Source organism: Periophthalmus magnuspinnatus, chromosome 9 (genome assembly GCF_009829125.3).
Source record: "Periophthalmus magnuspinnatus isolate fPerMag1 chromosome 9, fPerMag1.2.pri, whole genome shotgun sequence".
Taxonomy (NCBI): Eukaryota; Metazoa; Chordata; class Actinopteri; order Gobiiformes; family Gobiidae; genus Periophthalmus; species Periophthalmus magnuspinnatus.
The window spans coordinates 6,421,942-6,998,657 of record NC_047134.1 but is presented as its reverse complement, the minus strand read 5'-3'; the positions used below and the strand labels follow the sequence as shown (position 1 = coordinate 6,998,657).

General features: G+C 42.4%; 9 protein-coding genes across 15 annotated transcripts; 4 read left to right on the top strand and 5 right to left on the bottom strand.

Annotated features, from left to right (window-relative positions):
• Positions 1–4,613: 4,613 nt before the first annotated feature.
• On the top strand, positions 4,614–5,683 carry LOC117376759 (C-C motif chemokine 21-like). Its single transcript, XM_033973296.2, has 3 exons — positions 4,614–4,995; positions 5,204–5,318; positions 5,457–5,683. The coding sequence occupies exons 1-3, from the start codon at positions 4,941–4,943 to the stop codon at positions 5,566–5,568; spliced, it is 282 nt and encodes a 93-aa protein (XP_033829187.1). The 5' UTR covers positions 4,614–4,940; the 3' UTR covers positions 5,569–5,683.
• A 13,914-nt stretch (positions 5,684–19,597) lies between these two features.
• Positions 19,598–23,702, bottom strand: ube2l3b (ubiquitin-conjugating enzyme E2L 3b). Its single transcript, XM_033973295.2, has 4 exons — positions 23,618–23,702; positions 21,604–21,699; positions 20,856–21,042; positions 19,598–20,211 (listed from the first exon to the last, which is right to left on the bottom strand). Exons 1-4 carry the CDS (start codon positions 23,642–23,644, stop codon positions 20,057–20,059), a joined length of 465 nt encoding a protein of 154 aa, XP_033829186.1. The 5' UTR covers positions 23,645–23,702; the 3' UTR covers positions 19,598–20,056.
• A 1,764-nt stretch (positions 23,703–25,466) lies between these two features.
• Positions 25,467–39,919, top strand: pias2 (protein inhibitor of activated STAT, 2). The gene is made up of 14 exons (XM_033973292.2): positions 25,467–25,586; positions 27,399–27,555; positions 29,044–29,131; positions 29,234–29,284; positions 30,467–30,557; positions 31,363–31,497; positions 31,622–31,727; positions 32,073–32,146; positions 32,421–32,581; positions 33,819–33,946; positions 35,086–35,260; positions 35,707–35,852; positions 35,926–35,963; positions 36,150–39,919. The coding sequence occupies exons 2-14, from the start codon at positions 27,441–27,443 to the stop codon at positions 36,351–36,353; spliced, it is 1,512 nt and encodes a 503-aa protein (XP_033829183.1). The 5' UTR covers positions 25,467–25,586; positions 27,399–27,440; the 3' UTR covers positions 36,354–39,919.
• A 7,475-nt stretch (positions 39,920–47,394) lies between these two features.
• On the bottom strand, positions 47,395–56,752 carry ydjc (YdjC chitooligosaccharide deacetylase homolog). Of its 3 annotated transcripts, none has more exons than XM_055224397.1 (7): positions 56,654–56,752; positions 56,244–56,419; positions 54,938–55,113; positions 52,702–52,858; positions 52,280–52,379; positions 50,578–50,755; positions 47,395–49,527 (listed from the first exon to the last, which is right to left on the bottom strand). In XM_055224397.1, the coding sequence occupies exons 3-7, from the start codon at positions 55,099–55,101 to the stop codon at positions 49,203–49,205; spliced, it is 924 nt and encodes a 307-aa protein (XP_055080372.1). In that variant the 5' UTR covers positions 55,102–55,113; positions 56,244–56,419; positions 56,654–56,752; the 3' UTR covers positions 47,395–49,202. The 3 variants fall into 3 exon arrangements, with proteins under 3 accessions (XP_055080372.1, XP_033829185.1, XP_055080371.1); XM_055224396.1 differs by lacking the exon at positions 56,244–56,419 and adding an exon at positions 56,152–56,243 and having other exon boundaries at positions 47,402–49,527; positions 56,654–56,723; XM_033973294.2 differs by lacking the exon at positions 56,244–56,419.
• Positions 56,753–165,106: 108,354 nt separating this feature from the next.
• On the top strand, positions 165,107–165,487 carry LOC117376029 (putative small proline-rich protein 5). The gene has a single exon (XM_033972438.1). It carries the CDS (start codon positions 165,107–165,109, stop codon positions 165,485–165,487), a length of 381 nt encoding a protein of 126 aa, XP_033828329.1.
• A 14,951-nt stretch (positions 165,488–180,438) lies between these two features.
• On the bottom strand, positions 180,439–191,414 carry plk2b (polo-like kinase 2b (Drosophila)). The gene is made up of 14 exons (XM_033973042.2): positions 191,190–191,414; positions 190,806–190,913; positions 190,599–190,715; positions 190,356–190,485; positions 188,758–188,941; positions 188,340–188,538; positions 187,480–187,627; positions 186,869–186,963; positions 186,057–186,189; positions 185,423–185,503; positions 184,915–185,074; positions 184,366–184,495; positions 183,850–183,960; positions 180,439–181,897 (listed from the first exon to the last, which is right to left on the bottom strand). The coding sequence occupies exons 1-14, from the start codon at positions 191,364–191,366 to the stop codon at positions 181,706–181,708; spliced, it is 1,965 nt and encodes a 654-aa protein (XP_033828933.1). The 5' UTR covers positions 191,367–191,414; the 3' UTR covers positions 180,439–181,705.
• Positions 191,415–196,670: 5,256 nt separating this feature from the next.
• Positions 196,671–209,292, bottom strand: si:dkey-190g11.3 (uncharacterized protein LOC567059 homolog). The gene is made up of 6 exons (XM_033973141.2): positions 209,238–209,292; positions 208,232–208,402; positions 207,154–207,258; positions 205,175–205,315; positions 203,730–203,780; positions 196,671–198,518 (listed from the first exon to the last, which is right to left on the bottom strand). Exons 2-6 carry the CDS (start codon positions 208,391–208,393, stop codon positions 198,336–198,338), a joined length of 642 nt encoding a protein of 213 aa, XP_033829032.1. The 5' UTR covers positions 208,394–208,402; positions 209,238–209,292; the 3' UTR covers positions 196,671–198,335.
• A 2,583-nt stretch (positions 209,293–211,875) lies between these two features.
• Positions 211,876–231,811, top strand: rab3c (RAB3C, member RAS oncogene family). Of its 2 annotated transcripts, none has more exons than XM_055224398.1 (5): positions 211,876–211,913; positions 216,876–217,100; positions 225,158–225,276; positions 230,761–230,885; positions 231,243–231,550. In XM_055224398.1, exons 1-5 carry the CDS (start codon positions 211,896–211,898, stop codon positions 231,431–231,433), a joined length of 678 nt encoding a protein of 225 aa, XP_055080373.1. In that variant the 5' UTR covers positions 211,876–211,895; the 3' UTR covers positions 231,434–231,550. The 2 variants fall into 2 exon arrangements, with proteins under 2 accessions (XP_055080373.1, XP_033828630.1); XM_033972739.2 differs by lacking the exon at positions 211,876–211,913 and adding an exon at positions 212,563–212,722 and having other exon boundaries at positions 231,243–231,811.
• Positions 231,812–242,415: 10,604 nt separating this feature from the next.
• On the bottom strand, positions 242,416–554,288 carry pde4d (phosphodiesterase 4D, cAMP-specific). Of its 4 annotated transcripts, none has more exons than XM_055224395.1 (15): positions 554,274–554,288; positions 300,772–300,963; positions 283,571–283,607; positions 283,403–283,479; positions 282,515–282,564; positions 275,923–276,035; positions 254,396–254,489; positions 253,410–253,582; positions 251,985–252,083; positions 249,267–249,431; positions 245,482–245,581; positions 245,174–245,328; positions 244,696–244,818; positions 243,583–243,765; positions 242,416–243,115 (listed from the first exon to the last, which is right to left on the bottom strand). In XM_055224395.1, exons 2-15 carry the CDS (start codon positions 300,912–300,914, stop codon positions 242,516–242,518), a joined length of 2,112 nt encoding a protein of 703 aa, XP_055080370.1. In that variant the 5' UTR covers positions 300,915–300,963; positions 554,274–554,288; the 3' UTR covers positions 242,416–242,515. The 4 variants fall into 4 exon arrangements, with proteins under 4 accessions (XP_055080370.1, XP_055080368.1, XP_033828328.2 ...); XM_055224393.1 differs by lacking the exon at positions 554,274–554,288 and adding an exon at positions 538,639–538,937; XM_033972437.2 differs by lacking the exon at positions 554,274–554,288 and adding an exon at positions 369,604–369,849.
• Positions 554,289–576,716: the final 22,428 nt, after the last annotated feature.

The following is a 576,716-nucleotide window of genomic DNA, read 5'->3' as shown; positions in this document are numbered from 1 at the left end:
ATCAGCATAGGGAGTATTTGCATACAAAACAGCATCATCTGCAAATAACTGCATTTGGCTTTCTTTTAAATTGTAACCAATAGAATTAATAGTAAAAAGTAGGGGGGTACTGCTTTACTTAAAGTTAGAAAATCTTATGTAAAACCATTGGCTACTACAGCCTGGGTTCTGTTTGAAAGATAATTTTGGAACCACTTACATGTAGCATAGTCAAATCTGCTTTAGACACTTCAGGAGGACTCCATGATCCACTGAATTAAAATCTTTAGTTAAATCAATAAACAGAGCTACACAGTCTTGTCTGTCATCACCACTCTACCTGTGACCCAGGAATTATGTGGGGAAGAGTCGTCAACGATGAGCACAATGTCTCCTATAGCAAAGTTGCGGATTGGACGAGTCCATTTCTTCTGCTTTTGGAGCAGGGGCAAATATTCTCCTATCCACTGTTTTCAGAATATGTCCGACATATACTAAATTTGTTTCCATCTTTTCCTGGCATAGAGATCCCGTCTATCAAACAGACCAGGAGAGAGGGAGAGCAAAAGGTGTAAGCACCTCAAGATCGTTTGGGTCACTGGACACCTTAGATATCGATCGACTATTGATAATGGCTTCTGCCTCACATAGCAGAGTGTACAGGCTTTCTTCGTCCAGTGTCTGCAGTTTCAGGGGTGCACTCAGGACTTTCTTTATGGACTTAATTAAGCTTTTCCAAACACCTCTGTGGTGAGACCTGGTGGCAGGAACAACGATTGAATGTTTTGTTGTTGAAGCCAATTATCAATCTCTTGAGCTCCCTTTCAGCACAGATGAAATTAGATGAAATTATTTTCTTTGTCCGAAGGATCTTTACTTGGCCCCTTCTAGCTATAAAGCGACAAAGAGTGTGGATGAATCTGTATCCAACGAGGACATCATCTCCAAGTGTACTGCATGAATGGTCAGGCAGGTGAATGTAATGCTCCTGTGTTTGTAAATGGAGGATCATCTGGCAGCACTTTGTTTCTAGGAAGATCGGCCATTTGTTGTTGTCCTGCAACTCCTTGTGCACGTCTGCAGGCTATACACTTTGAGAGAATCTTTCTTTTTGCAGAGTTGGCACCAGGACTTAGTTCTAAACTTGGACAGTACGTGATTGCGACTGCAATGAGCTAGGTTCTCATGTATTTCTCTGATGATAAGTCTTGTGACATGAAGATCTTTGTTCAAGATTGCTGGACATTTTGACTCTTCTTCACTTGAGATTGGACATGGACAAGAGAAGAGTGGGCGATCTTGTATAAGTGTTATCGCTTCGCCACTTCATTGCCATGGACCATGGACAACCCTACAAGTTACTGCGTGACAACAGTTTACCTTTGTTAGGGGCAACCGAGAGTTGCCAGAAATGCCAGAAATGGGGGAGTGAAACCAAAGAAATGGACATGGGCCAAATGGACCCACAGCTCCATCAAGCACTCTGAAGGTCTCTGGCACGGAGCCCATTGGCCAGAGGACCTGATGAATGTGTTGGGACTTCATCTGTGAAGGTCAACAATAAAACCTACACCAGACGCCCCTTTTTGTCAAGTTTCATTTTTACATCATTGTGTTAACTTCCGTTTTGGACACGGCAGTCTTGTTGTTCAGACACAGGAAGGTGTTCTCCAATTAAGAACTTGAATACCTTATTTACCACCATTTTTTTTATGTGCATTAATGATCCCCAAACCACTCACTCACAGACTCACTAAATCTGTCAAACACCTAAATCATGCAGTTGTTCTTGTAATGGAGTCCAGTTGTCAATAAATGTCCTCAAACTATATCATCTCCAGAGCTGGATCTTTTCCGTAGTGTTGCTGCCTCTATCAGTTAAATTCTCGATAGTGGGCCACTTAAATATTGTGCCTCCACTTCAGTCATGTCACTTTGGATCTGCAGCACTGCATCTGCCAGCACCAGTCTTAATGCGGTGTGGCTGTTGCACCGCCCATTGTGTCTGCCTTGCCAGGAGCTCCATTCCTCCAAGCCCGGGGCTTTTCAGCTTGTAAAAGTGGCTGCCACTAAATAAATAAATTCAGTTTATATTCACTTGCTTTGTCCATATATAAGAGTTCAGAAAGTGAGATCAGGGCGGGATCAAATGTGGCCCTGATCTCACTTTGCATGGAGGCAGTTTGCATGGAGTACATCTTTAGTGACCAATATGAGTATGCACTTGCTCAGCAAAATTATGCAAGTCTATCAATGAAGCCTCTGGTATATTTGATAATCAGACTTCTTTTGTGCATGTAAATGCAAAAATCTGATTCTATTAGTGATTTCTGAGTGGTCTATTTTACTGGCCATGTAAATAAATAACTGTTTGGGTTCAACCAAATTCAAAGATAGGCTACTTCATCCAAACTGTGTAACTAGTTCAGAATGTGATGGATTTTCCAAAGGGAAGAGCAACAAATGAGATTCACAATAAGACTATAACATCCTCCCCACCTGTTGTTTGTGGCTCTTATTTCTTTACTAGAATTCTGTGCCTCTTCCATATTCCACTGACAGCAGAGACATTCCCACTGCAGTGTGGAGATGTAGACCTGTGGAGCTACTGCCAAGGTCCTCAAACTAAACAACCCAAAACAGGCCACAGCAGAGAAAGTGAAAGTGCTGTATCTATGCTAGGGAAGAGCAGGAGTGCCAGGCTGCGTGCCAGCTGCAACTACCACACAAAAGAGGCATATTTCTTTGATTCTATAATCTACCAATAAACAGAGCGTGACAGGACATCAGGAGTGGTTAGGGCTTGTGGGTCTTTCCGTCCCTTTAACTGTAACTTAAGAAAAAAGAAAGAAATATCATGTTTTACTGGCCACAAATTGCGCTTAAGGCAAGGTGTTCACTTTACAATTTTGGGCCTAGCCCCTCAGAGTAGTCTGGCCTCTGATAATCTAGCCCCCCTAGCCTGACTCTTCATCCTCCTCCTCTTCAGATCTATGTTCCTCATCCTCCATAGCATCTTCAGAATTCAAACAAAATAAAATACAGCATGGTGATGATGCACTGCATTGGTCATTGATGGAGGTATTTAAGGTGACTGGATTTGATCACTCCAAAGCCATGTAAGATGATGATATAGGCAAAATGGACTTTTCTGTTGAAGCACCTCTGACAAGCTGTTAAAGGGGAAGGTTGAATTTCCTGTTAAGCAAGTGTTTGGTAGGAAGAGGGCCTGGAGAGCCTATTCCATGTTTTGTGCTATTTGAGAATCAATCAATATCATTTTATTTGTCTCCGAGGGACAATTTAAGAACATTGAGCAGTAAAATACAATAGAAAAGCTCAAACAAATGTCTCAGTGGAGTTGACCCTTCCCATCACAGGCCACAGAGCGTCATCAGTGTATAATTCCCAAGAAGCCCAAAACCTCGGAAAGCTCATACCATGTCAAAGAGCTGTAAACATCAAGTGAACACTTCCCGAAGCCTTTTCAAAATAAAACCATCTGCAGTGACAAACTACAGAAAGGGCCTTAGTGTGTTGTCATTAAAAAACCTTTCACAATAAACACCAAAAGCTGTCGGCTGATTTTTGGCATAAATGATGCACTGAATTAAGCATTTAACTTGAAATAAATGATTGTACATAACATTGGTCAATTGTATGATGTGTAATTTTATGAAGATGAGATCTCACCAATTTATTGTAGCCTAATCCATTATTATTGACAAAAATAATAACTAAAATCCAGCAGAATAGTATTTATGTGATATTTTCACCAAATTCTCTTAGGGGGAGATAAATTCCAGACCCCTATACAGCCCTACACATGGAGTGATTTTTTTTTTTCCTTTTTACAACTATGCTAAAAAGGGTTGGCGGACAGGGCTGGTGATGGGCCGCTGGGTAGATTTCAGAGCCCCAGTCTGCCCCTGAATGTAATAATAATAATAATAATAATAATAATAATAATAATAATAATAATAATAATAATAATAATAACAACAATACACTAACCATACAAACGTGAACAGCACATTAATAAACACTCCCGACCCTGTTGCATCTGCATCATTGGTGCTGACTATACTGCAGTCTGAGGGATGAGCCCTGGGTTACTGTGAGCAGGCTTGCGTCTCCACAAACATAGCTTACATGGCCTGGAAGAGAGCCTTCTCCTGCTTGGTTCCATGGAAATGTTGTTCCTTTAGCTATAATATTCCACAGTATGGCATAAAACATGGAGAGTGTTCCAAAATATCTCCATGGAATTCTGCACTTGACTTTCTGCCTCCAGAAAGTTACATACTACCACTTCACTTAAGTTTAAGGGTGATATTCCTGTGATACTGTAGAGTTTGCTTTCTTTTCGCTGTGGCCAATAAGAACAGTTACAATGCATTTTGTTATCTAGTGCTCTCTGTTCAACATAATTACATTACAGAAAACAAAAACGTTCCAGAGTTTCTTTTTCTGGTAAGCGTTGCCCGTTGCTCCTGATTGTGTTCATGGGAAAACCCTCCCCCTCAGTGATCAGGCAAGTCCAGACAAGTCCATCACTTTTACTCCAGAACACTGCAGCACTGAGCTGAGAGAGTTGATGCAATCAACACAACTGCTCCAGGCCACAGACTGCTGCCCTACCCTGAATCACTCCAGGGTCCGGGCAGGTATGGCACGGTTAACCCTCTCTTGGGTGAGTGCCAGTTGCTCCTATTTCCAGTCAGTGAGCTACACTTTCACTTTCTCTTCACCTGTATAAAAGAAGTCGGCATCAGCCCAGAGGTTCAGAGACACTTCACCACAGCAAACTCTACCACCTTAATCTGATTACCACCAGCCTGCCACACCAGCCCAAGACACCAGCCTGCCAACTACGTTCACCAGCCTACAACAGCCAGCCTCCCACCACCACTGCCAGTCAACCTTAACCATCTCCAGTCCACACCCTCCAGAGCAGACAGATGGATCCAAAAGTGTGTGTGCTGCTCCTGCTGCTGTGTGCTGCTCTCTGCTCAGGTGAGACCCTGCATTTATGACTCTCTGAAAGACCCTTTACCATTTACTCTACAGTCAATTATTGACCCACCAAAAAGATTATTGCTGGTTTACATCGTACCTATGTGCATTAGCTGCATATGTTAATTGGCAAGACTGTGTTGATGTTACTTTGTAGTTGGTGCATGTTGGAGGTTTGGCGTCATTCTAAAATGTTTGTTGTTTGCAGCGGAGGTTGCTCAGGACTGTTGTCTCAGGGTGGCTCAGCAGCGTCTGCCTGCGGGACGTATCCAGAGCTACAAGGTGCAGGAAGCTGGGAGAGGCTGTGACATCAGCGCCACTGTGTAAGTGTCTGTTTATGTGTATGTGCTCTCAGGGGCCAGTCTAACTGTGTGTTCTCTCAGGGGTCTGTCTAAATGAGTGTGGCATGTGTGTGTGTGGAAGGTCTCAGAGGTCAGTCTAACTGTATGTGCTCTGTGCAGGGCCCAGATGAAAGGAGGCAAACACCTGTGCCTGCCCCACCCAGAGGGACACCTATGGGTGCAGAGAGTCATGAAAATGGTGGATCAGAGAGAGGAGAATCAGCAGCAGTAGACTCACTTGTGTGAGCTCTGTGCTCTGTTGTAAATGTATACTACCTCTACTACCTAGATACTGTGTATTTTGAGTCTGAAACTGGCCTGCCTAACTTTTTTTTATTAAATAAACTTTGTAACTTGTGTATGTGTTGTGAACTTGTAGTCTGCCATAAGAGTGTAAAATGAGTTTCTGACAGGCCTAGTTTTGAAAATCAAGTTAAAATTAAAACTGTAAGCAATGATAAAGGGACCTCGCAACCCTTGTGACCACGGAAGGGAGAGATGCATATCAACCTAAGCTTGACATCTGATCAGTGTTTAATGTTTACGGCCCATTGTAACTTAGCAGGGGGGTACTGGAGAGACATTTTCGAAGATAAAATTTTAATCCACACATCATTTTGTCCAGCTCATCAAAATACACTACATAGGGTTTGTCTGAATCCGACGGTATTTGCAAAAGTTTCAGGAATTTTTATGCTTTCAAAATGTCTGCTTCGTTAAGAGCTCATTATGACAACACCCCAAGACTGATATCAATTCTTTTAACAACTTTTGACCCCAGGCATGTCCTGGTGATGCTGTCTCAGTTTTGGAGTCTGTCAGATAAGTGCGAGTGAGTACTAGACTTTGGACATTTTGATAATTAGATTCAAAGTGGTTGCATACACTTTGGAGATAGGATGTGGTCCCCATACACTTTTTTGCTCAGATTCACATAAAGAGTGTGCATTCCAAATTTCATTAGCCTATGACAAACTAAAAGTTTCTGCCCCATTACAACTGTGCAGGAGGCGCTGCAGAGCTATTTTCAAAGATAGAAGTTTAAATTGCATATCATTATGTCCAGGTCATTAAAATGCACAAACATCAAAATGGGAGTTTGAATATGAAAAAGCTTGCAAAGTTTCAAGGGATTTTGATTCAAAATGTCTGCATTTACTTTGGAAATAGGGTATGATCCCCATAAACTTTTTTGCTCAGGGTCAGATAAACAATGTGTGTACCAAATTTTTTGAGGTGTGGATATGCACAGGTAGATGTAGATAGGGCATGGTCTTCATGGCCTTTTTTCTTCAAAGTGACATAAAGGCTCTGTGTATCAAATTTGTCTATGACAATCCCATTTTAACTTGGCAGGGGGCACTGGAGAGCCAGTTTTAAATATACAAGTTTAATTCTTGTAAGATAAAGTAGCATTTGTGTGTTTTCATGATCTGAACATAGAGTTCATCCAGATCTGAACATTTTTGTAAATGTTACAGGGATTTTTATACTTTTAAAAATGGCCACTTCATTAAGAGCTCATTATGACCGCACCCTGGGACTTCTGTAAATTCTTTTAACAACTTTCGATCCCAAATATGTCCTGATGATACTTTAACAAACTTGTCCTAGGGTTTTTATCTGCCAGATTTCACATTGGTAAAGTATGAGGCTAGATTTTGGACATCTTTATATTTTGATGCAAAATGGCTGCCTTCACATTGGAGATAGATTTTTTTGCGCACTGTCACATATGGAATGGGTGTACCAAATTTCATTGGATTTTGACCAACAACTTTTTTTTTTACTTCTCATTGACTTTGGGCATGCAAATGTAAAAAACACAAGTTTAATTCACACATCATTATGTCACCAAAATACACAAATGCTACATTGGGTCCATCCAGATCTAATCACTTTTGCAAATTTTTTGAGTTACAGGGATTTGTAAGATTTCAAAATGGCCACTGCGTTAAAAGCTCGACATGACCACACTCTGAGACTTATGTACATTATTTTAATAGCTTTGACCCCAGATATGTACTGATGATGCTGCCTCAGTTTGAGGGCCATCAGATCCAAACCCTAGGACAAGTTTGTTAAAATACGAGGTCCAGCTGCAGAAAAAAGAACAAATGAAGAAGATGCTTCACTCAACAAAGACTGTGAAGTTGAAAATAAACCAACCAGATTACATTCTATTACAAACAGCATGCGATTATATATATATATATATATATATATATATATATATATATATATATATATATATATATATATATATATATCAACCATTACCATGTTACATTCATAAATCATTCTTTAAGTTACCTAGCCTACAAGATGCTTTCCAAACCCAAAGATAAAAGGGGATTGGAGTTTCCAGACTTCCAATTGTATTACTGGTCATGCCACATAAAAGCTGTGTTAGACTGGCTTTATACACAAAATGCTCCCCACTGGACACTCATCAAAAGAAAACTTTGCTCTCCTGTTTTATTGGCTGCGTTTCCATTTATTAATAATATGAAAATGTTATATCCCATACAAGTATTTATGTTGTGTATAACATTTTGTGCGCCTGGCAAGCGGTTAAAAAGCACGGTGATAGAAACAGCTGTGTATCATACCATATTTATAAAAAAAATTGCATTTTATTTAATTGGAATAAAGAAAACCTTCCAACATTTGGCACGTTTAAACAACTTCTTTAATATTTCTCATTTAGAGTATCAAACGTATGTGTTAAAACATAGGATGGGCCTACAGTATATAACGATTTATGGGGATGCCTTTGAACCACGTCCACGGCTGTCCACGCCTCACCCAGACCTGCACACTCACTCCAACAAGGTCAGTGTGGCAGGGCCCAGAGATCAGTGTTGCAGGGGATAGAGGTCAGAGAGGTCAAAGAGATTAAAATCTTTCTTGCAGTCAGTATACACGCCCAAGAGGACCCACGAGCAGACTACAGTCAATGGTGCAAAAGTGTTGTCAGTAGTGGGCAGGTGCTGGAGCACAGGGAGGACCATGTGTATGTACCTCTGAAAGATTGATCACCATCTCCGCCTCAAATGGTCCTATGAACTTTGGAGGCAACTTCTTAGACTCCACCTTGAGTCAGGTCCTTATTAGAAAGCCATATCCTTTGTCCTGGTGAGCAAGTAGGAGTCAGAATGCCGCAATGGTTGGCTCGTATATCAGACCTAGCTGAGTAGGCCCTTCATCAGGTTTGGTGATAACGGCAGAGATGATGCTGAACTGAAGGAACTGCCAGCTCCCTCTCCTGGTCTGCAAACATGGGTGGTTGGGTATATTTCCATTTGAATGTTGCTGTGGTTACCAGAGATTACTTCTCTGGGCGTATTCTATCCAGGGAAAATGAGCACTCCAGCTGGACGGATTGACACACAGTGAAGTGCTACCTCCATCTGCTGTGTAGTTTGCTCTGTCCATTGCTCTGCGGTGATATCCAGAAGAGAGACTGACATTAATATTCAAAGCAGAACAAAAGCCTTTCCATATCTGTGAGGTGAATTGAGGACCTCTGTCAGACAGTGTTGGAGGGGATTTCATACAGTCGGAATACATGGTTTGTCGACTTCGGCAACAAAGTAACTCAGGATTAGAACCATTTCAAGGGCAGAGGTGTCCCTAAAGGCACAGCCAGCCTCTTGTGTCAATGTGAAGGGGAGAGAAGTGAAGGCAAGTGTCAGAGGGGCTGCAAGGAACCTGTAAATTTGAAAAAATTAGCAAATCCTAAAAAGCATTGCAGCTCCTTGCTATTGGAGGATGGCAATTCCCGGACGACGACAGAAAGCTAGAAAAGGCCAGAATGGGAGAAACTGAGGTGAACAGCAAGAGGTGAATAGCACTTTATATATCCAAATTAATTTGTTCAAGGTTAACATTGGGGTCATTAGTTGCTCTAGTCAAATTGGCCTGACGCATACTCTATTGAAAGCATTTATTTTTTTACATGGTTATTATCAGTGCACCAGCAACAAATTGCATCAATGAAAGATATTAACTGGATCAGTACAAATATGGTCAGCAATTTGTTTAAAACTAGCTATGATTTTGGGGACAGAAGAGGAGTGAGTGTCAGGAATGAGTCAGAAAGTATTCCATCCAGCCATTTTCTTCCATTTATCCTGGGGCAAGTCACGGGGCAGCAGTCTAAGCAGGGACACTTCCCTCCTCCAGTGATACCCCAAGGCGTTCCCAAGCCAGCCGAGAGACATAGTTCCTCCAGCGTGTCCTGGGTCTTCCCTGGGGCCTCCTCCTGGTGGAACATGCACGGAGCAGGAGGGATCCTGAACAGATGCCTGAGCCACCTCAGCTAACTCTTCTCCATATTTTTAGCGGCTGTTAAATAACTTCGTATAGACCTAAGAATTAATGTTTAATCTATCTCGTAATTTTTTGACATCTCAAACAGATTTGATCAAAAACACTTCAAACTTGGCCAACAGACACAAAACCCATATGCAATTAAAGGTTAGCACTTAACTTTTAAATAAAATGTTGGGCGTGGTCATGGTGATTTTTTTGAATGGACCCAATGAAGTGTGGGTGCACATTTCTGAACTGGATGTAATGACATGCAAATTAGGGCTCTATTTTTTGGAAAAATAATTTACAGAGAGGCTCTTCATAATGGGAAACAATGTGACAAAGATCCACCATCATTCCAACTTTTATCGTTTAGGTATTAAAAAAAAAGGAAGAAAAACAAAGATTATTATTATTATTCTTTTCAGTCAAGTAAATCGCTGCTGAGGAAAAGAAAAAAATGCTCAAAACTCTGGAAAATCAGCATAAATTAGAAATCGACTCAAATTTAAGTTCCATAACGTTGTCAAAAATTTACGCAGCAGGATGAAAAAAAATACATTACAAGATAGGAAGGGGTAGAGCCTATTTTTTTCATTGTGGGCACATAAAACTTGGCAGGTACATAGAGCATCTTGAGATATACTCTTTTGTCTATCATGTCCCCACCCTAAACCACACATGACATTGGCCATATTGAGTCAAACTTGAGATGTCCAAAATCTAGACCTCATACTTTAATGAACTTGTCCTGGGTTTTTTTCCCCGACTCCAAACTGAGGCAGCATCATCAGGACATATCTGGGGTCAAAACTTGTTTAAAAAATTGATATGAGTCCCAGGGTGTGGTCATAACAAGATCTTAACAAAGCAGACATTTTGAAAGCATAAAAAATATTGTAACTTGCAGAGGTTGTTGGATTCAGACAAACCCAATGTAGTGTCTGTGTATTTTGATGAGCTGGGCAAAATGATATGTGAATAAAACTTTAAAATGGCTCTCCGGCGCCCGCTGCAGTTACAATGGGCTGTAAACTTTCATCTCCAATATGACACTGGAAATATTGGAAATACTGAATCATATGTCAAGGTAAGGTTGATCTGCAGCTCTTCTACTGCGGTGTGCCCTTTCACGGATGCAAGGAGGGGCCTTTTAATTCAATGGCTTACACTTGTAATGTGCTTTACAGGCTTGTCAAAGCCTCTCAAAGCACTACAGTATGGCCATTCTTCATTCATTTCCACACTTGGTGATGGTAAGCTACTATTGTAGCCACAGCTGCCCTGGGACAGACTGATGGAAGCGAGGCTGCCAATCTGCACCATCGGCCCCTCCGACCACCACCAGTCATTTGTGCACACAGTTTGAAACGCCAACTTTAAACACATACAGGAGTATTAACATGTCACCTAATATGAAGTATCATAGTCCATGAAGTAAACATATACAACAAACAATCTAAAGCATTTCAAAACTCAGGTTTTGTGCATAATGAGGCCAGATATTCTGTTTGTATTGTAAGTTATACTGCAGTTTTCATGATTTGTTATTTGTGGCCATTCTAAGTGCCATTTCAAATGAGTTGCATATAGAGTATGTTACAGCCCCAGTGCAACATCTTTGGAAGCAGCTACAGATTGACCCACAATGTAAGAAAATCAAGAAAAAATAAAAATAAAAATTGTAAAAATACAAAAAAATAAATAATAGAAAAAGCATACTAAAATGATAATACATAAGATACACAATACTAAAAACAAAACAAATAATAAAATAAAATTTAAAAAAATAATGCTGCATGTGTAGCATTTTTTTCTTCTTTTTTTCTTCAGGAATGAAGTAAAAATGTTTTTTAAAAAATAAATAAATATTTAGTTTTTAACCGAATTCCAAATTTAGAAGTTTATTAATTTATTTAAGTGGAGTAGATTCAGGAGCAGGTGCCATTCATGTGTGCCCAGGCAAACAGCCCAAATGCAGCAGCAGAGACAGTTCAATAGGGCCTTAGGAGAGCAACAGATCCAGTGTTGAAGGTTTTGACTCAGCTCATTCATTTGTCATGTGGCCAGTGGAGGAGGAGCTGAGTCCACAGAGCAGTTTCAGATCCAGTAGGACTGGTTTTGGTTCAGTTCATGTTTCTCAATGACGCAGCAGCCATGTTTACACAATCTTTAAACAGAAACAGAGCCAGCTTCAATCCTGTGACCAATCAGTTCAGAGCTGGAGAGATGCACCCAGAGAGCCACTGCACTCAGACCACGCCCACCCAGGCACAACAGGCCAAAGACCCGTTTCAAATCCACTTCAGTCAAAACTAAAATTTATTTTAAAATATATTCAAAATTTGCATGGACAAGTTGTTCATTCTCACCTTAATTGTATAAATAGTTTTGCATCAAAAATCAGTATTATATCTGTATTTAAAATATTCAAAATTCCTAAATCTCCTACAAATGAGGAAAAATGAAATGCATAAGATAAGGTTTGAATTGTTTAGATGATTGTATATTTAGTTAGATCATGCTGAAATTTATATAAAATGAAATTAATATATTTAACATACATATATTTAAGTATGTTTAAATGGTGCTAAAATAAAATCACTGTCAAATAAGTTCAACATTTATTTGTCTTTGTATTGAACAAAATATCAGACTGTGCCACTTTAAATATGAACACCAGAAATTTTTATCTTGCATGATTTTTATGGTTTAATTATATTGTTGGAAGAATTGGTAAATTGCTTTCAATTGAAATTGATCACACACAATCATTAATTTTTGTAAGAAAATATGTTTGGCAAATTTGAATATGTGTTTAGATAATATATTATAACCATGGGTTGGGGAGGTGTAGCAGGCTAAATCCTTGGACTTATATCCGTTTTTGGTAAAATTATACAAAATATCTTGCCTCTCATCTGTAACTCTCTTCCCCACTTTAAAAACTCTCACACTTTCCTACATCTTACAAAAGTAAACATCTCTTCTGTCATAGTAGTTCAGTTATGTTTTTACATTGTCTATTTTGCAGTGGTGGAGGAGCTAGAGTGAAGTGAGTGAAGAGAGAGTGTGAAAGACGAGGAACGCAGGAACACAGGAACCGAGGACATGAAGGGACGACAGGAAGACAGGCAGACCAGACGGGCGTAGGGCAGAGCGGGCAGGAGACATCCAGGGCCGGAGCATGGCCGGAGCATGACAGGGACGACAGGACCGCAGGCACGGCAGGAACAAGAGAAGACGACAACGAACTCGCACTGGGTGTCTTCTCCCATCTCCCTTTATCCATGGCAGGTGTGGTGATTAGCCAGATGGAGAGCAGGTGCGCGCGGGAGGAGCCGAGAGCTCTGCCCAGCTCCAGGCACAGGCAGGCGAGGGAGGGGGGAAGAGCACACAGGGAGACAAAACAAGAACAGAAAAGGTTCTAAACCTCCCTAATCATGGTCCAGCCTCCTTGGTCATAGGATATTTTCACACCCTCAGAGTCCAACTGATGCCGACAATAGACCTGCAGTGACTACGTTCAATTGACACTCGTCAGCCCCTATTCCAAGTGATAGTTTGATTAAGAAATAAACAAGACACCCTCAGGGTTTAACCCTAGCTGTGTAACAGACCTAGTCTGTTAACAGGTGCCACCTGGTCCAGCCAGAATTTCTAATACTGGCTCACTAATCTGTCCCCATGTGTTTTATGCAACTTTACATGCGTAAAAACTCAAACTGGACTAGATAGGCCACCCTAATTATAAACTATTTTCTAAATTTCTGAGACATAATTACAGATTAATGTGATAGTGGCAACCCTAATCAAATCAAAACAAAATTATGCGGAAATTTTATTAAAAAGATTTTCAGCTTACCTTATTTTGTGGCTACCCTGGTCATCCCTGGTCATCAGACTCCAACTTGCTAAACTCAGACAAGACTGAGGTCATAGTCTTTGGCCCACAGAAACAAAGAGAAAGTATTAGCAGTCACCTCCAGTCTGTCTCTCTCTAAAATCTTCAAATTAGGATAGAAATCTAGGGATAATAATGGACTCAGACTTGAACTTTAACAGCCACGTTCAAATCAATAACATCTACAGCTTTTACCAGCTAAAAAACATTGCAAAAATCAAAGGTATACTGTCAAAACTAAACTTGGAGAGACTTATTCATGCATTTGTCTCCAGTAGGTTAGACTACTGTAACGGCCTGCTCACTGGCCTCTCCAAATGAGCATTAAGACAGCTGTAGTACATCCAGACTACTGCTCGAGTCCCGATTAGAACTAGGAAGTACAAGCACGTAAGTCCTGTGCTCAGGTCTCTGCACTAGCTCCTGTGGCTCAGAGAATAGACTTTAAAGCAGCTCTGCTTGTGTACAAGTCTCTTCATGGCCTTGTACCACACTACATCTCGACACGACGTTAGTGCCATATGAACCATCTCACACTCTGAGGACTTCAGGGACAGGCCTCCTGCTGGTGCCCAGAGTCAGAACTAAACATGGGGAATCAGCGTTTCAGCTTATTCAGCCAAAACCTGGAATAGTCTTCCTGAAGATGTGAGACATGCCTCTACTTGGACAATGTTTAAATCCGATAATGTTTAAGAATGGTTCTGTTTATCTGTGCATATGACTGAAAGGTTGTGTGTAGTCTATGTGGTCTTATACCTCTTCTGATACAGCTCAAGATCATTCAAAAGCTATTAGGGAAAGTTTTATTTCTAGCCCTGTGAATGCGACTACTAATAATCAGGCTGATACCACTGTGGGATTTGCTTTAGGGGATTTGAAGTGATCATATTTGCACGTTAATAGGTCATTTCTTGTGTTTTGTGTGGTCTCATTTTGAAACATCTTGAACACCCCTTTACATATGCTAGGCTTCTTTTTATTGATTTTAGTTCTGCATTTAATTCAATACAGCCCCACATCCTCCTTAGCAAGCTGGTACAGGCAAAAGTAAACCCATTTCTAATAAGATGGTACTATTCCTTTCTATCAGATAGGCCACAACAGGTTAAGTTTAACTCAGCTCTGTCTAACACAACCATGTGCAGCACTGGGGAACCTCAGGGCGCAGTCAGTTCTCCATTTTTGTTTACATTCTATACCAATGATTGTGTTAGTTCTGAATCATGCCAGTATATCTTGAAATTTTCTGATCATACTGTCCTACTCAGCCTGTTGACAAAGACATCTGATGTAAAGTTTCATGGTGTTGCTGTAGAGAAGCTTGTGGCCTGGTGTGACTCACACAAACTGCAGATTAATACAAATAAAACAGTAGAAATGGTGATTGACCCCAGAGCAGCTGGTGACCATGGCCCAGTGACCATTCATGGCCATAACATAGAGCAGGTGAGCTCCTTTAAGTATCTGGGAGTCCATATTGATAGAGATCTGAGCTGGAACACACAGGTGACCACTGTCTGCAGCAGAATACACCAGCGTCTCCATTTTCTGCGCAGGCTCAGATTATTTGGTGTCAGTAGTAATATTATGCTCATTTTCTACAGAGCTACCATTGAGTCGGTGCTAAGATATGGAATCACCAGCTGGTTTAGAAACTTGCTGGTCAAATCAAAAACCCAAATTTTAAATCTGGTGAGGACAGCAGGGAAAATTATGGGCTGTGCTGTCCCTCTGAGCCCTCAAGAACTTTACAAAGAGGCCATAAGGAGACAGACCAGGAGCATTCTTTCAGACCCGACACATGTGTTGTACCCTGAGTATGAACTGTTGAGTTCGGGGAGGAGGTACAGGGTACCACGGTGGAAATATAACAGATATAGACATTCATTTGTGCCTGTTTCGGTGGAACTGTTAAATGATAAATGATGTAGAAATGAGTGATGGTGTGTTGAGAGAGATGTACTGCACCCTGGGTATGGTTTTGTTTGTTTTTTGTGGTGTGAGCAGCCCATTGGTCCAAGAAAAAATTCTCCTAAGGGAGACAAATAAAGAAATCTTGAATCTTGAATCTTGAATCTTGAATCTTGTACAGACTGAGCCCTAAAGCAGAGTCGAGAGACCAAGGAAAGTTCAACCGGTAATTTGTCAACAAGTATATAAAGCAGACAGTGGAGGCAAGGAGCAGGAGCAGCTCTTTACTCCTATACCAAGAGCAGTACGGCAGCAGAATCAGGACACAAGAGGAGCAGCAGGTAAGTAAAGGGAATTCAAAAATCCAGGTGAGTATAAAAAATCACAATACTCACAATACACTACCAAAACATGAATTATCCGGCAGCATGGTGGTGAGATGACTGGACTGTTAAGGCTGGTTTATGGTCTAGCATCAAGCTCCGTGCAACCATACGAGCTCCTGTGGGGCTAACCAAGGTCCAGGTGTGTCATGTGAGTCCAAATCATTTAATGTGCAATTATTTATTTACTTGGACAATAAACAATCACATTGGGCTCATATGCAGACATTTCTGGGCCAAACCTTAGCTGTTCCTAGCTGTTTTATTAAGTTTTCCATATAGTCTCTGTGAATCAACCAGCTTTCTGATTGGCTGTCCAGGTGTGTCACAGAGTTTTCTGATTGGTCATCAGGATGTAATATACAGGCTTACTTTCATAATGATGCTTCAAGTGAGACTACACTACGGAGCCCACCTGATGACATGCGTGAAAGAAGATTCTAAATTGTGGCTATGAAATATGATTTTGGTCCCACAACATGCAATTCATACCCACACTTTAGCCAATTTGTTCCCACGATTTAGCCAATTATTTCCTTCTTTCCTCATTATCCCCCAACAGTTCTCAATCCTCTGATTAGCTGTGCTGGCACCAGTGATATAGCTCCCCTCTCTGCCGCTGTCATCTTGATCATTGCTGCGTAAATACTGCTGAATATCTCTAATTATCACATTCTCTGTGCCCATGTCAGTCCGTACAAGTCTTGGTCATTCCCCAACAAGCTGTATGGCTTCCACAAAATGGTCTCCTATTACATTGGGAATTATTTGGTAAGTTTGCCTGATTTTCTGTGATTTTCTTACCAAAATGTGTTGTCCTTGAGTTTGGTAATCTGCCTGCTATCGCGTTTTATGGATATGATGGCCATCACTGAGTCAAAGTCTCCAACTAAATATCTATCGACAAAGGATATATAGTTGAAACCATAAGTTTACATATACTATTTATCCTTTAAATAGACACACACGTTTTTTTCCTCACTGTCTGAAATCAGACTAAACTTTTCCTGTTTAAGGTCAGTTAGAATTGCCAAAATTATTTCTAGAATTATTTCAGAATAATGAGAGAAGGATTTTTTGACCATTTTTTATTACTTTCTTCAAAGTCAGAAGTTTACATCCATTTCATTAGTATTTAGTACCATTCCCTTTAAACTCTATGACTTTGGTCAAATGTCTTGGATATTCTTCCACAAGCTTCTCCCAATAGTTGACAGGAATGTTGGCCCATTGCTCTTGACAGAACTGGTGTAACTGAGCCAAGTTTGTAGGCTGCCTTGCTTGCACATGCCTTTTCAGGTCTAAGATCAGGGCTTTGAGATGGCCACTCCAAAACATTGACTTTGTTAGCCTTAAGCCACTTTGTAACCAGTTTGGCAATGTGTTTTGGCCATTGTCCATTTGGAAGATCCATTTGCGCCCAAGCTTTAACTCCCTGACTGATCTCTTGAGATGTTGCTTCAGTATTTCCACATAATGTTCTTTCCTCATGATGCCATCTATTCTGTGAAGTGCACCAGTCCCTCCTGCAGCAAAACGACCCCACAACATGAATGATGCTGCCACCCCCGTATTTCACAGTTGGGATGGTATTCTCAGGCTTGCAAGCTTCCCCCTTTTTACTCCAAACGTAGTGATACTCATTATGGCCAAACGTTCAATTTTAGTTTTGTCAGAGCACAGGACATGTTTCCCAAAATTAAATTCTTTGTCCCTGTGTGCACTTGCAAACTGGAATCCTGCTTGTTTCTTTTGGAGTAATTGCTTCTTCCCGGCAGAGTGGCCTTTCAGCTCATGTCGGTACAGTCCTCGTTTCACTGTGGATAATGACACACTCTCACCAGCTTTAGGCAGCATCTTTGCAAGGTCTTTTGCTTTTGTTGGGTTGATATGTACATTTCAGACCAAAGCATGTTCATCTCTGGGACACAAAACCATCTCCTGAGCAGTATGATGGCTGGACATTCCCATGCCCTTTATACTTGTGTATAATTGTTTGAACAGATGAATGTGGCATCTTCAGGCATCTGGAAATTGCACCCAGGGAAGAACTTGTCTACAATTCTCTTCCTAATATCGTGGCTGATTTCTTTTCACTTTCCCATGATGTTACACAAAAAAGCAGTGTGTTCCAGGTGTGCCTTCAAATAGATCCACAGGTGTGTCGCTAACTCAGATGTTGTCAATAAAGCTTCCAAAGCATGACATCATCACCCGGGTTTTCTCAATTTTTTAAAGGCAAGTACTGTATGTAAACTTCTGACTTTGAAGAAAGTAATGAAAAATAGTTTTTAAAAATCCTTCTCTCATTATTCTGGCATTTAGCAAATAGAAATACTTTTGGTAATCCCAATTGGCCTAAAACAGGAAAGGTTCAGTCTGATTTCATGTCAATGAGAAAAAAATTTCATTTGCATCTTTTTATATAGTGTACATAAACTTCTGGTTTCAACAAGGCAGTTTCCACCAGCAATCTGGTCAAATGAAGCCGTTCGTATGAACAGCGAAACACTTCATTCTAAAATGTGAGTCCAGTAGACAGAATTGAATTCTCTTTTGCTATAGATCATAACTGGAAAACTGAGGAATTACACAAGCATCTTTCTAAGATTGAGACAACAAATACTCTGGCCCAGTAATCAAAGATATTACACGAACCACAATACATCTGCATTTCGACACCTCACAGTTCCACCTTATTATAAACTAAACTTTAATATGTTATGACCTAAATACAAGAGAGAGGAAGTAAAATAATCATGTTAGTGTAATTGAGTAGATTTTTCATAATTGTATTCTGTGTGAGATTTTTAGGCTTGTACTTGCAATTGAAAATAATTCAAGCCATGTAACTGTAATAAGCTACATTTTAAAATCAGTTACTGAATACAGTACAACATAAAACATAGCTAAAACATAGCTGTCTCACACATAACAGCACTGTATTATCTGGCGACTGACCAGTCATTTAGAGAATATGCAGCTTGCTTTTTCAGACAATTTAATAATCTTGTAACTGTTAAATTAGGTTTTGTGTAAAAGACTACTTGTGCTACTAGCATTTGTACGATAGTAACTCATATTATGAGAAGGAATTTTCACATGTTCTTTAATTTACTGCTGCCAAATTTGTACTAAAGTATGAGTACTTTCCATCACTGCATAAATGACTTTGGACATTTTTGACTATTATTGACACCAAATTGTACACGAGTTAACAGTCCTTGTATAGCAATAAAATGAGACGTGAGATCCAGCAGACTGCCTGGCGACAGTGAGGCCAATGCTTAGCCATCTTTATTATGAAACAAGACTGGGACCAGATCAGAGCTGTTACATAGTGGTCTTTTCCATGTCCTGGCACAACCCTGGACAGCGAGCCCCCTCCCAGAGGCTCAGGACCCCCCCACCCCAGCCACTTTGGTCCCTTCGGCTGTGTGGATGCGGTAAAGGGCTGTGTCTAGAATGACTTAAGTATGACTGGGGGAGCATTGGTGAAGCCATCGACATGCATGGACAGTTGTGTTGAAATTATATGCCAAGTGTCTAAAAATTGGAAATCACGGAACGTCAAATGAGGAACTAAAATATGTGGCTATTGCTGTTTCTATCTGATGCTCCTGGAAATAAAAAGTAACCCATCCTTCACTTTTTGCTCATCGAGTTACATCGCTTTTGTGCTCAGTGGCGGTGACTAGTGTCAAGACAGAACATGACTCTTTTCTTGTTTTCGTTTTTAAAAAAAATAAATTTATGTATACGTGACAAATTCAGTGCAAATCTACTCCGGTGTTCCTCAAGGCTCCATCTACGACCCCTTCAACTTTTAGCCAACTTTCTGAACAAATGGCCAAAACAAGCTCGGGTAAACAACCTGTTTTATCAGCTCAAAATAAGTTTACATCAGAGCTATTCAACAGAACTCTTATATATATGGAGGAAATTACAACAGAAATATTACAAATTTCTCATCTGAACACTGCTTACTTTTTTTTTTTGCTTTAAGAAAACAAAGTTAATTCAGAATGGCCAAAAGGAAGGAGAAAAGCAGAGTGTATCTGGTCCAGAGAGTATCAGGGCGTTGGACTGGGGGCGGGGTTTATTGGTTTAGGGGTGGAGTGAAGGAGCGTAAGGAGGTTTGTAATTTTTTGGTCGGGCGTGAAAGATGGAGGAGAGGGAGAAAGAGAGAGGGAATCAGAGCATCAGTCCATTGGTCGCTTCTCTCCATATTTCTTTGTATGCTCTTCTGCGTTCTTCAGAAATTTTTTACGGTCCTTTGAGTATTCTTCTGCGAGGTCTGCCCGGAGGGGGTGTTCTGGCTGCGGGTCGTTCACCAAAGCGATCAGGGCCTGGATTACTGAAACACAACGCACAGAAAAACACTATGAAGTTTGGAACACCATATTGTACTCTGAAATGTTCGTATCACACCAACAATAATGTAAACTCGATTTTGATACAAAGGAATAGACTTGATACTGATTTCGATACCACAGTGTTAATTAAAACACTCATCCTTAAAACGCTAGAATGTGATTTTCAACATTAAATCGTAGTACAGATAGATCGATAGATAGATAGACAGATGTTGTTTGAGTTGGATAAGATTGTTTTAGATGGTGATTTGGTAACATGTTGTACTCTGAGGCAAGCGGATGTCGATGGTCTAACTGCTGTCAATCAGTGTGGCATATGCCAATTCAAGCAGATACAGGTCTCTTAGGTTAGTGGCTTTGTTTACATACACACCAAAATGAGATTATTAGCAGATTTTTGAACCTGTTAGATTATGTAAAAAACACACAAACCACAAAATTCGATGTGAGTAATCAGACGAGTTATAATCACACACAAAAAATAAAAAAAATCAGATGATTTTGCTTTTTACATGTCATTTTAATAATCTTAAAACTCAAAAAAACAGATAATACTCTTGGCTTTTTGTTTTAATCAATAAATCCTGACATCATTCAGAAAAACACATACAATTTGTGAGTGTACCTTGGTCAGTTCTGGTGGCAGGTTTCCAGTTCTCCGCGCTGATGACGGGCAGACATACTTGGCCCTTCTCATCGATGTTGGGGTGGTAGATGCGAGTTTTGAATGTGATCTTGGGGGGTTTGAATGGGTACTCGGTAGGGAAAATGATTTCAATTCGGAATGCCCCTTTGTCATAGGGTGGGTTGTCCTGCAAAAGAATCATTATTTGAATGCTTTAGTCAAAACGTGATGTAAAAATCTTCAAAAAGGGCAAAATCAAGATGCATCATTTCTACTGCTACACTTCTATGGGGTATTAATTGCCAACACACAACATACATATATATGCTATATATATGCTATATTTGGCGAAGTTTCACTTTCGTTTCTGTGACTTGGAGTCATAAAAACGAAACTGAAGGGTTGTTATGTTGTAGTGTAAAGTTTTTTATCATGTTTTTTTATATTTATAGAGAACTGTCATGTGAGAGCATTGATGATGTGGGTTTGTGGGTCTGAGCATTGGACAGAATCTTACTGCTATAACTGTATCTAACTATAAGAAAGGTTCAAATAGGGCCCAGGAGAGATTGCTAAATAACTCAAACATAACCTCTTCAGGCCTGTTTTTGATGAAGGAACAACATATAGAAAGGTCAATTTTACATTTTTACATTTTACTTTAACAGGCAAGACAAAAATACTGTACAATGTGGACAAACTCTACATGTGTAATTTTATTTGTCATTGTAGATCACCAAACACTTACAGGAACGATGAGTCCTTGCCATGACAATAGGTTTGATTCTTCCACTTGGATGTTTCTGAAATTTTTTAGTCCAGCTTTGCGAATCTCATCAAGTTCCTACACACAAAACAGGAAGAGATAAAGGCAAAACTGAGCTGTGTTTTTATCTTTTAAGTTAGCGTATGCAGCGTGTGTTGCACAGGACCTATCTAAGCATACAATGTAATGTTGTTAAAATTTCAAACTCAATTTTGATACTAAGGAATAGACTCGATCCTCAGTACCAATTCCTAAAACACAGTGATAATAAAAAACATACTTTAGACAACAGAATGTGATTTTTGCCATTAAATCATAGTACTTTCTTACTTTTATATTCCCAAGTGGCCTTATATATGTGTAATTCCTCAGTGGTCCGTGGGCCTATACTAGTCATTGTGGTCTTATTCTTCTGAGCTCAAAATAATTTTAAAGCTATTCAGGAAAGGTTTACTTCTGTCCTGTTAATGTGGCTTTTTTAGTATCAATACTTGCTCACATGGGTGTCTAGTTTCGGTGCTGGTTTTCATATCAATTAGTATCTGATTTTCAATACTTTTGAAAATCCTAATAAATTGTAATGTTGTTTAGAGGAGATATAGCCACTGTTTTGTACTAGAGCTTTTACTTTCATTTCTGAGAAGTCATCCAGATAGCCACTGTGCACTCTTACTTTTATGAACTCATATTGTAATTAAACATTTTTCCGACAGTGGTTACCAAACATATTACTTGCATATTCTCAGAAACTTTTTATCAGCTGTGGAGCCCATAGACAATTACAAAATGTGGATGCAGTTCTAACACTCATGGACCAGTATGGCACCTATAAGTGAGTGATTACACGGATATAAGGCCACATGATAAAAATTAAATAAAGTACTGTAATTTAATGTTGAAAATCACATTCACAGAGTGTTTTTTTTTTTATTATAATTGTTTTATCAAAATTGGTATCGTGTATCGAGTCTGGTATTAAAGTCTATTCCTCAATATCGAAATCAAGGTTGAAATTTTAGTTATATGTCAACACTACTAAATAGCTATAAACAAAACAGTGAAACAATTGGTTAAATCTAAATTGCCATGTAGATTGGTTGACATCCATGTATTCTAAGGTGAAATAAGCATTACATTTCAGTTTCCTTGTTCCTGTACTCCCACCTTACATAAAAAGAAAGTCAAATGATTTCCTTAGGTTTCTATTGGACAGATCAAATTTAACAGAGTAGTAAAAGAGATAAACTAACTAGGAACTAACCATGCATTATTGGGTTTGGCCAATCACATAATCCCATACATATATTAGAGTAAAAAGTCAGTTACTACTATTAAATTACAATCAAACCCAAGACTTTGAATCACATGACAGAAATTGTATGGGAAATGGGTAACTTTGCCAACTTGCTACGCATGTGTCTCAGGTCTCACATAGAAATCCAGTCATCGCGTTCAAAAAGTGTAACAGATTTATTGTCTATCTTATTTTTAACCTACGGGGGACAGATTTACACAACAAGGTACCGACAATGTCTTCTCTTTTAACGGGAAAGACAGCGTTTGATCTGGAATCTTCCACATAACAGGGGATGACGCTAGTGGTTAGCAGAAACGCACTTCACAATTACCGTCAGCCTAGCTCGCTGCCGATTAGCCAATATCGCCATAATCTACAAAAATCTAACCCTCAAACATAAACCAAACCGGAAATAATAACATGTCGCAAAAGGGTTAAGTTTAGACCGTTTTAGACGAGGTATAACGCGGGTGTTAGTTTCGATTTCGTGGCCTAATTTGCCGGTCCGTGGCTGCCAGTTTCCTAGCCAGTACTGACCTCTCAATCGCACATTCTGGGTGGAAAATTGAGGCAGAAATGGTTATTAATGTCGGGATGAGTTGTTACTAGGTTAAATATACAGAAGTTGCACGGTTTAGCTGCCCCAATGAGCGAAAACGCGGTTAAATGTGTGTAAATAAGCGCGATCCGGAGCTTTACCTTGATCAGCCTCCTGCTCGCCGCCATCTTGAAACTATTGTGTACTCCCAGAATGCCCAGCGCGCTCAATATGGTTTGCACAGGGTCTGATGCTACTGCCTGGAGGAGATGATCCAGGAACAAAAATTAAATAACATGTTTTTAAATATATATGACAAATGCAAAAGATTGAATGGGGTTTAAAGAGCCTATATTACACAAAGTTTACTCTTGTGAGCTTTAAGTCATGTTATAATGCTGTTATCTCCTCAAAAACATACCTGGATTTGTGTTTTATTTCATCCACACATGCTGGTGTATTAGCTCAAAATGCTCTGTTCCACCTTGTGATGTCATGATGTGTCAGTTTTCAGTAGTAGTTAACAGCTCCTTTTAGATTTGTTGAGTAGAGACTGGAAATTCCAGAGCTGAAATGATCCAAATGATTATTATGAAGGTGTGTGGAGTTTAAAAACACAGTGGAGCACCTCCTGTAACACCACATGACATCACAAGGTGGAACAGAGTGTTTGAGAGAAGAACTCAGCCTAAATAACCAGGGTTTATGTGTTAAACCCCTTTATGGGCCCTTTAAAGGAACTGTCTGTAAAGTGTGTGTAAGGTAAACCTGTTCAAATCAAATAGCTTTTACTGATTGTACAATTGTAATTCTGATTTATTCTTATTCTAACAAATCATTGGGCATTTATTTATGTTGTAATTTTGTGTTGGTTCTTAACCTCCTGAGACCTGGTGTCCTCATATGTGGACAACACATTTTGGGTCATCTAGGCTACAATGCAAATTTTTAGAAGAAGAATAACAGAGTACAATAACAGCAACAATGCAAATATATTATATATATTCATTTTTTAATAGTTTAGAATGTTTAGAATATTTTATTTTATTTTTTTTTATTTTTCTTCCTGCTCCTGTCAGCAGCTCTTCAGACGAGACACATTGTTCCAAGAGGCACAATTGTTGTTTCTCATTTTGTTTTTACATTCAGGACAAATTTTGCTGTTTTCAGGGTCTAATAAATAGGTTTTGCAAATCATTATTCAAATGTTTTATCAAAATGATTAAAATGTCCACATATGAGGACATTTGATTTACATAAGTTTTTCTCAGAAACTATATAATGTAAAAAGATAATTCTTTGTATTTACACTCATCAGGTCCCAGTCAGCCCAAATAACAAAGAGAAATTAATAAAGCAGGTCATGCAAGAGCTCGGGTCTCAGGAGGTTAAGATGATTATCCAATCAGAAAGCAGAAGGAGCCTCACATGACTCTTTCATTTGGGTTGCCATTTCCAATACTGAAATTCAGTTGTGTTAAACCTAAACTGACTCTCGCTGATCTGACTTGTCACTAACTTACAGTACCACAGCACCTAATTATTAATCAGCCATTCATTAATCAGTGGTAGTGCAGCTTCTGCAGCTCAGTAAGTGAGGCATGGCATGTCCATATACTGAGAATGATAAAACTTCATTGGTGGGCAGGTCGATTACATAGAGATATTATTGTATTGGTTGTAATGTCCCACAGTGTTGCATCCAACTATGCACAAATCTGACCTATAATGTGGCCTGGAGGCATCACAGTGACTTGTCTACATGGAACTTGAAATTTTATAACATATGGAACATATAGAAAAAAATAAAATAAAATAAAGAGGAATTTATTTTTTGCTAATTGCTAGTATTCGTCCCAGTGGGTGGTCCTTACAGCCTTTTTATTGTTGATATCTTTAATTGTATTCATATATATTGTTTTGGGTGATGGTAAAAAATGGTTCCAGTTAGGGTTTGTGTGTGTGTGTGTGTCGCGAGAGAGAGAGAGAGAGAGAGATAGTTAGTTAGTTAGTTAGTTAGTTAGTTAGTTCCTCTGTGGTGGTGGAGCGTGCCTCGGTACAAGCAGCTCGGTGGTCACGGGGGCTGTCACTACCCGGAACAACAAGATGGCGGCTTCGGAGCAGCTGCGGGTGAGTCTGGACCAAAACACGCCACATTTCACACTGGGTCCTCGTGGATTTCACCTCTGGTTTCAAGCAGACTCTGGTCTCCATGTTTGCGCTTGTGCTGGTATATTGGAAGAGTGTAAAATGTCCTAAACGTGTGTGTTTACGGGCTTTATTTGTCGCAAAGCTAACTGAGCTAAGTGTGTTTTCTGTCTTAGGACAATATTCACAGACCCAAACGCGGTCAATTCTTTGAGTAAACCTAAACCCAAACGTAAAGCCAGTTGTATGTCACTTTACAGTTTCACACGAGCAGAGATCTCGCTACTCCTTTCACGTTTGGATGGTTGCAAAGTTCCTATTGTTTACAGCGAGTCTTTGTACTGTCTAGTTCCTCTGGAATTAGCATTTCACTGTCTACAGTTTCATTGTAGGCAGGTATTTGAGTACTGTCCGTAATAGATACTGTTTATTTTCTAAGTACCTGGAAAGTAGTTTGAAACAGGTTTTACCAGCTGACCTGAGTGCAGTATGGGGAGTGTGCATATTAAATAAATTAGTTCTTCTGGCTTTAAAAATGTAACTAGATGATGATTTATTTGAGGAATTTTTTGGATTGGTTTGATCAGAAGGTATACATGTTTCCTTATGTCTAATATTGTAAATTGGCTTTTTGCAATCTGGAACTCCGAACACTAAAGTACGCTATATTTAGTCAGCCTAAAATAGCCTGGTTCCCCAAGTCTCATCCCTTCTGTTTCATGTTGATCTGTACATCTGCAAAGATTAGTTACTCCAAGTATTATAAATATTTAGATTAAGATGCGTTTCCAGAGCCTAGAAGTCCAAAGGTGCCTAGAGCAGGATTGTTTCCTCCTTGGAATCTGTTAAAGGAATCAAAGGTATCTAATAATAACAAGTCTGCTCATTTGAGCAGGTATCGATACTAAAGTCACATTCCTAGGACAGAAATGAACCTACCTACGACTGAGGGATTATAGAGCTATAAGGCCACATGGTAACATAAAAGAAAGTACTACCATTTAATGTTTGTGTTTTTTTATAATCATTGTGGTATCTTAATTATTGAGTATACTCCTTAGTATCAAAAGTGAGTTTGAAACTAGTGGCTAGCACTCACCTCACAGCAAGAAGGTGTTGGGTGAGTTTCTTCTCCAGCCTTCCCCATCAACCCATACAGGTTCAAGGATTGGTTAAAAGCAGTGGTCTAAGCCTGTCACAATAACACATTTTGAAGTCTCAAAATATGTATGATAATATATGTATGTCTTTAGTGTTAGTCATGTTATTACTGTTGTCATGACACAAAAATTTCAAACTTTCGATATTAAGGAGTACAGTTGATATTCAGTGGGGATTCCAATACCACACTGAAAATAAAAACACTGTATCTTAAGACAATAGAATGTGATTTTCAACATTAAATTGTAAGTTGTCCAGGTAGGATCCATTCTATGCAGTCTTATATTTGTTACAGCTCAAGATCATTCTAACACTATTCAGGAAAGGTTACTTTCTATCCTGTGACTTTTTTTAGTATCAGTGCTTCCAATATCTAGTTTCAATACTAGGATCAATTGGTATCTGAGTTTCCATACTTTTGGGAATCCTATTACTTATTAGGGAAAATGTGTGGCTTATATCAAATTGTGAGGTTCGCTGTGCTTCCAGGCCTATTTTAACCTGGAGTTCTAACCAAAGCAGGCCAATGAGGTGAACATGCTGGTCGGGTGTGTTCTGGTCTGGCCTGTATACTGGGTGTAGTTGTGCAGGTTAACCTCTGCTCTACTCCTCCTCTCTCTCTGTATGTTGCAGACTTTGTTGTAAGCTCCTCTCAAAGTACAGCAGACAGAAAGCATGAACGTCCATCAGACCCCAGCACCCCTGCTCCCTCCGGTGCACCCTGATGTCCAGATGAAGCCGCTGCCCTTCTACGATGTGCTGGATGTGCTCATCAAGCCTTCCAGCCTTGGTAACACAAGAGCTACTTTAGTTTAGTTTATAGTAGTTTGAATTTTTGCATGTCTTGCCCCCCACCTTCGGTTGTGATTTTGTTTTTCAATCGTTATAATTTATTTTATTATATTGGAAATACCAGAATGTTATACATTATTCAATGTTTTGATGTTCAGATTAATTCATTTCCACTCTAAATTATTATTCAGATGCAACATCCAAACAGATCATCTTTACTTACCTAAATAATACTTAATACTTATTTTCCTAGGAAATCCAAAATGATAATGATGTATTTTTTTATACAGAGGGAGATCAGCCTGGTCACATCCTCTGCTGCCAAACATAGTCGTGCAATCAGATATTTTTTTTTTTTCGGTGATGCATGAGAAACGAAGGAGCTTATTGGTCACCCATCATTTACAAACAGAACTACATTTCTCTAACCTCAGACTAACAGCGTTTAATGCTTCACTCTAACCTGTCTCCCACCAGACAGATATATGTAGCCCTCTGAATGGAGTTCTACATATCAGTCTGGGAAGGCTCTCGCGGAAAGTGATCGGAACCAATGGTCGGAACCATCAACCAAAGACTTCACGCTGATTGGTTGAAGTCTCACAGCGAAACATGCTGAAAAACAAAACTACCTTCAGTTAAATACAGTTGAGAGAAAAGTACAGGCATCTTACCCATCCTCAAATGCACAACGTGCTTCCATCTGCACTTTTTTCACTAACTCAATATACTCTATATTGACGTTAAAATAGGCTGAAGTGCGTCTGTTGTCGTCACCATGTTTGTTTTGGTTTGTTTTGGTTTGTTTGGTGCTGGCTTTCTCCGGAACCACAGTGCTGCTGTGTGCTTGGTCAGGTTCTGCACCACTGATAGTGAAGGAGCTACACATGGCAGTGATTCAGCTGGAGCTGAAAAAGTTTGTGAACTCACAAATTTGTGAGGAATTTGTGTTGCTGGCATCTTCAGTCATTGATTCTGCAGAAATCTACAAAGTTTTTCTGCCTCCTGTGATATTTTTTAAATTTCTCTTTTCCTTGTAAGCAGCCATATTTGTTATGTTACGGACAGACCGTCCATGCTCCTCATTGGCTAATCCACCTGTCAATCACGTCTATCTGAACTCTGGGAGATTCACCGGTGACCAGACTCACATCTTTGTAAAATACTGAAGAAATGTGTATTCTGAATCCCAAACAATCAGCTTTTAACTCTTACTCGAACAATTATTTGGGTCAGTTCTGTTTGTAGTGTTGGCTATTTAGATAACAGTGGAGAGAAACATTAAATGGGGATTTTTTTTTCTTAATTGATCCATGGTTAAAACTGTGTTTTATTACAAAGAACAATAGGATGCAATTGTTAGATGCAGCCTTATAAAATGGTGAAGTGTCTTTCCCAAGGCCAGTATGAAACACAACTGGATCCATTTAGCCTGAATTATACAGTACTGTTTGGTCCTCCTTTAGCTAAAGTATTGTGTGCACAGGAGCCAGCACTGCTCAGAGGTTCCACCAGGAAAAGTACTTCATCTTTGCTCTGACTCCTCAGCAGGTGCGAGAGGTCTGCATTTCCAGGTAACCCACACACCCAGCACCTTTCACGTTTATACACAAGTCCTGATGTGCAATGGCTGCTCTATTAACCCTGTGTGTATGTTTGTGTGTGCGGGCGCACAGGGACTTCCTACCTGGAGGGAGAAGGGATTACATGGTCCAGATTCAGCTGAGGTGAGGCAGGGAAAAAGTTTTGGATTCAGTTCAGATGGAATTAATTACACATTATTATTAATATTATTGTTATTATAAATTAGACCAATTCCAAATGGCAAAAAACACAAAGGCTGCAAAGATATTATGTCCTCCGAGGCATTGATTTTCAACCAGTGTTCCTTAGAAAAAAATGGACTACTTAATGCAATAATTGACCATTTTGGATTGTTCTGAGTAAACCTCTGTACCAGAAAAAAGCCAAAAAATATCTTTATTGCTAAATCCCTAGTGTCTGGTACAATGACATTTTTTACACTTTTTTTGCTCAAATTGATGCAATGGTGAATGGTGTGCTAGAGCATCTTTTTAACAGAAAAAGTGTGAAGCAAATCTAGAAAGGTTGAAAAACAGTGCTCTGAGGTTACATTAACAAATATTTCCCTCCGCCATTGAGAGATTATATTCACTTCTGTCCAAAATTCTGAAGGCAGCTTGTCATTTTGAGGGGTTGAAAATCGAGCAATTGCCTACATTTTAAGATAGGGCTTCATTGTTTGTAGTGTGATCAAGTTATGTTAATATTCTAAGTGTGATGAATTTTTTGCCTTGTAACCACCTGTTGCTTATGCTGGAAATGTATAATGACAATGAGAATATCTTTTGTGGTAAAAAGGGACTGTAGGTGAGTTTGTCATAAATTGAAAGTACATATGGCGAAAATCATCAAAATCTACCCTACATATCGGCCCAAAAATATCGGCAGAGCTTATCAGTTAGCGGCTTCCATCCATCCACGCGACCCGGCCCCGGATAAGCGGAAGAAAATGGATGGATGGCGAAAATCATCAAAATCTACCCTACATATCGGCCCAAAAATATCGCTTATCAGTTAGCGGTTTCTCCATGTTCTAAACAATCATTATCTGCATTGGCCATGAAAAAACCCACATCGGTCAATCTCTACTCATGACGGATGTTTCTGAAATATCTCTAGCATAATCTCTAGTCCAATGGTAACCAGACCTCTACAGACATGAAAAGCATTGCATTTTATGATTAGTTTATCAGTTCAGATTTCAGTCTTCTCTCAGGTGATAATGCTCCTGGATAGGTTACACTTTACACATATTGCACATTGAGCAATATGTGTATAGTGGCTCTTGACTGTGGATAGTCAATAGTTTTGTGTCCATGTTTCAGGTTCTGTTTGTCTGAGACCAGCTGCCCTCAGGAGGACAACTATCCCAACAGTCTGTGCATCAAAGTCAATGGGAAGCTGTTCCCTCTGCCAGTGAGTGCCCATTCCTTGCAATATCAAACCAGAATTATAATTTAATTGCAAGTGGCAAATTACCGTACAAAAGATGCAATGATGTATTAAATGCTACAATAACATGAAAAATCATCCTCTCATTAAGTGTAAAACCTGTCAACCCTCTTTTAAACCTCTACACATGTTCTGAAATACAGGGGATTTTCTCAGCAGTCTATATTTTTGTCTTCTCTCAAATGAAAAATGCTTTTGGCAGTTTAAAATGTGCACTATGAACTGAATCTTGATACAGTTTTAAATTGTGAATCAGAATTGTTTTAATTGTAAAATCTAACAATTCTGATTAGATCTTGCATTTCTCTTAAATTTCAAATGACCACCAGTCCCACTATGTTCCTTCCAATGATTAGTTTATGTATAAAGAGTTTTCTGAACAGCTTCTTAAATGAATAATTAGAAATAATTATTATGATGAGTATTTTGAACGGTTACAGATTGTGTGTGTGTGTGTGTGTGTGTGTGTGTGTGTGTGTGTGTGTGTGTGTGTGTGTGTGTGTGTGTGTGTGTGTGTGTGTGTGTGTGTGTGTGTGTGTGTGTGTGTGTGTGTGTGTGTGTGTGTGTGTGTGTGTGTGTGTGTGTGTGTGTGTGTGTGTGTGTGTGTGTGTGTGTGTGTGTGTGTGTGTGTGTGTGTGTGTGTGTGTGTGTGTGTGTGTGTGTGTGTGTGTGTGTGTGTGTGTGTGTGTGTGTGTGTGTGTGTGTGTGTGTGCGCGCGCGTGCGTGTGTGTGTGTGCGCGTGCGTGCGTGTGTGTGCGCGTGCGTGCAGGGCCACGCTCCTCCTCCTAAGAATGGCGTGGAGCAGAAGAGACCAGGCCGGCCCCTCAACATCACGTCTCTGGTGAGGCTCTCCTCTGCTGTGCCCAACCAGATTTCTGTCACATGGGCCCCCGAGATTGGAAAGGTCAGCCACTGTCCACCTCTGTCCAAGATAAACATCAACACAGTTAATATGTCCTCTTTCTAGTGGTGTAGTCGCCTCTTCCTGGGGTCATGTACATGATGTGTTTGTCTGGTATATGTTGCAGACGTATTCCATGTCGGTGTACCTGGTCAGGCAGCTCACATCCCCTCTCCTACTGCAGAGGCTCAGGATGAAGGGCATCAGGAATCCAGACCATTCCAGGGCACTCAGTGAGTTCAGTGTCCATTCTTTACACTTACATCTATCTGAACTGCCACTGTCTACTAAGATGCTCATTAAAAAGCAACATTGTTGAACATTGTTGCAAAAACTTATTGCAACTTGTAGTATAATTTTCCAAACAAATGTATTGGGTGATTTTTTTCTGCACATCTGTGTCTGATTTTTGATCCTTCAAGACATTTACAACCATGTTTTAACACATTTCCAATAGGATGCAGAAATAAAAAGGTACTCCTTTTTGTCGGTGTTTCCAACCAAACCAAAATGGTGATGGCACGTAATACATGTATGTAGTATCCTGTGTTAACAGCATGGGTCCCTGTGTGTTACAGTTAAAGAGAAGCTGACTGCAGACCCAGACAGTGAGGTTGCTACTACCAGTCTGCGAGTGTCCCTCATGTGTCCGGTAAGTGAAAAGTCAATACACATCCCATTTGAAGCCTGGGTCCTGCTGGGACAAATTATCATCTCAGTATAGGATTTAGTTGTTCCCAATGGTCATAGTACTAACATCTGTCATACACACGTATGTATATTAAGAAATTACTTGCTGGTTTAAACCAAACGGTGTCAACTCTACTGATTTGTACCAGAAGATGTGAACCAGTTTGGCCTCCTGTGAAATGTTTATAGCCCTCTCAGTATTTCGCGTAATGATTTTTTTGTGTTTGCCGGGGCAGCTGGGTAAGATGCGTCTGACCGTGCCGTGCCGAGCCGTGACCTGCTCTCATCTTCAGTGCTTCGATGCGGCGCTGTACCTCCAGATGAATGAGAAGAAACCCTCATGGATCTGCCCTGTTTGTGACAAGAAGGCCACCTACGAAAGCCTCATCATTGATGGGTACTGGGCCTCACTGCTGTGTCAGAGTACTAGTGTAAACTCTAAACTAACTCCAGTTAATCATCATTTTTTGCATTTATTTGACTTATCTGCACTTTTACACTGTGTTTTACCTCCTCTTTATTTAATGCATTGGGGTTTGCTAGTGCTAGTTGCACCATATAGTGCAAATGTAATATTTTATCTATCTTGACGGGAGTGGTGTGCATCGATAAATGGGAAACGGCTAACTAGGTCAGTTTTGCGAAGCATGTCAGCTCAACATATAAGTCACCATTACTGGAAATATGGCATTATATCACAAGACCAAGTCAGCGTCTGGTGAGAAACTTATTTTATGTTTATATCTGTTTTTTGCAAAGAAATGTTACACACACCGCTACTGGCGTACTGGCTGGTCCTCCATTAACTGCATGGACATGAATCCAGTCCCAAGCCCCGTGAGCTTATTGTTGTGCAGCTGTTCATCTGTGTGGATGCTCCTGTAGCACCAATCTTTTTTTAATAGTTGTTCTGCTTTTCGTGGCAGCGCACGCCTACGTCACATCTTTGGGTGTGTCTTGCTAGACCTGTGTCATGCCCCTGGACCGTTAGGAATCAGCTGGGGGTGCCCTTCCCCCCAGCTGTTCTGTGCCAACACTGCCCCAACCAGTGGTTCACAGCAACCTGACAAACCTGATGTGATGTGCAGTAGTTTCATTACCGGGATGTCTGTGTAGACCCTCAGTCGTCCAGGTCTGATCCATAGCAAACAACGAAGTTAAATCTGTCAACTGGACAAATCTTGTAGGAGTGAAGACGTTTCACTGCTCATCCAAGCCACTTCTTCAGTTCTGGTCAGAATGCTGGTGGCCACTACCTTTAAACTGAACTCAAGAATGGATGAGCAGCGAAACGTCTTCACTCCTACAAGATTTGTCTAGTTGACAGATTTAACTTCGTTGTTTGATCATTACCGGGATGCACACTGATTGTGACTGACTTAAACAATAATCTTGTGTTTTATAGTGAAGGTGCAGTTCATTTTAAGAAAGGGGTTTTAATGAAATAATGAAATAAAAACATCATGCATCATAAAATTCATTTAATTAACAGTGACTAAATCTAAAGGTCTCAGCATTAGGTGAAGTAATCATGACTTGAACACAGCACAAGCATTTTAAGTCATGCAGAAAACCAAACCCAGTGTAAATCTCAAGCTGTAATTTCTCGTTTGATTGTGTGTGTCCTGTTTCAGCCTGTTCTTGGAGATCCTGAACGACTGCACTGACGTGGATGAAATAAAGTTCCAAGAGGATGGCACGTGGTGCCCCATGAGACCCAAGAAAGAGGCCCTCAAACTGCAAACGCTGCCCAAAGTGGAGGGTGAGTGAACCAGCCTGAGTGTGGCTGGTATTTTTCACAATGTGGGAAATCAAAGCTGGACACCACACACTCGCGACATGCGGACCTGCCTCCCATATGTTCATAATCAGGTCCCCATGACGTACACTACTAGTGAAAAGTTTGGGCGCTTTTTTTCATTTATTTTTCTTCTTTGTTTCCATGTTTATTAGGGCCTAAGCACAAATATGCGAGGATATTGAGTAAGCAACATTTGTCATTTTAGACAAATGAAACTTAGCATAAAAAATGGATCATGTCAGGACATGTAAAAAATTATATTATGGCCCCATCTTAACCCTACAGGAGGTTGGCCATCAACAAATTTTAATTTCTGAATCTTTACTAAAAAGTTATGCAATTTTTAAATTGTGCTTTTTATATACTTTTTTCTCTATAATTGCTAAACATAAATATAATATACATATCTTGAATGGCTTAACAGGAAGTAAAAATTATGTTTACATTTTCTTTAACTATGTGTTGGGAACTAAAGGTGTAACAATGAAACAAACACCGCGTAAGGGTTAAATAGTACTTCCAAATTAATCAAAATTCTTGGATTAATTTTCAAGGCGTTTCCCATTTTACTCCTTTTTTGTACACATTTTAACCCAACAAATTTGATAGATAAAGTTTTCACAAACTTAACAGCAATGTTGATTCTTTGAAAGTGCCAGTGTCTGGACTTGGACCAGCAACATCTGCTTGTGACGTATCCATCAGACTACAAGGGACACCGAAAGGTCTGCATTGTTGGAGCTGTTGGTTTCAAGTTGGTTTCTTTGCTCACACAATTGAGTATAACTCATGTCAGCTGAAAAATAAGGCACGCTGGGTTATAAAAACTGTAAGGCAGGATTCAGACCCCTTCTTCAGTCTACAGTGCTAATGCTTTCTATCAGCTACACCACTAGAGCTAGGAAAATCTTACCGTTTTAATCTTAAGAGTAAAACATGTCAGAAATTTTGCAGAGGCAAAAATGGAAGAACAATGTACTGCGCTGTCACTGAATAAATACATATCGCTTTCTATGTTGGATTTAGTGGTAGAGGAATGGAATCTGTTTGTTTGTGAAAGTAATTTCTGGACTTTACAAGTTGTCCTGTGTGTTTGTCAGCGTCGACTCCTGTCCGGCATGCAGCCCCCGCCCCCACCGACTCCTGCGCTGTGAAGAAGGCCGACGTCATCGACCTGACTGTGGACAGCTCTGATGAAGAGGAGAGCGAGCCACCGCTAAAGAAACGCTGTGCCTTCATCTCAAAGAGCCAGGAACCTGAGCTGCACCCAAAAAGGTACTCCCACCTCACAATATACACCCAACAGGTACTCCCACTTCACAATATACACCCAACATGTACTCCCACCTCACAGTGCTTTAACCATATACAAGCCTATACACAGATTAATTGAATTGTAAGAGGTACTGGTGATGTCCTCTCAGCATTTGGGGTAACTGCAGTGAGCACCAAAACTGTTACAACAGTTACATACAAGACCTAACTATCCTACCTGTGACGGATAGAAAAACTTCAATTCAAGTATTTAATTTGACTAATAACTCTGGTTATGCTGATTTTAAACCCAATTTACAAGATTAGCCCAGTAATTTAGGTTACAAGAATATACTGTTAACCAGGGATGCCAATAGACACCTTAAATTCTCGATGGCATCACACTATTTAAGTGCAATATCAACAATATCTCACATGCATTTGTATAACGTGTGTGTGTTTGTCAGTGTTCTGGCCTACCAGCCGCCCTCGGTGCGCATGCCCCCAGTGCAGGTGGCCGCTCTGGACCCGTACCAGCTGAGCTCCACCTTGGCAGACTACGCAGTGCCCTTTCACCCGTCCACACTGGCCTCCATCCCCACAGACATGCAGAGTGAGTGCTGTGCAGAGCCAGGTCCTTGGAGGTCCTATGTGTAGCATCATCACTAACCCCTCTCTCTGTTTAGGCCTGGACCTGTTCTCTCTCATTCAGGCTGATCCGCAGGTATGTTCAGACCATAATTATGCCCACTGTCTTCTGCTCAACACCGGCTCTCGATTATCGTGCATCATGAGTGGTCATGAGATTCCTCTGTTTGTGTGAAATGTTTATTTTTATTATTAGTCTTGATTCTATACAGGGGATTACAGTGATGTCTATGTGTTGACTGATTCTTCCTCTGACTGTCAGCATTACCGGCCCCCCACATTTCTGGACACTCTGCAGAGCACCGCTGTGGCCAGCACGAGCGGGCCCCTGGCCTCCAGCAGCCGCTACGACAGCAACACGCGTGTGTCTGGCACCATGCATGAGAGCAGAGTCATCTCTGAGGGGGGAGGGGCCTCCGGGGGCATGGCCGCGACCAGCATATCAGATATCATTTCACTGGACTGACAGTTGACCTGGGGGCGGGCCATATAACAACATACAAACCAATGGGGATGGGACCCTGTGATGATATGACCACAGCCCAGAGACATGGTGCTTTTCAACCTGTGCAGCTCTTTGACCAGTAGGAGGAGTGCATTTGAGCAGACTTTTATGCTCCGAGTAACAGAAGCATGGATTTAATCAACCACGGTGAAGTGTGAACACAGAAGCAACCGGTGGCTCGTGTGACCTCTTACAGGCAATATAAACCTGAGTGTACATGAGTATAACCACATATGGAACCTAACTGAAAGACCTGATATCCGTGTACTCATAATTTGTTACTGTACAGGATGCAGGCCATGCCTACCTCTGGAACTGGACTAAGAGGATCCATCTGGACCAAACCTGACCAAACCAAGTCCAACCACCTGTGTGAGTGAGGTGCACTCCCACACCATTAGCATAAGCATGTGCGCATTTAAACTTCGCACCTGTGGCCATCAGCCGCACTACGCTCTGCAGAGGGACTATCTCCGTGGGTTCAAATCAGTGTTCAGATCCTCCTAGTTTTGAGTTATGTACATTTATTTAGTCATATCATTTAAATTCCTCTCAAATGTAATCTGCAACCTATTTCTTTATTTTCTGGTGGCAGTTTGATCATTTTAAACCTTTCACAATATGGAGAAAACAAGTCATGTATAAGTAATTGCCTCAATATTGTCAAATTCAACCAAGCCAGATTAATGTTTGGACTGAAAGTGCTTTTAAATTTTTGTTTTAGCAGCGCATAATGCCAAATTATTTAATTTGTTCTAATTAAAGTTTGAGTAGTTTTGACTGGACTAGAATTGCATGGCCTTAAGTCTTTATTATTACACTGATTATTTTCCTCTAACATGTAAATCCAATCTAACCAAAATGACTCAAATCAAGATTAATTTCTGAAGTCATTTTAACTCATGGAGAAATTTTCTTTTCCATTGCAACCGCTGAAGATGGGAGAAGATGGATCACATACTCCCAAAACACAGCTGTATTTAACAAATGCTGTAAACACTGCCAAAAAAATCTATTTTAGTCAACTTAAAAATAATTGCAATAACCCTGTTTAGTTAAGTTTGCTTCCTGATCAATTAGACTTGCGTTGCTTAAATCCCTCCTCAGCAGACATGCAAACACGGCACCCCTAATTTCACTGGTTTTGCTGGTCATTGGAGCTCAACAGATCCCGTTGAAGCTTGCTTTCCCATAGATGTTATAAAAGGCGCATATTACGGCAACTTCTGATCTCTGTTCTAATGTTGTTTCCTCATCACAAACAGACCTGGAGTTGTATTTTTTTTCATTCACACTTTTAACTCTGCGTCTTTAGGCTGAGTTCTTCTCTCAAACCGAAAACTCTGTTCCAACTTGTGATGTCCTGCAATAATACAGGAATTGCTCCAAGTGTTTTTAAACTCTATACACCTTCACTCAAATCATTTGGGTAATTTCGTCTCTGGAATCACAAGGTGGAACAGAGGATTTTCAGTTTTTGAGGTGTAGACAAACTAATAATAAAGGATTACTCAAATATGTGTGAATGAAACAAAGCACAACTCCAGGTGTGTTTCTAGCATTGACCTGGCTTAAAGCTCAGGTCAATTTTACATAGGACCTTTAACAGTTGATGTGATTATTTTATGTTAGAAAAAGTATAAAAACCTAACGTTTGACTAAATGTTTTTCTAACTTTACAGTTTATAAAGTTTTAGAAATTGTAAATTAAATTATATGTTTTATGCTCATTAGTTACCACATAGCTTTATCAGCCCTTAAACCTGGGGTACCTGAAAAATTCTGTATTTACTTGCACCAATACTGAAAAATTAGCTGGATAAATAAGAGTTACATAACACAATTGGGATTCTTGTGTAATAAGTTAACTGTGTTTTAAGGAAATGAGTGCCATTTTCCGTCCCTACACTGGTAACGGTTAATATTGAATATGGGCAGATACTTAAAGTAAAAGTATCAGTATCGGTATCAGAACTGAAAAAGCTGATTCCGTACATCCACATTAGCTATAGATAAACCCTGAAGTTCAGTAAATGGAGGAAAGAAAGAAGAAAGAAAAGCAGAAGAAGAAAAGTTATAGTCTACCACTAACCTAGTTTAAACTATTCAAACAAAATGGAGATTTTTAAATTGAAATCATTTTTAATGAGTCAACCAGATAACCCTTTTTGACAGTGTTCACCTTTTAAAGGGCCTTGTGCTTTAAACTCTATACACCTTCACTAGAACCATTTTGATTATTTCAGCCATGGATTTGCCTAACAAGTTGCAGCTATTGTTTTAGCCCCACTGAAACTGCTTCAGTCCTTGGTGCGTCAGCAGATATTAGATACTTTCCATTGACAATCTCTACTGAACAAAAGGTAAAACAAAAATACTCAAATAAATGTAACAATTTGTGGTTTTTCTAGAGTATTATAACATAAAGTACTTCAGTTGAGGTTAAAAAATAGCTGTTAATGACAACACAAGGTGGCACAGCATCAGATTTGGGAATGCAGACACCATAATAATCCAAGATTACTCGAACATGTGAATGAAACTAAATGCAACCCCAGGTATGGGTCTGATGAGGTAACATAGCATGGCTTAAAGCTCACATGAGTCAATTTAGTGCAATATTGGACCTTTCAGTCAACCAAATAACCCTTTTTGGCAGTGTTCACCTTAACAGTAACTGCTTATTCTACTCATCCTAAACTGCAAAATGGCACAAATTTGAAGTGCCATGAACTGTGTGGTTTATGTTAGTCAAGTTACTGTAAATACCACAGAGCTTTGCATAGATTTGAAATATGTTGCATTCAAGTTTGATTTCATATCAAACTCATCATTTCATCTGAGGACGGGGCTTTTATAACTCTATGGGAGATTCATTGCTTTTGAAAGAAATTTCCAAACTTATGATCCGCAAATGCTGAGCCTTATCATTATTAGTTTGGGATTGACTCCACAAACTTGTCATTTTAATCTTATGTCTTAAAGTTCTTTCAAATGACAACAATCATCTTTAAGGTTGAATAATGGTACTTTCTGAAGCTATTGTGAAAAAAAAAATCTCACTTTGTATTTATACTGACAGAGAAAACGGTGAACTTTGTGCCTGTTTTTGTTTCATGTGGATAAGCCCAGTAATTACAGAGATAACCATGAACCAGGTCAACAAATCTGCAATCTCAGAATTAAACAACAAATTGCACTATAGAATTCTGACCTGTCCTCCAGCTCAATTTAAACAACACAACACAACCTATAAATTTAATTACTGACCCTGAATGTGTACATGTGTGGGCCCCTCTGTTTAAATGCGTTCTTTTGACAATTATTTTTTTGGTCGGAGGAAGTTGCTTTTATCTCTGTTGCCAAACCCACACTTCTCCTGCCCTCTGTGGCTTTGAGATCAGGCAGCTACTAGGGCGAAACCATGGTGGGAAAATATCCAGTGCTGTTTTCTTGACCAGTACTGCAATTGTGAACAGCCCCATTTGTCATATGTTTGTAATAAAACATTCTGAGTTCCATTTAAATGTGTCCAGTATTATCATTATCATTATTAATAATGCATTAGTCTTGGCACGTTTCCAGACTTTTAAAGTTGCATTATAATCTGGCGCATTATTCATTCACTCCACACTCATAGTGGTAAACTGCTATTGTAGCCACAGCTGCCTTGGGACAGACTGACAGAAGCAAGGCTGCCAATCTGCACTATTCACCTCTCTGACCACCACCAATACTCTCGCACCGCATTCATACTAGGCAATGTGAGGATGTGGCAAGTGTCTTACCTAAGGACAGCAATGTCTCTGATCCAAGTACTGGTACTAACCAGGCCTAGCCCGGCTTAGCTTCTGAGATCTTGATAAAGATTTTTGAGATAATGAAATTTACCGTTAAGTACAATAAAAACTTATTTGTAGAGCTGTAAACTATAGGGTTAGCAGGTTTTACACAAAATCAGTCTCCATGGAGACACACGGAGGGCATCTAACAAACATGGACATTTCAGAACATGTTGTGTATAAACTTTACAGGGTTAGCAGGTTTTACACAGAATAAAACCTCATGGAGACACAGGGGCATTTCATGTACATTATACTGGCTAAATAGTTTTAACATTGGCAATGTGATAGTTGTTAACACTGAAATTCTGAATCTTTCATTCTCCCCTTCCCGGGATCATTCAGGTGCAGAATGATCCCGGGAGCTGCTGTCAGGAGTTTCATGCCCCTGGTAGGGTCACCGATGAGGAACAGGTCCTAGGTGATGGGTCATACTAAGAGCAGTTAAGAAACCCTTCATGATGACCACCACATTAAGGCCAGTTACTTTGCCCAGACTGGCATCACTGAGGCCCTGCCTGGAGCCAGACCTGGGATGGGTGCCCAGTGTCAAGTGTCTGGTGGCCAGGCCTTTCCCCTTTGCTCTTTTGCCCCTTTGTTACAGAGAAAATATCCTGTTTGCAGATGAAAATGTCTTTTGCACAGGTAAAGACGTCAGTGAGTTACTGATCTTGGTGGAAAAAGAATTTGCTTTGATTATAATAAGCTATCCCTAAACAAATATATAACTAAATTCATGATATTTTCAGGTAACAGCAATGTCGGTAATGCAAAATTATATTTAAATGCAATAAAAATGCAATGTGTTTATGAAGCCAATTTTTTAGGCGTGATCATAGATAGTAAAGTGTCTTGAAAATCACACACTGAATATATTAAACAAAGTTTCAAAATCTTGTGGCATACTGTATAAAACAAGAAATGTATTGGGCAAAAAGGGATTGTTTTTGATTTATTGTTGTGCCGTACTTTACTTATTGTGCAGAGATATGGGGGAATGCAGGAAAAACCTGTAATGCAATAGAGGGCTATCATACTTGTTAATAAAGTAGGGTATGGTGAACCAGCTATTAGTTTATTCAGAAAAAGATCTTTAAACCTAAGGGATATTGTATATATTAAAACATTAGAGATTCTTTAAAAATATAATTCCAAAAAGCATACATAATTTATTTAAACTAAAAGTTGGTTATTATTATTTGAGGTTTGTGTAATTGTGAATATGCTAAAGTAAGAACAAATGCTAAATCAATTAACTAAGTGGTGACATTTTTTAAACCTTAAAGAAGTACATCATTTCATTTCAAGTCAAATTTATTTATAAAGCACATTTAAAAACCACCACAGCTGTCCAAAGTGCTGTACAAATGCAATATAAAAACAAATATATATTTCCTTGCGCCTGTGAACATGCACACGACAGCATTTTGGATTGTAAGCTGTGGATAGAGCCCTGGTCCAAGTCGTCTAATCTGCAGGTGATGAAGGCATGAACCAGGTCAGTGCGAGGCAGGTATGGCTTCACCTTACTGAATAAATGCAACTGGTGCGTCTCACACATAAAAATAGAATTAGACTTGAATTAGAGAGGTTTTTGACACGGTTAGATTAGATTACTTTGTCATTTTTAGGTTACATAAAAATGACCTGGTTTAGTCCTGGTTTACACCAAAATCCTTAAAAAAATAAACCAACAACATAATAATAATAAAATTCTATGTTTTTGTAATTTGTGATTCAATTTGAAATCTTCATTTTGATTCAGTTCACTGTGCAAATTTGGCACATCCATCCATTTTCTTCCGCTTATCCGGGGCCGGGTCGCGGGAGCAGCAGTCTAAGCAGGGACTCCTAGACTTCCCTCACCCCGGACACGTCCTCCAGCTCCTCCGGTGGGACCCCAAGGCGTTCCCAGGCCAGCCGAGAGACATAGTCCCTCCAGCGTGTCCTGGGTCTTCCCCAGGGCCTCCTCCCGGTGGGACATGCCCAGAACACCTCCCTAGGGAGGCGTCCAGGAGGCATCCTGAGCAGATGCCCGAGCCACCTCAGCTGGTTCCTCTCAACATGTAGGAGCAGCGGCTCTACTCCGAGCTCCTCCTGTGTGACCGAGCTCCTCACCCTATCCCTAAGGGTGCGCCCGGCCACTCTGCGGAGGAAGCCCATTTCAGCCGCTTGTATCCGCGATCTTGTCCTTTCGGTCATTACCCAGAGCTCATGACCATAGGTGAGGGTAGGAACGTAGATTGACCGGTAAATTGAGAGCTTCGCCTTCCAGCTCAGCTCCTTCTTTACCACAACGGACCGATACAGCGACCGCATCACTGCAGACGCTGCACCGATCTGCCTGTCAATCTCCCGCTCCATCCTTCCCTCACTCGTGAACAAGACCCCGAGATACTTGAACTCCTCCACTTGGGGCAGAGACTCACGACCCACCCGGAGAGAGCAAACCACCTTTTTCCGGTCGAGAACCATGGTCTCGGATTTGGAGGAGCTGATTCTCATCCCAACCGCTTCACACTCGGCTGCAAACCGCCCCAGTGCCTGCTGCAGGTCCTGGCTCGAAGAAGCCATCAGGACAACATCATCTGCAAACAGCAGAGATGAAATCCTGTGGTTCCCAAACCAGGCCCCCTCCGGCCCCTGGCTGCGCCTAGAAATTCTGTCCATAAATATAATGAACAGAACCGGTGACAAAGGGCAGCCCTGGCGGAGTCCAACATGCACCAGGAACAGGTCTGACTTACTGCCGGCAATGCGAACACAGCTCCTGCTCAAGTCATACAGGGACCGGACAGCCCTTAGCAAAGAGCCCCGGACCCCATACTCCCAGAGCACCCCCCAAAGGACACCACAAGGGACACGGTCGAATGCCTTCTCCAGATCCACAAAACACATGTGGACTGGTTGGGCATACTCCCATGAGCCCTCGAGGACCCGATGGAGAGTATAGAGCTGGTCCAGTGTTCCACGACCAGGACGAAAACCACACTGCTCCTCCTGAATCCGAGGTTCGACTATCGGTCGGATTCTCCTCTCCAGGACCCTGGAATAGACCTTACCGGGAAGGCTGAGGAGTGTGATTCCCCTGTAATTGGAACACACCCTCCGGTCCCCCTTCCTATACAGAGGGACCACCACCCCAGTCTGCCATTCCACAGGTGCTGTCCCCGACCCCACGCGATGTTGCATAGACGTGTCAGCCAAGACAGCCCCACAACATCCAGAGACTTGAGGTACTCAGGACGGATCTCGTCCACCCCCGGAGCCTTGCCACCGAGGAGCTTGCCAACCACCTCAGTGACTTCAGCCAGGGTGATGGACGAGTCCGCCTCTGGGTCCCCAGTTTCTGCTTCCTCCTCGGAAGACGTGACAGTGGGATTGAGGAGATCCTCAAAGTATTCCTTCCACCACCCGACAACATCCCCAGTCGAGGTCAGCAGCTCTCCACCCGCACTGTAAACAGTGTTGGTGAAGCACTGCTTCCCCCTCCTGAGGCATCGGACGGTTTGCCAGAATCTCTTTGAGGCCGTTCGATAGTCCTCCTCCATGGCTTCCCCGAACTCCTCCCAACCCCGAGTTTTTGCCTCTGTGACTGCCCGAGCCGTGGCACGCTTGGTCTGCCGATACTCATCAGCTGCCTCAGGAGTCTCACGAGCCAACAAGGCTCGATAGGACTCCTTCTTCAGCTTGACGGCATCCCTTACTTCCGGTGTCCACCACCGGGTTCGGGGATTGCCGCCGCGACAAGCACCACAGACCTTACGACCACAGCTACGAGCAGCCGCATCGACAATAGAGGTGGAGAACATGGCCCACTCGGAGTCCATGTCTCCAACCTCCCCTGGGATCAGGGAGAAGCTCTCCCGGAGGTGGGAGTTGAAGACCCCCTTGACAGAGGGCTCCGCCAGACGTTCCCAGCAGACCCTCACAATGCGCTTGGGCCTGCCAGGTCTGTCCGGCTTCCTCCTCCGCCAGCGGATCCAACTCACCACCAGGTGGTGATCAGTTGACAGCTCAGCCCCTCTCTTCACCCGAGTGTCCAAGACATGCGGTCGGAGGTCAGATGACACGACAACAAAGTCGATCATCGACCTCCGACCTAGAGTGTCCTGGTGCCACGTGCACCGATGGACACCCTTGTGCTCAAACATGGTGTTTGTTATGGACAAGCTGTGACTAGCACAGAAGTCCAATAACAAAACACCGCTCGGGTTCAGATCGGGGAGGCCGTTCCTCCCAATCACGCCCCTCCAAGTGTCACTGTCGTTACCCACATGGGCGTTGAAATCCCCCAGGAGAACAACGGAGTCCCCGGTTGGTGCACTGTCTAGTACCCCTCCCAGGGACTCCAAGAAGGCCGGGTACTCTGCACTGCTGTTTGGCCCGTAGGCCGACACAACAGTGAGAGACCTGTCCCCGACCCGAAGGCGCAGGGACGCGACCCTCTCGTTCACCGGAGTGAACCCCAACACGCAGCGGCTGAGCTGTGGGGCAATGAGCAAGCCCACACCAGCTCGCCGCCGCTCCCCGCGGGCAACGCCAGAGAAATGGAGAGTCCAACCCCTCTCAAGAAGTTGGGTTCCAGAGCCCAAGCTGTGCGTGGAGGTGAGGCCGACTATATCTAGCCGGTAACGCTCAACCTCCCGCACAAGCTCAGGCTCCTTCCCCCCCAGCGAGGTGACATTCCACGTCCCCAGAGCTAGTCTCCATGTCCAGAGATCCGGTCGTCGAGGTCCCCGCCTTCGACTGCCGCCCGGATCTCTCTGCACCCGCCCCGCATGGCTCCTCCCGCAGGTGGTGGGTCCACGGGAGGACGGCCCCACGTCGTTCCTTCGGGCTGGGCCCGACCAGGCCCCGTGGGGAAAGGCCCGGCCACCAGGCGCTCGCTGCCGAGCACCCACCCCAGGCCTGGCTCCAGGGTGGGGCCCCGGTAACGCCAGTCCGGGCGACGTAACTGGCCTTGTTCTTTTTATCTTCAAATTTCAGCGGCTGTGGAAATTTGGCACAAACATTTGAAAACTTTCATAGCGTTACACTTAAATTAACTCATGTAAACAATAGTTCCACAAAATTCCAGAGTATGGCTTTAGACTGTCTTCATTCCATTATATGTGAAATTACATAATACATGTCAGTGAGTCACAGTCTCACCAAAGGTGAGGTGCAGTTTGTGTCAGACGGTTCGTACACCAATTAGTGGTTGTGATGATGTACTGTACTCTGTAACTATGCTTGTGTAATGGCTTGAATTCAAGTCAAGTACAAATTTAAAAATCTAGTCAGTTACTTTAACAGGAGTATTTAACTTTCCAGTCTTTATAATAAAGTGGAGCTGTCTGAAGTGTCAAAATGCAGATGCATTGTGGTTTATGTCCTGATTAAACTTGATTACTGGGCCAAAATATTTATTTTCTCAACGATAATGTCCTTGCCCACCATTTGAGATTTTGACATCTATAAATTCTACAATGTGAACGTTACGATTCACTGAAACGTGCTAAAGTGAAGCATGAACAAATGGCTGAAACAACAACAACTGTTGTTACGTAAACTACTACTACAACTACTACGGCAATTACCATAAAATGTCAAAAGCTCGTGTTGTCGCTCTGGGGACTGGGAAAAGTCATCAGGCCCCTCCCCACAGCCTCCCTCCCCGGGCAGACTGGGGTACCCGGGGTGCACCATCAGCTCGGCGCTCAGCAGGTGCTCTGTGGGTGTGCCATCAGAGGACTCTGTGGACAGGGCGTGGGACAGCGCCCTCTGCAGACTGGACACAGACATGTTCTGGCCCATAGTGGTCAGGCCCAGGTCATTCAAATCAAACAGACTGTGGCGTGTAGCATCTGTATGTTCACAGGTTAAAGACGGGCTGTTTTACTTCTATGAGGTATTAACTGTAACACATAGTGTATTTAGATCACTATGTTACCTTTTCTTGGTTTGAAAAAGCTATATTCACCAAAAACAACGTATTAACATGTTACAAGTTTCACTATCATTTTTTGATGCTCTAAGTCTCCCCTACCTTTGCCCCCCCCCCCCCCCAAGTCACTCCCTCTTCAGAGCACTATCACAACACAATCAGCGTGCATTCTCTAAGCCTCTATGCTGCTAATTAAACTACTGCACACCCAATCAGCTTTTTTTTTTTTTTTTTTTTTTTTCGTTTTTGTGTGTAGGTAGCACGGTGGCTGAGTGGCAACACTCATGCCTCACAGCAAGAAGGTTTGGTTCGATCCCCGGGTCGCCTAGGCCTTTCTGTGTGGAGTTTTGCATGTTTCTCCCCGTGTCTGGATGAGTTTCCTCCGGGTACTCTGGTTTCCCCCATCAACCAAAACATGAACGCCCTTCGAGACAACTGTTGTTGTGATTTTGGGCGTTACAAAAATAAAATGAATTGAACCCAATCAGCTTTGTCAAGTTGTTTCAAGTTTCAAGTTTTGTTTCACATTCTCTGTATATTTATGGAGAATTGTCGTGTGGGAGCATGGGTGACGTAAGCTTGTGGACGGAGTACTGCACAGAGCAGGAGTGCACCCCCTAAAGGTGGCAGTGGGGCACATTACAGGAGTCCCAGAGGAGGACAGGTTATGTACTGTGTGTGACTTTTGTGTGATTTCATGTTTTATTGTCCACTGTGTAATGATTTAAGAACTATTTTGTAAGAGATTATTCAAGAGAAACATCCTGACCTGTTTTGGCTGTCTGAAGGCCAAATGTTGTATTGGTTATTTGAAAATGAAATGTTTTGTGTAGAAGCCTTTGTGGAAAAGGTCTGGACTTTGAGACTCTGTATCCTGAGAGGGTGTGATTTACTTGTGACTGTTATGTTGGATATTGTGTATCTATGACAGAAATCTTTATGCTGAGAGTGTCATCCTTATGGGCACTGAGTGCATGACACTTACATCATTCATTCAGGCACTCAAATACTTGCATTTATAAAACTTTTAAGCAGCAAAGTAAATGGCTGAAAAAACAACAACTGTTGTTACGTAAACTACTACTACAACTACTACGACAATCACCATAAAATGTCAATTGTCCTATTTGAATCGGTTAAGAGCAGCAACAAAAAGTAAAAAAGTAAAAAGCCTAAGCATTTCTTGATGTGTATTGAAATGAAAATCTTAAATAACATACAAATGCATTTTCAAATCAGAATAGTTTTATTAAGAACATTCTCTGCACTGAAAGTTTAAAAACCTGCAGAACATTTGAGAAAATAAATGACCCCCCCTGAGAGGTAGACAATGCAATCTTCTCATTATGGCTTTTACAGTTCACACACAGGCACCATCCTCTCAGCATTTCCCAGGTGTTTGATCATAGTCAAACCATAATATGTTTTTATGAAGGATTTTCTTGGTATTAAATACATTTAGAGCTTGCTACTTCACTTACGATTGTTCAAGTCTAAAAGGCCTAGTTTAATTTAAAACTGAGGTGGAGGGCAGTTTAGAATAGCGGTGTATTAGTTTTAATGTGAATTCATTAACATACTGGATGTTGTGAATGCAGAACACATTCAAATGAGCAACAATAAAGTAAATAATATAATGTTAACTACAGAAAAAGATCCAAGCTCTTCATAAAGGCACAGCAGGTGTGAACAACCAGCTCAACATTAGAGAATTCACTTTTGTCAATGTCATGACTCATTTATGAAAATATCAATACAGAAAAATATTCCTGCCACCATTTTGTTTTTCATAAACTTTAAACTTCATGTTAAAATGTCTTCAGCTGAAAAACACAAATAAACAACACAGACATTAGCTGGATGTCCTCTCCACACAGACAGTGTAAAACTCAAACTACAAATAAAGACCTAAACATACAGTGTGTGTAGAATAATGCAAATACAAACATCCCTGATGTGTCCCATTGGAAAGATCTACATGCAATTGTTCATTTCAATCAGAAATAGGATCACAGAAAGACCTAGCACAGACAAAAGAGGTAAAACAGGTAAGAACAGGTAAAACAGGTAAAAGTGCTGGTAAATAAAATCATCCTTGTGTTTAACAAATCCAGAGGAGGTACTAGCCAAAACCATAAAAGGATGGTGTTACTTTCAAGTAATAATTCTCAAGTACAAAGAAAACATCCTTTAACTTTATCAATACTTTTAACTAACGTTTTTCAGCAGGGCTTGTCAAATACAACCAGTCATAAGGTTGGGTGTTTGGTTTATTTTTACACTGGATGTCCGGTCCAAACCAGCCCATTACAAAAGTTACAAATGTAACTAGGGTTCTATGAATCCCTATGGTTAGTAGGGATCAAATAGAACTCTGCAAGTGCTCAGGCAGGATTTGAACAAACAACCTTTTGACTCATAGATGAATACAACACCACTGCACCCCATTTTTTCCCCTCTCCTTGATTACTTGAGTATTCCTTTAAAGGTCCTATATTATGCAAAACTGACTCTTGTGAGGTTTAATCCAAGTTATAATGCTGCCACCTCATAAAAAACATACCTGGATTTGTGTTTTTTTTCATCCGCACATGTTTAAGTAACCCTTTATTATTAGTCTGTCTACATCTCTAAAGCTCAAAATGCTCTGATCCACCGTGTGATGTCATGAAGTGGTAGTTTTCAAGTTAACAGCTCCTTTTACCTTTTGTTCAGTATAGACTGGCAATTCCAAGAATGAAATTATCCAAATGATTCTAGTGAAGGTGTATGGAGTTAAAACACAGTGGAGCACTTCCTGTATTACCACATGACATCACAAGGTGGAACAGTGATGTTCTGTTTGAGAGAAGAACTTAGCCTAAATGTGCAGGGTTTGTGTGCTATACATGTGTAAATGAAATAAAACACAACTCTAGACATGTTTTTGTTTTTTGAAGAAAAAGCATTAAAGCGTAGACAAAAGAACAGCAAAATATGGGCCCTTTAAAGTAGAGTAACAGTTTCGGCTCGTCTGTGCCCCCTAGTTGTGTGTATGTCTCATGTACTTGTGTGCAGTTCTCTGAAGCAGCTGAGTTGGACCCCCTGGCTCCGGTACAGGGTGCTCAGGGAGGGGTCTGTGAGGACCTGGAGCTCGTGTTGTCGCTCTGGGGACTGGGAAAAGTCATCAGGCCCCTCCCCACAGCCTCCCTCCCCGGGCAGACTGGGGTACCCGGGGTGCACCATCAGCTCGGCGCTCAGCAGGTGCTCTGTGGGTGTGCCATCAGAGGACTCTGTGGACAGGGCGTGGGACAGCGCCCTCTGCAAACTGGACACAGACATGTTCTGGCCCATAGTGGTCAGGCCCAGGTACACATCGGGCCACCTATGAAGAAGAGGTCATTCAAATCAAACAGACTGTGGCGTGTAGCATCTGTATGTTCACAGGTTAAAGACGGGCTGTTTTACTTCTATGAGGTATTAACTGTAACACATAGTGTATTTAGATCACTATGTTACCTTTTCTTGGTTTGAAAATGCTATATTCACCAAAAACAACGTATTAACATGTTACAAGTTTCACTATCATTTTTTTTATGCTCTAAGTCCCCCCCCCCCAAGTCACTCCCTCTTCAGAGCACTATCACAACACAATCAGCGTGCATTCTCTAAGCCTCTATGCCGCTAATTAAACTACTGCACACCCAATCAGCTTTTTTTTTTGGTTGTTTTGTTTTTTTTGTTTCGTTTTTGTGTGTAGGTAGCACGGTGGCTGAGTGGCAACACTCATGCCTCACAGCAAGAAGGTTTGGTTCGATCCCCGGGTCGCCTAGGCCTTTCTGTGTGGAGTTTTGCATGTTTCTCCCCATGTCTGGATGGGTTTCCTCCGGGTACTCTGGTTTCCCCCATCAACCAAAACATGAACGCCCTTCGAGTCAACTGTTGTTGTGATTTTGGGCGTTACAAAAATAAAATGAGCAAAGCAGCAAAGTAAAACCATATAGGGGAATGTAACAGTCCAATTTATGCATGTATAACTTATTTTCATTGAAAAGTCTTCACATATTTTTATACTAAATGAATATATATATATATATATATATATATATATATATATATATATATATATATATATATATATATATATATATATATATATATATATATATATATATATATATATATATATATATATATATATATATATATACACAGACAGACAGACATGACATTGTCATGTCTGTACTCTTCACACATTCTCACTCTGGATGTAGTAGTAATGTGCCAGTGCCTGAAACAGATTCATTTAGACAGTAGATTTGCATGAGTGAATCTTAGGCCATCTTGGTGTCAAAACATTAGTATAAAGCAACATGTTGGATGTAAGCTATAAAATCCTGTAAAAAAGAAGACTATGAGAGCTGCGCATGTTCACCTGAGTGAGTATTTCCTGAAGACAGGGATGGAGTCCAGAGCGTCCTGCTCCACTTGTCTGTAGAAGGTTCTCAGAGGAGCCTGGAGCCACGGGCAGCTGTGGAGACCAGGTTCCACTGGCACTCTAGTGAACGGGATACTCAAGTCAGACAAGACCTGAGCAAAGACCTGCCGCACTCCTGCACATAGAGCAACAGAGTCACCACACTGTCACACTGGTTTAGTTTAGAGCTTCAATTTGGGACATAGGCATATCATACTACTCTACAGATTAAAGCAGATCAAATGTGTTTAGGCTTTTGTTTACTGGTCTTATATCTGATCCTATTCGCATTTAAATTATAGTGACAATCATGATTAAACAAGGTTAGAGTTGAGAAGCCAGAAAAAATAAATACATATACATAATAATAATAATAAATTTTATTTATATTGCACTTTACATTTCAGAGAAATCTCAGAGTGCTACAGACACAGAAGAAACATAAAAAACATTATAAATCATAGAAAGTAATAAACATATAAAAAGACATTACAATTTAATTTACATTTGCAGACATTAAAATAATTAATAGCAGTAAAAAACAAGTTAAAAAGTCATAAAACTTGATAAGACTTTTTTAAACAAGAATGTCTTAAGGCCTTTTTTAAAGGCCTCGACACTTTGTGGTGCCCTCAGAGACTCTGGGAGGGCATTCCACAATCGAGGGGCAGCAGCCTGAAAGGCCCTGTCTCCCATAGTGGAGAGTCTGGTCCTAGGCTGGTGGAGGCAGTGAGTGGTGGATGAGCGAAGATCGTGAGGTCGATGAGTGAGGTCGTATGTGGGGTGAGGAGCTCTGTGAGATAGGCAGAGGCAGTTCCATGGATGCACTGGTAGGTGAGGAGACAGAATTTGTAGTGTATCCTAGACTGGATAGGCAGCCAATGAAGTGAGTGGAGAACAGGGGTTATGTGGTCATATTTGCACCTCCTCGTCAGGATCCTGGCAGCACAATTCTGGATGTGCTGGAGCTTCTGTAGGCTCCTGCCAGGGATCCCAACGAGGAGGGCATTACAATACTCAAGCCTAGAGGAGACAAAGGCATGGAGTTTTTCAGCATCTGACTGTGAGAGGGAGGGGCGGAGTTTGGCGATGTTTTTGAGGTGAAGGAAGGAGACTTTGGAAAGGTGGCGTAAGTGGTTAAAAGACTTTTGCATTGTCAATACTAACGTGAAGAAGGAAAGAACCTTTTTGTGTTTTTTCTTTTTTTGTATAAAAACAAAATGTGTTAAAGAGGGGGTATTAGGCAAAATAATCTTTTTGGAGCCATGTCATCCATGCATGTTTGAATATTTTTGCCATCTATCCCAGGCCCTATTCAAACCCTTCTTACAGTTAGCTGTAAGAATCTGTGATTCATGCTCTGCCAACAAGCCTACATTATCCATGCTCCCGCACACCAATTCTCCATAAATATAAAAAGACATGATACAAAACTTTACACAGCAATATGACAAACCTGATGTGCAGTAGCTAATTTAACTGGGCTTAAAAAAGTATTAAAACTGACTATTGTGTGTTACTTGGCAACACGTGCACATGCTGGTGTGTGTGTTTCTGTGTTTGTGTATGAGAGTTACCTGGCAGCAGGTGCATATGCTGGTGTGTATGTGTTACCCGGTAGCATGTGCACATGCTGTGTGTCTGTTTGTGTGTGTGTTACCTGGCAGCACGTGCACGTGCTGGTGTCCATCCATGTGCTGTGGCCGCTGGCCAGTCAGTTCTGTGAAGCGCCTAACCTGAGCACGCAGCTCCATCTCTACCTGAAAAAAATCTTGATTCATTATTTTGTCAGATTGCTCAATTCTAACTGGTAGGGAAGTCTAGAAGAGTATTTGATAAAGGCTAAAGTATATTTTATTGTATCTATAGGGAAATGTGTCGTGTGCATTTGACCCATCCAGTGGGTCATCTCACCAGAAGCAGTGGGCACTACAGTACCATACCTGAGACATTTTGAGCTAACTACCTTACCTGAAGGATTTGATCTATTGTGTGTGTTTTGAGATTTGGGTTGGATTAAATGGTATAGCTGATGCAAGATTCCACATCCTAATGGACTGTGCCATGTCCCGAGCGTCCTACCTGTGTGAGGCACAGCTGCCCTCTTTCCAGGCAGCGCCGGAAGCCCATCTTTCCATGGAAGAGTCCACGGTGGTCCACCAGGGTGGACTGCAGCAGGTTGGGGCACATGGGGACGCCCTCCGACAGGTTGGCATGGAGCCCAATGGGGATGCTGTGTCTGACCACATAAATAGGATAGTTTTAAACTGTAAGAATTAGACCACATTACTATATTGGAAATTACTAATACATTTGGATACTAAAGCTTGATTTTCTTAACACAAAAAACGTATGTATCTTAGCTTTAAGTGCCATAGATGTCTGCACTGCAGTGGAATGGTAAAACATCTACTTTCTCCCCTTTTATGTAAACTACCCAATACCCACTTCTTTCACAGCGGTGGTAGGTTCTGATGGGAAGGGCATCCACCATAAAACCTGCCCAAACCCATGGGACTGGTTCACATTCATGTTGTGTCAGTGTTTTAAATCCAAAGAAATAATTATGAATATGAGGAAGACCAAAGCTACAGGCAATAGAGCTGCAGGAGGAGGAGGCATGAAGCCATGTGTCAAATCATTGTAAGAATAAGAGAAGCGTAAAAGTTAACTTTTTTTTTGGACTAATCCACATAACAGTAAAGACAAGAGGATGTAGAGGAGTCACACTGACACTTGCTTGGTAAAAAAATCTAAAGAGGGACAAAAGGGGACATGTTTGAGACAATCACCAATTTAAAAACTATTGTACTGATGTCTGTAAGCTGCTTAATGGCCTTACATTATGCAAAGTTGACTCTTGTGAGCATTAAGCTATGTTAGAATGCTGTTAACTCCTCAAAAACAAACCTTGAGTTGGGTTTTGTGTCATTCACACATGCTTGAGTAACCCTGTGTTATTAGTCTGTCTACATCTCCAAAGTTCCACCTTGTGATGTCATGAAGTGGTAGTTTTAGAGTTAACAGCTCCCTTTTACCTTTGAGCCAATTCCAGGGCTGAAATCATCCAAATGATTCTAGTGAAGGTGGGTGAGGTATACTTCCTGTATTACCGCATGACAAAACAAGGTGCAACACAGTGTTTTCTGTTTGAGAAAAGAACTCAGCCTAAATATGAAGGGTTTGTGTGTTAAACAGGTGTGAATGAAACACAACTCCAGGTCTGATTGTGATGAGGAAACAACCCTAGAACGTAGATCAACTCACAGACAAATGTATTTTATAAACTGTCAAACAACTAATACATGGACTACATGGAATACATATATTTGCTTATAACAACCCTAAACAAAACAGAAAGAAAAAGTGTTTAGAGTGGTGTATTTTGTGGTAGAATAGAGCTGCTTCAAACTGCTTGGCTTTAAATAAGTACGGGTACTCCATATCATTGACAATCAACTGACTCTTTCCAAAGATGCATGATGCTACCATGAGTGACATGTAAATAAGTGACAAATATTGCAAATGTGGCTTTGCATTTCACTCACAGCCACCGCTGTCCTGGGGCAGACTGATGGGAGTCACACACCAGATCCACTGCTTCCCCACTGTGGCACCTACCAGTCTCCCATCCAAGTACTAACCAGGCCCAACCCTGCTTAGCTTCAGAGATTAAAATTTGGTGATTTGAGATTAACGTTTATATGATGATAATTGTTAAAGTTACTAACAGTTTAAAAATGTTACGGATATGAACTATTATAAATGTACTATTATGAATAGGTTCCATATTTAAACATCTGTTATATTATTGTACTTTGTTACAAATGAAAATAACAATGATATAGAAGACATCATCATAGATAATAATTTTTTTTCTGCTATTGTGGTGATATAATTATTTATCACCAGAATTATCTTTGTTGGCGATTATCAGTTATATACAATGTCTGACAAACAATTACTGTCTACTCTACTTTACATCATGGTAAATGGTCACATGTCACACAGGTCACATTTTTCTATAGCGCTTTTCTACCTTCAAGGCACTCAAAGCAACAAGGAACCACTCACCCATTCACACACCAGTGTACGCAGTTAAGTGTCTTGCCCAAGGACACAACAACAGCATTCATCTGTGTGAGTTAGAATCGCACCGCCAACCTATGGATTAGTGGACCGCTCAACTAATGATGTTTATGTCGAGAGCAGGATTTGAACCGCCAACCTTTAGATCAGTGGACAAACGCTCTACCAACTGAGCTACTTTTTTTGTTTATTGAGCTGAGACTCCCTGTAGACTCAAGTGTGCACTGACCTCTTGGCCAGCTCGGCGGCCTCTTGGGCAGCAGAGCCGTTGACCAGCAGGGACACTGTGGTAATGCCCCCGGACAGGAAGCATTCCACCAGCCCCTGATTCCTCCGTGGGCAATACCCAAAGTCATCTCCCGTCACCACCAACTGCATCCTGGACTGAGGCATCGTGGCTCCTCACTGCAATACGTCATGATAAATACTAGATTGACTTATCGTTCAATATATGATAGAAAGAACAATAATTTTTCAAGCTCAATCAATATTGCAAAAGATGAAATTAAATCTGTCAACTGGACAAATCGTTGTAGGAGTGAAGACGTTTGGCAGCTCATCTAAGCTGCTTCTTCAGTTCTGGTCAGATTGCTGGTGGCCACTGCCTTATATCTATCTGAAGGGAGGAGCTAACTACACCGAAACTGTAAACAGCTATTGTCTCCAGTTTCATCTTAAACAACCATGCTGTTGTTCTCTTTGTTTTCAGTCTGAGGATAGAGTTGTAGATCAGTGAGAGATTATGTTTCAGGGCCTCATTTTTGTTTAAGGAAGAAGTGTCTTTCCTGACAAAAATTGGTTCTTTAACTCCCCTCTCACACCATTTCTTTTCTCTGCATAAGATCTGTACCTCACTATCTTCAAAGGACTGGTTAGTGTCTTTGAGATGGAGATGTACGCCGGACTGGGGTCCAGAGGAGCTGACGCCGGTGTTGGTACAGTCTCTCATGGAGTGACTGTTAGGCATGTTATAATGCTGTTACCTCCTCAAAAACACACCTGGTGTTGTGTTTTGTTTCATTCACACGTTTAAGTAACCCTTTATTATTATCCTGTCTACATCTGCAAAGCTCAAAATGCTCTGTTCCACCATGTGATGTCATGTAGTGGTAGCTGCCTTTTACCTTTGAGAAATGCCCAAATACTAGGGTTAAAATAATTCAAATAATTCTAGTGAAGGTGGTTGTGGTACACATCCTGTATTACACATGAAGTCACAAGGTGGAACAGAGTGTTTTCTGTTTGAGAGAAGAACTAGTTGGTAGATACCCAGAGGTAATTTTCATAATTTATTATAATTTATTTATGTCTTCATATCTGCTGGCTACATCCAACCAGTAAGTAAGATTGTTGACTTCCCCAAAATGAAAACAATAGCAAAAACTGGGCAAGATTACGTAATATTAATGCTATACTACGTTTGAGTGAAATGAGTAGTCTAACCTGTTATACGCGCTTTAACCTCCACGGGCACGTACACACAGCTTTCCCAACTGTTTACTGCTAAACTGTTACTGTGATTATGCTCAGCTCACCTGAAAAATACAGTCCGACATGCAGACATTCAGATCCACTGTCCCAAAAGTGTGGATTAAGTAGGTACACGCCAGTGGGACTGGGAGCAGCTGGAAACGTCAATACGCGTCAGGTGAGACTGGGAGCAGACTGTCTTCAAGTGGGGTTGGGTCTTACTGTAACTTTTGTCAGGCCTCTGTGTGAAAACAACAGCCTGATGACTGACACAAACGTTTATGATCATTTACATTTTACACGCTGCGCATACGTTACGCGCCGACAGGAGGATTGACTCGGATATGGCTAGCTTATCTGCCACCTATTTTACTTAAGTTTTCGCGGACTCTCGGGCTAAAAAAAAAATAATCAGTTGATCACACTACAGCTCGCTGCCATATGTCCGAGAGCCAGAGGAAAGGCGAGCGCTTACCCATGTCTCTGCGCCTCCGTGTGCGCTCTGGGAGGGCGCACACCGGGGACGTCCTGATGTCTGTAGACCTGGATCAGACCTGGATCATAGGAAGTGTGCGAGGAGCTTCTTATTCGGTTTGAATGGGGGGGACTACACACCAACGTGAAAGATCTGTGCTGCCACCTACTGCATTTACTGTGTAACTACATGCCTGCAGTGATAAGTCTGGAAAGATCAATGAGAATGTGTCATTTATGAGCAAGTAACTCGGGAGATGATTTTCATGTGTTGTTTGCTTTGTGAGGTGATCATTAAAATAGGCAACAAGTGTGAGTTATTGCTTCTTGCTGAAAAAAGAAAAGAAAATCAATAATCAAAACGAGTTTTTTAGTGTATGATATTTTGTAATGAGGCCTACATTTGTGTTTCATGTCATAGGCAAATTAATAAAAACTAAATCAAACAATCTGGGTATGACACCACCACCCTCAAACTTGTTGCAAGTTGGACTTGTAACCAGTAATGATGTGACTTATAGGTCTGATCGATTCAATTTTATTATCATAAAAGGGCAACGTTCTGGCAACCCCGCTCACAGTAAGGACGTGTGCTTTTTTAATGCTATGAACACAACCAAAATGAAAAAAACAAACAAACAAACAAAAACATGCTTTTATTTCAGCCTAATTTTGGCAAAAGTTACATACTGTGGCTTTAAAATAAACTCCAGGATGAACCTGTGTCATTAGGCTAGGCTATAAAACATTTGATTGTTGATACATTAAAGATAATATTTTTGTTTATTGTGTGGTATTCCGAGGATTTTTAACTCAATAACTCACTCTATGACTCCAAAACAGTCCCTTTCCAGATGATCGGATCTCGGTTCAAAAAAGGGCAGCATGAGGCAAGACGATGACAGTGCACTCTAACTCAGTGGTCCCCAACCACTGGGCCGCGGACCGGTACCGGTCCGTGGATCAATTGGTACCGGGCCACGGGCCGTCCAAGAAATAATTAATTATTTCTGTTGTATTTATTATCTGAGTCTGAACAATCGTTTATTTTGAAAAATCTTTTATTTTGAAAAATGACCGGATTCTCTCGGTTACATTTCCGTCACTTGAGCGGCGACAACTTAACCACTTAGCGTTCCGACGGCCCGCCCACGTTACACGTTACAACTTTACAGCAATGTACGTGTATTTCTGCGTCACCCACACAAACAATCTACACATCAAATGTAAGCTACGGCATTCATCTTTCTGAATATGTAAACCATTTACACCTCGAATCACCACAGTGCTGACAGGAAAAGCCGTTTTTACAGAGAAGTCAGAAATGTGAATCTGGACTTACCATTGAGCGCTCTGGTTCTGTCAAACATCAACATATTCACACAAAGTTGGTCTCATTCGTTCCGTAAAGGTCCAGAGAATATAATCCAGTCAAGAAATTATGTCCACAAAGGAAGTTAGAGCCTCCATGTCCAATCTGCTGCAGGAAAGTGAAATCTCACTTCTCCGCGTAAAAACGCGAGACTGGATATAAAGATCCGCGCGTAAAATTATGCGCGCAGTTTTGTGTTTTTAACATGACGAAACGGACAAAACAAAGGAAGTACGCGACCGAGGACACTGTGGATGTTTGTACAAGTTAAACTAGAGGCATCTCGGACCCGAAGCGGTTCGTGGAACCGAGTGAAGATCTCATGGTGGACTGAGGAGCAGAGGGACCTTATGTTTTGATGGACTGGATGCTGTTCCTGATCGGTAAGCATGGTTTATTCTGCTATTAACTTAATTGTGGGTCAAATGTGTATCATATGTAATCATTAGCATTAGCATTAGCATTTGTTCATGACATAAATTGTTGATCTTTTAAGACAGGGGTGTCAAACACATTTTCACCGAGTGCCACATCAGCAAAATGTCTACTCTCAAAGGGCCAGATGTAAAATAAATCTATCAAATTTTTTAACTTATTAATTAACTGTTTCTGTATTTATTACTTATACAAGTAACAAATGTTGCATAAGCATTTGCCTAGATGTAAAAATATGGCTGTGTACCTGCATATTTCCTGATAAATTTAGATTTTAAAACAATCATACATTTTAATGTACCCTGTCGAGGGCCACATGAAATGATGTGGAGGGCCACATTTGGCCTGAGGGCCTTGAGTTTGACAAATGTGTTTTAAGAGGTCTCCCATGGCCAGTTGTGTGTAAAGACAAGATATTTATGTTCATTGTAGTGCTAAACCAAAACAATGGCATTATTGTGGAGGAGAGTAGCACATCTACCCAGAAGTGCCAGGGAAGCAATACTGATGTGAATGCACTCTGATGAATGAATCTGCAAGATTTACACCTGAGGAGGAAAATCAAACCAAGGCCATTACATAAAGAGGATGAATGAAACAAGCATGAATGAATCAAAATACAATTCCAGGTATGTTTTTTAAGAAGGAACTTTAAAGCTTCTGTGTATAACACCAAGTGTACACTGTCTGCAAGTGCGATGTGGTTTGGGACTCACACGGGTCTGGCAAGATTAGAAAGTCATTAAAACAAACATGCCCTGCCACACTGTCCTCTGTGCCCTGCAGCACTGACCTCTGACCTCTGTCCTGCCACTATGACCTCTGACCTTTGTGCCCTGCCACACTGACCCCCACGTCCTGCCACATTGACCTCTGACCTCTGTGTCCTGCCACAATGACCTTTGACCACTGTGTCCTGCAACAATGACCTCTGACCTCTGTGCCCTGCCACACTGACCTCTGTCCTCTGTGCTCTGCCACACTAACATCTGCACCCTGCCACATTGATCTCTGACCTCTGTGCCTGCCACACTGACCTTTGACCCCTGCACCTGCCACATTGACCTCTGTGCTCTGTCACACTGACCTCTGTGCTCTGCCACACTCACCTCTGACCTCTGTGCCCTGCCACATTGCCACTCTGACCTCTTTTGCTCTGCCACACTGACCCCTACTCCCTGTCATACTAACCTCTGACCTCTGTGCCCTGCCACTCTGACCTCTGTGCCCTACCACATTGACCTCTGACCTCTGTGCCCTGCCACACTGACCTCGGGCCTCTGTGCCCTGCTGCACTGACCTTGGGGGAGTGCAAGTGCAGGTCTGGGTGAGGAATGGGTCTGTGGAAAGAATCTGCAAGAATCCTGGACCTTGCAGCGGTCTGGGGCAGGTTACAGATGTTACGACCCAGCTCAGCTAGGGAAAGGGGAAGTAACAAAACAAGATGGAAAATTGTAAACTTAAGTTATAATTTATTTAAAAGGAATGTTAAGGTAAAAACTAACAAAAGAGGCTCTAAACAGTAGCCAACAAAACTATAAAAAAAAGACAAGTTACCATAACACAAAACAAACAGTCTCTGATCTACGCAAAGTCTAGAAACATTTCAATTTGTCCGAAAAACAAGTATCACAAAGACACAGAACAAAGTGGCATGCTGTCCTTAACAAAACCCAGCAGCCAGGAGTGGAAGGGGCGGGTCCTTTTAAGGCGTGGCTGCCTCAGGTGAAGGCCCAGGATTGGTCAGGCCTTTGACCACTGCTCCAATTAGACACAGGGCCCTCCAGACAATCAGCAGCCAGCTGGAGGAGCACCACCTGAAGAGGTCCATGGGGAGATAGAGATAACATTTGGGGCCGTAACAACAGGTCATAAATGTGTGTGACCACATGGGCCCATGTGAAACTGCATTGCTCAAATACACACCGGAGTTGTCATAGTTGGTGCAAGTAACTTGCTCAAAGTACATACCGGACCTGCCTTTAGTGAGTATAAGTCCATCTTAAGTTTATTAGGGTCGAGCATGAATGTGTGAGGAGAGTGAGTCAGACACTTGTGCGCTTGTACTAGTGCGAGAGCCCTATTGTAATTGCACAATTTTGAGGAAGATCACAAAAATCAAGCAGTACACAATAATGTATAGACAATAAAGTGGTATCAAAAAATAGAGTTTAGTGAGCTCTAACTTTGAGAGAAGACCCCAAGAAAAAGTAATGAATGATGGCTCAGTAGCGCCATCTCAAAAATCGATTTACATTGCACCAGTGGGAGCCCAGCCCAGAAAAATGTTTTTTTGACCGGAAAAGGTGGTTTCCCCTCTCCGCAAGGGTGGTGAGTCCTTATCTCAAGTGCAGGAGTTCAAGTATCTCGGGGTCTTGTTCACGAGTGAGGGAAGGGTGGATTGTTGCAGCGTCCGCAGCGATGCAGTCGCTGTATCGAACTGTTGTGGTAAAGAAGGAGCTGAGTCGAAAGGCAAAGCTCTTGACGTTCCTACCCTCACCTATGGTCATGAGCTTTGGGTAATGACCGAAAGGACAAGATACAAGAAAGGACAAAATACAAGATACAAGGACAAGATAAGGGCGCGCTCTTAGAGATAGGGTGAGGAGCTCGGTCACACAAGAGGAGCTCAGAGTAGAGCTGTTACCCCCTCCACATCAAAAAGTCTGAGCATCTGTTTGGGATGCCTCCTGGACGCCTCCCTGAAGAAGTGTTTTGGGCATGTCCCACCGGAAGGAGGTCCCGGGGAAGACCCAGGACACACTGGAGAGTAACTGTAGATACGGCTCCATCATAGGGCCTCAGCATGATATTGTCTTTATCATGACTATATGTCCTGGGACAGCAGAGGCCCTCTGTGTCCTAGCTCTTGGTGATAAGAGCTCTGGGGGTGTGGAGGCGGACCACGCGGCAGTATGGGTGAGGGACCTGGTGAGAGCCAAGGAGGTGGAGCGAGGGGAGATTGGGTGAAAGATGAGGGGAGATAGGTGGGTACGGAGAAGAGTTCAACATAGCTGATGCCAGAACTCACAAATCGCACAGATTGCACAAATATTAGGTGTGAGGGGAGCCATCTTATTTCCTGATCTGATTAGGCTTTCTAGATGGTTGGGTGGGTGAAAGTGGGGAGAGAAAGGAGAGTGAGGAGTCCCTGGAGGGAGTAGATGTAGCAAAGGGGGGGAGGTGATGGGGGTGCTGCTGAGACTGAAAACTCTTTTGGGGCTGTCACAGACAGGTTCAAGGCCTGTGATGAGGGCCTTGGGGGAAGTGATGCTTAAGATGGATCCTTCACTTGGGAAGGTGGTGATGCTGCTGACTTGTTCTCTGGGGGAGGTGGTGGTGGTAGTTGTGGTGCTGCTGGTGCTGCTGACACATTGGCTCGGTCTCTGGCTAGACCAAAAGGGATGCTTCTCTCATTCCTCTTTTCTCTCATTGGCCCAGGACCCTGTTCAGGCCGGTGCCTCAGAGCATGGAGGTGGTTCTCCGTCAGCACTCTCACTCTGCTCAGGTGTGGCCCATTTCCCTTGAACAGGTCCTCTCGTTTCCAGAATAAATCAAAGTTCTCAATGTAGTGCAGTCCTCTGACCACACCCGCGCTGAACAGCCATGTGTTCAGCTGAAACAGAGTTCATCTTCCTTCAGCAACACACACCACCACACACCAAAACACACACACCGAAACACACCCACTGACACACACCAACAACACACATCAATACACACTAACACACCAACGCACACCAAAAACACACACCAAAACACACACACACCAACACACAGACAAACACACACCAACACGTGCAAACACACCAACACACACCAAAACACACACACACCAACACACACCAAAACACACACCAACACACACATCAACAAACACACACATCAACAAACAGACAAACACACCCCAACACACACCAACACGCGCAAACACACCAACACACCAAACACACACACACCAAACACATAAAAAACACCCAACACAACCAACACACAAAAACCACACCAACACACACACCACACACACCAACACACACCAAAACGTGCACCAACACCAACACACACCAAGACACACACCCCACACACAGACACACACCGTGCGGCTCAGCTGGCGTCAGGTGGGTCAGAGTAAACACAAACAGACATATTGTAACAAATTGAAAATCTCACTAAATCCCTTGCTGTATCCATCTGCAGCCAGTAGGAGGAGCCCTCAGCACAGGATATGAACTGCAGTACATTGCTCATGCTGTACTATCTGCTCAGTATGATTGGCAGTCTGTGCCAACTATCTAACCAGCCAACCCCTCACACATACAAGGGGGGCACAAATAAAGTGTCAAGAACATAACATAATTATAAACTGGTTACAGTGGTATTTAAATAGGGATGACCAGCCGCCTGCCACCTCTTTATGTATATGTTAACCCGCAATGAAAATTTAGCCCAGAAATTGAACCAATCAATGGTGATGGGCCATAACAGTTATTAAATAAAGGAGCAATGAAGGGGGGGTTTATGTTTATTATTTTCCAACTTTAACACATGTTAACTTTTATTCTATCATTCCGTGGTTTTAAAACATTATAACATGTATTAAAAAATAACCAATGGGCAAAATAAGGACCTTTAAGTTACTTTATGTTTGCACACTCACAGGCAACACATCTGACCAGCCATCCATGTAAAAAAACAGCTGGATCTCACTTTTTAGTGTAATCTATGGTTTGTGCCTCTAAACAGGACTCCATCTTGTGGTCTGGAGTTTACAGTCTCTGGTGATTCACTCACAAAATGAGTCTCTGATGATTCGCTCTCAAAAAGGCTTTTGTTTATGTCCGTTTCATTTGTCAACAATGTTATTTTGTAAAATGCACACATCGTTAGATTAGAGATGGAGTGTAAAGTAGCCTATAATGTTTAAAAACAGCAGGGAAAGGGGAGTGTAGGCACCTCTCCAACATGTTATTTTGGCAAAACTTTCTGTGTAAAGTATTTGTTATAATGTCAATCTCAAGATAGTTTGAAAGCCTAAGGATGGTAATGAAAATGGTCAGAAACATCTAAACAAAACTATACGTATGCAATATATAAATGAGTCATTTTAACACAGTTATGATTCTCTTTTTTCTATTCAAGGATGATTGGCCACCTGGTGTACTCCTTAACAGGTGGCAGGTCACCAAAATACTGGTTAGATATTTGTGGAATGGTACTGGACAAAAGTAAAGAAAGAACATGAGGAATTCCACTGTTGTTTGTTTGTCATGGTGCCAGAATAACTTGTTCTCATCTACCACCAAAATAAAAAAAAAATTAGATAGTACGGCTTTAAATCAAGTCCTGATAATATTGGTTTGGTTTGGTATACTATGGATACATCTCTAATAAACATTACCTCACTACTGAACTCAGACAATACTGCTTTTGGAAAAAACAATGCATCAACATGACTTTTTTCTTTGCAATTTGTAAATATCAACACAACATGAGTCACTTCCAGTTCCATATATGGTGCTTTTAAACCACACTGCATGAATCAGCCATTTAAAACACATGCTATGTAGTTTTTGCACTGACACACATATCGAATAAACAGTGAATCCTCCATCTGGATGCATTATAAACTACTTTGAAGTGGAAGAGAGCAGTGGGAGCTTAGTGCTGCTCTGACACATTTGGCGAGTGGGCTGCAGAATCATAACAAACCCGGAGTAGGTGTGGGCTAACGCTAACAGCCACATCCGTTTCACTGTGGAACAATGAGTGCTGACCTATGACCCCCCGACCCCTTGCCCCTGTCCAGTGAGTTTGACGTCAGAGGATATATTGTTCAGTAAATACACTTGTTTGAGTGGTTAGAGTAACTTCATTCAAAAACAAGTGCGACAAGTGGTTATGGTTCATTGGGGTAGAGTTTAAGAGCAAAAAGATGGTCAGTTGTTGCAAAATGGTATGAAAAAAAGGTATGAAAAAAAGGTCACACACTAATATTTCGTTGGACCACCTTTAGCTTTGATTACAGCACACATTTGCTGTATAGTGCTATTTTAGACATTCAAAGCTATACAAAAATGCATTATGTACTCTATACTTGGTGGTGGTACGCTGCTATTGTTGCCACAGTTGCCCTGGGGTAGACTTTTGTAAGCAAGGCTGCCAATCTGCACCATCGGCCACTCCGATTACACTCACACACACTCGATATCCATACAAGGCAATGGGAGCCAAACCTCTCTGCCAAGAACCACCAAAAAATAAAAATAAAATAAAAAAAACTTTCCACCTTATCAAACTCAAGTATATAACAGGACTATTCCAGGTCTAATTTAGGGCTAAACCAGATCTAAAAGTGGACTACACCATTTCCACTGTAGTTCTGAAGAAGACTTGACACATAGGAGGACAGAAAGTGGATAAAATTAACTCTAAATGAGCCAAACCCACAAACTGAAGAGCTGTCCAAGTCCCACCTGAAGGAGCTGGACTACAGATTTAGAAACACTCATCTGGTCTATCTGCATCTCCACGGTTATGTCACAATCGGTCACTGGGGGGCAGTACGACACACCAGTATTGTGTTGTGACTCAGCTGAAATGAAGTCACCATGTACCTCTGTGACAGCAGCAGTGACTGAACACTCTGTTGTGCTAAACACGTGGGCTGCGTTTATAATGTGAGCCTGTAGTTGTGTTCATGTATAAACCACAGTGTATATAGATCAGACAGCTGCAGCTGCAACAGGGCCTTCCAGGAAACACAGATACACGGAATTGTGCGAGGAGCTGAGTAACCTAAGTGCAATAGTTAATCAAAACAGAGCAGATGTTAGGGTTAGCAGACACTAGTGTAATCCTGTTAGCAGCAGTGTGGCTAATGCTCCAAGATTAGAGTTATAGTTGTCAGAAAAATCACGTATTGTTGTAGGTAGAGCGGCCTGCAATGCAAAATAAAGAAGAGAATGATGTCAGGAAAAGGGTTGTAATGAGGAGGGATGGACAGGTTGAGGAGGCTGAAGACTCTGCTGCTGCGGTGGAGATATTTGTTTGAGGTAGAGCAGGGGTGTCAAACTCATTTTCACTGAGGGCCACATCAACAAAATGTTTGTTCTCAAAGGGCCAAATGTAGCTGTAAGATAAATGTCACTAATCTTATTAATTAACCGTTTCAATATTTATTACTTATTCAAGTTACAAATATTGCATATGGATTTGCATAGACATAAAAAAAAAAATGGCTGTTTAACTGTATCTCCTGATAAACTGACATTTTAAGACAGTCATACCTTTTAATTTACTTTGTCACGGGCTACATAAAATGACATGACGGGCCGCATTTGGCCCACGGGCCTTGAGTTTGACACATGTGAGGTAGAGGCAGATGTATTTTTTATTTTTTTAAATTAATTTTAGCATGTAACATAATGCACAAAGCTTGCCCATTTCAGAGCCGGCATTTGCCCATAAAAAGCTTAATAGTGGATTGTGTCATTGACCGATACACAATGAGGAATGTACCGTATTTTCCGGAGTATAAGTCACACTGAAGTATAAGTCGCATCAGCCAAAAAATGCATAATAATTAAGAGAAAAAACATACATTTGACATATAAATCGCATCTGAGCACAAGTCGCATCCCCAGCCAAACTATGAAAAAAATTAGTAATAGATAATAGATTTTGTTTAGTTTAGTTTTGTTGGGTAGTTATTATCATTATTAACTATAATATTTCAGAGACAAAAAGCCTTATTTTGCAACGTGATGTATTTTCTCTGAGCTCATAGTGAACACTGTCAAATGTATATGCTAAGATCCATATGTTCAAACGTGTTTACACTACAAAATAAACACCTGAATCTTTCACTGTTCCCAGTTGTGATACATAAAAAGTGTTGTTCTTATGTTTTTTTGTCTAATAATAGCAGAGACCACAGACTCAATCCTCAAAGATAATTGTTCAGATTCTGAAGAACATTTAATTGTCCATTTCTGTAAAAAATGTGCCAGAGAGAATTTGTCTAAACATAGCTCAGTGAAAAACATATTATTTTTCCCAGGATAATCTTGTCTTTGCCGTAATCTTGCCTTTTATGCAATTTCAGTGGCTCAGTGGTACGAGTGTTTGCACATTAACTCAAAGAATGATGGTAAAGACATATTTTAGCATCACTGAAATAATAAAATACATATATTAAAGATTTATAGATTTTTAATTTCATGAACTTGACTCATCACTGAACACACACGACCTTTTTCATTTATATTTCTTCCACATTTCCAGGATTATTCACACTGTAGATTCTCACAAAGGCATCAAAACTGACTGAAAATGAATGGCACGTGTGAATGTAGCAAACAAAATAAACTCACAATAAATCAAAACATGTTTTAGAGTCTAGATTGTTAAAATATCCTTTACCCTTTGCTTTGAACCCTGGTTTGCAATTGTTGGCATTTCTTGACTCTGAGGCTCAGCTGTGAAATGAAAACCATTTCAGAGACTTGATCATGAAGCTCATTGAGAGAAGGACAAGGGTTTGAGCTCCACAAAGCAAATGGAGAAGACTCTGAATGTAAGAATGTATTAATAAATTGTTGAGTTCACTTTTTTCTTTGTTACATAAATCTTTATATCTTCCATCATAAATTTGATGTCTGTAAGTAAAAATGTAAAAAAAAGAAAAGAAAATATTTTAAAAGGATGTGTCCAAACTCTTGACTGTGTACTGGACAAGTTTTGGTTCAAGATGATTATCCAATCAGTAAGCAGAATGAGCCTCACATGACTTTCTCATTTGGGTTGTCAGTTTCAGTGCTGAAATCCAGTCATTTTAAACCTAAAATGCCTCTTTCTGATCTGAATGGTCACTACCTAAACCCCAGCACCTGCAGCCAATCATGACTCAGGCCTGGCCGTAAACTGAGAATGGGACACACTGTATGGCCATAAACTGAGAATGGGACACAGTGTATGTGTCTCTATCTGCAAGTTGAGGCTCTGGACACAGACATGTCCATATACTGAGAGTGAAACACTTGTGTGTCTATCTGCAGGCTTAGGCCCATGTAACTCCATTTGGGATTGTAGTACCTTTTAGATATTTATTTTTGTCAGTATCACCTCCTTTAGATATTTATTTTTGTCAATATCTCCAGTGCTATTTCTGTTTGTATCAATCATAAAACAAAAGTCTTTGTGACTATGGAACACATGTAACAGAACAGCACAACTGCCTCCTTGTTAAACTACTTTGCCAAGTCTGACACTGACTGACAGCACTTTGAGAGCCAATTTATCAAACGAGTCTTTAATGGCCCCTTGGTTATAGTTGAATAAGACACTTCTCTGGAGGCACCTCTTTAAAAGTGGTGAGTGATTAGAACTGAGCTCTCGAACACAAAAGTCAACTTGTCCCATTTAGTCTGACTGTTGAAGTAATAGTTTTCACAGAAGCTTCAACTTTAAAATGAACCTGTCACAAAAGGTCAGAAAAAACTTTAAAAACTTAAAAAAATTATGAAATGGCATATGGCCCTTTTTTGGTTGGGTGTCTAGCTATCTACTTGTCAATGGAGATGTCCCAAAGTATGGCATTAAACTTGTCTATCTCCATGGAGAAGTTACACACCAAAAACAATGTCATAATTGTAGTAATTGTAGTCTGGAGGTATAAGGAACAGTCTCAGAGGTATCCACACTTCAAACTCTGCCCCTGCAGAAACACCTGGATTTAATGAGAGTATGTGAGGTCACAGGAGCCAGGACACACCCATTTTTTCACCAGAAAGCTGCAAATTCAACAGATAATGCTATTCCAACACCATATGCACAGTTTAGTTCCACTTAATCGATATCTGTTTACTCCTGATCTGAACCTCTAGCACACTCTGCCTCATCCTAACAAGCATTTAAACCTGTCTGATGAACACTTGGTCTTGTCCAAGGCCATGCAGTAACCAAGAGTCTCCCCATTACTGTCTGGAGACCTCTTGCTGTGAAGTAAAAGCCAGTTCAGACTTTGTAATGCTGGATAATCAGGTAATACAAGCCAGTAATGTGTCTGAACCTAGTGAACGGGGAGAGGAGAGCAAAGAGAGAGTGGACTCAGGAGAGAGGGGAGAAAGGAGCAAGGAGAGAGGGGAGGAAGGAGAGAGGGGAGAAGAGAGCAAGGAGAGAGGGGAGGAAGGAGAGAGGGGAGAAGGGAGCAAGGAGAGAGGGGAGGAAGGAGAGAGGAGGGAGGGGAGAAAGGAGAGAAGAGAGAGGGGAGAGGGAAGCAAGAAGAGAAGAGAGAGGGCAACAAGGAGAGAAGCGAGATTAGAGAGGGGAGCAAGGAGAGAAGAGAGAGGGGAGCAAGGAGAGAGGGGAGCAAGGAGAAAGTGGACCCAGGAGAGAGGGGAGAAGGGAGCAAGGAGACAGGGGAGGAAGGAGAGAGGAGAGAGGGGAGCTAAGAGAGAGGGGAGTAAGGAGAGAGGAGAGAGGGGAGCAAGGAGAGAGGGGAGCTAGGAGAGAGGGGAGCAAGGAGAGAAGCAAGATTAGAGAGGGGAGCTAAGAGAGAGGGGAGCAAGGAGAGAGGAGAGAGGGGAGCAAGGAGAGAGAAGAGAGAGGAGTAAGGAGAGAGGGAGGAGCAAGGAGAGAGGGGAGAGTGGAAAGTGAAGAGGGGAGCAAGAAGAGAGGGCAAAGGGGAGCAAGGAGAGAGTGGGTTGGATGTCCTGACTTCGATGTCTCTGAACCCAATGAACGGGGAGAGGAGAGAGTGGAGAGAGGAGAGGGGAGAGGGGAGGGGAGAGTGGGTGTCCCGGCTTCAATGTGCTTTAACTACAGACTGGAGACCCCAAGGTCAAGGTGGGAAACACCTCCAAAGGTAGTGGAGAATGATTGAGCCAAGATCCTGTGGGACTTCCAGATACAGACTGACAGAATGGTGATGGAAAACCAACTGGACATTGTGGTGGTGGATAAATAACAGAGCAAAACCATTGTGGTGGACATCACAGTACAAAGTGATGGGAACATCAGGAAAAAGGAACATGAGAAACTAGAGAAATACCAGGGGCTCAAAGAAGAGCTGGAGAAGGCCTGGAAGGTAAAGGTATCAATGGTGCCTGTGGTCATCGGAGCACTCAGGGAGGTGACCCCCAAACTGGAGGAGTGGCTACAGCAGATCCCAGAAAAAAAACCCCCATCAAACTCAGTTCAGAAAAGATACTGCAGAGAGCCCTCGAGCTCCCAGGCCTCTGGTAGAGGTCCCAAGCGTGGATAAAAGACGGGATGAGACCACCCACGGAGGGTGAGGAAGAAATTTATCATGACATCTTAATTTTATTATTATTTTTAATAATAATCTGTTTTATTGTTATTGTTAGTGAAATTAGAATTAGAATTTGGTGCTGTTTTGCATCATCATAAAACAATGAATAAATTAAATACATTTTACAGGAAAAAAAAAAAAAAAAAAAAAAAAAAACAGCCAAAAAAAACCACCAAAAACAAAAACAAAAAACAAACATTAATCTAAAAAAAATAAAATAAATAAATAAATTACCATACAGTTAAAAACTGTGGCACTGAACCATTCATATTAAGAGCAAAATGGGTTAGAGTTACCTATCCAGCTGTGGTATTTGGAAGATAATGCACACTGGATTTTAAAATAACCCTTTCACGTTTGTATTTTGTCTTTGCCTCATTAGTTTTAGTTTTTGTCAAAACCTGCTCAGGTGTGAACAGTCAGAGTAATCAGATTACTCACCTTAGATGGAACTGTTCACATGACATGAATAATCAGATCATGATTTTTGGTGTGTGTGTGTGTATGTGTGTGTGTGTAAGCCTCTACAAGGGCACACTCAACATACCTTCATAAAATGAGCTGCTGGTCCAAAAATAGAAGAATCCAATGAGAGCCTCATGCAGATTGTTCAGGAATCTAATGGAAATAAACCAGCTATTTCTTTATTTAGACTGAATACTGTAGTGTAAATAGGTCTAGTAATAGCAAAACAAACTACAAAAATAAACATTATAATCACACATTCACATGTTCCTTTTTAATCATTTCTAAATTTGTTTTGCTTGTTGCACAGACCTGCCATTATTTGGAGCCACTTTATTACACTCTGAGAAAATGGTATGCTATGGTCCTACTTTTTCATCATGTATAGCCTCTGAGAGGCTGCTAGCATTTGAAGGCTGCTGGTAACAGGATGTACAGCTCGTTCATTCTTTGTGCAGAGAGAGAGAGAGTGAAGGAGACAGGAAGCAGCTGTGATGAATCCTGAGGAGGTCTCCATGACAACCTCACCAGGAAGAGTTTGAAGAGCAGTCAGAACACAGAGGGAGGAGTATCCTCCTCCTCTTTGACACAGACACGTTTCCATCTGTGCTCAGGGTTTTTCTATAGAGTTCGGGAGCAGGGCCAGCACTAGCCCTTAAGGGGCCCTAAGCAGCTGCTTAGTCTGCTTCTACGCTGGTGCTCTGTTTGGGAGTCAAAAATGAAACATTCTGGTCCAATCTGCCATGTTGCTACAAAATGTCCATAATAATTCACTGGTTAAAAGAACAAACACATGAACTGTGGAATAACTTGATAAGATGCTGCATCACTACTGGCTAAAACATTTATCACACTATAGTGTGTCAGAATACTTTTATCACACTATAGTGTCAGAATACTTTTATCACACTGTAGTGTCAGAATACTTTTATCACACTATAGTGTCAGAATACTTTTATCACACTATAGTGTCAGAATACTTTTATCACACTATAGTGTCAGAATACTTTTATCACACTATAGTGTCAGAATACTTTTATCACACTATAGTGTGTCAGAATACTTTTACCTCACTAATAGTGTGTCACAATACTTTTATCTCACTATAATGTGTCAGACTGCTTTTACCTCACTATAGTGCAGGGGTGTCAAACACATTTTCACCGGGGGCCACATTAGCAAAATAGCTGCCTTCAAAGGGCCGGATGTAAAATAAATCTAACTACTTTTTTAAACTTGTTAATTAACTGTTTCTGTATTTATTACTTGTTCAAGTTACAAATATTGCATATGGATTAGCCTTGATGTAAAAATGTGGCTGTGTAATTGCTGATGTCCTGCTAAATGACATTTTAAGACCATCATACCTTTCAGTTTACCCTGTCAAGGGCCACATGAAATGATGTGGAGGGCCACATTTGGCCCCCGGGCCTTGAGTTTGACATATGTGCTATAGTGTGTCAGAATACTTTTATCACACTATAGTGTGTCAGAATACTTTTATCTCACCATAGTGTCAGAATACTTTTATCACACTATAATGTGTCAGACTGCTTTTACCTTACTATAGTGTGTCAGAATACTTTTATCTCACCATAGTTTCAGAATACTTTTATCACACTATAGTGTGTCAGAATACTTTTATCTCACCATAGTGTCAGAATACTTTTATCACACTATAGTGTTTCAGAATACTTTTATCACACTATAGTGTGTCAGAATACTTTTATCTCACCATAGTGTCAGAATACTTTTATCACACTATAATGTGTCAGAATACTTTTATCACACTATACTGTTAGAATACTTTTATGTCACTATTGTGTGATACTTTTGAATGGAAGTTTAGTATTTTGCATCTAAAAAATTCTAATGTAACATTTTAGAGAAAAACAGCATTTTTTAAATTTATTTATTTATTTTTATTTTTTTACATTTTGTGTTTATTGCAGTGATACATGTGTCCTTACTCATCTCCACAGACCTGACCTGGAGAAGGGCTTCCTCCCCTGGGTACCCTTGGTCTCCACAGGTGGGACATGCCCAGAAGGTCTCAACAGTGGTCTCCAGGAGGCCGGAATCACCTCAGCTGGCTCTTGGGTTACTTAAATTATATGTTATGGATGAACTTGCCGCATGAATGTGCACACATGAGTAAAATGATACCTTTACATAGGCAAAAAAGGTTCATTTTGCTGAGTAGACCTGTGGAGAAACTATGGAGAAGCTGTGGAGAAACTGTGGAGAAGCTGTAGTTCCAAACACCAGTGCTACAGTGACCTGGGTGCTGTTAACATATATTCATTTAAAACATGTACAGTGTACTAATCGTGTAGCTATACGAAGTGCAACCATGAGATCCTTAAGTCGTATCTTAAATCACAAAAATATTATTTCACATAATTAGTTTGTTGACAGTGCTACTTCACAGATCAGAACAAATATTCTTGTCCATTTGTTTGGTGAGGACATCGTGTAACCTGTCTAACTTGGACCGTCTAATTCATCAAAATACAATTGTGTTGTAGTGCAGCGCTGAGGAAAAGTCTTTGAATATATGTCAGTTGTCATCACAAACTCTTATCTTCACCAGAGCTTTTTTTTATCCTGAAGCAAGAATGCAGGAGGTGAGGGTGAGTGAATTTCATATGGAGACCTCTAAATGTTGAGCTCACTGGGGGATGTAGAGATTTTCTGTATTGCTAAAAATGAAATTTCTAAAAGGGTGTCTAGACCATGAGGTGGATGCATCATACCTCATCTACACATTTGCTTTTCAAATTCACACATTTGTACAGCAGAGTCACATGTCGCTTTCATGTGGACATACCCACCCAGGCTCAAAGCCGGACCTGGTCAGATCTCAAAAGGGTTGGGCCTTGTTGGTACTTGGAGGGAGAGCATTTGGGACTAACCTGGAACTAAGCCTAGACCCTGGACCAGACATGGGCAAACTACAGCCTGGGGACCACACACGGCCTTTTGGACTTATTAATCTGGCCTGCTGAGTGTAAACAAATTATATTAAAGGTAAGGGTAAACCTTGTTCAAAGTTTTTCTGCTGTGTTTATTTAACAGAAATTTAATAAATTAATTTGTAATTTATTAATGCATTTGGAAAACAATTTGTACTGGCCCGGCCCCTCTGTCAAATTTTAGAACCCATTGTTTCACCACTACCCCTGCCCTAGACCATAGACAAAACCAGAACAGGACCAACCAAGTCTGCGTCAGAACTAAACTGGGCTCAAACCAGAACCAAACCAGTACTAACCAAGTGTGAATGCACTCCAAGAGTAAGGCTTTTCAGAAATACTCTTGCATGGGCTTATAATAAAAGCTTCTCTCTATGTGCAACCTTTGAGACAGTACAGTTATGTAAGATGTTCCTCTAGGACCACGTCTATTCACATTCTACGGTTATATCTTTTTATCTTGTGTTAATTGGAAGTGAAGAAAATGCATTGGTTCTGTCTCCTGGGAGCTTTGTGGTGGTGAGATAAGATGGAGCCAAGATCTATTGTCTGTATATGAGGGACCCTTGAGTTGGTTATTTTGGTTAAAGGCAAGACAAGGCAAGACAAAATAAAAACCTTTCAATCATATGCACAGCTAAATAGAACTGTTTGGAGGCTGCATTTAAACATTATCAAAGTAAAGGCCCGTCTCATGTCTTCAGGAAGACAGTTCCAGATTTTAGCTGCATAAAACTGAAATGCTGATTCCCCATGTTTAGTTCTGACTCTGGGCACCAGCAGGAGGCAGCCTCCTGAAGTCCTCAGAGTGCAAGATGGTTCATATGTTGGAGATGTACTTTGGTGCCAGGCGATGGAGAAACTTGTACACAAGCAAAGCCAGTGGAGGGACCTGAGCACAGGACTTGTGTGCTCGTACTTCCTGGTTCTAGCAGCAGTGTTCTGGATGTATTACAGCTGTCTTAATGTTCGTTTGGAGAGGCCAGTGAGCAGGCCATTACAGTGTGTAACCTACTGGCGACAAATGTATAGATAAGTCTGACCAAGTCTGGTTTAGACAGTATAACTTTGATTTTAGCAGTGTTTTTAGATGGAACAAAGCTGCAGATGTTACTGATTTGATGAGGCTGTTAAAATTTTAAGTCTGAGTCCATTATTAGCCCTAGATTTCTAGCCTGATTTGAAAGTTTTAGAGAGAGAGATTGGAGGTGACTGCTGACACTTTCTCTTTATTTCTGTGGGCCAAAGAATGACTACAAACGTCTTGTCTGAGTTTAGCTAGAGAAAGTAGTTTTGCACACACTGATCTGTTGGATGCAGTGGCAGAGGGAATCATATTCCCTCTGCCACTGTATCCCCCTTAATATTCACATATTAAAGAGGATACATATTCATATACATTCAACTTTTGTGATCTTTTAACTAAATTATAATGGTTTTCTCTCATAATAATCTTACTCAGACCTATATGTGAAATGGTTTGATTCAGGAGCAGGGCCACGCCTCAGCCTCCTCCTTCTCTTTTACCTCTCCAGCGAACCACCGCTCACCTCAGCGACACCTGTAATTACCCAGAATCCCCGTTTATACAAGCCTATTTGCGCTCTCTCCCTCATAGCCCATGTCTCTTCTTCATCTTTCACCCTTAAGACCTGACCATCTACACCAGGGGTGTCCAAACTATTATTGGCCCTCAGGCCTCCTGTTGAACTGGCCCAATTGATCATAAGCAGTACTTTTAACAGCAAATTAAACTATTTCTACCACTATATCCTCAAACATCGCATTGCATTGTGATACAAACCTAAAATGAATGTGTTTCAAACCTTATCAATATACAGCGGCTCTGTCAAAGCTGTGTATAAAGCACTGTAGTGCACTGATCACGGGTCTGTGGCCCTCTGCTTTGAATATTTAGATTTGAGATATGGCCCTCGATAAAATCTACAGTGAAATGCCTCTATATGCCTCTTATTTTTTATGTTTAATAATAATAATAATAATAATAATAATAATAATAATAATAATAATAATAATAATAATAATAATAATAATAATAATAATAATAATAATAATTATTATTATTATTATTATTATTATTATTATTATTATTATTATTATTATTATTATTGTATAATTAATTTACATATTATGTTAGTTTTCTAATAAAAACATTTAAATGTTAAATTCTTGAAGTAGTATTTCTTCTAGTTTTGCTTGTCCTGTGAGGAAGGTTGTGGTTTAAATCCCACTCTGGAATAAATATTGTTTGTTGAATGGTTGGAAATTCCAGCTTCAACATTGTAAGTGATCATTTTGAGTGATCAATTCTAAATGCAGGGCTTTTAAGACCTTTTTTTTTAGAGATATAAATGACTGGTTTCCTCAGTTCTGTTTAGTTGTGCATATGACTGATCTGCACTCTCTTTTATTATTTAAGTTTTTATTTGTTTCTTTTGTGATTTCATATGCCTTTTGTAAATCACTTTGAATTACTTTGTGTACAAATTGTGCTATAAAAATAAATTAGCCTTGCCATGTCAGTGCTTTCTGCCTGGTACCTTAGCCTGTCTCAGCTCTACATCTGTTATGTCACTTTTCTTTGAGGACCGAGAAGAATGCATTTAGTCTAACCAAACTAAAAATATCTTGTTTATATCCTGGAAACAAAGAAGTTTCCACGGTGAGTGGTATTTCAAACTCTTCTGAACATGTGAGAGCTCAGGAGGTAGAGGAGGTTTGCCCTTATAGCAAAGAAATATTTGGCACTAAACACATAAATGCTCGGTATTCTGCCATCTAATCAACCTCTGCCTATTAGAGACGTGGGCTGCGTCAGGAATGACACATTTTTTAGGTGATCCGTAGGAGGAGTGCTAAATACAGTAGACTGAATAGACACATGACGTTATAGCTAATTTTAAGATGATGCCAATCACTTTCCCTGATTACGGCCCCTGCGCCAGGCAAGCATATGTTTGTGACTCATGTATGGACTGAATGCAAAACACTGATAGTGTAGTCATTTCAACATCCAACATTTTGAATACGCTTAGTGATGTTCTTATCATCTGACAATATGACTCTGTATTAGAGGTTAAGTGTAAATGTTTTTTTGTTTTTTTTTCTCCATTTGATTCCAAATGTTCAGCACCCAGCTAAATATTCATAGAGTGGTTTTACATACAGGCCAGTGGCAGATCATTCTGTACTTTGATGTCAGAGTAATACTTTGTACTACTCTGACATACACCCAAAACTGCACAGAGTCTTAAATCTTTGGCTTCAGCTTTTATTATTGTTCTTTTTTGTAAATGAACTCTCACCTCTTACTGTCACATCACTCTCCACATTAACATTAACACCAGGACAGTTCAGCTGAGAGGATCCTGCGCAGGGAAAGGGAGACCTTCTCGTAGTGACACTAGGACCTGACTACTGTACCAACATGCCGCCAATTGATCTGTGCATGTTTGAGTAATCCTGTGTTGTCCTGTATTTGGGGCTTGAGCTCTCACATCTCACTTTTTGCCTTTAGGTCAGTTGGTTGCCTGCTCGTCCTGTGATCTGAAGGTTGTTTAAATCCTGTGATTTCAACTCCCATGAATGCTGTTGTTGTGTCCTTGGGCAGGAGACTCATCCCTTCCCACCCCTCACCAAAGCAAAGCCAAAGCCACTATTCCATACTAAATATGTTGCATTCACATCACAATTTTAAATCTTTATAAGACTGAGCTAAAAAACAGGTCAAAATGCAGATCTTTTGTCCTGGTCTTATCCACATGAAATAACTTTTTCTTATGAAATCATGGATAAGGCCGCTGCCCTCATCCATATGATGACATTATCAAATTCTAATCTAGAACGTGAACACAACCTATTGTATAAATGAGTGTGTGTGAGTAGGATGCTGTGCAGTCAGTAACAGGTATCTTTTCCCCAGGTTTAGATATTGATCTGTGGTCCTGAGTTCAACCACTATACCAAGTTCAGTGTTACATAATGCTGCTCAAAGTAGATCCTGAATGCACCGTTTCATTTTCAGCATATATATACATGCTGTAGTCCAGGCTCTCCTCTCTTCCTCTCTCTGTCTTTATCTTTCTCTTTGCCTTTCTGTGTCTCTTTTTTCCCCCTCTCTTCATGTCTTTCTCTTTTATCCCCCCCACTCTCTCTCCATCTTTCTCCCTCTGTCTCTCTCTCCCTCTGTCTTCCTTTCTCTCTCAATTTTTCTCCCTCCACCTCCCTCCCTTTTTCCTTCTGACCTGGGTGGAGGCTCGCTTTCACACCATTGTTCCTAGCTTCTCATCTGCGGCCATTTTGTTTCCTCTTCAGAACAGGAAGTCCTGCAGGCTTCTGTTCCCAGCACTGTGACCCCCAACCCTCCTCTCACCCGCCTCTCACCCCCCACCCTTCCCACTCTAAACCAGGATGCATCAATGTGCTGTGGAGATGACCCCATGGGAGCAGGGACAGGACCAATGCACGTCTACTTTCCTGGACATACAAAATCATAACTTTCCCAACTGTACAATGGACTGGAGAGATGACAATTTCCAATAAGATTTTTGCACAATAGGTTAGATTGACACGGATAGTACTGGTTATGTTAAATGTTCACATAACATACTATTGCTGTGTCCATTAGCAAAACACTTTTACCAGTTAATCCATGGCAACCCCCGAGCAATGGATGAGAGACTCCAAGCTGTTTTTGCACAATAGTCATAGAAGTGGTCATGTTGAAGATATGCTCTTCTAGTTCAAATCATCCAGTCTATCTGTACCATCCCCTTATAAAAAAGAAAACAAGACAGCAGAAAGGGAAAAACGGGCATTCTTAATGTGAATCCAAAATTTAGTTCTGGGAAAAAAACTGGACAAAACCTTTATTTGATCACTGAATGATAATATTTTACAATTCAGTTTTGATTGGAACATTTTGCACTCTTACACAGTAAAAAAAAAAAAAAAAAAATCAAATCTGAAATGTAAATATTAAATGTGAAATAATCATGCCATGATCATTTCTTCGTAAAGGTGCAATATGTTTTCTGGTGGAGGACTGGCAACCATGTTGTCTCCATGGAGATGTTATTGCATTGCCTGGAATATTCCTCACTCTGGCATTACAGATGTGTTTATTGCTCAAAAACATGCTTTCTGTGTCTCCTCTCCTTGTATTACATCAATCACACTGGCCTTGTGGTGTCATTTACTTGTCTTGATGAAGATACATAAGTTTAATATCTTATAAGTTTAATAAGAAATAACAAAGAGACAAACAGGTGGTGGTTACATAATACACCTTTAACAAAGTATGTATTCCCAACACCTGAACCCAATGACGGGCTGTGCATAGACCGTAGACTGTATAAAGAAGGATTAGGATTTATATATATATATATATACAGTCTATGGCATAGATCTCTGACCTCAGCCATGTGGGCGGAGTCATGCTCCATTGTGAGAGGAAGTGGATGCAAACCGTTATGAGTAATAACTCATTTTATTTTATCCTAAAAGTAAGAGGCCAAACTAAGCTTCTAATCCTGTGTTTATATTATTCTATCATTATATATTCTATCATTAAAAACATACGTGGAGTTGGGAGGTTGGGCCAAATTGAGAAAAAATCCAAATTTTATTTTATTTTATTTTTATGATGAAGTTAACCACTAAATAATGAACTTTATACCATACATATGCACTGCAGCTCTACAAGTGAGCCACACATGAGAACTAACCCTACTTCTAAAGTGCTGCCACAAATGCAAAACCACAAACATTACTTAAAGACATGAGTATTCTATGATGAAGAACACAACACAGTTTTTGCACGTCTTTTTTAAATGGTCAGCTCTGTCGCTGATTTCTTGCTGGTGAAAATGTTGTTAAAATGAGAGAGAAGCCTTGGGAACACTTCTGATGACCTCATCTTGTTTAACAGTTACATAATACTTACTGCCAGGTGTTTATTTTTAATGAGCATAATGAGCCATGTTGGAAACACTCTACTTATGAAGTTCTCAAACCCTCTTCAAATGGGACTGGTCAACGATTTTGTGTCATATGTCTTCTGCATGCTGTCTGCATCTAGATGTGAATGGATTTATTGTACGATAACCAGGAAGTGTTTGTTAGAATGCTAGTTGTTGTTAGCATTATGGTGATGGCAAAACTCCACTCTAAACTGGAAAACAGCTTGTGCAGTTTGTGGGTTTGTTTATTCTTATTATTATTTCTGCCACAAAACTGATATGTGAATGAACGCATTTAGCGAGTGCCTCTGCTGCTGTGGATTGCTGAATTGTTGAAGTTTTGTTGCAAATAAACATTAGCCCCTACTCCAAGACATCTTCCCATAGTGAGTAGCAAGTTTACCAACATTAACCCTTAACCCTACTCCTTTTCACTTTGGGCTTAAACACGTGATGACATGCATGAAAGCGCATGCTTGAGGAATCGGAGCGGTCCAGAGACAGGGGCACCCCATAACGCTCATCCAGGGGCCAATATGCAGTCTCCACTTTAGGACATGGAACAAATATGTGAAAGTCCAGTTTGTTGGACATCTGCTGTGGAATGCTTTGGTTCAGTGGGGACTTGTGGGAGTCAGGGCCACATTAAAGAGTTTATATTGTATTAGTACTGCTTTGAAAACAACATGATGTTATTATTACTTTCTCATTTGTCCTTGTGGGTCATTTAAAGCATATAAAATCACTATAGGTACACAAAGTGTACCCTAACCCCTAACCTCTAACTCTAGCCCTAACCACTAACCCCTAGCCCTAACCCTGACCCCTAGCCCTAACCCCAAACCCTAGCCCTAACCCTATCCCACTCACATTTCTCCAGTGTACTATATTATCTCACAGTTTTAGCTCTCGTCATTGTATTAAATCAGCACTCACTTTCTCACATATTATTTACTCAAAAGAACAAATTTCCAATTTCCATCTTTTTAGCATCTGTCTGTGAGAAACTGCGTCATATTTTTTGCTCCATTTTTAGCATGTTTAGCTGTTTAGCACATGAGCAAGCGCTAGACAAATGAGACCCTAAGAGTTGTTTTTTTTACATTTTTAAGACAGTAAAAATAAGGTACAGCGCCTTTAACTATATGTTATTTATTTGTCATTAATGCTAATGTGGCAACTTCTCAATCGCCATGGGACAAGCTGGTAATGTCGCCAGGCCAAGTTAAAGGTCGCTGGAAAGACAATCTCACTCAATATAGGAATTGGTACAACACATGACTATACTGTAAATCGTACATACCTACCCTGGGGCAAAACAACCAAGATGTGGCAACCGAGCAGCAGTGTTCTGGATGTACTGCACGTGTCTCAATCCTCGTTTGGAGAGGCCAGTGAGCAGGCCGTTACAGTAGTCTAACGTACTGGAAACAAATGCATGGGTATCTTTAAGTCTGGTTTTGACAGCATACCTTTGAGTTTTGCAATGTTTTAGAAAAAAGCTGCAGATGCTACTGTTTTAATGTGGCTATTAAAGTTCAAGTCTGAGTCCATTTCTAGCCTAATATGAAAGTTTTAGAGAGAGAGAGAGACTGGAGGTGACTGCTGTCACTTTCTCTATGCTACTATGGGCCAAAGATGATACCTTCAGTCTTGGCTGAGTTTAGCTGGAGAAAGGTTTTTTTCATCCACACACTGATCTGTTGGATGCAGTGGCAGAGTGAGTCCACTGGTCCATATTCACCTGCTGCCAGTGAGACATAGATCTTGAGTGTCATCTGCATAGTTGTGGTAGGACACATAATTGCTGTGTATTAACTGATTAGCAGAAGCATGTAGAGATTGAATAAAGACCCCACAGGTCACCTGAGACACATTTTCTGATTTCAACGAAGTACTCCCTGTTTTCTAGATAGGACTTGAACCAGTTTAGTGTTGTACCAGAGATGCCCACCCAGTCCTCTAGTCTCTAAGAGGATCCCATGATCCACAGTGTCAAAGGAAGCACTCAGATCTAACAGGATCAAGACTGAGACTTTGCCTGCATCAGTGTTCAGGCAGATGTCAAACCCTGAGCATCAACACAGATTGAAACATTCATATATCCATAGGCAAGGTGGGTGAAGTGTCTTGTCTAAAAACACAAAGATAGTATACAGTGCTAGGGTCTGGAATTGTACCACCAACCTCTGGGCAACAAGACGAAGCAACTCACAAGTGGGTGCCCTTTTTTGACACACTTTTCCTAAAATATTCCATAGTACTGCATTAAACTTATCTAAAGATAAGCTAAAACAGAGACCTGATAGGGAGAGCTAATACAGAGAGCTAAAACCAACCGGAAATCCTTTCCATCTGCATGTGTAATGGTAATTGGCCACATTGTACGAGGATGAGTGTTCACAGCTTGTATTTTTCCTGAATGCGCTGCGTTGGTGGCGGGAGATACCCAGAACAACTGTAGTCCAATTAATACTCACATCTTCTCATTCACCTGTTAGGACCTGGTCCATCTGACACGGGGGAGGAATGGAATATTAAAACACAATGTTATGATGCATCGCAGGCTTTGTGTTCAAAGAATCCCTCATCAGCCCTTAATCAACTCCAGTGTCAACACTACGTCAGAGTCAGCACGTGTGGGTGTCAAACACGTTCAATTTGTTTATGGTATTTTTGTTAACACTCTTTTTTTTTTCCCCAATATAAAGTTACTTGCAGAGGTGGGTAGAGTAGCCAAAATGTACTCAAGTAAGTAACTTAATTCAAAATAATATTACTCAAGTAACAGCAGTGATCCAAGAAATTACTCAAGTAATTGAAAGTTGATGTAATTAGATTCAGGTATTTTCAAACAGACACAAAAATGAGCCAATGGGCCACAAGGGCCACCAATGGGCCCCCCAGGTCACATACAGTTATACTGAAAATATATGATTAGATAGATCATTTTAGACACCCGATGCCTATATATATATATATATATATATATATATATATATATATATATATATATATATATATATATATATATATATATATATATATATATATATATATATATATATATAGGCATCGGGTGTCTAAAATGATTAGAGAGATGTGTTTTATTTCCAGTAGCTAAATATGTGCTGCCTACCTTTGAGTTGGCCAGCTACGTGTTTACACGAAGGCGCCTCTTCCCTCGAGGTGTGCTCTGGGTGTGCTGAGGCAGCAGAGTTACATTTGAATGGGTGTGTTACAAACTAAAAGACTAAAAGTTTGTGAAGTTTATCTAAAGTTCGGGACAATGCATGAAGAGCCCCAGATGAAGAGCGTTTTGAGTAAAGAGGGACTGTTCAGAGCGCGTTCGAAATATGTCCGCACTTTACATCATTGGACCTGCAGGATAAAATTGTGGTGCTGGACGTGTATAATTCTGCAGACAGGACACACATCAGACCGGCAGAGGACAGCAGGTGAGTCCACTAGCTGTTTTTGGTTGTGGCTCGTCCTATTGTGATCTAAACTGTGACATGATGTGAGTGCAGCTAAAGCGGGTCACTGCTCCTGTTATCAGATTAACAGAGTAATGAGTATTGATGGGCCAGACGCAAGTTGGAGGGTCATCCAGTCAAAATGCAGTTAAGACAGCCCGTGGAGTTTGTGTAGTTCCTTTGAGGAAAAGTGCGTTCAGTCAGATCGCATTCTCAGTTACAGCCTCTCAGCAATGGAACACAGTCCCCAGCAGCATTAGAGAACTAACCTCATACAGCTCATACAAAAAACACATAAAGAACTGGCTAACCTCCCAGCAAACCTGTGATCATTAAGAGTTTTTACTATATACTGTATGTGTGAGCTTCTTCTGTCTGTCTTGTGTGTCCTGTCTTTCTTATTTGTGGTTGCTTGTTTTGTTTTGTAATGTATAATGTTCTTATTGCTTGAAATGTGTACTGTCTTAACTCCACTCTTTGTGCGCTTGTAATTTTAACTTGCACTGTATATCATTTTATAATTTTATCATTTTTACTATGTTTTAGGATGATCAATTACCATCGGTCCATCTAGCTAATTCTGGTGCATTTTCAGAAATGTTAATTAAGGTACATTGTCCCTGTTAAATAAACTACATAAATTAAATTAAATACAGGGTCAAAGGCATCACTTGTGTCATGTCAGGTCTACAAGCAGTGTATGGGTCACCTTGCCTTACACCCATCTGAGACAGCCGCACCCCCGGCCAAACTATGTGCAACTTATAGTCCGGAAAATCATTTTCTCCATCCATTTTCCATCTATTTTCTTGTGCTTATCTAGAGCTGGCTCATGGGGGCCTCAGTCTAAGCAGGGACACTCTGACTTCCCTCACCCCAGACACATCCTCCATCCCCTCCAGTGGGACCCCAAGGCTTTCTCCGGCCAGGTGAGAGACATAATCCCTCCAGCATGTCCTGGGTCTTCCACAGGGCCTCTTCCCAGTGGGACATGCCCAGAACAGACGTCCAGGAGGCATCCTGAACAAATGCCCGAGCCACCTCAGCTGACTCCTCTCAGTGTGGAGGAGCAATGGCTCTACTCCGAGGTCCTCCCGTGTGACAGAGCTCCAGCCACTCTGTGGGGGAAACTCATTTCAACCGCTTGCATCGACGATCTTGTCCTTTCAGTCATTACACAAAGCTAATGACCATAGGTGAGGGTAGGAGCGTAGCCTTTCGGCTCAGCTCCTTTTTTTTACCATAACAGTCCGATGCAGCGACCACATCAATGCCCCAGCACCTGCTGCAAGTCCTGGCTCGATAAAGCCATCAGGACAACATAATCTGCAAACCGTAGAGATGAGATCCTGTGGTACCCAAACCGGACCCTGGCTGCGCCTAGAAATTCTGTCCATAATCACAATGAACAGAATCAGTGACAGAGGGCAGCACTTGCGGAGTCCAACATGCACCGGGAACGGGTTTGACTTATGCAACACATGTGGACTGGTTGGGCAAACCTCGACGACCCAATGGAGAATATAGAACTGGTCCAGTGTTAATCATTTTCTTATTTACAAAATGCACAACCTAAAAAGTCATTTATTGTAAGATAACTCAATCAAGGAGAGGAAGTTTAAATCTGAGGAAGCTTACAACTAACATTATGAAAATACAAATGCCATGGGTTTTGGAATGAAGAAAAATAATTTTGAATGGTCAAAATGTCGCCTATAAATGTGTTATACTTTAATAGGGCAGAACAGTGCATTAGGTTTTACAAGAAACAAGGCCTATTATTGCCATTGTTCTTTCTAAGAAAAAACAACAACCTTAAAGTAGCCCGCCCAACCCCACACACCCCACCCCACTCATGCCCACACACCCTACCAACACACCTCACACCATCAGAGGTGCATGTCTGTGATGTCCCAGTGTCCACAAACATACAGGCGATTGATGCCACTTCCTGTCTCTCTCCTCTACTTCCTGTCCATAGTGTGGCTGCGTCCATATGCTTCCTTAAGGAGGGAGAAGGAAGGATGCCCTCACACCTCACCTCCTTCTGTCCTCACTTTGAGCTCCAGAAGGTCAGGGATCCGGATTGGGTGTGCTCCTTTACTGCATGTTCATAAAGTCAAGAGCAGGGATGTGCCTGTGTAAGTGAGATTAACATAATACGCAGAGTTTGGACACCTGCCAGGTCAGCCATTATAATCTGCATTCTTCAGGCTTTTTAAATTACTTTGGACATCTTGGTCTTGAGTTCTCTATTGTACAACATAATGTGTGTGTCTTGAAAATACCTTACATATATCTTACAGATAGATACATTTAATGTCATACTTTGGAACATTGGCAATAACATCTCCATGGAAACAACCAAGCGGACCCTCCACCAGAAAAAGTTCCATAGTGCACCTACAACACTAGTCTGATTTATTTGCTGTTAATCTGTCCATATTGTTTTGAAATTAATTTGAGTAACATTTCATTTAAACCTTGCCTTCTCTTATGCCTTTAACTCAACTTTTATTATATTTTTGCCTCATCTTTGCTGTTGCACCATTGTGTTCTCTGACAATAACATTAGAATTATGCTCTAAATATGGTCTAAATGGTCTAAGTACATTTTCTGCAGCTTTTAGCATCTATTAAACAGCGAATGTTTTGTTTCCACCCCAGAATATGTTTAACACAAAGTCTTTGAACATTTTGTGCTAAAACCAAACAAAAAACCTTCACTTATTTAGATTTATTCCAAGCAAATTACATGAGGGACCAACTTGCCTCTGTGCTTCCAACAACCCCATCTCATAAATCCAGCTCATCACACTATGAGTGTATGTGTATTCCTTCAGGGACCAGAAGAATTTTAATTAAAGACTTGGGTCTGTACTCTGTACTCTGTCTGGGTTTAACTATACCTCCTTTGTTTACCACCACAATGAAGCTTTGTATTGAAACATATTTATTTGGGTTTACCTGGAATATGGGTATACGGCTGCTGCTGTACATGCAATAACCACAGTCAAGCAGAGGGGGCAGTAACCACCCACTCAGGGCAGCTATATCTGACGCTTATGAGTCATGAAAAAAAAATGATAATCTTTGTGACTAAAGGGAAGAGGGGGAGGAGAGTGAGATGTTGGTGGGCTCTAGCAGAGTGAGAGAGAGAAAGAAGGAGAGAGAGGTGAGAGAAGAGGGATAGAAAAAGAAGGGATGAAGGAGAGAGTGAGAGAGCCTAGCTTTCTGTGTTTCCAAATAATGGAAGAAAAAATAGGTGTAAATCTATGTAACTTATTCCTATAGCTCTCACAAACCCTTTTGCACATTGCTAATATTTACATGCATGAACGATTTGGCCATAACTTTAGAAATACTTTTTCACATGGAAAAGTGGAGTAGTCAATTGGCCCTCCAGAAGTGTCAGATAGTGACTCACATGGCTCTTAAAAGTTTGAGATCTGTAAAATGTTTTGTAATAAGATAAAGACAGCAAAGATTTTAACCTCGAGTTTAAACCCCATCATAATCCTTCTTTATGGCTCCCATTCCAACGTAATGTCATTTAAATGGGCTTAAAGTAACAATACTCTCACTTGGCATGGGCAACATTCAGTCTCATGTGTTACTTTATTATAGGGTTATAGTTCAGTTAAAATTAGTTAAAATATGGTATAAAACTGTTTAAGGTGGCTGTCATCAGAAACAAAGTGACTTGCATATAATTTCCCACAGCACATGACTGCAGCCTCGTGTTCAACCTGAGGAAACAAAAGCTTCCTCATTTTTCTCATGATCACGGCACATTTTTGACATAGTTACCCTTGAGCTCGGAGCACCACATTTTCTCACATGAGGGAATGTCCCTGTTAGTGGGCTTTGACTTACACTGCTCCACATGCCAAGTGTGAAAGCGTAGTTTCACACACCTGAGTCCAAACAGGAAGGGGACGCCAAATTCTGATGTGTGAGCTACGAATTTAGTGTTATATACAGGCGTTATATACAGGTGTTATGTAGACGTAAAGACAGTGTATCGTTCATATAGCGGTAAAGGGCCACATTCTGATCTATAAGTTACCGGGGCACAATGGTGACATATTCATTGTTATATATAGGTGTTATATACAGGTGTTATAAACATATACATGCATTGTATGCCTCAGGTGTTGTATACATGTGTTATATACAGGTGTTATATACAGATGTCGTATATAGGTGTTATATACAGGTGTTATATACGGGTGTTGTATACCTGTGCTATATATGGGTGCTGTATACAGATGTTGTATATAGGCGTTATATACAGGTGTTATATATGGGTGTTGTATACAGGTGTCATATATAAACTTAGTGAGAATCAGATGTAATAATCATAAAAAAACAAAACTCTGTATTAGTATTTGATAAATCAGTATTTATATAAATTATGCAGATGATGAAATCCATGTTTCATTCTAAACAGTTCCAAAAGCAGAATACACACACTTCAGTCATCTGTAGAATGCAGTTTGTCCTGTTTGTCCCTGAACACACTGCCCTCTCATTCATAAAGTCAGTCACTGTTTTAAATGTGTTCAAGTGTTTCTGCTCACACATTGAATGAGACACACTGAGTCCCCTCCAGCTCTGCTCTGTGCAGGACAAACACTTTAGGTTTAACATAAGGACCTTTTATATGAAACACGATCTGTGAGAAATAATTAGACACTCCATAAATATTTTAACAAAGATTATGAACATGATAAGTACAAAACAAACATTATGAATGATGACTTAGAGCATTCCTCATGTTCTAAAGTTTAAAGTTGTTCCTTCAGTGAAACATTAGCTGGGGCTCAGACTCTTTTGAATTCATGATTTTGGTGGTTTTCAAATTTTAAAATGTGATGATGACAAACTGCCAGACAAGACACATTCATAAAGACTCATAGACATATAGACATAAAGACATATAGACATATAGACATAAACGCATATAGACATATAGACATAAAGACACATAGAAATAAACACATATAGACATAAAGACATAGACATAAACACATATAGACATAAAGACACATAGACATAAACATATATAGACATAAAGACATAGACATAAACACATACAGACATAAACATATATAGACATAAATACATATTTAGACATAAAGACATGTATACATATAGACATAAAGACATATAGACATATAGACATAAACGCATATAGACATATAGACATAAAGACACATAGAAATAAACACATATAGACATAAAGACATAGACATAAACACATATAGACATAAAGACACATAGACATAAACATATATAGACATAAAGACATAGACATAAACACATACAGACATAAACATATATAGATATAAATACATATTTAGACATAAAGACATGTATACATATAGACATAAAGACATATAGACATGAAAAACATATATAGACATAAAGATATATAGACATAGACATATAGCCATAAAGACTTAAAGATATATAGACATATAGACATATAGACACATAAAGACATATAGACGTATCGACATATAGACATAGAGTTAATTCATTTTTTTCAGAATGTCGAATGTGATGATGACAAACTGCCAGAGAGGAGACACATTACATAAATCATGAAATACTTTTAATAATGTTAATTTTAGCTGCCCCGGTCTGTATTAAATATCATTGGCCTATAATTGTTGCACTGTAATTCATTTTATTCACATTTAAGTGTTAATGTTCCAGTTTCCCCTGAGCAGAAAGAACTGGCCAATACAAAGACACTGTCTGTTTATCACAAGTTACAGATGTATTTATTAATATGTTTGACCGTGTTCATTTTGGTCTGAATCCGATCCACAGCTCTGGGAAGAAAAAGTATATTTCCAACCCATACCTTAGACCCTCATGAACCTGTGTTCCAGGCTACATAAGAGTCTACATGTCTATAATTACACATATAAACCACTTTTTTTTCTCTCAGTACTCATGTAACTGTCACTCTAAAATGAACCCTGCGCCCTGAACCTGCGGCGCTAGTTTTTAGGTCAGGGGTATTATGTGTTTACAGGCTAACTTTGTCATGTAAGAGCCAAAAACTTCTCATGAAGTCATTCAAAGAAAAACTCTTCTTTTCTGATGTTTTGAATAGTGAGGTGGACGGAGAGAGAGGGGAGGAGTAGACCTTGGTTCCACACTCTCACCCATTGACACACACTGCAGCTGGAGGAACAAAATAATACAACATGGCTGCTCCCAGGGGAACGCTCAGATAAACGAAGAATAGTACGACCTGCTATAATTACTTTAAAAACATGTTACACAAGAGGAAGGAAAATGTGAAAGAAGGAAATCCATATGGCCTTTGTGTTATATTTTTGATAAAAACTGAATGGAATAATGAGCAAAACCAACAAATACTGTACTTATACACAAACTACACTACTATGGGACTACTATCACCAACTACTACTACTACAATCACTACCACACTACTACAACTACTACTATATGGTATTTTTGACACTGGACACACACACACACACACACACACACACACACACACACACACACACACACACACACACACACATATATATATATATATATATATATATATATATATATATATATATACATTATATATATATACATACATTATATATATACACACATACATTTATATATATATATATATGTATATATATATATGTGTATATATATATATATATATATATATATATATATATATATATATATATATATATATATATATATATATATATATATATATATATATATATATATATATATATATATATATATATATATATATATATATATATATATATATATATATATATACAACATTTGGTTTGTTCACTCCTGGTTTGGTCCTGGTTTGAACCCTGTTTAGTCCTGATGTAGACTTGTTTGATCCTGTTCTAGTCCAGGTTAAGTCCCATGATATTGGTTTGCTTTGGTTCAAAGTAATTCCTCACTTACCTTATGCACTCTGAGGATCCTAATTATTCGCCATGATGAGTTTATAAGCACTTTTCACAGCTCTCAGAGACCAGAGTTTTGCTGTCATAGTGAAGTAACAACAACTGCATGGTCTTCATTATCGGACAATAAAACACTAAAATTGCATGCAGACAGGACACAACAGACATATGGTGACCTCAAAACTCCAGGCAGAACAATGGCATTGAGACCAGCAGGAAAGTTATATAGTGCAGCTTTAAGTTGTAACCCACATATTTGATCTATTTCTCAACATATTTCAGATTACACCAAAAGAGAAAGTAAAAAGTTAGTAGGTCCCAGCCTAAAATGACATCACCAAAGATTCAAAACCTCACAGCCTCAGAGTCTGATCAGGATTCAGGGCGGCTCTTTGGGCTGTGCTTCTGGTGAGTCATCACAACAGCACTGCAACAGAGAAAGAGGGAGGGAGAGATTAGAGAGAGGGAGAGGGAGGGAGAGAAACAAGGAGATGAGAGAGGGGGGAGAGAAGAAGGGAGAGAGAGAAAGAGGGAGGGAGGGAGAGAAGAGACGGAGGGGGGTAGTCATAAGAACAGCACTGCAACAGAAAAAGAGAGAAAGAGGGAGGGAGAGATTAGAGGGAGGGAGAGGAACAAGGAGATGAGAGAGAGGCTGGAGAGAATGAGGGAGAGAGAGAAAGAGGAAGGGACAGAGGAGAGAGAGGGAGGGAGGAAAAGGGACAAAGATTGAGAGAGAGAGGGGGAGAGAAGGAGGGAGAGACAGAGGGGGCTAGTCATCAGAATAGCACTGCAACAGAGAAAGAGAGAAAGAGGGAGGGAGAGGGAGGGAGAGGAACAAGGAGATGAGAGCGAGGCTGGAGAGAATGAGGGAGAGAGAGAAAGAGGAAGGGAGAGAGGAGAGAGGGAGGGAGGAAGAGGGACAAAGATTGAGAGAGAGGGGGGGAGAGACAGAGGGGGCTAGTCATCAGAACAGCACTGCAACAGAGAAAGAGAGAAGGAGGGAGGGAAAGGGAGAGATAGAAAGAGGGAGGAAGGGGGGAGAGGGAGGGAGGGAGAGAAGAGACGGGGGGGTAGTCATCAGAACAGCACTGCAACAGAGAAAGAGAGAAGGAGGGAGGGAAATAGAGATAGAGAAAGAGAAAGAGGGAGAGAGGAGAAAGAGAGAGAAGGAAGGAGAGACAAGGACAAGAAGATGGGGGAGGAGAGAGAGAAAGAGGGAGGGAGAGAAGAGACAGAGTGTGTAGTCATCAGAACAGCACTGCAACAGATAAAGAGAGAAGGAGGGAGAGAGGGAGAGAAGAGAGAGAGAGAGGGTAAGGGTGGTAGAGGGAGGCAGAGAAGAGGGAGGGAAAGAGAGAGATGGTGGGAGACAAAGAGTGAGGTAGAGAGATGAAGGCGAAAGAGAGGAGTAAAAGAGAGGGAGAGAAAGGAAAGAGGAAGATAGAGGGGGATGGAGGAAGTATGACGGTGAAAGAGAGAGAGAAAAGATGAGAGAGAAAGGCATGGACAGAAGAGAGAGAGAAACAGAAAGAGAAAGAACACACTGTTTGTTGTTGTCACATGCACTGATTTTGTTAAAGTAAAGCATTAGTTAAATTCCCCACAGTCTGTCAGCTCCCAGTGAGATGCAAATGATTTGAGAATGTGACAAGAACGAGACAGAATGACAGAGGGATAGAGGGAGCGAGGCAGAGACAGAGGGAGAGAGGGAGAAAGAGATCTCTTGGTACTGCAGTGTCCATCACAACGGCTTTGCTCTGTTGTTTATCCATCACCACAATATCCGGTTGGTTCATCTCCATTCTGTCATTCTGTACCTGAAGTCCTACAGGATTTTGGCTCATTCTCCTGTGTTTGACCTTGACCTTGGGGTCTCCAGTCCATACTCTGCACAGATGTTTGTGTACACTATGGCTCCATTTGGTTATGCCACTCCATGTATGCTTTCCCTACAGCATCTTACACTCTGCAGTTATGTGCTGGAGTGTCTCAGGGGCATCACAGCCTACAGCTTGGGTCTCTCATCAAAAAGTCAAATCTTGACTCAAATGTTTTGTCTAACTTTAGACCGATTTCTAAGTTGCCCTTTATGTCCAAAGTTTTAGAGAAGGTTGTGTATGATCATCTGCAGGCCTATCTCAGTTCTAATGAAATTGGTGAAAAATTCCAATCTGGTTTTAAACCACAGCACAGTACCGAAACTGCCCTCTTAAGAGTTTTTAATGACCTGCTTTTAACAGTGGACTCAGGACAGTCTGCTGTTCTTTTGCTTTTAGACTTATCGGCAGCCTTTGACACGGTGGACCACAGCATTCTTTTAGCCCACTTAGAGTCATGTGTGGGCATGAAGGGTACTGTTCTCAGATGGTTCCAATCATATCTGTCTAATAGGAGCTTTTCTGTTAACTTAGGATCGTATTCTTCTTCTGTGTCACCCTTAAATTATGGTGTACCCCAGGGTTCTACATTAGCGCCTGCTCTTTTTGCTTTATATATGCTTCCCTTGGGTGCTGTTTTTAAAAAACACAAAGTGTCTTTTCATTGTTTTGCAGATGACATTCAAATTTATCTGCCTATGACGGCGGCCGATAGTCAGACCACAATTAAAACACTGCAGGACTGTCTCAGTGATGTACAAAATTGGATGAGCAGTAACTTTTTAAACTTAAACCAAAGTAAAACTGAGATTGTGTTTTTTGGTCAAACCGAGCTACTCACTGGACATGACAGTGTGATTGGGCCACTGTCTTCCTTCTGTCGTCCTTCAGTGAGGAATCTAGGAGTGATTGTGGACTCCATGTTCAAGCTCAATAAACATATCAGCTCAGTTATAAGAACTAGCTTTTGTCAGCTCTGGCTAAACTTAAGCCTTATTTGCCTCTGGCTGATTTTGAAAAAGCTATACATGCTTTTGTCTCATTGCGCCTGGATTATTGTAACGCTTTGTATGTAGGTCTGGACCAGGGCTCTATACAACGTCTGCAGACGGTTCAGAATGCTGCACCTCGGCTTCTGACCAAAACTAAGAGACGGGAGCACATTACGCCTGTTCTGTGCACTTTACATTGGCTCCCTATTGCTTTTCGGGCGAAATTCAAAGTGTTATTGATTGTTTTTAAATGTCTCAACTTTATGGGCCCAGCCTATCTTAGGGAGCTGCTGCAGCCTTATACTCCTCCCAGAGCTCTGAGGTCTGCTGACCAGCTTCAGCTTGCTGTGCCTAAAGCTCGGCTCAAAACTAGGGGTGACAGGGCCTTTTCTGTGGCAGCGCCCAAACTGTGGAACAGTCTCCCTTTGTCTGTCCGATCATCTGAGTCTGTTACTCAATTTAAGTCTCGGCTCAAAACGTATTTTTTTCTCCCTGGCTTTTAATACTGTCTAGATAGAATGTCTTGTATTTTATGCTCTTTTGTATAATGTTATTATACCTCATTGTGTTTTATGTGTTTAGTTATTTTATGTGAAGCACTTTGGTCAGCTGAGGTTGTTTTTAAGTGTGCTATATAAATAAACTTGAATTGATTTGTCTGGTGTGGTAGATCTGGGCCTCTGTTGCTCTGATACTCAAGGCTTGTTCCAGGATGAAACCAGCTCTACCAAGTCATTGGTAGGATTTCTTGATATCAGCCACTTCAGCTATGTTCCGGTGGTAGACTCCATGCAGGGGCTTGTACCTCCAGCACCTCTTCCTCTGCACTCCACTGTCTGAGATATTCCCTGAGCATGTCATCTGTTGGGGCCTTGTCCTTGATGTACTTATGGATCTTGTTTGTTTCGTCCTGGACTGTGGCTCTCACACTTACTAGTCCTCGACCTACTTCCTTAAGGCACACGTGCAGTCTCAGGGTGCTGGATTTGGGATGGAATCCTCCATGTATGGTCAGGAGCGCTTGTAGACTTAATGTCTGAAGTCTGTATCTTCTCCAGTGCATGATTCCCACTGGGTATCTGATTACTGGCAGGATGTAGCTGTTTATTGCCTAGGTCTTGTTCGATTGAGTAGACTCCTCAGGACTTGTCTTACTTTTTGGAGGTATTTGGCTGTAGCTGCTTCCTTCAAGGTACTTGTAACAATCCTCAATGTCTGCTCTTGTTCCTTCTGAAGTTAGAGCCCTTCTGTGTGGACTACCTTCCCTCTCTTTGTAACCATTGGAGACGTACACTTCTCAAGCCCAAATGAGATTTGTTTACAGAAACTAAATCCACATGTTATAGGAGCACTATTTACGCATGGAAGAAGGTACACCTGCTTATCTCCATGGAGATTGAGCTTGAGCTTTGCCTGGATTGTTCCACATTATGACATTACATTTATCAAGAATCTATCAGCCCAAGTTACAGGTCAGATCTGTGGGGAGGTACATGTTTTGAAGGTATTTTTGGGCCATAACAAATACACCTTTATGTGAATAAATGCAAGCTTCAAATCAATTGTTATAAAACTCACTTAGGGGTGAACATGATAACCAACAGAAAGTTAGAAAATCTACAATGAAATAGAAACAGACAAGCAAATTAATCATCAGGAAACAAGCAAATGGAGAACTGTCCCAGAACATCCCTTGTCCTTAGACAGGGGATGTTCTGGGACATCCCCTGTCTAAGGGGACACAGTAATCAGAAAAAACATGAAAACTGTGGATCAAGGTAGAAAGCAATTACTCCCACTACACTGCGGAACATTCCAGACAAAGTTACACAGTGCAGCTTTAATGATCTGGAAATAAAATAGAGATATGAAATGGTTTTGTTTATCATTCAGACTAATCCCCACTCTTTACCTGTTCCTCTACAGAGGCCAACATCTCGTCATTATAGATCATACAAAAAGTCCGTATCAGGCCCTGTCCATATAATGATCAGTGACAAGCGTCTGTCCAGCTGTGGCCTGCACTAGCTGCATTACATTACAAAGAACAAAATGTGAAATCACAATCTATGCATTTTATGGTTAAATCATGAATACTCCCATAAGCCATATGTATTCTTTAATGATTTTAACTTATATGGTATATTTGGACACCTACAACACAACTGTAAAACCATCTCGAAGTTCCATCCTTTCACACCTAAATCAGTGAATACATCACAGAAATCCAGACACTTTTAGTCTGTTCAAAAATGGAACATCGCATGACCTTTAGGAGACAAATGCTTCTTTAGCTGTGTCCAGATTGCAAAGAGCAAAGTGATCTTTGGGGACTGTCTGTAGGCGAGCACATTCTGGCTAGCTCCACTGGTTTGTAATTACATGCTAGCAGCTCTGGATGGGAGAAGAGAGGGAAGGAAGAAGAGAGAGAGGAGATAGAAGAGTACAGAGTGCCTCAACCAGATGCAATTTGCCAGACAAGTCAAGCCAAAAGCCAGTCCTCCAACATACATTAGTACATGATTGTTTCATTAATGTTTCATTCACTTAAAGAGATCCGGGCGGCAGTCGAAGGCGGGGACCTCGACGACCGGATCTCCGGACATGGAGACTAGCTCTGGGGACGTGGAACGTCACCTCGCTGGGGGGGAGGAGCCTGAGCTTGTGCGGGAGGTTGAGCGTTACCGGCTAGATATAGTCGGCTTCACCTCCACGCACAGCTCGGGCTCTGGAACCCAACTTCTTGAGAGGGGTTGGACTCTCCATTTCTCTGGCGTTGCCCGCGGGGAGCGGCGGCGAGCTGGTGTGGGCTTGCTCATTGCCCCACAGCTCAGCCGCTGTGTGTTGGGGTTCACTCCGGTGAACGAGAGGGTCGCGTCCCTGCGCCTTCGGGTCGGGGACAGGTCTCTCACTGTTGTGTCGGCCTACGGACCAAACAGCAGTGCAGAGTACCCGGCCTTCTTGGAGTCTCTGGGAGGGGTACTAGACAGTGCACCAACCGGGGACTCCGTTGTTCTCCTGGGGGACTTCAACGCCCATGTGGGTAACGACAGTGACACTTGGAGGGGCGTGATTGGGAGGAATGGCCTCCCCGATCTGAACCCGAGCGGTGTTTTGTTATTGGACTTCTGTGCTAGTCACAGTTTGTCCATAACAAACACCATGTTCGAGCACAAGGGTGTCCATCGGTGCACGTGGCACCAGGACACTCTAGGTCGGAGGTCGATGATCGACTTTGTTGTCGTGTCATCTGACCTCCGACCGCTTGTCTTGGACACTCGGGTGAAGAGAGGGGCTGAGCTGTCAACTGATCACCACCTGGTGGTGAGTTGGATCCGCTGGCGGAGGAGGAAGCCGGACAGACCTGGCAGGCCCAAGCGCATTGTGAGGGTCTGCTGGGAACGTCTGGCGGAGCCCTCTGTCAGGGGGGTCTTCAACTCCCACCTCCAGGAGAGCTTCTCCCTGATCCCGGGGGAGGTTGGAGACATGGACTCCGAGTGGGCCATGTTCTCCACCTCTATTGTCGATGCGGCTGCTCGTAGCTGTGGTCGTAAGGTCTGTGGTGCTTGTCGCGGCGGCAATCCCCGAACCCGGTGGTGGACACCGTAAGTAAGGGATGCCGTCAAGCTGAAGAAGGAGTCCTATCGAGCCTTGTTGGCTCGTGGGACTCCTGAAGCAGCTGATGAGTACCGGCGGGCCAAGCGTGCCACGGCTCGGGCAGTCACAGAGGCAAAAACTTGGGGTTGGGAGGAGTTCGGGGAGGCCATGGAGGAGGACTATCGGACGGCCTCAAAGAGATTCTGGCAAACCGTCCGACGCCTCAGGAGGGGGAAGCAGTGCTTCACCAACACTGTTTACAGTGCGGGTAGAGAGCTGCTGACCTCGACTGGGGATGTTGTCGGGCGGTGGAAGGAATACTTTGAGGATCTCCTCAATCCCACTGTCACGTCTTCTGAGGAGGAAGCAGAAACTGGGGACCCAGAGGCGGACTCGTCCATCACCCTGGCTGAAGTCACTGAGGTGGTTGGCAAGCTCCTCGGTGGCAAGGCTCCGGGGGTGGACGAGATCCGTCCTGAGTACCTCAAGTCTCTGGATGTTGTGGGGCTGTCTTGGCTGACACGTCTCTGCAACATCGTGTGGCGGTCGGGGACAGTACCTGTGGAATGGCAGACCGGGGTGGTGGTCCCTCTGTATAAGAAGGGGGACCGGAGGGTGTGTTCCAATTACAGGGGAATCACACTCCTCAGCCTTCCCGGTAAGGTCTATTCCAGGGTGCTGGAGAGGAGAATCCGACCGATAGTCGAACCTCGGATTCAGGAGGAGCAGTGTGGTTTTCGTCCTGGTCGTGGAACACTGGACCAGCTCTATACTCTTCATCGGGTCCTCGAGGGCTCATGGGAGTATGCCCAACCAGTCCACATGTGTTTTGTGGATCTGGAGAAGGCATTCGACCGTGTCCCTCGTGGTGTCCTTTGGGGGGTGCTCTGGGAGTATGGGGTCCGGGGCTCTTTGCTAAGGGCTGTCCGGTCCCTGTATGACCAGAGCAGGAGCTGTGTTCGCATTGCCGGCAGTAAGTCAGACCTGTTCCCAGTGCATGCTGGACTCCGCCAGGGCTGCCCTTTGTCACCGGTTCTGTTCATTATATTTATGGACAGAATTTCTAGGCGCAGCCAGGGGCCGGAGGGGGCCTGGTTTGGGAACCACAGGATTTCATCTCTGCTGTTTGCAGATGATGTTGTCCTGATGGCTTCTTCGAGCCAGGACCTGCAGCAGGCACTGGGGCGGTTTGCAGCCGAGTGTGAAGCGGCTGGGATGAGAATCAGCTCCTCCAAATCCGAGGCCATGGTTCTCGACCGGAAAAAGGTGGTTTGCTCTCTCCGGGTGGGTGGTGAGTCTCTGCCCCAAGTGGAGGAGTTCAAGTATCTAGGGGTCTTGTTCACGAGTGAGGGAAGGATGGAGCGGGAGATTGACAGGCGGATCGGTGCAGCGTCTGCAGTGATGCGGTCGCTGTATCGGTCCGTTATGGTAAAGAAGGAGCTGAGCCGGAAGGCGAAGTTCTCGATTTACCGGTCAATCTACGTTCCTACCCTCACCTATGGTCATGAGCTCTGGGTAATGACCGAAAGGACAAGATCGCGGATACAAGCGGCTGAAATGGGCTTCCTCCGCAGAGTGGCCGGGCGCACCCTTAGGGATAGGGTGAGGAGCTCGGTCACACGGGAGGAGCTCGGAGTAGAGCCGCTGCTCCTACATGTTGAGAGGAACCAGCTGAGGTGGCTCGGGCATCTGCTCAGGATGCCTCCTGGACGCCTCCCTAGGGAGGTGTTCTGGGCATGTCCCACCGGGAGGAGGCCCCGGGGAAGACCCAGGACACGCTGGAGGGACTATGTCTCTCGGCTGGCCTGGGAACGCCTTGGGGTCCCACCGGAGGAGCTGGAGGACGTGTCCGGGGTGAGGGAAGTCTGGGAGTCCCTGCTTAGACTGCTGCCCCCGCGACCCGGCCCTGGATAAGCGGAAGAAAATGGATGGATGGATGGATGTTTCATTAATGTAGGTACAAGATTAAGCACAGTATGTAAAATGCAGCTAGCTTATGAGCTAGCAGAAAGAGAGCACCACGTTAAAAGGCCTGTACTAGAGTTTTGTCCATGTATTTGAGCAAATATGTCTTGTCTTTGTACAGATGTATTGTATAACTAGCTCTTGAGGTTAAAATAGGCCAGATGTGTACTGTCTGCAGCTAATTAGAAAGCATTTTATTGTCAGATAATCAGGAAGTGCATCTTAGTATGCCAGTTGTTGTTAACTTTATCTTAGTTTTACTCTGCTTTGGTCTCTGGGAGTTGCGAAAAGTACGTATGGAGCTAGCATAAATTCAGCTTGAAAGAGCTAACTCTGCTCCAATCTACTCACCTATTCTCCTATTACTCCTCACCGCACCTCCTCTTCATTCAACTAGTGCCCAGTCTGTCCTATTTAAACCACCATCACAGGTCCATTGCAGCAGTTCGTCCTGCGCCCCAGCACCTCCCCAGCATCTCCCCAGCACCCCCTCAGCTCCGCATTATCTCATCATCCCTTCACTCCCTCAGCCTCTCCTTGACAGGGTCCAGGGAGAAGAATTCTCCAAACTAACTGGCACGCCCTTCATTGCAATGTATTCTGTCGAGGCCTGAGTGGTGTAGTCCTGGTTTAAACCTGGTTTAATCCTGGTGTAGTCCTGGTTTAGACCTGGTTTAGACTTGGTTTAAACCTGGTTTAGACCTGGTTTAGTCCTTGTTTAGTTCTAGTTTTGACCTGGTTTATACCTGGTTTAGACTTGTTTCTTCTGCTGGGGTCTGAGTGCCAAAGAGAACTTTTTCAATAAATCCTTCTGATACTTTTCTTTCATATCCGTCTGAGTCTTTCCAGGTTGAAATAAATTTATTTTGGTGAAAAATTAGGATGCTCTGAATCCATAAGGTAAGTGAGGAATAACTTTGGACCACTGCAAACTTTAAAATGAACTAGTTCTGCTTTTCACATTTTTAAGACTGTAAAATAATATACAGCGCCTTTAAGTGTAGACGATAATTACAGTATTGCTTTTGTTCGATGTTTTTAACTACTAAAGAGCTATATTAATCTTCCAATAGTGACTCACCTCCGCACGTCTTGTTTTAGTTCTGTTCATTCGCTCATGTGCAGTTTATGTGCTGTGTTTTCTAATTGGAGACATTACAGTTTCTTTGACATTTGTTGAATTGATCTGTGTTCATTCAATGCTACAAACCCAAAATGAGAATGTTCCAAGAATATGGATTTATTTTAGAAATTTGACAAATATTGAAAAAATATACATTTAAAGGGACACATGTTCTTCATACACATTTTTTCCTCAATAAAAACATTACAATTGTATTTGTCGCCTTTACAAAGTTGTCTTGGTCTGAGCCTCAGAAATCCCGACATAAAATTTTTCCTGAATAGTTACATCACAGGTAAGTTTACAGAATCATTTCTGTCACTAGTTGTCTTTTTTCAAAGCCAACAGATGCTAAATAAAAATGTTTAGATAAAGTTTTTAAATAATCTTTAAATAAAGTGTTCAAAGTGTTTTTGAATGTTGTCTTGGATTCGCCTACGGATTGTCAGTTTTGACATACATTTTGATAACATTTCCTCTTTAGAACTAAGTCATGGAGTGGGCCTATTTTAATGTAGGTAGGTCGAACAGTCTATAGTAGGTCTAGGCACGTTTATTTGTATAGCAAAATTTGTACACACAGTAATTCAAACTGTTTTACAGAATAAGAAAAACATTAAAGTCACAATACAACAAATCAAAAAATAAATAATCACAAATGATCATCATAAAATCCATATTAAAAGAGAAGAGTGCAGAATAAAAAACATCCAGTCATATGCACAGCTAAACAGAGCCTTTAAATATTTAAATATTGTCAAAGTAGAAGTCTATCTCACATCTTCAGGAAGACTGTTCCAGGTTTTAGCTGCATAAAACTCAAACGCTGAACGCAGTCCTCTAGTCTCTGTAAGAGGATCCCATGAATGACAGTAGATCTATAATCTATAGTGGATCTATAATCTATTGTAGGACTATAGTAGATCTATAGCCTATAGTAGGTCTACAGTAGGTCGGTAGTTTCTAGTAGGTCTATATATAGTGTGGCTATAGTAGGTCTATAGTCTATGATAGGTCTATAGTAAATCTATAATCTATAGTAGATCCATAGTAGGTCTATAATCCATAGTAGGCCTATAGTCTATAGTAGTTCTATAATCTATAGCAGGTTTATAGTAGATCTATAATCTACAATAGGTCTATAGTCTATAGTAGGTCTATATTAGGTCTATAGTCTATGGTGGGCCTATAGTAAATCTATGATCAATAGTAGGTCTATAGTAGGCCTATAGTCGTCACTGAGCGGCAGGAGATGACTAACACATCTGGACTGAACTGGCTTTAAACTAAATTAATTTATTTATTAGAACACTACAGCACTTTAAAATTACTGGAAGCACTTTAGCCACATACGCACTTTATAAATAGGCACTTTAGACCGTATGGAGTATGAATTTTTTTGTTATCTGTGGAGTTGTTTGATTGTTGTTTGTGTTGTCCTGTCTCTTGTCCCATTTTAGATGTTGAGGGACTGCGAATGAAAATTAGCTGTGCAGCTAACTTCGGCACATTTACACATGTATTTTTTACTGGTGTTTATTAATGTGCATTGTCCCTTTTAAATAAATAAATAAATACAATAAATAAATAGTAGGTCTATAGTCTATAGCCTATAGTAGGTCCATAGTCTATAGCAGGTTTATAGTAGGTCTATAATCTATGGTAGGCCTATCGTCTGTAATAGGTCTATAGTAGGTCTATCATCTATAGTAGGTCTATGGTCTATAGTAGGTTTATAGCAGGTCCATAATCTATAGTATGTCTATAATCTATAGCATGTCTATAATCCATAGTACACATAGTCACATATGGATCTGTTAGAGTTATACTGGTTATTAATAGTATTAATAGTTTGTCAATCATGAGCCTATATTTTTTCCTTGTACCATATTTCCAAAGGTTATCTTTGTGGGTGAAGAGAATCCTTTCATGCTTCCCTGACGTGCTAGCTCATGTGTGCTAATGTGTGAGTGCATGTGTGGAGCAGAGGTGTTAGCATGGTGACTCCTTACAGCATATCTACAGGGACATCTGTGTTTGCTAACATGTAGTGGACAGTGTGTTAGCTTGAACTTTAGCATCTTACACAAACAGGTGTAAACATGTTTTTAGGGCCACTCTGGTCAACTGAACTAGAGTCATCAGAAGAAAGACTATATACAGACTGTACTTTAAAGGTATACTATGTCTCTTTTCTGCTGCAGGGTATGTTGCCTGCTAAGTGTCCATGGAGATGTTTTTGCCTTGGCCTGGAATGTTCCACAGTATCATTAATAATCTATCTCCAAGGAGACAAACACCATCTGGCCAAGTTACAGTTTAGGGTTGTGGGGAGGTGGTATTTACAGACAGCATATATTTCACAAGAACACTTTAAATTTAATAAATACATTTTTGTGCCAAACTGTTCCAGGCAAACCAATGGCATTTCCATGGCGATAAGCAGGTAGTGGACTCCCCACCAGGAAAGTTACATAGTGAACCTTTAGCGGCAGTTAGCATAAACCAGCTAAATAGAATAATGGCAATTTGGCTCATAGTACTTGAATGATTTCTGTCCTATGAAACTATGAAATGGCGGTTGGATATCATTTACTCTATGCTTACCATACCGTTTCTGTGTCCTTGGGCATCACACTTTACCATTCTGTCTATATTATGTCTAATATCTCAGCCTGTTGCCATTCGTACCAGTCACCTCTTAAACCCCGATCACCATCTTCTCTTCACCAACATCAGCATCCAGGGGAGCGGGATTCATAAAGAAATAACCCTATTCCTGATTACAGAGCTAAAAACCACAACCTCTCAGCTGTGCCCAGGACACTTGCTCCAGCTTCGTCCTGCTTCGCATTTCATAGGGATGGGTCTTTAACCTGCATCATCAGAGGTCAAAATATACACCTTTAATAGAAGAAGTGTCTCTGGGTCTGGTACTGATGGGAAATACACTTCTCCTTTGCTAAACTTCCATTATATATATATATATATATATATATATATATATATATATATATATATATATATATCAATACTCCAACTCTTTGTAACATTCTTGGACAGTTCTGTACAAACATACTTTGCCTGTCAAAGGTCTCGTGACAGTTTTTCATGTTTTTCAAATAATTGCAAATTTGGTTAAATAGTGGCCTGTCTGTGGTAAATATATATCATAGTTTTAAATCAGTCTGGCGGCAGTTTATGACAAAAGGCTGATAAAAGGTGGAACATTCCAGAGTAGAGCTGTGTTCTAAAAACGGTTCTGTCTATGTCATAAATACACAAAATACAGTGCCTGGCCAAAAAAAAAAAAACATCGCCACCTGGACTTAGTTAAGGTTGGGGTTGCTGCAGGTCTAGGTTCAAAAAAAGTGTGTGACCTTTAACATACATTAAAAAAAATAAATAAATACACATATACATGAAAAATATGACGGAGCATGAGGACAATGAGGAGTGTATAATCTAAAATGCAGGGTCACTTTATGTGGAAGAAAGGTATTTTCTGTTCAAACTCTTGTCATACATTTTCATTTGTCAAATAAAGCCTATTATGTAAGTTAGAAGCGTTTTGTCTTTTGTTTTGAGTTTGGTTGCTAGGTAATAGTTTTGGAATTACCGCTATTTATGTTCCGTCTGCTGCACATTTTAATAATATGTGTTTTCACTTTGTTTCATAGGCACTTTAAAACCTCCCGAGACCAGAGCTCTTGCATGACATGCTTTATTAATTTCTCTTTGTTATTTGGGCTGGCTGGGACCTGATGAGTCTAAATACAAAGAATGATCTTTTTATATTATGTAGTTTCTGAGAAAAAAAAAAAAAAAAGTAAATCAAATGTCCTCATATGTGGACATTTTACTAATTTTGATAAAACATTTGAATAATGATTTGCAAAAACTATTTATTAAGACCCTGAACACAGCATCGTTGTGAATGTAAAAACAAAATGAGAAACAACAATTGTGCCTCTTGGAACAATGTGTCTCATGTGAAGAGCTGCTGACAGGAGCAGGAAGAAAAACCAAAAAAATTAAAATAAAATATTCTAAACAGTTAAAAATGAATATATATAATATATTTACATTGTTGCTGTTCTTGTATGCTGTTATTCTTCATTTAATAATTTGCACTGTGGCCTAGACAAGCCAAAAACGTGTTGTCCATATGAGGACTCAGGTCTCAGGAGGTTAAAGGTGCACAATGTAACTTTCCGAATGTCTCTATGTAGATGTTATTGCTTAAACCTAGCTCCATGGAGAAAAGCCCTCTCGCAATAAGCATGTTATTTAGTTTATTAAAAGAGTTTAATTCAACGCTGAACATTTCAGGCAAAGCAATAACATCTCCATGGAAACAAGCAGGTGACAAACCCTCCATCAGCAAGGTTACACAGTGCATCTTTATTGTCCAGAGTTTTGTATCCAGGATTGCCTGAACTTGCCTTCTGCCCTTTCCTGGATAAACACATGTTTTAACCCCTTCTCCATTCTTCACCTAATAATACACACCTTCTTCTTCTTCGTCATTACATTCTACTCTTCCCATTGTTGTCATGGTTTCGTCTGAATACTCACACACTTTAGCTCCTGCCATAGAGACTGCAGTAGTAGCTTTGCTGTGATGACCTTAAGAATCCACCGCGCCAACACATCCGTCTGCCTGTGTCTCCATGGATACGGAAACAGGAAGTCATGGCCAAAAGTGTCCAGTGACGTGTGAGGTAGTGGGGTGTTGCTAACCTGACAGACAGTATGCCTTTGAATCTCATATGTGATTATGATGATACAGAGAAAGGAGCAGGCGGTTTCTTCAGCACAGAGGAGAATCGTTTGGTATTCACATTGCAATAATATAATATACGTAAAAAATATTTGAATTTAAGCCAATGACCTGAGAAATTTTAATCACATTATGATACATGCTGTTCACTAGTTTTTATTCTGATATCAAGCCAAAGTGTAATTTGTCTGATTTCATATAGAAAGAAAAGTTAAAATAAAACACTAATGGAGCATGTGTCTTGTATTTATTAAAGATCAGTGAACAAAGTGCATTTGGTTTAGTGAATGTGACTAAAGAGAATAAAACATAAAGTGTTGGTCATATTTATACGAGCTCAACATTGACTTACAAAGGCATATACAAAGTTTAACTGCTCTGAAGCTCAGAGCAGAACTAACCACTGTCTGTGCGGGATTCATATGAAACACAGACATTTTACCCAAACTGTGAATATGTCAAATATATTTCATGAAAAAGCAACAAAACTGTAGCTCTCTCACAAAATAATTAAGTAAAATTAACCAAAACCTGGCAAAATATCAATACAGCTGTTGACGATATTGATACGGAGTCAAATTTTGTATCATGATATTTTGATATCTTTGCACAGCCATACTACCTAATGTGCCATGACATACTCATTAGCTGACAGAAATGCTAATGCCGGAAGTAGTTCTATTTGTTTTACCAAGTACCATTATGTACATGACCTCAGCTACGAGCGGGATCACCGTTTATGGCCTTAAACACTCTTATATCTTTTTATTTTTGTGTCCGAGTAAACACCTGATGTTCATTCCTCCCTCTGACTGGCTCAATAAGAATGAATAGGCTCCCTATGTAAATATCAAAGAACACCTCAAAGCAGAGAACACCATCAGAGCAGAGCAGTGGACACTGTTTGGGTTACATAATGTGATTAACCTGCAGGCCAAAGGCAAAAGGCAGACAGCAGAAAAAAGGCACCAATCAAATCCAAACAGACAATGAGGTGTTCAGAGCTGCAGAACTAAACACATATTGAAAATACTGGATATACTTACTTCAAACAATACTTTATTCAAACAAAAAGATGAAAACATCATAATCTATGTCAGTAACTGGAGAGACGAAATTATGCAAAATCCACTTTGAAGCCTTTTCCCAGGTTATAACATTGTTCTCTTCTTGAAGAGGTTTTAGATTTCATCCATGTATGTTTGAGTAATCTAGCGATCTCTCCTGTGCACATTTGAATAACGGCTGGTACTGTTAACTTTACCGGTTAGCAGTACGAACCTGTACAAGACACCGCCCACAAGCCTCCATCACCCATAGTCCCACATGACAATTCTCCATAAATATACAAAAACATGAAAACTGTACACAGCAACTTGACAAACCTGATGTGATGTGCAATAGTTTCATAAGCAGGATGTCGCTGATTGTGTTGTGACAGCGCTCAAAAGGGGGACTGACTTAGCACAGAGAGCAAAGGGAGGGGAGACTCAGAGCATCAAAAATGAAACAGAAACTTCTAAAATATATGGGTGAATATAGCATTTTTCAAACAATAAAAGGTAACATGGTGATCTAAATATGGTATGTGTTAGCATACTGCATAGAATAAAATAACCCCTCTTTAGTAACCCACAGCTTATCGATCTTTTCACAGATCTGAGCTGTAATATGACTTTGTGACTGCAGGTGGCGGTTTACATAGCTTTAAGTTTAGAACAGATCTATGTTTTGTTTTATATTTTGTTGCCGTAACGACTGATGGGGGACCAAAGATTCAGAACTCGGGTGAAAAGTTTAACAATGTTTATTTATAGATAAAGGTATGCAAATGAAGGTTGACGGAGCAGACAGTTGTGCAGTAGTCTTCGAGTGGGTCGTAGGCAGCAGGGTCAGAGACAAGGGGGTCTGTACCAGACGAGGTCAACTGAGACGGAGGGTGAGAGATTCGTACCAGTCATGGAGAGCTGGGTTGGAGACGGAGGAGTGGTGCAGGTTCAGGGAGCGGAATCTGGCAGAGAACAAAGATATCCAACTGAGTGAAAAAAGGCATACATGCAAAAACGAGACAGAGCCAGGCAGAGCAGTACCACTGAGCACAGAGGATACGCAGATGATCCAGCGCTGAGTGTCAGGCCCTTGGTCCCTTTGTCTTCCTCAGGTGCAGCTTGATTATGGATTAATTGCAAGTGTGCATGCGAGGAGCCCAAATCTCCGCCCAGCTCCAAGCGCTGATAAAATTTTTTTTTAAAAACAGCACAAAACACAGGGCAGACTGTTTTGTATGTATTTATCTTTTCATAATCAAATTAAACCATCAAATCAACCTTCAATATGACCTAAAGAAAACAGAAACAAAGGGTTAATAGAATCACAAACATACCTGGAGTTGTGTTTTGTTTCAATCACACATGTTTAACATACAAACCCTGCATATTTAGGCTAAGTTCTTCTCTCAAACAAAAAACACCCTGTTCCATCTTGTGATGTCATGTGGTAATACAATAAGTGCTCCCCTGTGTTTTTAAACTCCATACACCTTCACTAGACTCATTCATTTCAGCCCTGGAACCGCCAATCTCTACTGAACTAAAAGGAAAAGGAGCTGTGAACTTGAAAACTACCACTTCATGACATCACAAGGTGGGCAGAGCATTTTGAGCTTTGGAGATGTAGACAGATTAATAATAAAGGGTTGTTCAAACATGTGTGAATAAAACAAAACACAAATCCAGGTATATTTTTGAGGAGCTTAGCTTAAGCATGATGACATAAGTGCATTTTGTGTAAAGTACTTTAATGAGCATGTGGACACTACTACAGGAACAACCTGGTCTTTCTATTTGAAATGAGAAACTCCATTGGGGTTTCTAGTGAAAGATTCTAAAATGTCAAAGCATGAATCACTTAAAAGTTAACATACCAGATCCAAAAGAAAAATGTCACACTGACGAACGTGAGAACGGAAACAGACGATACCGAAAGAAGCTGGGAATTTCAGTAATGAAGTTCTACGAACCTCTGACATGATGGAGCCTCTGACATGATGGAGTCTCTATGACATTTATTAGTATTTATTATTTATTTCGAGCACATGTATCAAGTGCACTTAATGCACCTTTTACATTTTTTTTAATTTAAGATCAAAATGGAGCATATATACACACCCCCCCACACACCCCCACACACCCCCACACACACCCCCATATATATATATATATATATATATATATATATATATATATATATATATATATATATATATATATATATATATATATATATATATATATATATAGCGCATCACCGCAATCACCGTCACCTGCTGCCGAGTATTTGAGGGCTCGGCAGAATACACTCGAAGCCAGATCGTCCGCGTGTAAACGTGAATGCTCCAGGTTAAGTCTTTGTATTTTGTTACCTGCTTGCTTGCTTCTGACCGGATTTTTGCCACTCCTCAAATGCCTGTTCTCCCGCTCGTTCCTGCTCCTGCCTCTGTGCGCCAGCTCCGGTAAAGTTCACCCTTTGTCTTCACCTCCTGTCCCGTCTGGGTTCCCGGCTCGTCTCCCGTCCTCCGCCTTGGCTCCCACCTGTTGGATTATTCCTGCTCGGTCTCTCCTGGTCCTGTTCCTGGTCCCGTCTTGTCCCGGTTCTGGCTATCTCCACTCCCGCTCCGGTTCTGGTCTGTCCTACCTTGTCCCGTCCTGCGCCCGCCCGCTCTGCCTCCTGCACCTTGCCCCCAGTTGTGACGATTACTATTGACTTTGAATCCCGCACCTTGTAAATAAAACACTGTAAATCTGTCCCGAGATCTGCATCCTTTGGTCCGCACCTACACCCACCGTTACGCCACAAACACACATACCCCCCCCCCCCCCCCCCCACACACACACACACACACACACATATATATATATATATATATATATATATATATATATATATATATATATATATATATATATATCCAGTTCATGACAATAAATGCAGCAAAAGATCACTAACAATAATTTAGATGCACAGTGTTACTATAAGTAACTTTTGTACGTCACATGGTAAAAACTTGTTATAGGCTTTGAATAATATAATTACAGTAAAATATTTTACAAAGTTAGGAAATTTTAATAATTTGGACTGGATGAAAAGATTGTGAGTATGATCTAGAAAACCAACCGTGTGAATGATCCACACTGCTCATTTTGCAATAAGAATAATGGCTTAGTTGAGCACTAGTAATTGTTTCCCCATATTTCAACACAATACATGAAATAAGGGAGAACCAGTGAGTAGTATAATGTGTGGAGTGCATCTTGATCAAGATATTGTTTTGCTTTATTTATAATTGGGAGGCCTTCTTGGCTATTTTAGTTTTTATATGTGGGCTTTCCATGATAGTTTCTTATCCATAATTACGTCTCAGAATTCATTCTCATAGATATTTTCAATTCACCCTTAATATTTATTTGTAATTCGGGGTTGGTTTTATGGTCACCGAAGGTCATTACTTTGGGTTTGCTTAGATTTAATAACTGTTTATTTCTATCCATTTACAGTGTCTATAAGCTTATTATAGTCTAAACTACTATAAAAAATGTTAGTGCCAAAGAGAAATAGTTTTAATGAAGGTGAAACATTAAATATATCATGTATATATTCAGATAAGTATTCTCCCATTTTAACATACTGGACTCCTCCTCTTAAGTAGTCTCTTAGCCAGTCCCCAGCTACTCCTCTGATACCATATCTTTCAAGTCTATTTAGCAGGATTAAATGATTAATTGTGTCGAATGCTTTTTTTAAATTTTTTTTTAGATCAATAAAGATACCAACAGCATGCTTCTTTTGGTCCAGTGCATTGGTGATTTCTTCTGTTGCTTAAGTGATTGCCATCGAAGAGGCTCTTTTTGCTCTGAAACCGTATTGGCTGTCATTTATTATTTGATGTTTGTTAACAAACTTTTCTAGCCAAGATATGAATATTTTTTCTAAAATTTTTGAGAACTAAGGCAGTGAAATTTGTGAATTTGATGGAGATGGAGACATCTGACGTGATGGAGCCTTTGGGACATGATGGAGTCTCTGTGACATGATGGTGACATCTGAGATGGAACTTTTTCTGATGGGGATCTGCTACTTGGTTGTCTCCATGGAGATGTATTTCTTTATTTGGAATGTTCCACAGTATGTAATTAAATGCAAAAAAATACAATAATACTTTGAAAAACACGAATGCTTATTGTGAGTGGGATTGCCTCTCCACAGATCTGCCTGTAATTTGGCCTTGTGGCGTCCTCTATGTCATCTCCATGGAAATCATTTGCTTAAATGTAGACCTCAACCCATATGTTTTTTTGTTTTTTTTCAGTATCCAGAGAATATAGAGAAAACAACCGCTAAGGTCTGATGATATTTTTGTGCTGATTTCTAGGGACTATTTTTTTTATTATTTCCCCAAAGATGTCATTAAAACTTTAGGTAGCTGGTCGGCCAAAACAAAATATCAGCTGATAGTGTAAATATCGGCCAGATATATCGACCAACCGTTTTGCCGATCTAACTCTGCTTTAATGCCACACATTGAAACATTCACGGTAGACAGGCTAGTGGGGAATTTTCTCTTTCTATACTTTTTTTTTTTTTTTTTTTTTTTTTTTTTACATTTTTCCAGGAGAAGAAAAAGGTCAAATTTATAGGATGGCTTAAATGAGAGGGAAATAAACCAGGGTATCTTTTTCTGCAGTAAAACTTAAAGGTTTTATAATCTTTTACTTTGGCTCCATCGTTACCGCAGGGTTTGAAGAAAACACTATAATAACACAGTCTAATTCTGATTTGCTGGAGTGAATCACTGAATTGGCTCCACACAGAAATGACCTAAAATAGTGGGTTTAATTTCCCTCAGTTATAATAAAACCTAATGCGTGTGACATTTGAACTGCTCAGCTCCTTGTCACAGAGCCCTCTCTCCACCATTTAACTTTATGACTCATAGTTCACCTGACGACACCTCCACGTCAGTTATTTCCTGCTTTATTTTCCCAGCTGCCAATCACAGCCCTCCCCTTTAAGGTTAAAGTTTAGGTATGTGTATTTGTACTCTCATGTAAATTGGGTTTAGAGTGATTAAGAAGCATCAAACATACATTAGAACATGCTACTCTACCTTAGGGTTAGGTTTAGGGTTAAACCCTACCTTGGGGTTAGATGTCTGTGTAATTCCTCAGTCGTCCAGGTCTGATCTATCATAAAGTTAACAGATTTAACTTTGGCTTTTACTTGGTGTTAGGGTTAAACTCTACTTTAGAGTTAGGGTTAAAGCCCACCTTTACTTGTGTCCAAACTTCATCAAAGCCTGATCTCGTCACATCTCAGAAGCTAATCTGAGCTGAGTGGGATTAGTACTCAGTTAAGAGACACCTGGTGCCACAGTGTTCCACATTGTTTTCTTGGGCAAGGCACTTAACCCACATTTCATAGTTTGAATGTGGTGTGTGAGTGTTGGTGATGAATGATGGCACAGGCTCACTTCCGTCAATCTACCCCAGGGCACCTGTGGCTACAATAATATCTTACTACCACCGAGTGTGGAGTGAATGAAGAAAACATGAAACTTTGAAAGGCTTATATGAGACTAATGCTAGAGGGAATATGTCTCTCAGCTTACCTGGGAGCGGTTCAGGAACTCAAACCCAAGCTTGGGAGTGGAGCTTTGGATAGAAAAGTACTGCTAAACGTAAGGAGGGTTTGAACAGGGCCCAGGAGAGATTGCTAAATTACTCAAATGTGCATGGATCACTACAACCTCATCAGGGATGTTTTTGATGAGGGAACAATGTTAGCTAAAAAGGTGTTTGCATAATATCCCCTAACCCTAACCCTTTTTCCCCATGCTGTATAGTAAACTGTTATGCAGACCTCTCTAGTACACTGAAGCTGCCTTCTCGTCCTGATATATATTTGATCATGTGATACAGAGCTGCAGTGTCTGTCTCTGGAGTGTGTTAGTATTCTGTTCATCCTCACTCAGTCTACGCAAAGCTGCACAGATACACTTCCACTGCAGTTTCTCCATCAGTATGGCTCTCCATTACAAACATGTACACACACACACACACACACACACCTGTGATTCCCCGATACAAACCATACAAACATGTATCCGCAATGTGTCCACACACGCGCGCACGCACACACACACACGCACACCCCCATGCGCGTGCACACACACACACACACACACACAATGTAATCAAATTGTTTTGAATAAGAAAAACAAGGATCAAAAATAATGATTGTATTTAGTTTTCCCATTCAAAAGATATATTTTCTTTCAATTGTTAAGTACCATAGCAACAGTCCTAATAGGGCTAGGAGATTAATCACAATCATCAAATCAAAATCGCAATTTGAATCGAGCCCTCCCCCTTTCCCCTTACTGCCACCCACCACTGCTGCCCCTCCTCACCCCGTCCTCTCTCTCCTCTGGGTGCACTTGATAAGTGTTCCAGGACAGCACAGACCCCAGACAACACGACTCGCTGTGGCCCATCCTCATTCTGCAGAGCGCTCCGTGACAAAGCAAAACTCCACCAAGACAAATTGGGGAGTTGCACACACACACCTACACACATACATACCCCCCCCCCCCCCCCCACACACACACACACACACAGACACATACGCAAACATACAGCACCAAGCAACAGAAACAGAGACAGCACCAAAACAGACTAGAAAACCCCAATGAATGTGAAAACGTACCTCATGCTTGTTCTGCTGCTGTGACCTTGAGAATGACACAAAGAACAAATAAAATCCAGCTGTGACTATATTGGGCTTGTACAGGTGTGGAGTGAATGCATAATGGTGACTGTAGCTCTTTTAGTACTATGTTTGTTTCTAATCTGATGGTTTGGAGGTTCAAATCTCACCCTTGTTATTTACATTAATGGTAAATGGTACAAAAGGTTCAAAGGTTTTCAGTCTGAAGATTCTGGTCTGAGGAACTAGAGTTTATACCCTAACCCTAAACCCAAGATCGTTTACTCTGAAGGAGGCAGTATGGCCTGAAACATGCTCTGAAACTGTTTTTTTTAGGGTTTGCAATCAGATCCACTGACTCCCTTTGTCAGCCAGCAGCATGTATATTACTTATATAATACATAAATGACAATATCGCACACGTTTCTTTACATCAGAGGTGGTACACTAGCCAAAACTGGTAACAGTAATCCAAGTAACTAAGTAAAATTACTGAAGTAGGCAAGGCAAGGCAAGTTTATTTGTATAGCATAATTCATACACAAGGTTCAAAGTGCTTTACAGAATAAGAAAGACATTAAATCAGACAAATCAAAACATAAATACCGGTAATCATCATAACATTACCATTAAAACAGAAGAGTGCAGAATAAAAATCTTTCAGTCATATACACAGATAAACAGAACTGTCTTGAGCCTGGATTTAAACATTGTCAAAGTAGAGGTCTGTTTCAAGTTGTTTTGCATCCACACACTGATCTGTTGAATGCAGTGGCAGAGTGAAGTAGAAGTACAAAAGTATTTAGGAAAACTAGTGCTCAAGTAAGAGTATCAGGTTTAAAATTTGATGTTAATGTAAAGACAAAACATTAAACATGAAATCAGTCACCAAATGTGGTATTTTCAAACAGACACAAAAATGAGTAGAGTAGAGTCAAAGTTGAGGTCTGTTTCAAGTTGTTTTGCATCCACACACTGATCTGTTGAATGCAGTGGCAGAGTGAAGTAGAAGAACAAAAGTATTTAGGAAAACTAGTGCTCAAGTAAGAGTATCAGGTTTAAAATTTGATGTTAATGTAAAGACAAAACATTAAACATGAAATCAGTCACCAAATGTGGTATTTTCAAACAGACACAAAAATAAGCCAAACTAAATCATATCTGAATCTGGAGCTTCAAGAAACACAAATGTTCAAATCATGTCATATTGTCGACATAAAGCTTAAGTCACTTTAGACCCACTCACAGTGGGAAGAGGAATCACAGCTTTTAATCGAGTAAGAGTACTGTTACGCTGCACTATATATTACTCGAGTAGGAGTAAATGTATGCTGCTAGAAAAGTACTCTGAAAAGTACGATTTCTTACTCAAGTAAATGTAACTGAGTAAATGTAACTGAGTAAATATACATGAGCAAATGTAACTGAGTAAATGTACTTGAATAAATGTGCTTAAGTAAATGTAACTGAGTAAATGTGCTTGAGTAAATGTAACTGAGTAAATATACTTGAGCAAATGTAACTGAGTAAATGTACTTAAATAAATGTGCTTGAGTAAATGTAACTGAGTAACTGTACTTGAGCAAAGGTAACTGAGTAAATGTACTTAAATAAATGCTTGAGTAAATGTAACTGAGTAAATATACTTGAGAAAATGTAACTGAGTAAATGTACTTGAGTAAAGGTAACTGAGTAAATGTACTTGAGTACTCACCTCTGCTTTATACGTTACATCTGATATATTCATTTGTCATGTATTTATTCAAAGTGCAGTATTTATTCTAGCTGCAGTGCATCTGGACCGTGGGCAGATGTTCTTCCTCCTCTTCACATCTCTAACTGTCGCCTTCAGTCTCTTCGTTCCGCAGGTGCCATTTGTAAAGAAACAAAAAATCAGGCTAATTTCCTTACTCTCCGGTGTGGGCTGGTGCAGATAGTTGAGCTCTGTTTTCAGAAATGTGCTATAGGCAACATGTTTCTATACACACTGAAACCAGGGCAACTCTGAAAGCGAAAACCGAGCCTTGAGGTGAAATAGTCAAAACATAGACAGAATATGCAGGGGTAAAGTCACACAATATATGGTGTCCCTGTTAGAGCATAAGACACAGTGATACAGATCACTCTGGTGTCACCTCCAAATCTGTGCAAGCTTGTTCAAAACATGACTTTGATTGATTGATTGATTTGTTTATTTTGAGTTAGTGCCAAGAGAAAAGAATAATCATGTTTACTACATGTACATTGTAAACAAAAGAAAAGCACATCTCTCGAAAAGGAGTGGGAAGAAGAAAAACTTAAATTAACCCACCCCTGATCATATCATAACTTCAAAAATTATGTGGTTACTTTTGTACATTGATCCCGGAGCTTAACAAATATTTACATATAACAAAATAAATTACATATTACATCTATCTATCTATCTATCTATATCTATATATCTATCTATATATCTATATATCTATATATATATATATATATATATATATATATATATATATCTATATATATATATATATATATATATATATATATATATATATATATATATATATATATATATATATACATGCTTTTCCTGGTGGTTCTCACTGATTTTGTTTTAAATTTACCCCTTATCATAGTGTATGTCCTGTGTTTGGATATTTAATGGCAGCATAGTTTTGTTTGCTTTATACAAAAGCAAAGCAGTATAGAATTTTACCAGATCAAAATGCGAATTACCGCAACTTCTTCGATCAAGGATTCGAGTGACTTTTTGAGTTCATCAGCTTCCTCCGCAGTGATATTTCTCTTTGGTGGCATGCTGTCTTAGGCTGTCCCGGTCCAGAGCCGCAGCCAGAGTCACTTTCTCTTCACTCTGCATCTCAAATCTTCCTCAGCTACATCAGTCGTTCAATAATGCATTTTCTAATTAAGAATTGTGTTTTGGGATGCACAGAAGCCTCCACAGCTCAAAGTGTGCTCTCTTCTCCTAATAAAGATGATCTTGTCCAAATCATATTTAAATCCCAGGTAACCATCCCACCTTAAGAATTCCCAATCTCGCCTGATCTCAGAGGCGAAGCCTAAGGACACAAAAACAGTGTATACTGTTGTTAATGTCCTTAGCAAGACACTTCACCCACCTTGCCTTGTATAAATTTGATGTATCTAACTTGTGGTGGTTGGAGGGGCCAGAGATTAACAGCCTCACTTTGGTCAGCCTGCCCCAGGGCAAGTATGTAACAGTTTAATACTAAAATAAATATATATATAAATAAATAAATCATAATGTATTCTACACTTTATCCCTCTGGTTTAAAAATTACAATACAATCACTACTAAACCAGGGGCCATTAGCTCTCATACAGACTCATATAGACTGATACAGACTCATACAGACCCATATAAACTGATAAAAAACGTATACAGATTCATATAAACTCATACAACCGCATGGCTGGGGATTAATAAAGTATTTATCTATCTATCTATCTATCTATCTATCTATCTATCTATCTATCTATCTATCTATCTATCTATCTATCTATCTATCTATCTATCTATCTATCTATCTATCTATCTATCTATCTATCTATCTATCTATCTATCTATAAACTCTTCCAGACTCAAATAAACAGATATAGACTCATATAGACTCACATAAACTCATACAGACTCATATAGACTCATATGAACTTATGTAGACTCATATACACTCACACAGACTCATATAAACTCATACATACTCATATAAACTCATACAGACTCATATAAACTCATACATACTCATATAAACTCATACAGACCCATACAGACTCATATAAACTTATACAGTCATAGAAACTCATACAAACTCATTTATGAAGAAAATAAATATACTATAGTGATCATGAAAATATGACACACTGACATGTTATTTTCTGGTTGGTCAGTCCTGCTTGAACCTGAAACATGCTGCTCACAAACCTGTACTTCTGGTTTGAATGAGCTGCAGGTCCAGAGAATAAAAACAACCCTCCGTCTAATCACGTCCAGAGTAAATACTTCACTATGACGTCGGGCCTTCATCTTTTCTACTGAATTAGTTGCTGGGCCAACGATGACATTATGGCCTGGAGTTTCTTGATTTTCATGTGTGTCAAAACAAACATGGTAGCTTACGAATATAAAAATAAAAGAAAGAAATCGCACAGAGGACTGTGAAGAGCATGGATTTGAAGCTGAGGCTGTGGTTCTCGGCCACCACGACCTCAAGAAAAACCACCACTGGCAATTATGACCTCAGAAAAAAACAGACCCACAAAGTGAAGAGGACTTCTTTCTAATGTTTGATTTAATGTCAGAACATGACCCTTGGTAAGTGGACTCTACACTTCCACTGCATTTGAAGGGTGAAACCTGACGTCACAAGGCTTTCCCAGAGACGTCTTTGGCTTTTGAGACACAAGCTGTAAATAAGCCTCTGTGACTGAAAACTCACTACAGTAACCACATGTTTGTCTTCTGCTCTTTTCCCTGCTTCACTTCTGCATTCGAAAGAGGGGCAAATTGAATGGGTGCTTTTCATGTTTATAAGTGATATTTAGAGGGCATTTGACCTTTGACCACAGACCTCTTGATAAAGTGTTAGGAGTCAGTTCTGCCTCTAAGCACTAAAGTAACCCTAACCCTTCTTATTAAACCTTCATCGGTTTTATGAGAAAGTAAACTAAACTGGAACAAGTCTGTAACAAGCCTGGAACAAGCCTGAAACAACCCTAAAACGAGCCTGGAAAGGGCCTGGAACAAGCCTGAAACAAGCCTGGAACAAGCCTGGAACAGGCCTGGAAGAAGCCCAAAACAAGCCTGGAACAAACCTGAAACACGCCCAAAACAAGGCCGAAACAAGCTGGGGACAAGCCTGGAATAAGCCTGAAACAAGCCCAAAACAAGCCCGAAACAAGCCGGGGACAAGCCTGGAAAAAGCCTGGAACAAGCCTGGAACAAGCCTGGAACAAACCTGAAACAAGCCTGGCACAAGCCTGGAACTAGCCTGAAACAAGCCGGGGGCCAGCCTGGAACAAGTCTGCAAGAAGCCTGGAACAAGCCTGGAACAAGCCTGAAACAAGCCTGGAACAAGCCTGAAACAAGCCTGAAACAAGCCTGGAGAGAGCCTGAAACAAGCCTGAAACAAGCCTGGAGCAAGCCTGAAACAAGCCTGGAAAAACCCTGGAACAAGCCTGAAACAAGCCTGGAACAAGCCTGGAAAAAGCCCAAAATAAGCCTGGAACAAGCCGGGGACAAGCCTGGAATAAGCCTGGAACAAGCCTGAAACAAGCCGGGGGCTAGCCTGGAACAAGCCTGAAACAAGCCTGAAACAAGCCTGGAACAAGCCTGGAACAAGCCTGGAACAAGCCTGAAACAAGCCTGAAACAAGCCCAAAACAAGCCTGAAACAAACCTGAAAGCAGCCCAAAACAAGCCTGAAACAAGCTGGGGACAAGCCTGGAATAAGCCTGGAACAAGCCTGGAACAAGCCTGGAACAAGCCTGGAACAAGCCTGGAACAAACCTGAAACAAGCCTGGAACAAGCCTGGAACTAGCCTGAAACAAGCCGGGGGCCATCCTGGAAAGTCTGCAAGAAGCCTGGAACAAGCCTGAAACAAGCCTGAAACAAGCCTGGAACAAGCCTGAAACAAGCCTGGAACAAGCCTGAAACAAGCCTGGAGCAAGCCTGAAACAAGCCTGGAAAAAGCCTGGAACAAGCCTGAAACAAGCCTGGAAGAAGCCTGGAACAAGCCTGGAACAAGCCTGGGAAAAGCCTGAAACAAGCCTGGAACAAACCTGAAACAAGCCTGGAGCAAGCCTGAAACTAGCCTGAAACAAGCTTGAAACAAGCCGGGGGCCAGCCTGGAACAAGTCTGCAACAAGCCTGGAACAAGACTGGAACAAGCCTGGAACTAGCCTGAAACAAGCCGGGGGCCATCCTGGAACAAGTCTGTAAGAAGCCTGGAACAAGCCTGAAACAAGCCTGAAACAAGCCTGAAACAAGCCCAAAACAAGCCTGGAACAAACCTGGAACAAACCTGAAACAAGCCCAAAACAAGCCCGAAACAAGCTGGGGACAAGCCTGGAACAAGCCTGGGAAAAGCCTGGAACAAGCCTGGAACAAACCTGAAACAAGCCTGGAGCAAGCCTGAAACTAGCCTGAAACAAGCCTGAAACAAGCCGGGGGCCAGCCTGGAACAAGTCTGCAACAAGCCTGGAACAAGCCTGAAACAAGCCTGGAACAAGCCTGGAACAAACCTGAAAAAAGCCCAAAACAAGCCCGAAACAAGCTGGGGACAAGCCTGGAACAAGCCTGGAACAAGCCTGGAACAAACCTGAAACAAGCCTGAAACAAGCCGGGGGCCAGCCTGGAACAAGTCTGCAACAAGCCTGGAACAAGCCTGAAACAAGCCTGGAACAAGCCCGGAACAAGCCTGAAACAAGCCCAAAACAAGCCCGAAACAAGCCTGAAACAAGCCGGGGGCCAGCCTGGAACAAGTCTGCAAGAAGCCTGGAACAAGCCTGGAACAAGCCTGAAACAAGCCTGGAACAAGCCTGAAACAAGCCTGAAACAAGCCTGGAGAGAGCCTGAAACAAGCCTGAAACAAGCCTGGAGCAAGCCTGAAACAAGCCTGGAAAAACCCTGGAACAAGCCTGAAACAAGCCTGGAACAAGCCTGGAAAAAGCCCAAAATAAGCCTGGAACAAGCCGGGGACAAGCCTGGAATAAGCCTGGAACAAGCCTGAAACAAGCCGGGGGCTAGCCTGGAACAAGCCTGAAACAAGCCTGAAACAAGCCTGGAACAAGCCTGGAACAAGCCTGGAACAAGCCTGAAACAAGCCTGAAACAAGCCCAAAACAAGCCTGAAACAAACCTGAAAGCAGCCCAAAACAAGCCTGAAACAAGCTGGGGACAAGCCTGGAATAAGCCTGGAACAAGCCTGGAACAAGCCTGGAACAAGCCTGGAACAAGCCTGGAACAAACCTGAAACAAGCCTGGAACAAGCCTGGAACTAGCCTGAAACAAGCCGGGGGCCATCCTGGAAAGTCTGCAAGAAGCCTGGAACAAGCCTGAAACAAGCCTGAAACAAGCCTGGAACAAGCCTGAAACAAGCCTGGAACAAGCCTGAAACAAGCCTGGAGCAAGCCTGAAACAAGCCTGGAAAAAGCCTGGAACAAGCCTGAAACAAGCCTGGAAGAAGCCTGGAACAAGCCTGGAACAAGCCTGGGAAAAGCCTGAAACAAGCCTGGAACAAACCTGAAACAAGCCTGGAGCAAGCCTGAAACTAGCCTGAAACAAGCTTGAAACAAGCCGGGGGCCAGCCTGGAACAAGTCTGCAACAAGCCTGGAACAAGACTGGAACAAGCCTGGAACTAGCCTGAAACAAGCCGGGGGCCATCCTGGAACAAGTCTGTAAGAAGCCTGGAACAAGCCTGAAACAAGCCTGAAACAAGCCCAAAACAAGCCTGGAACAAACCTGGAACAAACCTGAAACAAGCCCAAAACAAGCCCGAAACAAGCTGGGGACAAGCCTGGAACAAGCCTGGGAAAAGCCTGGAACAAGCCTGGAACAAACCTGAAACAAGCCTGGAGCAAGCCTGAAACTAGCCTGAAACAAGCCTGAAACAAGCCGGGGGCCAGCCTGGAACAAGTCTACAACAAGCCTGGAACAAGCCTGAAACAAGCCTGGAACAAGCCTGGAACAAACCTGAAAAAAGCCCAAAACAAGCCCGAAACAAGCTGGGGACAAGCCTGGAACAAGCCTGGAACAAGCCTGGAACAAACCTGAAACAAGCCTGAAACAAGCCGGGTTCCAGCCTGGAACAAGTCTGCAACAAGCCTGGAACAAGCCTGAAACAAGCCTGGAACAAGCCCGGAACAAGCCTGAAACAAGCCCAAAACAAGCCCGAAACAAGCCTGAAACAAGCCGGGGGCCAGCCTGGAACAAGCCTGAAACAAGCCTGGAACAAGCCTGGAAAAAGCCCAAAATAAGCCTGGAACAAGCCGGGGACAAGCCTGGAATAAGCCCAAAATAAGCCTGGAACAAGCCGGGGACAAGCCTGGAATAAGCCTGGAACAAGCCTGAAACAAGCCTGGAACAAGCTTGAAACAGGCCTGAAACAAGCCTGAAACAAGCCTGGAACAAGCCTGGAACAAGCCTGAAACAAGCCTGAAACAAGCCCATAACAAGCCTGGAACAAACCTGAAACAAGCCCGGAACAAGCCTGAAACAAGCTGGGGACAAGCCTGGAATAATCCTGGAACAAGCCTGGAACAAGCCTGGAACAAGCCTGGAACAAACCTGAAACAAGCCTGGAACAAGCCTGGAACTAGCCTGAAACAAGCCGGGGGCCATCCTGGAAAAAGTCTGCAAGAAGCCTGGAACAAGCCTGAAACAAGCCTGAAACAAGCCTGGAACAAGCCTGGAACAAGCCTGGAACAAGCCTGGAACAAGCCTGGGAAAAGCCTGGAACAAGCCTGGAACAAACCTGAAACAAGCCTGGAGCAAGCCTGAAACTAGCCTGAAACAAGATTGAAACAAGCCGGGGGCCAGCCTGGAACAAGTCTGCAACAAGCCTGGAACAAGCCTGGAACAAACCTGGAACTAGCCTGAAACAAGCCGGGGGCCATCCTGGAACAAGTCTGTAAGAAGCCTGGAACAAGCCTGAAACAAGCCTGAAACAAGTCCAAAACAAGCCTGGAACAAACCTGGAACAAACCTGAAACAAGCCCAAAACAAGCCCGAAACAAGCTGGGAACAAGCCTGGAACAAGCCTGGGAAAAGCCTGGAACAAGCCTGGAACAAACCTGAAACAAGCCTGGAGCAAGCCTGAAACTAGCCTGAAACAAGCCTGAAACAAGCCGGGGGCCAGCCTGGAACAAGTCTGCAACAAGCCTGGAACAAGCCTGAAACAAGCCTGGAACAAGCCTGGAACAAGCCTGGAACAAACCTGAAACAAGCCCAAAACAAGCCCGAAACAAGCTGGGGACAAGCCTGGAACAAGCCTGGAACAAGCCTGGAACAAGCCTGGAACAAGCCTGGAACAAACCTGAAACAAGCCTGGAACAAGCCTGAAACTAGCCTGAAACAAGCCTGAAACAAGCCGGGGGCCAGCCTGGAACAAGTCTGCAACAAGCCTGGAACAAGCCTGAAAAAAGCCTGAAACAAGCCGGGGGCCAGCCTGGAACAAGCCTGAAAAAAGCCTGGAACAAGCCTGAAACAAGCCTGGAACTAGCCTGAAACAAGCCGGGGGCCATCCTGGAAAGAGTCTGCAAGGAGGCTGGAACAAGCCTGAAACAAGCCTTAAACAAGCCTGGAACAAGCCTGAAACAAGCCTGGAACAAGCCTGAAACAAGCCTGGAACAAGCCTGAAACAAGCCTGAAACAAGCCGGGGGCCAGCCTGGAACAAGCCTGAAAAAAGCCTGGAACAAGCCTGAAACAAGCCTGGAACTAGCATGAAACAAGCCGGGGGCCATCCTGGAAAAAGTCTGCAAGAAGCCTGGAACAAGCCTGAAACAAGCCTTAAACAAGCCTGGAACAAGCCTGAAACAAGCCTGGAACAAGCCTGAAACAAGCCTGAAACAAGCCTGCAGCAAGCCTGAAACAAGCCTGGAAAAAGCCTGGAACAAGCCTGAAACAAGCCTGGAACAAGCCTGGAACAAGCCTGGAACAAGCCTGGAACAAGCCTGGAACAAACCTGAAACAAGCCTGGAGCAAGCCTGAAACTAGCCTGAAACAAGATTGAAACAAGCCGGGGGCCAGCCTGGAACAAGTCTGCAACTAGCCTGGAACAAGCCTGGAACAAGCCTGGAACTAGCCTGAAACAAGCCGGGGGCCATCCTGGAACAAGTCTGTAAGAAGCCTGGAACAAGCCTGAAACAAGCCTGAAACAAGCCTGAAACAAGCCTGAAACAAGCCCAAAACAAGCCTGGAACAAACCTGGAACAAACCTGAAACAAGCCCAAAACAAGCCCGAAACAAGCTGGGGACAAGCCTGGAACAAGCCTGGGAAAAGCCTGGAACAAGCCTGGAACAAACCTGAAACAAGCCTGGAGCAAGCCTGAAACTAGCCTGAAACAAGCCTGAAACAAGCCGGGGGCCAGCCTGGAACAAGTCTGCAACAAGCCTGGAACAAGCCTGAAACAAGCCTGGAACAAGCCTGGAACAAACCTGAAACAAGCCCAAAACAAGCCTGGAACAAACCTGGAACAAACCTGAAACAAGCCCAAAACAAGCCCGAAACAAGCTGGGGACAAGCCTGGAACAAGCCTGGAACAAGCCTGGAACAAACCTGAAACAAGCCTGAAACAAGCCGGGGGCCAGCCTGGAACAAGTCTGCAACAAGCCTGGAACAAGCCTGAAACAAGCCTGGAACAAGCCCGGAACAAGCCTGAAACAAGCCCAAAACAAGCCCGAAACAAGCCTGAAACAAGCCGGGGGCCAGCCTGGAACAAGCCTGAAACAAGCCTGGAACAAGCCTGGAAAAAGCCCAAAATAAGCCTGGAACAAGCCGGGGACAAGCCTGGAATAAGCCCAAAATAAGCCTGGAACAAGCCGGGGACAAGCCTGGAATAAGCCTGGAACAAGCCTGAAACAAGCCGGGGGCCAGCCTGGAACAAGCTTGAAACAGGCCTGAAACAAGCCTGAAACAAGCCTGGAACAAGCCTGGAACAAGCCTGAAACAAGCCTGAAACAAGCCCATAACAAGCCTGGAACAAACCTGAAACAAGCCCGGAACAAGCCTGAAACAAGCTGGGGACAAGCCTGGAATAATCCTGGAACAAGCCTGGAACAAGCCTGGAACAAGCCTGGAACAAACCTGAAACAAGCCTGGAACAAGCCTGGAACTAGCCTGAAACAAGCCGGGGGCCATCCTGGAAAAAGTCTGCAAGAAGCCTGGAACAAGCCTGAAACAAGCCTGAAACAAGCCTGGAACAAGCCTGGAACAAGCCTGGAACAAGCCTGGAACAAGCCTGGGAAAAGCCTGGAACAAGCCTGGAACAAACCTGAAACAAGCCTGGAGCAAGCCTGAAACTAGCCTGAAACAAGATTGAAACAAGCCGGGGGCCAGCCTGGAACAAGTCTGCAACAAGCCTGGAACAAGCCTGGAACAAACCTGGAACAAGCCTGAAACAAGCCGGGGGCCATCCTGGAACAAGTCTGTAAGAAGCCTGGAACAAGCCTGAAACAAGCCTGAAACAAGTCCAAAACAAGCCTGGAACAAGCCTGGAACAAACCTGAAACAAGCCCAAAACAAGCCCGAAACAAGCTGGGAACAAGCCTGGAACAAGCCTGGGAAAAGCCTGGAACAAGCCTGGAACAAACCTGAAACAAGCCTGGAGCAAGCCTGAAACTAGCCTGAAACAAGCCTGAAACAAGCCGGGGGCCAGCCTGGAACAAGTCTGCAACAAGCCTGGAACAAGCCTGAAACAAGCCTGGAACAAGCCTGGAACAAGCCTGGAACAAACCTGAAACAAGCCCAAAACAAGCCCGAAACAAGCTGGGGACAAGCCTGGAACAAGCCTGGAACAAGCCTGGAACAAGCCTGGAACAAGCCTGGAACAAACCTGAAACAAGCCTGGAACAAGCCTGAAACTAGCCTGAAACAAGCCTGAAACAAGCCGGGGGCCAGCCTGGAACAAGTCTGCAACAAGCCTGGAACAAGCCTGAAAAAAGCCTGAAACAAGCCGGGGGCCAGCCTGGAACAAGCCTGAAAAAAGCCTGGAACAAGCCTGAAACAAGCCTGGAACTAGCCTGAAACAAGCCGGGGGCCATCCTGGAAAGAGTCTGCAAGGAGGCTGGAACAAGCCTGAAACAAGCCTTAAACAAGCCTGGAACAAGCCTGAAACAAGCCTGGAACAAGCCTGAAACAAGCCTGGAACAAGCCTGAAACAAGCCTGAAACAAGCCGGGGGCCAGCCTGGAACAAGCCTGAAAAAAGCCTGGAACAAGCCTGAAACAAGCCTGGAACTAGCATGAAACAAGCCGGGGGCCATCCTGGAAAAAGTCTGCAAGAAGCCTGGAACAAGCCTGAAACAAGCCTTAAACAAGCCTGGAACAAGCCTGAAACAAGCCTGGAACAAGCCTGAAACAAGCCTGAAACAAGCCTGCAGCAAGCCTGAAACAAGCCTGGAAAAAGCCTGGAACAAGCCTGAAACAAGCCTGGAACAAGCCTGGAACAAGCCTGGAACAAGCCTGGAACAAGCCTGGAACAAACCTGAAACAAGCCTGGAGCAAGCCTGAAACTAGCCTGAAACAAGATTGAAACAAGCCGGGGGCCAGCCTGGAACAAGTCTGCAACTAGCCTGGAACAAGCCTGGAACAAGCCTGGAACTAGCCTGAAACAAGCCGGGGGCCATCCTGGAACAAGTCTGTAAGAAGCCTGGAACAAGCCTGAAACAAGCCTGAAACAAGCCTGAAACAAGCCTGAAACAAGCCCAAAACAAGCCTGGAACAAACCTGGAACAAACCTGAAACAAGCCCAAAACAAGCCCGAAACAAGCTGGGGACAAGCCTGGAACAAGCCTGGGAAAAGCCTGGAACAAGCCTGGAACAAACCTGAAACAAGCCTGGAGCAAGCCTGAAACTAGCCTGAAACAAGCCTGAAACAAGCCGGGGGCCAGCCTGGAACAAGTCTGCAACAAGCCTGGAACAAGCCTGAAACAAGCCTGGAACAAGCCTGGAACAAACCTGAAAAAAGCCCAAAACAAGCCCGAAACAAGCTGGGGACAAGCCTGGAACAAGCCTGGAACAAGCCTGGAACAAACCTGAAACAAGCCTGAAACAAGCCGGGGGCCAGCCTGGAACAAGTCTGCAACAAGCCTGGAACAAGCCTGAAACAAGCCTGGAACAAGCCCGGAACAAGCCTGAAACAAGCCCAAAACAAGCCCGAAACAAGCCTGAAACAAGCCGGGGGCCAGCCTGGAACAAGTCTGCAAGAAGCCTGGAACAAGCCTGGAACAAGCCTGAAACAAGCCTGGAACAAGCCTGAAACAAGCCTGAAACAAGCCTGGAGAGAGCCTGAAACAAGCCTGAAACAAGCCTGGAGCAAGCCTGAAACAAGCCTGGAAAAACCCTGGAACAAGCCTGAAACAAGCCTGGAACAAGCCTGGAAAAAGCCCAAAATAAGCCTGGAACAAGCCGGGGACAAGCCTGGAATAAGCCTGGAACAAGCCTGAAACAAGCCGGGGGCTAGCCTGGAACAAGCCTGAAACAAGCCTGAAACAAGCCTGGAACAAGCCTGGAACAAGCCTGGAACAAGCCTGAAACAAGCCTGAAACAAGCCCAAAACAAGCCTGAAACAAACCTGAAAGCAGCCCAAAACAAGCCTGAAACAAGCTGGGGACAAGCCTGGAATAAGCCTGGAACAAGCCTGGAACAAGCCTGGAACAAGCCTGGAACAAACCTGAAACAAGCCTGGAACAAGCCTGGAACTAGCCTGAAACAAGCCGGGGGCCATCCTGGAAAGTCTGCAAGAAGCCTGGAACAAGCCTGAAACAAGCCTGAAACAAGCCTGGAACAAGCCTGAAACAAGCCTGGAACAAGCCTGAAACAAGCCTGGAGCAAGCCTGAAACAAGCCTGGAAAAAGCCTGGAACAAGCCTGAAACAAGCCTGGAAGAAGCCTGGAACAAGCCTGGAACAAGCCTGGGAAAAGCCTGAAACAAGCCTGGAACAAACCTGAAACAAGCCTGGAGCAAGCCTGAAACTAGCCTGAAACAAGCTTGAAACAAGCCGGGGGCCAGCCTGGAACAAGTCTGCAACAAGCCTGGAACAAGACTGGAACAAGCCTGGAACTAGCCTGAAACAAGCCGGGGGCCATCCTGGAACAAGTCTGTAAGAAGCCTGGAACAAGCCTGAAACACGCCTGAAACAAGCCTGAAACAAGCCCAAAACAAGCCTGGAACAAACCTGGAACAAACCTGAAACAAGCCCAAAACAAGCCCGAAACAAGCTGGGGACAAGCCTGGAACAAGCCTGGGAAAAGCCTGGAACAAGCCTGGAACAAACCTGAAACAAGCCTGGAGCAAGCCTGAAACTAGCCTGAAACAAGCCTGAAACAAGCCGGGGGCCAGCCTGGAACAAGTCTGCAACAAGCCTGGAACAAGCCTGAAACAAGCCTGGAACAAGCCTGGAACAAACCTGAAAAAAGCCCAAAACAAGCCCGAAACAAGCTGGGGACAAGCCTGGAACAAGCCTGGAACAAGCCTGGAACAAACCTGAAACAAGCCTGAAACAAGCCGGGGGCCAGCCTGGAACAAGTCTGCAACAAGCCTGGAACAAGCCTGAAACAAGCCTGGAACAAGCCCGGAACAAGCCTGAAACAAGCCCAAAACAAGCCCGAAACAAGCCTGAAACAAGCCGGGGGCCAGCCTGGAACAAGCCTGAAACAAGCCTGGAACAAGCCTGGAAAAAGCCCAAAATAAGCCTGGAACAAGCCGGGGACAAGCCTGGAATAAGCCCAAAATAAGCCTGGAACAAGCCGGGGACAAGCCTGGAATAAGCCTGGAACAAGCCTGAAACAAGCCGGGGGCCAGCCTGGAACAAGCTTGAAACAGGCCTGAAACAAGCCTGAAAAAAGCCTGGAACAAGCCTGGAACAAGCCTGAAACAAGCCTGAAACAAGCCCATAACAAGCCTGGAACAAACCTGAAACAAGCCCGGAACAAGCCTGAAACAAGCTGGGGACAAGCCTGGAATAATCCTGGAACAAGCCTGGAACAAGCCTGGAACAAGCCTGGAACAAACCTGAAACAAGCCTGGAACAAGCCTGGAACTAGCCTGAAACAAGCCGGGGGCCATCCTGGAAAAAGTCTGCAAGAAGCCTGGAACAAGCCTGAAACAAGCCTGAAACAAGCCTGGAACAAGCCTGGAACAAGCCTGGAACAAGCCTGGAACAAGCCTGGGAAAAGCCTGGAACAAGCCTGGAACAAACCTGAAACAAGCCTGGAGCAAGCCTGAAACTAGCCTGAAACAAGATTGAAACAAGCCGGGGGCCAGCCTGGAACAAGTCTGCAACAAGCCTGGAACAAGCCTGGAACAAACCTGGAACTAGCCTGAAACAAGCCGGGGGCCATCCTGGAACAAGTCTGTAAGAAGCCTGGAACAAGCCTGAAACAAGCCTGAAACAAGTCCAAAACAAGCCTGGAACAAACCTGGAACAAACCTGAAACAAGCCCAAAACAAGCCCGAAACAAGCTGGGAACAAGCCTGGAACAAGCCTGGGAAAAGCCTGGAACAAGCCTGGAACAAACCTGAAACAAGCCTGGAGCAAGCCTGAAACTAGCCTGAAACAAGCCTGAAACAAGCCGGGGGCCAGCCTGGAACAAGTCTGCAACAAGCCTGGAACAAGCCTGAAACAAGCCTGGAACAAGCCTGGAACAAGCCTGGAACAAACCTGAAACAAGCCCAAAACAAGCCCGAAACAAGCTGGGGACAAGCCTGGAACAAGCCTGGAACAAGCCTGGAACAAGCCTGGAACAAGCCTGGAACAAGCCTGGAACAAGCCTGGAACAAGCCTGAAACAAGCCTGAAACAAGCCTGAAACAAGCCGGGGGCCAGCCTGGAACAAGCCTGAAACAAGCCTGGAACAAGCCTGAAAAAAGCCTGAAACAAGCCGGGGGCCAGCCTGGAACAAGCCTGAAAAAAGCCTGGAACAAGCCTGAAACAAGCCTGGAACTAGCCTGAAACAAGCCGGGGGCCATCCTGGAAAGAGTCTGCAAGGAGGCTGGAACAAGCCTGAAACAAGCCTTAAACAAGCCTGGAACAAGCCTGAAACAAGCCTGGAACAAGCCTGAAACAAGCCTGGAACAAGCCTGAAACAAGCCTGAAACAAGCCGGGGGCCAGCCTGGAACAAGCCTGAAAAAAGCCTGGAACAAGCCTGAAACAAGCCTGGAACTAGCATGAAACAAGCCGGGGGCCATCCTGGAAAAAGTCTGCAAGAAGCCTGGAACAAGCCTGAAACAAGCCTTAAACAAGCCTGGAACAAGCCTGAAACAAGCCTGGAACAAGCCTGAAACAAGCCTGAAACAAGCCTGCAGCAAGCCTGAAACAAGCCTGGAAAAAGCCTGGAACAAGCCTGAAACAAGCCTGGAACAAGCCTGGAACAAGCCTGGAACAAGCCTGGAACAAGCCTGGAACAAACCTGAAACAAGCCTGGAGCAAGCCTGAAACTAGCCTGAAACAAGATTGAAACAAGCCGGGGGCCAGCCTGGAACAAGTCTGCAACTAGCCTGGAACAAGCCTGGAACAAGCCTGGAACTAGCCTGAAACAAGCCGGGGGCCATCCTGGAACAAGTCTGTAAGAAGCCTGGAACAAGCCTGAAACAAGCCTGAAACAAGCCCAAAACAAGCCTGGAACAAACCTGGAACAAACCTGAACAAGCCCAAAACAAGCCCGAAACAAGCTGGGAACAAGCCTGGAACAAGCCTGGGAAAAGCCTGGAACAAGCCTGGAACAAACCTGAAACAAGCCTGGAGCAAGACTGAAACTAGCCTGAAACAAGCCTGAAACAAGCCGGGGGCCAGCCTGGAACAAGTCTGCAACAAGCCTGAAACAAGCCTGAAACAAGCCTGAAACAAGCCTGAAACAAGCCCAAAACAAGCCTGGAACAAACCTGGAACAAACCTGAAACAAGCCCAAAACAAACCCGAAACAAGCTGGTAACAATCCTGGAACAAGCCTGGGAAAAGCCTGGAACAAGCCTGGAACAAACCTGAAACAAGCCTGGAGCAAGCCTGAAACTAGCCTGAAACAAGCCTGAAACAAGCCGGGGGCCAGCCTGGAACAAGTCTGCAACAAGCCTGGAACAAGCCTGAAACAAGCCTGGAACAAGCCTGGAACAAGCCTGGAACAAACCTGAAACAAGCCCAAAACAAGCCCGAAACAAGCTGGGGACAAGCCTGGAACAAGCCTGGAACAAGCCTGGAACAAGCCTGGAACAAACCTGAAACAAGCCTGGAGCAAGCCTGAAACTAGCTTGAAACAAGCCTGAAACAAGCCGGGGGCCAGCCTGGAACAAGTCTGCAACAAGCCTGGAACAAGCCTGAAACAAGCCTGGAACAAGCCTGGAACAAGCCTGGAACAAGCCTGGAACAAACCTGAAACAAGCCCAAAACAAGCCCGAAACAAGCTGGGGACAAGCCTGGAACAAGCCTGGAACAAGCCTGGAACAAGCCTGGAACAAACCTGAAACAAGCCTGGAACAAGCCTGAAACTAGCCTGAAACAAGCCTGAAACAAGCCGGGGGCCAGCCTGGAACAATTCTGCAACAAGCCTGGAAAAAGCCTGAAACAAGCCTGGAACAAGCCTGAAACAAGCCTGCAATAAGCCTGGAAAAAGCCCAAAATAAGCCTGGAACAAGCCGGGGACAAGCCTGGAATAAGCCTGGAACAAGCATGGAATAATTCTGGAACAAGCCTGAAACAAGCCGGGGGCCAGCCTGGAACAAGCTTGAAACAGGCCTGAAACAAGCCTGAAACAAGCCTGGAACAAGCCTGGAACAAGCCTGAAACAAGCCTGAAACAAGCCCAAAACAAGCCTGGAACAAACCTGAAACAAGCCCAAAACAAGCCTGAAACAAGCTGGGGACAAGCCTGGAATAAGCCTGGAACAAGCCTGGAACAAGCCTCGAACAAACCTGAAACAAGCCTGGAACAAGCCTGTAACTAGCCTGAAACAAGCCGGGGGCCAGCCGGGGGCCAGCCTGGAACAAGTCTGCAAGAAGCCTGGAACAAGCCTGAAACAAGCCTGGAGCAAGCCTGAAACAAGCCTGGAAAAAGCCTGGAACAAGCCTGAAACAAGCCTGGAACAAGCCTGGAACAAGCCTGAAACAAGCCTGAAACAAGCCCAAAACAAGCCTGGAACAAACCTGGAACAAACCTGAAACAAGCCCAAAACAAGCCCGAAACAAGCTGGGGACAATCCTGGAACAAGCCTGGGAAAAGCTTGGAACAAGCCTGGAACAAACCTGAAACAAGCCTGGAACAAGCCTGAAACTAGCCTGGAGCAAGCCTGAAACAAGCCTGGAAAAACCCTGGAACAAGCCTGGAACACACCTGAAACAAGCCTGGAACAAGCCTGAAACTAGCCTGGAGCAAGCCTGAAACAAGCCTGGAAAAACCCTGGAACAAGCCTGGAACAAGCCGGGGACAAGCCTGGAATAAGCCCAAAATAAGCGTGGAACAAGCCGGGGACAAGCCTGGAATAAGCCTGGAACAAGCCTGAAACAAGCCGGGGGCCAGCCTGGAACAAGCTTGAAACAGGCCTGAAACAAGCCTGAAACAAGCCTGGAACAAGCCTGGAACAAGCCTGGAACAAGCCTGAAACAAGCCTGAAACAAGCCCAAAACAAGCCTGGAACAAACCTGAAACAAGCCCAAAACAAGCCTGAAACAAGCTGGGGACAAGCCTGGAATAAGCCTGGAACAAGCCTGGAACAAGCCTGGAACAAGCCTGGAACAAGCCTGGAACAAACCTGAAACAAGCCTGGAACAAGCCTGGAACTAGCCTGAAACAAGCCGGGGGCCATCCTGGAAAAAGTCTGCAAGAAGCCTGGAACAAGCCTGAAACAAGCCTGAAACAAGCCTGGAACAAGCCTGAAACAAGCCTGGAACAAGCCTGGAACAAGCCTGGAACAAGCCTGGAACAAGCCTGGGAAAAGCCTGGAACAAACCTGGAACAAACCTGAAACAAGCCTGGAGCAAGCCTGAAACTAGCCTGAAACAAGATTGAAACAAGCCGGGGGCCAGCCTGGAACAAGTCTGCAACAAGCCTGGAACAAGCCTGGAACAAGCCTGGAACTAGCCTGAAACAAGCCGGGGGCCATCCTGGAACATGTCTGTAAGAAGCCTGGAACAAGCCTGAAACAAGCCTGAAACAAGCCTGAAACAAGCCCGAAACAAGCCTGGAACAAACCTGGAACAAACCTGAAACAAGCCCAAAACAAACCCGAAACAAGCTTTTAACAATCCTGGAACAAGCCTGGGAAAAGCCTGGAACAAGCCTGGAACAAACCTGAAACAAGCCTGGAGCAAGCCTGAAACTAGCCTGAAACAAGCCTGAAACAAGCCGGGGGCCAGCCTGGAACAAGTCTGCAACAAGCCTGGAACAAGCCTGAAACAAGCCTGGAACAAGCCTGGAACAAGCCTGGAACAAACCTGAAACAAGCCCAAAACAAGCCCGAAACAAGCTGGGGACAAGCCTGAAACAAGCCTGGAACAAGCCTGGAAAAAGCCTGGAACAAACCTGAAACAAGCCTGGAGCAAGCCTGAAACTAGCCTGAAACAAGCCTGAAACAAGCCGGGGGCCAGCCTGGAACAAGTCTGCAACAAGCCCGGAACAAGCCTGAAACAAGCCTGGAACAAGCCCGGAACAAGCCTGAAACAAGCCCAAAACAAGCCCGAAACAAGCCTGAAACAAGCCGGGGGCCAGCCTGTAACAAGCCTGAAACAAGCCTGGAACAAGCCTGAAACAAGCCTGGAACAAGCCTGAAACAAGCCTGGAACAAGCCTGGAAAAAGCCCAAAATAAGCCTGGAACAAGCCGGGGACAAGCCTGGAATAAGCCTGGAACAAGCATGGAATAAGCCTGGAACAAGCCTGAAACAAGCCGGGGTCCAGCCTGGAACAAGCTTGAAACAGGCCTGAAACAAGCCTGAAACAAGCCTGGAACAAGCCTGGAACAAGCCTGAAACAAGCCTGAAGCAAGCCCAAAACAAGCCTGGAACAAACCTGAAACAAGCTGGGGACAAGCCTGGAATAAGCCTGGAACAAACCTTGAACAAGCCTGGAACAAACCTGAAACAAGCCTGGAACAAGCCTGTAACTAGCCTGAAACAAGCCGGGGGCCAGCCGGGGGCCAGCCTGGAACAAGTCTGCAAGAAGCCTTGAACAAGCCTAAAACAAGCCTGAAACAAGCCTGGAACAAGCCTGAAACAAGCCTGAAACAAGCCTGAAACAAGCCCGAAACAAGCCTGGAACAAACCTGGAACAAACCTGAAACAAGCCCAAAACAAACCCGAAACAAGCTTTTAACAATCCTGGAACAAGCCTGGGAAAAGCCTGGAACAAGCCTGGAACAAACCTGAAACAAGCCTGGAGCAAGCCTGAAACTAGCCTGAAACAAGCCTGAAACAAGCCGGGGGCCAGCCTGGAACAAGTCTGCAACAAGCCTGGAACAAGCCTGAAACAAGCCTGGAACAAGCCTGGAACAAGCCTGGAACAAACCTGAAACAAGCCCAAAACAAGCCCGAAACAAGCTGGGGACAAGCCTGAAACAAGCCTGGAACAAGCCTGGAAAAAGCCTGGAACAAACCTGAAACAAGCCTGGAGCAAGCCTGAAACTAGCCTGAAACAAGCCTGAAACAAGCCGGGGGCCAGCCTGGAACAAGTCTGCAACAAGCCCGGAACAAGCCTGAAACAAGCCTGGAACAAGCCCGGAACAAGCCTTAAACAAGCCCAAAACAAGCCCGAAACAAGCCTGAAACAAGCCGGGGGCCAGCCTGTAACAAGCCTGAAACAAGCCTGGAACAAGCCTGAAACAAGCCTGGAACAAGCCTGAAACAAGCCTGGAACAAGCCTGGAAAAAGCCCAAAATAAGCCTGGAACAAGCCGGGGACAAGCCTGGAATAAGCCTGGAACAAGCATGGAATAAGCCTGGAACAAGCCTGAAACAAGCCGGGGTCCAGCCTGGAACAAGCTTGAAACAGGCCTGAAACAAGCCTGAAACAAGCCTGGAACAAGCCTGGAACAAGCCTGAAACAAGCCTGAAGCAAGCCCAAAACAAGCCTGGAACAAACCTGAAACAAGCTGGGGACAAGCCTGGAATAAGCCTGGAACAAACCTTGAACAAGCCTGGAACAAACCTGAAACAAGCCTGGAACAAGCCTGTAACTAGCCTGAAACAAGCCGGGGGCCAGCCGGGGGCCAGCCTGGAACAAGTCTGCAAGAAGCCTTGAACAAGCCTAAAACAAGCCTGAAACAAGCCTGGAACAAGCCTGAAACAAGCCTGGAACAAGCCTGGAACAAGCCTGAAACAAGCCTGGAGCAAGCCTGAAACAAGCCTGGAAAAGGCCTGGAACAAGCCTGAAACAAGCCTGGAACAAGCCTGGAACAAGCCTGAAACAAGCCTGAAACAAGCCCAAAACAAGCCTGGAACAAACCTGGAACAAACCTGAAACAAGCCCAAAACAAGCCCGAAACAAGCTGGGGACAAGCCTGGAACAAGCCTGGGAAAAGCCTGGAACAAGCCTGGAACAAACCTGAAACAAGCCTGGAACAAGCCTGGAACAAGCCTGAAACAAGCCTGGAACAAGCCTGGAACAAGCCTGGAGCAAGCCTGAAACAAGCCTGGAAAAACCCTGGAACAAGCCTGAAACAAGCCTGGAACAAGCCTGGAAAAAGCCCAAAATAAGCCTGGAACAAGCCGAGGACAAGCCTGGAATAAGCCTGGAACAAGCCTGAAACAAGCCGGGGGCTAGCCTGTAACAAGCCTGAAACAAGCCTGAAACAAGCCTGAAACAAGCCTGAAACAAGCCTGAAACAAGCCTGGAACAAGCCTGGAAAAAGCCCAAAATAAGCCTGGAACAAGCCGGGGACAAGCCTGGAATAAGCCCAAAATAAGCCTGGAACAAGCCGGGGACAAGCCTGGAATAAGCCTGGAACAAGCCTGAAACAAGCCGGGGGCCAGCCTGGAACAAGCTTGAAACAGGCCTGAAACAAGCCTGAAACAAGCCTGGAACAAGCCTGGAACAAGCCTGGAACAAGCCTGAAACAAGCCTGAAACAAGCCCAAAACAAGCCTGGAACAAACCTGAAACAAGCCCGAAACAAGCCTGAAACAAGCTGGGGACAAGCCTGGAACAAGCCTGGAACAAGCCTGGAACAAGCCTGGAACAAGCCTGGAACAAGCCTTGAACAAGCCTGGAACAAACCTGAAACAAGCCTGGAACAAGCCTGGAACTAGCCTGAAACAAGCCGGGGGCCATCCTGGAAAAAGTCTGCAAGAAGCCTGGAACAAGCCTGAAACAAGCCTGAAACAAGCCTGGAACAAGCCTGGAACAAGCCTGAAACAAGCCTGAAACAAGCCTGGAGCAAGCCTGAAACAAGCCTGGAAAAAGCCTGGAACAAGCCTGAAACAACCCTGGAACAAGCCTGGAACAAACCTGAAACAAGCCTGGAGCAAGCCTGAAACTAGCCTGAAACAAGCCTGAAACAAGCCGGGGGCCAGCCTGGAACAAGTCTGCAACAAGCCTGGAACAAGCCTGGAACAAGCCTGGAACAAGCCCGGAACAAGCCTGAAACAAGCCCAAAACAAGCCCGAAACAAGCCTGAAACAAGCTGGGGGCCAGCCTGGAACAAGCCTGAAACAAGCCTGGAACAAGCCTGAAACAAGCCTGAAACAAGCCTGGAACAAGCCTGAAACAAGCCTGGAACAAGCCTGGAACAAGCCTGGGACAAGCCTGGAATAAGTCTGGAACAAGCCCAAAACAAGCCCGAAACAAGTTGGCACTAGCCCAGAACAAGCCCTCAACAAGCCTGGAACATCATTTCATACTTCATACTTCATAGGTATGAGTACTTTGCATGAAATGTTCCACAGTATGGCATTAAACATGTGCATCAGGAAAGTGTTTTTATTGTTAAAACTAATAGGCTACCCTGAAATACATGTGATCCTGTGAACTGGCTTGCCTCTCCAAAGATCTGGCCTGTAACTCGGCTCGGTGCTTGTGCATCTCCATGGAGACAGATAATTCAAATATCATGTACTTGTTTAACACTGGTGATCTTTGCTCTTAGTGACTTTTGGGATTCCTACAATATATGATATAATACTGTAAACATGTGCAACACATGAAAACATTTTCAAACTTGTCAAACTTGTCAAATGACTTTGCTTAAAATGACTTCACTACAAAATGGAGGTCAGTGATTCGAGTGCTATAGTTTAAATATGAGATTCACAATTACTTTTACACTGCAATTGATCTGTTTGTGTTTTCAAGTGTCTCTGAAAGAAGTTCAAATACACCTTTCTATACAAACATATATTAATGTATCTGGCCTCTATTATTTTAAATTCCAGCATTACTTATCATGAGAGAAAAACAAATTAATCTCATCTGTAATTATTTTAATGAGAATATAATTGTCCGAGTCCTTTGAACAACACTGACTATTGTTGGTTCTGCACCTGTCGAGGAAAAGCTACACAATGACTCTAACGCAATGCCTTCCCATCAGCCCCTTCTCCCATCATCCCCTGCACTAAGCACAATTTCCTGTTGCAAAGGAAAGAGCCACATCCGCCCCCACCCAAATGCACACTGAAGGTAAACACTGTTCTGAGATTGTAGGGTAAAAAGTAAGTTAATGTCTTGTCCCAACCCAGCGTCTTCTCCAAGCCCGGCTTCTTCTCCAAACCCAGATGTGTTCTCCAAACGCAGCGTCTTTTCCAAACCCAGCGTCTTTTCCAAATCCAGGCGTACTCTAATATGGCCATGGTCGTGTGTTTTAAAGCACAGGTGTAAATAGTGCTACTTTTTATCTTTTAGTTTATGCTAAAGGTGAAGTATGTAACTTTTATGAAGGTGGGACCACTTTCCACTTTCTTCTCTCCATGTAGATGTTATTGAAGGTTACACAGAATGGCATTAAACACATCTATCTCCATGGAGACAGTCAAGTGACACCACCAGGATAAATTACAGGCCAGAACTGTGGAGAGGCCCACTCACCGTAACAATACCTGTTTTTCAAGATATTTTTCAGCTATAAAACACCTGTAATGCAATAAATGCTACATAGGAATGATTAATGCTGCATTGTGGAACATTCCAAACAAAGCAATAATGGAGACAAAAAAATTTAAATTACATAGAACATCTTTAACTATAGCATGGAAAAACAATAAAACCCTTTGTTTTTTTTTTTTTGTTTTTTTTGTTTTTTTTCAAACCTTGATTAATCATGTTTTAAGTAAGTGCTTTGCATTTAGACCTGGTTTAAAACTAGATTAGTCCTGATGTAGTCCTGGGTTAGTCCTCGTCTAGTCCTGGATTAGTTCATATTTAGTTTAGTCGCAATTTTAATGTGGTCTATGTGCACCCATAGTGTTGTTCTGGCTGCTAGCATGAGCCCATTTGCAGCGGGAGCTTTGTGTTGAAGGATTGGGTTAAATTGGGCAGAGGAAGTCCTGTGCTTGGACAGCCAGGCCTTTCCTGTTGGAAGGGAAGGTGTGAGTGCTAGTGCACTTAGCCGCTCACACAAAGAGCAGCTGCAGTAGATTAGCATCAGCAGTCCAATACAGCAGTGTAGATAGAGAGTGTTACGTTAGTGCTAGGCAATCATATGACATAATGCAGGATGTTAGCTTTGTACAACAGAACACAAAGTAACTAAAATACAACATCTGAAATATTGTTTGGCTAGCAGTCTTTGGTCTCCCATGTAAAGAGATACATTGGGATAGTTCAAATTCAAAGTTGTTTAAAACTCTTTGCATGACTGTTGGGGAAAATACTTAGAATCATTTGTTTTTGAAGAGTTTGAATGGAAAAGTAACTTGGTTTTGCATTACGCCAATCAGAGCAGAGAGAAGCAGATCAGGTTAACAAATATGACTATAGCACCACTAATAAAAAGTGAAATAACACATAAAAGTTACAATCATTTACTTAAACCTGAAGTCATCATTTTTAATCCCAATCCCTATAATCCCGCCTAGGTATTGGGATGGATAGGTGGTGCTGTATAAATCTATCATTCAGCCCATCCTACTGTACTGTTCCACCTGCTTCTATAATATGCTTACTGTTAAAAATCGGACCAAACTCATAAAAGTAACACACATAGCTGCTAAAATCATAGGACTCCCCACACCCAATCTCACAGATCTAAATAATTGGGCTATTGGACGCTTCGCACTCTACATAATACAGGACTCCACTCACCCCCTCCAGAACCACCTAATCCCTCTGCCTTCAGGACGGAGGTATAAGGCGATCAGGTGCAGGAGGACACAATTAGGTAGAAGCCTGATCCCAGCAGCCATTGCTTTCTTAAACAACAGGCCCCGCCAAACGAGATAGACTTAGCCAAACGAGCCAGGCTTAGCCTAAAGAGTCTAAGTCTATCTCATTTAGCTAAGTCTGACTCTTTTGACTAAGTCTGGTTCGTTTGGCTAAGTCTGTCTAAGTCTGACTTTTTTAGCTAAGCCTGGCTCATTTGGCTAAATTTGACTCTTTTGGCTAAGTCTATCTCGTTTGGCTAAGTCTGGCTCGTTTGGCTAAACCCAGCTTACTTTCTTTTTAACTCGGTTCTGTCAAAGACCTGGACAAGCCCGGCTTTTCTCAGTGACTTTGCAGGAATAGACCTTAAAATGCATAGGCTTGGTTTTCATAGGTCAATGCTATGGCAAGTTAAATCAGAATGTATGCTAATTTAAGTTCCCTGATAGTTTGTGTTCATGTGACAACACAAAATGGTGCCACTATTCCACTCCACTGTTAGTGAAGTGGCCATAAGGTTCAAATGGTTTGTGGAGCTCATCCCAAACAGATACTGATGAGCTTCAAGACTTTACTTTATTGTCCCCGAGGGGAGATTTTTTCCACATACACAGAGCTCGTTTGACATATACACAGATAAACATCAAACATCACAGTCACATAAACACATTACAAAACAGACATTATGCCTCAGCGGGGCCTGTTGTTTAAGAAAGCAATGGCTGCTGGGATCAGGCTTCTACCAAACTGTGCCCTCCTGCGCCTGATCGCCCTGTACCTCCGTCCTGAAGGCAGAGGGATTAGGTGGTCCTGGAGGGGGTGACTGGAGTCCTGTATTATGGAGAGTGCGAAGCATCCAATAGCCCGATTATTTAGATCTGTGAGATTGGGTGTGGGGAATTCTATGATTTTATCAGCTATGTGTGTTACTTTTATGAGTTTGGATGGGCTGAATGATGGATTTATACAGCAGCAGTAGGTGTGGAGGAAAAGTCCTTTGAGTTTTCAATGAGGATTTTCATGTTTATTCTTCCAAACACTGTAAATCTCCCATAGCATTATATAGGCCCTTATAATCCATCTGAAATTATGACAGTAAATTCTAAACTAGAACATGAACGCATCTTATTCTTTAGACCTACATGTGTTTTTACTTCCATACAAAGTTTTATAATGACTGATGAATCTCCGTCTGTGCCCACACAGCACGAGGCCTGAAGATAAGGAAGGATATTGTGAGAGCTGTGTCTGTGACGGCCTCTTGCAGCTGCACTTTGAATGAACTCCTCTGCAGCTTTAGCTTCACAAAACAAAGACGTCAGTGTGTCACATGGAGTTAGCATTCACGCTATGTTAGTCCTCTCCTCAGATACACCGTCCTCTGTGAGCAAAGAGCTGCTTTTCACATTTGGGTGTGTGGAGCGTTTGTGTTGAAGTCAGGGACAGCTCTTTGTAAAAGTGAAGAGAAGCCAACAGAGGAAACTGAGATTAGAATAACGCTAATTACTTAAACTAATATTGAAAATTGTATATTTATATATATATATATATATATATATATATATATATATATATATATATATATATATATATATATATATATATATATATATATATATATATATATATATATATATATATATATATATATATATATATATATATATATATATATATATATATATATATGTTTTTTTTTTATTTTAGTGAACTATCGCTAAACGGCTCCATACAATATTAATGTTTTGCAACTCTCTCAGTCATTATTCAAGTTCTTTATTGTTCAGCAGTGTTCAACATATAAAAACAAACAGATGCAATATGAAATAATCTGCAGAAGAAGTGAGAAAGGGGAACAGTCATGGTGGCTGGCTGTAAATGGAGTGAAAGAAAACTTAAACTGTTCCCAAATAAATACTGAGCGAATTCAAGTGTGGACGAGAGGAACACTCCTGTGTCTGTGGAAGAGCAGAACACTCAGAGTTTACTCAATCATATTTAATAACTGACTAAAAATCTTACCTTTTTTCTTTTACTTTACCGAATATAGTTTATAATGTTACTTCCTGGTTGGACACACCAACAGATGTGACATATGTAGAGCTAATTCCATAACTATTACCTAGCAACAATAATGTAAACAAGGCTGGGCTGAAACATGTCTAAATTACACAACAGTTACTGCCCCTGTGTTTGGATGGAAGAGGTAGTGTTGAGGTTCAGTTGCAGCGTTTCAGATCTCTGCTCTTCTTCCTGTATTTTTGTAATTTTCCTTTCATCTCAAACTGCCATTTCACTGATGTGAAACTATGATTAATATTTAACACAGGTTCTATCCACCAATCCAAGTAAAAAAACAAAAACTAATTTGCACCGTAAGCTTGTACAGCACAATGCAAACAGGAGGTGTTCTTTATATGATAATAGAACTAGCCACATTTAAAATATGAGTCAAAAGCAATTAGACTGAATCCATAAGACCAGTGAAACCTGTGCTATGGTGGAGCTGTGACACATAGACAGTATGCTAGATTATTACACTCATTACCTTAGTATCTGCAGGAGCTTTAGCCTTGAGCATAGAGCTGTTTCCTGTGAACTTTAGCATCAGAAGAAAATGAGAAAGAGCACATACTGGAGAAATATCATAAACTTACTTTAGACCGAAGGAGACTTTATACAACATAAAGACTGGGGCTCAAAGACTGGAGCACATTTGGGTGAAGAGAGGAAGGTTGTTCTAGATATCACTGGGTTAACAACTCTCCCTGAAGTGCCTGTACCTCATGTTTCCCATTGGAGTCAAACATGTCTCTCTCCTGCACAGATGTATTTACAGATGTATTTTTTAAGTAGCTCTTGCGCAGGAAGTGTGTGTTAGCACGCTAGTTGTTGTTGTTTACTGCTCTGTTCACTTTTAAGATGGAGGGTCAATCACCAGCTTGTCTCCTTCTCTGGAAATGTTATTGCATTACCTGAAATGTTGCACAGTATGGCATTCTATTCCAGGTGTTATTATTGTGCTGTCAGGTCCTGATGAGGCTGGGGAAACACAAGAACATCAGCCCACCCTCCACACCCTGCACTGGCTTCCTGTTCACCTCCGCAGCGAGTACAAGGTCCCATCTCCACACCCACCTCTATCTCCACGGTGACGCACCTGAGCCATGACTCGGTCAGGCCAATGGCACCGTCTGCCCCCACCGAGGACACGGCTCCAGACCATGAGAGACATTCAAAACATGCATCGTCACCGAGAGAGGACTCCCCTGGCCACAGATCTGACTTATAACTCGGCTTGATGGCATCAGCTGCGATGCTACAGGCAGCAAACTGTAGGCCAGAAAAGTTACAGAGTGCAGCTTTAGTATTTGCAGCCCCTATTTAACTTCAAATCTCTTTCCTACTGTTCCTTAAACTGGACTTTTCCACAAACAGAACTTGATGTCAAGCTTAACTTCAGCTTCTGTTCTTTGTGACATGGAACAGGCTGGATTTTGCTCTCAGCGCCAGACGTGATTACAAAGAGGCCAGCTCCCTGTGGGGCTCCTGCGTCACCTTGGCGTCACGTATGCTCTCTCTCTCTATCTCTCTCTCCCCTCTCTACCCTCTCTCCCCTTCTTACATCTTCCCTCCCTCCATGTCTCTCTGATTCCTCTACAGTCACAACATAACACTCAGATTTCCTTCAAAGGCGTTTGCAGTTATAAATACATGTGACATGTGTTTGAAGATGCTCACGTCTTTGAGACTAGCTGACGATGGATGAGACGCTTGGGCTGATGTCAGCACAGAATGTACAGGTCTATTACTGCTAAAGGACGAGCACCGGCTCTACTCTGAGCTCATACCATGACGCTGTGCTCACCAGACACATTACGGCGGAAACTCATTTACGCTTGTATCCGTCATCTTGTCCTTTCGGTCATTACCCAAAGCTCATGACCATGGGTGAAGGTAGGAACAGAGATCTAAACCAAAACTAAAGCAGGACTAGACCAGAACTAAACCACGAGTGCACCAGGACTAAACCAGGACTAAACCAGTATTTACTCAGAGGAAAGAGGAACCACAAATCAAGTAAGAGTACTGTTACTTCAATAAAAAATACTCAAGTACGAGTAAAAGTATGCTGCTAGAAAAGTAACCGAGTAAATGTAACTGAGTACTACCCACTCTGACTGCATCCTCATTAAAAATTTTGAGTTGTGCTTGTTTAATTTTTTTTAAAACAACAAGGTCGTCTTCTCTGAGGCTCAGGAATCGCTCTGTTTCAATTTTCTCTTGATAGTTTTGTCACAGGTAAAATGTCTGGACCTGTGAAGTTTTAAGTCCATAAACCTTTCTTGGACGCTCTCTCTGTGTTGTTTGGGTTAAGGTTGAAAATGGAGTTGTAATTTATTGTCATTATTGTAAATATTATTCTAAGTGAATAAAAAAATGTGGAACACTAATGCCAAGGCAACCAAAAGCATCTGGTAAAGAGACATCATGTAACTTTTCTGGCGGAGCGATTGACTCCATGGACATTGTTTTTTTTTTTTTTTTATGTTTCACAATATAGCATTAAACTAATTTATCTCCATGGAAATAAGTGGAGGGCTACCAGACTAGAATACATGTCAGGTCTGTGGAGAGGCGATGTTACACATGTATATGAAAAATATATAAATATATACATTAACTGTTTATACATTTGTAATTATACACATTTACTATATATAGAGCAGAGCCAAAACTTTTATTGAAGACTCAAAAATGAGAAGTGAATGTACTGCTCACTCCAGAAAACAGAGAGACCAGTGAAATGATGGAGCAATGAGGAAGATGAGTGAGATGCAGACGACGAGGATGACAATGAGGAGGATGAGGATGGTGAGGAAGATGAGAACAATGAGGATGATGACGATGAGGACAGTGAGAAGGATGAGTGCAATGACAATGAGGAGTATGAGGACATGAGGAAGATGAGGACATTGAGGAAGATGAGGACAATGAGGAGGATGAGGACAGTGAGGAAGATGAGAAAGATGAGGGCAATGAAGACGATGAGGAGGATGAGGACAATGAAGACAATGAGGGAGATTAGTACAATTAGCACAATGAGGATGGTGAGGACAATGAGGACGATGATGAAGAGGACAAAATGGATGGTGAGGATGATAAGGGTGATGAGGATGATAAAGACGATAAGGATGATGAGGACAGTGAAGAGGATGAGGACCATGAAGATGATGAGGACAGTGAGTACGATGAGGACGGTGAGCAGGATGAGGACGGTGAGCAGGATGAGGACGACAAGGACGATGAGGATGGCGAAGACGATGAGGACGGTGAGGAGGATAAGGAAGATGAGGATGACAAGGAGGATGAATATGGTAAGGACTGTGAGGAGGATGAGGACGACAAGGACGACGAAGATGACGAGAAGGCTGAGGATGGTGAGGATGACGATGATGATGTGGAGGATGAGGGCAGGTTCCAGGGAGAAATACACTCCATGGGGGCGTGGACCTTGAGTCCTGTGTACAAACTAACTTTGTGGACCCGCTCTACATCTTGTCTATATGAAAAAATTCTGCTACATTTAAAGCCTCAGTATGTAACTTTTTTGCAAAAAGTAGACAAATAAAAGCAAGTTTACTTCATTTTGGATGTTTTTATTTTACTGAAAAAAACAAAACATGTGTCCTTCCTGTGAGCCAGGTTGTATCTCCACAAACCTGACTCCTAGGACCTCCTCCTGCTTGTTTCTATGGAAATGTTGTTCCTTTTGCTATAATATTCCACATATGGCTTAAACATATCTATCTCCACAGGGAATGTTGGCACATGTGGCTCTGTTTCCTCCAGGTCATGAACCTCCTTCAGAAACTTACATGGTATGGCTTTAATTCATAATCAACAGTTTATTGAGAATGATTCAGTCTTTGTATCCTATGGGATCATTCATAGTTCCTTACTATTGTGTAAAAAAAAGTACCAGGTGATATATATATATTTTATATATATTTTATATATATATTTTTTTTAATTCACTTTAAATTGTCAGAAAAATTGTCCTTTTGTTTAAAAACTGTTCCTACATTTTGGATAGCATTTTCAGCTCTACTCTCTGCTATTTTTAACTTTTTTCTCAACATGTCACAAACCCAAACATACTATTTACATACATAAGATACTCTGCCATTGATGAAGTAATAAGTAAATACAAAAACATGAAAACCACGCACTTGAGAACATTTAAGAGAGTCCTTAAAACCTGATCTGTTCTGGGTCTATGGGCTGATGTAATCCCTCATCATCATAATAATAATGATAATAATAAATAAAGATGCTTCACACAGTTCAAGACCCTAAACCCAAACCTGCCAAACAGAATTGAAAAGAAACAGATAAAAGTAGATGCAGGTATTTGAAGATGGTGGGTTTGGATGAGACTCTAACGTGTTTGGTTCCAGAGGGAGGGGGCAGCAGCGGAGAATCAGAATCCTTTTATTGCCATCGATCAAACTAGGAGTTTGTGAACACAGTTCACAAACTAGGAACTTACTTCAGTGATAAAGTGCAACATAAAACACACTGAATAAATACAAATACAAATAAGGGCATGCACAAAGTTAAAAAGATATGCTTGAAAAATAAAATAAAATACTTAAAGGTAGAAAATATATACAACAGCAGCATCAGAACAACAGTGCAAACATGACTTACTAAAGTGACCGGTGTTATAAAGTGTCCAGTTTTGTCCAAATATTATAAAGTGTTCATGAGACAAACGGCGGAGGGGAAGAAACTGTTCTTATGACGAGAGGTTCTGGTCTCAATGGACCGTAGCCTCCTGCCAGAGGGAAGTGGCTCAAATAGTCCATGTCCAGGGTGAGAAGTGTCAGCTGCTATACGACCTGCTCGCCTCCGAGTCCTGGAGACGTACAGGTCCTGTAGAGATGGAAGGCTGCAGCCAATCACCTTCTCAGCAGAGCGCACAATGCGCTGCAGTCTCTGTCTGTCTCTGGCAGTGGCCCCAGCGAAGACCCTGTCCCTCAGGTTTTATGTTTAGTCCTGATGGGATTATCATTGCATTGTTTATGTTCTGAAGTGTACGTTTTAACACAGATTATATGAGGCTTTGGGACTAAAACAGCTCTATTCTAAGCCTCATTGTTACGCTGTCACTGTGTAGTCACTTAAATGAACATATTCAGATACAATATTTCCTACTATTTTAAAATATATTCATTCACTTGGGGCTTTTTGTCATATACAGATTATGCGACTTGGTTTATTTTTGTAACAGTGAAGTTGTTTGTGGAGTTCCTTCCTTTGAGCTTGTGCCCGGACACAGCCGTGTCCTTCATTCATTCATTGGCCAGATGGATCCTGAATGATTTCCTAAAATATCGACCAGGAATGTCTCCCCAATATCTAGTTTTAAGTGATTCTATAAATAGAGTATTAACTGCAGTCAGAACTGAAGCTGCTTGTCCTTTTGACAGGATTCAATTTTCTTTTGCAATGTAGTGACCAAAGTAAAAGAAGAAAAAGGAGAAACATCATCACAAACGATGCTAACCTTTTAGCTCCAAGTTTTACTCTATTTATACAGCATAATACTCTATATTTTTCAGGTTTATTTTAAATTGGATGGATGGTTCCACTATGAGGCACAGAGGGCTCCTTCACAAAACGTGTAAGTGCAAACATGAAGCACATGTGGAGTTTATGATCTATAAGTGTTTGAGACCGGTCTGGTTCCAGTTCTGTTTGTTCTTTGTGATCAACCCAAAATAACAGGTCAGATCCTCCAGCTCCAAGGTCAGATCCCCCAGCTCTAAGGTCAGATCCTCCAGCTCTAAGGACAGATCCTCCAGCTCCAAGGTCAGATCCCCCAGCTCTAAGGTCAGATCCTCCAGCTCTAAGGACAGATCCTCCAGCTGAGGTCGTCCTCACAAAGATCAGCTCAAACTCTGGAGGTTGGTCCTGACAGGTCGCCCTGCAGCTCTGAAACAGACCTTCAGGTTTATGAAGGAAAAACATTATAACATGATTCAGAGATACAAATCCAGTTCTGTAATGCACTGAATCATTCACCATAGTTAAATCAATACAATTTTAATATTTGAGCAAAATTGGGAGTAATGCAGTTACAAATATTCTATTGTTAAACAGGGAACTTTTATTTTATAGTATGAACCGGGGGACTTTTATTTTGTAAACACAGTTGTACTTCCACGTTCTGACTCTGCCCATGTTCAGATTAAAATTAATTTATTCTCTGATTCACAGACGTTACATAATGGTCTGTTGCAAAAATCTCTCCATCTCCACAGCTCTCCAGAACACACCAAGCAAACTGAAGGCGGGGGGGTTCAGAACTAAACTAAAATAATAGAGGAAATATCATGAAAACACATATAGACCTGTAACTTGTCTTCACGGAGATACATCAGTTTAATGCCACACTGCGGAACAACCAAAGGTAATAGTGATGCAGCAGAACATGCTGAATCTTCACATACTTTCTATAACTGTTGAGATATGTTAATAGAGGGGAGGGGCCTGTAGAGTTGTTAAGTGTGATGTCACTTCGGGGTCCATCAGAAGATTCAAAACAATGAACATGTTTAAAATGTCCACTATAAGCTAACACGGTTATAAACATGGATCTACTGTATGGTTATAACTGTGATAGAAAGTGTACGAGGGAGGCTGAGGTAAGAAGCTAGGCTAGGCTAAGCTAGTGTTAGCAATGAACAGTAGTTAGTGAGATAGATTATTACTGCATTATTTATATATTTGATACAGATTGAGGTTAAGTGCTTTTGAAAGTAACTATCTCTGGTTTGAGGAATAAGGAACAAACATAAAGCTCAAAATCAGCTGTGAAGTTTCTGATTGGACCCAGAAATGACATCATTCTGCACAAAGTGAGAGTTGACCTACACTGTTTTTGAAAGTTAATGAATTATGTGAATGACCTGAAGTTTGTGAGGTTGTGACTTTGTGTTGTAACATTCAGATCTACAGTTTTGTGATAAAAGTACACAGCCTTTCTGGGTCATACTTAATTTTTCTCTTATCAATAACATGACCAAAGTTCTGAGAGAAGGTTCAAAACTAATTCAAATAATATAACAGTTTAATGCCAAACTGCAGAACATCCCAGGCAAAGAAACAAGTAGAATCTTAGCATTCTATAACTTGGCAACAGTTTCAAGGGGCAAGAGCCTTGTCTATAACTTAAGACTTTATAGATTATGTTTTACGATGTTAATGTTCCTGTACAAAGTGAGAGTTGCCCAGAGTTGTTTGTGGAAGGCGATGACTTCAAAACAAATATCTCTGACAAGTCCAGACCTGACTCCGGCCCCACCCAGCACAAGGTTGAGCAGAACACTCTGAGGCGTTTTTCTCTTTACAGGTTACATATTTTGAAGAGGACGTTACACTTGGAAAGATTACATGTACTCAAGTAGATTTTGCTGGTATTTTTCTATCTTCATTCTTTTAAACTGGCACAAAGTAAAATGAAATTTCCCATTCAGTGGAGCCATAATTCTCTCTAAAGGCCTTGTCAGGTGTGTGTTATGAGTTGTCAGTCCTCAGTGGTCAGTCCTCAGTTGTTAGTCCTCAGTTGTCAGTTCTCAATTGTCAGTTGTCAGTGGTCAGTCCTCAGTTGTCAGTCCTCAGTCGTCAGTCTTCAATTCTCAGCTGTCAGTCCTCAGTTGTTAGTCCTCAAGCATCAGTTCTCAGCTGTCAGTTGCCAGCCCATAGTTCTCAGTCGTCAGTCCTGAGTTGTCAGTCCTCCATTATCAGTCCTCAGTTATCAGTTCTCAGTTGTCAGTCCTCAGTTGTCAGTCCTCACTTCTCAGTCGTCAGTCCTCACTTCTCAGTCCTCACTTGTCAGTTCTCAATTTCAGTTGTCAGTTGTCAGTCCTCAGTTGTCAGTCCTCAGTTTTCAGTTGTCAGTCCTCAGTTCTCAGTTGTCATTTGTCAGTCCTCAGTTGTCAGTCCTCAGTCCTCAGTTCTCAGTCGTCAGTCCTCAGTTGTCAGTCCTCAGTTCTCAGTTCTCAGTCCTCAGTCGTCAGTCCTCAGTTTTGGAGGGGCAGCTGGAGAGAGCCTGAGGAGATGACATCCTTGGACGTTTCAGCTGGAGAGAGCTCCAGGAGGAAGCATCATGAGGAGGTGCAGCTCAAGCGAGCCTGAAGAGGTGTCATGAGGAGGTGCAGCTGAAGAGAGCCTGGGGACACATCCTGAAGAGGTGCAGCTGGAGAGAGCCTGAGGAGGAGACATCATGTCGAGGTGCAGCTGGAGAGAGCCTGAGGAGGAGAAGTCATGAGGAGGTGCAGTTGGAGAGAGGCTCAGGGGGAGATGTCATGAGGAGGTTCAGCTAGAGAGAGCCTGAAGAGGCATCATGAAGAGGTGCAGCTGGAGAGAGCCTGAGGAAAAGGAGTTTTGAGAAGGTGCTGCTGGAGAGAGCCTGAAGCCACGTCCTGAGGAGGTGCAGCTGTGGAGAGCCCGAGGAGACATCATGAGGAGGTGCAGCTGGAGAGAGCCCGAGGAGTCATTATGTCGAGGTGTAGCTGGAGAGAGTCATGAGGAGGTGCAGTTAGAGAGAGGCTGAGGGGGAAATGTCATGAGGAGGTTCAGCTGGAGAGAGGCTGCGGAAGAGACGTCTTAATGAGGTGCAGCTGGAGAGAGCCTAAGGAGGAGCAGTCATGAGGAGGTGCAGGAGAAAAACACTCTCTAAATTTAACACCCAGACATTCAGGAGGCAGAGCTGTGGGCCAAAAGGAACAGACCAAGCAGTTAAATATGTATTAATACTTGGGGGAGACACTAACTGGAGGCACTGCACTGTCTAAAGATCTGTTACTCAAGCATTCTGAGCTTTATTTCAACACAATCTGACTTTAAAGAACTGACTTACATTGCAGTCGCAAGCCAACAGTTTGTCACTCTCACCTTTTTGTTGAAAATTACCTAAATATGAAAATTTTCATCAAGTTTTCAGAGATCTTAAAACTTATTTGGCAGGATGGATGGATGGTTGCTATTGTGTCACCATGGTAACTGCTGAACATTCCGCCATAGACATACATGAAGCCCCCCACACCCCTCCAGTAAATCTCCAGTCACTGTTTTGGAGCATAATCCGTCACCTGCTGATCTGCATAGAGATGTTACTGCTTTCCCCAAAATGCCACACTATGGGACATTCCAGGCAGATAACACTGAGACAAACAGATGGTGGACCCCTCACTAGAAAAGTTACATAGTGCTCCTTTAAAACTGCTTTTCCCCATAACTGAACACTGTGTGATGGTTCTTTGTTTAGTGCGTTCTGTGGCGTGTTATCTGGAGCTTCTGTCGACATGGGATCTGATTCAAGAGTAACAGCTTATGACAAAACCAGACGAGAGCACAAAATGTTCCCTGTACAAACATGAAACATTTGATGTCTGTGTCCCTCAGCCGTCCAGGCCTGATCCTGTGTGACCCTCAGCCGTCCAGGTCTGATCCTTAGTGCAAGAAAAATATAACATCTGTCATTATGACAAAATGACACAGCACTGTTTGGCTGCTCATCCAAGCTGCTTGTTCAGTTGTGGTCAGATTACTGCTGGATACTGCCTTGTATCTATCTGAAGGGAGGAGCTAATTAAATTGAAACTAAAAACACCTATTGTTAGACCTAGTTTAGCCCAAGATTAGACCTGGAAAAGTATTGTTATAGACCTTGTCTAGCACGAGATTAGACCTGGGAAAGTCCTGTTATAGACTTGGTTTAGATCTGAGGCACCAAAGTCAATATTTTTCTTTGCTGTGAAAGGTTTGAGAGCTTTAGTTGTGTTTCACTCAGTTGTATCATTACATCACTGTATGTTGTCATCCCTCATGACTTCTTTAGGAAAGCCCCAGTTTTAAGTATTGGCAGGTGGTCCTCAGCCTGACACGCCCACATGACTGTTGGCTCGTGCTGATCACATGATCACACGTCTTTGAACTGCAGCATGAGTAAACAGCTTGAATTTACTCCCCACACCAGTGTGCACAAGAAATTAGTTCTTTTAAGGGAATTGAACACAGTCCTTTTCCAGGCCATGAACACAGTTATTTTAAGGGCCTTGAACTCAAATGCAGGTTTTATGTAACTTTTGCTCCTCTGGCTTCAGGCACATCTTTTGGGAGGTGCATCTTGTGGTTTCTCTGAGTTAGGGAAGAAAGTAACAATGATGATAATAATAACTAAATAAATAAATTCATTAATAAAAAAAAAAAAAAATAATAATAATAATAATAATAATAATAATAATAATAATAATAATAATAATAATAATAATAATAATATGGCGGTGTTGTGATGACAGTCAGAATTGACAGAGTAAAAGTATTAGCTCAAGTTAAAGGGAAACAATAAAATATAAACTGCACTTAAAGGTAATGTACCGTTTTACGTCTTAAAATATGAAAACCCTTTAAACAGTTTGCAGCAGTGTGCATATTCCTCACTTTCCCAATTACTCATCTCTACTATATAAGCTCCTGCTGTCCTGTTACAGGGCGGCCCTGGTGATCAGGGGGCCCTATCATATAAGTGCACCTGCCCCTAACACTCCCTGTTGTCTCTCCACAGGACGACCTGCGGTGACCCCACAAAGCCTATTTAAACATTTGTTTATAACTCAAAATTATCTGTAAAATAAACATCTTCTGTAACTTCCTGTGTTGGTCTCTGGAGCCGCGGGTTTTAACAACTTTCAGAGGCCAGAACAGAGGTAGAGCTAAAAACAGCTAGCATGCTAACACTGCACCAGCATTCAAAAATAATACAAACACTTAGTAATCAGATGCAGACAGCGCACCATGGTCTCATTTTGACATTCAGAGCTGATTTTACATAAAATCTTAACTGGACAAAAGGTACAACCCCTTTTGTGCAGATGATGCAGATGTGGGACTATAGCTTGTTCAGATGTTCTTATTTTATGCAGTTTCCTCCTTCCTCTGTGGGCCATACGGCTTCAGGTCCTTCAGGGTTAGACATTTATGTGATTGGCTCTTTGCACAGCAGCTCGTGGGCTAGTTCAGGTCACTAATGCGCTCTCCCTTTCCACCTTTATTAAAACTGTGGGCTTTTTAGTAAAAAGCTGTAAAATGAAAAATAAACTCTGATGAAATTCATAGAGATTCATCTTTACAAGAGGAAAACATTTCTGGTTTTAAAAGATGGTTTGGTTCAATGCTAACGCTAATGCTTTCTTTAGCATTACACTTAATACATTAAGAGCGTAAATAAGCAAAGCAACAATATACGACCCATTGGAAATAACAGAACAGTTATGTGCACTCGTCAAAAATATTGAAAATCTGACCCTAACTGATACTAAAACTAGTATCGAGTAGTATTTTTCACAGTTATTTATACTAAGAAAGTCCCATTGATAGGACAGAAAATAATGTTTCCTGAATAGCTTTAGAATGATCTTGAGCTGTATCAGAACAAGGATTAGACACATAGACTAGTATACACCCATGGACCACTATGGAAACTACCTGGACCACTGAGGGATTACACAGATATAAGGACACATGGGATTTTTGGGAGTGTTTTTATTATCATCATGGTATCGGTATCAGTATTGAGTATCAAATCTATTCCTTATATCGAAATGGAGTTTTAAATGTTAGCATTGTGACAGCACTCGCAACTTTAAAACCTGTGGATATAAACTGAACTGTTCTTGTCGATGTAATCCGTACATTGCATGTACGATGCTGAAGACTACAGTCTCTTGTTGTCCTTTGTGTTGGTTCCTCCTTCCATCTCATCAGGCACATTGTTCTGATCACATCCTCTGGCAGTGTAGAGGATATCCAGGAGGATGCGTTCGTGTTCACATCCCGTGTGCGAAAAAAACAAACACTGGCAACTACTATTGTCCTGCTGCATGACCAGCAGACCCCCCCATCCCACCCCCCTGTCTCACTAAGTCACATGACCAACACAAACCCCCCGTCTCACTGAGTCACATGACCAACACAAACCCCCCGTCTCACTGAGTCACATGACCAACACAAACCCCCCGTCTCATTGAGTCACATTACCAACTGAACCCCCCCCGTCTCACTGATTCACATGACCAACTGAGTCATAGTCACATGACCAAACATGTGAAAATAGATACCGAGACACCAGTAAAACCTAAAAATTCAAACACAGTATTCTCCACTACTACATACTCCACTCTACTCTAGACTATATAAACACAGTATTTTGATACTTCCTGGTTGGACAACTATGATGTAGGTGTTACCTAGCAACCATAATGTAAATTAAAGCCGCAAGCGGCGATGATGGCCCTCGCCCCCCACGCAACCGCCCCCCCATGCAACCGCCCGGGGTCAGCCATCGCCCCCCACGCACCACTCTCCCCACCCAGCCACCCCCCTGCCGCTATCCACCCCCTTCACACAGTTTCTACATATGTGTGGACATCGCATTATAATGACGGTCCATGGCTTTGAACTGGCAACCTCGTGCACAATACAGGTATGGTGTAATTGACTTTTTTGCCCCTTTTGAGGTTCACAATTATCTCCCCAAGTTTCATGCCAATCGGACAAAGTTGTGTCTTTTACCTGGCTTGTAGGGGGCGCTATAGAGGTCACTGGCCACGTGCTCATTATGTTTCTCTTTTCACAGTTTTATTCTGTATCAATGATTAGAATTTGAGCTTTCTAGGCTGATCAATGTGTCTGTGAGAGGGAATCAATTATGCAGGAAAGCATATTTTGACAGTGTGCTGTGCATAAACCAGAAAGAATATCCCCAAAAAGTGGATGTTTATTGACAATAATCATGTGTACATGCTGTATGTGGAGTTTGAGGTAATTTGGATGAAAAACCTAGGACTAGATAGGTTTCATTTGCACTTAAGGAAAAGTCATGTAGGAATTTAAATCCAATGATGAAGTCATATTTTGAGGGTATCCTACTCATGAACCATAAAGAATATCCCCAAAACGTGGATGATTGTTGACAATCGACATATGTACATGCTGTATGTGGAGTTTGATGAAATTCGGATGAAAAACCTAGGAGTAGATATGATTCATAGACATGCAAGTCAAAGTGCCAAGTGCCAATTTTTTTTCAATTCATGGCGCCCCTGGTGGCCAACATGGAAAATAACCCATGGCCATAATGTAATTTTTTGTTTCTTCTGAGACCAAGAATGGATTCCCCAAATTTCGTAGGAATCTGATAATGTTGGCGTTTCACCCCTATGGTAGGGGGCGCTATAGTGTTCATTTTGATTAAAATTAATATTGCATTCCATTCATGCCCCAATCTCGCATACGTGATGTGAATGTGAGCTCTGTACGGCAATGCCTGTGGTCGTGAGAGGACATCGAAAAAACAGGAAACGAAGGCGTTTTTCGGCGGCAGCGTACAGGCGAACCGTGTGGAATTCGGAGAAAACGTGGATAATTTATGAAAACCCATGTGTCTGGATGTGGCATGTGAAATCTGAGCTCATTTGGACCAAAAACCTGAGACTAGTAGCGTTTTGAAAACACGCTGCGAATGAAGTGGCGAATTTTTGATCCAAAATGGCCGACTTCCTGTCTGTCATAGGGCAGCGCTATAATTATATTTTTGGCTTCTCTCTATGAGCTCTATCACTGGTATGAATTTCGTCAAAATCTGAGTCGGGCCTTTCTATTAAATTGAAAATCTCAAAATTTCTAGGTGGCGCTGTCGAGCCGGTGTGCTTCGGACATTGTCGCGATGCCAATTTTATGAAATTTTTCGCCGAGCCGGTCAATCCTATACCTATATGTGGGACTTTTCGTTGACATTCAGGGGGTGAAAACTGCGATCCTTTTGGCGGGAAAAAAAAAATAATAAGAAGAAGAAACCCAGGAAGAACAATGCCCCTCGCCATCACTTCGTGAGTGGCGAGGGCCAACAAGGGCCAAAACGTACACAATAGTCATCTTGTGATGGGGCTAACAACAGACTGTATAAAGAAGGGCCTAAGTGAGTGTGACGTAACCCACAATGTTTGGCTCCAGTCAAATGAAGTTCATCGAGGCTAGGAGTTAGCCAATTTGGAGCAGAGTTCTATATTTGGAATTCCAACCTTGAGTATCATGGTGACCAAAGTTGATGGAGCCAGAAGCGCGCCCATGATCACTTCCTGTTTGGAACGCGGCAGCTTAAATATGTCCATTTATATATACATTCTATGGGGTTAACATATGTTTATCGTGTTTACCAATAGTGTTTTTACTCACCAACTTAAAGAGCTTAGAATCACAATAATCGATCACATCTCCTCAAGCATGTCAAGTGTTTTCTGTCTTTGTTGATTCAGAAAAGTCCAAAGTTTTTGTCCCAATAAAGAAGCATTCATAGTGCTTAGGGGCATGGACAAGGCTTGAGCACACTGGGGACCCTTCTCCAGACATCAAAACCATTGTTTACGCCTATTTCTAGTGTATATGTTTTAGCTAAGGAAGCTGAGAGGTACAGAATACAGGGAAGGTATCAGACACAAAGACAGGTCTCAGCAGTAACAAGCCACTGTCTATTCAACAACAAACTATAGACATTTTTTCCAGCATCTTAACTTAATAATAACCTGCCCCAATTTTATAATTATTAGCTACTTTACACTTGCTAATGACTAATTGGAGTTAGCCTGAGAGTAGCTGCCAAAGGAGTTTGTGAAAAGAACCAGACAGAAATAGTCAAAGGTTAAAATAGGTCATAGGTTTTTGTCAGTCGGAGGAGACACTTCAAATGGAACAAAGATCGTTCAGTTGCATGACCGTGATGTGTTCTTAAAATAATCATTATCAGGATGTAGGAGGAGGCACCCTGCTGGAGGAAGCACCCAGCAGGAGGAGGCACCCAGTAGGAAGAAGCATCCAGCTGGAGGAAGCACCCAGCTGGAGGAAGCACCCAGCTGGAGGAAGCACCCAGCAGGAGGAGGCACCCAGTAGGAGGAAGCACCCAGCTGGAGGAGGCACTCAGCAGGAGGAAGCACCCAGCTGGAGGATGCACCCAGCTGGAGGAGGCACCCAGCAGGAGGAAGCACCCAGCTGGAGGAGGCACCCAGCAAGAGGAAGCACCCATCTGGTGGAGGCACCCAGCTGGAGGAAGCACCCAGCTGGAGGAGGCACCTCAGGAGGAGGCACCCAGCAGGAGGAAGCACCCAGGAGGAAGCACCCAGGAGGAGGCACCCAGCTGCAAGAGGCACACAGCAGGAGGAGGCACCCAGCTGGGAGAGGCACTCAGCAGGAGGGGCACCCAGCAGGAGGGGCACCCAGCAGGAGGAGGTACCAAACAGTAGGAGGCACCCATCAGAAGGATGCTCCCAGCTGGAGGAAGCACCAGCACCCAGGAAGCACCCAGCTGCAGGAGGCACACAGCAAGAGGAGGCACCCAGCTGGGGGAGGCACTCAGTAGGAGGGGCACCCAGCAGGAGGGGCACCCAGCAGGAGGAGGTACCAAACAGGAGGAGGCACCCATCAGAAGGATGCTCCCAGCTGGAGGAAGCACCAGCACCCAGTTGGAGGAAGTAGAGGAGGCATGTTTTGAATTGGTCAGGTACTGGAGTGCCCATGTACAAAGGCCCCACATGGAACCTGGGTTATTGTCACCATGGAGATGTTATTATTTTGTCAGAAATGTTCCACAGTATGGCATTAAATGTTTCTATGGTGCATTTATTTAATGAAAGGTGTTTTTATTATAATTTCCCTGAAAAACATGTGCACTTTCTGTGAGCAGGGTCACCTCTCCACATATCTGATCAGTAACCTGGTCTGGTGGCATTACCATCTTGTCTCCATGGAAATAAATGATCTTTATAGCAAATTTGTGTAACATTCCAGGCAAAGCAATATCACCTCCATGGAAACAAGCGGGTGGCAGACCTCCACCAGAAAAGACATTACTTTTAATATATTTAAGATTTAACATTTTTGTTTCTTTCCATTAATTTTCTGGCAGTGTCACATTATGTATTTATTATTATAGTGTCTCTTATTGGAAGCCTGAAGGAAAGTGTTAATTAAACAAGCCACATCACAGATGAACTGCCCAAGGCTTTTAATTATAGCCTGAAATTAATGAAGAGATGTGTAAGGCTCTTGTTCTGAGCCCACTGCACATGGACAAAACAGACCAGTTCCTGATAAAAAAATAAAATAAAAAAAAAAGGTTTACATAGTTTACAAGCATTATCTCTCAGAAAGGTTCTTAGCAACCAAAGAGCTCCCATCCCATAATAGTTGGGTTTATTTGCACATCGCCCTTGCATGCGAGCCAAGTCCAACAGGAATCAAGTGGTCTTTAGCACTAGCGTTCAAACATGTAAACACAAAACGCTCGCCTGATTCTGAGTAGGAATAACACTATTCTGTCTCGGTTCCGTTTTTATTTATACAGCACATTTAAGGACATCCTTGAAGTTGAAGTATTATCGTAGCACTGAACCAAAGGCTCCACAGTGGACATGGACCAGATAAAGCTGTTTACACAGCGGACTGTCTGAAAGCCGTTATCAGGGTGGACACTTCCTCTGGGGATGTGTCACGGTGTAGGTGTATGGAGCGAAATTGTGTATGAAGAGTTAAAGCAGCGGTATTAGATTTTTCCATGTAATTAAAGACATGATAAAGACATGATAGTTATTGAGATTGCTCTATAGCCTAGTTATAATCTGACATTTGTGGATCATTATGTTTAATAATAATAATGTACTGCGCTTTACAGGCTTGTCAAAGCGTCTCAAAGCAGTACACTATACACCAACAAGCTGACTTCACCGTAAACGTCATTACAACAAAACACTGCACATCACACTAGCTACCATTTTTTTCATTTGTGTCAAATGACTACACAATGCTGCCAAATCCTATGAATATCACCGATTAAGAAAATAAAACTGCAGAAGGAAGTGCGCACGTCACAGTGGGCGTGTACTGGTGGAGGTGAAAACGGATAGGTCAAGAAAATGGTGTCTTGAAAATAAGATTAAAGATTACTCAAACATGAGAGAACGAGAAGAAGCAGCTAGAACATGGTTAAAATGCCTCAAAAATTTATTTTGCAGAATAGGACTCTTTGAAGCCAAATATGTTTTGCCCCAGTACAGATATAAGCTCTTGGGGTGAAAATGAGACAGATGTCTGCTTTCTACCTTTAATTATAGACTGTTCTTTTCTCAGAGAAACAGGAAAACAGGAAGTGTACTGTTTGCATACTAATGTAAAAATAGCTTTACTGTGATGGTATGGTAAATTCCACTCTGACCTTCTAAAATTGTGTTAAATAATTAGGATGTTGCGATTGCATAAGGTGAGTGAGGAAGGTTCAAACTGCTGCAGGCCCCCCTGACCCCCTGACTCTCAACCCCCCACTCCCCCCAACCCCCACGACCCCCCACGGCCAAATATGTGGGCGTGCATTAGGTTAAACTGTAGAAAAATTTGTCCTCTGTATTTGACCCATCCTTTAATCTGTGCAGTGGGGTTTGGTCATCTAGCTCTGGACGAGAATCTTTGCTCCCCATCCCCTCCCACCTCCAAGTGTTTTGACAGGATGTGCTCAGTCATGCTTTCACTTTCTCCACACCTTCCTCTTTGTGCTGCTACTACTGTCTGATATTACGCCATTTTTAGCCAGAAACAGGCAGTCTGAGATGAGTAAGTCTGCATGGGCCCAAGTCCATCTCATCGGTTTGGGTATTTACGTCGGGAAGGGGAAAAGGAGGGCAGCAGGTTGCTATGGTTACGGTATCGTGTCCCCCAGGGTGGCATCAAGAAACACAAGACTGGAAAAATCAATGGGAGGCATCACTGACTATCCTCATGACTGAAGACAGAAGAGGGACAGAGGGACAGAGGGCTCGTACAGGACAGGAGAGGCTCAGAGGGAGAGAGGGACAGAGGGAGAGAGGGCTTGTACAAGACAGGGTCAGTGGGACAGGGGGGACAGATGCACAGAGGAGATGGTCAGAGGGTTGTACAGGACAGAGACAGAGAGTCAGAGGGACAGGAGAGGGTGGTGAAGGACAAAGACAGCGGGTCAGGAGAGGGTCAGAGGGTTGTACAAAAATTCCAGGTGTTTTTATTGCCCCCATGCAAGTGCTTGCTTCTCCACAAATTTGATCAGTAATTTGGCCTGATGGTGTCATCTGCATGTCTCCATGGAAATAAATTTGTTAAGGAACATTCAAGGCAAAACAATGAGGTGGTGGCTGACCCTCCACCACAAAAGTTACGTAGTGCAGCTTTAATGACCATGAAACATAAACATTATTTAAACATGATTTACTTCTCTCGTGTTTTTAGAGCTGTGGACAGAAGCTTGTCCTGGTCTTGTTGTTGTGATATTTTTGTAGTACTCATGTTGAAGCTAAAGTAGTTCCATGTTCGTGTCAAGTGGAGCTATCTCTGTGGTGTAACAAGGCTTTACAACAGTCAGGCCCATTTGAACAGTAACAGAACATACAGAACTGGATCATTTTCATTTCAGAATATTTCACTGGAACAAAATACTCTAGAGTTTAAGATAGAAACTGCAGCTCTTGCTTCCGACCTGTGTTTGAACTGAGACCATAAAGGATTTTGACTTTAAATGTCATAAACATGAGCTCTGTGTTGCCAGGTCTGAGGTAAACATGTTCATGTTCAAAACAAATAGAGCTTTTACTGATCACAATTCTAATCCTGGTTTCTTTTTCTTTGGGTTGCCAAGTCCTGTCCATATACTAAGAAAATCCTTAAATATTCCTCTACCACTTTATAATAACTAAAGCTTAATTGGCCTTAATGAGTCATTAAGACTCAGTGACAGTATGTAACTTTTCTGCATTATTCTATGGAAATAAAAAGTTAAACCCATATAACACATTACACATTCTCACAGTAAGGATGGGTGTTTTACTGTCTAAAATGTTAAAACATGCTTTTAGTTGAGTCTAATTTTGGTTCCAAAGTTGACAAACTGTGGCTTTAATTTATAATGAACAAAGTTTATTAAGAAAGAATCAGGCTCCGTATTATATTATTATTTTTTGAGTATTTACTGAAGCTGGAACCTTCTTTGGTTTGTTCTTGTTGTTCTAAATAAACCTGAAGTCTTAGTTCATGTTTCATTAAAGTGTTATTATGATTTTCTCACTATTTTCTTCTGCAGAACACTGCATGTTCTATTGTCCATATGATCATGAGTCATTTATTCATAAATGTTTTTCATGTTTGTATAAACAGTTACATAATCACTCGTTCTCCTGCTTCATTTCCGTGTTCTCCTTAGTTTCAGATGTTCTCCTGCTCCATGTCACACGGTCTCCTGCTGTATTTCACAAGTTCTCTTACTTTGTTTGACAAGTTCTCTTACTTTGTTTCACATGTTCTCTTGCTTCGTTTCAGACCTTCTCCTGCTTCATTTCAGAAATTCTCCTGCTTCATTTCACACATTCTCTTATTTTGTTTCACATGTTCTCTTCCTTTGTTTTAGACATTCTCCTGCTTCGTTTCACATGTTCTCCTGCTTCGTTTCAGACCTTCTCCTGCTTCATTTCACACATTCTCTTATTTTGTTTCACATGTTCTCTTCCTTTGTTTCACACATTCCCTTGCTTCGTTTCAGATGTTCTCCTTTGTTTCACATGTTCTCCTGCTTTGTTTCACATGTTCTGCTGCTTCGTTTCACACATTCTCTTGCTTTGTTTCAGATGTTCTCCTTTGTTTTACATGTTAGATTAGATTAGATTAGATAATACTTTATTGTCAGATCAGAGATCTGAAATTTGTCTTGCACATAAAAACAGTGGCTCCGTTGCTACACATTAACATCACACATGCGACACAGACACGATACAAACATTAATTCAAGTCACTTTCTAGCACTTTGATAGCTATGGATTAAGCTCCTTGTTTATTTTAAGGATTGACTGATGAACAAAAGAATGCTTCAGCCTAACCTTATTAAATCGTGGAACACTGAACCGTCGCCCAGATGGAAGCAATGCATATTCACAGTTCAAAACATGGTTAGAGTCAGAAATGATGTTTCTTGCCAGTCGTATTGTGTTATTGTGATAGGCAGCCTCATACTGACCTTCTAATGGCTGACCCACAGTCTTGGAACAGATCTTGATCAGGTGTTTAAGTCCAGACTTTACTGATGTGGACAAGCAGCTGTACCACACAGCATTACAGTACTGCAGCACATTGAGGATAACAGCCGTATAGAACAGTAGGAGGATCTGACGAGTGGCTCCAAAAGATCGTAGGCGACGGAGAAAGTACAGTCTTTGTTTAGTTTTTTTACAGATGTAGTCTATATGATGTTTCCATGATAAGGTGGCATCAATCATAACACCAAGATATTTGTACGATTCTACCCGTTTGATAATTTCGTTGTTGATAATGGTGGGATTTGCAACTGTCAGTTTTGGGCTAAACACAATTTCTTCAGTTTTCTTTGTGTTTATTTCCAGAGAGTTGTTTTTACTCCATGTGACTATTCTGTTAACTCCCTGTTGGTGCAGGTCAGGGCTATCCGAATCATGCAATAAGGTTAACAGTACAGTGTCGTCTGAGTATTTTAGAACGTATTGATTGTTTGAAGTTGCTCGGCAGTCATCTGTGTATATTGTGAACAGCAGAGCAGAACTAACGCAGCCTTGAGGTGCACCGACATTAGTCAAAATGGCAGAAGAAAGTGCCCTATTCACTTTGACCAGCTGGACTCTGTTTGTAAGAAAAGAGGCATACCAGTGAATCAAGTAGGGGTTGACTCCCAGGCGAGACATTTTAGAAAGTAAAATGTCAGGTTGTATTGTATTGAAGGCTGATGAATAATCTAGAAAGAGTGCTCGTGCATAGCTATGAGATTTATCTAGATGTTTAGTGATAATGTGAACTAATGAGGCAACAGCATCTTCAGTGCCACAACCAGTTTTATATGCAAACTGCAAATGTTGTCCTGCTTCATTTCAGATGTTCTTCGTTTCAAACATTCTCCTGCTTAGTTTCACATGTTCTCATGCTGTGGTTCACAGGTTCTCCTGCTTTGTATCACACGCTCTTTTCTTTGTGCCACACTTTCTCCTGCTTCATTTCAAACCTTCTCTTACATTGTTTCACACATTCTTTTGCTTCATTTCAGATATCCTCCTTTGTTTCATATGTTCTTCTGCTTAATTTCAAATGTTTTCCTGCTTCATTTCACATGTTCACCTCCTTCATTTCACACGTTCTCCTGCTTCGTTTCACACATTCTCTTACTTTGTTTCACATGTTCTTTTGCTTCATTTCAGATGTCCTCCTTTGTTTCATATGTTCTCCTGCTTCATTTCACACTTTCTCCTGCTTTGTTTCGCATGTTCTCCTGCTTCGTTTCATACATCTCCAGCTTCGTTTCACACGTTCTCCCGTTTCTTTTCACACATTCTCCTGCTCCGTTTCACACGTTCTCCTTTTTAGTTTCACACGTTCTCCTGCTTCGTTTCAGATCCTGTCTTTTTTTTTATGGCGCTCATCTCTGACATGAAGCAGCCTGTATGATGAGGTCTGTGTTTGCAGTGGAGCCGCTCTGTCTTTGTGTCTCTTTTCAAAAGCTTTTATATAAATACCACCGCCCTGAGGCCCCAGGGCATCACAGTACTTATATAGTACTTATATTGTCTTTATTTTTATTTGACAAGATAAAACCTAACCTTGTCTTTTATGTGTCTTACTCTGTCGTGAATGAGGCTATAATCAAACACAACTGGAATGGTCTTAAACATGTCACAAAGGCTCTAATTACAGAACTACCCATCTCTATGGGTGTTTTTATGTTGGTATTAAACTGGCTCACCCTGCACTTACAGCTCTATACTCTCCATCGGGTCCTCGAGGGTTCATGGGAGTATGCCCAACCAGTCCACATGTGTTTTGTGGATCTGGAGAAGGCATTCGACCGTGTCCCTCGTGGTGTCCTTTGGGGGGTGCTCTGGGAGTATGGGGTCCGGGGCTCTTTGCTAAGGCTGTCCGGTCCCTGTATGACCGGAGCAGGAGCTGTGTTCGCATTGCCGGCAGTAAGTCAGACCTGTTCCCAGTGCATGTTGGACTCCGCCAGGGCTGCCCTTTGTCACCGGTTCTGTTCATTATATTTATGGACAGAATTTCTAGGCGCAGCCAGGGGCCGGAGGGGGCCTGGTTTGGGAACCACAGGATTTCATCTCTGCTGTTTGCAGATGATGTTGTCCTGATGGCTTCTTCGAGCCAGGACCTGCAGCAGGCACTGGGGCGGTTTGCAGCCGAGTGTGAAGCGGCTGGGATGAGAATCAGCTCCTCCAAATCCGAGGCCATGGTTCTCGACCGGAAAAAGGTGGTTTGCTCTCTCCGGGTGGGTGGTGAGTCTTTGCCCCAAGTGGAGGAGTTCAAGTATCTCGGGGTCTTGTTCACGAGTGAGGGAAGAATGGAGCGTGAGATTGACAGGCGGATCGGTGCAGCGTCTGCAGTGATGCGGTCGCTGTATCGGTCCGTTGTGGTAAAGAAGGAGCTGAGCCGGAAGGCGAAGCTCTCTATTTACCGGTCAATCTACGTTCCTACCCTCACCTATGGTCATGAGCTTTGGGTAATGACCGAAAGGACAAGATCGCGGATACAAGCGGCTGAAATGGGTTTCCTCCGCAGAGTGGCCGGGCGCACCCTTAGGGATAGGGTGAGGAGCTCGGTCACACGGGAGGAGCTCGGAGTAGAGCCGCTGCTCCTACACGTTGAGAGGAACCAGCTGAGGTGGCTCGGGCATCTGCTCAGGATGCCTCCTGGACGCCTCCCTAGGGAGGTGTTCTGGGCATGTCCCACCGGGAGGAGGCCCCGGGGAAGACCCAGGACACGCTGGAGGGACTATGTCTCTCGGCTGGCCTGGGAACGCCTTGGGGTCCCACCGGAGGAGCTGGAGGACGTGTCCGGGGTGAGGGAAGTCTGGGAGTCCCTGCTTAGACTGCTGCCCCCGCGACCCGGCCCCGGATAAGCGGAAGAAAATGGATGGATGGACCCTGCACTTTTGTCCTCTACAAACATGTTCTGAAATGCATTAGATTCACTTCATATTTCACTCTTTTTTCAAATGTGAATGCATTTGGACATGTTTCAAATCTGTATTTTATTCTTTATTTTACAGTAGAAATCTTAAATTGAATCGTTATAATTTACAAACTCTCATGAGCATCACGTGATAATCATGTGATGCTCATGTGTCTGCCAGACTGGGAAAAACTCCATATCGTCTTATGAGTTCTAACCACGTCAGGAGTTAGAACATGAAACATGTATTCTTGTTTAAAGAAGATCTCAAATGGGTTTCTCTACATATATGTTTATATATGTTCGTATTTGAACAGATGGAGGTAGGCTTCTGGAGCAGCACAAACGCTGAGGTAGCCAGGGCTGCACTGAATACACCACTAGAAGTCTTCTACACTATGCAGAATAAAACTGTTCTTGGTTTAGATTCCATATAGAGTTTATATTTCTGTTTGGAATTGCCACAGAAATCCACTGTGATTACATTAAGCCAGATGATGTCTGTGTAGATGCTCAGTCATCCAGGTCTGATCCATAGCAAATAACAAAGTTAAATCTGTCAACTGGACAAATCTTGTAGGAGTGAAGACGCTTCGCTGCTCATCCAAGCCACTTCTTCAGTTCTGGTCAGATTGCTGGTGGCCACTGCCTTTAAATCTATCTGAGGGGAGGGGCTAACCACAATGAAACTGTAAACAGCTGAGACAAACATTAGCCCTTAACGACCCTGCTATTGTTCTCATTGTTCTGGGTTTGAGGATAGAGTTGTAGATGGGGGAGAGATTTTGTCTCAGGCCCCCATTTCTGTTTAAGGAAGGATTCTCTTTCCTAACAAAAATTGCTTCTTTAACTCCCCTCTCAAACCATTTCTTTTCTCTGGCTAAGATCTGAACTTCACTATCTTCAAAGGAGTGGTTAGTGGCTTTAAGATGGAGATGTATGGCGGAGTGGGGTCCAGAGAAACTCTCCCGCCGGTGTTGGTACCTCTCATGGAGTAGCTGTTTAGTTTCTCCAATGAAACGCTCACTGCACTTGACTGCACTGAATGGAGACTACATTACGTTGTTTATGGCTCGGGGTTTTGTCTTTGGGGAGAACCATTTTTTGCCTTAAAGTGTTTGTGGGTTTCATTCTTGTCTTTTTCAAACCCACAAACACTTTAAGGCAAAAATTGAATGAGCAGCGAAACGTCTTCACTCCTACAAGATTTGTCCAGTTGACAGATTTAACTTCGTTGTTTGCTATTAGGCCAGATGCTGTTCCTGTCACAGTGAAACATAATGGCACAATTTGACTGGACTAGAAAATGTAAGAGGATTAAAATGGCAACCTCCTCCTGGTGGGAAAATGTTCAACCCACTGCACCACACCCCCACATTCAAAATATAAACCTGTTTTTGAAAGTAATATGGAATGCACTAGACATATCACTGGCATTAATAAATATAAGTAATAGTAGCAATAGTAGTAGTAGTAGTAGTAGTAGTAGTAGTAGTAGTAGTAGTAGTAGCAGCAGCAGCAGCAGCAGCAGCAGTAGCAGTAGTAGTAGTAGTCGTAGTAGTAGTAGTAGTAGTAGTAGTAGTAGTAGTAGTAGTAGTAGTAGTAATGGTAGGAGTAGTAGTAGTGATAGCACAGTGTAACACTCTCATACCAAAAGCCTTACACCATGTGTTTGTATTTCCGTGTGTGGAGCTGGGGCAGATAACAGTATTAGCTTTGGAAAAAGTGACACCACAAGCACAAAATATAAATACAATATAAACCTTGTCACTCAGTTGTTTAGAGCCTTTAAAAAGCAAAGTTGTAAGATCAATCTTTGGACCAGGTTCCACAGTGTGTGTGGAGACTGCAGAGTCTTACTCCTCAGTCTATGGTGGAGGCTGCAAAGTCTTTCTCGACAGTCTCTGTGCATGGAGACTGCAGAGTCTTATACTAGTCCTAACACTCCTCTGTTAAACTAGTCTTAACACTCATCTGTTAAACTAGTCCTAACACTCCTCTGTAAAAATAGTCTTAACACTCCTCTGTTAAACTAGTCCTAACACTCGTCTGTTAAACTAGTCCTAACACTTGTCAATTAAACTAGTCCTAGCACTCGTCTGGTAAACTAGTCCTAACACTCGGCAGTTAAAACTAAACCTAACACTCGTCTGGTAAACTAGTCCTAGCACTCATCGGTTAAACACATTCTAATACTTGTGGGTTAAACTAATCCTAACACTCGTCTGGTAAAACAGTCCTAACACTTGACTTTTCTTTTGTGCTTCTGTCCTTTTGATTCAAAGTTCTGCAGAGTTTTACAGAGTTTTCATAAAATGTAGAAATGTGCCCAGGCCTTGTTCCTGTCAGTAGTTTGTCCAAATCTCTGCGTGGGCACTTTATTATTGTAAAATGCTCTGAATAAGAACCAGTTTTGACATATGGTGACTCAGTTAATATGAATGATTCAAACCCAACGTTAAAGTAATGACAACATATACTTTGCCTGTACAAATGGAGTGTTTCTTGTAGAGTTTTTGAAGAGATCAGAGCCAAACAGCAATTGAAAGTTCACAGTGTGAGCGTCTGGACCCTGGTCCTGCAGAGGAGTGTGTGGAACCTGCAGAGGAGTGTGTGGAACCTGCAGAGGAGTGTGTGGAACCTGAAGTGTGTTGAGCCTGCAGAGGAGTGTGTGGAGCCTGCAGAGGAGTGTGTGGAACCTGCAGAGGAGTGTGTGGAACCTGCAGAGGAGTGTGTGGAGCCTGCAGAGGAGTGTGCGGAACCTGTGGAGGAGCGTGCAGAGCCGTCAAAGGAGTGTGTGGAACCTGCAGAGTGTGTGGAGCATGCAGAGGAGTGTGTGGAACCTGCAGGGGAGTGTGTGGAACCTCCAGAGTACATGGAGCCTGCAGAGTAGTGTGAGGAACCTGTAGAGGAGCGTACAAAGCCTGCAAAGGAGTGTGTGGAACCTGCAGAGAAGTGTGTAGATCATGCAGAGGAGTGTATAGACCCTGCAGAGGAGTGTGTGGGACCTGCAGAGAAGTGTGTAGATCCTGCAGAGGAGTGTATAGACCCTGCAGAGGAGTGTGTGGAAGCTGCAGAGGAGTGTGTGGAACCTGCAGAGGAGTGTGTAGAGCCTGCAGAGGAGTGTGTAGAGCCTGCAGAGGAGAGTGTGGAACCTGAAGTGTGTGGAACCTGCAGAGGAGTGTGTGGAACTTGTAGAGGAGTGGGTGGAACCTGCAGTGGAGTGAATGGAACCTGCAGAGGAGTGTGCGGAACCTTCAGAGGAGTGTGTGGAACCTGTAGAGGAGCGTGCGGAGCTGTCAAAGGAGTGTGTGGAACCTGCAGAGAAGTGTGCGGAGCCTGCAGAGGAGTGTAGGGAACCTGCAGATAAGTATGTAGAGCCTGCAGAGGAGTGTGTGGAACCTGCAGAGGAGCGTGTGGAACCTGTAGAGGAGCGTGTGGAGCCTGCAGAAGAGTGCATAGAGCCTGGAGAGAAGTGTGTGGAACCTGCAGAGGAATGTGTGGAACCTGTAGAGTGTGTGGAGCCTGCAAAGGAGTCTGTGGAGCCTGCAGAGGAGTGTGTGGGATGGGCCTTCTCCTCTCTACCTCTTTGTGAGTCACTACATTGAAATGCTGGCTTGAAGGTGCTGGAGTTTCCTCCCGTGTTGAGGCAGGCCTAGTTTTAAATGCAGTTGCCACATTTCACATAGCTTTGCTTCCCACGTGAAATAATATGAGTTCACTTGAGGAGTTCACATTGTGCTCGTGGGTTTGACATGTACCAAGTTTGGATATTTAATGAAATAGAAATGAGAGCCTTTATTTGGCCACAGTAGGAAAATTCCAGTGTTGCAATGCACAGTACATGAAAATATCCAAACCAAAATAATTACGAACTATAGCTATAATACACTTAAAGCAGAACTGCCTAACATTAACAATCACTGCTGCTTATCTTCATAGTCATATTCAAATTTGAAGTATTTCTTTAATACCTGGAGGTGTGTGATAAAACACATACCTGGGCCCACGACTATAGAACAAGTCCAAACTGTGCAGTGTTTTTCTGAATGGGAGCAGGGGAATAACCACTCCCCCCTCAACCCCACTATGTCTGGAATGTGAAAAAAGACAGCAAAAGACACAAACCAAGAGATTTTCACTGAATTTAAATGAAACGATTTTATTTTAAATACACATTTTGCTTATGTTCAGATATGTCTTGTTCATTGTGTTCATTGTAAAAAAGAGGGTTTACTGCATGCTTTGCCTATAAAATGGTCCACAGTATAGCATTTAACTTGTCTGTATCCATAGAAACTAACAGGTGATGCAAAGGTTGTGCCTTTAAAGGAGTTTCCCATAGAGTGTATATGTAAATGGACATAATTAACTCGCTAACCACCGAGTTCCAAACAGAAGTGTTCGTGGGCACGCTTTCAGCTCCATCGACTCCAATTCACTTTCTATTGAAAAACTGTGACCCCTCTCTCTGTAACTGCTGCTGTACGTCATTTTGGTCTTAAAATGTTCGTATTAACCTGCTCTACATGATGCTTTTTTTAATTTTTTTTTTTTTTTTTTTATTTCACTATTATGTCTGTAAATCAAGAACATTAATAACAGACAAATCAGCTGACTTCTTTCCCCGAGGTTGCTCATGCTAACATTAGCAACAGGTTTGATTTATATTGGTAAGCACCCACCCCCTGCTAAACCAGTGTTGACGATGACATGTTAGCAAGAACAAATATGCATATCCGTAGTTTTTATTTCTTCATTAAAACATCTGTAATTTAATAAATGCAGTATAGATATGTGCAATGCCCTATTGTGGAACATTCCAGGCAAAGCTGCTTTATGACAACCCCCCCTACCAGAAAATGTGCAGAGTGCTACAGACTGCAAACATCTGTGAAGTTAATATACAGACTGAGGGGAGAACCTAAAGGAGAACATCCTCATACATGCAGGATCCGCACGGAGGGAATCTGACCCACAACCTCCTCATTGTGTTTGTATGTTTCCGTATGTTTTTTGTATGTTGTAAATATGTGTTGAACTTTGCTGCCTCTTGGACACTTGAAATAGAGGTGTTTAATCTCAGTGGGATTCTGCTGGTTGAAAAAGGTAAAATAAATAAATACAAGTTGAAGACAAAAGACGATGACCACTAACCAGTGTCTCATCCAAATCAACTCATCAATTTACTGACTGTTTGACGAACCTCTGACCGGCCACATATGGAAATCGGAACTCCCTCCATGATGATACCTGAGTTTACGTAGCTGCTGCTAATGACCATCCTTCCCATGATGTTCGCTCTCTGGCCTCCTCCAGTCCAGCTCCTCTGCTCATTTATTCGTGCTCTGCCCACACAAAGCCTCTGATGTCAGCAGACAGAAGGCACACAGCCAAGAATTCAACAAATCACATTTTATATTGAGCCTGGAAAAAGTCAGACTAAAACTGCCTTATAAAAATCTGAAATAACACATCAGTGACGCACGACTATGCACTAGTTCAATTTGGATCACTTCCTCAGTACAAAATGTCTGCCTGCTTCTTTAAGTTTACCTGCAAAAAAGTCTACCTTCACCTTTAAATGTGCCTACCCCTTTAAGTCAACCTGCAAAAAGACTTCTTGTATCTTTTATGATCCAAGATGGCGCCACATACGGTCGCCCTGGTGATTTGGTGCGAGGATGTTCCACCTGCGGCAGCTGAGGAAACTCAAGCTGCCAGTCCAGATGATGGTGCAGTTTTACACTTCCATCATTGAGTCCATCCTCACCTCCTCCATCACTGTGTGGTTCGCTGGGGCCACTGCCAGGGACAGACAGAGACTGCAGCGCATTGTGCGCTCTGCTGAGAAGGTGATTGGCTGCAGCCTTCCATCTATACAGGCCCTGTACGTCTCCAGGACTCGGGGGCGAGCAGGCCGTATAGCAGCTGACACTTCTCACCCTGGACATGGACTATTTGAGCCACTTCCCTCTTGCAGGAGGCTACAGTCCATTGGGACCAAAACCTCTCGCCATAAGAACAGTTTCTTCCCCTCTGCTGTTTGTCTCATGAACACTTTATAATATCTGCACTAAACTGGACACTTTATAATACCGGTCACTTTAATAAGCCACTTTGCACTGTTGTTCTGATGCTGCTGCTGTATATATTTTCTCCCTTTAAGTATTTCATTTGATTTTTTGCCCCTTTAAGTCTATCTGCAAAAAGTCTACCTGCATCTTTAAGTTTACCAGCAAAAAGTCGATTTAAGGGTACTTTGACGAATTGTGACGCGGTCTAAGTCTACCTGCACCTTTCAGTCTACCTGCCCTTTTAAGGCTACCTGCCCCTCTACCTGCACCTTTAAGTCTACCTGCCCCTCTAAGTCTATGTGCTTCTTCAAGTCTACCTGCCTCTTTAAGTCTACCTGCCCCTTTAAGTGTACCTGGTCCTTTAAGTATAACTGCCCCTTTAAGTCTACCTGCCCCTTTAAGTCTCCCTGCCCCTTTAAGTCTACCTGCCCCTTTAAGTCTACCTGCCCCTTTAAGTCTGCCTGCCCCTTTAAATCTTCCTGCCCCTTTAAGTCTTCCTGCCCTTTAAGTCTGCCTGCTCCTTAAGTCTACCTGCCCCTTTAAGTCTGCCTGCCCTTTAAGTCTTCCTGCCCCTTTAAGTCTTCCTGCCCTTTAAGTCTGCCTGCTCCTTAAGTCTACCTGAGCCTTTTTAAGTTTGACAGAAATAGACCAGGGGAAGTATTCTTTGTGTGACGATGTGACACAGAACAAAATGATGGAGTTTTAATGGGTCTGGCGTAGCTTAGATGTTTCACATTATTTTGTACCAGCTCTATTCTGAGACAGGGATTGCAACCTTTTTCATATTTTGCTCATTGTGGAAAATTATAGGAATCAGAAGAACACAAACATCACACACTGAAGCAGAAACATAATGTAGTGAGTCACTTTTAAAGGCGGTAGAATGCAAATAGTGAACTGGGTAAAGAAACTGCATGAAAATGAGAACAGGAAGCAGAGCCAATTATGGAAAAACTGAGACCGACCAGTCACTGCTCCTGTGTCCCATGCCATGTATATATGCCATGTAAATATATGGCATGGCATATATATATATATATATATATATATATATATATATATATATATATATATATATATATATATATATATATATATATATATATATATATATATATATATATATATATATATATATATATATATATATATATATATATATATATATATATATATATATATATATATATATATATAGAGAGAGAGAGAGAGAGAGAGAGAGAGAGAGAGAGAGAGAGAGAGAGAGAGAGAGAGAGAGAGAGAGAGAGAGGGAGAGAGAATATATATATAGATATATTACATGAAAAAAAAAACTCCTAGAGTTTGTGTTTGTCCACAATGATCTCTGTATTTTTTATACAGATGCCCGTCGATCTGATCTTCACGTCCTCCATCTTGTCTCAAGTACCCTAAATGTGATCATCCAGTCAGATTTCTTTGTTTCAGTGAGGCATGTAAAACCAAGGAGCTCATTGTTCATGACCATTTTGAACAACATCATATCTCAGATTAACAGTTTAGTGCTTCACTCTAATTCTGCAGAAATGGTTACATGTCACCTGCATGATTCCATGGAAGTTAAAGCCATACTTTCTAATATTCTCCACATATATATGTTTTATGTTACACTGTGGAATTATACCTAAAGAAAAAACACTCCCATGGAGACAAGCATGTTTTTTCTAGAGTCAAGTCCAATAAAAACAACCATAATGAAAAATTAACAAACAAACAAACAAACAAACAGACATGTTTTTATTTTAGTTAGGGTGCGGTTAAAAAGTTACATACTCTGGCTTTAATATTACGTAAATATCTATTAACTGGACATCTGCTGTTCTAAATGCATTGCTGTCTGGAGCCTGGGCAGTGTAGGAGTAGAATTTGACATGCAAAGGTTTTCAAATCCCTTCCACCTCATGAGGAAGTGTCAAACGCTGCTCCCTGTTGAATTTTTTTTGTTTTTTCTTTTGTGACTCATGCCGTTGCCTGAAGAGAAAACTTTCAGAATCACAAAGGTTTTTGAAGCATCCACCATGAACCAGTGCAGAGCTCCACAGCTCGAGCCTGGTCTGAGCTCCTTCTGCTGGGTACATGATGTAACCAAGACTGCTCTGTGTGGGTGGCAGCACTGGAGACAAGGAGAGCTCATTTCTACTCTCTGTGGTTTGAGCACGAGTGAGAGACAGGTCCTGGAAATAAAGGTCATGGAAATACAGGTCCTGGAAATACAGGTGTGGGAGATACAAGTGCTGGAGATTCAGGTACTGGAAATACAGGTGCTGGAGATTCGGGTGCTGGAGATACACGTGCTGTAAATGCAGGTGCTGCAAATACAGGTGCTGGGGACTATCTGATTTTGGATTAAAATATAAATGAGATCATCACAGAAAAATGGAACAAATTCTTTGCATCTGTGCATTAATCTCTATGGAGGGTCTGCCACCCCATTGTTTCCGTGGAGATTTTATTGCTTTGCCTATGGCAGTGGCTCTCAAACTATTCACACCAAGTAGCTCCTGCGATATCTAGCTTTCCAGGGACCGTCAGATCTAAACCCAGACTACAACAGGTCTGCGAGACAGCAAAACCAGGTCTAAAAGGAGACTAGACCATGAATAAGCTCATTCAAAAATAACAAATAACCCCAAGAAGAACTCAAATGTGAATGTGTGTCTGAATAAAACAAACACTTAAATTTCAAGCTTACCGTCAGTACTGCATTCACTGTAACTTTCTCTATGTAGAGAAGACAAATGAGTAAAAAGTCATACTGGGGAGCATTCCAGGAGAAGCCATCGAGACATGCAGATGATGGATGACCAATCAGAGAACCCACATGTCTCCGCCGTCTCTCCCTAACCTTAACCCTTTCCACACAGACGCAGCTTTAGCATAGAGGTTGTATGGGCCCATGAGGATGGTAGACAAGCCTTGTTTACAAGTAAGAGTACCATTACTTCAAAATAAAAGTACTCAAGTAAAAGTACAAAGTAGTGGTACAAGAAATGAAGAACACAATGTATTGTAGGAGAGAAGTACTGAAGTACACAATTTGAGAATGAAATAAAATCATATCTGAAGGAGCTTTTACACTGACTCACAGGGAAGAGCAGCCAAGACATACGAGTACAACACTGTACAATATATATATATATATATATATATATATATATATATATATATATATATATATATATATATATATATATATATATATATATATATATATATATATATATATATATATATATATATATATATATATATATATATATATATATATATATATAGGAGGAGCTCGGAGTAGAGCCGCTGCTCCTACACGTTGAGAGGATCCAGCTGAGGTGGCTCGGGCATCTGCTCAGGATGCCTCCTGGACGCCTCCCTAGGGAGGTGTTCTGGGCATGTCCCACCGGGAGGAGGCCCCGGGGAAGACCCAGGACACGCTGGAGGGACTATGTCTCTCGGCTGGCCTGGGAACGCCTTGGGGTCCCACCGGAGGAGCTGGAGGACGTGTGCGGGGTGAGGGAAGTTTGGGAGTCCCTGCTTAGACTGCTGCCCCCGCGACCCGGCCCCGGATAAGCGAAAGAAAATGGATGGATGGATGGATAAATGACCTTGATTTACAAAAGTTAAAGGTGCACTGTGTAACTTTTTGCACTTCCTGCTTGTCTCATGGATGTTTTTGCTTTGTCTGGACTGTATTAGGATATTAACAGCTATAAGGTATTAACTGCTAACACATAACAAACCAATGCATTAACATGTTTTAAAAGTTTCACTTTCGTCTCCCCTTCCTTTGCTCTCTGTGCTAACTTACTCCCCCTTCAGAATGCTACCACCACACAATAAGCATTCAGCCCACTAATGAAACTACTGCACATCACATCAGGTTTGTCAAGCTGCTGTGTACAGTTTTGATACATAGTTTTGTATATTTATGGAAAATTGTCAGGTGGGAGCATAGGTGATGTAGGCTTGTGGGCGGAGCCTTCTACAGGCTTGTATTCCTAACAGTATGAAGGGTTTGAATTTTTGATGAGGGATTTTGCATAATCCCTCCTCTTTAAGAGGTGTACTTGAGTGCACTTGAGTAGATATAACTGAGTTCTATCTCCATGACCCATATTGAAGCCTGCATGTAAATGCTTCATATACAGTGGAAATCAGAAGTTTACATACACTATATAAAAAGACACATATGCATATTGTGAGAAGCTTGTGGAAGGATACCTAAAATATTTTACCCAAGTCATACAGTTTAAAGAAAATCGTACCAAATACTAATGAAATGTATGTACATTTTTTACTTTGAAGAAAGTAATGAGAAATTGTCTTTATAAAATCCTTCTCTCATTATTTACAGGAAAAGTTTAGTCTGATTTCCTGTCAGACAGTGAGAAAAAAAGCATGTGTCTTTTTATATAGTGTATGTGAACTTATGGTTTCAACTGTGTATCTTTACATGTAAACACTTAATATATGTGCTCAGATACAACCCCAGTTCCAATGAAGTTGGGATGCTGTGCAAAACTCAAAAAAAAAAAATACAGAATACAATGATTTGCAAATCTTTTTCAATCAATATTGAACTGAATAAACTACAAAGACAAGATATTTAATGTTCAAACTGATAAACTTTATTGTTTTTAGGCAAATATTCAGTCATTTTCAATGTGATGTCTGCAACACCTTCCAATAAAGCAGGGGACAGGGGCATTTTTACCACTGTGTTACATCACCTTTCCTTTTAACAACAATCAATAAGTGTTTTGGAACTGAGGACACTAATTGTTGAAGCTTTGCAGGAGGAATTCTTTCCCATTCTCGCTGAATGTACAACTTCAGTTGCTCAGCAATCTGAGGTCCCTGTCGTATTTTGCACTTCATAATGCGCCACAGATTTTCAATGGGAGACAGGTCTGGACACAGGCAGGCCAGTTTAGTACCCGCACTCTTTTACTACGAAGCCATGCTGTTCTAACACATGCAGAATGTGGCTTGGCATTGTCTTGCTGAAAAAAGCATGGACGTCCCTGAAAAAGACATTGCTTGGACGGCAGCATATGTTGCTCCAAAACCTGTATGTACCTTTCAGCATTAATGGTGCCTTCACAGATGTGCAAGTTACCCATGCCATGGGCACTAACACACCCCCAAACCATCACAGATCCTGGCTTTTGAACTTTGCGCTGATAACAATCCGGATGGTCCTTTTCCTTTTTGACCCACAGGACATGACGTCCATGATTTCCAAAAACTGTTTGAAATGTGGACTTGTCAGACCACAGCACACTTTTCCACTTTGCATCAGTCCATCTCAGTTGAGCTTGGGCCCAGAAAAGCCAAGAGCGTTTCTGGGTGTTGCTGATACATGGCTTACACTTTGCGTGGTACAGTTTTAACTTGCACTTGGAGATGTAGCAATGAAGTGACAGTGGTGTCCTGAAGTGTTCCTGAGCCCATGTGGTAATATCCTTTACAAATTCATGTTCATGGATCGAAGGTCACGGGCATTCAATGTTGGTTTGCCTTGTGTGCAGAGATTTCTCCAGATTCTCTGAAACTTTTGATGATATTATGGATCGTAGATGATGAAATCCCTGAATTCCTTGCAATTGTACATTGAGAAAGATTGTTCTTAGACTGTTGGACTATTTGCTCACGCAGTTGTTCACAAAGGGGTGAACCTCACCCCATCTTTGCTTGTGAATGACTGAGGCCTTTGGGGATGCTCCTTTTATACCCAATCATGACACTCACCTGTTTCCAATTAACCTGTTTACCTGTGAAACGTTCCAAACAGGTGTATTTTAAGCATCTCTCAACTTTCCTATTCTTTTGTTGCCCCTGTCCCAGCTTTATTGGAACGTGTTGCAGGCATCAAATTGAAAATCAGTTAATATTTGCATAAAAACAATACTCATACTCATATATCTGCTCAGTTACATGTAAACATTCATATGTGCTCAGTTACATGTAAATGCTTCATATATCTGCTCAGTTACATGTCAACATTTCATAAATGTGCTCAGTTACATGTAAACACTTTATATATGTGCTCAGTTGCATGTTAATGCTTCATATATGTGCTCAGTTACATGTAAACGCTCAGTTACATGTAAATGCTTCATATATGTGCTCAGTTACATGTAAATGCTTCATATATGTGCTCAGTTGGATGTAAACGCTTCATATATGACCCAGTCTCTGTGTCAGCTGTCTACAGTAAAGTCTGAGTAAGTCTCAAATCAGAATAATTGTTGAAAGGAACATAATGGCATACTTACAAATGACCACCGGGGGCAGTGATTGTACTGTCTTTGTTCTGCATTAAAATCCAATCACTGCAGCTTTAGAATTTCAGCTCAAGAATTCTGCTGCCACTGGTGTAACAGGTTCACATCACAACATCCTTGGACATAAAGGTCCTAGATCACACAAACTGACTCTTGTGAGCTTTAATTAAGCCATGTTATAATGCCGTTACCACCTCTAAAACTCACCTTTATTATTAGTTTTGCTACATCTCCAATGCTCAAAATGCTCTGTTCCACCTTATGAAGTCATGAAGTGGTAGTTCTGTTCTGATTCTTGTGCTTGTTTGGCATTAATCAGGATCAAAATTACACAAATTAGAAACAAAAATATTTACTTTTCAAAACTGAGATCCAGTTAAGGACTCATTCAAAAGAGCTCACTCGTTCATGAACTGATACAGTAACATCTCGCTGGGGGTGTCCTACATGTTTCTTTATGGTGGAATGTTTAATAGTTACCGTGGAGACACAATGCACACATTAGAAAACCCAGACAAAAATCATGAAAAAATCCAAAAGTTAATTAAAGAGCTAATTTTTCAGGAGCCTGTGATCAATCTGAGCGTTTATAGTCTTGTTTAGGAGTTTGTTTTTACACAAAAAGTGAGAGTGGCTAACTGAAAAAAAACTCCAGTTAGCATCAGCACTGCACTTTAATGTTATTATATTGTTATTTATATTATTGCTATGGGGCATTTTTACAAATTAAATGTATTGGATGTAGTGAGATGCTGGCGCGTCTGAAGAGGTGAGTCAAACGTTGATGTTGAGTTTCTTACATAACAAGCGCACAGGTGTGGGCTCGGTGGGGACACCAAGTTCAAATGTAGGAAGTGATCGTCCAATCAGGAGCGGCGTGGGAGGGCAGAGTATACTTTTAACACGCGCGTCATATACTGGTGTGTATATGTGTGTACGTGTGTAGTAGTTTGCACACCTCACACTTGTTTCCGACGGCGCTGTGCCTTTCCTGTTTCTATGGCGACGTGCTGCCTGTGAAAGGATGCCCAAAAATGAATCAAATGAATCAAAAGCTCTGATGCAATTTGTGTGAGTAATTTTCTCTTTTTATGGTCATTGTTGTCGCTAAAGCAGCCGGGATTCCTCACCGCTATGCCCCAAATAATGATGGGCGAGATACGTCAGCATGGAGATAATACCAAAACACCAAATGGACTCAAATGTAAACAAAGCAGAGGGGCTGCAGAGAGATTAAAGGGGGAATTTGGAACTTTTCTGGAGAAGGGTCTGTCACCTGTTTGTTATTGCAGAAATGTTTCATACTATGGCATTAAACTTATCTATCACCATGGAGACAGATCTGTACTGTAAGAGTGTTTCTTAATACATTTATCAAAAATATTTTCATTCTTAAAAAACTGAAGTGAAAGTGATTTTTGCTGTGACCTACTTTAGAGCAGTTCCCACTGTGTATGTAACGTTAGCTATAATATATATATATATATATACACACACATGCACACACATGTACGCTCATAGACAAACAGACAAATATACATACACATATACAAACGCACCATTAGACTTAAGTTAAATGACATACTGTGGAATAGACAAAAGCAATGGCATCTCCATGGATACACGCAGGAGGTAGGTAAGTTACAACTTGTACCTTTAAATGTTCTTGTTTTTGTGTTGTAGCAGAATGTTGTAATGGTCTCTTCTTTTCATTTATTTACTGGTTTGACAGGAATAATAGTGAGTTGTGTCTCTCTTTACAGTATGTTTACCCATTTCTCCTGTTTGTTTGTTTTGTCCCTTCTGAGCCTCTGTAGTTTCATGATCAAAGCACATGTTTATCTCTCTAGTAAAACACAGTCAAGGCCACGGTCTTTTCTTTCAAGCTGGTTCAACTCAAACACGGGACCTTCTAACCACAGATAGACCAAAATTTGCTCTTTTTATTACATCTGTTATTGGCCTTAAAGCTCCGGCACAGGCCGATCTTTTGACCTGCTGCTTAAAGTATATGCATGAGTTGATATCGGCCATGAAAGAACTCATATCTTCCGTCTTTACTTTTGACTATTGCTTAGTAAACACTTTTGAACCTGGTTTAGTCCTGTATGCAGTCTTGGTTTGGTCCTCTTCTAGCTCTGGTCTAGTCCTGGTTTAGTCTAAGTTTAGTGCTGGTTCAGTCCTGGTCTAGTCCTAGTTTAGTCCTGGTTCAGTCCTGGTTCAGTCCTGGTCTAGTCCTGGTTTAGTCCTGGTTCAGTCCTGGTCTAGTCCTGGTTTAGTCCAAGTTTAGTCCTGGATCAGTCCTGGTCTAGTCCTGGTCTAGTCCTGGTCTAGTCCTGGTTCAGTCCTGGTTCAGTCCTGGTCTAGTCCGTGTCTAGTCCTAGTTTAGTCCTGGTTCAGTCCTTGTTCAGTCCTTTGTGGTCTTGATGGTTTGTCAGAGTGTTGCTGTAGCTGGTGCTCAGTCTCAGTTCACAGATGTGAGACCACATGACCTGCAGTGTGAACGTGTTTAGTTAGTGACAATGGTGTGCATTTGTGAAAGAGGAAACTTTAAAAACACTTTTTCACAATTCTGAAAACAAAAACAAGACTTTTGCATTTTAACAATGTCAAAACTTAAAATGCCTAATTTTTCTTTCATATTGAGTTTTTCTGTGTGTCTGGTTAGAACTTTTGTACAGAATAGGGCTGTCATACAAATACAAACCGATACTAAAACTAATATCAAAACTAGAGATCAGAATCTCTTTGAGGCAGTCTGATAGTCCTCCTCCATGACCTCCCCGAACTCCTCCCAACCGGGAGTTTTTGCCTCTGTGACCGCACGAGCTGCGGCACGCTTGGCCTGACGGTACTCATCAGCTGCCTCAGGAGTCTCACGAGCCAACAAGGCTTGATAGGACTCCTTCTTCTTGACGGTATCCCTTACTTCCGGTGTCCACCACCGGGTTCGGGGATTGCCGCCGCGACAAGCACCACAGACCTTACGACCACAGCTACAAGCAGCCGCATTGACAATAGAGGTGGAGAACATGGCCCACTCGGATTGCATGTCCCCAGCCTCCCCCAGGATCAGGGAGAAGCTCTCCCGGAGATGTGAGCTGAAGACCTCCCTGACAGAGGGCTCCACCAGACGTTCCCAACAGACCCTCACAATACACTTGGGCCTGCCAGGTCTATCCGGCTTCCTTCTCCGCCAGCGGATCCAACTCACAACTAGGTGGTGATCAGTTGACAACTCTGCACCTCTCTTCACTCGTGTCCAAGACACGCGGTCGGAGGTTGGGGTGAACTCCAACACGTGATGGCTGAGCTGTGGGCAATGAGCAAGCCCACACCAGCTCGCCGCCGCTCCCTGCAGGCAACGCCAGAGAAATGGAGAGTCCAGCCCCTCTCAAGGAGTTGGGTTCCAGAACTGTGCGTGGAGGTGAGGCCGACTATATGTAGTTGGTAACGCTCAACCTTCCACACAAGCTCAGGCTCCTTCCCCCCCAGCGAGGTGAGATTCCATGTCCCCAGAGCTAGTCTCCATGTCCTCTATGCACCTGCCCCTTACGGATCTTCTTGCAGGTGGTGGGTCCACGTGAGGACGGCCCCACGTCGCTCCTTTGGGCTAAGCCGGGCCGAGCCCCGTTGGGAAAGACCCGGCCACCAGGCCCTCGCTCTTGAGCACCCACCCCAGGCCTGGCTCCAGGGTGGGGCTCCAGGGTGGGGCCCCGGTGACGCTGGTCCGGGTGACGTAACGAACCTTGATTGTGCACTCATCATAAGGGGCTTCTGAACCCATGGGTGACCCTACCGGGGGTATGAAGCCCCCGACAACATAGCTCCCAGGATCATCATTCAAACCCCTCCACCACGTTAAGGTGGCGGTTCAGGGGGGGAGATTCTGGCAAACCGTCCGACACCTCAGGAGGGGGAAGCAGTGCTTCACCAACACTGTTTACAGTGCGGGTGGAGAGCTGCTGGGGATGTTGTCAGATGGTGGAAGGAATACTTTGAGGATCCCCTCAATCCCACCGTCACGTCTTCCGAGGAGGAAGCAGAGACTAGGGACCCGGAGGTGGACTCGTCCATCACCCTGGCTGAAGTCACCGAGGTGACTGGCAAGCTCCTCGGTGGCAAGGCTCCAGGGGTGAATGAGATCTGTCCCGAGTACCTCTGGATGTTGTGGGACTGTCTTGGCTGACATGTCTCTTCAACATCACGTGGCAGGCGGGGACAGTGCCACTGGATTGGCAGACCGGAGTGGTGGTCCCTCTGTAGAAGAAGGGGGACCGGATGGTGTGTTCCAACTACAGGGGAATCACACTCCTCAGCCTTCCCGGTAAGGTCTATTCCAGGGTACTGGAGAGGAGAATCCGACCGATAGTGGAATCTCGGATTCAGGAGGAGCAGTGTGGATCGGGTCCTTGAGGGTTCATGGGAGTTTGCCCAAACAGTCCACATGTGTTTTGTGGATCTGGAGAAGGCATTCGACTATGTCCCTCGAGGTGTCCTTTGGGGGGTGCTCTGGGAGTATGGGGTCCGGGGGCCCTTTGCTAAGGGCTGTCCAGTCCCTGTATGACCGGAGCAGGAGCTGTGTTCGCATTGCCGGCAGTAAGTCAGACCAGTTCCCGGTGCATGTTGGACTCCGCCAGGGCTGCCCTCTGTCACCGGTTCTGTTCATTATATTCAGGGACAGAATTTCTAGGCGCAGCCAGGGGCTGGAGGAGGTCTGGTTCGGGAACCACAGGATTCCATCTCTGCTGTTTGCAGATGATGTTGTTCTGATGGCTTCATCGAGCCAGGACCTTCAGCAGGCACTGGGGCGGTTTGCAGCCGAGTGTAAAACAGCTGGGATGAGAATCAGTTCCTCCAAATCCGAGGCCATAGTTCTCGACCGGAAATAGGTGGCTTGCCCGCTCTGGGTGGGTGGTGAGTCTCTGCCTCAAGTGGAGGAGTTCAAGTATCTCGGGGTCTTCTTCACGAGTGAAGGACGGATGGAGCGTGAGATTGACAGGAGGGTCGGTGCAGCTTCTGCAGTGATGCGGTTGCTGTATCGGTCCGTTGTGGTAAAGAAGGAGCTGAGTCGCAAGACAAAGCTCTCGATTTACTGGTCAATCTACGTTCCTACCCTCACCTATGGTCATGACCTCTGGGTAATGACTAAAAGGACAAGATCGTGGATACAAGCAGCTGAAATGGGTTTCCTCCATAGGGTGGCCAGGCGCACCCTTAGGTGAGGAGCTCGGACAGGAGCTTGGAGTAAAGCCACTGCTCCTACACGTTGAGAGGAACCAGTTGATGTGGCTCGGGCATCTGCTCAGGATGCCTCCTGGATGCCTCCCTAGGGAGGTGTTCTGTGCATGTCCCACCGGGAGGAGGCCCCGGGGAAGACCCAGGCCACACTGGAGGGAAACACCTTGAGGTCCCACTGGAGGAGCTGGAGGATGTGTCTGGGGTGAGGGAAGTCTGGGAGTCCCCCCTTAAGACTGCTGCCCCCGCGACCCGGCCCCGGATAAGCGGAAGAAATTGGATGGATGGAAACTAGAGACTCGTTTGAGCGAGTATCAAGTAATTTTGAGAAGTAGCATTTTTCTCTTCAGTGTGGTATTGGTATTAGAATCAAGAACTGAGTCAATTCCTTATTATCAAAACACACTGAAATTTTAGTGTCTTGATGAGACCAGAGTGTTCAACACACATGATTTCTTATTTGTAGAGTCATGTGATGTGTTGGTTGCTGGTGGGAGCGGTCAGATAGAGGTTGCTGGTTCGAATCCCACTCTCGACATAAACATGATTGGTAGAGAGGTCAGATCCACTGACCCACAAGTTGACGGTATGACTCCAACTCCCACAGACGAATGCTGTCATTGTGTTGCTGGGCAAGACACTTAACTCACCTCGTCCCCAGTGTCTATGTACACTGGTGCGTGAATGTGTGGATGAGTCGTTCATTGTAAAGCGCTTTGAGCCTTGAAGGTGGAAAAGTGCTGTATAAAAATGTAACCATTTATCATTAACCATTGTAATAAACATGGTTCAGTCCTAGTTTAGTCCTGGTTTAGCTCTGGTTTAGTCTTGGCTTAGTCTTGGCTTAATCCACCAAACCTAATTGTAGATGTGCTTTTCTGAGCTTTGAAAAACAGAATCTTTAAAGAAGCACTTTTTTTTTTTTTTTTTTTTTTTTTTTTTACAAAAAGGTTTTTATTATTAAATAAATAAATACGGCACTTTGAACACAATACGTTATTTTGAACAGTGTTTTACTAATGGCTCCAGACCAGGATCTGATCTGTTTATTCTGAATCTCTCCCTCTCCTCTGGCTCCATCATTATTCTTAATGTCTCTCTCGCTCTCCTCTGATCTATATTAAAAGTACATCACAGTTTCAGCTGTACATTTACATACACTGTACAAAAATTTACAAAAGTTCTACAATCTATTTTTAAACTCGTCTCCATGACAATATTTTGCAGTCTTTTAATAGGTTGTGTTCACGTTCTAGATTTGATAATGTCATGTCAGATAGAGTGCGTAACTCTGCGTAACTCTGCGTAACTCTGCGTAACTCTGCGTAACTCTGCGTAACTCTGCGTAACTCTGCGTAACTCTGCGTAACTCTGCGTAACTCTGCGTAACTCTGCGTAACTCTGCGTAACTCTGCGTAACTCTGCGTAACTCTGCGTAACTCTGCGTAACTCTGCGTAACTCTGCGTAACTCTGCGTAACTCTGCGTAACTCTGCGTAACTCTGCGTAACTCTGCGTAACTCTGCGTAACTCTGCGTAACTCTGCGTAACTCTGCGGTTGGGCCTTGTCTTTGTTTGGGATTGGATCATATTAATCTTATGGTATAAAGTCCTTTTACAATCCAGTGTTTTGTGTTGAATAATGGCTCAATTTTCTGAAGATATTGTGAAAAAAAAATTACTTTTGTTAAGCTGACAGAACGACATTGAACTTTAACCCAGTTTTAGTTTCATGTGGATAGGCTAAGGGATTACAGAGATATTAACAATAAACCAGAGCAACACCTCTGCAGTCTGACAGTTACACAGAGAATTGCATCTGAGAGTTCTGACCTCTGATCTCCAGCTCAGGTTAAACTCGAGGGATTCTTCCAAATCGTGAACACAGCCTATTCTACACATTTATGCCAGTTCCAGCCCAGCGTTTTATTTTTTTTTACTTTTCAAACAGTTTGTTCACAATAACATACTCCAACTCCTCTCCTACTCTCAATCGTTTCCTCCTCCTCCTCTCCATCAGTCGACATACAAAGCAGCCCTTTTTGTATGACCCGCCTCCACATTGCTACATTGCTTTGTCCTTATATGTTCCGTGGTTTAGCTAGCCGCGGTCTAGCTAGCGTGGGTTTGGTTAATAGACTTGGCTAGCGTCAATCCCACTCATTTGCATTGTTCCTTGTGGCACTCTCCAGTCTAGCATGGTTGGATCTTTAGCTACACCTCTGCAGCAGCATGTTGAGGGAGTAGACCATTCGTTCGCGTAGATCGTTAGGGCATCCGGTCGTGAGCAGGGAGCTGAGTTTGAAGCTTTTGGAAACCCGCTCCTCGTTGATGTACGTCAGCATGTACTCGTCGCGCTGGCAGCAGAGGATGATCTTGGTGTGGTCGTGGTAGAAGTTGACCTGGAGATGGGGAAAAAGTGGGAACATTCTGGTTAGTTAGTGTGATGTACACTCAAAAACATATATTTCTATAAAAGTTTGTAGAAAAGCTGCCATCTCCACATCCTGATATTAAAATTATACATATCCATGAATGCAAGAAGGCAGACATGTTACAGGTCAGATCTGTGGAGAGGTGAGCCCATTTACAGGACAAACACATGTTTTTTTTTTATTTTTCTTTTGTAGCCACTAATAAAAGCAAGATGAATGTTCGGCAATATGGTATTAAAATCATCCAAGACAACTGGATGGCCGACCCTCCACCAGAAAAAGTTATGCAGTGTACCTTTAAATTAACGTAAATAAAAAGTAACGAGTCTCATTTAGAGTTTAGTTACATTTAAACACAAAAAGTCTTGAAACTATTGAAGTAATGTTGGGCATAATGCACAATCTAAACAACTTAAATCTCCTTAAGTCTTTGAACCTGTTCGCTCAATAACATTCCCTGATCTGATCCATAGAACAGAGCATTTTTGTCATTGTGCAAGTGCGGTTACGTAACGAGCAGCTTGGTCTTGTGTTTTTTTTCAGTGACTCGACTAAAGACTTCCCTGTTAAAGTGTCAGACAAACTGAATCCAGGCCATTCAAAGTGTCTAAATGTTCTCACAAAATGAAGCAGTCCAACTCCTGTTCAACTTTAGCTACAGTTCATCATTTATTACATTATATAAAAGCCACAATACAGTTTATTATAGTGTTGCCAAAATGCTAAAACTTAAAACTCAATTTTGATACTGAAGAATAGACTTGATACCTGATACCGATTCTGATACCACGATAATAAATACACTCTTTATTTAGACAATATGTGATTTTCCACATTAAATGATAGTACTTTTTTCTATTCCCATGTGACCTTATATCTGTGTAAACCCTCAGTGGTCCAGGTAGGTTCCATAGTGGTCCATGGGTGTATACTAGTCTATGTGATTTATACTTGTTCTGAAACAGCTCGAGATCATTCTAAAGATATTCAGGAAAGGTGCATTTCTGTCCTGTCAATGGGACTTTTGTAGTACGGACATCTGCTCAGGTGAGTCATATTATGGTTTTCTGATCCTTTGTAAAACCAAGAAATGACTGAGACAAAAAAAAAAAAAAAAGTCAAGTCAAATGTTTGATCTATGAGTAATCTCAGGGAGTCTCTGTGATCGTAAGTCTGCAGCAGCTTTAGAGCATTAAGAATTAGACCGTATATACCGTGATTTAGTGACACTCACTGTAGGTGGGCACATTTGTCACATTATGCAGTTTCACATATTCAGAGAGCACAATTTTTCTGTTTTGAATGAGCCCTTTGTGAGCTGGACAATTCCCAACCCAAAACATGTAAAGCATGTCATTCATTCTACACTGTGGTACTAACTAAAACTGAAGGATTTTTCCAAATAAACTATTAATCTGAAAACACACTTTTTTAATAAAACTTGCAGCTGGTGGTGAGTTAGACACCTGCTTCTCTCCATGGATATGCCATTTCTTTGCCTTGCTTGTAACTTGGCATAAAAATAGATAAGTTAATGCTATACTGTGAAACATACAAGATCTGTAGAGAGGTGAACCTGTTCACAATATGAGTGATTGTTTAGCTTTTTTAAAAGGTATTTTTGAGCAATAAAAATAATGTAATGGATTAATGAAAAGATGGATAAGCTAATGACATACTGCGGAACATTCATGAGAAGCAATAACATAACAGCATCTAAAAGGTGCACTCTCTAACTTCTAGTGGAGGGTGCACCACCTGCTTGTTTCAAAAATAATTACAAACAATCACAATGAACAGTTCTGCACATAACAAACTCTTGTTTCTGCCACGCTCTGCTCTCCCTTTGCCAAACTACTATTACTAAAAAACTACTGCTCTGACCCAAACCCAAACTCAACCTCGTTCTCAGCTTTTACCTGGAAAGTGCCATCGTTGAACAGCATCATGAGGGCGCGGTCCGACTTGAGCCACTCCAGCAGGTAGAGCCGAGGCATGTGCGAGTCTGTCATGGCTCCCAGATCCCCACCCTGAGAAAGTAAACAGGGAGAGCTTAATATGGAGCAGGCTGGGACACGAACACGCAGAAACGGTTAAATATGGAGCAGGCTGGGACGCGAACACACAGAAACAAATTAATATGGAGCAGGACACAAACACAACCCAGAACAGCTCAAAGGAACATAACAGGTTTCATGAGCTGGTTTGGTGGGAAATAACCTGTTGTCCATATTATTAGTTTCATATAAGTTAAGAGGCATTTTTGTAAAAACTTGAGTTCTAAAATTAAGTCCCTTTCTGTTCTTTAAATTAAACGAGTTTTGGCCATTTTTACTGTGTGGTTGCTAGGTAACAGCTCAGATATGATTATGTTGAGTATATTTCAGAGAGTTGAGTCTAATCGTCCCATTTACAGAGGTTAAAACAAGACTTACATCCATGAGATTCTCCTCCATGTAGTGGGAGAAATACTTTAAAACGGTGACTTGTCCAACGAAATGCTCTGGGACCTCACAGGTGGGAAAGACGGAGCGCTGGTCCAACTCGGCGTAGTAATGTATCGTTCTGAAAAACATTTAGAACTCATAAACAGGCTGTTTTATCATTTTAAATAAATACAACTATTTCACTTCACTACGATAGAAAAAAGTTCTTTAAATGAATCAGGAAGACTGCATAACCTACTTCCTGTTCGCAAATCACAGCCGCTTTACCTCTCCACCACAAATATTATTATTATTTACTTTACATACATTATTTTGTTTATCATGTAGTCCATTTCCACAATATTACAGTTATTCCAGTTTAAATCCATGTTTTCAAATCCATACAAGCCCCAGCACTATTGATCCAAAGAGTCTCCTGATTGAAGTCCCATTTCTAAACACACATCCTGTTCTTCCCATGTTTAATTATGGACCAAACGTGCTCTAATCCCATAATACCTGAAAATAACTTATAAAGTTTATTTAAAGGGTGCATACTTTCTATCGGGGAGTAGGCTCATGTGCGTCCCATTGTTGAATAAAACGCCCACAGTGTGATCTGACAGCTGGTAGCCAAAGCCATACTTGTTGGAGTAGTCCACCCATTTAGTCACCCACTGCAGGTTACAGGTGCTGGAGCCTTGCGGCATAGTGTCGGCTGTGGAGTTAGAACAGAAGAATGAGGAAAACGAACGAGTTTACCAAAACAAACAGGCTTGTCATCATGATCTAAGAATTCACTTCAATGAACCAGAGATGGAACAGCACTTTTGGACATAAATATACATCATGGGAGCTTTTTCTTTTTGTGAGAGGGGAATATTCAGGTACTTTTCTGTTTGGCAATAAGATTGGAGCTGTAGAAGGTTGAATAAATGTTCGACCCTATTCAAGTTATTATTGAACTATGCAAACACTGTATTCAGGCATGTCACAAGAACTCATTTTAAAGTGCTTCATAAAATATAAAGTACTTGAATAGTCGTTTATCTGCAGCAGGACTCACCATTGGGCATGCTCTCCAAACAGCCTCGTAACACGCTGGCCACGGTCTCAGCCACACTGCACGTGGTGTTGTCCTCCAAACCTGTATGGACAAAATGGAGTCATTCAAGTCCAGGTAAAGTTTATGGTTGTGATCAAAGTTCATTAATGACCATCATTTTATTCACTTCTACAAACAGCGTTAAGTTTTCTATAACTTTTTTTAAATCCTGTTTTCCTTTTAATTATGGATCAAATGGCTCTGCAGTGAACACCTCCACAAACTTCACTTTAGTCTCAATAACAGAGTTAGCACGTTTTACATATTAATATGACGCTATGGTACTTAAAAGCTATACTATGGAACATTTTTAGTGGAGGATCTGACACCTGCTCATTTTCATGGAAGTATTACCACTTTAATGCCACACTGGAGAACGTTCCATGTTATTTATCTTGAATGTGTTTAATCAGAGGTACAGACCCTCTACTAGAAAAGTTAATATAATAACATAATACTGCTTTAAATAACTGCAGCCATTGCCCATAGCGACCACTCAAACTGTATTTTTTGTTTAGATGTTGATAATCCTCTATGATGTGTCTAAATGTGAGATTTTTACAGAATAAAACTGCAGTTTCACTGAATGACTAACATTCACTGCTGCTGCTGCAGCTCCCCAGACTGCCTCTCACAATCAGGCGGATTGTGTCCTGCGACGTGGGGGACTGGCTCTCTGTTGCCACGGCGACCGGGTTTTCGGCAGACGGCGGAAGTAGAGCTCCATTCTGAGAGACAAGCAGTGACGAAAACAGGACTTTAAGAATCACAGGCTTTAGCTCATCTGAGTCAACCCTCTCCCCCAGACGCAGAGCTCACACCCACAGACGGAGAGCCCACAAGCCACAGACACAAAGCCCAAAGACGGAGTGCTGGGACCAAATGAGGAATGGAATAAGAAATGGAATAGGCTACGATAGACATTTGGATCCACACTCAAACTGGATTCCTTCAAGCTTTACATCAACGTGACTCACTCCACTATTCTCAGGGAAAAAAGTATGTCACACAGGTATGAATATTAATAATAATAATAAGTCATGATTTGGTTTGTAACAGATTTTTAAATTATTATTTCCAACCGTTTTCACCTCATGCAGGAAGAGTTTTCGTGTTTTATAAATGTTTTATGATTCATAAAAACACTTGAAATCACAAGAGGCTATGGGTCAATTTTTATGAGAAAAATATGAAACCATTTTTAACTGGAGCAATAAGTAGAATTCTGACTCAAACACAACTCCGGACTTGAGAAAATAATGACCTCCTTAAACCCATGGTTTTATTTGAGCTAATCCCAAACTGATCATCACACATCTAATACAGGAGTAACATTGTGTGGCCTTCCTCATGTGGAACTCGATAATATGAAAAGTGCATTTAAGTTTTATTATGAAACACACTGACCTCTGGGACTCTGTGGTGCTGCTGCTGGCTGATCACCGTCCTCTCCAAGTTATGTTGTAGTTTATAGATTTCCTCTTCCTCTTTGGTCAGTTTGTCTGTGGAGAAAAAGTGACATCATAAATGCTTCTGCAGATAACGTCACCACCATCATCTCCACCACCGCATTCAGGACATACTTTAGAGATTTTAAAATTCTGCTCTAGGGTAAATGTGATCAGCAAATATGCTCATTATTTAAAGCAGCATTATGTCACTTTTCTGGTGGAGAGTCTGTCACCTGCTTGTCTCCAAGGAGATGTTATTACTTGGCTGACAAAAGGGAGAGAGTGCATTTATTTGATCTCAGTTTTTTTTGGTTTTTTTTGCCAAGATAGTCATTTTATTGCCACACTGTGAAACATTCAGTCAAGCGATACCATTTCTATGGAGACAAGCAGGTGGCTAACCCTCCACCAGAAAAGTTGCATAGTGCAGCTTTAACACTGCAGTTCCATCATTGCTGCCAATCGATACGCATATTGCAAATTAATTCTAAAACCAATTACACAGACACATTATATAAACGCATGTAAACTTCTAAAGAAGAGACTTATTTTTCTGCTCGTACTCACTTAGGGTCTCGTAGTATTTCACCTTGTCCCTCCTCCCTCCAAACAGAGCGGCTGCAGCCTTCTTGAAGAAGCTCTTTGCCGGACTGGATACATGGAAGTCTGGGGGAGAGTGACAGCAGCTCGGGGACAGTCGCTCTGGACTAAAGCCCTGTACGGACACACAAACTGGGTCAGTGTGTAACCCACGGCAACGGGGTCAAAATAACAGCAAAACACCAGAAAAAACAACAAAACAGCAAAATGCTCCAAGTCAGGGCTTTGAAATTGATAACAGAGAAGGACAACATTTTGTAGACAACATCTACAGTCAACTTTAAAATTATATAACCTCATAAAACTATTAAGCATCGGTGTCGTGGTCAAAAGCTGCAAATTACATAGACATAATCCTTAAATATAAAAGCACTCAAGGGTTTGTTGTCACGATGTTACTCCTAGACTTAGAAAAAGAAATTTCTGTGAACAGAGTAGCCTCTCCATAGATCTGACTTATGACTACTTCTAGTGACATCATCTGTTTGAAGACACACTGTGGAACATTTCTAAGGTTTTCTTTAAGCTACAGAACACATGTAAATGAATAAATGCTAGATACACGTAATGCCCTACAATGGAACATTCCAAGCAAAGTGATGATATATCTGTGGACACAAGCAGATGACCCATCACCAGAAAAGTTTCATAGTGCATCTTTAACAACAGCTCAATTAAACCTTATAGAACTACAGAATACTGGACCTGAAAACCATAGGCAATAGCCCCATTATGGTTCGCCAACACAATGCATAGGATATAATCACACCCAATTCACTTTATGTAATATCAAATCTAACCCAAACAAAATGGCAGCATGCTCTGACCTGCGTGAAGAAGTCGTGCCGTAGAATAAGGTCCAGGTTGGGCCGGTCGTCTGGGGTCTTGGCGAGGAGGTTACTGATCAGCTGTTTGGCCTGAGGCGACAGGGACGAGGGGAGCGAGTACCGAGCCTCTCTGATACAGCGGTACGTCTCTTTAAGGTTTGTGGTTTCAAATGGCGGTCTCCCAAGCAGCATCGTGTACCTACGGGCAAGAAGGTAGGAGTTAGGCCACAAAACAAAAAGAAAACTACTCATGGTGTTCAACTTTCTGTTATATGGAGCCATATATGATCCATTTGTGCAATACTTGACCTTGACTTTAATTTAATTTGTCATTTTCTTCATTAATAACCATTGCCCAAAAAAACATTAACTTGAGTCTCCATCATCCAGTTTGCAGACGATCTATAGTGTTACTCACATAACGCAGCCCAGAGCCCAGATGTCAGACTCGCAGCCATGGCCCTGTTTGTTCAGCACTTCGGGGGAGAGATAGTTTGGAGTTCCACAGATCGTCCTTCTCCTGTTTCCTGCTGGCTCCAGTTTGGCAGCGAGACCAAAGTCCCCGACCTTCAACTCCATAGACTCGCTCACAAAGAAATTACCTGAAGGCCAGAAACAGAGACGAGTTAGAAAACCCATTTGATATAGAAGATTAATGAAAAACATGAATCAGCAGGGGATACAAGATCAAAGACCAGCCTGCTACTTCGACCAATCACAGCTCTTCAAATAGATGCACTCTCTCTCCCTTTTGTCAGCCTTGTATTCAACTGCAGGACACAGCCCTTTCACCATATACAAATGTAACTTCTCTGAAGGAGTGGAAGGAAGATCTAGCTTTGCCTGGAATGTTACACAGTATGGCATTAAACATATGTATCCAGCATTGATTTAGTAAAAACATGTATTCTTACTGTGAGCTGGCTCTCCTCCTCACAGATCTGATCTAAAACCTTGTCTGCATGAAGTGGAGCTATGTTTAATACCATACCGTGGAGACTCCAGATGAAACAGTAATATTTGCATGGATACAAGCAAGTAGCAGACCCTACTACTAGAAAGTTTACATAGTACTCCTTTAACTGTCACTGTTTCAAATGTGTCCTCTGCGTTTGACCCATCACCGCTGCTGCAGGACATCCTGCTAGAACTCATCTCCACCTTACTTTAACTGGAGACAGATGTGAATAAAGGCAAGGCAAGTTTATTTGTATAGCACAATTCATACACTAGATAATTCAAAGTGCTTAACAGAATAAGAAAAACATTAAAATTAATCATTAAACAAATTAACATTAAAGAAGAAAAGTGCAGAATAAAAACAGTCATTCAGTCATATACACAGTTAAACAGAACTGTTTTGAGCCTGGATTTAAACATCAAAGTAGAGGCCTGTCTCACATCTTCAGGAAGATTGTTCCAGCTTTAAGTAGAATAAAACTGAAACGCTGATTCCCCATGTTTAATCCTGACTCTGGGCACCAGCAGGAGGCCAGGACTAGGGAAATGTACTTCGGTACTAGGCCATGAAGAGACTTGTACACAAGCAGAGTGGACTTAAAGTCTATTCTCTGAGCCACAGGAGCCCATGCAGAGACTTGTGCACAGGACGCATGTGTGAAGTACTACCTGGTTCTAGTCAGGTCCCGAGCAGCAGCAGCATTCTGGATATACTGCAGCTGTATAACCATAAAACCATCAAGACACCATGAATCTAACACAGAACATCCTTGCTGTGAGGTCAGGCACTTAGCCACTGCACCACCATATTCACCACAGCAGCAGAACAGTCATCTACCTCAACCTTTCCCTCCTCCTCACCACCACCACCACCACCACCACCACCACCACCACCCATGTCTACACCCATCACCAACATCTGAACGTGATTCATTCACTGCACATGTGACTGCACCTCAGTACTGTATCCTTCCTGGTTTATATAATCCTTTATAAAACCCATATTTAGATTATAATATTTACATGTGAACGTTGCTTTGTGTTGCTGTTACTCACCGAGTTTGAGGTCTCTATGCAGGATTTCCTGTTCGTGGAGGTACTTGAGTCCGGACACGATCTGCCTGAGGTAGTAGCGCACTTCTGGCTCTGTGAGGACTTTACGCGCTTTTAGGATGTGCGCGAGCGACTAAAACACCAAAAACATACGCACTCAGCAGTCTGTTCATACACAATCCTGTAGTAATGCTGTCTTCAGTCTGCTGCGTTAAAACAGAAGCTGTAACGTGCAAATGAACTTACTTTCCTGCTGCAGTACTCCAACAGAATATAAATGTTTTCTTTGTCCTCAAAATGGTGGTAAAAATGCACAATATGTCTGTGGTTTAAGGCCTTGTGCAGCTCGATCTCTCTGTCAATCTTTAGAAAAACAAAAATGAGACAATAATCAAAATCAAAGTAAAGAAGGAGCCTCGGAGGAAGTGGTGAGAGCGCGTGAGTGGAGTTTACCTTCTCCCTCTGGTGCGGTTTGGATACGCGCGAGTGGGGGATGATTTTCGCTGCGTAAACTTTGCTCGTGGACAAGTCTGTGAGCTCGTAACATTTCGCAAAGCCTCCCTGGAAATAAAACACCATTAACGCAATTAAAATGCATCTGTCTGAACATAAACGAGACATACTTTGAATAATTGCATTTACATAGGCTAGATATAATAAATAACATAAAAAACTAAAATGCATTTGCAGAGGATTGGACCTTGCGAATAAAACAACCGAAGATGATCGATTAGAGGACTTCGATTAAAACTCGATTAGCGCCCTGCAGCCCTAGATCTGAGCTCTGCAAACGCCTTTTTTTCTTAGATCGTAAATCCACGTTAAAGGCAGAAGTACCTTTCCCAGAACTTTCCCTCTGCAGTAGCATTTTCCAGTCTCAGGGTCGGTGATGATCCGGGCCATTTCAGACGGTCCGTTGCGCTCATCCACGCGCTTACGCCGGGGCTCGCCTCCCCGCTGCGTGGACTCACACATGCCGGTGCTGTGGTTGTGTATGTTGGTGTGTACTTCCATAGAGCTGACAGTTTAAATCCAGTACAAAGAATGAATCTGAGAGACTTGCTGCGCTCGGTTTTATACCCAGCAACAGTCCCTCCCTCCGCGCGCACCGCCCTCACAGTGACGTCACGGTGTTAAACCAGGGCAAGGCTTCAGTCACAGATTTTTAGGTTCAAGTTAGATGTATTTGTTGAACGCTGGCTTCAGGAGACAGCATCACGTGATCATTCTGATTCATAATATAAAAAAGATAATTAAAAAAAACAACACATCCCCATAAAAACAAACAAAAAAACTAATCCAAGTTAATTTATACAGCACATACAAAACAAATACAGGAAACACACCTTAAATAATAAATAATATAGCACAGGGAGAGATGCAGATATAAAAACACATGAGGTTAAAGTGGTCACCAGTTTAAACCTAAAGCAGAATCAGATCTGACAATGATTTAAATCTGAAACACATGTACATAATTTTCTTAATTTGTTTCTTTGTGATTAAATATATTTAAATATATATGATGTATAATTATATTTAAATATATGTATTAACTGAATGTGAACTGTACATTTCTCCATCCAGGCGTTTTTTTCTGTCACTGTTGTTTTCATGTTGTTTCATAATAATAATTCCTCTCGTGCGCCATCCTTCATCACTGGCCATTATCTGATTCTGCTCCTCCAATAAAAAATAAACAAAAGCCTTGTATTGATTACCCTTTGAGGCATGAAGAGAGAGGAGGTGCCGCGGGGGGTAAACACAGAGTAAACAGACAGATCACATTTAAAACCAACTGGAAACTCGATTCAATTATAAGACTGAAGTGAACGAGTCCACAGCGCGGTCCGTGCGTCACGTGGAGCCGTGTTAATGTTCTCATTCAAAAATAAATGCTTTTTGCTTTGGGACTAGACCGTTTTCTGCCTCTAAATGTTTTGAGTTCGAGACACTGGGGGGTAATGAAGCTTCACGTTCGTCAAACGCAGCTCTGAGGTCTGGAGCACTAGCGCCCCCCGATGGACATGACGGCACCAGAAAGTCCTGTTTTGAATGGTAAATGACATCACCATAGGATTTGTATATTATATCAATGCAAATTAAAGAGACACGTGCACACAAATTAACTTACAAATCTCTGTGTGATCTATGTATATGTGTGCATGTATGTGTTATATGTTTATGTGAGCATATGTACATGTTCTATGTGTATATGTATGTGCTGTATATATGTTATACGTATGATATATATATGCGTTATATGTATACGTGTGTGACCATATATGTGTGTGTGTGTGTATATGTATATGCTGAATGTATATATGTTTATGTAAGTTACATGTATGTGTTATATGTTTCTGATATATATATATATATATATATATATATATATGCTGCACGACTTTTAACAGGAACCAAAAAACACTATCATATCACACCAATTCTTGCGTCTTTGCACTGGCTTCCTGTTAATTTTAGAGTTGATTTTAAGATTTTATTGTTTGTTTTTAAAAGCTTTGAATGGACTGGCCCCAGATTACATCTCGGACCTCATCAAAATTTACACCCCGGTGCGCGCTCTGAGGTCTGAGGGCCAGCTCCAGCTCGTGGTCCCTAAAACCAGACTTAAAACCAGAGGGGACAGGGCCTTTTCTGTGGTTGGACCTAAACTGTGGAACGCCCTGCCCCCCCACGTTCAAACAGCTCCCACTGTAGAGTGTTTTAAGTCTCGTCTTAAGACCCACTTTTATTCTCTGGCTTTTAACACTGCGTGAGTTGTGTGGTCCTCTGTGTTTTTATTTTATTTTATTTATTTTTATGTGTTTTATTGATTTTATTTTTTTATGTCACTTTGTCTCTGTGCAGCACTTTGGAAACAATTTGTTTATGAAATGTGCTATATAAATAAAGTGGATTGTATATATATATATATATATATATATATATATATATATATATATATATATATATATATATATATATATATATATATATATATATATATATATATATATATATATACATATATACGTGTGTGTGTGTGTGTATATGTATGTGCTGTGTATGCTATATATATTACTCTATGCGGATCATAGTTCACTGTAATAACTTTAAACAAGAGGAGAGAAGGATAAGGTTAAAGTTTTTATCAGTAATGGGAAGAACACTGAATATACCTGAAATAAATACCCAATACCTGGCTAGGATGACCCCCACCCTACCATGGAGAAGCCTTCCTCTGTCCCTTAGTTGAGTGGGCTCTAGCCCTATAGTCTTGAACTCTATCTACAAATGGATGGACATTAGTCCTGCACACATCTGCAGCCTGTCGATCCCTGGGAGTGGATCTCTCCTTCACTGTGGTTCTCCTCAAAGTTTTTTTCTTGCTGAGAAGGATGGTCTAAGGACAGAGGGCACTCTGGGACAGTGGTTCCTGCAGGAGGGTCTAAGGCAGACATGGGCAAACTATGGCCCGGGGGCCACAAACGGCCCTTTGGGCTTATTAATCCGACCTGACAAACGTGAACAAATTATATTAAAATAGGTAAGGGTAAACCTTGTTCAAAGCTTTTCTGCTGTGTTTATTTAACTGAAATGTAATTAATTATTTATTTAATTAATGCATTTGGAAAATTATTTGTACAATGAGCCTTGCATATTCATGCTTTGCTACTTATTACAGGCCAAATCTCTAATGTAATATCTACACACATGGACAAAATTGTTGGTACCCTTCAGTTAATGAAAGAAAAACTCACCATAGGGTTAGAAATAACTTGAATCTGTCAAAAGTAATAATAAAAATTCTATGAAATTTAACCAATGAAAGTCAGACATTGCTTTTCAACCATGTGTAACCCAGGTGTCCCAAGTCCAAAATATTAATTCACCCCCTTTCTGTGCCACATGCGCTACATGCGTGCTACAATGTTTCAACAGAATTATTTAAAAAACAAAGTTATGAAACAGGCCTAGACAGAAATGATGGTACCCTTAATATTTTGTTGCACAACTGTGTGTTTTGGGTCATTGTCCTGTAGCAAGACCCATGACCTGTGACTGAGACCAAGCTTTCTGACACTGGCCAGCACATTTCTCTCTATTTCATTGTACCCTGCACAGATTCAAGACACCCTGTACCAGATGCCGCTAAGCAGCCCCAGAACATAACAGAGCCTCCTCCATGTTTCAGAGTAGGGACAACGTTCTTTTCTTTATATGCTTTATTTTTCCATCTATGAACATAGAGCTGATCTGCCTCGGCAAAAAGTTCAATTTTTGTCTCATCTGTCCATAGGACATTCTCCCAGAAGCTTTGTGGCTTGTCAACATGTAGTTTGGCAAATTCCAATTTGCCTTTTTTATGATTTGTTTTTAACAATGGTGTCCTCCTTGGTTGTCTCCTATTAAGTCCATTTTGGCTCAAACAACGACGGATGGTGCAATCTGAAACTGATGTTCCTTGAGCTTGAAGTTCACCTTAAATCTCTTTAGAAGTTCTTCTAGCTCTTTCGTTACCAGTCGTATTATCCGTCTTTGATTTGTCATCAGTTTTCCTCCTGTTGCCACGTCCAGGGAGGTTGGCTACAGTCTCATGGATCTTACGTTTCTGAATAATATGTGCAACTGTAGTCACAGGAACATCAAGCTGCTTGGAGATGGTCTTATAGCCTTTACCTTTAACATGCTTGTCTATAATTTTCTAATCTCCTGACACAACTCTTTCCTTTCCTTCCTCTGGTCCATGTTGAGTGTGGTACACACCATGTCACCAAACAGTACAGTGACTACCTGTAGCCCTATATATAGGCCCACTGACTGATTACAAGATTGTAGATATCTGTGATACCAATTAGTGGGCACACCTTGGATTAACGTGTCCATTTGGTCACATTATTTTCAGTCTTTTCTAGGGGTACCATCATTTTTGTCCAGGCCTGTTTCATGAGTTTTTTAATTTATTTATTTATTATTACTTTCGACCATTGTGAGTTTTTTCATTAATCGAAGGGTACCAAAAATTTTGTTCATGTGTGTACATGTATATATCCTGGCCCGGCCCTCTTTTCAATTTTTTTGCTTGTCTGTTTCCGTTTCATTGTTCATTGATTTAACCAACTTTCTGTTGGTTAAATCAATTCTCATGTTTAGCCCTAAGAGGCAACTGCTGTTGTGATTTCAAGCTTTACAAAAGTACATTGAATTGCACATGACATAGTATCAAATCAATTTTAGTTTGACTATTGTGTATTTATACAATTATGTAAATTAGAGAAGGACAAACTGCACACTCATTACAGGAGAGTGGTGTTCTTAGTTCAAAGCCAAAATCACAGCTGAAGTACTGCTATGTAGTCATTTCAATTTAGAGAAGTAAACATTCTGAATACCACCAAATAAACAGGAACTGCACCAGATACTCACAGATATTCCTCAAAGATACTCAGAGATACACAAGTACTCTCAGGTACTCAGATACTCAGAGTATCTGCGAGTATCTGAGAGTATCTCAGAAACTCAGAGATACAGAGATAGTCACAGGTACTCAGAAATGTGCCTGTGCTTAGTTCCTCCCATCACTTGTTTTTATTAATGATCATTTAAATGTTATTTCTTTTATAACATTTAGGGGCCTTGAAGGTCATATTTCGCCCTGTCTGACACCTGCTTGTCTCCGTGTAATTGTCTTTACTTTTCCAGCATTGTTTCACAGTATGGCATTATCTAATTAATTTAAACTAATCTGTCTACATGGCAAGAAAGAGGTTACACTACCAGGCCAAGTTTACAGATCAGATCTGTGGAGAGGTGAACCACTGTAAGATTACATGTTTTTTTTTAAAGCACACTTATAATGAAATAAATGTAAGTTTAATGCCATACTAAAGACATTTCAAGGCAAAGCAATAAAATCCCCATGGAGACAAGCAAATGGAGCACCAGAAAAGTTACACAGTGTGCCTTTAAATAAAATATAGTATAGTAAATATAGATCTGTCAGCCAAAAATAAACAAGATAAAGTCAAACTGCTGCAGGATCAGAATCAGTTTCATGTTTAATAACAGAAGGATCCAAGGACCAAGAGCTCTTTAAAATCTCGTTCATACTGTTGGTATTAAGTCCATACTGTCGACTTCCTGATTCAAGCTGTTCTGACTTTTACTATTGTCTCCCATTCATCTCTCACTGCTCCTCATATGAACCCAGAACCAGAACCAGAGCTCTCCATGACATAAAGATGTGCATGGGACACTTCTAAGACAAAATATAAGAAAAAAGAAAGACATATATAAGACAAAACACTATCTTACAATCGCAATACTTGGAATTTCGACAAGTATCATAGCAACCAAAGAACCAATCCGAAGCCACGCTGTTGAAGGTAGCTTCCCTTCCCGCCCACACCCCTGTTTTAGCAGGGAGTAGGTGCTTAGCCACACTGTCAATCAAACCTGTTGCTAAGGTTAGTGGGAACAACTTCAGGGAAAGATGGCGCCTAATTTTTCTATTATTAATGTTCATTATATTGATTTATAGACACAATAGTGAAATAAAAACCCCAGGATCATGTAGAGTGGGTTAATACAAACATTTAAGACCAAAATGATGAGCCTGACAGCAGCGGTTACAGAGAGAGGGGCCACAGTTTTTCAATAGAAAGTGAATTGGATCCAGAGTAAATGGAGACAGAAGCGTGCCCATGATCAGTTACTATTTGGAACGTGGCGGCTAGTAGGTTAGCTATGTCCATTTATACATACAGTCTATGGTCACAGTGCAGGAGTGAGTAACCATGGCGACAAATTGCTTCCAAGAAGATAGGCAAACACTTAAAGTCTTTAGACAGTCTGTTAACTCTAAATAACAATAACAATAATAATAGTAATAATAATAAAAATGATAATATGGAACACACATATGTAATTACTGATTACTCCTAAGACTCTAACCATGAACAAATATTTAATTTAAAACCTCGAAACCTGGAGCAGAAAGTTTTAACAATACAGAAATAACTTATTTATTTCAGTTTAGTCTGAACTGATGGATCCAGTATAAAGAACATTTGTGGAACCTGTTCTCAGCACAAGAAACTGATGTTTAGGTTTTAGTTTTTCAACATAAAAAGGTGAAAAACAAAAATATGGAAATCACACATATACTTTATATATACAATATAGGGAAGCTCGTGGTTTTAATGTCATTTGGCAGAAATGCATTGATACTGTAAAAAACAAACCCAGTGTCTACCATAAATTTCGGACTATAAGCTGCTACTTTTTTCCCCATGTTTGAACCCTGGGCTGATACAACGGTGCAGCTAATTTATAGATTTTTATTGGCAAAGGCCACTGTGGGGCACTCTCTAGCTGTAAATGCAAAAGTGAGACAGAATTGGGGAAAGATTATTCGCTGCAGAATACACTAATTTTGATTTTGAACTGTCATTTTTCCCATCATGCACACACCCTCATCACGGAAAACAGGAAATCATGGAAATGCATATGATGCAGCTTTTAAGTCAATGGATCTGGCATCAAAGAAGGAAATAAAGCCACTACATGTAAGCTTGGCATTAAGGAACCAATTGTGTGACATTGGAGGCAGCAGCGGAAGAACTTCATCAATGTAAAAAGACACGAAAAGCTTTCAGAGGAAATAAAAGCAGATAGCCTGTATTGTTGCCGTTTTATTTTCTAAACATGCAGGCATGTTCATCCCGTGTTGGTGCCGTATTGTTAATTCTTAGGGACAGTTTTTTATAAAAGCATGTCTTAAATTAAAAAAAAAAATCTGTATACTGTCTTTCTCTGTAAATATTTCATGTTACAACATGAAAATCTGTGGCTTATATTCAAGTGGGGCTTATATATGTACAAAATAAATTTTCCTTTAAAATTTAGCTGCTTTACATCGGCATAACCTCTATAAGAAGCAAACTGTTGATAGTGCCCGAAGAGAGAGCCAAAATGGCTGCTTTACTTTGTATCGGTTGAGTTTTTTAGACTTTCTCGCACAGCGCTGATGTCATAGGCAAATGTCTGGTCCAAAGCAGAACCGATGGAGGACTGCGGTGTCCACTGAGGGACTGGGAATTGACAGGAGACAACCAACGCCCCATCAGGAAGCTCCTTCAGCAGTTTGTCACTCAGAGCCTCCATCTGCCAATCAAACAACATTATGACAATGCATTTGAGTTTTTTTAGTATTAGTGGAATACAACCAATTCCAATGAAGTTGGGAGGCTGTGTAAAACTTAAAAAAAAAATACAGAATACAATGATTTGCAAATCCTTGTACCAATGTTAAACTGAATAAACTACTAATGCATGATATTTAATGTTCAAACTGATAAACTTTAATGTTTTTATGCAAATATTCACTCATTTTCAATTTGATATCTGCAACACATTCCAATAAAGCTGGGACAGGGGCATGTTTACCACTGCGTTACATCACCTTTCCTTGCAATAACAATCAATAAGCGTTTGGGAAGTGAGGACACCAATTGTTGAATCCTTCCCCATTCTTGCTGAATTTACAACTTCAGTTGCTCAGAAGCCCGGTGTTTCCGTTGTTGTTTCATAATGTGCCACACATTTTCAATGGGAGACAGGTCTGGACTGCAGGCAGGCCAGTCTAGTACCTGCACTCTTACTATGAAGACACACTGTTGCTGAAATAAGCAGGGACGTCCCTGAAAAAGACATTGCTTGGACGGCAGCATATGTTGCTCCAAAACCTCTATGTACCTTTCAGCATTAATGGTGCTTTCACAGATGTGAAGGAACATGCAACGCCAGCGGCGTTTCTGGGTGTTGTTGATATATGGCTTTCGCTTTGCATGATACAGTTTTAACTTGCACGTGGAGATGTAGCGACGAACTGTGTTAACAGACAATGGTTTCCTGAAGTGTTCCTGAGCCCATGTGGTAATATCTTTTCTGTTTTTAATACAGTACCGAATGAGGAATCAGAGGTCACAGGCAGTCAATTTCTAAATTCCTTGCAATTGTACATTGAGAAACGTTGTTCTTAGACTGTTGGACTATTTGCTCATGCAGTTGTTCATAAAGTGGTGAAACTCGCCCCATCCATCCATCCATCCATTTTCTTTCGCTCATCCGGGGCCGGGTCGCGGGGGCAGCAGTCTAAGCAGGGACTCCCAGACTTCCCTCACCCCGGACACGTCCTCCAGCTCCTCCGGTGGGACCCCAAGGCATTCCCAGGCCAGCCGAGAGACATAGTCCCTCCAGCGTGTCCTGGGTCTTCCCCGGGGCCTCCTCCCGGTGGGACATGCCCAGAACACCTCCCTAGGGAGGTGTCCAGGAGGCATCCTGAGCAGATGCCCGAGCCACCTCAGCTGGTTCCTCTCAACGTGTAGGAGCAGCGGCTCTACTCCGAGCTCCTCCCGTGTGACCGAGCTCCTCACCCTATCCCTAAGGGTGCGCCCGGCCACTCTGCGGAGGAAGCCCATTTCAGCCGCTTGTATCTGCGATCTTGTCCTTTCGGTCATTACCCAGAGCTCATGACCATAGGTGAGGGTAGGAACGTAGATTGACCGGTAAATCGAGAGCTTCGCCTTCCGGCTCAGCTCCTTCTTTACCACAACGGACCGATACAGCGACCGCATCACTGCAGACGCTGCACCGATCCGCCTGTCAATCTCCCGCTCCATCCTTCCCTCACTCGTGAACAAGACCCCGAGATACTTGAACTCCTCCACTTGGGGCAGAGACTCACCACCCACCCGGAGAGAGCAAACCACCTTTTTCCGGTCGAGAACCATGGCCTCGGATTTGGAGGAGCTGATTCTCATCCCAGCCGCTTCACACTCGGCTGCAAACCGCCCCAGTGCCTGCTGCAGGTCCTGGCTCGAAGAAGCCATCAGGACAACATCATCTGCAAACAGCAGAGATGAAATCCTGTGGTTCCCAAACCAGGCCCCCTCCGGCCCCTGGCTGCGCCTAGAAATTCTGTCCATAAATATAATGAACAGAACCGGTGACAAAGAGCAGCCCTGGCGGAGTCCAACATGCACTGGGAACAGGTCTGACTTACTGCCGGCAATGCGAACACAGCTCCTGCTCCGGTCATACAGGGACCGGACAGCCCTTAGCAAAGGGCCCCCGGACCCCATACTCCCAGAGCACCCCCCAAAGGACACCACGAGGGACACGGTCGAATGCCTTCTCCAGATCCACAAAACACATGTGGACTGGTTGGGCATACTCCCATGAGCCCTCGAGGACCCGATGGAGAGTATAGAGCTGGTCCAGTGTTCCACGACCAGGACGAAAACCACACTGCTCCTCCTGGATCCGAGGTTCGACTATCGGTCGGATTCTCCTCTCCAGTACCCTGGAATAGACCTTACTGGGAAGGCTGAGGAGTGTGATTCCCCTGTAATTGGAACACACCCTCCGGTCCCCCTTCTTATACAGAGGGACCACCACCCCGGTCTGCCATTCCACAGGTACTGTCCCCGACCGCCACGCGATGTTGCAGAGACGTGTCAGCCAAGACAGTCCCACAACATCCAGAGACTTGAGGTACTCAGGACGGATCTCGTCCACCCCCGGAGCCTTGCCACCGAGGAGCTTGCCAACCACCTCAGTGACTTCAGCCAGGGTGATGGACGAGTCCGCCTCTGGGTCCCCAGTTTCTGCTTCCTCCTCGGAAGACGTGACAGTGGGATTGAGGAGATCCTCAAAGTATTCCTTCCACCGCCCGACAACATCCCCAGTCGAAGTCAGCAGCTCTCCACCCGCACTGTAAACAGTGTTGGTGAAGCACTGCTTCCCCCTCCTGAGGCGTCGGACGGTTTGCCAGAATCTCTTTGAGGCCGTCCGATAGTCCTCCTCCATGGCCTCCCCGAACTCCTCCCAACCCCGAGTTTTTGCCTCTGTGACTGCCCGAGCCGCGGCACGCTTGGCCCGCCGGTACTCATCAGCTGCCTCAGGAGTCCCACGAGCCAACAAGGCTCGATAGGACTCCTTCTTCAGCTTGACGGCATCCCTTACTTCCGGTGTCCACCACCGGGTTCGGGGATTGCCGCCGCGACAAGCACCACAGACCTTACGACCACAGCTACGAGCAGCCGCATCGACAATAGAGGTGGAGAACATGGCCCACTCGGAGTCCATGTCTCCAACCTCCCCCGGGATCAGGGAGAAGCTCTCCCGGAGGTGGGAGTTGAAGACCCCCCTGACAGAGGGCTCCGCCAGACGTTCCCAGCAGACCCTCACAATGCGCTTGGGCCTGCCAGGTCTGTCCGGCTTCCTCCTCCGCCAGCGGATCCAACTCACCACCAGGTGGTGATCAGTTGACAGCTCAGCCCCTCTCTTCACCCGAGTGTCCAAGACACGTGGTCGGAGGTCAGATGACACGACAACAAAGTCGATCATCGACCTCCGACCTAGAGTGTCCTGGTGCCATGTGCACCGATGGACACCCTTGTGCTCGAACATGGTGTTTGTTATGGACAAGCTGTGACTAGCACAGAAGTCCAATAACAAAACACCGCTCGGGTTCAGATCGGGGAGGCCGTTCCTCCCAATCACGCCCCTCCAAGTGTCACTGTCGTTACCCACATGGGCGTTGAAGTCCCCCAGGAGAACAACGGAGTCCCCGGTTGGTGCACTGTCTAGTACCCCTCCCAGGGACTCCAAGAAGGCCGGGTACTCTGCACTGCTGTTAGGCCCGTAGGCCGACACAACAGTGAGAGACCTGTCCCCGACCCGAAGGCGCAGGGACGCGACCCTCTCGTTCACCGGAGTGAACCCCAACACGCAGCGGCTGAGCTGTGGGGCAATGAGCAAGCCCACACCAGCTCGCCGCCGCTCCCCGCGGGCAACGCCAGAGAAATGGAGAGTCCAACCCCTCTCAAGAAGTTGGGTTCCAGAGCCCAAGCTGTGCGTGGAGGTGAGGCCGACTATATCTAGCCGGTAACGCTCAACCTCCCGCACAAGCTCAGGCTCCCCCCCCCCCCAGCGAGGTGACATTCCATGTCCCCAGAGCTAGTCTCCATGCCTCTCCGCACCCACCCCTCATGGCTCCTCCCGCAGGTGGTGGGTCCACGGGAGCCACCACCTTGCTTGTGAATGACTGAGGCCTTTGGGGATGCTCCTTTTATACCCAATCATGACACTCACCTGTTTCCAATTAACCTATTCACCTGTGGAATGTTCCAAACAGGTGTATTTTAAGCATTCCTCAACTTTTCCATTCTTTTTTTGCCCCTGTCCCATTGGAACGTGTTGTAGGCATCAAATTGAAAATGAGTGAATATTTGCATAAAAACAAGTTTATCAGTTTGAACATTAAATATCTTGTCTTTGTAGTATATTCAGTTCAATATAGGCTGAATACAATGATTTGCAAATCAGTGTATTCTGTATTTTTTTAAGTGTTACACAGAGTCCCAACTTCATTGGAATTGGGGTTGTATATTATGTGTTGAAATTTCATATAAATTGTGTAAAAATAAATGTTCTCTTATCCCATTTAGTTGACATAATAGCTTACACATGTATTATCGTGTTGTGTAGTTGTGTTTTTATTACCTTGTTAATAGTGTTCTATCATTGTCTATATGTTTCATAGACTAAGTGAATGTGGCATCGCCCACAGCATCATCCATAGCACTCCAGTCAAATGAAGCTCATCGGGACTAGCAGTTATAGGAGCCAATTTAGAGCCAATTCCATATTTGGAATCCGACCACAAGCAATGCTGTTGAAGGTAACACCGTCCGCACCACTGATTTAGGAGGGAGTGGTGCTTAGCAAAGCTGTCAATCAAACTTGTTACTAAAGCTAGCAGAAGCAACCCCAAGGAAAGAAGGCTCCTGATTGTCTGTTATTAATGTTCATATCACATGGGCGCAGTGCAGTTCTCACTGGTTTACGGACACAATAGTGAAATACAAACCCCAGGATCATGTAGAGCAGATTAACACAAACATTTTAAGACCAAAATGATGAGTCTGACAGCTGCAGTTACAGAGAGAGGGGCCACAGTTTTTTAAAATAGGAAGTGGTTTGGAGTCAATGGAGCAGGAAGTGCGCCCGTGATCACTTCCTACTTGGAACTCAGCGGTTAGCAGGTTGGCTATGTCCATTTATATATAGGTATGTATGCAGGTTTATTTCATTTTTCAGATGGTTGTTGTTTACTTGTGCTTGTATTACTTTATTTACAGTGTGTTCAAAGTATTCAGTGCTGTATTCTTCATCTTAATGTGTGTTTAGATTAGTTTTTAAGAAACTAACAAAACATTTATATATCCACAAAATAATCACATTATTCTTGTCCCTGTCAGTTCACACTGAAATAATAAGTTCTTTGTGAAGAAAACACATCGTTCTCACTGCTCCAGGAGCCAGGAAGGCCGTCACGTTGTTGAATGAAGATAAGTCCGTCTGGAAACAAAAGATAAAACTCATTTATTTTAAAGAGGAGAGACTCATAGTCTGACCTGACCATAGTCTGATGTCTGAATCATGGTCTGATCTCTGCAACTTTAAGATGAACAACATGTAAACTGCAGAATCTTAATGTCAGTGTGATTCTGATTTTAAAGAAATTAAATGGCTGTTTATGTTTCATTTAAATAATCTTATTTAAAAATGTGATATTAATCTGATATTGATCTGATATCGAGTGGTCATGTGACCACAGCCAGTTACATCTGATGTGGCTAGCAGTTATAGGGGCCAATTTGGAGCAGAGTTCCACATTTGGAATTCCGACTACGAGTATCATACTGGTGGGTGGGCAGCAGTTTAGCAACGCTGTCAGTGTTGACCCTTAGGCGGGAGGGACCTCTGGGAAAAAAGGCATGTGATTTGTCAGATACTAATGGTCATATTTTGATTCACAAACACAATAGTGAAATAAAAAACCCAGGCTCACGTAGAGTGGGTTAATACGAACATTTTAAGATCAAAATGATGAGCCTGGCAGCACCAGTTACAGAGAGAGAGTTTTTTCCATCTAAAATGAATTGGAACCAGAGTCGATGGAGCGGAAGCATCCCCATGATCACTTCCTGTTTGGAATGCGTTGGTTAGCAGGTTAGCGATGTCCATTTATATATACAGTCTATGCTAGCGCATTAGCCATGTCCATTTATTTATGTATTTTTATAAATATATATAAGTCTTAGAAAAAGACACTAATAAGGCAGAGACAAAAATGAAAAAAGATTTTAAAACCCATTGTTCCAAGTTCCTCTAAAATCTGCTGTTTCACACACATCATTATGATCAGACTCGTAATCTGATTATTGGGTAATCTTATTATTATTTATCTAATTACTCTAGTTATATGTATGAATATAAACCAGTGTTTTATATATATATATATATATATATATATATATATATATATATATATATAATCTAAAATGAAAAGGACCGAGATTAGCATTTCAAACTATTTCAATACCAAGGAACAGACTTGCCATCGATTACGAATCCATTACGGAGATAAAACATGCTTCTTTTTAGTAGAATGTGATTTTCAAACACAATATAACAGGCCTGTCTTTATGAGGTCTCCATGAGTCTTTGTTCTGATACAGCTCAAAATGAAAGTTCAGGAAAGCTCAGATTTTGTCCTGTGAATGTGACTTTTTTAGTATCGATACTCGCTCACATGAGTATATTGTTTTGATATTAATTTTAGTATCGATTGGTATCTGATTTTCCAAATTTTTGTCTGTCCTATTACCAGAACTGTAACAGCTGTAGCACATGGGTGCAGTGCAGTTCTCACTGAATAGCAAAGATATTTAATAAAAATACATTAAGACCTTCCAGAAGTCTGTCTTCACGAAGTCAGCGTGGCTGGAGCCCAGGCCTGTCCACTGGGCTTTGGCTCGGGCGTAGGCCACGAGGATGGAATTTATCTCAAACCCAGTGCACTGGAACCCAGCAGAAGAGGCTGCAAACACCTGGAACACAGGGGTCAGAGGTCAGAAGAGGCTGCAAACATCTGGAGCAAAGAGGTCAGAGGTCAGAGGTAAGAAGAGGCTGCAAACATTAGAACACAGAGTTCAGGGGTCAGAGGAGGCTGTAAACACCTGGAACATAGAGGTCAGCCTTTGAACATGTGATTTTATAATGAGGTTTTAGAAGAATCTGTTTACTCATGTGTTTGAAGAGGACATTGCTTAGTGTATATTTTAATATTCAGTTTGGATTCAGTATTACTGTGGCATCATTATTTTACAGTGTGCTGTAGGGAATAGTGAGCATATGGACCTCCATCCATCTATTTTCTTCCGCTTATCCGGAGCTGGGTCACGGGGGCAGCTGTCTAAGCAGGGATTCCCCAACTTCCCTCACTCCAGACACATCCTCCAGCTCTTCCAGTGGGACCCCAAGGCATTCCCAGGCCAGCCAAGAGACAAAGTCCCTCCAGTGTGTCCTGGGTTTTCCCTGGGGCCTCCTACCAGTGTGACATACCCAGAACATCTTTCTTAGGGAGGCATCCAGGAGGCACCCTGAACAGATGTCCGAGCCACCTCAGCTGGTTCCTCTCGATGTGTAGTGGCTCTACTCTGAGCTGCTCCCATGTGAAATGCTCCTCATCCCATCTCTAAGGCAGCGCTCAGCCACCCTGCGGAGGAAACTCATTTCGACCGCTTGCATCCTCAATCTTGTCCTTTCGGTCATTACCCAGAGCTCATGACCATAGGAACGTAGACTGACTGGTAAATCGAGAACTTCACCTTTTGACTCAGCTCCTTCTTTACCACAAAGGACCGATACAGCGACCGCATCAATCTCACGCTCCATCCTTCCCTCACTCGTGAACAAGACCCTGAGATACTTGAACTCCTCCACTTGAGGCAAAGACTCACCACCCACCCAGAGAGGGCAAGCCACCTTTTTCTGGTTGAGAACCATGGCCTTGGATTTGGAGGAGCTGATTCTCATCCCAGCCGCTTCATACTCGACTGCAAACTGCCCCAGTGCCTGCTTCAGGTCCTGGCTCGATGAAGCCATCAGGACAACATCATCTGCAAACAGCAGAGATGAGATCCTGTGGTTCCCAAACCAGACCCCCTATCGCCCCTGGCTGCGCCTAGAAATTCTGTCCATAAATATAATGAACAGAACCAGTGACAAAGGGCAGCCTTGGCAGAGTCCAGCATGCACCAGGAACAGGTCTGTCTTACTGCCAGCAATGGGAACACAGCTCCTGCTTTGTCATACAGGGACCGGACAGCCATATGGAACTAAAGAACTTATTTTGTACACAGAGATCATGACTTCAACCAGCGCAGCCAATAGAACTATAACATTAATAATTATACTGGTAGAATCATAAGGGCATTTTACAGTGAGTCACCCACTTTATCCGTGTTTACCACTATGAGTGAATAGGGTTAGGGGGTGGGCCAGGGTGTGGGCCAGGCTGTGAGTGAGGGGTTAGGGTGTGGGTGAAGGGTTAGGGTGTGGGTTAAGGTGCAGGTATGGGTGCTAGGGTGCGGGTTCGGTGTTAGGGTGCGGGTTCGGTGTTAGGGTGCGGGTTCGGTGTTAGGGTGCGGGTTCGGTGTTAGGGTGCGGGTTCGGTGTTAGGGTGCGGGTTCGTTGTGGGGTAAGTGTTAGGGTGTGGGGTAGAGGTTATGGTGCGGGTTAAAAGTGTCTCTATGTGAAGTCAGATGGAAGACCTTGGCATTACTGTGATCAAAGCACTTGCTGTCATGTGCAATGTTTTTACATTACATTGGACAGTGCTGTTTATGAATCTCATGTACAGAAATACAAAGCTCCACCCACTCACCAGTCGGCCGTCCCCTGAGCCCAAATCGGCAAGGCGGCCTGATCGTCCACGAAGGTGCCTCATCACGTTCACCGTCTGCCGTTTACTGGAGGGCAAATATGGCACCTGCAAAGACAGTTTGAGTCTTATTCTATTCTGGCGCAGGGTATGCAACTCGCTCATCACCATGGAGATGTTATTGCTCCACAGTATGGCATTTAATGAATCCATCTCCATGAGGAGGAGCTGGTCCCACAAAGACCAGTTACATGTTTTTTATGTTTTGCAGTAAAAGCACCTGCATCTGTATCTACAGTTGAATGTAACGTATAAATTAGATTAATGCCTTACTGGCATTAAGGCATCAATAACATCACCGTGACAACCATTCTATATATTTATTATATCCTAGGATAGTTTTAGGATACAAGAAATGCAAAACTGAAATATGTAGTGTGCCAACTTCAATTACAACTTCTGCATGCAGGTGTGTGTATGTATGTTCCCTGTATCAATGATCAGGGAATGCTGCATTTTCTATTCAAATGATTTTCGAATAAAAGAGTATTACTATTATTACTGCATGATTTTAAAACAAAAGAGGAGGTTATTATGATCTTAGACTTACCACTTTGCTCCTTTTCCACATTTGTTTGGTCAAAGAACTAAGCTCCAAAATAAGCAGATCATTACAGTGCAAGTGATGACTGTCCACATGAACAACATGAGAGTGTAAACTAAACTGTACACATAAGAGAGAATGCTTCAGAGATGCAACATCAGGACTGAGACAGAGACGCTCTGTAGAACTGTTTGGTAGAATGATTATTATTAAAACTTATAAATAACAAAATCTGAAAAAAAAGAGTAACTACAGTGAAATAATGTATCTATAATAATCTCTATAATCGCACACAGATTCAGGTTTCAAACACCAAGATCTTAACACACAAGGTTCAATTCAAGTCCTAAACGAAGAAAGTTCTACATTTGTGCATCTTCCATTTTTAGTTGAAAAAATGTAAAATAGTGCACTGTTTTCGCCAGTTTATATATATTACACACAAACACACACAAACTTTACACACTCGTCTCAGACCTTGAGTTTCCCTGGCACCCTGCGGAGCCCAGGCAGAGCGAACAGGCTCCAGAGGCCGTACATCCCTGTGAGCAGAGCCCCACAGCAGGCTGTGACTCCCGGGTGCTCTGTCTGCTGAGAGAGGGGGGAGTCCTGGAGAATCATCTCTATACAGTCCTCCATCACAAACCGCTGTGTAAGGACAATGATACATAACACATTATTTCTGAATATTTAGACAAAAAAATAATGTACAAATATGAAACACATTAAGGCACATTCAAACATATGTGTGAGTTATAGTTTTACACAGATGTTCTGGAAATGGCTCCAGTTATATTCACAAAAAGAACCAAGGAATTTTTTTCTTTCTGTTCTACACACTCTGCCGTTCCAATGAAAATGAGATGCACTATATCCATCTGCCTGGAATATTCCACAGCATGGCATTTATAATCTCCCTGGAGACAGTAATAATAGCAATAAAAAAAACATTTGCATTCAATATATAAGCAACAAAAGTTAAAAACATAATGGACCCGAGTAAAGCAATAGTCCAAAGGATTATGTGTGGTGTGAACATCATTTCCAACAGATGAACCGATTCTAAATATATGTCTGTCTGATCTATCCCTCGTGCCCGGCAGAGATCAGTGTCGTTATCTTTGTGAACAGCAGATGGCGCCACACTGACCTCAGTAACATTCTAGAACAGCGTGTTTACCACAATCTGTCAGAAGTGCGAGACCTGCGTTTTCAAAATCTGAAGTTTAACTGTCCTTTCGAAGCGATCACGTGCTGTAATATTATGCACGTGCGCCTCTACTGCACGAAATACAAAAACAGACAGACTTCTCATGAGAGGACAAACTTCTGTCAAAGCATTTTAGATTGAGATCAAATTCAAACCCACGAGACAACACGGCGACTCAAGTTATAACTCTGACAGCCACGTGCCCAGAGAGAACGAGTTTTGGAAGTTTTTTGTTCATGTGTTGCAGAAAAACGTTCGGACTGTTCAGCTCACCTGATACGCCCCCTGCTCTGCAAGTTCCCCATTCTGTACGTCACGTACGCCAGTCACGTGCGCAGATACGGTTGCATCGCCCGCCCTATGACTTTAATATCGCCCAATCAAATGAGAGCGCTCAGGTTTTATTGGGAAAAGCTCCTGTCAGCAAAAACACGAGCCCTGTCACAATAATAACTATAAGGGCCTGCTGTTATGTAATCAGTGTAGTAGACTTTTGGATGTGCCTTTGGAAACAGGGTGATGGGTCAGGGTTTGGAAACAGGGCTGTGGGTCAGGGTTTGGAAATAGGGTGATGGGTCAGGGTTTGAATCCAGGTTTAGAAACAGGGTGGTGGGTCAGGCTTTGGAAACAGGGCAATGGGTCAGGGTTTGGAAACAGGACAATAGGTCAGGGTTTGGAAACAGGGCGATGGGTCAGAGTTTGTATTTGGGTATGGAAACAGGGTGGTGGGTCAGGGTTTGGAAACAGGGTGATTGGTCAGGGTTTGGAAACAGGACAACGGGTCAAGGTTTGGATTCAGGTTTGGAAACAGGGCAATGGGCCAGGGTTTGGAAACAGGGTGGTGGGTTTGGGTTTGGAAACAGGGCGATGGGTCAGGGTTTGGAAACAGGGCGATGAGACAGGGTTGGCATACGGGTTTGAGAACAGGGCGGTGGGTTTGGAAACAGGATAATGTTCAGTGTTTGGAAACAGGCCGACGGGTCAGTGTTTGGAAACAGGGCGATGGGTCAGGATTTGGAAAAAGGGCAACAGGTCGGGATTTGGAAACGGCAACGGGTCAGTGTTTGGAGACAGGGCAATGGGTTGAGATTTGGAAACAGGGCAACGGGTTAGGGTTTGGAAACAGGGCGACAGGTCAGAGTTTGGAAACAGGGCAATGCGTCTGGGTTTAGAAAAAGGGCAACGGGTCAGTGTTTGGAAACAGGGCAACGGGTGAGGATTTGGAAACAGGGCGACGGGTCAGGGTTTGGATCCGGGTTCGTAAACAGGGCAGTGGGTCAGGTCAAGGTTTGCAAACAGGTTGATGGGTCAGGGTTTGGAAACAGGTTGATGGGTCAGGGTTTGGAAACAGGGCGATGCATAAGGGTTTGGAAATAGGATGATGCGTAAGGGTTTGGGAAAAGAGTGATGGGTCAGGGGGAGAACATAAAATTAAAGTAAGAAGAACATAGATTACACAAGAAGAAGATGAAGTGTTCTTAAAGTGTTCTTCCAGGTGTTCTTCCAGGTTATTGACAAGTCTTTGGTCTTTGATGGAGGGTCCAGCACCTGCTTGTCTCCATGGAGATATTATTGCCTTGTCTGGAATGTTCTTCAGTATGGCACTAAACGTATCTAGCTTAACCACCAGGCCAAGATACAGGCCAACTTTTTAATTGAATAAATGCCTCACTGTGGGACATTCCAGGCAAAGCAGATAGCAGACTTTGACAGAAAAGTTACACACTGCACCTTTATACTCTTAATACTTTTATGTAACTTAAATAGACTAACAATTTTTTTTATTTTAATCTATAAAATAGGTGCATGGTGACTGATATTGAGGTGTAGCCCTTGTTTAACCAGTCCATTACCCATAATCCATTTCATCTGGTCTTAGTGTAAGACTGTTTCTGGTGAAAAAAGTGAATAAGTGTGTGAAAAGTGAATGATGAAGCAACGGACTCTATGGAAAGGATGGGGTGTGTGTGTGTGTGTGTCTATGTGTGTGTGGGGGGTGAGTGTGGGGGTGTGTGGGGGTGTCTGTGTGTGTGTGTGGGGGGGGTGTCTGTGTGGGGGTGTGTGTGTGGGGGTGGGTGTGGGGGTGTGTGGGGGTGTGTGTGGGGGGGGGGGGGGGGGTGGGGGTGGGTGTGGGGGGGGGGGGGGGGGGGGGGGGGGGTGCACGCGCGTAAAGGAGGCTCCTCTTCTGGTCAGAATAGTGTTATCTTCATGAGCTCCCACACAACAGCAGGGCCACAGGAACTCACAGCTCTGTCCTTGACTCTGAGCATCAGTGTCTCCTACTGTATACTATGTGTCTGCTGTTTACCGGTATTCACATGTTATTAACTTTAGCATTAGCACATCAAGATACACGTTTAAAGAAATGCTCACTGCTAAATGTAGATACTTTACAGTAGTCTATGTCTTAACCATGCCCTAACCTACAACATCCTATCATACGTAATATGATGCAAAAGCAGCCTCTGGTCCATCCGCCCTGGCCTCATCATGCACCCGCCACATGCACCCGCTCACTGTGCAGCCGCTCCATTTGAAAGGCCCGTAATGATAATATTCATCAGCACTCAAGCGGCTCTTTTTTGCCCCCCTCCCCTCCTCTGCCTCTCTCTCTCCCTCTTTCTCTCTCTGTCTCTCCCTCTCTCCGTCTCTCTGTCTCTCCCTCCCTCTCTCTCTCCCTCTCTCTGTCTCTCTCCGCCCCCCCCCCCCCCCCTTCCCTGTCTCTCTCTCTCTCTCTCTCTCTCTCTCTCTCTCTCTCGCTCTCTCTTTCTCTGATGGTTGGTGCAGATGTTGGAGGAGAGGAGGAGGCACACGGCGGTGACGCAAACAGCACGGTCCATTCAGGTTCTTGAGAGAAATGAAAGGCCCGGCAGCGGTGTTATATCATCGATTTTAAAGTAGCTGAAGTAGCTGCAGCCGAACCTTGGTCTAATGGAGTTGTATGGAAAGGTAAGCCAAAACCAAACACTGTAAGCCAAAACCAAACATGTGTCTAGGTGTGTGTGTGTGTGGGTGTGTGTGTGTGTGTGTGTGTGTATATATATATATATATATATATATATATATATATATATATATATATATATATATATATATACATACACACACACCCCCACCCCCACACACACCCACACACACACACACACACACACACACACACAGAGAGAGAGAGTTTAGAACAGGCTGAACCACAGTTTGCTCCTCGTGTTTGGTCCAAACTCTCTGGTCCTTAATGACATTATGTGGGCTGCTGTCTAATACTGTGTATTTGTACAGTATGGGCTATAAATTTATGACTCTACAAAGCGTGTTTCATCCACATTTACGCACGTCAAAGCCATAAAACAAACAGACCAGACGGCTCTCACACAACAAGGAAATAGACCGTATTCCCCGCTGCATTCTGGGAAACGTAGTGCGATTATGACCTGGTCCGCAGTCTGACTCGCTCTTTGTTATCCTTCATAAAACTACACTCCTTTCTTTCTTTCCTAATGAAAAGAGCGTTCACGGTGACGCTCTATTTACGCACGCACGCACGAGACCGGCTCGTTCCTGCGCGTGCCTCGTCAGCTCGGGGCGCGTGCAGCAGCAGCAGCTGAGGCTCAGTGGACAGCTCCGGTGCTGAAGCAATCTGCGGCGCGCGGAGGAAAACAGCGCAGAGCGAAGGGAAAAACGCCTGTAACCGCGAAAAACATTTTTAACGCGAGATTTACACATAGTCCAGGGCCCGCGCTGACCCGAGGCGTGCGAGACAGGTCAGTCCCTTTGTGCCAGCGTTTTCAAGCTGATATATAATGTGTTTGGATCATTATAAGGTGCTATGACCTGCAGTGAGAAGGAGCTAGTGCACGCGTAGTACACGCGTAGTACACGCGTAGTAAACACGTCAGCGTGGTTTGGAATTGGCGACATTTTGGTTATTTCAGCTGTTTATCGCATCATCTCAGCAGTGCACGTTTTTGTCCTTGCTCCATTTTTGATTTTATTTCAGGGGCGGGGGGAGAAAGGAGAATGGAGGAAGGGAGGGCAGGTTCAGGCCCGATATAGGTCCGTCCGAGATTTTTTTCCTTGAGCTACAAACTGTTCTGCGTTTGGCACGAGCGCAGAAGCTTTGCCATAGCGTTTCACCTTGGAGCAAAGATTACTGCTCTTGACATGTAGAACTCAAAACTCTTCAGCAAAGGGGTTCACTGCATAGACCTCCGATAGCATTTCACATCTGGGGGAAGAATGTGACCTCCTTCTGTCTTCTGTGGTTGATCTAAAACGGTGTGAAACTCTTAACCACATGAATGACTGTGACATAACATCCGCTGTAGCGACCTTAAACATGTCCGCCGGGCACACGCGTCCTTGTGTTTATGGGTAATATTCCAAACATTGATTTTTGTTTAAACATTTTATAAGCAATGATTGGGTAGATTTAAGGCCCTACGTGGGCTTAAGGGAGCTGCTGTTATAGAGACGGAACACAAGACGAGCCAAACATGGAGTCGTGTACACCGCAGTTAGGATGGGCTCTTACTGTTCCTGACTTGGTCCTGGTTTAGTCCTGGTTTAGTCCTGTTTAGTCCTGTTTTAATCCTGGTTTGGTCCTGTTTAGTCCTGGTTTAGTCCAGTGTTAGTCCTGTTTTAGTCCTAGTTTAGTGCTGTTTTAGTCTTGGTTTAGCCCCGGTTTAGTCACGGTTTAGTCCTGTTTTAGTCCTGATTTAGTCCTCTGTTAGTCCTGGTTTAGTCCTGTGTTAGTCCTGGTTCAGTCCTGGTTTAGTCATATTTTAGTCCTATTTTAATCCTGTTTTAGTCCTGTTTTAGTAGTAGTTTAATTCTGGTTCAGTCCTGGTTCAGTCCTGGTTCAGTCCTAGTTCAGTCCTGGTTCAGTCCTGGTACAGTCCTGGTTTAGTCCTGGTTTCGTCCTGGTTTAGTCCCAGTTTTGCTGTGGAATGTGTGTGAATTCTCCCTTAGAGAAGGGGCAGCAGTGTTGTAGTTGGTTAAGCTTTTGCCTTGTAACCCGTAACTAGTAATGGTAATACTAATAGTGGTAGTGGTAGTACTGTAGTAACGGTAGTTGTAGTACTATAGTAATGGTAGTGGTAGTACAATAGTAATGGCAGTGGTAGTACTATAGTAATTGTAGTACCATAGTAATGGCAGTACTATAGTAATGGCAGTACTATAGTAATGGTAGTAGTAGTACTATAGGAATGGCAGTACAATAGTAATGGTAGTACTATAGTAATGGTAGTAAATTCCTCATTATAGAGTCCTCATTATACTATGTCTATATCTTCTTGCTGTAAAACATTTAGGGTACACATTTCCAGACTGCGCTCCAAATCCAAAATGATCTGTCCCTTATTTCACCAGCAAACTCGCAGTGTAAATATCAGTTTATAACAGCACTGACATATTCTCCACATCAGAACCAGGCCTGTTCCCTCCACCTTTGACATCACGGCTAATTTGTTACCTCGACCTCTGTGACATCAGGGCTGATTTGTCACCTCCACCTCTCTGACACCACGGCTGATTTGTCACCTCCACCTCTGTGACATCACAGGTGATTTGTCACCTCCACCTCTGTGACATCACGGCTGATTTGTCACCTCCACCTCTCTGACACCACGGCTGATTTGTCACCTCCACCTCTGCCATCACGGCTGACCTGTTCCCTCCACCTCTGACATCACGGCTGATCTGTCACCACTACCTGTATGACATCAGGGCTGATTTGTCACCTCCACCTCTCTGACACCACGGCTGATTTGTCACCTCCACCTCTGTGACATCACAGGTGATTTGTCACCTCCACCTCTGTGACATCACAGGTGATTTGTCACCTCCACCTCTGTGACATCACGGCTGATTTGTCACCTCCACCTCTGTGATATCATGGCTGATCTGTCACCTCCACCTCTGTGACATCACGGCTGATCAGAGTTTCCTTCACCTTTGACATCATCGCTGATCTGTCATCTCCACCTCTGACATCACAGCTGATCTGTTACCTCCAACTCTGACATCATGGCTGATTTGTTACTCCACCCCTGACATCACATCTGATCTGTCACCTCCACCTCTGACATCACAGTTGATCTGTTACCTCCACCTCTGAAATCACAGCTGATCTGTTACCTCCACCTCTGGCATCACTGCTGACCCGGAGCCAAGGGTCAAGCTGTTTTTCTTGACACCGCCTTCTGACACCTCTGATGACCAGCTCTACAAGACCCTCCTGTACTCTTCCCTATTCTACATATCCTCGTATCTATATCTATATCTATATCTATATCTATATCTATATCTATATCTATATCTATATCTATATCTATATCTATATATACATACACTTTATACCCATATACGCCCTCTCATCGATATGAGATGCAGATGAAACCCAAGCTGTTGTGTAATACAGTCCCAGTCTATTTCAGTCTGAGTTGAAGGTGAGCCTCTCAGTCGTTCCTTGAGTACGTTGTTTTACAGCATCATTAGATCAGATGGAGGATGAAAATCTTCCATAAGTGTCTTTAAGTCATGACAACTGACAGCTATAGCGACTGTGAGGAATAAACATAATTTCACTCTTATTTGACCCTTAAAAGTCCTAAATGACTCTATTCTCTGATCTCTAATGCCGTTTCCTCATCACAAACATACCTGGTGTTGTGTTTTGTTTCATTCACACATGTTTAACCCACAAACCCGGCATATTATAATTCTTCTCTCAAACAGAAAACACTCTGTTCCACCTTGTGATGTCCTGTGGTAATACAGGAAGTGCTCCAATGTGTTTTTAAACTCCTTACATCTTCACTAGAATCATTTGGATTGTTTCAGACCTGGAATTGCCTATCTCTACTGAACTAAAGGTAAAAGGAGCTGTTAACTTTAAAACTACCACTTCATGACATCACAAGGTGGAACAGAGCTTTTTGAGCTTTGGAGATGTAGATAGACTAATAATAAAGGGTTACTCAAACATGTGAATGAAACAAAACACAACTCCAGCTATGTTTTTGAGGAGGCATTCTAACATGGCTTAAAGCTCACAGGGGTACAATTTGTGTCACATAGGATTTTTAAAGGTACATTGTGTAACTTTTCTGATGGACGTCTGCTGCCTGTTTTTGCCTTGTAAGAGATGTTCCACAGTATGGCATTAAATTGGTGTACCTTGCTTTTTGAATTACCAGTGTTTTTTAATGCATTCTTACAGTCAGCTGGCTTGCCTCTCCATAGTTCTGACCTGTAACATGGCATACTGCTGCAATTTGCTTGTGCCCACAGAGAAAACTGCTGTGAAACATTTTAGGCAAATTTTGGGCTCCTCCTGAAAAGTAACATAGTGAATCAAATATAAGACACTGAAACTCTCTCTTTACCCTCTTCTTCTGTAGACATCGCTGTGCCTCCAGTCTTATATTTTATTCTTACACAGTCATAATTGTTGTTGTTGAGTTACATCTAAGTCTGTTTTCTATATATATTTATCTGAATTGATCTGAATCTGAAGTTTCTATTATCTTTCTGTTGTTGAACAGTGCGTCGCAACACTGAAATTCCCACCTTGTGGGACGAATAGAGGATCTTATTCAGTTTTGTATGATGTGAATTGGCCCAGTAATTACACTAATTTCAGGTATTAATTATAAACCAATTTAAAACATTTTCATTTGGACAAGTAAACACCGTAAACTGCCTCCAGCTCATGTTAAAACTTTAAACCCATGAGCAGATTTGAATCTCAAACAGAGGAGGTAGAGGAACCAAAAGTAAGTAACTTTAGAATAATATTACTCAAGCAAGAGTACTGTTACAAGTAGGAGTAAAAGTATGCAGCTAGAAAAGTACTCTGAAAAGTAAGGTTTCTCTGAGTACTTAATATGAACTACTTCATTGTCTCCACAGATGGCTGCCACTCAGGACATGAAGGGGAAGGGAGAGGGCGGAGACCAGAACTTTGACTACATGTTTAAACTCCTCATCATCGGAAACAGCAGCGTGGGAAAAACCTCCTTCCTTTTTCGATACGCAGATGATGCCTTCACCTCCGCCTTTGTCAGCACCGTCGGGATCGACTTTAAAGTCAAGACCGTCTACAAGAACGACAAAAGGATCAAGCTACAGATCTGGGTAAGATACAGGACCCGCACAACACCACGTCCGGGAATAGATGCTAGCTAGCTGCCTGCGAGAGGTTACTGCTGATGGATCCGGAGAAGGGAATGTCATTGTGAAGTACAGATGAGCTGGGAATGGGAATACAGTAAGGTATTATAACAATTCAGTTTTAGAGCACTTCACTGTGATTGGTTAGCCGTCTGTCAATCACTGGGTACATTTCCATTCAAATAACAAATGCTGCACTCATTCGGATCATATTTTCGTAGAACAAAGTGTCTTTTTATAGAACAATCTTCTTGGACTTGTCATGAAGATCTTTACAAACATGTTCTGTGTTTGAGAATGACAGTGTTCCATCATCTTCAAATCAGCAGAACCACAGCCGATTCATCTTACCTTTTCCTGCCTGAGTGGCTCGTGTCCATATCAGGTTGTTTCTGGCTGTTTCCTGACCCTGTTTCTGTGTTTGGATTGATAGTGCTGATGGTTTGTGACAGCAGGAGAGCTGAACAGACAACGGGACGAGGACTTTACAACAACAACACAATATTTAAACTAAAAAACACCAACACAATATTTAAACTTTAAAATATGAAACTATTAAACTATGAACAGTTTGTGTAAAGTGGTTCAGTGGTTAAAATGAAACATGCATTTGTCTGATACAAATGTAATCTTTTCACACAAGGATCGTTATTTAAAACTGGACGCATTAAAACATAATATTGATCTAAAACCACTTAAATAATAAGAAAATAAACTGAATCTGCAGCTCTCATCTCTACCCCTTTTATAAACCGCTGCTGTTAGTGCTGTGTAGTGTAGGGTCCTGGCCATGTCCCTGGACACAGTTCAGCTGATTTTTAAATATGATTTTTTTCATTCTGGTCAGATGTGTTAAATGCAAAACAAGACAGATACATTTAATTGTGTGTGTGCGTATGTGTGTGTGGGTGTGTGTGTGTGTGTGTGTGTGGGGTGTGGGTGGGTGTGTGTGTGTGTGTGGGGGGGGGGGTGTGCGTGTGTGTGCGTGCGTGTGAGTGATTGTGTTTGTTCTAATGTGATCTCTGTGCTTCGGCGTGTGTGTGTGAGTGTGTGAGTGTGTGTGTGTGTCCGTGTGTGAGCTCAGAGGCAGATGGAGGTGTGGACTTCTATGTGAGGAGCAGAGGATGTGTGAATGTGGAGCACAGCGGGACAACGGCACAAACACCAGTGTGATGAGAGAGAAAGAGAGGGAGGGAGGGAGGGAGGGAGAGGGAGGGAGAGAGAGAGAGAGGAGGGAGAGAGAGAAAGAGAGAGGAGGGAGGGAGAGGGAGGGAGAGAGAGAGAGAGAGGAGGGAGAGAGAGAGGGAGAGACGCAGGGTGAGAGAGGGGGAGAGGGAGGGAGAGAGAGAGAGAAAGCAGTTGAAGCTGTTTAAGAACCGCTCTATATTCTATATTCTGTATTATTTGTATCAGTATGAAAGAGACCACAACGTCCAGTTACTCCTATAGTTATAAAGAGACCACAACATCCAGTTACTCCTGTAGTTGTAAAGAGACCACCAGGTCCAGTTACTCCTGTAGTTGTAAAGAGACCACCAGGTCCAGTTACTCCTGTAGTTGTAAAGAGACCACCAGGTCCAGTTACTCCTATAGTTATAAAGAGACCACAACGTCCAGTTACTCCTGTAGTTGTAAAGAGACCACCAGGTCCAGTTACTCCTATAGTTGTAATGCACTATGTAACTTTTATAGTACACCTGTTTGTACCCATAGAGATGTTATTACTTTGCCTGGAATATTCCACAGTATGGCATTAAATGTATCTTCTTTGTATTTATTCAAGTGTTTTTATTGCTGAAAATACCAAACTGTTTGTTTGGTTTCATCTCCTGCATCTTGGCAGCGCAACATTCTTGTCTCCATAGAGATAAGTTAAAGGGCCAGTACACATTTTTTCATGTGTTTCAGTAAATTCTGCAATGTGCTTTTTGGATCCAATTATAAAGCTTTTTATTGTCCAATAATCAGGAAGTGTGTGCTAGTATGCTGGTTCTTATTAGCTTTATCGTAACTCTGCTCTGGTCTCTGAGACTTGTGAAAAGTGCTTATAAACTCATCATGGTGAATTAGAATGCTCTGAATGGATAAGGTAAGTGAGGAGTAACGGTGGACCACTGCAAACTGTTTAAAATGATCTAGTTTTGTTTTTTTGTGTTTTTAAAACAATAAAACCTATGATACAGCACCTTTAAATATTGTGAACCAGAAATATCATCTCCATAGTGACCCTCACCAACACCACTTTGATGCTATAATAAAAAGATTTCAGATTGGCCTTGTACTGACTCCAGGTCTGAATCTTTTGGATAAATACCATACTTACTCTGTTTCTATTTTGAGTCTGTGCACTGAAACATCATGACCGTACAGTGTTCTGAGGAGGCAGAGGCTCTGTGTGCGTTAGCATGTTAGCACACAGAGCTACAGGAGGCTCTTGAGCCTTTGTCACTGAGGCTCAGACAGAGGCCACAGCACACGCCCTTTTAAGGTCATGGCTATCTGCGGCTGTCACTCCTTTCATTTGCTCAAAGGTAAAGTTCTGTTCTGTTCTGTGGACTCTCTCTGACGCAGAAGAAACTATCTGGATTTGTTTTGGGTGAGAACGAGCGCAAGTTTTCTACTTTTGTTTAAGCCTTTTATGGCATTTTCAGTAGTCTGTGTCTGATGTTTGATGGTCCTCATGTTAACTGTTCTGTTTTTTTTTAAAGTAATACTGATAAATAATCAGATGTAGCTCAGATCTGTTCTGTTGAAATATGGTGGAGATATAAAACCCTTACACAAGGGTTTGAAAATATAGTTTTTATATTTTCATCAAAATGTTCCTCAAATGAAGTACAAACTGTTTGTAATTTAACTTCATTACTCAGCCCCAAACTTAAAAGTGCACTATGGAACTTTTCTTGCTTGTCTCCATAGGGATGTAATACCATACTGTGAATGCTCCACAGTATGGCATTAAACATATCTCTCTTGCATGTATTCATTTACAAGTGTTTTAAGGCTAAAAAATACATTCTTAAAACATATTCTTACTGTGTACGGGGTCGACTCTCCACAGACCTGATCTGTAACTTGGGCTGGTGGTGTCACTGACTTGTCTCCATATAGATGCATTAGTCTAGTGGCATATTGTGGAACATTCTAGGTACAGCGTGGACAGAACAGTCCTTGGAGACAGGATTCATTTAGAAGGTTTAATGCTCTGTAAAACAAAAGTTTCTGTTGGGGGGACAGAGGCAGCTGTGCCCATCTACAGGGTGTGTCACACTTATTACAGCCCCTGTGAAACACGTACAAAGTGGAACTTTAGAACAGAATAATAATTCATAATACCAATTTTAAAAATATTCTAGTCTTCAGTTCAACCAGATTCATTTTTAGACCAAGGTTTAGTTTGTTTCATCCCTGACCGTTTGTACTGCTCAAAAGCACCTCAGAGTGGTCATGTGATGTTGCTGTGTTGTGACTGGTCAGCTGATTTAAACAGGTTTTAAACAGGTTTGGCCCTCTAGGTTTGGAGGAGGCAGGACGACTTCTTCAGGGCAGTATCCTGGGTGTGTGAGAGTAAAAAGCCCCTCGTTCCAGTTTAAAGTCCCGTGGGCTTGTTTGTCCTCTGTCCCAATGATGTTTGCTTTGTCCCAGTCTATAATGTGGGTCTCTCTCTTTTGCAGTGGTCAGAAATAACCCATTTGAGTTGGCCCTGTCTGACTTTGTGTTTTGTTGCTCATGTGCATGCCTTCTGTTTCCCCTTCACATTCTGTCCTCTGTTTTTTCCTTGATCTGGAAAAAAAAAAGAACTATTCACAATGTAAAGTATAGCAAAATAGCATGTTTTATCACTGTAAGGTTTTGAGAATAATTTTGCTATTTTGGCAAAGCAATGAGATCTCCATGGAGACAAGTAGGGGATGAAGTGATGTACCTGGACCACGCAGAAAAGTTCCATGTTGCATCTTTTTGAAGTCTTTAGTTTTAACACACTTTATCCTGATAACTGAAGACAAGCTCATCCTGATTCAGTTCTATTGATTTCTGAAGCTGCCGACCTCACCAGAAGCTCTCAGAACACTTTGGTCCTGAGCACTTCCCCCTGACAGCTGCTTTGTTTTAAATAAGGTCCTTAGAAGTAAGTTGAAAATTTAAAAGTTGTTAGGAAGATTAGAGCCAAAACATGACAAAGTGTCTTTCAAACACTGCACGTAATAATTAACTGAACAATTGCTGTCAACATGGACAGATAAAGGGCTTTACATAACAGCTGTAATGCTACTGTGTGCTAATGCTAGCTGTGTGGTTTGGCACGCATGGAGCTGTGGTCTGAAGGTCAACTGTTTCCTCTGGCAGATGAGGCCAATGTTATTGTGGATAATGTGCAGAGGACACAGAAGGAGCAATGCATTGTGGGTCGTAGCAAACCGGTCTGCTTCCTCCTCCTTGCTCTCGCCAAGTGGAGCAGCCAGTGCATCCCCAGACGCTCCAAACACACGGCCGTGGGTGGGACAAGGCACCGGGAATTATTCAGACATTATGTAAGAGGTTTGATTGTGAGAAATTGCTCAAAATGTGTTGGATTCTGGGATTTTGCAGAGTAAGTACTGCCTTTGCTCAAACGCTGTCTGTGTCTGGTTCATTCGAAACAGTTTGCAGAAGTTCAAAGTTATTCCTCTCTTATCTTATGCATTCTGAGCATCCTAATTCACCATGATTTTCACAACTTTTCACAACTCTCAGATATTATATATATATATATATATATATATATATATATATATATATATATATATATATATATATATATATATATATATATATATATATATATATATAGGTCAGTATATAATCTCCTCCTCACCCTCTCATCCCCGTCTCATCCCCTCTTTTTCCACGCTCAAGGCCTAGGAGCTTGAGGGTTCTGTCTCTTTGCTGTTCCTAATACTGCACTTTTCTGGACTGAGATGTCTGATGTTTTTCCTGGGTTCTGCTGTAGCCTCTCCTCCAGTTTGAGGGTCACTGCCCCGAGTGCTCCGATGACCATGGGCACCACTGATATCTTCACCTTCCAGGCCTTCTCCAGCTCTTCTTTGAGCCCCTGGTATTTCTCTAGTTTCTCATGTTCCTTTTTCCTGATGTTCCCATCACTTGGCACTGCGATGTCCACCACAACAGCTTTGCTCTGTTGTTTATCCACCAACACAATGTGTGATTGGTTTACCATCACCATTCTGTCAGTCTGTATCTGGAATTCCCATAGGATACTGGCTCGATCACTCTCCCCTATATTTGGAGCTGTTTCCCACCTTGATCTTGGGGTTTCCAGTCCGTACTCTGCACAGATGTTTCTGTACACTATGCCCGCCACTTGGTTATGCCGCTCCATGTATGCTTTCCCTGCAGCATCTTACACCCTGCAGTTATGTGCTGGATTGTCTCAGGGGCCTCTTTGCACAGCCTACGTCTTGGGTCTTGTCTGATGTGGTAGATCTGGGCATCTATCACTCCGATGCTCAAGGCCTGGTCCTTTGCAGCCAGGATGAGTGCCTCTGTGCTGTCCTTCAGTCCAGCTTTCTCAAGCCATTGGTAGGTTTTCTTGATATCAGCCACTTCAGTTATGTTCTGGTGGTACATCCCGTGCAGGGACTTGTCCTTCCATGATGGCTCTTCCAGCACCTCTTCCTCTGCGCTCCACTGTCTGAGACATTTGCTGAGCATGTCATCTGTTGGGGCCTTGTCCTTGATGTACTTATGGATCTTGGATGTTTCATCCTGGACTGTGGCTCTCACACTCACTAGTCCTCGGCCTCCTTCCTCTCAGGGTGCTGGATTTGGGATGGAATGCTTGGTCAGGAGCTTTCAGATCTTAACATCTGTGGTCTCTCTCCTTTGGCCAGCTTATGATTCCTGCTCGGTATCTGACTACTGGCAGGGCGTAGCTGTTTATTGCCTGGGTCTTGTTTTTGCCATTGAGCTGACTCCTTAGGACTTGCCTTACTCGTCTGAAGTATTTGGCCGTGGCTGCTTTCCTTGTTTCATCGTCAAGGTTGCCATTTGCTTGTAGGATACCAAGGTACTTGTAGCTGTCATCAGTCTCTGCTGTTGTTCCTTCTGGGAGGGAGACCCCTTCTGTGTGGACTACTTTCCCTCTCTTTGTCACTATCCGCTTGCACTTCTCAAGCCTGAATGACATTCCAATGGCTGTGCTGTAGATGCTGGTGGTGTGGATCAGTGAGTCGATGTCTCACTCATTCTTAGCATACAGCTTGATGTCGTCCATGTAGAGGAGGTGACTGATGGTGGCCCCATTCCTGAGTCGGTATCCATAGCCAGTGTTGTTGATGATTTGGCTGAGGGGGTTCAGACCTATGCAGAACAGCAATGGGGACAGTGCATCTCCTTGGTATATGCCACATTTGATGGTCACTTGTGCACATGGCTTGCCATTGGCCTCAAGGGTGATTTTCCACAACCTCATCAAGTTTGCAATTAAAGCTCTTAGAGTCCTGTTGATGTTGTACAGCTCCAGGCATTCAGAGATCCATGTGTGTGGCATTGAGTCGTAGGCTTTAGGTCAGTTAGGTCACTTCTCTCCGCGATGTCTTGATTTTAGCCGCCAACCGTCATTTCCATGGTGGGTATTGTTTCTCATGGCTCCCATGGTTGCTCTTATAGCCAAGCATCTCTAGGATCACTGCGACTGAAGTGTAATTCAAACCATTGGTTTCTGTGATGCTTGAGGTAGGGATCGTTCTCAATGCTACGTTCACATCTTCTAGGAGACTTTCAGATGGTACTTCACTTAGTCTCAAGTTGTGATAACAGTTGCCATTTGCAGGTGTTGGAACACTGAGCTACTAGTTTCTTAGCTGTAAGCTTGGACTGTGGGTTTTGAAATAACCATTCTCACATCCTGTTCATGTAACCCCTCTGACTCGGGTCACTGGAGTAGTAGCATTCCAACAGAGCCTTGTTCTCGCCCATCTCCGCCTTGTTCCAGTAGCCCATTTCTCATGAAGGTGCTCTGAGAGGGGGTCACTCTCAGACCACAGGCCTAACTCTCAGACACATGCCTCACACTCAGACGCACGCCTTACTCTTCAACACACACGTCACTTTCAGACCACAGGCCTCACTCTCAGACAGATGCCTCAGGTCTATACCTTTATTGGCTGATGCTGATTAAAACTCCCCTCAAGACGATCACTGTCTGTGAACTGTTTTATCACAGGTCAAATAACTGCACAGCTGTGTTTGAAACTGGAACTCACACAGAAATCAACCAGACACGAAGAATTAAAGAAAACCCACCTAACAACCCCGACTGAGGCCAGAACACTAACCACTCCAGCAGCACTCTGTACATGGTTGCAGTGTTATCCTATTCCATGTTATGTAATGTAAACTTTATGTGGGGTCTGTGGGGCTTCCATCAGTCCTATAACATATCTCAAAACTCTATTATCCACCCATACATTAGACCCAATGTGCAGAACAAAAATACTGGTGAATAGCAGATTTGTCTGTAAAAAAAAAAAAAAAAATGGGTCAAACAAAACACCACTTACCGACTCCTGCAGACATCCCCCTGTATACAGTACACAGTACTGTATACAGGGGGATTACATACAGTATATGCAATATATACAGTATACATAATATATATTGTATATATTGTATGCCTCTATATATTTGAATCTGGTGTAGGTCCATCATCTGGTTCTCTGTGAAGATGTAATTGTTTTTCCTGACATGCTCTACAATATGGCATTGATCACATCTATCTCCATGGAGACGAGCAGACACCTCCAGGCCAAGTTAGTCTGTGGAGACTCAGTCAGCTCGCTCACAATAAGAAGGCATGCATGTTTTAATGTATTTGAATATGTCAAATCTAAGTTTAATGCCATACTATGGAACATTCTACACAACTCAGCATTTATTCCTTTATCACTACATTTGCTTTGGATGAACCGAACCCTTGATCTTTAAAAAAAAATGTATTGAAAATGTTTTTGTTTTTGCAGGACACAGCGGGACAGGAGCGGTACCGCACTATCACCACGGCATATTACCGTGGTGCCATGGGCTTCATCCTCATGTATGACATCACTAATGAGGAGTCGTTTGGAGCCGTGCAGGACTGGTACGACTCTTTAAACATCTGTGTTAAACTTGGGCTGGGACACAATGAGAGTGTTTTCATATTTTCAGGGTCTTTTTTCAGTTATTAATGAAGAGATCATATTTTGCTGTGGATCAAACGTGTTAATGTTCCCACTCGGCACTTCAGTGCTAGTTGGAGCATTTAAAAACAGTATCTAAGGTGCTTTTAGTTTCATTCACATGATCTGAATCTGACTTGTCCTCATTTGATCCTGGTTTGAGCCCAGTTTAGTCCTATATAGACTTGGTTTTGTCCTGTTATAGTCCAAGTGTAGCACTGGTTGAGTCCTGGTTTAGTTCCAGGTTTAGTCCCTGTTTTAATGTGAATTGTTTCAGTGTTCAAATGTCCTTCACTAAGTTTAGCAGCTTTTCTTTTCAGCTTAGCTCTAGATGCTTCTGCAGTTCTTGTTGATATTTTTCTTTTATGTGAAAAGGTACAGAAGAGTTGTTTTAAAGGCTGTTTTAAATATTACAGGAACTGAAACTGTAACAGGTGAGTGACAGCCTTGTGAGCCTTACGAGTGTCATGAGCCACATGAGCCTCGTGAGATAATGAAATCTGAAGAGATCAGATCAGAGACATCACCTCCCTGCTCCACTAAACACAATCAATGTCAGGCCTGTGGCAGTAAATAAAACAAACGCACCCACCAACACCCACCAGGGCCCACCAGCAGCCACCAGCAGCCACCAGCAGCCACCAGCAGCCACCAGCAGCCACCAGCAGCCACCAGCAGCCACCAGCAGCCACCAGCAGTCACCAGCAGCCACCAACATCCACCAGCACCCACCAACATCCACCAGCACCCACCAGCACCCACCAGCACCCACCAGCACCCACCAGGACTCACCAACACCCACCAACACTCACCAACACCAAAAAATATGTTTAAATACATTTCAGGTCTGAACTGTGGCTAAACCAGGTTTTGAGACTTACCTCCACCGGGACATATAAAAATGGAAATCGGACTAAAATAGAAATAAAAAAGAAGAATTTCAAAAGAACAGAACATGAAATATCAAACACAGACTTTCATATCTGTTCCATAAATGCCGTGTTCATATGTGTGTTTTAAAGTGTACTCACTATGTTACTCACTATGCAAACTAGTAAGTACTTCTCCCAAACCCAAACGTTCTGATTCTGGAGAGAGTTGTTTTTAGTAGCAGCTCTGAGATGCAGCGTCAGCATCTTCTCCGGGATTCATGTTCAAATCCGTGACCTCGTTTTAGCTCCAACAGAAATCAGCACTTTTATGATCACGCTATGGGACAAAATCTCCTCAGAATATCTGTACCAGGGACCTGCAGGCAGATGTTTCGAGTGTCATAAGAGTCATTAGCACAAGTGTACAAGGTCAGAACTGTAAAACTGATCATCATAACTATTTATGTGAGCCAAAGTGAAACATACGCTCCGTTTCAGATCACACCCCTTTATACAGGCCAATCGTATTTAAAACTTCGAGTGCAGATTTATGTTTAGTCCTCTTTCAATCCTGGTTTAATCCTGGTTCAGTCCTGGTTTAGTCCTGGTTCAGTCCTGGTTCAGTCCTAGTTTAGTCCTGGTTCAGTCCTGGTTCAGTCCTGGTTTAATCCTGGTTCATTCTTGGTTTAGTCCTGGTTCAGTTCTGGTTCAGTTCTGTGTCAGTGCTGGTTTAGTCCTGGTTCAGTCCTGGTTCAGTCCTAGTTTAGTCCTGGTTCAGTCCTGGTTTAAACCGGGTTCAGTCCTGGTTCAATCCTGGTTTAGTTCTGGTTTAGTCCTGGTTTAAACCTGGTTCAGTCCTGGTTCAATCCTGGTTTAGTTATGGTTTAGTTATGGTTTAAACCTGGTTCAGTCCTGGTTCAATCATGGATTAGTTCTTGTTTAGTCCTGGTTCAGCCCTGGTTCAGTCCTGGTTTAGTCCTGGTTTAGTCTTGGTTCAGTCCTGGTTCAGTTCTGGTTCAATTTTGGTTCAGTCCGGGTTCAGTCCTGGTTTAGTCCTGGTTTTCTGGGTTGGACTTGGCTCTGGCTCTGGGTTGTTTGTTCAGATAAATGTGTCTCTTTGTGCAGCTCCGTGAGCTCAGAGTCAGTCTCACCTTCTCCAGTCACACCAGACAAAAAGGGAGAGAGGTGGAGGAGGAGGGGGAGAGGGAGGAAGATGAGGGATAGAGTGTTGGAGAGGGAGAGGAGAGAAAGAGTAAAAAAAGCAGATGAAAAATGAACTGGTGCTAATATTAGCAGCAAATGGCTCACACCCAGAGCCTGAGTTTGGACCACAGTCGTACAGTTCTGCTGCTTTAGGGACATCTGAGTTTGACACTGGTCCATCGTGACCTCGTCCAGAGCCACATAGACCTCATCTTCAGACTGGACTTTAGAGAACACAATCACGAGGAGCAGCTAAAACATGTCTAAACCAGGATTAAACCAGGTGTAAACCAGGTCTAAACCAGGATTAAACCAGGTCTAAACCAGGTCTAAACCAGGTCTAAACCAGGACTAAACCAGGTCTAAACCAGGACTAAACCAGGTCTAAACCAGGACTAAACCATGTCTAAACCAGGATTAAACCAGGACTAAACCAGGTCTAAACCAGGACTAAACCAGGACTAAATCAGGTCTAAACTAGGACTAAACCAGGGCTAAACCAGGTCTAAACCAGGTCTAAACCAGAACTAAACCAGAACTAAACCAGGACTAACTAAGACTAAACTAGGACTAAACCAAGTCTAAACCAGTAGCCTATTAATGTCTGTATGAACTTGAGTGTATATGACCCTACACATGTCCACCAGGCCTCAGACAGACCACACCCCTTCACCCCTCCTTCTCTCCCTGTATCTCTCTCCCGCTCCCTCTCTCCGTTCTGCCTTTCCCTCAGGCGTTAAATCCACTCTCCCTCGCTCCCTCCTTTTTTGTGACAAGGTTGCAGAAAAAAAAAAATCGTTTCTATGGCAACATCTCCTTCTTCCTGCTCGGCATGAGATGATGACGTTCTCATTTCCTGCCCATGACACGGACAAATGGAAAAGTATTCCGGCTCTTACAGTTAGCAGAGCATTAATTTAATAATTTTATTTTTAGGATTGGAAATGACAATAATCCGACGTATGGCTCATATTAGCTGTGTTTTTCAAACTCAAGACGAAGTAGTGGTTTAGTTCTGCTACAGTTTTATTTCAAACCAAACAAACTGAGACAAGACAGGCTCCAGCTCATAAACTATGTTATATTTTATCCATTGAGTTAAAAGGCCGTGCTGGAGCCAACATTATTATGAAAAAAGCTTTACCGTGGAATATTATCTCTCTCAGAAACTACTTGAGCTATGTTTTCATTTGGATGTGTCATTCTGTCATTCTGCAGTTCTACGCCGTCTGCCTTTCAAACGGTCTCATTTTTATACAGCACTTTTCCACCTTCAAAGCTCTTTGCATCAATGAACCACTCACTCATTCACACACACATTCATACACGGGGGGGAGGGGGGTTGCCCAAGGACACAAGAACAGCATTCATCTGTGGGAGCTGGATTCGTCAACCCATGGGTCAGTGGATCTGACCACTCAACCAATGATGTTTATGTCAAGAGTGGGATTTGAACTGCCAACCTTCAGATCAGTGGACAAACACTCTACCAACTGAGCTGCTCTTAAATTTTAGTTCCAGTGTGTGCTGTGGTGCTTGATGAGTTGCTCCTACATGTTATTTTGTTATACACATTCACTGGATACTTCAGATCATTCCAGTGCTCAAACCGCCTCAAACGTCCTTCAAACCCTGAGAACAGAAACATGAAGCTCTGAGGGCATTCAACACTACCATGTGTGTAAAGAGTGTTCCACCATGAAGACAGAACACAAGACTCTACGAAATCCTACAACACACTTGAGAAAATGTCTGCTCTGTTCCAATGAGCAGCTCTACAATCCAAAAACATCTCCACTTGTCCCGATGTCCCACCTCCCTCCAGCCTCCAGACCACTAAAACCCAACCTGAGCATCCAGACAAGAATCTGACCTTAAAACCCAACACAAGCCAGTAAACACTTCATATACTGTCCCAGAATGGAAAAAAACTACCACCTGCCATCTTTGGATACCTGCAAAGTCGTCTAAACATTCTCCTCTCCCTTTCTCTTTCCCCTCTCCCCCCTCTCCCTCTCCCTCTCTCTCACTTTCTCTCCCTCCCGCTCTCTCCCCCTCCCTCTCTTTCTCTCTCTCTCTCCCTCTCCCACTCTCTCTCTTCTGCTCGCTCCCTCGCTGTCTCTCTCTCTCCTTCTCTCCCTCTCTTTCTCTCTCTCCCTCTCTCTCCCTCGCTCTCTCCCCCACTCTCCCTCTCCATCCTTTTCTGAGTTTTCCGATTTCTGACCCAGAGTTAAAACTTAAAATGAGCACTGGCCTTGGGCCATTAGTTGGATATAATTAGTTTTGGTGAAGGTAAAACTAATGAATTGTTTGGCCCTGAGACTCAGCAGGCAGAGGTTGTATTAGAGTACTACACGCCAAGTACCACTGAAGAAACGCACAACCAGATCTGAACCAGGTCTATAACAGGACTATTCCAGGTCTAATCTAGAACCAAACCTGGTCTATAACAGGACTATTTCAGGTCTAATCTAGGACCAATCCAGGTCTATAACAGGACTATTCCAGGTCTAATCTAGGACCAAAACATGTCTATAAAAGGACTATTCCAGGTCTAATCCAGGACCAAACCAGGTCTATAACAGGACTACTCCAAGTCTAATCTAGAACCAAACCTGGTCTATAACAGGACTATTCCAGGTCTAATCCAGGACAAAACCAGGTCTATAACAGGACTATTTCAGGTCTAATCTAGGACCAATCCAGGTCTATAACAGGACTATTCAAGGTCTAATCTAGGACCAAATCTGGTCTATAACAGGACTATTCCAGGTCTAATCTAGGACCAAACCAGGTCTATAACAGGACTATTCCAGGTCTAATCTAGGACCAAACCTGGTCTATAACAGGACTATTCAAGGTCTAATCTAGAACCAAACCAGGTCTATAGCAGGATTATTCCAGGTCTATAACAGTACTATTCCACGTCTAATCTAGGATCAAACCTGGTCTATAACAGGACTATTTCAGGTCTATCCAGGACCAAACCAGGTCTATTTTGAGAAACACTGGTCTAAAACAGTGTCCTGGGCTGGTCAGAACCTCCTTTCCCTCATCCTCTGTCCTATTTTCATTTCAGCACCACATTCACCGCACCGCATTCATTTTCACACATGAACAAATGACTCAAATGTTTGTTCTCAGTCTGGTTCTCATTATGTCACTATTCACTTTGACACTTTCTCTGGGTCAAGTTTGTTTTTGAATGACATTTGGGAGAAAACACTCCGGGAACTGACCCATTTTCTGCTAGTGCTGAGTTAAAATGTTCTGTTATGTAATAGGACATGTTCACACCTTCTGTTGTTTATGGGTTTGTTTGTGTGGTAGGTCGACCCAGATAAAGACGTATTCTTGGGACAATGCTCAGGTGGTGCTGGCCGGAAACAAGTGCGATATGGAGGAGGAGCGAGTCGTATCTGTGGACAGCGGGCGGCTGCTCGCTGAACAACTTGGTAAGTCATAAGAGAATCAGGAAGTGTCCTTCAGTTTGAAAATCATCCACAGCGTTTGGTTCCGGTCAAATGAAGCTCATTGAGGCTAGCAGTTATAGGGGCCAATTTGGAGCCAAGTTGCATATTAGGAATACTGCTCGCGAGTTTGATAGCAACCGAAGAGCCAATACAGAGTGAGGACTTACCATATTTTTCGGAGTATAAGTCACACTAGCCAAAAAAATGTATAATAATGAAGAAAAAAAACATATATTTTACACATAAATCATATCTGAGTATAAGTCGCACCTCCGGCCAACCTACGAACTTATAGTTGAGAAAAATACGGTACTTACATTTCCTCTGTGTTTCTTGCAGGTTTTGAATTCTTTGAGACAAGTGCCAAGGACAACATCAATGTGAAGCAGACGTTTGAGCGCCTGGTGGACCTGATCTGTGACAAGATGTCCGAAAGCTTGGACAGTGACCCCGCCGTGACCTCTGGAGCCCCCACCGCCAAACTGATGGACAGCGCCCCCCCTCTGCAACAGCAGGGGTGCAACTGTTAGCGACTCTCCTCAACATTAGCTTCCAGCTAGCAGCGCTTCTCTGGACACTTCAACCCTTCAGTAGTGACCCAAACCTAACCTGAATACTTACCCATAGAAACAATAGACGTAAACACATAAACTTCAATAGAATTGTCTGAACACTGCAGAATACTTGACTTGCCATTACTTGGTATCGGATCCAAACAAAAATCCCTGGATTTGCCTCTCACTCAGACTCAAAATTAAAAAGAGAATTCAAGTCATTTGAACCAGGAATAACTCAGTCTTTTGCAGTGCTCATCGCTGATAAACCTGAGAATATCTGCTATAGTAAAACTGTACAGTCCACCTTAAGACCTTTAACGTTGATGTCCTAAAGTAAAGCAAGGGATCGTGTGTTTGTTTTGAGACTTTTCCTGTTTATTTTTGTACAGTATAATTTTCTAGGTTGGATTTAGTCTCCTGAAGCTGCCAGAGTCCTCCTCCTGTGCTACAGATGTTCCACAGATGTTCCATAGATGTTCCATAGATGTTCCATAGATGTTCCATAGACGTTCCATAGATGTTCCATAGGTGTAGCAGCGTTCATCGTGTGGTTGTTGAACTTTAGACTTAATGAGACATGACTGAGTCCAAAACATCATCACAGAGAAGAGCCATTCAAAAATATTCTACCTTGGATTAAAGCTGCACTATGTAACTTTTCTGGTGGAGGGTCTGCTGCCTGCTCGTCTCCATAGAGACGTTATAGCTACAGTTATACAGTATGGCATTAAACTTATCAATCTCCATAGAGACGGTAAGGTGAAGTGGCCAGGCAAAGTTCAGATCCGTTCAGATCTGTGAAGGGATGACCTCAACTCACACAGTATCTTTAAATCCACATTGTGAAACTTTTTTAGACTAAAATAATTGTTTATGTTTTTATTGAAACAGCTTGTTTCCATGGATATGTTGTATATGAGAATGTTCTGAAGTGTGGCTTTAACTTTCCAGAATCATGCAGTTGATGTGTCACTATCAGAAGGTTACAGTGTTGCTTTAAGGAATAGAACATCTGTAGTTGAATCAATGCAAGAAAGAAAGAAAGAAAGAAAGATCGATAGCTAGCCAGATAGATAGATAGATAGATAGATAGATAGATAGATAGATAGATAGATAAGCAAAGCAATAACATCTCAATGGAGACAAGCAGGTAGCACACCCGCGCTCACCAGAAAAGTTCCACAGTGCAGCTTTAAGTGGCCTTTTATCATCTTCAGCTGCTCTGCTTCATGAACCTGCCATGTTCACGTTCAGGTGAAAACAGTCTCTTTTCTGTAGATTTGTTTGTGAGTTTTGAGGACTTGAATGACAGAAGCATGCTGCCAAAAAGCCAGTCGTATGTGCTGTTTAATCTAAGCCTTAGTGACGCTGTGGTCAGCCGGTCAGTGAGCTCGGGCAGGGAAATACAGCCATAATAATGACCCTTCACTTAGCGCCCGCATGCTAATGTTTGAGCCTTTATGTTGTTGTAGTGACAGTAAAAACTGGAGTCAGTGCTGTGTACAAATTATTATGAAATCACTCAGAAGTATGGTGGCCCGGAAGGTTAAATTATATATTAAAGTTATGCAAATAAAGGGTCAAATTGTAAGATCAAATATTTCAGTAAAAAAATGTAAAAAGTGATTTCATTTTGTTTGTACTTAACTAAAGTCGCTTGATTGAGAAAAGTCCAGACACTAAAATTCATTTGTCTGTTTAAAACACAGCTGAACAGAGACTTCAATATTATATTGGTTTAAAATAGCACTTTTTCCTTTTCCTTATTTTAATGTGTTCAAATGTTAACACATGACAAAAACAGCTACATTTGTTAAAAGTAATTTAAAAATACAACAAAAATATCACAAAACAAATTGGCAAAAGCAATTTGCACAACATATTTTGCAGATTGGAACAAATAAAGCTAATGAAAATAAACCTTTACTTTCAGTTGTTTTCTATTATGATATGAAAGTGACTGAAGTAAATTACAAAACAGTTAGCAAACCGTAGCAGTTAGCTAACCTAACCTTTCGGCCACCATACATTTGAAAGAGTCAAGCCTTTTCCATATTGTCAGAGTCGCTTTTATATTCTCGTCACTTTTGTTGAATCTTGTGCCAAATGCCGCTCCCTGACACAGTGTTGTGTGTGACATAGTTAAAGAAGAAGACGAAGCACTCCGAAAAGAAACGCATGACGTATTCACATTATATTGTAGATTCTATAATGTAAATATATATATAAATATATACATCACTCTATGTTAAATTGTAGGGGCGTCTTGCGGCAATCGCTGAGAGACGCAATGGGCCAAACACGTGCAATATGTTATGAATGAACCCTGTACATAGTCTTACCCGTGTGAAAGAGGCATCTGTAGTGACGTCATACAGAGTCTTTAGGAGTGTGAATGATGCTTATGATACAGAGACTTACCTGTTTAAATGAGGCGTCTGCAGTCATGTGCTATAGAGCAGGACCGGCCCAGCCTATAAGGAGACTAAGCAGCTGCTTAGGGTCCTGAGGCCAGCAGAAGGCCCCCAAGAGCCTATACATTTATATTGAAAATAATACAATGTAATATCAATTTATTGTGGAAAAAGCGCTGGTGTATTTACTGCAGCCTAAATATCCCTCTCAAACAATTACATTTGTTTTCTATCTATAGTAGCAAAATATCTACTGTTGCCTACATTTTTTTTGAGCCGGGCAGAGGTGAGGGCAACTACGTGTTTACACCGGTGCAAGGACCCTTTATAATGTAAATGTAAGTCCAATGTCGCCAACTGGAACACATTAAAATCCATCAGAAACTTGTCTAGAATGTTAAAAATCTTGACCCCCTTATATGTTTGTTTACTGTTTTTGTGGCTATAGTAGCTGTAACATTCTGGATGTTTTCGGTCTGATGTTGGTTATATAAATACAAATACAACTGGTCAAGGTGATGAGAGCAGAGTCATAATGTTGTTAAATGTGAATCACCAATAGCTGAGCCAGGATATATCTGCTGCTGGGGGCCCCAGAAACAAATTCAGTTTAGGGCCCCCTGAAAGCTAGGGCCGGCCCTGCTGCAGAGCCTTGAGCTGTTTTGAATGGTGTGTGTGATACAGAGTTTAGCTGTTTGAATGGACTTTCCTGATTTGAATGGAGCGTGTGATACAGAGACTTTTGCAGTGCCACGAGCTCTTCTCTAACCTTGAGCCTCGCGAGCGCTCGTGTGAATGTGATGTAATATGACCATATAAAAATGACTGGATATTCAGTGTTTGTGAAAACCTTTTGTACAAATGTATCCACGTGCTATAACCCTCTAACTGTTGTGCTCATGTCCGCTGTTGTCTGGGAGGTGACCGCTCTTTACCATAGAAAAAAAAAGGACGAATCTTAACAATCCAGGAGTGTTTGCGTAGCATCACGTGCTAAAGCGTCTCTACTCAAAGAGCTTCATCAAAATATGACCCCATAAAACAGCACTACACATTCCCTTGTATCCGATAAGTGCAGGCAATGTACCAAGTATGTTTTCAAATGATAATAAATACAGTATTATATGGGAGTCTTGGTGTGTGTTCTTTGGTGTGCTGCGATGAGTCTATTAAAAATATATGGGTGTGAGCGCCATCTAGTATTCCATGAATAAACATACATATGTGACAAAGCAGAATTTCTCACTGAACCAGAGTTTTGCCAAAAAAGCTCATTTTATAACGTTTATTTAGTGCAAGCATCAGTTATCATGTCATTGCTTTGCCTGAGATGTTCCATATTATGGCATTAAACATCTATGTTACAGATGTTTTTAATACTAAAAACTAATGCATTCTCACAGTGAGGCTCGCCTCTCTACAGATCTGATCTGTAATTTGGCCTGGTGGAGTCATCTGCCTTCCTCAATAGAGAAAGATCAGTTTAATGTCATGCTGTAAAACATTCCAGGCAAAGCGATATCAGGTGGGAGACAGCCTTTGACCTGAAAAGTTACAGAGTGCACCTTTAGTACAGATTTGAATATGTGTTTTGGACACTGCTGAGGACACTGATTTCTTGTTTTAATCAAATTCATGTAAAAATAAAAATAAATCAAAATTCTCAAAGATTTAAAATGCAAAATAAAGACTTTTTTTAAAAGTGTCCCCCGGTAAATGCTCTCGTACCCGAGGGGTCCCTGTGCCCCTCTTTGGGTGCGGGACGACCCAAAGAGGGATGACCACAGCCTGTATAAAGAAGTGGACTGAGGAAGTGTGACATCACCCACGGCGTTCAGCTCCAAATGAAGCTCATTGAGGCTAGCAGTTATAGGGAAGAGTTTGGGGCCAAGTTCCATATTTGGAATTCCATATCACAGCAACCAAAGGGCTAATCCGGAAAGAAGGCACCTGATTTGTCTGTTATTAATGTTAATGTCTTGATTTATGGACACAATAGCGAAATTAAAACCCCAGGATCATGTAGAGCGGGTTAATATAAACATTTTAAGACCAAAATGACGAGTCTGACAGCAGCAGTTACAGAGAGAGGGGCCACAGTTTTCCAGTAATTTGCTGATTCTGTAACACTTTCTTTCACTTGGGTCAAAATGGTGTCCAGGGCTTTAATGAAACACACAAATGAAGCAGGAATCAGACATAGGCAGAATCAACCCATGCTTTTATTGAATCCATTGCATATAAAAGTTTTTTTCATGTTTTTTATGGTTTTATACATAAAGTCGTATGATCTACAGTGCTATCCAATAGACTGCAATTAACAAGGACTAAAATAACATTTTGAATTGTCCTGTGAAAACTTCCACACGTTTCATTCTAAAGACAAAACCCAAAAATAAAGTGTCCTGAAGACCTTAAAGTTACAGTTAGTGTTTATCTCTCAGACCAAAAAGAGAATGACCAGAACCCACTGTTGCCATTGGTCCAGGGCTGTTTTAAATCTACAGTATGCGTGTCAACATAAGAGCTCTCATTGGGCGGGACCACTATCAACTACCCCCTATCCCTGCCCACTGTATACACAAGCCCCTCCCACCTCCCAGTGTAGCCCCGCCCAGGCAGAACGATGTCAGTGATAGTATTTTTTGGGATATTGCAAGTCGTGTGGGTGGAGCGCTATGTTCATTGAAACTGACCGGACAGCGGCCTGCGCAGCTTCAGCCAGAATGAATGCAGCAGTGGCCGAACCTACAGGTGGCGCTCTCCAGGACTGTGCTTTGGAAACAGGCAGGTATAAGGGACTGAACACCCGAAAGTTCTGTGGGGTTAGATGCCTACGGAGGCTCTGGAGGGTCAAGTCACAGAGAGAAAATGGCAAAACAACAAGAAAAACTGTGAAAGATGTTGGGAACCTGCAAAAATTTGAAATGAAAATTAAAATAATGTTGAAAAATGTAAAGAAAAAAAAAGACAAAAATAGTAAAAAACAAAAAAACAAATCTATGTGACATTAAAATTATGACCAAATTTGACAAAACAATAAACAGTAAAAACATATATTCGTACTGAAACATCTTAAACTTCAGTTGTGCTTTGTGATCTGTGACTTGTCCATCAGCACTGCTCCCACAGCGCCCCCTGTCTACAGCTTGTGTCAGTGTTTTGAGACCTTTCGGGCGCTCAGTTCATCCTCACATCAAATCCACAAACATCCAACACTCCACCCAGGAGCAAACCTAGGACTGGAGCTTGTGTTGAGTATCAAATGTCTCATATTTGAGCCTCCGTCAGTTCAGTGTTGGTGTAAAAAGGCGTTAGAATTGTGAGACCAGGACAGCTCAAGTCAAGAGGTTTGCCAATGCAGCAACTAGAAAAACGGCAGAAATCAAAGGCTAAATGACATGAGCTTAAGGCACAGCCCATGGGCCAAGGAACAGGTCGTATTAAGAAAAACTAAATTTGGCTTCCCCTCGGCGTCACCGAGCTCGTGCTCAGATCAACAAGTCGATGGAGCATTTTACACGGAACATTCTCTTAACGAGGTACTTAAAACACACCATCACCAAAAGGGATGAAATCAGAACCATTTACAGCAAACGGCTTCATGATGGTAATAACATTAATAATATACTTTATATACAGCACAATAAATATGTTTGTAAACAGCAAAAACAGGAGTCTTAATACACGTAAGGGCATCAGGTGGAACAGGGGCTGATCTTGGCACTAAAACAAGAGAATGAAAGAGTGAAACAAAGAGTGAAACAAAAGCATGAACCAAAAGAGTAAAACAAAGAGTGAAACAAATATTGAAACAAATAGCAAAACAAAAGCATGAAATGGTGGGAGAGATGAGCACTTTGGGAGGTGTTTGTGATGTTCAGGTTCAAACTTCATGAAGGCGACAGTAGACTTCACTGTACCAGGGCCAGCCACTCTCATGTGGACCTGATCATGTATGTGCACTTTATATATCCTCAATATAACTACTTTAAAGGTGAACTCACTTTACCTGCTCATCTCCATGAAGATGTTACTGCTTTGCCTGGAATGTTGCACAGTATGACATTAAATTTCTCTGTGGTAACAGGTAAATAGTCACATTTTTATATAGTGCTTTTCAGTGGGCAAACACTCTACCAACTGAGCCTCTGTCTATCTTCATGTAGACAAGTTACAATGAACACCAATAAATTAATGGATGCTTTTTATGAAATACTGTGGAACATTCCAGGCAAAGCAATAACATCTCCATGGAGACGAGGAAGTGGCGGACCCTCCACCAGTTCAATAGTGCACCTTGAAGTTAACAGTTCGTATAGTGGCCTCTAAATGACCTTAATGTATCTCTGTGTCAGAGTGAGCTGTATTGAATTATAGAAAACAATGGCAGATTATAAACGATCACATAACAGAGCCAGGACACTTTAAAATTTTATTTAAGAACATGGAAAACCAATGCCTTCTGTTTTTAAAACGGCTGACCAAGGCCTGTAGAAGTTGAAAAATAAAACACCTGCTTAAATGTGTTTGAATGAGCTGTAGAAATGAGCGCACACAACATAATGAGAATAATGAGTGTGAGATGTGACGCGCAGGTGTCGACAGCATTCTGATATTACTACAGTGACTTCTATGTTTTGTGAGGCCCAATGATGCTCAATGAAGCCCGACGAGGCTCCGTGAGGTCTCATGAGGTCTGACGAGACTCCATAAGGCCCGATGAGGCTCAATGAAGCTCAACGAGGCCCCATGAGGCCCAACAAGGCCCAATGAGACCTGATGGTGACCATGGTGTGAGACGTGATTGTCTTGCTAACAGAACAGACAGCGACTGGAACCAGAGAAAATGAAACTAAGCAAAAGAGCAGTAAAGGCTTACGGGACAGCAGCAGCACATGATGGACACACAGGATGGACACACAGGATGGACACACCCAGGAGTTCTAACGTATCTAAGGTGCAAAATGCAACTAGAAGCATTGCATTGTCTGATGTGTTCAAACCGAACTGCAGGCAACAGTAAGGGGAGTTAAAGGCTTCGCCCACATCATGGTTCAAACAAGCGTCAACATTTTATCAATGAAATAAAAAAATAAAATGGCAAGGGTTTAATATAAATGCTGTTTGGAGCAAGTGTGATCTCACTCCCATTATAAGCCCCATTCACACAGGTCCCAGTAAAACGCCAGGGACAAAATGCCAGAACTCTCAGCAATGGCCCCATTCACACAGGCACCAGGCCCAGAAAACCTGGTCTGTTTCCATAGTAACGTACCACTGGATCATTTAAAGAGGGGGTATTACACTTCTATGGGATATTAAAGAGTGAGTATTAACATAGAACATATTTAGATCACCATGTTACCTTTTATTCTTTTGAAAAATAAAATAAAATACAAAAGATATACATGTTTTGTGAGTTTTGTTTTTGACGCTCTGAGTCTCCCCTCTCTTTGTGTAGTGATAGCACTCTGAAGCATGAGGAACTTAGCACAAAGAGCAATCAGAGTACATCCTGATAATGAAACTACTGCACATCAGATTTGTCAAGTCACTGTGTACAGTTTTGTATTATGTTTTTGTATATTAATGGAAAATTGTCATGTGGGAGCATGGCTTATGTAGGCTTGTGGGTGGAGCCTTGTACAGGCTAGTACTGCTAACTGGAAAGGAGGGTTTGAACAGGGCTCGGGAGAGATTGCTAGATTACTCAAACATGCTTGGATGACATCTTAAACCTCTTCAGGCATGTTTTTGATGAGGAAACAACTTAGAGCATGGGCGAAAGCTAACGCATAATAATACTCCCCCTTTAAAGTGAATGAGAAAAGAATGTAACCACGTAGCATAACCAAAATGGAAATCAAGGAAACCAAAGTAGTAATCTAGATGGTACCCAGGGAAATGAAGCAGTACTGGCAATTGTCTGGCTTAATTCACATATAAACCTTCACTGCATTCTCTGTGTCATTCACACATGACTCTTCTGGCAAGGTAAACTCCCGGGTCAGGCTGTGTGAATGGGTTTTTATATATATATATATATATATATATATATATATATATATATATATATATATATATATATATATATATATATATATATATATATATATATATATATATATATATATATATATATATATTTTTATATCCCATCAAAACACTGGCAAACTTCTTTCAATGAACTCCAAAAAAGTATTTGCTAAGAAAAGAAAGATTGCAAAAGTAAATTCTAGAAAATCTCTTCTTACAGTACAATACAAAAGAATCGGAGGTTGAGGACAGCTGTTAGGTTCCAGCTCGTGTCAGTCATGGTTTTTTGAGTTTTTTCCAGGAAGACTTCCATTTCGGATGTTCGTAAAGCTCCCCACATGCTGCAGCTTTCGGCCAGAATCTTTTCTATTGTTTCTCCAGGAAAACAGTAGAATCTGGTTCACAGTGGGACAGAGGACAGATCAGAGCACGCTCTCTGCAGTGAGTCGAATGGGCACTTGTCAGAACACAGGCAAAGATGTGAGGGGAATGCTGGATGTTTATAGGATGTGTTCACGGTCACTGTTTAGAGTGAGATTTTATCATTTCAGATGGAGGGCCCATTACAAGTCTGAGGGCCAATATAACTCTATGGGCCAATAAGTGTCTATGGGCCAGTAAAACATATGGGCCAATACAAGGCTATGGGCCAATATAACTTTGTGGGCCAATACAGCTCTATGGGCCATTCTGTGTTTTTGAATGAAATATTGAACTGAAAACACACATATCCGAATCTTATCCTTTTTTTTTTCGACCCACACATTTGCCATATTAAATGTTCACGGGGTAACTTTTCTGCAGGAGGGTACACTACCTGCTTTACCCACAATGTTGTCATTGCTTTGCCTAGCATGTTCCAGGCATTAAGCACATCTATCCCCATGGAGACAGCTAGGCAAGAAATCAAGGTTAATTTCAAGGTTAATTTTGAGCAATAAAAAAACCTGTAGTGAAATCTATTCTAGATGGATTTGATTAATGCCACATTGTGCAACATTACAAGCAAAAGCAATAAGACAAGAAGGTGGCATACGCTTCTAACAGAAAAGTTATGTAGTGCAGCTTTAATGTTGTAGATAAAGTCCTTTCTAAGCGTGTCTGTATTTTGAATTAAAAACGACTTATATTAAAAACATATAGAATAAATATTTCATTCTAGTTCATTTGTGCTGACGGCAGAGACACTGAAGTTTGAGTCAGCTTCATCTGGCCCAGTAAAGCAGCTCTATATGGTCTTTTTAAATGTCCCGTGAACCCAACCTACAGGGGGAGATAGAGGGACACACCACGAGAGTTCGGTGAAGGACAGGAATGAAAAGAAGATTTCCTGAGTGCAAAAATAAGTGGGGAGTACCAGTGGGCGTGTCTGAAGAGAAAGGGGGAGTGGTCAAAGTGGAGAGCAGCACGCGCTTTGGAATAAAATATAAACAACACACAGAGGCTACGTCCATATTAGCACGTCCACGTTAGCACAGTTCTATCCTTAGCACACTGAAATACACGGGGCTGTGTTACAAATGACATTCTGAGAGTGAACCAGGCTCACAGACGCCATCACACACTCCATCTGTTTTGTCTTTTTCTTGAAAATGTTTTGGGTGACGGCTAAAACTGTAAAATTGCCAAACTGCACATTCCACATCCATAACATGTTGAGCATGCAAAGGATGCTGGGATATTTGTAGTAGTTAAATAGACTAAATTATAATGACAAAGTTCTAAAATTTGTATTTATAGAAATTTCTGTGGTTGGTAAAACTAATAACTAAATCTTACTCAGCCTTAATAAAACATGAACAGGTCATTTATTAAGAATGACTCGGGCCTAAAATTCTACCTCCAACTTCTAAACCTGACCTCTTAAAGTAGTTGCTAACCCTGTTTGTATAAGCAGCTCTCGAGGTCAAAATAAGTCTGCTATGTACTGTCTGTATGTAATTATAGAGTATTATAAGAGTATCAGGATGAGTGCAATTAGCATGTTAGTTGTTGTTAGCTTTACCGTCACAGCAAAACTCCGCTCTGGCTTCGTTAAGTTGTGAAATGTGCTTATAAATTCATCTTGGTGAATAATTAGGATGCTTTGAATGCATAAGGTAAAAAAGGAGTAACTCTGGACCACTGCAAATTGTTTAAAATGAACTATTTCTGTTTTTCATGTTTTTAAAACACAAAAAAATAGACTTTAAGACGAGGTCTATTTAATACCCTAACCCTAAACCTTTAATGACGATGTTACTATAATCCTGGATCATTCTTAATAAACTGATTTGTTCATTAAGTCTTTGTTCAGACTTTGTTAAATTATAGTTATTATAAAGTGGAACCCAATGGTCTAATTACTTTGTGCTAAACTTTAAACTGTTAGCTTAATGTGCTAGTCTGTCAGAAAACTCAGATCATTATACTGACACCACAGATATGTGAAAAGCACCCATGCTATAAGTTCTTTTGTATATTGCACTTTGAAAACTACTGCTCTGACAGTCAAATGGCGTGTTAGTGTGGACGTAGCCGTAGCTTCCCAAACCCCCCAAAAATATTCTATAAATAATTCTCTGTCATTACTAAGAAGAGTACTTTATGTGCGTATAAACTGCTATGTGTTGGGGGTCCTGTCTTCTTCTGCGTCCTCCTCGTCTTCCTCAGGGACACAGGATGAAGAGCAGAGCACCTCTCTCTCCTCTCCCTCCTGTGCCTCCTCTGCCACCAGCTCCTCCTCCTCCTCTGGGACAGATGGAGAGCAGACAGTCCCCCTCTCCTCTTCTTCCTCTGGGACACACGGAGAGCAGACAGTCCCCTCCTCCTCTTCCTCCCCCTCGTCTTCGTCATCCCCCACCTGCTCATCTAGGGGGATCTCAGTGCACTCAGAGTCCTGCGTACATAATGTTTTGGAGTCAGTACAGCTGTTTTCCTCTTCCTCCTCTTCCTCTTCTTCAGGCTGGCTGGCGCTGTCCTTCTCCGTGTCTGACTCTCCGTCCTCCTCTAGGGTGAGTTCGAACTGGAATTTGTCTCCCCCTGGTGGCCGCCCGCTGCCATCGTCGGGCTGGTCCAGGGCAGGGGAGGGGCTCTGGGGGATAGTGCTCTGGTACCACTCGCGGTTGTCCTCCAGAGTGTCCAGGATGTCCTGGGCATCGGGGTGAACCAGGTCTGCCCACGTCTCCCACAGTGGGTGAACGATGTAATCGATGAAGCCCACCTATAACAGCAACAACAACATGAGTTTGAGTCACAAATTACAGTTTATTCTCTTATTATTTTTATATTATTCTCATATTATTTTCAGATTGGTGCTGGTAAATGTCTCTGTGTATTTTAACATGGTAGTTCTTGTTAAAGGCGTGAGTAGCCAGTGCCTTCTGCACTCGAATATAGAAGGGTGTGGAATCGGACCATAAAGCCTCATTTGTGTAACGTGACTATCAAATGCAGAAGACATGTCATCTCCAAAACTTGTTTCATTAAGGAACTAAATCTATCACTTCTTTGACCTGAGATAAATGAGACAAATGTTGATGATGCCCTTTATGATCCAGTTCCAGACCCTCCTGCATTTCAGCTGGACGTAGAAGATACTGGCTGGTCAGGCAAATATATTCCTCTGTGTATTTCATGTCCCTCCATCTGTTCCTCTGTGTGTCTCATATTCCTCTGTGTATCTCATACCTGGTTCTTCTCCACTGAGGCATTGTGTTTGTCACACATGGGGCTGATCTCCATGCCCCTCTCTCTCTCTCTGTCGCCTTGGCTGAAGAACTCCTCCATGATGCGGTCGGTCCATTGTCTGTAGAGCTGCAGTGGTTTGGTGGGGTTACTCAGGTCTGCACAGTGCACCATGTTCTGGAGAACCTACAACACATCCATAAGAACATGTTTAGTGTTTCTGATATGTGGCCACCAGAGGGAGCTGTGGGCTCACTGGTGAGGAAAACTGATCCCACCAAATGAGTGTTGGGAACGTCGGACTGCAATATTCCTGAACACACTTGTTACAACAAAGTAATACTGAAAAGGCCAGTGGGTTTATATGTCATAGAGATCGATCAATGTGGGTTTTTTCATGGCTGATGACGATGACGATTGTTTGGAATCCAGAGCAGCGGACATTTGAGACAAAAGATTTAGATCATAATAATAAAGCAATTTTTATAGGCTTCAGATGTAATGATCAGATATGACAGAAACAACCTCAGTGATACCTTAACACACAGTATAACGCTTATGGCAAAATATGACAGAAATCCTGTAGAAGTACGTCACAGTACACAGCTGTATTTAATAATAATAATAATAATATGTAATAATAATAATAATAATAATAATAATAATAATAATAATAATAATAATAATAATAATAATAATAATAATAATAATAATAATAATAATAATAATAATAATAATAATGATATTAATAATAATAACAATGATAAATAATACATTTTATTTATAGGGTGTCTTTCTGGGCACTCAAGGTCACCTTACAATACAATATAATATACAATTTACAGACAGTTAAAAAAAACATTTATGAACATACAGTTAAAAGCATTCAGATAAAAAAAACATTGAAAAAGGACAGGGCAGTTGTGGATTATAAAGAATATGCCAGTCTGAACAAGTGGGTTTTAAGTTTGGATTTGAAGTGTGAGAGTGTGTCAGTATTGCGGAGGTCAGGGGGGAGAGAGTGTACACACCAGTAGTCAGAGTGGTTTACAGTACTCACCTGTATTCTGTCGCAGTAGTTCTCAGTACACACCTGTATAATGTCACAATACTCACCTGTATTCTGTCAGAGTAGTTGTCCAGTAGCAGCACTCCTGAGCTCGTCACCTTCTTCGTCTCCACCATCGTCTTTAGATCAGCCAGGAGGTTCATGTGCTTAGACATGTCTGTGGCCAACACCTAAATCACACAGAGAAAATATAAGGGTAACTGAGCTCAGCACTGTGGTAACTAAGGTATACACAGAGTACATAAAGTACACTCATAGAGTAACTAAAGTACAAAGAATACATAAAGTATACAGAGTAAACAGTTTTGGGATAGGGTTGGGTCGTGTTGGGATTAGGGTTGGGATGGGTTGTGTTGAGGTTGGGTAACATTGGGCTGGAGTTTGGTTGCCTTGGAATTGGGTTGTGTTGGGGGTTTGGCTGGGGTCAGGGTTGGGGTCGGGTTGTGGTCGGGGTTGGGTCAGGCTTGGGTCGGGGTTCGGTTATGTTGAGGGTTTGTTTGTTGAGGCATGGTTGTTGAGACTTACTATATCGATGACCATCTTTCGCAGTGATTGTCTCTGTTTTTTGGTCAGATTTTGGAAGATGTCACAGTTCTCCTCCTGGAGAAGTTTGAAGCCCACGGCCAAATGGTGGTTCTCCAGCACAGACGAGTCGTTATACATCAGAGCGAGCTCAGAGTCTGGAGGCACAAATATGTTTACACTGTTAAAGGAACGAGCAGCACTCAATGTTTCATTTCACAGTAACAAGCTGCGGATTTTGTGTGTGTGTTTTAAACCTTTTCTGTGTGACCTGGAGTCTGATTAATTTATTTTTTTGTTTTCTGACTCACTTGTGTTGATGAGAAACTGGTTGGAGACTCCCGGATGGTCGACATCATGGATCGCACTGGCAAAGATGGCCGCCAAGATCTCCAGGTCAGTGAATACAGCCTATGGCAGAGAACAGGAGAGAAGAGAGTCAAACTATATTGAATAGTGAACACAGACTATGACAGGAAGAGAAGAAGACAGTCAAACTATTAAACAGTGAACGCAGCCTATGAAAGGAAGAGAAGAGAGTCAAACTATATTAAACAGTGAACACGGACTATGACAGGAAGAGAAGAAGAAGAGAGTCAAACTATTAAACAATGAACACAGTCTATGAAAGGAAGAGAAGAGGGTCAAACAGCAGCCCTCCCAAACACTGTGAAATTGTCTGTAGAAACATTAACACTGCACTGACCAGAATTAATTAAAACCCTTTGTGTGTGTGGAGTCTGGAGTCAACACTGTGCTGTTGCTAATAAACTCTGCAATGCAACAGTCAGGTCCTCTCACATACATGAAGATCTCTTCCTTTGCAGGGCTTTGTGCAAGATGTTTCTTGGGAGCCTCAAATAACAAGTTCAGCTGAAGAATACCACAATAATAATAATTATTACATCACAACAGTGCTGCATGTTGTTGGCACCCTCTATGAACGGCCGACAGAAAGGGGAATCCCAAAAAACCAACAACAAAATGTTGAAAATGCTCTAAATGACTTAAACTGGGAAAACCTAATATCATGTGATGATACTGAAATATGTTCTGGGGTTTTTCTTAAAGAAATACAGGATATATACATGTTTTTTCTAAAATATTAAAACATAGAGGGAAAAAATCTCAACCTGTCCCTTGGTTAAATTCAAATTGCCTTAAGCTTATGAAGAGCAGAGACCAATTGTTAAAAAAGTTTATCCAATCTAAATTGACCACAGACAGATTAATCTATACAACAATGAGAAATAGGGTAATAGTAGAAATGAGAAGTGCAAAAGCAAAATTTTTTATTGCAATTATGGAAAACGCTAATGGTAATGGAACACTAATCTGGCAGAATATTAATAAACTTCTAGTGAAGCAGAAAGGGAAAAATTGTGATTTAGAACTAAAGATCAGGGGTGAGCTTGTTAAAGATCCTGCTCTATTAGCAGAAGAGCTTAACTCTTTCTTTATACGGTCTGTGGAAGAAGTAGCAGCATGTTTTTCTACACCTGATTTATTATATGTCTCTACAACAAACCAAGAAATATTTCAATTAAAGCAAATATCAGTGACTGAAGTTATAAATATTATTAGCGCTATGAAAAACTCCAAAGCCAAGGATCACCTGGGTTTTGATGCTGGATTCTTGAAATCACACAAAATGGCTCTAGCAAGTCCAATCGCACATCTAATTAATTTATCTGTGAAACATTCCATTGTACCACAGACCTGGAAGATGGCTATTGTAACACCAATTTTTAAAGCTGGTGATAAAAATAATATAAATAACTATAGACCAATCAGTATATTGCCAGTGTTTTCCAAAGTACTTGAAAAATGGGTTGCAAAGCAGTTAATTGAACATCTCAACAGTGGCTTAACTCCTTTGCATCCCATGCAATTCGGCTTTCGTCAACATCATTCTACTGAGTCTGCAATAATAACGTTTCAAGAAAAAGTCAAAAGTAAATTGGATAAAAATAATTACGTAGGAGCAGTATTTTTAGACCTGAGAAAAGCATTTGATGTTGTGAATCATACTGTACTTCTGTCAAAGTTGTACTATTTTAATTTTTCTGACTCTGCCATAAAATGGATGGCTTCATACTTGTCTAATAGGAAACAGTGTACTGTGGTCAATGGAGTGAAATCGTCTTTTGTAGACTGTCCACTAGGGGTCCCCCAGGGATCGATTCTGGGGCCCATTTTATTTTCGCTTTTCATTAATGATTTGCCAGATGTTTGTGAGGATGTGGACATACAGTTATATGCTGATGATGCAGTGATCTATACAAGTGCAAAATCGCCAGAAGAAGCAGCTCAAACTCTCTCATCAGCACTAAGACATATTCAGAGTTGGCTTACCAGATCCTGCCTTCTCCTAAATACGCAGAAAACAGTCTGCATGATCTTTTCCAAAAAAGTTATGAACATCAGTCGTTCTATTGTTTTTTTTGGAGATCATGAACTTAAACTAGTAACAGAATTTAAATATCTGGGTGTGCTGTTGGATTCCACACTGTCCTTTAAAAAACATGTTAAAATGATATCTCAAAGACTTAATTTTAACATCTCTAATTTTAATCAAATAAGAAGAGCTCTGACTGATGAAGCTGCTATGATGTTTCTGCACTGTATGATCTTTTCCCATGTAAGCTATTGCATAACAAGCTGGTCTCTTACAGGTGTGACAATCCTAAAACCAATAGAAGCTTTATATAAAAAAGCTTTGAAAATTCTAGACAAAAAACCTTTCACTTACCATCATTGTAATATCCTTTCAAAATATAACTTGTTGAACTTTGAAAACTTTATTAAATTTAAAAATGCCTGTCTAATATACAAGTGCTTACATGGGCTGGCACCACCGCCTCTAAAAGAACACATTAAATACAAAACTGCATCACGAACAACCAGAGCCACAAGCAGGGGTGACTGTGAGGTTCCTGTGAGAAGAACTACTTTTGGTCAAAATGTTCTGTCATTTAAAGGTTGTGTACAGTGGAACAGTCTTCCCACTTTTGTAAGGGAGGCACCCACTTTTACTACATTTAAAAGGTATTTAAAGGAGTGGCTTAGATCAACACAAACATGTGAACACAATTCATAGTTACTCAGTTTTAGCTTTACATAAAATACTCGACTTATAGGACTTGTACAATACACCTTGCACTTTAGGTTATGTGCAATACACTTTGCACTTTAGAACTTGTGCAATACACCTAGCACTTTAGAACTCGTGCAATACACTTAGCACTTTAGAACTCGTGCAATACACTTTGCACTTTAGAACTCGTGCAATACACTTAGCACTTTAGAACTCGTGCAATACACTTAGCACTTTAGAACTCGTGCAATAAACACAGCATTTTAGGACTTGTGCAATACACACAGCACTTTAGGACTTGTGCAATACACACAGCACTTTAAAAGTTGTAGTAACCCTCCTGAGTTTATGTTTTTGACTTGGCTTCTGTCCTTTTTCTGTATTTGACTGTATTTTGTGTATGTGGTATTTTATGTTAAATGTGACCATCAACCTGTCCAGGGACAACAGATGGAAACTAGCCTGTGGCTAAAATCTGGAATATTTACATATGTATCTTATGTTCATTAATATGCACTGTCCCTTTTCTAAATAAATAAAAAAAATAAAATAAAATAAAATAAAAAAACCTGCACATCACACTAGCAAGCAGCACATGTTTTTTTCATTTGTACGAAAATAAAGCGACGCTGCCAAATCCTACAAATATCACCGATTAAGAAACTAAAACTGGAGAAGGAAGCACGTAGGTCAGAGTGGGCGTGTACCAGTGGAGGTGAAAACAGGGGTAGATCGGCAAAATGGCATCTTGAAAGTAAGAGATTAAAGATTGCTCAAACATGAATCACTCCAAATACAACTGCAGAGGCTCAATGAGAAGAAACAACTAGAACACGGTTAAAAGATCTGAAAGATCAGTTTGAAGAATAGGACTGATTTAAAATCACCTAAATTTATTTAAATCTCGTCTTATGTCTTTTCTACTGGGGTGTATTACAGTTTTATACCACAGGGAGGCCCTATTAGGATGCGTACAACTTAAGGTGACTGCACTGTTACCTCGAGGGCAGGGGTGGACAGCAGCACATGTGTGGACTGGGTGACATCGGCAGCGTGGATGTTGTTGTGGTAGGCCACATCGCCGTGGTAATGGTCTTCTAAGGTCATCAGGTACGTTATAAAGGTGTCCAGGGGGATTTTAAACGTCTTCAGTAGATCTCGCTCCTGAAACACAAAACAAGAGAGCAGAGTCAGCAAAACTTTTAATATAACCTGTTTATTTAATTAAAGTGAGTTTTGTTGCCACCTTCTACAGAATCAATTACTTTTTAAGTGAATATTATGAAGGCGGAAATAATAATATACTAATAATACTAAGGTTTAAACACAGCAAACAGCACTGTAAACATCTCAGAATCAGAATCAGTCAGAATCAGAATCAATCCTTTTATTGCCATTGTTTGTGAACACAGTTCACAAACTAGGAACTTACTTCGGTGATAAAGCGCAACATAAAACACACTGAAAAAATAAAATACAAATAAGGGCATGCACAAAGTTAAAAAGATATGCTTAAAAAATCAAATAAAATACTTAAAGGTACAAAATATATACAACAGCAGCATCAGAACAACAGTGCAAACATGATTTATTAAAGTGACCGGTGTTATAAAGTGTCCAGTTTTGTGCAAATATTATAAAGTGTTCATGAGACAAACGGCGGAGGGGAAGAATCTGTTCTTATGACGAGAGGTTCTGGTCCCAATGGACTGTAACCTCTTGCCAGAGGGAAGTGGCTCAAATAGTCCATGTCCAGGGTGAGAAGTGTCAGCTGCTACACGGCCTGCTCGCCCCCGAGTCCTGGAGACGTACAGGTCCTGTAGCGATGGAAGGATGCAGCCAATCACCTTCTCAGCAGAGCGCACAATGCGCTGCAGTCTCTGTCTGTCCCTGGCAGTGGCCCCAGCGAACCACACAGTGATGGAGGAGGTGAGGATGGACTCAGTGATGTAAAACTGCTCAGTAAAACTGCACCATCATCTGGACCGGCAGCTTGCATTTCCTCAGCTGCCGCAGGTAGAACATCCTGTGCTGGGCTTTCTTGATGAGGGAGCTGATGGTCGGCTCCCACTTGAGATCCTGGGTGATGCAAGTGCCCAGGAAGCAGAAAGAGTCCACAGTGGTGATGGGGGAGTCCGTTAGGGTGAGGGGAGGCAGGGGGGTTGTGACTTTCCTGAAGTCCACGATCATCTCCACTGTCTTCTGGGCGTTAAGCTCCAAGTTGTTGCTGCTGCACCAGGACACCAGCCGGTCCAACTCCCTCCTGCAGACTCATCGCCGTCCGAGATGAGTCCAATGAGGGTGGTGTCATCCGCAAACTTAACCAGTTTGACGGAGTCGTGGCTGGAGGTGCAGCAGTTGGTGTACAGGGAGAAGAGCAGGGGAGAAAGTACACAGCCCTGTGGAGATCCTGTGCTGATAGTTCGAGTGTCCGAGACATTCTTCCCCAGCCGTACGCGCTGTCTCCTGTCCGTCAGGAAGTCAGTGATCCGCCTGCAGGTGGAGTCAGGCACGTTGAGCTGAGCGAGCTAGTCCTAGAGCAGAGCAGGGAGAATGGTGTTGAACGCAGAGCTGAAGTCCACAAACAGGATCCTGGCATAGGTTCCCGGGGAGTCCAGATGCTGGAGGATGAAGTGAAGGGCCAGGTTGATGGCGTCATCTACAGACCGATTGGCTCTGTAGGCAAACTGCAGAGGGTCCAGGAGGGGGGAGGTAAGGGACTTGAGGTGGTGCAGGACCAGGCGCTCAAATGACTTCATGACTACGGACATCAGCGCCACAGGTCTGTAGTCATTAAGTCCAGTGATCCTGGGCTTCTTGGGGACAGGGACGATGGTGGACAGCTTGAAGCAGTCTGGGACGTGACATGACTCCAGGGAGGTGTTAAAAATGTCCGTAAAGACAGGAGCCAGTTCCTCAGCACAGTGTCTAAGGGTGGAAGGAGAGACACCATCTGGTCCCGTGGCCTTACGGGGGTTCTGCTTCCTGAAAAGCTTAGTCACGTCCTGCTCCAAAACTGTGAGGGCAGTGGGGGAGGAGGGGGGGGTCCGAGGTGGGTTTGGAGGTAATGTCCATGATGGTGAGGGAGGGGTGTGAGACTTCAAACCTCGCATAAAAGCTGTTTAACTTTTCTGCTAGTTGTTTGTTGTCTATGGCTGGAGGGGCTATGGGCCTGTAGTTGGTGATTTGCCTAAGCCCTCTCCAGACAGAAGCAGAGTCGTTGGTGGAGAAATGCTGCTCCAGACGTGAATTGTACTTTGCTTTAGCCTTTTCCACCTCTTTGCTAAACACATACTTGCAACGCCTGTAGCCTTCACGATCTTCTGCCCTGAAAGCCATCTCCTTTTCCCTCCTCAGATGTCTCAGTCTGGGTGTGAACCAGGGTTTGTCATTGTTAAAAGTCACCCTGGTGTATGATGGAACAATGCTGTCCTCTGTGTCCTTGGGCAAGACACTTCACCCACTTCACCCACACTCACCACAAATATGTTTGAATGTGTATGTAAGTATGGGGTGATTAGTGAATGACACTAGCTGATAGACTTTGTTTTTCCACTGATCTGCAGATTGGCGGTACGATTCCAGCTCCCAGTGTCTGTGTACAGTGGTGTATGAATGTGTGTGTGAATGGGTGAGTGGTACCCATGATTGTGTAATATAAAGTCGTTTGTGTGTATAAAAAGTACAACAGACAGATTATTTCCATTCCATGCGTACCTGGAATATGGTGTACATCATGACTGTCAGCGGCCGATTTCCAGAAAACTCAGAGATTTTAAAAACATTAAGGCCCCATTTATTTACATGTTCCAGCTCCTGAAACAGAAAAGGCAGATTAATTTTTTTTATCTTTTAGATGCAAATATTTCAGCCTATGCATATGAAAGTGAGTCTATTCATGTGAAACACACACTAACACAAGTGCAACCTCTTCCTTCTCAACCATTATCCAACCCCAAATATGTGATTATTGTCAGTTTAAGGATTTAAAGCCATAGGATTAATATGAAAAGTCTGTGGGGCTAATCCAGGTTCAACCTTTGTGGATCATAAGTTCGCACATTTCCTTCAAGAACAGTGAACCTCCCATAGACTAGTACAGCACCCCCCTCCATTTGAAACTGCAGCATTGAACTCAAACCTCTGAGCCTCCTGTGTCACACAACAATGTTGTGATTCAGGGGGGACACAGGGTTGTGCTGTGGTGATGTTCTGCTGATGTTCTGGTGATGTTTTGATGATGTTCTGCTGATGTTCTGCTGATGTTTTGGTGATGTTCTGGTGATGTTCAAGTGGTGTTCTGCTGATGTTCTGGTGATGTTTTGGTGATGTTCTGCTGATGTTTTGGTGATGTTCTGCTGATGTTTTGGCGATGCTTTGGTGATGTTCTGCTGATGTTTTGGTGATGTTTTGGTGATGTTCTGCTGATGTTTTGGTGATGTTCCACTGATGTTCTAGTGATGTTCTGGTGATGTTCTGCTGATGTTTTGGTGATGTTTTGGTGATGTTCTGCTGATGTTTTGGTGATGTTCTGCTGATGTTTTGGTGATGTTCCGCTGATGTTCCGGTGATGTTCTGCTGATGTTCTGGTGATGTTCTGGTGATGTTCTGGTGATGTTTTGGTGATGTTCTGCTGATGTTTTGGTGATGTTCCACTGATGTTCTGGTGATGTTCTGGTGATGTCTGGTGATGTTCTGCTGATGTTTTGGTGATGTTTTGGTGATGTTTCGGTGATGTTCTGGTGATGTTCTGGTGATGTTCTGGTGATATTTTGGTGATGTTTTGGTGATGTTCTGGTGATATTTTGGTGATGTTTTGGTGATGTTCTGGTGATGTTCTGCTGATGTTTTGGTGATGTTTTGATGATGTTTCAGTGACATTTTGGTGATGTTCTGCTGATGTTTCATTGACATTTTGGTGATGTTCTGGTGATGTTTTGGTGATGTTCTGCTGATGTTTTGGTGATGTTCTGCTGATGTTTTGGTGATATTTTGTTGATGTTTTAATTGTTCTGGTGATATTTTGGTAATGTTCTGCTGATGTTTTTGGTTATGTTTTGTTTGTTCTGCTAATGTTTTGGCAATGCTTCAGTGATGTTTCAGTGATCTTTTGGTGATGTTTTGGTGATGTCTTGTTGAGACCTTTGCCAGTGCATCCTCGGTCTCCGTCTTGACTCCGAAGCGAGGGATGTTGGAGTTGGTGAGACTGGACGAGTGCTGCAGCTTCTTCACTCCACTGATCTGAGACATGGGTTTGTTCTTCTCTTTGTCCTTCTGTGTTTGAGGACATGGCATCTCCACCTCATGCTGCTTATCTGGAATACAAACAGGAAAATACACATGATGGACTGTGGACCTTATTCAGGAAGTATCCAAAGGGAAGATGCCCTTTTGAGGACTTTTGATCATTAAACAGGATTATTACTGGAAAAAGTCATCAATTGAAACTCATTCGTAGAGGTCATATCATTGCCCACTCCTCAGAACATAAGCAGGTATACATGTTAAATAGATATGCATATATATAATAACTTTCAGGTGTGGAGTTCGTCACTTGCTTGTCTGTCTCTAGCAAGATGTTATTTTTTTGCCTGGAATGTTCCACAGTATGGCATTAATCTCATCTATCTCCTTGGAGACATGCAGGTGGCACCACCAGGCAAAGTTACAGGTCAGTGGAGAGTTGACCAGAGTAAGACATGTTTAAAGCCATACTCCAGGCAAAGCAATAACATATCCATAGTGACAGAAAAGCAAGTAACAAACTCCTCAACTGAAAAGTTGCATAGTGCACCTTTAAACATCCATGAGTGCAAGACAATGGAGGATTTGTGAAACATGACTGAAATGACATAACAAAATCTGAGTGAGCCAATGACGAGGCAGAACTGTTATAATGAAGGTCAAAGGTCGTTATAGTTCATTTTCATTGTACATCCCCTTTAATTAAACTAAAGGCACTCCAGGTGTTTTTTTTTTTACATCATCTGCCTGTTCTAGTTATAATGAGGTTGCATTGTGTATTGTATTCGTGGCTGACACTTTTCACCTTTCAAAAGATATAACCATTTGTTTTAATGTGTTAATTGCTACGGCAACAGTCCTATTGTTGGCTGAACGGTACTGACCTAAGAAAGTGCTGGAGATGAACTCTGAGACCTGGTTCCCAGAGCGGCTCATCTCGGACAGGTGTGTGAGCTCGCGGTTCAGCATCCTCTTGAACTAGAGACAAACACAAAAAGAGGGGGTTTAAAATTAGTATCTATAGGCTATATATATGATAACATATAGACTATATACATGCTAACATATAGACTATATATATGCTAACATGTAGACTATATACATGCTAACATCCTCTTGAACTCGAGCAGAGACAAACACAAGAAGAGAGGGTTTAAAATGAGCTGTAGACTATATACATGTTAACATATATACAATATATATGATCACATATAGACTTTATATACGCTATTATATAGATTATATATATGCTCACATATAGACTATATATGATCGCATATGAACTATATACATGTTAACATATAGAGTCTATATTATAGACTATACATGCTAACATATAGACTATATATATGTTAACATATGCTTATATATAACACAAATAACATATGCGGCTGCACAGCCTGGCCCTGTCGAGTACTGTTCTATAGGTAAAAATAGAATCACAACAGAAAATGGAGGTTTGTCTTTTTGTTAATATGAAATAAACAGAAACAGAACAGCAGGATTCAGACTGTGACTGTTCCCTGCTCCATACACTGACGTGCTCAGAGGAAATTCTGTGTTTTAGATTTAAATATTAAAAAAAGAAGGGAAAAGCAATAATCTTAATATACAAATATGGAATAAACAGATTAAGTAGATTTTGTCTTTTCTCATTAGAACAGTGTGATTTTTATATTCATTATTTTAAGATGAATATGATATATTTTTACAGTTGCGTAGTTAAAATGTCCTTAAATAAAGACATTTGTGCAGTGTATTCACATTTGAGCATTTAGAGCTGTGGAAACAATTAAACAATATAATCCAAGTCACAGCTTCAGTGTGGACTGATGTCTGAGTGGAAATGACCAAGTGAAGCATTGTTACATTCTTCTGCTGGTGTGGTCAGACCCCCCGTCGTCTCCTCTCTCTCTCTCTCTCTCTCTCTCTCTCTCTCTCTCTCTCTCTCTCTCTCTCTCTCTCTGTTTTAACCTCATGTATCTCAACTCTTATGGCTGTTGTCATTTGTAAGTTGACAATATCAGGTCAGGAAGAGGTCTGTTTCTTCATTCACATATGTCTCTCTCTCCTCTTTCTCTATTTCTCATCCCTCCCCTCCCCCGTCCTCCTATTCTCCTCTTCCATCTCCTCTCCTCCCTCTCCTCTTATCTTCCCCCTCCTCTCCTCTGTCTCCTCCTCCCTCCTGTCCTCTCCTCTTCCGTCTCCTCCTCCCTCCTCTCCTCTTCCTTTCCTCTCTCTCTCCCTCTCTTCCTCCTCCTCTCCTCTGTCTCCTCCTCCCTCCTGTCCTCCTCCTTCTCTCCTCTTTCCCTCTCCTCCTTGTCCTCAGCTCCTCTCAAAATATCATGTCTCTGGTGTGTCTGCTATGGACTGAAGCAGCACAGGCCCCTCCACAGAACATCAAACCTTCTGTTCAAATAAAACATGGACATGATGAGTTCAAATAAATATAGGTATATATAGGTAAATATATGTATTTATAATGTAAATATAAGTATTTATAATGTTTTTTTATGTGGATTCTTCTCATGTAATTTCTTATGTGACTATGGAAAATATAAAGACTGACATGATCCACACACGGCCTGGGAATGGCACCTGAGATAAAATAAAAAAATGAAGGAACATAACACAGGTAACTCTGGTAACTATGGTAACTATGGTAATAATTAAAACAACTATTTATGATGTCCACTCTGGCATTTTTTGGGGGAGGGTTGTATATTCTAGGGGTGCTGCAACAATGATGTAATGAAAAGGAAAATGCATCTACTTTAAACTTGGTTTGTTCCTTTTGGTAAAGTGGATTCATCAGTGAACGTGAAAACAAGATCGTTAAGAATGATGATGATGATGTGTTCTTCTCTCAAACAGAAAACACTCTGTTCCACCTTGTGATGTCATGTGGTAATACAGTAAGTGCTCCACTGTGTTTTTAAACTCCATACACCTTCACTAGAATCATTTGTGTGATTTCGGCCCTGGAATTACCAATCTCTACTGGACTAAAGGTTAACTTGAAAACTACCACTTCATGACATCACGGCATTTTGAGCTTTGGAGATGTAGACAGACTGATAATAAAGGGTAACTCAAACGTGTGAGTGAAACAAAACACAACTCCAGGTATGTTTTTGAGGAGGTAACAGCATTATAACATGGCTTAAAGCTCACAGGGGTACATTTTGTGTCATATAGGGCCTTTAACTCAAGCTGAACGGGACATGCCTCAAAGCGAATCAAAGCATTGACTTCAAATTGCTTGTAATATTTAGTACTTCTTTCAAAATAAACACAACATTATTTGAAGAATAGGTTGACATGAAACTTGCAATGTGACAATATATTTTAGGATATGGGACCTAAAATGTTTCAAAAGGTATTAAGATTAATTAATTTAGCCAACTCACATAAACTCAAACAGAAAAAAAGAACATGAAAATGGAGGAAATAGGTGACAGTAACCATGGTGACCAAAATTCAAACTACCATAAAAATAAATAAACTAACACACTTAGTACAAATAGATATAAACAGGGCAAAACCAATCTAAAACCAGATGACTTTAAAGATATTTCAGCTGTTCTGACAACAATAATACCTCCATTATTTCAAAAGCTGTACACACAAGGGCTGTCAATCAAAAATATCAAAAACTAACACTAATTGATAGTAAAACTAGTATCAAAACTAGATCTTCATTTTTGGCAGGTATCAATACTAAAGAAGTCACACTGACAGAAATGAACCTTTCCTGAATATCTTTAGAATGATCTTGAGCTGTATCAGAACAAGTATAAGGCACATAGACTAGTATACACCCATGGACCACAATGGAACCTCCCTGCACCACCGAGGGATTACAGAGATATAAGGCCACATGGGAATAGTAAAGAAAGTACAACCATTTAATGTGGAGAATCACAGTATTTTAAAGAAAGAAGAAAGTGTTTTTATTATCATCGTGGTATCTAGTATCGAGTCTATTCCTTGGTATCAAAATAATACTAAAACATAAAATGCCACAAACCCTGGCCCACATCTGTGTCCTCTCACCTTTATATATCCCCATGACACTGACAGGAGAGAATTAGCTTCAGGCATTTTGGCAGAAAAAAACAGCTCCCCACAGGCACGATAATGAAGGCACAGCAATCTGTCCCCAAACACAACTCAATGTTTAGGTCCCTTTAGGCGTCAATCCCACACAAAATAAACAAAAACTAAAAGAGTCACTCTGGTGCATCCTAAAATCCAACAAGACCAACCCCCGCTCTTCAGACAGGCACCATGTTCCAAAACACTTCGTGAATCTGAAAACAACATCTGAACGGACAGTTTTATGTTTTAAGCTAGCTCAAGGTTAGTAGTATTTTTCTCCTCTCCTCCTGTCTGCTCCCATGTGAAGAACTGAGTCTGCTTCCATCCCCCCAGTGTGTCATGCAGCGTTACACCAATCATAGCCAAACACCAGCCTGGCCCCAGCCTCTGATTGGCCGAGAGCCGAGGTCTACCTGCCACGTGATTGGGCGATCAGAGAATGAACCTTTGGGAGCGGTGCCATGGGTGGGCGTGATTATCATGACCTACTGTACTGAACAGATGTGATGAGGAGAAAGACAGGAGAGAAAGAGAGCAAGAGAGGAGAAAAAAAGGAGGGAGAGATAGAAAGAATAATAGAGAGAAGAGGGAGCAGAGAGAGAGGAGGGAGATGGAGAGAAAGAAAGGGAACGAAAGAGGGGGAGCAGGAGAGACAGCAATAGAACATAGAAGATGATTAGAGACATGGGAGAAGATAAGGAAGGAGTGAAGAGAAGAGAGAAAGACAGGGAGGGTGGGGCCTGGGGAGAAAAGGGAAGAGAGAGATGGAAGAGGGGATGAAGAGAGAAAGCAAGAGAGTTAGAAATAGTGGTGAGGGGAATGAGGGAGAAAGGTAGTGGCCGGAAAGAAAAAGAGAGAGGGAGGGAGCTAGACAGGACAAGAGTGAGAGGAAGGAGGAAGAGATGGAGAGGGGGAGACAGGGATCAGAGAAAAAGGGGGATAAGGGAAAGCCGAGGGCGAGAGATAGCGATAAACGAGGGGAAAATGGACAGCCAGAGGAGAGAAAGAGAGTGAGCAAGGGGGGAGAGAAAGCAAGTGGGAAGAAAGAAGAGATGGAGAGTGAAAGAGATAGGGAGAAAAGGTGGGAGAGACAGGAAGGAAAGAGCCAGAGAGATAGAGAGAGGAAAGAGAGAGAGAGGCAAACAAAGAGAAAGACACAGAGATAGGGGGGTAGAGAAGGAAAAGAGGGCAAGAGAGGTGGGAGACAGAGAGACAAAGGAGAGAGAAAAGAGAGATAGGCAAGAGAGAGAGAGAGAGCTAGAGAGAGAAAGCCAAAGTGGGAAGAATCAAAATAATAGAAAGCAGGATGAGAGATAGAGAGAGAAGTGGAGGTCCATAATAAGAGGCAGGTCAGTAGGCTATAGCAATGACTCATGGTTCATCAGTGGAGAGGGGCAAATACACAGGGACAGTGGTGATGGATGTCAAAAGGGCTCTGAATGAGATGAAGTGAGTAGAGTGAAACCTTTACAGCACCTTCACATCATGTCTACATCATGTCTACATCATGTTTACACCATGTTTACACCATGTCAACAACATGTTTACATCATGTCTAAATCATGTTTACATCATGTCTATATCATGTTTACATCGTGTCTACCTCATGTCTGCATCATGTCTACATTATCTTTACATCATCTCTACATTATGTTTACATCATGTTTACATCATGTCTACCTCATGTCTGCATCATGTCTACATTATGTTTACATCATCTCTACATTATGTTTACATCATGTCTACATCATGTTTACATCATGTCTACCTCATGTCTGCATCATGTCTACATTATGTTTACATCATGTCTACATTATGTTGACATCATGTCTGCATCATGTTTACATCATGTCTGCATTATGTTTACATCATGTCTACATGATTTTTACAACATGTCTATACCTCATGTCTGCATCATATCTACATTATGTTTACATCATGTCTACATCATGTTTACATCATGTCTACATTATGTTGACCTCATGTCTACATTATGTTTACATCATGTCTACATTATGTTTACATCATGTCTACATTATGTTTACATCATGTCTACATTATGTTTACATAATGTCTACATTATGTTTACATAAAGTTTACATCATGTCTACATTATGTTTACATCATGTCTACGTCATGTTTACATCATGTCTACATCATGTTTACCTCATGTCTACATCATGTTTACAGCATGTCTACCTCATGTCTACATCATGTTTACAGCATGTCTACCTCATGTCTGCATCATGTTTACATCATGTCTACCTCATGTCTGCATCATGTTTACATTATGTTTACATCATGTCTACGTCATGTTTACATCATGTCTACATCATGTCTACATCATGTTTACAGCATGTCTACTTCGTGTCTGCATCATGTTTACATCATGTCTACATTATGTTGACATCATGTCTACATTATGTTTACATGAAGTTTACATCATGTCTATATTATGTTTACATCATGTCTACATTATGTTTACATCATGTCTACATTATGTTTACATCATGTCTACATCATGTTTACATCATGTCTACCTCATGTCTACATCATGTTTACAGCAACAGCACCATAGACACAGAACAAACAGAACCACGCACAGAGCACACTCAGGTAAGAACCACAACTCCCTATTGTCCTATTTACACACACGGTATCAAGCAAGAACTACATCTGTCCTATTTACACACAGGACTAAACTGTGTGTGTGTGTGTGTTTGAACTGCACTAACCTTGAAACTTTAGTATAAACTAGGAAAAGCTGCTGCTTTCTGCTCAAAAAACTCAAAATCTAAGTGTGTGCTGCCTCTAGTGGCCGTTTTAAGTAGTTGATGACATCACACAAGACAGCCCTGATTACAGCCAGGTGTTTCACACCTGGCTGCAGAGGCAGAGTTTGGCCGTGTCCCAATTCGCCCACCTGGCCTTAGAATCACCATTGGAAGGGCGGTTCGAAGGGCAGTTACGTAATTTCCGGTGCAACAAGGGCTGTCCCATTTCAACCCACCCTACTGAATGCGGCCAAAAACCTGCCCTTCCCTTTGCACCGTTTCCATGGAGATCGAACATAACCGAAGCGTGCATCCGTGCACACTTCACGCACTTCTATATCCCATCATGCACCGCGGCTGCGCAAAAAAGAGAAGAAAATGGAGTCCTCTGCGCAATACACGTTCAAATGTTCGTACTGGTTTACCTCATCTACAACAGTGTGACATGAAATTTTTAAATCTGAATAAAGATAAGTACAGGCCGTGTGTTTGATGATTAAAAAGGAGGGGAGTTACATGGAATAAAGGAATGTGGAGTTATTGCTAGACAATAAGAAGTCATTATTATCATTAGAAAATATTACTGCAATAAGAATAATGTAAGAATGTTCAGTGAATGTTTCTATTGTAAGCGTCAAAGACTAAGAGACTGAAACATAAAGTCAGAGGGTTTAATGAGTTCCACACAGGTAATGTGGACAATGAAGCAACGGACTCTGAGGAAAGACCCAAGGAGAGTCCTGAGACGTGCACAAAATCTTCATGAGTTTTGTACATTCCATAGGTCTGCACTCCCTCGTGGGCACGTGTCATTTACCTTAGTGTTAGTAAATCAAGACACTAGCTTGATGTAGCGCTGCACTGCTAGAAAATACCTTATAATAATCAGATGGAAAGAACTGGCACGGCATAGAAGGGAAACAGTGCCCTCTACTGTTATTAAAGTGGTGTAGCCACTGGCCAAAATACCGAACCATTAAACTGCAATATCCCACTATATGTACCACTAATCAGTGTTCTCTGGTTTATAGACTATGAATGTAAAAATTATATTGTTACCTCTGTCTCTGTTATTACGTTTTCACAAGGTATATTTTGTTTAAGTTATGAAGTAGCTACAATTGAGTAAAAATTAACGTTATAACGTTATATTTGCCTATTGATATTCAATCTAAACAGAAAGAAACGGCTGTGACGATGACATCTTGACTTTTCTTCTATTAAATAATAAATCATTAAAATTAACGTACGTAATGTACGTAATGTATGTATCGTACGCTCAAAGACAGCGGTGGAAGTGCGGTCCGTGGTGTGGGCCTGTCCCACTTCAGCAAGATGGCGGCTACACTGTGGAGGGCAGATTCTCGACCGGAACCTTCAAACTACACTTTGAAGAGTACTTCGAAGGGACCCTTCAAAGGGTGCATTTGGCTAATTGGGACACGGCCTTTGAAGTGTGGATAGCTGTTAGACCAATCACACTGTTCCTTATACTACCAGACCCCGCCCCTCCTCTCCCTTCAGTCTACCCTTACGCAGCATCTTCCAGACTCTGCCCAGTTTAGCAGCTCTATTTGAAATGTGACTGTGGGCGAAGTTTGGATGTTTAGTCCCACTTTAAAGGTACACTATGTAAGGGGAGGGTAGACTATTTGCTTTGTCCAGGGTGATGTCATTGCTTTACCTGTAATGTTCCAAAGTACGGCATCTCTTTGCATGTTGTACATATACCTTCTGTTAGATGGGAATATTTACAGTTGGAATAATTAGGGAGATCACTTAATCCAGATGCCCTCTCTGACACATCCTTCTCCTTGTGTCCCAGGCAGAGGCATGGACGTTATATATATATATATATATATATATATATATATATATATATATATATATATATATATATATATATATATATATATATATATATATATATATATATATATATATATATATATATAAAAATATAAACAATGCTCTATATTTAGGTTAACGGCAAATGGGCAAATCAGCGAATCAGTGAATCATCTGTCATAATGAGGCAGTGGTTTAGAAATGCTTTGGTGAAAACAGCAACTCATGTGACAAAAGAATGAAGTCAAGAGGAAAGAAGAGAGAAAAGAAGACAGGGCAGTGAGTCAGCTAATGGTAAACAGTAACATTTTTATACAGCACTTTTCTACCTTCAAGACTCAAAATGTTTTACATCAAGGAACCAGCCACCCATTCACACATGCTTTCACACAGACACTGGGGGTGAGGTGACTTAAGTGTTTTGCCCAAGGCAACAGTAACAGCATTCATCTATGGGAGCTGGAATCACACCGCCAACCTGCGGGTCAGTGGATCTGTCCGCTCTACCAATGATGTCGAGACTTGAACCCCCAATCTTCAGATGAGTGGACAAATACTCTACCAACTGAGCTACTGTCGCCCCTACTGTCTTAAAATAAATAAATACATTTGATGACAAAACAAAAGCATGTTTAATTCTCAAGTTAGATTTCTATCTCCACTATTAAAAACAAAAACAGGCTCAGAGTTATGGTTTGTCTCAGGTCCCGAGCTCAGGTCCGCAGGCTCAGGGCCCCGGGCTCAGGGCCCCGGGCTCAGGGCCCCGGGCTCAGGGCCCCGGGCTCATTGCCTCAAGCTCAGGGCCCCGGGCTCAGGGCCATAGCTCGGGCCTCATCCTCACTTAACAGCTACTCCAGATGAGACCCATCAAGACTCATACATACACACTGGCATCACACTGGCATTACTGACCAGTGTACACACACTGGCATCACTGTTCAGTGTACACACACACTGGCATCACTGACCAGTATATAGAAACACTGACATCACTGACCAGTGTATACATACACTGTCATCACTGACCACTGTACACACACACACTGGCATCACTGACCAATGTATACACATTGGCATCACTGACCAGTGCACACACACTGACATCACTGACCAGTATATAGACACATTGACATCACTGACTAGTGTATACACACACTGGCATCACTGACCACTGTACACACACACACTGGCATCACTGACCAATGTATACACACTGGAATCACTGACCAGTGTACATACACTGGCATCACTGACCAGTGTATACACACACTGGCATCACTGACCAGTGTACACACACTGGCATCACTGACCAGTGCACACACACACTGGCAGCACTGACCGATGTATACACACACTGGCATCACTGACCAGTGTACATACACTGGTATCACTGACCACTGTACAAACACACTGGCGTCACTAACCAGTATATACACACACTGGCATCACTGACCAGTGTACACACACACACTGGCATCACTGACCAGTATATACACACACTGGCATCACTGACCAGTGCACACACACACACTGGCAGCACTGACCAATGTATACACACACTGGTATCACTGACCAGTGTACATACACTGGTATCACTGACCACTGTACACACACAATGGCATCACTGACCAGTGCATACACACACTGGCATCACTGACCAGTATATAGAAACACTGACATCACTGAGCAGTGTATACATACACTGGCATCACTGACCACTGTACACACACACTGGCATCACTGACCAATGTATACACACTGGCATCATTGACCAGTGCACACACACTGGCATCATTGACCAGTGCACACACACTGCCAGCACTGACCAGTGCATACACACACTGACATCACTGACCAGTATATAGACACATTGACATCACTGACTAGTGTATACACACACTGGCATCACTGACCACTGTACACACACACTGGCATCACTGACCACTGTACACACACACTGGCATCACTGACCACTGTACACATACACTGGCATCACTGACCAATGTATACACACTGGCATCACTGACCAGTGTACATACACTGGCATCACTGACCAGTATATACACACACTGGCATCACTGACCAGTGTACACACATACTGGCATCACTGACCAGTACATACACACACTGGCATCACTGACCAGTGCGTGCACACACACTGGCAGCACTGACCAATGTATACACACACTGGCATCACTGACCAGTGTACATACACTGGTATCACTGACCACTGTACACACACAATGGCATCACTGACCAGTGCATACACACACTGGCATCACTGACCAGTATATAGACACACTGACATCACTGACCAGTGTACACACACACTGGCATCACTGACCAGTATATAGAAACACTGACATCACTGACCAGTGTATACATACACTGTCATCACTGACCACTGTACACACACACACACACACACTGGCATCACTGACCACTGTACACACACACTGGCATCACTGACCAATGTATACACATTGGCATCACTGACCAGTGCACACACACTGGCAGCACTGATCAGTGCATACACACACTGACATCACTGACCAGTATATAGACACATTGACATCACTGACTATTGTATACACACACTGGCATCACTGACCACTGTACACACACACTGGCATCACTGACCAATGTATACACACTGGAATCACTGACCAGTGTACATACACTGGCCTCACTGACCAGTGTACACACACACTGGCATCACTGACCAGTGTATACACACACTGGCATCACTGACCAGTACACACACACTGGCAGCACTGACCAATGTATACACACACTGGCATCACTGATCAGTGTACATACACTGGTATCACTGACCACTGTACACACACACTGGCGTCACTGACTAGTGTATACACACACTGGCATCACTGACCACTGTACACACACAATGGCATCACTGACCAGTGCATACACACACTGGCATCACTGACCAGTATATAGAAACACTGACATCACTGAGCAGTGTATACATACACTGGCATCACTGACCACTGTACACACACACTGGCATCACTGACCAATGTATACACACTGGCATCATTGACCAGTGCACACACACTGCCAGCACTGACCAGTGCATACACACACTGACATCACTGACCAGTATATAGACACATTGACATCACTGACTAGTGTATACACACACTGGCATCACTGACCACTGTACACACACACTGGCATCACTGACCACTGTACACACACACTGGCATCACTGACCACTGTACACATACACTGGCATCACTGACCAATGTATACACACTGGCATCACTGACCAGTGTACATACACTGGCATCACTGACCAGTATATACACACACTGGCATCACTGACCAGTGTACACACATACTGGCATCACTGACCAGTACATACACACACTGGCATCACTGACCAGTGCGCTCACACACACTGGCAGCACTGACCAATGTATACACACACTGGCATCACTGACCAGTGTACACACACAATGGCATCACTGACCAGTGCATACACACACTGGCATCACTGACCAGTATATAGACACACTGACATCACTGACCAGTGTACACACACACTGGCATCACTGACCAGTATATAGAAACACTGACATCACTGACCAGTGTATACATACACTGTCATCACTGACCACTGTACACACACACACACACACACACTGGCATCACTGACCACTGTACACACACACTGGCATCACTGACAAATGTATACACATTGGCATCACTGACCAGTGCACACACACTGGCAGCACTGATCAGTGCATACACACACTGACATCACTGACCAGTATATAGACACATTGACATCACTGACTATTGTATACACACACTGGCATCACTGACCACTGTACACACACACTGGCATCACTGACCAATGTATACACACTGGAATCACTGACCAGTGTACATACACTGGCCTCACTGACCAGTGTACACACACACTGGCATCACTGACCAGTGTATACACACACTGGCATCACTGACCAGTACACACACACTGGCAGCACTGACCAATGTATACACACACTGGCATCACTGATCAGTGTACATACACTGGTATCACTGACCACTGTACACACACACTGGCGTCACTGACTAGTGTATACACACACTGGCATCACTGACCACTGTACACACACACTGGCATCACTGACCACTGTACACACACACTGGCATCACTGACCAGTGTACATACACTAGCATCACTGACCAGTATATAGACACACTGACATCACTGACCAGTGTACACACACACTGGCATCACTGACCAGTATAAAGAAACACTGACATCACTGACCAGTGTATACATACACTGTCATCACTGACCACTGTACACACACACACTGGCATCACTGACCACTGTACACACACACTGGCATCACTGACCAATGTATACACACTGGAATCACTGACCAGTGTACATACACTGGCATCACTGACCAGTGTATACACACACTGGCATCACTGACCAGTGTACACACACTGGCATCACTGACCAGTGCACACACACACTGGCAGCACTGACCGATGTATACACACACTGGCATCACTGACCAGTGTACATACACTGGTATCACTGACCACTGTACACACACACTGGCGTCACTAACCAGTATATACACACACTGGCATCACTGACCAGTGTACACACACACACTGGCATCACTGACCAGTATATACACACACTGGCATCACTGACCAGTGCACACACACACACACACACTGGCAGCACTGACCAATGTATACACACACTGGCATCACTGACCAGTGTACATACACTGGTATCACTGACCACTGTACACACACAATGGCATCACTGACCAGTGCATACACACACTGGCATCACTGACCAGTATATAGAAACACTGACATCACTGACCAGTGTGTACATACACTGGCATCACTGACCACTGTACACACACACTGGCATCACTGACCAATGTATACACACTGGTATCACTGACCAGTGCACACACACTGCCAGCACTGACCAGTGCATACACACACTGACATCACTGACCAGTATATAGACACATTGAAATCACTGACTAGTGTATACACACACTGGCATCACTGACCACTGTACACACACACTGGCATCACTGACCACTGTACACACACACTGGCATCACTGACCACTGTACACATACACTGGCATCACTGACCAATGTATACACACTGGCATCACTGACCAGTGTACATACACTGGCATCACTGACCAGTATATAGACACGCTTTTATCACTGACCAGTGTACACACACACACTGGCATCACTGACCAGTATATAGAAACACTGACATCACTGACCAGTGTATACATACACTGTCATCACTGACCACTGTACACACACACACACACACTGGCATCACTGACCAATGTATACACATTGGAATCACTGACCAGTGCACACACACTGGCAGCACTGACCAGTGCATACACACACTGACATCACTGACCAGTATATAGACACATTGACATCACTGACTAGTGTATACACACACTGGCATCACTGACCACTGTACACACACACTGGCACCACTGACCAGTGTGCATACACTGGTATCACTGACCACTGTACACACACTGGCGTCACTGACCAGTATATACACACACTGGCATCACTGACCAGTGTACACACATACTGGCATCACTGACCAGTACATACACACACTGGCATCACTGACCAGTGCGCTCAAACACACTGGCAGCACTGACCAATGTATACACACACTGGCATCACTGACCAGTGTACATACACTGGTATCACTGACCACTGTACACACACAATGGCATCACTGACCAGTGCATACACACACTGGCATCACTGACCAGTATATAGACACACTGACATCACTGACCAGTGTACACACACACTGGCATCACTGACCAGTATATAAAAACACTGACATCACTGACCAGTGTATACATACACTGTCATCACTGACCACTGTACACACACACACACTCTGGCATCACTGACCACTGTACACACACACTGGCATCACTGACCAATGTATACACATTGGCATCACTGACCAGTACACACACACTGGCGTCACTGACTAGTTTATACACACACTGGCATCACTGACCACTGTACACACACACTGGCATCACTGACCACTGTACACACACACTGGTATCACTGACCAATGTATACACACTGGCATCACTGACCAGTGTACATACACTAGCATCACTGACCAGTATATAGACACACTGACATCACTGACCAGTGTACACACACACTGGCATCACTGACCAGTATATAGAAACACTGACATCACTGACCAGTGTATACATACACTGTCATCACTGACCACTGTACACACACACACTGGCATCACTGACCACTGTACACACACACTGGCATCACTGACCAATGTATACACATTGGCATCACTGACCAGTGCACACACACTGGCAGCACTGACCAGTGCAAACACACACTGACATCACTGACCAGTATATAGACACATTGACATCACTGACTAGTGTATACACACACTGGCATCACTGACCACTGTACACACACACTGGCATCACTCACCAATGTATAAACACTGGCAACACTGACCAGTGTACATACACTGGCATCACTGACCAGTGTACACACACACTGGCATCACTGACCAGTGTATACACACACTGGCATCACTGACCAGTGCACACACACACTGGCAGCACTGACCAATGTATACACACACTGGCATCACTGACCAGTGTACATACACTGGTATCACTGACCACTGTACACACACACTGGCGTCACTGACCAGTATATACACACACTGGCATCACTGACCAGTGTACACACACACACACACTGGCAGCACTGACCAATGTATACACACACTGGCATCACTGACCAGTGTACATACACTGGTATCACCGACCACTGTGCACACACAATGGCATCACTGACCAGTGCATACACACACTGGCATCACTGACCAGTATATAGAAACACTGACATCACTGACCACTGTACACACACACACTGGCATCACTGACCACTGTACACACACACTGGCATCACTGACCAATGTATACACACTGGCATCACTGGCCAGTGCACACACACTGCCATCACTGACCAGTGCACACACACTGCCAGCACTGACCAGTGCATACACACACTGACATCACTGACCACTGTACACACACACTGGCATCACTGACCACTGTACACACAATGGCATCACTGACCACTGTACACACAATGGCACCAGTATATACACACTCAGGTATCTGTGACCAGTGTGAACCAATATCAGGTCATATATACAACAATCAAACATATTTGAGTATCACTAGTGAAGAGTTACTACATAAGGCCAAGGTTTAGACTGGACCAGTTAACTGGACCAAATGAGAATCTGGATTAGATGTAGAGTGGCCCTGCACATTCTTCAGTAAAAACATCGGTAACTGAATAAAAGGAAGACACACACATTTACTGCCAGAGTGTGGAACCCAAACATGAACAACAGGTCAAACCCTCCAGCTCAGCCCTGACCAAGACCAGCTCATAATCTGGAGATAGGTCCCCATTAAAGGATGGGTCAAAGGATAGGTCAAATGTAGGAAATGAATTTTCTCTCACAAAAGACCAATAGAGGAGAAGCCTGTTTCCTTGGATATTAAACATAAAAGTAAAAACAGAATCGAACAGGAACAAACCAGAGACAGAACCATGTCTGAGACTCAAGGCCTAAACTGGAGTTTAAATTTAAAGCTCCTGTATGAAACAAAATGTACCCTTGTGAGCTTTATGTCATGTGCTAATGCTGTACCCTCCTCAACAACATACCAGGAGTTGTGTTTTGTTTCATTCACACATGTCTGTCTATATCTCCAGGGCTCAAAATGCTCTGTTCCACCTTATGATGTCATAAAGTGCTAGTTTTCAAGTCCTCCCCCCCCACACACACACCCACACCCACACAAACACACATGCGCACACTGACACACATGCGCACACACACACAAGCACACATGTACTTGCGCACAGAGACGCACAAGCACACACACGCACATGCACACGTTCACAGACATGCGTGCACACACAAGTGCACATGCACACACAGACACATGCACATACACGTTCACACACACATGCATGCAGGAACACATACATATATTGATGTGCTTTTCTGAGATGTGAGGACAAAGTATTGGGTATAAATTGCACTGGGTCACACTGGGGCCAAAGTGTGCAAAGTGTTTGGATAGAAATAGCTCACCCCCTGCTGTTCAGAACATACCACAATGGCATTCTATGTACACAGTTTAAACCTATTCTGTATCTAGACCCACAACAGCCATGGGGAGTTAATGCCCCAAACAGAGTGTGATCATGCAGACAACATGCACCAGTGTGGGAGCAAAACGGGGATTCACTCAGCAGGTACAAAACATAGGGCAAAAATAGTCACATGGTGTTATTATCATATTTATGTATTTATTTGACAGGGACAAAGCAGTCATACAGAGTCACAGGGAGAACATGCAGCTGATGCCACACATACAGAGTGTAGTGATAGTGCTTGTGCTAGTGCTCAGCTCCTGTCCTTGGTTGGGCTTATCCTACACAAAACAGGTGCTGGATAAGATGATGATAACAATCAGAGAGATACAGCAAACGAAAAATCTAATCTGTGAGCTGGACAAATTGTGAGCTGGACAAATTGTTGTAGACGTAACACTTCTCATCCAAACTGCTTCTTCAGTTCTGGTCAGATTACTGTAGTAAAAATGAAATAGTGTAGTACTAATTTGCAGTAGTTTATGTTTGCAGTCTGTGTTTTGGTTCTTAAGGGAGGGATGTGAAGCCTGTGCTCATTACAATCAAACTGAGCTTGTCCAGAGGCTTCACCTGCAGGCAGCTACAAACATATAATGAGACACATACAGGTGAGTCAAATACTGAGACACATAAAGTTGAGTCATACTGAGACATACAGGTGTGTCATATACTGAGACACCTACAGGTGTGTCAAACTGAGACATACAGGTGAGTCATACTTAGACACATACAGGTGAGTCATATACTGAGACACATAAAGATGAGTCATACTAACATACATAAAGAGTGAGCCATACTGAGACATACAGGTGAGTCATATACTGAGACACCTACAGGTGTGTCATATACTGAGACACATACAGGTGTGTCATATACTGAGACACATACAGGTGTGTCATATACTGAGACACATACAGGTGTGTCATATACTGAGACACATACAGGTGAGTCATATACTGACACACATACAGGTGTGTCATATACTGAGACACATACAGGTGAGTCATATACTGAGACACATACAGGTGTGTCATATACTGAGACACATACAGGTGTGTCATATACTGAGACACATACAGGTGTGTCATATACTGAGACGAATACAGGTGTGTCATATACTGAGACACATACAGGTGTGTCATATACTGAGACGAATACAGGTGTGTCATATACTGAGACACATACAGGTGTGTCATATACTGAGACACATACAGGTGTGTCATATACTGAGACACATAAAGATGAGTCATACTAAGACACAAAGAGTGAGTCATACTGAGACATACAGGGGAGTCATATACTGAGAAATATATAGGTGTGTCATATACTGATACACATACAGGTGTGTCATATACTGAGACACATAAAGATGAGTCATACTAAGACACATAAAGAGTGAGTCATACTGAGACATACATGTGTGTCATATACTGAGACATACAGGTGTGCCATATACTGAGAGACATACAGGTGTGTCTCAGTACAGGAACAAGCCTCATGTGAAAGAACCTCCAGAATTCACCATCAGTGTACAGCTATTCTTTATAATGTGTGAATATAACACTGTTTAACAGAGTGTAGAGCTCATCTTGGTCTCCTCACTCATGAGCCTGTGTGCTTGTGTTGTGTTTGGTGCTGGCACCATCTAGTGTCAGTGTCATAAATTGTAGTTATGTCTCAAGGTTAAGTGGTCTAAAAAATATGATCCAATAAAATGTCTGTCATTTTGTAAATAGACTGTTTTTAGAACAAGAGGTTGATGTAACAGATGACATGTGCAAACTCATGTTCTGTCTGTTCTGTGTGGTTCAGACGTCTTTGTTTAATACATAGATGTGTGTCAGTATGTGCTCTTATTCCAGCTCATTACAGAACTATAAGTAGTAGATGCATTACAAGCACATGTAAACAAACTACAGATGTCATTAAGGAGCACAGTATAATCCTTATTAAAATGTTTATTAGTGCTACTCACTGCATGTTCATCATGCATCAGCTCTATGCAATTAATCCAATAAATATTCATTTGTGTTTGTTCTAAAAACGTGAGGAGGATCACACTGATGTGATGTAGATGTGATGTATTACGAGGATGATTTGATCTGAGCAGATTCACACTGATATGATGTAGATGTAGGCCTAGACCCCATACTCCAGTCTCATGTGATGTAAATGTATATATACTCCACAGTCTGATGTCATGTAGATGTATATATACTCCACAGTCTGATGTGATGTAGATGTATATATACTCTACAGTCTGATCCCAGCAGATCCACTCTGCCCTTAGTCTCAGAAGGTGAGTCCATTGTGTGTCTTTCCTCACTGCACATGTGTGTGAGTAATTCAAATTGTGTTGAGAGCGAGGAGCTGGGCCAGAGCCTGTTGCTATGACGACCATGGTTAGCTGTGTGTGAGGGAGCCGTGATGAGGCATACAGTAGCATGTTGTACTTGTACATAAACTGTAGCCGCCATGCTAACGCTAACACATGTGCCGTCATGCAGACCTCCACAAACAAAGAAGTAGCTAAGCCCTACCGCTGCACCCGCGTGACATCACCCTCTGTGACATCATCAGCTCATCAGCATTCAGGCAGCACCCGCTCCAGCAACCTGCTACTGAGCATGCTCAGAGCACTGCTCCCAGGCCGCATGACGATGCTAGCACTAACACACTTAGCCAATACAAACAATACAGACTGAGGGCAGAGCGGCCAGAGACACAACCATATATACACTACATATAGAACTCTGTAGATTATATGTGGATTATATATACTCTACATATAGAACACTGTAGATAAATTGTAAATTATATATACTGTACACTACATATAGAACACTGCAAAATATATGTGGATTATACATGCACTACATATAGAACACTAGAATATTATGTGGATTATATACATACTTCAGACTATAGGTTATATGTGGATTATTTATAAATCACACACAATTTTATGTGGCTTATATACTACATATATACACTACACACTGTAGACTGCATGTGGTCTATATACACCCTACATATACACTACAGTAGGTCTACATGTAGATTACAGTAGTAGTAGTCTATATTTACACCACATAGACACTACATGTAGTCTCTATGTAAATAATCTACATGTAGACCTCCTGCAGTGTGTGTGTGTGTGTGTGTGTGTGTGTGTGTGTGTGAGGGGGGCATATATGACCTCCTGTAGTGCATATATAATCTACATGTAGGCGTCATGTAGGCTTTATGTACTGCGCGCACACACACACACACACACACACACACACACACACCAACATGACTGAAGTACAGTCTATAGAACAGTGACTTCAGCTCAGATCAGCTCAGAACAGGGTTATGTCTGTGAATCCTTAAAACAGAAATGGAAAAACAATTCCCAGCTAGGTCTCACCAAACCAAACATGTGAATAAAATGGTGTTTTAATTTTAACAACATGTATGTTTCATTTTGTGTCTATAGATATGAAATTATCCAAATGAGGACTTCAGTTACAGAACTACACATGCAGACCTGTTCAACCTGTTAGGGTTTCTGGGCTTTTTGTCTTTGGTGTCTCCCTATTTGTTTCCATCTGATCATTAGTGACTCAAATCTGCTGTTATTCAACAAAACAAGTATAAGTATTTTCTAAGTCAGTGGTCCCCAACCTTTTTTGCACCATGGACCGGAACAATGTAGGTTTTATCTTCACGGACTGGCCTTCTACGCTTGGCAGATAAATATGGCAAAAATAAGTTAAAAAATACAACTCACCAAACCGCTGCATCAGTGGGAGCCCTGCACTTGTTTCTTCTTTCCTTCTTGCTCAGGTTTGTTTCTTTCAAAAAAACTCTAAATCTTATCTATTAATCCCAGGTGCTTAGTCTCCATGTGCCAAAGCAGTTTTGAAGGTTTCATTGCCTCATTTGCTTTTTCCCGCATATTACGCAGAGCAGAATCTGTGCGTGAGAGTCCCCTGTAGCGACAAACCCATGTTTTAAGTAGGACTCCTGGTGTTGTCTGTTAAATTTAACTTTCTTTTTCTTGGAGGTCATAGGCTCCTCTTCTGGCTCCTCAGTTGTCCATTTCCCCTTTGTTAAAAAGCTCTCCAAAGACTTTTGTTTTGGCTCATTTTCACTCACTTGTGGCTCTACTTTTGGGCGACGTGTCTGATGTGTTATATGTGATACGTCATTGCGGAGACAAAAGCAGATCTAGCACAGATATAATATACCTGCCGTTATATCAAATAGATTTCTGTGGCGATTTCCTATCAGGATTTTCATTATATATCTATGGACAAGCTTATTAGCTCGTCATGAGGGACGGGCGAAAGTTACGTCGGAGAAGATGCGGTCGCTGATAAATTATGTACTGTTTTTGTGCGGCCCGGTAGCAAATGCATAACGGCTCGGTACCGGTCCCCGGCCCGGTGGTTGGGGACCACTGTTCTAAGTAGTTCTAGAGAATAATGAGGAGTGAGGCTCAATGTCCTGATCACAGATGAGAAATAACAGCATCACTGAACACTGTTTGGACTCGAGACAAAAGAGAGACACACTGCTCCGTTTGTGTGGATATACAGTATATACACTATATACACACTACACACTCTACACTACACTACACTACGCAGACATACACACATCAGCACACACACGCGCGAGCTCACACACAGACACATACATCCACACACGCACACACACACACAGACACGCTCTCTCTCTCTCTCTCTCTCTCTCTCTCTCTCTCTCTCTCTCTCTCTCTCTCTCTCTATATATATATATATATATATATATATATATATATATATATATATATATATATATATATATATACAATTTTAAGATTTAAAAATATATGTTTTAATGTAAAAAAAGGTCGGCATCACTGTGTGTGTAAGGTTGTGAGAGTCCAGGAGAACCAGACTCAGATGAGTGACAGCAGATCAACATAAACAGGTTGGTAGTGCAATTTCAGCTCCTACAGATGACTACAACTGTGGTGTCCTTGGGCAAGACACTTTGCCCCTAGACTGTGTGTGTGAATGGGAGAGTGATTCCTTGATGTAAATCACTTTGTAAAATCAACCATTTACCCTGTGAACTGACCACAACCAACACCAGAAACAGAACAAAGACAATAAAGGTAAATAAAGGTGCATGTTTCTATATTTTATTTTCAACCTTTGCTTTGTTTTTTTCTTTACTAGATAATTCCATATATGGTTCACATATTTGATGTCTTCTTTTTGTACATAAAATGTTGAAATTTATCCAAACGTTCTACTGGTTGTGAATGTGTAGTTTTGTGTGCTTGTGTGTACTTTTGTGTACATTTGGGTGTTTTTGTGTACTTTTGTGTCTTACCTTATTGGAGGCCATCTCACTGACCGAATGCCGGGTCTGGAGCGTCTCGAGCTGGTCCAGGCACCAGTCCAGCTCCTCCAGGGTCTCTGTGGCCAGCTTTTGGTAGGCCTCCTCTGTGGGGGCAAGACAGGGGGGCAGGGGGTCAGTCAGGGCCCTCTTTAGCGGGCTAGAGGACACGCCGGGTTTGGGCTCTCCTCCCCGAACCCCACCGAGACCAACGCCCCCTCCCACCCCCACCATGGCCACGCTGGGGTACCCAGAGTACACACATGGGTGACTCTTCATAGTGGACCCCCCAGCCAGGTGAATGGGGCTTTTGTTCTCCCGTATGATCCCCAGGAAATTTAGGAAAAGTCAGAGTTCCAATCCGAGAGAGTAGGATTCAAAAGTCAAAACATTCAAAACAATATTATCATTTTTATATTTGGGATGGAGTCAGTCATTATTATAAAAAAAAAATTAAAAGTGTAAAGTTCCAAAAGTCGAAGAAAACAAATGGCTCAGAACATTTAGGACCCAACATTTTCATTCAAACTTGGACAAACGTGAGCATTCATTACAATGCCAAAAATTATTTTTAAAAATATTTAAAAAATAACTATGGAATGTCAGGTGTTTTACTTCCCAAAAAACATGGTCAGGTCCAAAATGTCCAAAATGGTTCAACGCTCGAAATGGTTCTGAGCACATTTAGGACAGCAACATTGTAGTAGTCTTATTTAGACCTCGACAAGCTCAAATCTTCTGCACAAAAATATATAAAAATAAGTTAATATAAGATCCCAATTGTCCGAAAGTAAAAGACTGTTCGTACATTTACATTTATATGTCATTGTAATTCCAGATGTATTTGAAAGTGAGGTCCAAAATGTCTAAGACGGTGTAGAGCTCCCAGAATCTTACCAGTACATTTCAGATAACAACACTGAAATATTCTTATTCAGACTTAATACTGATGTACAAGAGGCTGTCATTCCTCCCAAGAACACGGGAAGGTTCGATCCAAATTGTCCAAGTTTGTATACAGCTCCAAAAAGGTCACTCAGTACATCTTGGTTAACGACATTGTAATATTCTTATTCAAACAGGGATATATTGATGTATAGGAAGCTATCATGACGATGCCAGGAGTAATTCCAGTCGTGAAGCAAGATGAAGAGGAGTCTGTGTATCAGGCCCATGGTGCTGCTTCTGCTTCAGGTAAAGATGAACAGCCGAGACACCAAACCTGCTCAAGAATGAGCTGAGGGTCCAGAAACACAATCCCGTTCCATCTCGACACCAAACACACCAAAGATCTCACAGCGAGCTAGACCCTCACATGCGCTAACCCCTTTGCTAACCACAACACATCATGCTCTGGCCCCCTCCCCTCTGTCACATCAGCCATAGAATCCATAGAGGAGGATGGAGTAGTCACCGGTTTTATTCACAGCTTAAGAGATAATAGCTAGAGACAAACTGCTAATAAAAACAATAGTAACAGTAAGAGATGGTTTGTTGATGTTGGTTTAGCGTCCCTGGTAGCTAAACGTGGTCCTTCCTCTCCCAGCTGTATCTAAAGCCAGAGAGGACTACTGCACCGTGCATGGGAAAAAACGGCTATCGCTAACACCCGGAGTGGAGTAAAGAAGGAGGCGGAGTCAGGCTGGGAACTTGCACTGTGCATGTAAATGTGGCCTGCATACAAATCCGTGGCACAGGGAGGTAAACAAAGCCATGCTAGCAACAGGGAAGGCTAACATTACGTGCTGATATTAGCAAACTGGATGTGAATTTACAAGACAATTAGGAATGTTTGAATCTTTTGCTAAAATATGGTCCAGTATTAGTAACAAGGTGGACAATATATCGTCTCCATGGTAACTGTTGTTATGGAGACGTGGACAATGGGACAAGCTAATGTTTCGGATCAAGTTAAAAAGCAGTAAAATAATCAACAGAATTAAAAGATTATAAAGCAGGAGTTCAAGCTTAAAGGTGCACTATGTAACTTTTCTGATGAGCGGGTTTCCACCAGCTTGTCACCATGGAGGTGTTACTGCTTGATCAAGAATGTTTCCCAGTGGCAATAAACATATCCAGCACGGAGAAAAGCAACTCAGATCTGTGGAGAGGCCGCCCTGCTCACACTCACACACGCACACACATACAAAAACATGTATTACAGTGAGCTGGGTACTGTGGAACATTGCAGGCAAACAATCACATCTCCATGATGAGCTGATGACGCACTCCCATCAGAAAAGTTACATAGTGCATCTTTACAGAAGCAAGGGGATTTTTTCCCCAGTGAGCCCACTTTACATTCTGTGCAAAACCTCAACAAAAAGCTAATTTTTTATGGAATGCAATGATCGGATCTGATTTGTATTTTTATTAGGAGAATAAACGATGTAAAGATGATGTGTGCTTTTGTCAATATGGCCCATTTGCAACATATACATCTAAAATCTAAAATATCTAAAATAGAATTTAGATCTAAAATAGAGTACAGGTTTGTCTATATTAAGACCAACCAGCGATTTTCAGTCATCATCCCCCATGGATTCACAAAAATCACTAGAATTTATAGTAACGCTCACCTGTCGTTACTCCTAAAGTAACAACAGGTGAGAGTAACACCTCCTGGAGTAATGGCAAGTGAGAAATCCTGGAGTAACGACACATGAGATGTCCTGGAGTAATGGCATGTGAGACGTCCCAGAGCAACGACACATGAGATGTCCTGGAGTAACGGCATGTGAGACGTCGTAGAGTAACGACACATGAGATATCCTGGAGTAATGACATGTGAGACGTCCCAGAGTAACGACACATGAGATATCCTGGAGTAATGACATGTGAGACGTCCTGGAGTAATGACAGATGACGGGTCCTGCAGTAATGACACGTGAGATGTCCTGAAGTAAAGACATGTGAGACATCCAGGAGTAACATGTGAGACGTACTGGAGTAATGACAGGTGAGACGTCCTGGGGTAAATGTAAGACATCCTGGAGTAACATGTGAGATGTCCTGAAATAACATGTGAGATGCCATGGAGTAACGATAGGTGAGGCCCCTGGAGTATTGACAGGTGAGACACCCAGGAGTAACATCTGAGACATCCTGGAGTAACAACATGTGAGACGCCCTGGAGTAACAACATGTGAGACGTCCTGGAGTAACATCTGAGACATCCTGGAGTAACAACATATGAGACGTCCTGGAGTAACATGTGAGACGTCCTGGAGTAACGATAGGTGAGACGTCCTGGAGTAACAACATGTGAGATGTCTTTGAGTAATGACATGTGCGACATCCTGGAGTAACATGGAGTAACGACATATGAGACATCCTGGAGTAACGACAGATGAGCGGAGCTGCTATTCTCAGTGTGAATGTCACTTTGGATATATTTAGGCTGAACACTCATGTAGAAAACACAAGTTCTGGGAATCATCTGGACACAGGAAGCTCAGAAAATCTGCTCCTTTTATTTGCATAACGACGTCTGTCAGATTAATTATGTCTTTATCACTAATTGACTTGGATCCCCATCAGACTTCGTACTCTTCCTGGCATCCAATATGAAAACACAAATACAAATGCACTTTTTAAAGGACGTATATTATGCAAAACTGACCATTGTGAGCTTTACGCCATGTTATAATGCTGTTACCTCCTCAAAAACATACCTGGAGTTGTGTTTTGTTTCATCCACACATGAGTAACCCTTTATTATCAGTCTGTCTACATCTCTAAAGCTTGTGATGTCATGAAGTGATAGTTTTCATAGTTAACAGCCCCTTTTACCTTTAGTTCAGTAAAGATTGGCGATTCCAGGGCTGAAATTATCCAAATGATTCTAGTGAAAGTGTATGGAGTTTAAAAACACAGTGGAGCACTTCCTGTATTACCACATGACATCACAAGGTGAAACAGAGTGTTTTCTTTTTGAGAGAAGAACTCAGCCTAAATATGCAGGGTTTGTGATATGTTTGTGACGAGGAAATATTAGAACAGAGATCGGAGAATAGTGTAATATGGGCTTTTAATCTACGGTTAAAATACAATCTCTCAGGTCTCTCCCATACAGGTCTCTCCCATTGTCTGTTAGTCCAGTGTTGAAATGGGATCATTTTAGTAATAAAACGTTGGAGGCAAAATGCAACTATAACGAAAACATGCAAACGAAACAATTGAATTGAACCCTAACTCTACCCCATAGACTGTTTATACAAATGGACATAGCTAACCTATTAGCCATTTTTCCAAACAAGAAGTGATCATGGGTGCCCTTCCGGCTCCATTGATTCACTTTCTCTGTAAAAACTGTGTCCCCTCTCTCTGTAACTGCTGCGTCAGGCTCATCACTTTGGTCTTAAAATGTTTGTATTAACCTGCTCTACATGATCCTAGTGTTTTTATTTCACTATCATGTCCGGGAATCAAGATATGAACATTAATAACAGACCCGAAGGTCGCTCCCGCTAGACTGACAAGTTTGATTGACACCATTTGCTAAGCAACCGCTCCTTGCTAAACCAGCGGTGCAGGTGGGACGGGGCGTTACCTTCAGCAGCTTCACTCCAGATTCGCTCTTTGGTTGCTATAATACTTGCAGTCAGAATTCCAAATATGGAACCTGGCTCCAAATTGGCCCCCACGAATGCTAGCCTCACTTCATTTGATCGGAGCCAAATACTGTGGGTGACGTCACACTCACTTAGTCCACTTCTTTAAACAGAATATGCGCTACTCTAACTAACCATTCTGCACAGACCACTGTACTTCAGTAAGTCAGTACCTGGTATGATTCAGGTCGCTGTAGGCCATTTTAAACAGTTGTAGTGCTCCAAACATATTCCTCAGTTTGCTCATTCATTCTGAGCATCTTAGTTATTCACCATGATGAGTTTATAAGAGCTTTTCACAACTTTCAGAGGCTAGCGTGGCATTTTGCCATCACTGCGAGCATGCTAAAAGTGCACCAGCCTTACTTCCTGGTTCACAGACGATAAACTGTTTTCAGATTAGATGCAGGCAGCACAGAGAGGTCTCATTTATCAACAGATATAATAACATAACAGATATTACGTTTTGCACTGAATGATATCTGTGCAATATAACTGCAATATAATGATATAATGCAACAATGTATATATATTTATTTCACAATCTCCACTTTAGTCTTTAACCTTTCACCTGTAACAAAACACTAAAACCATCTAGTACCATGCAGCTGCAGCAGCCTTTACTACAACAGCCTATATAAACACCTATGCTTAAACCCAGCCTCCTACACCTGACTCTCCTCCGTCTATCTCTCCTCCGTCTGTCTCTCCTCCATCTGTCTCTCCTTTGTCAGTTTCTCCTTCATCTGTCTCTCCTCCGTCTGTCTCTCCTTTGTCAGTTTCTCCTCCATCTGTCTCTCCCGAGGAGGCACTGACAGCTTTAAGTATCTGCCGATACTCGATATCCCCCCTTTCCTCCCTCTCTCCTTCTCTCTCTCTATCAGTGGACCGCACACTGACGTCAGTGGCATTCTTCTCACGCTTAGTGCGACATCAGACACCGGCGTTCAGAGAGGCCACGGAGCTGCTCAGACGCCAGGAGAGACGCAAAACACGGAGCGGAGTAAGAGAAGAGGAGGAGATGGAGCACAGGAATAGAAAAGACTAGGAGAGGGAGGAGAGCGGAGTCAGAGAGGAGGAGGAGATGGAGTGGAGGGAGAGAAAAGACTGAGAGAGGGAGGAGAGAGGAGCTGGAGAGGATGAGGAGAAGGTAGAAGAAAGACTGAGAGAGGGAGGAGAGCAGAGTCAGAGAGGAGGAGGAGCTGGAGCGGAATGAGAGAAAAGAGTGATAAAGGGAGGAGAGCGGAATCAGAGAGGAGAAGTAGGAGGGAGAGGAAAGACTGAGAGAGGGAGGAGAGCAGAGCCGGAGAGGAGGAGGAGGAGGAGGAGAACGAAGTCAGACAGAAGGAGAAGGAGTGAGAGGGAAGACTAAGAGAGGGAGAACAGCAGGGCTGGAGAGGAGGAGAAGTGAGCGAAAAGCCTGAGAGAGGAAGGAGAGCAGACTCAGAGAGGAGAAGCAAAAGAAAAGACTGAGAGAGGGAGGACAGCGGAGTCAGAGAGGAGAAGGAGTGAGAAAAAAGACTGAGAGAGGGAGGAAGGAAGGAAGGAACAAATGCACGGCGAGAAAGAGAAAACTGAGGGGAAAAAAACTAAAAAAATCTTTGTAAATGATGAATTCATTTTAAATACAAAAATCTGAAACATACACACTTCCTTCACCTGCTCATTTCCATGTGGAAAAGTTACACAGTGCATCTTTATGAAGACATATAATACACTAATAACTGTCCCTTGTCAGCACACTCAAGTCACACTCAAGTCAGGTCAGTCAGGTCAGACTTGGGTCAGACTCAGGTCACACACTCGAGGCAACTCGGGTCAGACTCAGGTCACACCCAGGTCACACCCAGGTCAGACTCGGGTCAGACTCAGGTCACACTCAGTTAAGACTCGGGTCAGACGCAGGTCAGACTCAGATCACACTAGAGTTTCCAAACCTGAAGTGATGCTGATCAAACCCAAATTAAACTCACCGGTGAAGGTGGTCTTGGTGATGGGGGGAGGGTTGCACATGGGCGATCTCCTGTTCAAGACAAAAAGAGTTTTACAAAACATAAAGCAGCAGATCACATGTCTCCAGAGAAACATCTCTATTTAACACATACAATATTATATTAAGTTTTATATAACACATACATTATGATTATTTACTCTGGACTTTTTATGTAAGTTCAGAGCTTTTATTTTGTTTTTATTTATTTTTTTTTACTTTTCTTGCATTAGTCTGTCGGATCGTCTGCAAACTGTTAATCCTGTTAAGTGAAGTTTAAATATAAAAAAAACGCTGGATAATCAGTTCATAATATTTGTACTTCATAGTATAGTACTTCATAGTATAAAATTTGTACTAGTAATAATTAGCATATACTTTTTCTCTATATTCGCCTCATAAACAGCTGCTTTTCCAACAGATTTCAGAAGGTAAAGTGAACTAAACACAATATATACAAAACAACAGGGCCTTTAATACTTCTACAAGACTCCATTTGACATGATAAATCTCTAGAATATTTTTGTGTAACTCCACAAACCTCTGTTATATCCTCTATAAGGGTCAATTCATTTTGTAATTAAAAAAAAGGAGCAGCTATAAATTTGGTCAAAGGAATGGTGAAGGTGGAGGAGAAAGAAAGAGATTAAATATTTATGGAACAACTCTAAAAATCTGTTGTTGAAAGTTAAAGATACAATGCTAAATATAAAAGAACAGCTCAAGCATTCTGCATTCTGCTGTGAGTTTTACATGGACAGTTTGTAATGTTGCTGTAATACCACTGATAAACAGCAGAGGGCGCCCCAGTGTACCAAAAGGAGCAGCAACAGAAGAAGCTGTAACAGTTTTCACATTTAAAAGAACTCACTTGTTGGATGCTCGGTCTTGTTGGAGATTTGTTAATGCACTAAAGTTGTTCCTCACAGTTCTGAGACTGGCGAGCACCTGACGCCAAACAACACGAAAAGACAACAGAAGGTTTCAAATAAAAAGATTAAAACACAAAATGATACATGTCACATTAAGTGAATGTTACCTGTGCAAATGGTGTTACAATCATATCGTCGCCATGACTGAAACACACAGAACAAGACCATGTTAGAGTCACTGACAGATAAAAGTCTCTTCTGAAGCTACATCATGTAAAGTCCTTAGATTAAACATGAATTTGAACAGTTACTAAATATGTTCACCAATAAAACACAGAACATCTGACTTTTACTGAAGTTTACATTTTCAAACTTATTTTTCAAAGTATATCTGCCGTTCAAATGAAAAGCTCCACAGATCTGACCAATAACTTGGTTTAATCAGTTCACATGTTTGTCTCCATGGAGATAAGTTTAAAGCCATACTGTGATACATTACAGGCAAAGCTGAATAGTCTCCATGGAGACAGGCAGGAGTGCACGTTACGGTCCCTGGCCGTTAGCTCCTCCTACCGTGTGCCTCTCCCCTTTTCTCTCTCTCTCTTCCTCTCTCTCGGCCCCTCCAGTGTGTCCCACAGCTGGCTACCTGCGATTGGAGGGACAATCAAGGCTTGGCCAATCGTTGCCCTCCACCTGTGGCTGCTCCAGTTTAAAGGGACCCACCTCCTGCTACTCCTGGCTGCCAGATTCTGGTTGTGAATCTGCATGCCATTTCATTGACTTTGCACTCTATTCTTAGAGCCTCCTTTTGTTGCCTGTATGGGTTTTTTTTTGGATTGTAATTCTAAATTGTTAACTGCCCTTCATTTTCCCTACATAAAAGCTACTTATTTTATTATACTATCTTGTGTTGCCTTACTTTTTTCCCTAGGAAACGGTTTGTAACAGTGCATATTTAAGGATCACCACAGCAAACCAAGCAAACACTGATTTTGCACATGGTTTTCTTTTTATGTCAGATGCCCTTCCATTAGAGTTCCTAAAGATGCTGAGTCTTTTGCCCAAGGACACAATGAAGTGCTCAGATGGGATTTGAACCAGCAACCTTCAAGTACCAAACAAACACTTAAATCACAATGGCAGATATAAGAGCTGTTTTGATAAAGGTCACGACCTCTAGGGGGTGGAACCTGTGAGTGTCACATTTGATTAACACGAGTGAGCTCCGTCTCTGACAGTGACTCTCACAGCAGCTGAGTCTGAAATAAACCAGAGGATCCAACGTCTACACAAATAAACCTTATAAGGATTTATATTTTGTTTTTATTGTTATACTACCCTTCAAATGTGTTTCATTTACTGTTGCTCAAAATAAGGCTAAAAACAGTTTCAAAGTTCATCTTAGACAAATAGGGTTATTACATAATGAGCAATACCACATAACACATGTGTTAATGAGATAATAATAAATAAGGAGACTTAAAATGTGGCCAAAAATGAATGTCACAGAGCATAACACAGGCTCTTTAAAACAGCAGCTGTAATATAAGCTGTTATGGCTGGAGTGGCTGCCCTGGGGCTTGTGGGGTTAAGACAGAAAACTTGAAGAAATCTACAGATTCCTGCTCTGAAGTTGGGTTTGAGCTGCGCTGATATGAAAAGTGACACCTCTAAACCTGGAGAATAAAAACTCAGCGAAGCCAGTGGCGGTCAGAAAAACTAGCCGTTTGGCTACATGCTAACAACTGACCCGGCGAGTAGCGGTTCAACTGTGGACAACAAGGAACCAATCCAGGCAGTGAAAGGCTACAAGAGTTGGAGCAGAGATGGATGATCTTGGCCAGATCAAAGCGTCTCTGGATTTTTTAGCAGATGAAATTACCGCAATCAGAACACAGCAGAAAAGTATCTTGGATATTGTGAAAGAGGTGAAAACCCTGGGCAAGGAGAAGGACAAGAGAATTGAACAGTTGGAGACAAAAGTGGAGGACCTGGAACAGTACACGAGAAGAAACGATGTCATTGTTACCGGGCTCCACATTAAACCCAGGTTGTATGCTGGCGCGGTCGCTGGGGACCGAGGAGGAGAAGCCGGAGACCAGGATGCCATCGCCAACTCAACGGAGCAACAGGTGGCTGCCCTTTTGTGGTCCAGGGGGATCGAGCTGGACTGCCGCGACATCGAGGCGTGCCACCCGTTACCCAGGAGGAAAACCGCAAGTAATGTCACCAACAACCCGGCCATCATCATCAGATTGGTGAACAGGAAAAACAAGTCTGCACTTCTCAAACAAGGACGAAAGCTGAAAGGATCAAACGTGTTCATTAACGAGCATCTCACCAAACAGAATGCTGACATTGCCAAAAAAGCCAGAGAGCTCAGAAAACAAAAGAAAATTCAAAATACGTGGACCAGTAACTGTAAAGTTAAATGGCACACCTGAGGAGGCGAAAGTTTTGCTGATCAGGAAAATTGAAGATCTGAATAAGTACATGTAAAAGATGAAGCACAAGATGGAAGGTAACACGCAGTTACACACAAACATTTACTAATATGCCATTGACTGAAGACATTCAAAGCTTACCAGGACTGCAAAGTCCTGGTAAGCAGGAAAATGAGGGATTTTCATCAACAAGAACTAATTAATTTTGAATACACAGATTATAACATGCATGATGTGGATTATGAAATAGACCCAGAAAATAACTTTTTTTCTACTATTAAGAATAATTGTGGTTATTACACAGAGGAGCATTTCACACAGAATGCTAAAAGCAATGAGACATTGTCTATTATCCACTTCAATAGTAGAAGTCTGAATGTGAATTTCTGTAATATTAAAGCTTATCTAAATAAATTTGCACAACCATTTGACATAATTGCCTTATCAGAAACGTAGATAAAGAGTGAAAATAAAACCACTTTTGAGCTGGAAGGATATGAATTTATTGGTGTCAAAAGACAGAATAAAGGAGGAGGAGGGAGGAGGAATTCCTTGGAATTCAAAATTGTGGATAACTTGACAACTGTGATTGATGATGTTTTGGAGTGTATAACAATAGAAATTTGTAAAGAAAAACAGAAAAATGTTATGGTTAGTAGCGTATATAGAGCACCAGGGGCAAATGTGGAACTATTTATAAATTGGATGGAGGAAACCTTTTCACAATTAACGCATAAAACAATGTTTATTTGTGGGGATTTTAATGTTGACCTACTTAACTCAAAAAATCATAAAGGAACAGAGGATTTTATTAACATCATGTATTGCATGGGTCTATATCCTCAAATCACAAAACCAACCAGAATAACTTCTTTTAGCGCTACACTGATCGACAACATTTTTACAAACGATGTCAACAACTTTACACAAAGTGGAATACTAGTGTGTGACATTTCAGACCATTTGCCAGTTTTTGCAGTCTACAAGAAAAACTACAAAATGAAAAAACAAACCAATACAATACAAGCGAACTGAATCAGTGGACGCAATTAATGCTTTTAAAAATGATCTAGTGAAACATAACTGGGAGGATTTATATCAGGAATCAGATGTTGATAGTGCATATTAGGAATTCTTAAAGGTTTTTATTTCATTGTATGATAAAAACTGCCCTATACATCGGTGTAAGAGCAAACAGAAAGCTAAAGAGTGTCCTTGGATGACAGAGGGACTTGTTAAAGCCTGCAAAAAGAATAAGTTATATAAAGAAATTTTGGTGAAAAGATCTGAAGAAGCTGAAAAGAAATATAAAGTGTATAAAAACAAACTAATATTCTAAGAAGCGCTAGGAAAGAGTACTACAGAGTTCAACTAGAAAAAAATAAAACCAACATAAGAGGGACATGGAAAATTTTAAACAACATTATAAAAAAGGAATCCAGACAAAATGGTTATCCTCAGTACTTCATTGAAAAGGACAAAAAGGAATATGATATGAAGGTGGCTGCCCACAAATTCAACACTTTTTTTGTTACTATAGGAAAAGAGCTCGCAGAAAAAATTCCTGATATTGATCCTACGGATAGTAATGAGCATAATCTTATAAAAAGAAATTCACAGTCTATGTTTTTAAAACCAGTAGATGAAATTGAGCTTATTACTGTAGTTAAAAGTTGTAAAAATAAGACATCAACTGATTATCAAGGCTTGAATATGACTCTAATAAAAACTGTAATTAATGAAATTGCAAAGCCACTAACCTACATATGCAATTTGTTCTTTCAAACTGGTACCTTCCCTAAACAAATGAAAATGGCAAAGGTAAGTCCTATTTACAAAACCGGCAACAAGCATCACTTCACAAATTACAGACCTGTTTCAATACTACCTCAATTTGCAAAAATTTTAGAAAAACTTTTTAACAATCGTCTGGAATCATTCATAGAAAAACACAAATTGATTTCTGATTGTCAATATGTCATGATCCCTGTCTTGCTCTCCCTGCACCCTCGTCTCCCTCCTCCCTCACCTGCCTGTCTCCGGAGCTGGGCGGAGTCCTGACTCCTCCCGCGCGCACCTGCTTTCCATCAACGCAATCAACACCACCTGCCGTGGATAAGAGGGGTCGGGACCAGTCACTCGGCACCGGAACGTCCGCGTGCTCTACGTGAATATGCTCTTGGCTTAACACTTTTTGATCCTTGTATTCCCGTGTTTTATTGGAACCTTTCTGCTCTGCTCCAGGAATCCGCCCGAGAACCAGCTCCGGATCTCCCCAGCCTCTGCACCTCTGTTCCGGTATGGTCTTGTGTCTCCCTGTCTTGTCGTGCACCCCTGTCTCTCCTTGTTCACGGACCCGCACATACGCTCCCCAGCTCCTATGGATTACGACTTATGATTTACTAGACTTTGAACTAAGCTTTTGAACTCTTACCTTTGTTATCACGTGTGTGAATAAAGACATTGTTAAACATCATGAGTCTGCACCTTTGGTCCTTACGCCACGCTGGTTACGACAGAACGTTCCGGCCAGAAATGGACCAAGCGGACTCAAGACCGGACGCTACGCTTCAGCAGGCGTTTACTCACCACGGCGACATGCTCGGGCAGCACGAGCGGACCATTTGGACCCTGCTGGAGCAGAATCAGTCCCTGGCGCAGCAGGTGTCTCAGCTCGGCAATCAGGTTACTACACTGCTCGCGCACCTGTCTCCTACCACCGTCGCCGCTGGACCCGCTACTCCGCCCCATCCTCCGGAGTCTAGGAGCACCGATCCGGAACCGTATGCGGGGCAGCCGGACCTCTGCTGAGGCTTCCTGTTCCAGTGCCTCTCCGTGTTCCAGCAGTGCCCAGCCCGTTTCTCCACCGACGCGGCCAAGACACGCTACGTCTGTGGGTTGCTCCGAGGCAGGGCACTCCAATGGGCGGAGGTTAGGTTCGCCAGCTCCGCTTTAGACAGCACGGACTTTGAGACTTTTTTAAACAAATTCAAGCTGGTTTTTAGTCATCCCCACTATCGTGCGGATGCCGCCTCCTGCCTGCTAGGCGTAACGCAGGGCTCCAGGTCAGTGGCGGAGTTCACCATCGAATTTTGGACACTAGCGGCCCGAATTGGACTGGTCAGACAGCGCGCTTAAAATGAAGGATGAGTTAGCCTCACGGGACGAGCCCTCCGATCTCAGGGCTTTGATTACACTGGCTAACCGCATAGACAATCGGCTAGAGGAGCGTCGGCGGCAGGCTCGTCACTCCCCCGTTCGGACCGTGGTCCGCCCCCCCCGTCACCGGCTGCGGAGGAGCCTATGCAGATCGGGAGGGCGCGTCTCACGGTCGAGGAGCGCATGCGACGCCACGCAGCAGGGGAGTGCTTCTACTGTGGGTTGAGGGGGCATTTCGTCGCCTCCTGCCCAGCCCGGCCAAAAGGAAGGGCCCACCAGTAGCCCTGGGAGTGGTGGGTCAGTCGCAGATCCCAGCTAATTGCAACAGACTTCAGCTCCCGGCCACTCTCTGTCTCCGCTCAAGGACCTTGTCTGTTCAGGCTTTGGTGGACTCCGGGGCTGAGGAGGACTTTATTGATTGCCAGTTGGCGGAGCAGTGGGGCATCAGTCAGGAGCCTCTGGATCGCCCCCTCACTGCTCGCGCCCTCAATGGCCTGCTGTTAGCCTGAGTTACTCATGTCACGGAACCTATTACTCTGCTTTTGTCTGGGAACCACCACGAGACCCGCAGGTTCTACGCCATCGCCACCCCTTCTTTGCCGGTGGTGCTGGGCTACCCCTGGCTTCGGGTCCACAATCCGGTCATTGACTGGGCCCGGGCAAGATTGCGGGGTGGAGCTCCGCCTGCCATGCGGGGTGCTTGCGGTCTGCCCGGTCTCCTGCTGAGGGGGCCTCTGGAGGAATATCACGACCTGCGGGACGTCTTCAGCAAGGACCGGGCCCTCTCTCTGCCTCCTCACCGCCCCTACGACTGCGCTATTGACCTGTTGCCCGGGGCTCCCTTACCCACTAGCCACCTCTACAATCTGTCCCCGCCTGAGAGAGAGACCATGGAGCGGTATATTCGGGACTCTGTGGCCGCAGGTATTATCCACCCTTCCTCCTCTCCTGTGGGGGCGGGGTTTTTCTTCGTGGCCAAGAAGGACAAGACCCTTCGTCCCTGCATAGACTATAGAGGTCTTAATGAGATAACTGTTAAGAATAAATATCCACTGCCCCTTATTGACTCTGCGTTTACCCCTCTCCATGGCGCCACTATATTTTCTAAGTTGGATTTACGTAACGCTTATCATTTGGTGCGGGTGAGGGAGGGGGATGAGTGGAAAACGGTTTTTAAGACACCCATTGGACATTTTGAGTATTTGGTTATGCCCTTCGGACTTACTAATGCCCCAGCAGTGTTCCAAGCCCTCATTAATGATGTTCTCCGTGATTTTCTTAATCAGTTTGTGTTTGTATACCTGGACGATATCCTGATCTTTTCCAGGTCTTTGCAGGAGCACAGACAGCACGTCCGCCAGGTGTTACAGCGACTGTTGGAGAACAGGCTATTTGTTAAGGCTGAGAAGTGTGAGTTTCATGCCGACCAGGTCAGTTTCCTGGGGTTCATAGTAGGGCGGGGCCAGGTAAAGGCGGACCCAGACAAGGTCAAAGCCATGAGGGACTGGCCTACCCCTACCAATCGGAAACAGCTCCAAAGATTCATAGGGTTTGCAAACTTTTACAGAAGGTTTATTAGAGACTTTAGCCGAGTTATCTCTCCCCTCACGAAACTCACATCCCCGGCCCAGACTTTCATTTGGTCTCAAGAAGCTCAGTCTGCCTTTGATAGACTTAAGACTATGTTTACCTCTGCCCCTATCTTACACCAACCTGACCCCTCTCGGCAGTTCATAGTGGAAGTGGATGCCTCCGACACCGGGGTAGGAGCGGTCCTATCCCAGAGGTTCGACCTCCACGACTGACTGTTTCCCTGTGCCTTCTTCTCCCGGCAGTTGTCCCCAGCAGAGGTCAACTACGACGTGGGGGATCGCGAGCTGCTCGCCGTCAAGCTGGCCCTGGAGGAGTGGCAGCACTGGCTTTCATACATTCAATCTGCCAAACGTCTTAACTCCCGCCAGGCTCGCTGGTCCTTGTTTTTTAGCCGTTTTAACTTTGTTCTCACTTACCGCCCGGGGACCCGGAATGTGAAGCCAAATGCCCTCTCCCGCCAGTTTGCTCAAGAGGAAGCTAGTGCCACTCCGGAGACTATTCTCCCCTCGTCCCATGTGGTTGCCACCCTCCGCTGGGAGATTGAGGACTTGGTGCGGGGGGCCCAGCGCGATAGCCCTGACCCAGGTAACGCTCCCCCCGGCACATTATTTGTTCCTGATTCTGTTCGCTCCCAGGTACTGCAATGGACTCACGGATCCCGTTTTTCCTGCCACCCCGGAGCTTCCCGCACCCTCTCACTGCTTGAACTACATTTCTGGTGGCCAACCATGGACAAAGATACCAAGGCCTACGTCGCTGCCTGTGAAGTGTGTGCCCGGGGGAAGTCGTCCTACTCGCCACCGTCTGGTCTGCTGCACCCGGTTCCGAGGCGACCGTGGTCTCACGTGGCGGTGGACTTTGTGACCGGCCTTCCTCCTTCCCAGGGTAACACTGTCATTTTAACCATTGTAGACCGTTTTTCCAAGGCAGCTCATTTCATCGCCCTGCCCAAACTCCCGACAGCCAAGGAGACAGCTGACCACCTCACTAACCATGTGTTTCGCCTCCACAGCATTCCCCAAGACATTGTGTCCGACAGAGGGACCCAGTTCACCTCCCAGGTCTGGCGCTCTTTTTGTGAGGGGCTGGGGGCTTCGGTGAGCCTCACCTCGGGGTTCCATCCCGAGTCTAACGGACAGACCGAGCGCACCAACCAGGACCTTCCGCGGATAGAATACTCCCACAACTCACTGGTGAGTTCCGCAACAGGAGTTTCCCCATTTCAGGCTTCGCTGGGGTACCAGCCACCACTCTTCCCCTCTGAGGAGAGGGACCTGGCGGTGCCGTCTGTCCAGCACCACCTCCAGCACTGTCGCCGACTCTGGAGGAGGACTCGAGCGGCGCTCCTTAAAGCTGGGGCCCGCACCAAGAAGGTGGCCGACCACCGGCGCATCCCAGCTCCCAAGTATGCACCCGGGCAGTCAGTTTGGTTGTCCGCAAGAAATATTCCGCTTAAGACCGACTCACGTAAACTCTCGCCACGATTCCTCGGTCCATTTAAAATCAACAGAATCATCAACGACTCCGCTGTACAACTCCAGCTCCCCCCGTCTCTCCGCATTCACCCCACGTTCCACGTCTCCCAGATCAAGCCGGTCCGCACCAGCGACGCAATCAACACCACCTGCCGTGGATAAGAGGGGTCGGGACCAGTCACTCGGCGCCGGAACGTCCGTGTGCTCTACGTGAATATGCTCTTGGCTTCACACTTTTTGATCCTTGTATTCCCGTGTTTTATAGGAACCTTTCTGCTCTGCTCCAGGAATCCGCCCGAGAATCAGCTACGGATCTCCCCAGCCTCTGCACCTCTGTTCAGGTATGGTCTTGTGTCTCCCTGTCTCATCGTGCACCCCTGTCTCTCCTCGTTCACAGACCCGCACCTACGCTCCCCAGCTCCTATGGATTACGATTTATGATTTACTAGACTTTGAACTAAGCTTTTGAACTCTTACCTTTTGTTATCACGTGTGTGAATAAAGACATTGTTAAACATCGTGAGTCTGCACTTTTGGTCCTTATGCCACGCTGGTTACGACACAATATGGGTTTAGAGCCAACAGATCAACTTCATTAGCATTAATTGATACAATTGAGGAAATAACTAATTCATTAGATAAGAAAAAATTTGCAGTTGGATTATTCATTGACCTAAAAAAAGCATTTGACACCCTCAACCATCAAATTCTAATTCAAAAACTAGAGTTATACGGAATCAGGGGAGTTGCCTCAAAATGGGTAGAAAACTATTTATCAAACAGGCAACAGTTTGTGAAGCTGAATGAGAGTTGCTCACCGTATCTTGATGTTACCTGTGGTGTCCCACCGGGGTCAGTATTGGGTCCGAAATTCTTCATTCTGTATATCAATGACATATATTCTGTATATAAGATGTTGAAGTTGGTCCTATTTGCTGATGATACTAATATTTTTTGTTCGGATGGTAACTTGCACAAACTAATGAAAACAATAAGTTCAGAAATGGAAAAATTACAAGTGTGGTTTAAAAGAAACAAGTTAACATTAAATTTATACAAAACAACTAGAATGTTTTTTGGAAATGGGAAGATAGATAATGGAATAAAAGTGTCAGTGGAAGGAACTATTTTAGAGAGAGTACAGCAGAGTAAATCTTAGGGGGTAATAGTAGATGATAGATTAAACTGGAAGGAACATATTAAATATATTAAAACAAAAGTAGCTAGAAGTATAGCGGTATTATCACGAGCGCGGGAAGTATTAGAGTTAAAATCTCTCCAACAATTATACTTTTCTTTGATATTACCGTATTTGACTTACTGTGTAGAGGTGTGGGGGAATAATTACAAAACAAATATACAACCCTTAGTTATTCTTCAAAAACGAGCAGTTAGAATTGTGCACAAAGTGGGGTTTAGGGAGCACACAAATGATTTATTTTCACAGTCTAGAGTACTAAAATTTGAGGACTTGGTGGAATACCAAGCCATGCTTATTATGTTCAAAGCAAGAAATTATCAATTGCCTCCAAACATTCAAAACTTATTTAGTGAGCGACCTAAGCTTAGAGGAATGGCAAAATTTAGACACGCTAAAGTACACACTACAAGGAAGAGCTTTTGTGTTTCAGTCTGCGGAGTCAGATTATGGAATGGGCTGAGTGAAGATTTAAGGCAATGTTCAAATATTAGGCAATTAAAAAAACTGTATAAATGTCATATTCTGTCCAGATATAGCAAAAGAAAATCTTAATTAATGGTAGTAGTGGCTATATGTATACTTTTTTGTTGATAGAATGGTTCAGTACTGATGTACAGGAAAGACTATGGTGATTGTTGTGATAATAGCAAGAACAAGAAGAATAAGAATAACAAGAATAATGAAAATATAATAATAATAATAATAATAATAATAATAATAATAATAATAATAATAAGGAAAAGTAGTTAATACTAAGAAGTGAAAGGAAGCTGGATGAAATTTTTGTTCAAAGTTTGAATTAGAAGAAAGGGGTGGGATTAAATAAGTGTACACTTCTTCCCACATCCCTTTTGAGAATGTTCAATGTTTTTATGGATGATATTTTATTTTATTTTATGGACTGTAATGGACATGTACTACATGATTTATGAACATACTCAAAATAAAAATAAAAAATTCAATTGTTGATAGAAATATGGCTGACATTCTGTATCAAATGACCTCTTTGACCTCTGACCCTCTTTGTTTCTCATCCCTGGCGTTCAGCTCAACCTCAACACAATATCGCAGTGTTTTACGTGTCCTATGTGTGAGATCATTGTACTTGTTCTGTATTTTTACTCTTGAGTTTCATGGTAAAGTTGATCCGCCACCTCATCTCCATGGGGATGATAATGCTTTGCCTGGAATGTGTCATGGCATTAAACCAATCTATCTCCATGGAAATGAGCCGTTAGCACCTACAGGCCGAATTAAAAGTCAGATCTGTGGAGAGGTGACCTTACTTATAGTAAGAAAGCATATTTTTGAGCAATAAAAACAGTAACTGAATAAAAACAAGATGGACACCTTCAATGCCTTACTGTGGAACATTCCAAGAAAAGCAATAACATCTCAGTGGAGATGAGCAGATGGCAAACATGCCACCAGAAAACTTTTGATAGAGTACCTTTAAGATGAAGTTTTCATCTTTTTCTTTTTTTTTTCAAAGACTACGCTACAGTGATTTAACAAAACCATTATCCGGAAAAAGTAGAAAGGCATCAGCCACAAACTAGCAGCAACTTAATCGCTCTGGGCACACTGGCTAACATAAAGGCTAATCACGGACCCAGATGCGCCACCATGGAGCTGATCACCTCCGTTGATGGGTTTCATGTGATAAATACACTAAAGCCACTCTCTCAACCTGATCTGCAGCGTTCACAAAGATACAGGGAAAACAAAACATCCAAAGGCACTCGCAGACTGCAACGGATGCAGTGGATGCACGTCAAGTATTTTTCTCTGATGTTTGTCCACGGCGTCCATGACGCATGTAGGAGGCTTTTGTACTCAAATGCAAAGGCGTCCAACTAGAGGCGTCTGACATGTTCTTGACACCCTGGTGTGAATGCACCTTTACACTTCCGTTTTAATGAACTCTGGAGACTGCAGCTGTTTCAAACATATGCCTTTGGTTCATCTGAAGATGGGGCTGGATATTGGTTTGTTTTGAGTGAACAGAAACACAAACAGAACATGCATTCTTCGTATGGGAGCCCGCTGTGTCCAATCTAGCGCAGATGTGGAACTGTGAAGCAAAAATAAACCAGGACCATGTGATTGGGTTTGGGCATCTTTATTCCATTTTCTCTGGGCCTCACACACTCATTCACACAAGACTGAAGGAGGTCTCAAAATAATTTACCCTAAATTTGTAAAAAATTCAGTGTTTTATAATTTTTAAAAATCTTTTTAAAGGTACTTTGTTTTTTATTTGAGTTTATGTGTACGTGTAGTTCATTTTTGGATTAGTTCAAACAGGGAGAGCGCGTAGATAATGCTAGCCTCTGTATGCCAAGGTACAACTCTTTATCGCAGAAGACTTTGAATGGATTTAATACAAAACTCACTGGTATCGTTTGGGATTGATATTGCATAACACAGTATTATCTGGTATCAGATCAAAACAAAAGTCACTGATGTCACCCATCACCACTCGACCCAACCCATCTGCAGAAGAACTGCTCTGAGGTTTACTTTACCTGTACTGGAGTCATTATTATGAGTGGAAGCTCCAGTTACACTTACACGGGTGAAGATGAACCTGCTGTATTCACCTCAGTACTTCACTTTCTCTAATGAAGTTTTGTTTCTTATGTTTCTAATGGAGTTTGGTGGTGTAGTCCTGGTTTGGTTTTAGTTAAGATGAAGTTTTGACCTAGTTTAGTCTAAGTTCCTCCTCCTGCACTCTCCCTTTTAGTCCTCCAGCCCCCACCCCTCCTCCCCCTCATTCTCCTCCAGACCCCGCTCCTCCTCATCCCTCATTGCTGGTATGATTTTGTCTCATTTTACACACATTTTTTGTGTGTGTGTGTTTTCATTATTATTTCTCTCTAAAACTGCAGAATTTTATTATACCACGTGTACATCCGGCTCAAACTCCACTTTATGATGTCATAAATCTGATTAGGTGACAGTGAAATTTAAAGCAACATTACGTCACTTTACAGCTGGTGTGTGAAGGGAGACTCTATTTACATAACCCTTCAGATCAGAGTTCTCTGTAGACTTTTGCAGTGGTTCACAGGCTGTAATGGGCCCTGCTGGTGGTTTTAGTTAATACAAAGTTTAGTTTAAGTTAGACCTGGTTTACTCCTGAAGCAGACCTGGTTGTTTCTGGTTGATTTAGACCTAATTTAGATGTTGGTCTTAATCCTGCTTTCAAACTTTGATACTGGTTTAGTCCTGGTTTAGTCCTGGTTTAGTCCTGATTTAGTCCTGGTTTAGTCCTGGTTTAGTCCTAGGTTAGTTCTGGATTAGTCCTTGATTTAACCTGGTTTGGATCTGGTTTAGACCTGATTTGATCCTGGTTTAGACCTAGGTAAATCCTTAAATCCTGGTTTAGTTCTGGTTTAGTCTTGGGTTATTTCTGGTTTAGTCCTCGTTTAGTCTTGAGTTAGTTCTGGTTTGGTCCTGGTTTAGCCTGGGGTTAGTTCTGGTTTAGTCTTGGGTTAGTTCTGGTTAAGTCTTGGGTTAGTTCTGATTTAGTCCTAGTTTAGTCTTGGGTTAGTTCTGGTTTAGTCTTGGGTTAGTTCTGATTTAGTCCTAGTTTAGTCTTGGGTTAGTTCTGGTTTAGTCCTGGTTTAGTCCTGGGTTAGTTCTGGTTTAGTCTTGGGTTAGTTTTGGTTTAGTCCTTTGACCTGGTTTGGATCTGGTTTAGACCTGATTTGATCCTAGTTTAGACCTGGGCAAATCCTTAAATCCTGGTTTAATCCTGGTTTCGTCCAAATCCTTGTCTAGCCCTTAGTTTTTGGCATAGTTGTCTTTCAATCTGATTTAGACCTGGTTTAATCCTGGTTCAGATCTGATTTAGTTCTGGTTTAGTTCTGTTTCAGTCTTGGCTCAGACCTGGTTCCATGGTAGTGCTGAAGGTGGTTCAGTCCTTGTCTGACCTGGCTCAGACTCGCCAAAATGTGGTCACTTAAATCTAACAATTTAAAATCCAAATGTTTTTCTTGAAAATCAAAATTCGAAAAACATTGAAACATTATGATCCCACGTTGCATAATTATGTTTAAAATATTTATAGGCTTAAACTCCAGGACTCATTCATAACACAGTAATCCAATAGCAGCTGCTCATTGGCTCTTGGCTCACATGAAACTCAAACTCATAACATTACAGTGTCGTTCTTTTGTATTGGCTCGTCTCTTGTCTCTTCTTTCCTCTGTGACCTAAATGAGGTTTTCAGTCAATATTTGTACTTCCTGTAGTGTTAAGCTCTCTGCATATGTAACAGAACACCTCTCTCTGTGTGGGAAATGGACCCCCTTCTACTGGAGCGCAGCTTCACATGTATCGATAATAAGTCAAAGAGAAAGATACAAGTATGAGAGGAAACCACAAGCTATTTCTGTGTTCCGATCAAATGTGTCGACCTGCTGGAGCTTTGCGCACGGAGGCTTAAACATAACACGTACAGAAATGTATACTTTGAGTTTATGTAGAACCCTCCATTTTAATATTTTGGCCCATTTTGTTTCACTAATTTTGCCAGAAATGTGTAGTAGTAAAAGGGTCAAATGCAAACAGGGCCTCTAAAAGATAAAGCTGAAGGCATAAAATGTATGGACTAAGACTGTAGAAGTTGACTAAGTGTGAAGTCACTCACAGCGTTCGACTCCAGTCAAATGAGGCTCATTGAGGGTAGCAGTTACAGAAGCTAGTTTGAAGCCCAGATCCATATTAGGAATTCCGACTGCTATCATAGCAACCAAAGAGCCAATCTGGCGCAAGGCTGTTGAAGGTAACGTCCCTTCCCAACCGCACCACTGGTTTAGCAGGGAGCAGGCACTTAGCAACAGTGTCAATCAAACTTGTTGCTAACGCTAGCGAGAGCGACTTCCCGGGAAAGAAGGCGCCTGATTTGTCTGTTATTAATGTTCATGTCTTAATTTACAGACACGGTTGGACAGTAACCCTGTCTCAAGTAGAAACACTCGCAAAAGGCCCTTCTTTTAACGCACTCGCCCCCCACACACACAAATAGTATTTGCTTGAGTATAGGGCAGAAAAGAAATGACGTGGGGAAGGTTACCCGATTATTCATTCAAAGAAGAAGGAAAAAAGGAAGAATGGAGGAGGGAGAGAGAAGAGGGGGAAGAGGAGGGAGAGAAACTGAATGTTAAAACTAGTTTTAACTTCATAACTAATAACTATACAGTACTTAGTCACTCACTCATTTTACCTGCTCAATTATAAAACATTAGCTCATTGTAAGCCCCAGCTCACCCCCTCAACCCACCCCCTCAACCCACCCTAAGCTCGGATGAATATTTTATTCCTGTTTCTTGTCTTATGCTTTGTACCATGTTTGTTTGTCACTGTCTTGTCTGTATCTTTGTCTTCTTTGCATAAATTAAAAAAAATTAAAAACAAAAAAAAAACAACAACGGAAGAGCCCACTTCCTATTTGGAATGCGGCAACTAGCAGGTAGCTATGTCCATTTATATGTACAGGCTATGGTTGAGGTTTTAGTCATGTTACAGTCGTGTTTACAAATTTATAATGTCCCTGGAGTTGTGTTTTGTATCATTCCCACATCCTGCTAATTACTCTGTCTTTTATCTAAGAGTTTGATGTCATTTGGTCATAATCAAAGTTTTCCTCCATGTTTTTAAAGTCAGTTCACCTTCCTCAAAACTAATCATTTCAACAGTTAAATGACTTACACCAAGATGCATCTCGATATTTATACTAGCTTTGTTTTTATCTAGTCCATGGGCTTCACAGTGATGAGAGATTAGGACAATTGCTATGGCAAATAGTATTAGTATATGGTAGTATATATATTTTGTTTTTTGGATTGGGGAAGACTCCCCAATTTTATTCCAAGAGCTTCTTTATACAAACAGCTTCAAAAACCACCTCGTATTTTTGGATCATTCTCACATGATTGATCTGTGATAGAGTTTGACTGATCTGTGATAGAGTCTGTGATGTAAATCTATGACAGCTGATTGACAGCTGATCTAACAGGCTGGGCCCTCTAATTGGACAGCTGGCTAGGCCCTCTGATTGGACATCTGGCTGGGCGCTCTGATTGGACAGCTGGCAGGTGGGACCAGTGCAGTCGTTTTGTATCGCTTCCTGTTTGTTGGCTCTGAATTATATGATGAGAAACAGGTGTGAAAAATACATCAGTTTGGCTGAAGGAAAGAACAGGGAGAGAACCATGGATCTATTAATATAACTGGATATGCTATTGCTAGCTTAGAGCTGTCTTGAGTTGGATTAGTGGCCACTCATTGGTACTACAACAAAAAATCCCTCCTGGCCAGAAAGGGTTTTCTTCATAGAACACAATGTATTCACAAACTGCTCGTGTTCAGCTGACAGGGCACCTTTTTCTCAGCTCAAATTCCATCTCTTGTTTTACAAAACTCTTCTTAATCGTTAGGTTTGGCTACACTCTGTGTCACTCTAGCACTGATTGGTTGGAGCAGTCACGTGGTACAATATGAACGAGCATGTGAGCGATGTGAACAAGCCCAACTGTCGTGAACGAGCCACAGGTTTAGAACATGGTTCAGAAGCTCCTGGAAGCACAAACATTAGCATTTATAATTTATAATTTCTTTATTATTCCCTTGTCTCCTTTGCAGCCGCTCCGCTCGCTCTTGTCAAACTTTCATGAGGGATAGCTCAACTGTGCATGGTCCATGGGCAGGACCGGATGTACCTAGCTGGTAAAGGCTAAACTCATGAAATGCATCATTGAGCACAGCCCACTGACTTCATTGGATGCCATGTTTAGACCAGTTTAGGCTTGGGGAGAACAGGGAACTACACTCAACGCACAATAATAAAAATTGTAATAATAATTTAAAAAAAACAACTAAAATTTTATTAACCCTTGTTCATCGCTCGCAAATGTTCCTTCCATTTTGGACTTCTTGGTGTCTCTAACACATGTCTTGGAAGGGTTAGTGCTGCTAGGGTTTGGCGGGATGGAGGTGATCACGTAGGTCAGGTTACCACGGTAGTGTGTTAGTTTCTGTTGCTATGAACAGGTCTAAAATGTGATATTTCACTGTTTTATGATTTATTTTATGGTGTAAGGTGAGATAAGGCTGTAGGCGACACTTTTGTTTTTTAAAGTGACTTCTGCTAACATGCTAACACTTTTATTAACCCTGACCTTAACCATTTGACTCACTTAACTTACCACTAACTGCAGCTCAGCTGACGTAAAAAACTAAAATATTTATGTTCACCTTGCACCAAAAATATTTTTTTTTAAGCTGTAATGTTTCTAGTGGGGCAGCCACCTGATGTCAGCCACCAGATGTTGTTGCTTTGCATGAAAAATTCCACAGTATGGCATTAAACTCATGTATCTCCATTTAGACCAGGCCAAGTTACATGCCAGATCTGTGGTGAGGTGACCCTGGTTTTACATTATCATTAAAATCTCTGTGTCGTTTTAAGCTGTAGTATTGGCACTCACATATCGCTGGCTATGGAGGAGTTTCGGGACATAGACTTCGGGGACAGGTCGTAGTCGGAGTCGGAGCGGTACAAGAACGACTCCCTCCTCTGGCTGTGCACGAAGTTGGCCTGAAGGATGAGGCCCGAGCCTGGACTGGCCATGGGGTCCAGGGGGCTGCGGCCGGACGAGGTGCCATTGTCCACGTCGAAACTGCAAACACAAAACAAACAACAGACAAGCATTAGAGATGGAATGATACTAGCCAAAAAGTAGTAGTAGCAAAACATGAAGACATCTGTTTAAATGTTTTGTGAAAGACAAAAGATACATTATATGACAAAAACAATGCAGTTTCCTTCCAGACACAGAACATAAAATAAATAAACACAGGAAGAACACGCAGAGTGAAGAACACGCAGAGCGAAGAACACGCAGAGCGAAGACCACCTCATGGACACACAGGTCCTGATGGACTTTTTCATTATCAACATAAACGTTACAGTCACACTCTATACCTCTGACAAACCACACAGCTTACATTCTTTAGCTCTCAAATCTTTTCAAACAGCAGTAACTAAATATGTCCTCTGTTCATCTCCACTGCAGCAGTTAAAACAATCAACCTCCTCAACCTGTCAGTCTCTTCTTGTTCATCATAGAATCTTTTCCAGAACACCACACTCATGTTATCTTTGGCGTTTGTCTCGGTTTTAGTCAAAACATAAATTAAAATCATATCTGGCATTAAAATCATGATTACACTGCAGCATTTAAAAGTGTTGGTATTATCAGATCTGCTTCAGTGTGTTTCAAATCTCACAACATGAGATTTAAAAAAAAAAAAAAAAACTCCTCAGTTTTTTAAATCCCATGACAACGTTTCAGCTTCATAAAAGTTAAGGTTTGATCTGGAGACTTTGACCGAGTTAAAATAAATATTGGCCCTTCACTTTAAAAGGAATAATTTAAATGAATATGTAAAGTGCCTCTACTTTCAAAATCCTGAGATGGAAACACAGCAGGAGAAGGATAGTTTAGATACTTAGAAGTAGATAGAAGTACTCTCTGTACAAATTATAAATGGATAGATAAATAAATACAAAAAAAAAAAAAAAAAAACCTTGTGCAAACAAACATTTTCAACAAACTAGAATGATATTTTTAAAGATTGGCGTCAAAAACCACAGTGGTGTCATGATTATGTCAGCTGAAAATCAGACAATATCTCGTTTCCATGGAGAAGACTCAGGGCACACTAGAGGGACTATGTGTCTTGGCTGGCCTGGGAACGCCTTAGGGTCCCACCGGAGGAGCTGGAGAACGTTTCTCGGGTGAAGTGGGGAAGTCTGGGAGTCCCTGCTTAGACTACTGCCCCCAGGACCCAGTCCCGGATTACAGGAAGAAATGGATGGATTTAAATGATGTAATAAAGGTTAGGATTAGGTAAATTAAAATAAAACCTGCAGATATATGGATTATTATGGAACAAACACCCAGAACTCGTGTTTAAGACTTCTTTGCTTCTATCCTTCCATGTTTCTTTTTACAGTCACTGAAAGAAAATTGTTTAATTTTAAAAGTTCACATCCGTCACGTGAGTCACAGCCTGAAAAGAGGTTTTAAGAGAACGCTCTTATATGAGAAGAACGAGTCACAGCCTAAAGAAGAGAACGCTCTGACATGAGGACAAGTCCACATCAGCGATCACAGACCAACACAATATTTACAACAAACAAGAAAGAGATGAAAATAAAAACATGTCTGCTCTGTGATAACATGAGGTCATCATCATCATTGAGCTTGTGGCCCCGTGTCATTACGGTGAGCCGCTTACAGCTGCCTAAGACAAGATGATCAGGTAAAGCTAACAGCTACAAAGGTCTCTGCTTTTAATAGTCACATTCAGAAGTGTGAGATGTCATTAATATAGAGCAGAGCAGTTAAAGGAGCTGTATGTAATATGTTGAGAATGAGACACACTTGGACGTGTCTCTATCTGCAGGTTCAGGCTCTGGACACAGGCTCAGTTTTGATCGTGATAGAATGTTATTTGAAAATTAGACAAAGATTGTCTGGACTTATTCAGAAGAAACAAAACTTGGTTCAAACGTTGATATTTTTGGTCAGTACAAACAAATATGGCATTGAAATCTCTGGTACTATGTTCATCACAAACTTTTCCATTTAAATGAGGCCATGTTATTGCTTTTCCTGGAATGTTCCACGGTATGGCCTTACATTTAGCAATCCCTATGGAAACAAACTACTACAAGGTCAAGATACAGTTCAGATCTGTGGAGGGGCGACCCTGTTCACTAGCCCTGTGTCGTCATGGTGAGCTGCTTACATCGGCCTAAGAAGAAGAGGAGATTGATCAGGTGAAGCTAGAAGACTGACGCAGTGGGGACATCTGCAGCATCACCACGGTTACCACACAATCCCATAATCTCCCTGGGCAGGAGGAGGTAAAGAGGGGATTCCCTCTGAGCACACTGGGTTAGTTTACTTGCTGTTAGTTTACTTGCTGTTAAATGCACCAGATGTAGAAATGAAGAAATAGAAATACAAATCCAACAGGACTGATGAGAGTCAGGTAAATGTTTTACATCAATGTAAAAAAAAAAAAAAAAAAAAAAAAAAAAAAAATTTGGCAAAACTAATATTGCAACTCTATGCAACCTCATAACAGAAAGCTAACAGCTGTTTACAAATACCCAATGCATTTAGAGGAAAAATGGCAAAACAAAGGCACAGCGTTACTCTTTCCCACAGACTGTATGTATAAATGGGCTAAACTAATGTGCTAGCTGCCACATTAACAGCTGGTACAAACAGGAAGTGAGCATGGGCACAAAGTTGAGGTCAGGTTGCAGTTCACTTTCTATGTAAAAAGCATCACTTCTCTCTCTGTAACTGCTGCTGTCAAACTTGTCATTTTGGTCTTTAAATGTTCGTATAAACCTGCTCTACATGATCCTGGTGACTTTATTTTGCTATTGTGTCCATTTGATTTACAGACATGATTACGGACGGATATGAAATCAATAATAATCCCAGAGATTGCTCCCACTAGCGTTAGAAACAGGTTTGAGTGCCCGCCTCCTGCCAAACCAGCAGTGTGAGCAGTAAAGGCGCGTGTACCTTCAACATCCTTGCTCCTGACTGACTCTTTGGTTTTCACGCTCAGATTTCCAAATATGCTCCTAGTTGCCACTATAACTGCTGGTCTAGCTTTATTTTGTTGGTCCCTTGGTTCACTTCTATTATAAAGTCTATGATCTTTCTTCACAACAGTTTTCTTTCCAGAACATTTGCACCTTCAGTTTTTCCAGGAGTGAGGTTTCTTTAGATAAGATTCCATTAACAGCATTAACTTAAAACCTGCAGAGTCAGCCATCCAGGGCCCAATGTCTGTGTAATCCGTCCAGGGCCAGCCCTAGCTTTCAGGGGAGGCTATGCAGAATGTGCCTTTGGGCCGCTTGGCAGTGGATGTACTGGGCTCAGCTATTGGTTCCTTGTATTCGACAACATTATGACCATGCTCTTATCACCTTTTCCAATTGTGTTCTATTCATATGACCAAAAGCCAATAATATTTTATGCTAACTTCTAAAACAGCCATTCAGAAGTACCTCCAGCGGTCTCAGCGCAGCTCGGGCGTGTAAACACATAGATAAAATAAATGTAGGCAGCAGATATTTTGCTATTTATATAAAAAAAAATTAAAAAAATGTAATCTTTATAGAGGGATATTAGGCTGAGCACTGTTTCTAGTATAACTCACATATTATATTATTTTCAATACAAACATACGGGCTCTTGGGGGCCCCTCTGGTGGCCTTGGGGCCCTAAGCAGCTGCTTAGTCTGCTTATAGGTGGGCCGGCCATGAATCCCTCAGTTGTCCAGGTCTGATCCAGGGCCTGGGCTTTCAACCAAAACTACTGATAATGGTTTTATACATTTCATATGGTTACATACAACAAATGTCTAGTTTTTGAAATGATTAACCCTCTAATCCCCATGCTCATTCCTAGTTCACTCAAGCATAAAAATAATCTGAAATCAAAAGAACATTCTAGATCAGATGTGATGCCTTAATGAACGTTTCTGTGAGTGTTTCAGAAGGAGCCTCACGGAAGGAGGTGGAAACAGGCTTGCCTCGTTTGGCTGAGACAGTTTTAGACACATTTACACCATGTTCTTTGGGTTACAGGGGCGGGGCTAAACAGGAAGCAGCCAATGACAATCATACTTCCTCCCACATGGACAAAGCAGTGCCAGAACTAACACATGTATTATGAATGAGCCTCCGCGCTCAGGCCTGCAGACCACTGTGTACACTCAGGCTACGGACTCAGCAAGATAATACAGCAATAAAAGACGTGATCAGAATCAGAAAACTTTGATTGTAAACTTTAAAAATGAAAACAAATAAAATTTGAATTTCACGAAAAAAATTAGATTAATATTAGATCTCCTCCTCCCCAGATGCCTCATCAGAAAGTCTATTACTATTTCAACAAGTTCAACAAAAGAAAATAGTTATGTGTGTGGTTTTCTTTTGTTTGATCTTATTTCAATTGTGCTTCAACATTTTGAAAACACAAGACATGGCTTTAGCCTTGAAGGTGCCTCCTTTAAGAGAAAGTTATAGCCTTGCCTGGAATGTTTCAGTGTACGGCATTAAACTTATGTCACCATGGAAATAAGCGAGTGATACAACCCGTTCAGGAGAGGAAACCGCTGTAAGAATGGTACATATATGCACACACACACACACATACACACACACCCCCACACACACATCACACACACAGACACACCCCCACAGACACGCACACACATATCACACACACATGCACACACACCCCACACACACACACACACACACACACACACTGTTCTGTCTGTTCACAAAGGGTTTCCAGGAACAGAAGCCTGGTCTCTCTCCTTCTGCTCTCAGTAAACAGAACCTGCAGAGTCAGAGCCTGAAATAGTGCCACGAAATCACTGTAGTCTTAAATAATGCACGTCTCACCAAAGTCAATATTTCATGTTCTACAGGCCCCCGAAACTCTCTCTCACTTGACCCCTAACCTTTGATCTCTGAAAAAGCAGCAGCCATGTTCCCTCACACAGCAGAATTCTGGATGGAGTAGATTGTGTCTTTCTCACATTACGTCACTTTAAAATAATATACACGCATGAACATAAATCTAAAACAGCAGTTTGACCTTTTTCAGGTGAAGAAAATTAAATAATGCAATTTGTTTATATGTACGAATATAAATCCCACAAAAAACAGCACATTGAAATCATGTGCAGTTTTTATTCATCGATCTGCTCAGACCAATTTCTGTTATTGTGTCCTTGAGCAAACACTCACATCATCTAATATGAATGTGGTGTGTGAGTGTTGGTGGAGGTCAGAGGAGCTGATGGCACAGATTGGCAGCCTTGCTTCAGTCAGTGTGCCCCAGGGCAGCTGTGACTACAATAGAAGCGCTCACCAGACAGAGTCTGGACTGTACAGTGGTATGTAAAGGCTTCAGTATAAGTGTAACAGTGTAAAACGTTCTATGTTCAAATCTTTTGTATAATATTGTCAACACAGAGCTTTCGTAACTTAGGTGTCGAACCAGGTTTGTACTGATCCACTGAACATCTCCAAAACAATAACTGTGATATTACTAGTGGTTCAGTACATCCACCAGCTCCACTTCAAAGTCTCCAAAATTCCACTGACCAGTCTGCAGCTCCAGGCCCCATAAAAGTCACATCCCAGATAAGGCTTATCTCAGACCCCATGAGATTCACTCCCCATGTGACTTGGTTAGGTGCTGTTCAAGTCCTCGTCGAGTCCTGGCTTTGTACTGGCTTAGTCGTAGTTTCATTTTAACACTCATGTGGTGAGTGAGAATGCACCCTCAGAGACTTACTCAGAATGGAAGTATTTTTACATCAAATAATATACTACTTTAGTATGAGTAAAAAGTATAGAGTAAAAGTACTTCAGTCTAACCGATACTCTCTGACTCTAGGCCCTTTTAGCAGCTCTAGACTGGAGCACTGGATGTGTGTAGTTCCTTAACGTGAGCGGCTGGAACAAGATCTCATTTTTTAAAAGAACAGAAGTTTTTTCTTTCTTTTTTAAATCTGAATCGCTGGTCATATAATTTTAGAAATTTCTTTTTAGCAGACAAAACAGTGATGTCCTGTGTAATCTGCCTTATGTATCAGAAAAGTTAATATTTTAATATGTGTTAATGAGCGATGTTTTTAGCACAGCCTCATGATAATGTAGACTTCCTCTTGTTGCAGCTGCAGATGGAGAGTAACAGACACGCACACACACACACATACATATGCAGACACATACACACATACATACATACACACACACACAGGTTTTCGCTCCCATGATCCTAAAAAACAGGAAACAAACATAAAAACTTTTAACACTACAATGCACAACTTTATTTATTTGGGTTTTTTTTTTCAATAATTTAAGAGAGAAATGGAACTGGCCCTTCGGCATTATATTTCTTGGAGTTAAGATATTTCTCAGAATTTTTTTCATAATCACTTATGTGGTCTTTAAACATTCTGTCGTAACGGGCGTGTGTAGCGGACCAAGGGATGCAGACTCGGGGCAGATTTACAGTATTTATTGTAACAATAGAACAAAGTACGAACAGCGGATGATCTGGAGGTGAGCAGGTGAGCAGGAACACAGGAAACACAGGGATCGGGGACATGAAGGGACCACAGGACGACAGGCAGACCAGACGGGCATAGGGCAGAGCGGGCAGGAGACATCCAGGGCCGGAGCACGACAGGAACACAGGGATGACAGGAACGCAGGCACGACAGGCACAAGTGAGGACGACAAACACAGCACAAACAGGGTGAGTACAAACAGACGATCTCGCCCTGAGTGTCTTTCCCCATCTCCTCTTATCCATGGCAGGTGTGGTGATTAGCCAGATGGAGAGCAGGTGCGCGCGGGAGGAGCCGAGAGCTCCGCCCAGCTCCAGGTACAGGCAGGTGAGGGAGGGGGAAGAGCACACAGGGAGGAAAACCAGGAGCGGACAGTGCGGATCATGACACATTCAGTTTTATCATTCTGAACATCTCCAAAACAACAACTGTGATATTACCAGTTTTTCAGTACATCCACCAACTCCACTTCAAAGTCTCCAAAAACTCCACTGAGTCTGCAGCCCCAGGCCCCAGAGAAGTCACCTCCCAGATAAGGCTTTAAGGCCCTGGGGCCAGAGGAGCAGAGCTCGGCCTCATGAGAGTCACTACACAGATGGACTTTGATGTCAGGGGCCCAACGATATGTTAGCTCAGACGGCTAATGCGTTATAGCATAGCATTAGCAACATGGCTGGGAAGCACAGTATCCCTCACGATTCAATACGATTCCCGATATGATACTTTTACATCTCTGTGATTCATGTGATAATGCAAGAATGTGAATTATGCCTTTTTTAAATTTTTTATAAAAAAGCATTTTTTGTGAAACCAAAATCTGCAAAAACATGAAATACACAAATGTAATGATCCAAACAAAAGATCAGACGAAACCCTCAAAAGCATGTTTCCTTTCTCTGGCGCAAAATAAACTTTTACTTTGACTTCTGCTTACGACACAACAACAGCCAAAACTGCAGCCTCTAACCCTCAAGTTATAAATGATTACTCAAGCACTCCTGGTACCATGAGTCACTGCAACAGCACTGAGCCAGAAACATCTCAGAAATTCATCTCAGAAACTCATCTTAGAAACATCTCAGAAACATCTCAGAAATGGAAACATCCCAGAAACGGAAACATCCCAGAAACTCTTCTCAGAAACAGAAACACCTCAGAACAGAAACATTCAAAAATATTCCAATATTACCGATTATAACACAGTGTGTTTGAACAGTAATTATTAGTTACAAATATTTTTGCATGTTAGCATGCTATTGCTGCTTGCGTTACAGTTACAGCAAACTCTAGTTTCTGAGAGTTGTGAATGATAAACTCATCCAGCTGAATGATTAGGATGCTCTGAATGAATAAGGTAAGACAGGAATAATTTTGGACCATTGCAAACTTTAAAATGAACTAGTTCCGTTTTTTGGGAGTTTTAAAACAGCAAAAATGAGATACAGATACTTTAAATGTTGAATACTTAAAGAAAACAGAGGGTTTGGTGGAGATAGGAGCTGAGATTATGAAGCGACTGCAGCACGTGTAATTCTCTTGAGAAAATGTATCTTTGGGTTTTCTCACAGGCTTCAGATTTCATTAGAACTAAAGAGAAGAAGTTTGTTTCCAGGCTGTGGCCCCACAACAGCAGCAGAACACGTAAGGCTCAGACTGTGGCCCCATCATAGACTTTATAAAAGGAGTGTGATGCCACCCATAGCCATAGACTTCAAAGAAAGAAGGCAGCTGATTTGTCTGTTATTTATATTCATATCTTGATTTACGAACACAATAGTGAAATAAAAACATCAGGATCACGTAGAGCGGGTTAATACGAACACAGACTAAAGCCAGTTCTAAAGTCAGGTCTACATCCAGGTCTAAATCCAGGTCTAAATCCAGGTCTAAATCCAGGTCTAAATCCAGGTCTAAATCCAGGTGTAAACCAAATCCAAACAATGTCTAAAATCCCTTCTTGATTCAGTTGTTCTCTTGCATCTGACATTAAAGGACAAATCCATAACCTAGTTCCAAACTCCCTAACTGTTTTTTTCAATGGTGAACTGTGATGATGTAAATACAGATAAGCAAAAGTCTTGTTGTGTGTCACCCGAGGACATTAAGACAGAAGATTAATATGAGTTTATGGAGGACTAAACCAGGACTAAATCAGGACTAAACCAGGACTATCCAGGACTAAATCAGGTCTAAACCAGGTCTAAACCAGGTCTAAACCAGGACTAAACCAGGAATAACCAGGACAAAACCAGGTCTAAATCAGGACGAAACCAGATCTAAACCAGGACTAAACCAGGTTTAAACCAGGGCTCAACTAGGACCTGGTTTACCAGGACTAAATCAGGAAGACAAGTTTGTGAAGTCGATCCCAAACTGATAATGAGCAGGTTCAACATTTGTGGATCAGAAGTTTGGAGACTTATTTTAAAAACTGTCAATCTCTCATACATCGACCCCTCCTAATAATCCAATTCTAGGGCGTCATTCAAAATATAAACAGGAGATAGTGAAACCAGAGCAGTTTGCGTGCTGTGTAGAATGCTGAGATGATGCTGTTCGTCTGTCATAGGCGCTGTATTGTTTTGTGCGAGTTTAAAGGCAGAATTCAGACAAACAGAGAGATGAGTCAGGGGCCTAGATGAAAGAAAGAGTGAGAACAGGAGTGACAGGACACAGGGGAGGTCAAGGTCTGCTGTCTAAGGCCTCGCATTGTTCACTCGGCCATCACTCCGAGAACAATACAAATACAAAGTCTCTGCTTCAGACACAGGTGAGGTCTTTAGGCCTTTACACCTTAATGGCGGCTAATAAACATGAGCAAAGGCTTCATGACGAGCAAATCGTTTATTAAGAATGATCCAGGCTCAGTAACTTCATAAAGGGCTCATGTTTAGGGTTAGGGTCATGGTTTGGTTTAGGGTCACAGTTTTTTGTTTGGGTTGGGGTCAAGGTTTGGGTCATGTTTAGGGTTAGAGTCATGGTTTGGGTTAGGATCAGGGTTTGGGTCATGTTTAGGGTTAGGGTCCTGGTTAGGGTCAAGTTTAGGGTTAGGTTCAGAGTTTGGGTCATAGTTTGGGTTAGGGTCTAGGCCAGGGTTTAGTTTAGGGTCCAGGTTAAGGTCATGTTTAGGTTTAGGGTCAGGGTTTGGGTCATGTTTAGGGTTAGGGCTCATGGTTTGGAGGGTTGGAGGACACGTCACCTGCTCGAATTAACAACCATTAGCTTTAGCTTTAGCATCTATAATGTGTCATAGATCAATTTAAAACTACAAAAAGAAACCACATTAATGCAAAGAGACACACAACCTGTTCATACACTAAATATGAAGTTTATCTGGTAAATAACTGGAGCTGGTTTTGTTATGATCTAAAAGATACCATTCCAAAGCTGTTCTTCTCTCACCCACACAGCTGAACCCTGCACCTGTCTTTTTGTTTCATCCATCTCTTTGCTCCATTTCTCTCACTGTCGCTCACTTTTTTGCAATATTTGGTGAAAATACTTCATATGAAACTGAGGAATTTGAAAGTAGTTTTTATGAATCATCAGCGCTTCACAATCAGAACAGTGAGTCTATCATCCCACCCATTAAACCAAACACTCACAAATTAACTATATATATTTTAACTACTCACTGCTCAAGAGAAGAGCCAGTCTCTACACTCACCTGAAGGATTATTAGAAACACCATACTAATACGGTGTTTGACCCCCTTTCGCCTTCAGAACTGCCTTAATTCTACGTGGCATTGATTCAACAAGGTTCTGAAAGCATTCAGAAATGTTGGCCCATATTGATATTGGAGCATCTTGCATCTTGCAGTTGATGGACATTTGTGGGATGTTCATCCAGGGCACGAAGCTCCCGTTCCACCAAATCCCAAAGATGCTCTATCGAGTTGAGATCTGGTGACTGTGGGGGCCATTGTAGTACAGTGAACTCATTGTCATGTTCAAGAAACCAATTTGAAATGATTCGAGCTTTATGACATGGTGCATTATCCTGCTGGAAGTAGCCATCAGAGGATGGGTACATGGTGGTCATGAAGGGATGGACATGGTCAGAAACAATGTTCAGGTAGCCCGTGGCATTTAAACGATGCCAAAATGGCACTAAGGGACCTAAAGTGTGCCAAGAAAACATCCCCCACACCATTACACCACCACCACCAGCCTGCACAGTGGTAACAAGGCATGATGGATCCATGTTCTCATTCTGTTTACGCTGTCTTACTCTGTCTATCATTTGAATGTCTCAACAGAAATCGAGACTCATCAGACCAGGCAACATTTTTCCAGTCTTCAACTGTCCAATTTTGGTGAGCTCGTGCAAATTGTAGCCTCTTTTTCCTATTTGTAGTGGTGAGTGGTACCCGGTGGGGTCTTCTGCTGTTGTAGCCCATCCGCCTCAAGGTTGTGCGTGTTGTGGCTTCACAAATGCTTTGCTGCATTTCTCGGTTGTAACAAGTGGTTATTTCAGTCAACGTTGCTCTTTCAGCTCTTTCGTTGCTCTGTCAGCTTGAATCACTCGGCCCATTCTCCTCTGACCTCTAGCATCAACAAGGCATTTTTGCCCACAGGACTGCCGCATACTGGATGTTTTTCCCTTTTCACATCATTCTTTGTAAACCCTAGAAATGGTTGTGCTTGAAAATCCCAGTAACTGAGCAGATTGTGCAATACTCAGACCGGCCCGTCTGGCACCAACAACCATGCCACGCTCAAAATTGCTTAAATCACCTTTCTTTCCCATTCTGACATTCACTTTGGAGTTCAGGAGATTGTCTTGACCAGGACCACACCCCTAAATGCATTGAAGCAACTGCCATGTGATTGGTTGATTAGATAATTGCATTAAGGAGAAATTGAGCAGGTGTTCCTAATAATCCTTTTGGTGAGTATATAAAACACATAGAAATACAAATGAAACTGTCGCCTGTCCGTTACTCTCAACCAATCACAACTTGCCACCTTTACCTCTCAACCAATCACATGAAACCATTAATACAGTACCTGATTTTTGCTAAAACTAGAAGTTCATTGATTTTACAATTTGCAGTGGTCCAAACGTATTCTTCACTTACCTTATGAAATCTGAGCATTCTAATTATTCACCATGATGAATTTATAAGCATTTTTCACAACTATCCGAGGCCAGAGCGAAGGTTGGGCATCACACCATACTGCTAACAACAACAACTAGCATGCTAACAGTGCAGCAATATTACTTCCTGATTCACTGGCAATAAAAACGCTTTAGAGTTAGATGCAGACAGCACACAGCAGTCTCATTTTGACCCTAATGGTGTTTAAAATAACCAGGTACTGTCACTTTAACATGCTCTTTACCTTGGCATAGCGTTAGCTGCTTTAACAAACTCAGTATCTTCAGACAGACTTCGTGTGTCAGCAGCCTCTGATAAACCTGAACAGGCCTCAAAAGGATCTGAGAAAAACTCTCATTCCTCCATGACCCTCTGCTCAAACTTCGCTTCATTCCCACAGGTATGAGCTAACAAACACGAGTTAGCAAACATCCAGAGACTTGTGCCTGTCTAAGACTTTAGCTGATGTCGTCTGAATCTTGTGCATATTTATAGAACTGTTGAAAACTGAGCCACGCTCTAATGTAGCTGTAGCCACTGATGTTTACGCAGTCACCAGCAGCACAAGTAGAGTCAGATCAGACCAGATCAGGAGGGTCCGATACCTGCGGGAGTCACTGGTACAGTTCAGGAGATATTTCAACCTATACAATAATGAAAGGAAAAGGCAGTGGGTACGATATCTGCTTCACCCCATGGAGAACTTTTTGCTTCGCCAGGAATGTTCCACAGTATAACTTTAAACATATTTATCTCCAGTGGATCTGTGGAGAGGCGACCCAACTCCCAACCTCTTTTTAGCAATAACAAACACCTGTAATAGGGTTAATGCCATACTGTTGAACATTGCATGCAAAATCATAGCAAGCAGGTGGTGGACCCTTCACTAGTGCCCTTCAAAAGTGAGATAACATTAAAAAGCTAACTTCGGAAACATTCTTTAAAATGTTGTTAGCATCAATATACAGCATCTTTTCATAATGTGTTTTTTAGCCTTGAAAAGGAAATCACAGCCACGCAGAGAACATGCAAATTGCTCCCATAAGACCTCACTCTGCCCAGGAAACAAACCTCAGTCTGCTTAATATAAAATGTTTTACAAGCATAAAACAGAATCAAATGAGCTCATAAAGACACAAAAACAGGTAGGACTTGTGCAGAAGTGTCCACTATAAAGAGAAGATGCTGGTAAGGTGAAAGTACATTTATTTCGTACGATATTAGGACACGCTGTTAGGAGCAAGGACACAGAGAGAGAGAGACAGCAGATAGCCGCCTCCATCTGTGTGTGGATGTGTGTGTGTGTGTGTGTGTAGGGGTGTGTGTGTGTGTGCGGATGTGTTTATGTGTGTGTGTGAACATGTAGGGGTGTGTGTGTGCGTGTGTGGGGGTGTGTATGTATGTGTGTGGACGTGTATATATGTCTGCATGTGTGGACGTGTATATGGTGTGTGTATCTGTGTGTGTGTAGACGATTTACGACTCTGGTCCACCCATGTGTGGGTTGATCCTTGACCAAAAGGCTGTAACTTTTAGAGATGCGACACGTTTCGTCGCAGGTGAGACGCTGGTGTTCGAGCTGTTTTGTGCTGAGTTTAATTAAAAGCCGTTTGTCCCAGAGACGACAGGAATTTTAGGAATGTCTAAAGTCTAATAATCTTTCCACTGAGGAAAAGGTCAGGCATTCAAAAGCGTCACTGAGAAATAAATAGGTTTGGTATGTGCAAGACTAAATAACTGAGGTTAAAGGTGCACTTTGTAACTTTTCTTCTTATTTACATGGAAACGCCATTGACGGGAATTTATGGCATTAAACGTATTTATCAAACACTTTAATCACAGCTGAGAAAACTTAAAAATCACGGAAACATTCTTATGAGCTAGCTCGCTTCTCCACAGATCTGACCTGTAACTTGGCCATACTCGTCTCCATGGAGATAAATCAGTAAAATGTTCAAAGCTATAATATCTCCATGTAGTCAAGCAGGTGACCCACTCTTCACCAGTAAAAAGTTCCACAGTACGGCTTTAGATGAGACAAACAAAATTATAATGCTGTTTTTGCATTACTGTCACACTCTGGTACCTTTCATGACGCGGTATACATTTTAATAATTGACCACCTGCGTTGCCATGGGAAACACTCCCACGGTGAATTGGCAGATTTCATGTTTCAACGCTGTTCTCGTCACTACCTCCTGTGTTTGTTGTGATGACTGGACCAATGTGGGTCAAGTGTTTCCCCAGAAAACAACAACAAAGGAGCCACTCAAATCAGACCAGGCTGAAACATATTTATACGTATTTACGAATTAGGAGCATTTTTATTTTAAGTCACAAAATATATATGGATGTGATGATGTCACATCCATGACGTCATGACGTCATGTCTCTGGAATAAAAATACTGTTACTCAGATTACTGCTTATCCTCAGTAGCAACATCTCTATATATTTTTATACAGTTTGTTCTCAGTCTGGCCCCACATCCTCTGTTGCGTCTCAAGCCCAAACACGATCGTCCAATCAGATCTGTTTATTTAAGTGATGCATGTGAAACGAAGGAGCTCACTGGCCACCTATCCAGAAATCCTCAATGTTTTTCAGCCCTTGTGATATGTTTCCTTTATTATTTCCAGTATAAACAGACCATGCCTGTCCCTGATTGGCTAATCCACCTGTCAATCATGGTCATTATCATTAGGCATGATTATTTAAATTAATATTTACAAAAAGGGGGTTAGCTCTGTGTCGTTGTCGAGTAAAGGTTGGGGTCAGGGTCTGGCTTTGAAATGTTGGTTGACGTTACAGGGCGAGGGTTGGATTCTGGCTGAGGTTAAAGGGTGAGGGTTAGATTCTAGTTGAGGTTAAAGGGTAAGGGTTGGATTCTGGTTGAGATTAAAGGGCGAGGGTTAGCTTCTGGTTGAGGTTACAGGGGGACGGTTAAATTCTTGTTGAGGTCAGGGCTAGGGCAAACGTAGAGATTGTGAATTTTTACTTTCAAAAATATCTTTTAAATGTGAGAAAACAGCGGAACAGAGGAACATAGCACTCCCATACATAAGTATACATAGTAGTTAATAGTTCTGTCCTGTAGCACATCCCGTCACACACAGCTTTATTCTGTGCTCACAGGGAAATCAGAGCACTTTCTAACAGATGCACATAAGTGGAGCAGACGTGTTCAGTAATGGACACGTATGAGGTGAAACGTCTCCGTCTGCAGGATCTGGACAGCTGATTTTTTACTCAAGCAGCGGCTTTCTTTCTTTCTTAGGTCGTGACACTAGTTTTACGCTCCACTGTCCCTCAGCCATTCAGAAACGCCAGTCAATCATGAACGACACACAAAGATGTTACCATGGCGACGCCGCGTCATCTGCAGGCTAACGCACGCCGCAAACCGTCTTCCTGACCAGGTATGGACAAACAATGCGAGCGCACACGTAACAGGGCTGGAAATGGAAAGAGCACAACCTTCAACTCACAGACAAACTGCAGATGCGCTCATGTTAGAGGGAGAGATTGAGGGAGGGTTTGAGAGGGAATGTTTGAGGGAGGGTTTGAGAGGGAAGGTTTGAGGGAGAGCGTTTGAGGGAGAGTTTGAGAGGGAAGGTTTGATGGAGAGTGTTTGAGGGAGAGTTTGAGAGGGAAGGTTTGATGGAGAGTGTTTGAGGGAGAGTTTGAGAGAGAAGGGTTGACGGAAAACGTTTGAGGGAGAGAGTGAGAAGAAGAGTTTGAGAGAAAGAGTTTGAGAGGGAGGATTTGAGAGAGAGATTGAGGGAGTTTGAGAGATTTTGAGGCAGAGTTTGAGGGAGAGATTGAGAGAGAGTTTGAGGGAGAGTTTGAGGGAGATATTGAGGAAGAGAGTTTGAGAGGGAGAGACTAAAGGAAGGCGAAGGAGAGTTTGAGAGAGACTGAAGGAGTGTTTGAGGGAGAGATTGAGAGGGAAGTTTTGAGGGAGAGACTGAGGGAGCGTTTGAGAGGGAAGGTTTGAGGGAGAGATTGAGGGAGAGTTTGAAAGGAAAGATTTCAGTGAGAGTTTGAAGGAGAGATTGAGAGGGAGGGATTGAGAAGGAGAGTTTGAGAGAAAGGCTGAGGGAGGGTATGAGGGGAGAGTTTGAGAAGGAAAGATTGAGGCAGGGATAGAGAGAGAGTTTGAGGGAGAGATTGAGAAGGACAATTTGATAAGGAGAGTTTTAGGGAGAGAGTTTGATGGAGAGATTGAGACGGAGAGTTTGAAAAGGAGAGTTTGATGGAGAGGGAGGGTTTGAGAGAGAGTTTAAGAGAGTTTGAGGGAGAGTTTGAGGGAGTGATGTAAACATGAGATCCAGGGGCTCATGTTTACATGACTCCGCCATATGTCATGCTTATTTATTTATTTATAATTTGTGGACTTCCTGGTTGTTGTCACTGTCTACACTTTATAAATAGGTTGACAACTGGTTCTTCTTAAAGCCATATTATGTAACTTTTAGCCCAAAAAATAGACTATTCAAAATTCATAGACTATTCCCATAATAGAATAATATACTTTTTATTGTACTAGAAAACACAAGAAAAACATGGGTCCTTACTATGCGGGCTTGCATCTCCACAAACCTGATGCTCGTTTGGTCTGCTTTTTCCATGGAATTGTTAGGAATGTTCTGGAGTATGGTTTTAACTTTCTATCTCAATGGAATCATGCTCCAGAAAATTACATACTGCACCTATAAATGTTCTATATCATTTTAATGTTTTCAAATCCTTTTTGCCCATCTCAGCACAAATGTGGTAGCATCAAAAAAGCTCCTCTGTGTTTTTAAAAGTCCACTGTGCAGCTCATCTGCTTGTCTCCATGGAGATGTTATTGCTTTAACTTGAATGTTCCACCTTATGACATTAATCGACCAAGTTACACATCATATCTTTTTACACTTTATTCTTATTGCATGACACTTTATTCTTATTGCACAAATTTTATTCTTATTTAAATGACTTTTTATTCTTATTCTTAAATTCTATCCTGTGGTTGTGGCATCTTGTAACTAAGAGAATTTCCCTTCGGGGATCAATAAAAGTGATTCTGATTCTGATTCTGATATCTGTGGAGAAGCAACCCCACTCACACAAGGCATGCATTTAAAGAGATCTTTGAATAAAAACTACCTGCAACTGAAAAAAAAACATAAGATGGATAAGTTTAATGCCATATTGTGGAACATTCCAAGCACACCGGTGTCTCCATGGGACAAACAGGAAAGTTCCTTAGTGAATCTTTAAACCAAGGCCCACAGTGAACCACAGCCCTTGGTCAGTTGGCTTGTTTCTTTGGTAGGAGAGTCGGGAAAGAGACGTACCGCAGTCTTTAATCAGGTGCCAGACTGAAATAACAAAAGGAGCCGTTTACTACAAGCCCCAGTGGTCACTCTGGAAACAAACACGAGTTTTATCACCTCAGAGTCAGAGAGTGTGAAGGACGAGCTAAGAGGGTGACCAACATCATACTGACTCCATACTATTTATAGAGACCTCAGATACAAGTAACACTGAAAGAATGTATGCCCATTAAGTTATGTTATTTTGAATAGGTTTTATTGCACAATGGAGATAGATCATGTCATATTTAAGAGGCAGCCATGTTTGTTTTGATACAGACACACCATACATGTCCCCCACCATCCACCTGTCAATCAAGCCCATCTGAACTCATAAGTTTGTAAAGTATTTAAGTAAAGTATAAGTGTGGAGTCTGATTCTCAGGCAGTAAAAATGAGGAGTTTGAGTGTCTTATGCACTAAATGCCCCCTAAACGCCAAAACAAGGAAGAATCATATTTTTTATTTAAACAAAGTGAATCTACCAAAATCTATCTTTGTCAAACTTTAATCAGTAAATCATTGCAACACAGTGAAAGATAATATTGATTTGAGAAGCACAATGATAGGTTTGGTCACCCCATAGAGGGCAAAGTGAAGTGTCTTGCTCTAGGACACAACACAATGAACTCAAGAGGGATTTCAACCATTAACCCTCACGTAATATTTAAAGACTGTACACAATTCCACAATCACCTGGCAACTGACGCAGGGCACATGAGCTAGTTTACAAGGCAGACAGGCTATTCATGTGTTTCAGCTGACATTTTGAGGACTTTTCCACATTCAAAAGAATATTTTGTTTCAATTGTTAATTACTTTGGCAACAGTCTTAATTATTCCTCATTATAAAACCCATAGACGCTCTACCAAAACTGCCATGGAGCAATGTTCCAATGGAAGCATTTGGTGGATTAAATCAGATAAATGCAATTCTATTCAATAAATGTTTTGCCCTTTTCTAAACAGTGTGCGTTATATGTTATTACAAGTTTAAAAGAAAAAACACAGGACAGTGCAGATTCTCTAAAGTCAACAAAGAGAAACAATAAAAGCTGTTGAACTGACGTCAGAGAAATTATAGATTTTGTTCTGAATAATACAAGGAAACGGCTCACACAGTTCACTCAACAAATGAAATCGCTCACATATTTCACCAAACGAAAGTGTTCTCCAGCTTCACTTTGACCAAAAAAGGTTCTCCAGACATCAGCCCCACAACAGTGACAGCTCCAGTGTCTGATAGCAGAGGTCTGAAGTGGCCCCTAAACTCCACAGGAGCAGCTTGTGTCATGAAGTCTGAACTGTGTGAACATATGTGTCTATGATGTAAAATAAAATCTGCCGTGAGGACTGAATGCCTTTATGGGCTTGGAAACATTCTGTTCACAAAATGCCTTGATTTCAGTATGATTTCAATCAGCCTAGGCCTGTCAGCTTTGGGCCAGCCCAAGTGATAAAGGACTGGACCAGGACCACATCTGCGTGAGGCCACATGTGAGGCCCGGTGAACTCATGGTAGAGGGTATACAGCCACACCAGTGCGTGGTGTTGCACAGATGACATGATCAGCTCAAAAAGTGCCTCGGTCGACCAGGAAAAGTTCCAGTGGTCCAGCCCTGTCTGACATTGATTCCATCTGAAACATGCTTTGTTGCATTGGGCCAGTCTGTTTATTCCACTGTCAAACTCTGAGTTGCTGTGTCTCCTTATATCGATGTTATTCTGCAACGTCTTTATCTCAAAAATGCTCAATGTAAACACAGCCGGTCTGTCCATATTTAGCCATATATTTATCCAAAACTAATCCCATAATTCCATTTGAAATGATCAGGAAAACCTATGACAGGATGCACGGTGCTTGATAAGCCAAAGCAGATATAATTGAGTGATGATGAGATGTGCCAGATGGAAGTAGCATGGTCCAGCTGAGCACTACTTGGTCAGGATTCAAGATGGCCCGCCAACTGCTTCTTGTTGCCAGCTCTGAGCACCAGCCAGTTCTTTTAGGTTGATGTTTAACCTTTGCGTGATGGACAGCTCCCTCTCGGCCACCTCTCCAATCACTCAACGTACTCAGCAGAGTTCCCTTAATGAAGCCATCTCAGTTTCATTTTACAGTGAGTTGGAGAGGGATAATTATACCCACAATGTGAGAACACAGTGAACTTGCAGGATCTTGAAACCCGTCAAGATCTTTAACAGGTGCAACGCAAATCCGGTATGAACGCCCCCACCCACCTCCAAAAACAATGCACTCTGTTCTGTGTTCAGATATAACAGGGTGATAATGATAAAGGTCAGTTAAGGCTATGTACAGCAGTTTTAGGAAGGCAAGTCCAATCTTATTCATTCATTTGTAATTTCAATGCAAAACCTCAAGAAACAAACTGGTAGGCACGATCATTGTAACATCATAGTAACTCCTATCATTAGTGAAAAACGGGAGGTATAGAGCCAAAGTACAAAAAGCAACGCCATATGGTGTAATTAATTAAGAGAACTAAAAAGGCTTGGAAAATAAAATATATAAACATCGTCTTCAGTTACATCTTTTAAATAGCTTATACTTTAATTTCCAGAGCTAATCCATAGACTGTGTTAAATGTGTTACTAATAAAAAGACTGGGATAATGGAGAATTTCATATGAATATAGAAAAACAACAAGCCAACGCCATGGTGATTAGCAAACTCACTATGTAAAATGTAAGTAAGTAAGTTAGGATTAAACAACAAGGACCAGGAGTTAAACCACAGACTGTATAAAGAAGTGGGAAGTGGAAGTGAGTGTGATGTCACCAACAGCGTCTGGTCAAACAAAGCTCATCACGGCTAGCAGTTATAGGGGCTAATTTGGAGCCGAGTTCCATATTTGGAATTCCAACGGCGAGTATTATAGCAGGCTGTTGAAGGTAACGCCCCTTTCCACCCACAGTGCTGGTTTAGCAGGGAGCAGGAGCTTAGGAACACTTTCAATCAGACCTGTTGCTAACCCTAGTGGGATGCCTGATTTATCTGTTATTAATGTTCTTATCTTGATTTACAGACACAATAAACAAAAGCAAAATAAAAACACCAGGATCATGTAGAGCAAGTTAATTTTAAGACCAAAATGACAAGTCTGACAGCAGCAGTTACAGATAGAGGGGCCACAGTTTTTACATAGAAAGTGAATTGGGGCCAGAGTCGATGGAGCCGGAAGTGCGCCCATGATCATTTTCTATTTGAAACGTGGCGGATAACAGGTTGGCTATGTCCATTTATGTATACAATGTATGGTCCAGTCCCTTAGGCTCACAAACAAGTGTAGTTATTTTTTGTTTATCCATGTCTGTCCCAACTCTAATGACTTTAAAATGTTCCAAAAATATGGAATTGAGTTTATATCAAAATTCAAAACTCTAAACATTTCATTTCCTCCTTTGACAAACACACTGGCACAAACAAACACCTGGTTGAAGCTACAGGGTTAGCACTCGCTGTGATTAGCTGAAGTGAGCTGACAGAAAAGGGCAAGCTGAGACAGTGCAGTGAAATGGAGGGGGAGGGTTAGCATGAAGCTAGCCCCCGGCGCGACTACGCTAACCTCCAGTATTTACTGTCGAGTTCAGTGTATGGAGTAACAACAATATAGTTTTCCTCTATATGGATGTGTATAGAGGAAATGTGCATTTGTGTGTGTGTGGGTGTGTGTGTGTGGGGGGGGGGGGGGGGGGGGGGGGGGGGGGGTGTAGGACGAGTTTCAGACATAATGCTGACAGCTCTGAACATTATATCACAATGAACCTGTGTGTTAGTGCAGTGGACTGGGAAATAACTGATATTTTGCAGCTGATTCATCAACATTCCCTGTGGGTATGATGCTAACTGAAGGCAATGCTCTGTCTGCAGCCTTATTAGACATTAATCTAACCTTTTAATTCAGAAAAAAAAGAATTAACTTCTGAACTACAAGAGGTGAGGTAAAATGTACTTTTAAACAAGGCTCTTTCAAATAAATATTACAGTCACAAGCTAGCTAGCATTGGCCAATATTTTTTTTGTCATTCTCAGCTTTTTGTTGAAAATCAAACTCCTAAACGGGACCATGAACACTCAGATTGATCACAGGCTCCTGAAAATGTGTTGTACAAATCCATTTTGTATTTTTTTACTTGAGTTTTCAGAAACTAAAAACGTTTTCACAGTGTTTGCTAATGTGTGCATTGTGTTACCATGGTAACTGCTGAACATTCCACCATACGCACTGATGCAGAACCCAGCCCCAGCGTCACATCACTGTAAAGCATAAATATGTTGGTTCCTATAGTTTAAATTACATATGTGTTGTCCAGGTTTATGGTTAATATCTCTATAATTCCTGGGCCTATCCACATGAAACTAAAACTGTCTAAAAGAAATTTGGAGATTTCTTTCAAAATCTCCCTTAGAGTTACACAGACCCCTGCACTACATCTGACATCATGACATCATCACATTCTAGAATCTGAACACAGCCCATTAAAGGCAGTGCACACCCTTGTTCTGAAAGTCAATTATTTAAAAGAGGCTAAACCCAATTTTTACCAGAACAAATCAATGTTACAGCATTAGCAGCTGCCCAAACTCTTTCCTCATCCTGCAAATTTCGAGCATTCTAAATGTCATTTGTATAAACATGTTTCACAGCAATCAAGTCACGGCACTGCTAACAACAGCTAGCCTGATAACAACAGCTAGCCTGCTAACAACAAGTAGCCTGATAACATCAACTAGCCTGATAACAACAGCTAACCTGATTACAACAACTAGCCTGCTATCAACAACTAGCCTTCTATCAACAACTAGCCTGATAACAACAGCTAACTTGATAACAACAACTAGTTTGATAACAACAACTAGCCTGATAACAACAGTTAGCCTGATAACAACAGCTAGCCTGATAACAACAACTAGCTTGATAACAACAACTAGCCTGATAACAACAGCTAGCCAGATAACAACAGCTAGCTTGATAACAACAGCTAGCTTGACAACAACAGCTAGCCTGATAACAACAGCTGGGCCACTATTAATGCATCAACTTTATTTCCAGGTTTGCGGTTGATTAAAAAAAAAAAAGCTTGATTATAAGCTGCCTTCATGTTACACACAGTCAGTGAGAATTCTAAACCTAACTGCGGTGCGTTATTTTTGTATAACCGCACAGATAGTTCCGGCAACAGTTGATCACTGTCCTGTATCACTATACTGGGAGCATCACCATAGCAACGGGTAACAAATAAACTAGTGTTAGGAGGTACTAATGTCAACTAACACAGAAATAACTAAAGCTTCGAACATCCAAAAACAGACAAAAGGTCAGATTTGAGTGGAGTATTTTTAAGTAAGTTTGTGGGACCCTGGTATAAGTAGATTAAATGATCCTTCCTTACATGTGTACCAGAACTAAGCAAATTTCACTTCATGAAAAAAAACACACAAAAACATTACCCTGTTTAATAAATCTTAATATTAGTCTACACTTTTCTGGCATATGGCTCTCAGCTGATGATAAATTTCTTTTAAATGTATTTATTCAACAGGACAGTGTATGTTTACAGGCATACGTGACAATTACATGGATGTAAACATGCTATCTTAGCACCACAGGCTAATTTCCATTCACTGTACCACAGGGTCATGGAAGGGTCACAGAGAGCGCTGCACGATAGTCCAGTGTTTCAATGTTCTGGTGGTGTAGGCTGAGGCTCACATGCCAGGCTCTGTGCCAGGGTTGTGGGTTAGATTCTCAACTCTGACCTTTTGCTGTATGTCTCTCCCCTCTCTTCACTTAGTATTCTGACTCCAATAGCTTCATTCATCAACTCAATAAAATCTATAGTACGTGACCAATGTACTTGTTTTTAACTCTCTATAAATAGTGGAAAATAGGAACTGTCTTAATGTTGTTTTTTTCTTGTCTTTGCCTGTATGGATGTTATTCTGTTGTATGTTGAACTTTCTGCCTCTTGGCCAGGTCGTCATTGAAAATGAGAATTGGTTCTCAACTGACCTTACCTGGTAAAATAAATAAATAAATTCACCCCAAATACATGCTTAGGTCAGGTCTGTCCAATCCAAAATTCCAAAATTAAATATAAAATAATACCAAAATAAATACAAGTTAACATAGAGTTCCTGTTATGTCCTTAAATAATTTCATCAACAAAACACTGAGAAACATGCGGTTGTGTCATGTGAGCTGTAGTGAGAAGAATGAATGAAACTTTTCTGGAAGAGTCCGCCACCTGCTTGCCTCCATGGAGATGTTATTGGTTTGCCTGAAATGTTCCACAGTAATAAATGCTAGACAGTTTAATGCCATGCGATGGAACATTTTGTCTAAGCAAAGCGAGAGCATTCTATCTATAAAGGCAAAGCGAAAACATCTCCATGGAGACGAGGAAGAACCTGCCATCAGAAAAGTTACACAGTGCACCTTTAAATTTAGTTATTCAATTAAAAAACAGAACAAAATCCTTTGTAACTGTGAGCTGCAGTGACAATGAAATGATAGAAAACCAATAGAATCCAACAAAGCCGTGGTTTATCAGGAGTTAGCCGAGTGCAGACGCTTTCAGACGCCAAACACAATAAGATGTGGAAGTCTGCTGGCTCTCCAGAGACTGGTCTGTGCCAAAGAGATAACACAACTCCACTGTCCTCAGAGAGACTCACTGCTAATACAATCATTAACCAGCACAACCACATTCTCGTAGTTGAACCAGCACAAAAAACAAAAAAACCCACTCTGAGAAAAAGTATTCCAAAAACAAAGAGATGACAAGATGGATGATCCAAACAAGACAACATGATTTCCAATGGAGCCGCACAGTCTGACACAGTTATTAAAGTCAAAGTTTAAGGTAAAAGTCAAAGTAAGATGTGAGAAGTGCTGCAGGTCAGGGTCAGGTGTTCCACAGATTGACTTCTTTATAGAACTTGTAATAAGAGAAAACCTTCATTTTCCAACAATAGGGGGATTTCCAGTGTTTCAACACCAAAGTACAACCACAGCTATGAAAAATATGTCCATCTATCTATCCATTTTCTGCTGCTTTTCCGGGGCCGGGGGCAGCAGTGAAGCAGGGACTCCCAGACTTCCCTCACGTCCTCCTGGGAACGCCTTATCGTCCCGCCAGAGGAGCTCCTCTGGTGGGACCCTAAGATGTTCCCAGGCCAACTGACAAGCATAATCCCTCCAGTGTGTCTTGGGTCTTCCCCGGGGCGTCCTCCCAGTGAATCATGCCCGCAACAGCTCCCTAAGGAGGCGTCCATGAGGCATCCAGATGCCCAAGCCACCTCAGCTGGCTCCCCTCGATGTGGAGGAGCAACGGCTCTACTCCAAACTCATCCCGTGTGACTGAGCTCCTCACCCTCTCTCTGCGGAGGAAACTCATTTCAACCGCTTGTATCCATGTAGACTGGTAAATTGAGAGCTTTGCCTATAGGCTCAGCTGAAAGGCAAAGTTCAAAAATATGTAAGTTAAATTATAAAAAATAAACTTTAAATCCACTAAATGTACTTAAAATGTTTTTTAATTCAAAATATTAAACAAGTTCTAATAAAAACAGGAGTTGAGGTGAGTGCTTCAGTGAGGCTCTGGTCCGAGAGGGTGCTCCATGTTTTGTTCTGGTTGTATTTTCGTGTTGAGCAAATCTTTGAGTTTTAGGTTTGATACAGAAGCAGCCGCAGACACGATCTCGTCTGTGTTCTTCATCTGTAGAGTAATAATTGAGAAAGGAGCGGTAATGAAAAGCTCTTGTTCCGTCTGCGTCCATGACATGAACAGATCTATGTGTGTCCAGTGATGGCAGAAGCACGTCTGTAAAGCTCCAGAGGGGAAAGAGCTTGTCTGAACGCAGATATAAAGAGCTCAGTAAACACAAGGAGATCACATCAGAAGACACCAGCTCCAGTTTGTTCAGATGTGTTTAGATGTTTGTAGCTGTTTTGATTTTTGGTGTTGTGTACTATCTGTATTTAGTCCTACACTTGTGTGGAGGCACTCGGACTCATTCAGCTCCACAGCTCCATTCACATCTCTGTTCTTCAATTTAACGAGTTCTTTTGTAATTATGGTTTTCTGAAACTGGCCATTGCTACTTAGCAAAGCCTGAATAACGAGTTTATTAAGAAGTGTGAACTCTTCGTAAATACTTAAATATTTTGGTCTTGGTTTAGTCCTGGTTTAGTCCTGGTTTTGGTCCTTGTTTAGTCCTGGTTTTGATTCTGGTTTTGGGCCTGGTTTATTCCTAGTTTAGTCCTGTTTAGTCCTGGCTTAGTCCTGGTTTAGTTCTGGTTTACTCCTGGTTTAGTTTTGGATTAGTTCTGGTTTAGTGCTGGTTTAGTCCTGTTTTAGTTCTGGTTTATTCCTGATTTAGTTCTGGATGAGTTCTGGTTTAGTTCTGGTTTAGTGCTGGTTTAGTCCTGCTGTAGTGCTGGTTTAGTCTTGTTTTAGTCCTGGTTTAGTTCCGGTTTAGTCATGGTTTAGTACTATTTTAGTCCTGCATTAGTGCTGTTTTAGTCCTGGCACAATCTAACTGCTTTACTTTTAAATGAGTCAAACCGAATAGCTCAGAATCGTTCTGGTGAATCAAAACATCACATTCACATTATGCAGAGCAGGTTTCCATTCTTTACCATATTCCTCCATCTGTGTTCTTCAGGGAGCTGGTGGAACGGGATCGAGGCTTCAGGATGATACTCATGGCTCCCGGCTCCGAGCTCCAGAATGCCTACACCATTCCCGGTCGTTTCTGAACACCTCTGTCTCAGTAGAATCCAGGCAGAAATTGCCTTTGGAAATCCTCAAATTCCAAGTCTCTGCAGAGGCATGACAGAATCCGCAGTTTGCACGGTGAAACGGCACAATCTCAGCTCCGGCTTCGGTTCTGGCTCCTGACGAGTTCAAATCCGCTCTGTGTTCTTCTCTTTCAATAGTCCCGTTTTGCCAATCTTTTTACCTTGGAACACTGTATGTGGAGTTCTTGCCTTTCCAGCTCTGTCCAGCTCACTGTGTTACTCAGCGCTGCACTGGCTGGGTAAGTCTAAGGAGAGAGAGGAGCGAGGGAGAGAGGAAGGAGGAGAGAGAGAGGAGGAGGGGGGTTGTTTTGGTTGTAGTAAGTCCTCAAAGGGGCGGGACTTGTCTCTCCTTAAAGCAATCCTAACAATCGTCTGATCTGTCAATCAAAGCTGCTGCTGCTGCTACGGTAACATAAAACCAGCTCCGTATTCAAGTGTGTAGGAAGAAAAGATGTGTTGTGTCATCCACTGAGTCAGATGGAGAGAACAAGAGAGAGAAAAAGAGAGAGAGGGAGAGAGGAGAGAGGGAGGGTTAAGAAAAGCGAGAAATAGATGGAGAGAAAGAGAGAGAGGGGAGAGCGGGAGGGTATATGGAGAGAGGGGAGAGAGAAAAGGTAAAGAGAGATAGATAGGGAGAGAAGAGGGAAGAGAGACAGAAAAGTGCTTGGGCCCAGATCAATCCAAAGCCTCGGCCATGAAGACGTTTACACTGTTGAATCTGTCATGATTTCAGCCTGTGCATTTTAAACAAGGCCTCTGTGAGTGGCATTCATCAAATACACTCACAGGTCTGTGAGGAGGGGGGACTGTGCCACCTGTGGCCTTGCCTGGAATGTTACACAGTACACAGTGGCATTAAATTTATGCTGCTTGCTTTTAGTCAGATGTTTTTACTGCTTAAAATGTAAAACCCGCATGACTTACTTACAGTGATAGGGCTGTAATGTTAGAGCAAAGAAATCATCATAGTGGGTCTGATTAAAGTATGTATACTTTAAAAACACAGAGGAGCTTCCCACACACACTGAACACTTATAACCCGCTCTGTATGGATTTTATGGAGAGTCTGAACAGCAGGTCTCACTTTACAGGAACAAGAGAGTTCTTCAAGGCAAAAGCAATGACTAACCAGTCCAGACATTTTAAAAGAGCTCCAGCAATATTTTTGGCTGGCGGTTCAAATCCCGCTGTCAGCAGAAACAACATTTACTGAGATCCATTGACACACAGGCTGGTGGTGCGATTCTGTGTACACTGGTGTAAGAATGCGTGTGTGTGAATGGATGAGTCGTTCCTTGATGTAAAGCTCTAAAAATGTGACCATGACCATTTACTATTACATACAAGTTTAACCAACCTGTGTCCTGCTGAAGACCTCATGTTCTTCAGTATTTCAGAGGGTTAGACAGATGGCCACACCTTTGTGGCCATCTGTCATAGGTGTGGCTGGCAATAACACACATAGGTGTGGCAATAACATGTGTCAATAGAACATGATCTGTGTGTGAAGCCACTAAAACACCAGCTCACATCTGTGAATACTACTACTACTACTGCTACTGCTACTACTGCTACTACTGCTGCTACTGCTACTACTGCTACTACAGCTACTACTGATACTGCTACTACTGCTACTACAGCTACTACTAAAGCTACTACAGCTACTGCTACTACTACTACTGCTATTACTACCACTAAAACACCAGCTCACATCTTTGAATACAGCGGAGCAAATATTTGTCAATGAGATACTACTGTTCAACCACATCGGACTGGAAGTGTGGGTGAATCTATTTTAAAGATGTAGGTTTATAAAGTCTTTATTATAGTTCTGTTGTTTTATTTTGTCTTTTTTTTCTCCTATTTTAAGTCTGATTTTAACAGAACTGACCACTTCCTTGTGTTTATTTATGTGAAGCACTTTGTCAAATGTTTTTTGAAAAGTGCAACGCACCTGATGAAAGCTCAGCGTGTAACACAAACTGTCCACTTTACGATATGATGTATGATATGATTAAAGACGCTGTACCTAATTTTTACTGTTTTAAAAAACCTGAAAACCAGAACTAGTTCATTTTAAACAGTTTGCTTCAAAGTTATTCTTCTCTTACCTTCTGCATACTCACCATCCTAATTATTCACCATGATGAGTTTACAAGCATTTTGCCCGCAGTTTGCCATGATAGTAAAGCTAACAACAACTAGCATACTAATGCGCACTTCCCGATTATTGGACTCCTCCCAGTTTATGCAGGGAGACAACACAACTGAAAAACAGATATAAACTACTACAGATGTGTCTCATTATATTTACAACTGTGGGTCCAGATCACACCTATATCCATATAATATTGTCCCTGCGTGAATGCTGCCTTTAAACGTGGTATGAACGCTGCCTTTAAACGTGGTATGAACGCTGCTTTTAAACGCGGTATGAACGCTGCCTTTAAACAGTATGAACGCTGCCTTTAAACGTGGTATGAACGCTGCCTTTAAACACGGTATGAACGCTGCCTTTAAACGCAGTATGAACGCTGCCTTTAAGCAAAGTATGAACGCTGCCTTTAAACAGTATGAATACTGCCTTTAAACGCAGTATGAACGCTGCCTTTAAGCGCAGTATGAACGCTGCCTTTAAACAGTATGAACGCTGCCTTTAAACACAGTATGAACGCTGCCTTTAAACACGGTATAAATGCTGCCTTTAAACAGTATGAACGCTGCCTTTAAACAGTATGAACGCTGCCTTTAAACAGTATGAACGCTGCCTTTAAGCGCAGTATGAACGCTGCCTTTAAACACGGTATGAATGCTGCCTTTAAGCACAGTATGAATGCTGCCTTTAAACAGTATGAACGCTGCCTTTAAGCGCAGTATGAACGCTGCCTTTAAACACGGTATGAACGCTGCCTTTAAGCATAGTATGAACGCTGCCTTTAAACAGTATGAACGCTGCCTTTAAACACAGTATTGACATTGCCTTTTAAACACAGTATGAACGAGTAAAAGTTGTGTTTCCTCTTCCCACTGCTCAAGAGGCCACTCTGGTTCAGGTGCAGTATTAGATTTGTGACAGGGTTAAACTGGTGGAAATAATCTGATAAGTTTGTGTCACATTCCTCCTGAAATCTGTTTAAAACACAGATGAGAAGAGTCATGACAGGACCCCACACTAGAACACATGGGTTTGAATCAAGCTCCGCCCATCTCTGTGACATCACACCAATCACTACCATCTCAAAGTCACAGCAACTTTATAAAATAGGAAAAATACTGCCCTCTACAGGAGACAAGGTAGTATCACACTCAAAATAACTGGAACTTCATCACTTTGATGAGAGCAGCACTGTCGGCATAACATATGTTAAAGTGTGATTTATTACTGAAGTAAATACAGACAATAAACGATAAAACTGAAAACAAAACGTATTTTAAATGAATGATATTTTTCCATATGGCTGAGCTGTAGAAATAAAAAGCAGAATGAAACACTGAAGTCATTAGTTTGTGTCATTTTAGCACATAAATCAGTCTCCTAATCAGCCGACTAATTTCCACATCTGCAAGAGTGCAATGCATACATCTGCATACATTGCAGGAGTGCAATGAGTTTGCATTATTCTTTAATGACAAGGTTCAGGGAATTAAAAATGTCATCAGTTCTGCAACGCACATAACAACCCCGCAGCTACCTGACTCACTTTGCACCTGTAACTGACAAAACTGTCCCACACATTGTCACCAGTCTGAGTTCATCTACATGCTGCCTGGATGTGTTACCCACTAGATTTCTAAAGTCTGTGCTTTTAATGTCTTTCTTACTCTGTAAAGCACTTTGAATTTTTGCTTTGTGTGCGAACTGTGCCATACAAATAAACTTGCCTTGCCTCCTTCAGCTGAAATCTAATCATTCTGCAGAAAAAAAATAACCAAAAAAGTCCCACGATAAAAAATCAACCCCAAAAGGGCTGTTCCATTTGTAATGTACTGGACGATATGTGGATGTGGTGATGATGGTGAGAGGCTGAGAGCTGAGAGCTGGATTCAAATTGGACTAGCTGCTTAAAATATGACAAACATTACATTACATTACACTACATTGCATTACATTACACTACATTACATTATATTACTGCCTGAGGAAACTGCATTTTCTGAACGACTGCTTTTTCAAACTGTTCAGTTGGATAAGTTTTTTAAATCAATATTTTAATTTATAATTGTATATATTTTTGTGCTGAACCAGCACGTGAATGAGCTCAGCAGTAGAGCAAGCCACACGATACATCATTTCAAAGGCAGACACACCCCTCTCACTCAGTTTGAACTGCTGAACTCTGAGTCTTTGGTCACTTCTCTTTCCTTTCCTCACATTCTGTCATAAATAAATATAAAAAGAGAACAGCTTTTTGACATGAACCGATCCAAAAGATTTGGATTCTGTAAAAGAGAGCAAAAAGTCCCATCTTAAGTACTACTGTTCACACTGCCTAAGTATAAATGCACTATGGGAGCTGTATTATAATGTCAGACCCTCGATCCTTTACTGTAGGAACAAAAGGTACTCACATATGTTTAGATCAGATGAGCCTAGAGACTCATTTGGAGTAAACATACTTTCACAGAAACCGGAGCTCTTAACTTTAGATACATGAAGATATAAAATACCAGTATTTCTACAGTATTTTCCCCAGTATGAGACTCTTAAGCGTATAGGTTTAAACTCCTGACACAATGCTGCCCCCTGGTGGTACTTCAGCACACACTCCACTTCCTTCTTAAAGCACAGGTCCAGTGTAAATGGGATCGACAGCAGTATGCAGTGTTGAATAAAGGTGTTTTGGTGAGCAGATAAGAGCCTAAAGTAAAAGCCATGAGGCAGACAGATGGTGAGGCTCAGTATTGACAGGGAACCATTCATATCTATGAGAACAGAACAGTAAACAAGAGTACAGGCCAGACCTAAGGATAGCACTGAACAAGCTAGCTCCAAGCACAGCACGGAACAGGCTGGACCCAAACACAGTATAAAACAAGCTAGCTACAAAAACAGCACAGAACAAGGTAGCTCCAAATACACCACTGAGCCCAGACAGCCCAGACAGCCCAGACAGAAACACAGCCCAGAACAACCTGTTCTATCACAGACTCAAGGACATTTTCACATTTTTTCAAAATTTTCAAAGAAATTAATAAAACCTTAGTCTGGAAAAAGACTTTTGTCTCCTCATAAAGAGAGGATAGAGGTGAAGAGGATGGTTCAGACACTGGGTTAAAGTCTGAGGGGCACCGATCCAGCTTCGGTACCAAATATGATACTATTTAAGTATCTGTTGATCCCTGATGGCAACTGATACCAGAGACAGAAAACAGCATTTAATTCATTTAAACAAAAATAAAATAAGACAAAAGTGATCCGCATGTGTTCTGGAGCTGTCCTGGAGCTGTTATTCATCTCTCAGGTTATGACAGAACACCTTTTTGTAAAAGTTCAAACACTCATTCAAACATTCTAATGGCACGTTCACATTGCGCCGTTTTTGCAGTGCATTTTCAAGCATTAGAGCGGCGTGAATCTGGTGTTGAAGCTGCACGTCTTGAGCGTTTATGCGTTGGGCACTCTGTTCATCCATTGGCAGCTCTGTTCACGCATCCATAGTTAAATAAGATGAACTTTTGCAGTTTGATGCGCAGCGTCAACCAATCAGAGACAACACTCCAGTGATTTAGCGACATCATTATCCAGAAAAAGTAGAAAAACATCAGCTAAAAACTAGCAGCTACTTAATTATGCTGGCCAAACCAGCTATTCACGGGCCCAGACACATGCCGTCGCAGAGCCGAACAGTTCTGTTAATGGGTTTTAAAGGTCCTATATTAGTCCACAATGGCAGTCAGAGACATTTGTCCTTAAATGAGAGGGGTCCAACTAGAGGCGTCCAATTAGAGGCATCCAATGTGTTTTTGACGCCCTGGTTTTAATGCAGCATGAGGCTTTCTGGACCAAACACGACCTGCAAACAGTCTCATTACATCAGTTTACCTGTACAACCAGGATATCGACTGAACCAATATGTGATCTAACACGCCGTTGACATCTGATTTGACTACTTATTTCCCTGAGCTTTTTCAGTCTTACAGGAATCGTAGGACAGTAGGACCTCTACTGCACACTAATATTACTATTACACGACATATAGTTGTACATGCACTGTGTTATTCAGTGTTTCTCTTGACATCTTTAGGACACTCACCGATCTAACTCCCCCTGTAGGTTTACAGGGGCACAACAGTCTAACTCCCCCTGCAGGATTACAGAGGCATGACAGACATACTCCCCCTGCAAGGTTACATACTCCCCCTGCAGGGTTACAGGGGTACAACAGACAAATACAGAGCAGAAATGAGCTTAACCAGCTCCTGCTGCACAAATGGAGCAGAGGCTGTGATGCTGTGAGCGGAAGAGCTGATGGAGTCTGATTATTTTTCATTAAAGGCTTGTATAGCTCTCTCCCTCTCTCCCTCCATCCCTCTCTCCCTCTCTCTCGCTCTCCATCTATCCCTCCTCTCCTTCTCTCCCTTTTTCTTGCTCTCCCTCTCTCTCACTCTCCTGTTCTCCCTCTCTGTCTTGCTCTCCTCTCCCGTTCTCTCTCTCTCTTGCTCTCCCACTCTCCCTCTCTCCTGCTCTCCCGCTCTCTCTTTCTGTCACTACCTCTCTCTCGCTCTCTCCCTTTTTCTCTGTCGTACACTCTCTCCATCCCCCTTTCACCACTCCTCACCACTTTTCTCTCTTCCCTCCTCTCCTTCCTCCCTGCCTCTCTGCCACACACAGTAGCTGATCCAGGTAAACAACTCCAGCAGAAAAACACATTATGAGCCTGAGTTTTATGCAAATCTCTGTTCCTTCATATTGCCCTGGCTCATGGTGTGGTCTGGTCTCATCAGGGCTTCTTCAAGTCAAAAGAAATACATCAGACTCTTCATGGAGGAAACATCTGTCTCATTTAGATCTTTCTATTGGCAACAACATCTATGCCTTTAGTTTTTATAAATGATGATGATGATAATAAAAACACTCTTTTTTCAACATTAAATGGTGGTACTTTGTTTTCTGTTCCCATGTGGCCTTATATCTGTGTAATTCCTCAGTGGCCCAGGTAGGTTGCATAGTGGTCCATGGGTGTATACTAGTCTATTTGTCTTATACTTGTACTGATATACTGGTGTATTGATATCAAGATCATTCTAAAGATATTCAGGAAAGGTTTGTTTCTGTCAATGGGACTGTTTTAGTATCGATACCTGTGAAACATGAGTATGTAGTTTTCACAGACATGGAGAGAGCGGGGAGGAGAGGTCTGTGGAGGTGATGTTCTGATAAGAAATGCTCTGTGTACACTCACACAGGTCACACAAACACATGGAGACGCACTTTAAAACAGGCTCTGACAACAGTTGATTCAAAGTCCGACTGCCACCGACTGAGCTTTACAAGATTTTGAATTTGACCAAACATAAACGTCACAGATCAGAAAAACTCATCAAGAGCTCATTGTAAACAAATCACTATATTCACTTCACATATATCACCAGATCAGAGGCTCGTCAGGTCAGATGCCTTTGTAAATTGATTTAAAAACTGTAAAACTTTTGCAAAAAATCATGAAATATCTGAAGAGATGCACACAAACAAACCAAACACGGTCTGGACATTAAAATAGATGTAAAACGGTGTGAAGCGCTAAAGCTAAGTGCATTTAACACTGAGAACAACCTTCTGATCCTCTGTAAAAGACATGCTCCCACAAAGCCAAACTCACAGTGGTCCCTGGGCATCACCATGACAACAAATTAGGTTCGTTGCCATAGTGATTAACCATTAAAAAAATAATAATAGCAGGAAGCTGGAACTAAATACAGTCATTCATATCTGCTCCTATGTCCCCTACCGCATACCCTCCTACCCCAGACCACATGCCCAATACCCCAGACCCCATGCCCCCCACCCACCCTATGACCCATACCAAATGCCCGCTACACCAGACCCCATGTCACCTACCCCATGCCCCCCACCTCAGACCCCATGCCCAATACCCCATGTCCCCTGCCCCTTACCCCAAACTCCATAACCCAGACCCCATGCCCCATACCCGTGCCTGTTCCTGGGCTTGATGTCAATGGGTTTGTGGGTAGCGTAGGGGGATCCTCTGGAGCAGGCATGCCGATATCGAGCTATCTTCTCCAGGGAAAGATAGTCAGACTGCAGCGGTAAACTCATCCTGTCTGGTGCTACCTGTGCTCCTATAGTCCAATGTGTGATGGAGAACGAGTGACTGAGGAGAGGGGCGGGGTTAAAAAGAGGAAAAGAGGAGAGAGAGAGAGGGAGAGAGGGAGACGAGGAGATGGAGAGAGAGACACAGACACAGAGGGGTGGGGTTAAAAAGAAGAAAAGAGGAGAGAGAGAAGAGAGAGGGAGAGAGGAGAGAGGGAGACACACAGAGAGGGATGGGGTTAAAAAGAGTAAAAGAGGAGAGAGAGAAGAGACAAAGAGAGGGACAGACAGACAGAGAGAGAGAGAGAGGGGAGAAAGAGGAAAGGAGGGAGGAGCAAAGGGCACCAGAAGAGTAAACTTGCGTATCAGCTGCAGTCACTATGGGCCATATATTCCACAGTATTTGTAGTGTGTTGTTGACTAAAGAGGTGGACAGATATTAGCAGTATTATCATGACCTGGGACAGTTTACACAGAGTTTACACAGAAAGTCTCTCTGCACAGTATCTGAGGATTCATGCCTGGGTCACATTTTATTCCCAGGTATATGGGAGAATGTGTGGTCAAAATAAGCCCAGGGTGTGCTGTCAGCATCTAAAAGTGTTTTATTGTCCGATAATCGGGATGTGCACATTAGCATGCTAGTTGTTGTTAAATTTACGGTACTGGCAAACCTCTGGTTTGTGAGAGTTGTGAAAAGTGCTTATAAACTCATCATAGTGAATCATTAGGATGCTCTGGATGTGCATCAGATAAATGAGGAATAACTTTAGAACAACTTTAAAATGTTTTTTCTTGTTTTTAAGAGATAGTAAAATCATGTACAGTGCCTTTAATTTTCTATAAAACAGCAAAACACATATGTTCTTTATATTTAAACCTACACAGACTCTACCTCAGTTATTAATGACAATGAATCAAATGAAATTATATGAAAATTTAACCACACGGTGATTAAACAACAACAAAAAAAAAAAAGATTGTCGGGGCACTAAAAATACTTTTGACTTTCACCCCAAAACATATCATATAGGTAAAGACTCGTCTTTTCCACCGTGGGGCAGTAGAGTGTCTCTCTCACAAACCCTTTACGCTTTAAGAGTGTCACAGTAATGACAAAATAGAACCATTGTCACAGCAATTAACAATTCACAACAGTTTTATCTTTTGAACGGTGAAAAGTGCTCAAAAGGGCTGCTCTAAACAGAAAGATCACAACAGGAACACAACAATTACAACACTGTCCAGTCCAGTGCTTCATAAATATATCCCATGCTGAATGTAAACAGTTCTGTCAGTTATTTGCATGTTTTCATCACAAACATCTAGAGCTAAAGGAGCTCGAGGTTGCACTCTGAGATGAGCCAACATGTGAGCTCCAAGGCTCACATGAGTTACCATATGTTCATTTATTCAGCAATTTACATTTATAATATACAAACTTTAACCATATATATTTTGCTCATCCCACATCCTCATCATCAGGCCAACTTACAGTTCAGCTCTATGCAGAGGGAACCCTGCTCGCTGTATGTATGTGTGTGTATGTAAAGGTAAAAACATCCATAACTGAATTAAACTTCATGTCATGTGAGTCACAGTCTCAACCTCAACATGTCCTAAACTGAACCTCTGTGTCGCACCAGCAGGGGGCAGCCTCTCCACACACAAACCATTCCCTCTTCTCAGGAGTAGGGTAGTGAACGTTTCCTAAATAGCTTTAGAATGATCTTGAGCTGTATCAGAACAAGTATAAGACACATAGACTTGTATACACCCATGGACCACTATGGAACCTCCCTGGACCACTGAGGGAGTACACAGATATAAAGCCACATGGGAATAGAAGACAAAGTACTGCCATTTGTAAAATCAGTGTATATTGTCTGAAGAAAAACAAGAGCCACATCCGAAGTAAACTTGATTTCATTTAAATTTCAACCTCACGTCCTTGCCTGAACCTCCATGTTGCACCAGCAGGAGGCACTCTCTCCACACATTCAGCGGTCACTGATCCATCCCCTCTTCACAGCAGCTCCAGAGGCTGAATCTCCATGGAGTCAAGCCGGGTGCACCGCTCAGGCAGGTGCAGACAGCATGAGACAGGTGCACATGACAGGTACACATGACAAACAGCCCACACGTATGACTGAATACACACATGCACGTGCGCACACACACACCCCTACACACACACACACACACACACACACACCTACACATAGAGATCCACACATATATACACACACAAGTTAAAGAAGTGGGATACTGGGTGATCTGTCAAAAATAATATCTATTTTTTTTACTTCATGTTGATTTATAATATTTTTAAATAACTTTAAAAATGAAGGAATATGGTTTTCAGCCTTAATTTCCAGTGCAATTAAACAAACACAACACTTCTTCCCTCCATTTACAAATTTTATATTTGAAGAATTCTTCCTCATTCTTGATTATTTCAAACGTACTGATTTAGTTTATGTCACATTTCCATTTGGAGCACCACCAGAAAAGTTCACAGTGCACTTTTAAACCAATATGTGTCCAGGTCCATTGGTCATTTACAACATATATTTCAGTTAGCATCATGCTGCTAATAGACGTGCTGTTAATGAGCTGTACTTCAGTTTCACTAATGTGGCCAACAGAGGGCAGTAGAAAACACACTCATCCCTTTTTATTTTATGTATGAGTTCAAAATGCTAACTATTAAATAAAAGTGTCCACAGTCGCATTCAGTTATGAACATTTTATTTCACCCAATGCAATTTCTTAAAAAGCTCAAATAGAAAACACTCTTTTCCACCTTGTGATGTCATGTGGTAATACAGGAAAAGCTCCACTGTGTTTTTAAACTCCGTACACCTTCACTAGATGAGTTCAGCCCTGGAATTGCCAATCTCTACTGAACAAAAGGTAAAAGGAGCTGTTAACTTGAAAACTATCACTTCATGACATCACAAGGTGGAACAGAGCATTTTGAGCTATGGAGATGTAGACAGACTAATAATAAAGGATTACTCAAACATGTGTGAATGAAACAAAACTACTCCAGGTAGTTTTGAGGAGGTAACAGCATTATAATGTGGCTTAAAGCTCACAAGAGTCAGTTTTGTCTAATATAGGACCTTTAAAAGCCAAACAAACAAAATCTAATTTAAGGGATGAGCCAATGAGCACACATGTTTGCACTCATTTGATTCAAATATGACATAAACATTTTTAACTATAATTTTAAAACAAACAAACATGACACTTGGCTCTCTGTAACAGGTTGGCTGCAGTGTGGAACTTGCCGGGGTGAGGTCCCCAAACACTGGCCTGCTGCTGTAATCCTCTGGACTGGATCAGTGGAGGTAGTGCCAGCTCTGATGACGCATTCACTGTCAAAAACACAGCCAGAATATTTCAGCGCTCTATTGTTTCCTTGAGCCGTGCTGCCTTCAGGACCAAACATGTTCTTCCCCCAAACCACAAGAATGCAACAAAAGTCTGTGTCATTGTATTCAGACATGTCCACACCACAGTTTGGCAGGTCACAGGTCTGAAGCATCGATGAAACGTGCCAGTGCAGATGCTAGTGAGATTTTTCTGTCAAATAGTTCTTTAATAATGAAACAGAGACTGCATAAAGAAGTGAACTGAGCGTCGTCCACAGCGTTATCCTCATCAAGGCCAATTTGGAGCTGAGTTCCATATTTGGAATACTGACCACGAGTATCATAGAAACCAGAGAGCCAATCCCTTCCCGCCTTCATCATTGGTTTAGCAGGGGCTGTGTGCTTAGCAACGCTGTCGATCAAACCTGTTGCTGGGAGCAACCTCAGGGAAAGAAGTTGCCTGATTTGTCTGTTATCAGTGTTCATATTTTGATTTACAGCGAAAAATAAAAACCCCAGGATCATGTAGAGTGGGTTAATACATTAGTAGTACATTTTATGACTGAACTGACGAGTCTGTCAGCAGCAGTTACAGAGAAAGGGGCCACAGTTTTTACATAGAAAGTGAATTGGAGCCAGAATTGATGGAGCCGGAAGCGTGTCCATGATCAGTTCCTATTTGAAACATGGCGGCTAGCAGGTTAGTTATGTCCATTTATATATGCAGTCTATGTAATCAACAAACTGCAGTGGTCCAACTGTTTGGATGGTCCACTTTTATTTTCTCTTTAGTTTCATGATTACATTTAGTTTGCTTAGTTAGCTTAACACTGTAACCATTCCAGGTGGATGGTCGCCTTGGAGATGTTCTTACTTACTCTGGAATGCTCGACAATACAGCATTGAACTTATATCTCCATAGAGACGAGCAGCTGACATCACCTGACCAAGGTACAGCTCAGGTATGTGAAAAGGTGACCTTGTTCACAGTACAGCATGTTTCTGCAGGTAATAAGTGACCTGTAATTGAATAAATACAAGATGAATATGTTTAATGCCATACTGTGGAACATCCTACCTAGACAGAGCAGTAACATCTACATGGAGATAAGCAGGAGGCAGACCCTCCTCTCACCAGAAAAGTTCCATAGTGCAACTTTAATGGCTCCATCTCTCTAAATGCAGTTCAACCTGAATCTATTTGTTGACAAGTTATTTTAAATTCCTCACTCTTCAACTGCACCTAAGCCAAGTGTTCTCAGTGAAAGTGAAATACAAGTTGCTCACATCCACCATATTTCCCCTCCAATAATTTAACTAATAACAAAATAGAACAGCAACACACATCTGAGTCCAACACAACTCATACAGCTTCATATTTAAATGAGTGAGGAGCGGTGACAGTGACAGATGGAGACAGAGGCAGAACTCTACAGAAGAGGAGGAGCCAGTGTGTCCAATTTTTTCAAATGTATTTCTGTAGACCTTTTTTGCACTTTTCCTCAGAATAATGTGACTGTGTGGAAATGCCTCCAGTGAAACCTCAGTTTAATACCACAGTGAGAGTCTGGTCTTGTACCTGATGTATTTGACCCAGTAAAGGTCCTGTACCTGATGTATTTGACCCAGTACAGGTCCTGTACCTGATGTATTTGACCCAGTACAGGTCCTGTACCTGATGTTATTGACCCAGTACAGGTCCTGTACCTGATGTATTTGACCCAGTACAGATAGAATGTGCAAGCAGCTCTTCAGGTCAAAATAGGTCTACTGTGTACTGTCTGCATCTAATTATAAAGTGTTTGTATGATAATCAGGAAGTGCATCTTAGCATGCTAGTTGTTGTTATTGTTCCTGTCAAGGCAAAACTCCACTCTCCTCTCTTGTGATAAACGCATCATGGTGAGCAATTAGGATGTTCTGAAAGCATAAGTTAAGTGAGGAATAACTTTGGACCACTGCAAACTGTTTAAAATGAACTGGTTCTGTTTTTCATGTTTTAAAACAGTAAAAATAATCACAGTGCCTTTAAAATGAGGATATATTGATACTACAAGACGATGTATAAGAGTGTGATCATGGTATTGGGAAACTAAAGGTAGAACTGAATATCTGAACTCAAACTTATATTGTGATGAGGGCACATTTTAACATGGACAAAACCTCTGAGTGTCAGTTACAGAAGCAGAAACGTGGGATTCCACTTTCTCCATATTTCCACATCATCTTTACAAACATGTGGGATTCCACTTTCTTTGTGTTTCTGTCTCTACAATGACACAATACGTTTCTTTGGCAGTGCGTTTGAGCAGCTGTTATTTATGTCCATGAGTAATACTTGCTCTCCCTATGGTCCCCTCAGCTCGAGACCTGTTTATGATGGGTTACCATGGCAACCGGGCAGGCATGACACTCTGATAACCAATCAAAGTTGAGTCGCTAAGGGCAAGGAGGCAGATTGTTGTAAAACAGCACATTGTTTAACACTGAGTGAAGGGTGAGGCCAAACCTCGGAAGAATCACACTCAAAACACAAGTGTTTGGACCTGGTTTGAAGTTCATATCTCTGTAATCACTTCAGGTTAAGGTTAAAGGTGCACTGTGGAACTTTTCAGGTGGATAGTTCACTACCTGCTTGTCTCTATGGGTACACTATTTCTTTGCCTTGATTAGAATGTTCGGCAGTCTGGCATTATATCTATCTATCTGCACAAAGACAAGCAGGAGAAGCCACCAGGCCATTTACAAGTCACATCTGTGGAGAGATGGCCCTGTGAGACCTGGTCTCGACCTGGTCTCGACCTGGCCTTGACCTGGTTTAGACCTGGTTTAGTCCTGGTTTAGCCCGGGTTTAGTCCTGTTTTAGTCCTGGTTCAGCCCTGATTTAGTCCTGGTTTACCACTGGTTTAGTCCTGGGCTAGACCTGGGCTAGACTTGGTTTAGGCCTGGGCTAGACTTGGTTTAGTCCTGGGCTAGACTTGGTTTACAGTCCTGGTTGAGTACTGGTTGAGTCATGGTTAAGTCCTGGTTGAGTCCTGGTTTAGACCTAGTTTAGTCCTGTTTTAGTCCTCATTCAGTCCTGACTTAGTCCTGGTTCAGTCCTGATTTAGACTCAGTTTAAACCCAGTTTAGTCCTGGTTTATGGTTAATAGCTCTGTAATTCCTGGGTCTATCTACATGAAACAAAAATTGTCCCAAAGTTCAGTGTCTTCTCTGTCAGTTTAAAAGTCAAATGAATGTCACCAAAGGATTTTAAAACAGAAGATTAATATGACGAGTTTGTGGACCCAAGACTAAACCAGGACTAAACCAGCACTAAACCAGGACTAAACCAGGACTGAACCAGGACTAAACCAGGACTAAAACAGGGCTAAAACAGGACTACACCAGGTCTAAGCCAAGACTAAACCGGGACTAAATCAAGACCAAATCAGGGCTAAACTGATAATGAGAAATTTTAACATTTGTGGAGCAGAAGTTTGGATTTTGCTTTAAACACACTGAATCTTCCATAAAGTTACATAGGATTATACAGAGTTATATATTTATATAGAACTATACAGAGTTATATAGATTATACTCAATTATATAGAATTTCACAGAGTTATATAAAATTATATAGAGTTATACAGAGTTATATAGACCCCTGCCCTCCATTTGACATTATTGCATCATTAATGTCTTTAAAAACAGCACATCACATAGAGGTTTATGGCCCTGTTCTTCCATGTGAAACTGAATCCACTTACTCCCAGTGTGCAGCGTGGAGCCAACACAGAGTGATGCTCTGGTGCTGCTTTGCTACTATAAATAGAAAGAGGGATAGGAGACACGACTCACGGTGGTGAAATGAAAACACTCGGCTTTTGTTTGGTGTATAGAATCTCCAAAGGAGGCCGCTCAAAGATGTAATTTAAAAAGAGAGAGAAAAAGCACACAGGAGGGGACAGATGCTAACTGTGCTTTCCTGGTGCTTTCACTACGGGCCCACTGCAGCGTGAGGAGACAGCACAACAACATACGTTAACACTGCACTCTAATAACACACACTAACCTGCACAATAACAACACACGATAACAACACACACTAACAACGCACACTAACAACACACGCTAACAACACACGCTAACAACGCACACTAACAACGCACACCAACAACACACGTTAACAGCACGGTGTATGTGCTAGCATCCAGACCTAACAGGGGGATGACAGCAAACAACATGGCATTGGTGTCACGTAGCAAATGTGAGACTGGAATAGGCATAGGACTGTCTTGTTCAGAGGCACAAAGGTGTAAGGTAATGGAAAAAATAACAGATTGAACCACACACCCTCAAGCTGCTAGCATGTAGATTCAATCACTCTACAACTGGGTTGACATTCTACTCTTTGAACACTTCTAAATTACCAATAACATTCACAACAAGACTTTTTACACAAGCTGGAAGAAATGTCTTGCTCAAGGACACAGCACCATTCACAGGGATTGAACCACCATGCATTAAAGGGTTATGTCTCTGCCTAAAATCTTATAAACCAATCTAACAACATCTCTAGGCCATGTTATGCATTAGGTCTGTGTAGAGGCGAGCTAGATCGAAATGAGGACAGAAGGTTAGAAGGTTTTTTAGTTACAAAGATGTGAACTTGTATTACTTGTATTATACATTTGATGATAAGTGAGTACTAGTACTTAAAGTATAATCTCACTAATCATATTATCCTTTATATTTTCTTCAGATTCAAGAGTTTAAAGACAACAGCGTACTCCCTCCAGCCTCACTGTAAGATTTAATAAACAAATCATTGGGTTCATAGAGCCTTTCATGACACAACAACACTTTACAGAGCACTGTTATATTCACTCTACAATGCTGCTGGTAAGATACTATTGTAACCACAACTGCCCTGGGGCCAAATGATGGAAGTGAGGCTGCCAGTCTGCACCATCGGCCCCTCCCACCATCAACGCTAACATTCAAACACACACACACATTGCATTTATACTAGGCAATGTGGGTAAAGCATTTTGCCTAAGGACACAACAACAGCTTTTGCCACTGGCGTCCTACAGTGGCATCTTGCATTCCCAGCAGTCTCCATCCAAGTCCGAACCAGGTCCGGCCTTGTTTTAGCTTCAGAGATCAGATGAGAGGCTTTGAGACGCTGGAGTACTCACAGTACAGATACAAACATTCAGATCATGTTCATATTTAAAGTTCATGATGTTGGTCTGACAGCTCGGGGAGTCAGACCTCCCTGTGTGTGAGATCATTCGTTTCCATGTAAAACAAACGCTGTAGTTTACTTAGTCTGACACAGTCGGCCGGCCTCGCTCTGCTCTGACCACGTTCATTTACCACAAGTCTTTTCGGATTAGTGCCCCCCTCTGATCACGTTTGGTTCACTGCTTCAAATCTGTTTTCTCTGTGGGTTTTACAAAAAAAAAAAAAAAAACAAGATCCAGGATTACACACACACAGAGCCGCTAGTGTGTGTGGACGTTCACTACATTCATACACACAGACACACATGCACACAGACACACATACACACACAGAGCCGCTTGTGAGTGTACATTCAATACATGGATACATACAGACACATACACACACGCAGACACAGACATACATACATACACAGTGGATAGTGTGTGTGTGTGTGGACTTTCACTACATTCATACACACAGACACATGCACAGACACACACACAGACACACACACACAGACACACGCACAGACACACACAGAGCTGCTAGTGTGTGTGGGCTTTCACTACATTCATACACACACACAGACACAGACACACACACACACATTCATAGGCACACACACAGAGTTGCTAGTGTGTGAACTTACAATACATTCCACACATAGACACACAAACACACACATTCACATTCTAGTGTGTATGGACTTAACTACATTTCCCATAATCCATCACTCTGTTCAGAGTCATGATGATTTGCTCATTGACATTTGCCTCTTATGATGTGAGCTGCAGGAGCTGCAGCAGACACACATTTGTCCGTTAATGCTATTAGTTTAAATGGACAAGGCTCCCGAGGTGTCCTGGAGAACAGGGGCAGCTTCTGATGTTTACAGTAGACAGGAGGCTTTAAACTCTGCACTCCAATGCATTTTTAATGGGACAAGTTGCCAGATAATTTTAACTACATCAACTGTGGCCTTCTCCAGAAGCCTCTGCTGTAAAACAGATATGATGTTTGACTTTTGTTCACTGCAGACAGAATTTAAAATCCAAACGAGACAAAAAAAAGAAGAAAAAATCCAAATAAGACAAAATAAATATAGCAGTTTACTTAACTGTTAAAATCACACAACTTTATACTAACTACACTGCAATTAGCCTTAATAAAACATGAGTAAAGGTGAACAAAGACTTAATTCATAATGAACAAATAGTTTATTAAAGTTGCACTGTGGGGGACCTGCCACCTCCTTGTCTCCATGGAAATGTTAAAGCTTTGTCTGGAATGTTATGTATTATCTATCACCTGGGAGACAAGTAAGCAATGTCACTAGGCCAAGTTACAGGTCAGATCAGAGGAGATGTGAGCCCAGACACAGTAATATAATTAGAAATAGCCCTGATGCAATTTTGCTAAGCCTGAATGATTCTAACTACACTATTTGTTCGTTATGAAGTCTCTGTTAGCTTTATTAGGCTAATTAAAGTGTAGTTAAAATAAAGCACTACAAAAGGGGGTTTCATATCACTTGCTTGTTAATGTCTTGTGGCAGTTCAGTTGTAAAGAATAAGGGCACATAATCTCAAATGTCCCACACTATAGCTTTAATAGCTCCCTGTTGTGCTGTTAAGATCATAGCAGCAGTAGCGTACTGAGCTTTTGGAGATAATGTGACGTTAAAGTGACAGCGCTCCACTGTGATGACATAATGAAGAGAGAGAGGGAGAGAGGGAGAGAGGGATGGACTCTCTGTCCTGGCTGCATTTCACACATCTCTATTAGGTTTAAAGGGCAGGCGTCCCGGTGATGTCAAGGTAATCCTCTGTGACATCATCACAACAGGGGAAGTGGCAGTAGTACAGTACACATATGCATTTGTATTTAATTTTTTTACATGTATTGAGCACAATTTGACCTGTCCCAGTGCAGATATATTATATAATCAGCTCTTCAGGTCAAAATAAGTTTGCTGTAAGCTGTTTGCATCTAATTATGAAACATTTTATTGTGTGATCATTAGGAAGTGGTTAGGTTAGCATACTAGTTGTTGTTAGCATAACCGTGACGGCAAACAGTGCTGTCGTCTCTGAGAACTGTGCAAAGTGCTTATAAGATCATGATGAATAATTAGAATGCTTTGACTGCATAAGGTAAGTGAGGAGTAACCTTGGACCACTGCAAAGTAATACTGTATAGTAGCAGCAGGAGTAGTAGTAGTAGGAGTAGTATTAGTAGTAGTAGTATTAGTAGTAGTAGTAGTGGTAGTAGTAGTACGGTGGACGTGTGTAGACGGGGTCCCTGTGCACCCATGGGTGTCCTTACACCAGAGCAGATATAATCCAGGTTAATCTGTCCCACTGCAGCACCAGCGTCAGTGTGTCTCAGACTGAGGAACACTGAGGCCTTTCATTCAGGAGCTATAGGAATGTGGAAGTAAACGTTTTACACAGCTCTCGTTTTCAGGCAAATGTGTTTTCAAAGTAAATTTTAACTTTTAAAGTGACACTACGCTCAAGAACCCTGGTATCTATAATGCATCTATGGCATAGTGATACTTTGGAGTGACATCACCTTGGGGGAGTTCTACATTTATCTCTATGGTGGAGACAATGACCTCACCCACATACTGGTATACATGGATGACAATTGGACTAAAATCAAACTTCAACATCTGAAACCCTTTACTGCACATATTAATGCTATGGATCCAAACATCAAGTTTGGCCTGGCCTTTTTAGATTTTTTTTTGGCCTTTGTGCAGTAACAATAGGAGAGGATGGGGAACTTCAGGTAGAAGTCTTTAGGAAACCCACACATACTGACCAATACCTGCTATTTGATTCACACCATAAACTCAGAGTTATCTGTACTCTACAACGCAGGGTTCAAGTGGTTCCCACAAAAAAAAAGTGAAGGAGGAACAACATGTGGAGAAAGCCATCTCTGCTTCAATAGATCTAAGAGAGCTATAAAATAGGGAATCTGAACCTAGAAGGAAAGGTATAACCATTCCTTACACAACTGGTGTGTCTAAAAAACTTCACAGAATTTTCAGACATTATGAAATTACAGTCTATTTCAATACTCTACAAACACTTTAAGACAGAAACTGGTTCACCAAAAGAACAAAGCCCCAAGCCATAAACAAAGCAATGTGGTCTACTCCATTCAGTGAAGAGAAGAGTGCAGTGAGTTTTATACCGGAGAATCTAAACAGCCACTCCACAAGAGAATGTACCAACACTGTCACAAGAGCAGCTCAGGACCACAATCTGCCGTACATTTTAATTTCAAAGCCACTAACCACTCCTTTGAAGATAGTGAGGTACAAATCTTAGAAAATAAATCGTTTGAGAGGGGAATTAAAGAAGCAATTTTTGTTAGGAAGACAATCCCATCATTGAACAGGAATGGGGGCCTCAGACATTATTTATCCCCCATCTATAACTCCATCTTCAGACCCAAAGCAAAACAAAGAAAAGAATGGGGATAGCCAGGATGCTATAGGTGTGAAATCTCTCATTAGGGGCTTGAATGATTATGCTAAGTAGGACTCACGCACAGTGCACAGTAGTACAACAGACCTAGCCTATAAAGAGAAACTGTAAACAATAGCTGGGCTAGGCCACCAGCAATCTGACCAGAACTGAAGAAGTGGCTTGGATGAGCAGCCAAAAGTCTTCACCTCCTACAACATTTTGTTCAGTTGACAGACTTTATATTTTTCTTTTGCAGTGGACCAGACCTGGACGACTGAGAGAATGACACAGATATTTATGGTGGAATGTTCAGCAGTTACCATGGTGACACAATGCACACATAAGCAAACACTGCCAAAAACGTTTTCCAAATCCAAAAGTGATATAAAGTGCACATTTTCAGTAGCCTGTGATCAGAGCAGCCATGATAGGTCCGAGCATCCATGGCTCTGTTTAGGAGTTTGATTTTACACAAAAAGGTGAGAGTGACTACCTGAAAAACTGTTGGCTAATGCTAATTAACTTGTGATGGTAATGTTATTGCAGAAGGACTTGTTTAATAGCACAAATCAACTCAACTGTTGTAGTTCAGATAAATCAGTTCTTTATAGTCAGACTGTGTTAAAACAAAAGTCTAACACGCCTCAGACAGAGCAGTGCTTATAGTTAGCAACACACATGCAGTGAACGTTGATGACATCAGCTGCAAAGCATCAATTCTTATTGAGTGGGAGGGGCCACCTCTCCACAGCTCTGACTTGTGACTGGCCTGGTGGCTTCATCTGCTTGTCTCTATGGAAGCTGAATGCCGTATTGAGGAACAAGTCAATGTATTAATCAGATTTCCTGTTGTAGTCACTGTCCTGCTTCATCTGCAGTAGCTGTAAATGTAGTGTGTTTTCTTTAATTCATTTTGGCTAACCCAAAATGCTCCCTATTCCTTGCCTGGAGCTTCAGCCAGAGTCCTGAGGAGCAGATCGTCACTTTGCCTGGTGAGCTGTAGCGCTCCCTGCAGGTGGTTAACACTCAGCCAATTTTAGACAACAGTGAACGCCTCCTTCTCATCTTTTTTTGGTACTCAGAACAAAAAACACTGATGAAGCTCAGAACTCTCAGAATTCTATTAAATGAAATTTATAAAACAAAACAGCTTCAAAGTGCTTCACGTAAAGTCAACACAAAACACATATACAGGTAACACCATACATAGGTAAAGAACAATAAAACACCTGTATATCCTGTGCAGTGTTAAATGCCAGGGAAAAGAGGTGGGTCTAGAGTTAAATGCCAGGAAGAAGAGGTGGGTCTAGTATTAAATGCCAGGGAGAAGAGGTGGGTCTAGTATTAAACACCAGGGAGAAGAGGTGGGTTTTTCCTCAGATTACTGCTCTTAGTGCAGGTTTGGGATGTTTCATATATGCATTTCAAGGAATTTAAATATTTCTAGTTTAACTTTTCATTTTTTGGGGTTGAACAGTTTAAAGTGAAAAACTGCCTCATCAAGGGCTGAATCCAGAGTGAACCAGTTGCACTATGTAACGTCTCTGAGGGGGGTCAGACACCCACTGACCAGCTCCCTATCCAACTTGCATTTATTCAATTAGATGTTTTTTTCTTTGCTTAAAAATGCGTTGAAAGCCATGCGATCAGGCTTGCATCTCCACAGATCTTGCTTGAAATCCAGCCTTGTGATCTCACCTGCTTGTGTAGATGAAGATACACAAGTTTAATGCCATACTGCATTCCAGGCAAAGGGATACCATTTCCAAGTTAAACTATACTTTTAACTTGAATGAAACTGGACTTTTTGAATATTTTTAATGACATTTAAAAAAAAAACAAAAAAAAACAGAAGAAGAAAAGGCCTCAGCTAACATCACAATACCATACTTGCCTATACTGTGCATGCTTAGCTGCTAGCATCATGAATATAGCAGAAACAATATCTAGCATGCACTATTGGGAGCTATTAAAGAGGCAGCCAACGCACACAGCATCATCAATGTCACGCTACAGCTAGCACACATGCTAAACCTACGTCAGTGCCTCACCTTGCCTTGCCCTCGGAGGTCTCCCTGGGGCATTACGTAGGATTTATGATACAGTCTTAATATGCTAAAGCCTAGCAGGTGACTGAGTGCGCGAGCTAATGTTGCTAAGCTCCGCGTCTATGGGGACTCCCTCTCATAAGCATAAGCCATAATCTCCTAAACACAGAAAGCCTTCGTCATCAGGGCAGTCCTGAGCTCCACCTCCGTCAGCACCCGGGCATGCAGGACACCAGCGGCTCAAAGGCAGGTTTAAAGTTTGGAGCGTGGAAGTGAAACAGTACCATATGTTCTGCTAACTGTGGATCTGTGGTGACTGTGTTCAATACAAGATAACATGAATAAAAATACACCACTTTGTAGAATTTACAGATGTGAAAAGTGTTTAAAGGTAACATTTCTGGTGTAAGATCCACTAACTGCTGTCTCCATGGTGATGCTATTGCCTAGAGGGATCCACAGTATTGCATTAAACATTTCTCTAACTGTAGGAGTCTGTGCTACGGTAAACAGTTACATTCTTTCATGTTCAAGACACTCAAATCAAACTACTCACCCATTCACACACACATTTATACACCGGTGTACACAGACACCGGGGAGGAGGGGGGTTACGTGTCTTGCCAAAGGGACACAACAACAGCATTCATCTGTGGGAGCTGGAATTGCCAACCGCCAAACAACCAAGTAAGTTTCATAGCAAAAAGAAAATGTAATTCTGTCATCTGGACAAAAGCTTTGGAGTGAGCTCATCCCAGAGGCTTCTTCAGTTCTGATGGAGAATATAGTTCTGATGGAGGTGATGGTTCTGATGGGAGACAATGGTTCTAATGGAGGTGATGGTTCTGATGGAGGTGATGGTTCTGATGGGAGACGGTGGTTCTGATGTAGGAGATAGTTCTGATGGAGATGATGGGTCTGTTGGAGACGATGGTTCTGATGAAGACAATGGTTCTGATGGAGACAATGGGTCTGATGGAGATAATGGTTCTGATGGAGGTAATGGTTCTGATGGGAGACGATGGTTCTGATGGGAGACGGTGGTTCTGATGGAGGTGATTGCTCTGATGGAGATGATGGTTCTGATGGGAGACGATGGTTCTGATGGAGGTGACTGTTCTGATGGAGTTGATGGGTCTGTTAGAGATGATGGTTCTGATGGAGATAATGTTCTGATGGAGGTGATCGGTCTGTTGGAGGTGATGGTTCTGATAAAGGCAATGGTTCTGATGGAGGTGATGGTTCTGATGGAGGTAATGGTTCTGATGGAGACGGTGCTTCTGATGGAGATGATGGTGATGGTGATGGTGATAGAAGGCAGTGACTCTTTGATGAGCACCAAAACTTATTTTCTCCCAAATAGGTGTTTGTATCGCTTATAAATACAATAATAAAACTGCATTCTCCACAGATCTGATCTGTTATTTGGCGACATGGAGATTTTCATTTAAAGTAATTCTGTGGAGCATTCAAAGCAATGACATCTCCATGGAGACAAGCAGGCGGCTAATCCTACACTGACAAGATACAGACAGAGCAAAGAATAAATGTATCCTTGGAATATATTATTTATTTATTTCAAATCTTTAGTTTATCTGCAGCTACAGTTTAAGTCCTGTTCATGTTCTCTGAATCATGAAGCTGTGGCTGGTCCAAATTAGCCCTGGCTGTAATCCTTCATATTTGTGGTTTGTATTTGCACACATTGGTTTTAATATTCATTGCCTTTTTAATAAATAAGTACAAAAATACTGTCCCTTAAGAACTCATCATTTAAAGATATGAAACATGGCAAATAATAAAACATATGTACTGGGTTTGTCCTCTCCACAAAACAATATTCTCATTGAAGCAACCCTACCAACAGCACCTCCCCAAGACAGCTATCATCAAGGAAACTCCCCATAGCAGTGTCCTTAAGGGCCCATTAACCCAATGCTAACGGCTAACCAAGTCTGACGCCAGTTCTAATTTTTTAAGTTGAATTAGCACAGAGCAAATGCAACCCTAAACCTAAACCCTAATCCTAAACCCTAAAAAGTCTAACTCTCACCTTAAACCCTAACTCTAACCCTAAACCCTAAACCCTAAACTCTAAACCCTAACCCTTTCTCCTTCACATGTTTCCATGTCATCATATGTGGGACGGAAAACCTCAGATTGCATTATCTGAAAAGCCAAGCACAAAACTACAAGTTTAGGCAGGTTGGAGCAAATATGGATTTCAAAAGTGAGATGGTGACTGAGCGCTGAGACTTTATTTTGTTCTTTAAATGATTTTAAGATAATAGGAGGACTATAGAAGGAGGGGCTTGTTTGATTGGGAACAGTGCAAAGACCTTTCTGGAAGTTTTTCTGAGGATTTCAATGGTCACTACATGTTACAGGTCAAATCTTTAATGTAATATATACATACAGTGTATATATCCTGCCCCCTCTGTCAAATTTTAGAACCCATTATGGCTCATGTGTCAAAATGTTTGCCCATCCCTGGGCTATAATATTCCACAGTATGGCATACTACATATCTAATTCAATGGAAAATTTTTCAAAGTATGGCATTATTTCTTTTTCCATGGAATCATGCAGGTTTGCAGTTAGAAGCACCTAGCTCAGTGATTTCAGTTTTATATCAGGCCAAACCCTGAGTCTATTTCAGCTCCCATAAAGCGTGAGACCTCTACAGTCTGAAACATGCAGGTCACCGTATGGGATTATCATATGTGATGATCATATGGGATTATCACATGCATTTATCATAATAGATGGTCATATGTGAATGCATTCTTTTTGCATGAGATTCATTCTTGATGTGATGTGGTTGTGACGACTCTTGCGGCTCCATTAAAAGTCAGGTTCCTGAGGTGACCCAGCTCTGGTCACGTAGTCCAGGTCGTTCACGTGTCTCGTTCAGGCCGGGGTCTCAGACTCTATTGTCTTAAACTGTGGGACACTTTGATAATCGTCGCTGTTCTACTTTTTAATGAGGCTCCTGTAGTTTCTCTTTGTTTTCTCAGGAAACAGTCACTGATAAGATCTGAGAGCGAAGCACAGGTCAGTAGACCGTGACGTGCACACTGCTTTGACATGTACACCGCTCAGACGTGCACACCGCCCAGATGTGCACACCAACTAGACGTGCACACCGGCCAGATGTGCACACCACGTTAAACACACACACAGCCCAGACGTGCACACCACTCTGACGTGCACACACTGGTACTGCACACTGTTCCATTTGATGTAAAGTTCCATTTGATGTGACATTTGGAAAATCCATCATTCATTTAGAACTTTTGTGTTTTTGGGAAATTAAAATGCAAATTCCCCATAGTCACTCTGGCAGCTTTTCAGTTTGTGACAAAATATATAGCACTTTTCCACCTTCTAGGTTCAAAGTGCTCAACATCAAGGAACCACTCACCCATTCACAAACACATTCATACACCAGCGTACACAGACACTGGGGGCAAGGGAGGTGAAGTGTCTTGCCCAAAGACACAATGACAGCATTCATCTGTGGGAGCTGGAATTGCACCACCAACCTCTGGCCCAGTGGATCTGACTGCTCTACTAATGATGTTTATGTCGAGAACGGGATTCGAACTGCCAAACTCCAGGTCAGTGGACTAACACACCAACTGAGCCACTGTCATGAAACACATTCAAACACATTACACACTCGTTGAATAACTTTACAAACTTCCCCTACCTTTACACGTTATTTGTTTTTTCATCTGAGCATTGTGGATTTTTTGATTTTTAGCACACGGTGGCCATCTTGGCTGTGCTGTGGCCCGGGCCCAGTCCTGGTTCAAAATTATCACTTCATTATTTCTGCAGCTTTGAGGTTTGAGCGTGTTTTGGTGAGTCACGCGGCAGAAGAACTGGCAGTCTCAACACCATTTGCACCCAATCTGGAATGTTCTTCTACCCGATGGTTCTGTTCATCTCTCTCCTCTTCACACTCTGATTCTGAGCTCCATCCCTCCTCTTCACTTTCTACTACTGCAGCTCTTATTTAAAAGCACCAAAGCCTCAGTTCTGTGATTAATTACAACTGAAGTGTTTTGGCTCTGCAATGCATCATCTTTAAAACATCACCTCAGTTTGGTAATTTAAAGTGGAACTAAACCCAAATCACAAAACCAACTCATTATTATGACTGTATTGTCCTTGTTATAGTTTTATTTTGAGTTTTATTTTATAAAATATAGTAAAAATACATGTGAAAACGCCCCCTGCAGGATAAACAGTAGTTACAACAGTTATCTTTCTGTGTTTGGGAGTTGAGCACACCACTGTTTTACAGGGTCTATGCTCTATAAACCGCAGAGCTACAGACTGCATCTTCAAACCTCTATGAAGTTTCAGATAGCCTAATACTAAACCAGTGGATGTTTGAAGATGCTAGACATTACCATAGCACTAAAAAAAAAGTTAAAGATTCAGTTGTTAATCTGCAAATTCTGTTAATGGAAGGATAATAATAATAATAATAATAATAATAATAATAATAATAATAATAATAATAATAATAATAATAATAATAATAATAATAATAATAATAATAATAATAATAATAATATGCTTGTTTTCATGGAGATGTTATTGCTTTCTCTGGAGAACTCTGCATTAAACTCATCAATTTTGCATTCTCAATGTGTTTCTATTCCTCAAAAACATCTTGAAGAAAACATGCATTCTTACTCTTCAAAAATATGACTTGTAAATTGACCTGGCGATATCATACTGTGACATCCAAGGCAAAGCAATAAATCTCTATGGAGACAAGCTAGTGGCCAACCCTCCAATGGAAAAGTGACAGAGCAGCTTTAAACTAGGTTATTGATGTAATACTAAAGCATTTACATCACAGGGACCTGAGTTTTGTTCTTATCAGAGGTAGACTCCAGTGAAACGTGAGTGAACAGCCCCATGGTGTAATAAATACATCACACACATAGCACACAGACGTCGTACACACACGTAGCACACACAAGTAGCACACACACACGAAGCACACACATGTAACACACACGTAGCACACACATAGCAAACACATGTAGCACACACATGTAACACACAGATACGTAGCACAAACACATGTAGCACACATGTAGCACACACATAGCACACACACATGGACGCACACACATAGAGAGATCACACACACGTAGCACACACATGTGGCACACACACACACATAGTGCACACACACGTTCATTTGAGTTTCAGTCTGTCTTTGTGACATCCCTAGATTCTGTTTGTGCCACAGCTGTAAAATACCCATCAGTCTGGTGTTAGCCTGACACTCATGACACAAAGACAAGCAGATCAATAAGAAGACGAGAAAAAAAGATGAGAGGAAGAGGAGAGGCAGAGGAGGAGGAGGAGGAAGAAGAGAAGGAAAAGGGGAAGGAAGGAGGAAGAGGAGAAAGGCCAGAGGAATGACTCTGCTGCTTTGTAATACCATCATAAATCATGATGGACAGTTAGACTCTAATAGTGACAGGCCTCATCTAAACAGGAGGAACGGACTGGGCTGAAATTCACATTAGCATTCTAATCACAAAAATATGAAATCTTACATAAACTTGACTTTTAAAGGTTTCATTAAAGGTCCATATTACACTCTTCTCTGATCTCTGTTCTGATGTTGTTTTCTCACCACAAACAGACCTGGAGTTGTGTTTTGTTTCATTCACACGTTTAACATACAAATCCTGCATATGTAGGCGGAATTCTTCTCTCAAACAGAAAACACTCTGCTCCATCTTGTGATGTCATACAGTAATACAGGAAGTGCTCCACTGTGTTTTTAAACTATACACCTTCACTAGAATCATTTTTGATAATTTCAGCCCTGGAATTACTTGTCTCTACTGAACTAGAGGTAAAAGGAGCTGTGAACTTGAAAACTACCACTTCATGATATCACGAGGTGAAACAGAGCATTTTGGGCTTTGCAGATGTAGACAAACAAATAAAAGGTTACTCAAATTTGTGAATAAACCCCCCCCCCCCCCAAAAAAAAAACAAACAAAAAAAACAGGTATGTTTTTAAGGAGGTAACAGCATTAGAACATGGCTTAAAGCTCACAAAAACAGTTTTGTGTACCATAGGAGCCTTAAAAAGCAGCATATGTCTTAGTGTTGTGTTTGTAACAGTAGTGTTTAAAAGTATATCCATGTTATATTCACTTCTAATTGTTGCCTGTGGAGGGTGGAAGACATAATCCAAGTGTTTGTGCAATTGCAAATATTGTATTAAATATTTAAATATTAAATATACTTTTGGGGATTGAGACTTTGTAGATCTTGTTCATATTGTGGGGGTGTTACGTTCACATCAGCGTCATTAATTTGCCTAAAAACTCAATTTATCCATCTTCCACACAGTTCAAGGACTGTAATGTTAGACTGAAGCTCACTGAGCCTCTTAAATCGGACTGGTCTGGTCCCGTTTCTCCTCTTAAGGTGGACCAGTCCAGTCCCGTGTCTCCTCCTAAAGTAGACCAGTCTGGTTCCGTCTCTCCTTTTAAAGCAGATTGGTCTGGTCCTGTCTCTCCTCTTAAGGCGGACCAGTCCAGTCCTGTCTCTCCTCCTAATGTGGACGAGTCCAGTCCTGTCTCTCCTCTTAAGGCGGACCAATCCAGTCCTGTCTCTCCTCCTAAATTCAACCAGTCCAGTCCCATCTCTCTTCTTAAGGCGGACTGGTCCAGTCCTGTCTCTCCTCTTAAGGCGGACAAGTCCCATCTCTCCTCTGTGCTCTGCCTTATGGACATCCTGCCGTGTAATTACTCCACCTTAAATGGCTCATAGGTGTGAGTGGGACATTCATTCTCTTTATGATCCTGCCTCAGAAAATAAAACGCTACAAATGCAATAAATACTCCAGTCCGTCTAGGACGAGCTCCACAGTTCCAGTGAGTGCAAAACGCAAAACGGAAACAGACGAACGACCTTGTCTCTGGAAATATATGACTATCACATTACACAGGGCTCTCTGTCATTGCAGAGGCCTGAGATCTATCTGAAGAACGGCTTGGTTTAAAAAAATAAATAAAAATGCTGACGTCACATCCCATGGAGATAGATTAAGTTTAATGCCATTCTGTGGAACATTGTAAGTAATGCAATGACATCTCCAAGGAGATCAAGTGGTGAACAAGAAAAGTTACATAGTTCACCTTTGAAATTGGTCTTGTGCATTGAAACTTTTCCTTGAGTATCGAGTCTTTTCGTTTGCATCAAAATCAAGTTTGAAATTTTAGTATTCTGAAGCACTACTTTGGCTTCACCATGAAACAGGTCAACAATGAATCAGCTCAGCTCACATGTCCATAACCTCTATTCACACATGTCCATGACCTCTGTACACACATGTCCATAACCTATACACATGTCCAAAAACCTCTATACACACATGTCCATAACCTCTATACACACACATGTCCATGACCTATACACGTGTCCAAAAACCTCTGTACACACATGTCAATAACCTCTATACACATGTTCACAACCTCTATACACACACGTCAATAACATTTAATAATAACCTCTATATACACATGTCCATATGCACACATGTCCAAAACCTCTATACATATGCCCATAACCTCTATACACACATATCTATAACCTCTATACACATGTCCATAACCTTTATAGACACATCCATAACCTCTATACACATGTCCATAACCTTTATAGACACATCCATAACCTCTATACACATATCCAAAACCTTTATACACACATCCATAACCTCTATACACACATGTCCATAACCTCTATACACATATCCAAAACCTTTATACACACATCCATAACCTCTATACACACATGGCCATAACCTCTATACACACATGTCCATAACCTCTGTACACACATGTCAATAACCTCTATACACATGTCCACAACCTCTATACACACACGTCAATAACATTTAATAATAACCTCTATGTACACATGTCCATATACACACATGTCCAAAACCTCTATACATATGTCCATAAACTTTATAGACACATCCATAACCTCTATACACATGTCCATAACCTTTATACACACATCCATAACCTCTATACACACATGTCCATAACCTCTACACACATGTTCAAAACCTTTATACACACATCCATAACCTCTATACACATATGTCCATAACTTCTAAACACACGTCCATAACCTGTATACACACATCTCCAAAACGTCTATACACACGTCCATAACCTCTATACACACATGTCCATAACCTTTATACACACATCCATAACCTCTATACACACACATCCATAACCTCTAAAAACCCTTGGCCTGACTTTGACCAGAGATAAAATATCAGTTTGTGAGTAAAAAACATAGTATAAAAGGATATTAGATAACTGGGGACAGTAGAGGATCCCTGTGGAGCCTTACAGAGATGGATAACCACGAATAATGACTCTGCTCTGACGAATGCTCGTGTCTCCTCACAGCCGCCTGCATTTCTTCAAAGTCTACAATAAAAAATTTTTCTTCATATATATTGTGTTAACTGTATAATTTATGAAAAGCACTTTGGTCAGCTCAAGCTGTTTTAAATGTGGTATAGAAATAAACTTGAGTTACAGTTTCAGCAAGTCTGAGCTAAAATCAGTGAGCATGTGAGCCTGGAGGAGCAGAAGATGTCCATTGAGGTTAGTGAGAAGATATGGTTGAATCAGGGTTAGAACTACACACATTCATACACCAGTGTACACAGACACTGTGGGTGAGGGGGTCTTGCCCAAGGACACAATGACAGCATTTGTTTGTGGGAGCTGGAGTCGCATCAGTGTGGGTCAGTGGGTATGACTGCTCTGATGTTTTGACCAAGGATTCGAACTGGCGACCTTCAGATCAGAGGACAAACGCTCTACCAACTGAGCCTGTCGTCATGATACTGAAACTAGCACCGGAAGTAGATCCTCATTTGAGCGGGTATCAATAGCTTTTCTCAACAGGTATAGTTTAATTTTGAGCTGTATCAGAACAAATATAAGACTCACTGAGGCATAAAGACGGGATTATTATGATGTGTTTGAAAATCACATTATATAATTATGGAGTATCGAGTATTGAGTCTGTTCCTTAATATCAAAATGGAGCTTTAAATTTTAGTCTCGTGACACTAGTTTGGAGACAGAGGAAGAGAGAGAGTCAAATGCTGTGGCAAAGTCACTGGTGGTATTAGAACATGGAAACTAAAATACTGTAATCAAATTAGGATTAACACAATTCCATGTTTTGATTATTATGCAAATTCAGAAGGAAACTAGCAAACAGTAAACAAAGAAATACAAAAAACACACTTGAAAAGCTTTATGAGGATGAAGATTAAAGATGGCTGCCTTTGGGGAGGATTTGAACCTGTTGGTACCAGAATCTTTCTGTCCCTATTCAACACAATTATAACAGTCAAACATTCATTTTCATCATAATGCTGTATGTTCTTTCATACATCTTTAAACACGGACTACCTGATTTTCACAGCACAGAAGAAGAAGCAGGTTTTTCACTGTGTCTAACTCCGCCGCTCTCACAAACCCTTTGGCAGATCATTGATATTCGTATGTATTCATTTTGGCACAAAGCAAGTGAAACTGGGGTGGACCGCCAAAAAGCAGCAGTCAGAATTCTGCTTTTGGTGATTACTTCCTGGTTGAGGGGAAGTAAAAATATTTTTATTAGCTTTTTTTTTTTTAAACGTACTATTATTAGTTACAGTATTCAGTGTCTCATTGTCACAAAGTGCAACTCTCACAAAACACAAATAAATAAACTAAACACAAACATTTACTCCCCCCCCCCCCCTCCCACACACACACACACATATAGTATACTATATATTAACTATATTCTTCACAGTCACACATGTATTTTCAATATGACATACAGTGACAGCAGCAGAGGAGGAAATCTAACCTCAAACCTTCAGAATATCGTGTGTACATCTCTACTGGTTCTTTGTGTTAGTTAAATCCATTTTTCTCTTTCTCACAGCTCACATTTGCATTTACACATTTGCATTCACACTGTGACTAAAACTCAAACATCAAAAATACATGAAGAGAAATCTTAGCGACATAAAATGGAACAGTCAAAGATGAATGAACTGGAACATCTGACGTCTCTGCAGCCCCCAGCACCCCCTGAGCCCCCAGAGCCCCCAGAGCCCCCAGAGCCCCCAGAGCCCCCGGGACAGAGCCAGGGCAGAGCCAGGACAGAGCCAGGACAGAGCCAGGGGAGAGCTGGGACAGAGTCGGGAGAGAGATGCTGCAAGACCCGTTTTCTGAATCTAAAAATAACCCAGCTCCCTCCTATCCTCACACTCCTCTCTCTGCTCCCTCTTCTCACTCCTGTGCCCCCCTTCCTCTCTCCTTCCTCCTGTCTCCTCTTCCTCTCTCCCTCTCTCCTCTCCCTCTCTCCTCTTACTCTCTCTCCTCACACTCAGACCGTCTTCTTGTGCGGTGAATCAAAGGATTTAGTCCAAACACTTTTCATTTCCTTGTCTCTTGAGCATTTAGTGAAGTATGGCCTGTTGTTATTATGTTATTCTTATTCTAGTGCTATTCTTGTGTTATTCTAGCGTTATTATTCCTTTATTCTGGTGTTATTATTTTGTTATTCTTGTGTTATTCTAGTATCATTATTATTCTGTTATTCTTGTGTTAATCCAGTATTATTTTTGTGTTATTCTAATGCAATTCTTATGTTATACTAGTATTATTCTTGTGTTATTCTAATGCAATTCTTATGTTATACTTATGTTATTATTCTGTTACCATGGGCCAGGGGTTTTAACTCTTGCTACTGGTGGATTTCAGATTCTAGAATTCAGATGGACAGGACACACACAGTTCTATTGATTACATCGTACTTTTCAATGAAATATCCAAAATGAAATATCCAAAATTCACAAATGTTGGACCTGATCTGTTGTTTCCAGTTTCTATTATTGACCCAAGAACTGTATTATAACAAACTTCCTTTAACAGTAGTGAGCTCCACATCTGTATTAAATATAATTGGTCTAAAGTTTGTGATGTCACTGGAAACACAACAACAGATTCCCCTATTGACTCACTCACCATGAACTTAGTGATGTCATCTGTGTGAAATGTGATTGGCCTCTAGAACGTATTGATGTCATCTGTGTTAAATGTGATTGGCCTCTTGAACATAGTGATGTCATCTGTGTTAAATGTGATTGGCCTGTAGAACGTAGTGATGTCATCTGCTTTAAATGTGATTGGCCTGTAGAACGTAGTGATATAATCTGTGTTAAATGTGATTGGCCTGTAGAACATAGTGATGTAATCTGCATTAAATGTGATTGGCCTCTAGAACGTAGTGATGCCATCTGTATTAAATGTGATTGGGCTGTAGAACATAGTGATATAATCTGCGTCAAATGTGATTGGCCTATAGAACATAGTGATGTCATCTGATTGGCCTATAGAACGTAGTGATGTCATCTGCGTTAAATGGGATTGGCCTATAGAACAACATAGTGATATAATCTGTTTTTTAATATAATTGGCCTGTAGAACGAAGTGATATAATTTGAAACCAGCAGCTGGTGGTTTTCAGACTCTAGAGTGTGATGATGTCATACTCCCACCTGGGGGCAGGAGACAGTTCTATTGATCACACTTACACTTGATTAGTTTAATAAGAAATATCCAAAAGTTAAATGCATAAATGTTGACTAGACTCAAGAACTCTCTGTGATCTGTTAATTTTGTCTCCTCCCCTTTTGTTTTAAATATAATTGGTTTATGGAAAGTCACCTGAAACACAGCGAACTTCACCAACTCCCCATGGTGCACACACAAACATACGTGTGACATGTCGGGACGAGTCATGAGGGATCCTAATATCAGAGTTTACACAAATATCAGCATCGGTCTGATATTGAGAGTTTGGACGATATTTGGACATGTTCTCTCTGTGTCTGTGTCTTTCCCAGTTTGTCCATCACATTTGTCTATTTAAACCGTGAGTGTAAATACAGCTGTATGTTTACACGATTGCACAACAAATGATTTTATATAAACACATTTTATTATGATTATTACTAGAGTGAAAAGCTAAAGGTACAATATAGTTTTTTGTTTGTTTTTTTTTTTTGGTGGAGGGTGTGCCACCTGTGTCCATGGAGATTATATTGTTTTGCTTAGAAATATTGCATTAGCACAGTGTGGCATTTCACTGATCCTTCTCCTTGGAGACAAGCAAGTGAGGGCCAAGTTACAGGTCAGATCTATGGAGAGGCGACCCTACTCACAGTAAGAATACATGTTTTTCAAGGTATTTTTTGGCAATAAAAATGCCTGTAAATAAATAAATGCATGATAGATGAGTGGCAGACCTCCAACAGAAATGTTACAGAGTGCAGCTTTAATTTAACTTTCTATAAATGAACATACAGTTTAGGTCCTTGCTCTGTTAATGGTAAACTCACCCATTCACATACATTCATACACCAGTGTACACGGATACTGGGGGCAAGATGGGTAAAAACTCTTGCTTTTAAAGGACACAATAACAGCATTCATCTGTGGGAGCTGCCATCGCACTGCCAACCTGTGGGTCAGTGGATTTGACCACTCTACCAGTGATGTTTATGTCGAGAGCGGGATTTGAGCCACCAACCTTCAGATCAGTGACAAACACTCTACCAACTGGTAGCTACTAAAAATGGTATCGGCCACAGCAGCAAGTCATATTGAGCCCTAATGATGTAGATTCGTTTGAATGTGATGTGAGCTTTGCAGTATGGAGCCACGTCCTCTGAGTGCACATATTGATACATTCCCCCATACAATCCCCCATACGGCTGGAACATGGAAAGAGCTATTGATATTGCTCCATATTTAGGACATGAACAGTGGTTTGTGTAATGAGCCACAGCAAAAGACAGGACTGCGTTTCTATTGATGACTCGATATGTCACCGAATACAAAATCAATACCTCTATATTATTATAACGCTCCCATGGAACAGACTAGGAACAGACTGGGACCACATGGGACCAAAGGGGGCTACATAGGACCACATGGGACCACAAGGGACCAAATGGGACTACGTAGGACCACATGGGATCACAGAGGACTACATCAGGCCACATGGGACTGCATGGGACCACAGGGGACCGAATGAGACCACAGGGGACCACATGGGATGACAAGGGACCACGGGAAACCACATAGGACCACATGGGGTCACAGGGGACCACATGTAACAGCATGGGGCTATGGGGGACAACATGGGACCAAGTGGGACCGCAGAAGACCACATGGGAACACATGGAAGCACAAGGGACCACGCGGGACCACAGGGGTTCACATGCGACCACATGGAACCACATGGGACCACATGGGACCACAGGGGACCACAGGGGACCACATGGGACCACATGGGACCGCATAGTAGTGATGAGTAAACATTCATATAATTGAAAGTGTGCCAGGGCTTTGTGTCTGTGTGTTTCATGAGGACTGGGATTGGCAGATTGTATTGTGGACTATTACTTTTCAAAATGTGACTCATTTCACTGCTCGGGGTGAGGAGGGTGTGGAGGGGACGTCATGTGCCTGACTCCATGGAGATGTTATTGCCTTGCCTGGAATGTTTCACCGTAAGGCATTAAATCTATCTCATGAACAGACAAGTTACAAGTCAGACTTTTGGAGAGGCAACGTGCTCAGAGAACAAATCTGTTTTTCAAGGTATTTTCAGCAATAAAAACAAGCACTGAAGTAACTGCTTAATGATGCTTAATGCAACATTCCAGGGAAAGCAATAACATCTCCATGACATGACAGTTTTGGATCATCTCTAGGACCTGGTTCAGTCCTGTTTGCCTTTAGTTCAATTATGTTTGTTTTAGAATGATAAAAAATCAGGACCATTGCCATAGCGATTAACCATACATTAAATTTTATGTAGTACGAAGTCCTCAAAATGTCGCCTGTACAAGAAAGTTCAACCCCATAAATAAGTTAGCAATTTAGCAGTGTTCACTCAGTTATAGCAGTAGGACGAACAGGGAAACTAGTCTAGAAAGATACAAGAAAATGCACGACCCGGAGCTGATATAAAGCATGGGCTTTTTTTTGATGAAAAATTAAGACGGTTGTCATAGCGATTAACAATTTAAAACGGAATATAGGCCTATCTTTTGAATGTGAAATAGTCCTAAAAATGTTGCGTATAAAGTAAGCTGAATCCCATGAATGCATTAATAGACTTGTAAAACAAATACAGAGGTTTGTTGGTTTTCTCACAGAGATCCAGATAAAACCTGTCCTTTAAGACCATAGCCCCAGAACTCAAAGTGTAAAAGAAGCCTCACTCCTCCATGAATAATACAGAGAGCATTAGAAGTCACACACGCAGTTAGCCTGGATGGGAAGAGAGAACGAAAGAGAGAAAGAGCTTTAGCCTGGGTTTAAATGTGACAGCCCCCTCTTCCATCTCCACACAAACACAGAGCAGACAGGCAGAACAGAAGACCATGACAACGCCAAAGTACTCATCCAAGCAGCACGAGACCTGCCTGTCCATGAACTACACATCAGAACACGACTTCGCACCAGGAGAACGCTGATTTAAATTAAGCAAAGAGAAAATGAATGGTTGTACATGGTAGTCTATGGCAAAATCCAGATGAATACTACCATTGTGTCATTAAGTAACATACTTCATCTCAAGTTTATAGTGAAGAGTAAATGGTTCCCTAAGGTAAAGTACACTGCAACAAATGCCTGGTTTAGATAATAGTAAAAATGTTAAAGGTCCACTATGTAACTTTTCTATTCGCCTGCCACCTTTTTGTCTTCACTTGTTAGTTTTTGCTTTGCCTGGAATGTTCCACGGGGTGACATTAAACTTATCACAACAAAAACACCTGTGGTTGAATAAATGCAAGTTTAATGCCATACCATGGAACAAAGCAATAATATTTTCATGCAGACAAGCGGACCGCAGACTGCTTTCCAGAAAAGCTACATTATTAAGCTTTAAAGAGGTCAATTTAGGGTTCAGTCCAAAGTATCCTGTCCATAGCCATAAATGGACATAGTTAACTTGTCCATATAGTAACATAGTTAAAACTGTGGCCCTCTCACTGTAACTGCTGTTGTCAGGCTCATCATTTTGGTCTTAAAATATTCGTATTAGCTCACTGTACATGATCCTGGAGTTTTTATTTGACTATTGTGTCCATAAATAAACATGAACATTAATAACAAACAAATCAGGGGCCTTCTTTCCGTGAGCTGGCTTCCACTGGTGTTAGCAACAGGTGGGAAGGATTGGCTCTTTGGTTGCTATGATATACGCAGTCGGAATTTGAAATATGGAACTAAGCTCCAAATTGGCCCCTATAGCTGCTAGCCTTGATGAGCTTCATTTGGAGCTGAACGCTGTGGGTGACGTCACACTCACTTTGTCCATTTTTTTATACAGGCTGTGGTCCAGACACATGTGAGGTTGTGGAGGCATGTTTGGGTATCTTTTAAAACACCGTACAATGTTAGCCAAGATATGTGATTATTACTGAATAAAAGAGTTTAGTAATTTCATTTCCATAGTTAGGTAAGGAGAGGTCAAATAAATTCTTGGTTCCCAAACTGTGTTAAGCAAACCACTGAAAACAAAACACAGCATATCTGAACTGAAGATAAGTCCCAAGATAACTATAGTAAACAAACAAAAGCCAGCATATCAGAACCTAAGATAAGTCCTAAGATAACTCTAGCAAACAAACAAAAGCCAGTATATCTGAACCTGTTTAGTCCTGACATTATTATTGTTAGTTACTATCGGTGAGCCATCTAAGACCAGTATAATCTCCCAATCCTTGTTGACTTGTTGGTGTGATGGTCCCAGCTCACACATTTGCATGACAAGGCCCCACACTGCTTAAAGGAGGCACTATAGGTTAACAATATTCAACTCTGAGATTTCCAATTCCAGATCATCCAAAAATAGATTATTATTTGCCTTAAAAGCCACTGTATAACTTAAAAAAATAACTTTTTATACTAAACAAATAGTGCTGTTTTTTGTGGTTGTTTTCTTTGTGTTTATTGCACTGAAAACATGCTACTCTGACCAGGCTTGCATCTCCACAAACCTCCTCCTGCTTTTTTCCATGGAAATGTTCCTTTGGTTATAACCTTCCACAGTGACATGAAGCTTGTCTCTCTCTGTAGAAAATGTTAAAGTATGGCTTTCCATTTCCATGGAATCCTTATACAACAACAACAACAACAGATCAGTTTAATGTCATGCAGCAGAACAATCAACATAAACATGAGTCAAGCAGGTGGCAGACCCCAGAAAAATTACACAGTGAAACTTTACTTTTCACCAAGGCAGTGCATAATGAACATAAAGTCCAAATGGAGCTAATTCCCATCCCAAACTGGCCCATTGCAAAGAGAAGTGAAGTCTCTGATCAGCGGCACTACTGATGCATGGGGACTGAACAGCGAAGCTCTGGGTATGTGCAAACACATACCCGCTGTGCCACTGCTGCCTTTGTAGGACCTTGTTTTTCTTATGACTCAACTCATTACAGAACTGCTGCTTGAGCTTCAGTGTGGGAGAAACGGCAGGAAACGTCTGGTCCTTTGGACAATAAATGTCCTTAAATACATGTGAGCTGGGAACGAGCAGAGACAGAGGACTTAAGGGAGCGCTAACCCAAAGAGCAGCACACGCCCACTCTGATCCAGGCCTCTGAGTATTGTAGTCTAAATAAACAGGACTGCTAACGCCGCTAATACCCAGAGACTGTGGGCATAGTTTACTGCTGCTGGTTTAAAACAAAATACTTTTCAGAGACTATATTTACAAGTGAAACGCAAAGAGCACATCTTTATATATATATATATATATATATATAATAGAGAAAAACAGTGAACATAAGAGATGGAATAACCTCATAAGCTGTAGGGTCATAACACATGACACCTAACACATTTATGTCTAAGTTAAACCTTTAGCATTTTAGCAGTCACAGTCCTGATCTCTACAAAACTCTGTGGGAGAGCATTCTGAGGCTTATACTCGTTTTAGTCGTTTTAATTGTTTAACTCTGGTGACTTTTATGTAGAATAATGGCGAGGCGGTATCTTCAGCTGCATTGTTTATAGTAACAGTGATGGTAAACAGTAAATTACTCATCCATTCACACACACATTCACACACCAGCATACACAGATACTGGGGGTGCGGGGGGTTAAGTGTCTTGCCCAAGGACACAACAACAGCATTGATCTGTGGGAGCTAGAGTCATACCGCCAACCTGGGGGACAGTGGATCTGACCACTCTACCAATGATGTTTATGTCAAAAGCGGGATTCAAACTGCCAACCTTCACACCAGTGGACAAACACTCTACTAACTGAGCCACTGAACTTATCCATTCTCAAACTGTGGTGATAGTAAAATATCCTGAGGTCTGCTCCATTTCCACTGCTACGATTAAACTTCATACTTTAAGGCTCATGTGGAAGACTGAGTTTTGTTGTGCTGTCACTTCCAACTCTGACAAAAATATAATAATAATAATTCAACTTTTGGTTTGAACATTGAACTCTGAGACAGTTTTAGTTTCATGTGGATAGGCCTGGTCATTACAGAGATATTAACCATAAACCAGGACAGTTAAACAGCAAACTCAAAACACTTTATCTCAAAGTTTCTGATGTCAAGTAAATGCTTCCCTAATGTGAAACTCAAGGGTTTATATAACAGTAAAAATGTTAAAGTCGCACTATGTAACTTTTCTGATGGTCTGCCTCCTTGCCTTCTTGTTTTCATTGCTTTGTTTTTGCTTTGCCTAGAATATTCCACAGTATGGCATTAAACTTATCTGTATACATGTTACAGGTCATATCTGTGGAGAGAAGAGCCTGACACCTCTCAGAAAGACATGTTTTTCTTTGTACTTTTGAGCAACTAAAACACCTGTGCAAATGTTTATGTCTAATGCCATACTGTGGAATATTCCAGGCAAAGCACTCAGTTAAATAGCAAACTTCACCTGAGAGTCCTGCCCTGTCTCAGCTCAGTTTAAACTACAGAGATTCTACACAGTGATGTCACAGAGTGAATCAGATGAACCCCTAACCCTGTGGTACACACATACATCGTCTGTTTTCTAATTAATATAGTGGCGTGGCCCGCTCACAGAGCCAGGATTCCTGATGAAATACTAATTATTCCACGGAAAACTGGCTAAAGGGAAGTAGGATATGCCAAGACATGGTTTAAACACTTTATCCCGGAGCACACAAGCACTTTTTCACAATGTTTTAAACTGGAATTAGTTAGAATGGGACTCTCCCTCGCAAAATCCCAGAACTCATGAAGTAATGTCTTTTTATAGCATCTACACCCAAACTAAACTGTTGTATTCCTGGTATCCTCCGGGAACCCTTTATTTTCAAAGTACTTAACTCTATCTAACTTGGCACCTGGCTGTATTCACACTAACTTTGGGCACGTTAGAACAGCTTTTTAAGACAGTGAAGTAATGTGGGGTGGACCGCCAACACTCACACTGCGGCCTCACGCCAGAACGTAACATAGTGACACATTAGAATCTCTACAACAATTTACAATTAGACACTCTGAGCGGGATGATTACGACACTGATGCAAAAACTAAAAATACCAAAGATTCAGTCACTGTAAAGTTAATATTATTTTGATCAGATTATTTTCTAGTACTGATGATGTCACAGACCTGCCTCAACCCACAAAAACAGCACCGAATTGGCTAATAATTAAAAGCATATGAGTACTATGGAAACCAGTTCAACAGGTGCATGGGTACTACGGAAACTGCTTTAACGGGTACATGGGTACTACCGAAACCTCTTCAACAGGTACATGGGTACTATGGAAACCACTTCAACAGATACATGGGTACTATGGAAACTGCTTTAACAGGTACATGGGTACTACGGAAACCGCTTCAATGGCCCATTTACCCATTGAAGCGGTTTCCGTAGTACTAGTACTACTAGTACTACGGAAACAAACTGCTCTAACAGGTACATGGGTACTACAGGAATCGCTTTAATGGGTGTATGAGTACTATGGGAACCGCTTTAACAGGTACGTGGGTACTAATGGAACTGCTTTAACGAGTACACCTGCCTCAACCCACAAAAACAGCACCGAATTGGCTAATAATTAAAAGCATATGAGTACTATGGAAACCAGTTCAACAGGTGCATGGGTACTACGGAAACCACTTTAACGGGTACATGGGTACTACATGAACCACTTTAATGGGTACATGGGTACTATAGAAACTGCTTTAAAGGGTACATGGGTACTACGGAAACTGCTTTAACAGGTACATGGGTACTACGGAAACCGCTTCAACAGGTACATGGGTACTACGGAAACAAACTGCTTTAACAGTTACATGGGTACTACAGGAATTGCTTTAATGGGTATATGGGTATTATGGGAACCACTTTAACGGGTACATGGGTATTACGGGAACCTCTTTAACAGGTACATGGGTACTACAGGAACCGCTTTAACAGGTATGTGGGTACTAATGGAACTGCTTTAACGAGTACATGGGTACTACGGAATCCACTTTAACGGATACATGGGTACTACATGAACCGCTTTAATGGGTACATGGATACTATAGAAACCGTTTTAAAGGGTACATGGGTACTATGGGAACCACTTTAACAGGTACATGGGTACTACAGAAACTGCATTACTGGGTACATGGATACGGCGGGAATCATTTCAACGGGACTAGAATAAAAATGTTATGACAGACTTATTTTAACTTTGTCAAGAATGTGTATATTATAGAAAACATACTACTACTATTAGAACTATTACTACTACTACACCTACTACAACTACTACTACTACTACAACATCTTCTACTATTACTGCAACTACTACAATTACTACTACTACAACTACTATTACAACTAATACTACTACAACTACTACTACAGGTACTACAACTACTACTGTTGCTGCTATGACTACTGCAACTACTACTACTACTTTTACAACTACTACAACTACTGCTACTACATCAGAAAAAGTTATGAATGAAAAGTATACATTTACAAAGTATACAAATTCACCAATGTTTATGTAGTGTGGAGACCCAACGTAACCTGATAGTGATCTCACTTCAAATGTTTTCATAGTCTTATTTTAAGAGAATGTCTATATTATGGAAAGCATACTGTTACTACCACTACTACTACAATATCAGAAAAAAAGTTATGAATGAAAAATATACTTTCAAAATCACTCCGGTGTTTACACAGTGTGTAGACCCACGCTGACCCACAGTGATGTCACAGTGATGTCACAATGATGCCACGGTGATGTCACTCACCAGATCCACGAGTGTCTTCTGAAGGGATACTGGCTCAACTGCATCATGTTGGAGTTTCCGTGCACACTAGGGCAGTATCCCGGCTTCATGTCAAAAATTCCAACTTAATCTTGTGTTATCTTCCTAAAAATCTCAAGAGTTCCATGGCGCATCCCAGTCACCCGCCTGGAGCTGTCCACATCAATTCACCAAACTACCAACTTCTTCAGGCATCACTGGAAGCATGTGAATTATTCCATGTCTACAAAGCACTAAAAGATCCATTCAAACTAATTAACTCCAAAAAACTGAAGGCAGACGAGCGTTGCCGCAAGCCACTCTCGTCTCAGTGGAAGTCCAGGGCAGACACAGGACACTCCAAACTGTCTGGGATCATTTTTTTTCTTCCTTCGGATTCTTCCGGCAAAGGTTTGGAAATTACTATCCCGAACCCGCATGTTGACGCCGGCGCAGGTTTTCAGGAAAGCATTTGAGGTATTTGTCCTTCCTTCCTCGCCTCCTCCTCCCTCGTGGTTACAGAGCCAGCATGACAGAGCATGTTGTTCCAGACCAAATGGAGCAAAGATCTGATCCCTGTTTTTGTCTTGACAGAGGAGAGAAAGAGGAAAACAGCTGAGCAGCAGAGAGACTGGTTTGGTGGAGTGTATGTGCGTGTGTGTGGTTTACTGCTAGCCGGCTACCCCTTCCTCCTCCTCTGCCCTTCCCTCCTCCCTCTCTTCCTCCCTCTCTCCCTCCTCCCTCTCCTCTGTGAGTCTGGGAGGGTGTGAGACCGCATGTGGGATCTCCTGACCCCGCTCGGCTAAAGGGGAGTGGTGCTGTCGTCTGCCGCACTAGAGCCTGTTAGTAACTATTACTAATCCTCTTAGAAGCATTCAAACCAAACACTGAGGATGGACCGACCACTGACACAAGCTGACACAGGATGCTGGAAGAACGCATATGTGTAAACGGATCGCATGATTTTAATAACTGGAATTTTTATGATAAATATTTGATCAGATGTGAAATGCATGATTTAAGATGAAAATGTAAGATTCTGTGAAGAGTGCATGATGTAAACAGGACAGAGAACCCACTAAGGGCCCAAAAAAATAACACTCACAGTTCAGACTAAGCTAACAAACCATAAACAAACAGGTGTATTAGTGTCAGTGTAGTTAGCTCCTCCCTTCAGACAGATATAATGCAGTGTCCACCAGCAATCTGACCACAGCTGAAGAAGCGGCTTGGATGAGCAGCCAAATGTCTTCACTCTAAAACTTTCTGTCCAGTTTCTTTGACTTTGAATCAGACCTGGACGACAGAGGGACACACAGATGCAAACAGGAGCGTCACCATTTGAGAGGTTGAAATCTAAACTGACAGATAAATGCAAGGATCCCAGGCATTTGAGAGCATGTTTGCAGATACAGAGTTAATGTTTATATATTTATGTCATCACTATTAGCATTTCAAGTTAAGTTTCACATCAAAATGTGCATTGAAACCAGTTTGCCTGGATTCTGTGAGTTGTTTTAAGACGACAGAGTATAGAAACTGGGGCGACAGTGGCTCAGTTGGTAGAGAGTTGTTCACTGAACCAAATCCCTCTCTCGACATAAACATCATTGGTAGAGCGGTCAGATCCACTGAGCCACAGGTTGGAGGTGCGATTCCAGCTCCCACAGATGATTACTGTTGTTGTGTCATTGGGCGAGACACTTAACCCACCTCAGCCCCAATGTCTGTGTACAATGGTGTATGAATGTGTGAATGGGTTCCTTAAAGTGAATGAGTTCCTTGGGTTCCCTATTTCTGACCCATTCAGAGGGTCAGAAAACCCCATGCCCTCTTTCTACACTCACTAATGACCTAATCACAAAACCATGGGCATGTTCTCCACTGGTTTATGCTTCAGTTTTCATCACATTTGTTTGGTTGAGAGGGAAATGTTTTGTTTTGGCTCATTATTTTCACACAGTCAGGGTTTTAAGATGAGGGGGAAAAAAATGTTTTAGTTTTTTTTTTTGTTTTTTTTTCATATCGGTTTTATTATTATAGAATGTGATGACCTCAGGACACAGATTTTCCTATTGGTAATATTGTATGTAGCTATGACATATCCAAATGTTAAACTCACAAATATGGAACCTGATCATTTCTATTATTGTCTAGACCCCGAAACACTCACACTTACAAAAAAAACAACAAAACAAAACAGCATCTGTACCATATTTACTTGCTCCACATCTGTGTTAAATATGATTGGCCTAAAGACTGGTGTGATGTCACTGAAACATAGAGATTGTTATGCAACCAGTCCTATAATTAGCCGTACAACAGTTAGCACAGCCAATTTTTGAGCCAACGACAACAATGTTTAAACTCTCCATTACACTGTACACGGTTATAGTTCTATTTTTGTATTGTTAACTTGTATATGTTTGATACTGTTCTGCTGTTTCTGTGTCCCCGATGGTGGGCCTTAACTCTCTTTCTTATCGCTCATTATTTTAGCCTACTTTCAGTTCATTCACTCCGCATTTCATAAGGGAGGTTGATAAATTTGCATATTCAAATGAGTCAAATCTCAAAAAACACCAAAGTGCAGGAATCCAGAAGTGTTTTAAACAGCCTGAGAATCTAGTTAACGAGGACCTGTGTGAACGAGGACCTGTGTGAACAAGGACCTGTGTGAACGAGGACCAGTGTGAACAAGGACAAAGAGGACATGTGTGAAGAAGGACAACAAGGACCTGCGTGAACAAGGACCTGTGTGAATGAGGACAACGAGGACCTGTGTGAACGAGGACAACAAGGATCTGTGTGAACGAGGACCTGTGTGAACGAGGACAACAAGGACCTGTGTGAACGAGGACCTGTGTGAACAAGGACCTGTGTGAACGAGGAAGAGGATCTGTGTGAACGAGGATCTGTGTGAACGAGGACCTGTGTGAACCAGGACCTGTGTGAATCGGGACTTGTGTGAACGATGGTCCAGTATTGACAGACAATAGGGCTTTTGTATTGATGGGTGTTTAAATATAGTGTTGAGCCAAACCTGCTCCGCCACATCATATCTAAACTCTTCCTCTGAGGCCTCGTTGTGCCAGGTTCCTTTGTGACAGCAGCGGTGTTGACGTGGGTGCATTGTTTTCATAGCTAAGCCCCTCCCCCTGAATGAGTCTGCACATGTCCTATGGAATATATGACTGTCGTAACCAGCGGGGCGTAAGGACCAGAGTAGCGAGACTCACAAAGTTTTATAATGTCTTTAATCTTAATAAATGTTCATAGCAATCAAAGTTCAAAGAGATCAGAGTTCGTGGGTCAAACGTAGCTACAATAAATGTTCATAGCAATCAAAGTTCATAGAGATCAAAGGTCGCTGGTACGGACCGGCTTGATCTGTGAGACATGGAATGTGGGATGAATGCGGAGCGAGGGGGGAAGTTGCAGTCGTACTGCAGAGTCATTGATGACCCTGTCAATCTTGAACGGACCAAGGAATCGGGGGGAAAGCTTGCGTGAGTCCGTCTTGAGCGGAATGTTCCTTGAGGACAACCACACCGACTGCCCGGGTGCATAGTTGGGGGCTGGAATGCGCCGGCGGTCAGCCATCATCTTAGTGCGGGCCCCTGCCTTGAGGAGCGCCGCCCGAGTCCTCCGCCAGGCCCGACGACAGCGCTGCAGGTGGTGGTGGACGGAAGGCACCGCCAGATCCCTCTCCTCGGAAGGGAAGAGTGGAGGTTGGTACCCCAACGAGGCCTGGAATGGGGAGACTCCAGTTGCTGAGCTCACCAGGGAGTTGTGAGAGTACTCTATCCACGGGAGATAGGTGCTCCAAGCGGCCGGATTGGCGGAGACCACGCATCTGAGAGCCCTCTCCAGGTCCTGGTTGGTGCGTTCGGTCTGTCCGTTTGACTCCGGATGGAATCCCGAGGTGAGGCTCACCGAAGCCCCCAACCCCTCGCAGAAGGCGCGCCAGACCTGGGAGGTAAACTGGGGTCCCCGGTCGGAAACAATGTCAGTGGGGATGCCGTGCAGGCGGAACACATGACTAGTGAGCTGATCAGCCGTCTCCTTAGCAGTAGGAAGCTTGGACAGGGCGACGAAGTGGGCTGCTTTGGAAAAACGGTCAACAATGGTTAAAATGACTGTGTTACCCTGGGACAGAGGTAAGCCCGTCACGAAATCCACGGCTACATGGGACCATGGTCGCCTCGGGACCGGGAGTGGGTGCAGCAATCCCGACGGCGGGGAGTGAGACGACTTCCCCCGGGCACACACTTCGCACGCAGAGACATAGGCCCTAGTGTCCTTGTCCATGGTGGGCCACCAGAAGTGTCGTTTGAGTAACGACAGGGTGCGGGAGGCTCCGGGGTGGCAAGCAAATCGGGATCCGTGAGTCCACTGCAATACCTGGGAGCGAACAGAGTCAGGGACAAATAGTGTGCCGGGGGGCGCGTTACCTGGAGCTGGGTCATCGCGCTGGGCCTCCCGTACCAAGTCTTCAATCTCCCAGCGGAGAGCGGCAACCACACGGGACGAGGGGAGGATGGTCTCCGGAGCAGCACTGGTCTCCTCCTGAGCGAACTGGCGGGAGAGGGCATCCGGCTTCACATTACGAGTCCCCGGCCGGTAAGTAAGAACAAAGTTAAAGCGGCTAAAAAACAGGGACCAGCGAGCCTGGCGAGAGTTAAGGCGTTTGGCAGACTGAATATATGAGAGGTTCTTGTGGTCTGTCCATACCAGAAATGGTAGTTCTGCCCCCTCCAGCCAGTGCCGCCACTCCTCCAGAGCCAGCTTGATGGCGAGCAGCTCGCGGTCCCCCACATCGTAATTAGCCTCCGCTGGGGACAGCCGCCGGGAGAAGAAGGCGCAGGGGAACAGTCGGTCGTGGGGGTCGAACCTCTGGGAGAGGACCGCCCCGACACCTGTGTCGGAGGCATCCACCTCCACTATAAATTGTCGAGAGGGGTCAGGTTGATGCAAGATGGGAGCGGAAGTAAACAAAGTCTTAAGTCTATCAAAGGCGACCTGGGCCTCCCGGGACCAGGTGAACGTCTGAACAGGGGATGTGAGTCTCGTGAGAGGGGCAATAACTCTGCTAAAATCCCTGATAAACCTCCTGTAAAAGTTGGCGAACCCAATAAACCTCTGGAGCTGCTTCCGATTAGTAGGGACTGGCCAATCCCTAACGGCCTTGACCTTCTCCGGGTCCGCCTTCACCTGGCCCCGCCCTATAATGAACCCCAGAAAGCTAACTTGATCGGCATGAAACTCGCATTTTTCTGCTTTAACAAAAAGTCTATTCTCTAACAGGCGCTGGAGCACCTGGCGGACATGTTGTCTGTGCTCCTGCAGGGACCTGGAAAAAATCAAAATGTCATCCAAATAAACAAACACAAATTGGTTCAGAAAATCACGAAGAACATCGTTAATAAGGGCCTGAAACACAGCTGGGGCATTAGTGAGTCCAAAGGGCATAACTAAGTATTCAAAATGTCCAATAGGAGTCTTAAAGGCCGTTTTCCATTCATCCCCCTCCCTCACCCGCACCAAATGATAAGCATTACGTAAGTCCAACTTAGAAAATATAGTGGCACCGTGGAGAGGGGTAAACGCCGAGTCAATGAGGGGCAGAGGGTATTTATTCTTAATAGTTATCTCATTAAGACCTCTATAGTCAATACAAGGGCGAAGAGTCTTGTCCTTCTTGGCCACAAAAAAGAACCCCGCCCCCACGGGAGAGGAGGACGGGCGGATAATACCTGCGGCCACGGAGTCCCGGATATATCGTTCCATTGTCTCTCTCTCGGGCTGGGACAGATTGTAGAGGCGGCTCGCAGGTAAGGGGGCCCCAGGCAACAGGTCAATGGCGCAATCGTAGGGACGGTGCGGAGGCAGGGAGAGGGCCCGGTCCTTGTTGAAAACCTCCTGCAGGTCATGGTATTCCTCTGGAACCACCGACAGGTCCGGGACCTTGGGAACGGGACCGCTCAGTGGGGAAGCCCCCTCCGCAGGAGACCAGGCGGACCGCAGACACCCAGCATGGCAGTCGGAACTCCACCCGGCGATCTTGCCCCGGACCCAGTCGACGACCGGGTTGTGGGCCCGAAGCCAGGGGTAGCCCAGCACCACCGGCGAGGAAGGGGTGGCGATGACATAGAACCTGCGGGACTCGTGGTGGTTCCCGGATAACAGCAGAGTAACCGGTTCCGTGACGTGAGTTACTCGTGCTAACAGCGAACCATTGAGGGCGCGAGCAGTGAGGGGGTGATTCAGAGGCTCCAGGCTGATGCCCCACTGCTCCGCCAAGTGGCGGTCGATAAAATCCTCCTCGGCCCCGGAGTCCACCAAGGCCTGGACAGGCAGAGTCCTAGAGCGGAGACAGAGGGTGGCCGGGAGCTGCAGTCTATTACAGTTCGCTGGGATTTGTGACTGACCCACCAGTACTCCCAGGGCTACTGGTGGGCTCTCTCTTTTGGCCGGGCTGGACAGGAGGCGACGAAGTGTCCCTTCCGCCCGCAGTAGAAGCACTCCCCCGCCGCACGGTGTCGTATGCGCTCCTCGGCCTTGAGACGCGCCCTCCCGATCTGCATGGGCTCCTCCGCAGTCGGTGACGGGAAGCGGGCCATGGACCGCACGGGAGAGTGTCGAGCCTGCCGCCGACGCTCCTGCAGACGGTTGTCGACGCGGTTGGCTAGCGTGACCAACGCCTTGAGGTCCGAGGGCTCGTCCCGTGAGGCCAACTCGTCCTTAAGTGAGTCACGGAGCCCCTTGGAGAAAACGGCTTTGAGCGCGCTGTCGGACCAGTCCACCTCCGCGGCGAGTGTCCAAAACTCCACGGTGTAATCCGCCACCGTCCTGGAGTCCTGAGTGATGTCGAGTAAGCGGGAGGCGGCGTCCGCACGATAGTGCGGGTGACTAAAAACGAGCTTGAACTCATTAATAAAAGCCTCGAAGTCCGTAGTATCCAGCGCGGAGTTAGAGAACCTAGCCTCCGCCCACTGGAGCGCCCTGCCCCGGAGCAGCCCACATACGTAACGCGTCTTGGATGCATCGGTGGGAAAACGGGCCGGGCGCTGCTGGAACACGGAGCGGCATTGGAACAGAAACCCCCGACAGAGGTCCGGCTGCCCCGCAAACGGCTCCGGATCGGTGCTCCTGGATTCCGGAGGGTAGAGCGGAGCAGCGGGCCCCGCGGCGGCAGCAGCAGGAGGAGAGAGGTGCGTGAGTAACGTGGTGACCTGATTGCCGAGTTGGGACACCTGCTGCGCCAGGGACTGGTTCTGCTCCAGCAGGTTCCGGATGGTCCTCTCGTGCTGACCGAGCACGTCACCGTGGTGAGTGAACGCCTGTTGAAGCGTGGTGTCTGGTCTAGAGTCCGCCTGGTCCATTTCTGGCCGGAACGTTCTGTCGTAACCAGCGGGGCGTAAGGACCAGAGTAGCGAGACTCACAAAGTTTTATAATGTCTTTAATCTTAATAAATGTTCATAGCAATCAAAGTTCAAAGAGATCAGAGTTCGTGGGTCAAACGTAGCTACAATAAATGTTCATAGCAATCAAAGTTCATAGAGATCAGAGTTCGTGGGTCAAACGTAGCTACAATAAATGTTCATAGCAATCAAAGTTCATAGAGATCAGAGTTCGTGGGTCAAACGTAGCTGGGGAGCGTGGGTGCAGGTTCGTGAGCGTAGGGAGACACAGTGCACGGCAGTGAGGATACAGGACATACCAGGGCGGAGGTGCGGGTGCTGGGGTAGTCCGGAGCAGGTTCTGGGACGGATATCTGGAGCAGGACAAAAGGATTCCAGTGAGGCACAGAGGACGAGCATGAATCAAAAGTACAAAGCCAAAAGTATAATCACGTGAAACACGCGGACGTTCCGGCGCCGAGTGACTCGTCCGAACCCCTCTTATCCACGGCAGGTGGCGTTGATTGCGCTGATGGGGAGCAGGTGCGCGTGGGAGGAGTCCGGATTCCGCCCCGCTCCGGAGACAGACAGGTGAGGGAGGGGGGAAGACGAGGACACGAGGAGAGCAGAGCAGGGACCGTGACATGACATCTGACACCACACTAGCCAATGCAATTTGTTTTTTTTAAGCTCAGAGCCTTGTACACAAAGAGCAAATGGAGCAAACGGCCTCAGTGTTGGTTGTGTTATGTTGTGTTTGAGCAAAGTGTCTGGCCCCAGTACAGTTATACTGAATCTTTTCATTTCAAAATAAGTTATGAGCTACTTTTTGCATCTAAAGCATTTTATTGTGCGATAATCAGGAAATGCACATTAGCATTATAGTTGTTGGAGGTGAAAAATGGGGTAGATCAGAAAAATGAAAACATGAATCACTCGAAACACAATTTCAGAGGCTCAATGAGAAGAAACAACTAAAACATGTTTAAAAGATCTGAAAAGAACAGTTTGAAGAACAGGTCTGATTTAAGTAGAAATCAGCTACAGCGATTAACACAGTGATAAGCTAAAAGCCAGAGGCCAGAGGGGCATTTTGCCATCACAGTAACGCTAACAACAAGAATGATAACACACACACTTCATCATTCTTGGACAAGAAAACACTTTATAATTAGATGCAGGTTGTACACAGTGGATCACCTTAAGAGCTGCTCATAAAATACATCTGTACAGGGCCAAGACCCTTAAATACACAAAATTCTCAAATACACAGAGAAAAGATTTGGTACATGGTTTTGATTTGCACAAAATGAAGTGATGAGTTAAATATTTGCTAGCCCCGATCTGCTGCCAGATCCTGGTCTGAGGTCTCTGCTGTGTACAACACCACCATAAGAAGCTTCTTCAGCAGAGATGGAGTAGATTAACACATAAACATGATGTGGAGTAAACAGCGTCTTCACCTTTACATAATCTCGTATCAGGAGCTGGCACACGTCCCACTCATGTAACTACAAACCCATTTGTAATTAAGATTTCAAATACTGATGTTACCAGGAAACAACATCCCAGTCAGGGCAGCAGGCATCACCACCATGACAGAAAAACTTGCTCCTCTGGTTCAGCACCCGGAAATGACCTGCACGCCACCTACACACCACTTACACACCCCCTATACACCACCTACACACCCCCTATACACCACCTGGACACCACCTACACATCACCTACACATGACCTGCAAGCCACCTATACACCATCTGCACACAACCTGCACAACACCTGCACGCCACTAACCACGTGCACGTCGTTTTCACCCGAAGAACAACCTCACGTTTCATTTCTCTCTGAGGAGAAGTGGCTCGTTCAAAGTGCCACAGCTCTGATGTAAATGTGCGACCTCAAAATGACAAATATGATCGTCCCTTTGTTTGGTTTCAACCCAAACAAACCTGGAGTTCAAGATCTGGACATGGGTCAGAACCAAGAATGAGCCAGGTATGAACCAAAACCAGGATCAAATCACTATTTCAACAAGGACTAAACAAAGACCAGGGCTACACCAGGACTACACCAGGACTACACCAGCTCTACACCGAGGCTACACTAGGATTACACCCAGCTCTACACCAGGACTAAACCAGCTCTACACCAGGACTACACCAGGACTAAACCAGGGCTACACCAGAGCTACACTCGGGACTACACCAGGACTAAACCAGGGCTATGGCAGGACTAAACCAAGATTTCTAAACCAAGTAAATAAACCAGAAATAAACAAGAACTACACAGGTCTACACCTAGACTACACCAGGACTACATCATCTCTACACCAGGACTATACTTGGACTACATTTAGGGACAGAATCTGAAATACAAAGTTCAGCTCTTTTATTCTCTTTAACCACATCACACTGTGCCCTCATCAAAAACAGATGGAAATGTACGTAATGCTTAATTCACACTTATTTCATTAATCCTATTACAAGGTTGTCTTGAAATTGTTCCGTTTCAATTTCTGCAGTATTGTTACCTCATAGATCACACTTTCGGACTTCTGCAGTTTTCAATTCCACAAACACTACCGGACTTGTTCTGAGCATTTCTGGGGTCAGACAGATACGACAGCACTATTAACTCTATTAGCGCTATTAGCAGATACGTCACCCACATAACTTGATAAAAAAAAAGGCTCAGGTTCTAAAATTCCAGAATGGATCATATATGTTCTTTAAAAACTATGGACTCTGCTAACTTCCCAGAATGCATCATATGTGTCCTTTTAAGACTATAGGCTCAGCGCTAACTTCCCAGAATGCATCATATGTCTCCTTTATAGACTCCAGGCTCAGTGCAAACTTCACATCTTGGTTTTACATTAGTGCCACAGCTATAATAAATCCAAACAGGATGTAGCATGGCTTCTTCCACACATCCTGTCACTGCACACGTCAGCAAATCTCTCAACCGCTGCCAAAAGAGCGAGCCGCTAGCATAACACGCTATGGTTAGCATCGCGTGGTACACCACAAACACATGTGACATACTGCAGATGAAAATGAGGGTCAGTGAATCAGCTCCAGATATTACACAGATGTTTGATGGGATTGTGAAATGGATACGATTCAAATGCTAACAAGAGCTAGGCAAAAACAGGTTGAATCCAGGACAAACCAGGACTAAATCAGGACTGGACCAGGACTAAAGCAGAACTAAAGTAGGACTAAACCAGGAATAAAGCAGGACTCAACTATGACTAGACCAGGACTAAAGCAGGACTAAAGTAGGACTCAACCAGGACTCAACCAGGACTCAACCAGGACTCAACCAGGACTATACTAGGACTAAAAGACTTAACTAGTGAATAAGGATTATACCTGGAGAGGAATGAGAACTAAAATGGGACTTAGCACTGTTAAACCAAGTCTAAAGCAGGACTAAACCACGACTAAACAAAGACTAAAGCAGGACTAAATCAGGACTGAACGAGGACTAAAGCAAGACTGAATCAGTTCTAACCCAAGACTAAAGCAGGACTACACCAGGACTAAAGCAAGACTAAAGCAGGACTGGACCAGGACTAAAGCAAGACTGAACCGGGACTGAACTAAGACTAAACCAGGACTAACCCAAATCTAAACCAGTCTATACCAGGACTACTATACCAGGACTACAGCTGACCTATCCCTAGAACATCCCTAACTTAAACAGCTTTACACTCCTGGGAACCATCAGAGGAAACCCACACTCCCCTGTTTGAGAATCCCTGCTCTCGGGCTGTTCTGTTTTACATTTTGAACGAGTTGGCATTCGTGGCGGTGTTCATCTTCTGATTTATTCATGGAGTTGGGCAGACGGCGGTGAGTATGTGTGTAGCATATAGGCTCAGCACTATGCTAATCAGAGCCTTGTCCTTGTGTTGTGAGGGGAGTTACGTAAGAGCTAACAGGGCTTTAGGCTGCACTGGCCCCTGCTCGCCTCCGCACTGGTACTGCTAGCATCACACGCTAATGAAAACGCTCCAGTTACATTTAGAGAAGAAAATTAGGGGCAGTGATGTGAAGAATACTTTTAAAATGTATTTAGTCACAGAATACTGAATACTGCAGTAAAGGGTATTCTGGTGTATGGTCCAATCAGAGTACTGTAGTCTGAAAAATACTTAGAATACTTGTACAGAGAGTCACATTTAAAGTTCCATATGACTCTATTCTCTGATCTATGTTCTAATGTTTCGTATGACCCCAATGCTCCTTTCATCACAAACATACCTGGAGTTGTGTTTTTGTTTCATTCACACATGTTTAACACACAAACTATATTTAGGCTGAGTTCTCCTCTCAAACAGAAAACACTCTGTTCCACCTTGTGATCATGTGTCATGTGGCAATCAGTGTGCTCCACTGTGTTTTTAAACTCCATGCACTTTCACTAGTATCATTTGGATCTTTTCAGCTCTGGAATTGCCAATCTCTACTGAATTTAAGGAAGAAGCAGCTGTTAACTTGAAAAGTACCACTTCATGACATCACAAGGTGGAACAGAGCATTTTGAGCTTTGGAGATGTAGACAGACTAATAATAAAGTGTTACTCAAACATGTGTGAATGAAACAAAACACAGCTCCAGGTATGTTTTTTGTTCTGTGTTTCCATCACTGATCAGAGAAGGAAAAATCTTACCTACTTTACTATAAGAGCTGACTTTCATGTTCCTCAATGATTCTTTGCAGTTTGAGCCTAAACTGTGTGATGAAATACCTCCTTGTGTTCCTTTCATTTTATAAAAGTAACTGCATTCTGAATATCACCTAATGAAAGATATCCAGTCACTTCCCAACACTGATTCTCACCTATAAGATAAAAATGTGAATATAATAATATTCTGTTTGCTTGGTTAAAGCTTTACTGTGTAACTTTTCCGGTCGAAGGTCTGCACTGCACTGGTACAAACTAGCGTGATGCATCTCTGCTAATGGAAATATGTTGGTTACATTTAGAGAACAAAATTATAACACAGAACATAAAAATATGTTTAATATGATTCACTATGTTTACTTGCTTAAAGCTCCACTATGTAACTTTTCTGGTCAAGGGTTTCGCCACCTGCTTGTCTCCATAAAAAATGTTATTGCTTTGTCTGGAATGCTCCACAGTATGCCATAAAACTCATCATTCTCCATACGAGTAAACCACCAAGCCAAGTTACAGGTCAGATCTGCGGAGAGGTGACCTCACTCACAGTAAGAACTGTTTTCCAAGGCATTTCTGAGCAATAATTAAAATAGATGAGTTAATGTTAATTGTCATGTTGTGGAACATTCCAGACAAACCTAACATCTGTGCTGCTATAACCATTTCAGTACAGTCCATTAACCACTGTAACCAGCAGAGGGTGACGATCACAATCCTCTCTATCCATGGAGTTCAGAATGAGAAGGAATTAGAACTGTTGCTATAGTGGTTAATAATTTAAAACAAAACATGGTATCTTTTGAATGGAAAAAGTCCTCAAAACATTGTATTCAACAGGAAGCATTTGCCCTGAACCTGTGAATAGACTGGTCAAAGTGTAATTTCATTAACAGTGACACTAACGACATGATATAAACGAGTAATCAGGGAAAAGCAACAATATTATTAATACAAAGAGCCCTTGTGGTGAAACAGGGTCACTGGGATTGTTCAGATGTTGAGATGTTGAGATGTTGAGATGTTGAGATGTTGAGATGTTGAAATGTTGAGATGTTGAGATGTTGAGATGTTGAGATGTTCAGATGTTCAGATGTACAGATGTACAGATGTTCAGATGTACAGATGTTCAGATGTTCAGATGTTCAGATGTACAGATGTTCAGATGTTCAGATGTTCAGATGTGCGTGAATGGGTGAGTGATACCTTGATGTAAAGTGCTTAGAGCCTTGAAGGTGGAAAAAAGCCAGCCCTATATAAAAAATGTGAGCATTTACAAACAGTCAGTGTGTAACATTTCTAGAGGGATCTTTGTCTGGAATGTTCCACAGAGTGGCATTAAACATATCAATATTTTATTTAACAGTGTTTTTATTGTCCAAAGAATACCTGACATAAGGTCACCACTCCACAGATCCGACCTGTAAGTTGGACTTGTGGCGTTGGCTGCAGAAATAAATTTAAAAGTTTAATGCCATACTAAAGCTATCAAATCTCCATGGAGGTGGTGGACCATCAACTTGAAAAGTTACATGCTGCAGCATTAAATTGAATGACAAATGCAACACATGTGAAAATGTAAATATGTCGAAATGTAGAAAAAATTCCTCCAAGCAACAAAAAGAAGCACATTTTCAAACCAACAACACAATAAATACTTCAGCATCACAGACGGAATCCTGTTTCAAAACTATCCTAGAATGATTTAAAATTATCCTAAAATAGGCCCACATGATGTGAACACTTACTTATTATGAGACTGATTATAAACTAATTATGAGACGAATTATAGACTGATTGAGATTTATGAGACTGATTATAGACTTATTATGAGACTTGCTATGAGACTGATTATGGACTTATAAAACAGATTACAGGCTTATTATGAAACTTATTATGAAACTTGTTATGAGACTTCTATTGGACTTATGAGACTGAGGCAGATTATAGATGTATGAGAGTTATTGTGAGACTTATTATGAGACTGATTATACACTTATTATGAGACTTGTTATGAGATTTATTATGAGACTTATTATGGACTTACTGAGACTGATTATAGACTTATTATGAGAGTTATTATGAGACTGATTATGAGACTGATTATAGACTTATCATGAGACTATTATGAGACTTATTATGAGACTTACACAGAAGGCCAGTTCTCATTGGGTTAGTGCTGCAGTGACCTCACAGCTGAGCGACCTCTACAAGAAAATATCGATTCTACACGTTGACATTTAGAACCGGGCCTTTCTATATTTGTCTAAAGATCGAAAGTCAAGCCCAAAGAAAAAGAAGCAGGACTTCATATGGAAGTCAAAGCAGCTGAATCTCCAGACATTTTATATATATATATATATATATATATATATATATATATATATATATATATAGATAGATAGATAGATAGATAGATAGATAGATAGATAGATAGATAGATAGATAGATAGATAGATAGATAGATAGATAGATAGATAGATAGATAGATAGATAGATAGATATAGATATAGATATAGATATATATAGATATATAGATATATATTTAAATTATTATTATTACATAAATTGCGATTGTGTCACCAAAGTGTCCAGTTTTGGTTTTCCTTGGAGAGTGTTCCATGTTTGTGAAGAAAAACAGCAAAAAGCTTCTTGCCCGTCTCACTTCTGGTGATACTAGCCCTTAGACTTATACAGTCATGTGATCTGTCGTGTGATCTAGGATTAAATGTTCTGTATCAATTATTGAAGTAAAGCAGTTCAATCGGAGCTATACATACCTGTTAAATTTAAGCCACCACTAAATGATATCACAAGGTGAAATGGAGCCTTTTGACCTTTGGGCATGTAGACATCTTAATAATTGTTGTTTACTCAAACAAGTGTGAATGTGTTTTTGAGCATTAGAACACAGCTAAAAGTTCACACGAGACAGTTTTGTTAAGTATTGGACCTTTAACATGAGCCTAAAATGAAAGAGTAAGAGTAAAGTTACCTTTAGTACTTTATAGAAATACACTATTATATACAAAGAAATACACTGTTATAGACAAAAATAAAAAATAAAAAAATACAATATTATACACAAAGAAATACACTATTATATACAAATAAATGCACTATTATATACACAGCCATGTTTGTGGCATTGTGATGAGGTGGGGTAATAAAAGCTCCTCCCACTGTTTTTTCCAGAAAGGTGCTTTTTATTTATAATATGCAAATTATGCATTTTGTGCTCTTTTTGGCAGAAGCATAAAATAAACAAATCAAAATATAATAAGGTTTATCCAGTGAAATAAACTCACTGCCCCCTTTTGTTTAAAGGTACCACATCAGGCTCAGCTTTTAAACATGGAGCAGGAACGAGACCTGAGCCCCAGCACACACCTGGGCCTGATCCTGTTTCAGATATATGTAGAAATCTTACACGATTAGAACACAAATGCAACGCCTCACTCCATGATGTCACTCAGTGGTAAACCAGGAAGTGCTCTTTTATGCTTTTAAGTCCATACACAAATCCAACAGAAACCAATTTCAATACATGACGCTATCGTTTTTAGCCTTATTCAAATTGCTTCACTCCGTGATGCATCAGCAGGTGGAGTCTTGTGCCCTCTGCTGGTAAGAAGGAGTTTTTTACTTATTTCCACCACATTACTATAATTAAGGTGTCAGAAATCTGAATACTGGACAATAATTAACATTTAAATATCCGCTGGTTCAGTTCCAGTTCATAATTTAGTGGATTTATATGATGCTTTCAGGTGCTGCTCAGTAAAACGGCCTTTTGCTCCTTTTCATATTCATGTTTGCATTCAAATGAGCGTTTTGTACCAAATCTTGGGCTCCAGATAGCACCCAAGGGTCCCGGTCCTCTGAGGCTGACCTGTCAATCATCATTCTGCCTGGGGGCGGGTCCGGCACACACGGTTTCCACGGCTGCCACTCACAAGCAGTATTGCACTGGCATTTCGGCAAAGGTCAATATACTATATTCGGCAATATACTATACAAGCCGGTAAGAATGCAGGTTTTTTTTTCCAGATTTTTAAAGCTATAAAAAAAAAAAAATACTTGTACTTAAATAAATGCAAAATATAGACATGTTAAATGGGTGTTTTTGATGAAGAGGAACTGAACATCTGCAGCAGTGACACTGGAACATTTGGAGAATATGAAGAGCAGTTTCCATCTGTTTCTAAAGAGAATAAAAGACCAGAATCCACAGAAGATGACAACAGCTGTCACCATTACACACCCAGCTCCTCTCACCCTTTCCTCCACCCTCTCATCTTCTCTTTCAGCCTCCCCTCGCCCCCTTTCTGCATGGTGGTTTTTCCCCGCTGTCTTGCTCCTTTTCTCCTCCTTTCTCCCTCCCCTCCCTCTCTTCTCTTCTCTCTTTTATCTCCTCTTTCCACACTGTCATCTCTTCTTCCTCTCTCCTCTCTCTTCCGCCACTTTTTCTCCCCTGAACCCCTTCATTTTCTCATTACTTCTGCACACAGTCCTGTCTGAGTTTAAATGAGAGCCTATGGAGTAATAAGACTCATTATCGTCTGTGTGGAAGAGAACACTACGGCTCCTTTAATGACAGGAGCGTCAGGTCATGTGACGAACAGTCACATGACTGTTGGAGCTATTCTAACAACAGGAGCATCAGGTCATGTAACTCTTCTATGGAGCTATTCTAACAACAGGAGCATCAGGTCATGTGACTGTTCTATGGAGCTATTCTAACAACAGGAGCATCAGGTCATGTGACTGTTCTATGGAGATGCTCTAACGACAGGAGCATCAGGTCATTTGATTGTTCTATGGAGATGTTCTAATGAAAGGAGCATTGGGGTCATACGACTGCTCTATAGAAGCTGTTCTAACGACAGGAGCATCAGGTCGTTTGATTGTTCTACGGAGCTGTTCTAACGACAGGAGCATCAGGTCATTTGATTGTTCTACGGAGCTGTACTAACGACAGGAGCATCAGGTCATTTGATTGTTCTACGGAGCTGTACTAACGACAGGAGCATCAGGTCATTTGATTGTTCTATGGAGCTGTTCGAACGGCAGGAGCATTGGGGTTGAGTGACAGTGGCTCTAGTGGGCGACAATGAAAAGTTGACAATGAGAAGTTGTTGTTTATGTAGCTTTCTACCAGTGCAGTACAATGTTGGAACTGTTCACCTCTGCCCAAGCCCACATCACTCTGGTCCTGTAATGTGAGCTGGACCATCACTCTGATTCTGGTCCTGTAATGTGAGATGGAGCATTACTCTGGTTCTGGTCCTGTAATGTGAGCTGGACCATCACTCTGATTCTGATCCTGTAATGTGAGATGGAGGATTACTCTGGTTCTGGTCCTGTAATGTGAGCTGCTCCATCACTCTGATTCTGGTCCTGTAATGTGAGATGGACCGTCATTCTGGTTCTGTAATGTGAGCTGGACCATCAACCTGGTTCTGGTTCTGTAAACAGTTAAACACAGCCCAGAGAACCCACCAGCACACGGCACCAGCAGACAACACGAGCACACGCCACCAACACGCTCTCACAAAGGCTTCAGTTTGGGTCATGTTCAGAGACATTAGAGCTCAAGAGACAAGGAGATGTTTATACTCTACAAAGAACAACACGGAGGGGGGTGGATAGAATGGACTTTTCTAAGATTTACATGCTGTATTTCTTTCAAAACCTCTGATCAATAACATCTCAATAGCAATCAGGTCGTGGACCCAACACCCAGAAAAAAATACAGCACTATGACTGAAAACAATGCCATATTATTATCTGTAAATCGATAAAACTAGTATTGAAACTAGATACTCATTTTTGGCAGGTATCGATACTAAAGTTCCATTAACAGGACCAAAATGAACTTCCTGAATATCTTTAGAATGAGTATAAGTATAAGACACGTAGACTGGTATACACCCATGAACCACTATGGAACCTACTGGACACTGAGGGGTTACTCAGATAGAACTACCATTTAATGTTGAAAGAATGTTTTCTGCCCGCTCAGAGTTTCCATATTTGTGCCTCTTCTGGTCTTATATAAGGTTCTTTACACAGTCCACCTGTGTGTATTTGCTTCTTCTCTCCCACCTCTTCTCTCTGTTACCGAACGAGCCCCTGGTTTGCTATTGTGTGCGGCAGGCTCCAAAAATAGCCTCGTTCTCCTGCATTGCACCAGAGTTGTGTCAGGGTGGGGGTGGGTGGAGGTGGGTGGAGGGTGGTCTTGGTGAAACCTGGGTGTAGCGCACTGCTTTGATTAGCGCCATCTCAGAGGGATCATATGACCCAGGAGTGACCCACGTATGACCCAGGCTAATTACTTTGGTCTGACTAGCCTCAGGCAAGTCTGCCTTCTACCAAGAAAGACCAGAGCTGGACGCTTTTATCTGAGGTGGAGCGACACTGGAAAAAATACGGTTTAGAAATCACATTTTTATCCTTAAGTCGTTTTAGGTTGATTTGAGCATTGGTCATTATCATTTAAGCTTTATTCCAGTGGTAATTCGAACATGTCGGCTGGTAATATGTCTGTCACACTTTTAGAATGAGATATTCTATAGAAAGGAATGAAATTTGAATAATTTCACAGTTCTGAAAGGACTCAACATTTTGGGTTTAAAACACAGACTGTATAAAGAAGTGGGCTAAGTGAGTGTGACGTCACCCACAGCGTTTGGCTCCAAATGAAGCTCATTGAGGCTAACAGTTCCAACTGCTGAAGGTAATGCTCCTTCTCACCGGCACTGCTGGTTTAGCAGGAAGCTGGCGCTTAGCAACGCTGTCAATCAGACCTGTTGCTAACGCAAGCGGTAGCGCCTTTGGGAAAAGAATGAACATTTTAAGACCAAAATGACAAGTACAGACAGAGGGGTCACAGTTTTTACATAGAAAGTGAACTGGAGCCAGAGTCGATGGAGCCGAAATTGCACCCGTCATCACTTCCTATTTGGAACGCGGCGGCTTGCAGGTTAGCTATGTCCGTTTCTATATACAGTTTATGGTTTAAATGCATTTATAAAACTTCTACTGTAAAACATTTGTAAAACTGTATTTTTGCACCATCCCAGTGTGAATGGATCTAAACATTTGCAAATGACTACAATATAAACAATGCCATTCAAAAACAGATTGAACTATTTGGAGAAGTCTCAATGTTTTTAGATAAGAATCAAAATGTTTCAAATTCTTCAGTATTAAAATGAATACAGTGATATTTTGGTGTCAAATCCCATTTGCCTGGGTCCGTAACACACACGTCTCCAACACTTTACACAGATGTGAGTCTGATCAACAGTGACTCGATCAACAGTGAATCTCTCAGAGTTCAGACAGGGGTGATTGACAGGTGGATTAGCCAATATGGCTGCTTACAAGGAAAAAGAGGCAAAAATATATCTCATTGTGGATTTCTGCAGAATCAGTGAACAAAGCAGTAAAATCATGTCTCTGTTTAAATGAGCTCACGCCTGAGCTGACAGATAGGTCATCAAATGAAGTCAAACATTCTGATTGGCTTCTCACTATAATGACATCACACTGGTTTATATGAGAACAACAGAAAACTAATGATATTCCACAGACACTCAGTCAGACCCCATTTCCTCCTGTGTAACACAGGCTATAAACAAGTTTTAACATGAGCTCATGGTATAAATGAGGGTTTGATCTGAAATGCAAAGAGAGACTTTCAATACTTTCATGCTGCCAGAAGGGGGCAGCAGACTGAGTTCCCAATTCATTTTTTTTATTTTTATTTTTTTGCAGTTTGTACTTAGTAATTTGTACTTCTCTTTGTAAATCTACAGAAGGTAAATGCAGAAATGTTGAATGAACCTGATCATTTCTCTCAGTGAGAGAAATGTAATGTTTTTAAGTTTTTATGTTTTATGTTTATATGGTTTTATGTTTTTTTATGTTTTTTATGTTCAATTTTTTATGGTTTTATGCTCAAATGTTTTTTTTTTATGTTTTAATTATTTTTTTATGGTTTTTTTTATGTTTTCTTTTAGGTTTTTTTTTTTAGTTTTTTTTCTTTTTATGTTTTTAAGTTTGTCGCGAGCACCACAGAGTGATTAGTACATGAAATAAGACATTTAATACTTGAATTAATCATCTGAGGCTTACACATAAATACAACATGAGATGAAAATAAAGAGCCTCAGAGTTATATTAAAATGTATCTCTGTCCAGCATCACTCATGAGGGATATTTTGATTCTTGATTTGAATCATTACAAATTTATTATTACAAATGTATTTATTTTTAAAGGAGCTGTATGTAAGATTTCCTAAACATGACCTCTCTGTGACCTCAGATATGAGGTAAACATAATCAGATCAAATATAACCTTTACAGGAATGGGGGCCTTAGACATCACCTATGCCCTAAGTATAACTCCATCCTCAGGCCCAATGCAAACAAAGGAAACCAAGATATCAATAGAGCTAGCCAGTAGGCCCATTCAAGGCTGAATGATTATGCTACGTAGGTCTCTTAGTGTAGCTCAACAGGCCTAGCCTACATACAGGAACTGTAAACAATAGCTGTTTACAGCGTAGTTTGCTCCTCCCTTCGGCAGTGTCCACCAGTAATTTGACTAAAAACTGACGAAGAGGCTTGGATGAGCAGTCACTTCTACAAATTTTTGTCCAGCTGACATATTTTACTTTTGGCTTTTATTATGGATCAGACCTGGATGAATGAGGGATTACACAGACATCAGATCTGCAGCTCAGTGAGTGAATTCTGGAGGTCCTGAACATGAGGCCTGTCCATATACTGAGAATGAGACACACCTGTATGTGTCTCTGTCTGCAGGTCAAGGATGGTAAATGGTAAATGGTCACATTTTTCTATAGCGCTTTTCTACCTTCAAGGCACTTATAGCGCTTTTCTACCTTCAAGGCACTCAAAGCGCTTTACAACAAGGAACCACTCACCCATTCACACACCAGTGTACGCAGACACTGAGGGCAAGGTGGGTTAAGTGGTGTCTTGCCCAAGGACACAGCGACAGCATTCATCTGTGAGTTAGAATCGCACCGCCAACCTATGGATCAGTGGATCTGCCCGCTCAACCAATGATGTTTATGTCGAGAGAAGGATTTGAACCGCCAAACACTCTACCAACCGGACAAACAATCTACCAACTGAGCTACTGTCGCCCCAAGAATCTGGACAACAGGTTCTGATGGGACTGTAGTACCTTTGTTAAACTGTAGGAGGCAGTATACACACACTCTGCGGGTGAAGGTAAAACCAGGTCCAAGTGAAGTGCTTGTAGTACTGCCATTATTTAAAAAGTAAGAGCTCAGGCTACATACAGCTCCTTTAAGCTTTCACTCATTGACAAGGCTGGATAAATGTGAATTATTTCCATTGGTCGTTGCAAATTTTAAACTCAAAACATGTCTTGGAATAACCAAACAAATTCTTAACAAAATTCTGGACTGACACGTCAGTCTGTGTTTTGTTTAGAGGAGGTAAAAGTGCAGAGGGTTTTACACCTGTGACACATCCGGACGTGTCAATGGCGGCATAACAAGAAGAGATGGGTGTGAGTCCCAGTGCGATTCCCAGTGTTCTCAGTATGACGCACAAACTCTGCAAGGAATACTGAAGAGGAGTAGGAGGAGGAGGAAGAGGAAGGCATTGGAGACTTATTTAATTCAATTTGGAATCATTCAATTTGTCATACCAGACTAGAACAGGTGTAACACCGATTATTTAAGATGTTTCAGATTTGTTTAAACCAAGAAAAGCAAAGCTAAAACAGCAAAGCTAATGCTAATTAGTGTTAGCTATAACCATCAGTATGAAACATGTGTTGGACTACTGTGTTAGCCCAAACCCTGTTATGGAGCTTTGCAATATATATATATTTAAAAAAAAAAGAAACGCTCGTCGGGACAGTTCAAAAGCATTATCACTAAGAGAGAACTAACTTAAAAGGCGCACTATTTAACTTTTCTACTCTACGGATCATCACCTATTGGGATCCATAAAGATTCATGTTTAAAGATTCAACTTAAATATCTCCGTGGAGGCAGCCAGGCCAACTTAAAGGTCAGGTCAGTAGATAAGAAACTCCATTATCATAAATATTTCAATTTCTATTTATTTCTATCATATTGTGGGATACTCTAAGTAAATAATAATAATAATAAAATATATTCTCCATGGAAACAAAGCAGCTGGAGAAAGCAGTAATCCTAATCTTGGTGTGAGTTTTAGTTAAAAACAGTGTACAGTAACAGAGCAGAGGAGCAGTGAGTTGCCCACATGTTACACAAACACAGAGCAGCGGCTGTGGTGGCGGCGGCAGCAATGGCAGCAGTGGTGGCAGCAGCCCGGGTCCCCACCACATTATACTTATGTAAAACGCTCTTCACACAGGCTTCAGAGCAGCTCCAAACAAAGCTTTGACTCACTCGGGCTTATGCATCACAACACCCACAATTGTATAACAGAAACAAGATAATAATATCAGTTTAAAGTGCCGAACCTGGCAACTGTCTCTGTTTAGCATCAGTGTTAGCTCATCACTGTTAGCTCAGCCTTAAACTGAACCTGTCCTCTGTACAGCATTTTTGTTTAGTGCTTCACATAGAAGTATACACAAAACAAATATAACATGGTACACAGGAACAGAACAATAAAACACCTGTATATCCCGTCTAGTGTTAAATGCCAGGGAGAAGAGGTGGGTCTAATGTTAAATTCCAGGGAGAATAGGTGGGTTTTCAGTCTAGTCTTAAACTGTGTTAAAGGCTGAGAGGATATGGCAGGCAGAGGGCGCTGTTCTGTGTGTAAATTGCCTGAGCAGCCAGTCTCTTCTACATTCTGTTTGAATCCAGAATGATCTGAAATCGGCGCGGGAGAGCCATAAACCTCCATCCTAACCTGTGACAGTCCAATCACAGAACCTCATTTGTGTCACTTGACTCTCAAATTCTCAAATCTGCCAGAACAAAAAATCAAACGTATTTGAGAGTTTGGTGTTTTGATTGTTGATTCTGTAGAAATCGACTGTGCTATTTTAAGCCACCATGTTTTTTTGTTTTTGGTATTGTAGGTATTGTAGGTCCTTCGCTGGAGTACCCTGACCAAGACGAGTTTAAGATTTGGAGATGGGTCCCCAGGTTCTGAATCTGCCAGTGAAGGATGGGTCAAATGCAGGGGACACATTTCAGGCTGTAATCCATTTCTTGTGATGGGCCTTATCAGAACGCCTAGAGGAACATGCAAACTCAACATAGAAAAAAGTCTCCATGTGATCCAGGAATCAAACGTGTGACCTTTTCACTGTGTGGCAGAGTGCTAATCACTTTGCCACTGTTCTGTCAGACTAAAGCACGGGGGGAAACACTTAAAGTCTAATTAGATCTTGTGAGTCTTTAATAAACATTAAATTTTATGAGCCACTAAACTTCTCTGAGCTCGTTCTGATGTTTGGCTCCATCAGGAAAACGTTTTTTTCAATGACTCATTCAGTATAAATAACCCATTTTTATGTTTGTCGTATTTGTCGTATTATATTCTACCACCAGCAGACAGCGCCACACAATGAGCCAAGAGGTTTACGGGAAATCTGCAGCTAAACCAAATATTCTACATTACTTTAAGATATAAAACTTGGACTATTCATGTTCAAAGCCACAGTATGTAACTAAAATAAAAGCTTTTTTTTTTTTTTCTATTGCTCTGAAAACTATAGAAACACATGTGTCCTTACTATGAGCGGGCTTGCATCTCCACAAGCTTGACTAATCTGGCCTGATTTCCATGGAAACAAGCAGAGGGAGACACTCTTCCTGTTTGTTTCATTGGAAATGCTGTTCCTTTGGCTATAATTGTCCACAGTCTGGCATAAAACTGATCTAGCTCCATGGAGAATGTTCCGAGGTATGGTTTTCAACTTTTTATTTCAATGGTATCATGCAGGTGGCGTGCCATCTCTAGAAAGTTACATACTGTGTCTTTAAATGCCCTATTTTATGCTCTGTTCTAATGTTGTTTCTTCATCACAAGCAGACCTGGAGTTGTTTTGTTTCATTCACACAAGTTCGACGAGTTCTACTCTCAGACTGAAAACACTCTGATCCATCTTGTGATGTCATGTGGTAATACAGCAAGTGCTCCACTGTGTTTTTAAACTCCATACACTTTCACTAGAATCATTTGGATCATTTCAGCTGTGGAACTGCCAATCTCTACTGAACTAAAGGGAAAAGCTCTTAACTTGAAAACTACCACTTCATAACATCACAGGGTGGAACAGAGCTTTTTGAGCTTTGGAGATGTAGACAGACAAATAATAAGTCCCCCTGTCCCCTCTCACCCGTCCCCTCCCGCTCGTCTCCTCCCACTCGTCCCGGCTCTATGTGAGTGTGGCTTGGGTGTAGCAGTTATAATGGGTCCCTGAGGCATGACTAACGTCTCTTATCTGGACCCGGCCGTTTGGGGAATGCACTCGCCAGGATACGAGGCGTTTTCTCATCCCACCCTCAGAACACAGCTATCACATCACACAGCTCCGCCAAGAGGGGGCGCCGCGAGTGGGCCACGGGGGACGCATATTACACCAAAGAACATGGGGAGAGTGGGCAGAAGAGCTCCTCAGTGCAAACATCTACACTAAAGTGAGATTTGAGGTGATAAACTGGAGACTGGAATAGCTCTGAATGCAGGGATTAGCATTAGTGCTGTAAAATTAAACAGAACCGAAATCCCAGTTTGAATGAATCCAGTTAGATCATCCCAAAGGCGGCACATTTTGAAGAACCATAACTTTGTCCACAAACATCAAATGAACGTATTCTGCATATAACCTGCAAACCCTGTAGTTTACGTCTGTACAAACACAATTTGACATGACATGATTCCCTCCCTGTGTCTCCATGGGGTCTTATTCTGCATATAAACTGCTAACCCTGTGGAATAGATCTGTACAAACATGTTCTGAGAAGTGATTCTTGTTTTAGTTTGTCAGTTCAGATTTCAGTCTTTCTGTCAGTTCTTCTGGACGTGTTTAAAATGTAAAAACAGAAAAGAAAATGGAAAAAAAATCCTAAAAGAATCAATCTCATTTCTGTCCTGTCTATGAAAGTGTATAGCCCCAAACCGTCTTACATCAATAAAGCCATAATACTAAGTCTTTCTGAAGTCTCAAACAGACTGGTTTAAATACAGCATTAGCATAGCATACAGCATTAGCTTACAGCTAATTTTATCTTTTCCAAAACAAAAATTATTTTGTCCATAATTGAATGTGGCCCATGGTCCCATGTGCAGTTGAAATAAACTTACTATCCAACACATGGGCCTGGACCTGGACCTTGATCTGGAGCTGCTTCTGGACCTGGAGCTGCACCTTAAGCTTTACCTGGACCTGGATCTGCACGTCGACCTGGACCTGGACCTGGACCTGGACCTGGACCTGGACCTGGACCTGGAGCTGGACCTGGCCTTTGTGTCTGCGACTTCAGGGAGACTTTTCTCAAATGACCATATATCATGATACTAGCAGATTAGGGGATAATAGATGTAATTATACTGTCTAACATTGCGTTGGATGAGAACCCAAAGGAAGCAGCTGCCCGGGACACACAATCATCTACAAACAGAGAGAATGTTGAATAAGAACCATGTGGAAACAACTGTTTGTGACTCTCCCAACATCAGAGTGAGAAAGGGTGTGAAGTAGGTGTGGCTAACAGTCCATTCTGAAACGTAAGCCTCATGGTTCACAGCTCTGTCAGCTCAGACTTAAACCTGACAATAACACGTTAGCACAAAGCACCAAGCTAACATCAGAGGGAGAACCAGGTTAACACTGAGCGTATTACATAAGAGGTGCACTGCAGCAGGGGAGAGACCAGGGGGAGACAGCAGGGGGAGACACCAGAGGGAGACACCAGGGGCAAACACCAGGGGGAGACAGCAGGGGGAGACACCAGAGGGAGACACCAGGGGGAGACACCAGAGGGAGACACCAGGGGAAGACACCAGGGGCAGACACCAGGGGCAAACACCAGGGGGAGACAGCAGGGGGAGACACCAGAGGGAGACACCAGAGGGAGACACCAGGGTTAGACACCAGGAGAAGACACCAGGGGGAGACACCAGGGGGAGACACTAGGATGAGACACCAGAGGCAGACACTAGGAGAAAACACCGGAGGGAAACACCAGGGGGAGACATCAGATGGAGACACCAGCGGGAGACACCCGGAGGAAACACCAGGAGGAAACACCATGGAGAGACATCAGGAGGAAACACCAGAGGGAGACACCATGGAGAGACATCAGGAGGAAACACCAGAGGGAGACACCAGGGAGAGGCATCAGGAGGAAACACCAGGGGGAGACACCAGAGGGAGAAACCAGGGGCAAACACCAGGGGGAGACAGCAGGGGAAGACACCAGAGGCAGAGACTAGGAGAAAACACCGGAGGGAAACACCAGGGGGAGACACCAGATGGAGACACCAGTGGGAGACACCCAGAGGAAACACCAGGAGGAAACACCAGAGGGAGACACCAAGGGGAGACATCAGGAGGAAACACCAGGGGGAGACACCAGAGGAAAACACCAGGGGCAAACACCAGGGGGAGACAGCAGGGGGAGACACCAAAGGGAGACACCAGGGGGAGACATCAGAGGGAGACAGCAGGGGGAGACACCAGTTGGAGACACCAGGGTTAGACACCAGGAGACACCAGGGGGAGACACTAGGAGGAGACAGCAGGAGGAAACACCAGGAGGAAACACCAGAGGGAGACACCAGGAGGAGACAGCAGGAGGACACAGCAGGGGGGGCTACAGGCTTGAAAGATGCACGATGACGCACAGAGCCAAACACATCCTCTTCCTCATCGCCGCCTCTACCCCCTCCCTCACTCCTCTTTCTCCCGCCATCTCCCCTTCACTCTCCCCCTTCTCCTTTCTCACCCCACCCCAACCCCTCTTTCAGTCCCTCTCTCTGCTCCCTTTTACTTGCTCTATCTCCCTTTCCGTCTCCCCCTCCATCAACGTCTTCCTCTCCCTTTCCATCTTCTCTCTCTTCTTCCTGCACCCCCTCTCCTCCCTATATCCCTCTGGCTCCCTCTCTCCCTGTCACCCGCACTGCAGTAAACCCACATACATGACACGGAAGCAGTAGCCCCGCCCACACGTCCATCATGTGGGCGGGGCTACTGCAACAGCACAAACCATCGATATAAAGACTTGGACCATCATGGTGAAAGAATGAACCAGGGAATTTAGGCTGACATCAGGTTAGAGGAAAAACACAGGGAGAAAATGAGGAAGGAGGAAGCGCAGAATTTGATGTCATAAACAGAGGGATGATTATAGTGATGGACAGTGGAGCAGTGGTTCAGTGTTTACAAGCCATGGGAGGTTAACTGGTTAAAATCACAGCACATGCTGCTGTTGCGTCTCTGGTGCAGGTCACTTGAATCTTTCAGTATATGAAGGGTTAAAAGAGGAGCGTTATTTGACCAGCGATCGCAAAGCAAATACAACTGCGGAACTTATGGGGAAGGGCGCCACCTATAGGCCTGGAAGATTAATCTCAACCGAAAACACAATTTGAATGAACGCAACTCGCAAATAACAAGGTGTGCGGTATTTTTTTGTACTATTATTTCTTCCACAAACAACAAAATCTCCTGTATTAGTTTGCATAGAAAACTGTTAACCCTGTAGTTTAGATGTCTACATGATCTGAAATGTCCCTGTGTATCAGATGCCCTCCCTGTGTGTCAGATGCCATCCTGGTGCTCCATTGGGTCTTATTACACATAAAAAAAAAACTGTTAACCATGTAGTTTAGACGTTTACAAACATATTCTGAAATGTGATTCTTGTGTTAGTTTGTCAGATTTCAGTGTTTTGTCAGTTCTTCTTCATGTCTGAACTTTGAACTTTGAACAAAGCCTTTTATTAAAACATAAAACACAAATATAATTGTAATGTTCACAGACCCAACCTTTTACTCTCTTGAGCTCTGTGGTGTTCATTGCTCAGCATTGTGGAGAATGGCATTAGCTCATGGTATAAAGATAATTGGAGCTCTGGTGCTAATCCAATGAAGGTTCACTAAAAGCACAATGCCTGCCAAATGTTTTGACACCTTCGCTGCCGCTCCACAGCTCCGGTGCATCTCCAGCGCATCTCCGACATGTCACCCGGGTAAATTATTCCACCCTGGTAACTCATTTCGCTTACAGCCGGTGCTCTATTCAGACCCACACATTTTCAGCTGAAAGAGGAAAGCAGGAATCGACTGGTGAGTTCCTTGAGCCCACTGAAAATCAATACTGAGCAAGTTAATGAGATAGCCCCTCACCCAGCGCTAACGAGATATACAGATTAGCAACGGAATAGCAGCATAGCCATTAGTGCTGTAGAAGCAGGGCTAGCAACAGCAGAGTTAGCAAGAGACAAGATCTGATAATCCTAACTGATAACCAATGGAACTCTTAAAGGTGCATAGAGACAAGCTCGTGGTTATAGATCAGATCTGATCATGAAATTTAAAAAGACAATGGAGCACTTCCTGTATTACCACAGGACATCACAAGGTGGAACAGAGTGTTTTCTCTCTGAGAGAAAAACTAAATATGCAGTGTGTGAACATGTGTGAATGAAACAAAACACAACTCCAGATATGTTTGTGATGAAGAATATGGACCTTTAAGATATATATATATATTTAAAAAAAAAACATATAATTGAACCAATGTTAAGACAGAGCTTAATGCCATACTGTGGATCATTCCAGGCAAAACAATGACATCTCCATGGAAACAAGCAAGTGTGCTGCCAAAAGTTACACATTGCACTTTGCTTTAATGACAAATTGTTCAAAATGTCCCTATAGCAAATGACTAAATATTTCAGTTTGATTTTCATAATTTGAATAATGGATCTGAAGACTGGCGCAAGTCCTGTCACCTTTGCTGCCCAATCACAGCCTTTGCTCTTCAGCCAATCACACAAATGTATTAAAAAATAATAATGCATTGAATTTATATAAAGCTTTTTAGACACTCAAACCATTACAGAGCACTCTTCATTCACTCTCACACTCAAACTCTGTGGTGGTGAGATATTGCAGCAGCCATAGCTGCCCTGGGACAGACTGAAGGAAATGAGGCTGCCAATCTACCCCTCCCACCAACACTCACACAGCACTAAACTAAAAAAACATTTAGAACAAGGACTATTCACTGAACCCAGTCAAAGGCACATATCTATATAAAACAGTTTTATTTAACAGTGCAATGCAAAACAAAACTAGCACCATTATGTCATGAGTAACATGCCAAAGCAAACGTTCAAATCAATACTTTACAATGAAGTTAATGACAGCTTCTACAAACCCACAAAGTGCACTAACGCAGACGAACAGCAAACATAGCTATTAGCCGCCATTAGCACACTAGCTATCAGCCATCATTAGCACACTAGCCTTAAAATTATTGCTAGCAACCTCAAAATTAGCTTGAATGCAGCCTCTGATAATCAATGACCATGTCCATGACCCTGTCCCCAGCCCCTCGGAACCATGCCGACCTGGGCGGATCTGTGAGGACCCGTGTCGACCCGTGAGGACCCATGTGGACTCGCTCTGACCTGTGTGGACCTGTGCAGACCCGTGTGAACCCTCTCTGACCCGAATGGACCCATGCGGACCCGTGCGGACCCATGTACTCACCACAGTCACAGCTCAGTTTGTGTCGGGTTAAAAAGCAGATATTGATTTACTTACCTAAAGAAAAGAGAAGAAAGAGAGAGAGAGAAAACATTAGCACCTTGTATTGACCACAGAGAGCTGTAATGTGAGTGTGAAGAAGCAAACAGGTTACAGGTCACAGGTCACAGATATACACAGCCTCACAAGTAATGAGGCTGGTTCTGCAAGACACACAGGCACACTTCATATCACAAGGTTCTTTTCATGGTGATATGAACATATTTTTTGTCCCCGTAGTCTAAAAACAAGATGAACAAAACATATAGAAGGAACTGTCTAACTCTGTATCGGAGTGTTTTGACTATTTTTGGGAGCATTTTATACTTCCAAACATGCAGTGGTGTAGAAAGTACTTGTTACTTAAGTGAAAGTACAGATACCAAAGCCAAAAAATACTCAAGTAAAAGTCTCACAGGAACACATCTACTTAAATATTAAAGTACCTGTTTAAAAATGTATTTAAAGAGTAAAAAGTAAAAGTATTTCACACAGATTTTGAGTCTTATAAAGCTTCAAATGCAGTGAATATGATACAGATTTGTGTTGTTTTGTTGTCCTTGACTGTACATAGTACAAGTACACCAAGGCAAGTTACAGGTCCAGTCTGTGGAGAGGCGACCCATGCTCACACTAAGAATGGTACTGTTAACATTAAAAACACCTAAGTTTAATGCCATAATCTGTAACATTTTAAGCAAAGCAATAACGTGTTCATGGAGACAAGCAGGTAATGGACACCCACCACAAGAAAAGTTACTTAGTGTAGCTTTAACATCAAAACTATGAAAAGTAAAGTACACTCATAATATGTTATAAATGAAGTTATAAATGGGCCGGTCCACAGCAGTATTATGGGCTGGCTCATTTCACAAATAGGCCCATATATTATATACTTCTTAATACAAAAGAAGCTGTTGCTTCTTAGATAATGGCTGTGAGCTCAAAGCAGCAGTTGCACACTCATTTGAATACTACTACTACTACTACTACTACTACTACTACTACTACTACTACTACTTATACCACTAATAACAATAATAATAATAATTAAAGCCGCAAGCGGCATCGAACGGCCCTCGCAGGCCGTGCTTCGCACTCAGCCGACCCAGCATTCCCTGTGGGTGGCGCTAACGTGCCACTTGTCCCTTTTTTATTGCGGCTTTAGGCTGCACTTGTCACCAAACCAGTCAAAACACATTGGAAGTGCTGATGCACAAAATGCAAAAACATGGGTTTTCCAGGCATCGCCATGGCAACACCGTGCAAAATACAAACTTGGCCCCCTGGACTTTGTTGACGGGGACGACCTGAAGAATCACTGTGCCAAATTTTATGTCGTTGACGGTAATAAGTCGTTATAAGACTTTGAAATGTACGAAAATTTGGAAATTTTCCCATTAGGATAACATGGGCGCTTTCGCGCATCGCCATGGCAACCCAATGAAACAAATTGCATGGGTCTAATTTACTTTTTTCATCAGGATGACATGACGTGTTATGGTGCCAAATTTCACATTATTCCATGAAACTAATATTATTCCCATGAATGGGAAAAACTGGGAGGATTCCCATTAGGATAACATAGGCAGTTTGGCGCATCGCCATGGCAACACGGTGCAAAAGACGACATAGGTCTGTTTGACTTTATTGATTGGGATGACCCAATCGAATTTTGTGTCAAATTTGGTAACATTTGGAAAAACTTAATTTTCGGCCTTCTATACAAATTTATTTGTTATTCTGTAGGGGGCGCTATCATGCCAATTTAGTTTCTATCATAATGAGTAGCTTTAGGCCCGAACGTTTTACAACTGATTCGAATTTGAGCCAAATCGGACTTTGCTAGCGCAAACGGAAGCAAATTTTGACTTTTGAAAATTGCAAAAATTCCGATGTAATTTTGCGGCTTCGCCGCACGGAAACCGTAATAGGGATCATTATAAATTGGATAACTTTTGATGCCCCACTTGTCTAGATGATGTCCAGTGATTTTCAGCCCATCCGGTGAAGCGCCTTTAGAGGAGTTGACGAAAATGCGACGTCAGCGAAAACGCTGACTCGGCATTTTGGAATTTTTTCAATCCAAGATGGCCGACTTCCGGTGTGTCAGGGGGCGTGGCTATAATAATATTTTTTGTTTGGCATCACTTGAAGAATGCATGTACCGAATTTCGTGGCTGTATGAGAAAGTTGACGTTGACGTCTCCTATTGACGTCAAAAATTTGACTTTTGCAGTATTTTACACAGGCTGAATGATAATCGCTAATGGATCCCAGTAAAACCGTGGCAACCCATCATGAAGATATGAGATGGCCATGTTATTGTAGGAAGCCATGTTATTTCCCAAACTGTGGTACCAGACTCTTCATGTTATTGTTACAGAGCAACAGATATTTAAACAGCAGCTCTTTTGAGGAAATATGGATCAATTTCTTATTGGCTGGTTTTGTGGCGGCTTTGATTATTTTAAATATCATATTCAAAAATGTACACGACTCATTGTTTAGCCCTGATTATGAAGTGAATCCTTTATATGTCTATGGGGTTTCACAGTGATTGTTGGCATATATTTAAAAAATTCAAGTTATTTTTCAAGGTTTAACAAACTGCCAGTAATGAAGATGAGTGTGGCTTGTGTTCTCTTTGTGATTAGTGGAAAATGGAGCTAAACACGTCTGTGCAGCAGAGTCTTAGTTTGGCCCACAGCCTGTATAAAGAAGTGGACTAAGTGAGTGTGACGTTACCCACAGCGTCCAACTCCAAATGAAGCTCATCGAGGCTAGCAGTTATAGGGGCCAATTTGGAGCCCAGTCCCATATTTGGAATTCTGACAGTGAGTATCATAGCCAACAACCAAAGAGCCAATGCGGAGTGAGACTGTTGAAGGTAACGCCTCTTTCCGCCCGCACCACTGGTTTTGCAAGGAGCTTGTTGCCAACGCTAGCAGGAGCGACTTCGGGGAAAGAAGGCACCTGACTTGTCTGTTATCAATGTTCTTATCTTGATTTACAGACAAAATAGTGAAATAAAAATCCCAGGATCATGTAGAGCGGGTTAATACAAACATTTCAGCCCAAAATGACCAGTCTGACAGCAGCAGTTACAGAGAGAGGGGCGACAATTTTTCAGTGTAAAGTGAATTGGAGCCAGAGTCGATGGAGCCGGATGCGCGCCCATGATCACTTCCAATTTGGAACGTGGCGGCTAACAAGTTAGCGATTCCCATTTATATATACAGTCTGTCATTAGGCCCAAAATTAACTTACACATTTGTGCTATGAGGTCAGCCAATAATTCATTTTTCAAAAGGTCAAAAGTCAAAATGTCCCCAAAACTTTCTGAGTTTGTTACAAGCTCAGATCCAATCCCTAATACATAATTTCAAAGACAGAGTTGAAATGTGAACATGTTCCCTTCCACAGCCCACCTAGCTTCTCATTCATTTTAAGATTCGCTTCACATCATCTGGACCAAGGAGGAAAAATGTCTTCATAATGGACCAGACCTGACCATCTATCCACAGTGTCACCAAGAGAACAAGAGAACGTGACCCACAAATGAGCCCTAATCAGGAGAACCAAGCCTCTCTATGGTATGAACCTGTGTGGGAACACGAACACGATGGTATGGACTTATATAAACACGACAGCTATGGTATAAACTCATATAAACACAACAGCTATGCTATAAACTCATAGAAAAAACGAACGCTATGGTATAAACTCATATAAACACGACAGCTATGGTATAAACCCATATAAACACGACAGCTATGGTATAAACTCATATAAACACAACAGCTATGGTATAAACTCATATAAACATGAACTTTATGGTATAAACTCATATAAACATGAACGTTATGGTATAAACTCATATAAACATGAACGCTATGGTATAAACTCATATAAACTCGAACGCTATGGTATAAACTCATATAAACACAACAGCTATGTTATAAACTCATATAAACACGAAAGCTATGGTATAAGCTCATATAAACAGGACAGCTATGGTATAAACTCATATAAATATGACAGCTATAATATAAACTCATATAAACACGAACGCTATGGTATAAACTCATATAAACACGACAGCTATGGTATAAACTCATATAAACACGACAGCTATGGTATAAACTCATATAAATATGACAGCTATGGTATAAACTCATATAAACACAACAGCTATGGTATAAACTCAGATGACCATGGCAGAGTGTGAGCTGCGGCGTCCATATGCCCTGTATGACTCACTGGCCTTTAGCATTGCAGCCAGTGAGAGAAAACAGCAGGGATCCCTCTGCATTTTAACCAGGAAAACAAAAACAACAACATCAGATATGGGATGATGTTAATGGCAGTTAATATGATGTTATGAGCATTTTTCTCTTATAAATTTAACATTTTATCATTGTGTTTGCCTGGGATCCAGATGCACACTTATGCAATACTTTATACGAAGATGTGATTAGCCAAAATAAACGAAAAAAATCTCACAGGGCTGGAAAACATGGCAGATTTTAGCAGAATGGATGAGTGATGCAGTACACAAGTGTTAATTTGAGGGGAGAGAAATGTGATTTTGTTTGTAAATCATAGCTGACCAATGAGAATTTTGGTTTTACACGTGTAACTGAAATAAACAAATCTGATTGGATGATCACGATCCACAGTATAGCATTAAATATATCTTTCTAGCATTTATTCAAGTATGAAATCACAAATTCTCACAGCTGTGGGGTAGCCTCTCCATAGATCGAGCAATAACATTGCCATGGAGTCAAGCAAATGGCAAACCTTCCACCAGAACAGTTTATCTTTAAATGTAATGCATCTTTCATGTTGGGACTAATTGTTATAAAGAGCAAACAAATATTTATCCAAAGCCACAAACAGATCCCGAATATTCAACTGACCATCTCCATGGCGACCGACTGCTCTTAAACCTTTCTTCTTGTTGCTTATGGGATTTCTACATGCCCCATTTTTCCACCAATTCTTCAGCTTAAATAAAGAGGTGCCAGACAACAGAACATGAGAACACAGTCAGGTTACATAAAGCTGCATTTTCAGCTTCATCTGAGAGAAAAGACAAACTGGGGCTGGTGCTGACAGAGGAGGGACTGTACCACGAGATAGCTCATTTGAAGTGAAGTTAAAGCAACACTGTGAAAATTTTTGGTGGCTTTATGTCATCTGCACAACTCCATGGAAACAGAAAGTTCAAACCATACTTTGGAACATTCCCCATAGAAATAGTTTTATTTTACAGCACTTTTCCACCTTCAAGGCTCAAAGCGCTTTACATCACTCACCCAGTGTACACAGACACTGGGGCTGAGGTGGGTTAGCTGTTTTGCCCACAATGACAGCATTCATCTGTGGGAGCTGAAAACGCACCGCCAATATGTGGTTCAGTGGATCTGACCGCTCAGCCAATGATGTTTATGTCGAGAGCGGGATTCAAACCTTCAGATCAGTGAAGAAACACTCTTGCAACTGAGCTACTGCTGTCCCAAAGCAACACAATTGTCATGGCGACAAGCAGGTAAAGACCCTCGCCCATGTCATGTTTGAGTCAGGTTTGTGGAGATGCAACCCCACTCAGAGTAGGGAGGCATACATTTTAGACCAATAAAAACATCCCTATTTAATTCTATTTGGCCAAAGGCTTACATCATGGTGGAACATGGTCAGTGTTACCATTAGGACACAGGTGATGGTTAAAGCCAGACTTTGGAACAGGAAATAGTCACTTCATTTGTAAACCAACTCTCTAGAACTAACATCACTTTGGATCAGTCTCTTTATACTAACACTCAGCATTAATTCCAATTCTGTCATAGTGAAGCTGTTTCCTCTTTAACCTCCTCATCTCAGTCTCTTCAGAGCAACCCACAGTCTGTTTACAGGGGGTAATTATCTCTCTCATTAGCTGTGGTTTAATTGTGCAGATGAGACAGAGGCTGGGTCCACAAATCAACATAAAAACACAAAACGTAACATCAGAACAGGCCCATACTGAGATCAGGGCAGGCCCACACTGAGATCACAGCAGGTCCATACTGAGATCACAGCAGGCCCACACTGAGATCACAGCAGGTCCATACTGAGATCACAGCAGGTCCACACTGAGATCAGGGCAGGTCCATACTGAGATCAGGGCAGGACCACACTGTGATCAGGGCAGGAACACACTGAGATCAGGGCAGATCCACAATTAGATCAAGCCAGGTCCACACTGAGATCAGGCAGGACCACACTGTGATCAGGGAAGACCACACTGAGATCAGGGCAGGACTACACTGAGATCAGGCAGGACCACACTGAAATCAGGGCAGATCCACATTGAGATCAAGCCAGGACCGCACTGAGTAGTACTACTGTTAGTGCTACTGTGACTACTACAACTACTACTACTGTTACCGCCAGTGTAGACTATGAATAGGAGCCTACTACGACTACTGCTGCTAATACTGCAAAGAAATGATCTACCTGTGACTACTACTTCAAATGATCCTACTACTATTACACTGAGAACTGAAGAAACACCTTGGATTAGTGGCAAAGAGTATTCACTACAACTACAAATACTTCTATCATGTATTTCTTCTACTGCTGCTGCTGTTACTACTGCTACTACTATTACTGTGACTACTACTCCAACTACAACCACAACTACTACAACCGCAACATCAACCACAACCACAACTACTAGTACAACTACAACTACAACCACAACTACTACAACTACTATTACTACTAACATACCACTAAGCTACAACTACAGATCTGCAAATGGTGGACACTAGTGCTGCTATTGACACTACCACACAAAATTACTTTCTATAACTGCCAGTCAAAGTACTTGTACTACACCCTTTGGTACTGACGCACTCTCTCATGTTGGAAATTGTTGTTGTGGCTCAAGGCGTTTTTGTCTCCAGGATCCAGCCTCTGTGTTTGGCAGAGACACTTCACTCAGACATCATAGACAGATCTGTATTTGAACTACACACTATAAGACATAAAGGCCTACAGTACTACTACTACTAATACTGCTATCACTACTGCTACCACTGCTACTACTACTGCTGCTGCTACAGCTACTGTTGTTTCTTCTGCTACTACTACATGTTGGAAACTATAAACTAATGCAGTAGTATGGCTGTTACTACTGACTCACAAGCTTTTAATATAACTATAAATATAAATATATCAAATCAAATTGACTTTTTGAGCTGACGCAAATGAACAAAATAACAAAATATAATTTATATGTATTTAACAGTGTCGTACCTGAGTTTGGACTTTTGTTAAAGCTCCTGTTGTTGTTTACTGTCTGAGCTACTCCCACCACCAACTCAGCTGCTCCTACCCAACACTGCTACTCCTACTACAACTTACTAGTTAGTAAAGTTCTTATGGCTCCTCCTGGTGCATTCACACCGGCACATCAGGGGTGTGGATTTTATCTATAAAATCTATGGTGGATGCCTCTAGACCAGCCTATGTTCCTGTAGTGTGTTTTCAAGCATCAATGCGGCGCGTCTTGAACTTTTGACGGAAGAAGGAGAAAGACAATACTGGGCATACCAGCTAGCCTAAAGGCTAGTCATGGACCCAGACACGCCAGCACTGAGCCAATCGCCTCCGTTGATAGGTTAATAAATCCGCTAAAGCCATACTCTCAAGTCTGCAGCATTCACCAAGAGACAAAACAAAACATTCAAAGGCACTCTGAGGCTGAGGCTTAGCTGAGGTAACTAAAGTTCTTGTGGTTCTCCCATTCCCAGTGTCCACATACGGCTGAGGAGGAAGAAGAGGCTGAAGAGGCTGAAGCTGCACATACTGTAGTCACTGTTTAAGTGGATCATGTGTCTGCATCATTCCACAGCATTATTTTCACACTTGTTCTACCAGAAATTCCACATCAGTTCCTCACTGTAAATCTGAGACATGTCAAACTCAAACATTCATGATTGTAAACTGACAGGTTGATCTCCTCCTTCACACTTGTCCATCTCACTGACCTCATATTCAGGCCAGTCTGCTGACCATGTGGACTCCCTCTGGATAACTTCTTTTCCATAAGAGATGTCTTAATATTGTTGACTTTTCAGGCAACCCAGTTCCTGTGGCTCAGGGCGACACTCTCTGAGAGTTTTATCATTGCCTCCCCCTCCTCCTGGATTACTGCTAAAGACAGCTGAAGTTCACCTGTTGGCGTCGCCATGTTTGTCACCCAAACCACAGTGCCGCTATATGATTGGACTGAAGCTCTGGTCAACTAGGCCAGAGTGTGACAGTGGGAGCCTGAACAGATGTGAACTCACAAATATTATATCACCAAATTGAAAGAAAAAGCTCCACATGTATACACTGAGGTTTGTGACTCACAACTGACCGTAACTGACCAAAAGAAACTTGGTTTGTTCAAGTTTGAGAATGTAAAACTGCCACAGTGACCAAACTCATGTTTAAACCTCCTGAAGCCTAAATAATCACCACTCTGTGTCCACTTCGTGTTCACTCCGTGTCCACTTTGTGTCCACTCCGTGTCCACTCTTAAATGTGTTTTATGTGCATGTAAATGTATAATATCTGGAGGTTTTTGGCTGTCTGTTTTTGCTCCTCATCACTCTGAGTCATCGTTAGCAGACTGTTGAGGAGGTGTAGAATTATATTGGATACATGGAGCTGATGGAGGACACCCATGGGAGGGGGGCTGATGGAGGGCACCCACAGGAGAGGGGCTCATAGAGGGCACCCACAGGAGAGGGGTTGATGGAGGGCACCCACAGGAGAGGGTGATGAAGGCAGAACACTGGAGCACATCCTGGTTTAACAAAGCTACAGTGCTGGCCCATGTGATGGAAGAGCACCCCAAAAAACACATTTAGCAAAAGTAAACAAAATGATTTAAAATTTCACTGAGTTAAAGGTGCACTGTGAAACTTTCATGGTGGAGGGTTTGCTAGTTTGGTACACACTGGTTTCTGTGGAGATTTTATTTCGTTGCTATAGAATGTTCTCCAGTATGGCATTAACTTATTAAGTTATCTCTGTCCCTTTTTTGTTTTTGTTTTTTAATGTGGCAATAAAAACACCTGGATAAGTTTAATGCCACACTGAGAAAATTCAGTTTAGAAATAAATTGATGGCAGAGCCTCCACTTGAAAAGTTCCACAGTGTGCCTTTAAAACACTTTTAGACATCATTAACATCAACATCTGAACAAGATGTTGATGACATGACATCTTTATTCTCTCTTTGCATTTTTCATTATGTTTGTTTATTCTTTCTTTATGTTTTTTATTCTTTTTCTAAATTTCTGTTTGTTCCTTCTCTCCATGTTCTTCCTTTCTGTTTGTTCCTTCTCTTCATGTTCTTTATTTCTGTTTATTCCTTCTCCATGTTCGTCTGATAATGTCTCCAGACTCACTGGCCTCGCTCTGTGGACTTTTCAGGTGCGCTGGGAGTGTGTAGATATTGCCGTTCTGTTTGGTTTGATGTAAAAACAGCTGACAGTTTTATAAGTGAGTCCTGAGGGACCTCACAGACATCAGAGCTCTCCTCTGCTTCCATATTCCTATTAAAGTCTATGAATAATGTATGTTTCCTCTGCATGTGGCAGCAGCATGTGCAGGACAAGCAACGCAGCGGTGACATTACAACAGGATTCTTCTGTATGCAGCCAAACTGAAGTGTTTTTATGGTTAGACTGATCAAACAAAGGTCATATTAAACTAATATTCATTAAAATATAACTTGAGTAACAGCTTCAGACTGAGTAGAGAGCATGAATCCTCATGATTTTTGTTAGTGACAAAGCCTTGAGAGTCCATTTTGGCTCCTGCTGGAGACTGGACCAATCATAGAGCAGCATTATAATTCAGGCAGAAGCCAAAGGTGGTGCTCCAGAGTGAACCAACGAAACAAAAGAGTCAGAGTCAGATTCAGAGAGGTATCATTAAAATGCCTTAGTAAATCTGGAAAGGAATTTGATATTTCCCCCTTCGCTAGTCTGTGTTTATTTAGTCTGGTTCATAATAATCAGAGCATGGATTCAGTTTAAACACAGGACTAAACATAGACTCTTCTATATATTCAAATGGATGTATATAACACAGTGTATAGGAGCAAACACGTCGCCTGGAGCCAGTGTTTCCCTAAAGTCTCAGTCAGCAGATGTGAAAATGAGTTTGGTCTGAGACGTCGTGCAGGAGGACGAGGAGGAGGAGCTGATGAGCGCTCACACCAACATCTGATTTATGACTCTCTGCTCCCCTTTGAATGACTGCAGAGCCACAAGGACAGACAGCAGCTTGATACAGGGACAGGGATGTAGGCTGCACAGTTTGGACTTCTTCCTTTGTTATATGGGAGTTACATCATCATTTGTCTACCCAAAGTTATATTTAAATTGATCCATGCATGTTTAAGTAATCTTGTAGTCTTCTACATTCAAATGGTCAGATTTTTATATAACACTTTTCCACCTTCAAGGCTCAAATCCCAAGAACACAACAACAGCATTCATCTGTGGGAGTTATCAAATCATGTCATTTCAAATCAGAGTTGATTCCTACTGCTGGCTGCAGAGGGCGCACACGCACATACAGTTAAATTAGATGCTATGAAACTAATTTCCAAACAGAGAGAGTTAAAACAAGTGGCCCATGGCAACAAAGGCTCCACATTCAGTCCCTTCAACTCTGTCGCAAACACATTCCTGTTCTAGCAGCACTACTCTCTTTCCTCTTCTCTCTTCTCTTTCTCTCTCCCCCCCTCCTCTCTTTCTCCCTCTCCTACTCCTCTCTTTTTCTCTCTCTCTCCTTTCTCTCTCTTCTCCTCCTCTCTTTGTCTCTCTCTCTCTCCTCGCTTTCTCTCTTTCTTCCTCCTATCTTCTATCCTAATGTTCTCCTCCACTCTTCCCCTCTCTGTTTCTCTCCCCTCTCTTTTTTCCTTTCTCCTTTTCCTCTCCTTCTCTCTCTTTTCTCTCTCTCTCTCTCTCCCTCTCTCCTAGTGTTCTCCTCCTCTCTTCCCTTCTCTCTCTCCCCTCTCTCTCTCTCTCTCCTAGTGTTCTCCTCCTCTCTACTCCTCTCTCTTTCTCTCTCTCCTCTTTCTCCTCCTCCTCTTTTTTTCTGTGCTCTAATAGATAAGCCCTGAGTTCAACAGCAATTTGAAAAGTGAAGATTAGGCAGTTCTGCTCCTCAAATCAATTCAGCCTTCAGTTTGTCAGACCCAGAACACAGCTCCGCGGTCCAAATGGCTCTGCGGCCCAAACAGCTCTGCGGCCCAAACAGCCAAACCGTTTGGTTGGTCCAGCTGCAGTGACTCAGGGCCTTTGTGATGGTCAAACATCAAACTACTAAGACTGCACAATTTCCACTGGAAGCAGGTCAGCGTTCATATCCTCTCAAATAAATGGTACTTATCAGAAGCATCACAACATCACAGAACAGCCTAATTAAAGGGGCTAAGCTAACAATATAATGTAATAAAACAGGAAAAATTGAGAATGTTCCACAGTATGGCATTAAACATGTTACACTGTGCACCTTTAACTTCAATAATCAGTAATGTTAAAGGAACATATGACTTTTCTGGTGGAGGATTCACATATGTTTTTGCTTTGGCTGGCTCAGGGTCAGGACCTCTGCTGGAGGATTTGACCTTTTGTGCATGTTTGGGTTGAAACAAGAGGAAATCCATCCAGACACAGGGTGAACATGCAAACTCCACACAGAAAGAACTGAGTGTCCTGGGGATTGAACCTGGAACCTTCTTGCTGTGAGGCGTGAGTGCTAGTCATTCAGTCTCATTGGTTACACAGTAAGAATACAGGTATTGAAGTTATTTTTGAGCATTGAAAATACCTGGTTGAATAAATGCAAGATAGTTGAGTTTAAAGCCATACTGTGGAACATTCAAGTCAAAGCAATAGCATCTCATTGCAGACAAGCAGGTTGCTGACAGCTCAACTGAAAAGTTACACACTGCAGCTTTAAAAGAAAAATCATTTAAATTTAGAAATCCTAGATTTTAGAGTCTCACCCCCAAATCACCAATGAATCGAACCTTTATATTTTATGACTCAGAAGAATCCTCATTATGAAAGTCGCTTTTGTATTTGCAGAAATACAATTAAAATGCAGTGTCCTCTGCTCAAAAAGTGCCCCCTGCTTTGAGCCGCAGAGCTGTGCCATATGGAGCTCTCTATTATTCATGTGAGCACATGGATCATCAGAACAGCTCCCACAGAGCGGCTCCCTCAGAGCAGCTCCCTCAGAGGTCCCCCCGGTTAGCCCTATGTGTGTTAGTGCTGTACACACACACAGACAGAGACACATCTATCTATCTATCTATCTATCTATCTATCTATCTATCTATCTATCTATCTATCTATCTATCTATCTATCTATCTATCTATCTATATCTGTGTGTGTGTACAGCAACACACACAGGGCTAACACACACACTACTAACATGCGGTGCTAGCCCCAGAGTTCACATTCTGGCTTTGGCCCCGGTGTCATGGAAACTACTGCCTTTAAAGCCGCAGACACAGGAAAAAAAAACTTTTCTCACAGTTGAATAGGCCGCTCCCACAGAGACAGAGCTGAGCTGAAGTGAAAGAGGAAAGTGACACTGGACCACAGGAGAGGAGGAGTTTAAATATTCTGAGATTGCAAACATGTCACCCAAAATCTTTAGTCAAAAATTTAAATTAAAAAAATAAAATAATTAACAATTAAAATTTAAAAAGACAACCAAACTGAATCATGTGACAGTTGCTGTTAAGGGACTCAGATGTACTGGTGGCTCAGAGCATCTGATCGCAACAACAAGCACATACTGTTGTAGTGTCGTTGGGCAAGACACGGCGCCCCCTTATATGGATGTGGTGTGTGAGTGCAGAATAAATATGTAATTTCCCCCAGAATATTTGTATTGAGCTTGTGAGGGTTGATTAAAAGTGCACTGTGTAACTTTTTTGGTGCTGGTCTCTATGGAGATTGTTTTGCCTGAAATGCAAAAAACATAGCATGTATTTAATTTATTATTATTTTTTATTACTCAAAAACACCTTGGAAGACATGCATTCTTACCACTGCCTGGACTAAGTGGACTAAGTGACTGTGACGTCACCCACAGCATTTAGCTCCAGTCAAATGAAACTCATCGTGGCTAGCAGCTGTAGTGGCTAATATGGGGTCAAGTTCCATATTTGTAATTCTGACCGCAAGTTTCATAGCAACCAAAGAGCCAATCCAAATCCAGGCTGTTGAAAGTAACGCCCCTTCTCATCCACAACACTGGGTTAGCAGGGACCGGGCGCTTAGCAATGCTATCAATCAAAACTGTTGCTAACAACAAGAAGAAAGAAGGTGCCTGATTTGTCTGTTATTAATGTTCATATCTTGGCTTACAGACAAAATAGTCAAATAAAAACCCCAGGATCATGTACAGCAAGTAAACACGAACATTTTAAGACCAAAATGACAAATCTGACAGCAGCAGTAACAAGAGAGAGGCAACAGTTTTTCAATAGAAAGTGAAGTGGAGCCAGAGTCAATGCAGCTGGTTCACCTCATATTTGGAACGTAACTGCTAGCAGATTAGCTATGTCCAATTATATATACAGACTATGATTCTTACTGTGAACGGGATCACCTATCCACATATCTGACCTGTAGCTTGGCCCAATGGCGAAGCAGAAAGATGTCCAAGGAGACAAGAAGTAGACTGACCCCACTAGAAAAGTTCCATAGTGCAGCTTTTAAATTAAAATATTCATAGATATTATTAATATATGAACCTTACATAAGTATGACATCCCCCTTATATACAGTCTATGGCCTGTTAAACAGAGCAGATCCCCCACATACAGCCCTTTAGCCCGCTCTCTCTCCCTCTCTCTATGTCTCTCTCTCCTTCTCTCTCTGTATTTCTCTCTCCCTCTGTCTCTCTTTCTCTGTATCTCTCTCTGTCTCTCTCTCTGTACCTCTACCTCTCTCTCTGTACCTCTCTGTCTCCCTTTCTCTGTCTCCCTCTCTCTGTCTCCCTCTCTGTCTTTGTCTCTCTCTCTCGCTTTCTTGCTCTCTCTCACTCGTTCTCCCTACCTTCACCTCTCTCTCTCTGTCCCTCTCCTTCCCTCCCTCCCTCCCTCCATCTCCATCTGTTCTTCGCTCAGACCTGACATGTAGCATCTGCTCTGTTATATTCTCTCACACAAAGTCCTGCAACATTTCTTTGTCAAATTAGCCAAACAGCAGCTAACACAGCGGCTAACACAGCTCTGGTTTAATCTGGTTTAATCTCATTTGAGCAGTTTTATCTTATTATCTTAAAATGTGTTGGCTTTAGAAACACCGAGAAGGCTGAGCTCGGTTAGTGCTTTATAATATGACGCTGTTCCATAGATGTAACATGTAAAACATCTGTAACTTGACAGTCGTTCTGTTACATGGGTACGTGGACTGATGAGGACGCCTAGAAAATGCATTGGACTTATCTAATGTCTTTAAACACAGACAAAGAGCTTCACTTTACAGGCTTATAATGTAATCGTCTGGATTCAGATCAATCTGACAGCTCTAGTCAGAATGGGTCTAAGTCACACTGGGTCTAATGCAAAATGAGTCTAATGCAGAATGGGTTTGATGCAGAATGGGTCAAATGCAGAATGAGTTACATGCAGAATGAGTTATATGCAGATTGGGTCTAATATGGAATGGGTCTAATGCAGAATGAGTTAAATGCAAAATGGATCTAATGCACAATGGGTCAAACGCAGAATGTGTTAATCGCAGATTGGTTCTAATGCAGAATGTGTCTAATGCAGAATGGGTCAAATGCAGAGGACATGTTCCCTTGTATCTGAACAGAGCCTTTACATGGCACTATAAGAAACTGAAAACAAACACAATAAGATTGCATCAAAAATGTGTTACTTTCTTAAACAATCATTTTGAATTAGTTTAATTTCAGCCTAATCCCTAAAATGGAACTTTGATGCTTTCAGACAGAAATAAGTTTTACAACTCAATTTGCATGGCAGAGTTTTTGTTTCATTTCCATGCATAATAAAACACAGCTCTGGTTTTGTAAATATGCAAATGCATTCATTGTTCCTCTGTGGCCGACAGCTCATCTGAGGACATGGCATTTAAAGGCCCCCGGTCGCCTCCAGCGCCAACCACCTCAGCGTTATCCGTCTTTACCCATCAATCTGACCACACTTATGTTTTCTTCATTTTCAACCTGTTTTACCCCAACCCGATCAATACTGTGCAGATTGAAACTGAACCAGAACCTCCAGGAGAGCCGGGGGTCCACATCGCACGACTCTCCCAGGGACAGCTCCTCCTCATGGAGCAGTGAGGAGACTGCACATGCTACAATTATGGCTGCACTCAGAACATGATGTTCATTGAACACAGCAGAGTCAATGCGGTGAGACACACGGCACCAGAGGGACTGAGCCAGAGGGTCTGAGCCAGAGGGTCTGAGCCAGAGGGACTGAGCCAGAGGGACCGCACCAGTAGGATGACGTCACAGGGATGGCACCAGAGGGATGGCACCAGAGGGACAGCACAAGAGGGATGGTACCAGAGGGTTGGCACCAGAGGGATGGCACCAGAGGGACGGCATCAGAGGGATGGCGCCAGAGGGACAGCACCAGAGTGACTGCACCGGACAGATGACACCAGAGGGACGGCGCCAGAGGGACTGCACCAGAATAACTGCACCAGAGGGATGGCGCTAGAGGGATGGCGCCAGAGGGACAGCACCAGAGTGACTGCACCGGACAGATGACACCAGAGGGACGGCGCCAGAGGGATGGCTCCAGAGGGACAGCACCAGAGTGACTGCACCGGACAGATGACACCAGAGGGATGGCACCAGAGGGACTGCACCAGAATAACTGCACCAGAGGGATGGCGCTAGAGGGATGGCGCCAGAGGGACAGCACCAGAGTGACTGCACCGGACAGATGACACCAGAGGGACGGCGCCAGAGGGATGGCGCCAGAGGGACAGCACCAGAGTGACTGCATCGGACAGATGACACCAGAGGGACGGCACCAGAGGGACTGCACCAGAATAACTGCACCAGAGGGATGGCGCTAGAGGGACTGCACCAGAGGGACTGCACCGGACAGATGACACCAGAGGGACGGCGCCAAAGGGACGGCGCCAGAGGGACGGCGCCAGAGGGACGGCGCCAGAATAACTGCACCACAGGGATGGCGCTAGAGGGACTGCACCAGAGGGACTGCACCAGAGGGACAGCGCTAGAGGGACGGCGCCAGAGGGATGGCGCCAGAGGGACAGCACCAGGGGGACGGCACCAGAAGGATGACGCCACAGAGACTGCACCAGAGGGAAATGATGTGGACAAAGGCAGCTTGTGCAAATGAGCAGTTCAACATGTGGTTTTGGAGCTGATGTCATGATATTTGAAGTCCAAACAGAAGCACGCTCTGGCAGAAGGTCAGATAAAGGGTCGTGACATGGAGGCTAATGGTTCAATACTAGCTCTGACCAGTGAATAATGCCAGTGTGCCCTTGGGCAAGACAACTCAAGGTAGTTACCAGGAAACATATTTTTTCTCCGCTGGTCTGAAATCAGACGTTCACCTCTAAACTCATCTCTGATCGTTTGTATTAAAAATACAGTATTCAAGTTTGACAGCAGAAATATGTTTCACAGAGGAGCACACAGATCTGGAGGTCTCAGGCTGTTTGAAATGTTAGCATCGTGACACTAATTTGACGATATTGTACCTGTAGCTGTGTATGTTTCATACAGCCTCTGCTTGTACCTGTAGATGTGTATGTTTCACAGAACTGAGGCTTCAGGCTCTGAGCAGGTCGTGTGCTCAGAGACCAGGAGCCGCTCATATTTACACTGAACAAACAGATAAAACAGAACAGGATATTAAAGACACAGGTAAGAAATGAACAAGGGATGACATCAATAAGAAGAAGCACACGCAGACCTCAGAGCGGACCTCAAAACACACACAGACATCAGAGAGGACCTCAGAACGCACACAGACCTCAGAGCCGACCTCAGAACACATACAGATCTCAGAGCGGACCTCAGAAAACACACAGACCTCAGAGTGGACCTCAGAACACACACAGACCTCACAGTGGACCTCAGAACACACACAGACCTCAGAGCGGACCTCAGAGCAGACCTTAGAGTACACAGACCTCAGAGCACACAGACCTCAGCGCAGACCTCAGAGCTGGCCTCAGAACACACACAGACCTCAGAGCGAACCTCTGAGCATACATGTACCTTAGAGCGGGTCTCAGAGCACACACAGACCTCAGAGCAGACCTCAGAGCACACACAGATCTCAGAGCGGACCTCAGAACACACACAGATCTCTGAGCGGACCTCAGAAAACACACAGACCTCAGAGTGGACCTCAGAACACACAGGGACCTCAGAGCGGACCTCAGAACACACAGACCTCAGAGCGGACCTCAGAGCAGACCTTAGAGCACACAGACCTCAGAGCACACAGACCTCAGCGCGGACCTCAGAGCTGGCCTCAGAACACACACAGACCTCAGAGCGGACCTCAAAGCGGACCTCTGAGCATACATGTACCTTAGAGCGGGTCTCAGAGCACACACAGACCTCAGAGCAGACCTCAGAGCACACACAGACCTCAGAGCAGGCCTCAGACCGGACCTCAGAGCACACAGACCTCAGAACACACACAGACCTCAGAATTGCGCAGACCTCAGAGCGGACCTCAAAGCACACAGACCTCAGAGTGGACCTCAAAGCAGACCTCAGCTTTTGTATGAGCAGAGAGAGAGGCTAATATGTGAGAGACTGACGTGGATCAAAGTGCTCTGGGCCCACCACAACAAACAAGTCGACTGATTTTTAGGCGCGAGCCCATACAGGGCGTAGGGCCTATTGCTTCCGCAACGATGAGTGCATGGGCGAAGCCCATGCACTCATCGTTGCAGACTGCACCGCACCTTGCACAGACTCCTGTGTCCTAGCAACCCATGCCGTAGGCATAGGACATGCATATTTGTTCTTGCTAGCTTCGCCCATTGACGAAGCGCTCATGTCCCCAAACACACTCCTGGCATCGAGCCCTATCCAAGCCCCCATGCCGCAGGCATGGGCCATCTTTGTTACTGCTAAAATGAATGGAAGTCAATGGGAGGTGAATGGCGGAGCCCGACGTCATCATGAGAATAATATTAGTTTCATGGAATAATGTGAAATTTGGCACCATGACTCTTCATGTCATCCTGATCAAAAAAGTCAATCAGACCCAAGTCATATTTTTCACTGGGTTACCATGGCGATGCGCGAAAGCGCCCATGTCATCCTAATGGGAAAATTTCCAAATTTTCGTACATTTCAAAGTCTAATAATGACTTATTATCGTCAACGACGAACATAAAATTTGGCACGGTGATTCTTCAAGTTGTCCCCATCAAAAAAGTCCTGGGGATCAAGTTTGTATTTTGGACGGTGTTGCCATGGCGACGCCTGGAAAACCCATGTTTTTGCATTTTGTGCATCAGCACTTCCAATGTGTTTTCACTTGTTTGGTGACAAGTGCAGCCCAAAGCCGCAATAAAAAAGGGGCAAGTGGCGCGTTAGCGCCACCCACAGGGAGTGCGGGGCCGGCCTAGCGCGAAGCATGGCCCGCGAGGGCAGTTCGATGCCGCTTGCGGCTTTAATTCTTATTTCTCCTCCTTTTCATACAATTTGTGACAGACTCAGACCTCAGTGAAGTCCGGCTGTAGTCCTGCAGCCAATTAATCAGTCTATGTATGTATGGCAAACCAACCGGACATTGTGGTGGTGGATAAACAACAGAGCAAAGCCGTTGTGGTGGACATCGCAGTACCAAGTGATGGGAACATCAGGAAAAAGGAACATGAGAAACTAGAGAAATACTAGGGGCTCAAAGAAGAGCTGGAGAAGGCCTGGAAAGTGAATGTATCAGTGGTGCCCATGGTCATCAGAGCACTTGGGGCAGTGACCCCCAAACTGGAGGAGAGACTACAGCAGATCCCAGGAAAAACACCAGACATCTCAGTTCAAAAAAGTGTAGTACTAGGAACAGCAAAGAACCCTCATGCTCCCAGGGTTAGGGCTAGGTTCCAAGCGTGGAAAAAGAGGGGATGAGACCGCCTGCGGATATATATATATATATATATATATATATATATATATAAATCGAGCCCCAAAACAGCTGTGGCTCAATGAAAGTTTACCCTGTTTAAAAATATTATGTCCCTTTTTCCCATTTATTTTTATAGTGATACAAAGCAAATAGTTCAAATTGTTTGTCCACTGATTCGAAAGCTGGTGGTTCGAAATACGTTCTAGTGTGTCTTTGTGCAAGACACAGGTGGAAAAATGCTATATAAAAACAGACTGAGAGTGGGCAGCTCTCACTTGGTGCTCTGCTGGACTTGGGTATGACCTATGTAGATGCAAGTGTCAGATCTGAGTCACACAAACATGTGTGAGAGCAAACATGTTCATTCTTTGGCGTCAGAGTTAGAGTAGTCTACAGCTTTAGATCATGACACACATAGGAATGTCTTGGGTTGTAAATCAGCTGGATTACAAAATAAAAAGCTCACACCAGGACATTAAAGAGGAGCCTCAGAAAGCTGTGAGGAGGGCTCCATGGCATCTCTGGTCCAATAGAATTTTTTTCAGGTCAATGCACGTCATCACAAAGAAACCTGGAGTTATGTTTCATTCACACACTGCATATTTAGGCTGTAACTTAAAACACTCTGTTCCACCTTGTGATGTCATGTGGTAATACATTTTAAACTCCATACGCCTTCACTAGAATCATTTGGATCATTTCAGTCTTGGAATTTCCTTTCTCTGCTGAACAAAAGGTAAAAGGAGCTGTTTGCTTGAAAACTACCACTTCATGACATCACAAGGTGAAACAGAGCATTTTCAGGTTTGGAGATACAGAGAGAATAATAATAAAAGGTTACTCAATCATGTGTGAATGAAAAAAAAACACAACTCCAGGTGTGTTTTTGAAGTGGGAACAGCATTATAACATGACTTAAAGCTCACATGAGTCAGTGTTGTGTAATATAGGACGTTAAACTCATTGTTATGACTGAATAAAGGTGCTCGCTAATGATGAGGAATGTGCCATAGAAACTGAAATGGGACAAAAAGACAAGAAATGCTACAGGGAAAAATAAAAGATAAAATAGAGAATACATTATCTCTCTGTTTGTTCAGCAGTTCTCAGGATTAATTTAAAAACCTCCGTCAGAACACAAAGCAGAAACGAGCACTGGAAACTCACTGAGATATGATTAATTTAAGTTGTATTGGTTTGTGTCATCTTTGTGTTTCATGTGTTTCACTTTAAACTGCCCAGTTTTGAACCATGAGCATAGATTGTATATATAAAAACACATGGCTAAACTGCTAGCTGCTGTGTTCCAAAGAAGAAGTGAGCATGGGCGTGCTTCCAGCCCAATTGACTCTGGCTCCAATTCGCTTTCTATTGAAAAACTGTGGACCTTCTCTCTGTAACTGCTGTTGTCAGACTCGTCATTTTGGTCTTAATATGATTCTCGCGGTTTTCCTAATATGGAACTTGGCTCTAAATTGGCCCCTATAACTATTCGCCTCAAGGAACACTGTGGGTGATCTCACACTCACTTAGTCCACTTCTTTATACAGAGTGACTATGAGTGAGTGTTTTGGGTATCCCCCTGACAGAGAAACAACTGTCTGGGATGGTCACACTCCACATGGTTCTCATCCAACGACGTCTTTGATTGGATAAAATATTTTGTCCCTGGCAGCTGCTTCTCTATGGTTCTCATCCAACAGAATGAATATATAGTCAGTATACTTCAGTCTCAATAGTTTTTTTTTATGACGGCGTAAAACCAGAAGAAATAAAACTGAAGTACAGCCATTTTGAATGAACAAACTGTTGGCAGTTAAAGCAAAGAAATAATGAGACTACATTTTAGTACAGAGCAGTAAAAATACTCTCCATAAGCGTAATATAGACATGTTTAATGCCATACAGATGAACATTCCAGGCAAACCAATGATATCTCCACAGAGACAAGCTGATGCCGGAACCTCCAGCAGGAAAGTTACATAGTGCATCTTTATTGCAGACACAAAATCAATACAAACTGATGTATGTTCAAGCTCCATGTGGTTCACTTATGGGACCTGACCATAGACTATGTGCATAAATGGACATAGCTAACCTGCTAGCTGCTGCATTCCAAATAGAAAATGAGCATGGGCGGGCTTCTGGCTCCATCGCCTCTGGCTCCAATTCACTTTACACTGAAAAACTATGGCCCCTCTCTGATACTGCTGCTGCCAGACTCGTCATTTTAAAATGTTCATATAAACCCACTCTACATGATCCTGGTGTTTTAATTTCTCTATTGTGTCCTTAAATCAAGATAGGAACCTTAATAACAGACAAATTAGGTGCCTTCTTTCCTCGAGTTCGCTCCTGCTAGCCTTAGCAACAGGTTTGATTGACAGTGTTGCTAAGCACCCACTCTCTGCTAAACCAGTGGTGCGGCCAGGATGTGACTCTCGTTTGGCTCTTTGGTTGCCATGATACTTGCGGCTGGAATTCATCTCCAAATTGTCCCCTATAACTGCTAGCTTCGATGAATTCAATTCAATTCATTTATTTTTGTAATGCCCAAAATCACAACAACAGTTGTCTCGAAGGGCGTTCATGTTTTGGTTGATGGGGGAAGCCGGAGTACCCGGAGGAAACCCATCCAGACACGGGGAGAAACATGAAAAACTCCACACAGAAAGGCCTGGTGACCCGGGGATCCAACCAAACCTTCTTGCTGTGAGGCATGAGTGTTGCCACTCAGCCACCGTGCTGCCTACACACAAAAACAAAACAACAGGAAAAATCAGACAAAACAAGAAAAATCAGCCATGAGCTTCATTTGGAGCCAGACACAGTAGGTGACGTCACACTCACTTCCATGTCTTTATACAGACTATGGACCAGATGCAACCTTTGTTACCTGTACTATATACACTGCCCATGGGTTTGTTTTGGATTGATGAAAATAGTAGTACTTAACAATTCAAAATATTATGTTTTAAATGGTCCTTAATCCTAGAAACAGGAAAGTGAAAACCTTTAGCACACGTATGTAAAGCAGGAGACTGCATATGTATTATACTGTATAACTTCAAACAGGTCCAGTCTTTCATGTGGTATAAATAGACACACAGATGTGAGAGGACATGTAACCAAACACGTTTTTCACCAAATCCAAAAGAAATCAACATTTCAAAAGCACTATGATGCCTGTCTGCAGCTGCGCCCTCTTCAGCGCTAATTAAACCAGTCTCATTATGGCCAACAGATCAGGGACCACCGCAGACACGTCCCAGTATGAAGGTACACCTACAGACAAAGCCTTTTTTTCCAGCAGGATTCAAGAGAGAGGCTGAACTATCACTGTTACTCAAGTGAGTCTGGTTATAGAACAGTTACATCTCTATGGAAAACAGCAGAAAAGTTACATAGTGCAGCTTTACTGAAGACTAACAGAAATCAACATCTCTGCTAATGCACACACACTCACACACAGTGTTTTTCTCTCACACACACTCACACAAACACACACACATAATTCACACTCACAGAGCACTCACATAGCACACACACACTGACAGCACGCACACAGCACAGACACACACACTCACACAGAACTCACACAGCACACACACTCACACAACACACATAGACACACACACACACACACACACCCCCCCCCACACACACACACACACACACACACAGGCTCTTACAGCTTTCTTCTTTCTTTCCATGTGACACAAACATGCTAACTCACCGCTAACATGAACCAGGCCTGCGTAATGCTTAAGTACTGTACCTGTGCTCCATACAGTACGAGGACACTTCACGACCGTCAGAAGCCCTCAGGCCAAATGGAGTTATATCTACAGCTTATTCTAAGTACCCACCATGTAAAACCTCATGTATAACAGAAATGGACCTCAGGATTACTTTAAAGGCATGGAAAAGATGTGTTTCCAGGTACAGTATTATTTTAAATCTGACCCAGTACAGGCATACTGTATATGCAATATATGTCATCTGTGAACTGTCTAAATGACTTTCTCAAACAGAAAACACTCATCTCTTTGTGCTGTCATGTGGTAATACAGGAAGTGCTCCACTGTGTTATTAAACTCCATACACCTTCACTAGAATCATTTAGATCATTTCAGTCCTGGAATTGTTCATCTATACTGAACTAAAGGTGAAAGAAGCTGTTAACTTAAACTACCACTTCATGACATCACAAGGTGGAACAGAGCATTTTGAGCTGTGGAGATCTAGACAGACTAATAATAAAGGATAACTCAAACATGTGTGAATGAAACAAAACACAATTCTAAGTATGTTTTTGAGGAGGTAAGAGCATTATAACAAGGCTTAAAGCTCACAAGGGTCATTTTTCTGTAATATAGGACCTTTAAGTCAATTATAGCGCCCCCTATTCTCTCACGGTGCCATTCAAGTAGAGTTATTAGAGGTGAAGAAAAGATGATGAGGTGGACGGAGGACAAAATGAATCAGTATTTTTCTCAGCCCAAATTGATCGACAGAGTTCATAAAACAGACAAAAGCGGTGATTTTGAGCAGAATGGGGTTTAGAACATAGACTACTGTATGAAGTACGAGGAGGCTCATTCACAACCCTTTCAGATCTGTTTAACTGCTGCCATTATAAACCCATAGACTTACTGAGGAGTCACGAGATCAGCTTAAATGGAAAGTCCTGATGGAGAAGAATGAGTGAAGTGTCTTAACCATCAGCTGTACTCAGAAATGAAGCATGACCACAACAGCAATATGAACAAGCATATTAGCCCTACATTAACTATATTTTAATCCTGCATTAACCCTATATTAATCTGATACTAACCCTATAATAACCCTATACTAACCCTATATTAACCTGATACTAACCCTATATTAACCCGATACTAACCCTATATTAACCCTATACTAACCCTATATTAACCTGATACTAACCTGATACTAACCCTATATTAGCCTTATATTAACCCTATACTAACCCTATATTAACTCTATACTAACCCTACATTAACCTGATACTAACCCTATATCAGCCTTATATTAGCCCTATATTAACCCAAGACTAACCCCATATTAACCCTATACTAACACTATATTAACCCGATACTAACCCTATATTAACCTGATACTAAGCCTATACTAACCTGATATTTACCCTATATCAACCCGATACTAACCCTATATCAACCCTACACTAACCCTATATAGACCCAAAACTAACTCTATATTAACCCTATATTAGCCTTATATTAACCCAATTTTAACCCTATAACCCTGTGTTGAATAGACACACAGATTGAGTCTGGTGAAGTTACATTAGAATTATGGAGGAGCCAAACTTGGAGAAGGACTGAGTCACCAGGATGTTCACATTTTTATATAAAGCTTTTCCACCTTCAAGGCTCAAAGAGCTTTGCATCAAGGAAGCACTCACCCATTCACACACACATTCATACACCAGTGTACACAGACACTGGGGGCGAGGTGAATTAAGTGTCTTACCCAAGGACACAACGATATTATTCATCTGTGTGAGCTGGAATCGTACCCGCCAACTTGTGGGTCAGTGGATCTGACCTCTACTAATGAGGTGTAGTGGAATTAATCTGTAAAAACACACAAACAGACAAGAAGACTGTCTTTGTGGATTTAATAGCTTTTGCAAATGGTTTCAAAGTCAACCAACAGAGTGTTTGCTAGCTTTGAGCCCAGAGCTGTGGTGTTACAAAGCTTATATACTTTATGAGGCACAACCCCTCCCAAAGCTTTTGTCAAGCTGACCATTTGGCTAGGTTTCCTGTAGCCCATAGAGGTCACACCTCTAATTAACATTAAAGTACATGCCAGACTGATGTAACACCAAATGTGTAGTCAAACAATATATACACAAACAGAACAGGTACAAATGGTATTCACCTTTCTGTGTCAATAACACAAATCAGAGAGTGTCAAAATATCCTTCATGTAGACACAGATGAGTATTCTAAGATCATAAGAAGTAAAGATAAAAATACAAAAATTTCAACCATGGAGGTTTATGTCAAGAGTGGGATTCAAACCGCCAACCTTCAGTGGAAAGTGCTATATGAAAATGTGTCCTTATTACTATTTATGTTTATTTACTAATCAGACATTTTGACATAGTTTTCTTTTAGTTTCCATGGGTGAATGATGAAACACAATACCTGTCATGGCGATTAACAATTTAAAACTAAACATTGTATCTTTTCAATAATAAGAAGTTCTGAAAATGTTGCAAGAGTAACAGGAAAATAAGACCCATGTATAAACAGTATGGCAAATATTCAGTCTTTGCTCATCTTCCAAACTAAAATCACAATTTTACTGAAGTATTTCCACCTTTCACATGAACACCTAGTGAAACACTCAAATGACTCCTGTTGGATAAGCTAGGCTACATTTTTCCAGCGCTCAAGGTTAGCATCTTTTTTACATCATCGTGACTTTACTGTATGCCTCAAGACTTGTCTCCATCTGTCCTCTGAGACAAGTCCAGAACAAAACATACGCTCAGATGCCCTCACCTTCCTCCACATCACTCATTACAGCAGATGTGGTGGTGACATTAACCCTGTCGTAAGTTGAGCTGTGCTGGTGAGATAGTCTTTTCAATGAGGTTACGTAACAGCTGCAATGCAACAGCTTCAGTGTTTGTATGAGAATGCAGGGGGTGGGCTCTGACGGATCGCTGGGCACTGGGATAGTCATGATGCAGAGACAAATATAAAACCTGCAGTGAAAAAGCCTGTCACTCATCTTGAGAATGGATCTTTCACAGATGTCAGGCTGAGTGACACAGAGATTGTTCTGTAGCATTATATAATGTATTTACAGTTAAAATGGAGGTAAATACCAAACAGATGGTGCCAGAGTGGGCTGTGTTAAAGGCACTGTATGATTTTTACTTTCTTAAAAATGTGAAAAGCAGAATAGTTGATTTGAAATTGTTCCATGGTCCAACATTACTCCCATAGACTGTATAAAAAAGAGTGTGATGTCACCCACAGCGTTCAGCTCCAGTCAAATGAAGCTCATTGAGGCTTGAAGTTATAAGGGCCAATTCGGAGCCAAGTTCCATATTTGGAATTCTGAGTATCATAGCAATCAAAGACCGAATCATGAGCGAGACTGCTGACGGTAACACCCCTTCCCACTCACAGTGCTGCTTTAGCAGGGAGCAGGCGCTTAACAACGCTGTCATTTAAACCTGTTGTTAACGCTAACAGGAGTGGCCTCGGGGAAAGAAGGTGCGTGATTTGTCTGTTATTAATGGCCATATCTTGTTTTGCGGTTAATAGGTTAATGCAAACATTTTAAGACCAAAATGAAGAGTCTGACAGCACAAATGCTCCCATGATAATTTCCTATTTGAAATGCGGCGGCTAGCAGTTTAGCTATGTCCATTTATGTACACAGCTACCTTTTGGATATTTCATAGGGAGGAATAACAAAAATCTTTTCAAAACTACCATTTGGGGCAAACATGGTTCTCTCCTGTAGCTGTCAATCAAAACAAAAAGAGTAAATATCTTAAAACGTCCTCAACAGCTTGAGCTAATTATACCATCTACAATTAAACAAGCACCCCCCATTTCCCTAATCAAAAACACATTAGAAATGCAACCAACCAGATAAGTGTCTGCAGTCAGCCTGAGGCACAACGCTGCGGAACTCACTCTCATCTGAGTTTCACCGAGCTCAGATGGGAAAAAAAATCTCTATTATTATTTAAAAGTAAGAATATTCCTACCCATGGTTTACAGAATAATGAGGAATCAGTCAGTTGCCACGGCAATTAACAATTAAAAACATAACATGAATGGGGAAAGAGCGTCAAAATGTTGCATATAAGAGGAAGCTGAAACCCAGACCTGACACCCCATAATGGTCTATAAGACGAAAATTATATAAAGCAAAACATAAGATTGTGAAGTGTTTATCTTAAGGGGAGAACAGCGGAATTGGTGTTATCTTGTACTGGACATTGACGCTGGTGGTCAAGAAGAGGAGATGGAAAGGCTGAGGAGGTTGGGAGTTCTACTGCTGCGGAGGAGGAAGAGGATTGAAATTGTGTGCTAACTTTTTGTCAGATTACCCACCTGTAATTTGAGAGGTAATTGATTGAGAGCACCAAGAGGCGAGTTGTGATTGGCTGATGCTGATAGATCATGTTCTGAAGCATTTTGTCAGTAAAAGCTCGTGTTTGGAGGACTTTTGATATTAACCCCTTAGCATTCCGGGTGATTTTGGTGAAATTGCCTTTGTTCTGACCTCTCCAAATTAAAATAATCACCATTATTGAACCCTCAGTAGTAAATGCACAAGTCTGAGGTCTTTGTAAAGGTAACACCCTATAGTTTTACCCACAGGTGTCAGAATCATTGTAAGTTTGTCTGCTGAGCATTTATACACTTTGGAACACACATAAAAAAAAAATTTCTCATCCTCACCAAAAAAAAAAGGTGAAAATGAAGGTGTAGAAAGCTGCAGTAGGTAGCTGGGGCCAAAAATACACCATACCTCAAGTGACAAGATTGTTGACCACTTACATTTCAAATTTGAGGTCAATACCTATAAAAATGAGAGTTTTACAATCATTTTATCATGAGTAAGTCCAGGCCTCTCCAAACCTATCCGAATGAAGACATTTGGAGAACGTTTGGAAAAAGTGCAATAACTTTTGAATGTTTCAACCCACAGACATCAACGAGGGCTCTACTGAAAACTCACACTGAGAGGAATCTGTATCTGCACACCCAGCTGCTCTATTACTGTACATTTATATATCATATCAAAACACAATATAAAATGTATATTTGTATATAAAATACAGTCAAAACAAGTGCTATGGGTCAAAATAAATATATATTTACAAACCACACACTGCAAACAATCAACAAACACACACACACTTCAAAATGTAAACAAACACACACTGAGAACACACTGTACATGATTGTACAGTGAGTCATTCAGTGGCTCAGTGGTTAGAGCTTCTGTCATTGTGTCCTTAGTTCTGTCGTGTTCTTAGGCAAGACACGTCACCCAAGTGGTGTGTGCGATTGGTGCGATTGATGATTGGTGGTGGTCGGGGGGCGCAAATTGGCATTAGCTAATGCTAATGATTACACATGATACACATTTGACCCACAATTAAGTCAATAGCAGAATAAACCACGCTTACCGATCAGGAACAGCATCCAGTCCATCAAATCATAAGGTCCTCTGCTCCTGAGTCCACCACGAGATCTTCACTCGGTTCCACGAACCGCTCCGGGTCCGAGATGCCTCTAGTTTAACTTGTACAAACATCCACAGTGTCCTCGGTCGCGCACTTCCTTTGTTTTGTCCGTTTCGTCATGTTTAAAACGCAAAACTGCTGCGTAAAATTACGCGCGGATGTTTATATCCAGCCTCGTTTTATTACACGCGCAGCAAACTCCGTCTGTTTACAGTAAACCACTGCATGTCACGCATCAGCGTGTTCCGCAGATCATGGGCTTTAAGGGGAAAACATCACTAAACGTGTGTAATGTAACAGCTTGATTCTACAAGGGGGAGAGTGGGGTGTACTCTTTCAGTCATCTGTAGCTCTCATTCACTGCCCGCGTCTCCAGTAACCCACAGCCCTCACCTTATTGGCCAACTTTGGTGTCAATCACAAGCTAACAAGTTTGTTTTGCACTGAGGAATAAAGTTGGCGCTGTCAGAAGTTTATTATGCCTGAAACTGACAAAAGAAATGCAGAGAAGTGACGGAACAGATTTCACTTTCCTGCAGCAGATTGGACATGGAGGCTCTAACTTCTTTTGTGGACATAATTTCTTGACTGGATTATATTCTCTGGACGTTTACGGAACGAATGAGACCAACTTTGTGTGAATATGTTGATGTTTGACAGAACCAGAGTGCTCAATGGTAAGTGAAGTGCAAATCCACATTTCTGACTTCTCTGTAAAAACGGCTTTCCTGTCAGTGCGGTGGTGATGACAGGTGTAAATGGTTTACATATTCAGATAGATGAATGCCGTAGCTTTCATTTGATGTGTAGATTGTTTGTGTGGGTGACGCAGAAATACATCGTACATTGCTGTAAAGTTGTAACATAAGGCGCGGGCGGGCCGTCGGAACGCTAAGTGGTTAAGTGACAATTATATACATTTTTAGGGGCTATTTAAAAGACATTTTATGTATTATTTAAAGGTACAATGTGTAACCTTTTGGAGGTGGGGCATCACCTGCACGATTCCATGTAAACAAAGTTAAAACCATTCTTCAGAATTCTCTATGGAGACAGATACATTTAATGCCATACTGTAGAATATTACTGTGAAACAACTCCATCTCCATGGAAACAAGCAGGAGAGGGCGCTCTTACAGGCCAAGTATGAGTCAGGTTTGTGGAGATGCAAGCCCATTCACTCAAAAGTTACATACTGTGGCTTTTAAAAGACAATATATTTGAACTGAATATGGACCAGCGCTGGACCAAACAGACGAGAGCTGGACCAAACGGACCAGAGCTGGATCAAACGGACCGGAGCTGGACCAAAGGGACCAAAGCTGGACCAAAGAGATGAGAGCTGGACCAAATGGACCAAAGCTGGACCAAACGGACCAGAGCTGGACCAAACAAACCAGAGCTGGACCAAACAGACGAGAGCTGGACCAAACGGACCAGTTGTGGACCAAACGGACGAAGCTGAACAGTGACTGGAGAAACAAGTCTTTTTAATGAAGTGTTCCTTATTTGATTGTGTCTGTGGAAATTTACAGCGAGCTGCAAAAAACATTTTAAGCAATTGGACTAAAATGACACTGCACACGGCAGCCAGGGACGGTCTTTCTGAGTTTCTTGTGTTTGTGTGGGTTTGTGTGGGTTTGTGTTTGTTAGGTTTGTATTTGTGAGGGTTTGTGTTTTTTATTAGGTTTGTGTTTGTGTGAGTTTGTGTGGATTTGTGTTGGGTTTGTGTTAGATTGTGTTGGTTTGTGTGGGTTTGTGATTGTGTGGGTTGTGTTTGTGTCTGTGTTGTGTTTGTGTTGGTTTGTGTTTGTGAGGGTTTGTTTTTGTGTGTGTTTGTGTGTGTTCGTGTGGGTTTGTTTGTGTGCGTTTGTGTGTGTTTGTGAGTGTTTGTTGGTGTTCGTGTGTGTTTGTGAGTGTTTGTTGGTGTTTGTGTGCATTTGTGTGTGCCGGGGTGCATTTGTGTGTGTTTGTGTGTGTTTGTGAGCACATAAGTGAGAAGGCATGAGGTTGTTGCTGTTGAATTGTTCTTACATCATAAACAGATCCCAGAGAAATGGTGAACAGTGGAGAAATGAAGGAAATTAGGTGGGGTTTTTTTGTTATTGCTCTGGTTTTACAATGGGCTCATCTGAGCAGGCGAATGAGGAGTTTTTCCTATTGAAGTAAATGAAAACAGGAAAGTGAAAGTAACAGATAAAGATAATAAAAGTCACGGTGATGTAACAGAAATGTTGGGGTTAATATTGTGATTCTTGTGGATAAAACTCTGACTCAGTTTGAGCTGTGAGTAACACAGAGCTGATCAGACACTGACAGGATCAGATATAATGTGCTTTTCTAAAGTTGCATTATGTAAATTTTTCTGCCTCACAGAATCCAGGGAAATGCTTTTGTTTTGTTTGGCATTGCATTTAACTCATCTATCTCCACGGACCCAAGCAGTTACCAAGTTACTAGCAAGATCTGTGGAGAAGAGCCCATTCACTGTAAAAAATGCTTTGTTTTGTTTTTCTTAATAAAAAACCTGTGATAGAAAAAAATGCCACAATGTGGAATATTACAGAAAAATACAGAAAACATGTTACATGTTGTACCTTTATGTTTCTTGTAAAGCTCTTATCAACCTTCATAATCCTCCAATGTCCCATCTCCATCACAGCAGCAGACCTAGAGCCACCTCAGCCTCTCCATGTCCTCCTCACCTCCCCTTTGTCTAGGCTTAAATGCACTACAAATCCATTGCTCCCGACCTATATCACTGTATGTACATGACAAACTGTTCCGGCCCATGACTCGAGCCTCAGAGTAGCTAACATCATGTAGGCCGTATGTTTTAGATCGGAGGTCTCTAATATCTGGCCTGGCTCCAAGTCACTTGGCACAGCTCACAGACAAGTATTTAAACATCTGACCAAAGACCTTCCCTTTAAAATATGCTCATATAATCGATAATACAGAGTTTAAACAGAGGTGGAGGACTTTAACCAGGCACAAACCTAAACGCTGCTCTGTGATGGGTCCATCCGCCCGCTGACCTCATAGTGACAGTCTCCTAAAATGGATTCTTTCAAATATCATGAGAATTCATCCTGTTGTACAAGGCTAGTAGTACATTGAAGTACAGAGGCAGGACTACTTAGTATTACAAAGATTCTTAATGAGGAAATGGAAAGAAGTGACAGTAATTCTGCATTTTTTACAGAATATTTAAAGGGCCAGTTCCACATTTTTCTCCATGTTTTTGAGCTGCATTGTCCTGCCCCAATACATATATATTATATAAGCAGCTCTTAAGGTCAAAATAAGTCTGCTATGTGAAGGGCCAGCCCTAGCTTTTAGGGGGCCCTAAGCTGAATTTGTCTCTGGGGCCCCTGACAGCGGATGTATCCTGGCTCAGCTATTGGTGATTCACAGTTGACAACATTATGACCCTGCTCACATCACCTTGGCCAGTTGCATTTGTATCTATATGACCAACATCAGACTGAAAACATCCAGAATGTTACAGCTACTATAGTAACAAGAACAGCAGACAAACATATAAGGGGATCAAGATTTTCTTAATTTCTGGTGGATTTTGTTGTCTGATTTTTCCTGTTGTGTCTGATTTTTCCTGTTGTGTCTGATTTTTCCTGTTGTGTCTGATTCTTCCTGTTGTTTTGTTTTTTGTGTCTTGGCGGCACGGTGACTGAGTGCCATCACTCATGTCTCACAGCAAGAAGGTTGGTTCGATCCCCGGGTCACCAGGCCTTTCTGTGTGGAGTTTTTCATGTTTCTCCCCGTGTCTGGATGGGTTTCCTCCGGGTACTCCGGTTTCCTCCATCAACCAAAACATGAACGCCCTTCGAGACAACTGTTGTTGTGATTTTGGGCGTTACAAAAATGAATGAATTGAATTGAATTGAAATTGAATTGGATTTTAATGTGTTCCAGTTGGTGACAGTGGGCTTAAATTTGCATTATAACAGGTTCTTGCACATATAACTGCCCTCACCTATGCCCCGCTCAAAAACAAATGTAGGCAACAGTAGAAATTTTAGTACTATAGATATAAAACAAATGTAATGGTTTGAGAGGGATATTTAGGCTGCTATAAACACACCAGCCCTGTGTCCAAAAAAGCTTGTTTTTAATATAAATGTATAGGCTGTTGGGGGCCCTCTGGTGGCCTCGGGGCCCTAAGCAGTTGCTTAGTCTGCTTATAGGCTGGGCCAGCCCTGGTTGTCAGCCCTGGCTGTCTGCATTTAATTATAAAGTGTTTTATTGTCGAATAATCCATGAATGCACGCTTAGCATGGTAGCTGTTATAGCTTTACCATCACAGCAAAAACTTTGCTCTGGTCTCTGAGAATTGTGAAAATCACATAAAAAAATAGGATAATTAGGACAACTGCAAACTGTTTAAAATGAACTTGTTCTGTTTTTCACGTTTTAAAACTGTAAAAATCAGACGCAGAGACTTGGGGAATTCAAGAAGAGAAATAGTCCGAGAACAAAAACACACCAGCTCGCTCTGGCTTTGCCGCACGTCAGAAAATACTTTCCCATTAATTTTCACCATTGGTGGCCTTCATTAGTTGCGGCAGTAACCATGACGATGAAGCAAAGGTCAAATTTTTTCAGACAGTGCAACAGGAGTTATACGTTTGTGATGTCATGTTTAACTGCAGAGCAGCTCAGGAAAGATCATGATTCCAAAATCCAGTTTCACAGTGTGAGTTTGAGGTTTCTACTCAAGTAGTTTATTTATTTAAAGCCTGTGTGTGATTTGAAGTGAAATGTTGAAGACTTACAATTTCACAATGTTTAGCAAACGTCACATCCACTTAGGTGCTAAAATATAAAAATATAACTCAATTCGATCTTGAGCAAACCCTCCCTAACGAGACTGCAGTTCATACGAGCAGAGGCTGGGATCAAAACGCACACAAACCTGGCAATGATATTTCAAAACAGAGATCTACGTTTAGGAGGTGTAGAAGGAGAGGAGGGCCCTGTGATGTAACTAAACACTTGTACTTTTCATTTATTTGGGACCATTGGAATCTGAAAAAAAAAATAAAATAAAATAAAAATAAATTAATAATAATAATAATAATAATAATAATAAAAGGTTCTTATGATTCTTGGGTTTGGTCTCTCCCTCCAGTGTTTCACGCACAGCTTTATGCGTCCGGATCCAAGCACCAATGCTTATCTATTTAAACTGTTCTTTGCGTCTTCCGTTTTAAAGGTTCACTGCGTAACTTTTCTGACTGAAGGTAGGCCATCTTCTTGTTTCCATGACAACGTTATTACTTTGTCTAGAATGTTCTATAGTATGCTATTAAAGTATCTATTTTCATGGAGACAATCAGGTAATGCAACCAGGCCAAGTTACAGATCAGGTCTGTGGAGAGGTGAAGAATACATATTTTTCAAGGTTTTGCATCATAAAAGTAATAAAATGATGCTATTAAATGATAGATCGTCCATTTACTCCAGTCAAAGCAATAACATCTCCATGGAGACAAGCAGGCAAGTAGTAAGTTTATTGTTTCTCTATATTGTTACGATACAAGTATAAACTGCAGTTCTTCATCTTAAGCAGGTTAACATGGGGTTCTGCTCTGAATCAGTGGAGCTAATGTTATGTAATGAGAATGAAGCACATGTAGAGCTGTTTTTATTCATATGTATCATTAATGCCGTCATTGTGTGATTATATTAAACAGGAAACAGGAAACACAAAGCACTGAGCATTAAAGAGGCCTCTAATGGACAATCTGCCCTTGTTCAGTTTCACATGAGTGAGACCAGCCCCAGGCAAAAACACATGAATCTGGGCAAAGGTGTAGATCTAAGTAAAGTTGCAGGTCTGTGTAAAGATGTAGATCTGTCTAAAGGTGTAGGTCTGTGTAAAGGTGTAGGTCAGTGTAAACGTGTAGATCTGTCTAAAGGTGTAGGTCTGTGTAAAGGTGCAGGTCTGTGTAAAGGTGTATATCTGTCTAAAGGTGTAGATCTGTCTAAAGGTGTAGGTCTGTGTAAAGGTGCAGGTCTGTGTAAAGTTGTAGGTCTGTGTAAAGGTGTAGATCTGTGTGACCCTTGTTTGTATTGACAGATCTATTATTGGATTTTCACCTGTCAAACGTGTCATTACTGTTTACACCGTTACCACGGAAACACAAAATCCCATTACACGATCCGGCGATCAGCATGAAGGGACTCAACATCACACTGTGTTAGAAAAGAAATATATATAAAAAAAAAAAAAGGCACAAAACAACAGATCATGACACAGACAGAAGGAAGGAGAGAGGGACAGGGAGGAAGAGAGAGTAAGAAAAAAGGGGAGAAAGGGAAGAGAGAAAGAGGGTAGAAAGAGAAAGAGGGAGAGAGTGAGTGACAAAGAGAAGGAGAGAAAAGGGAAGGCCAAGAGAGGGGTGGGGTGAGAGAGAAAGAGAGGAGGAGAGAAGAAGGGAGGAAGAGAGAGAGGGGGAGATTCTAAGCCCAAAGGAGAAAACTCATTCTTGTCGTCTCTCACATTAAACGACACTGGATGAGATTGTGTTTCTATTGTTTCCCTCAAGGTTTGTTTCAATACGAGCAAAATAAAAGAGGAAACGAGGGAGCTGGGGATTGTGGGTGGAGAGCCAGCGGAGAATACTGAAATGTTTCAGGAGGAGGATAGAGGGATGGAGAGGAGGATGGAGGGATGGGGAGGAGGATAGGAGGATGCCTGCGTGAGTGACAGACACATGAAGGGGAGACTAATTAATAATCCAAAACTGCAGACAGGTGCAGACAGGTGCAAAGACAGGGAGAGGGGACACAGGTGAGATGGGGAGAGCTCAGATAAGGAGACAGTGATGAATGAGAGAGGAGAGAAAGAAAGAAGTGAAAAAAGGAGGGATGACGGAGTTTGACAGAAGCGGAAAGTGGAGTGAGTGGGAGAAGGAGAGATAGCAGCAGGCAGATGGGAATATGTGCAGAAAGAGAGGGAGGATGGAGAGTTGGAGGAGAGAGGGATAGGGCAGTGGAAGAGGAAGGAGTGATAGAAGCAGATGGACAGATGTGTAGATCTTATTAAGGTGTGAGGAGGGTTTCCAAGGTGCCGCGTGAATGAATGATCAGGAGGATGAGGGAGGAGAAGAGAGGGAAGGAGGAGAGTGAGAGGGGGAAGGAGGGGAGGGTAAGAGAGGAGAGAGAGATGGAATGGTGAAAGAGAGGGAGAGATAGAAACAAAGAGGAAGAGGCGGTGAGAGGGAGAGAGAAGGAAAGGGGAGAGAAATAGAAAAGAGGGAAAAAACGGAGAGGAAGAGATAGAAATGTGGAGAGAGCGAGAGAGCGAAAGAAGGAGATCAAGAGGCGAGGTGGACTGAGAGAAGATGGGAGTGAGACAAAGACAGAGGGGGGAAGAAAGAGAGAGACACACGGAAGACAGAGTGTGGCCTCTTCACTGAAACTCTACTGTGACGTTCTAAACATCTGAGCTCAGATCAAACCACAGACCTGAGCTTAAACCTGGTGAAAACACATGACCACACTCAACACAGAATCATTTAACGATGATGAAACCTTTGAGTGAAGTTATTTCTTCTTCCTCTAAACGTTATTCTGCTTGTTTTTGTAATCCCTCAGTCATCCAGGTCTGATCTATAGTAAAAGCCAAAGTTAAATCTGTCAACTGGACAAAAAAGTTACAGGAGTAAAGACGTTTGGCTGCTCATCCAAGCCGCTTCTTTAGTTTTGGTCATTACTGGTGAACACTGCCATATATCTATCTGAAAGGAGGAGCTAACTACACTGAAACTGGAAACAGCTATTATTTAAAGTTTGTGTATGTTGGCTAGGTCTAGTGTGCACTATGCCTGAGACCTACTGAGCATAATAATTCAGCCTTAATGGACCTACTGACTAGCTATATTGTTTACTCTTTGTTTTCTTTGTGTGCTTTGGGTCTGAGGATGGAGTTATAGATAGGGGATGGATGATGTCTGAGGCCCCCATTCCTGTTCAATGTAGGATTGTCTTTCCTAAAAAAAATTTGCTTCGTTCCCTCCCTCCCCTCTCAAACCCTTTCTTTTCTCTGGCTAAGATCTGAACCTCATTATCTTCAAAGGAGTGGTTAGTGTCTTTGAGATGGAGATGTACAGCGGACTGTGGTTCAGAGGAACTTTGTTGGTACATCTTCTTCTGAAGTGGCTGTTTAGTTTCTCCAGTGTAACGCTCACTGCACTCTTCACTACACTGAATGGAGTAGACCACATTACTTTGTTTATGGTTGTTCTGCTTGTTTTTACAGTTGGCAACAATAGCAAAAACTGCTAGGCTCTTTTCAAAATTTCCAGCCATGTAAATGCTATTCCTAAATCCTCCTATTCCCACCTTAAAAAACACAGCTCCAGTTAAACATTTTTTAAATAAATACAACCTGGAAAAACGTGTAGATACTTTTATTTTGAGTGAAAATCGGGAGCCGGCAGAATGATGCAGATTTCAGTGTTATGCTCCTCATCAGTGGAACACTTCCCCCACACTGAAGCACACTGAAGCACACTGAATCTCCAGCTATAAGTGGATTTAAATCTGTGTGAAACATTGTTTTCTTTCCTTCAATATGAGGCAGATTTTTTTAAAGATTTTTATTTTATTTTTATCTATGGTCTCACATCATGAATATGTGTCATGCATTCTCTCTCCTCATTCCTGTGTTTGTGTGTTCTTTTATGTTCTGTGTTCTGTGTGTTGTGTGTTCTGTATGTTCTGCCTATTGTGTGTTCTTTCTGTTCTTTTGTGTGTTCTGTGTCTTCTTTTCTGTTTGATGTGTTCTGCGTGTTTTGTTTCTTCATTTGTGTGTTCTGTGTCTTCTTTTGTGCGTTCGGTGTCTTCTTTTGTGCTCTGTGTATTCTTTTGCATCTTTTGTATGTTCTTTTCTGTGTTCTGTGTGTTCTTTTCTGTGTTCTGTGTGTTCACTTTGTTCTTTTGTGTGTATCCTGTGCATTCTTTTGTGTGTCTTGTGTCGTTCTTGTGTGTTTCGTGTGCTCTTTTGTGTGCTCTGTGTGTTCTTTTGTATGTTCTGTGTCTTCTTTTGTGTGTTCTGTGTGTTCTTTTGTATGTTCTGTGTCTTCTTTTGTGTGTTCTGTGTCTTCTTTCGTGTGTTCTATGTGTGTTTTGTGTGTTCTTTTGTGTGTTTTGTGTCTTATTTTGTGTGTTCTGTGTGTGTTCTGTGTGTTTTGTGTGCTCTGTGTCTTTTGTGTGTTCTTTTGTGTGTTTTGTGTCTTCTTTTGTGTGTTCTGTGTCTTCTTTTGTGTGTTCTGTCTTCTTTTGTGTGTTCTTTTGTGTGTTCTGTGTCTTCTTTTGTGTGTTCTGTGTGCTCTTCTGTATGTTCTGTGTATGTTACGTGTGTTTTGTGTATCCTGTGTCTTCGTCTGTGCCTTCTTTTGTGTGTTTTGTGTGCTCTTCTGTGTGTGTTATGTGTGTTTTGTGTGTTCTGTGTCTTCATCTGTGTGTTCTTTTGTGTGTTTTGTGTCTTCTTTTCTGTGTTCTGTGTGTTCTGTTTGTTCTTTTGTGTGTATCCTTTGCTCTTTTGCGTGTTCTGTGTGTTCTTTTGTGTGTTCTGTATGTTCTTTTGTGTTTCTTGTGTCTTTCTTGTGTGTTTTGTGTGCTCTTTTGTGTGCTCTGTGTGTTCTTTTGTATGTTCTGTGTGTTCTGTGTGCTCTTTTGTGTGCTCTGTGTGTGTTATGTGTGTTTTGTGTGTTCTGTGTCTTCATCTGTGTGTTCTTTTGTGTGTTCTGTGTCTTCTTATGTGTGTTCTGCGTGTTCTGTGTCTTCTCTTATGTGTTTTGGGTGGTCACATCGAACATTACATTTGAAACAAATCCATAAAACAACGTCCTGGCACAGTACCCCTCCCCCATCACCCCTGCCCCTCCCACCTTTCCTCACCCTTGTCCCTCCCTCTCTCCCTCCAAAAACCTGCACAATAATTAAATAAGACCTATTGATCTTGTGTCTGCCCTTATAATCTATATGCGCTGGGAGCTGACATCGCCGTAAACGTCATCACAAGCGCGCCCTATGGATAGCTGCGCATCACACTAGCAAGTAGCCCTTTTTTTTTCATTTGTACCAAAATGACTACACAATGCTGTCAAATCCTAGTGTATCACCGATTAAGAAAATAAAACTGGAGGAGGAAGTATATACGTCACAGTGGGCATGTACCAGTGCAGGTGAAAAAAGGTGTTAGATTGACATAATGTCGTCTTGACAATAAGAGATTAAAGATTACTCAAACATAAATCACTCCAAATACAACTTTAGAGGCTCAATGAGAAGAAACGACTAGAACATGGTTAAAACATCTGAAAAGTCCAGTTTGAAGAATAAGCATGATTTAAAATCCTGACCAAGACTAGCTTAAGATCTGAAGGTGGGTTCCCGGGTGCACTGCTCCTGACAGGATGCCCCAGCAGCACTAAAACATTGAAGGATGGGTCCAATGCAGAGGACAAATTTTCCTTAATCTCTTTCATCCCCATCCCTCCCTCTCATCCCTCACCCTTGCCCCTCCCTAAACCCTCCCCCTGTCACCCCTGCCCCTCACCTTTCCCCTCTCACCTGTACCCCCTCTTCCCCCTCTCACCATGTATGTGCCACGGTGAACCTCCTCTGCTTGTGTATGTTGTTGTTGAGTAGCATACGGCGCAGGAGCCTCGGGGAGTTGCGCGGGGAGAGGCGCGGCGAGATGGACGAGGGTGATCTCCGGTGCCCGCGCGGCCTCTCGGGCTGGAGCAGGTTCTCTCTCAGGATCTTGACCAGGTCTTCGTTCAGGCCGGAGTGTTTGGGCATGGGGGGCACTGCCAGGGTGTCCTGATGCCCCACCCCCATGGCTCCCTGCTGGGCCATGCCTCAACGGCCAACTCAGCCTAAAGACTCACAGGGAAATGTGAGGTTAACCCAAGAGTCCGTCGTATGAGCTGAGGCCTCGAACAACGTCATTCAAACATCCAGAGAAGAGCCATTTGAACAGAAAGCGAAGGTCTACGCTAATTTCAAACAAAAACCAAATGCAAAAGGGTCACCTCAAAGTCTGACCAGTCCACCGAGGTCTTCGCAAAAGCATTCAAAACTCAATTATCAAGTTAAAAATGAAAACTTCAAGTCTCGTCTTGCATCAAACTTGAGGAGGAAAAAATATTCTCCTTTTGGAAAAGCAGCAGGTCAAGCAATGGAAAAAAATATTTTTGATTTTGAAGAAAATGAAAGAAAAAAAGCGTAATTTTTTGTTAAGTGTAATTAATTGTTTTAATAATAATAATAATAATAATAATAATAATAATAATAATAACAATCCATGGATTTTACAGAGCGCTTCTCAGGGGAACTCAAAGACACTTAAGAAAAGATGCAAAATCGTCATAGTCCCTTCTCTGTTCACTGGGGTCTATCCACTGGCATTCAGAAAAATCAGAAATAAATGAAATACTCATCTAACTCCCAATTATTTTAGATTTGAATAAACTAAATCAGGAAACAAGGAAAAGAAGAACAATTTCATCTTTTTTGGAGAAGCAGCAGGTGAATAAATGCAAAATCACCTTAAAGTCTCCCAGAGCACTGAGTCCATCACAATGATCTCATTCAAAAATCAAAAATCTCTCCTTCCTTGCACCTTTTGAAATCCAAATCAGCAGAATCACACACATCCGGAAGTCTGCAGAATGTGATAAATGTGTTTTTCCCAAATTCCAAAAATCCGAGGAGTCCCGTCTTTCTTTCCTCTCTCCTTCACGAAATGAGCAAAAGACCTGCGCTTCATCCAGCCTCACCTCTGCATGTGCTCCCTCCTCCGCATCCCCATCTTCTCCCGTCTCATAGTCGAGCCTAACTGCCCATGAAAACTAATTAATTTGCCGAAATGGGCTGGTCTCTCCTCGTGGTGGGAGAGAGAGGACGCTGAGCCTGCTCTGTGTGTGAGCGCTGACAAAGTGAAACGGTGAAGATGTGAGTGGGAGGAGAGAACGACGCCAGTCCAACCCTCTCCTCTTCAGCGCAAACCTGGAACTTGGTGCAGTCAGCACAGCTCCACTTTCAATCCAAAAATAATTGTAAAAACGCCAAACAAATCCATTATCTGAAGTATTTGGTGCAGGGTTTTTTGTTTTTTTTTTCTCAAGAGTGCTGACTGCAGCCAATTCACAAGCTACGTGTTAGAGAGTGTTTAGCTACAAGTGAGGGAGGGAAGAAATATCTGCCAACCCCCAATGGAGCAAATGAGCCGTGCATTAGTGTCGTATGTGATGTACTTTATATAGTGTTTGCATGTGTGGTTCTGAAGCCAACTCACATCTGCAGTTCTCACTAAAAGCACGGCTCCTACAGTTACTCCATCATCTCAGGAGCTGTCCAGCGACTGGGGATTCAAAAAGGGGAGGCGGCCAAACATTTGTGCAGAGATGACAAGCCTTTTACACAAGTGTTAACCTGCCCCTGGCTCCGGTTCCGGCTCCGTTCTTCTGGTCTATTAGTTTTACAGATGAGGGAAAACACGTTGGGATGTATGTAAACAGAGAGCTGCAGGTTGGATACAATGCCTCCTCTCCTCCTCATTCTCCCCCTCCCCGAGCAGGTCTCCTCCTCAGCCTAGCAACCAGCGGCTTATCTAAATGAGTGCACAGCTAAAGCATCTCTGGACAGAAGGTTTGAAAAGGCAGTGAAATAAACAGGACAGAGACAAAACAGCAGAATGGGACTTGAGAACTGTAAAGACTGAAATGTTAAACTAAACAAAAAATTATAACTGAAAAGGCAAAAACATGGACATGCAAACACAGCCATTAGCATCAGCATTCATTACAACAAGACCTGGGAGACCTTTGTTATTGGGCATTTTGATGAGGGGTTTGCCAAAATTAGCCAGAAATCCATAAATATTTGTTTCTCTATACGTTTGTGTCTTTTGTCTTTGCCTGTGGGGGTCATCAGCGGAGCTACAAGACTAATCACATTTAAATAAAAAAGCTATTTAAGCAGTAAAAAACAAAGAGAATCATTATGTGAGCATATGTTCTCTGCAAACAAAAACACAGCCTCGTTTCAAATGCACATGATTCTTGTGGTTAAACAGCTCTGTTCTTTATCCAACGGTTAAAGACTCAGAGCTCAGAGGCTTTGTATTTAATGAAGCGGAGACAATAAGACACTCTCCAGCAATATCCAACAGAGCTGCTGAGCCAAAGAGCCACAGAGCTACAGAGCCGCAGAGCCACAGAGCTACAGAGTCTTTAGAAAACAGCAGTGGAGCTACACAACAGCCCTGTCCTGTCCCCCGTGTGTAACCAACAACACACAGGGTTCAAAAGCAGGTCATTAGGGCTGGTCAGAAATGCTTTTTTTTTTTTACTAAGTCACCCAAAAGCCACAAATTATTTCTAATAGGCACTGAATCGAGTATATTTACTCAATTAATATTTTGTAAAAACCAAGGGCTTGCACTGAGTCTAAGTAAAGTAATGCTGTACAAGTAGGACTTTTTACTGTGTGGTGGAGTCATCAAAAGGATCAAAAATCAGATACTAATTGACACTAAAACTAGGACTGAAACTAGGGCATAGACTGTATACAAATGGGCATAGCTAACACGCTAGCTGCCACATTCCAAATAGAAGTGATCATGGGCATGCTTTAAATGACAGCGTTGCTAAGTGCCCGCTCCCTTCTAAACCAGCAGTGTGGGCGGGAAGGGGCATTACCTTCAACAGCCTCACTCCGGATTGGCTCTTCGGTTGCTATGATACTCACGGTTGGAATTCCAAATATGGAACACGGCTTCAAATTCACCGCTATAACTGCTAGCCTCGATGAGCTTCATTTGACTGGAGACGAACACTGTGGGTGACGTCACACTCACTTAGTCCACTTCTTTATACAGACTGTGAACTAAATACTCATTTGTTCAATAGAGACGCTGCATCAGAAACGCCTCGTGAATCAGGTTGTTCAAGTCTAGACAAAGATCATTTAAAACAGCTTATCTCATCACAGTGTCTGGAACCTTAGGAGTGATGACATTTTCTCCTGTAAACGCTCCAAACACTCCATCTGAAATGTGACAGAGCTGCTGCAGTTTGAATATAATACTTACACGTCTGATCAATATTTAGTTTGGACCTGACTCTAAAACAGAAACACCAGCAGCAGAGAATAGTGAGACCACATGGGACGCTGCTGGTGCACTCACGGGGGGCGTCGCGGACACATTCACGGGGGCGCTGTGGACACATACAACACTGAGACAGACTGAATCATACTCAGACCTCAACTGCACTCAACTTTTCTCAATCAAAGAAACACATTTTATCTGTGGTCTCATCATTCTGCCTCAGTCTTAATGTTGAGGGCCACTTTTCGTCAATATATAACCTCTATACTAATATATTAAGAATCATACATTTGGAACAAAACTGCTGCAGGTTTGGATAGTTCTCACATCTGCCCTCTACTGGTGACATGTCAAACTTCTGGATGGTAGCTTTAAGTACAGAACGGTTACGATTACTGTTACGGTTACTGTTTCTCTCTTTCTCTCCTTCTCCCTCCTCTCTCTGTCCTCCCTCTCCCAACTCTCTTTCTTCTCCCCTCTTTCTCTTCCTCTCTTTATCTGCACTCTTTCATCCTCTCTCCTCCCGTTCTCTCCTTCTTCTCTCCTTCCCTTACTCTATTTTTATCTCTTTCTCTCTTTTCCTCTCACTCCCTCTCTCCATCTCCCTCTTTTTCTCTCCCTCTCACACCCCCCTCCCTCCCTCCAGTTTCATCCCCATCTCTCTCTCCTTCTCTCTCCTCCTTTATTTCTCCCTCTATCTTTTCCTCTCTCTCCATTTTCATCCCCATCCCCCCCCCCCCCCTCCCTTTTGCTCTCATCTCACCAGCACACATCACCTTGTCTGGCTTCACCTGTCACTTCACCTGTCACTTCGCCTGTCACGTCACCTGTCAGTCACGGCACTAATTTCAGATTAAGGTGGCTGCTGGGAGACTGTTGCTATAGATACGGCCTTATCACAGAAGAGCACAGAAATGACATTAAACACTTATACACTTAGATACACTTAAACACACTTATGCGGAGGGCAAAAGGAGAGGGGAGGGGTTGACAGAGACGGGAGGGGTCAACGGAGAGGGCAGGGGCCGACGGAGAGGGAAGGGGCAGAGGTGAGCGCACAGAGAAGGAAGCAGAAGAGAGCCATATTTATACAAGCAGCACTGATACTGCACAGTCAATGCTATGGCTCCCTCTAGTGGGCAGATTCAAACACTCAGCACCAACACAAATTCCAGCATTTCAATCTGATGGTTCAAAATGTGGGATTTTTTTAAAGGTTACCTCATCTTTTTGGTAAACAGTCAGATTTTTATACAGAGATCACCGATTCACACACAAATTCATGCACCAGTGTACACAGACACTGGAAACGAGGGGCGTTAAGTGTCTTGCCCAAGGACACAACAACAGTATTCATCTGTGAGATCAGGATTCGAACCGGGTGAAAAGTGCTAAACTCATCCTGGTGAATGATTAGGATGTTCTGAATGCATAAGGTGAGTGAGAAGTAACTTTGGACCACTGCAAACTGTTCAAAACAAAACAAAACAAAAAAAAAAAAATAGAACTAATTTTCAAGACTGAAAAGATCAGTTACTGTGCCTTTATTATGCAAATATTGTCATCACTGCCACTACTAACACCATCACTACCATCACTACTACCACTACCACCATTACACCACTACTACTACCACTACCATGACCACTATTACTACCACCACTACCCTACTACTCACCTCTCAATTGAAGTTATAAAGTTTATCCTCATCAAAAACTCCCTACAATGACTCTCCTGTGCCCTGTGCCCTGTTCTAACCCACACTGGTAATATTACAAAACTCCAACAGTGGGTCAACAAACCTTCTGATCATACGAAATCCCTCTGCCACAACCGAATTGCCTAATTGGAGTTCCAAGTATACTTTGTCTATAATGCTCTACAATATAGCTGTAAACTTATCTCCATGAAGACAGTTAGTACCACCAGGCTAAAGTCAGTACCAGGTAAGATCTATGGAGATCTAAGTGTCCTCGCTGATAGTAAGAATGTTGCTTTTTAAGAGACTTTTGAGCAATAACAACTTAATGAAATGAGATGCATGAAAAACCCAATGAGATAAATGTGAGCTAAATATGTTTAAAGCTACACTTCAAAGCAATGCTATAATATCAGAGCGACCCCCAACTCAAACTTTCCAATATAAATGAATGCATGAGAAATACACAAATAACAAAAGAAAAAGAACAAAACCATCACCTGTTGCAATGACGCAACTTCACCAGTAGGTGGGAGCAGACTTACACAAACCTCTACACTTGTATTACTGAACCCAGAGTTCTTCTGCTGCTTCCTGTTTGCTCCAGCTGTGACGTTTACTCGTAACATTTAAGACCGAGGTCCACAGTGACTCAGAGCTTCAAACCAAGATGGACAGAACATGGAGAGAAAGAAGAGAAAAGAGAGAAAGAGACAGGAAGGGGCAGATACAAACAAAACTCCTCAGAGATTATGATGGAAATTATGAAGATATGATGTGTAATTTCATCTAAAAACACAAAATGTCAGCAAACTTGCACGCTCCAGTAAAATAGAACAAATTAAAAGAGAACTTCAAAATATTATATAACAGGTTTAAAGAAGGGAAAGGCAAAATTAAAGTTGCAGTACATAAGTTTTCTAGCAGAGGGTTCACCACCCGCTTGTCTCCATGGATAAATGATTGAATCGTTAAGAATGTTCTACAGTATGGCATTAAACCTGTCCATCTCTATCTATCTGGCTACATCATCACGGACAGATCTGTGGAGAGGCAATCCTACTCTCAATAAAAATGTGTTTAAGGTAAATACGTATATATATATATATATATATGCATATATATATATATATATATATATATATATATATGCATATATATATGTGCATATATATATATATATATATATATATATATATATATATATATATATATATATATATATATATGTATATATATATATATATATATATATATATATATATATATATATATATATATATATATATATATATATATATATATATATATATATATATATATATGTGTGTGTGTGTGTAAGGTCATGTATATATGGAGGTAGGGATCGCTCTCATTGCAAACTCGATGAGGTTGTGGATAACCACCCTTGAAGCCAATGGCAAGTCACTTGCACAAGTGACCATCAAATGTGGCATATACCATGGAAATGCACTGTCCCCACTGCTGTTCTGCATAGGTCACCATCAGTTACCTCCTCTACATGGATGACATTACGCTAAGTACGCTAAGAATGAGCGAGACATCGACTCACTGATCCACACCACCAGGATCTACAGTACAGACACTGGAATGTCTCAAGAAACTTGAGAAATACCAGGGGCTCAAAAAAGAGCTGGAGAAGGCCTGGAAAGTGAAGGTATCAGTGGTGCCTGTGGTCATGGGAGCACTCGGGGCAGTGACCCCCAAACTGGAAGAGTGGCTATAGCAAATCCCAGGAAAAACATCAGACATCACAGTCCACGAAAGTGCAGTACTAGGAGCAGCAAAGATACTGCAGAGAACCCTCAAGCTCCCAAGCCTTCCGAGCGTGGAAATGAGGGTATGAGACCACCCGTGGAGGGTGAGGAGGACATATATATATATATATATATATATATACATATCTACGAGAGGTCATACTGATATAGAATAAACTGCTTTACTGTCTGAGAACATGTGGTTCCAAAGGGAGTGGGGAGAGTTTCAGTTCAGCTGCCCTGTCCTCTCCCTGAACCTTAACATCTACTTTTGGATGAGTGACCACAAATGAGACGCTGGACTGACAGTCAGGTCAAACTGCAGAATCTAAATTCTAAAGCATTTTTTGTGTATTTTAGATTTATCTACTTAAAGCTGCATTATGTAACATTTCTGGAAGAAGCATATGCCACCTGCTTGTCTGCATGTAGATGTTATTGCTTTGTGTGTAATGTTCCACAGTGTGGCATTAATCAAATCCATCTAGAATAGATTTCACTGCAGGTGTATTTATTGCTCAAAAATACCTTGAAATTAACCTTGAATTCTGACCTAGCTGTCTCCGTGGAGACATACTTAATGCCATACTGTGAAACATGCTAGGCAAGTGTACCCTCCAGAAACGTTCCGCAGTGCATCTTTAATATGGAAAATATGTGGAGCCATATTATGCAAAACAATAACATCTCCATGGAGCAGGCACAGACTCAGTAGTTCTACAGTGTACCTTTAAAATGCTCTTCTCTATACTCAACACTCCCATGAGGACCCAATACAGATATATCATATAAACAGTCAAAATAAGAACGCTGTGTGCTATCTGCGTCCAATTTGAAAACAGTTTATTTTATTATCAGGAAGTGTGTGTTAGCATGCTAGCTTTACCATCATGGCCAAAGTCCTCTCTGGTCTCTGAGAGTTGTGAAAAGTGCTTAAAAACTAATCATGGTGAATAATTAGGATGATCTGAATGCATAAGGTAAGTGAGGAGCAATGTTCCCTCAAATTTTTCACGAGTCTGAGCAAACACACAAACTCCCTGAGCGGTCCCATGGACCACTGTGGTCATGCTGCATCGCATCCATCCAGGTTAAATGGTTTGTTAAAAGAATCAAATTACCGCATTTACATTTCTGTTATAAGCCTTTTAATTAAGTGCTTTAGCCACTTATACAATGAAAATGACAAAAATGTTGCTCATGACCTGTGTAGTATGTTAATGCTAAATGGGGGGGGGGGGGCAGATTGGCATTAGCTAATGCTAATGATTACGCATGATATATTTGACCCACAATTAAGTCAACAGCAGAATAAACCACGCTTACCGATTAGGAACAGCATCCAGTCCATCAAATCATAAGGTCCTCTACCACTCCGGGTCCGAGATGCCTCTAGTTTAACTTGTACAAACATCCACAGTGTCCTCGGTCGCATTCTTCCTTTGTTTTGTCCGTTTTGTCATGGTCAAAACGCAAAACTGCTGCGTAACAGTGTGCCCGAGGGCGGGCCGTCGGAACGTTAAGGGGTTAAACAGCATTTAGCATCATTAGCGAATTTTCAGTCGGCCACATCGCTAAAACTCTGGTAGCGGCGCATGAGGAGCCTGTCAATGACATGGATAAGCTGCGCAAATACGTATGTGAATCGCATAATTGTCTGGAGCAGCTCGTCCCCGGTCACACTCACTGACTCACATTGAAAAATAGCGCAGAATGAATTGTTGTGTGTTTATTTTATTTTCAATTCTGTTTCGATTTTTTTGTGCGCAGCACAGATTTTCTGTGCGCAGAGACCGTGTCAGCAGTGCGCAATTGCACACGCAAGGGAGGGAACTGAGAGGGAACAGTGGTGAGGAGTAACTTTGGACCACTGCAAACTGTTTAAAACTATCTAGTTCTTCTTTTCACATTTTAAACAGTGCATTTAATAGTACTTGTTTATGTTGCTATTGGACCTAATCCACTTAAGTGTTCAGTTTATTAAAGGTCCTATATTATAGAAAACTGACTCTTGTGGGCTTTAAACCTGTTACCACCTAAAAAACATACCTGGAGTTGCGTTTTGTTTCATTCACACATGTTTGAGTAACACTTTATTATTAGTCTATCTACATCTGCAAAGCTCAAAATGCTGTGTTCCACCTTGTGATGTCATGAAGTGGTAGTTTTCATAGTAAAGCCAAAGTTAAGTTTGTCAACTGGACAAGAAATTGCAGGAGTGAAAGCATTTGGCTGCTCATCTGATCAGATTGCTGGTGGACACTGGCTTATATCTATCTAAAGGGAGGCGCTAACAAAACTGAAACTAGAAAAAGCTATTGTTAACAGTTTCTTTATGTTGGTTAGATCTATTGAGCTACACTAAGAGTGCACTGTGCCTGAGAAATACTTAACACATTCATACAACTCTTAATGGGTGTTTTTCACATCTACTGGCATCCCGGCTAGCTCTATTATTCTCCTTGTTAGGCCCGAGCTCAAACAGGGTGTAGGGCCTATTGCTTCCGCAATAGGCTTCGCCCATGCACTCATCGTTGCAGACTGTTTTCACGAAGTTGCGTGTGACACTGCCAATGTTATCCTAATGGGAAACCTCCCAACTTTTCCCATTCATCAGAAAAATATTAGTTTCATGGAGTAATGTGAAATTTGGCACCAGGACTCTTCATGTCATCCCAAAAAAGTCAATAGGACCCATGTCATATTTTTCACTGGGTTGCCATGGCGATACGCGAAAGAGCCCATGTTATCCTAATAGGAAAATTTCAAATTTTTTTCAAAACGACCTATTCGCTTCATTGAGCAATGTGAAATTTGGCACAGTAATTCTTCAGGTCGTCCCCGACAAAAAAGTCCAGGGGTCAAGTTTGTATTTTGCACGGTGTTGCCATGGCGACGCCTGGAAAAAACCTTATTTTTCCATTTTGTGCATCAGCACTTCCAATGCCTTTTGACTTGTTTCGTGCAAAATGCAGCCCAAAGCCACAATAAAATAGAGGCAAGTGGCGCGTCAGTGCCACCCACAGGGAGTGCCGGGTCAGCCGAATGCGAAGCATGGCCCGTGAGGGCCGGTCGATGCCGCTTGTGGCTTTAATTTCCTTTGTTTCTTTGAGCCCCTCCCTGAACCACCACCTTAACGTGGTGGAGGGGTTTGAGTGCCTGAATGATCCTGGGAGCTATATTGTCGGGGGCTTCATGCCCCTGGTAGGGTCACCCATGGCAAACAGGTCCAGGGAGACGGGACAGACTAAGAGCGGTTCTGAAACCCCTTATGAAAAGAGTACAATCAAGGCAAGCTACGTCGCCCGCGTTACCGGGTCCCCACCCTGGAGCCAGGCCTGGGGTGGGTACTCGACAGCGAGCGCCTGGTGGCTGGGCCCACGGGGCTCAGCCCGAAGGAGTGATGTGGGGCTGTCCTCATGTGGACCCACCACCCGCAAGAGGATCCGTAAGGGGCCGGTGCATGAAGATCTGGGCGGCAGTCAAAGGCGGGGGCCTCAACGACCAGATCTCTGGACATAAACACTGGCTCTGGGGACATGGAATGTCACCTCGCTGGGGGGGAAGGAGCCGGAGCTTGTGTGGGAGGTTGAGCGTTACCGACTAGATATAGTCGGCCTCGCCTCCATGCACAGTTTGGGCTCTGGAACCCAACTTCTTGAGAGGGGCTGGACTCTCCATTTCTCTGGCGTTGCCCGCGGGGAGAGGCGGCGAGCTGGTGTGGGCTTGCTCATTGCCCCACAGCTCAGCCGCTTCATGTTCGGGTTCACTCCGGTGAATGAGAGGGTCGCGTCCCTGCGCCTTCGGGTCGGGGACAGGTCTCTCACTGTTGTGTCGGCCTACGGGCCAAACAGCAGTGCAGAGTACCCAGCCTTCTTGGAGTCCCTGGGAGGGGTACTAGACAGTGCACCGACTGGGGACTACGTTGTTCTCCTGGGGGACTTCAATGCCCATGTGGGTAACGACAGTGACACCTGGAGGGGCGTGATTGGGAAGAACGGCCTCCCTGATCTGAACCCGAGTGGTGTTTTGTTATTGGACTTCTGTGCTAGTCACAGTTTGTCCATAACAAACACCATGTTCGAGCACAAGGGTGTCCATCGGTGCACGTGGCACCAGGACACTAGGTCGGAGGTCGATGATCGACTTTGTTGTCGTGTCATCTGATCTCCGACCGCGTGTCTTGGACACTCGGGTGAAGAGAGGGGCTGAGCTGTCAACAGATCACCACCTGGTGGTGAGTTGGATCCGCTGGCGGAGGCAGAAGCCAGACAGGCCTGGCAGACCCAAGCGTATCGTAAGGGTCTGTTGGGAACGCCTGGCAGAGCCCTCTGTCAGAGCCCTCTGTCAGAGGGTTCTTCAACTCACACCTCCGGGAGAACTTCTCCCTGATCCCGGGGGAGGTTGGAGACATGGACTCTGAGTGGGCCATGTTCTCCACCTCTATTGTCGATGTGGCCGCTCGTAGCTGTGGTCGTAAGGTCTGCGGTGCTTGTCGCGGCGGCAATCCCCGTAACCCGGTGGTTGACACCGGAAATAAGGGATACCGTCAAGCTGAAGAAGGAGTCCTATTGAGCCTTGTTGGCTCGTGGGACTTTTGAGGCAGCCGATGAGTACAGGCGGGCCAAGCGTGCCGCGGCTTGTGCGGTTGCAGAGGCAAAAACTCGGGGTTGGGAGGAGTTCGAGGAGGCCATGGAGGAGGACTATCGGACGGCCTCAAAGAAATTCTGGCAAACCGTCCGATGCCTCAGGAGGGGGAAGCAGTGCTTCACCAACACTGTTTACAGTGCGGGTGGAGAGCTGCTGACCTCGACTGGGGATGTTCTTGGGCGGTGGAAGGAATACTTTGAGGATCTCCTCAATCCCCCCGTCATGTCTTCTGAGGAGGAAGCAGAGACTGGGGACTCGGAGGCGGAGTCGACCATCACCCTGGCTGAAGTCACCAAGGTGGTTAACAAGCTCCTCGGTGGCAAGGCTCCGGGGGTGGACGAGATCCGTCCTGAGTACCTCAAGTCTCTGGATGTTGTGGGACTGTCTTGGCTGACACGTCTCTGCAACATCGCGTGGCAGACCGGGGTGGTGGTCCCTCTGTATAAGAAGGGGGACCGGAGGGTGTGTTCCAATTACAGGGGAATCACACTCCTCAGCCTTCCCGGTAAGGTCTACTCCAGGGTACTGGAGAGGAGAATCCGACCGATAGTCAAACCTCGGATTCAAGAGGAGCAGTGTGGTGTTCGTCCTGGTCGTGGAACACTGGACCAGCTTTATACTCTCCATTGGGTCCTCGAGGGTTCATGGGAGTATGCCCAACCAGTCCACATGTATTTTGTGGATCTGGAGAAGGCATTCGACCGTGTCCCTCATGGTGTCCTTTGGGGGGTGCTCTGGGAGTATGGGGTCCGGGGCTCTTTGCTAAGGGCTGTCCGGTCCATGTATGACCGCAGCAGGAGCTGTGTTCGCATTGCCGGCAGTAAGTCAGACCTGTTCCCGGTGCATGTTGGACTCCGCCAGGGCTGCCCTTTGTCACTGGTTCTGTTCATTATATTTATGGACAGAATTTCTAGGCGCAGCCAGGGGCCGAAGGGGGTCTGGTTCGGGAACCACAGGATCTCATCTCTGCTGTTTGCGGATGATGTTGTCCTGATGGCTTCATCGAGCCAGTACCTACAGCAGGCACTGGGGCGGTTTGCAGCCGAGTGTGAAGTGGCTGGGATGAGAATCAGCTCCTCCAAATCTGAGGCCATGGTTCTTGACTGGAAAAAGGTGGTTTGCTCTCTCCGGGTGGGTGGTGAGTCTCTGCCCCAAGTGGAGGAGTTCAAGTATCTTGTGGTCTTGTTCATGAGTGAGGGAAGGATGGAGCGTGAGATTGACAGGCGGATCGGTGCAGCATCTGCAGTGATGCGGTCGCTGTATCGGTCCGTTGTGGTGAAGAAGGAGCTGAGCCGGAAGGCGAACTCTCGATTTACCGGTCAATCTACGTTCCTACCCTCACCTATGGTCATGAGCTCTGGGTAATGACCGAAAGGACAAGGTCACGGATACAAGCGGCCGAAATGGGTTTCCTCCGCAGAGTGGCTGGGCGCACCCTTAGGGATAGGGTGAGGAGCTTAGTCACACGGGAGGAGCTCGGAGTAGAGCCGCTGCTCCTACATGTTGAGAGGAGCCAGCTGAGGTGACTCGGGCATCTGCTCAGGATGCCTCCTGGACGCCTCCCTAGGGAGGTGTTCTGGGCATGTCCCACCGGGAGGAGGCCTCGGGAAGACCCAGGACACGCTGGAGAGACTATGTCTCTCGGCTGGCCTGGGAACGCCTTGGGATCCCACCGGAGGAGCTGGAGGACGTGTCTGGGGTGAGGGAAGTTTGGGAGTCCCTGCTTAGACTGCTGCCCCCGCGACCCGGCCCCGGATAAGCGGAAGAAAATGGATGGATGGATGTTTCTTTGAGTCTGATGATGGAGTTATAGATAGGGAATAGATAGATGATGTCTAAGGCCCCCATTCCTGTTCAAGGAAGGATTGTCTTTCCTAACAAAAATTGCTTATTTAACTCCCCTCTCAAACTATTTATTTTCTCTGGCTAGTTTCTCTGGTAGTTTTCATGATTTTATCTTTAGCTCAGTAGAGATTGGCAATTCCATGGCTGAAATAATCCAAATTATTCTAATGAATGTGCATGGCATTTAAAAACGCAGTGGAGCACTTTCTATATTAGCCCACACAAGCACTGGCTGTAGTCCTGTGATGAAGCATGGATGTCTAGACTATAGTATTCGTCTAATGTTGTTCCCAGTAAAAGGAGGTCTCATTTGTGTTTGATTTGTTTCTGACATCCTCCAAAGCCCAAGGACACCAAAGGATTTCAACTCTGAAGTGGGAGTTGATTCATTGTCAGAGAACCAGAATTATTCCAAGACAAAGTGTGTTGGAAAAAGGTCGTTTGAAATGTTGTGTGGCTTTTGGAGGTTGCAGGAGGAAGTGAAGGACGTCCAAGTCTTAAACAATAGATTCCACAGAAGGAAAATGAACAACACTAGCTCCAAAGCAAAATCTGACAAGAGATAAACTCAAAAATGTAAGCAACAGTTCAAAACATGAGCAGAAGGTCACTCAGTGGTAAGAAATATGATACATTTAAGTCCATCCATTCATTTTCTTCTGCTTATGCGGGGCTGGGTCGCGGGGGCAGCAGTCTAAGCAGGGACTCCCAGACTTTCCTCACCCCAGACACGTCCTCCAGCTTCTCCAGTGGGACCCCAAGGTGTTCCGAGGCCAGCCGAGAGACATAGTCCCTCCAGCGTGTCCTGGGTCTTTCCCGGGGTTTCCTCCTGGTGGGACATGCCCGGAACACCTCCCTAAGGAGATGTCCAGGCGGCATCCTGAGCAGATGCCCGAGCCACCACAGCTGACTCCTCTCGACGTGTAGGAGCAGCAGCTCTACTCCAAGATCCTCCTGTGTGGTGAATGAGCTCCTCACCCTATCTCTAAGGGAGCACCCTGCCACCCTGCGGGAAGAAACCCATTTCGGCCGCTTGTATCCGCGATCTCGTCCTTTCAGTCAGTTACCCAGAGCTCATGACCATAGGTGAGGGTAGGAATGTATATTGAGTGGTAAATCGAGAGCTTTGCCTTGCGACCGCATCACTCCAGACGCCGCACCGATCTGCGCCTGTCAATCTCACACTCCATCCATCCCTCACTCGTGAACAAGACCCCGAGATATTTGAACTCCTCCACTTGAGGCAGAGACTCACTACCCACCCCAGAGAGGGCAAGCCACCTTTTTCCGGTCGAAAACCATGGCCTCTGATTTGGAGGAGCTGATTCTCATCCCAGCCACTTTACATTCAGCCACAAACTGCCCCAGTGCCTGCTGCAGGTCCTGGCTCGATGAAGCCATCAGGACAACATCACTACAAACAGCAGAGATGAGATCCTGTGGTCGCCAAACCGGACCCCCTCCAACCCCTGGCTGCACCTAGAAATTCTGTCTATAAATATAAAGAACAGAATGGGTGACAAACACACCTGAACACAGCTCCTGCTCCATACAGGGACCGGACAAGCCCTTAGCAAAGGGCCCCAGACCCCATACTCCCAGAGCACTCCCCAAAGGACACCACGAGGGACCCGGTCGAATGCCTTCTCCAGATCCATAAAACACATATGGACTGGTTGGGAAAACTCCCATGAACCCTAAAGGACCTAATGGAGAGCATAGAGCTGGTCCAGTGTTCCACGACCGGGACAAAAACCACACTGCTCCTCCTGAATCTGAGATTCGACTATCAGTCGGATACATTTAAGTTTGAAATCCTAATGCCAGTTCACTTTTCCATATAAACAGTGCAATTTAACACAGAAGAGAACTTTAAGGCGCTGTACCAGATTTTTACATCTTAAAAACCCTAAGTGCATTTAAAAGACCCATATTACACTATTCTCTGATGTTCTAGTGTCAGCTTCAGGATTGACTTTACGATTCCGATGATGTTTTTTAATTATCTCCATGGGTTGTGCTTCAGTCTGCCCATGTTCCCGGCAGAATGTTGAGATCAGCAGACCGGATAAATTTGGATGATCCGAGGCCTCAGCTAAAAACTCAGGGGGGTGAAGGTTTGCTGTAGCTGGTCTCAGACTCTGGAACAGTCTTCCTCTGGGTATTAGAACAACCCAGTCTTTGTCGAAAACTCATTTGTTTGCACTGAGTTTAAACATGAGCCTAGTGAGACTCGTGTTGTAATGTGTTTCTTTTGTTTTGTTATAAGGTTTCACTTTAAATTGCGTTTGTGCAGCACTTTGAGCAGATGTGGCTGTTTTAAATGTGCTTTAGAAATAAATTTGACTTGACTTGACTAATGTTGTTTCCTCATCACAAACATGCCTGGAGTTGTGTTTTTTGTGTTTAACACACAAAGCCTGCATATTCAGGCTGATTTCTTCTCTGAAACAGAAAACACTGTTCCACCTTGTGATTAAGTGGTAATACAGGAAGTGCTCCACTCCACTGTGTTTTTAAACTCCATGCACCCTCACTAGAATCATTTGGATGATTTCAATCCTGGAATTGCCAATCTCTACTGAACTAAAGGTAAAAGGAGCTGTTAATTTGAAAACTACCACTTCATGACATCACAAGGTGGAATAGAGCATTTTGAGTTTTGGGGATGTAGAAAAAATAAAAAATAAAGAGTTACTCAAATATGTGTGAATGAAACAAAACACAACTTAAAGGCACTGTATCTGATTTTTACATCTTAACACATCAAAAACAGAACTAGTTCATTTTAAACAGTTTGCAGGGGTTGCCAAAGTGATTCCTCATTTACCTCATGTACTCAGAACATTCTAATTATTCACAATGATGAGTTTATGAGCACTTTTCACAACTCTCAGAGACTAGAGCAGAGGTTTGCCGCCATGCTAACATGCAATTCCTGATTCTCAGACAATGCAACACTTCATAATTAGACACAGTACACAGCGGACTCATTTTGACCTCAGAGCTGCTCTTAAAACTCATCTGCACTGGGGCCAGACACATTTTACTCAAATACAAGGAGAAAATGATTGACACTTCCTTACTCATATCTCAGTAGCTCTGGGGTTGTTTCCAAAGTTCACATTTAAATGAAAAACATCCAACCAACATCATCTCACAACAAAAACACTGTCACATCAATTTTAATATTAATCTATTTCTACACTGAATTACTGTTAGGTCCTTGCCTCACCAGCACCTCCTGCTGTCCTAACATGGAACGGTTTTCTGGCTTCTGATGTTATATCAATATCAGAAAACATCATTTACAAACAGTTCAAGTACTAAAATCTTCTCTTTGTATTGAGAAGTTGTAGGCTTTAACATGAGCCCCAAAGGTTTTTGTTTTACCTCATCCTGCTCCAGATTTTTTTATGTTATACAAGTGTAAATTAAATTAAATAAAATGCTCCAATCACACTCGTTTGTGTCACGTGACTCTCAAATGTCTTTAAACATGTCCTCTCCAAAACTCTCGTCTCATTCAGACGATTAGGTTAAAGTGCCAATATTACACAAAACTGACGCTTGTGAGCGTTAAGCTATGTTCTAACGCTGTTACCCCTGCCTGAAGGTGTATGGAGTTTAAAAACACAGTGGAGCACGCCCTGTATTACCACTTAATAAAATCACAAGGTGGAACAGAGTGTTTTCAGTTAGAGGGAAGAACTCAGTCTAAATATGCAGGGTTTGTGTGTTAAACATGTGTGAATAAAACATAACTCCAGGTATGTTTGTTAGAACAGAGATCATAAATAACATGTTGTTTACTTGTTCCTAAATCCCTGAATCAGACTAACTCTCTCCTTCTCGTGCCCTTTGTGTGTTGCTGTCATTGGGAGCCTATTTCATGGTCAGTTAGCGACCTACTCGGTGGTCACATGATGTCCCCCGGAGAAGGTCAGAGGTCACGGTGTCGCCTCGTGCACGTCACACGCACGCTCATGACCCTGCCAGCCGGACGAATCAACACGAACACCAACATAGGTGAAAATAACTGCGAAATGCAACTGAGAATTGAATCGATCCTTGCTGCTGGAGGGAGACAGATACAGATCCACACAAAGAAACAAAGCTACCTGTCAAGTACATGTTCATGATGATGTCATGATCTGAGATGGAGGGGTGGGGATGAGGGAATTGTTTTTGCAAGAAATGTTCAAACCATAGACTGTATATATAAATGGACATAGCTAACCTGATAACCTGCTATTTGTTACAAATAGGAAGTGAACAAGGTCCTTCCGGCTCCATCTACTTTGGCTCCAATTCTCTTTCTATGTAAAAACTGTGGCCTCTCTCTCTGCAACTGCTGCTGTCAGAGTCATAATTTTTGCTCTTAAAATGTTCATATTAACCCACTGTACATGATCCTGTTATTTTTTTTTTATTTCACTATTGCGTCCGTAAATAAAGATATGAACATTAATAACAGACAAATCAGGCACCTTCTTTCCCTGAAGTTGCTCCTTCTAGCATAAGCAGTAGGTTTGATTGACAGCAGTGCGAGAGGGAAGGGGCATTACTTTCTACAGCCTCGCTCTGGATTGGCTCTTTGGTTGCTATGATACTCGCAGTCGAAATTTCAAATATCAAACTGGGTTCCAAATTGGCCCCTATAACAGCTGGCCTCGATGAGCTTCGTTTGACTTGAGACTGTTTTAATCTTATGTCTTAACGTTTGTTCCAGTGACAACAACCATTTCAACAAGTATCTGCCACCTCTAAATCAACATAGGTATCATATTATAATCAAATTTAAAGCTGCACTATGTAACTTTCTGGAGGTGGCATATCACCAGCATGACTCCACGGAAAAAAAGTTAAAACCATACTCCAAAACATTCACCATTCACCAACAATATGTTTAATGCCATACTGTGGAAGATTAAAGCCAAAGTAACAGAATTTCCACGGAAACAAGCAGAAGGAGACCCTCCTCTATGTCAAATAAGAGTCAGGTTTGTGGAGATGCGAGCTCACTTATACTTTTTTAAGGGCAATATATACAACCAAAATAAAAATGCATGCTTTTATTTTTCACAAAAAACTTGCATACTGGGGTTTTAACTGGAGCTTTTAGTCGAAATGTCAAAAGGAATAACGTGGAAAGTTAAGGGTTACATTGGACTATAAAAGTGCACTGTGTAACTTTCATGGTAGAGGGTGTGCAACATGCTTGTTTCCATGGAGATGGTTTGGCCAAGCAAGAATGTTTCACAGAATGGTACTGCATCAATCTATCGCTGCTTTGCTTTGAAAGGTCCACAGTAACTTATCTATCTTGATGAAGGCCAAGATCTGTGGAGACACGAGCCCAGTCACAGTGAAAATTCAAGCTAAAATTATGTAATGTAAGAAATGGACGATGGATAAATTTAATACGCAGGCAAAGGAACTGCAGTAGATGGTGGACTCAAAATACATTATTATGTTGATTAAGTCTGATTCATTTATTTCAGTCATGTCTCCCATCCTCAAGTAAAGGGTCAAAGGTCACATGTGCCTCAAGATTGGATGTATTGATCACAGCGATGAGGCAAACTTACTGTGACATTTAAAGGTTCCATATTATGGTTTGGACCTTTTACAACGATCGTTTATGTTTTAACTTGACATTTAACATATGAAAAACTTTAGGGAGTGGTATTGTCCCGAGTACCACAAAGAGAGCTACAAAGCGTGAGGAGGAGGAGGTGAGAAGTCTGGAGGATTAAAGGGAAGAGTGTGGGGGGAGGAGGAGAGGCAGGGTCTGGAGGACTAAAGGGGAGAGTGAGGGGGAGGAGGGGTGGGGTCTGGAGGCGTAAGGAACAGGTTAATTTCTGTCTGTGATTTTTTTTTTTTTTTTTTCCAATACCTGCTGAAATGAGTATCTAGCTTGGATACTAGTTTTAGTATTGACTTGTGTCTGATTTTCGATACTTTTGACAACCCTACACGCCTTTGATAATATTGCACACATAAATACCTCTATCAGAACACCTCATACAGTCCTATTGTAAATCCGTTTTTGTAGTGACTTTTCAAACACAGTCCCCTAACATTCTGAATCACTCTGAGCCTCCTGAACGATGAGGATGGCTCCAGCTCTTATTACCTGTCACTCTGCCAACGCAACAACTCAACAAACACTGCCAAACACAGACATAAAGTCTGATTAAATGTGTGCACGAGGAGCATGCATATGGGGACAAGGACTCAACCGAGTAGGACAAAGTTCTACCAACATGCCGAGCATACACGGGTGCATGAAAATGTCAAAGTGAGATTCAAATTTCAACACCACAGTTAAAAAATTAAACTTTTTTTTTTTTTTTTTTTTTTTTTTTTTTTTACATTAAATAATGAACCTGACCCATAAACCCCCACAGTGAAGAGATACACTCACAAAGATGAACAACTTCAGTGAGAGAGGGGAGGAGAAGGAGGGGTATTGCGAGTAGAGAAGGAGGGAGGCTGAGGGGAGAAGAGGGGGAGGAGGAGATGAGGGAGCGGGAGACAGAAATAGCCAGTGGTCATGGACAAGGTTAAGGTCACTCTGCCGAGGCAAGAGCTGGGTCCATGTAAATGTGCTCACTGTACAACACTGTAGAAAAGTCATATATATAATGTTTGTGAGCGTAAGCTGGATGCCCTTACGCTCACACACACAGTGTGGCTGTGTTTCACTAAGCTTTTGCTGCTGTAGAATGTTGATTGAATCTACAGAGAATTTGCAAACAGCATGTGGATATCTTATTTTCCTTTGTAGTAATGGAGGGGGGGTAATGAGTAATGGGAGTAATGGGGGGGGGGGGGGGGGTTGTATTCAGTCTATTGAAGTTGGTCAGAACAGGTAACATGCGCTCAGGTAATTATTAAAAAAAACATCATGAAACCAAACCACAGAGAGCAAAAAAATTATTATTGTTATAGTGTCTCCACAGCTGCCCCCTGCAGGCAAACTGATGGAAATGAAATTATAAATATATATTTGTGGTGGTGGTGGTGGTGGTGGTGAGCTTCTATTGTAGCTACAGATACCCTGGGGAAGACTGATGGAAGGGTGCCTATCTGTGCCATCAGCCCCTCCCACCACCACCAACACTCACACGCAAACTACATTCATATCAAACAAGCCTGTCAACAGAAATGTGGGGGCTCGGGGCAGAAAGCCTCACATGGGCCCCTCTCTAATATAAAAGAATAGGAATTAGGAATTCTGGGGGTCCCCCTTGTGGACTCCTCTGATACTAGGCAATGTGAGTGATGTGTCTTACCTAAGGACATAACATCAGTAGCTTATTCACCTTAGCTTTATGCGGTGGCTCCTCTGAGCCAGCTGCCTCTCCAACCACAAAACACAACACAACAACATTTTTATGAAAAAATATAGACTTAAAACATGACACTAGCAAATAGAGCATCACAAAATGCCCTTCTAAATATCTGAGCTTCTGCAAACATTTCATTCATCGATCCATAACCTTAGTTATACCTGGAATCAAAGGAGTTACATGAAAAGTAATACAAAGTTAAAGTCTCCATCTTTACAAAGTCCATCTTAAGTTTGTTTATGACCAGCACAGACTGGATGCTGAGAGAGAAGTGAAGGTGAGTTACTCTGTGGTCAGTTTTATGACCTAAGTCTGTGCATTTAAACATGTGAGCTCCATAGTGTTTATCAAGGGCCTTTACTACAACTACAGCCCCATAAAACCCCATCAGTAAATATGACCCACTTCATACCTAGGTTATGCAACTCCCATTAAAGGGCCAGTACCTGTTTTTAAATTACTTACATTAAAGGGTCAGTACTAGTTTTTAAATTATTCTTGTCAAGATAAATGGTCTTTATGTCACTGTGTAGTAAAAGTAGCTAAATAATCTTTTTGTTTTACATTCTATTCTATTCTATTTTCTTGGGTAATAACCATAGATTGTATATATAAATGGTCCTCCTCCATCAATTCACTTTCGATTGAAAAACTGTGGCTCCTCTTTCTGTAATTGCTGCTGTTAGATTAATCATTTTGGTCTTAAATATTCGTATTAACCCACTCTACATGATCCTGGTGTTTTTATTTCGCTATTCTGTTAGGAAAGGGGTCACCTTCAACAGTCTCGCTCTGGATTGACTCTTTGATTGCCATGATACTCACGATCAGAATTCCAAATATGGAAAATATTTGGCCCTTGGTAACTGCTAGCCTCAATGGATTTCATTTGACTGGAACCAAGCACTGTGGGTGACATCACACTCACTTAGTCCTTTTCTTTATAAAGTCTACAGTAATAACTACAGAAGAAGGGGGTCACATTTAAATGGCCAATTCCAAGGCACATTGTTACTTGGAATCATGGGAAAAAATTGTCTGAAACTATCCCAGACACTTGATTCTCTGTCATGGTGCATTTTCAAAATTAACAAAAAGTGAATAGTAAGCAGAGATGTGAGAACTATAAGGAGACAACTATCCCAGACAGCTGATCCTCTGTGATGGTGGTGATCTGATAAATGGGTGAACGTGCAGGACAGTGGACCGCGGCTTGTTACAGGAGGCAGCGGGGCTTGTTACAAGAAGCAGTGGGGCTCATTACAGGGGGCAGAGGAGCATGTGTTTCAGGGGGGCAGTGGGGCTCGTTACAGGGGGCAGTGGGGCTTGTGCTACAGGGGGCAGTGGGGCTCGTTACAGGGGGCAGTGGGGCTTGTGTTACAGGGGGCAGTGGGGCTTGGTTTCAGGTGTCAGTGGGGCTTGTTACAAGGGGCAGTGGGGCTTGGTTTCAGGCGTCAGTGGGGCTTGTTACAAGGGGCAGTGGGGCTTGGTTTCAGGGGGCAGTGGGGCTCGTTACAGTGGGCAGTGGGGCTTGTTACAGGGGACAGTGGGGCTCGTTACAGGGGGCAGTGGGGCTTGCTACAGGGGGCATGTGTTACAGGGGGCAGTGGGGCTTGTGTTACAGGGGGCAGTGGGGCTCGTTACAGGGGGCAGTGGGGCTCGTTACAGGGAGCAGTGGGGCTCGTTACAGGGGGCAGTGGGGCTCATTACAGGGGGCAGTGGGGCTTGGTTTCAGGGGGCAGTGGGGCTTGTGTTACAGGGGGCACTGGGGCTCGTTGCAGGGGGCACTGGGGCTCGTTACAGGGGGCAATGGGGCTGATTAGAGGGGGCAGTGAGGCTTGAGTTACAGGTGCAGAGGGACTCGTTACAGGGGGCAGTGGGGTGCATGGTTCAATATCACAATGACAGAAAGTGAGCGGTGCTAAACGTTCAAACTAAAACATGTTCCTGACTCATGGTTTGAAATTAGGTATTGGCCCTTTATAGAAACTGCTAACTCGCTCAAACCGCTAATGTGATGTATGGTATGATAAATGGGTGAACGTGCAGGACAGTGGCTCGTTACAGGAGGCAGTGGGGCTCATTAGAGGAAGCAGTGGGGTTTGTGTTATAGTTAATCTGAATCATCAATGAGGCTGACAGCAGACGTGTCGCTCTAACACGCTCGTTTAAAATACATGAGACAAATTGATGGTTTCATCATGGAAAATCACTTTGGTGATTTTACATGTGAAGAGGGACATACCACCTGTACTTGTACTTGTACTTGTATTGTACAGGGGAGATCAGATTATCGAAGAAACCACTGGAATGGAACATAAACCACTATCTGAAAAGTGCTTATAACCTCATCATGGTGAATAATGATGGTGCTCTTAATGCATAAGGTAAGTGAGGAATCACTTTAGAAAAAAAACAAAAAAAAAACAGCATCCTCCTATGGATTTACACAATGTAAGAGTTTTAAATGAACAGAAGAGCACACACACAACTTGGACTTGGAGACTATGACACGAAAACAGCTACACAGAATGACCTGTATTTACCCACAGACACATTTAGTTTGGAGACATTTCAAGCCATGATTTTGTTTTTTTCCCTAAAACAAAAAATAAAATAAATTCTAACTAAAAAGTCATTGGTCAGTTTGGGTCTTTTCAAAAGTTCAGACTTTGGAGAAAGTTGATTTATACAGCGATGATGAAAATTCAGTTGTTTATGTTTAGGACATTTATATTGGAGACATTTTTATTTGTTTTTAATGAGAAAAAAAAACAAAAAACAAAAACTTGACATTTGAAAGTGAAAGCAATTCTGAATCCTCTTTACCTCATAGAAAGTTTCCTCCTGACTGACAGTGCTGTAAGTAACTGAATACATGTAGTGAGAGTATGTACTCTGAATACTTGTTTAGAGTAACTGTAATCTGGTACAGTTGCTCTTTCATTTGGTGAGTACAGAATATTGCAGGATATTAGTGAGAAAAATATATAACTCTGCTCTATATATATAAAATATAAAACTCTGTGGTGAGACATGGGACCATATGGAAATCTGAAGTCACAGCCAAAACAATTTCGATTAACGATTATATCATGATCAGTATTAAAGCTGCTGACGGTTTAAACATGTTATGGATCTGGTTCATTATAATGATCTAATTTGTATGATAAATTCCAAGTTTAAACAGCTTTTAACTGTACTTTGTTATTAGTGGAAACAACTATGATCTAACAGAAAACATCAGGAGAAGTACTTTGTTCAGTTCTGGAGATATAATCACGATCATCTGAACCTTTTTATCATGATGAACCAGATGAATGTCCATGTCCCATCTCAGCACTGAGGCAGATAAGAGATGAGAGATGAAAACACAGAGCAAACAGAAACATGAAGCTGTTTTTAATCCTATGTTGTGTCTTTACTCTATAACTGAAATGTAACTCTGTGTAAACATATTTAGAACACAGTACTCTGATTGGACTGATTGGACTACCAGAATACTTTATAAAATACATTCTGAATTGTAAACAAAAGGCTGTTTCCAGTTTGAGTGTAGTTAGCTCCTCCCATCAGATAAATATAAGGCAGTGTCCACCAGTAATCTAACCAGAACTTGGATGAGCAGTGAAACGTCCTCACTCCTACAACTTTTTGTCCAGCTGACAGATTTAACTTTGGGTTTACTATTCAGTATTCTGTAACTAAGTAGATTTAAGAGTATTTTTTCCATCTCAGCTCCAAAGTCCTTCCACAGTTTCTCCAGCCTCTTCTCATTACATGAATCTAATGTTCAAAGTCATCAGCAGGAATATGGATAATGATCTCTTTAATTTAGTCTCTGTAATTCATTTCAGACTGTAAGGTATTTTTTTAACAATGTAATACTACCCCAGATGCCTGTAGCCCTACTCACCAAAGACCCCCACCCTGAGAGGGTCATAAAGCAATCTGTAGCACTGGGGCCAAGAAGATAACATCTATGACCAGGGCCACTTCTGATCTGTGGCCTTGTTCACCAAGGACTGAGTGCCCCCCATCCTGTGAGGGTCATAAAACAATGAGATTGAATGACTTAAAAATGCACATTCAGGGATTTTGCCAAAAAGGTTTTTAATGTGTAACTACATGTTGCCGAGAGGAAGACCCGCCTCACACACTGGGAGGCCTATAAAAGCTGGAAACACAAACATCTCAGGACTCTCTTCCTATCCTTTCCTGAGAGTCTGATGCTTCATTGTTAACTTTACCTGTGATGAACTCATTAAACCCTTCTGACTTATACTTCAGTCTCTTAGTCCTCTTTGACGCTTGCATCAAAAACGAACATTTCTTACAAGACCTCCTCAGATCAGATCACGGCTTCGAATCACAAAACGCATTTTAAAAAGCCATAGATCTTTGAGTTTATCTGACTGAGAGTAAACTGATCTATGAGCTGAGCCATGAAGTCACATGTGCTTCAGAGCTTAAAGGTCTAAACTACAGATTTAACAGGTTCTAACCTTGATTAGACCTTGATTAACCTTGCTTATGTTGTTGTTTGTAGAGGACATTATGTAACTTTAATGACTGCTCCCTTTGCCATTTTCCAATTGTGATTTCAATTTGATTTTGATTAATCTCGCAGCTCTATATTCCTGACCATAAATTGTATGTATAAATGGACATCGCTAACCTGCTAGCTGCCATGTTCTAACTAGGAAGTGAGCATGGGCACGCTTCCGGCTCATCAACTTTGGCTCCTATTCACTTTCTATTGAAAAACTATGGTCCCTCTCTCTTTAACTGCTGCTGTCAGACTCGTCATTTTGGTCTTAAAATGTTTGTATTAACCTGCTCTACATGATCCTGGTATTTTTATTTCACTCTTGTGTCTGTAAATCAAGATATGAATAGTAATAACAGACAAATCAGGTGCCTTCTTTCCTCGAGGTCGTTCCCGCTAGTGTTAGCAACACTGTCAATCAAACCTGTTGCCAAGCCCCCGCTCCCTGCTAAACCAGCGGTGCAGGCGGGAAGGGGCGTTACCTTCACTCTACCAATTACCAGTTAGCAATTGCCTCTTTGCCTCTTTTGGTTACTATGATACTCGCAGCCGTTATTCAAGATATGGAACTTGGCTCCAAATTGGCTAGCATTGATGAGATTCATTTGACTTGAGCCAAATGTTGTGGGTGACATCACATTCACTTAGTCCACTTCTTTATACAGACTATACTCCAGACTGACACACAGCTGTAGAGGTTTAAACTTGGACCGACCCAGCACTTAAGTAAAGTGGGCCACATGAGTTAGCGGCAATAGCACGTCCACAGTCTCACAATCCACAGGGAAAACTAAAATGCCAAAACATTCATCAGGTTGAGAGCCACTTAACAATAAGGTCTGGTCCAACAGCAGCCAAAGAAAGGCACCAGGCCTGGCCCTACCATTAAGGGAGCCCAAAGCAGCTGCTTAGTATGCTTATAGTGTGGGCCGGCCCTGAAGCGCACTAATATAAGAGGTTCATACAAAGAACAGCCAGTCTTTAGTGAGGGGTTGAAGGATCATACTAACACGTGCTCCTACTGTTTAAATGTTTAATATTTGTAATTGAGCTTTTGTCCCATAGAATGTAAAAGATTATGAGACCACTTTGAGCTGTCTGCATCTCATTATTAAATATATGAACCCTAGTACTGAGATTAAAGGTCCTATATTACACACAACTCACTCTTGCCGTTAGCTCCCCAAAAACATACCTGGAGTTGTACTTTGTTTCATTCACACATGTTTGAGTAACCCTTTAATATTTGTCTATATCTCCAATGCTCAAAATGCTCTGTTCCACCTTGTGATGTCATGAAGTGGTAGTTTTCAAGTTAACAGCTCCTTTTACTTTTTGTTTAGTAGAGATTGGCCGATTCAGGGGGCAAATCATCCCAAATGATTTTAGTGAAGGTGTATGGAGTTTAAAACACAGTGGAGCACTTCCTGTATTATGACATAACATCACAAGGTGGAACACAGTGTTTTCAGTTTGAGATAAGAATAATATGCAGGGGTGGTGTGTTGAACATGCGTGAATGAAACAAAACACAACTCCAGGTCTGTTTGTGATGAGGAAACAACATTAGAACATAGATCTGAGAATCGAGCCATGGGACTTTAACTGTAGACTGACAGTCCACTCCTGTTTCACTTTGCTTCTTTAAAAACAGTTTGAAAGATTTGTTTGAGCCCAAACGTTCAGACATCAGAACATCAGCACTGTGCCACAAAGTCAGTGAAGCTCAGGACAAGTTTGATTTAAATAAATACTTTATCCTTTGATGGTTTGAAACTTGGCAAATAGAACTTTAAAAATAGCAACACAATCACAACTGAATGTGGGATGGCTGCCATATACTCAGGTCACATCATAGAGACATACTAGGTGTAAACCGGTTTTAGATGGAGGATCTGGCAACCCAAACTAAGAACAACTGAGAACACTTTATACTGACTACCATTACAACCTTAATGTTTACAGACTTAAAGGTAATGTAACTTTCTAAAGGTGGGACATCACCTGCACGATTCCATGGAAACAGGAAGTTAAAACAATACTTGGCTCTAGTCAAATGAAGCTCATTGAGGTTAGCAGTTATAGGGAAGAATTTGCAGATGAGTTCCATATTTGGAATTCTGAGTGCAGGTATCATAGCAACCAAAGAGCCAATTTGGAGTGAGGCTGCTGAAAATAATGCCCCTTCCTGCTCACACTGCTGGTTTAGCAGGAAGCGCCCGCTTAGCAATGCTATCAATCACACCTGTTGCTAATGATAGTGGGAGTGACCTCAGGGAAAGAAGGCGCCAGATTTGTCTGTTATTAATGTTCATATCTTGAGTTATGGACACAATAGCAAAATAAAAAAAAACAGGATCATGTAGAGCGGGTTAATATGAACATTTTAAGACCAAAATGACGAGTCTGACAGCAGCAGTTACAGAGAGAGGAGCCACAGTTTTTACAGAGAAAGTGAATTGGAGCCGGTCAATTGAGCCAGAAGCGCGGCCATGATCACTTTCTATTTGGAACACAGCGGCTAGCAGGTTCGCTATGTCCATTTATATACACAGTTTATGGCATTATTTAAGTTGTTACTACGTCTGAATCAAAAGCATTTGTTCATAATGACGTGGGCTCATATGGGCTAATTAAGGTGTAGTTATGCATTGTAATTTAAACACACTTACATGAGGCATGTTTTTATCACAGATTAAACTGATCTGTACCTTTAAACATCTCCTTCAGCTTATGTGAAACTCATATTAATGCTCTTGGGCAGTGATAAAACTCCATAATAAAGATTGAACCTAATCGTGTTACAGAGATGATAGGAGTAATGGCCCAGATTGAGCCGTTTTCAAATCTATTTTCGAGGCTCTGAGAGCAGAGCCTGGTCCAAACTGCACAGAACATATTATGTTTTATGAGCTGCACTTTTGCCAAGGTCTTTAAACTGGATCAGCGTCCAGGGTTCCGAAAACTCCCAGGACTCTAGTCTGACCTTTACAAACGCAGCCTTCAAAATGGCCTCACGTTTTAGCAAGAGATACGATCGTCTTCTCTAAGTCACAGCATTAAAGAGACAATAGCCTCCTCTGGCCTTTACCTGCATTTTAATAGAGATGAGGGTATGCCAAACGGCTCTCATCAGGCAGGCAAACTGAATGCGTTGCCTGGGATACAGAATGTTATTTTTTTCAATACTACAAAGATATGAAACTGGTCAGATGAGCAGGCTCGTTGACAAAAATATGAGGGGCCATGGCAAGAAGGGCCCCCACATTTAATAGGAAGTGGGTCCAATTCTAGGCCCCTAAGAATCTGGTGCCCGGGACAATGCATGGTCTGTTGGTATCAAAACAAATATGGCTGCTGCAAGGGGAATGCACGCAATAAAAAAGTACTTTGTTCATCTGAGGGAAGGGAAGTTTGATTTTGTTCGTAAATAATAAGTAACCAATGAACTCCTTCATTTCACATGCTTCACTGAAATAAACAAATCTTGATTGGACGATCCTGGCTTGAGACGTGACAGAGGGAGTGAAGACCAGACTGACATCTCCATACAGAGATACCATTTTACATACAGAGAGACCATTTTGGATTTGCCAGGGAGGTAATTCTATTTTTCCACTAAATCTTCAAAATCTTCTTGTGTTCATGGGGCAGACCCTTCACCCATCTCCTAAATGTGGTGTGTGAAAAACTGGGAGTGGGGGTCGGAGAGGCCGTTGGCGTACATCTGCGGCCACATCGATCAGTCCTCAGGGCGGCCACGACAACCTCAAAGTCTGAGGATATTAATAAAGACTTGGGAAACATAATACATGATCAGTCTGTGTGGTGCTTTTCTGCCTCTAGGGGGCACTGAATTCGCTTTACATTGACAAACCACTCACCAATTCAAAACCAGTGTACAGACACTACAGGTGAGGGGAGTATGTCTTGCCCAAGGGCACCACGATAGAACACACCTGTGGGAGCTGTGTTGGTAGGTGAGTGGATTTTACCACTCTATAACCTGAGTCAATGCTGCAAATGAGATTTGAACCACAAACCATCAGATCAATGGGCAAATGCTCAGCCAATCTGCCCATAGCAACACAAGTCTCAAATCATCAGAAGAAACATCACATTTAAGAAACTCTTTGCAAACAAAACATACTAGCTTTTTAAACGTACTAACTTTTGTCCAGATAGAGTTATGTCTCGTTCTCCAGATGCTCTTGTATCTGAAGGAGTCATCAGCTCCGTCCTCGGCCAGTGGAAATATTTTACAGCTACAGAAGCATAAACCATGTTCTTGAATTATTCTGTTTCTTTCTGTTCTTTGCCAAAACCTTGAGGAACAACTTTAGTAATTATGTGTAATTAAACTAAGACGAATGAGCTCAGATTTGTGTCAAGTAAAGAACAACCTCTCCCTACATGAATCAACTGCCCCACATGCATCTGTCCTGTTTGAGATGTACAACATCCTCCTCCTCTTCCTGCCCCTCCTCCTCTCTCCTCTTCCACCTCTTCCTTATCCTTCCTCTTCCTCCTCCCCCTACCCCCCCCTCCTCCCCTTCCTCCCCCTCCTCCCCTTCTTCCCCTTCCTCCTCCTCCTTCTCCTCCTCCTCCATCTCTTCCTCTTCCTCCTCTTCCTCCTCTTCTTCCCTGCTCTTCCTACTATACCTCCCTCGGGCCTTGTGTTTATCCTCCTCCTCATTAAGTGTCAGTCTATCCTTCGTGTCACATCACATCATGGAGCCGCTGGACATTTTAATCCAATCCCAACGGCTCCATGCGGCGATAATGGCTTTATGTGTGTATTAGTGTGTGTATGTGGGGGTGTGTGTGCCTCTGTGCAATCCCAGGTATGATCCATAGTAAATGAGTATATGCGTGTGCATATATATATATATATATATATATATATATATATATATATATATATATATATATATATATATATATACATATGTGTGTGTGTGGGGGGGGTGTACATATATATGTGTGTGTGTATATATATATATATATAGATATATAGATATGTGTGGCTTTATGTCATACATCCCCTTTAAATATGTGTATGTGAACAAAATAAACATCTTTAGGTTTTCAATTAAAAAAAAAGTTCCTCATTAATAAACAGATTTTAACCTGTTACAACTTTACAACAATGTACAGACATTTCTGTGTCACCCACAATCTACACATCAAATGAAAGCTACGGCACTAATCTTTCTGAATATGCAAACCATTTCACCTGCAATCACCACAGTGCTGACAGGAAAGACGTTTTTACAGAAAAGTAAAAAATGTGTGATGTATGGCATGCCATGCTTTTGTGTAAACAGCTTCACGCATGCGTAAAAGAAGCTGGGTGGATGCAGAAATCCACGTAATTTTAAGCACTGTTGTTTTGCACCAGTTTTGCATTCTAAAAATGACGAAACGGACAAAACAAAGGAAGTACGCGATCGAGGACACTGTGGATGTTTATACAAGTTATACTAAAGGTATCTCGGACCCGGAGCGGTTCGTGGAACTGAGTGAAGATCTCATCGTGGACTCAGGAGTAGAGGACCTTATGTTTTGATGGATTGGATACTGTTCTTGATCAGTAAGTGTGGTTTATTCTGCTTATTCTGTTTATTGTAGGTAAAATATATCATGTGTAATCATTAGCATGGCTTCTGTGCACATTTGTGTCTTTCCTTAGGCACATGGGTGACGTTGACCTATTAGATGCGTGCATTGGCTATTACGATAATTTTACAATGTTTTACCCAAAACAAAGATGGTACACCTTTTTTTTCCATTGTGAATGCATTCAATCTCTATAAATGACACTGTAGATCAAAGGGTAAAATCCCTATGCACCAAAAGGCCTTTAGAGAAACTCTTATCTTGGAGCTGGTAGAGGCAGGAGCCATCAGAACACAGCAGAAAGAAAGAAGCAGGGAGAAGTATCATTGTCTTGTGTACATCAACCCGGGCACTGACAAGAGACACAGGGCAGGATGAAGTGCATGAAGTGACATGCCAAAACTTCAGTGAAATGTTTAACCCACAATATACATCTGTGCTTCCAGCAACAAAGACACTACTATAATGACTGGCAAACAGAAGACCAGCCATAATCATGTGTAGTGTGTTTTCAGTTTGCAGTGTGTGTTTGTTTACATTTTGAAGTGTGTGTGTTTGTTTACTGTTTGCAGTGTGTGGAGTTTGTAAATATATATTTATTTTGACCCATAGCACTTATTTTGACTGTTTTATAAACAAATAAACATTTCATATTGTGTTTTCATATGCAATATAAAGGTACATAGTAATAGAGCAGCTATGGGTGCAGATACAGATTCCCCTAAGTGTGAGCTTTCAGTAGAGCCCTCATTGATGTCTGTGGGTTGAAGCATTCAAAAGTTATTGCATTTTTTCCACACGTTCTCCAAATGTCTTCATTTGGATAGGTTTGGAGAGGTTTCGATGAATTTGGATACATCAAAAGTCCCTCTATAAAATGCCTGGATTTACTACTGACAAAATTTGTGTAAACATCTCATTTTTATATTGTTCTCAAATTTGAAATGTGAGTGGTCAATAATATTTTCAGTTGAGATACAGTGTACATTTGTCCCTAGCTCTACACCTTCATTTTAACAAAAAAATGTTGGCGAGGATGAGAAAAATAATTTTTTATGTGTGTTCCAAAGTGTATAAATGCTTAGCAGACAAACTTACAGTGATTCTGACACCTGTGGGTAAAACTATAGGGTCTTACCTTTACAAAGAACACACACTTGTGTATTTACTACTGACGGTTCAATAATGGTTATCATTTTAATTTAACCCTGTACTTTCGACCTTTTACCCTGATTCTTGTCTTTTAACAGCTCATATTTCATTCTTTCTAACCTCTTAATTCCCTGGGACATGTTTACACAGTTTCACTCTGCACTGAAAACCAACCTGGGATCCATTTTTAGTTTTTATTCCCAGATAAAATTACACTTTCTAATCCTCCCTAAGCTCAGATGGTCAAATTCTTTGGCCCGTGTCATTCTTTCCCAGGTCATTTACCTGTTGGTCAGTTGTTGCAGGAATAATGGCTGAATTTGAAGCAAACTGCAACACTGTATTTTTACATAACCCTCACTCTCTCACTGCCTTACCCAGTGAGGCAAAATAGAGGAAAATGTGTTTGCAGTGGTTTGGTAAACAGAGGGTTAATTACATAACGACGATTGGCCTTTGGAGGATGGAAGAATTATTCTGTTAATTGATAACAGTGATGACACAATAAAAAGTTTATACAAAAATAACCTTTTTTAGACATCTCTGAAGTGGGCCCAGGTGCTCTGAACACTGAACAGATGAATGAGAGCAGTGAACGAAAAGAACAGAGCTAAAGATGAGACTCAGGAGGAAACAAACTAATTAACCAGCACTTACAAGGGTTTTTCAAAAGACCCTCAGAGGATCAATCTAACAGCTACACCTGTCACTGTCAGCTGCACCTGTCACCTTTAGCTACACCTGTGACCGTCAGCTACACCTGTCACCCTCAGCTACACCTGTCACCGTCAACTGCACCTGTCACTGTCAGCTACACCTGTTACTTTCAGCTGCATCTGTCACCTTTAGCTATACCTGTCACCATCAGCTATACCTGTCACCCTCAGCTACACCTGTCACCATCAGCTACACCTGTCACCATCAACTGCACCTGTCACTGTCAGCTACACCTGTCACCTGTCTGAAAATGGAGTGCATGAGGGGTGTGGGTGTGTGTGTGTGGGGGGGAGGGGGGGGGCACATGGGTTGGGACAGGCTGCACAGATAACGTGCATGGTGAGCGCACTACTGTTCAAATATTTACAGCTATACCTGTTACCACTGTTGGGTAAAGTAAACAGATAACGTTTAGCTTTTGAGAAGGCTAACAGTAACATTAGCTCTGTTATATGCAGTTAATGAGCAGACTCAATAATTTTATTACTGTTGACATCAAAATCCCAACCTTCACAGATAAAACCAGGACCACATGAACGCAGCATAAACTACTGTTAAACTAATCAGAAAGACACAGCCTGTTAGCATCGTCATGTTATCATATCATCATGTTAGTGTATCATCGTGTTAGCATCATCCTGTAAGCATATCATTATGTCACCATCGTCATGTTATCATATCATCATGTTAGCATATCATCATGTTTGCATATCATGTTAGCATCATCATATTAGCATATCATCATGTTAGCATGACAGTGCATCATCACTGCTAGCATCACACTGTCATCCATGCTTGATTTAATACTATGACTAAGTCAGTTATTTATTTTATGCCAAACACGTTTTATTGATCAAATGTTTCATTATGTTCTATGGAGCCACACAAGTATTAATTATAAAGGAGCGTGCAGATAAACGCCATAGTAACAGGAATGACTCCCCCAGAGTCACTGCTGGTCCATGGAACAAGAACAAGTCTTAATAAAAACATTTTGGTGAAATGTACTTTTCTCATTTTCTGTGCACAAAAATAAACCCAGAGCCCTGAAGCCCTTAAGAGCGTCTGATGAGACTCATTTTGGCAGAAGAAAAGAGCTAAGCAACTGCTCAAGGCGAGAGCAGCCTGTCACAACACGACATCGACTTATAGTTCAATACAGGAGAGAGAGAGCCGCCATTTTAGGGGCCAATAGTGATCGTGGTACTTTTCTTTGTAGAACTGGGAAACATTTTAACTCATTATAGATATAATCCATAGACTGCATATATAAATAGACATGGCTAACCTGCTAGGAAGTGAGCACAGGCGCGCTTCCGGCTTCATCGACTCTGGCTCCAATTCACTTCCTATTGAAAAACTGGACAATCTCTCTGTAACTGCTGCTGTCAGTCTATTATTTTGGTCTTAAAATGTTCATATTAACCTGCTCTACATGATCCTGGGGTTTTTATTTCACTATTTTGGATATAAATCCAGATACAAAACATTAATAACAGACCAATGAACTACCTGTCCCCATGCACCCCCTACCAAACAAGCAGAGCTGGTGGGAAGGGGTGTTACCTTCAACATCCTTGCTCCCGATTGGGTAATGCCGAACGCTGTGGGTGACATCACACTCAATTAGTCCACTTTGTATGATTTAAATTAATTACTAAAGTGTTTCATTCTTCTCATTTTTTTAATAATATTGTACAATTCAAATGTTTTTGGGGGAAGGTCCTGTTTTAGGATTACTTCATTTCAGTTTTATCGTTTTGTTCTTCAGCAGTCTGTTTATGAGTTCTGCTTCAGACAGACGGGCCTTAGTCCATATTAGCAGCAGACACAATCTGTTTGTTCAGTTTATTGGTCTGGTCTCTGGGTCACACTGTTGGATCTGCAGACACACTTAGCACACACACACACACCCACACTCACCCCCAAATATGGGATCTGCACACACACAGACACACGCACACACACACCCACACACACGATCTGCACATACACTGAGGACAGATTAGAAAATAATGCCATTTAACACAAAAACTACTAAATTAACTAACAAAGAACTAAATCTCAATTCTATTCAAACAAGATCAGTTGCTCAGCCCTACGGAGCCCCACAGCCTCACCCACCCTGTAGGAGCAAACAATTTGTATAGCACAATTCGTACACAAGGTAATTCAAAGTACTTTACAGAATAAAAAGCACATACAACAAATCAAAACATAAATAATAACAAATAATCATCATAAAATTAACATCAAAGGAAAAAAGTAGAATAAAAACCGTCCAGTCATATGCAAAGCTAAACAGAACAGTTTTAAGTCTGATATTTAAACATTGTCAAAGTGGCCTGTCTCACATCTTCAGGAAGACTGTTCCACGTTTTAGCTGCATAAAAGTAAAATGCAGTGTTGGGAATAACGGAGTTAAACTATAACGGCATTACTAACTGCGTTATTTATTCATCCATCCATTTTCTTCCGCTTATCCGGGGCCGGGTCGCGGGGGCAGCAGTCTAAGCAGGGAATCCCAGACTTCCCTCACCCCGGACACGTCCTCCAGCTCCTCCGGTGGGACCCCAAGGTGTTCCCAGGCCAGCCGAGAGACATAGTCCCTCCAGCGTGTCCTGGGTCTTCCCCGGGGCCTCCTCCCGGTGGGACATGCCCAGAACACCTCCCTAGGGAGGTGTCCAGGAGGCATCCTGAGCAGATGCCCGAGCCACCTCAGCTGGTTCCTCTCAACGTGTAGGAGCAGCGGCTCTACTCCGAGCTCTTCCCGTGTGACCGAGCTCCTCACCCTATCCCTAAGGGTGCGCCCGGCCACTCTGCGGAGGAAGCCCATTTCAGCCGCTTGTATCCGCGATCTTGTCCTTTCGGTCATTACCCAGAGCTCATGACCATAGGTGAGGGTAGGAACATAGATTGACCGGTAAATCGAGAGCTTCACCTTACGGCTCAGCTCCTTCTTTACCACAACGGACCGATACAGCGACCGCATCACTGCAGACGCTGCACCGATCCGCCTGTCAATCTCCCGCTCCATCCTTCCCTCACTCGTGAACAAGACCCCGAGATACTTGAACTCCTCCACTTGGGGCAGAGACTCACCACCCACCCGGAGAGAGCAAACCACCTTTTTCCGGTCGAGAACCATGGCCTCGGATTTGGAGGACCTGATTCTCATCCCAGCCGCTTCACACTCGGCTGCAAACCGCCCCAGTGCCTGCTGCAGGTCCTGGCTCGAAGAAGCCATCAGGACAACATCATCTGCAAACAGCAGAGATGAAATCCTGTGGTTCCCAAACCAGGTCCCCTCCGGCCCCTGGCTGCGCCTAGAAATTCTGTCCATAAATATAATGAACAGAACCGGTGACAAAGGGCAGCCCTGGCGGAGTCCAACATGCACCGGGAACAGGTCTGACTTACTGCCGGCAATGTGAACACAGCTCCTGCTCCGGTCATACAGGGACCGGACAGCCCTTAGCAAAGAGCCCCGGACCCCATACTCCCAGAGCACCCCCCAAAGGACACCACGAGGGACACGGTCGAATGCCTTCTCCAGATTCACAAAACACATGTGGACTGGTTGGGCATACTCCCATGAGCCCTCGAGGACCCGATGGAGAGTATAGAGCTGGTCCAGTGCTCCACGACCAGGACGAAAACCACACTGCTCCTCCTGAATCCGAGGTTCGACCATCGGTCGGATTCTCCTCTCCAGTACCCTGGAATAGACCTTACCGGGAAGGCTGAGGAGTGTGATTCCCCTGTTATTGGAACACACCCTCCGGTCCCCCTTCTTATACAGAGGGACCACCACCCCGGTCTGCCATTCCACAGGTACTGTCCCCGACCGTCACACGATGTTGCAGAGACGTGTCAGCCAAGACAGCCCCACAACATCCAGAGACTTGAGGTACTCAGGACGGATCTCGTCCACCCCCGGAGCCTTGCCACCAAGGAGCTTGCCAACCACCTCAGTGACTTCAGCCAGGGTGATGGACGAGTCCGCCTCTGGGTCCCCAGTTTCTGCTTCCTCCTCGGAAGACGTGGCAGTGGGATTGAGGAGATCCTCAAAGTATTCCTTCCACCGCCCGACAACATCCCCAGTCGAGGTCAGCAGCTCTCCACCCGCACTGTAAACAGTGTTGGTGAAGCACTGCTTCCCCCTCCTGAGGCGTCGGACGGTTTGCCAGAATCTCTTTGAGGCCGTCCGATAGTCCTCCTCCATGGCCTCCCTGAACTCCTCCCAACCCCGAGTGTTTGCCTCTGTGACTGCCGAGCCGCGGCACGCTTGGCCTGCCGGTACTCATCAGCTGCCTCAGGAGTCCCACGAGCCAACAAGGCTCGATAGGACTCCTTCTTCAGCTTGACGGCATCCCTTACTTCCGGTGTCCACCACCGGGTTCGGGGATTGCCGCCGCGACAAGCACCACAGACCTTACGACCACAGCTACAAGCAGCCGCATCGACAATAGAGGTCCCTCCCCCGTGATCAGGGAGAAGCTCTCCCGGAGGTGGGAGTTGAAGACCTCCCTGACAGAGGGCTCCGCCAGACGTTCCCAGCAGACCCTCACAATGCGCTTGGGCCTGCCAGGTCTGTCCGGCTTCCTCCTCCGCCAGCGGATCCAACTCACCACCAAGTGGTGATCAGTTGACAGCTCAGCCCCTCTCTTCACCCGAGTCTCCAAGACACGTGGTCGGAGGTCAGATGACACGACAACAAAGTCGATCATTGACCTCCGACCTAGAGTGTCCTGGTGCCACGTGCACCGATGGACACCCTTGTGCTCGAACATGGTGTTTGTTATGGACAAACTGTGACTAGCACAGAAGTCCAATAACAAAACACCGCTCGGGTTCAGATCGGGGAGGCCGTTCCTCCCAATCACGCCCCTCCAAGTGTCACTGTCGTTACCCACATGGGCGTTGATGTCCCCCAGGAGAACAACGGAGTCCCCGGTTGGTGCACTGTCTAGTACCCCTCCCAGGGACTCCAAGAAGGCCGGGTACTCTGCACTGCTGTTTGGCCCGTAGGCCGACACAACAGTGAGAGACCTGTCCCCGACCCGAAGGCGCAGGGACGCGACCATCTCGTTCACCAGAGTGAACCCCAACACGCAGCGGCTGAGCTGTGGGGCATTGAGCAAGCCCACACCAGCTCGCCGCCGCTCCCCGCGGGCAACGCCAGAGAAATGGAGAGCCCAACCCCTCTCAAGAAGTTGGGTTCCAGAGCCCAAGCTGTGCGTGGAGGTGAAGCCGACTATATCTAGCCGGTAACGCTCAACCTCCTGCACAAGCTCAGGCTCCTTCCCCCCCCAGCGAGGTGACATTCCACGTCCCCAGAGCTAGTCTCCATGTCCGGAGATCCGGTCGTCGAGGTCCCCGCCTTCGACTGCCGCCCGGATCTCTCTGCACTCGCCCCGCATGGCTCCTCCCGTAGGTGGTGGGTCCACGGGAGGACGGCCCCACGTCGTTCCTTTGGGCTGGGCCCGACCGGGCCCCGTGGGGAAAGGCCCGGCCACCAGGCGCTCGCTGCCGAGCACCCACCTCAGGCCTGGCTCCAGGGTGGGGCCCCGGTAACGCCAGTCCGGGCGACGTAACTGGCCTAGTTCTTTTTCTTTTCATGGGGGGCTTCTTAACCGCTCTTAGTTAGACCCGTCTCCCAGGACCTGTTTGTCATGTGTGACCCTACCAGGGGCATGAAGCCCCCGACAACATAGCTCCCAGGATCATTCGGGTGCTCAAACCCCTCTAACACGTTAAGGTGGCGGTTCGGGGAGGGGCGTTATTTTTTCACTAAAAGAGTAATCTAACTAATTGCTTTTCCCAGCGTCCCCACGCCGTTACCATTATTGACAATAAAATGTGCCGCGTTACTTTTAATTCAGTTCACTCTGCTCTTCATCAGAGCAGTAACGTTGTTGTGTTTCTTTGGTGAAAGAGGAGGCTAGGGGTGAGATACAAGGCTTGTTTGAGCAAGGCAGGCGCAGATACGATCGCCGTTGATCGGTGCGCGGTGCATACCGGTTAGTTTTGTGTCCAAGATGCCACCGACTTGCTCTGACGTAACCTGTGCGCCGGTAACGGGAAGTTTTTGAGCAAGGCGAGCGCGGTAGCTCTCCACCGCCTGCGGCCGCCTGCATGGACTACAAACGCTTAATGCATGATGGGAAATGATGTCCTGTCCACACGTGCATTGACAGCTGATTGGGTCCGAGTTGTGTTTTGATCAGAAACGTGACTGTGTTCTCTCTAAAGATGAACAGGCTCAGATCAGAGGTTTGAACTTCTGCTTCTAAGATACAACCGGTATCAATCAACTGGTTCAATCGTTAGGATGGATAGATAGATAAATAAAGGAATAGATAAGTGTTAGTAGGGATTGTGTGAATCTTTTAATGAATGTTCAAGAGATGGATAAAGTTCAGTTTACGTTGAAATAAGAGTGATTAATATGAATACTGGACAGAGAATGACAGTGTGTGGCCAGAGAAGGCTGAAGGTTTTGTATTATTTTACATGGTTTACATTTGAATGCCTTAGTTTTGCAATACATTGCAATGAATTTTTTCAGTACTATACTGAAAGCACTTTATTGTTATTGTTTATTTTAATGAAGAAAATACTTGAAGTTCAGTTGTCTGAAATTGTGTGACATGTTCATGTATTTGCACTACAAATGAAATTTTATATATATATATATATATATATATATATATATATATATATATATATATATATATATATATATATATATATATTTTATACATTCTATAATTTACTTGTAAACAAATGCAATATAATTGCAATCTGTTAAAGTGAAATAAATGTTAAAGGTTCACATCTGTTGTGTTTTTATTGTTTTAACATAATAAATAACGGCATAGTTACTTTGCCAAGTAACTAGTTACTTCTCCCAAAAAGTAACAGAGTTACTAACTCAGTTACTTTTTGGGAGAAGTAACGTGTAATTATAACTTCTTTTTTTTTTTATTACATTTTTGAAGTAAGATGCCCAACACTGGTGAAATGCTGATTCCCCGTGTTTAGTCCTGACTCTGGGCACCAGCAGGAGTCCTTGAAGTCCTCAGAGTATGAGGTGGTTCATATGGCACTAACATCTCAAAGATGTACTTGGGTGCTAGGCCATGGAGAGACTTGTACACAAGCAGAGCTGCTTTAGCTTTTATTCTTTGGGCCACAGGAGCCAGTGCAGAGACCTGAGCACAGGACTTATGTGCTCGTACTTCCTGGCTCTCGTTAGGACCCGAGCACCAGCGTTCTGGATGTACTGCAGCTGTGTTAATGCTCGTTTGAAGAGGCCAGTGAGCAGGCCGTTACAGTACTCTAACCTATTGGAGACAAATGCATTGATAAGTCTCTCTAAGTTTGGTTTTGACAGTATACCTTTAATTTTTTTCAACCATGTTTTTAGATGGTAAAAAGCTGCAGATGTTATTGACTTGATGTGGCTGTTAAAGTTCAAGTCTGAGTCCATTATTACCCCTAGAGTTCTAGCCTGATTTGGAGGTTTTAAAGAGAGAGAGTGGAGGTGACTGCTAACACTTTCTCTATGTTTCTGTGGACCAAAGACTATGACTTCAGTCTTGTCTGAGTTTTAGCTGAAGAAAGTTGTTTTGCATCCACACACTGATCTGTTGGATGCAGTGGAAGAGTGAATCCACTGGTCCATATTCACCTGCTGCCAGTGAGACATAGATCTGAGTGTCATCTACATAGTTGCGGTAGGACACATTATTGCTGTGTATTAACTGGCCTAACAACAGCATGTAGAGATTGAACAATAAGGGTCCCAGAATTGGTTCCTGGTGCACCCCACAGGTCAGGGGAATTTTATCTGAGACCCATTTTCCAATTTCAACAAAGTACTGTTTCCAGACAAGACGTGAACCAGTTTAATGCAATACCAGAGATCCCCACCCAGGCCACTGATCTCTGTAAGAGGATCCCATGATCAACAGTGTCATATGCAGCACTTAGATCTAACAGAATCAAGACTGAGACTTTGCCTGCATCCGTGTTCAGGCGGATGTCATTTGTCACCTTGATAAGAGCAGTCTCAGTGTTGTGGTGGGGTCTAAAACCTGACTGGAAAACATCAAAGGAGATGTTCATTTGGAAAAAGTTAATAAGCTGTTGGTAAACAACTTTTTCGAGGACTTTGCCTAAAAATGGCAGATTTGAGATCGGTAGGTAATTGTTCAATATCGTGGCATCAAGACTGCCCTTCTTTAGGAGAGGCTTGATAACCGCAGGAGCACCACATCCCCGCCCTTACCCCATAGGTGACCCACGGCTCCGCCCGCCCCATAGGAGCCTCACAGCCATTTTGAATTGCAAAAATATCACATCAAAACCTCCCAAAGTGTGTTCCTTTTGTGCATTTAAATCTTTTTGCTAACACATAACTCATGTGTTTGTAAGTGGAAGAGACTTGGTCCTGGCAGACAAAGGTGGAAGCAGATGGTGGATCACATGACTGACAGCCTGTGTAATGACAGTGAGGAGTCGGGGGAAATCCAAGCTGTCCGATTGGCTGACTGCTTGGTTGACCCGCCTTCTGTTTACAAAGAGATGCACGCACACACACACCCACACACACACACCCCCCCACACACACACACACACACACACACTCATCACCGTGCTGGTTTCACTCCTGTTTGTGAGTGAGATCCCTATGGGTTCATGGTAAAGAGAGCTCCAGAGATGAGTTCTGGTAGTAGATCAATGTTTACTACTACTGGTTCTCCAATTCACAGGTCAACCAAAAGGGGCTGTGGCATTGGTAACATTATTTCAACAAGGAGACAGTAAGTAGCTCAGTTGGTAGAGTGTTTGTCCTGTGATCCAAAGGTTAGTGGCTTGCATCCCGCTTTCAACATACGAATCATTGGTAGAGTGGTCAGATTCACTTACACAGGTCGGTGGTGCGATTCCAGCTCCAACAGAAGAACCCCTAGTGCCTGTGTACACTTGTGTATGAATGTCTCAAATTGAGTCTAAACCTGGCTCAGACCAAACCAAGTCAACACCAAGCCAAAAGCGGCCTGACTGTGGAACATCCCAGTCTTAGTTTAATTTCTGGCAGAAAGTTACATACTGTGGTTTTAAAATTAGTGCACCTTTAAGTTTGGGAGTCATAACCCACACATGCCTGTTCCAGTTCCTGCACCAATTTGTACCACCTGCTCTCCTTCTCTCTTTGACTCTCTTTTTCTCTGTCTTCTCTTTCATGTGCCTTTCCTGCCCTCCCTTCTCTTCTTTTTCTTATTCCTTCCATTTTCAGTGATGAGAGCGATATGAAGCCTGAGGGTTCGTTGTCTTCATGCATAAGATGTGTATTTACTTAGTATTCTGAGGCTGTGGCCCTCGCTCGTATATGAGCCTGTGTTTTCCCCAGGTTAACTTCTTATTTCACAATCCTAAGGCCAAAAAGTTAAGAAGATTTGTCCATGTGTTTGAGCAAAACGTGTCCTTCCCCAGTACAGATATATTATAAAAGCAGAGGTCAAAATAAGACCACTATCTGCTGTCTGCGTCTAATTAGAGAGCATTTATTGTCCGATAATCAGGAAGTACATGTTAGCATGCTTGTTTTAGTTTAGTCTAGAGTTGCGAAAAGCACTTATAAACTCATCATGGTGAATAATTAGGTTGCTCGGAATGCACAAGGTAAGTGAGGAATAACTTTGGACCATTGAAAATGGTTTAAAATTTTGTAGTTCTGTTTTTCATGCTTTTCAGTCTGAAAAGATCAGGTACAGCGCCTTTGACCCTCTCTGTTTATTGTGTGATTATTTTCACTCCACAGCTTGCCACACAAACACATTTCCTTTGTGAGGAGCCAATCAGAGTGCATCGTGTCACAGTAGCACATCCCCAAAGGCTTACAGTATAAAAATAAATCTGACCCCCACAAAAAGCCCTGAGCCGACCTTAAAACGCCTCACGCCTTCTCAGGAGATGTCCTGAGAGGAGCCTTGACCCTACACAGCACCACCTCTGTGTTCAACTGCACCACCAGAACATCAAGGATTTGTATATCTCTACAAAATACACTGTAAACATCAGGTGTAAAATGTGCAACAGCGTTTTGTGTGGGATTCTCTCTCTAAAATGCCATTCAAAATAGAATAAAATTCAGGTGACAGTGCGTTGTTGGTTAGAGCATTTGCCAAAACCCGAAAGTAGTTCAGTCTCTCCGGTTTTGTCATGATATGGTCAAAGGTCACATTTTTGTATAAAGCTTTTCCACCTTCCAGGCTCAAAGGGTTTTACATCAAGAAACCCTCACCCATTCACACACACCTTCATACACCAGTGTACACAGACACTGGGAGCGAGGTGGGTTAAGTGTCTTGCTCAAGGACACAGCAACAGCATTCATCTGAGGGAGCTAGAATTGCACCACTAACCTGTTGGTCATTGGATCTGACCACTTAACCAATGATGTTTATGCTAGAGCGGGATTCAAACCCTAAACCTCCGGATCAGTGGACAAACACCAACTGAGCCACTTTCGCCCCTTTACTAGAATCTCTGTTTCAATAAAGAAAGGGTCACTACTCAACACCAACCCCAATATTCATTGAAAAAACAGTTAGTTTTAATGTGTGTGCTCTGATATAGGCCTAGATCACACACACTACATTTAAACTAGGTAAGATGGGTGAAGTGTCTTGTCCAAAGACACAACACTTTGCACTAGAACCACTGCTGCCGTGTGTGGGACCTGGTAGTCCCAGTGGAGTCCCCTCCCAGTACTGACCAGGTTCAGCCGTGTTTCACTTCAGAGGTCAGACAGGCTCGTGTGTGTCCAGGCCCGTCATGATCATCCACTTATCAATATTTCATAGAAGGAACCATTTTTTAAATCAGGTTACTTTGTCTTTACACTACTGGGACTTTTTATTTTTTTTTGTCTATATGATATGATATCAGATTTAAACCCTAAAAGTTTGAATGAATAACTTGACTCTGACTCATTACAGACAGCTAACGACTGAAGTGTCATTCATTCTGCTGTTTATTTCTTAAATTGTTTTTGTGGTTTAAATCTGCTCTTGAGTTTTTGTGTCAGTGGGAGAAATTACTTTCAATATTATCATTTATCGTCTATATTTACTTCAGCAATATATCAAACTTTAGAATGTGTCATGGTGACAGGCAGAGGGCGCTGTTCAGGAATAAGACTAACGCTTTGTTATTATCATTACAGCGGACAATGAACTTTTGACAGTCCTATGTAAGTTTGTAATAACTGTTGGCAGCACTGAGCAAATCATTATATCTATCTATCTATCTATCTATCTATCTATCTGTGTATGGTGCCACATGTTTCAGCCAAAAAAATGTCTACAAGTGGGCTAAATTGTTTAAAGAAGGACGGAGCAGTGTTGAGGATGAAGGCAGGCCTGGGAGGCCTACAGAAATGAGGCCTCCTGAGATGAACCAGACACAGTTGACATTCTCCTATGAATTTCAACAGGTTTGCACCCTTTAGCAACCAAAAACTTGATAACTGACCGCTGTTCAATCCTGGAGCATGCTTCTTGGTTGGCCATCTTTGTTAATCGCCAAAAGTCTCAAAGTTTTTTTTTTTTTTTATCTGCAAAAGAAATTAAGTGAAAAACAAGTAAAATTAAAGCCGCAAGCGGCATCGAATGGCCCTTGCGGGCCGTGCTTCACACTCGGCCGACCCGGCACTCCCTGTGGGTGGCGCTGACGCGCCACTTGTCCCTTTTTTATTGCGGCTTTGGGCTGCACTTGTCACCAAACAAGTCAATTTGTGCTGATGCACAAAATGCAAAAACATGGTTTTTCCAGGCATCGCCATGGCAACACCGTGCAAAATACAAACTTGGCCCCCCGGACTTTTTTGTTGGGGACGACCTGACGAATCACTGTGCCAAATTTTGTGTTCGTCCTTGACGGTAATAAGTCGTTATAAGATGTGAAAAATGTACGAAAATTTGGAAATTTTCCCATTAGGATAACATGGGCGCTTTCGCGCATCGTCATGGCATAGGCACCCTGAACGAATGTGAAAAATATGACTTGGGTCTGATTGACTTTTTTGATCAGGATAACATGAAGAGTCATGGTGCCAAATTTCACATTATTCAATGAAACTAATATTATTCCCATGAATGGGAAAAATTTGGAGATTTCCCATTAGGATAACATTGGCAGTTTGGCACATCGCCATGGCAACACGGTGCAAAAAAAAGCATGGGACCGATTGACTTTATTGATTGGGATGACCCAATGGAATTTTGTGTCAAATTTGATAACATTTGGGAAAACTAAATTTTCGGCCGTCCATACAAATATATTAGATGTTCTGTAGGGGGCGCTATCGTGCAAATTTAGTTTCTATCATAATGAGTGGCTTTAGGCCCAAAAGTTTTACAACTGATTCGAATTTGAGCCAAATCGGACTTTGCATGCGCAAACGGGAGCAAATTTTGACTTTTGAAAATTGCTAACCGGAAACCGTGAAAGGGATCATCATGAATTGGATAACTTTTGATGCCCCACTTGTCTAGATGGTGTAGAGTGAATTTCAGCCCTGCAGGTGAAGCACCTTCAGAGGAGTTGATTAAAATGCGAGGTCAGCGAAAACGCTGAGTCAGCATTTTGGAATTTTCAATCCAAGATGGCCGACTTCCGGTATGTCAGGGGGCGTGGCCATAATAATCTTTTTTGTTTGGCATCACTTGAAGAATGCGTGTACCAAATTTCGTGGCTCTACGACAAACTTGACATCGGGACGTCTCCCATTGACGCAATGTATTTTGACTTTTGCAGGGGGCGCTGTCACGTCATTTTTTTATGCCCAATGATGCAACACATAAAAAAAATTTTTTTTCGGCAGACCTGAATTTTGGACAAAAATTGGTGAGTTTTTGAATATGTTCAGGGGGTCAAATTACTGCTCAAAGAGCAGAAGAATAATTTAAAGCCGCAAGCGGCATCGAACGGCCCTCGCGGGCCATGCTTCGCACTCGGCCGACCCGGCACTCCCTGTGGGTGGCGCTGATGCATCACTTGGGCTGCATTTGTCACCAAACAAAGTCAAAAGACTTTGGAAGCATTGATGCACAAAATGTAAAAACATGGTTTTTCCAGGCATCGCCATGGCAACACCGTGCAAAATACAAACTTGGCCCCCCGAACTTTTTTGACGGTGCCAAATTTCACATTCCTCAATGAAGCGAATAAGTCGTTATAAGACTTTGAAATGTACGAAAATTTGGAATCTTTCCCATTAGGATAACATGGGCGCTTTCGCGCATCGCCATGGCAACCCAGTGAAAAATATGACTTGGGTCTGATTGACTTTTTTGATCAGGATGACATGAAGAGTCATGGTGCCAAATTTCACATTATTCCATGAAACTAATATTTTTCCCATGAATGGGAAAAATTGGGAGGTTTCCCATTAGGATAACATTGGCAGTTTGGTGCATCACCATGGCAACACGGTGCATAAAACGACATAGGTCTGTTTGACTTTATTGATTGGGATGACCCAATGGAATTTTGTGTCAAATTTGGTAACATTTGGGAAAACTAAATTTTCGGCCTTCCATACAAATATATTAGATGTTCTGTAGGGGGCGCTATCGCGCCAATTTAGTTTCTATCATAATGAGTAGCTTTAAGTCGGAAAGTTTTACAACTGATTCGAATTTGGCGTGTCAGCGCCCGTCATTCGCCATGACGTCCGGGGTCCGCCATTGACCTCCCATTGACTTCCATTCATTTTAGCAGTAACAAGTATGGCCCATGCCTGCGGCATGGGGGCTTGGATAGGGCTCGATGCCAGGAGTGTGTTTGGGGACATGAGCACTTTGCGCTGCGTCAGTGTCAACATTGAGTCAATGGGCGAAGACATGCTAGCAAGAACAAATATGCATGTCCCATGCCTTCGGCATGGGTTGCTAGGATACAGGAGTCTGTGCAAGGTGCGGTGCTGCCACGAAGTTGCGCGCGAAGCAACTTCGTGGCAGCAACGATGAGTGCATGGGCGCCCATGGGCGCCCATGCGCGCATCGTTGCGGAAGCAATAGGCCCTAGTATGGGCTCGGGCCTAACAAACAAAAAAAAGTGTACTAAACTGTATTAAAAGTCCTTATACCGAAAAAAAGTCCTTATACCGAAAAATTCACCTTATTTATTGAATGACCCTCGTGTATATATATATATATATATATATATATATATATATATATATATGTACACATTCTCCCTTTTCACTAGAGCTGATACACAGAGCACATTCTGCAGGAGAAACCCTGATGCCCTGGTCTATTAAAACACATGACGCTTCCTCTCGCCTAATGGCAGGAGGAAATTGTGGCTCCTAATGACTGCACCGGGAAAAGCTTTTGTGAAGTCTCTGCTCCTCCAAAGGCCACGCAGACACACACATGCTTGTTTAAAGGCAAATTTTAACTACGGTATCCAGCTAGGCCCAATCTGTAATCAGCAGCTATAGGTTTGTACAGAGCTTAAGACAACAAAACAAAACAAAGGTTCAAAATGATTGTCTGACAGTTACAATCAAATCAACAAGTCCATTTGTAACTGTGGTTTCCAAGTGTAGCCTCAGAAGTGCTTTGTAATGCCCCACTTCCACAATATTGAACTGTGGGATGTGGGAAGTGAAAATAATAAAAATAAAAGTAATTCCATTTCTTGCAGTTATAATAAATCAAAATAACGGGAACAAGAAAAAGTTTAAAATGAACCTATTCTGCAAAATGAACTTTTCAGAACCATGTTTTAGCTGTTTCCAGGTACCATTTACTCACTGAAGCTGTATTTGGAGTGATCCATGTTTGTTGTAATCTTTAATCACTTATTTTCATGACGCGATTTTGTTGATCAACTCCCGTTTTCACCTCCACCGGTACAAGGCATAGTCTGTATAAATAAGTAGACTAAATGAGTGTGACTTCACCCACACCGTTTGGCTCCAGTCAGATGAAGCTCATTGAGGCTAGTAGATTTAGGGGCTAACTTGGAGCTTGGAGTTCCATATTTGGATTATAGCATAGCAACCAAAGAGCTATTCCAGAGCGAGGCTGTTGAAGGTAACGCCCCCTCCCAACCATACCACTAGCAACGCTGTCAATCACACCTGTTGTTAAAGCTAGTGGGAAAGAATGTACCTAATTTGTCTGTTATTAATGTTCAGATCTTGATTTACAAACATAATAACAAAATAAAAACACCAGGATCATGTAGAGCAGGTTAATATGAACATTTTAAGGCCAAAATTATGAGGCTGACAGCACCAGTTACCAAGAGAGGGAGCCCCAGGTTTTATATAGAAAGTGAATTGGAGCCAGAGTCATTGGAGCTGGTAGTGTATCCATGATCAGATTCTATTTGGAATGACACAGCTAGCAGTTTAGCTATGTCCATTTATATATACAGTCTATGGTTTGAACATTTCTTGCAAAAACGAACGTGGACTCGACAGATGGCATTCTATGTTTGTGTGGATCTGGAGTCGATGGAGCCAGAAGCGAACCCATGCTCACTTCCTATTTGCAACGCTGCAGTTAGCAGGCTAGCTATGACATAGGCACTTCTCCAGTTTTATTTTCCTAATTGGTTATACTCGCAGGATTCAGCAGGGTCACATAGTCATTTTGGTACAAATGAAAACATGGAATTACCCATAGGGGGTGCCGACAGCATGCAAAGTTTTGTTTTGATGACGTTTACGGCAATGTCAGCTCCCATTGGGCACCTCAGTTTTTTAACGTAGAAGTCAGCGGACTTGTTTCTTTTATTAAGTCATTTTAGATGAATATTGTGATTTAAAATGTGTAAATTATAACATATTGATCCACAAGTGTCATAGATTATAACTATAGTGACACAAGCACAATAGGGCTGGTTTAAGAAGCAATATCCAGTTTAAATGTTTCTTGCATTTAGTCGAATGATCCTCAATAGAACCTATAGAATGTTTTAATGAGCCATTATTCCTCTTTTCTAACTTGTTCCTCCCATCCTCATAAGTGTCTGTCGTAACGTCTGACAGGAGGGACCAAAAAGACAGAACTCGGGGAAAGGTTTAACAGTGTTTATTTACAGAAGTGCAAAGTGCAAAATGATGGTAGATCAATCAGTGAGTCGAGAGCGGGGTGGTTGCCGTGGTCCAGGGGTAGAGTGGGAGTAGCAGAGTCTGATACGGGACGTACAGTGCCGGTAGAGAAAAGAAGGGTCAGAAACGGGAGAGCCGAGCGGGTCCAGGAAGTGGCATCACAGAGATATGCGGACAATCTGGTGCTGAGTGTCAGGTCTTGGCTCCTCTTATCCTCCCCAGGTGCAACTGATTGCAGATTAGCACAGGAGGAGCCAAAATCTCCGCACCAGCTCCAGGCTCAGACACAGAAGGGAGGGGAGAAAGTGCAGAAAAAGGCAGGGCCAACAGGGATCATGACACTGTCATATTATAACCAGCCCAGAATGAGGCTGGTGATGGTTTATAGACTTAAAACAAGATAAGAACTTTGTGCATTTATGCAGGACTCCGGGTACTTGAGTACAACCTCATAAATAGGATCACTGAATCTGAAGGAAGCAAAACTCAACTCCAGGTAGGATTTTGATGAGGGAACAACATTAGCATTCAAATTAGCCTTAGCATTGTTTCTGTATTTAAAATAAAGACATAAGCCACAGATGTCCCATGGATTTTGGACATAGTTCAAATGCACCTGATTCTTGTATTTGAACAAAACTTGCTGTGGCCTGACACACACACTGTATAAACATGCTCTTACTGTAGAAATGAGACCGCTGCGTGCCTGCATCTAATTGTAATGTAATTATAAACCCGGAACCAGGAAGTGCATTGTTAGCTTGCTAATATTTGTTAGCAATACCATGATGGCCAAAGGTCATGACTAAATCTGAGGTTTAGGCTTGCTTCTTTTAAATAAGTACAGCCTGTTCTTTCCTTCATTGTGTTTTTTTTGTGTAAAAGCAGAACAGATCAGAGTTCTGTGTCTGTCTGTGTCTGCATCTCTTTTTGTATGTGTCTGTGTCTGTCAGTGTTGGTCTGTGTCTCTCTGTGTCTGCCTGCATCTGTCTGTGTCTGCGTCTGTCTGCATTTGTCTGTGTCTGCGTCTGTGTGTCTCTGTGTGTCTGCGTCTCTCTGTGTCTGTCTGCATCTGTCTGTCTGCCTGTCTCTGTCTGTGTCTCTCTGTGTCTGAGTCTGTCTGCATCTGTTGGTCTGTATGTGTCTGTCTGCGTCTCTCTGTGTCTGTCTGCATCTGTCTGTGTCTCTCTGTGTCTGCATCTGTCTGTGTCTCTCTGTGTCTGTCTGCGTCTCTCTGTGTCTGTTGGTATGTCTGTGTCTCTGTCTGTGTCTGCCTGCGTCTGCATCTGTCTGCGTCTGTCTGCGTCTGTCTGTGTTTGCTTCTTGGCATGTAGGTCATTTAATAGATAAGTTTGCCCACTAACAGTATGATCAATTGTTCAGTTTGCTGGAAACACAAGCTCAAGCTGAAATAACCTGGACCATTACCCGACAGCTTACATTATGAAGGCATGTTTTTCAGGGTATGAGCAATAACAACATAACAATGACAGATAAGTCCAATGCCAGACTGTGGAGCATTCCAGACAAAGTAAAACACAGATGGAGAAACACCAGAAACATTACATAGTACACCTTTAAGTATTTGATAGTTCAAATTGTGACAAATGTTGCTTTAAAATTTCTAGATGAATCTTTCAGTCGTCGTGAAGTGAACTCAGAAATAATCGTGTGTTTAAAATGTGCCCTAAAGAGAGTTAAGCCCACGGAACATGAGTCATAGAGGAGCCATGTCAGCCATCAGCAGGGCACTAGACCAGGGACTAGACCAGGACTAGATGAGGACTAGACTAGGACTAGACCGGGACTAGACCAGGACCAGACCAGGACTATACCAGGACTAGAGCAGGGACTAGAGCAGGGACTAGACCAGGACTAGACCAGGTCTAGACCAGGTCTAGACCAGGACTAGACCAGGGACTAGACCAGGACCAGACCAGGACTAGACTAGGGACCAGACCAGGACTAGACTAGGGACTAGACCAGGACTAGACCAGGACCAGAGCAGGGACTAGACCAGGACTATACCAGGACTAGACCAGGACCAAAGCAGGGACTAGACCAGGACCAAAGCAGGGACTAGACCAGGACCAAAGCAGGGACTAGACCAGGACTAGACCAGGGACTAGATCAGGACCAAGCCAGGACTAGACCAGAACTGGACCAGGGACTAGACCAGGACTAGACCAGGGACTAGACCAGGGAGTAGACCAGGGACTAGACCAGGTCTATACCAGGGACTAGACCAGGGACTAGACCAGGTCTATACCAGGGACTAGACCAGGGACTAGACCAGGGACTAGATCAGGGACTAGACCAGGGACTAGATCAGGGACTAGACCAGGGAGTAGACCAGGGACTAGACCAGGGACTAGACCAGGGACTAGACCAGGTCTATACCAGGGACTAGACCAGGGACTAGACCAGGGAGTAGACCAGGGACTAGACCAGGGACTAGACCAGGGACTAGACCAGGTCTATACCAGGGACTAGACCAGGATTAGATCAGGACTAGACCAGGATTAAACCAGGACTAGACCAGCACTAGACCAGGGACTAGACCAGGTCTATACCAGGGACTAGACCAGGATTAGATCAGGACTAGACCAGGATTAAACCAGGACTAGACCAGCACTAGACCAGAACTAGACCAGGACTAGACATGGACTAGACCAGGACTAAAGCAGGAGAAGTCATAATTACGATGTCTGTTTGAAATTTCCCAGATGAGAGTTGTGCCCACTGTCTCCAACATGAGTCAGTCGTCAGCAGCGCTGACGCCCCAGTGGCATGTCCACTTTACACGAAGCCACACTTTTTATGTTGTCAGCTCCATTTCCGGCTCCACTCCTCCATCATTCCCTCCATGCTTTGGCGCTCCAAGGTTAGGAGCACTTTAAACTGACAAACACAGACGCTACAACTTGTTTGGATCAGATGAGACAGACTCCGTGAAACGAGCCAGCGTGAGTCCTGTAGACCTGCCTACATAAACCATTATATATACACTGATTATATACTGAGCACTGCTTCAGCTCTGGGAAACTGCAGTATTTTTCAGCACAATGTGAGCTGGAAACGGCTCCTGTAAACATATAAAGTGCTGACAGTTTGATCTGAAGTGACCTTTATAACACAAGAAATACAGTTATATTTTTCTATGGAAGGTACACACGTGTTTATTGATGTAAAGCCTTGACGGTGGAAAAGTGCTGTATAAAGTGACCATTTCTCATCTGAAAAGTCTATTGTATCTCATTAGTTTAGGATATTGACAAATGTTAAAGCCACAACAACTCCATGGAAACAGAAAGTTAAAATTCTACTTCTCTCTATTCTCTATGTAGGTAGTTAAGGGAACAACATTTCCACAGAAACCAGCAGGAAGAGGCCCTTCTCCAAGTCAAGTATGAGTCAGGTTTGTGGAAATGCCAGTTCGGAGTTGGGGCACATGTTTTTTTAGTGCAATAAACAGAAAAAAAGACAAAAAAAAAAAACAAATGCCAAATTTTTCAGCTAAAAAAGTTGCATATTGTGGCTTTAATTAATAAATGTAAGTTTGTATTTGCATATTTTGCATATCTATTTATGATGATGGTCCTCAGCAGAACTGCACAAAATACCTAAACCCCATGACTTCAGCGACCTCTGCCAGTCCTGCCACTTCTGCTACTCCTGCCTGTGAAAATGAAACTGAACCCAGATGATCTGCGATGAATGCCATTACAGCTCCAGTCATTGTGTTGTGTGGTTTTCACACTGGCACATGTGCCATATGCCCTGCCAGCTCTGCCTCTCATTTAAATTCAGTGCAACAACTGCAGATCGCGCTCCTTGAGAGGATATGACAGCAGAGGACAGGACCTGGCAACCCCGACCTCCAATCCTGACTCACCCAATCCACTCTGGACACTCCAGCGAGCAGAACAGACAGGCAGAAGTGAGTCTATAGCAGGGATCATCAAACATTTAGGGTAACGTCTTGAAGGATTTTAAACTTGAAAAAAACATTTAACTGGCTTTTGTGAACAGAGACAGAGCAGAAAAAGTTATGATCGCACAGGAATAGCTGCAGATTTTCAGATAAAGTTTGTAGAAAGTTGAGAGATGATAGAACTTTTAAAAATCTGATTGTAATCTGATTTCTGGGGTTATCAGATTATTGAAATGGAAACAGCTGGATCTGATGTGAGTAATTTGATTTTAAGTCGAATTCTATGGACTATATGTATGGTTCGATCACCTCAGGAGACCTCAATTCTGTAGGCCTCCCAGGCCTGCCTTCATCTTCAACACTGCTCTGTCCTTCTTTAAACAATTTAGCCCACTTGTAGACATTTTTTTGGCTGAAACATGTGGCACCATACACAGTTGACATTCTCCTATGAATTTCAATGGGTTTGCACCCTTCACCAACCAAAAACTTGATAACTGACCGCTGTTCAATCCTGGAGCATGCTTCTTGGTTGGCCATCTTTGTTAATCGCCAAAACTCTCAAAGCTTTTTTTTAATCTGCAAAAGAAATTAAATCAATGTGAAAAACAAGCAAAACAAAAAAAAAAAATTAAAAAGTAAGCTTCTATGTGTATTAAAAGTCCTTATACCGAAAAATTCACCTTATTTATTGAATGACCCTCGTATATACAACCTCAGAGTTGCCTCCATTTGCTTTGTCAAAAAAAGTCTTTGTTTTTTCTTTGCTACATAATTCCATATATCTTACTTCATATATTATATGTCTTCTGTGTTTTTATAGAATGTAGAAAGTAGTGAAAATAAAGAAAAAAACAAAACATTGGTCACATGGTAAATGGTCACATTCAAACTGCTTTACATCAAGGAACCACTCACCCATTCACACACATTCATAGACCAGTGTACAAAGACACTGTGGGCAAGGTGGGATACGTGTCTTGACACAACGACAGCATTCATCTGTGAGAGCTGGAATTGCACTGTCAACCTATGGGTGAGTGGATCTGACTGCTCAACCGATGATGTTTGCGTCGAGAGCGAGACTCGAATCGCCACCCTTCTGATCAGAGGACAAACACTCTACCGACTGAGTCACTGTCACCCGAAATTGAATGCGAGGGCGCGTCCAAACTTTGACTGGTTGTGTATACATGCACATGACCTCTTGTGGACACTCGGAGCGCTGCAGTATGGTGGACAGCATCAAGAAGCTGTTTATTGAGCGGACTGAAGGAGGAGATGGCCCTGTTTCATAACGCTCCTGTCACATCATACAGAAGCAAGCCAACACAGCCCCAAGTGCTCCCTCTAAAAACACTATTACACCTCGACAAGCTCAAAACTCAAACCTCTGAAAACGTGCTATTAGAGAGGAAGCACTGGACCAGGGGGAAAACAGGTATATTTTTACATGGCTACTTCAACTTTTACTGCAAAAATCTGCACTATGTAACTTTTGGAGGTACATTAGCTCTGCGTCCATGTTCCGCAGTATGGCATTAAACATCCATAGAAACAAGTACAAAACAACAGCAGGCCAAGTCACAGGTTCAGTCAGTAGAGAACCAACTCACAGTTAGATTATGTTTTTTGAGTAGGGTTGCCAAGTGTCGAATATTAGATACTAATCGATACTAAAACTAGTATCAAAACTAGATAATAATTTCCCGCAGGTATCGATATTAAAAAAGTCCCATTCACAGGACAGAAATGAACTTTTCCTGAAAAGCTTTATGATGATCTTGAACTGTATCTGAACGAGTATAAGTCACATAAACTAGTATACGCCCATGGACCGCTATGGAACCTACCTGGACCACTGAGGGATTACACAGATATAAGGCCACATGGGAAAAGAAAAGAAAGTAAGACCATTTAATGAGGAGAATCACAGTATATTGTCTAAAGAAAGAGTGGTTTTATTAGGTGGTAAGGTCTATTCCAGGGTACTGGAGAGGAGAATCCGACCGATAGTCAAACCTCGGATTCAGGAGGAGCAGTGTGGTTTTCGTCCTGGTCGTGGAACACTGGACCAGCTCTATACTCTTCATCGGGACCTCGAGGGCTCATGGGAGTATGCCCAACCAGTCCACATGTGTTTTGTGGATCTGGAGAAGGCATTCGACCGTGTCCCTTGTGGTGTCCTTTGGGGGGTGCTCTGGGAGTATGGGGTCCGGGGCTCTTTGCTAAGGGCCGTCCGGTCCCTGTATGACCGGAGCAGGAGCTGTGTTCGCATTGCCGGCAGTAAGTCAGACCTGTTCCCGGTGCATGTTGGACTCCGCCAGGGCTGCCCTTTGTCACCGGTTCTGTTCATTATATTTATGGACAGAATTTCTAGGCGCAGCCAGGGGCCGGAGGGGGCCTGGTTTGGGAACCACAGGATTTCATCTCTGCTGTTTGCAGATGATGTTGTCCTGATGGCTTCTTCGAGCCAGGACCTGCAGCAGGCACTGGGGCGGTTTGCAGCCGAGTGTGAAGTGGCTGGGATGAGAATCAGCTCCTCCAAATCTGAGGCCATGGTTCTCGACCGGAAAAAGGTGGTTTGCTCTCTCCGGGTGGGTGGTGAGTCTCTGCCCCAAGTGGAGGAGTTCAAGTATCTCGGGGTCTTGTTCACGAGTGAGGGAAGGATGGAGCGGGAGATTGACAGGCGGATCGGTGCAGCGTCTGCAGTGATGCGGACGCTGTATCGGTCCGTTGTGGTAAAGAAGGAGCTGAGCCGGAAGGCGAAGCTCTCGATTTACCGGTCAATCTACGTTCCTACCCTCACCTATGGTCATGAGCTCTGGGTAATGACCGAAAGGACAAGATCGCGGATACAAGCGGCTGAAATGGGCTTCCTCCGCAGAGTGGCCGGGCGCACCCTTAGGGATAGGGTGAGGAGCTCGGTCACACGGGAGGAGCTCGGAGTAGAGCCGCTGCTCCTACACGTTGAGAGGAACCAGCTGAGGTGGCTCGGGCATCTGCTCAGGATGCCTCCTGGACGCCTCCCTAGGGGGGTGTTCTGGGCATGTCCCACCGGGAGGAGGCCCCGGGGAAGACCCAGGACACGCTGGAGGGACTATGTCTCTCGGCTGGCCTGGGAACACCTTGGGGTCCCACCGGAGGAGCTGGAGGACGTGTCCGGGGTGAGGGAAGTCTGGGAGTCCCTGCTTAGACTGCTGCCCCCGCGACCCGGCTCCGGATAAGCGGAAGAAAATGGATGGATGGATGGGTTTTATTTTTTATCGAGGTCTCAGAATCAGTACCAAGTATCAGGTCTATTCCCCCATCATGACCTCCCTCTGTATGAGACACTGTTTTAAAACAGTTTAAATGTAGTTATCAACCTGTAGTGATTTAAAAAACTAAAATGGACTCATTTTTTAAATTCTAGTCTCTAAACTCTGTAATCACCATTTGAACATTTTAGTTGAGATTAGTTATGGATGTGCTATGAAAGTGGGGCAAAAATCTTTGAGGGAGCTATGGGGGAGTGGCCATTCTAGGAGAGGCTAATGCCCCCTCAAGCCACTCCTGGTGCCACCCCTGACCACCAATATCATTCAGTTTCTCTTTTAATCACAAAACAATATTCTGTATATTAGTTTTGTGTTGACTTTTAAGTGAAGCATTTTGGTTCAGCTCAAGGCATTTTAAATGTGCTAGAGAAATAAACTTGATCTAAATACACTTATAGCAACGAGAGCCATGTATTTTAGCTACAGGGCCTTTAAAATAACAAACATAAGCATGGTTAAACATAGCCACCACTGCAACTCATTTGAACCAATCTGAAAAAACAAATGGGGGTTTGTCTTGTCACAGTATTCTTTTCTACTTCCAATTTCTAGTAATGTAATAACATGGGCCAGCGCCTGCTACAAAGCCAGCCGTACCTGTAGCCGTAGCCGCTCTGTAAGTGCAATTGAGATTGCGTGCTTATTTTGAGAGGCAATGGGAATCCGGTGGGCTCTTGAGTGACCCAGATCGGGGTGCCCGAGATGGAAGAGAGAGAGAGAGAGACAGAGAGAGATCTGCCATGATGGACAGTCCTGCTCTCATTACACTGTGACTCAGACTGCCACATGCTACAGGGCACAGCTCATTATATCATATCCACAGTGTCCAGTCATGAGTGGGCTCTGTCAGGCCAGCGGGGGGGCTGACAGAGGCTATGTGCAAAATTTGAACATAGCCTATAAAAAATGAGCAAAAACATTTAGAGTAATTTCCCAAACAAGGCAGTAAAGTGACAGCTCTGCACTTGTCTGGTTAATTTAATATGTTCCATTCTCAGGACGTTTACAATTGAGCAGATTTCTGATGCAGAGTTAAGATATGTTTTGAATATCGTCATCGAGATCACGCAAAATCAGAGGTCACACAGATAACAACAGGAAGCTCAAAATGACCTAAACGTATTTCATTCTGATATTTGAATGTTTACATCATTTGTTTACATTCAGAGTTGTAACCAAGATGGCGGTAGATGGCAAAAAACGATTGGTTGCTTTGCTTTTGGATGACTCTTGGCCGGGGTTGTTTCCATTGGTTTATTTTGGAGAGAATGGTATGATCTGGTCTGGTCCCAATGTGTTTCCTCTGTCTTAAGTTGTACTAACTACCAAAGGGGTCTGGGCCAGTCTTTTATTAAGTAATTTTAGATGAATATTGTGATTTAAAATGTGTAAATTATAAAATAATGATCCATGGGTGTCAGAGATTTAGAACTGTAGAGCATGCAAAAGCACAAGAGGGCTGATTTAATGCCTTACTTTGTAACATTCTAGGCAAAGATATAACATCTCAAAAGAGACAAGATGACAGAGCCAGTAGGATTTTCAAAAGTATTGGAAATCAGGTCCTAATCCATATTAAAATTAACACTGAAACTAGATACTCATTAGATATCCATCCATCTATCCATTTTCTTCCGCTTATCCAGAGCCAGGTCGCGGGGGCAGCAGTCTAAGCAGGGACTCCCAAACTTCCCTCACCCCAGACACGTCCTCCAGCTCCTCCGGTGGGATCCCAAGGCGTTCCCAGGCCAGCCGAGAGACATAGTCCCTCCAGCGTGTCCTGGGTCTTCCCCGGGGCCTCCTCCCGGTGGGACATGCCCAGAACACCTCCCTAGGGAGGCGTCCAGGAGGCATCCTGAGCAGATGCTCGAGCCACCTCAGCTGGCTCCTCTCAACGTGTAGGAGCAGCGGCTCTACTCCAAGCTCCTCCCGTGTGACTGAGCTCCTCACCCTATCCCTAAGGGTGCACCCAGCCACTCTGCAGAGGAAACCCATTTCAGCCGCATGTATCCGCGCTCTTGTCCTTTCAGTCATTACCCAGAGATCATGACCATAGGTGAGGGTAAGAACATAGATTGACCGGTAAATCGAGAGCTTTGCCTTTGGGCTCAGTTCCTTCTTCACCACAACGGACCGATATAGCGACCACATCACTGCAGATGCTGCACCGACCCGCCTGTCAATCTCACGCTCCATCCTTTCCTCACTCGTGAACAAGACCCCGAGATGCTTGAACTCCTCCACTTGGGGCAAAGACTCACCACCCACCCGGAGAGGGCAAACCACCTTTTCCCGGTCGAGAACCATGGCCTCGGATTTAGAGGAGCTAATTCTCATCCCAGCCACTTCACATACTCCCATGAACCCTCGAGGACCCCATGGAGAGTATAGAGCCAGTGTTCCACGACCGGGACGAAAACCACACTGCTCCTCCTGAATCCGAGGTTCGACTATCGGTGAGATTCTCCTCTCCAGTACCCTGGAGTAGACCTTACCAGGAAGGCTGAGGAGTGTGATTCCCCTGTAATTGGAACACACCCTCCGGTCCCCCTTCTTATACAGAGGGACCACCACCCCGGTCTGCCATTCCACAGGTACTGTCCCCGACCGCCACGCGATGTTGCAGAGACGTGTCGGTACTCCGCACTGCTGTTTGGCCCGTAGGCTGACACAACAGTGAGAGATCTGTCCCCGACCCGAAGGCACAGGGACGCCACCCTCTCGTTCACCGGAGTGAACCCCAACACGTGGCGGCTGAGCTGTGGGGCAATGAGCAAGCCCACACCAGCTCGCCGCCTCTCCCCGCGGGCAACGCCAGAGAAATGGACAGTCCAGCCCCTCTCAAGAAGTTGGGTTCCAGAGCCCAAACTGTGCGTGGAAGCGAGGCCGACTATATCTAGTCGGTAATGCTCAACCTCCCGCACAAGCTCAGGCTCCTTCCCCCCCAGCGAGGTGACATTCCATGTCCCCAGAGCCAGTCTCCATGTCCAGAGATCCGGTCGTCGAGGCCCCCGCCTTCGACTGCCGCCCAGATCTTCAAGCACCAGCCCCTTACGGATCCTCTTGCGGGTGGTGGGTCCACATGAGGACGGCCCCACGTCACTCCTTCGGGCTTCGGGCCTGGTGGCCGGGCCCCACGGGGCCCGGCCACCAGGCGCTCGCTGTCGAGCACCCACCCCAGGCCTGGCTCCAGGGTGGGGCCCCGGTAACGCCGGTTCGGGCGACGTAGCTTGCCTTGATTGTACTCTTTTCATAAGGAGCTTCTGAACCGCTCTTAGTCTGTCCCGTCTCCCTGGACCTGTTTGCCATGGGTGACCCTACCAGGGGCATGAAGCCCCGACAACATAGCTCCCAGGATCATTCGGGCACTCAAACCCCTCCACCACGTTAAGGTGGCGGTTCAGGGAGTATCATTAGATACTCAACACTTTTACATATTTTGTCGTTAAGTCCTTAGGAATTACAAACAAACACATTACATCACAAAAAAATTTGAACTTTTAAGAAGCATTTTTCACAATATCATTTGTACTCCCACAGAGCACAGGGGGCAGGGTGTAGACTATGGGGTAGGGGGCGGAGGCAGAGGACAGGTCAGAACATGGTCCTGGGGGGTGAGCACAGGTCAGAACATGGGGCAGAGCACAGGTCAGAACATGAGACAGGGGGCACAGCACAGGTCAGAACATGGGGCAGGAGGCAGAGCACAGGTCAGAACATGAGGTAGGGGGCACAGCACAGGTCAGAATATGGGGCAGGAGGCAGAGCACAGGTCAAAACATGGGGCAGGGGGCAGGGGGAAAGGGGCAGCGCAAGAGCATAAGTGTGACTGTACGCAGCAGTCCAAACACATTCATCACTCTAACACATTCATAACATCATAATTATTCACCATGATGAGGTTATAAGCACATTTCTTACCTTTCAGAGAATATTGTTGGACTGTCACGGTAATGCTAAAAACAACTAGCCAACAGCACATGGCAAACTCTTTTTGACCCTAAGAGCTGAGTTTAATGTGGGTACTGGGGCAAAACAAACTTTACTTTGTGTTGAAATCTCACATGATTATTTCAGAATGAAACTCACAGTGTGATATTGATGGTGATACTGCATAAATGTTTGTCACAGAAGGGCTCATAATAGTGAGTGTGCGCTTACAATAGGAAGTGAAAAAGACATATTAGTCCTTTGTCTTTATTTTTCCATGACACCTTTTTTTAAAGTGCGAAGTACCAATTTATGTTCAGGATAACTGCAACGTGAACAACATGTGGAGGAGTAAAAAAGAAATACATTATCATTTTATAGTTTCAACACATTCTTGGTCTGTAGCACTTTGAATAAGACCCAGTTTTGTGCTGTGCTCCACAAAATCATTTCTCATGTTTACCAAATAAATAAAACTGCACTTATGTTTATAATTTATTTAATTTAATTTATTTATTTATTTATTTTTGTCAACACCAGAAAAATCACGCGAATGACCGTCTGCGTATTCTGCATTCTGAGAAATATTTGTATGTTGAGGATATGGGGTGGATTGTGCAGAAACACTGGGTTAGCGCGTTGAGCTAAACAGAAGGACTTTGATGAGACTTTAAATCAATGAGTTATAGAGCCTCTGTTTAGCACTAGCTCCCTCTGGGCTTCATTACTATAAGTCCTCAATAGGTCAGAGCATTGCACGAGATCCAGCCTTGACATTATATTGTGTAACCCATGTGACCTAGATTGCCCCCACCCATTAATGCACCGGTGAGCGTTTAAGTACCTGGCGCGCCCCTGTCACTTCCTGCTCTGGTGCTCTCGCTGTGTGCTCACTGTGGCTCGTGCTGGTCGTGCTCTGGAGTCGGCGTGCTCATCATTTGTCGTTCAAAATCCGAATCAACTGCTTGCATTCTACGCATTCAACCGTCCGCTCAGCGGTGAGTCTTGCTCTTGATTTAACCGCTGTTCAATTGAGAAAAAAACGCCACTCTAGTACTACGCTAAGCTATGACGAACCCCCATAGAGGTACGGCTAAACACGCTAATGCTAGCGCGTATGACGAGTGCAACCTGTTTTGCGTCAGTATTGATTAAATACAAACTAAATCAAGTTTTTACTTATGCCAAATTAAAGGCCAAACCTTTAAAGTCAAAGGACACTTTTAGTTTTCTGAGTTACCCCCATTTTGATTATTTGTTATTTTGATATGGGTGATTTGGCGGCCAATGTAGGTATGTTTTGTTTGTTTGTTGCGCAACTTTAAAGAACTTTGATACATTTCATTTCAGTTAATGGCCTAAAACAGAGGAAGTTAACTTAAAGGTGCACTATGTTTTTTGGAAATGTGAAATTAATATTATCTAATGAATAATTTATAATATTTTGATATGAATAATATTGCAATTCATACTAATTGTAACTGTATGTATTATTATTTAGCTTATAGCCTGTAAGCTACATAATGTGAGTTTAATTTGGTTTTTCCTTTTTGACCATGTACAGGTCAGGTTTTTTTCCCCCCCTTCAGTCTGATGATTCTAACTTCACCTGTGATGGCGAGCTACCCATACACCACTCTGTGGTAGGAAATTGAACTCTTTTTCTCTGTCGCTGGATTTGATACAGACTTTGAAACTTGGTCTGAAAGACTTTGCTTACCCACGCACACAAACTCATGGACTAAATATTCACATGAACAGTCTGATTTCACAGGTCTGAAGTTGTCATTCATTTATTTTCTTTATTTTGATTGATCACATTGATCACATCTTCATTATTGTATATCTGTTTAATATAAATGCCTTGTTTCTGACTATATATAGAAAAAATATTAATACAATCATTCATATAATCAACTTTATTTTGTCTGTGTTCTTTCACTTACTTACTGGCTCCCTACCGAATCTAGTCTGAGACATCTTTGCAGTCAGTCCACCTAGCCTATCACGCGTTACAACTGACTGAGGAAAATGGAGGATGACCGATTCAAAGTTTTTTGGGGTTTTTTTCTGAATCACAGTTTTGCCTTATATCAACGTATAAATATCACTCTACTCTAGGAATGGGACGATATTTACTTTTTTTTAATTATTATGATCAAAATTTATGTGATTAACAAAAACATCACAATAATAATCTATAAATGAACTTTTTAATTTAAACATTTATGAAAATACGCATCAAAACATGCACAGGTCAAACCTTCCAGTGAAGGTCCTGACCAAAACCAACTCAGGGTCTGGCCATGGGGCTTGACAGGTCCCCCCCAGCACTGAAGGATGGGTAGCTTGAAGAAAGGCTTTTAAAATCCATAGTAAGCCGAAAACTTTATGGTATGGTTAAAAATCATGCATACACATTTCACTATACTAAAAATATTAAAATGTTTGTGTCACATACAGCCACATAACTCTTCTGTCTCCAGCACTGTTCATGAGTCTGTTCTAAAGCACCACACACAGAACAGGGAAGCACAAAAATATCACTATCAAATATTGGCATTGAATATCGATACTGGAGACTGATGAGCAACTACTGTATCGATAGCACTCGATGCCAATACTGGAACCAATATATCGCCTTACTTAGTCAAAGTGAACATTAAGGACAAACAGACGCTGGGGGTACAGAGGCAATTATCACAATGATTATTGCTTGATCATTTGTCTATTTGTGATTAATGAGATTATAACAATTCCCTCCTCCCTTTGTCTGGTGCAGTTCAGGACCTGCATAGGGCTCTAAAGAAATCCCCAAATCATTCAAATCAATGCATGGCTACAATATCCAAGGGGCTCTGCAGGTTGTGGGGGAGGGACGGGTCAGAGGAAAGGCTCATTTCTCCCCAGACACCGCCGTGGTCCAGAGCGCTTTAAAGACAACAGCGTTTCTGTTTTATCATGAGAACTACGGCTGCCATTTTGGAAAACTCGATTCAATAACTAATAATAATCAACTTAAATCTATGTGGATTTTTTCTGAATAGAATTTGCAAATGTCATGCATGTTTATATGTTTATGAAGTAGTATTGTGTTCAGAGAGCACACTGCAACAGAAGCATCAACATCACATAATAACATGCTATGCTATGGATTCTCCTTGGATGACTGAGGGACAACAAAGACATTTTAAATAACGAAACATCACTGTCTTGTGTTGAGAGCATAGACTGGATATATAAGTGGCCAGAGCTAGCCTGTTAGGCACTGCATTCCAAATAGGAAGTGGTCATGGGCACACTTCCAGCTCCATGAGCTCTGGCTCAAATTCACTTTCTATTGAAAACTGTGCCCTCTCTTAATCTGTATTTGTATTAACCCAGTCTAGATGATCGTGGAGTTTTTGTTTCACTATTATATCTGTAAATCAATATATGAACATTAACAACAGACAAATCAGGTGCCTTCTTTTGCCGTGGTCCCTCCCACTAGCACTAGCAACAGGTTTGATTGACAGCATTGCTAAGCACCTGTTCCCTGCTAAACCAGTGGTGCAGGTGATACCTTAATCCTCCGGATTGGCTCTTTGGTTGCTATGATACTCACGGCCAGAATTCCAAATATGGAACCTGGCTTCAAATTCACCGCTATAACTGCTAGCCTCGATGAGCTTCATTTGACTAGAGCCGAACGCTGTGGGTGACGTCACACTCATTTGTCCACTTCTTTATACAGGCAGTGGACAACACAGACATTTGAGAAAATACATTTGAGAGAACACATAGTTGTCTTGTGTTGAGAGGAAATTGGGCATAAAATATGGACTTGCAGCATGCAATAGTCCAAATCCTCCAGCTCAAGTCCTGACCCAGCCTGGCTCAAGATCTGGATATGGTCCCTGGACGAAGCACTGCGGCTCTTGCTGCTCCTGACGGGGCGGGTAGGACGGGTCAAATGAGGACAGTTCTGCCTGTGATGATACAACAGAAAACCTGCTTAAAGTGACTGTATGTGATGTTGTTCTTTTACATGTAGAACATTATAAAAGCAGCTCTTAGGACAAAAACGAGGCTGTAGTTTGTGGTCTTCATCTTATAGAGAGTTTTATCCACCGTTACTGCTCCGTTACTGCTCTTTTAGCACTCCATTAGCGCTCCTTTACTGCTCCGTTAGCGATGTTAGTGCTCTGTTAGTGCTCTGTTGGTGCTCTGTTAGCATTCCGTTACTGCTCCATTAGCATTCCGTTAGCGCTCTGTTAGCGCTCCGTTAGTGCTCTGTTAGTGCTCTGTTAGCACTCTTTTAGCACTCTGTTAGTGCTCTGTTAGTGCTCTGTTAGCGCTCTTTTAGCGCTCTGTTAGCGATCTTTTAGCGCTCTGTTAGCGCTCCGTTAGCTCTACGTTAGCACTCTGTTAGCACTCCATTAGTGCTCTGTGCACTTATAAACTATATGGTGAAAAACTAAGGTACTGTGAACACATTAGGAAGTGAGGAATCCCTTTGGGCCAATGTAAACTGTAAATTTGTTTAATGTTTTGAAATAAAAATCTGCCCTTTCCTACCCACTCCGCTGGCTTCACAGGGAGAGGGTTAATACAAACATTTAAGACTAAAATGACAAGTTACAGAGAGAGGGGCCACTTTTTTTTTTTTTTTTTGAGAAAGTGATGTCAAGTCAATGGGATGGAGCCTGAAATGCATCCATGATCACTTCATGTTTGTCCTCAGCTATGTCCATTTATATATACAGTCTATGATATGTACAAATATGTTCTAAAATGTCCCAGTGTGTCAGATGCACTCCCTGTGTAGGAAGGCACAAACATGTTCCTGTCTAAGTTTCAAGTTTGTCTCCAGTTTCATGGAGAGATGGATCATTTGTAGAAGTTTGTCCTGCACAAATACCACATCTCTCCCAGTGCCTGAAACCGGAGATGCTTCTAATCTGTCTCTATCTTTGCACACGGCTCACTGTCCTCAAAACATCCTCCTGAGAACTCATCACTAATCAAATCACTGCACCCCTCTGACTAATGTCGCCATGGAGACCATTTCCCCAATGAGCCTGGTAGCCTCACACAAACAAAAAAAACACCGTAATGCACCTCAACGAGTCCCATTACAAACACATGATTTCATTTAAACTGCACAGTTATGACAGGACAAACCGCTTGCTTCAAAAACACATTTTAACATTATGTTCAAGATTTAAATAAAATTCTTGCCTAGTTTTTTGTATTTTTTAAAGTTTATGTGTCCATCCAGGAAATGAAAATAGATTGTACAAAGAAGTGGACTAAGTGAGTGTGAAATCACCCACAGCGTTTGGCTTCAGTCAAATGAAGATCATCGAGGTTAGTAGTTATAAGGGCCAATTTGGAAAAGTTCTATATTTTAGAATTCCGACTGTATGATAGCAACCAAAGAGCCAATCCGGAGTGAGGCTATTGAAGGTAATGTACCCTCTTGCCTGCACAGCTGCTTTAGCAGGATCAATCAATGCTGTCAATCAAACCTGTTGCTAACACTTGGGAAAAGAAGGTCCATGATTTGTCTGTTATTATCTTAATTTACAGACAAAATAGCAAAATAAAAACCCCAGGATCATGTAGAGTGATTAAATACGGACATTTTAAAATCAAAATGACGAACCTGACAGCAGCAGTTACAGTTTTTCAATAGAAAGTGAACTGAGTCGTTGGAATGTGACGGCTAGCAGGTTAGCTATGTCCATTACATATACAGTCTATAACTGGACACAGGCAGAAGATATGACAAAAGTAAAAGTAATTCCATAACTGTTTCTTTTATATGCTATTTATCTATATATTTATTGCTTTTTTTCTAGTATTTTTTAACAGCATTTAGGTTTGATCTTGTTTGTCCTGGTTTAGTACTGTTCTTTAGTCCCTGTTTTGTTCCAATTTAGATGTGGTGTTTGTGCCAGTGTGGGAAGTCTAAAGGAAAACTGAATGAGACATTGATTTCTTGAGCTGCTGCAGGCTTAGAGGTGTGACAGCTACTTTTATCTTGCATCTATGTTAGCATGATGTTGCTTATAGCTGTAGTGCTCGGCATTTCAATCCAAGGATCAGGGTGCTGTAGTGAAGGGTCAGAAACAACTAACACTGGTCTGTTGACCTGCACGTTTCAAATACACACATTTTTATACAGAGTTTTCTACCTTCAAGGCTCAAAGTGCTTTACATCAAGGAACCACTCAACCATTCACATCATAGACTGTATAAAGAAGTGGACTAAGTGAGTGTAACATCAGCCATAGCGTTCGGCTCTAGTCAAATGAAGCTCATCAAGGCCACCAGTTATAGAGGCCAATTTGCTGTCAATCAAACCTGTTGCTAATGTTACCTTGGGTAAAGAGGGCAGTTTATTTGTCTGTTATTAATGTTCATATCTTGATTTATGGACACAACAGCTAAATAAAAACACCAGGATCATGTATAACGGATTAATATGAACTTTTTAAGACTAAAATGACAAGGCTCACTGCTACAGTTACAGGAAGATGGGCCACAGTTAGCTCTGTCCATTTATATATACAATTTATGTCTCACACACACACATTCATATACCAATGTACGCAGAAACTGGAAGCAAGGTGGGTTAAGTGTCTTGCCCAAGGACACAATGACAGCATTCATCTGTGGGAGCTGGAATCGCATCACCAACCTGTGGGTCAGTGGATCTGGCAACTCAACCAATGATGTTTATATCGAGCAGGGGGTTTAAACTGACAACCTTCGGATCAGTGGACAAACACTCTATCAACTGAGCCACTGTCGCTCATTATTAACACACTATTTTTGATCTTTCAAATTTACAAACCTTTTTCCTCTGTGGGATTTTTTTCCTCAAAGTCTTTTGTAAAAACAGAGGGGGTTGGTACTTAAGCGGTCCACTACAGCTTATTATGCCAAGAATAAACTTGTTTTGTATTCATGGCTGTAGTTGTGTTGTCTGTACCGTTTGATCTCACTGTGTTCCAGGTTTGATCACACTGTGTTCTGATGTAAGACCGAGATTGATCTCGCTGTGTTCTGAGTTTGATCTCACTGTGTTCTGATGTGGTACCGGGTTTGATCTCACTGTGTTCTGATGTGAGACCGAGTTTGATCTCGCTGTGTTCTGGGTTTGATCTCACTGTGTTTTGATGTGAGACCGAGTTTGATCTCGCTGTGTTCTGAGTTTGATCTTACTGTGTTCTGATGTGGTACCGGGTTTGATCTCACTGTGTTCTGATGTGAGACCGAGTTTGATCGCGCTGTGTTCTGGGTTTGATCTCACTGTGTTCTGAGTTTGATGTCACTGTGTTCTGATGTAAGCCCCGGGTCCACACCTCGGCTCTAAAAATGCACTCCACTTTAAGACACATTTGATATTAAAATACTGTGCGTGGAGCACACATCAGGCCGCTGTCAGAACAAACAAAACAAGAGCTCTCTGCGGTGTGTGGGCACGTTTTCATCACAATGTGGGGACTATATATGCATGTTCGAATCATGGGGTCCTGTCCTTCTATCAGGAAGAAAAGAAAGTCCCCATGATGCAGAACATGATTTAAAGATGGGGTCAAAGGTTAAGGTTAGGGTTTAAGTGAAAGGGACATATTGGGTAAAATTGACTTTTAAGAGCTTTTAAATATGTTATAAAGGTTTTCCCTCATCATTAATCATTGTCCCCTAACCTCACAGTGACATCACGTTGACATCACACTGACATCACGCTGACATTACAGTGACATCACGCTAACATCACAGTGACATCACACTGACATCGCAGTGACAGCATACTGACACTGCAGTGACATCACAGTGACATCGCGCCGACATCACAGTGACATCCCACATCATGGCACCATCACACTGACATCCCAATGACATCACACTGACATCATGCCAACATCAGTGACATCACACTGACATGGTGATGTCACATTGACAAGGTAAACCCAGTGTTTTTCTCTTTGTATAAAAACATTTTTCATAAATGAGACAAGATGACATAGGGACACAAAGAATTGTAGATTTTTATTGAAAGTGTTGTTTGAAGGGAACAGGGTGTGACTGAGTAAAACAGAGACAGTGTGATCTTTTAATCAAATGAATAAAATGTGTTTGCAGATGTTTAATGTTATTGTTGATTCAAATGTGAGCTATACTTGATTTAAAGGTGGACTACGCAACTTATTTGGGTTGTGGGGTCCGCTACCTGTCTGTCTCCATGGAGATGTTATTGCTTTGCCTGTCATTTAAATGTCTCCACCTCACCTTAAATCAATTACAGGTGTTTTTTGGTCCTTGAGATTCATGCATCTTCGGTGTGAGAGGACTTGCCTTTCCACAGATTTGGTAACTTGGCCTGATGGCGTTATCTGCTTGTTATAGATAGACATAAATCGGTTTAATGCCATACTGTGGGACATCCCATTCAAAGCCAATTGCACTATTTAAAGATGAGGTCGTCTTTGTATTAGGGGCCAAAATGCATAATACCCTGCCTTTAATCTGCCTCAGTGTGAAAGCTCAAACAGTATCGCAGATTAAACTGAACCCACTGCAGTCGTCGTCTTAACTCCCTCTTCAGGGGATTTATATTTATATTTATATGTCAAATCAATTAAAGACTCTCCAGCGCTGCCCATCATTTACCACAAGAGCCAATGGAGCTTTCAAAGGAGCAGTGTTTCAGGCTCTTAGCCTGAGATAACGAGTAAATCAGAGTGTCTGCATTATCTCAATGTGTACAACTTTAAATGTTTTATGACATTATCACTTCACAAATGCACAGCTGTAGGTCACAGCAGGGTGTGGTCTGGTGTGGGGAATGTTGACTTCAATGTTAATGCAACATTTTGCCTCTTTTAAGTCTCTCTATAGTTATAAGATAAGATATGCCTTTATTAGTCCCACAGTGGGGAAATTCCAGTATTGCACCGCACAGTTAAAGAACAGAAGGAAAATGGTACATGCAATAAAACAAGATAATAGATAAATAGCTTAAAATAATTTTAAAAATAGACTTAAAAATAAACTAAAAATAGTGTAACATATAATAACAAATAATGTAACATCTTCGTAAAGTGACTTGAGTATTGCACATAGGTATGGTTGAATGACACATGTTCAGTGTTAAAAGTGTTCATTGTACAGTCATTGTATAATCTCACCCGTGGATCATTGTTATAATTTACACATTTTAAATCACAATATTCATATAAAACAACGTAATAAAAGAAACAAGTCTGCTGAGTCCAGTGCCCAATGGGAGCTGACGTTGCTCACAACAAAGTGCTGTCGGCGCACCCTATGGATAGTGCCACATCACACTAGCAAGTGGCCCATTTTTTTTAATCATTTGTACCAAAATGACCACGCAATGCTGCCGAATCCTACGAGTATCACCGGGTACCGGGTACAAACTGGTAGATTGGCAAAATGACGTCTTGAAAATAAGAGAATAAAGATCACTCAAACATGAATCACTCCAAATACAACTTCAGAGGCTTAATGAGAAGAAAGAGAAGAACATGGTTAAAAGATCTGAAAAGTTGATTTTTCCAGAATAGGTCTGATTTAAGACATTTCCTGGTGTATTTTAAACACAAATAATTTAAGTCAGAACTCCATTAATCCACAAAAATAAACTGTTCTTTTCTGTTAATGTTAAAATACAGCAGGCTCTGTGAGCTTTGTGGTAGTGTGTAGCGTGGAGCAGCCATTGGCATTCTTGTGTATTTACGCCTGTAAAACGTGAGCTGTCGGACCATCACATTCTCCTCTCCTCAGTGTCTCAGTGTCTATATTTGGTTCGATATAACGTCTACTCTTGTAGTCATTAAACAGAGGGGAAACAGAGCAGCTTTACTCCATTAAAATGAATGGTTTGGGCTCCCCGCACACATTTCAGCCTTATATTAGTGGAAATTCCTTATAAACTCACTTTATCCATTTTAGGCACAGATAGAGTTAAATGATCCCACAAACTGTAATTGGATTAAATGAACTTTGACCTTTTAGACCTGCACTATTGAATTTTACAAAGTAGATGGAGCTGAAATGTTGGATGAGAATAACAAGCAGAACTGAAGTGGGATTTGAACATGACACTTGAGGACTGTATGAGCTGCGAAAATGAATTAATTTAAATGGCTGTTACATGAGCTGTTAGGAGTGACAGAAACTCAAATGGAATGAGGCAAAGTTCTGATTTTACAGTGAAAGCTACATACTGTCTGCATCTACTTATAATGCATTTTACTGTCCGATAATCAGGAGGTGTTAGTTTAGCATGCTAGTTGTTAGTAGGCCTGTCACAATAACACATTTTGAAGCACGCTACATCACTACAGAGGACTACTGCAATAAACAATAATATTTAAATTACTTTACACCACTGACACAAAGCCGGTTAATCCCAGCAAAATATTTTTAATAAACAGTCTCGTTCAAAAGGCCTGAGCAGCAAAAGATAAACAGCAGAACAAACCAATCATGAGCCATAGAAGTGACTTATTCAACCCTCTACAGTTTCAGTCTTATGGTATTATAAGAAACACCCAAAACCTCCTCACTTCAACAAAAGACACTGTACCACAAGAAATATTAATACCAAAACCTCCTCACTTATACAAAGACACTGTACCACGAGAAATATTAATACCAAAACCTCCTCACTTATACAAAAGATACTGTAACACGAGAAATATTAACACCAAAACCTCCTCACTTTTACAAAGAAACTAACACGAGAAAAAATACGGTTCCATCTTTCATACACTGAACGATAAGTGGATATAGTGATTATAGTGATTATAGAGACACGACTGGTTAGGCTGCTTAGGGATGTGTCGATACAGCTTTTTCAGATAAGATAGCAATACTTCGAATTAATACGTCTGCAGATACCTGATTTGAACAGATACCAATGTAGACACTGAAAATGGATCCTTAAAACGTAGTTAACTCATTACACAAGAGATCCAGTATCAGTGTCGATATTCAATACTCTAGTTGTTGTTAGCATTACCGCCACAGGAAAACTCTAGTCTCAGAGTTGTTTAAGGAGCTTATGAACTCATCATGGTGAACAATTAGGATGCTCTGAATGCAGGTAAATGAGGAGTAACTTGCAAACTGTTTAAAATTAATTCATTCAGTTTTCCACGCTTTTAAGGAGAAAAAAAAATCAGGTATAGGAACTTTCAATTTTAAAATGTTTTGAACTCTCTTAGCTGTATAACATTAGAGTTATAATTTTAAACTGTCCCCATCACTTCCACTTTCTACAGCCTCTAAACATTTCAAAATATCACCTGAATGTAACAAGAAAACGCTCAAACGTTAAGTCAGTAAGTCAGTCGTGTTTATCATTTGTGAAATGATGAGCAGAAACAACAAACCAGCTCTCAACTTCAGACTAAATGAACCGCTGATGATTATTGATTAACCAAAGGAGTGTGAAAAAAAACAGACAAGATGACAACAACATTTGAGCAGACAGGAAGTCAAACTGACAGCATGACCATATTAGGACGTATTTCTGGGGTTATGTAATGTCTGCTGATGTAAAAACTTTGATTCAAATTCACACTGGCCTTAAACAAACAATTTTCCTTGTAAGCTGTCAGAACCACTCACTGCAAATTATACAAAATTAAACCAAGGGAGAAGTCTCCAGAAACTGAAGCGATTTCAGACTGAAGTAATAAAGGAACGTAACCTTGCACAGAAACACAAATTCTAGTGATATTGTTGATTTCACAAGCTCACGAGAATCCATCTTGGCATTATGTTTGTGTAGAAGCAAAAGATGAAGAACGAACCGAAACAAATATGGCAGTGTTGACAGATGTACATCGGCCTTTTTAGCCAAATACAAAAAAATAAAAAAATTTTAAAACATGGAAACAATTTGATTTTCTGCCTGTTTTGCTTGTTCTGCCATTTGACGCTTTGACCAGTCAGTTTCGAGGATTTGTCTGAGGCAGGTTAAAAGCAAAAGTCAAAATTATAAAAAAAAAAAAAAAAAAAAGGTTGTGTCAAATAAATATTGTGGTAATATTGTACTGCGAAATTAAACCTCAAACTCTTGGCAAAACTTGTTTTTGCCAGGATAGTATTATATGTTCAAATGGTGCTCAGAAAAAAACAGGAGCAATTATAGTAACACTGATCACAGCTTTTGATTGGAACAGAAACAGCTGTTTACAGTGGAGTGGTGTTTAGTGGCAGGCTGCAGATCAGAGCTGACAGGTGAGCTGACAGGTGAGCAATAAGACAGGGCCAGAGTCACCCATCCAATGACCACCCAGCCCCCGACGAAGGCCGATCAATACACACATGAGTGCAAAACATTACCAGGAAGAGTCTATTATTGAGGTCAAAGAAAAACAGCCCTGTCTGTGTGAAGAAGCACGAGGCCAGTGTAAAGAAGGGGTATGACAGTGGAACTAGTGGAATATAACAGTGGAACAGTGGAACTATACAGAGACTGTATATATAAATGGACATAGCTAACTTGCTAGCCGCCATGTTTCAAATAGGAAGTGAGCATGGGCATGCTTTGGCTCCATTGACTCTGACTCCAATTTACTTTCTATTGAAAAACTGTGGCCCCTCTCTCTGTAACTGCTGATGTGAGAAACATCATTTTGGTCTTAAAATGTTCATATCAACCCGTGCTGCATGGTCCTGGGGTTTTCATTTCACTATTGTGTCTGCAACTCAAGACAGGAACATTAATAATAGATAAATCAGGTGCCTTGGTTTCCTGAGGTCACTCTCGCTAGCGTTAGCAACAGGTTTGATTGACAGCGTTGATAAGTGCCCGCTCCCTGCTAAACTGGTGCAGGTGGGAAGGGATGGTACCTTCAACAGCCTCATTCCGGATAGGCTCTTTGGTTGCTATGATACTCGTGATCAGAATTCCAAATATGGAAGCTGGACGCTATAACTGTTAGCCTCAATGAGCTTCATTTGGAGCTGAGCACTGTGGGTGACATAACACTCACTTAGTTCTTTATGCACGCTATGGTCCCATGATATTGTTGTTACACTGGTATTGGTATAATAAGAAAAAAATGAAAGTGAAATATTAAACTTTACGCCTGTATTAGTTTGTTTTGTTTCTTTGTGGATTGATCAATTAGTCCAGATAAAATAAGGACAAACCTGGATCATACATCTCCATTATAACAGTCCAACAGTAAAACTCACTTTTGTTCCTCTGCAGCTGAGTTGGTCGGAGCAGTACAAAGCTCACAGTGTGTATGGGAGTCATTCGTGCACATGTCAGATACTTGCGATTCCAGGGCAGAGATAGAATGTCGTAATAAGAAAATTGCAAATGAGGCTCATGTTTCTTTGTGGCTTTTATGTGCATCAGACAGTGCAGGCTGCAGCTCCTCGACCAGCACAATGAAACAGAGCTGTAAAAACACTTTCGAGAGCTCATTCCACATATTCCTGCGGAGACTAAAACAGTTTACAATGGGTTCAATCTGAGGAGTTGCTGAGTATAAAAGAAAATCTATGACACGCAATAATAATAATGCAGAAGAATATAGCCTCTCCCAGACGGTACGAGGGGCTTTACAATGATGGACCTAACTCACAAAATGGAGGCCAGGCAGTGACAGAAGCCATTCATTTATCTTTTAACTGATTATGATGCTCTGGATGTTGAAAACAAGAATCATCTCAAATGTGATGGAATAAATATGTGTAGGTTCCGTTTACACTTGGTGGTAACTACTGTTGTCTATCTACCACAGATGCCCTGGGGTAAACTTAAGGAAGTGATGCTGCCAATTTGTGCCACTGGCCCCTCTGACCACCAACACTCACACACCACATTCATACTAGGCAATGTGACTAAAGTGTCTTGTCTAAGGGCACAACTAGAGCTGTCTCACTGTGGCACCTGGTATTCCAAGTACTGTCCAGACCCAACCCTGTTTAGCTCCTGAGGTCTGATGAGATCATCGACAGGGAGATGGCCACAGGGTAGTTCATTTTCAAGCAAAGTAATGCTATAACATCTAAATAGTAAACAGACATAATTTTATATGGCACTTTTCCACCTTCAAGACTCAAAGCGCTTTACATCAAGGAACCACTCACCCAGTCACACACATCCATACACCAGTGTACATAGACACTGGGGGCGAGGGGGGTTAAGTGTCTTGCCCACGGACACAACGACAACATTCATTCCAGTTGTGGGAGCTGTGGGTCAGGCAATGTGACGATCTACTAGAGCAAGATTTGAACCAACTTTCGAATCAGTGGACAAACACTGAGCCACTGTCACCCAAACATAGCCTAGAAAATGGCTTAAAATGGACCCTTTAAATCTAAACGATTTGCTTTGTATCAATATAAAAATAAATGGAAAAGGGGACATCATATTTTTAAACAGGATCAACATTTCATTAAGCCACAGCTTCTTTGGGGCGTTATTTGAACCGGTAACCTTCAGATCAGTGGACAAACACATCAAATGAGTTACTGTTGCCCCAGTAACACCAGCAGTTATTTTAATAAAAAAAAATAAGAATCACACAAGATGTAACAATATTAGAGCCTCAAGAGCCTTCCATTTGCAAGAGAAAGCAGTGATCCAGCTTTTTCAGTCCTGATACTGGTTTTGATACTTTAAGTATCTGTCGATAACCAAAATAAACAGATACCAGTGCAAAGACTGAAAACAGCATTTATTTTCTTTAAACATTTTTTTTTTTTTTAAAGACAAAACGGATCCAAATGTTTATGGAGCTGTTAATTATCTCTGAAGCAGAATGTTTGAGCTTTTATTGATACAAAGTTGTTCTGAGACTTTCTGGGCCAAACCTGATCTGTAAATAATCTTATTAGTTTACATGCACAAACTGAACAGATATTTGGAAGCAGATCTCTGATACCAGTATCACTAGCATTAATTTGATATACATATATGTATATACATATATATATATATACATATATATATATACATATATATATATATATATATATATATATATATATATATATATATATATATATATACATATTTTTTATATATACACATTATTTTTATTTTATATATATATATATATATATATATATATATATATATATATATATATATATATATATATATATATATATATATATATATAAAATAATTATAATAAAAATAAAAAGATGTAGTGTACTGTGGAAAAATGCATGTTTTGTTTAACTTAGGGCCCCTATCCCTCTCCAACATTTACATTTATTTTATACCTATAGTAGCAAAATATCTGCTGCTGCCTAAATTTGTTTTTGAGGTAGGGATAGGTGAGGGCAGTTATGTATTTACACCGGTGCAAGGACCCTTTATAAAGTAATCCCACTTTCACCAACTGAAACACATTAATCCACCAGAAACTTGTCTAGAATTTCAAAAATCTTGACTCCCCTTATATGTTTGTTTACTGTTATTGTGACTATGGTAGTTGTGACATTTAGTTGTTTTTTTGGTCATATAAATACAAATGCAATCGGTCAAGGTGATCAGAACAGAGTCATAATGTTGTCAAATGTGAATCACCAATAGCTGAGTCAGGGGGAATCCGCTGACAAATTCAGGTTAAGGCCCCCTGAAAACTAGGGCCGGCAGTGGGTGCCGCCATTACACTGTTGGACACTAGTTAGTACTAGCTAGCACCCCAGATTTTTAGTGTACACTGATTTGTATTTCCAAGTTGAACTTTTGCATGAATAAAAACAGTAACTATTCTCTTGACACCAGCATGTAACATTTTAAAGTTCCAAATATTTTCCAAAGCCACGACATTGTGAAGCCTAGCCTCCAGCACGTCCCATCTACTCAGAGGGGCTGCTTTTCCAATCCTGTCCCTGCCCTCTGATAATCTGCCCATGATCAGTCTGCAGATCGAGCCACTTCAGCCCCTCCACCACCAAAGACACAAGTTCAAGTCTCTGCTGTCATCACTGTCCAAGGTATTACAGATGATCAGATTTTAAACCTCAAAACCCAATCATACCGTGCTCCAATGTCAAAGGTGTAATACTTTCGGATACAGCTCAAGATCATTATAAAGCTATTCAGGAAAGGTTCATTTCTGTCCTGTTGATGGGACTTTTTTAGTATAGATACCTGAGAAAAAAGAGTATCTAGTTTCAATACCAGTTTGAGCATTGTCCGAGGTTTCATGTCCCTTTCACAGCCCCATTGCCAAAAGCCTCATTCAAACTGACAAAACCAAGTATAGAAAATCGCCTGCTTATACAAGAAGTGAAATGAATATTCTCTTGAAAATTCAAATAGAGGATTCTGAAATGACAGTTGCCGATATAACACTCCTGTCAACTTCCAGCCGAGTGCGATTTGACAGCTATTGTGCCGAGCGGCAGAACAGCCATGATGCAAAGTCTGGCTATTTCTGTGCACACTGGCGAATCACACAAGCTCCACATGCGTCCTGGATCTCATTACCATATCCTTCCATTCTGTGCCCACGGATAATTAGATAAGCACCTGACATATGGGCTGCACGCATGCTCACCTGTCACTAGGGGCATAATTTAGATGTGATGGTAGTGAGCGCACCTGGGTCTATGGCTAGCTGTGTTTTTTTAAAGTGCATATGACAGGTGTTTGTGTTTTTCTAATAATGACTTTTTGGTGAGATAGGCCTAGTGCTTGTGCTAAATGTTTATCATAGTTTTAGATAATTTAAGTGGCAGTCTGTGGGGAAAGAGCGTAGACTGTATAAAGATGTGGACTAAGTGAGTGTGACATCACCCACAGCATTGGGCTCCAGTCAAATGAAGCTCATCGAGGCTAGCAGTTCTTGGGGCCAATTTGGAGCCGAATTCCATATTTGGAATTTCAACTGCGAGTAACCAAAGAGCCAATCCAGAGTGAAGCTGTTGAAGATAATGCCCCTCCCCTTACATGTTGCTAACACTAGCGGGAATGACCACAGGAAAAGAAGACACCTGATTTGTCTGTTATTAATGTTCATATCTTGATTTACGGACACAATAGTGAAATAAAAACCCCAGGATCATGTAGAGTGGGATAATACGAACATTTTAAGTCCAAAAATGCAGTTACAGAGAGAGGCCACAGTTTTTCAATGTAAAGTGAATTAGAGCCAGAGTCGATGGAGCCGGAAGCACGCCCAAGATCACTTCTTGTTTGGAATGCAACGGCTAGCAGGTTAGCTATGTCCATTTATATTTACAGTTTATAGAAATATGTTAGGAAGAAATGTACAAAAATAATACAGGGAATACCGCTGAAACAATTTACACACAAGGAATTGATTTTTCTGACAGTTTAAAACAAAACACACAAACACAACATAAGTTTCTCATTTATTTTTATTAGTAAAATCATAACTATTTGTAAATTAGATGATCGTTGGCCTTTGTTTACATTATTGTTGCTAGGTAACAGTTATGGAATTACCTCTAGGTGTGTCACATCGACTGCCTATCTCCAATCAGGAAGTAAAATAACTTCACCAAAATGTAAAAACTAGAATACACTAGGCAAGAATTTTGAAATTTAAAATGTTAAATATAATCATGCGAACTGTTTTAGTGAAATGATCAGTCTAATCTGTCATGTGCACTTTAGGATTTAAGAAAAAGAAGCTTCCATTATCCTGAAACCGAGGAGAGAGGAAGTGGAAGGATTGGAAATGGCCTGTTAAACTTTAATCTCTTCCAGCTAGGCTACTAAATATTGAGGACAATCACATTAAATGGTAGCTCCGCGCTTGTTCTGTGATTTACTCTGATGCTAGCCCTGCGCTTGTTCTGCGGTGTATTCTGATGCTATTCCTGCTGTTGTTCTGTGGTGTAATTTGGTGCTATCCCCGCTCTTGTTCTGTGGTGTAATTTGGTGCTATTCCTGCTGTTGTTCTGTGGTGTAATTTGGTGATATCCCCGCTCTTGTTCTGTGGTGTAATCTGGTGCTATTCCTGCTCTTGTTCTGTAGTGTAATCTGGTGCTATTCCTGCTGTTGTTCTGTGGTGTAATTTGGTGCTATCCCCGCTCTTGTTCTGTGGTGTAATCTAGTGCTATTCCTGCTGTTGTTCTGTGGTGTAATCTGGTGCTATCCCCGCTCTTGTTCTGTGGTGTAGTCTGGTGCTATCCCCGCTCTTGTTCTGTGGTGTAATCTGGTGCTATTCCTGCTGTTGTTCTGTGGTGTAGTCTGGTGCTATCCCCGCTCTTGTTCTGTGGTGTAATCTGGTGCTATTCCTGCTGTTGTTCTGTTGTGTAATTTGGTGCTATCCCCGCTCTTGTTCTGTGGTGTAATCTGGTGCTATTCCTGCTGTTGTTCTGTGGTGTAATTTGGTGCTATCCCCGCTCTTGTTCTGTGGTGTAATCTGGGTTTAAAAAGTCCAGTAATATTGGATATAGCTGTTTAAATGGGAACAGCTTCACAGTTAGCCATGAATCATGAATCAACTTTTATGAAGTTAGACAATGTCTTTGGGGTCATTGGGTTTGCAATTTATCCCTTCATCTATCTCTCCATCTAACCCTAAATCTATACAGCCGTCCATACTTCAATTATGATGTAATATTCATTGTTTGCTTCTTATTGTTGTATGTGAGTGTTTTCCTTGTGCAAAGCCTGTTCAGAGCTGCAGGGACTCGTTGATGTGTTCCTCGGTCCTTAGATTACAATATTAAAGCCCATGGCTACCTTACTGTCACACTCGTTTCTATGGAGATGTTATTGCTTTGCCTGGAATACTTCACAGCGTGGCCTTAAAATTATATTGCATCATTTCACTAGAGGTGTTTTTTTTTTGTTGTTTTGTTTTGCTCAAAACAACCTTGAAAGGAGTCAGGTTTGTGAAGATGCGAGCTCAGTGTAAAGACACATGTTTGTATGAGGTCCTCAGTGAAATAAATCTTTAAAAAACATCATTTTATTTTATATTTTGGATAAAAACTTTAAATTGCTTTAGAAACTATAATATTTAATTTGGGACCACAAGTTGAATGAACACGATGTAGTGTTATATGAGTGAAGCTATTTAATCAAGTAAAAAACAATACTCCTCATTGCCATTCCATCAAGAGCCAAACATGCTTCAGATCTGTGGTGTTTGCAACAGCTCAGAGACCATCAGAGGAGAGTGTATTCTTGTGTATGTTTGTGTATATTTGTGCATATTTTGTGTATTCTTGTGTATTCTTATGTATACACAAGAATACACAAGAATTCTTGTGCACATTTGGACTCAAACATATGGAGGATGTACCTTGTGTCTTTGTGGCCTGTGGAGAGAAACATGACCAGCTCCACACACTTGCCAACAGCTCAGGAGGTTCAACAGCAGGAGGGTTTGGCCGGGAGCCGTATCCACGGGAAACAGAGACATATTTTCATGCTATGTTGTGGATTTTAAGGTATTCCAAGCTTATCTGTATAGCCCAAATTATCCAAAGTGCTTTGCAGAATAAGAAAGACAAATAAATAAAACATTATCAATTGGCACCCCTTACAACCACGGGGAAACCTGCCACCGTGAAGATCCAACCTCATCCACGCTTTTATTGCCACTCCTCCCAAAAACAGTTTCTACTCCTTTCAAACAAATGAGACCATTTCTGACATTGTCACACCTGCACGGTTGGAAATAGAAGTATGTCCTCATTGGGTTTTTGTTCAGTATGTTATGCAGAATAGTTTGCCAAATTTTAATGATCTATGACAAAGTAATTTTTTTTCAACCCATTCAACCAAAACCCATGTATTTCTATTACAAATGTTTGATGTTGCTATGGCAACATGATTGCAAATAAAGGTATGCCCTCTTTGGCTTTTTTTGTTCAGTATGGCAAGATGGATGTCCGTGCCAAATTTCCAAGGCCTGTGGCAAAGTACATTTTTTTTTGTTTTTTGTTTTATTTCAAGGGGGCGCTATGGAGCAATGTCATGTTTCAGCTAAGTAAATTGTATATCATTGTGCTTAGAAAATCATTAAGGAGAAAATGTTTATTAATGCGAGGGAATAATACACTACATGTGAGAGTTACACACAATTGAATTCTTGTAAAAGTAGCTTTTTCTTTGGAGGTTGGCCACACCCACAATTTATGACTTATCAACATTCAAAAGAGTCATCTGTAATTGCACATGGGTCTAGTTCATTTTGACCAATTTTCAAGCTTTTTGAATTAAAATCGTGATCCCATGTCCTGACATGTTTTATTTTTTTATGTGAGTTTCAGATTTATACATAGATTTTTTTCCAGGTCGGGCTCCCATTGGCCCCATGAAAATCAAAGTTTGAGGTAAAGCTACCGAGTCATCTTTCAAAATTGAAAAAAAAGATCTCATCGAGTTCTAATTTTTGACACTGGTCACCGGCATGTCGGGTCTTGTTTACTACTTGAAATTTGCCATTTTTCGGGCTCCAGACATGGTTTATTTAGTCCCTTACCTGGACTAGTGCAGAACACAAGCCTCTCAGTTGTATGCACAGATAAACAGAACCATTTGAGCCTGAATTTAAACATTTATTCTGAAATGCTTTAGGACATATTAGCATTAGTATTTTAATTCATGCTGCTTTTGGGCACACTTTGGTTTTGCCTGTTTGAGTCTAACATATGATGATGTGTCACTGGGACAATATCTGCGGAAGAATTGTCAGTATTTGTGCAACTTTTAACCCCAGAATATACAGAAAAGCTGTTTTGTTTTTTGTTTTATTGCACTGAAAAACATAGAAAAGCCAACGTTCTTAGTGTGAGCATGCTCCATGCAGGTGCCATCTACAGAAAGTTGCACAGTGTTGCTTTAAATGTACTTTGTCATGTATATATGTATTTTTGATTAGGAAACAACATTAGAGTTTAGTTTTACTTTAGAAGCTGATGTGTTCTGAGATGATTTTGGTGGAAAAAGTAAAACCCAAGATGTTCTTTGGGGCCAAACTGTGTCCAGTTTACTCATTCTGCCCGAGATGAGTGGTTTTCTCTGCTGTGGCTCCAAACAGTTCAAATTACCACACAAATGGACTAAAACCCACCTCCTCAGTTTGTCAGAGTTGTGTTTTGAATCTGCAAATAAAACAACGTATTCCCATCACACAAAACATTTAACCTCAGAGCAACGACAATTTTTCAATCACATTTTTGGAAGTGAACTCGAGGAATCGGCATGGAGCTAAAGAGACCCCAATGGCAGAACGCGCAAGGGTCAGATCTTAGATTTTTTGTGGCTGAGATAAAAATAAAAATGTTTGTACTTTTAGATGAAGAATAAAACTGACTTGGCTGAAGAGATTCAAAGTGTTTGTGTAGATGCTCAGAGCGTCCTATAATCTGATCGTAATCTGATTTCTGGATTTATCAGATTATTCAAATGTCATGTAAATGGTTTTATCTGATGTAATCTGATTTTTGTTCACACCTGTGCAGATTTTGACAAGGGAAAGGGCAAAATAATGTGACAAAAGACAAAATTTAAAAGAAAATGTTTAAGATTATACTTTATGACATCACAAGATGGAACAGAGCATTTGAAAAAGAAGTAGTAGTAGTAGTTTTCAAATTAACAGTTCCTTTTACCTTTAGTTCAGTAGAGATTGGCAATTCCAGGGCTGAAATCATCCAAATGATTCTACTGAAGGTGTGTGGAGTTTAAAAACACAGTGGTGCACTTCCTGTATTACCACATGACATCACACAGTGGAACAAAGTGTTTTCAGTTTGAGAGAAGTACTCAACCTAAATATGCAGGGGTTTGTATATTAAACATATGTGAATGAAACAAATGAGGAGACAACATTTTTTTGCCAAAAAAGATTCAAATTAAAACATAGATCTACTCATTTAGGTTGCTTTTATTGCTGCATCCTTATTCTGAGTGGACCTGGATCTACACAAACCTGACTCATTTGGCTTGAAGAAGGGCATCCTTTCTAATCTTACACAGTCTGACATGAAACATATCTGTCTCCAAGGAGAATGTTCCAAAGTATGTCTTTAACATTCTATTTTGGAATCATGCAGGTGACATCCCACCACCAGAAAGTTACATAGTGTACCTTTAAAAAATAAAAACTAAGTATACAGTATATTATCCTGCTAATGTGTCTCACTTGCAAATATGTTTAGCCTGTACTATTAGCATATTTTCATTAGCATGTCTTTATTAGCATCTGGTTATTAGCATGTTCAGCACTGGTTGTACACTGCATGATAAGTGCAGAGCGCTGCCCTCCATTACAGGCAAGCGCGGTTATATATAGCTTCATATGGCTAATAGCTACAGCGGCATCACTGCTAATACCTCAGGGACCTAAAATCATAGGCAGGGTTATATAGGCCCATTTAAAAGCCCAGTCAGCCAATGGAGGCTCACCACAGAAAGAGAGAAGCAGCCCATAATCAACACGCATTAAAGGGAAAGGCCCATTTGGATAGGCCAGTGCTGTGATCAGGCTAAAGGGGATTACATGCACAGCTATACGTCAGGCTAAAGCTACGTGGCATCCATATGTTTAAGAGTGTGTGAGCTCGTGCACGTGTAGACGGGAGAGAATGCATGAGGATATGATGTTAAACAGGCCCCCACAGTCTCTGTATTTAAGACCAGGCTTAAAACCTTCCTCTTCGGTATAGCGTATGACCAGGTTACTTAGTGAGGGAGTTAGGGTTATTAAAACCCGGGATAAGATAAGCTGCAGTAGGAGTAACTAGCTGGGGGAAGTATGGCAACCTGAGCACTATCCTCTACTTTGCCCTATTTTCTCATCAGCAATGCTATTCACATGTTGTCCCCTGTCCCACTCCCCCTGTGGAGTGTATCTCTTTCAGATGCCCCGATGACAGCTGGACCTCCTCCTTGCCTGGCTCTCCTCCTCCTCGTCTGGTCTTCCTCCCCCTCGCCTGGCCGATTTCTTATGTTGTCTGATTTTTCCTGTTGTGTCTGATTTTTCCTGTTGTGTCTGATTTTCCTGTTGTGTCTGATTTTTCCTGTTGTGTCTGATTTTTCCTGTTGTGTCTGATTCTTCCTGTTGTTTTGTTTTTTGTGTCTTGGCGGCACGGTGACTGAGTGCCATCACTCATGTCTCACAGCAAGAAGGTTGGTTCGATCCCCGGGTCACCAGGCCTTTCTGTGTGGAGTTTTTCATGTTTCTCCCCGTGTCTGGATGGGTTTACTCCGGGTACTCCGGTTTCCCCCATCAACCAAAACATGAACGCCCTTCGAGACAACTGTTGTTGTGATTTTGGGCGTTACAAAAATAAATGAATTGAATTGAATTGAATATGGGGATAATAAGGGAAACGTGACAGTTCTGTGATGTTCGTTTTTGAGCTGAGCAAAAAAAAAACAAAAAACAAAACAAAACAAGTAAGACACAAAAATACATCTGACAACGAGAACCTGGAAATGATGAAATAAAGAGGTTTTCAGTTTGATAAAAACGCCTTTGAAAATCAGAGCCATTTAACACAGAACTTTCAAAATGACTCCCTCTGGTCTGGATTTTGTTCCAAACCTCATGTATTTGCAGGAGCAGCTGTGGAGCAAACAATTGCTCATGATTCAGAACAAATGGACTTTGATTCGATTTAAATTGAATTAACTGCAGACCCAAAAGTCGGGGTCATCTCTGAGACACTGTTTTTAAAAGTTTTATTGTAATAGTGTGTTATGCGCCATTATAAAATACTGCATTTTCTTATATGGAGCTTCACTCTGTGGCAAAGACAAATTCCAGACTATTCTAAATCATTAAAGTCATAGTACGGAACTTTCTGGAGGTGGAAAAGGTGAAAGGTCAACTGCATAATCACATAGTAATAAAAAGTTAAAACCAGAACTTTCACCATGGATACATTTTATGCCATACTGAGGAACATTATAGCCAAATGAACAACATGGAACCACCATGGTAACCAGCAGGAGGAGGTCCTTCTCCAGGTCAGATTAGAGTCAGGTTTGTGGAAATGCGAGCCCACGTACACGGACCCAGGTTTTTCAGTGCAACAAAAACATCCATAATGAAAAAAACTAACAAAAACATGGTTCTATTTTATAGCAAATGGATCGCTATGAATCAGACCTGGATGACTGAGGGATTACAGACATGGTTCTATTTTAGTTTATTTCTGTCTAAAGGTGACACACACGCTTTAATGTTCAAAAAGTTCATATCTTCACATCTGTCCCTCTGTTTAATATTAATATTTGGATTCTCTTTGTGTAAGATGTTGTATTTTTGAGCAGTTCACTTCCTGTAAACAGTCGACCATGGCATAAACACTGTCAGGAAAGTGAGTTTGATTTCACCCGAGTCTGACATCAACACTCAGCCTCATCACTTCAGCCCGACGCCTCCCCCAGTCCCAGTCCACACACTGAACACCTTTTCTGACAGGACCCCACCCCCACCCCCTCTTCGCCCCTCCCCTCTAGGCCTGGTTATGAGCGGCGCCCCCGGTGGCAGAGACAAGTGAGATCTGCCCCACATTCTCACTGGCCGTGTTCACATTAGGGATGCACATATCCTGCTTGGACATATACTCTGATGATACATCTGGATCCATTTTGTTTTTGTTAAGTTTATCTTAAGGAAATAAATGTTGTTTTCAGAATGTATACTTGTCCCTCGCTATAACGCAGTTCACCTTTCGCGGCTTTAGTGTTTCGCAGATTTTTTTAATGCAATTTTGTATGCTTTTTCACAGCGTGATCTGCTTCCTGATTGGCTAAGGGACTGTAGACCATTGTCAATCAATGTCCTCCATGCTGTGTCTCCTGTACAGTACAGAATGCGTTCAAGCTTGCCAAATTTACATCAATGTTTGATCGCTAGCAATGAATGACTCTGAATGACTCTGAAGTACTATATGTTTGCAAGTTTTCTCCCTGACAAAACCCACAATGTTGATGAAACGATATGCACTGACAAAGGCACCAACAAAGGTTTGAACGTGAGAAAATGTTAATGCCTGTCTGAGAAAAGTGTAAAGTGTGTGGTGAGGGGTTTCACAGCCGTAAAACATATGTAATAATTGTAAAAAAAAATTTAAGCTGACTACTTTGCGGATTTCGCCTATTGCGAGTTTTTTAGAACGTAACCCCATGATAAACGGGGGACCACAGTAAAGTGACTAAGTGAGTGTGACGTCACCCACAGTGTTTGGCTCCAGTCAAATGAAGCTCATCAAGGTTAACAGTTATAGGGGCCAATTTGGAGCCAAGTTCCATGTTTGTTTGCTATGATACTCACCATTGCAATTCCAAAGAGAAAACCAGGAGCAAGAATGATGAAAGTAATGTCCCTTCCCACCCACACCGCTGGTTTAGCATGGAGCGGGCACTTAGGAACGCTCCAAATGAAGCTCATTGAGGCTAGCAGTTATCGTGTCTAGCTTCCATATTTGGAATTCTGATCACAAGTATCATAGCAACCAAAGAGCCAATCCGGAATGAGGCTGTTGAAGGTACCGCCCCTTCCCACCTGCACCAGTTTAGCATGGAGCGGGCACTTAGGAACGCTGTCAATTAAACCTGTTGCTAAAGCTAGCGGGAGCGATCTCAGGGAAAGAAGGCTTCTGATTTGTCTGTTAGACACAAAAGTGAAATAAAAACACCAGGATCATTTTAAGACCAAAATGACGAGCCTGACAGCAGTAGTTACAGAGAGCCTTATCTGATTTCTGAAGTTATCAGATTATGGAAATGTCATGTAAACAGCTCCATCTGAGGTAGGTGGTAGCTGATTTCTGAGTGTTCACACCTCAGCAGGTTTAGAAGGAAAATATACGAAATGGACAAACACAGTTTCTCCACCAATGAACAGGACAAGAAATCAGATGTAATTAGGAGGTATGTGAGGAGGGATCTGAGGAGGTATCTGAGGAGGTATCTGAGGAGATGTCTGAGGAGGTGTCTGAGGAGACGTCTGAGGAGGTATCTGAGGAGACGTCTGAGGAGGTATCTGAGGAGATGTCTGAGGAGGTGTCTGAGGAGGTATCTGTCAGGGTGCAGCCATTAATCGTGATGGTATTTTGAAACCTATAATGGTGATCTGGACTCGACAGACTAAAGCATAAATGAACAACAGAAAACACACAAAAAGACTTATATTTTATATTATAAAAACAACACCAACATTATTCACTAAAAATGTCCAAAATGTTTCATATATTTCCCATTTTCGTCAAACTTTTTTTCATAAATAGTCCCTCTTTGGAAGCTTCAGTTGTCAGATTTTAACCTTTATCTGGTTAAAAATGTGTTTTGAAAATCGAAGTTTACAACAGAAATAATCATTTGACTCATCAACTACTAAAATAATCGTTCCAGTTATCTGAGTTTTACTGCCTGTGTAAATGTACTGAGTGAGTCTGTAGCAGAACTGTCAAAAGTATCAAAAATCAGATCCTAATTGATATTAAAACTAGTATCAAAACTAGATACTCATTTGAACAGATACTAAAAACGTCCCGTCAACAGGACAGAAATGAACCTTTTCTGAATATCTTTAGAATGATCTTGAGGTGTATCAGAACAAGAATAAGACACAGAGTAGTATATGCCCATGGACCACTATGGAACCTACCTGGACCACTTAGGGATTACACCAGGGGTGTTCAGACTTTTTCAGTATGTGAGCTACTTTTAAAATGATCGTGTCTGAAAGATCTATCACATAATACACATGTGTCAAACTCAAGGCACGCGGGCCAAATGTGGCCCTCCACATCATTTTATGTGGCCCTTGACAGGGTAAATTAAAAGGTATGATGGTCTTAAAATGTCATTTTATGAGATACACAGTTACAGAGCCATATTTTTACATCTAGACAACTGCATATACAATATTTGTAACTTGAAGAAGTAATAAATACAGAAACAGTTAATTAACAAGTTTTAAAAAGTAGTTACATTTATTTCCCATATGGCCCTTTGAGAGCAGCCCTTTTGCTAATGTGGCCCTCGGTGAACATGTGCTTGACACCCCTGACCTAATAAAAAAAATTTTAAACATATATTTATTTGTAAATGTTTTATGAATTCTTACATGTACAGTGCATTTTGATGTACCTTGCACAACGTCATGAGATAATACTGCACAACACAATTGAACTTCCTACATGTCCATAATTACTTGAATGATGATTACTGCTCTGATGACTTGCACTGAATGGAATCAGTGAGGGATGCATAGTTTGGGCAGTAGCTTCTGACAGCCAGCCAGGAGTAAAATTGCATTTTTCGTTTGAAAGTGATAACAGAGCTAATCATGTTGATTATGGTTTTGTCTTTTTTTTATAGCCATAAAAATCATGTTAAACGAAGTATCAGAATTTACTGCATTTTTCCACACAACTACTTCTATTTTACACATCCATCTGTATTTTTTCTTTTACGCATCAAATAAATGACTGGGAAACTGCAGCACCCGCACTCTTGTTCATCACCTTCGAGGGACAACAGAGGCAGATTACCGTAATGACGGTAAAATATTTAGATAGCCCCATGTCTCCACTTTGAGACGCCGTTTGAGTTTACATGAGAGCACGAGTTACGCTGCTGGAAAGTCCGCAACCGCGATCTATCTGCAACAATAGGATCCGACACTCTAGGGTTAAACTAACTCGCGCTTGTTTATGCAGCGCCCATGATGTGACCTAGAGTCAGGTGTAATCTGACTGGTTGTCCTGTATATTAGTCATGTGACTGGATGGATGATGGGATGTGATCTACCCAAAATGTCTTCGCGATCGACTGCTAGATTGCGATCGACTGGTAGATTGCGATCGACGTAATGAACACCCCTGGATTACACAGATATATGGCCACATGGGAATAGAAAAGAAAGTACTGCCATTTAATGTGGAAAATGACAGTATATGAGTGTTTTTTATTATCATCGTGGTATTGGAATCAGTACTGAGTATCAGGTCTATTTCTTAGTATCAAAATGTTAGTATCATGACAACACTACTATTTGAGAACAAAAATGAAACTGAATGATTATCACTTTTAATGTTTTACATTTTGTTGGATGAGAACCATAAGGAAGCAGTTGGCAAGGACAGGCAATATAATCCAATAAGAGAGGCTGTTAGTTGAGAACCACGTGGAAACAACTGTCAACTGTGAGTATCAACATCACAGTTAGAGAAGGGATTTGTAGCAGTGTTTAATGTTGAAAATCCCATTCTATCAACTAAAGTGTTTTTATTATCATCATGGCATCGGGACTTCTCTAGTTACTCTATGGTTATTTAGCCTGTGACTGTTCTAGTGAATCTGCAGCTCTGGTCTCGGCTCTGGGAAAGGAGTTGACAGATTTGGGTGACGAGTTGTGCCCTCGGGCCGGTGGCCTCGTGCCCAGCAGACAGTGAGTGAGAAGTGGAACTGCCTCCCTGTGAGATAAATACACTCTATAACAGTAACCTGGGAGACGAGGAGGTGCTGGGGACGAGGAGGCGCTGGGGACAGGACATGTGAGCAGGGCTAGATTTGAGTTCTGATGTGATTTAAGGTGACAGCTGCAGAAATATGACAATATTCTGCTTTCAAAACACAGGTCAGCTGATATGGGTTTTTAACATGGTGTTAGCATAGACTGTATAAAGAAGTGGACTAAGTGAATGTGAACGTCACCCACAGCGTTCAACTCCAAATAAAGCTCAGTGGGGTTATAGCAGTTATAGCAGCCAATTTGGGAGCCCTCTTCCATATTTGGTATTCCACCTGCGAGTATCATAATAACCAAAGAGCCAATCTGAAGGGATGCTGTTGAAGGTAACACTGTCCGCACCACTGGTTTAGCAGGGAGCGGGCGATTAACAACCCTGCCAATCAAAACTGTTGCTAACGCTAGCAAGAGTGGCCTCGGGGAAAGAAGGCGCCTGATTTGTCTGTTAGTAATGTTCATATGTTGATACACAATAGTGAAATAAAAACACTCAGGCTCATGTAGGGTTGGGTTAATACAAACATTTTGAGACCAAAATGACAAGTCTGACACAGCAGTTACAGAGAGAGAGGGGCCACACCTTTATAATAGAAAGTGAATTGGAGCCAATGAGTCGATGGAGTCATGAGTCGATGGAGTCAAAGCGCACCCATGATCACTTCTTATTTGATAGACTTAGCTAGCAGGCTAGCTATCTGTATTTATATATACAGTCAAGAGATGTCAAGATTAATCCCTGACAAATTTAACATACTGTCCATACTGTAATGGTAAAGGATTATAATAGAGTTTAAATGCAAAAATAATTAAATCATTTCTATTCAGTATGTACTTCAAATTTAGGTCAAATGAATCAGTTTTGGTTTGTGTCTGTCTGGGATGTTATAACGAATTCACGCCACAAAATCATGTTAAAAATATATACTTGGGAGAATTTTTAAAGAAAACTTAAGACTTTGTTCAAATTCTACCCTCAAAAAAGTCAACCTAAAAGCTATCATTTGTAATTAGACTGGCTGACTCCACCCTGTTGTATTCTCACATAGCACCACTAGATGCTACCTATGTTACTGCTGTCTGTCTGATAGTGGTGTCAGCTTTGGTCCTGACAGAAGAAGAACAGAGAGTACCTGTGAGACTGAACAAAGGCCAGGTGAAAGGAGTGGGTTTGAGGGGCCAGGAGAGAGGAACATCTGCCATCTACTGAGTTGAAAAAAAAATCAAATCTATCAGATCAGAATTTGAAGAGTAAGCTTCAAATTCAGTGATCATGTTTCTCCAGCTGGCCTGGCTTGGGGGGGGGGGTCCAACCGCAGGATCTAGAGGAAGTATCTGGGAGTGAAGGAAGTCTGGAAGTCCCTGCTTGAACTGCTGCCCCCCACAAGGCTGACCCCTGTAAGACGATAGGGGGAAAATGGATGGATGGAGTACTTTTCTTCTTCATCAGTCTCCACAATAATACTACATTTAAAAATTGGATAAAAGGAAATTCCCTAATTGTCCAGAAAAAAACATAATTTTAAATGTTTAGGAGACCATAGACAATTTCATTCATTTTACCCAGAATCCATTATGAACACATAAAAAATGTTACATTTGGTACTCACTGCAACAAAGCAATATACTGTTGTGTTAGACCCTTTTATTCAGTAAAAAAAAACGTCATTCCCCAAAAGCACAGAGAAGAGTTTACACAGAGAGAATTACCCACAGGGAGAGTTACACACAGGGAGAAGTTTACACAAAGGAAGAGTTTACACACAGGAAGAGTTACACACAGAGTTACACACTGAGAGAGTTACACGAAGGGAGAGTTACACAGAGAGACTTACACACTGAGAGAGTTACACGAAGGGAGAGTTACACAGAGAGACTTACACACAGAGAGTTTACACACAGATAGTCACACACTGAGAGAGTTACACAGAGACTTACACACAGAGAGTTACACGCAGGAGAGTTTACACACAGGGTTGTCACACACAAAGTTACACACAAAGAGTTTACATACAGAGCTACTCACAGAGTTACGCGGAGGTTACACACAGCTACACACAGAGTTACACACAGAGCTACACAAAAGAGTTACACACAGAGTTATATACAGAGCTACTCACAGTTACACAGAGTATACATAGAGAGAGTTAAACAGAGAGAAGTTACACACAGAAGGAAGAATGACTCTACAGTTACTACAGCAAATATTTCACAAGGTGTTTGAGATACAAATAACTATTTTTCATGCCACAAACCACCAGGGTTCCAGTTCTACCCTCCCTCCACATCACTCCGGTTCTATCATCCCTTCTCTGGCTTCAGTAAAGTTCAGGAAAGGTCAGGACCTTTAACCTTCAGTACATCCTGGAACTTTTACCTCCTCTGGACGCAGCCTCCAGGCCTCTGGTCAGAACCTGCTGTGGTCCTAAAAAACATGTTTAAAACTCAGGGGGAGTTTGCGGTCTCAAAATGTTGTAATGCCCCGCCTCTTTCTCTCCTTGTGTCTCTCCTGTTTAGAAAAGCTTTTGACTGAGTCCCCTATGGCCCTGGTTGACTTATTGTTGTTTATTTGGTGGACCTGCTTCTGTGAAGAACTGTGTGATTTTTATCTGTCAAAAGCACTAAAGAACTTACTTTCTTACTAAATCACTATCTCCCATTGGCTCCTTGTGCCCATTCAAAGATTGCATTTATTTAAAGGTGTACTATGTAACCTTTCTGTCTGAGGTTCTTTCTTGTCTCCAGGGAGATGTTATTGCTTTGCTTGGAATGGTCCACATTATGGCATTAAACAGATCTATCTCCATGGACAGAGGCTGGTGATGCCGCTAGGCACAAGTCAGATCTGTGGAGACAAGTCCACTCAAGCTGATGTTTTTCAAGTTATTTCTTAACAATAAAAAACAGATAGATATAGTTAATGCCACACTGTGGAACACTCAAGTATAAGCTATAACATCTTGATGGACATTGAAAGCTGTAAAGCCTGTAGCTTAAAGCTCGACAAACCCTCTACAAACATTGCGTTAGTCAGTTGATATTTCAGTCTTTCATTTCTCTCAAATGGGAACGCTTTCAGATGTGTTTTAAAATTCTACCTTTGAACAGAACAGAACTATTGAAACATAAATCACAAATCTAATCGTAAAACTTGTCAGAAGAATTCTTCTTAGATAAAATGGAGCTCTTGCAGTCTCCACACTGCTGTGTTACTGCACAGATGGAGATCACAGACACAGGGGAAGTGACTTTTACAGATAAGAAACAAAATGGAGGATTTATGAAGTAAAAGACGCCAACGTAAACAGCACATGTAGCACACAGAGCTGCTCATGGCCTAACGCCAAACAGCCTTCAATCAGAAGAACTCATCAGAGCCTCAGGGAGATCAGCTTAAACTGTGAAACAGGAACGTTAGGCAGATAGAAAAATATAATTGATAATACAAAATATAAAATACCACGAGGCTGAAACCGACACGATTAAAACATAAAGACGAGAGATTTGACATTTTGTACTAATAAAAACAGGAAATATTCTCTGGATTAGTTTGTGCTTTGATTATTAATGTTTCACACAATCTCATTCTAGTGTTACCATTAAAGGTGCACAATAGAACTTTTCTGGTGGGGAGTCCGCTACCTTCTTGTCTGGATCTCTGTTACCTAAATGTTTGACACAACAGTGATAAAAGTTTTCAGTATTTCTTCTGCACATGTAGAACATTGACATAATTATGATGTTGTCATTTACATGGTGGACACCACAGCCCTGTGCTTCTGCAGGTTTACAAAACCTCACACTCTGATGTAATTCTGCTTTTGAATTAAGTTTGTTAACAATAGATAATTCTTATTTGAATTAAAAGGCTTTCAATACCCCTTGCAACTGCGGGGTACCTGCCACTGTGGAGATCCTGCCTTTTGTCCCCGCTTCCTACGCTTCTCTCCCCAAAAACAGCGTCTGAATGTTACTACTCCATTTAATCATTTTTGACCTTATCACACCTGCGTGGTTGGAAATAGAGGTATGTCCTCATTGGCATGTTTTGTTTAGTATGAAATGTGGAATATTTATACCAAATTACAATGGTTTATGACAAACACATTTTTTTTGATTGGTTTGATCCAATATGACCGACTTCCTGTACAGTTTAGAGCGGGCTAATAATATAATTTTTGTCATGTCCTGACTATTTTTTTTGTGTGAGTTTTACATTGTTGTTTTTTTTTTCGGATCAGGCTCTCATTGGCCCCATGAAAATCAAAGTTTGAGGTAGTGCTACCGAGTTGTGTTTCATTATTTTTTTCTCGGGGTCTTTGGTCACAGTTAGAGCTTTAAAACTTTACATTTTTTGGGCGCTGTTTTAATTAGTCCCTCTCCAGGACGTTGTCCCAGGCTCGGGCCTAATAAAATCACAAAGACTGGACATTGAACTGTTCCTGAATAGTTTTAGTTTGGAAAAAGTCTAACTGATAATAATAAAGAAACTAATAACTTTCTGCTGGAATTTACATTGTATTGTCTGACTGAAAACCACACAATCTGCTCAAATCAAAACCTGCGTCATGACCTCATATAAGAGAGAACGAACATAGACCTGGAACAGACGAGTAAAGTAGGTATACAATCCCTCATGAGGGAAATTCAGTCCCTTCATTTGACCCATACTTCACCCAGTGCAGCTGCGGCAACCTGACAGGAGCAGTGAGATACTGTAGCGCCCAAGGACCTATCTCCAGATCTTGAGGACCTATCTCCAGATCACCTCAGTCATGTTTTGAATTGATGTAAAAAAAAAAACAAAAAAAACAGTGTAAACCCACCCAGACACAGGAAGAGCATGCAAACTCCACACAGACACAGGGTGAACATGCAAACTCCACACATGACACAGGGAGAACATGCAAACTCCGCACACACAAAGGCAGGACATGCAAACTTTGCACAGACTTTGGAGGAGCAGCAGTCACACTCCCATAGACACTGATTTGACTCATTACATTCCATCCTTCCTTCATTAAACGAGTCTATCGGCCTTTAGCAGCAGGCCTTTAGCGGTAGGCCTTTTGCGGCAGGCCTTTAAAAATGCAAGTAAAGAACCAAACTCTCTGCTCTGGACTCAGACCAGGTCTGTCCAGTCACTCTAGAAGTCACTCTGATGGTTTAAAAATGAGCAGGGCTGGACAATGTGAACAGCAAACATCTTAAAATGGATCCTGTTATGGGTGTGTGTCCATTATGATCTTGTTAGGCTCCGGCTGAAGCGTTGGTGATAGGACCAATCACAAAGCAGTACTGTGATTTGGGAAAAAGCCAGTGCCATACGAACCAAAACAAACATGGCAACAACAACAAACGTACTTCAGCCGATTTTGAGCAGAAATACAGACTGTTTAGTTGAACATGCGGAAGGTCAGAGGTCAAAGGTCAGAGCTTTGTGCTTTTGTGGAACAGGGAAGATGTCTGAGCTTTTCAGCTTCAAATATTCATCAGGCCTATCTCTTTCAGCGAGAGCCATTCCAGATTCATAAACTTGTAGAACTCTCTTCAGAGTGTTGCACATCAGTCTGGAGAGAGCCGGGTTAGTTATTGATGTAATAAAACAGAAAATAGAGGTATTCATTTTGCCCACGTGGCCCCTCCCTCACTCTCCCTCCTCTGATGAAGCTGTCGTCTCTATTGGATTTACAGACGCTCTGAAAAGCACTGAACCAGAGTTACACCATACAGAGGACACTTTATTTACATGTGCATGTTTTTAATGACTTTAGGGCACCCAAAGGTGACAGGGTTCTTCAAACTTTCACTGTAGAGATCCAGAGATGTACCGCCTCAGAGAAGATGAGCTCCAAAAACATCTCCAAGACTGTGCAGTGTTTCAAGGTTTAGGCTTTATCTCTAAACGGTAGTAGAAGAAGAATATTTGAGTATTTTGATGTAGTCAATAAAATAGAGTGTTAACTTAAAGAACACATAATATGGACAGTCTGGAGTTCATTCACTGTTGTTTCAATAACCTATTGATCCTGAGTCATCTTCTCTGAGACTCACCCTGTTTAGTTGCATATACAGTTTTTAGCCCATAAATCACCCCCAGACCCTTCTACAGGCAAACTGTATTCACAACATATACATGTCTATATTAGCATGGCAAAATACCAAAATTTTACCTAAGGTTCATTGGTGGGAAATTAGCTGTCTGCATTTGACCAATCCTTCAATGCCACTGTTTCAACCTAAACTTAAAAAAAAATAATAAAAAAAATCTTTAGAAACCTTTGTGGCGCTCTCTGCTGGCACCACTGTGTAATGAAGAATTTTTAAACAGTAAATTAGCAGCAGCGCTAAAGTCACAACCTCCCTCACAGTGAAAGCAGATGAAACACTCCAGTCAGTCCTTCTCCGCTCCTCCGTCATCTCCGTCCCTACTTTTTCTTTCTTCCTTGCTGTTTCCTCTCCTCCCTCCTCGACTGTCTCTCCTTCGTCCTCTCTTCCTCTCCCTGCCACCATCCTCTCTCCCCTCCTCTCCTCCCTTCTCCTCCTCCGTTCTTACTCTCTTCCCCCCCTCTCCCTCTCATGTCTCCTTCCTCCCCTCTTCCTCTTTTTTTAAGTCTTTAACTGTTTACATAATTACTGAGAAGGATCGATTACTTCCAAAGTCAAAACTAAAAAACTCTGTGCGTTTTGATGAGGAAACAACATAATGACACGGTTAAAAGACTCGTTATCCACGTGCTGTTTAAACAACTCTAAGGACAATATCCCAGAGCAGAGCAGCTGCATCCAAACCCACGTGAAACCCAAGAAGCCCAGATCTGATTCAGCCGCTTCCCGTTCGGCCTTCCTGAGACTCCTGTGTGAGATCTGATTTGTTTGGGGCTAATCTCTTTCTAATTAGACTCTGAAGCAGAAGAAGGAATAAACATCTATAACTGTGAATACAAATGCTGCAGGGTTAGAGTCCAAAAGTCTCATTAAAGGGGCAGGTTTTCATGTTTTTAGAATTCCCTCTTTTGCCAGCACAGAAAAATCCTTCCAAATGCTTTTTCCCGGGGAGTCTCTGGGATGTTTCAGTCCAGGGCACTTTTCTGTCACTTCCATCTGTGCTTGTGTCTTGGCTCCTCTTCTCCTTCCTCTCCTCTTTCCCTCCTTTCTCTCCTTCCTTTTTTCCTCTTCTCCCTCCTTTCCTCTTCCTCTCCTCCACCTTCATCTCCTTCCGCCTGCCTCTCCCTCTCTACTCCTCCCCTCCTCCCCTACTTTCTCTCCCTTTTCCTCTCCTCCCTCTTCCACCTCCCCTCCTCCATCCTCTCTCTTCCTCTCTAACACCCCCCCTCTTTTCCTCTCCTCCCTCTCTCCCTCCCTCCCCCCCTCACCTCTCCCCTCCCCTCCCTTCCCTCTCTTCTCTTCCCGTTCTCTCAAGTTTCTTTCCTCCCCTCCTCCCTCCTTTCTTCCATTGTCTCCTTCCTCCTTTCTCTCACGTTTCTTTCCTCTCCTCACCTCCTCCTTCCTCTCATCTTTCTCTCACATCTCTTTCCTCCCCTCCTCCTCTCCTCATCTCTCCTTCCTTCTTTCATCCTTTCCTCTCTTTCTCTCCTTCCTCTCCTCCCTTTCTCTCTTTCTCTCACATCTCTTTCCTCCCCGCCTCCTCTCCTCCGATACCTCCTACTCTCTCCTTCCTTCCTCCATCCTTTCCTCTTTCTCTCCCTCCTCTCCTCCCTTTCTCTCATGTATCTTTCCTCCCCTCCTCCCCTCTCCTTCCTTCCACCATTCTTTCCCCTCTTTCTCTCCCTCGTAACAGTTCTGACACAGCGTTCTGTCGCCTGCTCTGGTTGGACTTTGTGAAGCTGCAGATTTGGTCTAAAAAAAAAAAAATCACACGAGGAGACGGAGGAAACGCGGAGCTCCTTAAACACTTCAAATGAACATAACGACTGCCCACAATGACCGAACAAAACAACCGACCACAATGACCGAACACAACGACCGACCACAACAACTAAGCCATACCGACCAAACATAATGACTGCACATAATGACTGACCACAATGACAGACCATAACAACACAATGACCGACCGCAACGACTGACCGCAACGACCATCCACAAAGACTGACCATACCAACCAAACATAACAACTGACCAGATCTCTGATCTGACAATAAAGTATTATCTAATCTAATCTAATCTAACTACTTACCACAACAACTGATCATAACAAGCGACCACAATGATGGACCACAACGACTGACCACAACGACCAAACACAACAAACCGAACACACCAACCACAACGACCGACCCCAACCACCGACCATGACTGAACTCAACAACTAAACACAATAACTGACCACAACAACCGACGACAACAACCGACTACAACGTCCAAACACAATGACTGACCACAACTAAACAACACTGACCAAACATAATGACCGAACATAACAACTGACCATAACAACCTTGTCCCAGTGTGATCTGATCCAAACTCTGAGAACGAAGGAAACGTCTTATCAAAGAGCCCATTTGTCTCAGTTAGAATTAAAGCTGCACTGTGGAACTTTACTGCTGCAGGGTATGCCACTTGCTTGTCTTTGTGGAGATGTTACTGCTTTCTTTGGAATGTTCCAAAGTATGCCATTAAACTTCACTATGTATGGGACTCTATCAGACAGAGTTCAACCTGCTACAGTAAAAACACAGGTTTTTCAGCAAAAACAAATGTGACTGATGCCCTACAATGGAACATTCCAAACAAAGCAAAGCATCTACAAGGAGACATGAAGACACTGAAATCCACCATTACACCATTGAAGAATGGAACTTGAGAGGAATGCATCCATTTCCTTTTCTTACTTCACTTGTGTATTAAAAAAGTGTTAAATGTCCCAGAACAAGTCAAACCGTCCAGTGCCATGAATCTGGCTGAAACGAGCCAATCAGAACCCACTCCGTTGACATAAATTTGGCTGAAATGAGCCAATCAGAACTAGCTCCAGTGCCCTGAATCTGGCTGAAACGAGCCGATCAGAAACCTGCTCCAGTGACGTGAATCTGGCTGAAATTAGCCAATCAGAACCCACTCCAGTGACATGAATTTGGTTGAAACGAGCCAATCAGAACCCACTCCAGTGACATGAATCTGGCTGAAATGAGCCGACCTGAACCCGCGCTCCAGTGCCATGAATCTGGCTGAAACAAGTCAATCAGAACCTGGTTGAGTGCCGTGAATCTGACCTAAATGAGCCAATCAGAACCCGCTCCTCAAGACGTGTCATTGTGTGAGCACATGAACCACAGGGATCGCGCCCACTGCAGTTTAACCAGGGCCACTGTATAACATGCCAGAGGTTTACAGGCATAATCTCGTTACTAAGATTATTTTTTATTATAAACCAGTAGCTGCAGAATTGCATTCCATAAACCTGTACTGAATGAAGGGCAGGGGACTATCTTAGTGCTGCACTAAACAGACAACAGATTAACAGTGTAAGAGGCCTTTGTTTTGTGATAAGCCTCTTGAACACCTACGGAACGACTCCGAGGGCTGTTCAGTGTGTCAAGAGCTTAGCAGGGAAAAAAAGCACATTTATTTAGCTGTATCATTACTGGCTCTAGAATCCCATGTGTGATTAAAAAAAAAAGACCCATATGACCTAAAAGACAAAACACCAATTTAAAATATATCTGAAAACAGTGTTTCAAATTTCACTGCTAAGGATTTATAATTGTACTGTGTAACTTTTCTGATGTGGCAGAGCGGAGGGGGTCTATCACCTGCTTCTTGCCATAGACATGCTATTTCTTTGCCTGTAATGTTCTACAGTATGGCATTACACTCACCTATCTTGTATTTGTTCATACAGTTGTCTTTATTCTCCAAAATTGCCTTGATAAAGATGCATTCTTATCATGAGCAGGGTCCCCTCTCCACAGATTTGAGTAAACTGTGTAACTTTGGTCTGGTGATCTCAGCTCCTTGTCTCTACGGCGATAGGTATGTTGAGCCTGGTCAGATTGCCGTGAGATAAGAGAGATACAATACCATCTTATATCTTATATGTTTGTCTACTGTTCTTGTGACTATAATAGTTGTGACATTCTGGATGTTTTCAGTCTAATGTTGGTCATATAAATACAAATACAACTGGTCAAGGTGGTGAGAGCAGAGTCATAATGTTGTCAAATGTGAATCACCAATAACTGAGCCAGGATACATCCACTGCCAGAGGCCCCGGAGACAAATTCAGCTTAGAGCCCCCTAAATGCTAGGGCCGGCCCTGTAACTATGTTTATCGGACACATGTGCAGCTTTAAGTAAAAGCAAACAATACTTAACCATAGAAAGAATCTGCTCACATTTAGAAAACAAAAAAGCCAAATAGATCATACTCTGCACTGAGTCCGTTTCTTCATTTTTAACTTGGATGATATCTCAAAACAATATAATAAATATAAATATAAAGTGAAATGTCCCCAAACGCCATGTTTACCCATCCAGCTCACTACTCTCTCCAATGCTCCATGGTCTGCGCGCACCTATGTGGACGCCACACGCTTTCAGGAGCTTTCTGGTGAAATAAATTCCCAAGTGACTCACTCCTGGAGCCTGTAACCTTCAGGCAAAGTGCGCGGACACTCACGCACGCGCTCCCCTGTGCTACACGGAGCTCGAGGAACCACATCTTTTGTCTAAACAACAGTGACAACACAACACAATCATGTACGCCAGGAGAGCATTAGACTCGACTCTAGTGTTGAAATGAGTGTGCGTAAACGTGCGTACGTGCGTGTGAAAGTGACAAGCAGATCATCCTCTGTGTGACCTACCCCCACACTCTAATTACCTTCTGATAGCGAAGCCGGTTATCTCAAAAACAGAACATCTGAGAGACAAAAGCCTTTCGAAACAAGCCGTGTGTGTGTGTGTGTGTGTGTGTGGGGGGGGGGGGGGGGGGGGGGGGGGGTGAACGCTCCTGACCAGTTTCCAGTCCCAGAGACAAAACATATGTCAGAGCTTTTGTTGTGCGTAAAAGGGACCTAAACATAAGCGTGACGTGTACGGGAACTGTCCGTAGTCCTGGTTCTGATCTGTCGCCTCAGCTACTGTACACGCTGTACGCGGCTCCACATCTCGCAGCGTGGCGCATGACAGCAGTAGTTTTCAATGTGCTGGGGAATAAAAAGTGATGCGGAGCTAAAGTCGACAGAATAAGCCTGTAAAATGTGTTATTCCTGCGTAAAAGTTACAACTAAACACTGCTCAGAAACACTAGTCCTCGGCTCACGCGCTCTCTCCTCACGCCCATCATCTTCATCATCTTCAAACATAAACCAAACTGTTCAGCGCTGAGTCCTTACCGTCGAAGCCCTTGAAAAGACGACGGCCAAGACATCCGGGACTTCTTGAGCCCGGGCCGGTGCCCCGTGTCCACGGCGTAAGTCCGGTCCATGTTCCTCGGGAGTAAGTACCTCTCTGTGTCCGAAAAGCCCCTTTGTCTCACGCGCTCGTTCTTACGCACGACCAGCGCGTGGTGCAGCGGAGAGAGCGCGGCTTGGTTTTGCTGCCTCCACAGATGTTTGGGCGCCTTTGCACTCACGCCGGTTCCGCCGCTGGCCACGAGCGCCACCGAGCCTACTGTCCCGCAGGCAGGGTCCATCCTCCCGCCCCCTCTGACACTGCTTCACAACACTAACAAAGTCTAAAGTGCATTTAAATCTAGAACGGGCTATTGCTTGGATTTAGATGCTACAACGGGAAGTTATGGGAAAATTGTGCCAATAGTGACATTTGGTTATTGCTAAAAGTTTTTTCACGTCTCACTTCCACGGTTTTTATCCTGAGTAGTTTTCGGAAAAGCACTGGTCAGACTCTGGCACAACTGTCTCCCTTTACGCACAGCGAGGTAGCCCCCTGTAACACTGCGCTTTTGTGGGACGCAAAGTGATCCGGAGTGACGCTACAAGCAAAAACTCTTTGAAAAGGGTCCAAACACGCGGTGCTGTCCCGGTACACGCCCATCCTAAAGAGGTGCTGCGGTACAGGCTGTCCAATCCGGGACGGTCCGTGCGGGATCCATGTCAAACTTTAACCCCAGCGGTTCCTCGCCTTGGGATGCACGGCAGATCTGCGTAAAGGCACCGGAGCAGGCAGCAGCACGCCGCCTGTGTTCGCCAGTCCCGGGCAAGAGCAGCGGCAGCGGGATATAGCAGGAAGATACATTAAACATGAGGGGAGCTACTCAAAGCACCTCCCTCACAACTGTTCCACCAGGCAGGGTGGAGGCAGGGTGGAGAGGGAAATAACAAGCAGGTGGAGGAACATGAGTGCACATCAATAAACAACAAATTAGGGTTGTACTAAGTGCTTTATAAAAGGTAAAATCAACACTAATGCACTGAATGATGTTTTGGACTGGTCACAAGAAGCAAAATGACCAGCCAAAGAGAGAGGGAAACCGTTTTTCCATCTGATAAAAATGTTCCTCTGTATCCATTATCTTTTGTTCAGGCCTGCTGCTTTGCTGTGTTTATGCAATGAGACAAATTCTGACCTAGTGGTGTTTTTATTTCATTTATAATATTTCCCTCATGCCTGTTAGTGTAATGCTGCACTCTGCTGTTGCAAACACTATAAAGTCCACAGTTTCTTCTCTTGCACACGAGACAGTTTTACATTTGCAGTTGACTTTTTTAAGCCTTAGACATTTGGTTTAGAGCAAACACAAAGTCTAGAACAATCAAACTATTTATATTTCTTAGACTGTCTGTGTCCTTATGTCAGTATGGATGCATTCACACTTGAATGCATCCTGACTTGGCCCTTGGTTTAGTTTGTTGTTGTGAAAAGTTTGATATTCACAGTTCTCCTCCCGTCCTGTGGGGGCAGTGGTCAGTGCACATGAGAACAGTGAAGTACCTCAGGAGTGTTTACTGGCCCACAGCCAGAGCTGTACATCACTGCAGGCTGAGTCAGAAATTTTATTATAATCCAAGTTCTCTCCTTGAATTTATTGCAACCCTGAGATAAATTAAAAGTGCAATTCAAAACAAACAGCAAAAGTATCCTCCATATGCTCGTCCGACAGTGCTTCTGACAGGGGTGCTCCTGACAGGTGCATTTTTTCAGATGTATTTACAGTGCCCAGATATTTTAAATTAAAGAGCGCAACAGCCTGTCTAGTACATTTAGATAAGAGTCTTCATTCACAGCCACAGCAAAAACAGCCTGACTTCAGGCTTTGTGAGACGACCTCATAGTTTGGGACAAAACAGTGAGGAATATATCGCCCTCCTCCGCTGTGTGTGTGCTGGTCAGTCACAAGAGCCTGTGCAGGAATGGACTGTCACTGCTGCTCCAATGAGACACAGGTAATCACTTGCCGTGTCCCAAATGGATGGCTGCACACACACACACGTCGGCTGCATTTGAAGGGCACTTAAATCACTTCCGCCACGAAAAGACCTGTCCCATTTCATGCACCCCACAACTGTGGCTGACAAATGTGACCTGCGTTTCCATGGAGATTGGCCATGAACAAAGCATGCATTAGAGCAGACTTTGCGCACTTCTGTATCCCATCATGCACCGCACATGACTTCTTCAACGGGAGAAACAAGGTATATTTTCTTGAAGTTATGGAATACTTGCTACAATTGGGAAGAAATCACCTATAACATTATATTAATTATTTTGGAGTCCATTTTAAACATATCAGGTCCTTTGAACGGTATTTCAAAATGTGCAACCATTGAATTGGGACATGGCAAAAGTGACCTTCATCAAACCCTGAACTCTGACCTCTGACCTGGAAACAAAGACTTTTCAAAGCCTTTACGTCAGTGTAGCTTATATTTCAGGTTTTACATTGACAATGAGAAAAACCTTTTGTATTTTTAATTTTTTTTTTTATATCGATTTTCATTACAGTTTTTATATTATTTAATACTGATAGCCTGTTTCTTTAATGGTGCAGGTAACAAACACACAACTCTCAATTTCACAATGACACTGATTTTGTGGCTTGGAATCAGCATTTTTCAAACAGAACACTTATAAAAACTCTAACGATCTTAAGATAAACTTTTTGAACCAGAATATCGACTTTAATGAAGCTGTTCCAAAACACGAACTATAAACCTTGTGGAAAAACACTAGAATAAAACTGTACTTTTCCCCCCTGATGGCATCACCTGCAGAGACCTTTAGTGCTGCTCTCTCCCACACTCCCAGAGCCATTATACTCTTCTATCAAATACCCAATCTCTCTATCCCTCCCTGTCACTGTTTCTTTCCCGTTTTCCATCTTTCTGTCTTCTCCCTCCTATGCTCTCCTCTCTGTCTCTCTCTCTCTCTCTCCATCTATCCTTCAGTCCTTCTCTTTACTCTCTCTCCTCATCTCTCTTTCCTCACCCCCTCTCTTTCTCCTCCCTTCCCTCCCAGCCCCTTTTCTTTACCTTTATCTTTCAGTCCTTCCTCTCTCCACCAGGAGCGGTGTAATCTTCCCTGAAACACTGAACATGTAAAGAGCTGCTCGGACAATCAGAGGAGAGGCGTGTCCCACACACACATATGTGCACAAACACACACACACATTCACACACACATGCACGTGCGCGTACACACACACACCCACACACGCACCCACACACGCACAGACCCTTCAGCTGTTCAAACGTAGAACATACAGAGAAACAAAGAGATGTGACATGGGCTCATTTCTCACCATGGTGTTCTTAGTGTTCTCATTCGGTCAGCGGCTTTAAGGCTATTCAAAAGAGGGGAAGCACACAGGAAGAAGGCAGTAAGCAAAGAGGAAGTACAGAAGAAGCACAGAGGAAGGAGAAAGGAAAGAGAGAGGAAGCAAAGAGGAAGCAGAGAGGAAGGAGAGAGGAAAAAGAGGAGAACCAGAGAGGAAGGAAAGAGGAAGCACAGAGGGAGGAGAGAGGAAGCACAGAGGAAGAACATAAGAAGCAGAGAGGAAGGAGAAAGGAAGGAGAGAGGAAGCAAAGAGGAAGTAGAGAGGAAGGGAAGAGGAAGCAGGAAGGAAGCACGAAGGAAGCAGAGAGAAAAGAGAGAAGAAGCAGAGGAAGCACAGAGGGAGGAGAGAGGAAAAAGAGAAGAAGCAGAGAGGAATGAGAGATAAAGCAAAGAGGAAGCAGAGAGGAAGCACATAGGAAGGAGAGAGGAATGAGAGAGAAAGCAAAGAGTAAGGAGAGAGGAAAGAGAGAGGAAGCAGAGAGGAAGCAGAGAGGAAGAAGGGAGGAAGCAGAAAGGAAGGAGAGAGGAAGGAGGCCCAGCCAAGGTTCTGCTGTATGAGAACAAAACAATTATTTTGTGTGGTGATGTCTGTGGGCTCTGATCAGGGGAGGTTCCAACAATCACAAGGGTGTATCCACATGAAGCAAACTGGACTTAAAGAGGGGTTATTGTGCAAAATCTACTTTTTGCACAATAATCGCAAAAATCGCAAAAAATCGATCGCAATTTGAATGGACACAAGGAGCAAATCCCATCATTTCCTCCACAAACAAACTCTTCGGTTGTGTAAAACTGCTCATTTATTTCATTTATACCGTGCCTTTCAGCCAAAGCTCCTTATGATTAAGATTCAGTCCCTCCAAACTCAGTGGTGGTTCAACTGTTAGCCACAGCTGCCCACAAGCCCTGAGGCAGACGAGTGCAGGGCTGCCAATCTGCTGGTATTCTATCTCTCTCCTCTCATGCCAATCTGACCAGGCTCAAGCCAGCTCACCTCCATCAGACCAGAGCTGCTCACTGTGTCTGTCTCCAGGGAAGGAGGTGACAGAAGGAGACACTAGGAGGAGGCAGAAAGCACCGGGGGCACAGAGCTGCAGAGGGCACAGAGCTGCAGAGGGCACAGGGGGCACAGAGCTGCAGAGGGCACAGAGCTGCAGAGGGCACAGGGGGCACAGAGCTGCAGAGGGCACAGGGGGCACAGAGCTGCAGAGGGCACAGAGCTGCAGAGGGCACAGGGGGCATAGAGCTGCAGAGGGCACAGTGCAGAGCCTTTCCCACACCCGCCCTCTAGGGTAACAGGAGCGGGGCCATTAAGGTGTGTATCTGTGCATGTACAGGAACACAGTACCGTTTATGTCACTTTAACTTTAACTCAGAAAGTTTGATTTTATAAAACTCACACTCACTCAAGAACATTTTTGAGAGTGTGATTAAGATAAGGTTCTGGATCTCGCTGCTGTCTGGTCAGAGAGTCAATAACAAGAATAATGGTCAAATCCTGATGTTTCTTCTCACAATAATAAAACGGTATTTTAGTTTCCTTCGGCACAGAGGAGAAAGAGAAAGAGAGAAAGACTAATTTCTTAGTCTTTTAGCTTCAGTCGTCATTGTGATGGCGTTGTGATGTCGTTGTGATGGCGTTGTGACGGCACTGTGATGGCATTGTAATGGCGCTATGATGGCATTGTGATGGCGTTGTGATGGCATGAGCAGTTCTCTGGGTTTTATCGGAAGGAGCTCAATGTAATCAGAGCATAGACGCATTAAAATGACTAATGACGTAACCCCCTGGCCGGGCCCATCTCCATCTCTACAAATGGGTCCATTCTGTCCCTTTTTTTTGTCCTGTACAAAGAAAACGCCTTTTGAAAAATGCCACTTTTGCTCCAGCCTCAATAATACTATTACTCAAGCTCTGCATTATACATGAGCAACGCTCAGAGCAAAAAACTTTATATTCACTACTTCTTTTGTGAGACTGATCTGATCAGATTTTCCTGTGGTTTTTCCATAAAGACGTCAGCCAGAACTTAAAGTTGGACTGTGTAACGTTTCTGGTAGATTGTTCACTGCCTGTTTGCATCAAGGGAGACTGTACTACTTAATCTGGAATGCTTCACAGTATGGTGGTAAATTTATCTATGCCCAGCTGCAGGTTAGATCTGTGGAGAGGCGACCCCACACACAGTAAGCATGCACGTATTCCAAGGGATTTGTGAAATTTCAATACATCTGTACACAACAGCGCCCTCAACTGCACTGTTAGCATCACTGTTTTCTGTCAAGTTTTATCTCTATGAGTAATGAAAAATCAATAACTATTTAAAGATGAGACAGTGGACAGAGAGCTGTGGTTGGGTTAGGGGTTAGAGGTTAGGGGTTAGGGTCAGACAGTGGACAGGGTGCTGCAGGTGGGTTAGGGTTTAGGGCTCAGAGATTAGAGGGTTAGGGTCAGACCGTGGACAGGGAACTGCGGGTCACTGACAACATGTTAAACACTACACAAATAAAATTAATACTTCACCAGAGGACACTTCTGTCTTTAGAAAGAGGCATGTTTGTGTCTCAATGCTAATGCTAATGTTAAATCTGAGGCATAATAATTATTAGGACAACACCACAAACTGAAGTATGCTACATATAAAACTAATTGTGTTGTCTTTATTTTAATTAATTTGAATTTTGATAGGTTGTTTATTTTATGTTTTCAGTTTTTAATAAAAGTGACTGTTAGCTTTCAGACACAGTGAGCTAGTTAGCGTGCTGCTGTGCGCTGAGACCATTAACATGTCACAAATAGAAAAATATGAGTATTATTACAATAGCTGCCAGTTTTACATATAAATAATATCATTATTGTCCAAAACGTAAAACTGAACGCAAAAAAGAACACTGAGGTTGTGCTGTTGTGTTTTGCTGTGAGTTGAACTTGAACCCCACCTCAATTATTATGATTAAATCATGAAAAGGGCGACATGGACAGGAAGAGGAGGGGCTTCATCAGTACTGAGCCTGGACTCACTCTCGTGGTAAAGAGTTTGAAACATGTTTGGAAGATGATTCAAATCTGATCAGGATTTTTGAAGCTCCTGGTGATTCACAAGTTTGATTTCAACTTTTGTCATTTGCACTATTAGAACTGAGATTTGTGACAGTTCAATGATTCAACAATGAAACGAACAAAAGAAATGTTCATTTGTAGAAACATAGAAGTGCCGTTTAAAAAAGTCATCAGAGACTTTAGCTTACTCTCAGTATAGGAAGGAGGGAGAGGAGGGCGAGAGAGGAAAGGGGAGAGGAGAGAGAGAGGAAGGAGAGAAGAAGAGAGAGGAAGGGAGAGAGGAGAGGAATGAGAGAGAAAGCAAAGAGTAGGGAGAGGGAGAGGAGTAGAAGTCGGAAAGGAGGAGAAGAGGGGAGAAGGAGGAGGAGGGAGTGGAACAGAGATAGGAGGGGAAGAGGAGAGAGAGAAGGGGAGAGAAAGGGAGAGGTGGGAGAGGAGAGAGAGTGGGAGAGAAGGAGGGAGAAGATGAGAAGGAGGAGGGGGAGCAGGAGAAGGAGGAGGGGGAGGAGTATAGTGATCTATTCAAAAGCCAAATTTATTTTACTGTGCCCTAATATAGCTCCATCCCTTCTTCAGAAAATCCACTTTACATTAATGTCACTGCTAATATCTACAGAAGATGTGAAACCAAAAAGAAAACACTTTTTGGCAATTTTTTCAAAATGGAGAGCTTCTGCTTTTGCTATTGTTTCTAAACAATACCCTGAAAACAGTGAGCAGAGTCGCGTCTCCATAGACCTGACCTGTAATTTAGCCTGGTAGCGTCACCTGCTTGTCTTCATGGATTAGTTTAATGCAATCACGTGTCAATCACATGTCAATCACAGGTCAATCACATGTCAAACACATCAATCACACATCAATCACAAGTCAATCACAAGTCAATCACATGTCAATCACATGTCAATCACAGCCTCCAGCCACATAGGGTCACTACACAGATGCAACGTTTTGTCCCGAATGTTCCACGGTATGGCACTAAAAGTATCAATCTGACATTTATTTAACTGTTTGTACTGCTAAAACAATACCTTGAAAAAAGTGAGCAGGGTCACGTCTCCATAGATCTGACTTGTAATTTGGCCTGGCAGCGTCACCTGCTTGTCTTCATGGATTAGTTTAATGCAATCACATGTCAATCACAGGTCAATCACATGTCAATCACATGTCAAACATATCAATCACATGTCAATCACAGGTCAATCACATGTCAAACACATCAATCACATGTCAATCATAGTTCAATCACATGTGAAACACATCAATCACATGTCAAACACATCAATCACATGTCAATCATAGGTCAATCACATGTCAATCACATGTCAAACACATCAATCACATGTCAATCACAGGTCAATCACATGTCAAACACATCAATCACCAGTGCCAATCACATGTTTATTTACTTAATCTTACTTTATCAGTATTTTATTCAGATATTGTTATATAATATATAATAATAATATTGATTCAACTTTTCACAAAATACTAGCCTGGTCAACCAAGACTACGTGCTTTTCCAACTGTACAAAGATGTATGGTGTGGGACCGTGTTTTTTATCTACCATGCTAGTTCCGATGGACGTGATTGAGAAGCAATATGGTCAGTTTGTGCCCAAACAAATTTGGGGGCTAATCAAACAAACAAAACAAAAAATGGCACTGAGAGAAAATTAACTTTTACAGACCTAACACTCAACCTGAACTCAAAAATGCTAGAAATGATGAAAGTTACATGGATATTAAAGAGAAAACATCTTCAAGAGACGTGAGCCACAGATAAATGTGATTGGACTGTAGAAATAGACACAGATGTGACTTGTATAAGATTAGCTTAGTGCCTGATCCCAGACGCTCAGGCTTTCAACAGACTGAGAATGTTAAACGGTCACATTTTTATATAAAGCTTTTCCACCTTTAAATCTCAAAGAGCTTTGCATCAAGAAACCACTCACCCATTCACACACACATTCATACATCAGTGTACACAGACAGTGGGGGAGAGGGGGGTTAAGTGTCTTGCTCAAGGACACAATGGCAGCTTTCATGTGTGGGAGCTGGAATCGCACTGCCAACCTGAGTGTCAGTGGATCTGACCGCCAACCTTCAGATCAGTGGACAAACATGAGAGAGAGAGAGAGAGACAGACAAACACAGAGACAGAGAGAAGAGAGAAAGACAGAGCGAGACAGACACAGAGACAGAGAGAGACAGAGAGGGAGACAGAGAGAGACAGGGAGAGAGACAGAAAAACAGAGACAGAGAAAGACAGACAGAGAGATAGAGAGACAGAGAGAGGGAGAGAGAGAGACAGACAGACAGAGACAGAGAAAGACAGACAGAGAGACAGAGATAGAGAGACAGACAGAGAGACAGATAGAGACAGACAAAGACGAGAGAGATAGAGAGATAGAGAGAGAGAGACAGCCACAGGGACCGAGAGAGAGAGAGACAGCCACAGAGACCGAGAGAGAGACAGAGAGACAGACACAAAGACAGAGAGAGCGAGAGAGACAGACAGACACAGAGAGAAAGACAGAGTGAGACAGACACAGAGACAGAGAGGGAGAGACAGAGGGAGACAGGGAGAGAGACAGACAGACAGAGACAGAGAAAGACAGACAAAGGGACAGAGATAGAGAGACAGAGAGAGAGACAGATAGAGACAGACAAAGAGAGAGAGATATAGACAGAGAGAGAGAAAGAGAGACAGCCACAGAGACTGAGAGAGAGAGAGAGAGAGACAGCCACAGTGACAGAGAGAGAGAGAGACACAAAAACAGAGAGAGAGAGAGACAGAGACAGAGAGACAGACAGACACAGACACAGAGAGAAGAGAGACAGATACAGAGAGAAAGACAGAGCGAGACAGACACAGAGAGAGACAGAGAGGGAGACAGGGAGAGAGACAGACAGACAGAGACAGAGAAAGACAGACATACAGAGACCGAGAGAGAGAGACAGCCACAGAGACCGAGAGAGAGACAGACACAAAAACAGAGAGAGAGAGACAGAGACAGAGAGACAGACAGAGAGAAGAGAGACAGATACAGAGAGAAAGACAGAGAGAGACAGAGAGGGAGACAGAGAGAGACAGGGAGAGAGACAGACAGACAGAGAAAGACAGACAGAGATAGAGAGACAGATAGAAACAGACAAAGACGAGAGAGACAGAGAGAGAGAGAAAGAGAGACAGTCACAGAGACCGAGAGAGAGAGAGAGAGAGAGACAGAGAGACAGACAGAAGAGACAGAGAGAAAGACAGAGCGAGACAGACACAGAGACAGAGAGGGAGAGACAGAGGGAGACAGAGAGAGACAGACAGAGAGACAGCCAGACAGAGACAGAGAAAGACAGACAGAGGGACAGAGATAGAGAGACAGAGAGAGAGAGAGAGAGAGACAGCCACAGAGACCGAAAGAGAGAGAGACAGAGACAGACACAAAAACAGAGAGAGAGAGACAGACAGACAGAGAGAGGGAGAGACAGAGAGAGAGACAGGGAGACAGACAGACAGAGACAGAGAATGTCGTAACGGGTGAGTGTAGCGGACCAAAGGATGCAGACTCGGGGAATATTTACAGGATTTATTGTAGGAATAGGACTAGTACAAACAGAGGGTGATCCGGAGGTGAGCAGGTGAGCAGGAACACAGGGACACAGGCACGACAGGAAAACAGGAACAGGCAGACCAGACGGGCGTAGGGCAGAGCGGGCAGGAGACATCCAGGGCCGGAGCATGACAGGAACAAGTGAGGAAGACACAGGCAGGATGAGGACAAACAGACGATCTCGCACCGAGTGTCTTCTCCCATCTCCTCTTATCCCCGGCAGGTGTGGCAATTAGCCAGATAGACAGCAGGTGCGCGCGGGAAGAGCCGAGAGCTCCGCCCAGCTCCAGGCACAGGCAGGTGAGGGAGGGGGAAGAGCACACAGGGAGAAAAACCAGGAGCGGACAATGCGGATCATGACAGAGAACGACAGACAGAAGGACAGAGATAGACAGAGAGAGAGAGAGAGACAGACAAAGACGAGAGAGACAGTGAGAGATATATAGACAGAGAGAGAGAGAAAGAGAGACAGCCACAGAGACCGAGAGAGAGAGACAGAGAGACGGAGAGACAGCCACAGAGACCGAGAGAGAGAGAGAGAGAGAGAGAGAGAGAGCCACAGAGGCCGAGAGAGAGAGAAAGGGAGATAGACAGAGAGACAGACAGAGGAGAGACAGAGAAAGGAAGAGAGAGACAGAGAGAGATACAGAGAGAAAGATAGAGCGAGACAGACACGGAAACAAAGAGAGAGAGGGAGACACAGGGAGAGCGAGAGAGAGAGAGAGGGAGACAGAGAGAGAGAGACAGACAGAGATGAGAGAGACAGAGAGATATATAGACAGAGAGAGAGAGACAGACAGAGAGACAGAAACAGAGAGAGACAGGGAGAGAGAGAGAAAGAAACAGACAGAGAAACAGAGACAGAGAGACAAACAGAGAGACAGAGAGAGAGAGAGAGAAAGAGACAGAAACAGACAGAGAGAGACAGACAGACAGACAAACAGAAAGACAGACAGAGAGATTCAGACTTTGGGGCTGTCTTCTTGTAGAGCAGCGGTGTCAAACTAATTTTCACAGAGGGCCACATCAACAAAATGGTTGCCCTCAAAGGGCCAGATGTAACTATAACTAAATGTAATGTAAAATAAATGCAACTACTTTTTAATCCTGTTTGATTAATTTAATTAACTATATTTATATATCTATATATTTATGACTTATTGAAGTTACAAATATTGTATATGGATTTACATAGATATGAAAAATGGGTGTCTAACTGTGTATTTCCTGACAAACTCATATTTTAAGACAGTCACACCTTTTAATTTAGTATGTCGCGGGCTACATAAAATTGCGTGGGGGGCCACATTTGGCCCACGAGCTTTCAGTTTGGCACAGGTGTTGTAGAGGGATTCACTCATTTACCTGGAACAGTCTCACGTCAGTCCTGTGTCCCAGGTCCCAACACAGTCACCCAAAAGCTTTGATTAGTTTGACCTATTTTTGACCTATATGATGCCAGCTGTACAGAGGGAATATAATGTGAATTGATGAGCAAAAACAGCTGACAGTGAGAGGTGTGACGAACCTGAATGAGCCAAGTGTTGAACAATACACATTCACTACTTGATAATCAAATAACAAAAGTACACATAAATTGTGGCACTGTTTACTAACGTGTACACTGTGTCTCCATGGTAACTGCTGAACATTCCACCATAGACATATGCAGTGACAGTAAGATGGATTCTTGTGATATTTGTGAATTCACAAACTCATGAGAATCCGGAGATCTGGAGAGATTCACTGTGAGGTCATCACATGGACCAATCACTGAGCAGCGTTGACGTTTGTGTGGAGGCCAAAGGCGAAGCATCCAAACGAAAAAAAACCTAACATGGCAAAACCGACTAGCCCTGTCACGATAACAAATGTTGAAGCGATAAATATATTGCACAGAGAAATGTTGCAATAAACAATAATATTGAAACTACTTTATGTCACTGATTAAGGTTAAAATAAAACACGAAAATCCCCAAAAAATCTCCCACTTTTACAAAGAAAATGTAACACTTGTTCTGCTGCTCTGATGCTTCGATCAATCAGACTCACAAAATCATCATGACGTTCCACGTTTTCAGTGAGAGCCGTTTGATAACTCAAAATGACACAGATAAGTCCGTGTGAGCAGATACTACATGCAGAACACCCCAGTGTGATGTCACTGCAGAGAATCAGGGTCATGATCTGATACTCTGACGGGGGAGTGGCCTCTTTAAAACCCCATAGAAGTAAAATACCCACTCTTTAATAGCCCATAGATGTAAAATTCCCCCTCTTTTACATCCCATAGAAGTCCAATACCTCCTCTTTAATACCCCATAGAAGTAAAATACCCCCTCTTTAATACCCCAAAGAAGTAAAATACTCCCTCTTTAATACCCCATAGAAGTAAAATATCCCTTGTTAATACCCCATAGAAGTAAAATACCCCATCTTTAATGCCCCATAGATGTAAAATGTCCCCTCTTTAATACCCCATAGAAGTAAATTACCCCTCTTTAACACCGTATAGAAGTCCAATACCTCCTCTTTAATACCCCATAGAAATAAAATATCCCTCTTTAATACCCCATAGAAGTAAAATACCCAGTCTTTAAAGAAATTGTATTTTTCAGAGTACTTTTCTAGCAGCATACTTATACTCTTACTTGAGTAGTGAAACAGTACTATTTTTTTAAAGAAACAGTACTGTTACTTGAGTAAAAGTTGTGGTGCCCCTTTCCCACTGTGATTAAATTTAAAATAACAAAAGCTTTATTTTGACAATATGAAGTGATTTAAACATTTGTGCATTATTTCATGTTTAGTCAGATTACTTAACCTACACATTATAAACCAGATGTTACATCTTTAAGTTGCTCTCACTTAAGTAGTACGTTTCCCCAAATACTTTTGACTTTTAATTGAGTAATTGCTTGGACCATTACTCTGTACTTCTACATGAGCAATATCATTTTGAAGTAAGATTACACTTGAGTACCATTTTTAGCTACTCTGCCACATCTGGCTATAATTATAAACATGATTGCATCTTAACAGATTCTAGACTTTTCCAACCCCCCATACACAATTATGTGAACAGTAAAAATAAGTATTTCCAAAATTATTACCGAACACGTCCATCGGCAGCATTATTTAAGGCTTATAGTGAGACTGGCGTTTTCCGTGAACTCTTGTTTTTTACAATGACATCTATTTGTGTGCAGCGAACACCAGGGGGAGTCATTTGATGAGTCACCCCTTTAGCCCGCCATGACTCACCCCTTTAGCCCGCCATGACTCAGCAAGAGATACTACAGTGATTTGGAAGTCTATTGTGTAGAAGAGATACTACAGTGTTGTGTGAAATGAGCCATACTTAAAGCACAAGCTTGAAATTACTTCTGTTGATCTATACTCTGTAAGAGCTCGAGAATATGTTTGGGATAGGGCTAGCTACTCCACCAAAACTAGATACCCATTTTTCACAGGCATCGATACTAAAAAAGTCCCATTGACAGGACAGAAATGAACCTTTCCTGAATATCTTTAGAATGATCTTGAGCTGTATCAGAACAAGTATAAGACCACATAGACCAGTATACACCCATGGACAACTATAGAACCTACCTGGACCATTAAGGAATTACACAGCTATAAGGTCACATGGGAATAGAAAAGGAAATACAACCATTTAATGTGGAAAATCACAATATATTGTTTAAAGAAAGAGTGGTTTATTATCATTGTGGTATCCTTACCAAGTATCGAGTACACTACTATTTGAGTAGTAGTTTACTATTACAAAAATGAAACTGAACAATTATCACTTTTAATATTTTACATTTTGTTGAATGAGAACCATAAGGAAGAAGCTGGCAGGGACAGGCAATATAATCCAATAAGAGGTGAGAACCATGTGCAAACAACTATTGGGGAGTATTAACATCACAGTTAGAGGAGAGATTTGTAGCAGTGTTTAATGTAGAAAATAACATTCTATTGCCTAAAGAAAGAGCGTTTTAAATGATCATTGTTGTATCAGAATTGGTATGAAGTATCGAATCTATTCCTTGGTATCAAAGTTTGAAATTTTTGTATCATGACACAATTTCTTAATAATATATAAACTCTATAATATTATTTGAGTAACCAGGAAGACTTGGACTTGGATGTGTTTGGGTTTGTGTTGTTAACAGTGATTTCATTGGAACCATGGGTATAATCCTACTTCCCTTTCATTAAATAGCATGATTTACAAAGATTTTTTTCAAATATAAAAATAAAAAAATATGGTGGAAAGAGAGTAGGCCAGTACAACCTCACCCTGCCATTTATTTTACTAATGAGGTGCATATCATGAACGTACAATCATCATTACCAAACCTCATATATCACTTTATACAGCACTTTTCCACCTTCAAGGCACTCAAACCACTCACCCATTCACAACCCAGTGTACACAGACACTGGGGTGAGGTAGGTCAAGTGTCTTGCTCAAAGACACAACAAAAGTATTCATCTGTAGGAGCTGGAACCTGTGGGTCAATGGATCTGACTGTGTGTCAATGGATCTAACTGCTCTACCAATTATGTTTATGTTGAAGTTCATCAGCCCTCAAATCAATGGACAAACACACTGAGCTACAGTCGGCCATTTTGTTTGTTTACATCACATGATTCTTGGGCAAAAATGTCCCTTCTTTTCTGTGTGAATAACATTTTTTCTTCACACATCCCTCATTGCCTCATTCCTCATACACATGCCACCTCCATAGTCTTTGTTCTACTGTGTTGCTCTCGTAATAATAATGCAGTCATAACAAGGCTATTTCAGGACGGCATTTTGCAGATGACAAGTCAAAAACACAGTGAGCGGCTAAACTCTGAAGTCAAGTCAAATGTTTCATAAAGCACATTTAAAACACCCACATCTGCTCAAAGTGCTGCACAAAGGTGATATAAAATGAAACCTTACAAAACAAAACACACAAAAACACAATAAAATAATACAATACAAAAGTCTCACTCAACTCATGTTCAAAAGCCACTGCAGGACAAACGAGTTTTCAACAAAGATTTGAAAATATTTAAAAGATTGAGCTGTTTTGATACCCAGAGGACGACTGTCTGTATTATGGATTACACCAACTTCAACTTTTACTCAAGACAGGAGTTAATACAGTACTACTACTATGACTACACTGCAACTACTACTACAACTACTACTACTGCAACTATTGCTACTGGCAACTACTGGCAACTACCAGTGCAACTACTGCTACTGCTTCTACTACTGCAATACAACTATTACTACTACTGCTACTATTGCTGCAACTACTGCTACTATTGCTGCAACTACTGACTACTTACTGCAACTACTACTACTACTACTATTACTAGTACTACCAATATGTAAGTAAAACACACTCAGACACTTTACAATTTTGAACAGAAACCTTCAGACTTGAAAATAAGTCTTTTCCAATCAGTGCCCATATGAAGTCCAGCAGCGTTCATCTCTGTATAAGTAGAGTGTATAAGTAGAGTAGTATAAGGAAAGTGCTGTGGGTCCTACCTGGAAGAGTCCGCTGAGGTGATGTTGATGATGGGGGGTTGCAGTGGGCAGAGTAGTGGGCCTGGGTGGTGCTGTGACCGTGTTCTGCTCCGGTGTGCGCTCACAGTAGGGCCTGCTCCGCCTGTCTGAAGGCCAGAGGAGGCAGCTGAAGCGTGCGCCATGAATGCCTCCGAACGAAGAAGTGATCCAGGCAGTTGAGGGGGAGGGCATCTGGGGACTCGGGCGACTCCTCTGGACAACTCTGCAGAGGAGAGGGGAATGGAAAGAGGAGGTTAGGGGACAATTTATAGATAAAATAAAAAAATAAAAATACATGTGGTGTTTCACATATTTCCGTTGTTCTCCTGGGGGACTTCAACGCCTATGTGGGTAACGACAGTGACACTTGGAGGGGCGTGATTGGGAGGAACGGCCTCCCCGATCTGAACCCGAGCGGAGTTTTGTTATTGGACTTCTGTGCTAGTCACAGCTTGTCCATAACAAACACCATGTTCGAGCACAAGGGTGTCCATCGGTGCACATGGCACCAGGACACTCTAGGTCGGAGGTCGATGATCGACTTTGTTGTCGTGTCATCACCTCCGACCGCGTGTCTTGGACACTCGGGTGAAGAGAGGGGCCTGAGCTGTCAACTGATCACCACCTGGTGGTGAGTTGGATCCGCTGGCGGAGGAGGAAGCCGGACAGACCTGGCAGGCCCAAGCGCATTGTGAGGGTCTGCTGGGAACGTCTGGCGAGCCCTCTGCCAGGGGGGTCTTCAACTCCCACCTCCAGGAGAGCTTCTCCCTGATCCCGGGGAGGTTGGAGACATGGACTCCGAGTGGGCCATGTTCTCCACCTCTATTATCGATGCGGCTGCTCGTAGCTGTGGTCGTAAGGTCTGTGGTGCTTGTCGCGGCGGCAATCCCCGAACCCGGTGGTGGACACCGGAAGTAAGGGATGCCGTCAAGCTGAAAAAGGAGTCCTATCGAGCCTTGTTGGCTCGTGGGACTCCTGAGGCAGCTGATGAGTACCGGCGGGCCAAGCATGCCGCGGCTCGGGCAGTCACAGAGGCAAAAAACTCGGGGTTGGGAGGAGTTCGGGGGAAGCCATGGAGGAGGACTATCGGACGGCCTCAAAGAAATTCTGGCAACCGTCCGACGCCTCAGGAGGGGGAAGCAGTGCTTCACCAACACTGTTTACAGTGCGGGTGGAGAGCTGCTGACCTCGACTGGGGATGTTCTTGGGCGGTGGAAGGAATACTTTGAGGATCTCCTCAATCCCCCCGTCATGTCTTCTGAGGAGGAAGCAGAGACTGGGGACTCGGAGGCGGAGTCGACCATCACCCTGGCTGAAGTCACTGAGGTGGTTGGCAAGCTCCTCGGTGGCAAGGCTCCGGGGGTGGACGAGATCCGTCCTGAGTACCTCAAGTCTCTGGATGTTGTGGGGCTGTCTTGGCTGACACGTCTCTGCAACATCGCGTGGCGGTCGGGGACAGCACCTGTGGAATGGCAGACCGGGGTGGTGGTCCCTCTGTATAAGAAGGGGGGACCGGAGGGTGTGTTCCAATTACAGGGGAATCACACTCCTCAGCCTTCCCGGTAAGGTCTATTCCAGGGTACTGGAGAGGAGAATCCGACCGATAGTCGAACCTCGGATTCAGGAGGAGCAGTGTGGTTTTCGTCCTGGTCATGGAACACTGGACCAGCTCTATACTCTCCATGGGGTCCTCGAGGGCTCATGGGAGTATGCCCAACCAGTCCACATGTGTTTTTGTGGATCTGGAGAAGGCATTCGACCGTGTCCCTCGTGGTGTCCTTTTGGGGGGTGCTCTGGGAGTATGGGGTCCGGGGCTCTTTGCTAAGGGCTGTCCGGTCCCTGTATGACCGGAGCAGGAGCTGTGTTCGCATTGCCGGCAGTAAGTCAGACCTGTTCCCAGTGCATGTTGGACTCCGCCAGGGCAGCCAGGGGCCGGAGGGGGCCTGGTTTGGGAACCAGAGGATTTCATCTCTGCTGTTTGCAGATTATGTTGTCCTGATGGCTTCTTCGAGCCAGGACCTGCAGCAGGCACTGGGGCGGTTTGCAGCCGAGTGTGAAGCGGCTGGGATGAGAATCAGCTCCTCCAAATCCGAGGCCATGGTTCTCGACCGGAAAAAGGTGGCTTGCTCTCTCCGGGTGGGTGGTGAGTCTCTGCCCCAAGTGGAGGAGTTCAAGTATCTCGGGGTCTTGTTCACGAGTGAGGGAAGGATGGAGCGGGAGATTGACAGGCGGATCGGTGCAGCGTCTGCAGTGATGCGGTCGCTGTATCGGTCCGTTGTGGTAAAGAAGGAGCTGAGCCGGAAGGCGAAGCTCTCGATTTACCGGTCAATCTACGTTCTTACCCTCACCTATGGTCATGAGCTCTGGGTAATGACCGAAAGGACAAGATCGCGGATACAAGTGGCTGAAATGGGCTTCCTCCGCAGAGTGGCCGGGTGCACCCTTAGGGATAGGGTGAGGAGCTCGGTCACACGGGAGGAGCTCGCAGTAGAGCCGCTGCTCCTACACGTTGAGAGGAACCAGCTGAGGTGGCTCGGGCATCTGCTCAGGATGCCTCCTGGACGCCTCCCTAGGGAGGTGTTCTGGGCATGTCCCACCGGGAGGAGGCCCCGGGGAAGACCCAGGACACGCTGGAGGGACTATGTCTCTTGGCTGGCCTGGGAACGCCTTGGGGTCCCACCGGAGGAGCTGGAGGACGTGTCCGGGGTGAGGGAAGTCTGGGAGTCCCTGCTTAGACTGCTGCCCCCGCGACCCGGCCCCGGATAAGCGGAAGAAAATGGATGGATGGATGGATGGATGTGGTGTTTCAAAGGTTTTGGGTTCCATATTGCTTCATGGGTGACAAAAATATCCATGAGGTTAAATATGATGATAAATTTGGGCCGTTGCCATAGCAATGAACAAATGAAAACAAAACATGAAGTCAAACCTTTACCCAATAGAACTCTTAATGAAGACGAGGGCTGGTAGAATTATTATTGTTAATGTGCTGACTTGGGCTCATAGCCTGTATAAAAAAGTGACCTAAGTGAGTGTGACCTTCTGCTAACACTAGCGGGAGCGGCCTCGGGGAATGCAGGTGCCTGATTTGTCTGTTTTTAACGTTCATATCTTGATTTACAGACACAATAGTGAAACAAAAATATCAGGATTATGTAACTGCTATGTAACTCTGTAACTTACAGAGAGAGGGGCCACAGTGTTTACATAGAAAGAGAATTGGAGCCAGAGTCGATGGATTAACAATGAAATGAAAATGAAAATGATCCAATTAAACAATTTGAGAGGGACTTTGTAACAACACAGATCAGCTCACCTGAGTCACAGAGCTTCAGGCAGATCCCTCACTTAAACCAGCCCTATTTTGCTTGTGTCTCTATAGTTCTCATCTGTGACACCTGTGGATCATTATGTTATAATTTAAACATTTTAAATCATAATATTCATCTAAAAAACAAGTCCACTGACTTCTATGTTAGAAACTGTGATGCCCAATGGGAGCTGACATCACCGTGAACGTCATCACAACAAAGCGCCGCATTCTGTCAGCGTCCCCACATGGATATCTGCATATCACACTAGCGAGCAGCCCTTTTTTTTTCATTTGTACCAAAATTACTACACGACACTGCCGAATCCTGCGAGTATCATTGATTAAGGAAATAAAAATGAAGCAAGACGTGCGTACGTCACAGTGCGCATGTACCAGTGGAGGTGAAAATGGCGGTAGATCGGCAAAATGGCGTCTTGAAAATAAGAGATTAAATATTACTCAAACATGAATCATTCCAAATACAATTTCAGGGGCACAATGAGAAGAAGTGGCTAGAACATAGTTAAAAAGTTCATTTTGCAGAATAGGTCTGATTTATCAAAATACAATATACCTGTGTAACCTCTCAGTCATCCAGGTCTGGACTGGGCTGTGCCTGGAAATGAGGCCAATGCTTCCTGTCCAAACTATTCCATATATAAATTAACCATAACAGGAGAGACCGGTGAGCCCATGGCACAGCCATGGATTTCCATGTAGAAGTTTCCTCTAAACTGGAAATATGTGGTACTTAAACAAATGTCTAGCATTTGGCAGATTAGGTGACAGTTCAGTTCTCCCTTTTAGCTTCATATCCTGCAGTAGCTACCTCTATGCTGCCTCCACCGCTACTGCTGCTGCTCCTCAGACCCAAAGAAAACAAAGGGAACAAAGAACAATAGAGCTAGCCAGGATGCCATAGATGTGAAAGCACCCATTAAAAGTTGAATGAATATGCTAATTATGACACAGGCACAGTGCATACTTAGTGTAGCTCAATAGACCTAGCCTACAAACAGAAACTGTAAACAGTGTCCACTAGCAATCTGACCAGAACTGAAGACGCAACTTGCAGCCAAACATCTTCACTTTTACAACATTTTGTCCAGTTGACAGATTTTACTTTTGGCTTTTACCAAAAACACAATGTAATCAATATGGATAGCAGAAATTATCAGAATAAGTCTGGTAAAGGTCAATGGACTTTATAAAGATCAAGAAGGAATTCCTGGATTACCAACTAATGACATAACAACGTGGAATAAATGCATTCACAAATCTGTATAGAACATGATTGCTCACACATGCATATGTATGAAAGTATATTTACAGGAAACAGCCTTTCTTATGGATAAATGCTAACTGTTTTGGTGTGTGTGTTTGTTTCTAAATAAATGCTATGCTAATGTATGCGTGAGCGTGGAGGTCAGTGATCGCAACATGATCAGACAAGGTCGTTTCTCCAGCTCAAGTGGAAAATGAGGATTTACCCTTCAGGCTTTTACGAGAAAAAACTACATGACCAGCTACAGAGTTTGTGGACTTGTATTAGTGTAATATTGATGAAATATTATATTATTCTCTGATTCATGTTCTAATGCTGTTTCCTCGTCACAAACAGTCCTGGAGTTGTGTTTTGTTTCATTCACACATTGTTTAACGCACAAAACCCTGCACAGTTAGGCTGAGTTCTTCTCTCAAACTGAAAACACTCTGCTCCATCTTGTGATGTCATGTGGTAATACAGGAAGTACTCCACTGTGTTTTTAAACTCCATACACCTTCACTAGAATCATTTGGTTAATTTCAGCCCTGGAGCTGTTAACTTGAAAACTACCTCTTCATAACATCACAAGATGGAACAGAGTATTTTTGGAGAGCTTTGGAGATGTAGACATACTAAGAATATAGGATTACTCAAACATGTGTGAAACAAAACACAACTGCAAGTACGTTCTAAGGAGGTAACAGCATTAGAACATAATTTAAAGCTCACAAGAGTCAGTTTTCTGTAATATAGGACCTTTATTTTATGTGTTTTTATTTCTCAAAAAATACCTTGAAAATAAGTACGTGGATTTGCCTCTCTGCAGATCTGACTTGTAACTTGGAATGGTGGAGATGGAAAAGTTGGGGCATTATTAAGTTTTTTACGTGGAGGGTCCATTACCTTCTGTTCTCCATGGTGACTTCACGAAACCAAACATTTTGGCACTGAGGCATGACTGTGAGACGACAGACCAAATGTGTTTGGGGTTTTTAAGCTCAAATTACCTCCATGCGCCAAAATGTAAACTGAAAGTAGTCAACCTGTTAGTTAACGATAAGAGGAGACCAAAGACACTTCAACTCATCACAACCATTAATCTCCATACATAAACTCAGAGTCATGTTATTTAAAGAGAAAAGGGTGCATTTGATCTCTGTCTAATCCAAAGTCAGTAAAAATAAAGCTTTTTATTTCATCTTCTTGACCAACACAAACACACCACAGAGCAGGAGCAACCACTCCACCATAAAAAGAGTTTACCTAGGAGGACTAAACCACTTAGGAAAGGGAACCTGACTATGAATATAAACACAGGTCACCTATGTAACATAAAAACATAAGTGATGAACAAGTTTAACCAATGCTCAATTGTGTGTTTTAGGTACACACTTTAATGTGCTTCACTGTGCTTCACTGTGATTTACTGTGATTTACTGTGCTTCACTGTGGTTTACTGTGCTTCACTGTGGTTTACTGTGCTTCACTGTGTTTCACTGTGGTTTATTATGTTTCATTGTGCTTTGCAGTGGTTTACTGGGCTTCATAGTGCTTTGTTGTGGTTTAATGTACTTCACTATGGTTTACAGTGCTTCAGTGTGCATTAATGTGCGTCACTGTGCTTCAGTGTGCTTCACTGTGCTTCACTATGGTTTACTGTATTTCACTGTGGTTTACCGTGCTTCACTCTGTTCAGTGTGGTTTACTGTGCTTCACTGGGGTTTATGGTCCTTCACTGTGCTTCAGTGTGCATCACTGTTGTTTACTATGCTTCACTGTGCTTTACTGTGCTTTATGGTGCTTCTCTGTGCCTCACTGAGGTTTAATGTGCTTCGATGTGGTTTGCTGTGCTTCACTGGGGTTTACTGTGCTTCAGTGTGGTTTACTGTGCTTCACTCTACGTCACTGTGGTATACTATACTTATGGTAGTTATGTTTTAATGTACTTCATTGGAGTTTACTCTGCTTCACTGTTGTTTACTCTGCTTCACTGTGCTTCATTGTGGTTCATTGTGCTCCACTGTGGTTTACTTTTCTTCACTGTGGTTTACTGTACTTCACTGTGCTTCACTGTGCTTCTCTATGTTTCACTGTGGTTTAACATGCTTCACTGTTCTTCACTGTAGTTTACTATGCCTCACTGTGGTTTACTGTGCTTCACTGTACTTCATCATGATTTACTGTGCTTTACTGTGCTTCACTGTACTTCATCGTGATTTACTGTGCTTTACTGTGCTTCACTGTGAATTGCTGTGCTTCACTGTGAATTGCTGTGCTTCACTGTGAACTGCTGTGCTTCACTGTGAATTGCTGTGCTTCACTGTGCTTCACTGAGTTTGACTGTGGTCTACTGTGCTTCACTGTGCTTCACTGTGGTTTACTATGCTTCGCAATGGTTTAATGTGTTTCAGTGGGGTTTACTGTGCTTCAATGTGGTTTACTGTGATTTACCATGCTTCACTGTGTTTTATTGTGTTTTATTGTGTTTCACTGTGGTTTACTGTGGTTGACTGTGCTTCATCATGCTTTATGGTGGATTCCTGGGCTTCATAGTGCTTCTCTGTGGTTTACTGGGCTTCATTACGGTTTTACAGTGTTTCAGTGTGCATTATTGTGCCTCACTGTGGTTTACTGTGCTTCACTGAACTTCATTGTGATTTACTGTAGTTTAATGTGTTTCATTTTGTTTCATTGTGCTTCACTGTGCCTCACTGTGCTTCATTGTAGTTTACTGTGGTTTACTTTGCTTCACGGTCATTTCCTGTGCTTCACTGTGGTTTACTGTACTTCACTGTTCTTTACTATGGTTTACTGTTCTTCACTGTGGTTTTAATGTGCTTCATTGAGCTTCACTGAGATTTATTGTGGTTTACTGTGCTTCACTATGCTTCATGGTGCTTTACCGTGGTTAACTGTGCTTCACTGTGTTTCACTGATCTTCACTGATATTCACTGTGCTTCAATGGCGTGTACGCGTGCTTCTCTGTAGTTCATGCTGCTTCATTGTTCTTTACTGTGATTTACTGTGCTTCACTAGCTTCACTGTGGTTTATTATGCTTCTCTCCGGTTTACTGTGCTTGCTGAGCATCACTGTGCTTCATTGTGCTTCACTGTGACTTTCTGTGATTTACTTTTCTTCACTCTGCATCATTGTGTCTTACTGTACTCCACTGTGATTCACTGTTCTTCACTGTGGTTTGCTCCTTCACAGTGCTTCACTGTGCTTCACTGTGCTTCACTGTGTGTCATTGTGGTTCACTGTTTTTCAATGTTCTTGACTTTACTTCACAGCGGTTTCTTGTGTTACATGGTGCTTCACTGTGATTTACTGTTCTTCACTCTGCTTCACTTTGGTTTACTGTGTTCCACTGTGCTTCAGTGTGCTACACTGTGTTTCACTGTGGTTCATTGTGCTTCACTGTGGTTTACTGTCTTTCAATGTGCTTCATTGAGCTTTATTGTATTTCACTGTGCTTCATTGTGGTTCACAGTGCCTCCCTTTGCTTTACTGTACTTCATTCACTGTAGTTCACTCTGGTTTACTCTGCTTTGCTGTGGTTTACTGTGCTTAACTGGGGTTGTCTCTGCTTCAATGTCATTTACTTGCTTAACTGTGCTTCATTGTGCGTCACTGTGGCTTACTGTGGTTCACTGTGTTTCACTGTGGTTTACTTTTCTTCACTCTGCTTCACTGTGGCTTACTGTGCTTCACTGTTCTTCACTGTGGTTTACTGTGATTTAATGTGGTTTAATGTGGTTTTCTGTGCTTCACTGTGGTTTAATGCCTTTTTCTGTAGTTCACTGAGGTTTAATGTGGTTTATTGTGCTTTAATGTGTTCTACAGCGGTTTAATGTGGTTTAATGTGGTGTACTGCGGTTTAATGTGTTTTACTGTGGTTGAATGTGTTTTATTGTGGTTTAATGTGATTTAATGTGGTTGAATGTGTTTTATTGTGGTTTAATGTGGTTTTCTGTGCTTCATTGTGGTTTAAATTGGTTTTCTGCAGTTCACTGAGGTTTAATGTGGTTTATTGTGCTTTCATGTGTTTTACAACGGTTTACTGCGGTTTAATGCGGTTTAATGTGATGTACTGCTGTTTACTGTGGTTTAATGTATTTTACTGTGGTTTGCTGTGATTTAATGTGGTTTACTATGCTTTAATGCAATTTACTGCAGTTTACTGTGGTTTAATGTATTTTACTGTGGTTTACTGTGCTTTAATATGGTTTACTGTGCTTTAATGCGATTTACTGTGGTTTACTGTGGTTTACCTGTTCTCTGCTTTTCTTCTGGTGACTTGAGTTTCTTGTTTTAATCAAGTCCAAAATAAATATCATGGATCAGAGTAGTTTGTCTTTAAAATTATGTGTATGAGTAGTCTGTACATCGTCTTTTGCCCAAAACATCCCCAAACTCTGAGGACTCTTGATTCTCAAATTTACCTTGCAGCAAATATCAATAGTGAAGCAAAACAGACCAATTAGCTGATGCAAATGTGAAAGTCCAGAGCTCTGGAACCATAGCATGCGGCCCATAGCCAACACCACAGAGGTTCAGTGGTGCTGTGTTTGTGTCCACTGTCCCCAGGGAACAGCTGGGGGCTAATCGAATATTTACGTATTGCGCGAGTGCAGGAGCAGCTTTGGTTTGGTGCAGACACACGGCCCAAGGACAGACTGATGGAGGTGGGCCAGTCTAGTGCATTCAAACAACAGGGAAAAGTAGATAAAAGGTCTAATTTAATCAATGATCTCAAATATACAAGTGTAAGGAACAAACTGCTATAAAAATGTATTCAAAGATGCACCATGTCACGTTTCTGGAGGGAGGCCACCACCTGCTCCATGGTGTTTCTTTGCTAATTCTTTGCTCTCAATTTTCCACAGTATGGCATTAAATGTATATCTTAGTTGTTTTTATTGCAAAAAGAGTGACGTTGGTGAATATATTCCTATTGCGAGGATGGTCGTCTTTTCGTGGATCTGACTTGCATCCTGGTCTGGTGTCTTATATTTGTCTCAACGGAGGCAGAAAGTTCAGTGCCTTATAGTAGAACATTCCATGGTGTAAATGAACGACACATGTAGAGTAAACAGAAAATAAATGCAAAATAACTCCTAACCTGTTTTAGATTTTCACCTTTTGACCCTTTTATCACTGCAAACCATTTCAGGGACTTCATCTGACAGAAGGGTTTGAAGTCCGCAAAGTAAAGTGAGGAGACACTGAGGATCTGAATATAACTCAACTACTGTGTTTTATATTTAATTTTTTTTTCTTTCCTATATAATTGCATCTTACTTCATATATATATATATATATATATATATAAATGTAGAAAGTAGTAAAAATAAAGAAAAAAACACATTAAACAAGAAGGTGTGCCCAAAGTCTTGACTGGCCGTGTATGTTCCACATAATAATATCTTCACTGAGACAAGGGGCAGACCATCCACCAGAAAAGTGACAGTATATCTTTAACAATCAGTAATCTACAGAAAAAGCACAACCAGAATAAACATGTCATATATCGTTCTATAAAAAAATATGCAATATTTATTAACATAAAAAGTGAACAAAAACAAACTTTCAATGTTATCTTATGAACAATTTGAGTTTCACATCCTATTAGAAAACTGACACCCCCTGCTGCCCAAAGTTGGAAGTGAAGCATTTCAAATAACTGTTTAGCAGCATGGCTATTCTTATCTGGCACGAGTGTGTATTTCCATATACAGCGGCTACAGAAGTAGCTCTGATTTGACTCTGAGACTCTGGAGTGAACCCGAGGAGAAAGCGTGATGAATGCAGTTGGTTCAGGAGTCATTAATCTTAAAGGAAAGTGTGAGGCGTTAGCGCGAGGTGTTAGCGTGAGGCGTTAGCGCTCGTCGTGCATCGTAATAAAGGCTAAGCACTAGGATTCGACACCTCATTTACAGGTGATATCCATGCTTTATCACCTGTCTAATGCAGAGTGCGGAGCTGCAGGGAACAAGGGAACTGAGGATGTTTAAAATAGAAGAGTGGGAATGTGTTTATGTGTCTACAGTCTGAAAGTAGCACAATATCTCAGTCTGGTCTCATTGTCAAAGCTGTTAGATAAAACAAAGACACGTCAAAGGTTTGGACCCTGTTGTCATGATACTAAAATTTCAATCTCCATACTGAGGAAAAGGCTTGATGCTCCACTTAAACATTAAGACAATAGAATGGAATGTTCAGAACAAAATAACAGTTTTCTTTGAGGTTTCTTGTGATTCTGTACTGGTGTTGTTACAGGTCAAGGTGACTCTAAAACTGCTCCGGAAAGGTCAAATATTGTCATTTTTTCATATCAATACTTGTTCAGTGGAGTATCTCTACAACAGTGCACAGCAGTGACTCCAAGGCATCTCAAAAACATGTGTTATGTCACCCTTTTTGGGTTGCTATTCCATATGTGTCATTTATAGTTGTGAGAAAGTAGATTCCAGGGAGAATCCACAAACTAAAACCAAGAGCTGTATGGAGTACCTTCACCTTTATTCTACTATTGCTACTGCAGTCTGGATTCTTAGTACCATAGTCTGTCTAAGAAGTGGATTAAATGAGTGCGACGTCACCCACAGCGCTTGGTTCCAGTCAAATGAAACTCATCGAGGCTAGCAGTTATAGGGGCCGATTTAGAGCTGAGTTTCATATTTGGAATTCCGACCTCGAGTATCATAGCAACCAAAGAGACAATCCATAGCAAAGCTGCTGAAGGTAACGCCCTTTCCCACCTGCACCGCTGGTTTAGCACAGAGCAGATGCTTAGGAACACTGTCACTCAAGCCTGATTTGTCTGTTATTAATGTTCATATCTTGATTTTCCGGGCACAATAGTGACATAAAAACACCAGGATCATGCATAATGAAAAACTGGTTATGGTTAAACCAAACATGTACTCATATATAGTGGCAATGTGATTTTTACTTTTCTATCGAGATATGATGGGAGAGGGAATACAAAGGAATTGTCTTGACTTAGGTGGCCAGTCTGAAACAATGGGAACTGTGCAATGAGTGGAACGTGCAATTATGGGAACTGTGCAATGAGTGGAACGTGCAATTATGGGAACTGTGCAATGAGTGGAACGTGCAATTATGGGAACTGTGCAATGAATGGAACGTGCAATTATGGGAACTGTGCAATGAGTGGAACGTGCAATTATGGGAACTGTGCAATGAGTGGAATGTGCAATTATGGGAACTGTCCAATGAGTGGTATCAGCAATTTTGGGAACTGTGCAATGAGTGGAATATGCAATTTTTTGGATGGTGCAATAATAGCAACTGTGCAATGAGTGGAATGTGCAATTATGGGACCTGTGCAAATACAATACAGCATGTTTACTTTCATGTTGAATCATGACTGTTCATTAACATGCATTGTCCAAATCAAATAAAAAATAAAAATAATAAAATAAAAATAAATAAATAAATAAATAAATAAATAGAGCGGGTTAATGCAAACAATTCAAGACCAAAATGATGAGCCTGACAGCAGCAGTTACAAAGACAGGGACCACAGTTTTCCATGTAAAGTGAATTACTTCTTAATTCTGTAATGGCGAGCAGGTTAGCTTTGTCTATATATATATACAGTCTATGGTCAGTACAGAGTCTAAAGAACTTCTCCTTCATATTTGTAGCCTGGATTCTTGCTAGGGTCTGAGAGAGCTTCTCGATACTGTAGCGAGAAACCAGGCTAAGTATGAAAATGAAGTTCTCGATACAGGGTCTGGACCGAGAACTTCACCTTTATACTTGTAGCCTGAATTCTCGATACAGGGCCTGAGACAGCTTGTACAAGTCTAGAGAAAAAATACATTTGGGTTTGGTTGGATTTTTTCTTGCAAACTTTCTCATACCCTTTCTGTTGTTTGGGTGTTGTGGAGTAAGATGGATTCTGGCGGCGGTCCCAGTCTGGGATATGTACAAAGCTCAGGGCACTATAATAACACACCTCTCCAGCCTTCCACCAGCAAAGCATATGAATTACCCAGCTGCCACTATAGTGGCCCCTTCACCATTATGTCTCTATTAGCCATAAGCTTCTATCCCTGTCTGTATATGTATATGTGTATGTGTGTATGTATGCGTGTATATGTGTATGTATGTGTGTGTATGTATGCTTGTATATTTGTGAGTGTGTGTGTGTGTATATATGTGTATGTATGTGTGTGTATTTGTGTATGTGTGGGTATATGTGTTTGTATGCGTGTATATGTGTATGTATGTATGCTTGTATATTTGTGAATGTGTCTGTGTGTATATGTGTATGTATGTGTGTGTATTTGTGTATGTGTGGGTATATGTGTTTGTATGCGTGTATATGTGTATGTATGTATGCTTGTATATTTGTGAATGTGTCTGTGTGTATATGTGTATGTATGTGTGTGTATTTGTGTATGTGTGTGTATATGTGTTTGTATGCATGTTAGTGTGTGTCTGTGTGTCTCCGCGGTGACCTGCATCTCCGTGGTGACCTGCCTCTCATATGGCAACAGAAATCTGGTCTTCATGTTGTAAATACTTTATTTTAACAACATGATTTAAAGCTGCCATCTGCAAGATTTTGGCCATTATTTACTGTATGGTTGCTAGGTAACATGTCCAACCAGTAAGTGAACTTATAGGGCTTTTAAGATTTTGTTAAAAAGCTTACGTTACGCAAAACTGACTCTTGTGAGCTTTAAACCATGTTATAATGTTGTTGCCTCCACAAAAACATACTTGGAGTTGTGTTTTGTTTCATTCACACATGTTTGAGTGACCCTATATTAGTCGGTCTACATCTCCAAGGCTCAAAATGCTCTGTTCCACCTTGTGATGTCATGAAGTGGTTGTTTTCAACCTGTTGATAGTGTTACCTTTTGTTCAGTAGAGACTGGCAATTCCAGGTTTGAACTCATCAAAATGAGTCTAGTGAAGGTGCATAGAGTTTAAAAACACAGCGGAGCTCTTCCTGTATTACCACATGACATCACAGGGTGGAATAGAGTGTTTTCAGAACTCAAATGAAAAGCGTTTGTGTTAAACATGTGTGAATGAAACAAAACACAACTCCAGGTAGAAACAGCATTAGAATAGAGATTCATATGGGCCTTTAAATATAATTATGCAAACTTTAATAAAAATGAGTGGTGTAACCGGTCACATGCCCTTTAAGATTAGCTTCAGTCTCCAGGAAATGAAAGTATTTGAATCAAAAGTGTATTGTGAAGGGTCTATCTAATGCAGAGATAGAGACAGAGAGAGACAGAGAGACAAACAGAGAGCCAGAGAGAGAGAGAGACAGAGAGAGACTGAGACATAGAGAGAGACAGAGAGAGAGAGACAGAGGCAGAGAGACAAACAGAGAGCCAGAGAGAGAAGGAGACAGAGACAAAGACAGAGAGAGAGACAGAAACAGACAGACAGAGATAGAGAGAGAGACAGTGAGAAAGAGAGACAGACAGAGAGAGAGAGACAGACAGACAGACAGACTAGAGAGGCAGAGAGAGACAGACAGAGTGAGAGACAGAGAGAGAGAGAGACAGAGATTGAGAAAGACAAAGACAGAGAGAGAGACAGGGACAGAGGCAGAGACAGAGAAGAGACAGAGAGACAAACAGAGAGAGAGACAGAGACACAAACAGAGAGACAGAGACAGAGAGGCAGAGAGAGACAGGGACAGATAGGCAGAGAGAGACAGAAAGAAGAAACAGAGAGAGAGACAATGAGAGAGAGAGAGAGACAGAGAGGCAGAGAGACAGAGAGACAGTGAGAGAGACAAAGACAGTGAGAGAGAGACAGTGAGACAGTGACAGAGAGAGAAAGACAGATGAAGAGAGAGAGCAATAAAGATGGCAAGAGAGATAAAGACAGAGTGAGCGAGATAAAGAGGAGGAGAATTGTGACTGCTGTTTGCCAGACTCCATCCTCCTCTGCCCTCACCCGTCCTCACCTGCCCTCACCCGCCCTCCACCCTTACATCCATCAAAATGCCAATCTTCATCCATAAATGACTCAAGCTTTCTGAGCAGCATAATTACATCTGAATTAAATGCATAGCTGTACACAGCGGCTTATGGAGGAGAATGTTTAGACTCCAGAAAGAAAGAAAGAAATGAACAGAAAGAGGAGGTGGTGATGGCATTCATCCTGAACATGATCTGTTAATGCATCTGATCAAATTAAAGCTTATTATTCAGGCTTTTGTTTATAAAGATGAGCTGTGTAACTTTTCTCACTCAAATTTCTCCATGGAGGTGTTAGTGCTTTGCCCAGCATGTTCTACAGCAGGGGTCACCAACACGGGCCCATGGGCACCAGGTTGCCCCCAAGGACTACATGAGTCGCCCGCAGAGCGGTTCTTAAAATAGCACAACTCACTAATGAGCTGCATCTTAAATTAGATTTTATTCTGTTGACCCTCACCCTTGCATTTATATATATTTAAAAATGACAATGTCTTAAAATGTCTTCATCTACGTGAAGTTTAGAAAAGTTAAGGTGAACTCTGACCTACTTAGTTCAAAGGTTAGTATTGTGCGCGTGACAAAACCAGTGGCCAGCGGTGTGAAGATGTGCGCTCAGTGTAGTTTCTTACCCCAAAAACATGGCAGAAAAATGATTACTTTCACAACGAATTTTATGACTGTAAAAGAAACCTGCATGTGTCTCATCTGCGAGGCGACTGTGGCGACGGCACTTCACTAAGTGTCACAATAGCTCCATGCTAAGGACTCACGGGGACGCGCACTACACGCAGAAAAAGCCGTGAGCTAGAGGCAGCTTTGGGTAACAGTCTTTTTTCACGAGACCAGAGAAAAAGTCACAAAAAGCACCCTAGATTTATTTAAAAATATGTAAGCTGATTTTTCTTTAATATTACATAATTGATAACTTTTTGAAACATGGTGCAACATAGTTTGTTTTGTTAAAAAAGGTTTGTCAGTGGCTGGTGAAAATGGGACATTTTTCCTATGAGATGTAGTGATGTAAGTGATCATCTGAAAATGTAACAATTACTAAGATTAATAAAGTTAAAGTGTTGAATATTGATATGTTTCCCACCTTGCTGTTATTATTGATTGTGAGAAATCATTAACATCATCATGTTTTCACATAAATGATCATTAATCATTATTAATAATGTATTACTAAAGGCAAACTGAGCAAATGTGTTATTTCAGAAGGGCGTATTAAACTGGTAGCCCTTCGTATGACTCAGTGCCCATGAAGTAGCTCTCAGTTTCAAAAAGGTTGGTGACCTGTTCTGCAGTATGGCATTAGTGCCAGTCTTCAAGGAGATGGTACTACATTTCGACGAGTCTTCTGATGGTTTATGGACCAACTGCACAGGCATATTCTGGATTTTTACCTGTGATGCAACACATTAAGGGAAATGCAAACAGAGCATTTTTGATTGCGCAAAGAAGACAACTTTTGATTAAAGAAACAAGACACGCATGTTTTTGTGGAGGGGGCAACAATGCTGGGTTTCAGATGACATCGCAACATTCTATAGGCCAATCATATTTAACAGAGGAGAGGAGAGGCTAGAAACAATAGTGTTAAAATCCTGAGTTTTGTTGTAATACAGTGAGTTCTTGGGTCGTCACTAATGGAAAAGATCAGGTTCCACCACAGCCTGTATAAAGACGTGGACTAAGTGAGTTTTTCAATGTAAAGTGAATTGGAGCCAGTTGGAGTTGATGGAGCCAAAAGTGAGCTCATGCTCACTTTCCTATTTGGAACAGGAAAGCCAGCAAGTTAGCTATGTCCATTTATATATACAGAATATGTGAATGTATCTTTTGGACATTTCATGGTAAAGTACAGTGTAATCAATACGAAAAACTGACTTTTGCGTCTCCATCTGGGATTATGACGTCATCACATTCTACAGTCTGAAAATGGTTAGTCAATTTTGCATAATAAATGTCCTTTAATGATTATTTTAAAATGCTTTTCTGTTTTTGGAGCTCAAAAATATTGATTCCTCACATCCCCCTGCACTCAAGGTCAGTATGGGTCAGTATGGGTCAGCGCTCTGTCAGTGGACACGCTCTTCATGAGGGATGGGATCAGTAAAAGGTTAATTGGTCTGGAGTAACTGATGTGCAGCACCATGGCGTCCTGCAGGGAGCTATCCCAATGATCCCTTTAAAAGTCACCATACGAGCAATTCTATGACTACTGCCCATCAGAAAAATAGAAGAATAGAAATAGAAAGCATTTATTGTTTATTTATACATATGTACAACACCATACACATGCACAGCGAGATTAAAAACAACTCACCCTTCAATACAAACAGACATGGAACACTCTAACACAATTGAAGCATTAAAACATTAAAACACCCCAGACTACAACTCTCAACAAGATTTACAGTAAATACTGCAGAGTCACATGCTGCACTGAGCAAGTATTGCACTATATTAACTATTGCACTGATAAATATTGCACTATGTTAAATATTGCACTACATTAAATATTGCACTGTATCAAATATTGCACTCAGACATATTGCACTGAATCACATATTGCACACAAACGACCTTACAAGTCGGAGGTCAGTGCATACGTGAGTTCAACGTGAGTTCAGGGTTATGGCACTTGGGAAGAAACTTTTTTTGAGTCTAGTGGTCCTTGCTTTAATGGCCCTGTAGCGCCTTCCCGAGGGCAGCAGGTGAAACAAATCAAAGCCAGGGTGGGAGCTGTCCTTAATAATGTTTCTGGCCCTGCTGAGGCAGTGGGTGGTGTAAATATCCATCAGAGAGGGGAGAGGGCAGCCCATAATCTTTTGGGCTGTCTTGACCACCCTCTGAAGCCTCTCTCTATCCACCATGGTACAGCTGCCATACCAGACTATAATACAATATGTCAGCAGGCTCTCAATAGATGCCCGGTAGAACGTGAGCAGCAGGCTGGGGTCCGATCCATATTTCTTAAGCACCCTCAGAAAGTGTAATCGCTGCTGAGCCTTCTTGGTGATAGCTATTATGTTCTCAGTCCAGGATAGATTATCTGAGATGAGAACACCAAGAAACCGGAAAGTGTGGACCTTCTCCACATACTCGCCATTGATGTAAAGGGGAGCGAGGTCTGTGCTGTGCCTCCTGAAGTTGATGATGATTTCCTTGGTTTTCTTGGTATTCAGAGCAAGGTTATTCTCTGAGCACCAAGCAGTCAACTTCAGGACCTCCTCTCTGTAGGCCGTCTCGTCACCTTTTGAAATGAGCCCGACCACGGTTGTATCATCAGCAAACTTCACAATGAGGTTGCTGTTACTGGCCGGGCTGCAGTCATGTGTGTAGAGACAGTACAGGAGGGGGCTCAGCACACAGCCCTGTGGAGAGCTGGTACTCAGCATGCGGGTGTGAGAAAGGTGTGGGCCAAGTCTCACAGTCTGGGGTCGGTTTGTTAAAAAGTCTTTAATCCAGGCGCATATACGAAGTGGGAAACCGAGGGCATCCAGTTTGGTGATGAGAATGTCCGGGATGATTGTGTTGAAAGCTGAACTATAATCCACAAAGAGCATACGCACATAGCTCTGCTGTTGTTCTAGATGGCTCAATGCCGTGTGGAGAGCTGTGGCAATAGCGTCTTCTGTGGATCTGTTCGCCCGATATGCGAACTGGTATGGGTCGAAGTCTGCTGGGAGAAAGTCCTTAATATATCGTAGGACCAGTCTCTCAAAGCACTTCATGATCACCAGTGTGAGGGCCACAGGACGGTAGTCATTGAGGCTTGAAACAGGAGACTTTTTAGGCACTGGTATGATAGTGGCTGATTTTAGACAGGATGGGATAACTGCCTGGGCTAGAGATAGGTTGAAAATCCTGGTGAAGATGAGATCGAGCTGGTGAGCACACTCTCTGAGCAAAATAATCCCACTAAAGGGTGAGATACACTCAGCTGAAGAGTGTGGGGTCATGCAGAGAAGGTCGCTCCATTATAATATCTGTCCAACTATTCAAACATATATCTGTCTGTGTCTTTTTGCCAATATCAGCCCATTCAAAATTAATCTTATTTAAAGTTTCACTCTGTAACTTTTGTGTTGGAAGGTCTGCTATCTGCTTGTTTGTGGAGATGCTTTGTCTGCATGTTCCACAGTATGACATTAAACGTACCTATTTTATTTATACAGGATAGAGAGAGATAAAGATAGAGAGAGATACGGATAGAGATAGCAATAAAGATAGAGAACGAGAAAGAGACAGAGAGAAGGATAAAGAGAGATAGAGGCAGAGATAAAGAGAGAGATTGTGTAGAGCAGAGGTGCCCAAACTTTTTTTTATCGAGGGCCACATCTTAAAACATATTCGAATCAGAGGGCCACAAACCAGTGATCAATGCAGTGCGGTGCTTTATACACAGCTTTGCCAGAGCAAAGCTGTGTATAACTGTGTGTTAAAAAGGCTTGAAACACATTCATTTTAGATCTGTATCATTAATGCAATGTGATGTTTGAAGTTATAGTGGTAGAAATAGTTTAATATACTGTTAAAAGTACTGCTTATGATCAATTGGGCCGGTTCAGTAGGGGCCAATAAAAACTGGTCTGAGGGCCGCATTTGGCCCCCGGGCCTTAGTTTGGACACCCTTGGTGTAGAGATAAAGAGAGAGAGATAAAAGGAGCAACAGAGAGACTATTTTACATTTATTGAAGGTGTTTTAATGGGGGCGGGGGGGGGGTCGCCTCTCCACAGATATGACCTGTAACTTGGCTTGATGGCGTCACTTGAAATAAGTATATTTAATGCAATACTGTGGAACATTTCAAGCCAAACTATCACATACAAAAAGTATTGCAGTTGTTATTTTTAAATAGTAAATGGTCATGTTTTTATGAAGCACTTTTCCACCTTTAAGGCTCAAAGCGATTTACATCAATGAACCGCTCACCCAATTGAGAGCAGGATTTGAACCACCAACCTTCAGATCAGTGGACAAACGCTCTCCTAACTGGGCCACTATCACACACGTTTCTATCATAATTTCTTGGGAAGTAAAAGGAAACACCACTCAGGACAGAACACTCTTTTAAAGAGTGCCTCAGACTCACTGCAGAATCAAAATGGTCAGAAAAGATGAAAATGCAATGAAATAGTGTAAACAAAACTGGAGGAGAAACATGGTGCAGTACAAACGCTGTTAAGAGTCCAGCCACAGCTCTCGCCCTGCAGCAGTGTCCACAAATGTGTTTACAATCTGTCCACAGGGAGTCTAGGTCCGGTTTAGGCTCTGGCATTTCTGAAAGGACAGATTTAACTAAAAATATTTCCTACCATTTCAAAGTTGCGTGCAGTAGTCAGATAGATTTATGATATGTGAGACAAATCAAATGTCCCCAGAGCTATGGCAGCTCTGTTTAAAGAAGTATGGTGTTTTGGGCTATAAAAATGAATTATTTAGTAGAAAATGCTAACGTTTTAATAAAGTGCTAACACAAACAGTGAAGCACAGGCATTTAATACAAACAGTGAAGTATAGGCATTCTGGGTCCATTCTCCAATCCCCTGACTCTGCAGTGGGACTTTTCCGGGCCTGATTCATGCCAAATTGTTCAGTGTTGTGATGTTGCAGGACCAGAGACTGTATAAAGAAGTGGATTCATTAATTGTGATGTCACCCACACCGTTCGCCTCCAAAAGCTCATCGAGGCTAGCAGTTATAGGGGCCAATTTGGAGCCCAGTTCCATATCTGAAATTACAGCTGCGAGTATTATAGCAACCAAACAGCCAATCTGGTGTGAGGATGATGAAGGTAACACCCCTTCCTGCCTGCACTGCTGATTTAGCAGTCGGGGGCGCTTAGTAACACTGTCAATCACTGTTGCTAACGCTAACAGGAGTGACCTGGGGGAAAGGAGGCATCTGATTTGTTTATTATTAATGTTCATATCTTGATTTGAGAACACAATAGTGAAATAAAAACACCAGGCTCATGTAGAGCAGGTTTAATATGAACATTTATAAGACCAAATGACAAGCCTGACGGCAGCAATTACAGAGAGAGGGGCCACAGTTTTTCTATATTAAGTGAGTCGGAGCCACTGCCTTCAACAATGAGGGACTGCCATTTTAGTGATGCCAGCAGTAAGTATTTATATTGAATGAGACTTTATAGAACCACATTTTTGCAGCTGCTGAGGAGTTGCAGTTTCTGTGTCCTGACTCTGCCCTCTTTCCTTTCAACACACCTGTCCATTCAACTGCCCCTTCTGTCACCATGGCAACATGCTGCATTTTTATTATCATATATTATCCGTGGTTTTCAGATTATAGGATGTGATGATGTCATACTCCCAGATGGGGGCGCAGGAGACACTTTGATTGTACTATTGCAGGCATACCCAAAGTCCGGCCCGGGGGCCAATTGCGGCCCGTGTAGAAATTTCCACTGGCCCGCAGCCTCTGGAATAAAAATAATTATGTGTGGCCCGTTGCACTGTTGACCAACGTAAAATACACATTTATAAGCAATATTATATTTCACCAAGGATGGCAGCAGATCCGGGCCGTGCTCGGAGGTCTGACTTTTAATGGCAATTGGATAAAGACAGGTTTAACGAAATTCCAACATTTGCTAAGAAAATGCTGAGTTTGTTTAGTCTTGTTTAACTTTAACAAGAACCATGCGAGGACAAGACTGACTCACCTGCGTGACGTTTTGCGCATCCAAACCATCGTCTTTGAGCCAGACCAGGCTATTTACTACAGTCCAGATCTCAGTTTCAGTCCAGTTTCAGTTTGTTTGGTGAATAAATTTGAAAATCTCAGTGAATTAATTTTATTGTGATAATCAAAACCACAGATTAAATGTTCACTTTTTCATATTTATAATCTGTGTATTATTCATTTTGTTTTTGAAAGGTGAAAGCCAGTTGCAATAAAAAGTAAAAAAAAATGTCATGATGCCTGTTTTTCCTGTCCTCCTGTGCTCTCTCCCCCTCCCCTACCTGTCTGCCTGGAGCTGGGCGGAGTTCCTGAATCCTCCCGCGCGCACCTGGAGCGCATCAGCGCAATTACCTTCACCTGCTGCCGAGTATATGAGGGCTCAGCAGAAGACACTCGGAGCCAGACCGTCCGCGTGTTCTATGTGAATGCTCCAGCCTATTTTTTGCATTTTGTTATCTGTCAGCCTGTTTGCTTATTGGATTTTTCACCTCCTTCCAGATTCCTGCCCTCGCTCGCTCCTGCTCCTGCCTCTGCACTCCAGCTCCGGTATTGTCTACCCTCTGCCCTACCTCCTGCCCTATCTTGGTCTCCGGTGTGCTTCCCGTCTCCTGCTCTGGGTTCCTCTCTCTGGATTACCTCAGCTCAGTCTCTCCTGGTCCGGCCCCTGGTCTCGTCGTGTCTCGGTTCCGGCAGTCTCTGCTCCCGCGCCCGTCCTGGATTATCCCGCTCCTGCCCTGCCCTACGTCCCGTGTATGATTAGCGAACAATCTGAATTGACTTTGATCCTCACTGTACATAAACGCATTGTAAACTTGCCCCCGAGTCTGCACTCACTGGTCCACACCCACACTAGCCGTTACGACAGAACGGTCTGGCCTGCATGGACCAAGCAGACTCAGGCCCGGATCAGTCACTCCGACAAGCGTGCTCCCACCACGAGATGGTTATAGGACAACATGAACAATCAATTCGCCAGAATTATTCGCCCGTCATCTTCCCCGGTGGGGGTGGGGTTCTTCTTTGTGGCAAAAAAGGACAAGTCTCTGCGACCGTGTATTGACTACCAGGGCTTGAATAATATAACCGTCAAGAACAAATACCCGCTCCCCCTACTGGATTCCGCCTTCACACCTCTCCATGGA

Coding starts and splice junctions, on each gene's coding strand:
- LOC117376759 (XM_033973296.2), top strand. CDS start 4,941: ATGGATCCAAAAGTGTGTGTGCTGCTCCTGCTGCTGTGTGCTGCTCTC. Junction 4,996..5,203: donor GTGTGCTGCTCTCTGCTCAG/GTGAGACCCTGC, acceptor TGTTGTTTGCAG/CGGAGGTTGCTCAGGACTGT. Junction 5,319..5,456: donor TGTGACATCAGCGCCACTGT/GTAAGTGTCTGT, acceptor TGCTCTGTGCAG/GGCCCAGATGAAAGGAGGCA.
- ube2l3b (XM_033973295.2), bottom strand. CDS start 23,644: ATGGCGGCGAGCAGGAGGCTGATCAAG. Junction 21,043..21,603: donor GGCAAGGACTCATCGTTCCT/GTAAGTGTTTGG, acceptor ATTCTTTTGCAG/GACAACCCACCCTATGACAA. Junction 20,212..20,855: donor TGCCACCAGAACTGACCAAG/GTACACTCACAA, acceptor GTTGTGTTTCAG/TAATCCAGGCCCTGATCGCT.
- pias2 (XM_033973292.2), top strand. CDS start 27,441: ATGAACGTCCATCAGACCCCAGCACCCCTGCTCCCTCCGGTGCACCCT. Junction 30,558..31,362: donor GGAAGCTGTTCCCTCTGCCA/GTGAGTGCCCAT, acceptor GCGTGCGTGCAG/GGCCACGCTCCTCCTCCTAA. Junction 35,853..35,925: donor CATCCCCACAGACATGCAGA/GTGAGTGCTGTG, acceptor CTCTCTGTTTAG/GCCTGGACCTGTTCTCTCTC.
- ydjc (XM_055224397.1), bottom strand. CDS start 55,101: ATGCCTCAGTCCAGGATGCAGTTGGTGGTGACGGGAGATGACTTTGGG. Junction 52,380..52,701: donor GGCAGCTGTGCCTCACACAG/GTAGGACGCTCG, acceptor GATTTTTTTCAG/GTAGAGATGGAGCTGCGTGC. Junction 49,528..50,577: donor TTCAGGAAATACTCACTCAG/GTGAACATGCGC, acceptor TCTTCTTCATAG/GTGGCCCGATGTGTACCTGG.
- LOC117376029 (XM_033972438.1), top strand. CDS start 165,107: ATGGAACCTGCAGAGGAGTGTGCGGAACCTTCAGAGGAGTGTGTGGAA.
- plk2b (XM_033973042.2), bottom strand. CDS start 191,366: ATGGAAGTACACACCAACATACACAACCACAGCACCGGCATGTGTGAG. Junction 186,190..186,868: donor AGCACCACAGAGTCCCAGAG/GTCAGTGTGTTT, acceptor CTTGTCTCTCAG/AATGGAGCTCTACTTCCGCC. Junction 183,961..184,365: donor TGGAGGAGAATCTCATGGAT/GTAAGTCTTGTT, acceptor TTACTTTCTCAG/GGTGGGGATCTGGGAGCCAT.
- si:dkey-190g11.3 (XM_033973141.2), bottom strand. CDS start 208,393: ATGGAGGACTGTATAGAGATGATTCTCCAGGACTCCCCCCTCTCTCAG. Junction 203,781..205,174: donor TGAAGACAGACTTCTGGAAG/GTCTTAATGTAT, acceptor TTTTGTTTCCAG/ACGGACTTATCTTCATTCAA. Junction 198,519..203,729: donor CCTTCCTGGCTCCTGGAGCA/GTGAGAACGATG, acceptor TTTGATTGGCAG/ATGGAGGCTCTGAGTGACAA.
- rab3c (XM_055224398.1), top strand. Junction 217,101..225,157: donor GGATCAAGCTACAGATCTGG/GTAAGATACAGG, acceptor TTGTTTTTGCAG/GACACAGCGGGACAGGAGCG. Junction 225,277..230,760: donor TTTGGAGCCGTGCAGGACTG/GTACGACTCTTT, acceptor TTTGTGTGGTAG/GTCGACCCAGATAAAGACGT.
- pde4d (XM_055224393.1), bottom strand. CDS start 538,937: ATGGACCCTGCCTGCGGGACAGTAGGCTCGGTGGCGCTCGTGGCCAGC. Junction 300,964..538,638: donor TCTTTTCAAGGGCTTCGACG/GTAAGGACTCAG, acceptor TTGTGTTTGCAG/TTTCGACGTGGACAATGGCA. Junction 254,490..275,922: donor GTGAGATGGCCTCCAATAAG/GTAAGACACAAA, acceptor GTTTGTCTCTAG/TTCAAGAGGATGCTGAACCG.